The 576,716-nt window shown below is 43.2% G+C and overlaps 3 protein-coding genes and 1 non-coding gene across 6 annotated transcripts; 2 read left to right on the top strand and 2 right to left on the bottom strand.

Annotated features, from left to right (window-relative positions):
* Positions 1 to 99,843: 99,843 nt before the first annotated feature.
* Positions 99,844 to 517,922, top strand: BACH2 (BTB domain and CNC homolog 2). 3 transcript variants are annotated; one of them, XM_055136848.1, is made up of 7 exons: positions 99,845 to 99,907; positions 191,516 to 191,626; positions 330,812 to 330,959; positions 416,598 to 416,852; positions 485,183 to 486,820; positions 504,122 to 504,328; positions 511,539 to 517,922. In XM_055136848.1, the coding sequence occupies exons 4-7, from the start codon at positions 416,610 to 416,612 to the stop codon at positions 512,034 to 512,036; spliced, it is 2,586 nt and encodes an 861-aa protein (XP_054992823.1). In that variant the 5' UTR covers positions 99,845 to 99,907; positions 191,516 to 191,626; positions 330,812 to 330,959; positions 416,598 to 416,609; the 3' UTR covers positions 512,037 to 517,922. The 3 variants fall into 3 exon arrangements, with proteins under 3 accessions (XP_054992822.1, XP_054992823.1, XP_054992824.1); XM_055136849.1 differs by having other exon boundaries at positions 99,858 to 99,907; positions 191,521 to 191,626; XM_055136847.1 differs by lacking the exon at positions 330,812 to 330,959 and having other exon boundaries at positions 99,844 to 99,907.
* Positions 517,923 to 526,161: 8,239 nt separating this feature from the next.
* GJA10 (gap junction protein alpha 10) lies at positions 526,162 to 535,259 on the bottom strand. Its single transcript, XM_004605748.2, has 2 exons — positions 533,823 to 535,259; positions 526,162 to 527,057 (listed from the first exon to the last, which is right to left on the bottom strand). Exons 1-2 carry the CDS (start codon positions 535,257 to 535,259, stop codon positions 527,019 to 527,021), a joined length of 1,476 nt encoding a protein of 491 aa, XP_004605805.2. The 3' UTR covers positions 526,162 to 527,018.
* A 5,925-nt stretch (positions 535,260 to 541,184) lies between these two features.
* CASP8AP2 (caspase 8 associated protein 2) lies at positions 541,185 to 574,016 on the bottom strand. Its single transcript, XM_004605668.2, has 10 exons — positions 573,953 to 574,016; positions 567,532 to 567,614; positions 565,169 to 565,237; positions 562,502 to 562,602; positions 559,744 to 559,818; positions 557,811 to 557,926; positions 551,344 to 553,532; positions 545,990 to 549,107; positions 544,577 to 544,676; positions 541,185 to 543,791 (listed from the first exon to the last, which is right to left on the bottom strand). Exons 2-10 carry the CDS (start codon positions 567,584 to 567,586, stop codon positions 543,735 to 543,737), a joined length of 5,880 nt encoding a protein of 1,959 aa, XP_004605725.2. The 5' UTR covers positions 567,587 to 567,614; positions 573,953 to 574,016; the 3' UTR covers positions 541,185 to 543,734.
* Positions 561,666 to 561,770, top strand: LOC129404577 (U6 spliceosomal RNA). The gene has a single exon (XR_008629969.1). It is a non-coding gene; the product is annotated as a U6 spliceosomal RNA (small nuclear RNA).
* Positions 574,017 to 576,716: the final 2,700 nt, after the last annotated feature.

The following is a 576,716-nucleotide window of genomic DNA, read 5'->3' as shown; positions in this document are numbered from 1 at the left end:
ATCGAATATGCCACAGGGAGCTTGCCAGGCTCTGCCTTGTGTGCAGGATACTCTCGGTAGCCTGCCGGGATCTCCGAGAGAGACGAAGGAATTGAACCCGGCTCAGCCACATGCAAGGCAAACGCCCTTCGCACTGTGATATCACTCCAACCACCCTTCCCTCCCCAGGCAAAAACCAAAAATGCAGCTTTCGCATCTGGTAATTGGTACCTGTCTGCCTTTTCTCCCCCCTTCTCTCCTCTCCTCTCCTTTCTCTTTCTTTCACTGGGGGAGGCTGCACCAGCCGGTAAGGCCAGACCGAGCTCTTCCTGCTGCCCAGCACCGTGTTTTCTAGCTGCACTACACAGGGCTGCAGACCAGCATGAAGCCTCTCCCAGCCCTGCTCCCCGTCCTCTCCCTGTGGGTGCTCAGGGCACCATGTGGCTCTCCCAGTCTCCCTCCCTTCTCACATTACTCCAGGTTATCCTTCTTGCTTGTCCCTTTCCATTTTGAATCCCCAGATCTCTCAACCCCCACAAAATCCAATCCCCCATGGACTTATTTACCTGGCATCCCACTTGTAACTATTCTCTAGTGCACTGCAGGCTTGGGAGCCAAGGCCTAGAGATTTTGTATACTAATTAGTTATAGCTTGTCAAATATTAACCCCTTCATAAAGACAGAGGGGGAAAAAAAACCTATCTCCTGTATTTTTTTAACCCAAGTAAAAATCTAAGTTGAAAATGGATATTTGCCATCACTGTAATAATTAGCAATGCACCAGGGAGAAACGAAATGACCGTGTCCTGACCTTTCTTAGTATCCAGCCAAACAGCACCATGTCATTGGGATGCAGGTGCCTGCTCTGTGGAGGTGATCCTCATAGAGAGCTTGACACCCCTCATCTATCACCCTGCCCTCTATGCATCTACGGGGCTTTGAATAATCAGATTTGGGGGGCTGGATATGTTCTTGATGTCCAAGTTCATTTCACAACACATTGGTTAAAATGGATTTTTAATATGTCTTCCAGGTGAACGTCAGTGAGCAAGCCTGAGGGGCTAATGAAGGTGGCTCGATAGACAGTTCTGTGTTCCCCTGGGGAGCATTTCCACTCCAACCTGACAAACACGCGTTTTCAGCCAAACCCACCTTGAGTTAGAGCTGTCAATCACCCCCAGCCCAGCAGTGGTTTTATAAAATGAACAAAGAGTAATTGCAGAAAGAACCCCAGGAATTTTCATATGTAATCTTACCCTAGGACTTGAACCTGGCTCCTACTTCAACTGTTTCCTACACACCTTATATGTGGCTAATACAATAGAACTTAACTGCTTGAAGGGAGAGAAGGAAGCAGGGGGTGGAGGTTGAAAAGGGGAAGTTCAAACTAGCACAGTCCAGATCTTGAAGATTATCATAAATCCTTTAGCACAGTTAAAACAATTAGATCACTTGATTGACCTTAATGTCCCAAATCCCATAAATTAGCCTGGTGGGTGCGTCCTACTGTTAAGCAATGCACTATATTGTTCCAACACCAACATTTGGCTAAAGGAGAATACCAATTTTAATTTTAGCTCTAACAAATTACACCTATTTCAGTCCTGTGACAACCTCAACGAAGAATATGCAGCAATGTTGTTTTTTTTGTCACCAGCATTTATTTTTTAATTACTTTTGCTTTTGGTATATCTTGAATAAAAAAAATTAAACTATTCTGTTTCAAATCTTGTTTTCTTCCCCCAAATTTGGAAGTGAATATTTTCAAATGGTAAGTCTCATTCAAAATAGTGGTTTTTTTCCAAACACCATCTTTTACAAGTTGCGAATACTAATACTTGTAAGATGCAAATATTCACACAGCATGAAGTACCAAGCTATCTACCACCATAACATTAAAACAAATAGAACATATGTTCCCTGATTCTTTATTATTCTCCTGAATGATAATACCAAATAGACACACACATATATCAATCACTGAACCCATAAAATGAAAAAGATGTATGTCAAGCTCTTCATTCTCACCTACATTATAAGAGAAATAGGTGAGACAAAGACAAAGACAAATTTCATATATATATATATATGTAGTGTTTTTTTCTCAAACACCATCTTTTATAGCAATACACACACACACACACACACACACAAAGAAAAAACAGGGTGGGGTAAGGGAAGAGGGCAAAGAGAGAGAACAAAGAATGCCAAAAGTCAGCCATAAGGTGACCAAAGGATTGGCGCTGACATAGCCACAAGTCAGTGAGAACGGAGCTCCCCAGATGGGCAGGGAGAGGTAGCAATGGCTCACATAAGAAGAGGGCAAGGCAAAAGGAGAGAGAAGGAAAGTATCTGCCATAGAGGCAGGCAGGAGAGTAGGGGATGAGGGGTGATGGGAGGGAACCTGGGGACACTGGTGCTGGGTGTTGCAATATTGTATAACTGAAATCCATTCATGAACAGCTTTGTGAAAAACAAACAAACAAATAAATAAATATTTAAAAGAAGGGGGCAAGATGAATGACAAAAATCAGCTGTAAATGTGACCTACTAGTGCCAGTCACCCAAATGTGTTTTTATCTTCACAACAACATCTTCATCATAACAACTTTATGCGGTTCACATCATTTTCAAAGGAGGAAAATGAAGAGATCGGGAAGTCAAGGGACTTGTGCAACCAGTCTACAGTGGTCAGGATTCCAATCCACCAGAACAGTTCCAGGAATGCAGCCACTGAGCAGCACTCTGGTCTTCACCACCAGCCACGTAATACTGCATCAGACCAGCCACCAAGAAACTGACTTCATTCTAAAGACACCACTCAGCCTTTGGATCAGTTTCTACATCCCAGACACAATACATTGCCTCTCCAGTGGTACCAACATTTTAACTTCTTGAGAGTAGATTGTACCTGTCTGTTTATTTAATCAATTGATTCTTTTGTTTTGAGCTAAAATTAGAGCAATACATAGCTAGGAGCATGGATCCTGGAAAATAACATTTTTTTATGAAAAATAACAGATGATGGTGACATTATGCTGCTAATGTCTTTCATTAGCAACTATTAGACCCAGAAACTATTATAAGAGTACCCAAAGGGTGCTAGGGTCATTTTAGCTTTTCCTAAGATGTTTACTTTGTTTCCAGTCAATTCTATACTCTGTCACTAGTGCCCACATCTGAAGATTCTTTCCACTGTGTATTTATGTTTAGTGAGTTTTTTGCAACCCTAACTTTCACACAAAAGTATTTAGAACAATCTTGTCTTTCCTGGTAAGCAGAAAAAAAGTAATGGCATAATTGCCTTGTTGGGACTGAAGGAGAACCCCTAATCTTTTTATCTCTGCTATATTGAGAGACATGCCAGAAGAATACTGACAGCTATAGTGGCTGGATTCACAGGATGGTTTGTTCTAGGGTTTCCAAAATCCACAGGACTGGGCTGGGATGTGATGGCCAGTGTTGTTGGCTATAGGAACTGAATTTATTAGTTCATTCAAAGTTAATTAAGGTGAGGGCAAATGATTTACACTAGCTACTCACATAAGAGTTTGATCTAAAAGCCAAAGTGAAAACTGATTTCTTTTCCATGAATGAATTTTCTTTTCTCTGACTCTACTATTTATTATCTCTAAACAATGTTTCTCCAGAGTGTTGAAACAGATTTGTTTTTTTCTGGATTTTAAGAAGACCCTTGACTATTTTCACCACACCACCACTTCAGACAGTGGACAAAACAATAAATTATTAATCTACATTAGTTTCATTTTCATGTTCATTTTTATGTTATCTCCTTCATTTACTCATCTGAAATGGACTGGCTCTTTCTTGGGTCAACTACAACTCACCTCTTGATAACAACAGAGTTCCTTAGTTGATAGTCTTGCTTATTACCTGGTAGGTAAAAATTTAATTATATGGTGCAGTATTTAGGTTAAACAGAATCAAAATGCTTAGTTCTTCTGTCCTCACTAATAGCAACTTTTGTTGACATTTGTTGAGTTTCTGCTATTACCCAGACTCTGTTATAAGCATTTTTCAAGTATTATTAACTCATTCAATACTCACAATTAACCTGAGACAGATTCCATTATCATGCACTTTCCACAGATGAAGAAACTGACCAAAAATATAACTTCTCAGAATCAAAGAGTAAGTGGCAAAGCTAAGATACAAAGGCAATTGAATGCCAACACTCCTAATCACACACTAAATAACCCTGTTTGTTTCTTTGATACTTTGGTGCTGTGACTATTAAAAATAAGTTTAAAAAAAGGGCAGCAGCTGTTTTTCTCCCTTGCACTAACAGTAACTGTTCTTCACATTTTTTGCATTTTATCCATGCAAAACAAAACTATACTTCTATATTTGTGATTAAAGTCCAGAAAATACGTACCTATTCTTTAGCGCAATCAAAACTTTGAGGTTTAGCTGAAGCTGGAAAATGCTTAAACCCAAGGACGTTCAGGATCTAAAGAACTTTTCCTGTGCTAGCAGACCTAAGGATACCTATAGGATTACTCCGTTCTACATGTTCCTTGTTTTTTTCTTATAGATCATTCCTCTCTACCTCCAGTTTCTGGGGTCACCAGCTGGGTACAGCAACATCTGGATGAAGAACATGAAACATGCTGACTATAAGCAGATGCAGCAACTAGATGAGACATAAATGAGAAATGTAAGGCAGCTGCAGTTATTGTCCACTTCTGCCTGGAAATCTTGGGAAGTTCTGTTTTCTCTCTTCGAATAGGACATCCACGGTATTGGACTCTGCCTACCCTTGGGGAGAGATTTTGAGCAAAAGAGGCAATGTTTAGGGGAGCACTTGCCCTCTTTCTAAGGTAGAATCCAAATACAAAGCTATTGCAATTTTTTTTTGCAGCTGGATACCTGCATGATGCTCTCTTTTGCAGGGAGGGGGGAATGAGGGAGGAAGGTGCTTATTCTATTTTATTTCATTTTAATAGAAATGACAGTGGTTTACGACCATATCTAAGTTTCAAGTGTAAAACATTGTGATTAACATCTATATTGAGATATTGTATTTACCAAAAGTCTAGTTGCCATTTAGCACTGTAAAATTAATGCCTATTATACTTGCCATCATCCATTCCCTTGGTTTTTGATAAGCATCAGTTTTTTGTTGATGTTTTGGGGCCATACCCAAGGGTAACTCCCTTGCTCAACCCCTAGCTTTGTGCTCACAAATGATTCCTAGTGGAGCTTGGGGGACCATATGGGATGCTGGGGATTGAATCCAATTCAGCTGCATATGCAAGGCAAGTGTCCTTCCCTGCCCGCTATACTATCTATATGATCTCTCTAGCCCCTCACAGACTCTTTTTCTTTTTTTTTTCTTTTTGGGTCACACCCGGCACAGGGGTTACTCCTGGCTCTTCACTCAGGAATTACCCCTGGTGGTGCTCAGGGGACCATATGGGATGCTGGGAATTGAACCCGGGTCAGCCGCCTGCAAGGCAAACGCCCTACCCGCTGTGCTATTGCTCCAGCCCCACACACAGACTCTTTTTAAGTTAGTTTCTTTTGACTTATTTGGAGCAGCATATAGATTTGGAATGCTGCCCTGTTGCAGTCTTTTAAAGAAAGACATAAGAAATTATTAGCCTGAATTAGTGATAGTGGAAAGAACTTTGGGGTGAAGTCACACTGATTGGGTTTGAGTCCTGAATTCAGGTCATACCATCAGAGTTGGGTGGAACTGAGAAAGTACTTTGTCCTCTCTGGAACTTAGTTGCTTTCTCTGTAAAATAGGGGCTACATTTTGAAATCACAGGTATGAGGAAGGGCATGAGTATCAAAGGCAGGTCCTGGCTGCAGAAACCTAATGCCCAGTCTCCCTTTCCTTGATTTGCAGTTGGAGGAGACCCAAAAGTATTGTCTGGCCCATCACTTTCATTTTACAGGTCAGAAAACGGAAGCCTGGAGAGATGGATGACTGCTCCAGGCTTTATCCCTTGGTTCCCGTCTTCACACCCTCTCTACTTTCCCAGTTTTTCAAAACTTCTTACATAGGGTGCAGGTTGCCTCTGTGGATACAAGCAACTCTTTATTCTTCATCTCAAAGAACAAGGATAAGCAGGCACCACTTTAAGACACGGTTAGTTTGTAACCTCAGTTGTCTTTTCTGTACAAAGGAGAAATGTCTGTTCAGCCAGAGTTGAAAGAAATAAATTCCACTATGGAAACAGTACATGCCCAGGGTGCCCCGCCCCCATCCCCACTGAGCATATAGACTCCCTAGGAACAAAACAACAGGTGCTTTAAATAGATTATAAATTGTGTTTGTAGCAGGCCCATGCAAAAGTCATTTCCAAGCCAACAGGAAGGCCATTTGTTATTATCATTTAACGTTTATTAAATAAAGAGTGTGGCAGAGCAGGCTCATAATCCGAGCCCTCATTGGCTGTCTGTGTAAGCTCTGCAGAACTCTGCAATTTCTTCCTCTTCCTTACAAAGATGCTTATTGAGCTGCAAGAGGTAAGTAAACACCAAGAAAGATCTGAAGAGGAAGCCTGTTGAATGGTTCAAGGCTCTCCCTGCTAGAAAGGATCTGATATCTGACCCCAAACATTCCAGCCAAAGGAATTAAGTCCTCAAATTTTCACACTACTTGTGTAGGCAGAGATATGGGGAAATAACCACAGGGTGGGGGGGAGGGGGGTTGAAATCAAAATAAAACAAAAACAAAAATACCATAACTGCTCAGGATCCTGTTAAAAATGCAACTTCTAATTTAATTGTCTGGGAATGGTAGCAAAGATTTTGCTTTTGAACACACTCCCAGGTGAAGCGGTTTGAGGCCACACTTGGAGAAACATCTCCTTCCTACTGGCACCTACCCCAAGCCACTGGATGTACCACAAAGCCTTCTGGGTCGCTGGCTACAGATAAACCAAAAAACATGTCCATAAAAGTTGAACCTCTATGTAGAAGTAACAAGGACCATCCTTAGCACTGAAGAGAAATCCCAAATCCTAATTAATGTTAAGGAATTTGCAACTTAATGTATCACATTTTCCAAGGATAGGTCTTTGAAGCTGGAGGGGAAGGAGGATCTTTCTGAACACAATATCACTCTAATAACTTCATTTAGGGCCTGAGGGCAAGTTTGATGTAAGACCTGGGGTGCAAGGGGGGAGGGGGGTGTCTGAGTTCTTTCAAGGGTCCACTAATCTTTATATACATCCTTTGAATTTTCTACCTGAAATAGCCAAAAACAAGCATATGTGTGCTGTTTTATAGACATATTAGCTTCTTACAAAGTACATAATATTAATTACAATAAGATTGATGTCACTGTATTTTTTTTGGTCAAGCAAAATAGTTTTACTAAATGGCATTTCAAAAAATATATGGGGAGAAATGCTCCCATGATATACTGTGAAAAAAATTTTTTTCTTCTACCCCAATACTTTGTTTAAACTAAATCCCTAAATAAATGTACATTTATTGAGGGAGAGGTGAGTTGGTATGTGTATCTCTGGGGGTCTGATAACTGGAAAATTCTATTTTTAGTTAGTTTTCATAGGAAAAATATAAAATTAACTGCATGATTCATTATTTTTGACCTCAACTTATTTCTTATTAAAGTCATCTTTAATCTGTACCCAGAAGATCTTCTAATTCAGTTTTTCTACATGGAAAATTCTGGTGTAAGAAAATTGCATGACAACTGGTTTGTCACCTAAGACCACAAAAATTCTAATGCCCTTAGGACGATCTTCACAGTGAAAGCAAATGTAATATTAAGTCCACAAATAAAATGATATGCAGACACTTTAATTATTATACATTACTGAATAAGCATGGACTTAATATATTTTGATAGTGAACAAATTTATTTCTTTTCTCACCAAATATATGTTACACATTAAATTTAAGACTTTTCCTAATTAAAAAAATAACTTTAGTTTTTCAATGACAGATAATAACATTTTCGAACTGGGGCTGTGGCTCAAGTGGCAGAGCACACGTCTTGCATGTATGAAGCCCACACTACAAAAGTTTGCCCCCGACAACAATGAGGGAAAATAAAATTAAGTTATGTTGAACTCAAAGGAATCTTTGGAGATTTTTCAATGCAACTGTTTTATATATATAGCAATGCACAAAGATCTGTACAGTTTTTTTTTCCTAATCAGCTTTATTGAGGAGCAATTTAAAGTGTGCAGCTTGATGAGTTTTGATAAGCATGATTGTTACTACAGCCAAGATACAGAACATGTCTATCATTCCCAAAAGTTGTCTCATTTGTTTTCATGGTTAAGCCCAATCCACTTCCAAAACCACTTCTTTATGAATCTGCTCTATGTCACAATGGTTTTGCTTTTTCTAGATTTTCATATGAATGAAATCGCATAGTATGGAAACTTTTTTGTTTTGTGTTTTTGTCCAACTTCTTGCAATAGCTTTTTTCCCCCTGAGATCCATCCATCCATGTTATTAAGCTTGCCCTTTTGAGTGGGTAATCATCCACAAATTGGATATATCACAATTAGTTTTCTACGTAGCAGCTGATAGACATTTGCTTTCAGCTAGTTTGTCGTCAACCAAACTTCTATGAACTCTCACGTGCAGTTCTTTGTGTTGCGTGTAGCTTTCATTTCTTATAGGTAAATACCTAGGAATAGGATTGGTGAGTCATATAGTAAGTACATATTTAACTTCATAAGAATTACCAAGCAGTTTTTTCCAAATTGTCTGATTCATTTCGTATTTCCACCCACCGCTAAACTTTTCACCATCAGTTGGTATTATCTGTTGTTTTCATTTTTATCATTCTAATGTGGGTGATAGTATCTCATTATTTTATTTTTTAATTGAATCACCCTGAGATACAGTTACAAGACTGTTTATGATTGGGTTTTAGTCATACGATGTTCCTACATCCATCCCTTCATCACTGTATACTTTCTATCCCAAATATTCCCAGTTTCCCTCCTTCTATCCCCACCTTCTAAACCTGCCTCTATGACAGGCACTTTTCTTCTTTCTCTCTCTCACTCTCTCTCTTTCTTTTTGGGCATTATGATTAGTAATACAGGTACTGAAAGGTTATCTTGCTTGTTCCTTTACCTACTTTTAGCATGTAGTTCTTATCCAGAGTGGTCATTTTCAACAATATCTTATTGTTTAAATTTACATTAATTTACATTTTTCTACTGTCTGATACTTTGAGTACTTTTTTAAAGTTTGTTGTTTATTTACATATTTGCATATCTTTTTTCATTCAAGTTGTTTACAATTAATTTTGAGTAAAGGTGGCCCAGCTTGAAAGATTGGTGAACTAAGAAAAGCATAAATCAGCTCCCACATTTACACAAATATCCTTAAGGAAGAAATAAGGGGTTTTATTTAACAGAATTAGGGGAAAGGTAAATGTAAACTCCACCTTTTTAAATATTTTATATTCTATATAGAAATATTTTTTAGCATTACAGGATAATTTTCTAAGGAGAAAGGAAAATTCAGTGCTAAATTCGGTGAGGGGAAAAAACCATCTCAGAATGTTAATCCATAATAAAAATAAAGTAACTTTGGATTGTGCTTTTGATATAAAGTGAATATAAAGGGGCTGGAGCTATAGTACAATGGGTAGGGTGTTTGCCTTGCACACACCAACTTTGGTTCGATCCCCAGCATCCCATATAGTTCCCCAATTACCGCCAGGAGTAATTCCTGAGTGCAAAGTAACCCCTGTGCATCACCAGGTATGACCCCAAAAGCAAAAAATTTAAAAGAATTTTAAAAATTAAAAAATAAAGTGAATATAGAATGATGGTTTAGAAGGTTAGCCAAAAGTCAGACAGTCTGGATTCAAATCCTGGCTCTGCAATATTGCTGTAGACTGGGGAGCCAGGGTAATAGCTTTCTGATCTTAGTATCTTCATGTACAAATTAAATTAATAATAGCTACCACAAGCATAACAAATATAAAGTGTTTTAGAGTGTGTCTTATGTAGAAAATGCTCAATAAATATTAGCCACTGTTGTTACATGAACATTATAGAATGAGATTTAAAAAGATCTAAAAACTCCCCTAAGCTAGAAAAAATAGTGATGCAATTTACTCTGCATATTAACTTTTCACAAATTTGACACACACCACTGATTAGAACAAGTTCCACCTTCCACCTAAAAGTTCATTTGTTGGGAGAAGTTGGGCCACACCCAGCAGTGCTTAGGACTTACTCCTGGTTCCTGACTCTTCTCAAGGATCTCTCTTATAAGGCTCTCGGGAAAATATGTGGTACCAGGAATTTGAGCTAGTATAGGCCACATGCAAGGCAAATGCCTTAATGCCTGTACTCTCTCTATTACTCCGGAGAGCACATTTAACAAGGATTTGTTTTTAGAAAAATCATCCCATCCCAAGCTAAGGGATGTACAACAGTAATACGCAATTCACCTACTTTCTAAAAGGAAACCCCCAAATTCCTAACTCTTAGTAAGGAACAGGGGTATGATTTCCTATAAACAAACCCAACATGTGATCCTCATCAACCTAAATAGTTGGCCATTGGCTCTGAAGGTGTTTCTTTGAAAGTTTTTCCAGATATGAGCCCGCTCATTGCTAGATGACACTTCTAACCTGTGGCTATATTAAGGGAAAATTAATTTTTAAATCATGATTTTAAAGGGCACTAATTATTCAATGATGTGTTTAAATTACGATTTTACTCATCATTTCAGTCTCTACCTATTTGTGAAAAAAAAATATAGCATACTCTCCTTTGGTTAGTTAGTCATTAAATCAACTGAAAATGTTTGGTGCGGAACCTTGTAATCACCAGAAGTGCTCTCAAGTGCTGGGACTTGAGATGGGAACTTCCATACCAGAACACACATACAAATTTTCTCAACCTTGGCCATGAAAAGGGTTTTCATTCCTATTGTGTTTGATGATACTCGCTCACACTAAGATCATAAAAATATTTGCATATCACATGCAGAATATTTGTGCAGTCCAGAAGTCATTGAAAAATCCTCCAAACCCAGAAGAAACTGTCCCGTTAACTCAAACACGGAAATGTCCATGCCCTTGACCATCCTCCTTCTGATTCTATCAAGATCCTACCGCAGCTAGTCTCCCACAGCAGCTTTCCATGTGGATGTAGCATGGAGAGCAAGTTTCTGCTCGCCCAGTGAAGATGTGCCAAGTTTTGAACTTGCCTCCTCTGCACAGCAGCAATGGAACTATTTTTCCCTAGAGACCTCAGATGCACCTGTAGAGGCATGAGTCCATTCTGAACCCCTAAGAGCAATGATGACGTGTGGAATGAGGTTTCCACTCACTCTTCTACTACTACTCTGCAATAGTAGAAAACCAGTAACTAACCGTGGCAAGGAAGTGAATCAGCCATGGATTACTCTTAAGCTGCAAAACCCAACTGGTGGTTCCCCTTTTTAGTAAATTCTAAAATTCTGGAGTCATTTGAGTCCAAAGGGGAAACTTGTGAGAATGGGGGGGCGGGCAGCAGGTTGGGGGGAGCAGTGAGAAAATAGAAGCAACAAAAATATTCCTTCAGTATTCTCACTGCTCATTAGACTAGCACGGAGCCAGTACTTGTATGACCTGAATAACTGATACTTTTTATAAGTAACCGAAGAGCTATAAAAAGCTTAACATTTAAGAAAACAACAAACAGCTGTGCGAATGAGCAAGAAGCAATCTAACGAGAGAGCCTGTCTGGGTGGTAGGAGGTCACACTGCATCATGAGGAAGTACTAAAACATCACCAGCACTTGCTACATCTGTGTGTCTTCCTTACTGGTCATACTGTTCTGCTTTTTTCCCCTACCTCAACCTCATAACGTACCAAGAGAAGAACAAGTGCATAACACCAGAATGCTTTGTAATAGTTCCTCAAAACAGAATTTTCTCCTATGCATCTAATAAAGTAGTAGGTCGTAATACAGACAAGGCGTTTCCAGTCAATAGGGTAAATAGACATCCTTTGCATTTAGGCTGAGCTTCAGTGCTCTGAGACCCCTGGGCTTAGTTCACGTGCACCTTGAGGTGCCACGCAACTGTCCTTTTCATTAACTGAAAATGCCATCTGCAGGGAACCACAAAAGGCAGCAACAACCCTCCTTTCTTCCACGGGTAAATATCCAAAAACAAAACAAGGACAAAATTCCGAGTCAGGAGGCAGTATGGTAAAGTGATTCACTGTATGGATTTGTGACTTTGAAGTCCTACTCCAACTCTAATTCCTGTGACCTTGAGCAAGTTGATCTGTCTCTCTATCCTTAGTTTCCTTAATAGTAAATAGTCAAAGGAAATTCCCTTTCTGTGGCTTTTACTGGAGCCTCAGGTGGGCTTGTTGAACAATGACATAAGATATTTTAAAGAGTGCAATTGGCCAATCATCATGGATTCTCAATCTTTAGGTAATGTTTCTTAATGACACACAGTAAATGTTTGGAGGACAAAAAAAGAAAGTGAATAAGACAGTAGACCTAGATCCAAACTTACCCATATATATTAAATACATGTGAGCTAAAAGATTTGTTATTAACAAAATTTTACTTCCAATTGTGACTTTAATATGTTTAATAAAATGGAGTGGGACCATGTTGCAGCATGATATAGCCAATATTCTTCAAGCCCACAGCTAATATGATGTACATTTGTGAAAAACTGAGAGGTTTTCCTCTAAGATTAGGGAAAAGAAAGATTTTTTACTTGTACCACATCAATTTAACTTAGTTGTAGAGGCCTTAGTGAAATTAGGCAACAACAAGAAATAAATGCAATCAAGATGGGTAAAAAAGTGAAACTATCATTATTTGCAAGTAATAGAAATATAGCAAGTAATAGAAAACATAGAAATATAGAAATATATAGAAATATAGCAAGTAATAGAAATATTGCAAGTAATATAGAAAACCCAAAGACACCATTAAAAAGTCAATTAGAAACAAAAAATGAGTACAGTAAAATCTATTGTATTCTGACATGCAATGACTGAGAAGGAAAAGAAAGTAAACAATTGCATTTATAGTTAAATAAGAAATCAAATACCTAGGAATAAATTTAACAAAGAGGTGAAGATCCATATGATGAAAACTACAAAGTTAAGTTAAAAGATACAGCACCGGGGCAGAGAGATAGATATAGGAAGGAAAGCTTTTGCCTTGCATGCAGCCAGATTAGTTTGAATTCTTAGCAGTACATACAGTCTACTGACCACTGCCAGGGGTCACTCATGAGTACAGAGCCAGGAATAGCCTCTGAAAATCTCCAGGTGTGGCATAAACACCTCCCACTAAATGAACTATTTTTTAAAACATAGAGAACATGAGGCTGAAGCGATAGCACAATGGGTAGGGCGTTTGCCTTGCAAGTGGCTGACCCAGGTTCAGTTCCTAGCATCCCATATGGTCCCCTGAGCACCATGAGAGGTAATTCCTGAGTGCAGAGCCAGGAGTGGCCCCTGTGCATCTCCGGGTGTGACCCCAACAACAACAACAACAAAACATAGAGAACAAAAAAGATTAAATATTTTAAAGATAGCTGGAGTGATAGCACAGTGGTAGGGCGTTCGCCTTTCACGCAGCTGACCCGTGTTCGATCCCTCCACCCCTCTCGGAGAGCCCAGCAAGCTACTGAGAGTACGGAGCCCACACAGCGGAGCCTGGCAAGCTACCCGTGCGTATTGGATATGCCAAAAACAGTAACAATAAGTCTCTCAATGATTACTGGTTACTGGTGCCCACTCGAACAAAGCGATGAGCAACGGGATGACAGTGACAGTGACAGTGAAAAAGATATTGAAAAATAAGGAGATGGAAAGATAATCTATATTCATGGATGAGGAGAGTCAATAGAGTCAAAATGAGCAGTTTACCAAGACAATATAAAGGTATGATACAACCCTACTGAAATTCTAAAAAACTTTTTCTCACTACACCAGGGATTGAATCTAGGACTTCACACATGCAAAATAGGTGCTCTATTACAAAGGTATATCCCTGGATATATATACTTATATATTTTGGGGCACACTCTGTGGCACTCAAGGGCTACTCCCAGTTCTCCTGGGTACTGGGGGTTACTTCAGGCAGTGCTCAATAGACCATGGGTGCTGGCACTTTAATTCACAAGTTCCTGCAGACAAAGGATATGTTTCAGTTCATCTAACTATCTCCTTCACACTCTAATGATAATTTTTATGAAAGTAAAACAAAATAATTCAATAATTATTTTAGATTTTTCTTGCCATTTACAGAAAAATGAAATAAAGCATGGGCAATGCATCCCATGATATCAGCACTCTCAACATCTTTAAGAACTTGACCCCAATGGCAAAGGAAATAAGAACAAAAGTAATTGGCACTACATAGAATTAAAATACTGCACAGTGAAACAAAATATAAGCAGAAAAAAATCTACTAAATGGAAATGATATTTTCAAACCATGTATCTGGAAAAGTGTTAATATCAAGATATATGGAGGACTCATGCAACTCAACATAGAGAATAGCCTAATTTAAAACTGGAAAGAACATCTAAATAAACACCATTTCATACACAGATGGTCAATAGGCACATAAAGTGTTCATCATCACTTATTATTGGGAAAGTGTAAATCAAAACCACACTGAGATATCATCTTATATCCATAGTGATGGCTTACATCAACAAGTATTATGACATGTGTTTGTGAGGGTGGAGAGAAATAAGAACCCTCACACACTGGTGGAAATGTACATTGGTTTGGCCACTATGGAAAAAAGTATGAAACAAATCTTCCCGCCCTACCTCTCACCAGCTGCTGTAACAAGAAAAAGCTCCCCAGGTCATTGTCTCTTCAGAGTACAGATTACATCCTTCTAGTGGAATCTTCAGAGAAGCTGAATGTATTAGCAAGTGCTTACATCTTTCCTTTTCCTCTTATTTAACATGAATTCTAGAATCACCAGTCCACTGTTACAGCCATCCTACCACCTGCTAGACTTGATCACCATTGCAGGGTCTCTTGGAATCCTGAACTAAGTTATCTGGAAGGTTGCCACAACAGATGTTTAGCCATCACCTTTCAAATATGGTGCCTAGGGCAGGACTTTCACATGAGTAAAATACTGGTGGTCATGTGGGATATTAAAAACCTTTAAAAGTGTCCATTACAAAATACTTTACATTTTGGCTTCGTCCTTAAACTCTAAACAAATGTTGTCTGCATTTATATTTTGTTATTGTTGTGAGGGACACACCTGGTGGTGCTTGGGGACCACCAGGCTACCCCAGGTGGTGTTTGGGGTTTATGTGGTATCAGAGATCAGATAGGACTCAGGGCTTTAAACATGCAAAACATGTGTCTGCTTCTTAAGCATATCTCCAGTCCATGTGTCTTTTATCTATTAGCAATGGTTAAAATATAATTAAAGGTTGCATCTAAAGAAAAAAATGACAAATTCATTTTGAAGAGTATGAAATGTTAGACGGTTCTTTAGAAATTTTTTCACCTGCCTCTTTTCTGCCCAAGGCTATATAGTTCCACTGTAGCATCCCATTCTGTGAAGAGTCTGCAGAATGAGATCTGTGTAAGCCAAAGGCCTTCTCTCAGGTGAATTGTGCCAGATTTTCCCCAAATAAGCAAATTCTTTATCATTCACTTAAAGATGCTCATTCAGATGAGGCTTCATTTTAAAAGTTTGTATGCAGAGAATTGGACATTTCCAACCTGAGTGGATTCCATATGTTCCATCTCTAACCACTATATCTCCTTTCCAGAATTTTACTCAGCCCCAAAGCCATGTCACATTGGAGGGCAAAGAAAGGTCTAGAAAGTAGGAATGAAACTACTTTTATTTTGTGGAAAGAAGGATTGGGGCCTCACACCTGGCTTTGCTCAAGATTTGCTCCTGACTCTGTGCTCAGGGATCACTCCTGGCAATGCTCAAGGGAATATATGTAGTGCCAGGGATGGAACTTGGGTCTGTCACCTTGTCTTATCTGCTGGACTATCTCAGGCACTAAAGGTTTTCTCTTAAACCCAAATTTCAATAGTTCACTTGAGCACAGGGCACGAATGAATGGAATTGGAGAACCCATTTCTAAGTAGTGAGACCTTCTCTAAGAATGCCCTCCCAGATGAAAGAACTTACTATTTTTTAATAGTAGGTTCACCACTAATCCCAAGAGCAACTTTGCTGTTCTTTCCTTAAATAGCATTGCTAGCTCTCCCTTCCCTCACCCCACCAGAATATCAGTGCTGAAGTCCTGTCCACTGCAGGACTTTGTCTTTAATAACAAGACGTTCTCCTCCTTCAGCTGGTATTTTTATGAATTCTTCCCCCAGGATATGCCTGTTAAGAAAGGACCAATTTTTAAATAGTCTCCCTTTTTTCAACAGTCTTCGCTGATCAGAAAGGGGATCTGGTTCATTCCATGATTAATGTTTTGGAAGGGCAAATAGATGACAGGCACAAGGGGAAAGCATTTCCACAAACATATCTTTGGGCTGGAACTTGTCCCATTGCAAAGCTCTCCTGCCAGATTCCATTAGGAAATTGCAAGCAGACATATATCCAAGTGTGCCTCTCACTCCTACTCTTAGTTATATAGACATCACATGGCAGGGAGGGAAAAGACAGACTCGTGCATGGCGGAGCACACCCTTGCACAGCAGACGTGTAAGCAAATGCAAATACTGAACATGATCGTTCGTGCATATGTGCATATGAATATATATCATGTTATTACTGCTCTGCAATGAGATTCCAAGCCTCTACCAGAGAGGGGAGGGAAAAGTCATCATCAATACAGCTGTACTTCAGAATGTCAACTGAAGGAAGACAGTGATAAGAGAGGCAGACTATCCCTAGGAACACAAAACCAAGAGCCAGGATCACCAAAGGATTGAGTAGGGGCTGGACCAAATTCCAATCCTAAACACACCACAAATTATGCTAACATCTCCCCAGGATGGCTCCATGTTTGAGTCACACATTCTATTCTTTTAATACAGACATCAGGCCTGCCTGGGGAACAATTGAAGAATAAAAACCCAAATGAGAAATAAATTCAGGAAGGACTGCTCTCCCATTCAAATGCATTCAACATTCCTGAGAAATCCTCCAGCTCCTTTCAAATAAGCCAATATTATTATTCCACTTTGCCATCCAGGTCCCTAATGAAGGGCAAAGCGAATGCACAGAGAGGCAAAGAGAAAAGTGGATGAAAATGTCAGTGGACAGGTAGGCAGCCTGCATGCAGCATGGCAGAGCCCTCCGAGCAGGAATCGGGAAAGAAAACAAACCAAAAAGCACTATTTTTCAGAAATTACTCTTTAAGATTTCCCCCCCATATCCTTCCAGAAACACTTAGCTCTTGTCTTTTTGTAGACAGAGACATAGACTTAATCATAAGCATATTGTATGAAAGAAAAATGTATAGACCTTCTAGACCCCAAAATCTATAGCAATGGTTCCAATTTTCATCACCAGAAATAACTAGAGGAAATGAGAAGCAGGTGTGGGAAGGCTTCCCTGAGTGATGCCAGGGCTTCGTTTTAATTCACTTGTGTATGGCCTGCCGCTGCCTCCTGGCCTTACTGCTCACACACCCAGAGTTCAGGCTATTAAAACCAGCCAAGTACACTCAAATTAATCTCTCTTAGACCCTCAATCTGACAACATTTGCCAAAAGAATACTTCACCAACTTTTGGCAGAAGCAACTCTAAACCTCTGCTCTAGGAAATATTGTTTCTTCTCAGATAGCATCAATATTGGAGGCATACACTCAGGAATCTCGGTATTAATCAAAGAAAACTGCTCATTCAACAAAAATGAAACTATTTTTGGCGGGTATAGAAATCTAAAATAAGTACCATATTTCTTCTACGGTAAACTAATGCTTAATGGTGTGAGGAGTGTTGTGGAGATTGCCACTAGGATGTGTTCAAATACTAAAACTATCAGATAAAGTCCTTGGTTGAGGAGAAAAGGAAGTGGGAGAGAGGTATAAGGAATTTTTTTTCCTTATAAGTTACCCGCATTTGCTTTTCAATGTCCTTTAGTCAGCCCTTTGAATTCTTTGAAAATTTAGAATTACCCACGAATTTTAAAAGATGTTATCAGCATCTGCTCTGACTACATCTACACAGACTATAGTCCACAGAGGAAAATTAACAAACAGCTAATTCATGGGACAGGATTCTATTTGAAAGGCCCGTTGTAGGATAGTTCTTCCTTAGTTTATCATCCCGCTCTGGGACTCTCCTAGATGGTGGTTCCAGTAGAGAAAGGAGGGACAGGAAGTGGCCTCAGCTCCATTTCTCCTATTTCTGACATGTCTGGGTTGTTGACCTTTGACCCTTGACTCTAGAGAGTCTAGTCACCTTTGACAAGTAACTAGACTCTCTAGAGCTTAATTTTCTTATCTGTAAAATGAAGAGCTGAACAAGATTATTTCCAAGGTCACTTTCTGCTATAAAATTTTATGGTCTTAAGTCTCTAGCCCTTTTAGAAAAAAAAGGCCTAGCTGGCTGTGCTTATATGAACTGGCATTTCTCAGTGCTATAATAAGTAAATTATGTGCTAGGGATTGACTGCTTCAGGACGGAAGAAAAGGGCTCAGAAAGGGGTGTTGGATTCAGCTCTGCCTCCAATACCAAAGAGCGATAGCATGGCGAGTTGGGCATTTACCTTGCACGAGGCCGACCCCAGTTCGATTCCTCCATCCCTCTCAGAGAGCTCAGCAAGCTACTGAGAGTATCCTGCCCGCACAGCAGAGCCTGGCAAGCTGCCCGTAGCATATTTGATATGCTAGAAACAGTAACAACAAGTCTCACAATGGAGATGTTACTGGTGCCCACTTGAGCAAATCGATGACAGCTGGACGACAGTGCTACAGTACAGTGCTATAATAAGTGAAAAGTACATTTTTATATGCATATGCAAATTATAATTTATTGACAAAGATTCATCAAGTTTGTGAAAGTGAGAAATTCTTGTTTAGGACATTAGAGTTTGAGAGGTTAGGTATTTATTTCTATGTATCTATTTTGCAATAATGTTAATGTTTATACCTATGGTGTATAAGTCACTCATTTCCAGTATTACCAACGTGCAAAATCTACCTATCACTGTCCTCTGTTCCATCCAGTCTTCCTCACAAGTGACAAATGATTATAATAGACAGATAGTATGAGGGTAGCCATGATCCTAATGAATGGATTTTCTCATTACTCACTGCCATGTGAGGAAACATGAAATACCAGCAGTATTCAATTATGGTAGACAATTTGAATCCAGGTCTCAGAAAAGTTCCCAAGAAGAATGGTCAGAGTTTCAAGTTTTGTACTTGAATCCACCTCCCTGGTGATTTTACCCTCTGGATGTCGTGAGAATGCCACTGTCCTTACCAAGCCTCTCATTCAACTAGGAGACAGGCTGTAACTTTACCTAAGGATGTGCAGATCTCACAGATAGATATAAATGACTCTATTAATGGAGTACGAATTTAATTGTTCGGTTAGGTACTTTCAAGGCCACTATGCTCTTCTTTCAGTCTCAAGGACCAATATGTTCTTTTATTCTCAGACTTTGGAAGTTTAACACCTCTCTAGTACTTAGAACTCATCCCAAATTACTTATATTTGGGAGCATAGGGTTCAATTAATCTTTTCTTTGACAAGTATCCCTTGTATTGAGAGAGAGAGAAGCAAAGGCCGGGCCATGACAGGCTCATAAAAAACAAACAAACAAACAAACAAAAAAAACAGAAGAAAGTAGGCCTAGGTTTTGGTTTTAGAATTCCTGGAATTGAGTGCAGATTCCTGGAACTGAGCACAAAAACCTAAAATTGAGTCATGATTTGCCCGAAGTGAGATAGTCATGTTGGGGTCAGGTAAGGGTTACCATCAGTTGCAGGTAAAGAAGCCCCCTATGTAAGCCTTATGCAATTTTTATGCAAGCTTTATGTAACTTCAACCTATAACAAATCAGCTAAGTACAAGTAGAGAAAAGCCCCTCAGACTACCACCTAAAGGGTGGTTCTGGGGAAAGTCCCTGTTACATAACGCTATGCTATAAAAGCCCCTCACTTTTGAGACTCAGGGCCACTTGTTCCAAAAAGGCTACTGCTGTGTCAGTCTGCCAGACAACGGCCCTAGCTCGAGCTAGACAATCAAGACCTTGTGTTCATTGCCTCACAACCTGTCTTTTTTTTTTAAATTTTTTTATTGAATCACCAAGTGGAGGGTTACATAGTTCTCAGGATTATGTCAGTTATACAATACTCAAACACCCTTCCCTTCACCAGTGCCCATCTTCCATCACCAACCCCCCCAGTATATCTGCCGCCCCCTCCCACCTCCCCGGTCCCCACCCTTGTACATGATAAGTTTCACTTCGTTTACGCTTTATCTCGATTACACTCCATGTTTCAACACACAACTCACTACCGTTGCTGGGGTTTCCCCCCCAAAAGAAAAAGACAGTCCTATTGCCAAAGAAGCATTTGATAGTTCTCCATTGCTAAGAATACAGAGAAATTAAGTCCCGCTGTTTGTTACATAACTTTTCTTTTTCCCCCTTGCCCCGAGCCACCGAGTTCACGCCTGTTTAGTAATCGCCACGCTGTCTGACAAAGGGAAAAGAAACCGAAGAGGATGGTTATTTCCCGTCATCAGCCGGCGTGGGGCTCTGGCTTAGTTGATAGTCTAGTAGAGTGTCTGCAAGCAGTTTCTGGAACCAAAGGTCTTGCGCTGGTATCGGCTCCGGCTCGAGATTCCACCAGCGTCCCGCTGTTCCATGTACATAATTTTTCCCCTTATATCCCATTCCCATGCCACCAGGTCTGTTTGCTTAATGGACATCACACTATGTTTGACACAACGCCGCGTTTCTTCCCGAGACAGAAGGATATTTCTTCTCAGCCAGCGTGGGGATATAGCTTAGTTCAGTCTAGAGAGTTGGCTACCACTTTGATTGCCTTCAATATTTCAGCAAAAGACTTACTATTCTTGTTAGGATCTCCCACAAAAGTCCGACCCATTAAGAAGGAACCATTACATATTGCTGATACTAAGATGACATTAGGTCGCGTGGCCGCTGCCTCGGCCACGCGGTTTTGGGTTTCTGTATAAAGTCCAGGGAAAGTACAACCAGAAATAACATCACTATAAACTTTTACCCTTTTATGGTGCTCATAAGATGGAGAAATCTAGAGAGAGGTTCGGCGTCTCCATTTTGCACTCAGAAAGCCGTGGACCCTGCGCTGTGCTCGGGAGGAAGGGATTGAGAGAGAGGTTAAAAGAATTGGGGAATTCCCGGTTTCCACTCTCGCAGCCCGCCGTGGGGTCTCCGATCCCGTGCCGGAATTAGTTCAGTGGGCTGCTTGGAGTCCAAGGGCGCGCTTTTGGGTTCTTCCATCCTGCTCGATCCACAGCACGGCCCAAAGGCTCACAACCTGTCTTATGTGACTCCTTCGGTGGGACTTCAGCCTGGTTTAACACTACGTGACCCAAATATCCCTCTCACCCTTGATTGCTTATTTTCACCCCAGTTGACACAACAGAATTCTCCGGTTTGAGCACAGCGAAGGACTAACATAAATATGTAGACTATACTGACAGGAGACTGAAGCGATAGCATAGCAGTTAGGGTGTTTGCCTTGCATGTAGCTGACCCAGGTTCAATTCTTCCATTCCTCTCAGAGAGCCTGGCAAGCTACAGAGAGTATCCCGCCCCCATGGCAGAGCCTGGCAAGCTAACCATGGCATATTCGATATGCCAAAAGCAGTAACAAGTCTCACAATGGAGATGTTACTGGTGCCCACTCGATCAAATCGATGAGCAGGACCACAGTGCTACAGTGCTATACTAACAGGGATGTGGGTACACATACACATGTTCACACTAACTTATGCTGTCCTTACAATGATAGTTGTAAAAATAAGTTATTAAAGCTTCTTTAATGATCTCAAAAGCTAAGTTCTGGGTACTAAATTTGCCTCCTATTGTGATAATTCTATTAAATTAAAATGTAATGTTTCATAATATTGTTTGGAAAGAGTTGAATAGTGTTTGCATTCATAACTGCAAATGTATACATGCTGTATTATACCCAAATTAAGAAAAAAGATTTTGTTTATAGAATCTCTCTTATTTTAGTTATTCCTTATAAGTGTGAAATCTATTCAAACTCTTTGAAAACTCTAAACTTAATAAAGAAACTGACAATGAAATGAAATGAAAACAAATCCATTACTTTTGAAATAAATTATCTCTGGTTCATATATAGGCATCTGGTATGGGTTGAATTTTCTCTCCACAAAATTTGCACATTGAAGTCCTGACCCTTGTTTTTCAGAATATGGCCTTCTTTGGAGATAGGATCATTACAGAGGAAATGGCAGAGATGAGGTCATACCGGAGCAGGGCAGACACCTCATGCAGTTTGACTGGTATCCTTATAAACAGTGAAAATTTGGAGACAGATCTCCACACAGAGAGATCACCACATGAAGATGAAGGCAGATATCCAAGTGATGTTTCTGCCACTCAATGAATCCCTCAGATTGCCAGGAAGTCCTCCAAAGAGAGAGAGGAACAGACCAGATTCTTCCTTCCATTCCTAAGAAAGAACCAAGCGTGCTCACACTTTGATCTTGGACTTTCGTCCTACAAGACCATGAGAAAATAAATGGCTATTTAAGTCACTCCATTTATTGTATTTGATAAAACAGCCCTAGGAGATGAAACCAGTAACCAAATTTAGAAATACTCTGCCCTAGGTTTTCCTTTATGTTATCAAGACCAAAATGCCTCTAACCATTTGCATAAGTTTGATTTGCTCATCCCACAAACCACACACACACACACACACACACACACACACACACACACACACACACTCCATTACGAGACCACGCCCAAGCATAGAGGTAAGTGTCTGGGCTCAGTCCCATTGAGAGCAGTAGTTGGAAATGCCCCAGAGTCCAAGCTGTAACAGTAGACGTCAATGAGGATGGTGTTTTCTTACTCTCAGGCTTGAATCAGTGAAAGATGAAGAAAAAAGGCACACTTGCGTATTCACTGGTTTAGGCCCAGTCATGATTCCTTTAAAGACGCTGCCAATAGATTTTAGTCATTCTCTGGCAAAGGTTTTTCTTCAACCGCAAACACTACATAGTTGCTGAATGAGTCACCACCTTGAGTAATCTAATTCCTTGACCAGTACATGCCTGCTGCTTCGAGCACACAGAATCTTTCCCCGTGTATTATGCTCGGCTGCATTCTCCTGGCGCTTCTTTCATACTTTCTGAACGGTAGGGTTCAGGTTCACTGTGAATTCTTAGAGAGGACAAATCTTGCTTACTCAGCTGCTTGTGAACAGACCGGCCCTGGAGAACAAAGATGCTCAGTTCTATTAAGGTTTCTCGTACCTTGAGTGAAGCTGGATGTGGCATTATTGTTGTAAAACGAAACAAAAGGCAGTAAATGTGGACCCCTCAGAAATTATTTTTCCAAGCTGGAACCTTTTGCTGGAGATGCCAGGAGAAAAACAAAAGTAAAGAAAGAAAATGATATAGCCGAAAGGCAGGCATTGTCACAAAGCCCATTCTCAGTGACAGGCACCAAGAGACCAAGGCTCATCACCAGACCTTTTGAATGTCTCCAGGAAGAATAGAATAAAATAACTCTCCACCATACACTTATTTCTATCAATTAAGATTAAAGCAAATAAACATCTAGACTTATATATGCATGCTTTTAAAGTATGACTTAAAGATATTTTCTCAATCCATGTATTATAACCACAAGAATTTTTTGTTCTTCAACCGGGATCTAATTTTTTCTTTGAGACTGCTGAATTGGAACAACTCTCATTCTTCTGCTTTCCATCACTTACCCTAATTTTTATTCTTCTGTGAGTGGATACTAACACTATGGAAGAAGAAATGAATATTTTGGAAGTTCTTTAAATTTATTCCAATTTTCTTGCTCTATTGCCTAAGACATGGGGGGAGGAAGACACAACTGAAATTTTTGCCCTAAAATTTCAGGGCAAGCTCAAGATTAGATTCTTAGGGTGAGGTAGGGGTTGTTACTGGGGAGGCACACCTGATGGTAATCCAAGCTTGCTTCGAGATCTGAGATAAGAGATCACTCCTGGCAGTGCTCAGGGATCATCTGTGGTGCCTGGGATTGAACCTGGATTGGCCATATACAAGTCCAGGTCTTAACTCTTGTAATGTCTCTTTCATCCAAGAGTAGTTATTTTTCAGTATTATTTGTAACTGACATTTGTACAGCAGCACCCTAAGGCTCACAAAACACCATTAACCCACCAACAACCAGAGAACCAGACATGTGACAATGAAGGATACTGCAGCCCTGAAGTTAGAGGGAAAGTAGGGGAGAAGGATTCTTGGCTCAGGGTTCCTTCTTCTCAATCCTGCTAGAGTAACTTTCCCTGGACAGGAGGCTCTGCCATCTGCCACAGAGAATGCTCGAGTTAACGTACCATCAAAATGAGTCACAAAACTTTTTTGAGTTTCTGTTGTCTCATCTGCAAAATAAAGACAATGCTTACAGAGTGAGGTGAGAATGAAATGAATGCTAATGGAAAAAGTCAATAAACCATAAACTGTTAAACAGGTTTTTCAAATCTCTTCTTCTGAGGCTATATGACCAAGTAAATAGACATTTATTTGCTTTTGGACTTTGGCAAGTATAAGTTTAAGCCTCCCAAGCAGTGCTCAGGGGCCTGGAGATACACTCCCAGGGTGTTCAGGATGATGAAGGGGTTCACTCAGATGTTCAGGGAACAAACATGTGGGGCCAGGGATAGAACCTGAATCTCCCAGAGGCAAGTATACACCTTAATCCTTGTACTGTCTCTCCAAACCAAAGCTTAATATTGTTTATGGCTCACCTTACTTACCAATAAAATGAAAATACCACTAGAACCTTTCTCATAAAAATATTGTTGAAAGGTAGAGGCAATTACCCATGCCAAGCATTTAGCGCTGGTCAGTGCACAAACAGAACAAGCCCTCAACAGTATGGACTAGCATTGGTTAAACCATTCATGTTGGATCCCAGCCCTTTAACAACATGAATGTAAGCTGATGAACAAATGCCAGAGCTTATCTATTATAACCCTATCTGTCAGGCTCTTTTCTCCATTAGTAGTCTCAACTGCATATACTCAAAGGCATTTCAGAAAGACATTATACTTTCTTTTGCAAAATTAACATACCCAGTTCTTGACAAACATTAGGCCCTTGCACACAAGTCCCTCTCCTTTGATTTCTGCTGTTCCAAATGCAGGGTTTGGCTGAAGAATAGTTACACTCATTCAGGTGTGTGATAATATCCAGGAAATGAAACTGACCTGTTCCATACCTCTATGTTTCTCATCAGTGCTACTTCAAAAGATCCTTGGCAATTATGGAACCTTGTCTTATAAACATACACAATGCAAAATCTTTTTATGTATTAATGAGAAAGAGTCAACTCCAGTTGTCAGTTTAAAAAAAATGTAAAAATCAAGCAAAATGTCTGACAAATAATTGGCACCTAAGACAAGTTGGGTTTAAAGGGAAATGAAATAAGGTGTCTTCCAGGTTGGATTACTGTCTGATCACAGCCTTTGAAGAGTGTTTTAATAGGAAAAAAAGGATAAACACCCTCACAAACTAATCTTACAATCTCATCAGTCTCTGGTTTGAATGGTACCTCTTAATCAGGTAACTACATTTTTCTGTAGCTTAGATCATCTGAATATATGTGTTTATATATTTATTTACATGTATTAATTCCTTTATGTATTGCCTGAGGGTTATATAAATTATACATATCAACACTCACATGAATGGAAACTGTTTACCTGTTTCTAGGTATGATTGTGACATCTGAGTCAATTTCCCAGACTAGCTCTCAGGGAATATGAAAACCCTGAGCTATCTCTGTGGTTTTTAGCAAGGAGAAAAACTTAAATTTGGGAAGTTAGATACAGATGGCGGCATCCTAAAATGTTGGCATTGTTTTGTTCCTTAACATTTCAGAAGTAAATTTGTTAATCATTCTCAAACATTTTATTTTTTTCTTCTAAATTTTTCCCTCTGGAAGTTCTTTACAGAATCTGTGATTTAGATCTTGTATTTTTTTTTCTACCATGTCTGCTTTGTTATTTCAGAACTTAAAAGTCAGAGTCAAATTCATGTTACTTGCCATTATGTGGGAACTTCATCCAAGGAATATGTATTAAGTGCTTTTTGCCTAAAAGACATTGCGTAGGGTACCATCGTGGTTGATACTGTGAATTCCCATTCATCTGCAAATAAAACTGAGAGCCAACTTTACGCTGAGCACTAAAGATGTGAATGTGAATGAAACTTAGCTCTTGTGTTCCAAGTTAGAGCTAAGCCAATGATATAGGCGTACAAATAGGTAACTTGACTCAAGGTAAAAAGTGCAAAACAATCAGACCTATGTGATTTCCCCCTAGCTTCTCCCTTCAGATTGAATGTGGGGACCTCTGTGTTGACCATGGCCAAGCAGGAAAAGCAACCACAGGTATTCTAGTGCCAGGTCAACTTCACCAGAGTAGACAGTTTTCCCAGCAATGGAAAGAAACATGACTCAGGAGCTTCATACCTTTATTTTGTTTTCTTTCTCATAACCAATTTTTTCCCTATAAACTCTTGGGTTGGGGGGGTAGCCTTTCACTGGGACTTATATCTCTTCATTTGATTCTCAGACTTAATTTTTTATCCACCCTCCCTCGATCGTTGTCTATTGATGACATTTGCTTCTTCTTTCACTGTCCCAATGGTAAATCTCTTACCATGGTTGGCTCTCCCTCAAATGATGCTTTGTAAATGGCTAACTGCCTGGAATACATGAAAGTATTTATTTTCTAATGTGGGTTACTCTGCTATATAACGAAATATCTTTAGATCTCACCTCACACTATTATATTCACATTTTGTAGTTTAAATTGAAAACAAAATGTACACCTAAAAGTATATATCCCTTTAAGATGTTGAAAAATAAAGTTTCCTTATAGTAAACTACCAAAAGCCTTTATCTTCCATACTCATGAATCTGGCCCAAGTAAAATTGTAAGAAAAGGAAATTATGTCATTGTGAGAACTTTCTCCCTGTTTCAGGATATTTACATTTCTGAAGAACTCAAGAAGTAAGAGAACTAAGAGATGAGCTAAGCCAAGGGTGTGTGTTACTTTTGTGGCACCCCCTTCCCTCCCCCACCCCACCACTCTCCCAAGCTGCGGCTTTGGGTGTTTTGTCTTTAACTGGCTGAGACAAGAATGCTATTGTTGTTGCTTTCGCCACAGTTCTGGGAATGAAGAATAGCTATGTTCTTTATTTCTCCATCCCAGTATAATCCCTTTATTCAAGGCCTACATTTCAGAAAGTCTCAATTTGAAATGTGGGTCTTGGAAAAACCCGCCTAGTAATCAGGAAGAAACTCTAGTGCATAGGAAATTGAGCCATGCACCCAGCTGTGTCACTGTGGGGGTGCTCTGACCCACGGTTTGATACTAGTTAGGAGGTCATGCCATTGTCTGAGGTAGTGGGAATTGGTATAGACCGAAAACTTGATTGACAATTGACCTGACTGACCCAGCTACGTCATGGCCCAGTTATCTTATCTGTCCCTCCGTTTCCTCCCTATGAAATGGGGGAAATTATTGGACCTATCTTCATAGTGGTTAAGAGAGTACTTATCAAGTTCCTAGAGCGGCACTGGAAGTACCATATGAATGTTATTTATGATGATTCTCAAAACTCCAGTAGAAATCCATTTCATTGAGATGGACTTCTTTATCTGGACACAAACCATGAAACACTGTTGTTCCATATACTTAAATCTCAAGTCACATCGCCGCAGATCCTGAAGACAGGTTTTTGAAAACTAGGATTCCTGGTTATACTCTACCCACCAAACAAAGCAGAGGTAACCAACACAGCTTATAAGATAACACAGAGCCATTTCGAGACAGAAAAGGAATTCACACAACAGGAATAACGTTGTGGCACCCCTTTATGCACACATGCCTTTAGATCTTGGTATCTGTGTGTTTCAAAATGGCCCCATTGAGATGGAAAGACTTTATCCTCAGATTCCTGGGTTCAGAGAAACCCACAGTTCACGGAGCAGTTTGCTCAACTCTAATTAGGAATCTGATTGCTGGTTGGCCTTGCACAAAGGACTTTTAATTAGGGCTGAGAACGCTTAGAAAAATCCACTTGGCAAGTAGACTCCCTCCCTCTATCTCTTTTTTAACATCTTGCCAAGATCATAAGGAAAGGGAGAGCTTAATTACAGTTGGTGTATATATCTTTAAGAAAAAAAATACATTAAGTGCTTTAAAATAGGCTCTCTTGGCTCTGTGATCACAAGGATTTTACTCACTTCTTATCCCTGATTGGTCTCATTCTCAGTTACAGATGAATCAGACACATTTTGAGCAGCTTTAAGATTTGCTTTTCATCCAAAGCCAAGTAGGCAAATGGCAGTGAATTCACAAGCTTTTCCAAATGATCTCATAGGTTCCTCTGGCTCCACTATGGAGGCCGTTTGTGCTCAGTGATGCTGTTATCTCAAACACCCCAGTCTGCTTGTGTCCAAAGAGGCTGCAGTGTGGGCCAAGCAAGGCACTTCGCTTTCTAGAAGGCAACTTGGAGCCCCTTAAAAGGTTCAATTTCTACCATGGGTGGAAGAGAGAGAGGAAAATGGGCCCTCAAAAGACCTTGAGCCTGAGAAAGGGGCTTGCGGGGAGGAAGAGATAGAGAAGGAACCTTGGAGATGGAAAATCCTCCTCCATCCAGCCTCCTGCAAACCTCCTAAGAGCACCAACTCTCACTCACCCCCTCTGTGGAGCCACCTTCTCATTAAGTGTCCCAGTCTGAAAGCTGGTGACCCACGCTCCCTTTCTGTCCCTTTGAACCTGGCCCACTAAAGAGTCAGTGGCTTTTTAATTATTTATAAGAAATATCTGATATGACATGGAGCAGCTGAACCTGGAGTAATCTATGCTCAGGGTGATTCGGTGGAACTCAAAAATCAGTCCCTCTGACACCCAGGATTTTCTGCCTGAAGTTTGCTCTCTAGCCCTCCTTTTGTCTCTGCCTTTTTTTTCCAAGTCTTTGTGCCTCCGTGCTAAGGATCTCTTTCATCTAATTCTCGGGAACCTGCAACTCTGCTCCTGAATCACATTTCTCCACTTACTATTTATGTTTGATGCAAAAATAAGACACCGGGTAGCAGCAGAAAATGCTGTCACTTGTGTCTGCAAGGGATACGTCGATCATTCTTGAGCCCTATCCAGCTCTTTCACACTTTTTAAACATGACGCTTCTGTGCAGATTCTTGAGTTTGGATCTAGGGGGATTATCTTAAAATTCAGACACCCCCCAGCACCCCCCCTCTCTCTTTCACTGTGGTGGGTCATGGACCATTGGGATTTCAAAGTCTTTTGCCTTTTGACATAGATAACTGGGTGGTGGGAGTGGGCAGGGGGATGGTAGCTGCTTTGAATTTGTTGCTTCCACCTGGGAAAATAGACTGACCACCTGAATGTTTTCTGCTGCAAATGTCTTGCTAAGGGCTCTCTGATTCTGTAGTAGCAACCACAACAAATACATATGATGGTTTTATGGTGATACATCATTGAATGAAAACTCCCTTCATATCAAAGAAAACATTGGAGGGAGAGCAGCTGTCTAATGCAAGCCAGGTGAATGGCCCAGACATTCGGCTGATTTATCACACCATATGCGTGCCTCTCTTTACATTGCTTTCACCCTATCTTAGGACAGCTCAGACATCTATTTATCACCGTTAGGTTCTTTGTGCTATTAAAAATAATCAGGTTTATGTGTTACCTTCTTCCCAACTGCCAGGAACACTCTCCAGAACTCAGCATTAGCTCTTCTGATGAGCCAGGGAGGGAAATATCATTATCCTTGTTTTACAGATGGAAAAATCTAAAGCGCAGGAAGACTGTTTTGCCTAAGGTGAAAGTGTTGTTTTAATCCTAGACTTTTATTTTTATCTCTTCAAATTTCTTCCTGAGGGTGGTAATGAGCTCGGGGGATTCATCAGGACTAAACCTTGTCTGAAGACTTGTTTATAAAATTATTTCAATAAAATCTGCAATCAGATTGGCTGGGGTGGGTCTTCAAACCAAGCAGCTTCCCTAATGAGCACGCTCATCCGGGCGGCAAAATCTCGTTACCAGCCGCCTTCTCCCACACTTTGTCAAGGCGGGTGGTGGAGGCTGGTGGAAGTTTATTAGTAATAAAGACCAAAGCCTTAGAAGCGTTTATACTAGAATCTGGATTCTTTTTCATTTGTTTAATTATTTTAAAAAGTTAGGTTGGAAAAGGTCTGTGGAGTGGCTAATAATGTGACTTCAGAGAAGAAAGCTTGGCACATACCACTCATTAGCTGTCGGCTGCTTCCCCCTGGACCCCTCTCAGCTACTTGCTGTCTCCTCCAACCCTTCTTTGTGGTTACACACTCTTTCCCCGCTTTGATTCCTAGCTGCATCCCCACCTTAACTAGTGCACTCAAGTTACCTGTACAAAAGACCAGAATTTCAAAGTGGAAAGGATTCCAGGTACAAGAGAGAGCTCAACACAGTGCCCACATATTTCATATGTAGAAGGTTTTGGCTTGATCTCCTGCATTGCATTGTTCCGTGTGCACCCTGGGAAACAGAGTCTGGAGTGCCACCCTTGAGTGCCACCAAATGTGTCCCTTCCACACACATTAAAAAAAATAAGTGAAAAGAAATGCAGAAGGAAAACTTCCTTGTGTCACTGCCCTGTACTTCTAGACACTTATGAACCTGGGGGCACCGTGCATGGCTCACAGTTTGCGGAATTTGTCTTTCACACAGCAATGCTTTGGAGCATAGGTCCTTGAATGATAATAGCAAGACAGCATCACTGAGATGAGGGCAGACTTTGAACTACTACGGGGCTGGGTTGTCGAAGGTTCTGCCATTCAAATGTAGGGACATACTTGTCCTAAACACATTCACTGTAACCTGAAATAACCCTCAAACAGACACACACATTGGCTCAGTTCTCTAAGTGCCATTGAAAAGGAAAGAAGACCCAGAATGGGATTGGGTGTATTACGAATGATGGAACTGCCTTGTCCGGTGGGAGCAGCTAATAAGGAGTGTTTTAGATTTACTACTTCTGTTTGAGAGCTGCATTTGGTGAAAATGGAGGAAGATAGAGTTCATTTTCATTCCTCTCTCTTATTAGCACTTACAGTTCTTCAGTACATTTGTTTTATATGTTCATCTTTGGGGCCATACCCGACAGTGTTCAGGGTTTACTCCTGGCTCTGCACTCAGCAGGGATCACTTCTGGCAGGGCTCAGGAAACCGTTAGTGTTCCAGGGATCAAATGCGAGTGGCCACTTGCAAAGCCAGAATCCTGCACACTATACTATCTCTCCAGTTCCCCAAAAATATTATTTTTAGCAAGTTCAATTTTATTGTATACTGTAATATGTGTCTATCTTTCTATTTAAGTTGTTATCATCAAGAATACCATAATGCGCAACCCTTTACAGCAATCTTTGCCAAGATCTTTATTTTTGTAGGGATAAATTCTTCAAGTGGAATTTATGAATAAAAGTCCATTAACATTCTGAAAATTCTTAGTATCTGTTTATAATTTGTTATACAAAACATTGTACCCATTTATAGTCGACTTAAGATATATGGATGGTGGTACCCTTCACATTGAGTCTTTGCCCCGCCAATTTTGGGGTGAAATATTACCAGCTGACATGTTTTTATCTGTTAATGGCATTTTATTAAAATTAATTTGTTTTGATAACACTATTTAAACATTTTTATTGAGGTATAACTTACATACCATAAAATCTCGAGATCAGTGTACAACTCGAAAGTTTTTAATAGACTTATAGGATATCTGACTATCCCCATTTGGGAGGGAGCGGTTGTGCCACACCTGGAGGCACTCAGGAGCTACTCCAGGTCCATGCAGATGGTCCAGCTGTTCAGGGTCCAGCCAGTCAGGACTCCTGCATGTGAGAAACACACTCCAGCACTTTGAGCTGTCACCCCAGCCCACAACCACCATTTTAAAACAACTTTAAGGCATCTCATTTTTAAAAATCCCCATCGCACTAAAATGCTCCCTCAAGTCCATTTGTATTCACTTCCTACTCTCACCCTTACCCCCAGGCAACTATGATGTGTTTTTTTCTATGAATTTCTATTACTATGAATTTCTCTTTTCTGGAAATTTTACAGAAATAAAATTACATGTAGAATTCATTGCTGATTTTTTTTTCCATTTTGCGTAGTGTTTCCTTCTAGATTTATCCAGGTTTTAGCATGCTGTACCAGCATATTTTGAACTCATTTTTTATTTAAGATTTTATTAATTTTTATTGATTAGTTCTTTAGTGTAGATGTATCACATTCAACAATTGATGGACATTTGGACAGTTTCCAGTTTAGGGCTATTAAGAATAATACTAGTATGAGCACTAGCATTCAAGTCTTTGTGTGGACGTATGTTTTCATTTCTCTTGGTAGTTTCTAGGATGGGAGTTGCTGAGTTCTCCAGTTTTTTAAGTGCCTATTAACTAGTGAATAGGTAAACAAAATTTAGTAGGATTTAAACTTAACTTATTCTTCTAAGTGTTTTATGGAATATAAAAATCATGTACTTTTAGAAATTGTAAGTTAATTCCTTGGAAAGTCATTTGAACCTAAAGATTTTTGATGACTTGGTCAAATTTTTATCTACATTATCGATCTTTTCACATATATAAAACTTATATAGACAATTTTAGTGATTTTTCCCAGGAAAAGCACCATAATTTCATCAATATTTTTAATTGCATTAACAAAGAATATATTATTTTTATATAAGTTCCTGTAACATATTCATACCACTTTTCTCACTCCTTACATTGTTGTTTGTATCTAATCCTTTCTTGTATTCAAGTAGTGGAAAATATTTCCATTCCATAAAAAGCATTCTATTCCATTCCATAAATTTTTTTTAAAACACTCAGTCTATCAATCTTACTCATTTTTCTAATTCATGTAGTGCTCTATTTATCTTTGTGTGGGAGTGTTGGGTCATACCTGGGGGTGCTCTGGAGCTACTGCTAGATTGGTGCTGAGTTCCTGATGGAACATGGGGACATGCAGTGTCCAGGTTTAGACTCAGGCATCTGCATGCAAAGCATGTGCTCAACCCTTTGGGCAATCTCCCTGTCCCTATATTTATCTTTCTTAGCTAATTCTATTTGTTTGAATTTGCTTTGTTTTGTTCAGTTCTATTCCCATTTTTTCAGCCATCTGCTTGATATATTTATTTTTATTATTTCTGGTTTAATAATGAGAATATTTGAAGTAGTAAGCATACCTGCTTTCTATAGCTCTACCCAATTCTGTGAATGTTTATGTGTATAATAATCTGATTATTTATTATTTTGTAAAAAACTAAAAAATAACGGATTTGATCTTATTTTTATGCAATAATGATAAAGAACTTTTAATTAAGTAGTTGAGAATTTAGATTGGGTGGGGGGATGCTCCCAAGCAATACTCAAGGGCCAGGGACACTCCCTGTGATGTTCAACCAACCAGAGCAGTAGTTCTGGGCTAGGTCCAGAGGATGTGTTGCGGTTCTGGCCCTGTGTTGCCAGGGGCTTCCAGAGCTGGACCCTAGGTGGTCAGTAGACAACATGGTGCCAGGGCTCAAACCTGGTAACCCTGTACTCACTCCCTAACCCAAGAATTTAGATTATTTTAATTTTCCCTTTAAACTTTGGGATTTTTCTTTTTTTTTTTTTAGCTTTGTTGCCTTTTGGACATGAGTTTTCTTTGTGACCTTATCTACCTTATATACGAATTGCTTTGCTTATGTTTTCATAAAGTACTTCCAAGAAAGTTTATATTTAGTCATTAGGGAGCAAATTTCAAGATTTTTCCATACATAAACTTTTGCTACATGTTTAATTTATATTCAGTAACCCAGTAGAGTGCATTTCTGTCTTATAAGTATGAACAGACATAGATGAAGGAAGATGATCCGCTTAGTTCAACACAGATTTTCAGAGCATTTTTTCTTTTTCTTTTTTTCACATGAGATTAGTGAATTAACTAGTCGTCTGGTTTTAGCCTTGCAGAGCTCAGATATTCTTAACACTTCCATTTCTCGACTTTTTAGTTAGTTTTTTTGACCGACCTGGGTTCAATTCCTCTGTCCCTCTTGGAGAGCCCGGCAAGCTACCGAGAGTATCCTGCCCTCACAGCAGAGCCTGGCAAGCTACCTGGCATATTTGATATGCCAAAAACAGTAACAAGTCTCACAGTGGAGACGTTACTGCTGCCCACTTAAGCAAATCAATGAACAACGGGAGGACAGTGCTAAATAAACTTTAATAATTACAATATTGCAAATGTTATTGCCTCCCCACACACACACACTTATTGTTAAAACCTGGAGTTTAGGTTTCCTAATAACTCTTTCTGTCAGTTTCTGATTTTTGAATTTTGGCAGTTTTTGTTACTCACATTTGATGCTCTACTTTTTTCACATGACTTTTACCACTAAGAATATCTTCATTCTACATGCTTCTCTTGTCAATGTGAAATATCAAAAAGTAGTTCCTTTATTGCTCTATGATGGAATATCGAGTTTGCTTTATAAAGAATTCATCTTTGTCTAAGTATTATTCCCATTCATCTATTCCTTTATTTGCACTTGTCAAATTGACATTTGGCTACATTTTATTCTTTTAATTACTTAGAAATAGTTCTCATATATATTAATTTTTTTCCTGATTTCTACGTGAACTCATGTTTATAGCAGAAATTTTGGCAAATGAGGCAAAGAGATATTACAGTGGATAAGGTACTTGCCTTGCATGTAGCTGACCTAGAGTTGATCCCTGGTTCTTTATTTGGTCCCCTGAGCCCCTGTCAGAAAGTGATCCCTAAGCACAGAGTCGGGAGTAAGCCATGGAAAAAGTCACTTATGACCTCACTCCAAACAAAGGGAAATAAAACAAGAAAGAAGAAACAGGAAGAAAGGAAGGGAAAGAGAGAGGGAGAAAGAGAAGAAGAGAGAGAAGGAGGGAGGGAGGGAGGGAGGGAGGGAGGGAGGGAGGGAGGGAGGGAGGGAGGGAGGGAGGGAGGGAGGGAGGGAGGGAGGGAGGGAGAGATGGCGAGAAATAAATACTGGCAACTATAGAAAAGCATACTCACTTTTCTTTTTTTCCTTTACTCTACTCACTTTTCTCTTTTTCCTTTCTCTTCTTTTTAACTTTTTCTGTTTAACTCTTTTTTTTAACTTGGGTATGTTCCCCCCAAAATGTCAGAAGTGGCTACACAGGTCCTGCAGGTCACAGGCCAATGGACCCGGAGATGGAATCATCTCACAGTCCAGAGCATGCAGTGGCAGAACTATCCAGAAACCAGCCTTCTCGGTTTCTTGAAATTTGAAAACAAAAAATCGCATTCCAATCTTGTCTACTGTGGGAGCAAAGAAATAAAGCAATTAGATTGCCTGGATTAAAAACAAGAATGACGTGGCGTCTGCTGTAGTCAAGAGAAAGAGAAAGACCAGGCTGCTCCCTGGTTTCAAGAGTTCAGAGAAGGTGATTCAGAGGCTGCCACTGAGCAGTGAAGCCTTGGTCTCCACACAGGTCACGTGTGTGGGCGTGTGGGTGCTATTGAGTGTGCTCAGTTGCTACTGTGTATAAGTTATGGGGGAGTTATGTGTGCTTGTGTGTAGTATTATCTTGCCTGTATGTCATTTGTGTGTGTGTTGTGTGTGCCTGTTGTTAGAAGTGTGTGTTGCTCTACACAAACTAACGGTTTGGGTCTTTGTGTACGATAGTGGACTATGTGGTTATATGTCTGGGTTTGTGTGGTTTGTGTGTGCTGCTGCTGCTGGTCGTGTTGGTGTTGGCAGAGATATATGTGAGTGTTTATAAGGGAGCCAGCCAATGGGGCAGCAGAGAGGGTTGGCAGCAGCCTGGAGACCCCATTGAGAGTCAGCAGATACTTAGCACAGCTGAGGTCATTTCTTCTGAAAGTCCAGGAAATTTTGCATCTAGAAGCTGCCTGAAGTCTTGCTCTGACTGAAAAGTAGGCTCAGAGCTTAAGCAAAACTATGAGATATGAGAATAGGCTCTCCAAGAAAAGGCTAAAGGGATTGAGCCCTTTAGTAGACAGGGGGAAGAATAGGTTAATAGAGTTCTTAAATATTATCATCAAATTCATGAGCATTTTCTTCAAGCCAGCGTTCCACTTGTTTTTCTGACCTGGGGATCAAGCTTAGGACCCTGAAAGGTAATGCAAGCATTCTTCCACTGAGCTACATTTCTAGCCCTAGTGCCTTGCCTTCGTTCTTTAACAGATAGAAGGGATAAAATACAATCCACTTAACACAATAAGAAAATCATGAGGTTTCTTAACCCTCAGATTTATGCCATGTGAAATAATCTTCAGGGAAAGATTATGGAATTTTCATCCCCAGGGTCATAGAAGAAGGATAAGAACCAACCCCTCAATCAGAGAGCAGGGGGCAGGGGTGAAGAGATATATATTGGTTAAGGTGCTTGCCTTACATACAGCTGATCCTGGATCAATACCTGGCATTATATATTGTCCCCTGTGCCCTGTCAGGAGTGAGTCCTGATCACAGAGACAGGAGTAAGTCCTGATTACCACCAGCTTTGTCCCCCAAAGCCAAAACAATACAAGAACACCAAAAACGCAGGGGCCAAGAACTACTGGAAATGATACAGGATCAGACAGACTTGGCCTGGATTTATAACTCTGCACCACCTCTGACAGATCATTTAAGATCTTGGTCTGTTTTCAGCTGTAAACTGTAACTGTATCACAGGTTCTTCTTGGAATAAATTAAATTATGATATCTAAATCTCCTACCTAATCCAGTTATAAAGTATAAAGGTGCTCTACTAAAGTTAGCTCCCTACCCTTTTCAACTGTCATTTGATGAACAGTAGTTCAACTTGAATGTTCTTTGACTAAAAAGAATGCTAATTCAATTCCATTCACTAAAGATGTATTGGGCACCTAGTCCAATGCAGGGCGCTAGGTGCATCTTTGGTGTTCACTCCACTTTTGGATGTCTCCAGCTTTTGTGAGTGTGTGTCTGTCCTGCCTTCCTGCCCTCCCAGTGGGTGTGGTTTGGCTCATATCTACTGGTTTACACATGGCCCAAAAATTACCCCTCCAAGCAAGCATCCAAGTGCTTTGTAAAGGATTATTTCAGTAATGGGAGCATGACCTTGTCAGAACTGGAAAAACTCAAGGAGGTTTGCCTAAATTTGTTGATGATCAGTTGAATCATGGAAGCTCCACAAGAGCCTATAAATTAAAATATAAAAATGAGGACAATGTGGCATTTATGAATACTGAGAAGCCATCTCAATTCTTTGACTTTTTAATTATGTGACCCATTAAATCCCAATTTCTGTTTAGCCAGTTGAGTTTTATGTGGTCAAGAGTTAAAACTGATAGAGTCCTGGAGAGATAATGCAGTGGGGAAACTTGCCTGTCATGAACCCGTGTTGCAAGGGACTAGCCCGGATTCTATCGGATTCGATTCCTACCACCATATGGTCCCCCAACCATGCCTCTAAGTCCTGAGCATAACTAGGTGTAGGCCCAAAACAAAACAAAAGAGTTCAAACTGATGCAGGCAGAACAGCACAAAAATTAACTAAGACTAAAATGTTTACACATTAGTAATACAATATTTCTATAAGTAAAATTCATATAGGGTTAAATTACATATACTATTTATCTAACCTTACTACATGGTGCTAGACCTTAAGATAGGTGCTCGACTCTTTACACATGTTGCTTTACTTAATTCCCTCAGCAGCTAATTTTAATAAAAATAGTAACATTTGACTTGACATGCAATAGATGGGTAGAAATTAGGTGTGAGAGGAGGGTAAAGAAGATAAGAAAGAGAGAAACAAAAAGACGAGGAAGATGCAGACACAATTCAAGAAATAGGGTCTGTTTGCTAAGAGTCCTGGAGGACATGAAGGACGGATAACAATGGGGTGTAAAAAACTAATCCAGGGGCGACCGGGGGAAGAGCCCCAGCGGTTCTCCCAGTCAGTCGCCCCCTGGGTTCGAGGGTCGGTCCCGGGCCACTCGCCCAGCTGGAGCAGTCCGGGCCATGGGGCAGATGGAGAAGGAAAACAAGGGCCAAGTTGATTGATTGATCAGTTGTCGTTTATTCCATTCTCTCCTGTCTCTCTCCGCTTCTCTCCCGGCTCTGGATCTCTCTGGATCTCTCCCCCCAACCCACTCTTACAGCTTAGTTAAATCCCCCCAGCATGAGGGGGTTGGGGCTTAAACATAGGTGTGGTCACAATCAACAGGGTTGGAGTTCTTTCCCTCAGGGGATGCTGCTTCTAAGACAGGGCAGAGTCCCATGAGTGTGTTTCTCCTCTCCTCATCTAGCAAACATATAAGCATTCATAATATTAATCATTTTATATGGACACAATAAGAAATGCATTAAGCTTATAGAATTGCTCTCCTGGGGCCATCTCGATCTCAGAATACAGTGCTCAGGCCAGATTAGTCTTTCCTATCCCTAGCAGGGTCCTAGTCTCGTCATTGCTTTTGGATCATGACAGCACTTGTCCATGATCAAGATCTTAACTTATAGTTAAGAATTAGGCACTTTGGCCAGGCCCATCTCAATGCCAGGGTGGCACATAACTCACCGCTTGCCCTCGGTCTGTCCCGTCCCTCGTCGGGACCCTGCTTTTGGGGTTCTAGGAACTCAACTGAGGCTTAAGTGTAGAAAGCAGATGCCCAGGAATGAATTATATTCAAAGCCAATTAAATCCCAAGTTACAAAAGCATAATATTGTCTTCTTGTGTCTATACAAAAAGGACATTGCTTTAAAGTAAACTATTCAAAAGACACAAGGAGAGGAGAAAGGCAATATTAACTTACAATATAAGTTCAGTGTCCTAGAAAAGATCTGACCTTACAAATTAACGGTGTCAGATTAGGGGGGAAAGCTGATTAACTATTTTGGGGAAGAGAGCATAGAGAAGTGGTTACAAATAGACAAAGGAATGGGAGTGACTCAGGATCACCTTGATGGGTGTGACCGGGATTTTATCCCTAAGCTCCTAATGGCAAGAGGGGAAGGACACAGCAATATCATCCTACAGTGGGGAGTATGAATAGAGAAAGAGACTGGACCAAACTCACTGGGATTTTGAAATACCAAGGCAAGAATTTTATAATGTGAGTCAGTAGGGCCACATCAGCTGTGCAGGGTGTGTACATGTGGGAAGGAGGAGCACACAGTGGCATGGATGAAACTCAGGACTTTGCACATGGTAAGCATATGTTCTATTGCTTAAGCTGTCTTTTCAGCCCCTACTCATCAGGATTATGAAGCAAAGCAGTAAGAGACTCAAAGCTTATCCTCAGGCCAGAATAATAGTAGGGCACTTGCCTTGCACACTGCTGACCCAGGTTTGATCACTGGTACCCCATATGCTCCCCAAAACATAGCCAGGAATGATCCTTGAGTGCAGAGCTTGGAGTAAGCCCTGAGAACTGCTAGGTACAATCCCCAAACAAACAAAAACTAACAAAAATTTTCTCTCATAGAGCTTAGGTTTGGGAAATATATAAAAAAATATCCGCACAGTGCAGTAGAATGGAGATCCTTTCCAAGGAGAGCACTGAAGAGGGGAAAATAAAAAATATACAGGTGTTCAAGACTTTTGCTCATGGAGTAAGGGATGTGGTTCAGGTGGTAGAGCATCTGCCTTCCATGTGGGAGCCACTGGGTCCAATCCCTGGCCCCTAGAGAATTGCCAAGTATGAACCTGATAGCCCTGAGCAACAGCAGTAGTGGTCTCCACAATAATAAATAGTAATCAACTAATGTTTCCCTTTCCCTAATCTTTATAGAGAATGCCTCTTTCTTTTGGGTCAACAGCCAACTGCTCTCAGTTGTGTGGAGTTAATGCATCTAGGTAACAGGAAAACATGGTGAAAATAAAATCTGAGAGGGTAAGTTGGGTCTGTAGAAACAATGCCCAGTGCCAGATAAATAGACGAAATCTCATGCTTTGCTGCAACTTAGATGAAACTGGAGGGCCTCATGTGTTAAACAAAATAAGCCAGAGGGAGAAACTAATCCCAGATGATCTCATTCATCTGTGGTAGACAGAGGAACAAAACAAGGCAGGAGACATTATCAAACCCTTGGCTTTGGACAGCCTAACTAAGGTTACCAAGCAATGGAAGGGTGGGGAGAGGGGGTGAGAGGAGGAGGAGAAAGAGAGGGACTAGAAGTGACACAAGGACAGAACAGGAGGGTCTTAGGCATTTCAATGGTGGTGAAGGAGCAGTAATTGTGTACATCAAAAGCATAAACATCAATATTTTTGTAACCATACTACTTAAACTGTATCACTGTATCACTGTCATTCATTGCTCATCGATTTGCTTGAGTGGGCACCATTATGAGACTTGTTGTTGCTGTTTTTGGTGTATTGAATACTCCATGGGTAGATTCCCAGGCTCTGCCGTGCGGACAAGAAACTCTTGGTAGCTTGCCAGGCTCTCCAAGGGGGACAGAGGAATTGAACCCAGGTCGGCAAAAGAAAAGAAGGGTTTCGTGAGTGTTTTTCAACCTCTGGTTCACAGACTAGTGCTGGTACAAGGGTGTGAAAAGATTTACTTAATGGACAAAGAAAAGACAAATTCTGAGGGCAAGTGAGATAGTTCATAGGGCAAGTTGTATGCCATGCATACGCTAGGCTCTGAGTTCAAACCCAGCACTACATGCCTATCCCAGCAGCATAGACCCTGAGAACCACCAGGCCTGTCCCTAAGCTTCTGAGTACTTCCAAGAAGCTCCAAGTAGTCACCAGCCCCCTTGGACTCAAATAGTTCCACATTACCAGGGAAAAGTACTGCACCCTCCAGCCAACATCGCCAGCACAGCATTGGTAGGAGCAGTACCCAAGACTCCTAAACACTGTCCGGGATATACTCTTACCCCTAAAAGAAGCCTGTGAGTTAGAGTTTGGAGCGCTGGAATTTGAAGATAAAAAATGGAGTGCTTAGAGCAGATGTCATGTATATGAAGGAAATTGGGAGTCAGAAGGAGATTGTGGCAATCTGTGTTCTCTTGAGTCGAGAAGCTAAGACCTGAGCACAGTTTCTGATTTCCTTTCACTTCCAGATTGCATATGCTCTGATGCATTGTCATTAGGTAAAGAGTTGGTTTTGATGTTTATGCAACAGCATGACTGGGTGATGGAGAGAGGGGAGGAGGGGTTGTGGAGAAGAGAAGTATTTTGTGTTCATGGGTTGGTCTGATGGGAGAGTGGGGTGTTGGGAGCTATTCTTTGTTGAGAGAAGATGCCAAAATAGAAGAGTGAGAATAGGAAGGGCGGGATTGTTCAGACATTATGATGGGTTCCCCAAAACAGTTAAAGAACTGCCTAGGCTCAAGTAATTTCACTTCTAAGTAGGTAGGGATCTCAAAGAGTTGAAAGCAGGAACTGAAACATATACTTGAATGCTAGATTTCAGAGTAACAATATTTCCTAAAGGTAAAAAAAAATAATGGAACCCACTCAAATGCCTATCAATGGATAAAAGGATAAATAAAATGTGCTATCTTATTTATTGATCTATTGTTAAACAGCTTTAACAAGGAGTAAAATTCTGATCTGTGCCACAATGTGGATGAGACTTGTAAGAATTATACTAAGTGAATTAAATCAGGCACAAAATATAAATAGTTTATAAGTCCACTAATCCCTAATAGAAGCAATTCACAGAGACAGAAATAAGAGACATTCCTAGGGCCTGCCTGAGGAAGGGGTGATAGTCTAACAAATACAGAGTTTTTATGTAAGTTGGTAAAAAAAAAGATGTGAAGTTAGATGGGGATGATGGCTATATATTGTGAATATGCTTAACAACACTAAATTGTACACTTAAAAAGTTAAAAAATGGGGACCAGAGTAATATGCAACAAGTAGGGTGACTGCTTTGCATGTGTCTGACCTGGGTTTGAACACAGACACCTCTGTGTAGTACTCCAAGCCCTTCCAGGAGTGATTCCTGAGCTCAGAGCCAGGAGTAAGTCCTGAACCGTGCCAGGTAAGACCCCAAACTAATCAACCAAACAACAACAACAACAACAAAAACCTGCTAAAATGGGAAATTGCCACAAGTTTTGGAGTCACACAGTGATATTGGATTGCTGATGCTAGATGAGGTAAGGAGATTTCCCATGAGACTCTATCTATAGTGACAGAGTCTCTATCGAAAGTCTGAGCTAGTGAAAAGGTCTAAGAGCATCAATCGATTACCACGAGGCAGAAATGCTTGGACCAAACTAAAGCATGAGGGTGTGAATTTTCTCACTGTGAAGATGTGGTAACTTTGAGCCAGACAACCGGAATTTGTGATAATTAACTGGGGGGAATAAAAGCAGTGGAGGAGCCAGATAGTTACGATTTCATCATATGAGCTACCGTAGTTTTAACAAGCCAGTATGTCTTGGAGCTGGAGGGGTAGTACAGCAGGTATGATACTTACATGTGGTTGACCTGGATTCTATCCATGGCACCCCAGACAGTTCCCTGAGCACCATTACGAGGGACCCCTGAGCACCACTGAGTACAGCCCAATCTCCCCTTCCTCCCAGCCCCCACTCCCAACCAAAAAGAGCCAATATTTCTTTCTTAATATTATCAAACTTGATCTTTTTCCATTCTTTCCATAAATAGAACTCATTAACCACTGTCTTTAGAGAATTGTCGGCCTTCGTGGGTAATCCTCAGCCATATGGAAAGCAGCGTGTGGTCATGACCAAGGTGAAATGAGTCTGCTTCTTGAAATGGAAAGAAACATTCCATGATCTCATCTTGACCAAGAATGTTACTGACTCCAACTCTAAGATCCAGAGAGAAACATTTTTTTCTTTTTAGCGTGCAATGTTTTTTTTATTGCACACCTACCTGCTTTGACAAAATGACAAACTCCCAGGTAGTCTATGTAAAAAACATTTTACAATCTTTTTTTAGGATTTATTAAGCTTTTTATGATTTAATAACTAATAACCTGATATCACAGTATTTTTTCTCAATTTATCTTATCTTTACACTAAATTTAAAACCCAAGCACATAACTGAGTCACTGTCACTGTCACTGTCATCCCATTGTTCATTGACTTGCTCGAGCAGGCACCAGTAACATCTCCATTGTGAGACTTGTTACTGTTTTTGGTATATTGAATACTCCACAGGTAGCTTGCCAGGCCCTGTCCTGCGGGCGGGGATACTCTCGGTAGCTTGCCAAGGTCTCCAAGAAGGAGGGAGGAATCGAACCCAGGTTGGTGGTGTGCAAGGCAAATGCCCTACTCGCTGTGCTATCACTCCAGTCCATAATTGAGTAAATACTTGAATTTATAGTGGATTAAAAATGGCTTGTAGCTCCTCTCCATAAATCTTCAGCTACAGATCAGATGTGCTTTTACTTTCGAGAAGCCATTTGGTATCTCTTCACCATGAATGAAGAGGAAGCAGGTAACCTAGTTCTCCTCCTATTCTTGCAGTGGAGCAGAACAGAGTCTAGAAACTGGGAAAGGAGGAAGGTCTATTTTGATTATGAGAACAATGTCTTACACTGGGCTGGGTCAGTGCTGAAAACAGGATGGTTAGTGAGAAGCTCTGAGCATCTTGCCAAGGGAGAAACCCAGAGATAAGAGAGGATAGGGGTGTTTGGAACTGAAATGAGGGGTGAGGTTTACTAAATACCATCTTTGTCCTTTTTAGCCAGTGGAATATAACACATTCCTTTGCCCATATAACCCATTATAGTTTGAAGTAGACCAATCTGACATCTGGATAAGGGGAATAATTCCTCTTCAAAGCATCCATTTGTATCCACTGATCAACAAAAATGCTTGAAAAATACTCATGGCAAAAATTCTTGACCCATATCCATATAAGGTATACACAGAGGCAATCATTTCGTGCATTGAGTGCATCCTACCAGGTCAGACATTGTGCAAACTCTTGCTGACAGCTCTATGAAGACAAAAGCCCCACCATGTAAGAGCTTACCACCTTAGCTGAGGAAATGGCAGTAAATAGAATAATTAAAAAGATAATTATTAGGATGACCACAGTGAAAGAGGAAGAATTAGGGAATCAATAGAAATTGCACAAGACTCCCGCAGATAAGAATGGCCTTAGAAGAGCTTAATTTGAATTTAATATCAAGGATGAGAAAGACCCAACCAATCTCCTCTTGACAGGGAAGAATCACAGAGGAATTCAAGTACAAAGGTTTTAGTTGCCATGTTCAAAGTAGAGAAGGGGATACTGATGTAACCAAAAGTAGTGACTGTCACGTAAGCTTGATTTGCAGAGCAGATTGATAAAAGCTAGATTTTACAGGGCTTATAGATCTTGAAAAGATGATCAGACATTTCTGCAGAGCTTTATAAATAAAAATAACATAATTTTACTTACATCAGGCAATTGGAGGCAAAAGTGGAAGTAGGTGAGTGTTAGTGTTAATCAGATAAGTAATAATGGAAGCTTGCTGAAGGCAGCACGATTCTCCAGGTAGGGGCCTGGAAGCAACAGAAGTGATACCACCTGGCTGTTTCATATAAACGGGCATTTTCAGGCCCACAAAATCAAAAACGTTGGAACTGAGACCAACGTTCATGTCAATATATACATGAACTCTTTTAGCTAATTCAAATGCACACTGAAGTTTGAGAGCCTCTAGATTAAGAGTGTGGAAAGAGAGCAGGTGTTGTGAACCAAATGTTTCTGTCCCTCCAACATTTATATGTGAAGTCATAATTCCCAGTATGATTATAGCTGGAAAGGGCTCTAAAGATGTTAAAGTTGAGTGAGATCATAAGACTGGGGTCTTGATCTAATAGGATTAGTGTCATTATAAGTGATATCACTCTTATCCTTATGCCTCTTTTCCTCTCCCCATCCTCTCCTCTTTTCTCCCCTTTCCTTCTCTCCATCCCCTCTCTTCTTCTTGCCTCTCTTCTCCTCCCCTCTATTCCTCTCCTTTCCCCTCCCCACTCATCCCCTCTACCTCTCCATGTATGCAACAAAGAAGTTAACCTGTGAACACATATTGAAAGGAAGACTCCTACTATCCAAAAACAAAGAGTACTCAGAATGAGACTATCTTGATCTTGGAATTCCCAGCCCTTAAAACTGTTAGCAATTTATTTCTGTAGTTAAAGCTACTAAATCAGTGGTATTTTGTTGTGGCAGATGAGCAGACTAATGGTTTCCTTTGAAGCAAAAGAAAGAAGTGAATTACAGTGAAAATACATCTTGAAGGAAGAACTTGATGATAATTATGTATTGGATATAAATATAAATAAAAATATTGAATAATGTATTAAATATAAAAGAGTGAGCTCAGAGGATCACCATCAAAGCCATAGCCCTGGAATCCTACTTAATCAGCCACAAGAGGAAGGGGATAATTCAGAGTAATGCTGTGTGTGTGTGTATGCCCTTATCTTGGGAATCCGGAAAACATGAGAAAAAGGTTTGACAGAAATTTGCATTTACTGGGGACATAGGTGGTGGGAAATATACACTGGTAAAGGATTGGGTGCTGGAACACTGTGTAACTGAAACCCAATGAACAAATTTGTAACTATGTGTCTCACAGTAATTCAATTAAAAAGAAAAACATAATTGCTAAGCTATATAAATACAAGTACATATAAAGTATACATAATCGGATTTCATTTGTTTAAATATCAATATATCACAGATATATAGTTTTATTGATTACTCTTTAGTAGAAAAAATCTATAAACAACATTATAAGTTAATGTATTGAAGAGCAAGTTTTACTTCTTTTATCTATTTCTTCAAATATTTCCATTTTCTAAATATGTACCTAACTTTCACTGTATCACTGTATCACTGTCATCCCTTTGCTCATCGATTTGCTCGAGCAGGCACCAGTAACATCTCCATTGTGAGACTTGTTGTTAAGTTAACTTTAGGAAATAATATATTTTATATGATATGATATTTTGTGATCATATACATAATTTTATGGCAACAAGGATATATAAATAAAGATATGGATTCTTTGATTTGCTTGTTCACTTTTGCTTTCTGTCTTTAATAAACATGTTTTATATATGTTAAAAAAAAAGAAATTTGCTTTGACTGTCCAGTAAATGAATCCCTCCCTAAATTGGGGCAATACTGTAAATGTGGGTCCTAGTGGGAGGTGCAATCCTATGTCCCTTGATAAAAGTTAAAGAGTGACTGATTTTCTTCATATGACTCATTACAGCCCAGGACTTGGGAAAAAGACTTAGCTGGAGACATCAGATGCCCTCCAGGGACTTGGCTCTGGAAGGAATTTCTTCATGGCTGTAGCCATGGAGTCAAGGGTTCACTGGGAAGGATGGTGAGATTCTTGTGGCAGCATCCCAATCCATGACATGATCTTGACTGAATTATTTTTCCAGCTGTTTTTCCCACCCTTTCCATCCATTTATGAGCTACAAGATATGCCCCCAATAAATTCATTTTCTACTTAACGAGAGCTTTCAGCCAAACTCCATGACAACTGAGAGAGGACCTCTATAAAGACTGAACTGTCTCTGTGTGTATGGAAGATCAGAGCTTCTAATACCCAATGAATAATAATTTATATTCACAGGTTACAAAAGCCACATATTTGTTTGTAGCTAATGAAACAACATCTTCAGTCAGTTGTTTCCCTGAACTTGTATCTCTTCATGTAAGTGCACAAAGCAGATAGTGAAACTTAAAAATTAGAAACACTATGTTATTTCTAATCTAGTTGACTCTATCTCCTCACCTGCTAGCCTACCACCCCATCTTACTGAAGACACTGCTAGCCTTTGGTATCTCTCACTGCAGAAGGGATAATCTAGAGCACTGTGTTGACTGTGGCTTGTTCAAGCATCATTAAACAAGCTTCAGAAGAAAACCCAAACTATTTTAGTTTGATACTCGTTTCCATTACTCAATTTTGTTTTGCGTATTTTTCTTAACTTGTTTTCATACTTTCCAACACACATCTTATGCAGAAAATAGTTTGGCTTCATTGCTGTGCCGAGGGCACAATATTATGCATTCCCACTCTCCCTCTTCTACCCCAATCTAGAATGGCTCTCTTTTCCCCTTTCTCTCCAAATCCTTCCCATTCCTCATGACTCACTTTCTTTCTCAGCTCTCTTGAGAAATCTTCCTTGAACTTCACCCACAATGATCTCTCCCTTCTCGAAATCTTCAGAACCTTTGGTGTCTGTGCCAGTCATCTGATGCGCATGAGATACTGCCTAGTATGACTCTTTTCCTTTGCTTGGGGCTATGCCATATTGCATAAAAACAGATTATAAGACCATTTAGAGCAAATTCCACACTGTATATCATGATTCACTGTCATGATAACCTGGCCTCCTGTTTATCCTAGACTAGACCATGGAGGATGATGCAGAAAATGATGGAAAAAGAGAAAAGCAAGACTCAAGTCAACAGGTCTTATTGTCTGCTCCTTCCACACTCATTTCTAGAGAATTTATTTTTTATCTCTCTAACCCACATGACTCATCTCCAACCCAAAGCAGTTCTTCCATTATGGGAAAACACATCCTAATAAACCCTCCCATATAAGCATTTGCTTTAAGAGACTTGAAGACTAGAGCCTGGGGATCCTGATGAAGAGTTAGACAAGCCTGTGTTGGATTGGAGCAAGCAACATGGGTAGGCATGGGAAGCTGGTTTTTCAGGAAGGACAATGGAAGAATTTTACAGACAGAATCATGCAGCTCCTAAAAATGGGAAGAGTAGCACTGTTCCTGGTAAGTTTCTGGTTCACAGCTTCAGTCTTCCATGAAGCAGAGTGTGGTTGTATTTCCTGTCCATAAAGTTCCCCTTAACTTCTCAGTAAATTGGAGATAGCTTGAGTGGCTTTCAGGCTATGTGCCTTCTAAGGAGCCTTGACTAGCAATGAGATAGTAGAGGCTGATAATAAACCTCACCCTCCATTCTTTATACTCCTCCCAGGCAGGGCTCCTACAGGGTCCTGTCTCTTCTCTTCTAGTGCTGTCACAGCAAAGCGTGACTACTGAAATTCCTAGCCTGGGAAACCAAGAATCAATTGCTCAAAGGCTGTCAAAAAGTGACATTCAAGTTTGAGTGACAATGATGTCTTTGGTCCTGTCCCTATCCACTTTCCTATTTTTAGTTCTGCTCCTGCTCTCTGCAATTACAATGCTTAGTGCTTAAGCAGTTGCCAGGAGTTATTTAACAGGTGCCTCACCGTTCTTTGAAGATGATGCTTTGATCCTGAGCTCCCATCCTTCTCCTGTGACAGGGGCTTCAGAATGTGCCTTTTCACAAAATGCCAAGTGTCTCCTAGTGTTTCCTTTTAATGATGGGCTTGAGAGCATGGATTAATCATAAAAATTGGAGATCATCAGAAATATTTTCCCCAAAGTCCCCATGTCTTCAGCAAGGTACTCGCCATCTATAAAATGGGGCTAATGTAGCCAAGCTCTCTAAAGGATGCTGAAAAATAAAGGTGTGATGGATGGTACTTTGCCAATAAATTACAAATAAAATCACTAGTTTTATTGCCAATACCAATTTATTCTTAGATACATTATTTAAAATATACAAATGTCACATACAAAAAACAGAGCTATGAAAGGATGCTGGAAGCATCATTCTTATAAATTGGTGACTAATTATCTGGTGGGTGTGTCACAGTGGCAATTCAGGCATGCTACAAACTTCTTCAATAGCTGAAAATTTTAACACTAGAAAAAAATTTTAACATTATTAATTAGGAATAAAGTAAGGCTGGGAAAATTGGAGAGAAAAGGGATTAAAGTTATGGTAAGCTTTCAAAATGTCATTCAACCAAAGGTGTTTATAAAAGTTCACACAACTCTTGCTCCAAAGATCTTCACCCTTCAACATTCAGAACATATTGCCAGGAGTTATAGATCAGATACCCCAGAAACAGACTGGGGGATCAGGAAGTTTACCAGGGACAAGAGACTTTTAGGAGCCACAGCTGTGGGAGAAAGAAAGATGCCAGATAGGGCAGGAGGAAAAGGTGAGATCCATTTGCTTGAAACAAAATCTCAACTGATCCCCTCATGACACTCAGACTGGGATGGCATTGTAGAGTGTCCCAAAAAATTCCACAATGCAGGGGTTCATCATATTTTTTCCCTGTCTGGCATGGGGTTCAGACTATGCTCCACAAAATGTAAAAATGTGCCTTCACTTGAACACAATTTCTGGGGGCCATTACTCTGCTCCAAATGGTCCCCCCTCACTCCTCACAGCTAGAGAAATGAGCACCTCAGAAGGGAGTGGTGGCTGGGAGGATCCAGGCTCAGTGCAGCACCCACTCACCTGATCAGACGTGGCATTGCGAAGTTTCATATGCCAATGAAATCAGAGACAAAAAGCACAGCGAGGATCAGGTGCTCTTTCAGTAGCCCCACTGTTTCTATGGCGACTTGAGGTGCAGGGACATAACCCAAGCTATTGGGTATCAGGCTTTCAGGAGAATCTGTAGCTGAACTGGAAAAGTTCCAGTTTCCATTGACACCAACCCCCCAAGTCCAGCAGCATGTTTGGCCCTGGCTCTTCAATCCATGGGCTTGCGTCCTTTGTCACAGTTATTTCTTTCCAAGAGTGTGATCTTGGCCCTAGCCCAATAGAAAAGATTATTTTTGTTTTTCAAGCCTGCCATCTCCTTTAGCACATACACTTGAGAGTTGACAGTATTATTTTTAAAAAGCCTATAGATTTTGGACTGAAATGAAAAGGTATTATCAGAAATAACTTAGAAATTAAAAGATAAAAAAATCTTACATTTATAATAAAATAAATACTTGTATTCCCCCTCACCACACACACTAAATGATAGGAAGTGTTAAAACTTATGTAACTAGAACTTTGTAAATTTAAATCCTTCCAGGTTTTTATAAAACTTTGAAAAATCTTTATTTACCATAAAAGATAGGATTTGCAAAAACTTAATGTTTTTCAAAATTGCACTTTTTGGTGTAAGTTCTAAGGGAGAGTATTCTCTCTCTCCTAATGAAATTTTAAAATCGCAGCTTTAACAATTTCTATCTCTTCTTGCTAATTACCTTAGTTCAGAAATTTATTAGTTCAAAAAGATACACTAACTTCTTAGTTAATTCAAAGATGCTATTCTGTAATTTTAGTTTGCCTAGGAAACACAGTGTGTCCAGGTTATCATCTCCAGGGAGGATCACCATTTAAGCTTTCCCTGGATGTTCAATTCTTTGTTCATTTGCTAGGATTTTTATCTTCAATCTGGAAAAAAAATGTACATTTTTCTACATTACTGGTTGATAGATTACAAGCAACCATTGTTCCTTTCTCTTTTCAATGTTCATCAGAGTTTTTATTAAATAATATTTACAGGTCCTTTGTGTGTCCCAATTCTTTCCAAAATATCACCATTAAATGTCTCTTAAGTGATAGACAAATTGCCATTTATTTTATTCCTGGGTATGAAACCAGTCCCGATTTGCATTGTTTGGTTTGGATAGACTCTCTCCAGTGCATGAGGCGATCTAATTACTGACTACTAATATGAATTCTTGAATTAGATCGCCTACTTCAAATACCACCTTTCCAACTTTAGCTCTGGAAAAATCTCTATAAGTTAGCTTACCCATTTAAAAAAAGGGAAATAACTACTCACAGAGTTCCTATTGGAGTTAAATCAGTTATAGCCTAACATAGCACTGTAGCACTGTTGTCCCATTGTTCATCGATTTGCTCGAGTGGGCACCAGTAACGTCTCCACTGTGAGACTTGTTACTATCTTTGGCATACCCAATACGACATGAGTAGCTTGCCAGGCTTTGCCGTGTGGGCAGAATATTCTTGGTAGCTTGCCGGGCTCTCTGAGAGGGACGGAGGAATCGAACCCGGGTCGGCCTCATGCAAGGCAAACGCCCTACGCGCTGTGCTCCAGTCCATGACTGCCTAACATACAAGTAAGAAATAAGTATAATAGTATGCTACAATAGTATACTACTATTGCTATACCATTTTTATAAAACAACAAATAATTAATTTTTCCCACTGTGGAGCTAAACTATGACATTTCTTTTTCTTTTTTTCTTTTTTTTTTCTTTTTGGGTCATACCTGGTGAATGCACAGGGGATATTCCTGGCTCTGCACTCAGGAATTACCCCTGGCGGTGCTCAGGGGACCATATGGGATGCTGGGAATCGAACCCAGGTCGGCTGTGTGCAAGGCAAACGCCCTACCCACTGTGCTATCACTCCAGCCCCAACTATGGCATTTCTTTATTATTATTATTATTATTATTATTATTATTATTATTATTATTACTGAGTCACCATGAGGGTACAGTAACAGATTTACACATTTTCATACTTGTGTTTCCCTCATACAATGTTCAAGCACCCCTTCCTCTACCAGTGTCCATGCTCCACCACCAGTGAACCCAGTATCCCTCCCACCTCCCAATCCCATCCCCCCTCCCCCCGCCCCCCCTGCCTCTGTGGCAGGGCATTCCCTTTTGGTCTCTCTTTCTCTCCTTTGGGTACTGTGGTCCGCAATAGGGGTATTGAGTGGCCATCGTGTTCAATCTATAGTCTACTTTCAGCACGCATCTCCCCTCCTGAGCAGGTCCTCCAACCAGAAATTACTTTATGTTTTCTTATCTATCTGAACTGCCTTTTCCCCCAGCATGTGAGGCCAGCTTCCAAGCCACGGAGCCAACCTCCTGGTACTTATTCCTACTATTCTTAGGTGTTCTTAACAACACAAAACTCGCTGTACCTTCATCATTCTCTTCTATTGTAAATGAGACCATGTTCCAAATTGCCCCACGATGTATCCTTGGGACCAAAGTGATAGTACAGCTGGTAGGGTGTTTGCCTTGCCTGCAGCAGACCCAGGTTCGAATCCCACCATCCCATATGGTCCTCTGAGCACTTCCAGGAATAATTTTTGAGTGAAGAGCCAGGAGTGACTCCTGAGCATCACTGGGTATGACCCACAAAAAGAAGGAAAACAAGATGCACCAGCCTGATTATTTCCAAGCTAATTAAGATATCTACTCACTTTCTCTGTGAAGATCTGAATGCCCTCTCTGAGCAAGGCAGTGTGCTGTGACCTGTGCTCCAAATCTGATGAACAAATATCTACAAATGATTTCTGCCTCAGGTCACCATTTTGCCTTGAGAGCCATAAAAACTAGTTCCCTTCCTGGAGGGAACTAATGTAGACTGTCCAGCACTTTTCTTGTATAATATTTTCTCTCACAAGTTCATTCATAATAAATACCCTTGACATGAAGTTTCATTTTATGTAATGATCAAAAAAGATTCATATTGCATATTAAAGACCAAAGATTTGAGACAAAGGATACAGCAGATGCAGTGTTATTTGTCAAAAAAAATCACTGCAATATCTCTACCAATACCTACTTCTTGGAAGTGCTTTATCAGTATGCCACTTTCTAAGTATCTGCATTTTCAAAGCATCCCTTTCCTGTCATCCTATGTATAACATAATTTGCTTCACAAAATTATTTGTTAATTTGGATGCCTCACTGGAGTCAATAGTGGTTTTTTTTTGTTTATCAGTAAGTCAAAGATATTAATTGAATGCTAATTATGTGAAAAACATCATACTATCAATGGCATTTATTGAGAAATCAGTAAATCATATATGCTAATTACATGTTTATTGTGTAATCAACATAATACTATTCGAAACATGGGAAATAAAATATATCTCCAGAATGGTATTAACCAATTTTTAAAAAATATTTTAATTAATCCAAATGCTAGTATATCATTTTGGAATATATCTGGAAAAGTTTTAGGGACGTTAATTTTTAAACCTGAAATGGTATAAACTTAAACTGATGACAGTAGTGAGGAAAATTCAAGTATCCAACAAGGAGCAGAGGAAAGAATGAGAAAAATCTGTGCAGAGAAATTTCCTGTGCTATCACCACACACACACACACACACACACACACACACACACACATACACACAAACACAAACACCACTTTACACACTTGTTTTTTTTCTAAAGTTTAAATTTGTACGAGGTCAATGTAAAAGCAGCCAGTACTTGATCCATGTTTGTGCTGTGTTCGCCGCACAGAAGAACTGCTGATTCTAAGGTCCCACAGGAAGATGACCATTCTTTGTTTTTCTTTGGGGGCCACACCCAATGGTGGTCTGCGCTTACTCCTGGCTCTGAACGCAGGGATCATTCCTGGTTTAGGGGATCATTATAGTGCCAAAGATCTAATGTGGGTTGGCCTGTGCAAGACAAGCACCCTACCTACTATACTATCACTCCAGCCAGAGGATAATCTTTATAATTTCCCAAGAATTACTGAAACTGGACAAGAGGGAACCCCATGAAACCTCTCACCCATCACAGCCAATTCAGGCTCCAGAAGTCAACCACCATGGGCACTGAGTTATAAGTGGTAATTCACAAAACTGCTTCAGCTCGGGGTATATTTCCTAAGCCAACACAGAAAGTATCTCAGGGCTACCCAATATAGAAATTGAACTCTGAATAGCTCCTGTTGGAGTATTAACACTACTCTGTTGTGGCCTCAGTATTGGAAAGAATATAGAGACTAGAGTATCTATGTTAGAAGACTCCAGTGAGAAAATTCAGAGCCAGGGCATCTTGCTCTAGTGCCTGCTATTTGCAAGCAACGAGCAAATACTCTCTCAAAATGACCAGGCAGGTAGGGGGAGGAATGCAAGAAGATAATGCTAAATCTCCACATAAACTGGCAGACAAACCTGAGACACAAACAGCTGTGGGTACATCAAAAACTTGGACAGGACCAAAAAGGCATTCAGCAATTCTTATGTGAGGAAAGAGTGTGGCCTGAGACATCATAATCCACAGGTTTTGGCCACAGAGATAGTACGGTGGGATTATCTTGCTTTCTGCACAGCCAACCTGGGTTTGATCCCCAGCATCATGTATAGTCTCTGGGGCCCCGCCAAAAGTAGCCTCTGAGCACAGATTCAGGAGTAAACCCCAAGAGCCACCAGGTATGCCCCCATCCCGACCAAGTCCATAAAACTATACAATCTTAAAACAATACAAGTTCAAGTTTTCTCAACAAATTCTTCATTCATAAAATTCACAGGTCCAAAACGCTGTTTTAAGGTACCTAGGGTTATAGATGTAGCTCAGTGATAGGGCATTTGCTTTGTGTGTATGAGACCCTGGAACTGATTTTTAGGACCTCCAAAACATAAAACAAAGGTAAGGTATCATCATCCAAACACACCTGGACCCAGTGACCACTGCCTTTAGAGTTAAACTTCCAGAGCCTAAAACCAAACAAACAAAACAGGTATCTCTCCACTGCGTCTGTCCTGTCAGAAGAAAATGGTCAGTCAGTGTTTGGGTTATCACACAGCCCTGGGGCACATACCTGGATGTGACTCACATTCATTTGTCCAGTTGGTCTGGGCAGCCTTGCAGGACACTCTGTGCACCTGAACCTTCTCTAATGCTGTGCCCCAATCTCTCTGTCATGGGAAGGAGAAATTCACTCAATTGGATCTTCCCCAACTTTTCTATATTTTTTTCTATATTTAGTTCTATCTCCTTCCTTCCTTCCTTCCTTCCTTCCTTCCTTCCTTCCTTCCTTCCTTCCTTCCTTCCTTCCTTCCTTCCTTCCTTCCTTCTTTCCTTCCTTCCTTCCTTCCTTCCTTGCTTTCTTCCTTCCTCCCTCCTTCCCTTCCTTCCTTCTTTCCTTCACTCCTCCCTCCCTTCCTTTTATATTCACATTATAAACTCATGTATAGTGCTCACTAAAGATAAGCACTGCTCAAAACACAGTCCCTTTTCTTTTCCTTTCTTTTTTGGGCCACACCTGGTGATGCTCAGGAGTTACTCCTGGCTCTGCACTCAGTAACTACTCCTGGCAAAGCTCAAGGGACCCTACGGGATGTCAGGAATCAAACCCAGGCTCGCCACATGTAAGGCAAACACCCTACCCAGTGTACTCTCCACTCCCCTCAAAACACTTCTAATAAACCAAATTGCGAAGTTTCTGCCCAGCCTGCCCTCACAACACACGTACATATATGCACACATCACATATACTTTATGAACTCACATTACATACACTTTTATGTACACATGTCACGTATATACATGTGTGTATATATACATGCATATATACATGTATATACACAGACCTCATATACTTAAATCATGCACTGTGTCCTCCCTGATGTGGGTCTATCTCTTGTCCCTGACTTTCACAGCCTTCTGTCTTATTCCTTTCTTCGTGTGTTTGTATCATCACAAACTGGATCACTGGCTCCGATGTGACCAGCACTCTGGGCTGCCTCTTGTCTACATGCTATGACCCGGGTTCCTTGCAGCAGACTGCTGAAGAGGTTGCTACCTGCTGAAGTTGTTTCTTTTTAGGACTGTACCTTTCCAGATTCCTGAAGATAAAATTACTCGCTCCCTTTTCTTCTTTTCCAGGGGCATCTGTCACTTCTGCTGTAGGTCCTCCATTTTCCATCCCCCACCTTCTGGTATCCCCAGAGGTGCTGCATCACTTCTCTGTCAGGTGCCAGGACCCTGTGGACAAGGTCGAGGGACATAGCCATTTTCCCCCATGCTCAGGTCTGGGTCCACACACTCAGCCCTATGGCTACAACAAGACTCTCTTTATCAAGTGCTTAGTGCAGTGCTCTGGGCTGCACTTAATTAAAGCCTGACACATCAGACACATTTTCCCTGGGACATCAGAGGATCCAAATATTCCCTGCAACAAAGGGGCACATTGTGAGGGAATTCACCTTTAAAAGAACACTCTCGTCATCAGATCCTCTGAGCCTAGCAGGCAGGGAAAAGGCACCACAGATGCACAGATGCAGGTACATGCATAGGACCGGGCATGCAACGCCGGGGGCAAAGCCACCAGGTTCTTTACCAGGGCAATGTCTCTGCTGCACAAACAGAAGGGCAAGATCCCAAATGGAATAACCAAGTTAGGGAGATACTAAGTGGATTAAAGACTCACAAACCAGCAGGAGCAAAAGCCCCCTAGATTCTGAGCTCAATAGCAAGTGTTTATTCAAAAACACTAATTAGCAGGCAAAATGTAGGTTCTTAGAACAGAGCTTTTAAGGAAGTGAAGATGGACGAAAGGGTTTGGGGGCGGGCGGGGAGGGGGGGGGAGGCTAAGTGAGACAATTTCCCTAGTGAGAATGATGAGAGACTTGCTTGCTCAAGGGCAAATTTTATGGAAAATCATGATCAGGTGCTAACAGAGGGAGAAACCTTTCCAAAGAGTTAATGGAGCAGTTAGAGAAATTCAGGTTCCGTAAATCATGAGGACTGGGAGTATCGATCTGAACATTCTGGTAGATGAAAATATGGAGCTGAGCTGCTGACCAAACTATATAATAGAACAGCTCTCCAGAAGTGGCTGGGAGGTTAGTTGCTGAGTTGATGCTGGAGACTTGCCCACTGACTTCTCCCTCCCAAGTTGGTTCTCTTAAGAAATTCTTCTCTGTCTGGAGCTTGGTATACTTGTCTAACAGCTGTATCTCTTCCCTCTATGATGAGACCCCAAACAGTAATACCCTCCGTGTAGTCCCACCCCACAGCATAATACTCATCTGATCTCTAGTGAAGTATTTCAAGTCTTCTCAGCAAATTTCTACTTGGGTGCTTTATTATTAAAGCTAATTCTACACATATCATATCTGATGTATTCACCATCATAAACAATAAGAAAACAAAACAGCAAGTGGACACACCACAGAACGATCCCAACTGGGCTCCCTGTCCACCAGCTTTGAAAACACGAAATCATATGCCTATGATTCTTCTTCCTTCTTAGCTCTTCTACCCTATTTGTCACTGGTACTAGCATTTATAACCTTGCCCGGCCATACTGCTACCTTGCCGATTACATTTCCTTATCGTGAGAATAAGGGATTGGTGTGAGGCTGGACAAGGTTATCTGTGTGTTAAACATTCAGAATGAACCTTGGAACAGGGGCCATCATTGGGGAAAGAGAGAGGCATGCCAGATGGTACTTAAGGTAGCAGGTGGTACCTGGGATTGAACCTAGAGCGCTCACACACACAGAGCTTTAACTCCAATACTTTGAGCCATGACCCTGGTGTCATGAGTCACTATTTTTACCAGCACTCACCTTACATTAAAATATTTCTTAACATTTTGACTTCTTTTCTCTACAATTTTCAACAGGATCACTTTGGAACCTTTATCACCTCAGAACTATTTCAGAATTTCAAACCTCTAGCGGTAGGAATCTCCTAAGAGGAATGAGGACCTGGGAGCTTTTAAAAAGACAGACCCCATCCACCCCCCACCCACCCAAATACAGCTCACAGAGTCACTAAATATACACATTGTACAGTTATGCCTAGAAATGGTATTAACCCATCCCCCCAGTTTCTCTATATATTTTTGTGTCAGATTAAGTTTAGAAGCCCCTGTCAAGACAATACTGTTGAATACACTCATTTTGGAGATACAGATACTGAGAGATCCTCTAGTAACGAGGTAGGAGGTGTCAGAGCCAGTGAAAACTCTGATGTCGTGATTCTCAGCCTAGAGTACACTGGCTCTATTTACTACACTGCCTCCTCTTCCGCCTTCTTAACGCTTTAGCATGCTCTCATTTCTAACATTCTGTTCTAAAAGACCTTATTGTGGTGCCTAAAAGCAGGAATATTCCTGGGTAGTATGAGGCTTCAGCAAATATATTTTGAGGAGCCTTACTTATATAAACAACTTTCTTCTTCTTTTTCTCTTCTTTTCTTGCAAAATGGGCCCATATTAACAATAATGATTTGCTGGTGAAAATTTAGCTTCACGGGTATTCATGTACTGCCCATTGTGAAAATCCTTATCTTATTTCATCCCTTGTGAACCAAAGATGCTCCCAAATCATCATGTTGAGCGGGCACCAGTAATATCTCCATTGTGAGACTTGTTACTGTTTTTGGCATATCAAATACGCCACAGGTAGTTTGTCAGGCTCTGCCGTGGGAAAATCATCATGTCAAGACTGTTTTATGGGTTTAAAGTCATGACCTAAAATGACTTACTGGTCAGTGTCTGTGAAAATGTCTGCTGACCAAGCTGATGTGTGAACTAGCCTCTGCCTTGTTGCTAGGATGATCCCTAGGTATGAGTGCTAGAGCTTATCTATAGAGCCAGTCAACCTTGCATGCTTAGTAGAGAGTAGGAACGTATCCTGAAGGAGAGGATGGGGACATGACATGGAGATCCCACCAAGATAACATGACAAGCTATTCTTCTTTCAAGAAAGCCTTTCAATCATGGGGATCATGGAGGAATGAGGACTTGAGGGTAGTTAAGAGCAAAACTGTCACATGTAGAGAGAAGACAGAGAAGGAAAGACATTGAGGGGGCAGGGGAGAAGAAAATGGGAAGTCATAGGTGAACAGGCATCGAGTCTTCAATTATACTGGTGATATAGGTGGATTATATACCATATGTCCAAAACACAGACTCAACAAAGCTGAAAATATGAGATCTAAGCTGCAACCATTGAAACTTGCCTGTCAAGGTGACAAGTGGAAGATGGGACAGAGTGTTGTGGTGGAGGAAATATGGGAACACTGGTGGAGAGAAGTTGACACTGGCGGTGGGACTGGTGTTGACATCTTATACCACTAAAACTCAACTATCGATAACTTTGTAAATCACAGTTCTTTAATTAAATTTAAAAATGTACTTAAAAAAAGAGAAAAACTGTCTTATCAGCCTGTTATTAGAGTGGGATACTACGAAAAGTCCTGCAAAAATCGATTTTCATAGCTTTACAAAGACACCTGGCTAATAGCCTTATGTGTTAAGTAGCTAGGAGCTTGGTTGCATTAAAAATTAATAGGAAATTATATGAATAATAAATACATGGGGGTATGCAATATGACCATGCATTTTGCCTATGCATAATGTCCAGGTTAGACAATGCATCCCTAAAATGGTATGAGCTATGCCACCTTATGCTCCTTTTATTGGTGTCCTGAGGAGAACAGGAACAAAGGAGAACATAAATCTGGTTGAAGGACTCTCAGCAACACATCACGTGTAGAAAGCCATGTCTTTAGAACTCCAGCCCACCCTTCTTCCTCAGAGATTGGTCACAGGGTCCTGACTCCCTGAGCCTAACTCAAAGATAACGCAAATACTCCGAACCCACCAGTCTCTTAGGAAGCTAGTGAAGCGACCATACTGGAGGTTGGCCACATTGGAGCCATGTGGCTGTGGGCTGTGGGCTACAGGCGAGGGTGTGGTTGCAGGCATTGCATTGCTCTGGGTTGGCTCCTAGTCAAGTAGGGGAGGAACCGAAGGTAAGACACAGTCTACCAAACCCCCACCTCCCACGTGCCCCTATACTTTCAACACCTGCTTTGGGACTTTCAAAGAAAAATATTATTGTCTTCATTTCTCTACAGTCTCTCAAAGAGTTGGTTTTCAAAGCTTTGGTAGTTTCCCATATTTCCTTTACTGCCTGACAGTATCCAGTTACGGTACTTGTGTATGCATGTGGCCTGCGCTCACGCGCTCTCTCACTCTCTCTCTCACTCTCTCTCTCCCTCTCTCTCTCTCTCTCTCTCTCTTTCTTTCTCTCTGTCTCTGTCTCACTCATTCACACACACACACACACACACACACACACATGATGCTGTGCATTTCCACTTGCAGAGTTTTGTTTACTATGTTAGCTTGACAAAATACAGGGTATTTCTGGGCAAATTCAAGATGGGCAGAGTCTGGTGACATAGGTGATGCAAACATCACAAAGTCTTCCTTCCAGTACCGCTCCTTTGAGGCAGTACTATTCGCTCCCCCTCCCCCCACCCCCAACGGAATTTCACGGTAATGCAAACTACTGAAAAATCAAGTCTTCCCAAGAAGAGCTAGCTCAGGACTGATTGTTCTCTGCCGTGTAGATATGTGTGGCTTGACCCTGTTTCTGAGTGTGTGTGAGACAGGCTGTGTGCTGGGGGAAAGGATGTTGCCATCAGCTTATCATCAGACTCTGCTTTGAAAGCTGATCCCAAGGGGTAAAGAAAGATATGGATCTAATTTGATGAGACATTAAAATTTTCTGACCTGTCTTATCTAACATAATTCTGGGGCTAGTTTTTCATTATAACGATCTGGGGCAATAACTTTATTTAGGGCCTGCCTCTCCCCTCCTACCTCCTCACCCCCCCCCCCACTCTCTGGATTTCTAGTGGAAACTCAAAAGACACTGATTTACAAACAGAGGTTTCTTATGTGCTATTTTTAGAACAATGCTGTACCAGATTTATAAGGGGGTTGGGGGGAGAAACTACAGTCACTTTTGAGCAAAGTAGCATTTCACTGCATAATAATGAAGTACTAATTGCTCTTTGTCATCACTTTTTATGCAAATTGCCCTGGAGCATTTGCCCAATATGCATTTTACATTTTAACAAAGAAAGTGGAATCTTGACAAACAAGAATCGTATACCCAAGCAAAAATAAAAATATCAGCTATAAAATAAAACTGCTTAAGGTGCATTCTCTAAGGATATAAATTTTTCTATTATATCATTCCCATTATTAGATCTATTTGACCAATAAGATTCCTTTAAATCTAAAATAATGGCTTATGTTTCAGGCAAAAATATAAGTTTGTGTGCAAAACCTGCATATTTTACTTATCCTGCAATTTATAAAAGAAGTTTGATGTGAAGATTAGGTCCCCAAAAGAATTTCATAGACCAGGTCAAACTGTAGATTGTCAAAGGAATCAAATTGTGTCAAAGTATTTATCACAGGCACAATCTCACTATTTTAGAGGTTTCAGTTATTCTAATAGATTTTCATTTTCATAGAGATTGTCACCAACATTATCAAAAAGGAAACATGATTTCCATATCATAAATAGATACAGAGTTTGAAACACACCCCAAGGACATCTACATTCAAATTCTGGTCTTGAGACCATTACTGGTCACTATCATACTCACATCAGGAAATAGAAAAAGAGAAGGAAACAAGATTTATAAGTTTTCTGGGACCTTCAGCTAAATCTAAAATTCAAACGTGGCCTTCCAGATCATTATGGAGATATATTTGTGAATGTAAGAGAATAGGATATATTTTATTTAACAGTCTGTTGACTTGATCTATACCATTTTAAATATTTAAACATATGGTATGTGGGCTTCCATTTGTACTCTTGCCCCAGACCTCACAAATGTTGGGACAAGTCTACTACTTAGCTCCAATTCAAGACTTTCAATCAAATCTGTACAGTCTCATTCTAAAAATGGAATGCAATTGGTTCTAAAGGCAGCTGACATGGAAGGCAATCACCTACTTTGTTAGGACATCCATCCTTTGCAAAAAGATCAATATAGTGTGTGCAGGTGCTATTTATAAAATCGTTGTGGATTTCTTCCCAAATGCACAGAAATGAACTGTTTCCTTATTAAATGATAACTAGAGAATGTTATTTCCAAAGCAGAATAATTCCCAGAATATTGATCCTTATACTCTCGAGCCTGCTTATTTCTTATTTTTATTTTTGGACCTCACCTGGCAGTGCTCAGGGCTTACTCCTGGGTTTGTGCTCAGGAGTCACTCCTGGTGAGCTCAGGAAACCACACGAGGTGCCAGGAATTGAACTCGAGTCTGGCACATTCATGACAAACACCTGACCCTCTGTACTCTCCCTCTGATCCATCAAGCCAGGTTATTTTTTAACCTTGAAATCATTTACAGTCCTAAAGTAATTAGTCTGCTTCTTGGTTCCTTCCACAGAACTGAATCCGTAAGGTGGGTCTGGATACTCCCTTTCATTAGCGCCCAGTCCCAGTCCCCGAGAGCTTATTGCCAAAGGTCATTGAATGAGTCAGGAGACAAGCAGAGTGCAGAATCCTCACAGTCTCAGATTCCCTCCATTAGACAACCTGATTATGAGATGAAATACTGGTAAACATGAGCTTCTGTACCCAGGAAATGCACTGTGAAGGGCATAATGAATTACTTATGCTGTGTAGCATATGTATAAATCATATTAAAGCATGCTGAATAGTACATTATCATGCTTCTATTTTGCATTACAAAAGTAACTAATGTAAGCTGCAAAGTGTACTTTTAATCCATTATTCATTTCTAAAAGTAGTCCGACCACTATTCAAGTACCATAAAAGGCTACCAATGTAAGCAAACCTGCTTTTCAATTTATGAAGATGAAACAGCAAGATTTTTAAATCAATTTTAAATTAGTGGGGTTGTATTTATCCAAATTTATATTCAAGCCTTGCACTCCAGCTTCAGATAGAAGAATTGTGACAAACCATAACTTTTCCCCAGAGTTCATATTTCTTGTCTAGAATGAAAAACTATATATCCAGGGAATCCTTTCTATAGCTGTTTATTAAATCTAGAATAAATATAATCACTTTAATTTTATTTAATTAAATTTGGTGGGTGCTCCTAAGGGGCCAACAGTCCCACTAGTAATTTTTGGTCAATCACTTGGGGGTTTAATGCAAGGATCTGAGCACGCAATGCTGCTCAAATATAATTACTCTCATTGTACATGATTCTCTGATATTGTTTTTATTTTACCACTTTTTGAGGTGTGTGTGTGGGTGTGGGGGGAGCAGAGTTTGTCTGGCAATCATACCCAGCAGTGCTCAGATTCAATTCCTGTCTTGGGTTCGCTCCCAGCAGTGCTCAGAAAACCGTGTGATGACAAGGAATGAACTCAAGCCTCTTGCATGCAAAGCTTGAGCTCAGCCTGTTGATCTATCTCTGAGGTCTTTACCTTGCCTTTAGTGTTTACACTGAGTCCGTTTTCTTTCTCATTTAAGTTCATCTATGCACATGTTGGCTTCTCATGAAGGCTACCTGAAATAGTTAGTGCCTCTTCCAGTGCACAAGCAAGAGCTGCGTATGTTTATCAACCCAAAGCAGCCCACTAACAAGAAGCCCTTTGCAGACTTTTCTTCTCAGGATCCAAAACTCAGAAGTTGCAAAAGAAGAAACTGATGCAGAAAGCAGCATAGATGCAAAATACAAATGATAAACTAACAAAACATTTGCAAACAAAATCACAAAGGGTAAAGCGCTTTCATGAGTCTTCAAAATTGAGACAAATTCAACTACCTCATCAAACAGGGGGAAAAAAGACAGGAACAGAAAATTTAGAGAAAATACAGCTGGTCCCTAAGCATACAAAGATGTGCCTCCTTGCTCTAATAAAGAATGATTCTGAAGGAAGCTATGTGACAACAGCATTTTAAACAGAAAAAAGGACCTAAAGTTTGCTAATAGCATTGTTCATAAAGCTGGAGAATATGATGGTGTGTTGCTGGTGGGACTGCAAAGCGATCTCATAGAGGGCACCGTGGCATTCCCTATCACATGACTGACTTGTTATCCCAATCCTAGGAAGTCATCTTGCAGCTAGATTTACCGACTTATTTGTGAAATATTATACACACACATCATATCACACATATGTACAAGCGTATATGATTATTTTTGCAGCACTATTTATAATCAAAAAATTTGGAAATAACCCAAGTGTATATTCACAGGTGTGACTGTTAGTTTTATGTGTCCAGTTGGCCGGGCTTCAGAGTTCTCAGGTATTTGACTAATCATCGTTCTGGGTATTCCTGTGAGAGCATCTAGGGTAAGTTAGCATTTAAATCACTAGGCCAAGCAAAGCAGACTGCCCTCCCTACTGTGTGCCTCAGACAATCAGCTGAAGGCCTGAATAAAAACAAAGAGACTGTCTGTCCCTGTCCTTCTTCATCCTGCATTAGCCCACTAAGAAAGGATCCACTTTGTCCTGCCTAGAAGCAGAATTCTATGCTTTTTCTGGATCTCCTTCCATGCAGTCACTCAGCTCACTTCAGGATTTGTCAGTCACCGGAATTGCAGGAGCTAATTCTTTATCCAATTAAGTTTGTTTCTCTGGAGAACACAGACTAATACAATATCAAATAGTCTAAATAAACTATCATAGGACTAGAGCAATAGGACAGCAGGTAGGGCGTTTGTCTTGCATGCGGCTGACCCTAGGTTCAATTCCTCCATCCCTCTTGGAGAGCCAGGCAAGCTACCAAGAGTATCCTGCCCATACGGCAGAGCCTGGAAAGCTACCCGTGGTGTATTCGATATGCCCAAAACAGTAACAACAAGTCTCACAATGGAGACGTTACTGGTGCCCACTCAAGCAAATCAATGAACAACAAGATGCCAGTGCTAACAGTGCAGTGCTAAACTATCATAAGTGTATAGTAAGAATAATACTCTGCTAAATGATTTCTAGAACTTAAAAATGAATATCAATATTCACTTTGTAAGCTCTCAATAACAAGATACAGTGTATGCTTATCTTTCCATAAAATGGAATGGAGATAAAGATATACATATATAATTTTTATGTTTGCATTTATAAATCATTGAACAGAGGCCAGAGAGATAGTACAGAAGGAGGGACACATACTTCACATAAAGCTGACCACAGGTTGAATCCCCAGTATAACCCAGAGTCCCCTGACCACTGCCAGAGGTCATTCCTGAGCACAGATCCAGGAACAGCCCCTAAGCAATAGCCCTGAACCACCAAAAATAAATAAATACAAACATTCATTGAGCAGGCCAGGGAGCTGGGTCAAGTGATAGAGCATATGCCTCTGTGGGCAAGGCTCTGAGTGTGATTCCCTGTTCTGCACTGTCCCTCACTGGAGCAAGGTGAACAGTGACAACCCTGATGATGCTTAAGCATCGCCTGGTCAGACACTGGGAATAGCCCTGAGGGTTCCTGAGAAACTAGCTGATGCAGAGCCAAGATGCACAGGGAGTGACTCCAGCCCTCCTTCACACAGACATACACCTAACACTGCCAGATATGGCTCAATTTAACACACACACACCACCACCACCACCACCACCAAATGCTGACAAAACAAAGGGATTAAATAAAATTATCCTATGGAAAACAAAGTAATCTAGGACAAGTATTTGCTAATGAACTTTTCCCTTTTCGTTTTCAAGCCATAAGAATATAGTTTTCATCCAAAAGAAAACAAATTTAAACTGTGAAATTTAATTTAATTGTTCTTTGTCATCTCAACCTAATTTGTTTAGTCTATGGATCATGCCTATGTGATAGTCTCTTATTCGGTTATTGGTTTCTTTGTTTTCTCCTCTTTGTAACAGAGGTCCAAAAATTATAGCCTATGGAGAAAATTCAATGGAACTTTTATTTTGTAAATAAAATTTTATTGGTATATGTAGCACTGTCTGTAGCACTGTCATCCCATTGTTCATTGATTTGCTCCAGTGGGCACCAGTAATGTTTCTATTGTGAGACTTGTTGTTACTGCTTTTGGCATATCGAATTTGCCACAGGTAGCTTGCCAGGTTCTACCATGCGGGCAGGATACTCTCAATAGCTTGCCAGGCTCTCCAAGAGGGATGGAGGAATCGAACCTGGGTCGAACCAAGGCAAATGCCCTACTCGCTGTGCTATCACTCCATTCCTATATTGGTACATAGTCAGATATATATACATATTAGTTCGGTGGTGCTCAGGGATGACTCATGGCTCTACACTCAGGAATTACTCCTAGTGGTGCTCTGCAGATTGAACCCAAGTTGGCAGCATGCAAGGCTAGTGCCGTTATCCATTGTACCATCTCTCTAGTTCTTAAATATTTCAAGACTACTCATGTACTACAGTGGCAATGTTGAACAGTTGTGACTGAGACAGTATCCCCAAAATATTTACTATTTGGAGGCTGGTACTACCAGAATGATAATGCAGTGGGTAGAGAGCTTACCTTGCAAACAACTAACCCAAGTTTGATCCTGGCACCACATATGGTCCCCCAGCACTGCCAGGAGTGGTTTCTGAGTACAGAGCCAGGAATAAATAAGCCCTGAGGACCACCATGTGTGCCCCCCCCAAATAAAACAGAACAAAAAAATTTATCACCTGGCCCATCTCAGAAAGAGTCAGTTGATCCATGTTCTAGAACATGAATTCATTCCTATAGAAAGAGAAAGCCAAAAGGTCCACTTAGTCTCCACTGAATTCCGCCCTGCCTGCAGCAGTATCAAGCACCTTGTTAGTGTTTATCAGTGCAGCCCAGCTGGGTGTCCACGGAAACACATCTGAGATGGACGTTCGAGCAGGACCTTACTTAGTGGCCGTCCTGGGCTCACATGAGGAAGGAAGGGAAAGGGCCAGGGAGGGCAAAGGGGGAAGTCACACTGTTAGCCTGACCGACCAAGGGAGACCCCACCTTACCTGGTGAGGGGTCCTGGAGCTGGCACAGTCCTTCCGAGTTGTTCAGATGGACTTAGGAAGGCTTAGGAAGCTCGCCTTTATGACCCCTGCCTTGAGATTGAAGCCACCCGGAAAGGAGAGGTAGCATAAGGGAAGTTGTTTTCTTCAGCCAACTACACCCCTACAGTGCTGCCTCCAAGTGAGGATGATCAACAAGCCTCGCTCCCCAAATCTGGGAGTGACACATCTGTCAGTACTGGAGGTGGGGATGTAAGGAGGACCGCAATGGGTGTAAGGCAGCACCCATGACAAGCTACAACGGGATAAGTGAATGACCGCCTGAGTCTGGGCACCTGAGCCACTTCTTTTGGAAGTATCTGTCAGTTGATTAAGTCTTTCTCTGAACCCTACAGTATGTGTCTTATAGTTTGTGCCCCCTCAGAAGTAGACTCGGAGACAATGATTGGCCTTCATGTAGTGTTTTGAGATGCAGAGAAGCCCAGGAAAGGAAAGGGGAAGTCAGCAGAGAGAGAGAACAGAAGGGAATGCCCTGCCACAGTGGCAGGGTGGGGTGGGGGGGAGATGGGATTGGGGAGGGTGGGAGGGACGCCGGGTTTACGGGTGGTGGAGAATGGGCACTGGTGAAGGGATGGGTTCCCGAACTTAGTATGAGGGAAGTATAAGCACAAAAGTGTATAAATCTGTAACTGTACCCTCACGGTGATTCTCTAATTAAAAATAAATAAATTATAAAAAAAAAAAAGCCAGGGAAGAGAGAGAATCAATCCAATCCCTGGAGCATCAAGGAGAGCAGGCCAAGGGGGCTGAAGGAGGAAAGTTCATCCAGGAACTACCTGAAGCTGCAATTCCCCATGTAAGTCATCATTCCATCCGAGTCTGATCCCTGAGCACAATTAACTGGGATATCTTATTTGTTCCAAATTATCATTTTTAACTTATAGTTAAGAATGGGGGGGGGCTGGCGTGATAGCACAGTGGGTAGGGTGTTCGCCTTCATGCGGCCTACCTGGGTTTGATTCCCAGCATCCCATAGAGTCCCCTGAGCACCGCCAGGAGTAATTCCTAAGTGCAAAGCCAGGAGTAATCCTTGTGCATCACAGGGTATGACCCAAAAAAGGAAAAAAAAAATGAATAGGAACTGTAGGAACTTTTCCAGGCTGGGAAAGTTATGCTGGACTTTAAATGCTACACAGAGTAGCTTGGTATAAAAATCCCTTTAAAAAAATCACTATAAAAAAATCACTATAAAAATTCCTTTGTTCCCTTCTCAAAATGCGAGCCTAACCTGCAGCTTAGATTTATTTATCAAATAGGTCTGATCGCAGGTTTCTTTTCCTAACTGTGTCTCTGAACGAGGAGAGCAGAGCAGCAGTTGGTTTCATTTCCCCTAGTCCTCTCTCACACGTATGATGCATTAACCACCGACACAAAGGAAGCTGAAAGAGAAATGAAAGAGTTACCTAGAACATGCTCTCCTATTCTGGGGCTTGCAAACACATGACCAGACTTTTCAATCAGAGGAAAATCATTTTCATGTTTTCCCAGGAATGCTGAAATACTTCCCATGTCGCAAGGCAGAGCCTCACAAGCTAAACCTGTGGCGTATTCAATATGCCAAAAACAGTAACAACAAGTCTCACAATGCAGACATTACTGGTGCCCGCTCGAGCAAATCAGTGAACAACGGGATGACAGTGCCACAGTGCTGCAGTCACACTTGAGTTACTGTCCTTTGCATCTCAAGTCTTACAGCTCTCATTTTAGAAGGTAAGTTCCGATGGGATGGAAGTATCAGTTTCTCCTAGAAACCACTACAAGCTTTATAATATTGATTAGTAGTTGCAACACAGAACTATTTTCACAGAGTCTATGATTACTGTAAAACCAAACTTACCTTGTCATCTAAGTAAAAATAGTATTTTAAGCAAGACACATAACTACCTATAGACTGCAAGACACACAACTACCTATAGACTACAAGACACACAAGTACATATAGACTGCAATAAATTGTGTTAAGTATGTCTCCTCTCAGAGACCCCGGCAAGCTATCGAGAGTATCAAGCCCGCACAGCAGAGCCTAGCAAGCTACTTGCGCATATTGGATATGCCAAAAAACGGTAACAAAAAACAGTAACCGGGGGCCGGAGCGATAGCACAGCGGGTAGGGCATTTGCCTTGCATGCGGCCGACCCGGGTTCAATCCCCGGCATCCCATATGGTCCCCCAAGCACTGCCAGGAGTAATTCCTGAGTGCAAAGCCAGGAGTAACCCCTGAGCGTCACTGGATGTGACCCAAAAAGCAAAAAGCAAAAAAAAAACAGTAACAACAGTAACAAAATACAGTCTCAATGAGAGACTGTATTCTTACTGGTGCCCGCTGGAACAAATCAACAAGCAACGGAATGACAGTGACAGTGATGTTCCAAAAATATTTTAGGCAAGATAAACAACTACATATAAATTACAATGAGTTGTGATAAGTATGTGTGAAAGAAAATGTATGAAAATTAAAAGGCTAAAATAAATTGAAATTTTCTTTCTTTGTGTCCATATTTTCTAAGTGTTATTTTGTGCACAAAGTAAGTATAGTGCAAAAATAAGTCTAAACACAATGTATTGGATTTTAAATTCCAGATGGATGTAGACAGATAACATTAGCTCTAAATTAGGTTCCAGAACCTTCTCTTTCAGTCTTTATGACAAAATTGCTGAATGGGAAGCAGGGGGCGTTGAATCTCAGTCACCTAGTCACTGATCTGCAGGCTCTCCCTGTGAAAAGTGATGTATAAATTTCTTTTGAACTTCAAAACTCAATTGTTCTATAATTTTATTTTTCCTATAATGATATCATATAGGAGGTTAGTCCAATATTTGAACTTGCAAAATTTGGAGAAGACGAAAATCACAAGAGGAATACAAATGATCAAGGGTTAGAAAGGATGCTGTACAAAGAGCATCTCCTGTGCACTGATGGGAATGTCAGTTCATGTTTCTATCATGGAAAATAGTATGGAGGTTCCTTAAAATATTATAAAGAAGGACCGAGAGATAGTACAGTGGGTAAGCTGCAAGAAGTTGACCTGGGTTTGATCCCTGACCCCCCTATGGTCCACTGAGATCCACCAGGATTGATCCCTGAACACAGAGTTAAGAGTAATCTTTAAGCACCACCAGATGTGGGCCCAAAACAAACTAAAAGTTTTTATAAAAATAACTACCATGGGATTTCAGCATTGGGAATATCTATTCAAAGAAAACAAAATCACTATCTCAGTCATATCCACACTTTCATATTCTTTACAGCACAATTTACAAGAGCAAAGGCATAAAAACAATCTGTGTCCATCAATAGATAGGTGGATAAAGAAAATATGTATACACACACACATATATATATACAGATATACACAATAATCTATTTTTCAGTCATTATTTTAAAAAGGAAGAAACTGCCATTGTGACAACATGGACATAACTTATAGACGTGAAACATCATAAAACAGACAAAGAAAGACAAATTTGATATGATCTCACTATGTAGAATCCGAAAGAATTAAACTGACAGAAACAGAAAACAGGTTGCTAGTTGCCAGCTGGGAAAGGTGAACAATGGGGCAGAGTAATATAAATGGGGCAAAGTTATCAAATGGTACAAATTTTCAGTTACTAGATTTAATGGGGATGTAATATACAGCATTGTAACTATAATTAATAAGATTATATGCATATTTGAAAATTTCCAAGAGGATAGATACTGAAAGTTCTGATCACAAAACCAGAGATAGTACGGGGGTTCAGGGACTTGTCTTGCTTGCAGCCAGCCCCACTTGAATCCCCATCACCACATATGGTACCGTAAGGTCCTCCATGATTGATCCCTGAGCACAGATCCAGGAGCCTTGAGCACTGCCAGTTGTGGCTCCAAAACAAACATTAAAAGTTCTCATCACAAGTTAAAGAATGTGAGGTGATGGGTGTTGATTAAACTTTCATAACCATATATCATTATAAAGATAGGTCAAACAGTCATACTGTATTCCTTAAAACAGTGCTTCTCAAAGTGGGTGATGCCGGCCACACGGGATGGTCTACCGTAACAAGACAGAGATAGTGTAGCCTCCAGTACAATCAGGAGGCAGGCACACTTCCAAGGTGCCAAGGGGTGCTGACTGCCTTTTTCCTGAAAAGGGATCAATAGACAAATAAGCTTGGGGACCTCTGCCTTAAACTAATTCAATACTATACATCAATACTTCAATAAAACTGGAGATACTGAATTAAACAAATAAAAATTTATATTTGAAAAAGAAAAATCATATGGTAATGTTTTAAAAAGTTCCCTATCCAAAATAAAATGTAATAAAATATATTTTTCACTTTTATTTTATTTTTATAAAGTTGTTTACAATAATTTATTGCATTCAATATTCCAACACCAATCCCACCACCATAACACCTTCCCACCACCATTATTTCGAGTTTTACCACCACAACCCAAGCTGCCCTCAAAGCAGGTCCTAAATAGTTTATTTTGTATGGCTTTGTGTGAATAGTGCATTAAAAATGATCCAAAAAAATTTCAGGAAAATGTGTAAAGATTATTGCTTCTCATCTAGAGTCATTAAGCCCTTGTATAAGAGATTACTTACACAATAGCACAGCATGTAAGGCATTTGCCTTGCATGTGGCCGACCCGGGTTCGATTCCCAGCATCCCATATGGTCCCTTGAGCACTGCCAGGAGTAATTCCTGAGTCCATGAGTGCATGAGCCAGGAGTAACCCCTGTGCATCACTGAGTGTGACACAAAAAGCAAAAAAAAAGGAAAAAAAAGAGATTAATTACATGTTGTTACATGTTGCTTTGTGTGCTAATAGTTATTTCTTTTTTTTTATTGAGATCAGTTCCCTTCTACCTTAACCCCATCAAATGTGGTATGCTACTCTTGGTACATCAATGGAATAGAGTATGAAATCTTGCATGGCTGCAAATGCGGCTACGTGCTACAGGGATTCTAAACTTTTAAATAGGGTGATACAACTGAAGATGATTTTGGGATCTAGAAGGATCTCTGCAGCTTGTTGCTCTCTTCCGAGATTTATTTGTGAGTCTCTGGACCTTGATCATTAATGAGTTTATATGGCGCTGGATATAGTTTGTGGGTGTAGCCTCCAGATTCCTGGAAAGACTGGGAAATAAAGGGAGGTCACTTATTCCCAACTTTGAGAAAGCCTGGAGATTTCAGTCACAAAAGCCGCATAAATAGCACTGTAGCACTATCGTCCCATTGTTCATCGATTTGCTCAAGCGGGCACTAGTAACATTTCCATTATGAGACTTGTTGCTACTGTTTTTGGCATATCGAATACGCCACAGGTAGCTTGCCAGGCTCTGTCATGCAGGCAGGATACTCTTGGTAGCTTGCCAGGCTCTCCAAGAGGGATGGAGAAATAGAACCCGGGTCTGCCATGTGCAAGGCAAAACACCCTACCCACTGTGCTATCGCTGCCATATAAATAAAATAAAATAAAACAATGAATTTTTCAGCAGATTTATTTTCAGGAGTGAGGAGGGGCTTGTCCCAAGTCTTTGGAGATTGGCCGTGAGTATGGCAGTGATTTGGTTCTGGAGGTTTTCAGCTGCAGGGGCTGTATTGGGGCTGATGCTGAATTTACCTGCCTCCCTCCGGGTATCCCAGCCAGAATTGAAAACTTAGTTATGTAAATAAGAATGGACAGGATACCATATTGTATTAAATGATTTGAATTTCTTTATTTACATAGGTTAAAATCAAATAGCAATCAATCATCACAAATTAACTGATATTAATTTATTTTCTGATCATTCCATTTGTCATCTCTTTAAGTTTTGTTGGAGCAAGTAACATGCCTGCCCAGGGGACAGGTTGGGCAACATTGGTGGAGGGAAGGTTACATTGGTGTTGGACCATTGTATGTCCGAAACAACTCTATTATGTATAAATCATTGTGTCTTCATAAAAATAGATATATAATTTTTTAAAAACACAGTTGCCTAGGCTACAGATTCACAGATTCTCTCTCTGAAGGTTAAATTGCACCCTACTGTTTCCACCAGGGCTTCCAAGACTCTACATCTGGGAGCTACTGGGATGGACATAATCTCTGTACACATCTCAATGACTTAAAAAATGCATGATAGAGACCAACTGGCCCAGGGCAATGAATCTTCCTTGAAACCATCTAACCCAAAGTGGTACAATTAGAACTTGGAGCTAGTTTTCTATCTAGAACATGGAACTCAAATCCATCCATTTACCCAAACACCTTGATCTATTAGTCTTCTAGGTCAGTTCCAGTAGTATGTTTGCGCTTCCTGAAGTGTCACTGCACCACCTGTAGCAGCCTATGGGACTCACCACTGAGACAGGACTAGACTCCCCCTTTGTTTGGGCGTGGGGGGTGGCGACCTTAAAATAGACTCTAGACAAATATAAAGAAGTCTGTGTCTTATGTTTAATACTCCAGCTTCAGGAGATGATGACAAATCAGAACACGTAACCGGCAGTCTTTTACTAGGAACTTTCTTCTCCCATGAATCTAAAGTAGGAGGCCCTGATGAGCAAAAGGGAAAATTTCTCCTAGAGAGAAATTACTTGTTGAAGATAAGCATGTTTTTAACGTTCAGGGATTACTCCTAGCTCTGTGCTCAGGGATCATTCCTGGATGAAACCAAGGTCAACTGCATGCAAAGCAAATACCACACACACTTTGCTTGGTCCCATGACATTTTTCTTAGTTAAAAAAAATTACCAGAACTGCATTAGATATACATTCATCACGATCAAGATCATGAAATCCCGTTGATCATTGAGTGGCTCGAGTGGTCGCAGTAACCTCTACATTCGTCCTATCCCTGAGATCTTAGAAGCCTCTCTGTCCTCGGCCATCCCAACAATGCTACATTGGAGGCTCCTTCAGTATCAGGAGAATGAGATTCAGCTGGTTACTGGCTTTGGCATATAGATACACCATGGGAAGCTTGCGAGGCTGTCCCATGTGGGCAGGAAGCTCTCAGTAGCTTACGAGTTTCTCCAAGAGGGAGAAATAGGTTATAAGATATCTTCTGTGAGCTTGCTTTTAAGTCTCTGGATGTTGGCCACTGATGGGATTACACACACCTGGGTTCCTCTGCCAGTACCTACATGCGTGAGGCCTGTCCGAACGTGTGGAGAGGGGCCTTGAGCATGGCTGTGGCTAGGTTCCAGTGGTCTTTGGCCACCGGGAGCTCTGATTAGGGCAGGGAGGGAAGCTGGAACCCATCCCCTCTGAGGAGCCCCGGGGAAGACAGCCAGGCATGTGGGCAAGAGACTCTCCTTTTCTCTTTTTCCGGTTCATGAGCATGATACGTTCATAAATATATAAATATTCATAAATCCAACATGCCTGCAGATATTCATGGATTTACTCTGTTGTATCCTTTGGACAGGCATGTTTGAAATCAATAAGGGAGAGAGAAAAAAGACGCTATTTCTGTTGAGTTCAAATGAGACCACAGGAAATCAGAAGTCCTAATTTGTGATAATGTCTAAACAAGTATCAACAAAATGTATGGTCATCAAATGTGGCATTTTTTGGAAGAGTCAAATATTAGGACTGACCATTTTTATCAGTCTCACTTTCTTATTTTTTTAAAAAAAGACTAGTAAATAAAAATGCGTATTTGTGTCATGAAGATTAAAAACAACAGCAATGACATCTCTCTTGCCTCAAGACTGGAAGTCCATTTCCAAGAGGACTTGTGTGAAATCATAAAAAAAAGGATATGAATATTGGACCAGTCGCTTTCCAATAGTATGATGCATATTCATTTCGAGCCCTGGTTCCTTCTTCTCTAAAAGAGAAAATAAAGCCTACTTTGTGTGGTTGTTAAGCAAATAATATGTATGAAGTACTGGCCCAATGTCTACCTGAAATAACAGTAATTATTACTGTTCCAGCCCCCAGATGTGACTATTTTGATTTTTTAAAAGCCATTTAGAACAATTTAAATTGGTTAAAAGAAAAATTGAATGTTTTGGTCAAAAAACCTTTTTATTTTTTCCATGGTAGCACTCAAACATTTCCAGAACTAACATATGATTTCTATATGCACAAAGAATATGATTTGTTCTTTTACCTTTCGGTTCTTGAGAATGCTATGGAACTTGTAGACTTCTAAAGCAGTACTAACTGCTGGTGCTTAAGATCTTAGCAGTTAATATAAACCCCGGATTTACATGGCCCTCAATTTCCTTTACAACAGTTGTCTGAGTAGGATTTATCACCCTTGTCCTGGTGCACTCAGGAGGATATACAAGGTGAAAAGAACAATCTAGCTGGTGAGAATGTCTTAATGTGAAAACATTTTTGAGCAAGCACTAACTTTAATTTTCCCAACCAAATCAAAATATGATGAGGTTGTGTTTAGACAGCGCTTGATTCCAAAATGTAATTTATGTATACTGACCTAAAGGCCTAAAGGTTTGGTTCTCCCCCACACCCCTGCCTCCAAAATTACACCTTTGGTAATCATACACTGTTTGGCAATCATTAGATAAGCCTATTTTCTTAAAAAAAAACTGTGCAAATATAAGCAGAAATCTATGATCTTCAAACTGTTTTAGTATCATGAAATCCACAAATGCAAGGAGAATGTAGAGGTTGAGTGACTTTCTCCTTCCTTTGCCCTGCTACTGAGATAGTTAAGACTTAGTGAACTGGAACAAAATTGACAAGGGGCAAGCATGCCATTTCAAGACTCCCAGATTAAATTGAAGTCTTGTTTTTAATTTCATTTCCTTTTTTATTTAAAAAAAGAAACTTGTTATTCATGTTTTAAAATTGGGTGAAAATGTAAGTTAACTGCCCCGGGGCTGCCTCTCTGCCTGGTTGCTCACTGGATAAAACACAAATGTGTCATTAAAAATAACCTTATGACCACAGAGGCAAAGACAACAAAAATAAACAAAAAGGACTACATTAAATTAAAAAGCTTCTTCACAGCAAAAGAAACTCAAAGTATAATAAAAGGGCACTTTACTGAATGGAAGAAAATATTTGTACAGAATATATCAGATAAAGGACTGTTATGCAAGCACTCATAAAACTCAACAACAACAAAATCCAGTGTTTCTATCCAAAAGTGGGGCAAGGAAATGAATAGACACTTTCCCAAAGAAGGCATGAAGATGGGCAATAGATATATAAAAAAGTTTTCATTGTCTTTTGTAATTAAGGAAAAGCAAATGAAAATAAGATTAAAATATCGTCTCATGCCAATGAGAATGGCGCATATTAAAGTCTGGAAACGGGGCTAGGGAGATAGCATAGAGATAGCATAGTGGGTGGGGCTCTTGCTTTGCATGCGGCTGACCCACGTTCAATCTGTGGCATCACATAAGATCTCTGAGTTCTTCCAAAAGTGATCCCTGAGATCTACTGGGTATCATCCAGTTACAGAAATCATCTCCCCTTTCCCTTGAAAAAAAGTCTGGAAACAGACTATATTGGTGAGTTTGTAGTGAGATATGAACCTTCATCCAATGTTGGTAGGAATGTCTTCTGGTTCAACCTCTATGGAAAGCAATATGGAGACCTCTCAAAATAATAAAATAAAAAAGAACTTCCATAGATACCACTTTTGGGCATCTATCCCCAAAATACTAAAACATTAATTCAAAAGGATATTGCACAACTATGTTCACTGAAACACTTAGTACAACAGCCAAGACATGGAAACAAACCAAATGCCAAACTGCAAATGAATAGATCAAGAGATTATGGTAGATATACACAATGGAATATTATACAACTCAAGAAAGAACAAAATCATGCAACTTGCTCCGACTAGATGGAATTAGAGAATAACTTGTTAAATCCAGTCAGAAGTGAAGAGATATATACAGAATGATCTCTCTCATATGTTGGACTTAAAGATACACAGAGAGGTGGCAACAAAGGACCAAAGACAACACAATGAGAGAATTGATCCACAAAGCAACTCTGTGATGTCTGTGTGTGTGTGTGTTTGTAAGGGAGGAGTTTGGGGATCCTTGGGAGAAGGAAGTGGGTATACTGATGTTAAGTGTGTTGGTACAATTATGTACTTGGATTATGTACACAGAGAACCATCATTAACAGCATTGTTCATTACAGAACCTTATAAAATTTTAAGTTAAAAAATAAAAATTAAAATAAAAATGAAGGCAGCTTCAACACCACTAGGGCTGCTTAGTAATGAAATCATGGATATTTACCAAGCTTCTATCCAATACTATACCAAAGTCCCCAAGAATTTTTTTAATTTAGTCACCATGAATTACAAAGTTATTCACAATTGGGTTTCAAGCATACAATGCTCCAAAATTATTCCAACACACTTCCCTTCACCAATACCCCCCATTTGCCTTCCACCCACTAGTTTGCCTCAATAAAAGGAGATTATTTTTATAACTCATGGCACTGTGGTTTATGGTACTGTTACTGATAGAGTTTCCTGTATTACGCTTAACTACCTTCTACCTCCTGGTTGAATAGTTCCCTCCAACATAGTTATAGCTCTTCCCTGCCCATATTGTTTTCTAGAAAGGCTTGACCAACAGTGAATGAGAGTGCACTTTTCTACTGCATCCACACCAATACTGGCTGTTCCTACTCTTTTTGATGTATGCAAGTGTCTGTGATGTGAAGTGATACCTTGTTATTGTTTTGATTTGCATTTCCTTGATAATTAGTGATACAGAGAATTTTTTCATAATGTTTTTTGGTTATTTGTCTTCTTTGATGAAGTTTCTATTCATCTCTTCTTCCCATATTTTTATTATTCTGTCAGTGCTTTGTATATCTTGGATATTAACCCTTAATTAGATAAGTGATAGGTAAATAATTTCTTCTTGTCTATGGGGTGTCTTTGCATTTTGGTTACCCCTTCCATCGAGGTGGAGTAGAGAAGCTTCTTAATTTAATGTAGTTCCATTTGTTTATCTTTGTTTCTGTTTCCTTGGCTAATGGCATTGAACTCCTTAAAGATGTCTTTAGCTTCAATGTCGTGAGGAGTTCTGCCTATATTTTTCTCAATGTAACTCATGGATTCTGGTCTGATGTTGAAGTCTTTTTTTTTCTTTTTGGGTCACACCCAGCGATGCTCAGGGGTCACTCCTGGCTCTGCACTCAGGAATTACCCCTGGCCATGCTCAGGGGACCATATGGGATGCTGGGAATCGAACCCGGGTCTGCCACATGCAAGGCAAATGCCCTACCTGCTGTGCTATCACTCCAGCCCTGGAGTTGAAGTCATTAATCCATTTTGATTTGATTTTTGTGCATGATGTTAAAAAGGAATCTGGCTTCATTTTTGGCTTGTGTCAACCAGTTTTCCCAACACCATTTGTTGAAGAGGCTTTCCTTGTTCCACCTAATAATTTTTGCTTTCTTACAAAAGAGTAGCTGTCCATGTACCTGAGGATTTGTCTCTGGACTTTCAATTCTATTACATTGATCTGAGAGTCTTTTCTCACTCCACTACCATTAGTTTTATATTTAAGTCTACTGCAGGAATCAAAAATGGCAGAAATTTAGTCTATATTTTAAAAGGAAATTCATGGGCCAATGCAACTAGTCTTTGCTAGAGCAGATTCAACATGAACAGGTCTCTGTTGAGTAACCTTGACTGAGTCCTTGTCATTCTCTCCATGCTTTTGTAACTCAACTTCACCATTTCTAATCCAGGAATAATGTTCACATGCTTTTATTCTGCAATCAAGAGACCCTGTGTGTGAACTGAACAGTGGAAAATTAAATGAAAATTTTATTATACTAGAAAATAATCAATATTTTAGTAAGCTTTAAGATTTTTGAAGATTGTCTTTGTGTCAAGTAAATAATTCCTTTATATTTTATTTTTTACTGAGTAGTATGCCTTTTGCTCCAGTCCATATGTGCTATGCTCCAGTCCATAGCACAGCAGGTGGGGTGTTTGCGTTGCACGCGACCTACTCGGGTTCAATTCCTCCATCCCTATCTGAGAACCCGGCAAGCTACCAAGAGTATTCCGCCCACTCAGCAGAACCTGGCAAGTTCACCTGTGGCATATCCATGGCCAAAAACAATAACAACAAGTCTCACTATGGAGACATTACTGGTGCCCGCTCGAGCAAATCGATGAACAATGGGACGACAGTGTTACAGTGCTACATTACGCCTTTTGAAGTGAGTACTAATAATTATAAATTATATAATTATTTAGTATTATACCTTTTGAGGCATTTTTTTAAAGGAAAGTCTAGTGATTTCTATAGGTATTATGTCATGGGTCAGGCCCGTGATTCTCATCCCCTGACCTCTAGGATGAGATGTTTAGGAGTTTAGGAGGTCTCTAAACTCTGACTTGTTTCCTGATGCCTCCTTGCTGCCTATCTGGGGGAGAAACGTAAGATGGCTCTGAGATATGTGCTATTGCTAGATAACTCCTGAAGTAATTTTTTTTTCTTTTTGGGTCACATCTGGCAATGCACAGGGGTTACTCCTGGCTCTGCACTCAGGAATTACTCCTGGTGGTGCTCGGGGGACCATATGGGATGCTGGGAATCGAACCCAATTCAGCCTAGTGCAAGGCAAATGCCCTACCCGCTGTGCTATTGCTCCAGCCCCTCCTGAAGTAATCTTTAAAAAAGTCTGCAAACCATAATGCTCAAAATGAGAGAGAGAAAGGAGAAAGAGAGAAAAAGAGAGAGAGGTATCTGCCACAGAGAGAGGCTGGGGTAGGAGGGAGGTGGCAGGCGGGAGGGGATCTGGGGACATCGGTGCTGGGAAATTACACTGGTGGAGGGATGGGTGTTGGAACAGTGTATGACTGAAACCCAATCATGAGCAGCTTTGTGATGCTCTCTCTCATAGTGATTTAATTAAAAAAATTAAATTGGCTTTTAAAAAATTAAAAATAAAAGAGATTTTATATTCTTGGGGGAGGGAATTGAGAGAAATAAAGGAGAGATGGGAAGCAATAAGGAATTCACAGTGAATGAAGGAATGTAGAGCAGACTTGGTGGAGAATTTAACATTTTAGAAATGAGAACAATGAGATTCAGAGGTGGTGGAGGAAGGGAAAAACAATATAATGATGGAGAGAGGCAAGGGTTGACTTAGAAACTATGATAAAATGCTTAAATTTTATTCTGACCTTCCTAAAAAGCCATTAAGGGTGTGTGAGAAGAGAGGGGTGACAGGATGCAATTAACATTGGGAGAAACCATTATTACTGCCTTTCAAGTAGGGATGCAGGGAAATGGCTGAGAAGCCAAGTCCTTGCAGGAGTCCAGGTGGGAGACACGAGGTGGAGAAAGTGCAAATGGACAGAAGTGGGGAAATTTCAAACCAAATTTGAAGATGGAATTAATTGCTAGATGCAACTGATGATACAGGAGAGGGGATGGGGAGGGAGAAGTCAAAGATGATGCCCAGGTTTCAGGAGTGAGGAACTGAGTGCCTTTTGCAGACTCTGTTTCGCTGGTCCCTTGGCTCTCATCTCATTTTCCCTAGCATTTCAGTCATAACTGTATTGATATTCTCTTTCCCCACTGATTGCCTCGCTCTTGAATTTCAGATCCAGGCTTCCGGCTCCCTGCTGTGTATACAATGCAAATCTTCTTCCTCTGCTTTCTTTAATCCAAAACTTGATAATTTAGGTTGTTTTTTGAATGTGATTTCCTAATGTCAAATCAGTTTCCAAGAAGTGAAAGACGTTGCCTTCAAAACAGCTCTTAATTTCTTCCCTGTCTCTTTCCACTTCTCCCAGCCTGCTCCTCCACCTTCTCACCTAGACTGCGGTTAGTCTCCTACCTTATTTCCTTACCAGCTGCTTGGCTGTCTCAGTCCATCCTGAACAGGGCTTCCAGACTGATCACCAACAGCGAAACAGGAAGGAAGGAAGGAAGGAAGGAAGGAAGGAAGGAAGGAAGGAAGGAAGGAAGGAAGGAAGGAAGGAAGGAAGGAAGGAAGGAAGGAAGGAAGGAAGGAAGGAAGGAAGGAAGGAAGGGAGGGAGGGAGGGAGGGAGGGAGGGAGGGAGGAGGGAGGGAGGGAGGGAGGGAGGGAGGGAGGGAGGGAAGAAGGGAGAGAGAAAAAAGAGAGAGAAAGAAAGAGAGAAAGAAAGAGAAAGAGAAAGAAAGAGAAAGAGAGAAAGAAAGAAAACTCCAGCGTTTACTTCTTGAAGTTGTTACAGGCAGACTCCTGTATCTGACCTTCAAGATCATTGGTTCACAGAAACACCAGCACCGAAGGACTGACTGCAGAGGGAGTGTAGCATTGTGAACTTTGGGAAAGAGCAGGAAGGGATGGACGTTTGGACTGAAGTGAGCAGATCGGATGGGAAGCTGTGTCTGGATGATCCGTATACATTATGAGCTGCTCCTTATCAGGAGTTGGGCAAAGATTTAGTTCATGAGATCATTTTATCTCTTGAGAAGTGTCTCAGGGAAGCTCGAGTGAACTTTGGCTGGTTTACTCTGTTCGGCAATGTTCTTCCTTTCAAGTGGGAAAGGTAGGTGAAAGAGAAAAACCCAGATTTTAAAAAATGGTTTTTATCTTCCATTCCTCAGTAGTCGGTCTCTGTGATGGAGCTTTATATATTCGTGATCAAAAGTAGAATTGTGTCATACACAGTGAGTTAATAAAGTCATGATTTTTGATAAATTAAGTTGAAGCAATTTTTAATGTTCAATTTACTGCGGGGGGGGGGGGCGCAAAAAATGTCCGCACTTTCCTCTCTGTGTAAGTATAGGTTGTCTTGAGATCAACGTTGACTCTTTAAGGCACAACAGTCACTGCTTCTGGAATACTTAGTGTGACCTAGTCACCTAGTGACATTAAGGCACATCCAAAAAGGTTTACTTTTCTCCGTGGAAGTCATTTGAGCTGTGATAGGCTACAACTGAGTAATTTCAGATAAGCAATTAGTACTTATCAAATCATGGCATGCTATTCAAGCTTTTATACTGTAAGTAGAGATTTAGCAGGGGTTACCCATTAGAAAGCATCTGTGAAAAACTTCTATTATTATGGAAGCAGTCAACAATATCAAATAGAGGCAATTCAACCATTTAAATAAATATGTTTTTAATCATAAAATGTCACTGTTCTAAGGACCTGTTTTTCCCATTAACGTGTTAGAGATAATGTTAATGAGATTTTGTAAGTGTTTAAGAGCAATTGAAGTCTTATTATGAAAGGCAGCATAAAAGGACATAGCAGTATTATTCCAAATCTGTGAATCATTATTTATCTGTGTGATATCTGATGGCACCTCAAAATATATGCAAATCATCTAAGCAACAAAAACATACTCTTAAATGACAATACTCTATTACTTTTCATACACTGAGAAGGAATAAAAACAGGGCTAGACATTTGAAGACTATGTCATCTTATACATGTTTGGCCACCCCAATCTTTTTTAAGGGTATTGTTAGCCTGTAAGTTTTCCAGTCTTTGGCTTTGAATCTGTGTTTACCCCCAAAGTTCAGATGCATCTCATATAACACACAGCTCTTTTTTTTCTTTTTGGGTCACACCTGGCAATGCACAGGAGTTACCCCTGGCTCATGCACTCAGAGTTACTCCTGGCAAGCGAGCAACTCCTGGTTTGGGGGACCATAATGGGATGCTGGGAATTGAACCCAGGTTGGCCGTGTGCAAGGCAATCGTCCAGCCCCACAGCTCATCTTTGAAGCATAAATGTGTTTGAAATATTTATCACTACATTTCCTCACCATCAGAGCCTCGGAAGATAGGGTGCTCCCTATGCATAGATTGCTGATCCACAGGCTGTTGACCATGATTTGTCCAAATCCTCGTGGTAACAGCTAATTTACCAGTGGCTATCTGACCATCAATCCGTGCTAAAAGGTCAGCTGCACCCATCCCAACTCTTCTCTCATCAATTTGTTTTTTTTTTTTTTTTTTTTTTTGCTTTTTGGGTCACACCCGGCAATGCTCAGGGCTGACTCCTGGCTCTGCACTCAGGAATCACTCCTGGTGGTGCTCGGGAGACCATATGGGGTGCTGGGATTCGAACCCGGGTTGGCCGCGTGCAAGGCAAACGCCCTACCCGCTGTACTATCGCTCCAGCCCCTTCTCTCATAAATTTGAACTAAGAAAGATCCAGTGAATTAGAAACTAGGTGACAAAGATAAGGAGAGAGGGGGGGAGAGGGAGAGAGAGAGGGAGGGAGGAAGAGAGTAAATGAAGAAGAGTCAGAATCTCTAAAAACGGCAACACTTATTCCTTGAGTTACTGGGAAGAAGAAATGACTGGCATAGTTCATTGTCAAGGCTGGACTTCACTCTGAGACTCACACAGGTTTATGTGAGAAATAAAGGGTCCCAGAGATCTTCTTCCCCAGTTTCTTTTTCCCAGAATATTCCCCAGTTTTCCTGGAGTAGCACATGCTCAAGAATCCCCTACTTTCCAAGAAAGGAGAGTAAGAGGCAATGTAGGCTAGATGGTAGAGAGCAATCTATATGGAAAAGACCCCATAAGAATCAATAAGTTGTGGGGTTGGAGTGATAGCACAGCGAATAGGGCGTTTGCCTGGCACGCAGCCAACCCGGGTTCGATTCCCAGCATCCCATTTGGTCCCCTGAGCACTGCCAGGTGTGATTCCTTAGTGCAGAGCCAGGAGTGACCTCTTTGCATTGCAGGGTGTGACCTACAAAAACAAAACAAAACAAAATAAGAATCAATAGGGTGTTCTGGAAGAAGTCATAATTAATGGCTTGGGTATTGGGATAAATGAGTCGCTTGCACTATAGTCTGAGGTGCTATCTGAAAGTAACAGGCTCTCCTTTTTATAACTCCCTTTCCTACTCCTCTCATTTTTCGCCACATGCTTCATTCCCAGGGTGTATGTCATATTACTGCTTTACTAAAGTAATCACAGATCCTAAGATTGCTGAGAGAGAGAGAGAAAGAGAGAGAGAGTATATACAAGTGGATAAGCAGGAATAGCAGGAATCCTGAGCTGTATCTGAGAGCAGGGATGGTGTCAGCCCCACTGTGACGCCATGTCACATGAAGACAGAAAGAAAGAGAAGCAAAGAAGTTAAAGCAGACCAACAGACCAGGTGGCAACCATGTGGTCAGTGTTTCATGGGGATAACAGAAGAAGTTGGGGAGTTGAGTCCCTCCACCAAGAACAAGACTCTCACCTTGCACCTCCTCACCTTAGTGCTACCCATCCGCAATACATATCTAGTCCCTATTTCGCACTCTCGGGCAAGTATAAAGTACACTCTAACTTAGGGGGCAGGGGAGTGAGACACCACATCAAATAGCCCATTGGGTCTATAAAACAATCTTTGACATTTTATCAGCCAAAAACGGATGAGTTTCCATTTTCCTTGTTGGGGGATTTCCTAGTTTCCCACAGCCACCAGGACTCTCTGGCAAGCCCACACCTATACAGACAGATGCAGCCTTTGCTGGCTGGGCAGAATTGCAGATTGGTGAAGAGAAGTAGTCTTGGAGTTGAAGCGTTGTGAGTTTGATGCTTGATGGGGCATATCTTGAGGAAAGCATTCCAGCCTTCTGGGCCAATTTCTCCATTTCAGGATGGTTGTGAAGCAGGATCCTACCCTCTTAAATTACTGAGAAGTGAAAGTCTCCCATATGGTCCTATGTGTGGTACTTCTAGCACTAAAACTATGAATGTCCCTAGCAAAAAGGGACAAATTAGTGACTGGGGATAAAATATGATTCTTTAGATAAAGTACGCGTGCACACACACATACACACACAAATAAACAAACACACAAATCGGTGAGCACTCAACATATGCTCACCTTATGTTAAGTGAACGTACAGCAAAGGTCATTATTGCCAGGATTTTCATATATAGGTCCAGCTCTAGGATCCAGGGCTTTCCAATCATCAAGATCCCTTCTCTATCTCCAAGGCTCTGGAACATCGGGAATGGGACAGAGGTGAGCATGGTTTTCTGTTGCTGACAACAATGTTTATGAGCAGGAGCGTGGGAGCCAGGCTCAGGCTCTCTTCAGGCCTGAAATAGTAGCACAGATCCCTCCCCTTATTCCCTAATGCCCTCCCCATTCTGGTCTGGGTATATCCACCTGAACCCCATTGGTTGGTCTACAGTAGAGACCCATAAACCAAATTTGATCTACTGAGTGAAAACTTTTTTTGGGGGGGTCACATTTGGCGATGCACAGGGGTTACTCCTGGCTCATGCACTCAGAAATTACTCCTGGCTGTGCTCAGGGGACCATATGGGATGCTGAGAATCGAACCCAGGTCGGCTGTGTGCAAGGCAAATGCCCTACCCACTGTGCTATCGCTCCAGCCCCATGAATGAAAACTTTTGAAGTTGACATTTCCTTCAGGACACCCTGAGTTCTAACTGAAGACAATAAACAAAATAGGCCCATCCCACACTCTCAGATCTGTTCCCTGTGACGTTCCATTTCTTGCAAACTCTTCTTCTCTGAGGGGTTTGTGAGTTTTGTAATGTTGAGTACAGGAAAAAGGCAGAAGCACTTGATACAGGACTTGAGTATGAACAGTCTCTATGTGATCAAAGCAGCTTTTTTATTTCTTATTTATTGCTTTTGGAGCCACACCCTGTGATGGTAAGATTCACTCCTGGTAGTGCTCAGGGAACTAACTGTATGAGGTGCGTGGGATGGAACTGGTGTCTGACTAGTGCAAAGCAAGCACCTCAACCCTGTGCTATCCCTCCAGGCCCCAGATTTTTATCTCTTTTAACCCTAGGATCCCACATTTACAAAGTTGAGGAAATAATTGCTAGGATTTACTAAGAATTTGCAATGTGCTGTGAAACATCTATCCAATATCTTAATTAACCCTCAGGACAATCTAAAGAGCATGCATTTTAGGAATCCCTTATTATGAAAATCCAGGGCATGGAGACATGAATGAATTTTTCCAAGGACACACAACTTACAAATGGCAGAACCATACTCGAACTTGAAGAGACTAGCTTTAGAACTCAAACTTCCAATATTGTGTATTCTGATCTATGCCCACATCACTGGATTGTTGTGAAAAATCAGGTAACTGTGCAAAGACACATAGCACATAGTGTGTAAATAAATAATAGGTGTAATTTTATTTACTTCTCTATTTATTTTTTAGGTTTTGGGACCATATTCAGTTATACTCAGGGATCACTTTTGGCAGGATTATAGAGCTATCTGTGATTCCAGGGGTTGAACCAGGGCCAGCTTTATGTAAGGCAAGCATCTTCACCCCCTATGCTATCTCTCCAGTCTAAGGCAATATTTTCTTAAAGGGTGGAGGACTGAAAAGATAGGATAAATGATTCAACATAAGCATCCTCTTCACTCATGTTTAAGAGTCAACAGGAGTCTATCACGCCAGACCAATATTATTAGAGTACTTAACAAGTCTTTATTGAGCATATACTTGGTGACTAGTGCTAAACAAAGAACTTGGAGATCTCTGAGCAAAACACTATGCTTTTTTTCTAACCCCCCTGAGCCTTACAACCCAGAGAAAGAGAACCCACCCAAAGAGAACAAATGCTTCCCCTCAAAAATAAAGAGAAACAAATAAAGTATCAAACTTTTTGAGAAAACAATTCCATTTACAATAACATCAAAAGAAAAAAATAATAGGTCTAGGTAGGTAGTCCCGGGGTCGGGTCAGATGTTTTGTGTGATCTGGGATCCATGTTTGGACCCTGGCACCACCTCACCTCATCCTCATAGCATCATACTGGAAAGCTTATCTGAGATTCAATGGGAGTGGCTTAGGTCCCCATGAACACCACTTGGGAGTATCCCACAAAAGAGAATAAAGTATTTAGGAATAGGGGTCAAGGAGGTGGTTTGAGGTGGTTTGCTTTATCCATATAAAGCACATGCTTTGTATGAATAGACTAGGTGATAGCCCCAGCAGTACAAACAAACTTAGGAATCAACTTAACAAAAAGGCAAAGATTTGTACATTTTAAAAATGGCAAAAACAGTGGCTAGAGAGACAGTAGGGGGTTACTCTATTTGCCTTGCATCCTTGCACTTGCCTTGCACCTCACTGGCCTCAGTTCAAATCCTTGGCATCATGGATTGAAGGACTTAACATTAAGATGTCAATACTATGCAAAGGAACTTTAAAAATGTAATGCAATTTATGTAAATATGCTAGTTATGTGGCCCGCAGAAATAAAAGATTTCATCCTGGAATTCACATGGAGTTTAACTTTAAAAAAAGAAAGAAAGAAAAATCAATCTTATTTGAAAAGAACAAAGTTAGAGATCTCACATTTTCTGATTTTAAAACTTTATCATAAACCTACTGTTATAGAAACAGTTTCTACTGTCATATAAAGATTCATATAAAATAACGAAGTAAAGTAGATTTTCCAGAAATGAGCCCTTGTGTGTATGGTCAAATGCTTTTAGGAGAGAGTACCAAGACCGTTCTATGAGGGAAAGAACAGTCTTTTTAGCATGCAGTACTGGGAAAACTGAATAGCCACAGCTTGTGCAAAATACTGAAGTTGAATCATTACCTTGCATATTACACAGAAATGAATTTAAAAATTGATTAAGATATACACAAAGAGATAAAATGATAAGACTCATAAAATAAAGCAAAGGGGGGAGGGTCTATGGCACTAGTTTTGGTAATAATTTCTTGGATAAGGCACCAGACACGTATGCAATAAAATTAAAATAGGTAAATCAGACTAAATGTTTGTGGATCAAAGGATACATTTAAGAGAGTGACCAAATAACCTACATAACTAGAGAAAATGTTTGCAAATCATGCCTGCTGAAAACATGTCCAGAATATATAGAGAACTTCTATATAGACACCAACAAAAATTCCAAAAATTTAGAAAGGCAAAACACTTGAAAAAGAGAAGCAAATGGCCACAAGCATAGGGAGAAAAGGTTCAACCTCACTAATCATTAGGGAAATGCAAATCAAAACCACAATGAGATATCACCTCATACTCATTAAGATGACTACTATCAAAAACCAAAAATAACAAGAGTCAGCAAGGATGTGGAAAAACTGGAATCTAGAGTCCTCAATTTAATAGAGACAGCCAGAAAGTGATCTGAGAGAGGGAGGAAGGGAGTTGTCCTTTTTAACAGGTATTGAGTTTCCATGTTGCAAGATGAAAGTGAACTTTCATCTTAGAGACTGTGAGTATACTTAACACTCCTAAAACAGTCACCTAAAAACATTTTATGTTGTGCATTTTATCACAATTAAACAAGAAGTGTAAAAAGGCAGAGGGGAACAGAATTGTATAAATGAATGCAGCAAATGATTTAGATCGAGGATACATATAAAGGAACTTTGAGCTAAACAGTGGTGAGGGAACATCTCTTTCTGAGAGAAGGATGAGTAGGGGGCTTCCGGGGAAGAAAAAGGGGACAGGGAATGATATATGCAAAGTCTTTGGGAGATGACGGATCTTCCTTCATTTACTTCATATGTTTTGTTCAGATCAACTAAGCACAAATGTTTGTTTTCACCTGGTTCTTTCCAATTCTTCCTTGTTGTTGTTATTTGTTTTCAGGCCACATCTGGCTGTTTTCAGGGCTACTGGCTCTGGGCTCAGGGATCACTTCTGGAGATGCTTGAGAGATCATATGGGGTTCTGGGAATCTAACCAGGGATGCATATATACAAAGCAATTGCCTTAACCCCTAAACTATCTCTTCAACCCTTCTGACATTTTTGAAAACATAAATATTGCACAAATTTTAAATGATTAGCTCAATAAAACTGGACTTGGGTAGCAGTAAAAGGGTGTGTATCAACATGCTTTCATTTACCCTTTCCTTCCCTGGCCCCTGCAGGCACTACTGGGGTTAGTGTCTAAGGAGATGTGAGCAGGGAACTGGTGTAGATTGAAAATGACTAAAGGAATTAAACAGCTAGATGTAATCTGTGTAACCAATGTTCCTGAATCAGATCTTCAAAACAGAAAGAGCTATTATTGGCGCAGACCATTTGAATAGGGTCTCTGGGTTAGATGGTAGTGTTAACACAATACAAAATTCCTGATTTGTTGTTGTACTGAGGATAGTATCTTTGTCTTTTGAAAACATGCTTGTTGCATTAAGTGTTTGCATTTAGGCATTATATAGACAAATTTCAAATACTCTGAGAATAATGACAATGTATGCATATAGATATTAAACATGTCTACTATATATGTGTGTAGATGTAGACACACAAAGACAAACCTACTCTATGTTAAAATATAAAAAATTAACAATAGTTATATAAGAATAAAGATAAAAGTAATATGAAAGTTTTGTTTTATTTTTACGACTCTTTCAAAAGGTTGAAATTATTTCAAAATTTTATTTTTCAAAGATGTCTCATTGAACTTAATCCACAGGGGAGGCAGAGGGTAATAGTAGGATCAGAAATAGAGAGGGACTTTTTATCAATCACTGAATTGGGAAAAGAGAAACTTAAGAAGAAAGAGTTTTCTGTCTTCATTTAACTCTCTCCTGAATAAAGTAAGGTATGCTGCCAATAAATACATATGGTTCTAATAAAATAACAAATAAGCATTCTGATTCAGCATCTGCTTTGGTTAGATTGAATGGGTCACCAGATCTGGGAATACAGGTCCCTTCTCTGAATCATGGTCCTGCTCCAATCATGAGACACATAATAGACCAACCCAACTTCCTCACAACAGCCCTTTCCAGATTCATAAAATTGAGGTTGGACCAACAGGATCTCAGCTGCAGTGACAACAGACCTGGGCGAAGCTGTAAATCCAGAGGCAGCTAAAGTGAAACTGGAACAAACACAATGTGTTGCCATATTTCCTCCATCGGCAACATCACCAAAGGCCCAGATCAAGTCTGGGCATGAGTGCTGCGTTTCCACACACACCTACCACCTGAAACACTGGGAGTGAGCTGCTTGGTGTGTGGTGCTGTGGGAGATGTCTGGTGGCAGCATCTTGGGAAATGGAGACTTAGATAAGGGCAAACGCTTGGCGTGCAGACAGTTGGTCCCCACACGTGGGGATGGGCCAGCTGTGCTGACCAACACAGAGCTGTTACCGGTGTTCAGCTTCGATGCCCTTGTGTAATTATATCACAAACAGGTTTTATTTTAATAAACTGAATGTCCTGTCTCAGAAATTCTTTGCTAAGTTGCTATACTTATCTAAGTAAGTAAGGGCTAGTGAATTCGACTGTCAAAAATAATCAAACACACATTGGGTTAAGGGAAATGACTCCATTTTAGCAACATTTTTATTAGAATAAAATCAAGGATTTCTTTTATAGCCATTTGAAACTTGTCAGATTACTTCTATCTACACCCTAATTGTTTTCAAGTTTCTTTTAAATTTTTTTATTTTATAAGGTGGCTCACAATATTTGATTACATTTAATATTCAAACATCAAACCCACCTTCCCACCATTACACCTTCCCACCGCCAAATTTGGGATGTTTCATCCCAGGCCCCAATCTCTGTCCCAAGGCACAACTGAAATAATATATTTTGTATATTCTCAAGTTTTGTATATTTTCATGTTTTCAAGTTTCATAAGCAAAGTTGCAATGAGAAGCGAAGAGAGTCAGATTTTGTTCAAAAATATCAGAAATGTACTATGCACATAATATATTACTTACCTTTTTATTTGTTTTATAAAAATATAGATATCCTATCATGCTCTTAGAGGAGAGAGAAAAATTTAAGGAAGGCAATATAATATATTAATGTAATTAATAAAACATCAATAATACTATCACTATTAGCATATTTTGCTTACTGACATCTCACTGTTTTCCAGTTGAAATGCAGCAATCCAGCTCTCAAACCCTAGAGATTAGCTTTAATCTCAAGTCACAATTCAAAGCTTCCAAATCTTTTCTTTGATTTTCCTGTAGTTGTCAGTTTTCAAGTTCTATTTTTCAGAGAAGATATCTGGCTGATCCTCTGCTGCCCCCAAATTCTATTTAAAGCTCATGACTGGGGGCTGAAGCAATAGCACAGTCGGTAGAGCGTTTGCCTTGCACACGGCCGACCAGGGTTCGATTCCCAGCATCCCATATGGTCCCCTGAGCCTGCCAGGAGTAACTCCTGAGTGCAAAACCAGGAGGCAACCCCTGTGCATGGCCGGGTGTGACCCAAAAAGCAAAGAAAAAAAAAAAGCTCATGACTAACACACAAATGTTGGCTTTTCTCCTGTCCACCTCTAACTTGAGTCTTTACCTGGAGTCCTCAATTCTCACCTTGTTTCCACTGATCTTTCCAACTTTGCTATCTCCTTCCTATTCCTTCACTCTCTACTCTCTTTCCCCAAGGCCTTTCTTCTATTCATTCTCTTCCACTCCCCTCTCCTCTGTAGTGGGTCTAGACCTTCCTGGATGTTTCCCCAGACCTTTCCCTGCCATGGAGTGCTATGCCCAGGCTCCTCACTGGAAAGCTGTCTTGCTTTCTTTCCTTGACCTTCCAGTCTTTGGGATCTCCTTCCTTCCTGATTGTTCCCTCTCCACCTTCTTCACGAACTCCTCGTCACTTGCCCACATCGATCTCAAGCATCTATGCCTCAGCATTCCAGTGCTGGCACCACTTCCTCTTAATTTCATTCCTTCCCAGTCTCATTTCTCTTGATTGCTGCCTCCCAGCATTGTTTTCTCCCTTGAGTTGCTTTTCTATCTTCCTCACTTCTCACAGGCAACTGCTCCCCAAATATGGACAATCCCCCAATCCACCTTTTCCCTCTCAGTTCCCAGACCACACTCTGCCATGGTTTAGGCACCCAACATCTAGTTCATGGATTTCTGCTGGTGTCTCTAGCTCTCTGGCCTTTCAGAAAGCTGGAGACACCAACAAAAAAATGCTGTTCATTCCAAACACAAAACAATGGCAATTCTTTGCCTCGTTGATGACTGGAAATTAGCGTGGAGAAGCAGGCTTACCAGTGTCTCTGGAGAACACTGAAGATAAACAAGAAACATGGACCTTTCCTGTAGTGTATTAATTAAATTAATTAATTTATCGGCTTTTTGCATCACACCTGGCATTGTTCAGGGGTTACTCCTGGCTCTGCATTCAGGAATTACTCCTGGTGGTGCTCCAGAGAATATATGGGATGCTGGAGATGGAACCTGGGTCAGCCAAGTGAAAGACTCTTGTAACTGACTCACTGTACTATCACTCTGCCCCCAGTGTATTAATTTCATAAAAATTTTCTCAAGTTGGGAGAATTTTTAGTACTGATAGTCACACATTGTCTCTAAATTTTTTAGTCAAGGTGATCTGAATATACGTAGAGGACAAACTGAAATTCAGTTGAATTTTTAACGAGTAACTGGAAACTTCATTTCATGCTTATCAAGTCCATTTGGGTCTATGTTTGAGGATCCCCAGATGATTACCACTCTAGGTTCAGCGCCATGAGAAGCAACCCTGTGAAAAGGTCCAAGGGACATTCAACCCTACAGATTAAATGAAATCTTCATACTTCTGGTTCCCAATTTCTGCTACTTTTGGTTCTATGCTGCCAGTTTCATACACTAAAATCAGGTGTTAGTTCTAACCATCTGCAATGTCTGTGCATTCATGGTTACATCTTTGATGACATTTCCTCTTCCTTTAGAATCTGTGCTCACCTCCATCAGAAAGCCAGCTCTCTAGGCTGATGAGTTGCCAAATGCCCTTTGTCCATCTACTTGGATACGTGGCCCCGGTATGTTGTGATGACTTGTTTAGCTACCCATCTTCTCACAAGGCTATAGTAGAGAGCCTCAGTCTTACGCACCGCTGTATCATCAGAGGCTAGAAGAGGGGTTTGCACCTAATCAATGTGTGTTTGAGGCATGTCTGAATGAATAGAGACAGGAAGCAGGTTGCTTCCTAAGAGCTATAAGGTCTTGGCTCATGAAGGAGGAAATGAAGGGAAAACCTATGGGCTGCCCAGTGAACAGTGCTGCTTGCTAGGCTGACTCAGCCATCTCCATCTCCACACCACTGTTCGCCTTCTTAACCACATCACATCTCACTCTTTCCTAACACCCCAACACTTCCGTGTTTTGCACAGAGCAAAGGCTAGCCCTCTGGGGATCCTTTTGTATTGAAAGTCCTTCCCCTTCCTTCCACGTTGTGAAAATCCTTCCACATTGAACCAATCCTTCCTAGACTTGATACTCCACTCGAATGCTGCCGCCTTCTCAGTGAAATCTTCTTTAGCTGTTTCAGCCCTCATAAAGTTTTTTTTCCCTCTTAACACCTACAACACTTAAGTTCTTATTAGAATTTAATTACACACATCTTGAATTTTATAACTTTTATTGGCTTTCTTTATTACAGAAGTAATACATTTATATTAGAAAAAGATTTAAACCAGTTAAGCCCAAGGAAAAACACTCATAATGTCATCATCTTAAGAGAACTACTTTTAACACTATGTATATATTCACCCAGACTTTTTCTATAAACATTTAGGCAATTTTTCCACAAATGGGATCATACTATTTTGTAAATTATGTTAAATGTATTAATAAAATATTAACAAGCCCGTATAATTACTTATTCATCATAATTTTGATTAATTTTGAAGAATCTAATTTTTATATATGAACCACTTTTTATATAATCAGTTCTCTACTGTATCAGTGTATTTAGAGTTTTCCTTTTCTTTTGCTATTATTTAAAAAGTCTGTATATCCTTAATTTTTCCATAAATTCTATCAAATAAAATTACTACAGTTTTAAATATTAAGTATGCTTCACATGAATACATATACGCATATTTTCAATATTAAAGAGATTTAGCATTATTTTCTTAAATAATAAAACAAATAAAATTCATTACATTTTTCTTTTTTTCTTTTTCTTTTTTCTTCTCTTTTATTAATTTTATTAATGAATCACCGTGAGGTACAGTTACCAACTTATGAACTTTCATGTTTGCATTTGGTTTACAACCCTCCACCAGTGCCCATTCTCCCCCACCAATGTTTCCAGTATCCCTTCCACCACCCCCACCCCAACCCCCACCACCCTGACCTGCCTCTGCGGCAGGGCATTCATTACATTTTTCAATTGCTTCATTTCTATTAGTTTTAACTATCCACCTAGATTTTTTTCTATTGATTGAAAACAAGATTCAATATTTTCTCATTTTTCACCTCATTAGTACAATAGACATTTGATTTTACATGTTCAAGAAGTAGTTTCACTTTATCTCATTTCACTTTAAATCTTAGATCACAGTGGCACAAATTCTTTATTGTAGAACCAGGTTTTGGACTACGTTTACATCACCCTGTAGATAGTGATGTAAACATTTTTCCTCTTAAAGACTATTTCCAAAGGCCTTCTTAGAAACTGGAGTGATCTGTGAGGGAGTTAAAGACAGGACAAATAAGAAAGTCTTCTTAGTCTTTGGAATAAAAATAGACTTTCAGGGGTGTTAGCCTTGAACTCAGCCGACCCAGGTTCAATTCCCAGCACCGCACCACCAGGAGTAATTTCTGAGTGCAGAGCCAGGAATAACCACTGTGCATTGCCGGGTGTGACCCAAAAAGAAAAAAAAATAGACTTTCAGTCAAATGTAAGAAGAGCCAGAAGTAAAATTATTGCATGATTCTAATAACTCTGGCAAATGACAATGCTCTCCAGCTTAGACAGACCGTGATTTTTCTCCCAACTGTGTGTGAGATCTTGGATCACAAGAAAACGCTCTTCTTGTTGGGGGCAGTTTCATAAGGACCAGCAGTGACCCTCAGATTAACTCCCGTGACCCATTGGTCCTCCACCATCCCTCTTCCAGCTCCAGCTGATTAGCCTCCTGTGTAAGCCACTGAGTCAGGCAAATTACCCACCACCAGCAGGGCCATGTCTCCGCCTTCTCTCAGAGCCCCTCTGCAGCAGCCTGCCTGTCTGGTGCTGGGAGTAAACAAATCTTTCAAAGGAAGCTCCCTCTCACGTGAACTTACTGCTGATATTACCTCTTCTCTTGTTATGGTTTCTTCTCTTGGCAGATTATTTCCCGCCAGCTCTAATTTGGCCCCTCTACTTATTTCCCCATTTTGTCTTTCACAGCAAACTCCTCTAAGTACGGCTCTATGGCTTTGCTCTACTTCCTCTTCTCCCTCCCTCAAATCCCCTCCAGCCTCTCTCTCCAGCTCTGTCTCTTTTTCTTTCTCTCTCTTACATACACAGACACACACAGACACAGACACATAGACACAGACACAGAGACACAGACACACACACACAGACACACACACACACACACACACACACACACACATTACCCTCCAGGTGACCAAATAAAAGTCACGTGTATTTCCTTCTTATTTGACAGAGTATCTCCCTACATCTCAGAACAGTCTTTCCATTTCCAGGATTTGATATTCCCTTCCCCCTTCTCTGTCACCAGGCTGTCATTTCTCCGTCATGTTAGCCAGAGTGTCTTCATTTTCTTCCTCTTACTAAGAGCTGAAGGATTCCAGCTCTCAATGCTCAGGCTCTTCTCTTTTCTTCCCTCACTCCTCCATCCATGCTGATGCACAAGTCTTCTCTGATCCATACCACTCTCCTAAACCCTAGGGTCCACTGCCCTCTGAATCTATTTGCCTACTTAATTTTTCCATTCAGACATCTAATAGGTTCCTGCAATTTTCTTTATCCAAAGCCGAACACCCCATCTTCCTTATACCACAGTTGTTTCTTCCCACAGAATCTTCTCCACTAATCAGCTGTTTAGGTTGAAATGTAGAATTTCTTTTGATTCTTTTTTTCTCCAACATCTCTGCACTGAATGATCAGGTCCTGCCTGGTTCACTTTGACTGCAACTTCCACGGCTATGTTTGCAACTGGAATCCAACTCACTGTCTCTTCTCTTGGTATCTCTCAGAAGTCTTCTCTCTGGTGTCTTGTTCCAGTCTTGTTCTCTTCCACACAATGATCTCTTAGGAGTTGAAGTCAGGTCATATCCCATCTTGGCAGAAACCCAATAAATCCCTTCCTTTTAACACTAAGCCACACCAGCTGGTTATCCTTCTGGCATCATCTCTTGCCACCCTGCTCCCTTCTCTTCTGCATCAGTCACGGAGGGCTCTTTGCTAACCCTAGAGCACATGAGTCCAATCTATCCCCAAGGGCCTTTGCAGAGGCTTTTTCTTCTTCAGATCTGAAGAGATTTTCTCTAAGAGGGCTGTAACACATCCCCCACCTGACTCCATTCTACCCCAACTCAAGTTTAAACAATCTGTGCATCAGGAAATGCTTCTGGGACCCTAGCACCCCCAAAAGAGCCCCACTCTGTTACTTCTAATTACCTCAACTGCTTTCTTAGCTTTTATATCATTTTTCACCCCTGTATTTTATAGCATTTGGTCATTCTGGGCTCAGTATCTGTCTCCCTTCTGCAAACTTATCTCATCACTAAGAAAGAGAATTCCACAAGAGTACATGGTTTAGTGGCAGTTCAACAACTGAACAAGTCCCTACTCAGAACAACTCCAATTTCATTGGTCCTCTCAGGTGTCATTTGCGTGGTATTGAGCTAAAATTTTATGGGTTACGTCTATCTCAAAACATCTGGTTTTGAAATAATAAGTCATAGTCATAATTCTGAGGAATTTGGATCAACAAAGAGAAGAGCTCAGTTTTTTTTTTCTTTTTGATTTTTGGATCACACCGGGTGATGCTCAGATCTTACTCCTGATTCTGTGCTCAGAGTCACTCCTGGCAGGGCTTAGGGGAACATATTTGGTGCTGGAATTTGAACCAGGGTTGGTTGCATGCAAGATAAGCACCTTAACCCCTGTACCATCTCCCTGGACTCCCCAAACTCACTTCCTTCTTAACAGAATGTACTTCAGCATGGATTTCTCCTGGCGTTTGCATTCTCTCTACCTGTGTGTTATTAAAGGTAACCACACTCCATTTCTAAGAAATGCCTAAGAAATTCATTTATCTTTTCAATATCACCAGATTCTGTATTATACAAGTTATACAAGCAGCTGGGGAGCAGAGCAAGATCACGGAGGACACGAGAACCTCCTCTTTCTTCTGTCTTCCTTTGCACACCTTATTGCTTTTTTGATATTGACAATTTTTCCTTTATTTTCTTAAATCAAGAGGCTTAGTAAAGTTGACCAGTTTCAATGCTGTGCTGCCAACTTATTGTCCCCGGAAGCTATATCCTGGATAGAAATGTATCTGATGAGGAATATATTTGATGAAGCCCATGTTCTGTATCAGTGAACACAGGTAATTATGTAGGGGGAAAAGATCAGGAAGGATGGAATGAGGAAATAGAAAATAGAAGGAGTTTCAATGACTTCCTCTACAGACAAAGATAACAAAGCCCAAAATAAATGGGATTACAACAACAACAAAAAGATGGGATGTTGCAAGCATGGGACAGAAACAGACCTCTACTTAATTTGTTACTGTGAATATAGAAAGGGAAAGACCTGTAACTAGTTTCACACTGAAGTGAATATGAAAAGTGGCTGAAATGCCCAGAACAGCACACACCCCGGGGGACAATCAATAAACAGTCAACCTGTCAGTATTCAGGCATCACAGCCAAACCTCAGTAGTCCGTATTTTGTACACCAGAAAGTTCTATAGGCTTTAATTCAAACAACCGACTCAGAGCTATTGAAAATGAAACAAATATTTCCCTACTGGTCCCCTGGGCTCCAAATTTGTCTTATTCATTGCTCTAGGGACACATTTTTGTAATGTTAGACATGACCCAAGAGGTCAAGTAGGTCTATCTCCTCCTCGAATGACTACCTAATCTGACTTATCACTGTGGCACTAGTTCATCTCTAATTGCTGGTTCCCCCCCCCCCCCTAATCAAGAATATCAAAACTAAAGATATTCTCCCAGAAGTCTTGGATGAGTGGACTAATGGAAATGATCTGATTGTCCCAGCTGTCTCCACCTGTGACAAGAAGCCAGGTGGCTGCAATCAGCAGGCAGCAGCAGTAGCAGCCCTTGGCCACTTCACCCCTCCACACTCACTGGAGTGCACCTCTCCACTGCCCCTCCAGCCAGTGGCCACCGTTTGCCTGAAAAGGAAGAATTCACAAGACCCCCGAAAGGATCTTTTCTCCAGCCTGGCTTTAGTGAGAAAAACTACTGGCATTATTTAAGAAACAAAGTGTTGGGGGGGGCGGGCGTTGGAGAGATAATTCAGTGGGCAAAGTGTTTGCCTTATATGTGGCCAATCCAGTGTGATCCCCATTATCACATAAGGTCTTCCAGCACTGCCCCAGAGCAGTAAGCCTCAGCACAGCCAGTCACACACCATATATACATATATATGCATATATATTGCTTTCATTTCATATATTATGAGATGAAAGCAAATTAAGTCATCGTCATTAATGTATGTATGAGAACATGGTGGAATGCAGGAACATCAGTACTAAGAAATGGACCCAGCAAGATCATGGGTCAGTAAATCTGTCGTCCTAGGGGAGGGACAGGATCCTGGAAGCAAGGCATTAAAGTCAGAGGAAGCACCAGACCCAAAGCCGAAGAGCAGTGAGAGACATCTCATCTGAAGGCAGGGAAGGCAGAAAGAACCCGCATGGTTCTGCACCTCCTGCAAAGGGGCTGTGCAGTGCTGTTGGGAAAAGTGCTGGGTTCCCTCGGGTTTCCTGGCCAGCGCCCGGACACTCTAAAGGAGGCCTGTGGACACTCTGTCCTCCGATGAAGGTGCTTCAGAGCAAGCACCTGGGCTGATATCACAAGATTCAACGGGCAACGCTTCACTGCTTTCTCAGCATATGCCAGGGTCCATTTTACTGGGAGGGAGATTTATGGTCCTTCTCTCAGCGGAGCGAGCCAAAGTTTTATAATATTCATTAAAAGTCAGCACCGCATGCAGTCATGTGCAATACTGCCTGTACACCAGCGGCCGTATTAGAGGTGTTCAGGGAAACGCGGCAGAACATCCAGGCCGAGGCCGAGGTCAGCTGCGGGCACTGGGGCTGCTGCTCTGATGGCAATCTTTCCGTCCATCTCGGTCCTAATGACTTTCTTTACAGCACCAGCAAGATTTCTCGCGGCCCTTAGCGCTCAGCTGTATCTCTCTGGCAGCCCTCAGGGCGGGAAGCTAAGAGCTAGCAGGAGGTTTGACCGAAACCCGGGAGGGGGCTGGCTTGGCCACCACGCTTCGCAAAAGCGCTGGTCCCTTCTGGGTTTCTGGCACGAAGGCCACGGCCCTCCAAAACACCAAAAACGCCCCAAAGGAGTCAAACGTCTAAAGCGCTCTGGGCGCGGGAGTCCCTCTTTTTCCTCGCCTACTCCGACCGGGTTCAGCTCTTTTGAGGGGTGGGGGAGAGGGTGGCGTCGAGCATCATTTTCTCCCCTCCCGAGAAACGTTAGACCGCCAGGGATCCCGGCTTTTCGACGTTCTGGGCTTTGCTGCCCGGGTGCAGGACCCCCGGCGCACGTGCCACACCACCAGCGCTCCACGCTCCCCGCCGTCCCCAGCTCGTCCCTTGTCTTCCAGGGCCTCTTGCAAAGTGCTCCTGCGAGGCCGGACGCAGGGATCGGCAAGACCGAGAAAGACAGAGGGGGTGGGAGGTGGCGTGGCTGCGGTGGCGGTGGCGGTGGTCTGAGGGGCGAGGGGGTGGGGGTGCTGCGCGGGCCGCGCGGCGCACAAAGCGGGGCCGAGAGCTGCAGCGGCGGCGGCGAGAGGCGCGCCCCCTCCCGCGAGCCGGCGGAGCGCGCGCGCCCGCCCCCGCCGCAGCCCCCGGAGCGCCATTCGCGGAGCGCCTTACGCTAGTCGCCGGGCGTACGGCGCCCCAGCGGCCGGGGAGGTGCGCTGCCCGGCTCCCGTAAAGTTATTGTGAATGGGGAGCGGGTGACGTCAGCGCCGAATGTCAACAATGTAGCGATTGAGAGTGTGGGCGTTCCGGGGAGAGCGCGAGCCGCGCGGCGCGGAGCAAACAGCAGCGCCGAGCCGCCGCCGCCGCCGCCGCCACCGTGCACGCCCCGGGCTGCGGTCGCCGCCGCCGCGCGAACGCGAGCGCCCGCCGCCACCGCCGCCGCCGCCCGCGCCACCCCGCCCGGGCTCCCGCCGCGCTCGCGCCGGCCTCCCCGCGACCCCTCCCCTCCCCCCCTTCGCCAGCGCACTCTGGGGGGGGCTGCGATCGAGCTGCCATGTGATGTGCGTCCTCTCCGCGAGCTTTCGGTGACCCCCGAACCGCCCACCGCGCCGGCTGCCGGGAGGGGGGCTGCGGGCTGGGGAGACGCGGGCAAGAGGAGGAGGAGGAGGAGGAGGAGGAGGAGGAGGAAAAAAAAGGACGCAAAGTTCCCGGGCGAGGTGAGTCCCGGGGCCCCAGCGGGTGAACGGGCGGGGTAGGCGGGTGCAAGTTTGCTTGGGGGGGGTAGGGGAGGTGGGGTGCGTGTGGGGGGCGCACGGGGCCGTGGAGGGGGCGTCCGCGCGGCGCGAGCCGGGGAGGCGTGGGGCAGCGGCGCGGAGAGGGCGCGTCGGCCGCCTGGCCGCCAGGTCCGCTTCGGTGGCATTTTCTAGGAACGGGAAGGGGGTGGGAGGCGAGCGCGGCGGCGACTGTGCGCTCTCGCGCCGGGCTGTTTACGGCGGGCGAGGCGGCATTGTATCGCGCTCGCGTCGACGCGTGTTTTGGAACAGCAGGGGGAGGAGGAGCAGAGGGTAATAAGTCAGGCGTGGGGAGGGCGGGCTGGAAGGAGGCGCGCGGCAGCGCCGGCCCGGAGCAGCAGCTGTCAGATCCACGGCCCGGCGCCCCGAACCCGCGGGGCAGCTCGCGATCCCCCGCCCGGCCGCCTCCTGCCGGCCCCGCCGCGCGACGCCCGGTGGAGGAGACGCGCGGCTCGGCGAGGACCGCGGCCGGCCCGCGGCGGCACTCAGCTGTCAGATGCCGCCCGGGTGGCCCGGACCTCGCGCGCCTAGCGGGGCATCCATCAGAGCTCAAGTTGGGGGTCCCGGGGAAAGCGGCGGGCTGGAGCCGCCGGCGGCGCATGCTAGGTGGAAGGAAGCCCTTGTGCACCCGAGGATCGGGTTGTTGGAATTGGGTCCCTGGGAGCTCAGACCCAGGGACTGATGATGTCTCTTGAGAGTGGAAAGCTTGCCTTCTCTTCCCCTTCCCTTGTGTCCCTAGGAGCCAGCGAGAAATCAGAGCGCAACAAACACACACACACACACACACACACACACACACACACACACACACACACACACACACGGACGCACACACCTCTTACATTCTAAAACGCCTAGGAGAGAAAATGATGCAGGAGACTCCTGTCCACCTCGCAGTGCCCGGGTGTCCCCTCCTCTCCCAGCAGCCCGGGTCGGGGGTATATGCTGGAGCGCGGGCAGGCGGCGAGCAGCGCTCCTGGACTACCCCAGCTGCCCGCGAGAGGGGACTCGAGCGAGCGTCTCGGCCACCTCTCTCCGGCCGAGGATTAGCCAGCGGGACACCCAGGGTGCGTGCGCGACAGAGGCAGCGCAACCCTGGTTTGCGCTGGTCATGGGCGCGCGCTCTGGGTATCGCCTGTGCCCGGTGGCCGCGTGGGCGAGTTTTGACAACTTAAGGGGAAGTTCGCGGGCCTCAACTGCCGACCCGACGGTTTTTTTCTTTCTTGGGGGGGTGGCGGCTGGAGGGGGGAGCGGGTCTTGGCGCTGCGGAAGGCGCGGTTCATCCGACCCCGGGTGCGTGCGGTCGCCGCAGTCCCCGGGAAACCAGAGGATCGCGGGCGCCCCCAGCAAGCCACAGCCTCAGACGCGGCTTTCCTGGGTTTCCACCTTCGCCAGGCTCGTGCTGCTGTGCTCGCTCTGCGTCAATTGCATCTGTTGAGTGTGTTTAACTAAAAAGGGTAATTACTTTAGATAAAAATCCTTTCCTGCCTAGTGGGAACCTTGGCGGAGATGATGCCTAATGAGATATTTTGCTTTTGTCGGTTTAGAGTAAAATGAGAGATGTGAACTCTGATAACGGTTTTCTCAGATCATTAAAATGTAACCTGTAGGAAAGACATGTGGAGTCGCGAAGGTTCTAGCTGACACGACACCAGCCGAGCGTGGAAACTGCCACCCCTTGGGTGGAGAGGACGATTTTCAGGGAGGCAGTGGAGACAACCTGCTGAAAACGGGACATTGCCCCACCCCCAGACTCTCAGCTGCAGAGTAAATGGCATTAAAAAAAATAATCATTCGTGCAGGTAATACTAAATGAGTCGAAATGACATCTTGCTAGAATTAGTCTTGCCTCTGTAAGAGAGATTGGTAAATTACAGTGTTGCATTCAGACTGTTCCAGTGAAAGGTCTGTCAGCGTTTCCATTATGAATTCAGCTTTTCAGGAGTTTATAATATCACCACAAAACTTTAAGTGGCTGAAGTGTTTTTCCCTTCTAGTGTACTGTTTATTAAAAAGAAAATAATCCCGCATAGATTGCCCTCTTCCATACTGTTTGCTGAAACTTGAATCGCATTTGAACTAGGAGCCCCAGAAGTACCATAGGCATCAGTGACAAAATATTTTATTGTTGTTGTCCTCCTATGAGCTTCCTTTATTTGTGTAGATGAATGATTTTCATTTTGGAGTTGGAATGTGACAAGTTTGCCCATTGCAATCAGCGGGGCTTTGAGTTAAGTCTTTTGAGTATCTGTCCATTCTGCAGGTGGATGGAAATGTCGATTTCATGTCATGAATGCCAAGATTATATAGAAAAACAGCCACCTCTGATATGTGTGTTTGAACTCATAGCTGTTTTAACAACACCCTTCCCTGTTTGTTAGCTACCCCCCCCCCACACTCTCTTTATGTTGCATATGAGGATCTGCCTTATAGAAGAAAGATGAGGCAGAAAAGGAGGGGATTAAGCACCCCCCCATTCACTTTCCATATTATAGTGCATGGGAGGAAGCATTTTTTCTCTCCGTCTTGAGTTATGCCTTTACTCTGTCCTCAGGCTAGTAGTTGCTCCCCTCTTTGGCTGCTGTGCGAGAGGGGCTTAATTATTTGCAAACTGCCTTGAAATCCCTGGATGAAAGGCACTGAATAAGTGCAAAGTATTGTTATTCAGATATGGAACTTAATGATCCATTACAGTTCATCAGGAAAATGCACTTTGCAGTGATGGTGGGAAATGTTTCCACCTGATCGAGGGTAATAATAACTGCTTAAAAGTGGGTTCAGATTACAGATGAGACAATTAACTGGAGCCATGTGCTCTTCAATTTGTTGCAATTCATTTTGTGATCAAAGTGAGTTGAAGAGAGCCAGATGGTTAGGTTCATGTTCAGAGCTCTCCTAGGCCAGCCCTTTGCGTCTGGGCCCACTGTCTGCGCAGCCCAGGGTGATGGGACTGGACTCATTAGTGCTTCTGAGCTGTTCCTTAGAATTTGTGATCAAGCTCCTCTGATGCCAACAAAGGGGCTTAGGCCAGTCTGTATTGTGGGGGAACAGTTTAATTTGACTTGGATTAACTTGAGCTTTGAGTCTCTGGTGTGGCTCCAACCTTAACAAGGAGAGATGGCTTGTCCCTGTGCTGCTGCATTCTGCCCCACCCCCCACCTCAGATTTCAGGGGCGACGACGATGGTACTTGTCTTAGGGATGCTGGCTGGATGCTGAGGGAATGATCATGTTAGGTTTATAAATAACCCTCCTGTGTGGCCAGAGGGTTGAGAGCAGGACCAGCTTCTTGGCCTGTGCCCTGGGCAGGAAAAGAGGGCGCCTCTCCAGAGGAGCGTGCGCTGCCCAGATGCGGTCACTCCCCTGTCCCTGCCGCTGTCTTCTTGAAATCCTTCCTCATTCTTGAACCCCAAGCATGTGTCTTTCTTTCCTCTCTGGTCTCGGCGAGGAGGGCATCGTGTGGCATGGCAGGGGACCCCTGCTCCATCTGTCGTCCTTGTTTTCCCCCCAGTTCCCAGGCAGGAATGGGTGGAAATATTGACTTCGTGTTGCCAGATGACTGGAAGCTGAATATAGGGATTTGGGTGAGGAGTTCTCTCATTTTTTAATTCTAGCTTTAAAAAAAATAAATAAGTAAGGTCTGGGGAGATAGTTCAGTGGGCTGGAATACGTGCTTTGTGTGAAGTGGCTCCTGGTTGGATCCCCTTTGCGTCACCTGGTGTGGCCTGAAAACAGAAAAAAAAAACTCCTTTTAATTGTTGGATGAGAACCTGTGTCAGAGCTATAACTGACCTGCTGCTTGGCTACGTACTAAAAGTTTCATGCTTAATTTTCTCTATGTGGCTATTTTCTAAATGGCCCGGCATATCGGATGTGACTTGTGAGTCTCTGCCAAACGGATGAGTAATTTTGCTATTGGGAAAATGGAAAGATGCAAGAAAAAAAAAAAGAAACAAAAACCCAGTCAGATCAGGACCACGGCCCACCCAGGGATTGATAGTGTTCTTTTTAGCAGAGATTACAGCGTGAAAGACCAAATCGTTACAACTATGGGCGCTGTGTGAATCCATGGCTTCTTAGCCATCCACCCTCTTTTATTGTTACTGATGCGATGCGGTAACTTGACTGTTGAATGCCCTGGGACCTCTGTGAGAATTTAACCCTTGAGAACACACACTGAAAGAGTAGCTGATAGGCTAGATACCTGCTGTGTGCTCAACACAACAGTGCTCCCTGTGGTACCTGGACACGTCTCATTAACTTCTCAGAGACTTCCTTTAAAGAAGGGGAAGATTAGTCTGAGTGTTGGGGGAAAATCCCAAATAATAATGGTGGGACTGGTGTTGAAATATTGAATGTAATCAAAGTAGAGAGAGAATAATGTGGAAATCATCTGCCACACAGGTGGGAGGAGGGTGTGGGTTGGGGGGGGGTTACTGGGGTTTTTGGTGGTGGAAAATGTGCACTGGTGAAGTGACGGGTGTTTCATCATTGTATGACCAAGACAAACCCGAAAGCTTTGTAACTGTTCTCACGATGGTTCAATAAATAAATTTATTAAAAAAAAAGGGGGGGGGGAGTTCATTTTATGTTAGAAAGGATTGCATCTGAACGCAGTGAGAATGCATTTTCTTGACTGTCTGAAGAGTTTTCTCCCTGAACTTGTACTCTAGCCTTTGGTCCTTTATGGGTGTGTGTTAAGGACCACAGTAAACCGAGAACCGGGTCTTTACCCTCCCATACCAGAGCGGAGAATACTAGATGTACTCCACTGGCATCTCTCAGTGGAGAACAGCGAGCTCTCCATCCAGTCCCTTCCTGTCTGGATGTTGAAGAAGTTTTGCTTACTTATGATTCTGTCAGAGGGATGGGCAGTTCAGAAGTCAGGACTGTTTGATAAAAAATAAAAAGACTTTCCTTTGAGAATGGCAAATAAGCTTGTGGCAAAGTTGAGTCATGTTAGGAAAAGTAGTATGAAGGCCTTGGGAACATCAGAGTGGAGGTGGGGGTTGGGGGGCGAATTGCCCCTCCCCCCAGCAAAGACATTGTATGACCCAGTTCTGGGCCAAAATTGAATTTTTGGTAGATATTTCAAAATTGTTCAAGTTTAAGCTGAAACCTGCTGTGAACCAAACATTTTCTCAATTTGCAAAGGTTACCCAGAATATTTCTCTCTCTCTCTCTCTCTCTCTCTCTCTCTCTCTCTCTCTCTTTCTCTCTCTCTCTCTCTCTCTCGGTCTGGACTAACACCTTATAGAAAAGTGGCTGCTTCTCTGTGAATTCAAGGTCTTCCTGTCTCTCCCCCTCCCCCCCTTTTTGTCAATTTCAAGCGTTGGTCTAGCTAAAACTGAAACCTAATCTTACCATGCTGGATGCATCCTCAGAATCACCACATCCTTTTCAAGGACCATTTCTTTTCTAAAGAAAAGGAAATTGAACTATGGAAATTGAACCTTGTCCCCCTGATGGCACTGCTTCAAGAATCAGGCAGGAATTTTAGCCTTTGTTTTTTCTTGAGTTCTATTTTCCAAAACAATAAATCTCCTGATCTGAAGGCATTTCACGTATTCATTCATTCTAGACACTGGAATTACAGCCAAAATACCTCTCAGTCACTCTTGCTCCAGCACATCCCCCTGGTTAACTTCTCTTTGGTTTTTAGCCTGATCATCAATTGTCCTTTCCTTCTGAGACATGTTCTTGGACACCCTCACCTTTCCCTGTCTCTCTTGAAGGCCATGGGATCTAATGCTGATGCCCCCAAATGCTGGTGGCCAGCTGCTACCTCCCCCATCCTTACATCAGCGTTCATCTTCTTCCCTAATCATCGAGGCCTTCCTGTCCAGTTCTTCCACAGCTGTCATTATTATTTTTAGGTGCCCCTGGTATGTGCATGCACCCCAGATTAATTTCTTAAGAAGCTTTTTGAGGTTCGAAACTCCAAGCCCCCAAAGTTTTCGGGGATTGCCGCCTTCCTTTCCCTTTCCCCAGCTCTTGCTGCAGATGCTTTTGGAATTTTCAACGAAGTGTTTGGGAATCTGGTTTTTTGGACTTTTTTTCAGAGAAGCCTTTCGACTTTCCTCCCATCGTCATGTTACTATCAGTTCCATGGAATTCTTAGACTTTTCACTCTGGAGGTCAGGGTTGGGAGAGCCAGCAAAGTATTCTTCTCCGAGCAGGGCAGCAGAGTCCAGTTGCTTGACCAATTGCCTTAGTTTCCCAGGAACCTCAGGTTGTGGGCATTTTTTTACTTCTCTTCTCCTATGCTGTAAAGCCTCCTGGATGCCACAGAATGTCCAGGCATCCAGAAGGGCCCTTCCCAACAGCAGAGGCTGCCTTCGTTCAGTGACTGAATGTGTGTTAAGTGTCTCTTCTGTGGCAGGCATGGACTAGAGATGAATTCCCGTGCTAGGGAGCAAACCAGTCCTAGTCCCTGCCCTCAGGAAACATGCTGTCTCTAGGAGGGATGATGTTAACCAGACACAACCCCACTGCGCCTTGTAAAGGAAGGGTGTTCTGTGTACCAATGAATGCTTGGACACATTTGACAGGCCACCTTGCACGGTGAGCCATTGTGGAATGAGCAGCCATCAATGCTATCAAAAACCAGAGGTTGGCTTTCACCTCCTCATCTCATAATCCTATTAATTCTCTATTATCTTTGGCCCTTTGGATTATTGCATAAGCCATGACTAACCTCCTCCCCCCCTCCCCGGGGGCCATTTTGGCAAATAATGGTTCCTTTCTACAGAGTCCAGGATTGACTTATTTACCTCTGTCTTGTGAATCTGATCTAGCTAGCTAGCTAGTCCGTCAATTGGCAAGAAGTCTGTTCATTTCTATACTGTGAGGAAAATGCAAGGTAGCATTCTTCTTTAAATCTGTCATTTTGAAATGGGCCATTTTGACAATGTTTGAGTGATTGATTAGAAGCTGTGCAGACTACATTGGCTGCTACATGTGGGACCTCGGTCAGGCTCTTTAGTGAAAATATGACTCTAGCTTCCATCTGAAGCCTCCAAAGACCCCAGGCCAGGAGAGTCTCCAGTCTTTGCATACCAAGAACGATTCTCTAGACCACTCCGTTTAAGAATGCTGATACTGAGTATCTGAAGAACTGGCCTTTGCTGTTTGCTAGAATGCCTCTATTTTTCCTTTTTTCTCTGGTGACAACTTCCATGGTGTTGGAAGTTTCCTGTGTGTGTTATTCGTCTGAACTCATTTAGTCCTCCTGACAACCCAGAGCTAGGTGTGATCGTTATAAGCCGAGGCACAGATGTCACGCGGTTAATGAGCGAGTGTAGAGCTGGGATTGAGAGCTGAGTGTCTGACCCTGGAGCGTGTTCTCTTAACCACCTTGCTGCTTTGCCTCCCCTGCCGCCTTCCGTTTCTTCATTTGAGGCTGGAACACTCTCAGGCAGTTCTTGAAAGTGGAAATATTGGCCAGCCTGGTCTGAAGTATTTGATATTTTGTTGTCGTTTCTCTGAAAGATAAAATTGAAAAACAATTTCTCGGTGAACCCAAGTGAATATATCTCCTGTCTTTCACATGACTCACTTTCCAATTACATTCCTCAGGTCTAAGTGACTGTTGAGGGACCAGTGAGTGAGACTGACGACATATAAAGAGAAAAAAAAGAACCAGGGATGGTGAATCACAGGGCTCTGCCCACTGTGGCCTGCAGCCTGGATCTACTTTAGCCTTCTGCAAAGCATTTGTTTTCAGCTTTTTTTTTTTCTGGGAAAAGAGGGGAAGGTAGACAAAGACTAAAGAAACAGTTTCTATAATTGGTCAGTTATACTGGTGAGGAGGAGAAGGGATCCCGCCAGAACTCCTAATTAGAAATATTCGCTAGTAGTAACAGATAAAAGCTGGTAACCTTTGCTCTCCTTCTAGTCAATTTCAGGAAGAGATTATCTTGCCAGATTAGCATGTTGCAACTCTGAACTAGAAATTTGAATGGTTTTAAAGAACCCGGCCAGGCCTTTGGTTTGGCAGTGACCCATCACCTCTGGCTTGCGGGGTCACTGTTGAGAATGCTGACTCAGCTCTGCCCGGCTGGACACCCGCATTGTCTTTTTCAGTCAAGAGGCTTTATTCTTGCGAGCGGCTGAAACATGAAGCATACATTTGAAGCTCAAGTTTGGGAACGATCAAGTGTGTGAATGTATTGTGCTTGCTTTTCACTGTTTAGTTCAAATTTTAGAGGTGGCTAAATGGGAAAATGCTTAGTGTGTTACTGGGGCAGGGTTAAGCGATTTAAAAAATCAAGCAGATGAGTGCATAAAGATTTCTGTGCAAACAATGATGAGTTTAAATTAAAGCTGCTGATCTAGTGTGAGAATTACTTGCATTGATTTGTAGAATAGCTATATGAGTTCAAGATCCCATATTATGCAAATGAATGAGCCTTAAAAAATCAAAACTGTGGGGAAAAAAAGTATGGACTGAATTGTAAAAGATACTATTATCCATCCAGTGAAAGGAAAATGTAGATATCCTTTGTGTTATTCCTTATTTTTTGTAAATCTCTTGGGGCGGATGAGTGTGTGGGTTGATATCCTGGCCACAGTTGTAAAGAAATCTTGCTCAGTTGGTTCTCATCTCTTTCAGTGACTTCTGCCTGGGTTTATTTCTTTACTTCTGTGTTTTGCCACTCCTGTGTTTTAACTAGTCCCTTCCTTCCCTTTCAAAGCCAGTCTCAGGAAAGGATTTCATGAACACATTTTTGCTAGGGCATAAATAATTGAGTGTATGTAGTGTAGTGCTCCTTTCTGAGGCATCAGCACACTCATAGGAAAGCAAGCTGAAGAATTCAAATCCTCAAGGTTGACTTTGTAGTCTTCCACACCTGTTATATTAATGAGGGGGGGTGTACATTTCTTAGTGAAAAGAGGACGGTTTATAAAGCCAGCTTGGGACAGAGAATGTAGACACGCACAGATTGGGGGTACGAACCACTGTCACACTACACATGTAAAGAGCAGATGATTTTGAATGTTACACTGCATTTGCCAGTGAACACCGCCTTCCTCTTGCCAGACACTGGATCAGAACATACAAACCTGTGTAGCAAGATGTCTGTTATTTGACATTTAAACAGAACTTCAGCGAAAAGCTACTTGGTTTATAATTAGGAATTTTTGTTAGCATCAGTGAACCCAAAATACTCTTATTATCCTTAAACAAGGAAGTGTAAAAGGGGGTGGGGGGAACGGGCAGTAGATCTCACTCTTTATCTTGCCACCCCCCTCAGGTTTTTTTTTATAACGATGGGATTGATACATTTCTTTTCATAATTGATATGCCCCATTCTGTTAGCATACTGCTGATATTTGGACTATTGGAAGAGCCTTGTTGGTTCCTGAAAGGGTGCTTCATTTAGGGAGAGGTCTTGTCTGCTCCGTGCCCAAATGGTATAAACAGTCCATGCTACCCCCTCCTTCATTTTGTCTCCCAGCAACCATGCTATGTTGGGTTGATGGCGCCACCTAGTGTTAGTCTCTGGAACTGTTTTACTGGTGTCTTCAACTGATCTTTGCTGTAGAGGGCTGACGCGGGTTAAGAGTTCTTCCTGCTTCTGAGCCCTGTCCTGAGAGTGGGCAACCTTTTTCGAATTCCCATTTTCCCTCCATGCTCATAGTTGATTATGCCTCTGTGCCTTCTTTTCTCCCAGACTCCATCACCTTCCCATCCTCTCTCCTTAGAAACGCCTCCAGTTGTCCCTTATCCTGTTTTCTTTTTCTTTTTTTTTTTTCTCCTCTCTTCCAATTTTAGGTTAATCTAGGATGGGGTGGGGGGGGCTTTTTAAAAAAAGCGGCATTCACAGCTGGTAAAGACGAAGATTTTCAAATGATCCACTATGCCGAAGTAAGAGATTGTCATGCATTGTCTAGCGAAATTAATTGCTTAAACCATATTAAAGAACTAGAGTGAAACTGAAGACTAAATTCAGAAGTCTCCTTTAGAAGACTGTCCCCTCATCTTCTGCTAATTAGATGTTTCCTCAAACACAGTCGATCAAAAGCGTTTTTATGGTTTCAGAACTACTGTTAACAATATTTCCTTTTTTTAAAAAAAATCTGTGAATATGATCTCTCACTCATTTTTGGAATTTGAAACACTTTTTATGGAATATCCTGGAATGCCATGTGGCATATCGGTAGGTAGGGGAAAGTGTCTCTGAAGTTCTAGGAAGCCAGTCTTCCTCCTGATTTGGGTCTTGTATGAACAAGACAGGTCCAAAAGACACAAGGGCAAAACTTGGAATGTGATCACCCACATTAGCAGGATCTGAAGTAGTGTGCACCCTTTAAGTCTTCTCCATGTTCTATACATTTTTTTTTATTTCCACTATGTTAAGACATCTTGATATTGTGGGTTTCAAAGTTAAGTCCCCTCTGAAAAACAGGAACTGTGCTTGCCAGTTGCCAGTTCTTGTGGTCGATATGGCAACTATTTTGATTTTTCAGACGGGAGGAAAAGCAGTTAAATCCCGTTAAAACAAAAACCAGTTAAATACACCGGCTCATGAGATTTGAATGCAGCTGTGCCACAGATCCCAGCTCTGAGGGCGAGTCGTTTGTTTGTGACCACTAGGAGTTACTAAATAGTTGTCACGACTATTTGAATAGTGGCGTAGACGATATTTTTGGTTTGTGAGAGGTGGGAGCCGCTGGAGCGGGGTGGTGCCTGTTGGCGGCTTTGCTTGTACCTTGTTTGTGTTTTGCTGGGTAGGTGTGTGCACCTTATGCATGCAAGAGTAATTTAGCGTGTCAGCAGTTCCCTTGCAGGAGTGCCTGCTGACTCATGCAGCTGTTGCGGCTCTCAGCTGGCCGCACTGTGACCTGCCCACGGTGCCCGCATCGCCGCCCTCGGAGAGCACTGGGGGCCACTTAGCAGCCGGGCAGCTATTTTCAGACCTGTGGCCACTGCTCAGCTGGGGCTCCCATCTCCTGCTCACAGTCAAACATTGCCTCCTGCTTGCAGGGTAGAAGAGAGCTGACTGTCCTTACGTCCTTACAACTGAGGCACCACGCGAGAATGGGAGCATTCCTGAGTGTCCCTCAAGAAAAGATTTCTGCTTTAGGGGCTGGTGAGATAGCACAGTGGGTAGGGTGTTTGCCTGGCATGCAGCGGACTCAGGTTCGATTCCCCGCATCCCATATGGTCCCTTAAGCACCTCCAGGAGTAATTCCTAAGGAGTAACCCCCGTGCATTTGGGTGTAATGCAAAAAGGAAAAAAAAAAAAGATTTCTGCTTAATTTAAGTTTTCCAGGACTAATAAAGGGGATGATAAAAGGGAAGGGGAATTTGCTCTTCTTTGTTCCTTAGCACCTCAAGGAATACTCAGGAATCTTTTTATCTTGGGCTTTTCTGGGTGTCACCCCACCCCGCCGGGTGCTCTTGGGAACACAGTGCTGAGATCTCAGGATGGAGTTTTGGTGTGGCTCAAGTCCTTCAGTAATGACAGCTTTATATCTCCACTGCATATTATTAAGTTTTTGAGTTTTTGATTTTTATTTTTTTAAGAATAAAACCTTGACTGGGGTCATTTTTTAAATGGCATGTGTTTTCAGAGATGGTTTCACTATATGTTTTGCGGAGTTCAGTTCTGCTTCTTTTTAACGGAAAGTGTGAAATGTTACTTTTTTTTTCTTTGAGGTTTCTAAATAAACTTCCTTTGGTGGGTACAATTGATCCAATCATCCTAAACTATCTTGGGAAGGGTGATTCACGTGAGATCTGCTGGGGGAAAGGAAGCCTTTGCCAGCCTGTGCGGTGTGCCTGGCTTTTTTTTTTCTAGACTTCATAAGCATCTGAAGCAGCTTTGACCAGTAATAAAGAAAAATGCCAAGCCACAGTGACTGTGTATCATGATGTTGATGGAAGTTCTTGGTTTCCGCCGATACAAATGACTCATCAGTATCAATAGAATTGTGACTTCTAATAATAACACACTGCAAGACCTTCAAAACATGTGGTTGGAGCGGTAGCTGCTAGTGAAAGGTTGGAAAATATTAGTTTGAGCTTTTTGCGCTCTCTCTCCTCTCTCTCTCTCTCTCCCCCCTCCTCTCTCCCTCCTCTCTCCTGTTCTCTTGATTTCACCCAAACCTAAATTTGTTTTATGTAGGTGAGCTAATCGCACATGTTGTTTGTTTTCTCATCTTATTGTTTTTAGTTTCATTCTGACCAAGTCACCCAATGCAGATCATTTCATCGCTGCGAAATCTGTGCAGTAAGCATCTCCTGCGTTTTGAGGGAAATGTGGCTGAAAAGCAAATCCTCGCCGAACAGAGAAAGGGAAAATAAATAAACAAACAGGCAGCTCTGTGAACGGGCTGCCCGCCTCCCACACAGCGCTGACTGGAGCGCCGGGCATACTGCTGACTAGCCCTCTTGCCATGTGAGTCATTTTCACAGGATTCCAAGAGGAACGGCCACAGAAAAGAGTCAGGGGAGCCAGTGGAGAGGCGACACAGTTATCACAGGAAGAAGGGGGTTCCCAGTGCATGGTGGAGGCGTTCGTGGGGTCGAGATGCGTGAAGCAATCTTGCAGCCTGTTTGCTGTTGCCCGGGAGAGCCGTCTGGGGTCTTTGTGTGTAGTTTGGGTTTGCTCTTCTGGCCGTGTGGCCAGCAGGGAGATCAGTCTCACCTCTGTATCCTGCTGTAGTAAAAGGCAGCGCATTTTCTAGAACGGACAGTCAGTTTATTACGTTACTGTCAGTTTTTTTTTTTTTTGAAATGATTCATCCTTCTACCTGCTTCTTGCTGCTCATTTTCCAGTTCTTAGGGCCCGAGTGAGGAGGGCCTCGCGCTTGTCTTGGTTCCTGAGCTCTGATCTGGGAAACACAACCGTGATGTGAGCAGTTCTGACTTTCATTAGCTGAAAAATCTTGCTTCCTTCACAGCTGGTTTTAAATAATTTCTTTGGACCACTTCCTTTTTTTTTTTTGTTTTCAGTATTGGGATTCTTAATTTCCATCTCTCTCTCTCTCTCTCTCTCTCTCTCTCTCTCTCTCTCTCTCTCTCTCTCTCCCTCTACCCCTCCCCCCCTCTCTCACCATTCTATCTCTCCTGCGGTATCACTCCTTTTATCCTGTGTCTTGCCAGCCAGCAGAACTTTTCCCTCTGGCCCTCCTTTTCTTCGCTCTCTTTGCGTTTCTTTCTCTGTGAAACGTCTCCTCCTCTCATTTGCTCTGTGAGAGTCTGTTCCCTCCTGCCTGTGTATCTCACCTTTCTCACACTTTCAGCAGGCCCGCGCACACGCAAACACAGGCACATGGGTGTGCTGCACACACTGCCCCTCCCCCGCACCCTCCCCCCTCTGTGAAGCACAGTGGCCCTTCCTGAGCCTGGACTCCTGCCCCCTCAGTGGCCTAGAGTGCTCCTGTTGCCCTCCTTGCCTGTAGGTGGCAGGGGATGAGAAAAGGAGCTGGAATGGCAAGCTGGGTGGCACCCCTGGAAAGAAGCTGGATTCAGGGGCAGCCGTGGAAACAGGGCAGGCCTTCTGTAGTCAGGCAGGGGAGAGACGGCTGGCCCAGAGAAATCACTGAAAGAAGACACGGCGGGTGCCAGGGCTGTGCCCTCTCGGAGCTGAGCTGGAGAATCCCGCTGGGGTCTGAAATGTGTGTGTCTAGGGATGCAGTGGCAGAGGGGAGTTTTGAAGAGCCAGATTGGGGCAGGAGGGTAGAACCCCAGAAGTGGAAGAAGATGAGGATCTTGATGTTGCATCATGACTGCTGACAGGCCATGGGCACTGTGCCGTGAGTAACCTTTCCCAGGGACCCCACTGCATACTAGAACTGCCAGGCCCCAGTTGCCTCAGTGCTCAGGTCTGTCCTCTCTTTCCTCCTTGTTTCTTTTTGTTTTTTGCTTTTTTGGAGGGTCACACCTGGCAATGCACAGGAGTTGCTCCTGGCTCTGCACTCCTGGTGGTGCTCAGGGGGCCACATGGGATGCGCTCCTGGTTTCTTATCACACCCTCACATCTGATTCTGTTGCTTCCTTGTTCATTATCTGGTTCCTCACTGGGATATACATTTTTTAAGGGTTATCTGATCAGTCAGCTACCTTTGATTGCGTGATATTCTCAGTGATGGAAGAACGTCTGGCCCACAGCAGCTGCTCAGTAAATAGTATTTGTTGAATGAATGACTGAATGGGGACTCATTCCTGCACTCAAAAGCACCCGTGGCTTTTTGCAGCCCAGAGAAGAAGTCTAAACTCTTCAGCAGATCATTCGGAACTCCTCTAAGTCTGCTCCCACCCTAGCTTTCTTGTTTGTTTTGGGGTCACACCCAGTGGTGCTTGGGGGCCTTATGGGGGCCCATATAGGGGATTGAAGGTGCAGCTCCCAGCATACAAAGCATGTGCTTGAGCCCTGTGAGCTAGCTGCCTTGTTCCCTCCACCCGACTCTTTCAAGTACTTAATTTCCATCTCTGCTTTTTATGTGTTGGAATTCAGTTAAATGTCCCTTGAGAGAGTTATGCTTTTAAATTTTGTATACTTTTATAATAGGTGAGTTAGATATGTTAACTTGATTTTAAAAAGTTTATCTTGAAATTGGGCTGGAGCGATAGCACAGCGGGTAGGGCATTTGCCTTGCACGCGGCTGACCTGGGTTTCATTTCTCAGCCCCTCTCGGAGAGCCCAGCAAGCTACTGAGAGTATCCCACCCGCATGGCAGAGCCTGGCAAGCTACCCGTGGCATATTTGATATGCCAAAAAACTGTAACAACAAGTCTCACAATGGAGACGATACTGGTACCCGCTCGAGCAAATCGATGACCAATGGGATGACAGTGATACAGTGATCTTGAAATTACTTCTTGGACTTGCTCAGGTGTAGAGGAATTAGTTAGACACTGCAGAAAGTGTTTGGTGTAGTTTGGTATTATAAATAAGACCCCGTATCCGTAGGGAAGTTGTTTGGTATTGGAGATGTCTGTGTGGAAACATGAAAAATCTTGAAGTATGGTGCTTGACAGTATATAGTTAAGGACTGGGCTGGATAGTGGAGGTAAACAATCATAGATGGCAAAGATAGGAGGACTGTGAGCTTTGAAAGGATGAGTTGGTCTGAGATATCTGCCAGTTAATGTGGGATTTGCTGAAGTGGTCTTTAATTCACGAGTTTCTCTCCTTCATGATTTTATAGATGTCAGGTTCATTGGCTTTATTGTTCCATGTCAGTCATTGTCAGGATACAGCCCATTTCTTTTTAAAAAAAATTTTATTAGTGAATCACAGTTACAAACTTATGAACTTTTGTGTTTGCATTTTACTCATACAGTGATCGTTTACTCATCCCTCCACCAGTGCCCATTCACCTCCACCAATGATCCCAGTATCCCTCTCACCACTTCATCCCCCACTACCCCACCCTGCCTCTGTGGCAGGGCACTCCCCTTTGTTTTCTCTCCTTTTGGGTGGTGTAGTTTGCAATAGAGGTATTGAGTGGCCATCATGTTCGGTCTGTAGTCTACTTTCAGCTCATGTCTTCCAACCCAAATGGGTCCTCCTGACATCCTCTAATTGGTGTTCCCTTCTCTATCTGAGCTGCTTTTTGCCTAGCATGTGAGGCCAGTTTCTAAGCTGTGGGGCAGACCTCCTAATCCTTATCTCTACAACTCTTGAGTGTTAGTCTCCCACTATGTTATTTTATATTCCACAGATGAGTGCAGTCTTTCTATGTCTGTCCCTCTCTTTCTGACTCATTTCACTTTATATGATATTTTCCATGTAGATCCACATATATACAAATTTCATGACTTCATCTTTTGTAACAGTTGCATAGTATTCCATTGTGTAGATGTATCAAAGTTTCTTTAACCAGTCATCTGTTTTTGGGCACTCTGTTTTTTTCCAGATTTTGGCTATTGTAAACAGTGCTGCAATGAACATAGAAATGCAGATTTCATTTCTACTATACCTTTTTGCCTCTCCAGGATATATTCCCAGGAATGGTATTTCTGGGTCAAATGGGAGCTCAATTTCTAATTTTTTGAGAATCATCCATATTGTTTTCCAGAAGGGTATAGCCCATTTCTTGACCATTCCAAATTAGAGCCTCTTAAGCTACAATGAATGGGTAGATGTGAAGGATTCTAGTGCAGATTCATCAAATTGTAATTCCTGCTGTTGTACTTTGGCAAAACACAGTTGTGCTTAGGGTCTACTCCTGGTTACTCTGTGTTCTGGGATAACTCCTGGCGGGGCTTAGTGGGTCATAAGGGGTGCTGCGACTCAAATTCAGGTCAGCTACATGCAACGAAAGCTCTTAACCACTGTTAAATCTCTCCAGCCTAGCCCATTGAATTCTTAATAATAATACAGAAAGTTTAAATGAAATAAGAGCTTCAGTTTTGATTTTTAGAAAGTGACTAAACTTCTGTTCACTAAAAAATCAAGAGTCAGAAAACAAGTCCAAAGTAGTTAATAGGTGTGGCATATATATAAGACTGGCCCAGAATATGTACTGAACACTTGTGAACCAGTGAGGAAAAAAAGCCAGACATCCCAGTAGAAAAATGATGCTGGATATTCATAGATTTAAGCCTTTAACCAAAGGGATTCAAATGGCTAATTTAACAATTAACTACATGTAAATTAAAATCATTGTAACTTGTCATGTACACACTCTGGATTAGCATAAAATTTAAAATATGATAATATCAAGATTATGCTTTTTATCATTTATATAGCATGGTAAAATCTGGCAGTATTGTGTGTGTGGGCATGGATGTCATTCATTAAAAAAAGTTCTTTCATTGAATCATAGTGATATACAAAGTTACAAAATTGTTCATGATTGGGTTTCAGTCATAATTTTTGGACACCCATTCCTTCACCAGTATACATTTCCCACCACCACCGTTCCCCATTTCCCTTCTGCCCCAATCCCTGCCTGCCTCTATGGCAGGTACTCAGGTACTTTTCTTCTCTCTCTCTCTCTCTCTCTCTCTCTCTCTCTCTCTCTCTCTCTCTCTCTCCTCCACCTCCCCTTTGGTGTTTATGGTTTGCAGTACAGATAATGAAAAATTATCAGGTATAAGGAATGTCATTCTAGTAGCTAATAGAAGTACAGCTTCATTTATATTGGGAAGCTGTTTGTTATTACCTAAACTTAATCTACTAATAATTATAACTCAGAAGGCTTACTCGGGCACATAGCCAGAAAAATCCTTTACCTGGGTGCTTTCAGAAACATGGACTAAAAGCTCAAAGAAGCATTTTTCCAGAAGAGAAAAAACTGAAAACAACCTAAATATCTACCAGAATTGAATCAGCACATTTTTCTGCATTTATAGACTGGGATACAACTTGAACATGAAAAATGAACTAATAATACCACACGGGAGGACGGGTGAAGAGAAAACACTGCTGGGTGGTTAAGAACAAGGTTTCTACCTGGATTCTAAGTTCTGCCCCCTGTTGTATAACCACGGCCAAGTTTCTTAACCTCAGTGTTATCTTGGGTTCTTTGTTTCTACAGTGGGGAAAATAATAGTGTCTTTCTGGTAGGCTTATTAGACTGAGCTAATAATTGTGATATACTCAAGAAAATGACAGGCATTTAGTATGTCCTATGTAAATATGTTTAACGAATGAATAAATATGGATGAATTAGGGGGAGAGGCTCCCTAGTGGTGCTCAGGGATCACCAGAGACACACCTGGCATTGCTGGCGGTGCATGCAATTTTCCAGTCCCCGATACAGATGAATCTTAATATAATGCGTGAAAGAATCAAGGCACATGTGAATATGTACTATATGATTCTATTTATGTGAAGCCCAAAGGATTGCAAAATTAAATATATTGCTTAGAGACACATATGTAGATGGCAAATCTAAAAAATTAAGGACACGATTGCCATAAGGAAATCAGTATAGAGGCTGGGGAGACAGCCCAAAGGACGGGAGCAGATGCTTTATCTGCAAGAACTCCTGGTTCGATCCCTGGCACCCTCTGAGCATCTCTGGGAGTGACCCCTGACTATCACACGTAGAGGAGCCCATAAGCAAGCTTGAATGTGGAAAAAAATAAAGATGAGGAAATCAGTGAGGTGAGGGGGATAGGATGAGGAGGGAGAGTGCTGGAGTCTTCCTAGTGCCAAGAACTCTCATTCTCAGCCTGGATGGTGGCTCCCAATTAATTACGAGATTACTTAGGAAAAGGCATATGTGGTATACTAGATTATTCAATTTGTAAGAATTTTTTTTGAGTTATTCTCTGAAATATCTCTGATGTGATCTATTGTGTTCAAATGACTCCAGCGAAGGCTAAGCCCAAAGCAGCATGATGACATTTAACAGAAGTGTTAAATCCCTGCCTTGGGATTGCAGATGTTCTGGTACGGAATACACATTGCGTGGAGCCCGTCTCTTCACAGGACTGTGTGTTTTATGTGCAAGGGGGTCCTCTGTCCCTCACAGAAAACCAGCGTCTCTCTCTCCTGGGCCCCCAGAGAGCTCCGTCCTGGCCAGTGGAGCAATGCAGCAGCTCACCCCATTGTCCCCACACCACCCAGTCCTCCAGTACCCAAAGCACTTCATTCCTGGGGACAGACTTTCAGAGAAAGATGTTGTCTCTAAGGGTGTTTGCTCTGGATTTGGGATGTCGAGGGATGTTGAGGAACCTGGAAACAGATCAGTTGTAAGAGTAGCCCAGGAAGAGTATCATGCTAAGTGAAATGAGTCAGAAAGAGAGGGACAGACATAGAAGGACTGCACTCATTTGTGGAGTATAAAATAACGTCACAGGAGGCTGACACCCAAGGACAGTAGATACAAGGGCCAGGGGATTGCCCCATGGCTGGAAGCCTGCTTCATGAGTGGAGGGGAGAAGGCAGATGGAATAGAGAAAGGATCACTAAGAAAATGATGGCTGGAGGAATCAGTCCAGAAGGGAGATGCGTGCCGAAAGTAGATAATGGACCAAACATGATGACCTCTCAGTGTCTGTGTTGCAAGCCATAATGCCCAAAAGTAGAGAGAGAGAGTATGGGTAATATTGTCTGCCATGGAGGCAGGGGGGAGGGTGGGAAATGGGGGGTATACTGGGGTATCGGTGGTGGGGAATGTGCACTGGTGGAGGGATGGGTGTTTGATCAGTGTGAGAATGTAACCCAAACATGAAAGCTTGTAACTATCTCACGGTGATTCAATAAAATTTTTTAAAAAATTAAAAAGAAAAGAAAAAGAAAAAGAGTAGCCCAGGAACCTAGAAAAAAGGAATTAGGAGGGAAAGTACCTTTTATAAGTGAAGGAAGTCATCATTCCCAGCAGCTCTCCAAGTCATGCCCCGCTGTTTTGCTGGGGGAGGCAGGTTTCAGCTCCTGACTGCTGGAGACCCCCAGGGAGACTCTGGGACTTGACTCAGCCCCCGGTGCCTTCCACTCTGTCCCTGAAAACAAGTGCAGGGTTCCGATTCCATGACCAGCATTTAACCTCATTTCCTCACCATGCCGGCTATCAAACCTGGGTCAGCCACGTGCAAGGCAAGTGTGTTCCTCCTTGTACCTTTGCTCCGGTCCCTAAAGAAATTCTGATGTGGATTGTAATCAGGCATAAAACATTTCCACTGTATGGCAAAATGAGTAGAGGAAACATTCCATGGACATAAAAGATGTCCTTTAAAGCCATGTAGACTTGAGTTGTTTCTTCTACTTCTGCATTCTTTTGATACATGGGGGACAAAGAAATTACTTCATCACGGGTGGCTTGAATAAAATTTAACATCTAGATGAAATAGTATGTGATGAATGACCTTGCAGCATGGTAAAGTGCTATCTTAATGACCTTTGTGCATTGTTATGTTTCAATTTGGGGTTAGACAGGCTTTCTCCTTTTTTTGTAGGACAGACCTTTAAAAAAAAGGACCGACATTCAACTTTAGTAGATGTTGGTTTCTTTTTCAGTGCTGATTTCTTTCAAACCCTAAATGATGGTGAGCAAGTGTGCTCACACTTCATCGTCTTGTAGAACACCATGAGGTGGAAGACTGGTTTCTTCTACCAGGGCACTCGTTGCTTGATTCATTGATCCATTCCCCATGAATGAACACCGAGTGTCCCCTCTTTGCAAAGCTCTAGTGACTCTGGGAAGAACATAACATGAGAAGGACAGCTCCGGCAGTACACATTTGTTACCATCTATAAAATTATTCCAAACAGCTATGTCACTCGGTGAGAAAGTGCCAGCAGAGAACGTGCCTGGTACATGCAGGGTCTTGAGCTGGATCCTGGTGCTCTGTGGCCCGCAGTGCCACCAGCTGTGGCCATCGAGTGCAGCAGAGCTGACCTAAGCGGACAGCGTCCAATCCTGCTGCCATGGGCTAAGGATCTGTGCGGTCGTCTGCTTCCAGCACTGCTGGATGTGACCCCTGTGGAATTTTTAAGTAAATAATACTCATGGGCACATATAAAAGCTTTTCGTTTATTAGGTCACTATTTTATATATTGAATAGCCATTGATATTGAATAGTTATTGACCCATAAAATTGATGTTGAACTTCATAGGTATTAACAACACAGTTGCTTGCAGGGTGTCCTTCATAATTTGGGGGATAGGGACCTCGCCCAGCAGTGCACAGGGCTTATATCTCTGCTGTCAGGGATCACTACTGGTAGGGGCTGGGGGTCCTTACGTGGTGCTGGGGATCAAACCTGGGTTGGCTGTGTCCAAAGCCAGCACTCTACCCACTGGACTATCTCTCCAGCTCTTATTCCTTCCATTTTTAAGAGTAATATTTAGGAAGATTACCATGTATCCCCAATAGAGTTAACTTGATCTTTTTTTTTCCAGAAGATTTTTAGATTCTTGCATGTTCTAAACTAGATTCTAGCCTGTGCTGTTCTGTATGTTTGCAGAACTAGGTACAGGTGACTACTGGATCAGGGAAATGTGACTGATCAAAACTGAGGTAATCTGTGAGTGAAAATGTATACCAGATTTTAAAGATGTCTGTAAACAGTAAAATATTTCTTAAATTATTTAAATACTATGTGTTAAAATGCTAATATTTTGCAGATGCAAGGTTAAGTGGAAATATTTTATCTGTCTCTTTTCACCTGTGAAATTGATTTGACTGAAAAATTAAAAATTCTGTACATACTGTATTTCTATATGAAAGTACTGATCTAGACTTTATAAAGTAGATTGAGAACTCTCAGAGAAAGAAGATCGGAGTGGAGCAGAATCTGAGAGAGATAATGGCATCAGCAGAGTTGACTTACCCAGAGAAGAAATCCTAATCTCCATCTCTGCCCTACTTTCCAAGAGGCCTGCCTTCATAATCCCCCACAAAAGTAATGGTAGAGCAAGCATTTACTTAATAGCTACAATATACAGAGCATCGAGGGAAATTAAAATAAATATCACTAAATAAATATCACTAAAGCCCTTGCCTTTAGGGAAAATATATAACCTATAGGGGAGCAAGATATGAGCCTGTGACTGGTTAGATCAGGGTGAGAGAAATAGCTGTTCAGTGCTCTGAGACTTATTTGGCCTTCCGCCCTTCCTTCCATGGTGGTGGGGGGACACAATGTCCCCTAGAATTGTACCTTAAGAAAATACCCTCAATGTCACCTTGAGGCTGCTTCTACCCCTCTGGATGGTTTCAGGGCACCACCTCCAGCCCCCTTCTGGGAAACACAGCCTGACCTGAGAACTGTCACAAGCCAATAGCAGAAAGAAAGGCCACCAAGCCTTGGAGGTGTGTCCACAAGAGTGACTAGGACACTGAGAAGTAGCTAATATTTTGGGGACAGGAGGGAAAGGGATCAGGAGATAGGAAGGAGGTGTGTGTGGGGGGCCTGGGTGGGAAGGGTCATGAAGTAGTGGGAAAGTGCAAGACAGCTGGACTGTCAGCGAGAAGCACCAAGTCGGGAGGTTTGAGAAGAAATTTGCCAAATCGGGGAAACTGTCATACTACTAACATTTATATTTTATATTGTATCCAGCCATGCAGTTTTCTTCGATAAGTCACAAAACTATAATAAACGGTTTTGGACAACAGTGACGATCATGCGCATACTATTATTTATTTCTTTACTAATAATGTGTTTATTGTGTTGTGTTGTTTGGTCCTTGCCTATTGTTCCTTTTGATCGGTATGGAAACTGGAGAAGCAGAGATGGATCTAATTCATGGTAAAAGCTTGAATTAAAAAAAATAATTGTTTGGTGGAGGGATGCCTTTCCAAGTGGAGGCTCAGGGGTCCAGGACTACTCCATCAACTCTCAGCTAACCGGGTCGAACCTGACATGCGGTGTAAAGGCTGGGTGGATTCGGTGCTGATGATCTGGTTCATGTGGGCAGTGCTCAGGCGGCCTCCAGGGTTGCACCCAGAGATATTTGGGAGCTAGGTGGTGCTGGGGATGGAACTCGGGTCAGCCACATTCAAGGCTCATGCCTTAACCCCTGTACTATCTCTTCAGCCTCAGAATCCGGCTCTTTATCTCCTTTGGAGTGTGTTGAGTACTCATAGTTTCACACCTGTAAAACGGTTTCTTGAGATAGCTAATTTTGCCTTATTTAGCTTTTAAATTCAGTTGCATTATACATTCAGGAAAGCACACATATCACATACGTTCATCACACTGATGAATTTTCCCAAAGTGAACTTTGATATAACCAGCTCCCTGATTAAGGCACAGAACTTGACGACCCCAGAAATCTCTCCTACCCCCTTATAATTATTGCCGTACCTCTTGGACTTTTAAATTGGTGTAACATGTTGGTGCAGTATAACATTCTAACGTATGAACACACTGCTATTTCTCCCTTTGTTATTTTTAGTATTTATCCATTGCAGATAATACTGCTACCAAATATTCCAGAACCTACGTTTGGGTGGACACACTTAACACATTTCTGTTGAACATAATTGTAGGAATAGAATTAGAAAAGAAGCTTAATAAATGGTCTTGCAGGTGGTGCTGAAATTTGACTTTGTGATATTCTTTTGAAGATGTGAAACCTTCAGACTTCTAATATCTCAATTACTGTGTCAAAATATGTAATAAAGTAGCCATTAAAGAAGGATATTGATAGAGGAATTTCATTGCCTTGACATACATACCTTTGGAAGAAAGAATGAAGAGAAAATGCTAACCTCTCTTGGCTAGATGGAGTTTGTAGGGTTCTGATATTTACTGAATGTTGAATTTGTACCTCTCAGTTTTCTCTTAGGTTATACTTTTTTTACCTTCATGAAAAGTTTAGATAGATGTCGGGGGGAGTGGAGTGGAGCGATTCTACAGTGGGTAGGGCACTTGCCTTGCACGCAGCCAACGTGGGTTGTTCAATACCCAGCATCCCATATCGTTCCTTGAGCACTGTCAGGAGTAATTCCTTAGTGCAGAACCAGAAAAAAATCCCCGAGCATTAGCCGGTGTGCTTCCTCCTAGCCCCCACCCCTCTAACCCCCCTAATATCAGGTGAAGTAGCAGAAAACAAAGATGAGATTGATACTAAGATGGCCATTATATCAGGGTACAATAAGTCATGAGGAACTGGACAGTGTATTTACTGGCAGTGAACAAACGGAGATGGGAGCTTGAGTGGTAAGAAATTCTGTCCCAGCATCTACAGAGAAGGTTACAGTGCAGGTCGGAGAGGTGATGCAACGCCTGTGTGTGCGAGACCCTGAATTCCATCCTGAGCCCCCAACGCCCAGCACCGCTGGCCGAGCACCTGTCAGGCCCCACCCCTAGGGGGAGCACTTGAGGGCGTGTCCCCTCAAAGAACATTCTTTCCTCCATCCTTCCCTCTTTTGTTTGGGTTAGCTGCCAGAAATCAAATTTGTGTTCTTACGAAGAATGTAGTTGCAGATTCCCTCCCATCTTTTACCACAGCTAAAAACGAAGTGAAGGCAGACGGTGAAGGGAGGCATCCTCCCGTAAGGAAATGCCACTCAGGAGCTGCCACCACCCAGCACTGCCGCGCGGCTACCTTTGAGGCTCATAAACAGTAATGATGACCACATTTAAAGATGTGGCTTCTCTATTTAGATTTACAAGAGTTGAGGCACTGAGGCTGATGTTGCAGAAGAGAAGAATCGTCCCCTCCACCCCCCACTCTCTGACTCAGGATGGCTCTAGGCAAGTTCTATGGGACGCTCAAACCCTCGGATAAAGACTGGTAGCATTTTTCCTCCCTCAGTGGACAAAGAACATTGTGGCTATTATTAGTGGCAAATTAGACTTATGTATGGTAAAATGGAAGACACAGTTAATTTAGGAAATAGCACTTGTTGACCAACACTTGAACATGTGTATTGCGTGCCTTGATGGGCATCCTTGCATTGGCCCCAGATCCCTCTTTTGTGAGACCAGTGACGTGTGATTCCTCCACCCTCCAAGTACTGGCTTTGTTTTGGATTACAGGTATATCCTTAAACATTACAGTTTTCTTTGTTTTCTGTTATGGCTTCCTTAGATGGTGGGCCAGTTTGAGCCCATTTAAAAAAAAATCCCATTTTTCACACTAAATATGAAGTGAGTATTGGGGAAGGCTCAGGTTATTTTCAAAGTCATAGTTGAAGAGCAGGTGTGTTCGCCCATGATTTACAGCGCAGGTGCCTTTTTAACTCACTTGCTTAAAATGGCGATTCAAAATGATTCAAGTGGAACAAAGCAGAGTTTAAAAGACGGCTTGTAAACAGTTGTCTTTCTTCCTGCCTGCGTCTTCTTTACACTTGACTTCATCTGAGTTCTTAAAGCACGTGGCCCCTCCAAGAACATTGCTTCAGATGGGATTCTCGTGCTTCCCTCTGGGTTAGAGTTGGGGCATTAATTCTTTTTTCTCTGTCCAGCCTGATTCTAAGGCCAGGAACAGTGCTCTCTGCTTTGGCATCGTAGTGACCAATTTTCTTCTGACATTAAACACTGGGGAAAGGGGTGAGCTACAAACACCCCCCACCAAGGGATCCCCAGTTGGCACCTTGCTTTGGGCAGAGACCTTTGACATGCCCCAGATGGTGTGACGAGTACGCAGGTTTGTGGTCATTAATCAGAGTTGTGTGGTTGTGAGGTGCATTCCAGAGACCTACTGCTTTTCCAAGTGGAGCCCCTGAGCTCCAGGCCTTGGTGACAGTGTAAACCACACGGGTTACTCTTCACATGCCGAAGATCCCCCCCATTTTCACATCAGTGTTCCTGATAGGATTCCTTCTGTACGTTGGCTGACTGCGTGTTGTGTACTTCGTGGCTGCCAAGCTGCAGCTGGAAAGTGTGTGGGGTTCGTCTGCTTCCCCTGAGGCTGCTACAGGTGGTCAGGTGGGGGCGGCTGGGATGAAGGTACAGCACCCACTTCCGTCAGCCCCTCCTCAGTGCTGTAACCCACTGCCTGAACCCGAGTCACACTGGAGCCCGATTCGCTCCTTGGTACTTCATCGTTCACTGCTTCTGATTTGCCTGTTGAAGGTTTATGACTAAGGTTGTGGTTAAAAATTCCCTTTTTAGGCATGAAAAAAAAATTTCAAATTAGTGCGACAGTCTCTTTGTTTTTTTTCCTCTCTCTCTCTCTCTCTCTCTCTCTCTCTCTCTTTCTTTTTTGGCTGTGGACTTTCTAGATTTTGTAAGGGAAAAAGGGCATCCTTGAAAAAATGAAAAGACTGGATGGATAATATATTCCTTCATTAGCGTGAAAATTAAGTTCGTTTGTTGTTGGCAGATTGAGTGTGTTCTCGGGCCATATCTGACAGAAGTGTTGCCATTTGGAGCAGACAGAAAAGCCCACTTGGAAAAGCCCACTGTCTTGTCATCTCTAGACTGGGTTTGGGGGGCAGGGCGGTTCAGACCCTTTATCCCAGCATCCTGCTGTCTTGGGAATTCAGAGAAATGTGAGTTTTCTAGTCGAATGGACTGAACCAGCATTCCTGATGAAGTGATATGAACTTCGCCTGCTCTTACTCAGTCTTTGAGGGAATGTTTTAAATGAAATAACAATATACCCTTCACCATGAGGTTTGGGACTTGAAGTACTTAGGAGAACCCAGAGTAAAGCACTGGGCCGCTGGTCCCAATACTTGTGCTCTCTTTAGTCTGTAGGCAACCTCCCGTATTTTGCAGTTTTTTTTTTGTTTTCTCTTTTCTATGTGTGTGTGTGTGTGTGTGTGTGTGTGTGTGTGTGTGTGTGTCTGTGTGTCTGTGTGTCTGTGTGTCTGTGTATCTGTGTGTGTTGGGGGGTGGCACACCCGGTCAGGCTCAGATCTTAGTCCTGGCTCTGCACTCAGGGATCACTCCTGGAGCTTCTCGGTGAACCCCATGTGGTGCCCAGGATGGAACGAGGGTATCTATACCCCGCACTTGGTAATTTAATGAATAACTTGATGGAAGAATATTCTGCAAGTTGGAAGGCAGGGTCAGTGAGGTGCAGCTGGAGTGATCAGAGAAGACCTGCTGGCCGAGAGGGAATCAGACCTCAGCTCTGGCTGTGGGGGGAGTTTGTATTGAGCAATGATTTTCTCAATTCCCTTCCTACCTTGCTTCCTTCTGTCCTACTGGTTGCCCCTCTAGTCCATGGCAAGCTCCCCCCAGTTACACAATATTCACCTCTGACTCCTCCAGGATGTCAATTTACAGGGGGAGGGAAGCTGGCTCCCAGTTGAGAATCTTGGATGTGAGGAAACACTGGCATAGCTAGGTGGAAAGCGGTTCTTACGCACTACAAGCTGAGTGAAAGGACAGGGTTCAGAACAGACACTCTGGGGAAACCAATGTCGCTGCAAGCCATCCAGGTCTAACTCAGCATGTGTCCACCAGGCATGTGTCCTCCAGGGTCTCAAAGGCTTTTGACTCTTTTTCTTCACAGCCACCCTCAGGAAGCACTAGGGATGGCTGCGAGGGATGAAGGGACTGAGGGTCACAGCTATCAAGTGGCTCAAAGCCAGGCCATAGGGCTCCAGAACTTGAGCCCAGGGCAGCTCTGCTTTCCTTGCCTCTCAGTATGAGGAGAGGCTGGTGGCCTTATGGATGGTGATGAAGGTTCTTGGCTTGAGCAGGATGATGCTGGAAAGAACAGAGTAGCCGGGGCTGGGACTGGGGGTCGCCAAGTTGGCCTGTGTGGTGAGAGGAAACGTTAGGACAGAAGAAGAAAGTAGTTGCTGTGTACGGAAGAGGGTGTAGGTGGGGCCTGTGAGTAGCAGGACACAGGGTTTTCAAGCTTTAAAGAACCAGCAGGCCTTGCATGATCAGAATTAAAGACTAAGAGGAATCTGAATTTAGAGCCCGGGTGGCTGGGAGGTGGCGACTGAGAAAATTAATGAGATCCAGAGAGAAGCCACTAGCCCAAGGGCAAGAAATAAGGGCTTTGGGGTGAGTTAAGTATCCAATAGATGTGCCACATGCATGAAAAATGTTCAGTGGAGCGTTGGAAGTCGGGGAGAGGAGTCAAGAGAGAATAAAGGGTGATCTGGGATGATTTGCCAACACAGAGACAGTGCCCTAGAATAGATGGTGATGACGATGGTGCAGTCAGTCCGGGGAGATGAAGAAGAGAGGAGGGGCGAAGGGAGGGGGGCATGGTGGGAGAGAGAGGAAGGAAGAAAGAGGCAAAAAACTAAGACTATGAAAATACTCTTGATCAAGAAGCAGAGGAAGGAAAAAGCCTTGAAGAAAATGGGATAACCAGCTCCCCAGGGTAGAGAGAATGAAAAGCTACTGAGTGATGCAGAGGGAGAAGGCCACAGAGTGATACTGAGGGGAGCGAGAGTGCGAGAAGGGGGCATCGATTTGATGTATTCAAACCCTGCACGGCACGTATGATGTTAAAGTCCAGCTGGACTAGGAATGTTGGTGTTTCCAGCTTCTTCCTGTGGCACCTTCTCCAAGTACTGATACCCAGTGCTCTAGCCACCTGTCTGTGGTCTTCTCTGCTTTTCCCCCTGTGTTCGCTCACGTCGCTCCCAGCTGCTGACTGGGGGTGTCTAGTTCACCACCACCTATTCAAGAAAGACATCTTTGAGGGCTAGCCTGCTGGAGCAGGGGGTCCTTGAAGCTGCCCAGGTGAGGCAGAAGGGAACCCACTTGAAACCCAGCCAGATGTAGATGCTCACCCACAGCCCCCAGGGCCTCTTCCTAAGCCTTGTGTGAATATGCTGATTGTTGTCAGAGCTTGGCCACACACAAGCTCCTTTTTGTCTTATGACTCCTCGGTAGAGTAAAGTACAGCTGTTAGGAAAATAACCTGATTTTTTTTTTTTAGCCCTCAGAAATCATCAGAATTCCAAAATACATCCCAGATCTTCCAATGCCTGCTTTTACCCTTTGGTGAGATTTCCTTATTTCCAGGATTTCATTCTTTCAGCACCACAGCTGTGAATTGTAAAGCATTTCATCCACCACAGTAGCACTCACAGTTATTTTTACATTTTAGCTGCCAGATTTGGAAATGTACCTCGCTTTAGCTTTGGATTTTAAATTTTAGGGAAAAGAGAAGAAATTTGCATTTGCAAATCTTTTATTTCATTATTATTATCATTATTGTTATTATTATTATTTTAATGTTAGCTCTTGGCTAGAATCCTATTTAGTTCTTTATTCTGCCAGAAACCAGCCAGCTTTTCTTTTTAACTGTGATTTGGTGCATCTTGATTTTAGAAAAGGTATCTACATCTAGAAAACTTAGAAAATTTACAAGAATGAGGGACTGCTCTCTCTCTCTCTTTCTCTCTCGCTTGCTCTTTTTTCTCACTTTCTCTCTCTCGCTCTCTCTCGCTCTCTCTCTCTCTCTCTCACACACACACACACACACTCACACTCTTGCTCTCTCGCTTGCTGTCCATGCTCTCGCTTGCTCTTGCTTGCTTTCCATGCCCGTAGCAAGCATACAGTACCGGTAACTGAAACTAAAATAGTCAGCTCAGGAAAGTCAGACCCCAGCTCCCACCCACCAGTTCCCCTGCTCTCTTTCTTATTGCCTCTCCTGTCATCTTTAGCATCTTGACTCAGAAGGATGAGGGGAGGAAAATGAAAGTCAAGTTAGCTTCGTTTCTTATCTACAGTTTAGGCAAAAGTTCAAGTATTTTTGGTTGAACTCATAGTAGTTGTTTTTCTGGAGTTGCCTGAGGTTTCATTTTTTCCTTCATTTATCTTACATTTCATTTATAAATATGCTCTAGAGTTTTTCGAGAGATCTACTCCTTTACGTAAAGTGGTTAGAGTGTTTTGATTGTCAGAAGTTTTCTTTTTAGCTATCAGGCAACAGTTTTATAGGCATTTGCTATATTAACATAGTACACTACATCTAAAACATTTAATATTTCGCTATTTGAATACCTAAAAAATATCATTTTCTTTTTTATTATTTACTACTGTATGACTTTTATGCCAGACCCAATCATGCTTGGGGTCTAATCCTGGCTCATACCTGGTGGTTCGTGGGGTGCTGGGGTTGGAACCTGGGTTCAGCAAGCCAAGCATGCACCCCAACCTGTGGAGCTCACCCTGGCCCAAAGTTCCTAAGTAAATTATAATTTTTATTATTATGAACCATTGATTCACATTGCTTGAAATTGTGTTTTCTGGCATGAAGTACCAGTTTTGACTTTTAGTTTATAATCTGTCATGGACTGGTTATAAATATAATCAAAATGAGTCATTTAAAAAATGAAACTTCAAAGATATAAAATATAGGCCTTATGAAAACATTTGAAAATTAATGCATACAATGCTCAAAGAACTTACACTGACAATTTACTACCAAAGTCTCTAAGCATCTGTTTCCATCTTCTGTGGTGGAACATGCTGGTCTCTTGCCCCTCACGGGCATGCTGTGCGGGTAGAGGCAGAACAGTTTAGGAGGCGGAATCTCTGCTAAATCTAGGAACACCTCAAGGGAAGGAAAACCTGCATATATGACATTCGTTTTTCTAGTGTGTGTATATCACAACAAAAGTCAGGTGCAGAAAAATAGACTCTTTGTTTTGTTTTGGGGCCACCGCTGACAGTGCTTAGGGCTTACTTCTTGCTTTGTACTTGGGGATTATTCCTGGAGCAGGTCGGAGGACCAGATGGGGAGCTGGGAATCAAACCGGGTTGCTACCTGCAAGGCAAGTGCCTTACCTTATGTACTATCTCTCCTGCCCCATATTTATACATTTAAAATTTTTTTAAAAAAATCACAGTTACAGTGTTTCAGACAATATAAAGATGAAACAAAAGGGACTAGAGGGATAGCACAGTGGGTAGGGCATTTGCCTTGCACACGGCCAACCCTGGTTTGATCCCTGGCATCCTGTGTGGTCCCGAGCACTGCCAGGAGTAATTCCTGAGTGCAGAGCCAGGAGTAACGCCTGAGAATCGCTGGGTATGACCCAAAAAATTAAAAAATATAAGATGAAATAGAAAAAGTTGTTCTTCCACTTTCTGAATTATTTTCTTCATATATAATACCTATGTGAACGTATCTCAATGTATCTATTTTTCTCCTATGAAAATGTAATCTACACCTTAGCTTTTCCTTAATATTTTACATTTCCTCAACAGATGTAAATCTAATGCTTCTTGTGGTTTCAGTTGAACCATAGTTTATTTTTCCTTAGTGGCTGGGCATTCGGTGTTCATTCTAGAAAGCATTCTAGATGTTCATTGTTCCTAACAATGTCATCGACCTTCTCATAAGTCATATTCAGGGGATATTTTGGCTTATGTTTCAGAAGACTGTAAAAAAGTGAAGATTGTAATAAAAGCTCATGAAGTTTTTTGATTCCTAGTGCATATAGAAGTTTGTTTATTCTACAGTGTAGTCTCAAGTGTGTAATAGCATTATACCTAAAAAAACAATCAATTTACCCACTTTTATTTAAAAATACATTGTTTCTAAAAAATAAAAAGTGAGCATATCCTGTTGGGAAAATGACTTGGGTAGATGTGCTCAATGCAGGGTTGACTCAACCTTTCCAGTGGTAGAAAGCTCTGCAATGCACTGTCGTCTGTTGTCCGTCGATTTGCTCAAGCGGGCACCAATATGGTCTCCAGTGTGAGACTTGTTGTTACTGTTTTTGGCATATCAAATACACCACGGGTAGCTTGTCACAGGAGGTAGAAATGCAGGATGCCAAGGTTTATCTGAACATATAGCCCAATTTGTCTACTTAGATACTTGCAGGATGTATTCCTAAAAGTTGCGTTGAAGATACTGCCAGATGATAATTAAGGAAAAGCTGGTAATGCAGTATCCCACCAGTAAAATTTGAAGGACCTGGTTGCTTAACTGATACTGTGTATTAGGGATTAAAAAAAGGGGGGAGTTTTCTCTCTAATGTATGAAAAGTGACTCTTGTTGTATTTAAAGTTTCCTGAGTTATACAGTTATTCCTTTGTTACTTTGAGGGTCTCTTGGATCTTTCTCTTTAATTCTGAGCAAACAAACACCATCCATTTTCATTTTATGAGGTCTTTTAAATACTGCTTTCACTGTGTGTTGTGCTCAGTGATGGCTTGGTGTTTATTTTAGTGGGATTGCGGAGATAGGGAAGATAACAAAGATATACAGTGTTGAGTTTTGTTTTGTTTGAGATGGCTCAGTTCTCGTTTTCTTTCTCTAACTTTTTTTTCCCCTTCAAGATCAGCTTACAGGAAATCCGTCTATTTGCGTGTAATGTAAAAAGGGCTCAGGGTGGGGCATCGTCATGGCCTGCCATGCTGTTCATTGTTATTCAAGAAGTGCATGTTCCCCCATGTGCTTTTCCTCTATTGAAGTAAAATCACATAACTAAAATTTACCCTCTTAAAGTTGGCAGCTTAGTGTGCAGCCATCACTTCTATCTGCTTCCAAAAATTTCCATCACCCAAAGGACACCCTATACCCATTAAGCTGTCACCCACCTCACTTGCCTTATTCCTCATCCCCCTGGAAACCATTAATCTGCTTTCTACTTTTATGGATTTACCTTTTCCAGATATTTCATATCAGAATCCTCTGCTTTTTGTGCCTGGATTTCTTTCATTTGCCCTAATGGTTTCTGCTGTTCCTCCACTTTGTAACATGTATCAGTCCTTCATATGACTGGATAATATTCCACTTATACCACAAATATACCACAATTTGTTTATCCATTCATCTGTTGATAAGACACTTGGGTATTTCCACTTTTGGCTATGTGAATACTCACACATGTAAATGTAGACCCCAGATTAGTCATAAGGAGGGAGATATGAGGGACAAGAAAGAAAGCCGCGGAGAAGGACCTTCCAGAGAGAGACTTCTAGAACTCTCCTCTCTCAGTGATTGGTTATTTGTAGAGTGTTTAGAAGGCTGAGTCAGTCTTGGGGTTAGACTGGGGATTTGTGTTCATTTGACATTAAGATCTGGTTACAGCTGGACCACGATATCTCCAGTTCACAGCTTCTGGATTTTTTTTTTTAAAGTTGACTTCCCACCCCTATGGTATAGTTGCTAGTTTTTCCTCTTAAGGTACCAGTTTCTCTAAACTTCATGGACTAGTGTCTGGGAGTCTTGATCCACAAGGATCCCTCCCTTCCCATCTAGGGTAGTCACCTCTACCTCCAGTATCTGACTTGGAGCTTATGGAATATAGTGAACCAGAGGCAGGAATTTTGCCCATGTTGAGCTCAGTAAGTATGTTTAGTTCCCAATTTGAAATCTTGATGGAGTTATGTACCTTCCTGTTTCCTCCTCTGTGACATGGGTTTAAGTCATGGATAAAGTGGAAGAGAGGTAAAGTGGATAATAAAGAGTCCCATGATACTAGTATCACATGGTAGCTTCTTTGTCCTCTCCTGGCCAATGACTTTAACAATGTTGCAATCAAAGTAAAAATGAGGACATTTTACTTTGCACATTACGGCTTCTAGCACCATTTTGCTACATAAACACTCAGTAGAGATAGATAGGAGTATGCCTTATCTTGTAGTTAGTCTTTCTCATTGGGAAAACACCAACTCTTTGATTATAAGTTGTATAAACTACTTTAGGTGGTAAAGATTTTATCTGGGAATATGGAGTTGTTCTAAAGCCTTGTTATTACCCATAGACACACCAAGCTAATTAAGACTGTGGTCATGCTCAGCGTTGACTGTGGCTGGGATATTAATGTGTGTCTTAAGAATTTAGCATTATATTAGCACAGATATACTTGTTGAAAAGTCACAGTTATACCAGATTCTTACATCTGAAAGGAAATGCTATGTCTGCCATTAAAAAGTTATCTCTTGGGGCTTGGAGCAATAGCACAGCGGGTAGGGCGTTTGCCTTGCATGCAGCCGACCCCGGTTTGATTCCCAGCATCCCATATGGTCCCCTGAGCACCACCAGGAGTAATTCCTGATTGCAGAGCCAGGAGTAACCCATGTGCATCGCCGGGTGTGACCCAAAAATGCCCCCCCAAAAAAGTCATCTCTTCTTTGGAAGCTGACCCCAAATTTCTGTTTGGCCTCTGAAAACTACTCTTCCAGACTCTGAGGAGTGCTGCTTTGATACAATTGTCCTGTTTTCTGGCATTAGGAAGTGATTTTGGGAAAAAATCAAAACAGGGGAGGAGAAAAACTGTCCTTTGCCATCCCACCTCACACCTGTGTACCGAGTGAGTTCCTTGAGAGACACCTTGGCATGCGTGACAGGAGGAAATGGTTAGCATTCTCTCTTGAGTGCTGCTGTAAGTGATGGAGAGAGCTCACGTTTTGTCAGGAATGAGCCACACTTTAGAAATATTTTGTTTTTTTTTCTGTGTCTGAAATTTGGAGGGCGGTGATTTGGAGTCACATCTGGAAGTGCTCAGGGGTTGCTCCCAGTAGGGTGCTTTGGAGGTGCTCCCCAATGCCAGTGGTACTCAGGATGAAATTCTGGTCTCCAGCATGAAAAGCACATGCAGGAAACCCACCCGCCATCTCTCTAGCCTCTGACCAGATATATACTATCTAGGGCTGGAGTGATAGCACAGTGGTAGGGCGTTTGCTTTTCATGCGGCTGACCCGTGTTCAAATCCTTCACCCATCTCAGAGAGCCTGGCAAGCTACCGAGAGTATTGTGCCCGAAAGGCAGAGCCTGGCAAGCTACCCATGGAGTATTGGATATGCCAAAAACAGTTAACAAATAAGTCTCACAGTGAGAGATGTTACTGGTGCCCGCTCGAACAAATCGACGAGCAACGGGATGGCAATGCAGTGCAGCGCAATAATAGCAAGTCATTTTCATGCTATACCCTGCACATGATTCTTGAGGGGGGGGCAGATTTGAACTCAGGTGAAATTTTGAACATATTTAAAATATTTCAGTGAAGAGTGGAATATCTTTAACAGGTTTGTAATGTAGTTGTTTGGTATGTTCATTTCATGAGTGGTCTTTAAATGTGCCTAAAATCTTCAGGGACCTCCCAGACATTTCCCAGGGACCACTGATGAGATGACTTTTGAACCAGAATCTCACTGGTAGGTAGAGATCTGAGAGCCCGAGTGGCCAACTTTCTAGAATCTTCTGGAGAGACCTCCTGGATTTGATTGTGTTAATCATGCTTTTCTCCTTTCATGCAGACCCAAATCACAGCTCCTTCCAGGAAGTGCAAAATGCATGACGGTTATGTCTAGAGAAGACAGTCAAATGTCCGTTATTGCGCTTGACATTTCTTTAGCACAAAGTCACCCACATTTCAGATTTTTGATGGTCAAGAAATACCTCTACAGTTTGAAATGCTGGTACTTATAAAGTAAAATACTTATTTGGAAAATCTTATCAAGAATTCAAATGTGGTAGGAAGGTGAAAGGATAATAATATAAACACTTCCTACCCTAAGTTTACACTCACCAGTTATTAACATTTGTTATTATTGATCTCTATGCATAGTTTTGTGTGTGAGTGTTGGGGAAAGGCTCTCATTTTTTTTAAAAGAACCATTTGAAACTGAGTTGCAAATCTCATGACAATCCCTCAGTGTTTTAGTATTATCTCTGAAGAATAAGAACATTTTTCCTTTATACCCATAGTACTGCTCACTATAAGTAACTCTTGATAACTTTCTGCAGACGACAATGAATAAGAAGGACAGATTTGATAACAGTGAGCAAGGAGGACAGATGAAACAGCTGAGGTTAGATCTGAAAGTTATAAGAAGAAAAAATTTAGTGAATAGAAATTTAATTTCTACTTAGAATTTTCTGTTAAGAATTATATCTATTGGAGGGATGGGTGTTCGAGCATTATGTAACTGAGACTTAATCCTGAAAGCTTTGTAACTTTCAACATGGTGATTCAATAAGAAAAAAAAAGAAATATATCTATTAGGAATAACACTTGGTTCATCAGTTGGAAGTTTTATAAGTATATATGAAATGTAGATATAATAATGAAACTTCAACTGATGCAGTTTTTCCCAAGTACTTTTTTAGTTCAAGGAGCTTTTCTTGATGCTCCAGAACATTTACTATTGTGGTCAGGATTATAGACTTTTCAGCCTATAAATGCATTTTGAAATATCAACTGAGAGCCCACATCTACGTAAATTTATGGTTATGAACATATTTTCAAGGAAATTTGCTGGTACCATTGCATTAGAGCATGGAACCCTTCATTATTATGGTCAGCATGTTTATTAGTGAAGATACCATTAAAGTAAACATGGAAGTCCCTTCCTGACATTTTAGAGTAGAAGCTGATATGTTAGCCCACTATTTTCAGAAATAATTGAACTGATAAAATGTTAAGCTTGATGCCATCACAGATTTTTTTTGGTAGATTTAGACCTCAGTCAGCACCAGGAAAAGTGCGAGTAAGCTCATGAAGTTGAGTAGCAGGAACTAAGTCAAGCTGATGGTATATGTAAGCATCACTGATTTGTGTACTTTAAGCAAAGATATGTGTGTTCTTGATACCGTCAACCCATAGAGCATTAAGTAAATTAAAAACTTTCTTTGGACTGCTTCCTGAAAACGTCTATCTTCAGCAGGATTTTATATTTTAGGAGACCTATGTTTGGGGATTTAATTTTTCAAATTATATATATATATATTAAAGTTATTCACTAAGCTTTGGGGTGGGAACCCTGTTAAGCTGTCACTCTAAATCAGCACATCATGCATCATCATGTCAGGCATGGGGAAAAGTGTGTTCCCTTTAGCCGTGTATGTCACAACGATGTTTGACCCATGGTTTTTCATGAAGAGGTTCCTTTTTAGTAAACACTTGTGTTAACCCAGAGCATCAGATGTGATAACTGGCCTTCCGCTGATCAAGACCGGAGGGAACGGAGGGAACCATTTCCCAGAGATCTGGAAACTGTGTATTTTATCTTTCATTTCCTTTTTCTTTTTTACTTTTTTAGTATTCAGTGGCCATGGAGATTTCTAATTTTAAATTCCTATTTACATATCAAATTTACAAGCTATGACTTTTGGAATAATTTTTGTACCACACTCTGTAAGCAGATTACAACAGCATTTAATGTAAAATGCATGTGTCGTTTCTTGTGTATCCAAGCCATGCTTTTCCATTGCCTGGCTTAACTGTCCTGTTTCCAATTTGGGTTAAGAAAGTTCTGTGTGAAATGTGAACTCTAGTTTATACAATTGCTAAGAATGAATTCACGTCCCTGGAGATAATAGCCCTTGAGCTATCTTTGTGGCAGTCGTCTGTAGAGTATTCGAATCTTTTTCCTCTAATGCTAGATGCTCACTTTTCACATGTCAATTGAAGATGACACTACTTAAACCTGGCCACCAGTGCATTGTTGATTGGCATCATAATGTTTTTTTTTTTTTTGGCCACTCTTTGGGAATTTTGTTTCTAAGAGGCAAATCAGACGGGGCCAGGCTGAAGATGAAAAGTGGATTATGTCCATCATGAGTTCTTTCAGTCATTCGCCTTCTCTAAAGGGCCTAGTATGTGCTGGTACCATTCAGAAAGAGATGAGATAGAATTGCTGCCTCAGGAGGTTCTGTGAGTGGGTGCTCACTGCAGGAGCCACTTCGGTAACCTGGAGGTGGGATGGGGAAGGAGTGCTCCACAGAAAGCTGAGTCTCTGGATATGGCGCTGAACCGGTGAATCCCACACTGAACACTGAGAGAATGTGTAGGGGGTGGGATGGGTAGTACGGGAGGTGAGGCACTCGTCTCACCTGAGACTATAGCAACTAGACCCCTGGTTTGAATCCCTGGCTCTACATCTAGTCGACCCTGAGATCCACCAGAGATCATGCTTGAGCCCAGGGCCAGGAACAGCTCCCCAGAGCACTGCTTGGTATGACCCAAAACCAAAAGAACAAAACTTTAAAGAAGAGGGTGTGCTGGGTTCTCCCAGTAGAACAAGGGTTGTGGAAGCTGTATTCAAGGTGAAAAGCAGTGTCAGAAGCCATAGAAATACCTTATGTAGGTTTCAGATCGTTCTCAGGAATGTGGACAGACAAATGGAGGAGAGTCAGACTAAAACACAGATGGGAGCCTGGTTCAGGAGGTGAATGCGAAAGAGGTTGGTCTTTCTCTCATCAAAATTCCTATCAGAAATAACGCCTGGAATTTGTTTGTTTGTTTGCAGCAACATCTGGGAGTGCCTGGGGCTTACTCTGTATTCTTTGCTCAGGGTCCACTCCTGGCCATGCTGGGGACCATAGGTGATGCCGGGCATTGAACAAGAGTCAATTGTATGCAAATGCCCTACCCATTGGACTCTCTTTTGGGACGTGACCTACACAATTTTAATGAATAAGAGTCAAAGTCAAATTGGTGCTTTAGAAACACTGTGTTCTAGTTTTGTCATCTGACCAGTAAAGGGACATGGGGTTCACAGTCAGTGTTCCACAGCAGTGCATGAGAAAAGTGGTGAGCAGTGTGACACAAGCAGGAGTAGAGCATGGAGATGAGGGTGCTGAGGGACAGTTGAGAAGTAGAATCTGGAGAATGTGGTGGCTGATTGGACCTAGGTTGTAGTAAGAGAATGGAAGCAATGAAAAACAACTCCCAGGTTTTCTTTGTGGATGGCTGAGTGAGTGGCATTGTCAGTATCTGGGCTCTCAGTTAAGTTGTGGGACTGGAAGTGTGGCAGAAGTGGGGAATGTCTGGTAAGTATGAATGAGAGACCAAGAGAAGTGCTAGGATGTGGATATTTTAAGAGGAGATAATAAAAAGAAACCATACATGGAATGATCTGGGGGCATATGGGAGAAAAACTTAAGAGTTGTATTGCTTGGGACCTAAAGCAGGAGTTTGCAGAGGAAGGAATGGTCAAGCATGGTAAGAACTTGAGGGAAATCAATGCAAAATGCGTGCAAAAAATGTGCTCCTGCCTTAAACCTTAAAACGCAGTGGGCAGAGGGGCTGTGCATTTGCCTTGCATGCAGCCAACCCAGGTTTGATTCCCAGCATCCCGTATGGTTCCCCAAGTGCAGAACTAGGAGTGACTACTGTGCATCGCCGGCTGTGACCCAAAAAGAAGAAAAAAACTCAGTGGGCAGAGTTTAAAGTTGAAGGCTGTTCTTTAAAAGCCAAAGCCTGATGTATTGGAGGGAGGTCCTGTAGGATAGAACATTGTAACTTCTCTGGTCTTGAGAGCATCCCCTTATTAATACAATCAAGAAGTGGCTTGGCAGCCCAGTCCCACAGCCTGCATTAGCCAGCAGGTCTCATAGAATGATCACACTCATCTATGGGGTATAAAAAAAATAGTATAAAAGACTAATACCCAAGAACAGTAGAAACAAGGGCCAGAGAACTGATCCAAGGTGGGAAGCTTGCCACAATTGGGGGTGGGGGTGGGGAAATGGGGAGGGCAGTTCAGTTAGAGAAGGGACTACTGTGACAATAATGGTTGGAAATCATCACTCTGGACAAGAACTTAGTGCTGAAAGTAGGTAAAGAGATAGACATGATAATCTTTCAGTACCTGCATTGCAAACTGTAATGCCCAAAAAGAAGTGGGGGGAAAAGAGAGAGAGAGAGAGAGAGAGAGAGAGAGAGAGATGCCTGCCATAGAGGCAGGATGGGAGGAGTAGGTGGAAGAAGGGAAACTGGGGGTATTGGTGTTGGGAAATGAACACTGGTAAAAGGATGGGTGTTGGAAGATTATATGACTGAAAGCTAATCTTCAACAACTTTTAACTGTGTATCTCATGGTGATTCAAGAAAAAAAAAATCATGATCAGTAGGTCTCCAGCACCCCATGTCAGACTTTTTAGGACACTGCATTGAACACCAGTGAACTTGACCCTTCCTTGCCCCACTGGGTCCATTTTTCCCAGTGCAAACTTTCATCGAATTTCTGGCAACCGTGGCACCGCTTTTGGAAGACATTCTTATATGTCTCCTGGATCTTTAACTCAATCCTTGATGAAAATGAGTCGAAGGTAGCTCTCTTAATAGGGTGAGTGCCAGTTACTTTTGCTGTAGAATCTCATTATTGATCATCAATGAGTGAGGAGGTGGAATGAGAAAGCTGTGCTTCTGATCATTCTGAATTTTATTTTTAAGAAAGGTTATTTTTTTTAAAAATGAAGTGAGTAGGAAATTGAGCTTGTTTTACCATTTTCTTATGTGGAATACCTTAAAGAGGCCTAAAAATTATCAAAGGAAACAAAATAGTTTTCACTAGAGTTTGGTTGCAGTGTCTCTTCTAGGGCCCACCCCTGGGAGATAGTTTCCAGGTGGGTGAGCATGAATCGTGGTTGGTCCGGGTACTATCCCAGTTCCCTCCGGTGCCCTGGATGAGTGGATAGCATCCCAGTTCATGTTTCCACTATTATTCACCTTGAAACTTCCTTAACTCTTTCTAAGGCATAGCATGTTTTAATGGTCTCTGTGTGGTGTGGGTCAGGGACCTCACCTTCCCAGGAATTTTGGTTATTGCAGGTGATGTTCTAAAGTTCTCATCATGTTGTACTAAAGGGAAATCTGCTGTCACCATATTGCTTTAATCTTTGTATTATGGCATAAGGATACTTGGGTACTCTCAAAGCCACCTTGCATTATTTGGATTGCAGGGGGGAAGGCAGGTTTGGGTCACACTTGGCTTTGCCCAGGGTTCATGTTTGGCTCTGTACTCAGGGGTTATTCCTGTTGGTGCTTGGGGAAACAGGTATGGTGCCAGGGTTAAAACTGGGTTGACCTCATGCATGGTAAGTACCTTAACATCTGCACTATCTTTCTGGTCTGCATTATTGGAATATTAAAACAGTGTGACATATATGTATATTCAGACTGGCTACTTCGGTTTTGTTAGAACAAACTAATGTGCAAAACATAGCTCAAAGTTTGATGTGAATAAGCACAGAGTATTTGAACATAATTGATTTTCAATGATTTCCCTTTTTATCTCCTTCCTCCTTTCAACCATCTTTCTAATCTTCAGAAATCTATGGATTATATTTTTCTAAACTTTGGGAAAATAATTGTAAAGAGTTTTTCCCCCTTAACATTGTGTTCCCCCGTTGCCTTCCTGACCGAGGCTAGATTTATACCAGATGTTCTCATATCACCCTCCTGTAAATTGTAGGACAGAATTAACTTTCTACTAAAATCCTGACAATCATTTCACAGACTTCTGTTTGGGGATGTTTTTCTCACATGCATTGTGCTGTGGGGAAAGTTGCATCTTCATTAGCTACTCATGACTTGGTCCAGGTGTTAACTTCTAAGTTAGGAGAGGGGGTATGCTAGCACAGAGTGCCCTGGTGATGCAGTGGGTCTTTAAGGGAGAAAAATTCTGAAACTGAAAGGGTTTTCTTTTTTTATATGACTAGCAAAGTAGTGTTGATTAAGACGTGTCAAGCAGGTGCTGGCTGTGTGTTAAACTTTTTAATAGTTTTCAGAGTAGTGAAGGGCTATTTTTAAATGTTTCTGTATTATTCTCAGCCATGGCTGCTGGATGAAAAGTACAAAGGGCTAAAAATATTTACAGTTTCAGTAATGTCTGTTTTTAAAGAAACCATCCTGTGTGACTTTTTTTCCATTTGTAGGAAAAGAATATTATGGTTTGGAGAGAAGTGGTTGAAAACAGTTTGTTCAGTGCTTAGATTTTTTAGAAGGAAAAAAAACTTCAAAAGAACAGTAAGTTGGGTTACACATCTTTAAGGCTTTAAAAAAAATAAAGAAAATGGAGGTGATTCAATTATTTTCACTGTTATTGTACTGTTGTTACTATATTCATTTTTGTTAACTATTGTTCCAATTTGGAAATAGGATTTCTTTTCAAAACCTTTTGTATGGAATAAGAGAAAAGGGATGGTATCACGTTGCTTGTTCTTACTGTTTGAGCTCCATTTCTTGCGATTGTAATTTTGAGCAACTTGCTTAGCTGCTCTGTGTCTCAGTTTACCCATTTGTCAAGATGACAACAGTGTTTACAAACCTTTTAAAATTGTTGCCAGGACGAAATGCTTACTCTGCTCAGAGTAGAACCTAGTACGTGGTAAGCACTCCATAAATTTGGCTGTTTATTAATTTTTTTTTTACTTTCTAAGCATTTCAGTTTTTTAATCATATATTCCTTCGTCCCTCTTGGAGAGCCCGGCAAGCTACTGAGAATATCCTGCCCGCACGGCAGAGCCTGGCAAGCTACCCGTGACATATTTGATACGCCAAAAAACAGTAACAAGTCTCACAATGGAGACGTTACTGGTGCCTGCTCGAGCAAATGTAGAACAACAGGATGACAGTGAAGTGCTACACTGCAGTAAAAAAACACATACTATAAAATTGATGCTCCTGATTATTTATAAATATGCAGTTCAGTGGGTGTCAAATACTATTGTTAGGTAGCATCTCTAGAACACTTGCAAACCCAAATGTTATTTTTTGAAAGATTATTTTCTTTCACAGTGATTTCCATAGTTCTGTGGGCAAAATGCAGCTCTGTTGAGGTTAGGAGTTTATGATTGTTCTCTGCTCAGAGTGCCAGGAGCAGTGCCTGGCTTTTATCTAGGGCTGCAATCAAAATATGTTGAATGAATGTCTGTCAAGGTTCATTTGACGTATAGAGGCTTCTTTTTATTTTTTATTTTGTGAGCAGTAAAATAGTTTTTAGTGCTGTTTTAAATATATGTGGAAAACTGACTCATGAGATGAGTGTTTTTTAAAACAGTTTCTAGTTTTTAATGATACAGGAATTCTGATTTGGGTATGCAAGCTATTTCCTTAAACTGGAGTTGCATACTTAGTATAACCATGGAGAAAGGAAGGAGGACATATCAAATGTTTGTCTAACATTTCGATAGGATTCACTCAAAGTCAAGCCTTTTTTCTTTCTTTCAGTTCTGGCCAGCAGACCCACTTTTTCCTTAGGCACGTGTGAATCATCTTGTTCTGAGTGGAACACTGCCTTTCCACTGGGGCATGCATCACCTTTTTGTTATGTCCTTCAAAAGAATGTCAGCTGAACATGGTTTGGAAATGGCCCAACCTCTGTGGGTGGGGGAGAAAGAAAGCATGAACATGTCTCTCACTTAAAAACTACCAGCTATGGACTTACGCTTCCTTTGAACTAGTATCTCACTAACTTTGTCTGTTTCTTTGCTCACTTATTTCCACTCTGGAGAAGACTGTGTTCTCTGTTTAAATAAACACATTTCTTCCTCTCTCTCCCTTCATTCTAAGTAGGTTTCAATAAAAACTATCTTGAATTATCAAAAACAAACAAAGAAAAAACCCTACTAGCTATGAAATAAGTGTTAAGTCTCAGTCTGTACAGTGTTCATTTAAGTCCCGCCTTCTGTTGTGGGGAAGTGTACAATTTTGATAACGTGTGTTTGCTTCTGGGCTGGAGCGAAAGCACAATGGGTAGGGCATTCCCTTGCACGGGGCCGACCCGGGTTTAATTCTTCCGTCTCTCTAGGCGAACCGGCAAGCTACCGAGAGTATCTCGCCTGCACGGCAGAACCTGGCAAGCTACCTGTGGCGTATTTGATATGCCAAAAACAGGAACCACAAGTCTCACAATGGAGACGTTACTGGTACCCGCTCGAGCAAATCGATGAGCAACCAGATAACAGTGACAGTGACAGTGTTTGCTTCTGGATATGACACTTAGCATTACTTGTTTCCCTCTCAACTGACTCATATTTGTCTTGAACTGTATTAAAATGTTGCAGTTAACATTGTATTTGGTGTTCAAGCACTGGTGTTGGCAGGAGGTTCACCATGTGAATAAGGCTGAGGTTCACTACCTTCTCCCAGGGAGAAAAGATCCTGTGCTGCTGTGGATGCACAGTCCTTCCAGGGAGAAGGATAACAGGAAGCCGAGTTGCTGTCCAGATGTCGATTGAGTCTTATCCTGACACAGCGCCAGACTGTCCCCAAGAGCGAGACTTCATCTCCCCTTCCAGCTACTGTTTGGCAGCCACAGGCGCTCTCCCACAACACAGACAAGCTCCCATTTTCCCAAGGTGGCACCTTGAGTCATTTCCAGTTCGATTCTGACCTGACTTCTGAAAAGTGATAAAGGAAAGTGATCTAACCCAGTCACTCTTTCCCATGTCACCAGTCCCCATCCTGCCGCTGAATCAGAGGCTGTGAACGTTCTGAAAGATCTCAGTTGTTGCCTCAGTTTGATACGATTTCTCCATTTGCATTTTCTGAAGGCTGGAAGGTAGAAAAATCCTCCCAGTGTTGTTTTTTTGTTTTGTTCCCCCCCCCCAAACCCCTCAGTGCTTACTCTTGACTCTGTGCTTAGGGATCCATATTGGGGTGCCTGGAATCAAACTGCTTGGCCATTCCAAGAATAGTGCTTTTTTTTTTTTTTTTTGCTTTTTGGGTCACACCTGGCGATGCACAGGGGTTACTCCTGGCTCTGCACTCAGGAGTTACTCCTGGCTGTGCTCAGGGGACCATATGGTATGCTGGGAATCAAACTCAGGTCGGCCGTGTGCAAGGCAAATGCACTACCCGCTGTGCTATTGCTTTAGCCCAAGACTAGTGCTTTTACCTGCTGTACCATCTCCCCTGCCCCCAACTCTCTTTTCAAGTGGAATAGGAAGCAAAAGCAAGGTATAGCCATGGGATTACCCTGAAAGACAGGAAGGCAGTGAAGCAGCCAGCAGCACCTCATCCCAGTGGCCCACCCTGGCTTCCACTGAACTCAGTATCCGGCATGCCCTCCTGGTCCTGCCAGGCACTTCAGACTCATAGACCCCCATTCCCTCCATTGACCTTACTCCACTCCCCTCGCAGGCCAGACTCTTGCTTCAGGTCGCTCCTTGAACATCAAGTGCCCTGACTTTTCATGCTCAGACTCTTGCCCATCCCTCAGTCCCACCTTACTAATCATTTGCTCCGAGCTGTCTTCTGGGATCCCCATCCTGAATGAGTTCCCCTATGCCCGACTCCCTGACTTCTTCAGGCTTCCCCTTCTCCTTGCCTTTCTAAGCCCCTACTGGAATTTTAATTGCCTCTCTACCTATGGCGGTGTTTATTTAAAGTTTGTTTTCTCACATCTGCCTATGAGCCTCCTTGGGGATCATGTTGCTTCCATGCTCTCTAGTATCTGTTTCGCCCTCTTTGAAGTGGATGGGTTCATGATGGTGATGGGGGTGGGAAGGGAGAAATCTCGGAAGGAGAAAGATGGTAGGAGGTATGCTGCAGAAGGAAGAAAAACTTTTAAGCTCAGAGAATATATTTGGGCTTAAGTAATGCATTAAGAATATTAATAAATGTCCTTAATACATCTATCCTGGCCGAAATACTGTGCGTGCCTTAGGCACGGTGGCAGTTTTCTCCCCAACGAAGAACCAAAGTCATTTCAGACTTTTCTCCTGTGCTCCTGTATCCTTCTCATTGTACAATATGCAATTTCAACTTCATACATTTATTCATAGTCCGTGTGTGTGTGTGTGTGTGTGTGTGTGTGTGTGTGTGTTGGGGAGGGGAGGGATGGTTCAGGGTCTCCCAAGCAGTATTCAGTAGATTCTGGGCCACTTCTCTTGGTACCAGTGTTGGGTACCCCAGATTCATTTTAGTGTTCTGCATGCTGGACATGCAATCCAGCCCTTTGCTCTCTGTTATGGTCTCCTAGTTATGGTCTTTTGTCTTTCTTGGTCATAAAAGTGAAATTTTGAACCATTTGTAAATAGGGACCACTCCTGGTGGTTCTGGGGTATGGTAGGAATTGGGGAGGGGGGACATGAGAGCATTTCAGTACTGGGGCCCAGGGTCTTACAGATGGTAGGCATATGCTTTACCATTTGAGCAATCTCCCCAGTCCTGGTATGAAAACATTTTTATAGTACTCTGGCACTTGAAGCCCCCTTTACATCTGTAGATACTGAAACCTTGGGGCTTAACAGGCATCCTGAATAATAGATATGTCTTTTATGAGTTTTTAAAGGAAACTTCCATTGAACTTTAATGTTGGGTTTCTTTTGAACGCTTCTTCATATTGTAACTAACGGTCGCAGTGTAAAGTCTCACTTTCATCATCAAATACTACTTCACTGTTACACTGATGTTTGTGAAGAAGTTCCTGACTTTATGGAGTATCTTCGATCCCAAAAGTGTTTTGTGAAATGTTATTTTATAATTCAGATTGTCCTATAATATACTTGACCCAATTTGTTATAAAATCATCCTTAAATCATCTAGTTCATCTTTTAAACCCCAGATTTAGTAAGTAAGAATATTTTCTGGAATTGGGCTAACTCTACAAACAGTAAACAAAGAAAAGTACTTTTTCCCACAATTTTCTAAGAGAATGAGTTCATTAGTTTTAGGTGAATGGTATGTAGGTGACACAGAACACTTCCCTGGGATTTTATCAGAGAGAGGTGGAGAGGCACAGAGAATTGGACCCCAACCTAACTGATGCTTTCTTCTTTTTATGGAAAGGTTTGGAAACCTGTCTTCAAGAGTTCTAAGCAAGCTAAAAGAATCAACCTGAGGTTTCTAGATTGATTGGAGAAAATTGATTTCAGTGGATGACAGTAATAATGAAAGTGGAAAATTATATTTAAGTAGATGCTTTCTATAACTTTTAGAAATCAATCATTTCCGTTTTAGAGACTACATTTATAATTGGCAGTAGCTGGGGGTGAGAGAGCTCATACAGAGGTTAAGACACTTGCTTTGCTTGTAGCTGACCCGGGCTTGGTTCTTCACACCACATTATGTGATCCCTCAAGCACTGCCAGGGATCACTAAAGAACAGCGCCAGGCAAAGCCTCTGAGCACTGCGGGGTGTACCTGCACACCAAATCAATCCGTTAAATCCATTTTAAAAGTAAAGCTTACATTGTGCATCATCTATTCTTTATCCCAGGGCCTATGCATATAAAACATGCTCTCTTACAACTGAGTGATATCCCCAGTCTCAAATGATTTCTTTTTAAATGTCATATGGCTGAATTTTATTTATTATGCTTCAGCTCAATTAACTTAATCAATAACATTTTACTGCATTTAAGGAAGATGACTTAAAGAGAGGTCAGGAAGGGGTGTTTTAGAGTACATCTGTTCATGAGCAAACAAAAGGAAACACAACTATATATAAATGCTGAGAAAAAAATTGCCTTTTGGAAATCAGTCCTTAATTTTGCTAAATACATAGACTTCAGAGCTGCGCCAGACTTTTAAGGATCATTAGTAAGAGAATCTAACAGTTACTTTGTAATACTAGGGTAGGTATAGAAATAAAACAATGTGAAAAATATAATAACTAGACTATGTCTCCAATGAAAAGACAATGTTTTCTTCTGTTAGTAAGTCAAAACATTTACTGTCTAAAACTGATCTTCATGTACAGATATGTTTTCAAGGCTATACAAGTCAGGTTATTTACCTAATGTCAAAGTTGTGAATCTGATTTTTTTCAGTTAGATTGTCACATAAGTTTGGTCATCCTCAGAGAGGCCTATCTCCACCATTTGTATAGATTACAGATAATGTACTAAGGAGTGTTAGTCAAAATGTGTAGCTACCATAAATGTATTTTGTTAGATTTCCAGTAGTACAAAAGATAGATTGGTATAATTACTTTAGAAGACAATCTGACAGTTTCTTACAAAAGTTAGCCTATACTTAACCATACAGTTCTACTCAATCACTCAGCCCTTTTGAGTTATTGAGTAGAAAATTTATGTCCACAGTAACCTAAACATAAATGTACTCATAAAAAGTGTCTTTCAGGAGACAGAGAGATAGTAATAGGGCAAGGGCACTTGCCTTGCAAGTACTCAACACAGGTTTGATCCCCAGCACCACTTGTGGTTCACTGATCTATGCCAGGAGTGAACCTTGAGAATAGCCAGTGTGACCCAAACACACACACACATACACACATGTGTGCATATGCATGCACAGACACTTTTCCAGTAGTTGATGAACTGATACATCCATCCAGTGGAGTATTCTTAAGCACTAAAGAGAAATGAGCCATCAAGACATGGAGACAATTTAGGTGCATCTTGATCAGTGAAAGAAGCCCGTCTGAAAAGATGTTGTTCTATGCGGCTCGACTGCAGAAAATAAGACAGCAGAGATAATCAAAAGATCAATGACTACCAGAGGCTCGGGGTGGAGAAGAGGCAGGATGAACAGTGAAGCCCAGTGGGCAGTTGCTATATGCTCTAGGATGTTGTAACTGTCAGAGATGGTGTGTGGGATATAATACACAAAAGGTAGACTCACAAGTCAACTGAGAATTTTAATAACAAAGTATCTGTGTTGACTCATTCATTGTGAAGAATGTATCATACTGAAATAGGAGGTTAGATATAGGAGAAACTGGGAGGGCAGCCTTTCTGTATAGTTTTACTAAAAGACTCTAAAGAAGTGGGGAGGTCTAGTAATGGAAACCTCTTAAAGGAAAAAACTCAAAGAACAGGGTGTGTATAGTCGGTGACAACAGAATAATGTTGACATACAAACCTGGGTTTAATTTAACTTAAAATTGATCCTCATGTACAGAAGGCTAAGTATATTTATTTTTAAAAATAATTCTAGGGCTAGGACATGGCTCTGAAGCTCAGGTTTTGCATGCAGATCCCAGTTACAGTCCTGGAACCTTAGGGATCTCACCTCCAACCCCAGTACCATGGGGAGTGGCTCCTAGTCCTATCAAGTCCTTGACTTGATAGTCAAGGACTATCAAGTGTGCCCCCCCCACCAAAAATTTTCAGTGTAGGAGGAGGTACATAGTTCCAACTGATACTGTTCAAGAGACAACCCTTTATATGAGTTCCATTTATACATGTGAACAACTCTTAATTTCTGGTCTCCTAGAGAATAGTGATAGAGCTCAAATGTACAACCCTTTCCACGTTGGTTACTACTAAAAACTTGGCTTAATCGGCTTGCTGGGCAGAGTCAACCTAATGTATGTGGTTAGAGAGTTTATTCATCCAGTCCGCAAAGGAGGCCATCTACATGCTGAAGACCAAGAGTTGATTTTGTCTAGATCCTAGTTTGAAAAGCCAATTTGCTTTCTCATTTTGTACTGCATACTTAAGATTTTTGAGCTATATTTCATCATACCAAATGTGTCATTCTTGTAAAGTCTTGTTTTAATGGGGATAAGAAACAACATTGTGTTTTTCCCCTTAATGTCAGAGTATTGCTGGGACTGGGGTGTGATTCATGGTGGAACACATGCATCACATGTGAGGCCCTTGATTCAATCCCATGCAGCTCCCCAACATTTGTTGTTGTTGTTGTTGTTGTTGTTAAGTGAACAGCAATAGAGATTAAAAATCCCCACTCATATATCAACTTAGTCCAAAGCAAAATATTTTCAAAGTGTTTGAAATATTCATTGTCCTAAAACTTGTTTAAAATTCTGTTTACATTAAAACTGTTGAATACAGTTCTGTTAGCTCCTTGAACCAGTAAACTTTCTTCATGGATGTTAAAATTTCCTCAAAACCTACTTTGTATATATTATGGGTTAAAATAAAACTTTCAAATGTATTATCATGCCTCAAATTTCAATATTTTATAAAAATGATTTTGTTGAAAAATAATACATTTTACTTAAATTCTTGAATTAAAACTTTCACTTAATATGTAACTAATGCAGTTAATATTTTTTTAAGGTTAGGATTTACTTATGGTCTATAAGATTGATTTTTATGTCTCTATTTTACTTGGCAACTCTGGACTGGTAGTGATTTGCTCTGCATTAATGCTTTTGTTTTTCTAATTGTCCCAGCAGTTGGCTAATTTAAACTTTTTTAAATCGTGTGTGGTGATTTAAAAAAAAATTTATGTGGTGATTTATGTGATGATTAAAAAAATTTTTAAATAGTCTCGCCATTTAGGACATATATAATATTACATAATATATAATTTATATATATTATATATGTAGAATATAAAAATAACTATGACGTCGATCCCATCAGCTGAAACTATAATCTCTTGTTGTATAAAGATAGAGTCTATCTCTTATCCTCTAGGAAAGACCTATAGCGTAGTCATAAGTAGACATCTAATTGCCAGAGATGCTTGAAACACATGCATCCATCCATATGTAGTTTTAGAAGCCAAAAAGAGAGCAGTAGTGCCTTAAAGAATGATGTGTCCCTTTAATATTTTTGTGGGACCTAGCTGTAATACTAGAGCCAGCACCTGGTTCAGGTTTACCCATGACATTTTCAGTTGATCTTTCGCTTGTTTTCTTTTCTCGTTGACCTTCAAACAGAAAGTTCACAGCCTCTTCTCAGCTGTTAATGTGATTTACTTGTGTCTGGAAGTCAGGGTTGCTGCCCAATTCATTGTGTCAAGGGGATTGAGGTTCTTGGTGTGAGGCCAGGACGTTCCCTGCTCATAGGAAACTAAGTCCACCAATTCTGGTTTCAGAGATTCCTCTGTGTGTGGCTTATGAATAGCTTAGCAGTCTAGTCAGGCCACTGTAAGGCGGTTTCTGGCACCCACCATCCCCAGCCACTAGATAGACATACAGTTATATTGATTGTAATCCAATGATCATTAGAGCACCAAGCAGCAAATGACCCAGTAGCTCTCAGTCACAGAATTTAGTACAGCAATTTACCAGCTGTTTTCTTATGCTTTAAGAATACTGTTTGAGTTAAGGATTGTTTCACTTGGCGTTTCTAGCTTCGTGTTACAATGCATAGTTTTCTTACATTTTGAAATAGGAAGGTCAGTGTGTTGTTTTGGGTGCTAAGGCTCATAACAAATGTTATTAATATAAATGGAAAGAAAACATAATGAGCTTCATGTAGGGCAGTATTATAACTCAGCTCCTGAAGGAAACATTTCATCATTTCTTACCTTGTGAGAAAGAGACATCTATCTTCTCATAGAAAAAATGAGTTGTGTTAATTTAATTAAAAGCAGCTTACCGGCATTGTTGGCTAGTTGCCCTGAAAAACATTTGCACCAAGAGTTTAGTACTCTGTTTTGTCCTTTTTGGTTGAGGGGCCACACCCAGTTGTTTGGGGCCACGGCCAGAAGCTTTTGGGTCACCATTAAGTGCCAGGGATTGAATCTGGACCTCCTGCATGCAAAGCCCATTGAGCTATTTCTCTGTTCCCAGCTCCAATGTTTTAAAAATTCTCATGGGAAAGAAGAGATCTAGTTTTCTGTTTTACACTTACCCCAAGTGGAGATAGTCTGGCCAACTTGCTTTAGCAATTCAATAAAAACATTGCTATTTTAAAAATAAAATAAAAGTCATCCTGAGCCTCTGTTAAAGAAGATCAAGTTGATTTCCTTAGATTCCTGTCTTTATGCTTACTAGCTTTACTTTAGTTTCTTCTTAGTATGAAACAGTGGGGAGTCAGAATTTTTTTTTAAATCAGTATGTTAAGAATGATGTTTTCCAGGCCAGGAGGATGACTCAGAAAACTGGAGCAAAGGCTTTGCATACAGGAGCGCCAGGTTTCGTTCCCAGTACCACATAGTCCCCAGAACACCGTCACACATGACACACAGAAAAACAAAGAAAAAAATGAAAAAAAAATACTTTCTCTATAAATATTAGCAACCTATAAACAGAACTAATTTAAATAGTAGAAAAACATGTAATTTGAAGTGGACAACCAGTGGTTATGCTGTTATATGGAAATGCAAATACTCTATTTTATCAAAAGGCACAGCTCCAAAATGAAACTCACCCGCTTGTTTCTGTGATAACCACAATTGAAATGTGTCTAGTCAGTGTGTGTTTTCCCATAACTTTTCTCCGAGAGTTTTAGGGAGTTCATTAGATTTGCTTGTCTAACTTAGATAATGAGAAAGATCATGCAATTTTTTCCCCAAATGGAACATGAGACTATTCTAAAATTTCCTTAATTCATATAGGATGTGACTTACTGAATACGCATGATATACTTGGCTAAAGGACAAGTCCATTGTTTTATAAATTTAGTATATAAAACTAATAATAGAACTGATTTCTGATTTAAAAAAAAACCTTGTTTCTTTTTTATGTCAGTGTCTTAATTTATATTTAATAAAAAGATGTTCTGACTGTTTCCATATGCACACAACTAGCTCATCTATAAATCCTAGAATTTCACCATACAATAATCCAGTATGCATTTGTCACATCTGAAAGTACAGTATTCACTGAAAGGGAATTATTAATCGGGGCATCATCTAGGATATCACATTACTGTAATCAGACTGCCGACTTTGAAGACCTTAAAGGTTGTTTTGAATTTTTATTTGGACTGTGGGAGATTTAATACATACTGATTTTTAGAATAAATAGTGTCCTTTTAAAATTACAGTCTATTTGGTTGTCTCTAGAAGATACTCCATAATACGTTAGGATCAGTTTTCTCCTTTGCCCCTCTCAAAGTCTTTGTGATTCTCTATCTGTGAGTCACTACTTGAGTCCCTGCCTGAGCAGAGTTCTGACTGGGATGGGGTTGAATTACTCCTTGTTGTGGCCCTGTATCCTTAGGAAATCCAAAGTTTGTAGGTATTAAATATAATGGAAGTCACGACTCATTTTATTTAGAGATCTTCGTATTTCCCAGCAGGTTCATTCAGAAAAGTGGGCTACAGTATAAGCAGTATCCCATTACATTTGTATTTAAGAAAAACTGTTGGTTTAGTCCCCACTTCTCTCAGGGACTGTTATGTCACAAAACAGATGTGGTCAGTTATTCTTCGTGCAAGGTAAAGTATTTTCTCTTTCAGAGTGTTAACATTTTGGCAGTTACTGAGTTCTTTATAAGGAATGTACTAAACTGGTAGAGTGGAAATAAAGCTATACTGGACAAACGTGGGTGGGGGTGCATTTCATTTAACCAAGGATGACAAAGAAGGCGAAATGTCTCAGAACCTGGTAAGCATTATTAATCATCAGGACCTTTTTATTGTGTGTGTGTGGGGCAGTGTTTGGGCTACACCTAGTGGTGCTTAGTTCAGCACTTACTCCTGGTCTGTGCTCAAGGATCATTTCTGACAGTGCTCAGGGACCATATGGGATACTGAGGATGGCTGCCTGCAAGGCAAGTGCCCTACTATTGCTCTGGGCCCTCCTCATAATGTATTTTGCTTATTAAAGAAGACTGAATATCTAACTTAAGGGCACTTTCTTTGTATTTGCAGTTTTTCTTAGGTTACTAGAAGAAGGGCATTGACACTCCTGGGTCATTGGAGAATAGTTTTGCCCAGTTTAGTATGTGCGAGGCATACCTAACCTTCAGTGTAACCTGGAGTTGATTCCTTCAAGAAGTAGGTAAACAGGGAAAGGTCTACTGTTTTTTCCAGTAAGGATAACTTCATAGAATTCAAGTACTCCCATATTCCAGAATCTCCGGTCTTGTTTTTTTTTTTTTTATTTTTTGCACTTATCTTTGTTCCCCTGTATCCTAGTTTTACCATTTCTTTCCAAGCAGAAGAAGGAACCTCTTGACTAGCTTCTTTGTTTCTGCATGTCACCCCTTCTTCCATCATCTGTATTGCCTACTAAAATGACCTTTCTAAAGGCAAGACATTGCTTAAAATCTTTCAAAGACTTCTCTCCCTAAGCAGAACACATTCCTTTGCAAGGCACCTAGTATTTCAGAGTCTCTCTCTGGGACCTACTTATTTTGCCCCCTCCCCATCCTTTCTCCTCTCTCCTGGTTCTCCAGACCTTTGCTTTTCTCTGTGCTTTGTGTGGAATGCAGACATTCCTTCTGGTTCCCACCTTGAGTTCCCTTTGTATCATAGGTATATCTTCACACTAGCACATTGTTTTCTTATGGCCGTTTGACATATCTTCATCTCTAGACTCTAAGCATCTTGCAGACTGTTTCATGCTTGTGTTTGTTTATCCAACACTTCTTTCTGCAGTTGCAACATAGTTGGCACTCAAGGAAAGTTTATAATATCATCAATTAATGATTATATTGCACAGAAAACATAAGCAAAAGAGAGACTGAATTTAATCAGCATGTAGAGTAGATTCATGTTGCAATTAATATGAATTTCAATGAGAGCAAGCCAGGCTGGTTGTTCAGGGTGGTCCTCATTAGGATATAGCCTTGGAGAAGATAGCCCGTGGGATCAAAATCAGTTTAACTCTAGAAAGATGTGACTTAATCATAATAGTCTTATAATTAAATTTAGGATGGATTAATTCGCATACAAGGAATATGCTGTTACGTTCATCGACAGTGAGAAAGAGACATCATATTAGCCCAAATATGATGGGTCATTTGATCAGGTCATATTCTCTTGGTCTACTCAGGAGGCCTCATCCTCCTGTTAAATTCTAATATGATTAATAGGATTTTTAAGTGATTGTCCTTAAGGGTTTTTTTTCAGTAAGCCAGATTACCTGAAAGAACGATTCTTTCCTTTTTCTTTTTTTTGGTTTTTGTGCCACACCCCGCAATGTTCAAGAGTTACTCCTGTCCCTGCACTTAGGAATTATGGAGGACCAGGTGGAATGCCAGGGATTGAACTCAAATGATTCTTTTCTGAAAGGTAGTTCTCTCTAGATGAGTGACTTTCACACCATCTTTAAGAGAATCAGATTTGTTCTAACTTTATAATAATAATACTGAGCATCTCTTGAATGTTTTACTGCATGTCAGATACGGTTCAGAATGCTTTTGCTCCATCTACGGAGTATTCACAATCCTATGATGTATTGTCTCGGCTCCGTTTCTACAGACCAGATGATGAAGCGCAAAGATGTAAAGTGATTTGTCTAGCGATAACTTGCTAAGGGAGCTGGGATCAGAACCCATGCAGTTAGTTAACCTCTTGTATTTATGCTGACCTACTGTTTTGGAAACACACACAGTATTTCTTACGTTAGCTTTATAATAATTCATTTGATTCTCATAGAAAGTCTTGTAAATAAGGTCTATTAGGCCTTGATGCTTTGAATTGCAGGAAACAAACCAATTTTCAAAAGGCTTAAAAAGACTTAGCTGTGTCCTGAGGCAGAGCAGTCTCTGGGATGTATGACCGGCCAGGGCTTGGTGCCCCAGTTGGTGTGAAGGAGAAACTCGTCATCGAGGAAAGGAAGCCAGTGTTGGGCAACAGAAATCAAGTACAGTGGCAGAAGTTTAGAGGTTACAAAACTTGAACACGCTCGCTCAGCTCGTGAATGGCAGAGGTGGAAATCAGAATGAGATGCCTGCCTCCTGAGCCTTTCCCTGTGCACTGACCGATAGGAACCCAATGCTTCCTGTCCATCTTCCTTCTGCCTCTTCTTTCACAGTTTATCCCATAACTGAACAAGATAGCTTTGGCTTTGCTTCATTTTGCTTCTTCTGCAGTCAGCTATCCTGAACCTGGATTTGACTTTCTTTAACAAGAGCTGCAGTGTGTGTTAATAAGGCCACATCCAAATGTGAGTCATCAGTGGTACATACCAGCATCAGCGTGTTAATCCTGAACTATCTTTTGCATAGTTATGTATAAACAAGTTTATCTAATAATTTTACTACTTCAGACTGGAGCAATAACACAGCGGATAGGGCACTTGCCTTGCATGCGGCCAACCTGGATTAGATTCCTCCGTCCCTCTCAGAGAGCCCGGTAAGCTACTGAGAGTATCCCATCCGCAGGGCAGAGCCTGGCAAGCTACCTGTGGCATATTCAATATGCCAAAAACAGTAACCACATGTCTCACAATGGAGATGTTACTGGTGCCCGCTCGAGCAAATCAGTGAACAATGGGAAGACAGTGCTACAGAGCAGTACTACTTTCCACTTCAGAGGGTGAGCTGTTTCTGGCCAGACCCCACCTTCTAGAGAAATCTTTACGTAAGACACGTGACCAGACCAGAGCTTTTTCAGGCTAAAGTTTATGCAAAACACCAACCTTTATGGAAAATTTGATTCTTGCTCACTTGGGTCTCTGTTCATGGAAATGCTCAAGTTAAGCACATGCACACAGACATGGAAGGTTGTCTTGCTTCTTTCCGGCACCGTGTCACCCTGTTGTATAGGTTCTTCATAGGAGGAATACTCTTTGGAAGATGACTTCTACTTTGTTGGCCTGAAGCTGTTTATGAGGAAATGACACATTTTTTTTAAAATGCACCACCAGTGACTGCAGCTCTGGGCCTTGATGTGTTTTCACATGTGTTCATCTCTACATCAGAAATAGAGGAAGCCGCAGGAAATTGCTGCCTGTATTTCCAGGAAATGTAACTACCTCATCGGCTCCCCAAGCACAGAAGACCCTGATGTGGGCATTGGCATTTCTGATGAGGGTGGTGATAAGGAGACAGAAAGTATTTTCATCCCTCTGAAACTGTAAATGCTGTGTGAGAGGCAAGGTACAGTTGCAGAGCTATTTATGCTGAAGGTATAGGGGTCTGCCTTTCCACTTCGGTGAGATTGCCCCGTCTGGCCAGCAGAACTATGGATAGCGTTCACTGGTCACCAGAAATAAAATGATGCAGAGAAATTCAGTTTCTCATTAGACTGTTGATGGGCTCAGGGGGTATAAAGACCACAAAGTTACACTGACTGTCAGCCCTCCTTTAAAGAATTACGATGATAGTAATAGCAGTTTGTATTTATTGAGTGTTGACTGGGACATGTCAGAGATACTGCTTAAGACCCTCACCTCTGTGATTTAACTTAGCCCCCACATAAAAGAGAATCATTTAGAAGTGCTATAGGCAATGGAGAGAATTTTCAGTGGAAGTCTGTGAGATTCAAAAGGCCTGATATCTTGTCCAGTTAAGGATATAAAGTCAAACTCAGAACTATGTCACAATCCAAGCCAGCACTATCAGTAATAGTTTGGTGCATTTTCTTAGGACTGGAGCTAGACTAGCAACTTTCGTGCCAAGACAGATGGAAACAGACAAGATCCAAGAAGTCTGAAGACTTGTATCCTGGAAGGCATTTGTGTAGATACTCTCATGTGAAAGAAAGTTTTGAGTGGCAGTGTAGTGATGACAGTACAACGGGATTTATGCATCTTTTATTGCTCACCAACATCTTGAGAGTCAGCCCTCAGATACGGTTCTTCTCACCTCACCTTGGTCCAACTTCCTATCACAGCTTTTTCTCCTCTGTTATAGGTTATAAACTCAGATTGTGCTAAAAGCAGATTATGAGAAAATCAATGTTGTTTTCAGCTCCTCCATGAACTGAAACAAATTTTCATTTAGGTGTGAAATCTCTCATCTCACGGATCAAAGAGATGCTCTCGGAGAGAAGCATCCATAAATATTTGAGACTTAATGAAGACTACCTTTTTAGTAATATGCCCTCAGTGTTGCAAGAGAATGTCATTTTTATTCCAAAGATACATCCATTAAAAGCTGATAACACAAGAAAGGGCAGTGAGGCAAGAAACTATGAAAAACCCTCAAGCTGCCCATTTATGGATTTGGTAGAAATAAACCATAAACATGTTTTGGAACTTTCTGGCAGCTCGTATGAAGATGAAAAGAGAAATAGAGATTGATTTTCAGAACCCTCAAGAAGAAAAATTTTCCTAAAACTTGAGCAAAAAAAAAATTGTAGCTCTACACATGTTGGTTAGTGTTGAGATATAGCCCTTGTATATATCTCTCTATGTTCCATTTCCTTTTAGGATTAGAAGCCGCCACATGTCGGGATTTATCACGTTTACCATTGAGCTGAAATATTTCAGGACTGATCATCTGGCTTGTGTATTATCCATGTCTTCATTTTCCTTTCCTTTCTGGGTCTGTTGTTCATCTCCTGACATTCCTTTTCTCATTAACATTTCTGCTAAATGATAAGCAGAGAAAATAAAAATAAACACACAACTCTAGCAACCAGTTTCACTATTTACAAAGGTGATTTTAATGTTTTCTTAGCATTAAAATTTCAAGAGAAGGCTCTGGTTCTGAAATGATCTTCCAACTGTCTTAGAGTGTAGCCTGTCCCTGTGTGTGTGAGGTGAGCCCCGCTGGACCCCAGGTGAAAGTGGGCAGGGAAGGTATTGCCTCAAAGCTTGGGTTGGCCTTAATCTACCCGAGAAAAACATCACTGCTGGGGAGTTGACGTGGAGTATGAAAAGAGTAGAAACTTCACTTTGTTTGCTAGGGCTGTCAGAACGAACTCCCATAGTCTGGGTGGATTAAATGCCACATTTATTTCCTTGTAGTCTAGAGGCTGGAAGTCGAAGATGCTGGTGTGAGCAGAGTGGTTTGGGGAGGACCCTCTCAGCTTGTAGAAGACTGGCAAAGGTCCTACCTCAATACCAGTCATATTCTAAGGTGAGGACACAATTCAGTTCATAATAAAACTGCTGAATAAAAAAAAATTGTAATTTACCTGGATTTCAATATTTCAACAATACTGATATCTCCCATTTACATGGGATTAAAAGTTCTTCAAAGCAAGGATATATATATATGTGTGTATATATATATATCACTGTCCTCCCATTGTCCACCGATTTGCTCGAGTGGGCACCAGTAACGTCTCCATTGTGAGACTTGTTGTTACTGTTTTTGGCATATCGAATACACCACGGGGAGCTTGCCAGGCTCTGCCGTGTGGGCTAGATACTCTCAGTAACTTGCCGGGCTCTCCTAGAGGGGCAGAGGAATTGAACCCAGGTTGGCCAAGTGCAAGGCAAACACCCTACCTCTGTGATACCACATATCTATATACACACACACACACACGTATATATATATATATATATATATATATATGTATATGTATATATATACCAGCTCTGCTAAGCAGCCTCATATTGTGTACTTGTGCCCTTGGAAAGGCTTGAATTGTGTGTGTGTGTGTGTGTGTGTGTGTGTGTGTGTGTTTGGATCAAATATACTGTGTCTATTGAAAGTTTAAAGATAAATGCATTTCCTCTTGTTCAAAAAATAATGCCTAGCTTTCACTAGAGTTCTTTTCATCTCCAAGGCTCTCTTAAATATTGACTAATTAAGTAAAAATGGAGGAAGTCTGACTAAATAGCTCCTTTGAGGACCAGCCCATTGGAGTTAGAATATACAAAGATTTGCTGTATCTTTGAAAACAGAATAACTAGAAATCTTTCACTCTGGGCTTTAATAGCAACTGACATCTCTTACTGTGTTTGGCAGCTGACATATTAAATTGCATTTTAGTTGTTTGTTTTACATAAAATGGTAGGCTATGAGTAGACTAAAAATAAGAATTTAGATCCCTGGGACATGGGATAGCTAACATCTCAGGGTTACCATGGCAACTCATCAGGATGTTGCTTTGTAATCTTTTGGATTAGGTTCTAGCCTAGAGTTACTGGATTGGAGTTGGAGGGAGGGTTGGTAATAGCACTTGAATATTGAACCTTCGCTAAAAGGGATTTGAATTTGCAGTTTGGCATGTTGCATAGGTCAAGTAGAAATGACTTTGAGGGGATATTTAAATTCTGCAGAACCTAGACAAGGTCACATTTGTCAGTGAGAATATTCATATGGAGTGGTGTGAGACTCAGCAGCTGAAAGACAGGATTTCCTGTCCTTGGCCAGTGGATAAAAAATATGCAAGTATGTATCCCTTAATATGTATAGCCCTGGATAGTCTATGTAGGTGAAATTTTGAGAAATTAAGCCCTTTTTATGTCCTGTGCTACAAAATTGGAATCGAACATCCCATAGAAAATAATTTGGCTGCAAATCAAACCACAGCTGCTTTCTAGAATTCTGTATCCTCCATCTCAGCCGGAAATGGCTTGCAGGGTGTGGAATTCAGACCAGGGGAGGGAATTGGGCAGAGTGAGGAAGGAAGCAGTTAGAAAACAGGGCACTGCATTCCTCACCCCTCCTGTTGGTCTTGGCCACAAGTACCACACCACCTGTATACTAAGATTCTCTCCCATGGGGTGACCAAAGACATAAGCTGGGAACTAGAGAGCTCTGTGCTAGTCTGGTTCCAGCGTTGCCACTGAAAATGTGATCTTGGAGAAAATGCTTTTGAACTCTGGCTGGGTTCCTCCTAGGAAGTGAGGGGGTGAGTTTCCTCTGGCTGTCAAGTTCTGCTATTCATCATTGTATGAGACAGGACTGGTTCTGCACACTTCTCTTAATTGCCATAAAGCCCACATTTCCATCCCTGCTTGGTACCAGAACTACCCCTCCATGCTTAGTAGGGCCTCTTAATAATCAATAAAGGCAAAGCCATTCATTCCCATCCCTTAACTTTTAAGTTTGTAATGGCGGCTTTCTGAAGCCAAGACTCTGTGGAATGAGGAGAGAGTGCCGTCTCAGACAGAAGCAGTTTTAGTGAGTTCATTATTGCTATCAGCAACATCAACTTAGCTGACACTTAATGAACAGTTTAATATGGATACAGTCAGTGCTTGGTACTTTTTAATAATTTTTATCATTGTTATTTTGGTTTGGGGTTACAGCTGGCAGTGTTCAGAGCTTACTCCGGGCTCTGCTTTAGGGATCACTCATGGAAGGGCTTGGAGAACTCTCTGGGATGCTGGGGATCAAACCTAGATCAGACCCCTGCAAGACAAACACGCTTCCCATTGTGCTATCACTACGGCCCAGTGTTGAGTACTTTATATCTGTAATGTATTGTTTATAACAAGTAAATGCATGCATATGCTTGTATGGGATATGTGTGTGTGTGTGTGTAATCGAGCATTTGCTGTGTACTAGGTTTACTGCCGAGTCCTCACAATAATCTAGTGAGCTAGATAGATTTTTGGTTAAATCTCACCAAAAAAGGTAATATTGTATATTGCTTTGTTTTCACAAATAAGGAAACTGAGCAATAACTAGTAATCGGTGAGAAAGGGATTTGAACCAAAGTGGTAATGACTATGGAATGTGCTTTCTACTGCTAGTTGCCATACTAATAAGGCCTAGCAGTCACTTGGAAAGCTTATAAAATATGGACCTTCCTCAATTTCTCGGGTGGGGGGGGTTAACATCCTGATAATCGCTCAGCTAAGTTGAAAATACCAGCTGTGCCCATCTCCCTGTGCTTCCGGTAGCCTGGCAGTCATGCCCAGGCACTGCCTCTGGCACTATATAAACTCATTAACGACGATGATCCAGACTCACAAATAAATCTCTTGAAAGAGAGCAACACAGAATGATATGACATGGAGATACCTCCGGATCCCAAAGTCACCCTCCTCCAGTTAAAAAAAATTAAATTAACCTCAGCTGTATAGCAGTATTTAAAAATTCAGAATTCCTGGACATCTCATAGTCTACACTACTGATGTGCCAAGAGTAGCACACCATATTTGATAGGGTTTAAAGTAGAAGGCAACACATCTCAGGAGGGGGGTGGAAATGTGTGTGTGTGTGTGTGTGTGTGTGTGTGTGTGTGTGTGTAAGCACACAAGACTTAACTTTGAACAATGTAAAAGTTCACAAAATAAATAAGTGACAAACTTATTTATTTTGACAAACACTCCTGCCATGTGTGTTTGATGGCCATGACCTGCTTCTCCACCCGGGCCTGCAGCCCCTGCCAACAGACACATGAAGGAGGGACAGGGCCACCAGGCTGGTTGGTGATCAGTTGCCGTTTATTCCACTCTCCCAACACCATGCGCCTGTCCCAGTCTCACGCTGCCCTTCATTCCTTTCTCCTCCTGTCCCCCATGCTAGTCTCTCCCTGCTCAGTCTCACAGCCTTTGTCTAACACCCAACCTCCAAGCAGGTCAGATAGCACAATCAGCATATGTAAAGCACTTCCCTTCCTTCCAAGAAAGCTCTTCTAAGACAAAGATCCCCAACTAGGAGATCCACTCAAGAACCTTATTTCTCCTAGGGTGCTCTTCTTCTTTCCTTAATCCAACAACCATTTAAACATTCATCTTAATTGTGAGCTGAAAGTAGACTATAAACCGAACATGATGGCCACTCAGTACCTATGTTGCAAACCACAACACCCAAAAGGAGAGAGAGAGCAAAAGGGAATGTCCTGCCACAGAGCCGGGGTGGGGGTGGTGGGAGGTATACTGGGATCATTGGTGGTGGAGAATGGGCACTGGTGAGGGATGGGTACTCCATCATTGTATGACGGAAACGTAAGCATGAATCCGGGTCAGCCATGTGCAAGGCAAATGCCCTACCCGCTGGGCTATTGCTGCAGCCCAATTGTGAACAACTTTATAAAAATAAAATAAAATGTAAACATTTGTGCCGGATCAAACATCATAGCTTAGCCTAGTGTGCTTTAGACATGCTCGGATCACTTACAGTCACCTACATGTTGGGCACGGTCATCTAACACAAAGCCTTTGCTGAGTGTCTCATGTAATTTATCAAAGACTATGCTGGAAGTGAAAAGAAGAATGTTCTTATTCAATCCCCCAAATATTTCTTTAATTTGAACATGCTTTTGCACCATCACAAAGTGAAAAAAAAAAATCCTGTCTGTTAGACTTAAAAGTCAGCCAAACAGATCCTGTGTACAGATCCGGGGCCGAGATTAAACTGGTCAGAATCTCTAGACTGTGCCTGCATATGCTAGTAGAATAAGCGCTCATGGCTTGGAACTTCTGCTTAAGAAGAAGCACCGGGATGCTGCGGTTGGGGAGTCGCCTGGAGCCCCACAGCCAGCAGATAAGCATCCAGGATGCTTACTCTGTATGGTTTCATTTAGTTTTGCAAAGTGACAGAGATTGAACCTAGGGCCTCATTTACGCCAGGCAAGTGTTCTATAGCACTGAGCTGTATCCTAGGCTGGGCTGAGTACCATAGTGGCACTGTGGGTGACATTCCAATTGCTTATTATTGTTATCAAGGCTGGTACTTACCGTTATACCTAGTTTCCTTTTGTAGCCTACATTCCAAAGTTGTAAGTTTATCTAGAGTCTTAAACGTTTTGTCACAAACCAGGCTTGCTCTTCAAGCCCATGTTCTTTTTTGAACATGATTGTCACTTGCTTATCTCTGTTTCTTTGCTTGCCTCTTTCCACTCTGGAGAAACCTGTGTTCTCTCTTGAACACACCCTTCTCCCTTTCTTTCCCCTCACATCTTTTTAAATAAGTTTTTTTTTTTTTGGAATTAATGAATCACCGTGAGGTAGTTACAAACTTACAAACTTTCGTGTTTGTATTTCAGTCATACAATGATCATTTACCCATCCCTCTACCAGTGCCCATTCTCCTCCACCAATGTTCCCAGTATCCCTCGAACCGCCCCCACCCCACCCCCCACCACCCTACCCGCTTCTGCTGCAGGGCATTCTCTTTTGTTCTCTCTCCTTTTGGTTGTTGTGGTTTGCAATAGAGGCATTGAGTGGCCATCATGTGCGGTCTATAGTCTACATTCGGCACACATCTTTCAACCAGAATGGGTCCTCCCAACATCCTCTACTTGATGTTCCCTTCTCTATCTCAGTTGCCTTTTCCCCCCAGCATGTGAGTCCGGTTTCCAAGCCATGGAGCAGACCTCCTGCTTCTTATCTCTACTACTCTTGGGTGTTAGTCTCTCCCTTTGTTACTTTACATTCCACAGATGAGTGTGATCTTTCTTTATCTGTCCCTCTCTTTCTGACTCATTTCACTTAACATCTTTCTAAATAAGTTTTAATTAAAAACTACCTCATTTCACCAAAACAAAACTAAATAAAAACTTTGTAACAGACCACATTATGATGATAAGACAAGAGAGATCTCTTATTCTACCGAAGTATTGATTTCTTTCCTACAAGTGTCTGAGTTAAATTGATTTTATTCTTTCCTCAGTGAGCATAATCTGCTGCCAGTAGCTTCTGAAACAGTAGTGCCCAAATCTTGAGGCTCTTTGGAATCACCAAGAAGTTTTTAAGAACTGTGCTCCCCTGTTCCCCTACTCTAGGTGGTCTAGTTTTATTGTATGGAAAGTGCCCTGGGCAATGGGAATTTTAAAAGCTGTGCAGGTAATTCTGATGTACAGCAGGGTTTTAGTCAGTTGTGTTTAAGAATTTGTTGTGCAAGTTCATGGGTGTGTTGACTGTGGAATCAGATCAGTGGGCTGCGTTCAGTTTTCACCTTCTGATAGTGTGTCCTCTCTTGAATTTTAGCTGGCACGACTAATTTGCATTTAATTTACTCAGTTCGCTACCTGACTTGGAATCGACCTTGCTGACAAATGACAGTTTCTCCCAAAGCTTGTTCTTATGCTTCTTTGACTCTTATTTCCTGGTGACATGTCTGTAGGGTGTCTTCATGAAGTTCTTTCACCCTCGTGAAACTCTGTAATTTTCCCTGCATTCTGTTTCTGTTCAGATTGTTTTACGATTTAAACACCTTAAAATTCACATTGCCGCTTTTAAAATTTCAAGAGCAACACCTGCATAATGCTTTATAATAAGAAACATATTTCTTTTCCTAAAATGGCTGGCCATCAGTTTCACAGTTTGAAGACAGTGATTACATAGCTACAGTGCTTAGCAGTTGAAAAAGCCTCACAGATAACAATATGGTAGCAAGTGAACATCACATAGGAAAAATGGACTCAAAGCTCATCTTCAGAGAATTTAGAAAAATCAGATTATTGTATCTTAAAAATATAGTTGAAATACAAAAACATACTAAAGGGGAAGGATAAATTTATTCACATGTTTGCAATAAAAAATGCAATAAAAATTAAAAGTTTGCAGGGTAACAATTTAGAACTTACTTTGCATTAGTTATGAGGTCTTAAACTTAAATATGTGGGGGTGCAGCATTATATTGGTTTACGAGAGTGCAGATACAGTGTCTTCAGAGTACGTTGCTACCACACCATACCCACAAACAAACTGTGAATATATTCCTGTACCCTCCATTTCACCCTTTCAGCAACTGCCTCTCTTTCTTGGTCACCTCATTTCTCTGGTCAGAATCTGGTCATTGTCCTTCCCATGCTTTGCTTTGTTTAGTGCCATATAAGTAAAATCATCTTTGTCCTTCTGACTTATTTTGCTTAGCACTAACTTCAGTGGTTTAATCCAGGGTAATAAAGGCGATGATTTCACTTTTTTCCTTACAGCTAAGTATTCCATTGTGCATATATACCACATATCCCTTATCTACCCATCTGTCCCTGGGCATTTTTCAGATATTGACTATTATAAATATCAGTGCACTGAACATAGGTGGACATATGTCTTTTCAAGTTAGTATTTTTGTGTTCTTTAGGTAGATACCTAAGAGTGGAATTGCTGGATCCTATGGTAGTTCTGTTATGAATATCTTGAGAAATCTAAAAAATTTATAAGGCTGTGGGTGGGGGGGGCATGGTGTTACTTGGCAGGTGATTTGCAAGTGGAACATTGCTAGCGAAAGCTGGGATATAGAGCAAGGAAGGTCACAGGCCACCTGGCTAGGCTGGTGGGGAGCACATCAACTGCTCCAGGGAATGGGAAGGAAAAGTTGCTGGGGTGGAGCTGGGTGTTGCTGGAGATGTAATAGCAAGAATGCCTTGGGAGAGCAGGGTCTGTTACTTTTGGCTGTTGAAGTCCAGTTGGTCTGTCACTGTGTTGATAGACTATGGATCACTGAACAAGGCTGCAAGTGGGCGCAGGTTGCTATGCTTTTTCAGGAGGGTCAAGCTTTTGAAAGGAACTCTTCTTTCAGGTTCAAAATTTCTCATTTTCATGTCTTGTCTACTTCTTGCTGCCTTAATCTTCCATGGAAGAAAAGAGGGTTAGGCGATATTCCTCCTTTTGAAAGGGAAGGGGCTGAGTCTGCGGGGGGGGGGGGGGGGAGGGGGGAGTGGGGAGGGGGGGAGGGGGCTGTCACGGTTGTTTCTCTTTGTTCAGGAATTAGAACTTGTGAGCAAGCAGCTCCACCCCTCATTTCGTGAGTTGTTTTCCTCCGATATTTCCTAATTTTTCCCATGACGTTCCAAGCCTGTTTCTTCACAAGATTGTAAGCCTGAAAGACCCCATTGTTTCACAGGAGTGTGAGCCAGTGCACATTTGCTGATCTGGCTGGCTGGGGTCTGCGTGTGGGTGGGACGGGGCTGGGGAAGACAGCTGACTGGGAACGGTGTGGAACATATTCCTGCGAGCACTCGACACTTCCGTTTATACAGAGTTTATAGAGGATTTTTTTTTAATTCAAGAAGATGCTGTATACTTTAAGACTACTTCCCACCAACTGCACACAGCTCTCGTAGACAGAAACAGGATTGTTTCAGGAGGCTAAGAGAAGTTCCTCAAGGGCAGATCAAAAGGATGAATGTCTATTGCAAGCTTCATTTCATCTTCCAATAAATACAAACTTTTGTGCTGGTCACACACACACACACACACACACACACACACACTGCTTGGTGCCCCGCCCACCATTCCCATGCATGCCTGGAGCAGCCCCACGTAGCCTGCCTGGTGGTGTAAATAGTAATTATAGGAGGAGAGAAAATGCACTATTGGTGAAACCCCAGTTAAAAGTTACATTGATTGTGTTCCCCTCTCTACCTGGGATGACTTTCCCCCAGCGTGTGAGGCCAGCTTCCAAGCTATGGAGCCAACCTCCTGGTATTATATACTACTCTTCTTGGGTATTAGTCTCCTACTCTGTTATTTTATATTCCACAGATCAGTGCAATCTTTCTATGTCTGTCCATCCTGCGCAGGAAGGGAAATGCGTGCTGAAAGTAGACTAGAGACTGAACAGGATGACCACTCAATACCCCTATTGCAAACCACAACACCCAAAAGGAAAGACAGATATCAAATTAGAATGCACCGCCAGAGAGGCGGGCTGGGTTGGGGGGGATGGGATTAGGGGGGTGGGAGGGATACTGGGTTCATTGGTGGTGTAGAATGGACACTGGTGGAGGGATGGGCTCTCAAACATTGCATGAGGGAAAAACAAGCATGTGTGAATCTGTAACTGTACCCTCACTGTGACTCACTAATTAAAAAATAAATTTCAATAAAAATATCTAATTCATATAAAAACAGTTACATTGATTGTGAACAAAGGAATTTGGGATTAAGTGCTAATAAAGTTTAAAAAAGTGAATTTATATGGTGTCCTTATGGTATTGGGTTCTATAGATCCCAATATCGATTTCTGAAAGAGCAGAAACATGCTCAGTCAGATTTGCCACATTATCCACTACTTTTTAATAAAATGATGCTTATGGGAGGAGCAAGGGGTGCTGAAAAGTGGTAAATTGATATGCATGAAGTGCTGTCAGTAACAGTTCTGTAAACTATGGTTTAAAAACTTTCAAAAAATAAGCATCTCTCACAGAGGCAGACTCGAGTATGACTTTCGTGGAGGAAGTAGATACTGGTGAAGGGATTGGTGTTCAAACATTGTAAACCTGAAACCTAGTCATGAAAATCTTTGTAATTTTATGGTGACTAAGTAAAACACTTTTAAATTTATGTTTATTAGAACACCATAACTTACAAAGTTATTCATCATACAGTTGTTCAAGAATACAGTGGCCCAACACCAATCCCACCATCAGTGTCACCTTCTCTCAACCAGTGTCCCCAGTTTCCTAACCTCTTGTCAGGCACATAACAAATTTATTTCATATTGATTGCTCCAAGAAAACTCAAAGGAATGATAAATGAAATTATCTGAAAATAAAATTTGTGATTATTGATTGCTTTATGATTTTAATTTATATAAATAAATGAAAAATATAGTTATATGCCTACTCTTCTTTACATAGATAACTTTTCAACTCGTATCTAAAATATGGAGCATTAACTTTTATTTTGTACTTGGGTCTCATGGTAATGTTTCTGTTTTCCCTGTCATTAGTAAAACTATTATTTCTTTGCTAATATTTAAATGAAAAATGTAAAATATACAAGTGTAAAATTTACTAATCTGTCACTGTCACTGTCATCCTGTTGCTCATCGATTTGGTCAAGCAGGCACCAGTAACATCTCCATTGTGAGACTTGTTGTTACTGTTTTTGGCATATTGAATATGTGAATATGGCACAGGTAGCTTGCCAGGCTATAGTGAAGAGAATTGAGAAAATTTGAAGGGGAAGATCTGAACAGGCCTATAAAAGTACAAAGCGTTTTACTATTGAGAATACTGATAAGACATAGAACATTTGATATACATGAGGCATTAATTCATTATTGAAAATATAGAAAATTCCTTTAGTAAAGGGCAGCCATCAGCACCATTAGTGAGAGTCATAATTAATGCCATGGGTTGAGATGTTAAAGAAGCTCTTTTTAATGCTTCTTGTAAAACTGGTTTCAAAGCTGTGAATTCCCTGAACTGTTGCTTCTTCCTAATACTTTGTATTGTTTATTCAAATCTGAATGATAATCTAGCTCAATTGAGTATTATTGGTGGTCATTTTCTTGAGGTTTTTTTTACTATATCCCTCCATTTCCTTTTGGCTCAAAAGGAATAAATAAATAAATAAATAAATTTATCAAATTTATCAAATGATAAATATCAAATTTATCATTTGATAAATCTTTTGTGAATATTATGGGCTTTCCTTTCTATGTCAGTTGCTTTTTTGATCTTGCTGCTTTCAATATTCTGTCTCTTTTCTTGTGAATTTTTTATTTTGAGTACTGTGTGTCTTAGAGTTTTCCTAGTTGGGTCTTTTTTCCCCTGAGACAGTTTGGGCATCTTGGATCTTGGCTCCTGTAGTTCTCAAGTCTAGGAAATTGCTCTCTGTGATTTCTTTAAATATTGTTTCTTAATCAAATTTGAATATGTATTACTAAAATCCAATCAGGAACAGCTTTGTAAAGGTCTGTCTCATAATGATTCGATAAAAACGTTGAAAAAAATTTGACTCCCTATTCCTCAGGGACTTCAGTTATCCTTATATTGTTCCTCTTGAGTTTATCCCATAGCTCTCCTGTATGCTGTTCATTTCTTTTCAGATTGTTTTCCACCTTCTGTTGTTTATTTTAGTGGTTTCCTCCATCTCATCTTGGAGTTCCTTGATATTTTGCTCAGCTGCTGTTAATATGCTGTTCAGAGCTTCTGCTTAGTTTTTGGTATCATCACCATACTCTTCATTACTGCTTGTAGCTCACTCATTTCAGAACTTATTCTTTCATCTGCACTGAGAGCTTTGCCTATTGTTTCTTCGCTCTCATTTTACACATCCTCACAATGGCGTCACTAAAGTCACCAAGAGTTTACTGAGCTGATTTAAATGGCGCCATCTGAGCCCTCTGCGTTCCTGTTTTCATTCATTGTGCTGGGTGGGCTTCTGTCTTCCTTACCAGGTTTGCCGTGTTCCTACTGTGCTGTTAGTAGTGTGCAAGTGTGCAATTTGGAGGAGCTTCAGGAGCTTGTGGATCTGGGCCCTTTGCTATGGTGTAGTTTGGGTCTGGAGTATCCCCCCACCAGACGCAGCAGGAAAGAAGGAGAATTCCACCCGCCCTGTTCTGAAACAGTCCCAGAGCTTTCAGTGGGGCAGTCAGTCTACCTGGAATGGGTGGTGTGCAGAGTTCAGGAGCTTGTAGAGTGGGCCCCTTGTTATGGCAGAGTTCTGCTGTGGAGGTTGCTTGACCTAGCTAGCAGGGTTGCCCATTATTTTTTAAATGTTCTCCATGGTAGCACTGATAGTGGAGCCTAACTCTGACATGGCGGCTATCTTTCTCTTTAAAACAAACAAACAAACAAACAAACAAACAAAACCCCCCTATTTTAGTTACCTTGGTTTACAATACTGTTAAAGGTAGCGGTTTGATGCATAACACAACCCCTCACGGCACTCTCCCCAGAGTGTTCCACCATGCACCAAGGACCATCCCCCATCCTAATCCTCCCATCCCTCACCGTGATGGACCAGTTATCAGTTTCTGTTGCCGTTGAGCACTGGCTATTCCCCTATTGTGTATCTTTATATTGCATGGATGTGAGGAATTTTCAGAGTCTGTCCCTCTCCCGACTGAATTCATTCAGCCTGGTACTCTCCACACCCGTCCAGGTTGCAGCAATTTGCACGATTTCATCTTTTCTAACAGCTATCTCTTCATGAGTCCCTGTTCCCTGAGTCATGTTGGCAGCTTGACATTCATTGTGATGGGCCAGAGAGACAGTGCAGGAGGTGAGGCATTTGCATTATGGCTGCTTTAGCCAACCGTGGTTAGAGTCCCCAGAGTCACATGCACTCCCCAGAGCACCACTGGAGTTTATTGCTGAGCATCACTGGATGGACCCCTTATAGAAATTCACCAGGTGACTAGGGCAAGGGTTGGGGAGTGGGAGTGTGTATGTGCAGCATTAGTACTGTGGAAATTGCCAGCACCACAAACCAGAGCTCCATCATCCAAGTCCGCCTCCCGGCACTGCCCACCTTCCTACGCTGAGTACAAGCCACCTTCTTCATTGTGCTGATTCTTCCCACACCACACAGCAACCAACATCAGCGTTTATTTTTTAGTTACTGTGATGAGCCTCTTGAAGCAGTGTTTCTCAACTTCTTCCAGACCTTGAGCCCTCTTCTTAGCTAATTTTCTGTATCCAACTTTTCCTACTGGTTGACCCCTCTAGTCTCATGCTGTGGGCTGCCATTTATGTGATTTTCACCTGTGACCCCTTGGGGTATCCTGGGGGCAAGGATCACTACCAGGCCTTTACTCTAGTGGTGCTCACAGACCTATGAGTGCAGTAGCAGAATCACCTGGAGGGCTTATTAGCATGTGGTTGGACCCTACACCAGCATTTCCAAGCCAGTGACCTGTCTCTGGGATGGCCTAGAATTCCAGTGGGATTCTCCCTCACCTCCAGATTTTGCTCTGCTTCCACCTTCTCCCCGACCTTGACCATCTTATTAAAGTCTGAGCTCTCCTTCTCTATTGCATCCCACTTCCTTTGACCTTAGACATTTATTTTTCCTCGTTGTACTGATTATTTTATAATAATAGTCAGTTCCTTGTGTTGATGGCCTGTTGTCTTCTGCCAAATTGTAAGTACCACGGAGGTAGTGGGTTTTCTCCATTTATGAATCTCAAGTCTAGTGCTGCCCCAGAAGGTGCTGTGTGAATATTATGTTGTTGAGTGAATTAGTGAAAAGCATTGAGCTATAAATGTTGGATGTCACATTTAGGTCCTGGTCTCTTTGATGCACTGGAGAATCATAAAAACGCTTTCTACAGTTTTGATTCTCAGCTTCATTGCTTTTGGATGTTGAGGGATGGTATCTGCCTTGGCACAAAGTTCAGTAGTGATACGATGATGCTGAGCTAGCAGGTATGCTGAATTTCTGCTCTTAGATAGCATTTGAACCTCAAAGTCAGTGGTCTTCAAACTGTTCTGCAGAAGATGCTTGGAGAGACTTTAGATATTCTGAAAATACTTATTTTGTGTTTCATTTTTAATATGTCTTAAGCCATTTTCATAACCATAATAAAACACTTGCAGACTTAACATGAATGCATACCAACATTACCTTGGAAGTTCTGATGCATTGAATTGGACTGTTAAGTTAGCCTTGAATTTTTCCCACTATGTGTGTGTATGTGTGTGTGTGTATAATATAGGTAATCTTCTTAAGGACTGAACGATAGCACAGCATGTAGGGCGTTTGCCTTGCGTGCAGCTGACAGGATTCAATTCCTCCGTCCCTCTTGAAGAGCCCAGCAAGCTACCGAGAGTATCCCTCCCGCATGGCAGAGCCTGCCAAACTACCCATGGCGTATTCGATATGCCAAAAACAGTAACAAGTCTCACAGTGGAGACGTTACTGCTGCCCGCTTGAGCAAATCGGTGAATAATGGGACGACAGTACTACAGACATTGCACCAGCTGCAGCTGCAGTGGGAAGTAAGTTTGAACTAAACAGTACAAAAAAGGTGCAATAAGTAACTTTTTACACTAGGCATACATTTTAGCATTAAAAAACAAATTTGAGGGTCTAAGAGATAGTGCACATTTCTTACATGTGGCTGACCTGGGTTTAATCATTGGCCACCCCATCTGGTCCCCCAGGCTGACCAAGAGTGATCCCTGAGTACAGAGTCAGGAGTAAAGAAGTCCTAAGCATCATTGGGTTTGACCCAAAACCAATAATAATCACGTGTATCACTTGTCATCCCGTTGCTCATCAATTTGCTCGAGCGGGTGCCAGTAATATCTCCATTCATCCCTGTCCCATGCTAGTGTAGACCAATGGCATCTGCTCGCTCCTGGAACACGAAGATTTCATGATTCCTTCTCCAGTTTCCTTCATGTACCATCATCTAAACATTTTTCTATATCTGTCTTTGACTCTGACTGTTCTGTTCTATTGCCAGCCCAGCCCAGGCCCCCTGCCCTGGTTCTGAGCCTTAGAGTTGTCTTCATTCCTTGTCTGGGTGATGGAAGCAGCCTCGAATGCCTGTCTCCCAGATCCAGCCTCATCTCTGTCATTACGTATTGTTGCAGTGGTTGTCACCTTGTAAAACAAATTCTAGGGACCAAAGAGCTAATACAAGGTATAGCCGGTGGTTATGGCCCTGGTGCAGTCCCAGGCACTTCTGGGATGACTCAGGGAATGCCTGGCACCACAGGGCTGAGCAGCAGGGGTACATTGCACTTCTCAGTGTACCCCTGGCCTGATTGGTCAGAATTGTTCAAGATCTCTCCACCACCCAAAACGTTCTGGCCAGTCCTTGGTCCCATACTGTCTGCAGAACATGGTAGCCATGATCTGAAGGTGGCTATTGAGTTTTTAAAATCTGACCTAAAAGTAACATTCTGAACAATAAAAAAAAAGTAATGTGGAGTTCATGTTCATGGCCAAGTCAATCAGCTTAATCAATGGCTGAATAAATGGCATTACCCCTACATTATAAAAATAAATAAATAAACAAATAAAATATGGTCTATTCATAGAGGTGGGCAGGGTGGGGGGGACGGAAACTGGGGACATTGGCAGTGGGAAGTGTACATTGTGTACCTCACTGTGATCCAATTTAAAATTAAAAAGTGAAAGAGGGGCTGGAGCAGTAGCACAGTGGGTAGGGTGTTTGCCTTGCACGCGGCCAACCCAGCATCGCATCTGGTCCCCTGAGCACTGCCAAGGGTAATTCCTGAGTGCAAAGCCAGGAGTAGCCCCTGTGCATCGCCAGGTGTGACCCCAAAAAATTTTTTTAAAAATTAAAAAATGAAAGAATGAATATAAAATGTGACCAGTTCAGTTTGGTGTGTATTGTAGGTAGAAAGCCCAGGTTTTATTTTTTTCAGTATCATTGTGATTCTGTTCACTTTTTAAAAAAATGTTCATTGCTTTAGGGATATCTGTTTATTTTTTGTAATATTTTACTATTTTTGATTGAGGCACTGGATTTATAATACTGTTAATATATTTTTGATGCATGCATACATCTCTCCAGTACCACCCTTTCACCTGAGAGCCCACCACCCTACTCCAGTGTCCCAAGGGCCCCTCCCTTGAAAGCTCAATCCCTATTTTAAAGGCTTGATATGAAAAAAAGTGAAATCTCAATTATTTGAAAATATAATGAAATTTCAATTATTGAAAAAATCTCAATGAAAATTTTATACTAATTCCATGTTGAAATATTTTAGGTATATAATATTAAAAATAAATGTCTTCTTTTCTTTTCCTTTTTTTAAAGTTACATGTGTGATTCACCTTATAATTCTGTTGTTCCACGCTTCGAATAATGGCATTTCAAGTTACTTATGACCTTTTCTTGGCTACCCTTCCAGCCTTCTGACATCCAAATCCTTCGTGCTTGCCTCAGAATCCTTCATAATTCCCCAAACTCAAGTGGACTTATACACAGATACTTGTATGCACTCTTTGTTCCTCCCTTGTAAAATATCCCTCCCTTTCTCTATTTGATATCACACTTTCAGAATATGAGTTTATCATTTCACGGGAATTAAGCTTCGCGCTACCTCCTTCAGCAGAGTTCGCCATTCCTGTGGGCAGCCGTGGGACGGAGCTTCTCGTCCTGGTCCACTGTGAGGTGGATTCTCATGAGAGGCTTCGCAGGAGTAAAGGCTGCACCTTATCTCATTGATCACCAGTGAGGGCAGTACCTGGTGTGGGGGAGACAATTTATCAACATCAATTAAGTTAGTTGATGTCTGGATTCATTCCTTGGCGCTGTGTGCACCTCAATTGTAATGTGCATCCAGCATGAAACACTGACCGTGAAGGAGTGTGATGCTGAGGCGGATATTCTTGGACGCTCAGCCATAACCCCAATATCAGATTTCTGTGTCTAAGAAGATGCCTTTTATATCTTTCTGGTTGACATGCGATGACTTAAAAATAAAAACCCGACTTCCAAATTAGTGAAATCCTTGGTGAGAGTATACAGAGTATATGACAATGGGAATGCCTGTGTTTGCAGTCATGCCTACAGAGATTTCGTCTGTGGTTTTGTTGATGAAAGATTCTATTTCTAAACAAGTGTGAAAGCCACTGTTCAAATCCTAAACTTCGTTTCCATTTTGATTCCAAAGGTTCCATTTAGGTTTTGACGAGGCAGTTTCTAGTATCATGTGATTGCACAATGAGCAAGAAGTATTGAGCCCTCTGGCCCCGTGGGAGTGTGGGAAACTTTCAAAGCCACGGGTGCAGGGGCTGAGTGATAGCACAGCAGGTAGAGCACTTGTGTTGCACACACCTGACCCAGGTTCCATCCTTGGCATCCCGTACAGCAGCACCAAGAGCCTCCTCAGGAGTAATTCCTGAACATAGAGCCAGGAGTAAGCTCTGAGCACTGCTGGCTATGACCCCAAAACAAACCAAACAAACAAACAGAACATAGACACCCAGACCACTCTCGAGGTCCTTGTAAAATTGGGCTGGAGTAAGGCAGGGGGAGTTTCTGGTACTTAGCCTCTGGTATTTCTGAAAAGCACAAATACCTTCTAATAAATTGACTCTGCTGTACTTAAAGAGCCAGATGGTTTACTATGAAAAAGGTAAACTTTTGAATTGATCCTTTTTCTTTGCCTGAATGGTATTGTGAGTGAAGTTAATATGATGATAAATCTTGTGAGTTTGAGACCAAAAATAGCATCAAGTGAACCTATGCCCATGGCCACTTTGCTAAAGTTTTTCTGAAATTTTTAGACCTTTTTTTCCCGTTATTTTCCTTTTTTTTTTTTGCTTTTTAGGTCACACCCGGCGATGCACAGGGGTTACTCCTGGCTCTGCACCCAGGAATTACTCCTGGTGGTGCTCAGGGGACCATATGGGATGCTAGGAATCGAACCCGGGTTGGCTGCATGCAAGACAAATGGGCTGTACTGTCGCTCCAGCCACATCCCGTCATTTTCTAAAAGTTACATGCTGCTGAATTTTAATGTCCACTATTAGAAAGTGGACAGAAGTTCCATTTCAGATCATGCAAAGCAGGATTGACAGAGGCAGAGGGTGAAGGGGTTTGCACAGGTAGTGACCTCCCTGGCACCCTCATTAGGCTGAATCAACAGCTCTCCCCTGTCAGAGCCTTCCCAGCATTGCCTTGCTGATAAAATCTGACATTTGCTTAATTGCTTTTTAATGATACTCTTCCTTTTGTTCTTGCTATGTGAGAAACTATTTTTTTAATTTATGGGAAAAAATTAACTTTAGTTTCCTTATTCCTTAGTAAAACAGGTGATAGGACACACTGTATTTTTGCTGGGATGAGGATTTTGAGGGGGAGAGTGCGGCAGGAGTGGGATGATCCGTTTGTCAAATGCTTCTTAATTTCTAGAAAGTTATAAAGCATCTGAAAACGCTGAAAAAAAAAAAGTTGGGAGAAATGCTTTGAAAAAATAAGAGAATCCCGTGACTTCGGATAGTATGTTCTCTGACCATGTTGACTGTGAAGCACAGAACTAAATCAGCCTAAGTTGGGCCAACGATTGAGTTGTTGAAAATTGATGACCCCAGTGCACTTCTTCCCAAGTAGCATCATCACTTTCAGCTTGAGGGCTTTAAGGGGAAAAAAGAAAGAGAGAGAGAAACATGCTCACTTGGAACTGACTCCTTCAGGGCAGAGAAAGTAAGGGAATACTTTCTTTCCCTGGATTGTTTGTATGTCATCTCTGTGAGACTGATGTCATGCTGATTGAATGCAGAGGCAAGCTCAGGGGGCGTGGTTGTGTGTGTGTGTGTGTGTGTGTGTGTGTGTGTGTGTGTCCAAGCCCCACTTTGGGAGTATAAAGTGAGTGTGACGGGCAGCCGCAGCAACCCTGGATCTGTCAAGAATGTACCTATTTTTAACATCCTGGATCAAATGTCAGCACTCACTAGGAGATGAGAAAAGGGTAGAGATGGCAGTGTCCCGATTCCGCGAATGGCAAATGGCCCTCTGGTGTGTTTACGATCCAGCTGTGTGCATTCTGAATGGCTGCGCCCTTGCCATGCCAGGTAAAGTTTTCTTTGCATGTGATGAATGGCAGCGGATTCTTTGGCAGAGGGGAAGCCAGAGGATCTGGGGGGAGGAAAGGGAAGAGTGGAAAAAAGAGAGAAAAAGAAACACAGCCGTCCAGAGGGAGGTCGTCTGAGCTTTGCAGTTGCTTGTATGGATAGAAACCAGATGGTAAGCTGGAACACCCGCTTGGCTATCTGAGGAGCCAAACATATGGTTAATGGTCGGGAGAAATAGCTTTCAGAGCCAGGCTTTGCTGACTGCTTCATATTACAGATTGTTACAGTGTGTCATTACATTGCCAGCCTAAGTGCTTAATACCCACTGCGGGCGCTGGGCATACACTTACAAGAAGGACTTTTAGCTCTTTGCTGGCTCCAGTGCAGAGATGACATCATAGGACGCTTAAAATGTCTGGTGTTGTGAGGTAGGGAGAAAGATAATTTTGTAGTGGAAACAACATTTCCCCCCAACCACTTTTTTTTTTTCCTAACAAGTCAAGCCTCCTCTCTACTAAAACTTACTGTTTTTCTGAGAATCTTTTTATGAGAGTTTTCGGTCTGTCTCTCTGTCTGTGCTTCTGTCTTCTCTCTTCACACACACACACACACACACACACACACACACACACACACACACACACACACACACACACACACACACTTCTAAAGCACAGATCTAAATCCCAGGCCAGGGTCCTCTGCCCCAGTGGACCTGACAGGCCCCCCTCCCCCCAAGCCCCCTTTCACCTGGTCGCCACATCCCTGCACTCCCAGGGCCCGCATTTGAAGTTTCTGTTTGAGGAGCTTTGGGCAACAGCAGGCCTATGTTATCTAAGGAACTGCTGAGCCCATTCATCTGCTTTTCACGGCCCGCTTCCTTTTATTTTTAGCCAAATCCGTCAGGCCTGACAGGCGGGTAATTCCAGCCAGAGAAAGGGCAGAGCTCCAGGTCCTTTCCACAAAGCAATTCTTCTCCTCCCTCCTGGGAGGGCTCCAGACTTGGCCTGCTTCAGGCAGATGGATTTGTTGAGTCATGTGAGATCATTTACACAAAAACACAGTGAGGCAGTGGAAATTAAAGAGAGAGTGAGGGGGGGGGGAGAGAGAGAGAGAGAGAGAGAGAGAGAGAGAGAGAGGGAGGGAGGGAGGGAGAGAGAGAGAGAGAGGAGGGTGGGGGACGAGGAAGGAGGAGGAGAAGCTGGGAGAGTGTGTGCTGCCTGGATGCGGGGAACACAGGAATTTTGCAGCCAGGCAGCTAGACTGAGGAATGCCTTAGATTCATTTGTGTATAAGGTAATGTCTAGTTTACCCAGCGGGGTGGAGGCAGGCTGGAGGGGCGCCTCCTCTATTGAAAAGAGGAAGGGGGTGTGCTGGCAGGACTTAAAAAAAATATATTTAAAGTGACACCCACCAAACAAAGACCACACTGTTGACAGCATTAGGTTCCAGTAGCAGTAAACTACCAACAGGATGGTGGCTAGAAAATGAGTTTGCTCTGTGATGTAATACAAGTTTGCTTTGTCTGGACTCCAGCATGACCGAGGCAGCAGGAGAGGGAGGAAAATTGGAACAGGACGCCCCAGTTAATGGTTTCCAGAGATGATTTCGCAGGAGTTGAGTGGAGGGGGGAAAGTGGGATATTGTGCAGAATGACTTTGAGGTGGACCGTAATTGTGGTGAGTAAAATAAAGTCATTTACGGCTTCCTTGCCCAAGCGGAATTGAGCAGCGCTTTTGAAATGCCAAGAAAGGTATTACTTTTCCCTACTACAGTGTACATTTTCCTTTAGATTCTGGGACATTCTAGAAAGCCCAACTCTTACATCATGGCAATCAGGATTAACATGCAGGCAGGCAGTTTTATTTACTATTTATGTCACAAGCCTTAAAAATAGTCCGTTAAGGGCCAGGGATCTGACCTAGTGGTAGAGCACTTATCTTGCATGTGTGATGCCCTGGGTTTGATCCCCGACAGCACACACACACACACACACACACACACACACACACACACACACACACACTCCAATATAAAATTGCTTTCTCTTCATTCATAACATATTTTTCTTCTTGCTTCAGAAACTGCAGTAGCTGAACTTGGATAGGGATTTTAGTTTTGTTGGAATAAGAGTTCATGAGAAGATAATGACTAGGTTATTCAAATATACATTCCTACACCAAATGTAACAAAGGTTGTGTAGTGGAAAGGAAGGGGCTTTTGAAATAGGTAAATAGATAAGGAGAAAAAATTAGAAATTTGAAACATACACACTGATTGTTTTCATATGGTACATTTCTGCCATTCTCCATTTATTTAGAGCCCTACTAAGCAGCCTTTTTAAAAATTTTAAAAGCCATCCTAGAATGTAGGTCAGCATCACCATGGTACTTGGTACTGTTGATGTTTTCAAAGTTTAAATATTTTTGTCATTTTGTTTCCAGATCCAGATATACGAGGGTTACACGTACTGTTTAGTAACGCTGGTACTTTCCTCATCACTTCTGTCAGTGGTCACCAGCGTGAGAGTAGGGGCTCAGATCTTGCCTTTCCTGGATTGTACCCAGCACTCACAGGAAAACTGATACCAGAGACCATGCCAGCCCCAACGCAACTGCCAGGAATGTACTCTGCAGAGTTAAAAGGCGGTTTTCATTTATTTCACTAGAGAACTGGAAACTTTTTGTACTTAATTGGCTGGGTATATATTATGACATGATAGCAACATGACCCGCAAGGAGAGCTCTAATTGTTTCAAAACTCTGCACATCCTGTAGTTTCCTCCACATCAGGGATTCTCAATCTAGGCCTTGATGGCGTTTTTTTGAATGACTATTTTATCATGGGTGCCTGGAACTTCCCTCTTCTTGGTAGAATATTCAGCAGCGTCCCTGACTTATTCCCAGGAGAGCTCAGTAGCTTCTTCCCCCTGGTTTAACAGTCAGAAATCAAACTTTTCCCACATCTACATGTCCATACACTGCAGAATAGTGTTTCTCTCTCTCTCTCTCTCTCTCTCTCTCTCTCTCTCTCTCTCTCTCTCTCTCTCTTGCTGTGTGTGTGTGTGTGTGTGTGTGTATTTTAGGGGTTTGAAGTCACCCTAGCCTGGAACCACTTTACTACATCATCATTTTGCTTTGGAAGTGTCTTATCTTCGTCGTGAGCTGAGATGCAGTTAAAAAGATGACAGTGTTCTCCCTCTTGCCGGTTTTCCTAGAAGTGGTAGCCCCCCCTCCTCGCTCTCCCCCCACAGTGAAGGTTTCTAAGCTCATGCTGAGGGCATTGTAGGAGACCATATTCCCTGAGTTTGCTTTCCCAGACATCCTCTCTCTTGGAATTTGGCTTCAGCAGGTGCTCCCCCACCCACCCCCTTCCTTCAAGGTTGCATTGTCAGGACTTTCCCAGAGCTGGCCCAGAGGAAGCAGCGCAGTGTGGAGCTTGGCGATGTTGACAGAAGAAGAAGAGAAGGCACTTTTCTCAGGCAGCAGAGCCGAGGGCCTAGGCCACACGTTTCTGGCGCTCTCCAGGTTCATGGCCTTCCTTCGCAGCCCTGGCGTAGAGGGGTGGTAACAACAGCTCCATTTGGGGAGCACAGAAGGCATGCTCCCGGTCCTGGTGACTGTGGTCTCCGAAGCTGGAACTCTTGTTAGACAGGAATGTGGAGCTCTCCACAGGCTAAGGCAGGCATAAATTTCCTGTTGGTTTTTGTGTGGACTAGTGTTGACTGCTGTAATGAGATCAGAGGATACCCCAGGGATGAGGCCTCCGGGTCGCGGCTGGAGCTGGGTTCTGTGGCTGAGCTCTGGGCTACCGCTGTAGAACACGGCGACTCCCCCTGTAGAACACGGCGACTCCCCCAACCACAGGGTGAGGTGGGAGGCGACGGTGCCCCTGTTTCCTTTCTTGCCAGCTCGGCCTCTCTGAGGCTACCAAGTGTCAGCCTGCAGCCCTCGTCTCTTACTCACTTGGAAGTTCCCACCAGGCTGGCCCAGGACAGGCACCTCTGTGTGCTCCAGCCAGCAGGCTGCCCGGGGAGGGGCTGCGTCCGTGGGGGACAGCCTGACAGTCTGTGCGGCTGGTGCTGGCTGAGGGCAGGCCCTGGTGCTTCAGTCACACCACCACGTGTTTTCTCGCCTGACAGGGGATGAGACACGACAAGGTAGCAAGTGCTTCCGGGAAACCTATTTCTGGGTCCAGCCTGTGTTAGAACTAACTGGTCATGTTGGGGACTCGATGCAGCAGAAATGAGTTTAGGGTGTCTCAGGCAGGGTACTCCCAGCGACATCGTATCCTGAGCTGAAGCCATCTGGCCTGCTTATGTCCCCTTAGTCCCACTCACCCACCCCCAGTATCCCTGGTGTTGGGTGAAATAGAAAATAGTATGTACAGAGTGAGCTTAAAAGCAGGAAGGGGAAATTTTCAGTTGCTAGAATTGACTCAGGAGTGACTCAGACCTGGCCAGAGCCTCAGGGTCCTAGGGACTGTGATGGTCATACTCACGTGGGAATGGTTTGCAAAAGAGGGAGCAAAGAACACCCCCCACCCCCCTAGACCGGTCTGCCAGTGTGCTTGTTTGGGGTATGGGGCTGCAAAATGGAAATCCCAAGTCATCTTGTTTAAATAGCCGTGGGGCTCATAATGACATGGCCTTTCACGGTGTGAAAACTCTGATGTAGAAGTTAAACTTGTCCCAGAGCGTCGAAAGCCCTGAGACCCCAGGAGAGACCAGCTTTGGGTCCAGTTTAACGCCTCAAGTTTAACGCCTCAGATGCGGCAGACCCACAAGAAGAAGCAAGAGGCCAGAGAGAGAGCTCAGTGGACTGAGCACAGGCTTTGCGTGCGGGAGGCCTGGGCTTGGTCCCCAGTACTTCATGTTCCTTTGAACACTGCTGAGAGCAACCCCCAAACACAGAGCTTAAGTAGCTCCTGAGCATCACCAGCTATAGTCCCAACCACCCCTGGCCCCCCAAAGTAAAAATCATCATCATCATCATCATCATCATCATCATCATCATCATCATCATCATCATCATCATCATCCCGTTAATCGTCGAATTTCTCAAGTGGTCTCAGTAACGTCTCCATTCGTCCTAGCCCTGAGATTTTAGAAGCCTCTATTTACTCATCCTTCCCAATGGTGCCGCATTGGAGGCTCTTTCAGGGTCAGGGAAATGAGACCCAGATTGTTACTGGTTTTGGCATATTAATACACCATGGGGAGTTTGTGAGGCTCTCCCATGTGGGCAGGAAACTCCTGGTAGTTTGCCAGGTTCTCCCGGAGAGAAAAGTAGGCTATAAGATGTCTCGTGGCCGCTTCCAGGAGCTTGCTTTTAAGTCTCAGGATGCTCTCCATGGATGGGAGTACACAGCGCTGGGGGCAGTCCCTGGGTGTGACCGCCTAGCTACTGGAAAATGGGAAATCTGGGCAAAGGAGGCCCAGTCCCGATCCTAGCAGGCTTGGAGGTCTCAGCCCCGGGTCCCACACACTTGGGTTCCTCTGCTGGTACCTTCATGCGTGGCTCGTCCAAACATGACTGTGGCTTGGCTCCGGAGGTCCACGGTCCATCTGTTCTTGAGTGTGGCTGTGGCTAGGCTCCGGAGGTCTTCTGCCACCGGGAGCTCTGTTTGGGGCAGGGAGGGAAGCTGGAGCCCATCCCCTCTGAGGGGCCCCGGGGAAGACAGCCAGGTGCGTGGGCAAGAGACTCTCTAATAAAAAAAAAAGACTCTCTAGTAAAAATAATAACAAGAAAAGGAAGAATACATTGAGGAGATGGTGGGACAGAAAATACAGACTCAGAGTGTTAGGAAAGCAGAGATTGAACCATGAATTCCGGAGATGGTGTTGACTGGGATTAAGGATCAGACCGAGTGTGCAGAAAGAAGGTAATGGACCAAACATGATGACCACTCAGTGTCTGTGTTGCAAGCCATAATGCCCAAAGTTAGAGAGAGTATGTGGAATGTTGTCTGCCATGGAGGCAGAGGGAGGGTGGGAAAGGTGGGGGTATACCCAGGATATTGGTGGTGGGGAATGTGCACTGGTGGAGGGATGGGTGTTTGATCATTGTGTGATTGTAACCCAGATATGAAAGCTTGTAACTATCTCACAGTGATTCAATACAATTAAAAAAAAAAAAAGATCATACTGAGCTTCAGGAATAATGCATTGTGCCTACTGCAACTTACTGTACAGCTGCATTTCAATTGTGAGCATTAACCCCTCAGAAGACAACCCCCCAAAACCAAAAAACAGGTGATAGTCTGTCTCTTCTTAATCATTGTCCTCATAGTATTCTGAAGAATATTTAAATTCTTGTACACTGGTAAGGGGATGGGTGTTGGAATATTTTATGACTGAAACCCAGTCATGAAAAACTTTGTAATTGTGTATCTCACAGTGATTCAGTTAAAAAAAATATTTACATTAATTGGAGAGACTGCTGTTCCTTTTGAGCATCATTAAAAAGATTCCTTCCTAGTGATTTCCCTGGTCATTCCTTCATCTTCACAGGGTCATTCCGAAGTCACACACTAACTAGGCTTTCTTTCTGGTTTAGTTATTTTATCTCCTGACCAAATCATGTGAAATGTATTTGCCTAGATTCTTGGTCAAAGCTGCTTAGGTAGAAAGAGACAACAACGGTCTGAAGGTCTGTAGGACTATTGCAGCATAAAATCAAAGTAAACTTGGTAAGTCAGGGATGGCTAGTAAACATTTATCCTAGATGAATGCAACTCAGCTTTCTCAATCCTAGTTGGACAACTGCGCTGGGGATTACCTAGCACTCTGGACGGCCACCAGGTCCACTCATGCTATGACATGCTCTGTTGGCAAACATGAGCTATGGAGACTAAAATTAAAGCATGATTCTTGGAAGTATTAATAGACTGGTGACATCTATGTGTAATTTTCCCCCCCAAGGCACGTGAAGAGTACCCAAATAGTATACTCTGCTGACCTAAGATACTTTTCAAAGGAAAACTGAGATAGATTTTAATTATCATTTGAACTTGTTGTTATTATTGGGGGTAGGTAGCATGCCCAGACGTGTCAAGAACTGCTCCAAACCCCACTTTTGGAGGTCACTTTCTGCGGTGCTCAGGGACCCACATGGTGAAGGAATCTGGAGTGCCCTCATACAAAGTAAACAAAGCATGTGCTCCAATCTATTGAACTCTTAATCTCAACATAGTCTGACCAATTGAGCGGTCGAAGATATTGATGTGAAAGAACAGGATAGAGTGGGAGCAATTGGTATCAGATTTAAGGGGAAACTCTTCCTTCACGTTTGTCTTAGTTCCGGCTGCTATGGGAGAAGGTCATAGTTTGGGAAGCTGAAACAACAGTTTATGTTTCACTGTTTTAGGAAACCTGTGATCGTGGCACTGATCTGGTTCTTCAGAAGGGCGCCTGTGAGAGCTGCCTTCCTGCTTTCCTCTCCGGTGTCCACACGGGGAGGCCATGACTGTGGTGCACACACTCCAGTATCACTTCTTACAATGGCACTAATCCCACGGTGAGGGACCCGCCCTTGGGACCTCACCCAAGTGTAGTTTCCTCCCAGTACGAGCACAACTGGACTGGAGCCATAGCACAGCGAGTAGGGCATTTGCCTTGCATGCGGCTGACCTGGGTTCGATTCCTCCATCCCTCTTGGAGAGCCTGGCAAGCTACTGAAAGTATCCTGCCTGCACAACAGAGCCTGGCAAGCTACCCGTGGTGTATTCAATATGCCAAAAACAGGAACAACAAGTCTCACAATGGAGACGTTACTGGTGCCCACTCGAGCAAATCGATGAACAATGGGATGACAGTGCTGCAGTGCCACAGTGCTACCAGCCCAACTGGGAGTTAGAGACGTGCTTTGTTAGGGCGGGGGGGGGGCAGGGGAGTAGATGTTCTCAGACATTCAGTTCTTGATATTATCATTACATTTTGTCTTTTCAGTGTCTGCTGAGTGTAAAGCAGTGGGGTCGAGGCAGGCTCTCGGGTGTGAAATTCATGAACTGTTTCCTAGAAACAGTGATAGTCCAGGAACGTGGCTGAGAGGTGGGTGCCTGCCTGCAGTGGCAAGCAGACGTGCTGGTGAAGGAGCACAGTGAAAGGGCAAGGAACTCATCTTTTTTAAACACAGGAGGACAGGTACTGTCTTCTTCTTAGGCCATTTACTATGCAAAACCATCTTAGGAGATACTGAAGCCCCCAATTTTATAGGTAAAGGAATAGAGACTCAGAGAAGGTTAGGAACATGCCATCATGCCAAGAAGGAGAGTTGTAATCCGATAGACTAAATTGGCTCTGGAACCGACTTTTCTCCTCCTTCCCTGGTTTACTAAGCTCAGCAAACCCCAGAGGGACTCAGAGACAGGTTGGGAATCTCCAGCTTTGGAGATTTAAAAGAACAAAGGAAAAAATCCCCTCAGTTGACATGAAGGGGCACAGTAGACATACAGACTCATCCAGCAAATCTGACCTCCATGAAGCTTCCAAAGAATGATCCTGATTGCCAACCTTGAAAACAAAACAAAACGAGGTTTTATTTAATCTCCTCACTTGCTGACTCTTGAATACTAGAAGTTCTGAGAGCATATCTTTGTCTTGCCTTCCTGGAGATGCGAAGTTGAGTGCCACTTTTGGCAGTGCATTGTGATGACGTCTAGTGCTCAGGGGACCAGAGCATCAGGGATCCAACCCAAGACCCCAGCATCTCATTTCATTGTTTCTTCTTATAATTTAGAACACTGTGAACGGTACATTTTCATGCATGTAACAGTCTAGCACCACACTCTTCACCAACTTGTCTACTTCCCTCCAACATTGTCCTATTCTATTCCCCACCATGGTAAGATTTTTTCCACTGAAGACCAATTGTCAGTTTGTTGCCTTTGGCATTTATTTCCTTATTATGAGTCTTTATATCCTCCATATGTAGAAGATCCTTCTGTTCCTCTCCTTCTGACTCACTTCACTCAGCTTGTCCATTCACACCGCAGGAAGCTTCATGATATTTGTCTTATCTTACGACCATTATATATATATATAAATTCATATATATATATATGTTCCATATCCTTGATGCCTTTATCCAGTCATCTGTTCTTGGGTACTTGCATTGTCTCCATATTTTGTTGTGATTAGGGCTACAATCATCTCTTTATTTCTTAACTCCAGTAAGCATATGAATTGGCATCCCCTAATTTAGTCACCTAGGCAAGAGAAGTAAGCTAGACAGTGCTTTCGTCCTAAATCACTGAGATTAAACCTTTAAACATGTTTTTGAGAGTGATAGCCTGAATCTTAAAATTTAGAAACCCTGTCTTACAATTTGACCAGGCACAGGAAACCCCTGGCACATGTATCAGGGTCACCATCTGACCACAAGAACCCCTTTACCACTTGGCACTCTTGGCTCCTTCCTGAGCACTGTGCATGCACCTCTTGCTCTCACAGCGATCTTTCCGTGTTACCGGTAGTTTGTCTGCTTTCTTTTTCTTTTTTAAAAAATTTCATTGCATCACCGTGAGATAGCTACAAGCTTTCATGTTTGGGTTACAATCACACAATGATCAAACACCCATCCCTCCACCAGTGCACATTTCCCACCACCAATATCCCTGGTATACCCCCACCTTTCCCACCCTCCCACCCTGCCTCCATGGCAGATAATATTCCCCATACTCTCTTTCTACTTTTGGGCATTATAGCTTGCAACACAGACACTGAGAGGTCATCATGTTTGATCCGTTATCTATTTTCGGCACACATCTCCCATTCCGACTGATTCTTCCAGCCATCATGTGATACTTAGTGATCCCTTCTCTATTCCATCTGCCTTCTCCCCTCCGCTCATGAAGCAGGCTTCCAGCTATGGGGCAATCCTCCTGGCCCTTGTATCTACTGTCCTTGGGTGTCAGCCTCATGTGATGTTATTATATACTCCACAAATGAGTTTGTCTCCTTTCTAGTGGATAATCTTCTCATTTCCCCTTCCTTATCCCAGTTTTCTGTTGCGCCAACCATACCCAGATGCTAGATAACATTTCAGAATAGTGGTTCCCAGTAGTGATTGCCTTTTTTTTTTTTTAGAGGGGACGGGGAAGCCTTGTGATGGTATCCTGGAGGCAAATGCTCTCATTCTTCTCTCTTGGACTGACTGTTTTCCTTGGCATGCCCAAGAGAGCAGGAAAGAGTGCCTAATGTCATCTAGGTTCTTGATGCAGAAGCAGTTGACTGTGGTGGGTTGGCTGCCCAAACACGGGGGTCCTGAAGAACTGCAGCCACATGGCTACTGTCATTTTGAGGGTGGCAGACAACTCGAAGGATTCCCCAAAGCCAACTCTGCCCTGGTCCCTGTGTCTCATCTTCAAGAAGATAGGAAGGAACTGGCAACTTGGTAGGGTGTGTGCATTTGGCAGGAGGCGGGGGTCTTTCTATTTGTTGCTGTGCCCTTGGGTACCATCTTTCTAGCACCAGCCCCAGTTGTGGACTGTCTTTACTAGCATGGTCTGAATTTATCTATTCTTGCACAAGAATTCCACCTGAAGGTCGTCAGAGTTCAATTTTAGAAGCGTGTGAAATGCTCTAACCCAGAAAAAAATGGGCGGGATATTTCTTTCATTTGTTCACCTGGTTTCTCAGGCTGTTAGCTCTTGGGTTGAAAACATTTTTTTTTCCAATCTCGTCATCTTCCCTTCTTTCCTTCCTTTCATTTTTTTTCTGTTCATCCCTTTTTCTTATTTCACTCATTCCTTCACCCATGTGCTCTTGGGCTCTCTGCTCCAGCTCTCTGAGACTTTTGGACTCAGAGGCATTTCGTAGACGTGCCCAAGGTATAAGATATCTAAGATCCAGAAAATTCTTGAACACCAAAAGAGGTACCTGCTGACTCCTGTTGGCCTCTCTGCTGTAGCAGTGCTTGAGCTGAGCCCTGCCAACTCTGAGTTATATTTCAGGAAGCATCTAGAGTGACCCACTTGTAAGGCACTGGGAGAATGGAGTGCGCCGAAAAGCCCAACTCATCAAATTCCATTCTGTATTGGCAATAAGTATTAGTTGCATCTCCAAGGACCAAGAACAAGCACACTTATAAACCACTAGTCCTTTCATGCATTTAAGCTTCTCATTAGAGTAAGGAGAATAAATTCAAATTGGCCTATACCTCTATTCCCACGTTAAAGTGATCCAGGTGAAATGAACTCTTCTCTGGGGTGGGTGGAGGCTGATAGTAAATAGATAGTGGTCAAACAGGTAGGCCGGGTCTTAACAACACTCCAACTCCCATTTGCTGTCACCTGGGCCACGAGAGTGTCAGATCCTGGAGGAGCCCGAGAACGTCACTGTCTCAAGAAGCTGGATCTCTCTGTCCCTTTCGCAGTGAGGATCTGGCTGGTGAGCCGCCTTGGGTCACATCACTGAGCCTCTCCCTAGGTGTCTGTCTTCACACCTACACATTCTTTTTTCTCCTTCTATGGCATTTTCACCTTTTCTTTTCATTCATGTTTCTTCTATGTATACGTACCTCCTTTCCACCTTCCCGCATACCTGCCTGAAAATCTGAATTGCGATTCACTTAACCCTTTAGGTCCCTCAAATAGACCCCACAGGCTTGGTTACTCATTGAACAGATAGTTTTAGGGTCCACTGAGGGAGAGTCAGTAGCTGGTTTATGAGATTGACTTTTTCAAGACACCTATGGAAGGGATCTGTATTTTGGGGTTAGATCAACTTCTTGAACAATGAAAACGAACTGTTAGAGAATAAAAAAGGAACCTTCCTAACTTGAGCTACAGTATCTTTTCTGCTTTTTTATTTAGGATGCAGTCTCTCTTTAAAACAAAACAAATCAAAACAAAACTGGATTTCTCTGAGCTTCTTGATACACCATTGCTACAAAATACCCAGATTCCTTCACTTTGAAAGGAGATTGAAGTACTTGATAAAACAAGGCCAGTCTTTTGGTATTATCCAAAGCGAACTGACCCAGTTTCTGAAACAGTTATCTGTCGGCCAAGGGGTTCACTGTTAATGGTGTGGTGGTGGAGGGGGCATTCTAGAAGGTGCAATGGAGAGGAAGATAGAGAGATGGTGGGGGGACTTTAATGTTTTCTATTTGTAGTTTTGTACAGATTTTAATTCTGTAGGATCTTAAAAGGAAGTGACTTCTAGTCCAGGGCCTACCACCTGTTATAGCGTGGCTAAGAATAATTCTTTTTCTCTCTGCATCTGCTTTTCTAATTTGGAAAACAACCACTTAGATGATTGATTTTCTTACTAAATGAGAGTGTTAATATGAAAGTGCCTGGTACCGTTCTGAGCACTGTACAGCCATATGATAGTCTCAATCGTATTTTACAAAAGATTTAAAATACTCAACGTTCAAAGATTTTTCTTTCATTAAAAAAACGTTAAGGGTAATTTGCAGTGATAAAAGGGCTATGTCATCTTTGGCTCTGTGAGAACAAAGGAAAAAATCATAATATTAAGAACCTTCTATGTGATTATATTTATTTCCCATGAGGAGTTTTTAGTCTGATTTTCTTGTAGATGAAGATGTCATGAAAATATGTGGGAACAGGGGCACAGAGCCCAGATTAAGTTGTTGCAAACTGTACCCCAAAGTTCTAGGAGAATGGGGGCTGTGCTCTGATTGGAGCTGGGTGGAGTTCCTCGGGGAAATTGTGTTCATGGATCCTTGTCTGTTTGTTATTATCTTCCGTGGCCACCTTTCCTGTGTTGATACCAGTGTGTACATTTGAATGGAATAGTGACTTTAAGTGTCTCTGCAAGACATCTGAGCAAGCTTCTCAGTAAAGTGCTTGATCCTAGTTTTTTTAGTAGTGAGAGTTCAAAAGGACACAACATCTATAGAGTTCTCCTTTAGACCTCAGAAAGTCACAAGCTTCTCCCTCTGCAAAGTTAAGAAGTAAAAGTTATACACAACATTTTTGGGAGGTCACTTTAAGTTTGATTATAATTAGATACTCAAACGCTCTCAACTTTGAAGCGATGATTACCCAGACATCATGTACGCATGGGAATGTTTGGATGTATTTAGGCTGCAGAATTGGAATTCTAGGGTCTCTTTATGATGTACATCATTGTTAAAATATGTTATTGCTATGACTGAATGTGGTGTTTTCTTTGGAATCTATGTCTCAAATAGCCGGGGAGTGATCTGTAATTTCCTCTCCCTATCTTCTGACTTGTAAAAGGAATTTAATATTATTCTCACAGAATAGCAATGTGTAAGGAGGAGTTTATCTTTTATAAAGCATAAGTTTCTAAATTATTTTCATCACTAAGATGTTAGTAAGGGGACTGTGCAGCCCCCAGCTCCCCTGTAGCCTCAAGCCTGCAGTCGTACCATGGCCTCATGTCATTCTCAGTAGTCAGATCCTAAGACCCAAAGGTGGTATGGCAGTCAGTGAGGTTAGTACTTTCTCTTGTTTTCCCTTTTTCCTGTTGAACATTTTTATAATGTTCCTATATTGTAGTTTTAAAATAATACATTTAGAGTAATAATAATGCATTTAATAATAATACAATTCAACACTATCTCCAATTCTAGTCATTTCAAAAAGTTCAGATGTATATATTCTTCTTTGATACTGTGGCACTATAGCACTGTCTTCCTGTTGTTCATCGATTTGCTCGAGTGGGCACCAGTAACATCTCCATTGTGAGACTTGTTACTGTTTTTTGGCATAATGAATACACCACGGGTAGCTTGCCAGGCTCTGCTGTGCAGGCGGGATACTTTCAGTAGCTTGCCAGGCTCTCTGAGAGGGACGGAGAAATTGAACCAGGGTTGGCTGCGTGCAAGGCAAACACCCTGCCCGCTGTGCTGTTGTTCCAGCCCTCCCTTGATACTACCTGAAAATTTAGATAAGGTGATTTTAAGGAATCTGACAATGATTTTTCCCCTTTTCCAATTCATCTACAAACACCTTTTAAAAAGGAAAAGTTATCTGTCCCTCTTCTTCTGACTTATTTCACTCAGCATTATAGTCTGAGTGTAAGACTCAGACTATAATTTCATCCATTTGTAAGCAAATTTCATGACTTCAATTTTCCTAAGAGCTGTGTATTATTCCATTGTGAAGAATGACTGCACTCATTTGTGGTATATAAAAAAAATAATAGGAGTCTGATGTCCAAGACCAGGAAAACCAGGGGCCAGGAGGACTGGTCAGTGGTTGGAAGCTTGTCACAAGTTTGTGGGTGGCGAAGGGCAGTTTGAATAGAGAAGGAACCAGTACGACAGTAATAGTTAGACGTGATCACTCTGGACAAGAACTGTGTGCTGAAAATAGGTAAAGGAACAAACAGGATTGCCTCTAAGTGTCTGTATTGCAAAGCATCATATGGACAGGGAGAGGGAGGGATGAGGAAGGGAGAGAAAAAGAGGGAGGGAAGGAGGGAGCGAAGGAAGAAGGAAGGGAGGAAAAGGGCCTGGCATAGAGGAAGGCAGAAAGTGGAGGAAGGCAGGAGGGAAACCAGGGACATTGGTGGTGGGAGTTGTACACTGGTGAGGAGGGGCTGTTGAAACATTATATACGACTGAAAGGAAATCATGAGCAACTTTGTAACTGTGTGTCTCACTGTGATTCAATTTTTTAAAAATATAAAAATAAAAGGAAAAGCTGGGGCCAGAGTGATAGTACAGCCGGACAATGGGTAGGGTGTCTGCCTTGTGTGCTGCTGACCCAGCATTCCATATATCTCACATAGTCCCCTGATCCAGCCAGGAATGATCCCCGAACACAGACGTAAGAGTAAGCTGGACCACTTCCAGGTGTGATCCCTAAAACAAAACAAACAAAAAATAGAAAAAGCTTCAAGTTTAGTTGAGTGGTTGAAGATATTTTCTATTTTTCTTAATATTTGACAAAGTTCTACAATGGTATGGTAACTATTTTACTTTAAACTATAGTTCAAGCAAATTTTACACATTACTAAGTAACCAGTAGTATGGATCACTGTCACTGCCACTGTCATCCCATTGTTCATTGATTTTCTCAAGCGGGCACCAGTAACGTCTCCGTTGTGAGACTTGTTACTGTTTTTGGCATATCAAATACGCCACAGGGAGCTTGCCAGGCTCTGCCGTGTGGGCGGGATACTCTCGGTAGCTTGCCAGGCTCTTCAAGAGGGGCAGAGGAATCGAACCCGGATCAGCAGCGTGCAAGGCAAATGCCCTATCCGCTGTGCTATCACTCCAGCTGCCAAATTATGAATGCATATTCCATTAGAGGTGGAGCTAAATCATCTGGTACATATGGCCTGTGGAATGCTACTCTCTGAATTCTCTGTCGTATAATGCCTGGTTACAGTACTCTGCCGGGTTCTCATTCTCAAGCTATGGCCATGCCATACTTAGGCCAGGAGACCCCTGACTGTTTCTTTATTCCTTAGACATCAGGGCTAGGCTTTGAGGTCTGTCATGTAGTAGGTCCTACTCTCAAGCTAGACCTGTTCCCTTCCTAAAGAGACCAAAAAGTCTGAACTCGTAACTCTTAAGTAACTGACCTCTCTGGTTTATTTATCACTATGTTCTCAGGACCCAGCACCTCATAGGTGTTCAGAAAGAGTTTATGATTGAATGAGTTTTCTTATCCCTGTGAATATCCAGCTTTCCTTTGACCACTGGCATGCCCAGTTTCTAGGACCTCAAGACTCCTATTTTGACTGTGCTGTCCAGAAGGGTAGCCATTAACCATATGTGGCTACTTACATGTAAGTTTAATTAGGTAATAAAGTTTTATTAGGCCCATAAAACTAAAAATCCAGCCATCAGTTGCACTAGCCATATTTCAGATACCCAGTAGACACCTCTGGCTAGTGGTTACCATATTGGATGTCATAAACATGCAGCTTTGCCATCCTAGTAGAAAGTCACATTGGGCATAGGACTGTTCTGTGCCTTCCAGCTGATGAGTTTTCTCTTTATTTGTGTCCTCAGTGCAGCTGTCTGCTTCTGGAAGTGACATCAACGGGAACGAGGAGACTCTTCGAGCTGCATTGCATTGTGACATGTCTGATCCCTTGCTCCACTCCTCGCAGCATGAACAAAGTAAGAAATACTTTAAGTCGGCCCTGGTAGTACTTGGGTGGTACCATGGTTCTTCTCGGGTATATAATGTTTTTTGCAAGGTGTGAGGAGGTTGCTTCTCCTTCTGGAAGCTGAAGAGTTTTGTGAACCCAACAAGCAATGTTTACAGGCCCAGTTGCTGATGACCTCTGGATGTTTGTATAGTCTAGTCCTGTGAGGTATTTCTTGTGTTTTCCAGATCTTTGAACATTTGGAACATTGGTTGTTTCACATCAGTACAGCTGCCCTGGGCCTAGGTTTTAGAAGGTTGAGACTTTGGAATCAATAACCAGCTTGATCTAAATATCAACCCTTCCATATGCTAACTTTGATGACCTTAGACAAGTGATTTCACTTCTCTGTACCTCAGTTTTTTCGTATATAAAATTCTGATAATAATGGTACCCACCTCATGAGTTGTTGTAAGGAACAATGAGCTAATATGTGCACTGATGCTTAATGTTATGCCTGTCCATGTTGGGAGCATTTCATGAATATTTATTACTGTGGTTGGGGACACTTTTGTCACTTTGACATTGCTGTAAGAGTCCTAGATACACCCACAGCATGTCCCTTTATTCCCTGGTTGGTTTAGGGAGTGTGGGTTGAATCATTGGGCGCTCTCAGAATAAACAAAGATAGAGGTTTAGGGTCTGGCCTTTAGTAGGTGACATAATTTGGAGACAGCGTGACTGGTGTTTTAATGTGGTATGTATCAGAAACTCCAGCAGCATCAAACAAGGAGTGGCAAGCTTGGGGGAATCAGCAGAAGACAGGACAGAGTAGGTGGCAGTATGAGTTGTATCTTGGATGACAAATAATTTCTTGGACCTGGAAGTTGGGCATGGCATTCCAGGTCACAGAAGACAGCCTCTGCATAGGCACAGAAGCATGTGAGAAAGCTGGACATATTTCAGGAACAGCAAAGAATTTTATAGAGGTGGAGCAGAATTTCCCACTTCTGAGCGAGTGAGAGCAGGTCATTCTTTGTAGTGAGAGGCTGGAGGATGTTTAATAGTGTTCCCTCTTTCAACCAAAAATGTCTCTACACATCGTCCCACTTCCCCACTGGTGGGGTGGTGGGGAGAAATAACAAAACACCCCTGGTTGAGAACTAATACAGTACCGGGAAATGTCAGATAGGAACTCGGGGAGGAGCAGAGGGAGAAGCTGATTCTGAGAACCACTGAAGGATTTTGTACTTTTCTGGGAGAAAGGTAACTTACTACTCTGCAGGTTTGAAGGTGTTAAACAGTAATTTGGGATGGATTAGTAGTAAGGCCATTATCTTTAAAAGCATTCTGGAATCCCTGGGTTTTAGAAAGCCCATTTGACTTGTCGAAATTCTTTTGCTAAGAATCCCTTTATAGAGGTTATTTTTGTCCTAGCCATTCATTAGTATTTTCCTAAGAGTCTTAGGTACCGTCTCATGGGGAGGTTGCTTTTCCCTTTCCAGAGAGAGCGAGAAAAAGGAAACACCGATTTTAGTGAGGTTTCCAGTCAGTCAGCTGAGGCAAGTAGAGAAGAAGGAAGCTTTGGTCTGGACCCTTGCACCCCAACCTTTACTTGAATTTGTGAGATGTAAGCTTTGGCAGTACTGGAAGTTGGACAGGTTTTTTGACTCAAGGTTATGATTAACGTGGGGGGAAGGGCGGAGCTTCGTCATTGGAGCCACAGCAAACCTTGGTTTCCATTATTTGGAGTTTGGTGATGTTCTGAAAAGCTGAGACTGTTCTTGAGAAATCTGTTTGGCAAGCGCAGTTTGTCATGATAACCCTACCCTAAGTTTCTCCAGAAGCAACTCAAGGCCTGATGTCATGAGTTGGCTCTTAACACACAGCTGGTAACTAGACTCCTTCAGAATTCAAGTGTCTCAGTAGGTGTGTCTGTTGCTTGAGAAGTTAGTTTTGGCCTTCGAGGCCCAGTGGATGCTGTATGTTGCATTAAAGCAGCGATGAAGCATGATGTGTGATCATTATCAGTCAGCATTTTTCTAGGGTTTTATTGGCATAGAACAAAATATAGTCCACCCTTTGGGGGGGGGGAATCGATCTCAGCATAAATGAAACTGAAGAGAATTTACTTACCAGTTATACTGTGTAGCTTACAATGTTGAGGGTATCCTTGTAGGTGCAATTGATATTTTGAAGTCAATTTGTTCGTAGAAAGTTGAAGATACTTGAATTGTGCCCTTTTCTCTTCCTTGAATAGACACTGTCATATTTTCCTGTCTTCCCTCTCCCCAGCCAGCTGATGGGACACTTTAATTAGGGTGGTGTCAGGATGGTGGGAGTCGCCCCAGCAACTTCAGAGCCCGCTGTTCTTACCATGAAGAGCCAGGTCAGTTTGGGTTATAGACAGACATTGACACCTCTCTTTAGGATCAATCAAAGGATTCCTCTAGAAATGACAAGAATCTCCCCATGGCAGAAGAGATTGGCAATTTTTCTCACACAACAGGGCTAACCTGCTAATCAGCGAACTGCTGTCTGCCAAGTAGGGCATTTATTCCTCATTCTCTGAATGATTTTTCTCTCTCAAGATCTGAAGGCACACCAGGAAAGGGGTGCAGATCTGGCCTTCCGCCTGCTAGGACACTGGTATATTAATTGCTGGCAAAAAAGAGAAACAAAGGATCTTCCAGGCCACATTGCTATGAGTGAACCTAGTGCCATTCCATGAAGCTAGTGTCTGTGCCAGTCTGATACCCAGTGGGTAAGATTGGGCCAGAGAGATAGTGCAATGGGTAAGGCAGCATGCAGCAGACTCATGTATGACCCCTGGCAGCACATGCGCCACCAGGAGTGCTACTTGAGCACAGACCGAGGAGTAACCCCTGAGCACTGCTTGGTGTGTCCCTTTTCCCCCTGCTCCCCCACCCCAAATACAGAAGAAACAAATGACCAATCTAATAAAATAGGCAGAGCAGGGTGATCGGACAGAGGAAGAGAAAAACTAAAGTGACCTAAGGACATTGGTAGAGGGTCTTGTGCAACTTGGTGAGTTACAATATGAAAACCATAAAGGTAGCTTTTTTATAACCATGTTGCCTAACCTATAATATTTTTAAAATATAAATATTAACAATATTGTGGCGTGTTACCTAAAAATGGTAATAAGATATACTTTGGAATGTATATAATTTTATAGACAAATATTACTTCAATTTAAAAAACCGTCTGAAAACTTGAATAGGTATTTACATTAAAGTGTTTCTCACAGACACATGACAGAAACCTTAACAACTCATTAGAGAAACATATATCAAAACTTTGGTGAGGGGCCAGAGAGATAGCTCAGCACACTGGAGCATTGCACACAGAGGCCCAGGTTCAAGACCTGGCACTGAAATCATTCCCTGAGCTCTTCCAGGATTCACCCCTGAGAACCTAGCTGGGAGGAACTTCTAAGCACTGTTGATATGTCCTTAAGAGCAAAAGGATGTTAGTCTCCTACTCTGTTACTTTATATTCCACAGATGAGTGCGATCTTTCTATGTCTGTGTCTCTCTTTCTGACTCATTTCACTTAACATGATACTTTCCATGTTGATCCACTTATATGCAAATTTCATGACTTCATCATTTCTAACAGCTGCATAGTATTCCATTGTGTAGATGTACCAAAGTTTCTTTAACCAGTCATCTGTGTTTGGGCACTCAGCTTTTTTCCAGATTTTGGCTATTGTAAACACTGCTGCAGTGAACATACAAATGCAGATGTCATTTCTACTATACCTTTTTGCTTCTCCAGGATATATTCCCAGGAGTGGTATTGCTGGGTCAAATGGGAACTCAATTTTTGATTTTTAGATATAGAAAGATCGCACTCATCTGTGGAATATAAAGTAACAGAGTGGGAGACTAACACCCAAGAGTAGTAGAGATAAGGACCGGGAGGTCTACCCCACAGCTTGGAAACTGGCCTCACATGCTGGGGGGAAAGGCAGCTTAGATAGAGAAGGGAACACTAAGTAGAGGATGTTGGGAGGACTCATTTGGGTTGAAAGATACGTGCCGAAGGTAGATCATAGACCAAACATGAAGGCCACTCAGTACCTCTATTGCAAACCATAACACCCAAAAGGAGGGAGAACAAAAGGGAATGCCCTGCCACAGAGGCAGGGTGGGGTGATGGGGGATGGGATGGGTATGGTGGGAGGGATACTGGGAACATTGGTGGAGGATAATGGGCACTGGTGGAGGGATGGGTAAACGATCACTGTATGACTGAAATGCAAACACAAAAGTTCGTAAGTTTGTAACTGTACCTCACGGTGATTCACTAATAAAATTTTTTTTAAAAAAAAGTAAAAAAAACTAATAAAATTTTTTTTAAAAAGTAAAAAAAAAAAAGAATCAAAAGGAAAAAATCAGAGAAACAAAAACATAGAAATCACCTCACATCGGTGAGAATGACGTATGCCAAAATGATTGGAAACACAAATTTTGGTGAAGATGTGGAGAAAAACAAAGTCTACGCATCTTCTACTGGTCTACTGCTGGTAGGAATGTAAATTTGTATAGTATCTATAGAAAAATGCTTGTAGATTGCCTAAAAACATAAAAATGGGGCTGGAGAGATAGTACAAATGTTAAGGTGCCTGCCTTATACGCAGCCAATTTTGTCTTATACATAGAACTACATATGGTCTTCTGAGCACAGAGCCAGCAAAATACAAAGTACATCCAGGTATGGTGTAGTAATAAGTACAATAATATGTGTTTTAGTAGTTGTAGTAGTAGTAGAAAAATGAGGACTCGATATTATTCAGTTATACCACTCCTAGGCATTTATCCAAAGGGCACAAAAACCCTGATTGGAGAAGATATTTGCACCTTTATGTTCATACAGTTATTCACTGTAGTTAAAACACTGATTTGTCATGAATGGACATTGATTCTTGAAGAGATAGAAGTGCTATGGTATATGTTCTCAATGGAAAACCACTTTGTCATTAAAAAAGATAAAATTGTGCTCTTTGACATAAAATGGAGGAACCTCGAAGTGATTATGTTGAATGAAATAAGAAAGTGAGAAACAGTTACCAGATGGTTTCACTCATATGTGGAATATGAATACAACTAGCACACTACCAAGAACAGTGAAAATAACTCCTAGATTTGGTGGAAACTATCATGGTGACTGAAAGAAAGAGGAAGAAGGTAGAGGAATGGATAAAAGGTATTTTAGTAGTGGAGTTCAATATGCCAAAAACAGTAACAATAAGTCTCTCAATGAGAGACATTACTGCTGCCCGCTCAAACAAATCGATGAGCAGCGGGATGACAGTGACAGTGACAGTAGTGGAGTGCTGGTAGATGCGGTAAGTAATAGTACTTCGGTGGTGGATCTGGTGAGTTTTATATAGAGGTGAAACTAAAACCCCGAATTCCATAATATTGTACATATATAATATTTTATGATTAATAAAAGTATTAATAAATAAGTTAAAATTTAAATATATTTTCCTGGCAGTAATCTTGAAATTTAAAAAAATTCCTTCCCTCATGATCACTGTTTTCATAGGAGCATATCAGGAGTATATCATGCAGTTCTCTCCTTGATTTTTGAGGACATTCCATCTGATTGAAAAGTAATTGATTTTTCTCTTATAATACAAAGTATTCTCCTTTCTCCAACAGTGGAAAGGAATCTCTATTAGAACTGTTTCTTTGTTGTTATGTTCAAATAAGACCAGATACAGTTGTTATTGCTTTGGATAATTTTCATAGCATCAAATGAAGTAGTGTATTTTGTCTCTGCTAGTGGATAGAGATGCCACTGTTTTACTTAATGTCTGCCAACAGAGTTTCTTCTGACTACTTTCCTATTCAACACCATATCCTACTGTACCGGATTTAAGGCAGTTTCCCCTTTATACTCAGATTAACATTCCTCTGTCAACATAAAACTGAAAATTACCTTCTTCCTTCATTTCAAAGTTTCCCTACTTGGAAACACCTCAAAATGAGGCGATGACGTTTACAGGTCTTTATACCAGACTTCCCACCCAACACAAGCATATGGATAACTCCACTCAATTATACATCAGTTTCTCTTACTCTCGTTTATCCAGTGCATGCTCTACCATGTACTGTGCTGAGTTACATGATGAACATAGAACCAAGAACTATGCCAGAATGAAGTCCTTGCTTGATCTCAAGTAGACTGCCCAGGTTTTCAAGAGTGCCAGGAGATGCAATGACATAATTCCTGCGGTGGTTGTTGAGTTCTGTGTTTTGAGTTCAGTTTCCATTTGTAAATGATAGAAGGAAACAATAGCAGAATGAGCAGGAGTCCTTTGGGGGTCTGTATGTAAGTGGTATGTAAGCATGTGAGATGAGAGCCTGATTGCCACTCCGCTGAGCTGTGTCTTGGGCCAGTTGTTGATGGCTTCTCTCTCAGAGGACACTGGGCTCTGAGCAGTATGCACTGCTTTCCACTTCCTACATTTTTAAGGAAAAATTGCCTTTAGTCCTTATTTCAAAAACCTTGTTTTTATAGCCTTAGTGAGGTTATAAATGGACCATTGTTGGCATAAGGCCAGCGTAGCACCTGTGTCCCAGGACAGTTAAAATCTACAGAACACGGAGTGTATGGAAATGGTGAAGTTAGACCTTCAGTCTTTTCCAGATCCCTCACACTAGGAAGGCAATGAGTTTTTAGAAAGAAAGCAAGAACCTAATTCCCTTCTAAGAAGTGCGGAGTGCAGACTTAAAATAAAACTAGGATGGACTACTCAGTGTAAAGTTCAAAGAGCTAAATTTACAAAAAGGACAAGTTTATGTTCCTTTGTCTTCCTGTAAATACACATAAAACATTACCTGCTATTTGAGAATTTCTTCCCGGATTTTGTAGAATTATTATTTTCAGTAGTAGAGAGTACATTTTTTTCTTTTCTGGCTTTTTAAGCTTTGTTTAAACATCATGATTTACAAAGTTGCTCATAATACAGTTGTTTCAGGCATTTGATATTCCAGTACCAATCCCATTACCAGTGTGACCTTCCCTCCACCAGTGTCCCATTTCCCACCTCCCCAAGCCTTTCCTCGTAGCATACACAAAATTATATGTGACATTTTTCATGACAAAAATTGCCAGTAATTAAAACCTAGGTCAGTAAAAGAAAATTAGTGTAAATTGTTGTATCTCACAATTAGTGTAATTTGTCATTGTCTGAGGATTTACCGAGCTGGTTGGTGCTGGTTGGTTGGTGCTGGTTGAGCTTTCTGTGTTACTGTTTTCACTCATGGAGCTTAGTGAGCTTCTCTGCAACTTCCCTCATCAAATTCACTGTGCCTGAACTAGGCTGTCAGTACTGTGACATTTGGAGGTGTCACATGGCCACATGTGCTGTATGCGCTCCTGGATGTGTGGAGCTTGGCATCTCTTTAGATCATTTTTTGTGGCACTGTGGAGCTGGGCTGTTTACATGCCAGAAATGGAGGTGGGTGGGCGCCTCTGGGCCTTTCAGCATGGCAGGGAATCAGCTGCCCCCAATCGAAAAAGGCCCCAGAGTTTTCAGCCTGGAGACTAGTCTACTTACCGGGGGCGATTCGGCAGTTGGGTGTCTCTTAGAGATTAGTTCTGTAGGATTATTTATTAATATAGTCTCTTCTGCAACAGAATCAGCACCAGTGCTTGTATTCAGTCCCAAGACTTCTCCTTCTTTCCCTTGACCGGGTCAGTTGTTTGCCCATCATATGGTTCTCCCTGGCTCAGAGCACGACCTGCGGAGCAGAGATGACACTTGCCTGCCTTTTAGTCTCCATGAAGAAGTCCCGCACTTTCAAAAGTGGAGTGAACTTATTGGTACTGAGAATCTGGGTCTCAGATGCATAACAACTCCGAAGGATCTGGACCAATGCTAGGAGCACCCCCAGAGGGTTTGTGTGGCCAGGACCATGCCTTGGCCAGAGGGTGAAGGTGGCATGACCCACTGAAACATGTCCCAGTTCTGTTCAGGAAGATGGAGAATCCCGGCTGGACGTGGGGTCTATGATCAGAATGGCACCAGGAAAGGAGAGGGATTTTGTTTTGATATGGCTCTTAGATAATTTCTGATCTGAAAGGACTCATCAGTCGTGTTGAGCGCCTTGAAATGCAGTTACATACTGACCTCAGAGCAGGTTTCCCGTGGGAGGGGAGCAGACACCCTACTCTGACACTTTTCACACATTGTGATAGTAAATTTTGGAATGTTAACTCCTGGTCCTGTGGGGTTGGGTCACACCTTGTTCATGTTCAGAGGCTGTTTGACTCTATGTGGTGCCTGGGGATTTGAACCAGGTTGTGACCGTCACAGCCACATGCAAGGCAAATGTCTTTCCACCTCTCCTGTCTCTCTGGTCCGCCTTCATATTTTCCTTTTCTCTTTTGGTTTGGGCTCAGGACTTCCTTTTGACTCTGTATTTGGGGATCATTCCTGACAGTGCAGAGGGACCTGTGGAGAACCAGGCATCAAGACCCCATTGGCTGTGTGGAAAGCACACTCTTTACCCTTGTACTCTCTCTCTATGTTTCTAAAGAATTTACAGAAGAGTTCCTGGGATTTTCTTGGTTCAAACAATATTTGGCTTTTTTAATGTGTGGTGCTTTTAATTGAATGTGGACTTAATGCTGGTGGATTCTCATTCTGCATCACCACTTGAACCAAGCCTGCAGCATATTTGACAGGTTCTTTGAATGTGAGATGTGAGCTCTGACCTTTCTGTGTGTGTATGCTGGTGGCAGCCAGGTCCTTGTAACAAAGGGGCCAGCACACTCTGTTCTTTGTGAACCGAATAGAGGAATGCTTCTGTTCTTCCTTCTCAGGCCTCAGTTCTGCCCTTTTCCTCTCAATTAGTAGGTCTTAATGGGTACAATTAAGTTACATCCTATTTAGTTAATTGTTGATTGGAAACATGACTATTTAGTTGCTTAGTTAATCTGTGGCGTGTCCATGTTTAGAATGTTAGCAATCAACTTGATTTGCCTAATTTTGTGGGCCTCTCATTTCAAATAGTGGGATCGCTCTGCATGAGAGGAAGTAGATAGCTGACAGATTGCTTCTAATCCAGCTTATTCATTTGAGGATCTGATACTTTGAATTTCATTTGTTCCTCCCTTTTTGTGACATAGAGGTCTTATAACACATAGCTGCCTGCTAATGCTTGGCCCAGCTTCCATCATCTTTTGTCTCCATAAAATATGCCTCACAGATGTGTTTTGGACTTTCGAGTATAGGTCTCTCTTTAGTTTTGTTTTTTAAAAGCCTCTTTGTGATAAAAATGAATAAAAGTGGTAAGTAGGGGAGAAATGTCTATTAGACTACATGAAAACTACAGAATCTGCATAAATTCCTCAGTTTGTTTAGAAGACATATTTATAGTCCCTCATAAATGATGATGTTCAGGTTTTAGTATGAACATTAGATTGGATTAATCAGTATGTTTGTTTTTCTGATTTATTTATTCACTTTTCTTTTTTCTTTTCTCCGACTAGTATTATATCTTTTTTACTTAACCTCCAGACTTTAATAAAATGGCATTTTCTTGAAAGGGTTGGTCTGAACCAGGTAAAAATATAAGCAGTTAATTACGTGATCACAGAGCACCTGTTAGCTAGAATAGTAGGAAAACTGCATCCACTTATGTGGGGGGAGGGGGGGAACTTGTGGGTGAAATTAGCAATATCTGCATCTCTTGTTAGTTCTTAAATCCAGCCCATAAACAATTTGTTGTGACAGCTCTAGGCTGGGATTATGGCATTTTGGATGAGGTCTGGTTATGCTAAAAATAGGCACATGTATTGAAGATCAGAAGAGGAATATTAAACAATTGAAATTTTGTGAAAGACTGGTGCTGTTTCATTGTAATAATTTCCCCAAAGGCACATTAGTAATGCTGCTAAATACAGACTTTAATAGACTTTAATAATGTGTACTTTAGAGGCCTGATACACAAAGGAATAATGTATAAAACATTCATTATGGAAAATTGCTACCTTTTTTATTTAATAAGAAATTTGTTGAAACAAAACCATCGCACAGCCTATGGCATTATGTTCCTGGGTGCTAGCAGGCTGGAGAATAATTGCCACCTTCTTTTACATCTTTTCACCTATTCTAATCAAGTTGCAATCATACTTATTTGTTCCACGAATAAAAATGGAAATTAAAAAAAATGTATTTGCATAGGATGGACCCTTGTGCAATTTGGAGCGTGCTGTCTCATTCTCTATGTCATCTTGGGCAAGTGCCTTAACTGCCCAGATCTCAGATTCTAGTTTCTTCCTCTGCAGTGGTTGTACATACCTGAGCAAGTTGCGGTAGGAGTGAGTTAAATGTGGAGAGGGTTTAGGGTCCCAGTCAATGCTTGCTATTATGATTTCTTTCCACATCTGTTCCTTCAGACTGCTCGTTTCTATGGATGGTTGTTGGGGGGAAGGGCGGAGGAGGGAGGCGTGGAGAAGAAGGAAAAAAGCAATTAGAAAGAAGCCTTGGTAAGCAGCTCGGTCGCCAAGTCTTGCATTGGATTTCAATTTGATTTTAATGCGCTGCTGCTGAGAGCCGTGCTGTTGAAAAAGAGAGAAGAGGAAGAAGCAGATGCTCCTGGAAGAACAGCGGGACATTTATCTCTTTTAATGAGATAACATCATTAGAGTGACAAAGTGCAGCGAATCGATACTCGAAATGAACTGGTGCTCTCATCCCAAAGTGCTCCAATTGTTACACTTTACAGCCCGCCCGCCCGCCCGAGAATCTGCTGAATCACCAGTTTCTTCGCTGTCATTAGAGCCACTGACTTTGATCCCAGACACTAGATCTGCACCTTAGGGATCTGCCCGGGAGCAGAAGAATGGACTAATTGGATAAATGTGAGAAATCCAGGGTGACTTAGAAGCCGCCCTGTGATCAGGGAACCTCGGGGCCGGGCTGCTTTCTCCTTTGCCTCCTTTCAATGGCTGCCCATCCTCCTTCCCTCCCCCTGCTCCCTGGCTCTGTCTGCTTCTTGGTGTAATGTCAGAAACACTAATCATGTCAGACTGTGACACTGACAGCCCTGACATTCACAACAAAGAGACAAGAAGGAGAGAGGGTAAGAGAGACCTTGGAGGAGGAGGGAAGGTGAGAAGCAGTGGAGACACTTCTCTCTCTCTCTTTATTTTTTTCCTCCTGGCCCATAAAAAAACCTCTCGCTTCAGAATCACCAGTGTTTGGCTCTATCACGTGCAAGGAAAATTAAGCAGGAGCAAGGTGAATGCTGCTGGAGATTCGCCTCAGCCCAGGAAGATTTCACGCTCCTGGTTTCCTCTCTCTGAAGACTTCGTGATGGAGCCTCTATTAAAATGATTGTGACGATGATTTCTTCTCCCGGAGAAAAAAAGAAAAGGATTTACTTTCCCCCCTTCCCTTGCCCCAGTTTCCTTATTTGAAACAAAGCAAAGTGAGGCACAGATCTCAACAGGGAATGTGTGCTCCTTTGACTCATAAAGGCTTTCTGTTTTACTATTTTTGTTTTGTTTGGGGGCCACACCCGGCAGTGCCCAGAGCTTACTCCTGGCTCTGTGCTCAGGGGTCACACTTGGCGGGACTTGGCCGGGGGGGGGGGGGGGTGGGAGGGGCGGCAGCGTGTGTGTGTGTGGTGCTGGGTTCAGCTGAGTTCAAGGCAAGCAGCACTTCACTTGCTATGCTCTCTCTCTAGCCCTCACCAAGGCTGTTCGTTTATTACCAGAGTCCCAGTGTCTACTCTGAATAATAGCTGCTCCAGGAATGTAATCATTGACAGCCAGTGGTGTCTGGCGGTGACAGAGCTGGGGAAGGGACTGTGAGTGTCATTCTCAGGTTGCCTTTCCCTTCTGAGCCTCCCTAGCATGTGGCAGCCACCGGTTACCAACACTCTGGAACGGGGTGATGGTGGTCAGGTCTTCCCAGGCCCTTGGGGGATGCTTCCCTTCCCCTCCCCCCTGAAGTGGCTGGCTTCCTTAGGAAAAACACTGGTGAGTGGCCTCAGTCTGGGATCAGTCAGGACCTGGAGTCTTGCTGCCACTTCGCACATGTTTTGAATCCAGATGCTGTGACCTAAATTGAGCTCTGAGCTCAGGCTGAATTATCCTCACTTTTCTACAAACACAGGACTCCAGCTGCCAGCTCAGCTTTTGAGGTATTTTGCATCAACATCTGTCCCTTTCCTTCGAGCAAGAAAAAAAAAGGAAAGGTGTTGTATTGATTGCACATCAGTTCCTCCGTCATAAAGGAAGAATGCTTTTTTGCTTTGCTTCTGAGACCAGGTGGCTTTTCTTGAGATTGGATTAAGAAATATGATCAGTGGTGAACTTTGGGGAAAGCTGAGATCCCATTTTACTGTATTCCCATCATTAGTACCCACATAAAGTTTTCACACTTGGGAGAAATGCTTCTCTGAATTTGCAAAAGAAAATTTCAAGTGAAGTACAGCACAATTTAAACCAGGGATCCTTAAATTTGTTCTACTGTGACAAATCATAGAGAGCAGAAAGATAGCACAGGGGTTATAGTGCTCACCTTGCACACTGCCAACCCTATTTCAATCCCTGGTACCACATACAGTTCCCCCAAACTGTCTGAGCACAGAGCCAGGGGTAAGCCCTTAGCACAGCCAGGTGTGACTCAACCCTCACTTCCCAATGCAGAAAAAAAATTCTTTTTTTTTAAGAAATGCAATATGGGTGAACACTGGCAGAAGCACCTCAGATTTATTGTGCACTCAACTTTTAATTAATTTGGTCATTGTGTGTCCAGAAAACTTTGACTGTGGCCAAATTTTTCATGAAGCCCCCACCAATGACATTCAGTTACCTAACCCTTTATGGAATTGCAACCCGTAGTTTAAAAAACTAGGATGTAAACTATGTGCAGCAACCTTGACATTGCGAGTTATTTAAGATTCTTTTGGAAATTCTATTTCTATTGGCAGAGGAGAGTAAATTTATTGTCTGTGAGGGACTTGGGGGAATCACCCCAAAATATCTTTATGTAAACTCGGTTTTCCCTTGATTTTTCTTTTTGTGTAATTTTCTGTAAAATAACTTTAAAAAATATTTGACAGTTAAATTACTTAATGATATCTTCTGTTGGGTATTTTCACTGCTTTAATGAATAAAGCATCAGTGTTCTAGGTTATGACCCACTAAATGTCTCCTTCCTCACCATGCTATTGATCCAGTGTGTGTCTTTCTGGTTGGTGAACTGTTTTTATTCAGCAGTTGTTCAGAAGTCCTCAATTTGCCCCTTTTTCATCTTCTAGCCTTAGCATTAGGTTTCTAGCCTGCCGAGAGAAAGGATCATGCACTGGGTTCCTTAAGGAACAGACATTTCTTGTTTCATGGTTGGGGAAGCTCGAAGTCCAAGATCAAAGTGTTGGCAGGCTCGGTTCCTTCCCATGCAATGAGGGGAAGGATCCATCCCAGACCCCTCTGCCTGTCTTACAGAGGCCTGTTTCCTCGTGTCTGTCATTTTCCTCGATTTTTGTCTCTGTCCAGATGGTTTTTCTTGTAATGACACCAGTCATACTGACTCGGGGCCCGTCTACTCTGACATGAATGCTTTTTAATGAATTTTATCTGTAAGGCTGAAACGGTTTCCATTGCTTCCTGACTATGAGTGTTCGACTTCAGCGTATGAATAGAAGGGGGCACTATTCAACCCGTAATGCCATCCTTTGAGAGTTAGGATTATATCCAGATGATGAAAAAGAACAGGACAAAGAAACCTTCCCTTCTTAATCACCATAGCCCTGCAGTAACTCAACATGTCTTTTTCACATACTTCGGAGACATCACATGGCTTCATGTGAATGTACCCACATATTTCCAGCACAACTGTTTATTTATTTATTTATTTATTTTTGTGGTGTTCACACCCAGCTGTACTCAGGACTTACTCCTGGCTCTGTGCTCTCTACTGGCAGGTTTCAGGGGACCCTGTGGGGTGCTAGGGATTGGACCCAGGTCAGACACTCACAAGGCAAGCACCCTACCCACTGTATTCTCTCTCTAGTCTCCTGTTCCAGCCCTCCTGAGAAGTATTCATCATAGAGCACTGAGCAAGGTTTTCAGACACCCGAGTTTGAGAATCCCACCTTATTATGGCTCCAGGGATACTTTTTCATCAACACGTGTCTGTACGTGCAAATAAATTGCCCTAAACTAATTGTCTTATTTTTAAAAATAATATATTCTCAAGGGAATTTTATTTATAATATAAATATGCACCATTTCTCTTTAAGAAACCATGACATACAAAGTAGTGGGGATTTACTCATAGCCAAAATACTGAGCTTGTGGTTAATATGATTTCCTATAGTACAGTAACTTATTTTGGCTACATGTTCTATTATAGAAAAATGATATGCATGCAAGAGAGGGGAAGGGATATTGAGAGTGAAGAGGACAATTATGTAACCTGCTGTGCTTATCTCAAATGGCTAGACTTGAGTATTTAATTATAAAAAGTCTTCTCTCCTATCAGGTTAGTCATTGCTTCAAAAGTAGAACGTGGGCTTTTATAAGTGACTAAGTAATTGCTTTGTATGTTCCTTTTCAATTACAGTAAGAAGTCATAAATTCTCTACATTTAGAACTGCTGAAAATTATTTAGAGTTGCCAGTTACTGAATAGGTTTATTCTAAAAAAAGGGACTCAAGAAAAAAATTCCAATGAATTTTTGGCTCCTGAAAGTGAATTACAAGAAGTTTCTCATGAAAAAGATAGTTACAGCAATTTGAACAGGGTAAGTAGGTGCAGTCTGAAAACTTGGTAGGTAGTATAAAAACACTTTACTACTGAACCATAATATTTAAGATCTTAGTCTAAACTTGGTGTTAAGAACCTGCTGTTTTATATTACTCACTTGTGGTTTTAGATAGTTTCTATGAAACAATCATGTTATCTAATGACTTAAAACTCATCGATGGTATTATAGATTTTTTTTTGGTCACAAATTTTTCTGATAGTGGTACTTTTGTAAAGATACAATGCTCTTATTTTTTAGTGGTCATAGAGTTTAACTTAATATTTCAAAATAAAATGATATCATCTCTTTAAAAATTATATGTAAGAGAAGGACAGACATAGAGGGACTGCACTCATTTGTGGAGTGTAGGGTAGCATCACATGAGGCTGACACCCAAGGACAGTAGATACAAGGGCCAGGGGGATTGCCCCATAGCTGGAAGCCTGCTTCATGAGCAGAGGGGAGAAGTCAGATGGAATAGAGGAAGGATCACTAAGAAAATGATGGCTGGAGAAACCAGTGGGAATGGGAGATGAATGCCGAAAATAGATAATGGACCAAACGTGATGACCTCTCAGTGTCTGTGTTGCAAGCCATAATGCCCAAAAGTAGAGAGAGTATGGGGAATATTGTCTGTCATGGAGGCGGGGGAGGGTGGGAAAGGGGGGGTATACCCGAGATATTGGTGGTGGGGAATGTGCACTGGTGGAGGGATGGGTGTTTGCTCATTGTGAGATTGTAACCCAAACATGAAAGCTTGTAACTATCTCACGGTGATTCAATAAATTTTTTAAAAATTTTAAAAAATTAATTATATGTTCATTTATTTATATCAGTGTTTCTTAACTTTTTTCTTGCCTTGGACCCCTGTTCTTCTACTGGGCCTTTTGCTCTAATGCTGTGGCCCCTACTTAAATGATTTTCACCTGTGTCGTCTTGGGATATCCTGGGGATCCACAGACCTTGTATCCCCAGTTGAGAAATGCTGATTTAGATCAGAGGTTTCCAAATTACTGGAAAAAAAAAACCCAAACACCCAGTGCCTCCCTAGAAATCTTCCTTTAACAAACAGGGAGCACAACCCCTAGTGCACCCAAGGTTGCTACCGCACCCCCGCCAAGATGTTCAGTATTCCCAGTATTGCTCACTTGACACTGATTGACACTGATTTAGATGTTACAAATACATATTGTAGAGAAAAACCTAGGATGAAGTTTATCCTTTGTAGATGTTTTATCATCAATATTTTAACTGTTACTCTTTTACTGAAATGTCTGATGTTTGCCAGATATTGACTAGGTCCTCTTACAGTAGATTGTTATTGCTAATTTTTACAGACAACTTGCAAAGTAAAAGTGGTGTTATTCCAGGTGGTATTATTTATAGATGGGGGGGAGTCAAAGATGCTAAACACTAAGCCCAGTATCACATATTTATTTAATTTGGTGGTGGGAGGGGGCCATGGCTTTCTTAGGGGACCATGTGGTGCCAGAGATTAAACCTGGGTCTGGCATATGCAGAGAATCACCCCAACCTTTTGAACTCTCTCCTCAACCCCAAGATCCAGTATTGAATTTGGGCCTTAATGACTCTAAAATTCTTACTCGTTTTTATTCCGTCACATTGCTTCACAGGCAGAGTATTTGTTAAATTTTTTTTTGTTTTTTTGGGTCACACCTGGCGATGCACAGGGGTTACTCCTGGCTCTGCACTCAGGAATTACTCCTTGCGGTGCTCAGGGGACCATATGGGATGCTGGGATTTGAACCCGGGTCGGCCGTGTGCAAGGCAAACGCCCTACCCGCTATGCTATCACTCCAGCCCCAGTATTTGTTAAATTTAAATATGTTACAGGAATTTGCTGAACTGAAAGCAAATGCAATGTGAATATTTTCATTATTGAAAGAACAGGCCATTTGAAAATAAACAATATAATGTAGTTGTAAACTAGTTCTGATTTTTGAAGCTGGTCTCTGGAAATTTTGTTTCTTATTTATTTTTAATTTAGACACAGTGGTTTACAAAGTTGTTCATAATAGAATTGTTTCAAGCATACAATGTTGCAACACCAACCCCATCTCCAGGGGTTCCTGCTACCCCCAGCCTTCACCCTTGGCAGGCAAATAACAAATATATTTCATATAGCTTGGTCCAGCAAAGCTTAAAAGAATGGCAAATAGAACTCCTAGAAAATAAATCATTAAAAGTCAATTTGTGATGATTACTTGCTATACATTTTTAGCATTACTTAATCTAGTAAAGGACAACTATATGTACTGTTAGTGAGTGCCATATTTAATACCCCCTGATGGGAAGTTTTTCCTACCCTTTAAAGGAGCCCTTTTAACGCTTTTTGCAAAATTGGCTTCAAATCTATGAGTTTCCTGATCTGTCACTTATCTGTGAATCTCTGTATAGTTTTCTATATCTATTTAACACTGGTTAAAGAAATCATAGATAAGAAGGGTCAAGAGTTGAGGATTACAGGTACCAAGATCCAAGAGGCCCAAAGGGTCTCAGTGAAAATATACCAAATTACATCTACACAATGGAATACTATGCAGCTGTCAGGAGAGATGAAGTCATGAAATTTGCTTATAAATGGAAAGACATGGAGAGTATCATGCTAAGTGAAATGAGTCAGAAAGAGAGGGACAGACATAGAAGGACTGCACTTATTTGTGGAGCATAGATAGTGTCACATGAGGCTGACACCCAAGGACAGTACATACAAGGACCAGGAGTATTGCCCCATAGCTGGAAGACTGCTTCATGAGCAGAAGGGAGAAGGTAGATGGAATAGAGAAGGGATTACTAAGAAAATGATGGCTGAAGGAATCAGTTGGGATGGGAGATGTGTGCCAAAAGTAGACAATGGACCAAACATGATGACCTCTCAGTGTCTGTGTTGTAAGTCATAATGCTCAAAAGTAGAGAGAGAGTATGGGGAATATTGTCTGCCATAGAGGCAGGGGAGGGTGGGAAAGGGGGGGTATACCAGGGATATTGGTGGTGGGGAATGTGCACTGGTGAGGGATGGGTGTTTGATCATTGTGTGATTGTAACCCAAACATGAAAGCTTGTAACTATCTCACGGTGATTCAATAAAATAAAAATGAATAATAAAAATTTTTAAAAAGAAAGTAAACCCAATTTGGAAAACTCCAAGACACATTATACTCAACATGACAAAAATCTAAAGATAGAGACAAAATATTGAAAATAGCAAGATTTAAAAAAGGAATTTACATATAAAGGAAAGCCCACCAGGTGGGCAGATCTATCAAATGAGAGTCTATGCCAGAAGAATATGGAAAGACAGCACAAAAGCTCAAGGAACTGGACTCCCCACCAAGAGTACTCTCTCCACCTAGATTTTCATTCAGATTTGGAGTTTTTACTTCTAAACTTTTAGTTGACTGCTCGTGTTCTAAATAAACGAGCAGTCTATGATTCAAAACTATTTTTAAATGTCTCTTTATGAGGCCACCATAGAGTTCTTTAGAACTCAGGTGAGAGTTTTTTCGTTTTGTTTTTTGTTTGGGGGCCGCACCCTGAGGGGTGCTCAGAGCTTACTCCTGGCTCGGTGCTGAGAGATCACTCTTGGCAGAGCTTGCAGGACTGTATGGGATGGAGGGAATGGAACCCAGGGGGCCACATGAAAGGCAAGTGCCCTACCCACTGTACAATCACTCAGGGTAGGTAGGGTTCTTAAAACTGTTTCTAACATGTACTCATGGCTTGTCTCCCTGGTTAAACAGGTTTTATTTATTTACTGAAGCAAACACAAAAAAGACTCATGGTTAAACTCATGATTGTGTTGAATCATGAGTGGACTTCACCTGAGAAGTGAAGGCCTACTTTCTAGTAAGAAACTCACCTAAAATTCTGGGGTGAAAGAAAAGTATAATGCTCCAAAACATTTCTCCTTTGCCTTCCTTCCCTAGTCCTACAATAAGCCTGACTTCAGAAGGAAAGAATGAGTTTGAGTTTTCAGGGATATATATCTACTTTATTTTCTGTTTCAGCCCATTGACACTTTTCATGGTTTCTTCTGTGGAATTCTGACCAAGCACATCACCTGCTTGAAACTTGGTGCATATGTACAGTGAAGAGATGGGAGTAAATTGAGGACTTCTTACCTTGGTCGCATAGCCTGAATCAGCCCTGGGGAAGCGGTGTCTGAATCATGCTTGGAATTGAGTCTAATATCAAATATACATAATGTACATTTTTTTTTGCATTTTGGGTTACACCCAGCGATGCTCAGGGCTTATTCCTACCTCTGCACTCAGGAATTACACCTGGCGATGCTCGGGGGACCATACGGGACACTGAAGATTGAAACTCAGGTCGGCCGAGTGCAAAGCAAATGCCCTACCTGCTGTGCTATTGCTCCGGCCCCCATAAAATATACAATTTTATGGTTCATACCTGTTACACTGGATTCTCTGGGGGTTCAGCGCACAAAGAAATCAGTGAACAAATGGGCCAAAGTGATGGTACAGCAGGTAAGGCGCTTGCTTTGCATGTGGCTAACCCAAGCTTGATCCCTGGCACTCCATATGTTCCCCCAAGCATGCTGGGAATGGTCCCTGAGTACAGAGCCGGGAGTTAGCCCTGAGTTCTGCTTGGTGTGGCCTAAAAAAAGAAGAAGAAGAAAAAAGAAATCAGTAAACCAGATTATCTCTAAAACCTATAGTGGCACTCTAGTGTTACATAGACTTTGCTATACACAGTCTGTCACGGGGAAAGTAGTTGAGAAAAATGAGCACATTTTATCTCCATTCTTCAGTCTGACATGCAACAGGAACTTAGAATGTTTTGTTGTAGACAGTGCATCTCTGTGGTCGACAATGAGTGTTCTGTGCATAGTAAATGTTCAATAAATGTTTGTATTTGATGACAAAATCCTCTTATTAGCAGAAGAGCAGAAATAGGAGTGAGTCATGCTTTAGTGATGAATGAGCATTTGTTCAAGGCCTGAAAATGTCTTGTAGCTATATGCAGTGGCAATGTAAAGCATTAGAAACAGCGCTGCCTTATTTGGGATCTCCACTGCTTGATATCTTCGTGCTTAAAGGGTGTTCTGAGTTCATCGACAGATCTTGCATTGAGGAAAAGGAGGGCCAGACCTGAGCACACACATAGAATTTCTTCTACCTCACTCTTGTATCTTCATTGTGCAAGAACGTTGTCCTGCCTGAGCTACTTCTCATATGGTTTAGTGCATTAACCAGCTTGAAGCAAGCGCCTTATTGCTCAGCAAATAGAGGAGAGATTAGCAAAGCACTTCAGTACTTCCCTGCTTTGGGCAGGAAGGTAAAGAATTAAGTCACCTAAAAAAAAAAAAGAGAGAGAGGGAAAAAATAAGAATTAAGTCACCAGCCCACCCATCCAGTTTAAAATGAATGGATGGAAACAAAAAAATTAAGAAATGAATGGATGTTTGCTCTTCCTGTGACTCAGTCATTTCCTTTATTGAAACATTTTACTACCCTTCATTAAAAAAATCCTCAGCTAAATTGAAGCAAACAAAAAAATATTACATCATCAATTTTGGGATGCCTTGGATATGCCTTTCAGGAGATCCATTATTTTTCCCAAATTGGACTTTTGTTGATGGGTTTAAAATTTTTATTTTTGACTCTTTAATATAAATGTCTACATGTGCATTTTACAACCATTTACCCTCAATTTCTGTTTTAAATACATTATTTAAAGACATTGTAAAAAAAAGTTCTCTTCATAGTCCAAAATAATATTTATACTCAAAATTGCTATGAATTGTCCACTACTAATAATTTATTCACAATGCCAAGTTCTCAATTCAAAGTCAAAAGCAGGTAAAATGCTCAAAACTAGCCTTTGGGAATTGGTTTTGTTTTAATTACTTTGTTTTATTCTTTTGTTAGTCAACACCTGTTTTGTAGCATTACAGTCTTAGTATTTGCCAGTCCTAATTATAGTTTTCTTACCATAAAACTAGTTCAGAGTTGTTTGAACTAGATTAGTAGCGCAAGGTAAGTATATTAAAATTTTCATTAGTAACAGAAAAGTATAGTACAAAATTTCATTAATTGTATCCTACTTAGCTTACTGAGGCAGATTTACAAGTTATCATGTTTCTAGTCATGAATGAGTTTGCAGCATGGCACATAGTTTGTGTCAGACATATGTATTTTTAATAGACAAACATGAATTAGTGCTCTGGAACCAATAAAAAATAGCCTCAGAATTTGAATTTCAAAGAACAGTGGTAGAAAATACCCTTGAAACTGAAACTCTAAGGCATGAACATAAAAATAACTGAAATTAGCTACATGTAAAATTTCCAAGAGATAATTCAAACAAATTCAGGCAAATCCGTGGTTTGTCTGTCATTTTTTTGTATCCCATTAAAAAAGTAATAATAGGCTTAGAAAACAATGTTTTTAGGCGACATAGATAGTACAGAGGATGGGGCCTTTGCCTTGCATGTGGTCAATCTGGCTTTGATCCCTGGTACCCCACATTGTCGCCTGGGCCTGCAAGAGTGATTCCTGAGCACAGAGCCAAGAGTAATCCCTGAGCACTGACAGATGTGGCCCAAAAACTGAAAAGAGAAGAGAAGAGAAAGAAAACTTAAGATTCAGGGAATTATAACATGTTAATATCAGATGCACACAGCTGGCTACTGGTTTGTGTGGCAGCCACCAAGAGGAATTAGGCGTCATCCTACATTGTCAGAGATGCCCTGGATTATCACAACCACTTGACAGCTAGAAGAAGCCAATGGCCAGCATTCGGTCACTGGGCTTCCTTGTCAGTCTCTTCTGAGCCTTTCAATCAAAGTATACATTATGGACCCTCTGAACTTTTCCCCAACCATGAGTTAGATTCCTGCCTATATTTAGCTTGGGGGAGCCTGGGCTCCCTGGAAACTACTATTCATCTGATTGACAATCTTCCTAGATTTTAGGCTCCTTAGCTTGAACATGTGCACACAAGAAACTTCCAAGTGCTGGTTGTGTGAGTTAAAACCACTAAGGTTAGGGGCAAGAGCTCAAAGGGCTGGAGCCTCATGCTTTGCCTTGGGTTTGATCCCCAGCATCACTGCATGGTCCTTTTAGCACACCACTGGGTGTGCGCTCCCCACCAAAGGAGGAAGTGCGGGAGGGAGGGAGGGAGGGAGGGAGGGAAGGTACATAGGATAGATCCTGACCAATAAATAGTAATTTAATAAGTGTTTAGTGTTTGTTTGTTTTTTTTAAGTCACAGTCTGGTGCTAGTATTACACTTCCCTGGGTAATTATATTTCTCAGTGTAAACTGATTAGTATCAGTCTGGCTTCTGAAACTTTGGGTGGGATGAGCCTTTGCTGTGTGAGCAAGTAGGCTAGACTTCTTTTTTATGCCAAGTTGTGTCCTCAGAGAACCTGTCTTCCTAGGGCCTCATGAGTTGGCCGAAGTAGAACTCCTAGAAGCAACTCCCTAAGCACTTTGGGGGCACCCCACACTCTTTAGTTTTGGTTTGGGGGCCATACCCAGCAGTGCTTCACTCCTTATTCTTACTCCTGGCTCTGCACTGAAGGATTCCTCTTGGCAGGGCTCTTGGAACCATACAGGGTGCCGAGATAGAACTCGGGTTAGGCATATGCAAGGCAAGTCCCTTATCTGCTGTACTCTCTCCCCAGCCTCAACAGCCTGCTCTTTATTACTGCAGAATGGATGTTAGTTCCTGTCAGGGCTTTGTAGAAGAGGCCCAAAAGTCAAGAGCCTTGTTTCTTTTCCTTTGGCATAGAACAAAAAAGAAAACCAGAATGCATGCATGTACCATAGCAAATGAAATAAATATGCGTCCTACTCCCAGTATATTTTTCAGATGCTGTTCTTAACTGAGTTTATTTTTACTTTGACAGATACTTCCGTTTAGGGGGTGCTTTCCACAGGCAGATTCTGTTGTGCAATAGAAAATTCGGTACATGTTGCCTCTAGGTTTCCTCCAGATCTCTCAGGTGACCACACCCAAGCCTCGGTATTGCGATGTTCTCAGCAAGAGACTTGAATTACTGCTTTAGTAAATGATTCTGGCTTCCCTGCAGAGGGTTTTGTTGCAGAAAACAAAAATCTTTTCTTAAAAAAAAAAATCATAGTGCTGAGTATAGGGGAAGACCAATTATGATGTGCCTCAGACTCAGGCTTGATTATGTTTATCTATGGCTTTTATCAAAGGTGATGGTCTACTGCCCTGTTTTAGGAGGGTGGGTTCACACCTCTTCAACTGTGCTCCGTGATACCACGTGCACTACCAAAGTAAATAGCTCTCCACCAACATTCACCGGAATCCCTCTCTTTCCCTCCCCACCGCTCCCTCAACCTCAGTTCTACAGTCAGAATCCAAATATTTGTTTTGGTTTGTTGTTAGTCTGTTCTCTTGCGTAGTTTCTTTATGTCCCACATAGGAGTGAAATTATCCAGTCTTTGTTTTTTCCTTGATTGACTGAATTTGCTTAGTTGGGCCTCCTCCAGTTATATTTGTGTTACTAAAGATGGCAAGGTTTTATTCTTGATTAGAGCTTAATAGTATTTCATTACACAACTATAGCCCATCCATCATTGGATACAGAGTTGTTTCTGTATCTGAGCTATTTCATCATCATCGTCATCATCATCCCACTGATCGTTGATTTTCTTGAGTGGTCTCAGTAATGTCTCCATTCGTCCTAGCCCTGAGATTTTAGAAGCCTCTCTTTACTCATCTTTCCCAACGGTGCCACATGGAGGCTCTTTTAGGGTCAGGGAATGAGACCCAGCTTGTTACTGGTTTTGGCATATGAATATGAACCCGGGAGCTTGCCAGGCTCTCCATGTGGGCAGGAAATTCTTGGTAGCTTGCCAGGTTCTCCAAAAGGGAAAATTAGGCTATAAGATGTTGCGTGGCCACGTTGTGGCAGTGCACTTCCGGGAGCTTGATCTTACAGTCTCTGGATGTTGGCCATTGGTGGATTACACGGCGCCAGGGGACAGTTTCTAGGTGTGACCGACTAGCTACTGGAAAATGGGTGATCTGGGTGGAAGAGACCCAGTCCTGATCCAAGTAGGCTTGAAGATCTCGGTCCTGGGTCCCACACACCTGGGTTCCTCTGCCAGTTCCTTCATGCGTGAGGCTCATCCAAATGTGTGGAGAGGGGCCTTGAGCATGGCTGTGGCTGGGTTCCGAAGGTCCTTGGCCTCGGGGGCTCTGCTTGGGGCGGGATATCTATAATGGATAAAACAGCAATGAAAATAGACGGGGGAAGCATGTATTTTTTTTCAAAGTTTTGTTTTTATATTCTTTTGGATAGGCACCTAGGAGTGAAATAGCTGGATCCTATGGAAATAGGTTTCTGTTGTTTTGAGAAAGCTTCCCATTAACTGTTCCTACCACAGTGTCTGAGTCATCCTTTTCGCCATCCCCTCTCTGGTGTTTTGCTATAGTTCTCACCCATGGGAGGGGATGCCTGATTGTAGTTTGGATTTGCATTTACCTGGAAGTAAGTGACAGTGTGTACTTGCTCCATGTGCCTGTTGGCCATCTGTCTGTCATCTGTCTTTGGCGTAGTGGCTATTCACTCTTGAGCCTGTATTTTTTATAAGTAGGGTTATTTGTTGTTGAGTTTTCTGAGTTTTTATCTATCTGGTTATTAACCCCTTCTTTCTGTTCTATCTTGCACTTCATTAGTTACCTGCTTGATCCTATCCTTAAGAGTCCACACCCATCCTGGGGTTGGAATGATGGTACAGTGGTTGGGGCACTTGCCTTGTAAGCAGCCAACCCAGGTTCAGTCTTTGGCACCACATAAGGTTCCCTGAGCACCACAAGTGTGTGTGTGTGTGTGTGTGTGTGTGTGTGCGCGCGCGCGCGCGGGTGGGCGGGGGTGGGGGGCGTGGGGGTGGCAGAGGGTAAGTAAGATAGGTAAGAGGCCAGTATGACAATATTAGCTGGTAATGATCATGCTGGATGAGATCTGAGTGTTAAAAGTAGGTACAGGGACATTCTTGTTAACCTTTCAGTGTCAATATTGCAAACCCAAGTACCCTAAAGGAAAGAGACAGAGAGACAGAGAGAGACAGAGACAGAGAGAGGAGAAAAGACCCTGCCATAGAGGCAGCCTATGGGGTTAGTGGGGTTAGGGGGGTTTATGGAAGGGAACCTGGGGACACTAGTGCTGCAAAATGTACACTGGTGAAGGGAAGGGTGTTGGAATACTCTGTGACTGAAATCTAATCATGAACAGCTTTTCTATCTCACAGTGATTCAGTTAAAAAATATTTTTTTAAAAGAGTGATCCCTGGGGCTGGAGCAATAGCACACAGGTAGGGCCTTTGCCTTGCATGCAGCCGACCCGGGTTCAATTCCCAGCATCCCATATGGTTCACCAAGCACCACCAGGAGTAATTCCTGAGTGCAGAGCCAGGAGTAACCCCTGAACAACGCCGGGTGTGACCCAAAAGGCGGGGGGGGGGGGGGGAAGGAGTGATTCCTGAGCACTGTTGGGTGTGGCCCAAACCAACTAACAAACAACAAACAAACAGAAAGGAGTTCACACCTGGGTTTTATCAGACTTGGACTTAAACCCCTATTGTAGAGGAGATGTGAGACCTTGAGCAAACTCTTAACCTTTTCCTACACTGAACTCTAAACATGGCACAAGTGCCTTCCTCCAAGGGCTTCTTTGAGGAGATTTTACCTCTTGTCCACAGCTCACTTACCTCTCAGCATCTGAGGAGCACTGGATAAGGTGTGCCCACTGTGATGGGGCAGGACTGGGGGAGGGGAGCCAAGGAGGGTTCCCAAATGTGCTTATTCTGTTTCAGTTTATGAAGCACCTGGAAGATTACATTTGCCTACCTATTTCATGGTAACCTTGGACAGATCTGTCTCATTTGGCCAAATTTATATGTTGCTTTTTAAATTTCTAGTTAAGAGCATCAGCTTGAAACACTGTCATTGTGTTCTTGCATCTACTATATTTAAAAAAAAACGCTATTTATAGATACAAGGTACATCTTGAGAATGACTTTGAGAGTTGCATTTTGAGAGAAACATTGGTAAGTGGCATTCTGGGGTCGCCCACTATTTCAATGGTTTGATTCTGGACTATGAATTTAAAAAACCCTGTGTCCCTATTTTATGTTAACTTCAGGGTAAGTCTAGTAATTGAATTAATATGGAAATCACATGCTCAGCTAAATCTTTAGGAATGCTGTGATAATAAAATGGCCCATAACAGGAAAAATTCCAATCCTTCAAATATGAAAGGGGCTCTTCCCCATGGATTTATATGCTTCAGAGAAAGCATCCTATTGATGCATTGTGGTTTGAGAAGGGGAGAAAAGATTTCTGTTCTCATTCTCTATGTTCCTGTGCCAGCACCAGTAATACTATGGAATTTTTCAAACTGGCTACCAGAGTGAACGGAACCAGTTGTATTTGCATAATCATAAAAATTCCATCCTATCTTCATTTTCAGTTGAGCCACACATTGCATAGAATTAGATATGGCGTTCATTCTCTTTGACTTTAAATGCTAGAAGATACTATTATGTGTGAACTTGGTGTTAAATGCACATGAACATTTTATGAGCATTATGGATGGTTCTATTTTATGCCTTTCCGGCCTTCCTCAACCCAGGTAATCCATCCCTAGATTATTCATGGGATATTTCTTAATTAAATCACTTATCTTCTTCTTGGCTACAAAACCAAGCAAATTCATTTTCAGACACATTGTAAAGTGTAAAGGGTGGGGTGGACTGAGGGAGGAGGCAATCACATATAATTCCACCACCTAGAGACAAAACATCCACTGTTATATTTTAATGGTACTTTATATATTTTTTAAAATGCATTTATATGCTTTATAGTTGAGCTTTACGTACTTATAGCTGACCTTTTTATTATATTCACTTAATATACCTTTGCATATTTTCACATTGAATATTCGTAAAACAATTTTAGTAGTGCTATTAGGATAAATTTAAAAGTGGAGAGTCTAGCCACAGAGGCAAAGGGAGATGGGGAGGGGGTGGTAGGAAGGATACTGGGAACATTGATGATGGAGAATGGGCACTGGTGGAGGGATGGGTACCCGATCATTGTATGACTGAAACATAAGCACAAAAGTTTGTGAGTCTGTAACTGTACCTCAGGGTGATTCATTAAATAAATTAAATTAAATTAAATAATTAAAATATCAGGCTGGAGCAATAACACAGCAGTGGGGCATTTGCCTTGCATGCAGCCGACCCAGGTTCGATTCCTCCTCCCCTCTCGGAGAGCCCAGCAAGCTACGGAGAATATCTCGTCCGCACAGTAGAGCCTGACAAGCTACCCATGGCATATTCGATATGCCAAAAACAGTAACAACGAGTCTCACAATGGAGATATTACTGGTGCCTGCTCGAGCAAATCGATGAGCAACGGGCTGACAGTGATACAGAATTAAAATACTGATATTAAAAAAAAAAACAACAACAAAGTGGAGAGGCTAGGGACTGGGGGATAGTACAGCAGGTAAAGCTTTGCCTTGCATGTGGCCAACCTGAGTTTGATCCCCAGCATCCCAATATTACATAGTCCCCCAAGTCCCACCAGAAGTGATCCCTGAGCACTGCCTGGTGTGACTGCAAAACAGAGAAACTGGAGTCTAGTTTCTGATCCCCTGAAACAGGCATCAAGCATGTCAGAAGCCAAAGAATCAGCAGAACTGCTCACGAGCCCATCCAGACATTTTCTGCCACAGCCGTCACTCAGTGTAGTGGGAACCCACCCCGCTCTGCATGTTTCCTCAGGCTGGGCGGCTGCTACATGTCTCTCCCTTCCCTCCCGGGCTTATCGGGCCCCGTGCACACATGCCCGCTTGTTTACAGCACTCTTCCTGATAGGCCGCCGTGGCGTGGGGTTTGGAAAACTGCCCAGATACATACCATTCATACCAGTTGACATTCAGCTTCTGGTTGCTAATTGGGCCCTCTTCACTCCTGTGATCTCTGAAAAGTTTACCCTCTAGTGCCACAAATCACAAAGCGAACCCACTCCCTGACTCTCCGCACACAAATGCCTACAGGCTTTGATTTATCCACAGGTGAAGAGAGGCACGTGGGGCATATGGCCCCAACGTTGTGAAAGGGTTGGCATCCCTCGTAAATACCACCAGCTGTTTCCTGCTCCCTTACCCATACCCTGAACAACTGTCAGAGTTCCAGCGCCTGCAAGTCTGAGCTGATGTTTCTTGAAGTACCTCGGAACAGGTGGAGTTTGTAAGGGTTTCCTAAGGAGTGTCAGAAGACAGATGTGCCCCCTGGGGATTCACGTTGTGTCAGGAAGCCTTGTCTCACCTTCCCTGAAGCCATCCCTTTCTAAAAACTTCATGTGGTCCTCCCACTTTCCACCAGGAATCCGCTCTTTTACTACTACTTGCATTTCTTGTGGAGAGTGAGCCAGCACTCGAAAGCCCGGTCTGACTGAGTGAGACAGGGAATGCAAAGGGGCAGAGGCAGGGACGTTATGCGAAGGAGTGAGATTGCACCCAAATATTGGATGAGATTCAGAAGCTCCCCTGTATCTCTGTGAACACATCTTTTCTTACCCCCCTCAGAAAATTACTTTTACTCCCATACCTCAAACAGCCTTCCTTATGTGCAACTATCTAAAGAGGAAATATTCATAATAATAGCATACCAGGAAGGGGGAACCTAGATAAAAAAGGAGATATTAAAATGACATTCGTTCTATTTACGAATAGCTCCACTGAGCATGCTTCAGTGGTTAATCAGAGCTTTCTTGCCTGGCACTTTCTAAAATGACATCATTATCTCGCTTGCTATTTCAGCAGTTCCCGGAATACCTTGCCTGTGGGTCAGGGTGCTTGATTTCATATAAACAACTCTTGAGAGCCCTTTATAATTTCAGAAAGACAGGCAAAAAGGGAAGAAATAGCAGTACACGTGATGCGGGCCAAAATAAATTGCAGTCTTCTCACAGACACGGAGAGAAGACATCCTCTGCCACCTCTCACAGTTAAATGTTGTTTGTTTCCCCTGAGACCACATGGAATTTAGACTCTTGGAAACTTCTGTGAGAGACTATGAGGTATATACATGCTTAATTGCTTAATTGATGATGTGAATTGATGGGATGAAATCTAGCCACCACTCATTAAGTGCTCTGTCAGATATTGTCAGTGAAGAGAAGTCAATCAAACATCCTTGATTAAAGACAATTCAAGAGGACTGGAAAGATGGTACAGTGGATAAGGCAGTTAGTTGCCTTGTGCACAGTCAGGCTGGGTGCAGTCTTCAGCAACCCATTTGGTCCCCCAAACCCTACCAGGAGTGAGTCCTGAACACAGAGCCAGGAGTAACCCTGAATACTCACAGGCGTGGCCAAAAAATAAAAAATATAAAAATAATAAAAGACAGTTCAAGAACCTTTGGATTTGGTGGATATGAATTGTTGAGAGGAACAAGTCTCTGTAGTAACATCACTTTAAAATTGTAAATTTAGGATTATAGAAAATGGGTTTCCCAAATGCTTTGTCTGCTTTCACCGAAGGCAGGAGCAGCAAATTAAAAAAATGACCTTTTCTTAAAAAAAAAAATGTGTTTTGAACTTGAAATAGCGGGACGCTTGGGCAGTCTGGGGCCGGGGCCGATACCGGCTTGCGCTCCGCCAAGATTCGACCCGGGTGGCCAGGGTTTTGCACGGCCGCTTTGCTGCTGAACGACCAAGATCCAGAGCCAGCTACATTACTTCTGGTCCCAGCAAGTGCTCACAGCCATGTCTCCAGACTGTGAACTAAGCTTTTGCTCCATGCTGCCCCAGGAAGTGAAATGATGCAATTTCCAACTTAAATCTCCCTGGTCTTAATTACTAAAATACAGAAATCCTAAACCGAGCGGCCGCTACTGTGGCCGCACAACTTTATATCTCTTCATTCTCATCAGTGGAAAACTAATTATCAAATGTTTCCTTGTCAATAGGGCCATATTTTGGGGGGACAAACTCCAACAAGAAGAGTGAATTCTTTGTTAAAACTTCAACAACAATAGTGAGTTTTGTTTTGAAATATGGAATGTAATCAAGGTAAAGAGAAAATGAAGTGAAATTTATCAGTTATGCAGGTGGGGGTGGGGGGTGGGAGGTATACTGGTTTGTTTTTTTTTTTGGTGGTGGTGGAATATGGGCACTGGTGAAAGGACGGGTGTTTGAGCATTGTATAACTGAGACATAAGCCTGAGAACTTTGTAACTTTCCACATGGTGATTCAATAAAATAAATTTTTTTAAAAAATTATCTTAATTGGGATACTGTTCACTTGGATTGACAAGAATTGTCATCAGTTTTATTCAAACCTTGAGCATGCTTAAATCTATGTATGCTAAATAATAATCTTTTTCTTTTTTTTTAAATTTTCTTATTTTTTGCTTTATTTTGGGTCATACCCGGCGATGATCAGGGATTTTTCCTGGCTTTGTACTCAGTAAGTACTTCTGTCAGTGCTTAGGGGGCCATATGGAATGCTGGGAATCGAACTCGAGTCAGCCGTGTGCAAGGCAAACGCCCTACCTGCTATGCTATCGCTCCAGCCCATTCTTAGTATTTTTAATATCCATTATTAGTAAATCGTTTGACTAAGTCATTAGTGACTTTGCCAGAGAATTACATTTGGTTAAGCAGTAAACATTTTAAATATTATTAAATACTAAAGTCACAGTACATATAATTTTTCTTTCCTTGCTAGGTAACACCTACTCAGCCTTCAAGATTCAACTTTAGTCTGCTATACTCCTGTTGGAGCCATAGCACAGCGGGTAGGGCATTTGCCTTGCATGAGGCCGACCCAGGTTTGATTCCTCGGCCCCTCTCGGAGAGCCCAGCAAGCTACCGAGAGTATCTCGCTCGCACCGCACGGTAGAGCCTGACAAACTACCCATGGCATATTCAATATGCTAAAAACAGTAACAAGTCTCACAATGGAGACGTTACTGATGCCCGCTTGAGCAAATCGATGAGCAACGGGACAACGGTGCTGCAGTGCTACATCCTAAATAATAAGCAGCATGCATGTTATTAAATACATTAGAATTTTATGGATCTTCTTTCATCAGCAAGCTAGTCAACATTTTCAGAGTATGGTGTAAACTGAAACATAGTTAAGGTGTAAATTCAACAAATGGTGACCTACTTTGAAATCAGCATAAGCGAATATTACGTCAATTGATTTGCTGGCTGTCTATACCAAGAAAAGTCCCCCCACTTATTTGACTTACAGCCCCCTTTTTCACACACCACCCCCTGAAATCCAATTCCTTTAAGCATATAGAAAAGTGCAATCCCCATTTGCACGGAAACTTCCACATCCCTTCCTCATTTGAAGCACCTTGTAAAGGATCAGTATTATCAGCTTTGGAAAGACTGCTTGACACCATGATCATAAAATATTTCAGAAAGAAAGACCATTCCAAGTGTCATACAAACATCGACCCTAATTATTTCTATATCTCACTTCTAGGAGGTGAAAGTTAGTCTGAATCTGTAATGAGAATCGTGAAATGTGTGTGTGTGTGTGTGTGTATGCAAGGCACCAGTGCACCTTACATTTAGGTGTGATTTTATCTTTACAGCCAACATTTGAACGGGTTTTCAGAACTTTAGATTTCTTTCCCTGCTATTGCTTAATTAGGCAAAGCAAGAATAAAGACACGCCCATATGATTCGTAACATCTTTCCTAATAGAGATTTAGTTACACCCTATTTAAGGCAGGAGATTCTTGGCCCTGTGTGTGGAAGATTGCATGTTGATATGCTTGCCTGGTGGACTTATTACTTAGTCACCTTGGGAGTTAATTAAACTCTCAGTCTCACAGTGCCATCATAGAACTCTTTATCGAAGGCCTGTGGTGTGCCAAGTAGCACACTAGCCACTGGGGCCAGGTGAGGGTGAGAAATGGAGTAGAGATAAGGAAGACGCCACACTCTTGGGAATCCAGTGGGAAGCCCAGCAACTAAACCCGTAATCAAAGTCGGGCAGAAAACTGCTAGGAGATGCCTATCCTCACCTGCGTGGGTGTGCCGAGGGTGAAACAGTTCTGCCTGGGAGCAGGAGGGAAGACCTTGATAGATAAGGTGACATTTGAGCTGCCACTTGAAGAGTGCAGAGGAGTTTCCCAGGCAGAGGAAAAGAAGAACGTTCCAGCTAGAGGGAGTCATTGTATGGCAGGCCTGCAGGAAGGAAGCGCCTTGCTTATTTAGAGATTGTCAGGACATTTCCATTTTTAATTTATTTGAGGCGGGGGAAAGGATATCTTTGAATCTCAGATTATCAGGTCAATAAGAATTTCATAGCAGAGATGACTAAAGTTATCTGTGGAACTGAAGAATGCTATCGGTAGTAACTGACGTGCTCAGGATTCGGCTCCGTCTGCAGCATCCACCAGGCTATAGCGCTGGGCCCTGGAAATGATAGACTTGAAAGACAGTCACTGGTTATAAAAGGGACTCCAGAAGCTGAAGTGATAGTTCACGAGGTAGAAGGTTTATAGTCCACCTCACTTTGATCCCTGGCACTGAAAACGTTCCCTGAGTTCCGTCAGGGGTCACTCTTCAGCACAGAGCCAGGAACAGCATTGAGAGCTTCCGGCAACTGGCCCCCCAAAGCCAGAAATAAAATTGGGGCTGGAGAGAGAGTACAGCAGGTAGGGCATTGCTATGCATGTGGCCAGCCTGGGTTAGATCCCCAGCACCCCATGGGGTCCCCAAGCCGCTCCAGAAGTGATTCCTGAGCACATAGTCAAGAGTAACCCCTGAGTACTGCTGGGTGTAGCTCCTCCCTTTAAAAAAGAACCAAAAATAAATTAATAAAAAGAGCTTCTAAATTCCACTAGGGAAGGCCTGGAACCTGCTTTGAAGGTCCCAGCCACCAGGCCAGTGAATAGCCTGATGCGATCTACAGGTGCCTTAGCTCAGAGCGTGATGGTTCTTCCAGCTGCCACAAAACAGAGGGTTCAACAGACTTGGGAGGAAGTTTGACTCTTACATGGATACTCAGCACAGGCCTTCTTTTAAGAAACAAAAAGAGATGTAATTTTATATGTCTATGTAATACAAATGATTTTCTATAAACATGCAAGTGTGACACAATAACGTACACATTCCATTAGTTCCCTTCTTTGTTTTTAACTTTATCTTCTTTGCCTGGATCACTCTCCCTTTTCCTGCACTCTCTGCACCCCTTAACTGTCCATATTTCCCTCTCATTTGTACAGTTGTTTAAGTGTATATTCAGTCACACATGCACATATACAGGCGGAGTGCTGGGAGGGTCGCAGTTTGTTTTACATAAATGAAACAAGTTCTGTCAGATATTCCTAAACATAGGGCAGCTAAGTTACTGACCCCAAAGTATAATTATTCTACATTTAGAAAAGAAACATTAGAACATCGGATTTAAAAATATATATTTTATATTGAATTTTAAAACATTTTATTAATAATTTTACTCCTAACTTTTTTTCTTAATTTTTCAGCAAGAATTTCTGTTTGGCTGAGTTTCAGTAATAAGCATCAGTATTTTAAAATGTAAGCTACAATTTTAAATTGTTCTTTGTAAGCATGTAGCGTTTAATCTTAAATAACTAAGATTGAAAGTGCACTGAGACTTTTGGACTCCATATTACATTTTTAATATCATGCTTATCTCAGACAATCATACTGAAATCTCTTCATTCAGTGCTCATTGATAAGATCTAACAGATTCTTTTTACAGGCTGCATAATATGATTTATTAAAATTATTCTATTACTCTATTGATGTATATTATACCCAGGTTCCATTTTTTTGCCATTATTATATTGTAGTTATAAACTTATATCCTTGAAGACAGGTATGGTTCTTTCTGCGGCATTGGTTACTTTTTCTGTAACTGGTTTTTCCATTTTAGTGACATTGGTTACTTTTTCTGTAACTGGTCTTTCCATTTTAGTTTAGGTGACATGGTTATGATAATAACGTTAATGTTTATGGTATTGTTGTACAAAGTCACTGCATCCCACCACCACAGTGCCCCAAACTCTCCACCACTATCTCTGTTCACCTCCGGGTAACTTCTTCATTTGCTTCCCGCTCCCCCCACTGTTGAGTAACCTAAGAATTTTTTTGTAATCCGAAAATCTAAGAGTATGACATTGTTGTTCTCTTGTTGCTCTGTATTCCATAGATGAGTGAGGTCATCTGGTATTTTTTTCTTCTCTCTCTGGCTTATTTCACTTAACATGATACTCTCTAGTTCTTTTCAAGTAGCAGCAAATGGCCAGATTATAGTTGCATAGTATTCTATTGTGTATTTATACACTAGCATCTTTCATCTGCCATTGGACATTTGGACTGTCTCTATATTCCGACGGTTGTCCTAAGCACTGCAGTGAATATAGCTGTGCATATATCTTTTTTTTGAATTACTGTTTTTGTGTTTGGGGAATAGAAGCTGAGAAGTAGACTTTCTGGGTCATATGGAAATTCCAGTCTAGCTTTTTTTAGGAATCTCAAGACTGTTTTCCATAAAGGCCAAACCAGATTACATTCCTTTTCAGCACATCTCCACCAACAGTGATTATTTCCAGTCTTTGGATATATGTGTGGTATTGGTTCTTAGGAATAGTGGTCAGGATCAAAGTGTTGATGTAATCATCATCATCATCCCGTTGATTGTCAAATTTTTCGAGCAGTCTCAGTAACATCTCCATTCGTCCTAGCCCTGAGATTTTAGAAGCCTCTCTCTACTCCATGTATTATTATCTCTTTAGTTGCTCAGAATGGCCTTTGAGTTTAACTGAGTAGATTTTCCCACTTCATAGGTGAGAAAATGGATTCTTTCTTTACTTTCATTTTTGGTTTTGATGAGTTAGATGAAAATCTTCTAATGTATTGGATTTATAAAAAAGGCACTTTTCTTTGGGTATACTACCACAAGAATGCAGTAGATGGACTATATTTGTTGTCCTCAATGTTCACACTTGGAGCACTTTATTATTTTAGCATTTGTAATGCCAAAAGTTTTGGATTATCCATCTTATATCAAGATGTTTATTAGGATGTGATGGTTACACTTCCTCCATGATCATTTTCCTCTAATACAAAAATATACCTAGATTCATAATAGATCCCAAGCATTTATAAAAGAATGACCATTGTATTCTGAGGCTGACTGATTTAAAATTCCTGGTTTGGAAACGGACCAAAATTTGACTTGGGGAAGCTTGTGTAAGCTTTCCATTTCCTTACCTATAGAATGTGGAAAATGTGACTAGCTCTAAGGGCTGCATTTTAGGGAGTTGGAGGTGTTACAGCATAAGGTTCACAGCAGAGGTTCAGTTCAGCAGGTGCCTTGTGTGCTCCCAAGGAGCCAGGTGGACCCAAAGGTCAGAAGTAGCAGCGTCTTCCAGGAACACGAGGTGGGGGGGTGGACATGGGCTTTGTTTAATAGTTTTCATCCATACTGTTGTCAGGGTGCCATTCAGTCGCTTTGCCTATTGTGCCCAGTGCCATTATTAATACAGTGCCGCTCCTTAAATAGAAGTGAAATTATAGGAAGGCGCGTGCATTTCTAGGTACTATTTTCTGAGTGACAAGTGTATAAACCACAGTGAATACTTCTGTTCCTGCAGGGGTTTGATTGAGAGGAACAGCCAAAAGAATTTCAGTTTCTCTTCCTCCCAGTGAACATTGTTTTCTTTGCTGTCTTTTTTGGGAGATGGGAAGGAATGGTTGCTTAACACCACGAGTGTGTGTGAATGGGAGCGACAAGTATAGTTAAGCGTTGACTCACGAGAGCTAATAGACAAGCTCCGTAAACGTGGCTCCGGAGACATCTGTGAATAAACAGACTTTCCCCCCTTTAAAAAAAAAAATGTTAAGGCTCCTTTTTTGTTACTAACAGGAACAGCTGTAGAATTCAGCTGTTTGTTTGTAGCATGATGTCTGAGTGAGGCATGGTGTTTAGATGAAATATATTAATATCCAAAATGTCTTCTTAGATAATAGTAAAGAGGCGAGGTAAGTGGAATGAAGCCAGGAAATTCAGTTACAGCTGACATTTTATCCTCTCCGAGGTTTGCAACAAGGCCACAGCTAACTTTGCATTTCCCCAGGAAGGAGGGTGGTGGCTCGATCGGTAACACACCCTGAACATTATTTAAACACAAGCCTGTTCATTTTCTCTGCTGTGGAAACCAGGTTATCAGTCGTGTCTGTGGCCAGCTTTGTGTTGGGGGCGCTGCTCTTCTCTGCGGTGCTTTGGGAAGGGGGTGTCCAGGTCCCTGCTCTGTGCAAAGAACCAAGGTGAATTTTTTTTTTCCTGACTCAAAAATGGCTTCTGGCATCTTTTCTTCAGACAGCGTTTCGGTAAAGGAAGTGGTGTTTCAAGGCCAGTGACTAGAATGAGAACCTAGATTTATGCTCCACAGACTTTCTTCTTGGCTTTAGAGGCCCGGCAGGGTGAGAAAGTAATGTGGAATCTGTGAAGTTCAGGAACCTTCCCCAGCATGGGAAGGGTGGGGGGGGGGGGTCTAGAGAAAGCCTGAGACAGCTCCGGATTGACGTGAATCATTGCAGAACTAGAGGGAGCAGTCTCCCTCCTGATGCCTCTTCCATCACACTACGTCAACGTCACAGCCTTCAACATGGGGGTGAAGGTTGGGTGAGAGTTCATACAACCTATTTTGCATTTTGTAGCGCATTTCACCAGAGGTGCCAGATGCTAACACAAATACTGGAATCCTAGAGTTCTTGGGGGGGGGGGGGGACCAGTGGGGAGGGGAGTGAGGATTTAAGGCCATATCCCCTGCGCACTGTTCAAGGACTTTGTGCTCAGGAGATCATAATGTGGTGCTGAGGGATTTGAGTGAGGGTCACAGCTGCCACAGCCCATGCGAGATAAGTGTCTCTGTACTACCTCTCCTGCCCAAGACACTTGCTCTCATGAAAACTCCACCACTGAGGACGTGGAGGAGCCTGGAATGTTAGCCTCTCTCTTTGTCTCCATCTTTGTGAAAGCAGTGTATACAAGCGCAGGGTGGGGAGGGGGGCAGAGGATGGGTAAGCATGAGCTGATAGGGGCATTGGGTCGGGTTTGGGTTGATATCTTCTAGAAACCAAAGGGGGAATGATATGTATGATTGAAAATTTACTCGTGTATGCTCTTAAGTGCAACATCACAGGACCCCCTGGTTTCAGGGAAATAACCGTGCCCAAATTACCCTGATGTAACCATGATTGTGATTCCTTATCTTATGATATCCTTGTTGTACTGTAGCCCCAACGTCATTGCTCTACTTGATGCTCTGATATCAGTTACACTCCCACATTGCCAATGCATAATCCTGAGCATAAATCAGTAGGATGAGTTTTCAGAAGTAGCCTTAAAAATGGGCTGTGAGGGGCTGGAGTGATAGCACAGCGGGTAGGGCGTTTGCCTTGCACGCGGCCAACCCGGGTTCGAATCCCAGCATCCCATATGGTCCCCTGAGCAAAAATGGGCTGTGAGATGACTGCTGGTGTTCTCAGCTCCCCCTTGCTCTCTGGACTCAGCCCACTTGTGAAGAAAGCCTCCTTGTTTTCCCGCCATAAACTTTGTCTTGGTGTGCTTGATTAAGTAAACTTTCAGTATAACAAAATGGGTGGTGAGGAATAATCATAGAGAATTCATTGCCTTATGGGAACTCATGGTGGTGACATGTGAAAATCTGGATGCTGGCCTAATAAACAGTGGGTGCTTAATCAAACAGCAGCTTTCTAGGGACCAGGTGCTATGCTACAGACTGGAGACACAAAGGTACAAGTGGTTGTAATACAGACTGAGAGCACAAAGTTACAGTGGTCCTGAGACAGACAGACAGATAAGAAAAGCAGCATGTGTCGTCAAACAAGAAACAAGGTTCCAGGAGGGGTACAGATAAGATTGGTTTAGGAAACCTCAGAACAGAGGTGTTTTGTAGATGACTGAAGATGAGTCATACCTTTAAAGCAGGCAGGAGTGCATCTAAGGAGAAAAGATTGCATGCACTATGCTAATTGTATGGGTCCTTGGAATTGTGTTTTAATATTAAATCACCATGTTAATATTAACAGCTGTAGTTGGTTTACAGTGGTTCTGTCTGAAGTCTGCACACATAAACGAGAAAGGATGGGTAGAGGATGGGTGTGTGCTAAGTGACTTGCAGGCTGTTCTGGGTGGGTGTGGGTCAGGACAGAAAGTGTTTCAATCTTCGGAGTAACTCTGTAGTGTTTGTCTTTGCATAGGTGGTAGGTGGGATGGGGAGGCATGAGGGCTGATAGGAGATGGTAGGAGCATTGGGTTGGGGTTGGGTTGCTGGGCTCCACGACTGCTTTGGAAGACAGGTAATGCTGTTTTGTGTTGGTATCCAGTGGCTGGGTCATGAATACTGTTCTAATTATATTGGAGATTTTTAAAACATTTTCTGAAAAGGAAAGTTTTTTTCTTTATGCTCTTTATTTCTCTTTCAAAAAATTGTCCTGTATTACAAAAACAGATTAGGTCTTTTCCACTGGAAAGTTGTCTGTTCCTTTTGTTACCCCCCCCCCCCCGCCGCCATCCCCACCCCTCGGTTCTCCTTCTGGCTCTGGGACTTGAGCCCAGGGCCTTATACATGGAGGGAAAATGTCCTAACACTGAACCACTGTCCCAGTCACTGAAAAGGTGTTTTTAATTTAGAGAATTCAAGCTTTTTGCAGCATGTTAGTGAATGTCCTTCCACAGTATTTAGTCCATTCATTTGGTTTTTTGGTGTTTTTTTGTTTTTTTTTTTTTGTCTTACATAGGCAGTTTTTGAAAATACTGGTTTGGGGCCAGAGAGATAGTAGAGTGGGTAGGGCACTTGCCTTGTAGGTGGCTGACCTGGGTTTGATTTCTGGCATTATATGTGCTCCCCTACACCTAGGTATGATCCCTGAGCATGAAACCTGGATTAATACCCAAGCACCACTGAGTGTGACCCAAAAAAACCCCCAAAAATTGGTTTTTCTATGTACTTTTCTTTTCTTTTTTTTTTTTTTTGCTTTTTGGGTCACAGCGATGCACAGGGGTTACTCCTGGCTCTGCACTCAGGAATTACTCCTGGCATTGCTCAGGGGACCATATGGGATGCTGGGAATCGAGCTTGGTCAACCGCATACAAGGAAAACACCCTACCCACTGTGCTATTGCTTCAGCGCCCCCACCCTTATGTACTTTTAAAACTTGTCAAACCAGTTGTTTCATTTCATTGTATTTGGAAAATCATTGTGTTTAGGGCTCTCAACTTTGTTATATTAAGGAAAATAAGGATTAAATTTGAAATGTAGATATAAGTGGTGAAGGAATCTTGATATGCCGGAAGAGATTGATGTAATAACTTCACAGCTGTAAAACAACAATATCTAGAGGATTATAAACTCAGTAAAAAATTAATTTAAATTATTTATTAATAATAAATAATTTAAATATTTTTAAATTTAAAAAAATTTAAATATTTTTAAATTTAAAAAAATTATTAATAATTTTATTTAATTTGTTTAATAATAATTTAAATTAATTTTTAAAATAATTTAAAAATTCAAATAAAAATAAGTAAATAAAATCGTGCATGTCTCCTCCAAAAATTCAAATAAAATTTAGACAAAGAAAATTCACTTCCTGACTGCCTATGTTTTCCAACTTAAAATAACATCACAGTAGCTAAAAGTGCACATCAGAGTTCTCACCAGTTAATTTACTTCTTTACTTCTTTAAAGCCCTCTCAAAGAGCCCGACAAGCTACTGAGAGTATCGTGCCCGCATGGCAGAGCCTGGCAAGCTACCCGTGCGTATTAGATATGCCAAAAACAGTAACAATAAGTCTCTCAATGAGAGACGTTACTGGTGCCCACTCGAACAAATCGATGAGCAACGGGATGACAGTGACAATAACAGTGACTTCTTTAAAGCAGAACTTCTTCCATACACAGAAGGAATGTATGCAGATATGATGCATCTTATTGTTGATTTTATTGAATTAACTAGTCTCTGGTGCTGAATAGAAGTGGTGCCTATAGATGCCATCTTTTCAGTGACTTCACAAACACTGCAAATTTCCCCTCAAAAAATTTATTTTATTAGAGCATCATGAACTACAAAGTTATTTATTGTTGGGTTTTTGACATACAATGTTCCAGCACCAATCCCACTACCAATGTCAACTTCCCTCCACCATTGTTCCAGATTCCCTCTCCTACCAATTCCACCTCAAACCCGTTCTGTTGTCTTGACAGGCATCTTTGAAATTTGGTTATTAAAGTTGGGGTGTCATATATTCAGTGTTATTGAGTCTGTGGTTTGAATATTTAGGTCTATCATTCCTTAACACCACTAGTGTACCTGGGTCCCCATGACCTCTACCCCTGTCATTTGTTGTCTGTCTCTTCTCTCCTTTCTCTTTACTCTTTTTCTTTCCTTCTCCTTCCTAAATTCTGGGGCCAAGGATGATCTAGGCTTCCCCCTCCCCCACCTTAAGCCATTTCATTTCTTCATCCAATTACTTTAAATACCATATATAAGTGCTATTTTCTGGTGTTTGTCCTTCTTCTTTTGGCTTACACCATTTAGCATATCTTCCAGTTCCTTCCATGTTGCAGCAAATTGTATTATTTCATCATTTGTTATAGCTGTATAGTATTCCATTGTGTGTATAAACCATATTTTCATGATCTACTGATCTATTGTTGGACATCTAGATTGATTCCAAATCTTAGCCATTGTACTGAGTGCTGCAGTGAATAGTGTTGTGAATATGTCCTTTTGAATGAATGTTTTTCTGTCCTGAGGGTAGATACTGAAGAGAAACACTGCAAATTTGATGAATATATTATTTGATTGTTTTGTGACACCCTTTACTCAGTTGAGGAAATTTGTTTCCTGTCACTCAAAGTTTGGATCAAAATTAATTTATAGAATACTTTTCCTGTGTCCTTTCATATGGTTGTATATATTATTCTTTAATCTGTTATAATGTGATAGATAACAGTGATATTGAAACTTGTTATATGGCAATAACCCAAACTTTGATGTGCTATTTTTCTTTGTAAACCGTTGGATTTTGATTCCATGGTTTTTGCATTTATGTTCACACATAAGACTGTCCAAGGTCAGTTTCTCCTTGAGGTTCTGTGAAGTCTGGTTTTATAAGTTTTCAAGTTGTTAAGTGTATAATATTTTTATATTTCCAGTGAATTTAATATTTGTTTTACTATACCATGACCCTTTTAACCTAATTGCTGAAAATAATTTTGCTAAGCTGAATTTCTAGGTTAATATTTGCCTGCATATATAATTATTCTCTAATGATCCTTCTTTCAAGGACACAAAAGGCTTTAAATATGTCTTCTATAAATTGAATAACAGAATCATGTCTTTCTCAATGGTTTTAATCTTTTTTCCCTAATATATGGTTTGACTGAATTTCTTTTTTGAAAGACAGAGTTTGTAATTTTTTTAAAAGTTATTATAGAGTAGGTAACCTGGTTACAATGGCGTTATTAAGGTTTACGGTTTTAATGTACAAAGTTCAGTGGTTTTTTAAATATACAATTTACATACAGTAATATTCACACATTTTAAGTGCTGTACTGTGACACATTTTGACAAGTGTACAGAGTCATGAAACCACCACCACAATAAAGATAGAGATCATTTCTATCACACCAGAAAGTTCCCCATGCCCTTTGCAGTCAATTTCCTTCCCTCATCTCAGCCCCAGAAAACCACTCATCTGCTTTTTATCACTGTAATCTTGTCTTCCCTCGTATAGTCATTTAAATGGGACCATGTAACATATGGTCCGGTTGAAGAATTTCTGTTTCTTGTTACTAATAATTCTGATTAGAAATATTTTCTTGAGGGGGCTGGAGTGATAGCACAGCAGGTAGGGCGTTTGCCTTGCATGTGGCAGACCCGAGTTTGATTCCCAGTATCCCATGTGGTCCCCCGAGCACCACCAGGGAGATTCCTAAGTACAGAGTCAGAAGTAACCCCTGTAATCGCCGGGTGTGACCCAAAATGCAAAAAAAAAAAAAGAAATATTTCTTGAATACTTTTTCCTCCATTCTTTCATATGATTGTATATTATATTAATGTTATATATAAAACATTAGTATTGAATCTAACTTGTGGGCAAAACAGTATGGTCTTTGGTGATAAATTCTTTCATTTAGCATAGTGCTTTTTATATTAAGCATATTATAACATGAATCATTATCTTATAACTTTTTATCCCTCAGTATCACTTAATTGTATGCGTATACCACAATTTATTTCATCATTGGCCCATTTGTAGATATTTTAGTTGTTTCCAGTTTGGGACAATTATGAATAAAACTACTGTGAACATTTACATAGAAGTTTTTGTGTGGGTGTGTTTTCTATTTTTTAATTCAATAAAAACTTTGTCTTTAACCAGGACAGTATAGTCCGTGTATTTTGTTTCATAGTAGGTCATATTGATTACATTTGCATTTTTAGTCAAGCCAAAAATAATACTGCATTTGTATTGATAGTCTTTCCCCATCCTTTCTATTTGTTCTACTTTTCCTGTGATTAATTTTTTTCTTTATTGCCACCATTTGGGTAAATGAGTTTGACATTGGATTTTTTAAAGATTATTATTTATTTTTTAATTGAGTCACAATAAATTGAGATACTGTTACAAAGCTTTAATGATTGGGTTTCAGTCATACAGTGTTCTAACACCCATCTCTCTACCAGTGTACATTTCCTAACACCAATATCCCCAGTATCCCTTCTGCCATCCACTCACCCCAGCCTCTCTATGGCAGGCACTTTTCTCTCTCTCTCTCTCTCTCTCTCTCTCTCTCTCTCTCTCTCTCTCCCCACCCCCCACTTTTTGACATTATGGTTTGCAATATAGACACTGAGAGGCCATCATATTTGATCCTGCTGGGAATCGAACCCACGTTGGCCGCGTGCAAGGCAAATGCCCTACCCACTGTGCTATCACTCCAGCCCCAGCCCTTACCCACTTTCAGCACCCATCTCCCATCCAGAGCAATTCCTTCCAACCACCAGTGTCATAATGGTCCCTTCTCTATCCCAGCTGTCCTCTCCCCCAACCCTTGAGGCAAGCTTCCAACCGTGAACCAATTCTCCTGCCTAGCTGCTTTCTCCTCCAGATCTTTGTTGATATGGTGTTATGTAATATTACCAGGCTTTATCTGGGTGAGGATTTCTTCCTATTCAGCATTCTTGGGATTCATTTTGCTTTCTGAATTTTGAAGATTGATAGCTCTGAAACTTAGCAAGTGTAATCATTTATAATGCTATCTTTTCCTCATTATCTATATGTTCCTTTATATTCCACCCTTTCAGAACTCACAGTCTTTTATATTTTCATCTTTTTTGCATCTCTGTACAACATTAAGTATAATTTATTCATATCTTCCTGCCAAATTACCAATTCTCTTTTCAGCTGTATCTAATTTGGTATTATACTCACTATTGAATCTCTAATTAAAACTATTATATTTTCATTTCTAGAAGTTATTTTGGATTCTTTGTCAGACCTATCTAGTCACTTTGATCTCTTTATTCTTTGTTATATTTTGAGTCTGTTTTCTCTCTTTAAATACTTTTAAATGTTTTCTATTCTATAGCTGATAATACAGTGTCTGCCGCTTTTGAGGGTTGGAATCTGCAATTTGTTTTTCTCTTTTATTCATTGAAGCTTGTTTCCTTGTGTGTTTTGTGATTTTTTTCAGTCATAAACCCAGAACTCTTGTGTTTGAATATCCTTTGAAACTTGGATTTAAAATTCATTACCCTAAGGAAGCTTCGCAGTTGCTTCTGTTATGTGTTTGGGGGCTGTGCCACGCTAGGCCTTTTTGTTTTTTTACCATAAATGTTTGTGTTTGGAAGAGGGCACATGGATAAGTAATTTCTCATCCCAAACAGTGAAGAGTGGGCTGAGTATTTTCTGAGAAACTATTCCTTTCTGCCTTGTTGTCCATTCAAAGGCTCCCCCTTTGTTCTGTTCTGGAGACATTTTCTTTTTAATTTTCCCACTGAGAATTTCACCTCTTGGGAGTATTAGCTTCATCCCGCTGCAGTCACACCCTTTGTGGTCTCCTGGCCTTCCCTGGACACAGAGATTCTTTGTCTCTTCAAGCTCTCACCAGGGATTGGCTTTGTCTCCAGTACACATGCCAACTTCAGAAAGTCCTTTACTTCACGATTTCTCCTTGTCTTGTCACTTCTGACCTTTTACAGTTATTGTTGCTTTCTTGCCATTTAGCCATGCATTTTAAAAGATGTTTTAAACAATCACCCCAGCATTTCCAGGTGTTCTAACAAGAATCTGCCATATTCCTCATAATCATAATTCCTTCTTGACAGTTGAAATGTCTCCCCGAAGAAAAGCAATCATAAGTTAGTTAGATCCCTGTCATTTGTGGATTTTACCACAAAGGTTAACTTTAGTGTTCACTGAACAAAAGTAGTAGTTGTTTGTATAAACATGATTGTTCACTCTCAAAACCTTTTTTGCCTTCTCTGTGGAAAAGCACATGCTTCCCTCTACCCTGGATTTGATCCCTGACACGCCCAAAATAAGATAATAATCTTTCTTCTTTTCTTTAGCCCTCTAAAGTGAATTATTTTAAGTCTTGAGAACAGTTCACTCATCGTTTTAATTTTCAACAATTACTTGTTAATTCCCTGTATTCTGCCAAGCTCTCTAGGTGTTGAGGATGTTATCGGTGATTAAAACAGACAAGAGTCCTCCCTCTGTTAAACTTAGGTTCTACCTGGAATATATAGACAAATAACAAGATGCATAGATAAAATATATAGCATTTTGAAAAGTGCTAGATACTGTAGGCAACAATGAGGCAGGTAAAGAGTACTGAGAAATCTTAGTTTTCATTTTTAAAGAAATATATTTAAAACTGTTAGGGAGCAATTCTAAATAAAGTTCACGCCCAAAGTTACTTTTTGATTTCCTACTATAGCAGCATTGATAATTCTGCTTTTATTTTTTTTAAATTTTGTTGAATCACAGTGAGAGAACACAGTTACAATGTTATTCATGATTTGGTTTCATTTGTATAATATTCCAACACCCATCTCTTTACCACTTTACCAGTGTACATTTCCCACCACCAATGTCCCCTATTACCTCACCCCACTCCTGCCTCTGTAGCGGGCACTTCTCTCTCTCTCTTCTCTCTCTCTGTCTCTCTGTCTCTCTTTCTCTCTCTCTGTCTCTCTGTCTCTATTTGTCTCCCCCCTTTTGGGCATTATGATTTACAGTACAGATACTGAAAGGTTATTATGTATATCCCTTTACCTACTTTTAACATTCAGTTCTTGTCCAGAGTGATCATTTCTAACTGATAATTCTACTTTCATGTGTAAGGGCTAGGTTAAAATTGATGTATACATTTCCCATATTGGAAAAAATTGTGTTTTTCTTAAAAGATGATTCTCTTGGTACCTCCCTAATAAGAAGCTAAATATTTAGAAAGCACTAATCATGATAAAGTTTCAACACCAACAGTTAAAAATCATCAGGTTTAAAACCTATCATTGGAGCTGAGGCAATAGTACAGCCGTATGCTTGCCTTGCATGTGGCCCAGATTTGATCCCTGGTACCACATATGGTCCCTTAAGTCCCCCCAGGAGTGATCCTGGAGCACAGAGTCAGGAGTAAGCCCTGAGAACCATCAGGGGCACCCCTCCCCCCAAAAAAAGCTAGAACTAAAACTGGAAAATGTTCCTATCTATTCAACCCTCCCCCCAATAAAACAGAATATTCCCAACTAAAGACTGAAAGGGGATATATTTCTGCTATGCTTATTATGATAGGTCAGCTTTGAAAGTTGCAAATGGTAAGGTATAAAAGACCATGCATTACTTTGGTGCAGCCAAGGCAGAAGTTACCAAAAGGGAACAAAGAGAGTTAGTGGAAACCTTGAAAGACAGTGGCAGTGGACAGCAGGGTGAAAACCAGCGATCATTGTTTTAAAAGAAGCACCGTTAATCCAGACCGAAGTTCTGCAGACCAAGAGCAAAAGACCATTTGCAGTGCAGTTCCCACGGGGCATGACCATGCTCTATCACAGCACATCAACTGAGGGACAGAGAGTCTATTGTTAGACGGTGACCATGGCTGCCCCAGGAAGGAGGGTGAATGTCTGGGTTCATGTCCTGACACCAGTGCCTTCATTGATCCTATCTGTGCAAGTAGCAGGGAAGGGTTCAGAGAGCATGAATTATTGCAGAAGGTTTTTCAGGAGGAGATTTTTTTTTTAAATCACGAGACATCTCTAAGGTCTTTAGTTTTTAAATTCTGTATGCTTCAACTTGCCTAAGAGTGAAAAACCAACAAGAGAAGAATAGCCACTGTCTTTAAAAAGGGGGGGGGGCAATAAAGAAACTTTTCACAGCCAGACAACAGCCATCTATATATTTGAACCAAGAAAGAATCAGATGTGAAACTGGTCAGAACTTTGATCTTAGACCTCCCAGTTTCCAGAGCAGTTAAGGAAGTAATTTTTGGGGTGGGGGTAATCTTTTAAAATATTTAAATCAGTTTAATGGTTTTCCTTGTTATAAAAAGCAGCATGTTATTGGGGAAAGGTTTAAAAACTTTCTTTTCATCACCCATAACCTGAGAGAAAGCAGCTGTTAATATTATATATCGGCAGTTCCCGAGCTGTGCACGGAGATGTACTGGGGAACCACAGTAAATTCACGAGGTTGCTAGGGGACTTTTTCCATCATCAAGGCAAACACATCTGCCCAGCAGCACGTTGGAGGTAGGTCGAAGTTTGGGTTTTAGATTAAACTCAGTTCCTTTTGATGACATTACATCAAAAGTGTTTTCTCAGTGATCTGAGCTCTCTTAAAAAAAAATGAGTACCATGTAAAAGCTAATGTGAAACAGGAAATGAGTGTAATGGGATCCAGTTTGACAGTAAAATATGAAATTATGCGTGGCCCAACAGGTGTACACATTGCATTAGGTATCAGTAGGTTATATAAGAAGGAAAAACTGTAATTTACATTTATGTGTATGTTTATTTTTCAGGAGCTACTAGGTGATTAGGACATACACCTCATTAACTTCCTTGGATTTAGTTGCTTAACAAACAGCCCTGGTAGATATTTGTCTTGGCCTAGGGCTACTACCAAAAGGGACTGAGATTCTAAATGTTCCCACGAGCATTTGGGAACTTCTAATACATGTCCTTCCTGTGTTCACCCAAACATATTTTTTGAAACCTGTAATTTTTTTTACTTAATATATCATGGAAATCTGTTTCAGTAAGTGTTGATTTGCATTATTATTTTAAAATCTTAATAGCAAAATAATTTTTTATTGCTTGACTTTCTAATATTTCTAATATTTGCACCTTCTCTGCTTCGGGACCACACATGGTGGTGCTCAGGGATTGTTTGTGGGGATCCAACTCAGGAGCTCAGTTGTATGAGACTTACTACACTACTTTTCACAATGATGTTGAACCAATTCCATATTGTGAAGAAATTTAACAAAACTCTCCTTTTTTAATCAATGGTAGGGTCTGCCTCTGCTCTTTCTTACTTAAAGGTCTAGCAAGTTCTTTGAACTAGAACCCCTGCTAAAAAGTGACTGGCTAAGCCAATAGGTACTTTCTCATGTTTTTACATCTGTCTATCCATCGGTCTCTCCCATCCATCCTTCTTTCCAAACTGGTCTTTCAAAATCTACCAGTCTCTCTGTGGTTTATAAAAATACTTGAGCAAAAGGAAGTAAAAGCATTGTACTCCCAACCACTGGGATTCAGACTTTGATGAATTGATCAAGGGTATTCCTCTTTGCAAACTCCTGAATACATGTGGTGTCACATAGAAAAGTGGGTAAGTGCAGAGTGTAGAAACTCTTGAAGTTTTGACAGCCTGAAGATTAGAGGTAGCTGACAGCAAAATCCAAGCAGCTAAGTGGGCTTAGCTTATAGAAAAACCGTTTTCCAGAAAGCTTCTTTCACCTTTGGTTCATTAACTTGTTTTTCAAAACAACATTCTGTTTACTAGAAAGTCAGACAACATTGCATAGCTTTTTTACCTTGGTGGGGCTGGAGGGAGATGGGTTGAGTCACAGCCAGTGGTGCTCAGGGCTAGCTCCTGGCTTGGAGGGTGCTGCTCCCAGAGGCACTGGGAAGACCACGTGGTGCTGGGATAGCACCCAGGCATCCTGCATCAAGTGTGTGCCCAGCCCTTTGAGGCTCTTTCTACGTTGCCTTGCTTTCACCCTGCCTTCACGAGGAAGAAGCAAATGACACAAATACAAGTTGATGTTAGGATTTTTTTTTCCTCACTAAAGGACAAATACCAGAGTACTGTGAGTGTCAAATGGAATCTTTCCTGTCCAGGTCTACCTCACATGTCTTTCTGTCTGTGATCATAGGTATATCACATTTCTACAATATTCAGTTTGTAGTGTGAGCTGGTATTTTTTAATACCAGCTGGAAAAAGCAGATTAGGCATTTAAGCTCTAATCATGGATGCATGAAAATAAGGATACTTTGGTATAATTTTAGAAGTATTTCTAATAGAAGAAAACTGTGCAGCCCTTACTCTCTGGAAAACTAAACCTAAGCTGTATTTATATGTACTGTGCATACATGTGCAAAGCAAGTGCCTTACCTGCTGTACTATCATTCTGGCTCTACTAAGAGGTATTGAAGGACTCATGCCAATTTTATGATTGTTTGGGGCAGGGAGGCATACTTGGCTGTGCCTGGGGCTTACTTCTGGCTCTACACTCAGGGATCACTCCTGGTAACGCCTCGGGAGAACATATGGGGTGTTGGGAATCAAAAAAAATGTTGACCATGCGCTATGCAAGTGTCAACCTCTGTGCTATTTCTCAGGCCCTCAAGTGTAATTTTTAATCTACTATTACAAATACTTTATTTTATTATTTTTTAAGTTTTTACTTATTTTTTAATTAAATCACAGTGAGATACATAGTTACAAAGTTGTTTGTGATTTGGTTTCAGTTATATAATGTTCCAACACCCATCCCTTCACCCACTAAGGTGCATTTCCCACAGCTGTCCCCCAGTTTCCCTCCCGCACCACTCTGCCTCTGTGGCAGGCACATTCCTTCCCTCCCTCCCTCCCTCCCTCCCTCCCTCCCCTCCCTACTCCCTCCCTCTCTCACTCTTTCTCTTCCTCCCTCCCCCCTCCCACCCTCCATCCCTGTCTCTTCCTCCATTCCTCCCTCCTTCTCTCTCTCTCTCTTTTTCTTTCTTTATTTCTTTCTTTCTTTCTTTCTTTCTTTCTTTCTTTCTTTCTTTCTTTCTTTCTTTCTTTCTTTCTTTCTTTCCTTTTGGGTTTATGGTTTGCAATTCATCAAGTGTATTTTTGAAGGTTATTTCTCTACCTTTGATTTTGATTTAAACAATCAAAAATTATTTTAAAATATTTTAAATTATTTTAAAATAATCCAATGACCTGAGAACATTAATATGTTTATTTAATCATTTTGAGATACAGTTACAAACTTTCATGATTAAGTTTCAGTCAGTAATCGAGCAGCCATCCCTCCAACCAGTGCACATTTTCCACCATCAATGTTCCCAGTATCCTTCCCGCTAACCCCACCCCATTACACCCCGCTAACCCCACCCCATTGCACCTGCCTTCTTACTCTCTCTCTACTTTGGAGTATTATGGTTTGCAATACAGATACTATTCTCTGTTGTCCTTGGGTGTTAATCTCATAATATGATATTTTATATTCTACAAATAAATGCAGTCATTCTATGTCTGTCCCTCTCTTTCTGACTCATTTCACTTAGCATGATACTCTCCATGTCCATCCACTTATATGCAAATTTGATTACTTCATCCTTCCTAATTATTGCATAGTATTCCATTGTGCAGATGTACCATAGTTTCATTAACCAGTCATCTGTTCTGGGGTACTCAGGTTGTTTCCAGATTCAGAACATTAAATTGAAACAATCTTTCAAAATAACATTTAGGGCCAGAGATCCCTGAAGGGGACAGGCAGAACATATTCCTTACTTCCATGAGAGTTTTGATTGGATCTCGGCACTGCTGGCCATGTCATCACTGTGGGGTGTTGCTCTGCAGACACCCCCCCTCCCTCCGCACCACTGAACCTGCATAACATTGCATGCCTGCTCCAGGCACAGCACTGTCACCACACTGCTGGGCCCAGTATCACTGGGAGTGGCACCTGAGCCCCACGCACAATACTTTTTCCTACCCCCAAATAACATTTAGAGGAGCTGGAGTGACAGTACAGCGAGTAAAGCACTTGTCTTGCACGCGGCTGACCTGGGTTTGATCCCTGACACCCCAAAAGGTCCAGGAGTATAGCACTCTGAGGGTGTGGCTCAGAAACTAAATAAAATGAGAAAGATTCCTGAATATGAATTTACATGCTTCTGACCAATTAACACTTAGAGACCCGATTCTGGGAAAATGAATGAATTCTTTAGGGCATTCACACTTGATGCTTTTTACATTGAACTTGCAGTCAGTACAGTCAAAGTTGTGCTTCTGCTTGAAGAAGAGTGTCCCCTTGGAAATTTTGGTATGCAAAAGCTCACTGTGTATTGTAAGTGCAGAAATGATAAACGCTCCTCGCAGCCTTGCCTTCCATGCATAGTATCGAGAAGCTATTTTGAGTTCTCTCAGGGGAGAAGTGGGAAAGACCGTTGTGCATTTGTCAGATGATGGCTGCATGGGCGATCCCTGCCTCTAGTGCAAAAGGATCATTTCTGAGCTACTGTTAGTCTCCATGAGACTCTCCATTGCCATTGATGTTTCCATTTAGAACCCCACTATAAACAGTTCTAGAATTCTAGCAGCAGCTGTTGTGTGCATGTGTGTGTGTGTGTGTGTGTGTGTGTGTGAGCGTGCATGCGCCCACATACAGGTGTGTTGGAGAGAGGTTGATTGTATTAAGAAAGAGCTTAACAATATAAAGTAAATTTGTTATGTGCCTAAGGGGGTCGATTGGGGATGGGAGGAAAACTTGGGGACATTGGTGAAGGAAAGGTCACACACAATGATGATGTTGGAACACCAAATGCCTGAAGCAGCTGGATTATGAACAATTTTGTAAATCACAACGTTTCAGTAAAAATTAACTTTTAAAAAGGGGGAAAGAGCTTGAGTCTTTATCTTGATTTGTACAGAAAAGTCTTATCGTGCTTGGCTTCATTCTTTGTATTTAAAAAATATGATGCCACACCTAGTAGTGTTCGGGGATCACTCCTGGTGGTGCTCAAAGGACTTGGTTGCTGAAGCTAGAACCCAGTTGTCTGTATACAAGGCAGGCACCTTAATTGTTAGTAAGTCTCCTTAACTATCTCTCAAGCCCCTGATGTCATTCTTAAGGAATGAAAGTTCCTGTTAATGGGCAAATCTCTAGTCTCTAAAAATTTTTTAGCAACCAGGTACATTGTTTTTCTCTTCTTTTAAATTGAAACATTGTTCAGACAAAAAAAATAGATTTTAGATCTCCATCATTGTAAATCACCCTGTGTCTCCTTTCTCCTGATTCATGCTTCTGCCCTGTCCATTTTGATAATGCTAATTGGTCTTATAATCCTGAGTTTACTGTTGTCTTATTTAGCTCATGTGTTTGTTTTCATCACCTAGGAGTGAAATGATACAGTGTTTGTCTCTCTGCATCTGGCTTATTTCACTTCACAAAATGCCCTCCAAGTCCATCTAGGTTGTCACAAATGGCCAAGTATTGTCTTTTCAGAGATCCAAATAATAGTCCTTTGTTATCTATAAACTTCTTTATCCTTTCATCAATTAATGGACATTTATACTGCTTCAAGTGCTTGTTTATTGTAAATAATACTTCAATAAATACAAGCATGCATACCTATCTCTTTAGTGTTTCTCTTTAGAGGATAAGTACATGGAATTAAGAACTGGATCACATGGAATTTCTCCTTTGAATTTTCTGCACTCAGGAATCATTCCTGGCAGGCTTGGGGGACCATATAGGATACCAAGAATCGAACCCCAGGTAGTGCAAGGCAAGTGCCCTACCCGCTGTAATATCTTTCCAACTCTCTTTGACTTTTTTGAGGAGTCTTTAAATTGCTTTCCAGAATGACTGCACCAGTCTACATTTACACCAGTCTCTTGGCTGCAGCACCCGCAGTATACAAGAATCCACACATTCTCTGTCCTCTGCAACTCTTGTTGGTCCTTGTCTTTTGGTGAATCACCATTCTCACAGGTGTGATGTGTTACGGTCTTCTTGTTTTGATTTCTACTTAAAGAGTTGGCGAGCATCCTTGCTTATGCCTGTTCACCATCTGCGTGTCTTCTTTGGAGAAGTGTATGTTCAGATCTTCTGCCCATTTCTTAATTCGTGGTTTGGAGTTTGGGTATGTTTTTGGTGAGCTTTGTGAGTTCTTTGTATAGCTTGTATAATAATCCCTGTTTTCCAGAGGATGTGCAAGGATCTTCTCCCAGTTGGTAGAATGTTTTTATGAAGTTTCCCTTACTGGGCAGAAGCTTGGCCCTGAGATCGTCATCGTCCCTCTGGTTTATTCTTGCTTTTGTGTCTCCTGCCAGTGGAATTAGGAACTGAGACTGTAAACACACCTCTTAAGATTGATGTCAAGAAAAAGAATCACCTGTGCTTTCTTGCATATATATAACTGTCTCAGGTATTAGGCTGAGTCTTTAATCTGTTTTCATTCATTTTCCCCATGCTCCCCATCTATTCCATCTTGAATTAATTTTTATGTGTGGTTTGCATGTAGCTATGTCTATTTTTCCCAGCACCACTTTTTTCCCTTTTTTATTTTAATAAAGTTTCTCATGATTTATTACATTCAATATTCCAACACCAATCCCACCCCCATTGCACCTTCCCACAACGATTATTTCCAGTTTTCCCAACCATCCCTCAAGCCTGCCCTAACAGTGCCACTTATTGAAGATTCTTTTCTTCCTCCATTTTACACACTTATCTCAAGTTAGTTTTCCATATAATATGTGGCTTTATTTCTAGATTCTTAATTCTGTTGCTTTTATCCGGACCTTATTTATTTTATTTTTTGAGGTAATGTTTGTTTGCAAGGATGTAACTATTTATTTTGCAGGAATTTATAACTTACTTTGCCCATACAAAAGTATCAGTATATCCCTTCCACGGTTTTTTCCCTCCCACCTGTCACACCCAGCACAGCTACACTGTGGTAATCTCAGATCTGGAATCAGAGTCTAAAACTGTGTCTTCTGTTCCCTTACATTCTTCTCTATAGCCTTCTCTATAGCCTTCTCTATAACCTTTTGATAAAGGTTATATTGAATGCATATAATGTTTTGAGTATAGTCCACATATGAATGAAATCATCCAGTATTTATCTTTCCCTGATTTCTCTTATTATGACACACGCACCCAGTTCCATCCAGGATATTACAAATAACATTTATATTTTCTGGTAGCTAGGTAATATTATATTTTATACAGACATACATACACACACATACCACCACCACCACCACCACCACCACTACCACCACCACTGTACCGCACCATACCATCTCTTCTTCATTCATCTATAATTGGGCCATGAGGTTGTATCCAAATTTTTGTTGTATAAATAGTACTATAATCAACATGAGTGTGTGTATAGGTCTTTTAAGATTATTTTTTAGGGTTCCTTGGATACCTAGAAATAGTATGGCTTGACCATATGGAAGATCTATTATTTTCAGTTTTTGGAAAAATCTCCATACTGTTTTCCATGGAGACTGGACCAGTTTATAATCCTACAAGCCATGTATGAGAGTTTCTTTTTCTTTTTCTTCACACTGTTGGCAGCACTTGTTATTTCTGGAATTTTTTTATATAGGCCATTATCACAGGAACAAGGTGATACCTTATTGTCATTTTGATTTGCATTTTCTTGATAATAAGTGATAATGAGCATTTTTTCATGTGCCCGTTGGCCATTTGTCTGTCTTCTTTGGTAAAGTGTTCAGCTTTCCTCCTTATTTTAGGATAGTGTTGGTTCTGTTGTTGTTGAGTGCTTTTTGATTTATTACTGCTTTCCCAGTGGTATGGTATGCAGACAATTTCTCCCCTTCAGTGGGATGTAATTTGTTTTAAAGAGTCACTCTTTTTATGCATAAGTTTTTAATTTTTATATAATGCTATTATTTATTTTTTTATTTTGTTCTTCTCACTGATGAAGTTGAATCCTTGAAGTCATGCCTAAAGCCAACCTTACGTAGTGTGCTTTTCATTGTATTCTGGCTTCAGGAATGCATTGTTTTTATCCATTTTGTTAAGTTTCTATCCATTTTGAAGCTAACTGTGTATCTTTGTGAAATAGTGGTGAAGTTTTATTCTGGCATGTTGACTATCCAGTTTTCTCAGTACTGTTTGTTAAAGAGACTTATTTAGCCTCCATTTTGTCATGAGTTCATTGTTCTTATATAGGAGGATTTATTTCTGGGGAGGTTCAATGCTATTTTATTGGTTTGTTTGTCTTTTTATTTCAACAGCATATAGCTTTGGTACCAGTAGCTTTGTAGTATAATCTCAAGTCGAAAATATGGTCCCTTTTTTCTCAGGATTGATTTGGCGACTTGAAATCTTTGATGGTTTCCTGCAAATTTTTATTATTATTTTCTATTTCCTTGGATAGTGCTGTTATAAGTTTGATAAAGATTATATTGAATGCATATAATGTTTTGAGTATTATAGACTTTCTTGGGGAAAATGTTAATTCCTCCAGTCCATGAGCACAGTTCCATGCATGGATTTCATTGCTGTTGCTGGGACCACAGCTGGTCGTGCTCTGGAAGACACATGGTACTAAACTGAACCCGGAACCTTACATATGTAAGACATGTGTGACACCCCCTGGAGCCACATCCCCAGACCACCATGTTATTTTCAGTGTGTCATTTTGTGTCAGGGAACAGTGTGCCTCTAATTTTTCCCATAGTAGTAATTTTTGCTGTAAAAGTCCTCTTTATTAAAAGCTGGTATTTGTGTGTGTGAGAGAGAGAGAGAGAAATAGAGAGAGAGAAAGAATAGAGAAAGAGGCAGAGTGTGTGTGTGTGTGTGTATGTGTGTGTGTGTGTGTGTGTGTGTATTGGTATTCAAGCCAGCACCTCATATATGTGAAACATACCCTACCATTGAATCACTTCTCTGGAACCTAGAACATTATTTTAATTCACACCACTTTTATCAAGTAACAGATTGTCTGAACAATAAGAACATTAACACTAGAAATAAATCTAGTCCTTACATTCATTTATTTGTTCATCAAACTTTGAGTTCCATTCTAGAGTTGTGCTTAGATGTGGCTGCTGCTGTTAAGAATTTTGTGATTTAATCAGGAAGCTTTTGAGAAAACCAGTATCTGAAAGTCAAAGAAGAAGGGTTGATGAAGGAGGGGCTTTGAAACATTGAATGACTGATACCTAATCATTCACAACCTTATAACTGTGTATCTCATGGTGGTTCAATAAAAATATTTTTTAAATCCCAGTGCCTCAATAAAAATGGTAAAGAAATAAAATTTTAAATATTCTTCTCCCCACCCCCTGAAAAAAAAATAAGCACAGAAATGTTCCATGGGGCTTTGAGGAAGTCTGTTGGTTTAAGCCTAGCCAAGGGCCCGGAGAATCTCCCATCAGAAACTCCAGATTGGTCTAAATCATTAAGGGCGAGTGGAAGTCAGAATACTCCTACCCATAGATTTCAGAGTACATTCATCTGGCCAAACCTTCATTTTTTGTACATATTTCAGATCTCTAACTGCCACCCAGATGGAGCCCTGTACCCTTTTTCATTGCACTTCCAACCTCGGAGTGCTGCACTGTGTATGTAATTGATACTGTGATCCATTCACCACTGTTGGATTTTCATCTGTTATATGTAGCAATGGAAAAGTGACACGTTAAAGCATTTGGTTAATCCCCCTTCCCCCGGAATAATGCCCTTGTCACTTAGATTTAACTTGATTGGGTTAAAGTCGGCCCTCCTTCACCCCTCTGCCTTTTTCCTTCCATCCTTCCTTCTTGTTGTTATTGTCATGACAGGGTCACATACATGCCTGACTGGTGCTGGCACATTTCCAGGAAAGGTGCTCACTGGGGGTTGCATATCAGGTTCCAGAGCTTGCACACCTGACTCTGGTGGTCCCCAAGGATTGCACTCCTATGGTTGCAGTGTACTGGCTAGAGGTTTCTATGGTACTCACACAGGTACTTGCCAGAAGTCACGCTTCCTAACTGTGGCACCCACATTTTTTAAAATTAAGGTGCCCACTCTATGTTGGGCTACTCTTTGTAGTGTTCTCACATGCACAATACATGCTGTGGTATTGCTAGAAATCATCTGGTGTTCTCAGACAGCTGAGCTCCCAGGCTTGTGCTGGGATAACAGGCATGTGTGGGATTGAGGGGATTTGAACTCATGACCATGTGTATGCAAGGAAGCCACTGAAACCCCTGTATTGTCCCTTTTGGCCACCCGAAGGATGTTTTTATCAGCTGCAATAAGTTAATAGTGCTGTTCGAACAGGGATTAAATTTCTGATATTTATGAAAAGATGCTGTTTTATTAGAAAGTATTGTTATATTCATTAATGTGATTTTCAAATTATTAGTGCTAATCACAGCAACTGCAGAAAGATCACATTTTCATCCAACAATGGCTTAAATTAGTTTACATTTTCTAAGTCTTTAGTTCATTGTGGTTTGGGACGAGGCGAGAGGGCGGGAGGGGGCATTGCATTTCTCCAGTTATTTGTTTTGTGGCCTTGCAGTTAGAACCATCCTAGTTTCAGAGGGTTGTGTGGTAATTTGGTGACTAATCAATTTCTGGATGCCCAAGAGCAGAAATTATTCCCTAAGGATAAGGAAGTGTCTGAGTCAAGACTCCAAAGTAGATGCTCTCCAGGGGGTTCTTTTGTCTTCAGGGAAACTCTGTCTGAAGAACTGTGGTCTGGCTGAAAAATCTGGTAGCCTGTTTGGAACACACTGCACAGAAGTTTCTAATAAAGAGGTGTTATCTGTCTTAGGTATCCTAACACTATGTTTTTGAAAGTCTGCAGTACAAAATTTCCATTTAGTTTATTTTTAGCTTGAGTCTACTCTGCTAGTAAAAATAAAGCTATTTTTGTAAGTACTGCTTCAAGAAACTTGCATCCACATTTTGAAAGAATTCACAGAAAACAGTCCATAGTGATAACTGGGTGCAGAGCCCAGATTACTGCAAAATTGTTTTTGTTTTGTTTTGTGGTTTTAGTGGTTGTTTGGGGGCCAGGCCCTGTGGTGCTTAGAGGATCAGTATTCAGAGGAGTCTCCCAGGGGTGCTAGGGGACCATGTGGTGCCAGGGATCAAACCCTGTATTCCTGCATACAAAACTTGTGCTCCAGCTCTTTGAACCATCTCCCTGGCCCTGTGTTTTAAATATTTTTATAATGACTGCATTTAAGCCGAACAGCAGGGTTCAAGTCACATGATCCACCCCCCAGCACACACACACACACACACACACACACACACACACACACACACACACACACACACACACACAAAGGGGATCATCCCTTCAAGTACTTGACTCATTTATGTGTCTGTGCTGCATTGTCCAAAGCCTCCTTGCTCCCTCGCAGGCACTGAATACATATCTATGATGCAAGGTCCCCTTAAGAGATACAGATTGCTCTTTTGGGGAGTTGCACGTTTCTATGGCAACTCCCTTTCTAAAACTTTGAATTTTATCCACATATATTTTGCAGATCCTGAAAACAAGCTTATGTTTAATTTAGGGAAGCTTTGAGTTTTGAAGAAGAGGAAACTAGCTCATCAGCAGATGTCAGGAGCAGGCACACACTTTGTCTGAAAGTGCCTGGGGGGGGGCGGGGGGAATGAGTCTTTCCGTGTTTGAGACGTAACCAAAGGCCACCATTTAATTTGTATAATGTTTTAGTGTGAATTTTTCATCCTTATTAGGTCAAAAGTCACAAGCATATACACAATTTGATAAAAACTGAAAGGGAACAAAGTTGTGCGTGTGTGTGTGCGTGTGCATGTGAAAGCGCGCACTCTGCTGCTTTCCCTCCCCTATTTTGTACCGAGTAATGTTGCTAGTTTATTCAATTAAGTTTGCTTCATCATTCATTTTCATCCTCCATATTACTACAAAATCAAGGAGCTCCCAGTTACCAATAACGTTTGATTTAGAGAAAATAGGCTGTGTCCCTCTTTTATTTTTTTTTTAATATATAATAAGAAAAGTTTATTTGAAGTAGGAATGTCGGAAACAAAATTCAAAATATGTATACTTAAATGCAGAATATCACAGCCAAAATTAATAGCATTGCACTGGCCATAAAATGTTCCCCAAAATCACAAATAATTAAAAAATGCAATGTTACAGAAACATGGGTGTTCACATTTACATTCTAGATAATTATTCATTGAGCAATGTGTCCATTAAATTTTTTTAAATTTTATTTTATTGAGTCACCATGACAAAAGTTACAAAGCTTTCAGGTTTAAGTCTCAGTCATATAATGATCAAACCCCATACCTTCACCAGTGCACCTATTCCCCCACCAAGAACCCCAGTATACCCACCTCCCACCAGCCCCCCGCAACTGAGTGACCAATGATCTTCACTTTATTCTCTCTATACTTTGGATACATTCAATATTTCAACAGAGAACTGATTATTATTACTTGGAATTTTCCCCCAACAATGAAACCTGCTGAAAAGGCATCATTTGAAAGTTTGTTTTCCATTGCTGAGAATGAAGATTATAGGAGCCCGCGTGGTTTTGGATTTCTGTTGTTTTAGCTCAGTTTACAGTCTAGATGCATTTCTATAAGTCTCTGGGTGCCAAAATGGGTTAGTAGACCTCCCAGATCATAGTCTTTAAGGAGCAGAGGGGCCGTGTGGTTCGCGGCTGCTCTGGATCTCATCTGGGCTGAGGGCGTGCCGGTAACACCCCCATCCCATGATCTGTTGCGCGCCCCGTCATGACAAGCAAGTACCTCTGGGTTGTGAGTCCTAGAAAATGGCGCACGCCACGTAGGCGCTAATGCTCCTGTAGAAAGAAAGCATTGGGAGAAAATAATCTTTCCCCCTCCCCCGGCGGCATGTGGTCGTAGCTCAGCTCACAGTCTAGATGCATTTCTATAAGTCTCTGGGTGCCAAAATGGGTTAGTAGACCTCCTGGATCATAGTCTTTAAGGAGCAGAGGGGCCAGCCGTGTTGTGCACAGCTGCTCAGGATCTCATCTCGTGTCCCTCTTTTAAAGGACTGTCTCCGCATGGCTCAGTGCTTTGTGTCAACAGGATGCTAGAAGAGACATGGGCTGTGTTCTTGAGTGTTACAGTCCATGGATAAGAACCACGACCTGATTTTCTGTAGGATAATCCAAAGTAATATGTGTAGCCCATGACGTGTCCCCCCACCACACACACACACGAGTTCTACTTTGCTTTATATAAGGCTGTTTTGTTTCTTCATTAAAAAAAAATACTGCTATATGTAGTTTTACTCCTTTCCCTTTCCTTCAAAAAGAGATTAGTTTTCTTAAAATCAGATCAGCTGTGTGTCTGGTGTTGTTTTGCTTTTTCCACATGTGCTAATTGTTCTGTGGCTTGTTTGTTTACTGTTTCTGCAGACCTGATTTGCCATGGCCCATGCTTTTCCTTCTACTAGACCACGTAGTTGATTTCCCAGTGGAGAAGAGACTGCCTTTTCACCGGGTAATTAGTTGTCTCATTTCAAAAGGACCAAGTTTTCTCTGAGATGATTTTGTCACACTTTAAATGTCTGTTTTGGAGAATGAGACTTCATTAAGTGACATGCGTATCCCCGTGGTGGAAGACATGCATAGCTCATCACTATGGAAATTCTTAAGTACTTGAAAGGCAGAGCGTGATTAATCTGGCCATTTTTACTCAGCTATGGAGAAACTATGATTTAGTTTATGGTGATGGGAAACCAGTGTAAGAGATAATATTTTTTGACCCCTACAAAGATGTGATCGTGCTTTTTATTCTAAGAGCATGTGCTCACGCTGATAGAGGCCCTTGGCATTGTATCTGGAAGAGTCTTTATTTTGTTTTGTTTAAGGGTCACATATAGTGGTGCTCAGAGGTTACTCCTAGAGCTACTCAAGGGACCATATGTGGGTCCAGGGATCAAACTGGGGTCAGCAGTGTGCAAGACATGTGCCTTAACCTCTGTACTGTATCTCTAGAGGCCCTACTTTCAATAATTTTCATGTGCTCTTTTGCTGCGTATCAAGCACATCCATGTTCACAGAGGTAGACTGAGTTCTGGGGTTTTACTGTTATTACCTTCCCAGAATACAGGATAATAGTAAACGCACAGTTCTAATCCAACCCGGGATTCATGCATGCAAAGCATGTGCTTGACCACTGATATGCATCCTGAAACAGCCTTGAATCTGAAGGCTATTTATCACTATTGTCCTGGGCCTCACATCTGCAAGGCAAGAGCTTTATTACTGAGCTTTCTCCTGGCCTAACTACTCAAATTTGGGGTGAGGGGACAGGGAGTTGGTCCACATCCCGCCGTACTTAAGAGCTTACTCAGACTCTAGTCTCAGAGATAATTCCTGACAGTGCTTAGGGGACATATGAGATGCTGCGGATCAAGTAGGATCAACAGCGTGGCCTTACTCCCCTTCCCTCCAACCCTAACTGCTTGATTTTTCCCATGCGTGTGCAGCAGAATTTAGGTTGCCTTCAGTAAGCCTTCCCAGTCGCTGTGCCCCTAGGTCTCCCCACATCCCCCTGCTCAATCACCCATGTCTTGTTGCTCCACGCCACAAACCTCACAACCAGACCTTTGATCCCATACCACCCAGTTGCAAAGTCACAATCTTCCCCTCCATCCTTTTCCTTATCTTGGTCTCTATTTCCTTTATTTGGTAAATCAATTCTAACTCCATGGCTTCATCATCACCCCAAATTCTTCATCCCAAGCCTTCCCAAGCCTTACATCTTAGCCCCAACACTTACCCATCTCTCTGGGGAATTCCCGGAGAGAATGACTGAGGTGTTCAGTGTGCAGAGACAGGAAATAGTCTTCTAAACTCGCAGAGTTTTTGTGGACGAAGACATTTTAGAGGGGCCCCCTCCTCCCTTTGTAGAAAGCTTGATACGAGTTAAACAAAGGTTTTATGTTTCTAAAATACATTCTTGCTAGTATTTTCTTCCATCGTTTACAGACAGCTCCCTTCGGGCCTGGCTGCCTTTGACCTTTCCAGCTGGCTGCTACTCCAGGCTCGAAGGCTGCTGTCTGCTCCCCATCTGGGGACAGTCTGAGTGTGTCATAGTCCAGCCTTCCACTTAGTCACTTCAGAAGCTGCCTCTGTCTGCCATATTTCTCGTCTCACATCCCAGAGGTACCAGTGCCCTTCCCCAGGCAGGTCTCCCCACCCTCTTATCCAGCCCGGTCTCTTTTTACCCTCTCATGTCATCACTTGCCTTCCCAACATCGCACCTAGTGGAGTTGACATTTATTTTCATTGTTATTTTATTGATTTCTGCCTCCCCCATCAATCCCTAAGGTTTCCTGAGAAGGCAGTTTCCTTGTGTCCCTCTTTGCAGTGACCAGCACATGTTTAATGAATGTTATTGAGAGGACGGAACAGCTATCTTGGTGACCCTCCTACCCACCCCACCCCTCCGCCCCCGAACACACACACACCCCTGCGGCCATTAGTCTCTGGCTAGCACAGCTCTGATTTGATTAAAATATTGACTCTCCCCAGCCACTTTATGACAACTGACCCCAGCCAGGTCCTTCAGCCGGGGTGGGGGTGGGGGGTGGGGGAGAGAGTGGGCAATTTTCCATTAGACTAAGAATCTGAAATAGAAAACTGGAAAGAGCCTGGGTTCTTTTTTTTTGGGGGGGGGGTGCGGGGTCACACCTGGCAATGCACAGGGGTTACTCCTGGCTCATGCACTTAGGAATTATTCCCGGCGGTGCTTGGGGGGAGACCATACGGGACACTGGTAATCGAAACTGGGTCTGCCGCGTACAAGCAAATGCCCTACCCACTGTGCTATCACTCCAGGCCCAAGAGCCTGGGTTCTTGATGATACGACAGAGCTGCTAAATAAACCAGTCCTGGGACAACCCTCCCTCTAGACAACTCACTTGTGTGAGATACTAAATCTTTGTGTTTGAGTCCATTGAAAATTCTCTGTTTTTAAAATATCCTAACTCAGAAGGTCCTGTGTAAGCGAACACGTGAATACACTCATCTTTGTGAGTCTCCTTGGAACCCAGGTTTGTCTCTGCATTCCTGTAAGGGCGGGGGGAGACTTTGAAGGCGAAGAGCAGTCACAAGACCCGGGCTCAAATCCCCAATACCTGCTGCGCATTTCCAAAAAAAAAAAAAAAAAAAAGTGTTTCCTTCTACTCCAGGTGCCATACTGTGAACTTGAACTAATCTTCTTCACCTCTCACCCTTTGGCTCCGCATTTTGTTCATAACTTTTGGAGGCAAGTTCTTCACTGAGGAGGTTGAGTCAGGTTAAGTCAGACCCAGCAGCTTCCTGTTTGTGAACCTCGAAGCTCTTGAAGAGCACAGGCAGGTCTGACAGAAGCTGTAGGTGTTTGCAGACGCGGAGCTGATTCATAGCCTTTGGTTATTAATTCCCCCTGGCTGCCATGCCCTGCCTTTCTCTCTGGATACTACACGGTTCCTCTTCGTGGGAGAGTCACATCCCTAGACCCTACCCTTCCTGTGCTTTGCATGTCTGTCCTGGGCTTTGGTGACAGGCGTTTGAGGCTCCTCCTCCTCCTCCTCCATGGATCTGGAACAGTTTCCGCCCTGGGGAGAGGACTTCTGTACCTGAGCAGGCTTGAAGACAAAGCCCTCAGCCCTGGCCGCGTGTCTGGCTGCCTCTCTCCTAGCAGCTCCCATCTCAGCCCCGCGCAGCACTGTGAGGCCTTGAGAAAATCATACTTGGAATCCCTGTTCAGTATTGTAGACTTTGTTTTCTGTGTTTCACAATCGGATCAACATTATTATTTGGTACTTGCAGGGGCTGGCACAGCAGGCTCACCTCTGGAGTGCCAAAATCCATCCACCATTATCCCAAGGTCTATTACTCCTCCCGCTGAGCATCCTGAAGTCACGGTTCTGTTGATGGTCTCTCAGGGGGTGTTTCCATTGTCAGGGTCTAATCCCTCACTTTGTTTCTTTATGCTGGCAAATGAGCAAGATTATCTTGCCTTTGGCTTATTCCAGTAGCTAGAAGCTGAAAACATCCCAAGCGTTCAACACCAGACAAGTGGCTAATGACATTGTGGTATATATATATATATATATATATATATATATATATATATACACAATGGAATACCATTCAGCTAGGAGAAAAGGGGACATCGTGCAGCTTGCTGCAACCCAGGTGGAATTGGAGAGTGTTGTGCTAAGTGAAGTGAGTCCGAAAAAAACAAAGAACGGAGATGTTTGAGTTCTCACAATTGCTTGAACTCTCAGCACTTGGGCAGATGAGGACTATTCAGTAACTCACGTTAGCAAAATTGCCCCCTTGACACTAAGCCACTGGCATTGGAGAGTATCACTTTGTATGACGTAAAAAAAAAAAAAAGACTGAATTTCTAAACCTAAACACTTGTATTTTAAAACCACAATAAAAACAAATGATTTACTGTGGCCCATGGTCCTAGGCAAGTAACATGCTTCCAACTTCACAAAATAAACCTGTTCCAAAGGGTCAGCATGGAAATGACACCATAGTGGGTAACTTTTCAAATTGCTTTCTTCCCCTCCGCTCGCTTTGTGGTTGCTGCTGCTTGTGCAGTGACTGGGACACACACACACACACACACACACACACAGAGTTGGTTGTGGTGATTGCCAGGGGCTGTATATATCGGTTGTGGGACCCCAGAGATCGCTCAGTTCATTATCAGGCCCGCATGCCTGAAGGCAGTGGTGCAAGGATCAAGCTCTGCCTGTGCAGGGCTTGAACCCAGAGCCTGGTGCTTGCAGGGCAGGCGATTTGTCACGGAGTCACTGAGCTACATCCCTGCCCCAATGTCCTCCTGTCCCCCCTCACCCCCCAACACAAACACAAGATTTCTTTGGCCCTGAAAGCACTGTGCAGAAATATTATGAGGATAGGCTATGAAAACAAACCCTTATGAAAGCGTTCTTTTGCAGTACGCAGTACCTCCCCTGTTCCCTCCTTCCCCCGCAGAGATGTGCAGACACAGCCATTAGTTCAGCCCTGTGTGCTCTGGACTCATCTTCCTGAGAAGCTTCCAAATGAGTTGTCTCTGCTTCTGTGAGCAAAACTCCCCCACTGACCCCTGAATCCCAAATCCCTTTTTTTTTAAAATGAAAAGAATAAAACCTTGGCAATCTCCATCAAAAGGATATATTCCTTATACTTAGCTATGAGGCAGTCTCATTGTCACTCGCAAAACGGACTTTCTTATACAACCTTGAAAGCTCTTGACCATCAGCTAGCATTTCCGCATACTTTCTTTGATGTTGACTTTATTCTGGAAACGCGGGCTCTGTCTGAACAAAAACAGAGAAAAATGCCTTCCCTCTTGGGACTTCTGCTGAGGAGAAACAAAGTGAGCCATAAACAAGTACATTCTAGTATGTCAGAACACCATTCCTGTAAAAAAGAAAAGGAAAAGGAAAAGTGCAGGGTAAGAGAGGAATGTCCATTTGTGGATGATGGATGGTTGCAGTTTTAAATTAGGCCAAAGTCGGGCTCCTGTTTTTCTCATCATTTGTTGTTGTTGTTGTTGTTGTTGTTGTTGGAGAATGTTGTGATGATTTAATACTGCAAATGAATCATCTGCATAAATTAAGTTTTGCTGGAATGAAAGTAGTTCAGCTGAAGGCTAAATCTGACTGCTGCAAAGTGCCGAGGAAGCCTGGGAGAGGTGGCAAGGTGACAAGCCCTTGGCTGAGACTCTCAGGTTACCTATTCTTAGCTAAGTTTCTTTTCCAAAAATAGTGGTTTTCATGTAAGTTTTGAGTGGCGCCGATCTCTGACACCTCCTGCCATGTGTGTCTAGTTACACATAACTCTCCGTCTAGCTTACAAGACGCAGCTTCATCCGAAATGTTTCTTTTCAGAAGGTCTCTTAAGTCTCTCCCCGGTTGGGTTTCTGGCCCCTGACTGTGATGGATTGTGCAGCCTTCCAGGTCAGCCCACGGCCAGGTAGCAAACTGTGTTGTGTTGAGTCTCCCCCCCGGGAAGGGGTGCTTGGTTTTGGGGTGGGGATTTGGGACTGTTGTGTCTGAGGCAGCGAGCTTATTCTATTGAAATGAATGACCTGGCTTGGCAGGGGAGGTGTCCGGCCACTTGCTACCTCTGGACAAGGACAACCTTGCCCCTCCCCCTGGCTGCCATGTCTGTGATGCACCCTCCTCCAGCTTCTAGAGTTTTGTGGATAGGTCTCTCCCTCGCCCTGCCTGGATTGACTGAGTACTCCCCGCAAAACACCCCCACTCTCACCCCCAGCCCCACTATGAATTCCCTCTAAATAGCAGAGCAGGTTGTGGGATCCTTCTGCCTTCCCTGCCCCATTACCTGAACTCACAAATCAGAGGCTCAGCAGCTGCTTTTTCTTCATGAATGGGACCATGTCAGGGTAACACTTGATTTTCCTCTTGTCCAGACTGACTAGTTCAGGGCTATTTGGAGAGTAAGTGGGGCAGGTTCTGACTGCAGAACTGTAGTCATCAGAGGGCAAGGGGGCTGGAGTGGGCGTGAAGCATAGACGGCATCTATGATGGTAGACGTTGGGTGGGTTCCTGGGGTTAACAGATGTAAAATTCTAAGACTGAATACCTAAAACCTTTATTATTGCTCTAAAACAGCATTATTGGGGCTGGAGCGATAGCACAGCTGGTAGGGCATTTGCCTTGCACGTGGCTGACCCAGGTTCGAATCCCAGCATCCCATATGGTCCCCCCGAGCACCACCAGGAGTAATTCCTGAGTGCATGAGCCAGGAGTGACCCCTGTGCATCACCGGGTGTAACCCAAAAAAAGCAAAAATAAATAAATAAATAAATAAATAAATAAAGCAGCATTATTTTGATAAAATTCAAATTGAAAAGAGGTAGCTTAGAAGTCAGGCTCTCAGAAGAAGAACACAGTGGGCGTTGGCACAGAGGGGTAGGCACCCGGAGAGCAAGTCCTCCAGAGGGGCGGAGGGGGAGGTGCCTGGTCACTGCGATGTTCCCCACTCTGAAACTTCCACTCAGTGGAGCCATTGCATTGGGGTCACTTCCTAGATGGACAAGAGACCTTGAGAAAGTAGCACATTCTTTATTGGACCCGTTTCTTCATTTGTGAAGGGAGATGGATCTCCAAAGGACCTTGAAAATGACTTCCACTTCTGAATAGTATCAAACCATGACAAGACCTGGGTCATGGATCACAGAATTAATCCCCAAGCCATGGAAGGAGGGGGTGAATGAAGACAGGACCAGAGATGACATACACACAGTGGGAGAGGGCCATGATCACTTTGGTGGTGGTGAGATGCAGTTGCTTTTCGCACCAATACCATAACCTTTAACGGTATTGTACCCATAGGATCTACACTCTAATTTACAAAGGTTTTTTGTTTTTTTGCGACCTTTCCTTGAAAAAGAAGAAAGGCTAATTTCCACTTCTAATGTTCTTGACACACCACTCTGTACAGCTGACTTTTCTGACGTGGTTCTGACTCTTACACCACTTCAACCTTTGTCCTGATCTAATTTTCCCATGGATTCACTTGATTCATTTCACCATTGCTTGTTTGATATCTGCCTTGTCGCCCACATTCTTTGGTTGCCTTGCACGTGTTCTGCTCCTGGAACTGCTCCTTACTCTCTGCAAATGCTCTTCTCACTGCTTGTCCCACGCCCACCCAAAACATTCTATTGGTATCTCTGAGTAGGGAGTGGGGCACTTAGGTAAAACAGACTTGTAACCCAAGCTCTCCATTTTATTTATTTTGGGATTTGGGGGTCACACCTGGCAGTGCTCAGAACTTACTCCTGGTTCGGTGCTCAGGGGTAATTTCTGGCAGTGCTCAAAAGACCATATTGAGTGTTGGGAATCAAACCCAGGTCAGTTGCGTGCAAGGCAAGCCCCTTAGCCACTGTCCTATCTTTCCGACTCCTAAAATCTCCATTTTAAAGTAGCAGAGTGTAATTTTATGTTCTTTTTTAGATTGTGCAGGCTATGATGACCATAATCAAATCAGATCTATACCTGGGATAGTTTTTTTTTAAAAAAAGAATATATGTGAAAGATATGTGAATTCTCTTATGGTTTATATCCTTAACACAAAAACAAAGGCAGGTGAAATACTTTCAGTGTTTTGTATAATCATCACCATGATTTTTTTGCAATGGTTACATAAGCATTCATTTCTCTAAATTCCAGAGCAAGTGGTAGTGGTGATGGTCGGGTGTATATCTCATTTTCTCAGTGCTCTGTACCTGGAAATTTTAAAATGATAGATTCATCTGTGGTATAGCAATAACGTTGCATAGTAAAAATGTCAGTGTGGTGCAAGATTGGCTAAAAATACATTAAAGCACCTGGGCTTTAAGAATAAAGCCTCTGTCAGATGACTACTTAATTGCCACCCTAAAATGTTTTGTGTATTTATTTCTTCATGTTACCAGTATGATAAGCATTCTCCCTTAAGTTTATATTATAGGGTTTAATAAATATATTTATTATTTACCTCAGGACAATAAATGAGGGTCACGATCACGGTCACGAAATCCCTTTAATCACTGATTTCTCGGGCGGGTTCAGTAACATCTCATTTCGTCCTTTCCCTGAGATCTTAGAAGTCCATCTCGACTCGGCCCTCCTAACAATGTTGCACTGGGGGCTCTTCAGGGTCAGGGGAATGAGATCCAGCTTGTTACTGGATTTTTCATATGAATATGGAATATGGACAGCTTGCAAGGCTGTCCCAGGTGGAGGGGAAACTCTCAGAAGATTGCCAGTTTCTCCCAGAGAGAGAAGTAGGCTAAGGATATCTTCTGGGAGCTTGCTTATAAGTCTCTGGATGTTGGCCATTGATGGGATTACACACACCTGGGTTCCTCTGCTGGTACCTTCATGCGTGAGGCCTGTCCAACGTTTGGAGAGGGGCCTCCAGCATGGCTGTAGCTGGGTTCCGGTGGTCTTCAGCCGCCAGGAGCTCTGCTTGGGGTGGGGAGGGAAGCTGGAGCCCATCCCCTCCGAGGGGTCCCGGGGAAGACAGCCAGGCATGTGGGCAAGAGACTCTTTTGAGGGTAGAGTATCAAAATAACCTTAAACTCTAGCATGCAGATATTTCTACTGTTTACTTATTTAGGATATAACTGAACCAACAGGGTCTTACATAATTTATTGGGGGAAGTAGATATTGAGGATTATTGCCATTGACTTGGAAAAGAACCTTCATGTTAGAAGTAAAATGGGTTGGCTACTGTGCTGAAAGTAGACTAGAGACTGAACAGGATGGCCACTCAATATCCCTATTGCAAACCACAACACCCAAAAGGAGAGAGAGATATCAAAGTGGAATGCCCCGCCACAGAGGCGGGGTGGGGTGGGGGGAATAGGATTGGGGGGGTGGGAGGGATACTGGGTTCATTTGGTGGAGAATGGACACTGGTGGAGGGATGAGCTCTCAAACATTGCATTAGGGAAAAACGAGCACGAAAATGTGTGAATCTGTAGCTGTACCCTCACTGTGACTCATTAATTAAAAAATAAATAAATTTAAATTTTAAAAAAATGGCTTGGCTACTGGCATATAATAAATGAGAAGGAAGAAATAGAAGTTAGTTTTTTGTAGTATGATTCCTATCCTTGGGTATGAATTGGTACAAATATTTTATGTGATGTCTCTGATGAATATCTGTCTCTGAGAGACTGTTGGAACCAGGTGCAGGAAGATAGATCAGAGGGTGTGTAGTTGCATTCAGGAGTCCAGGTTTGATCACCAGCATTACGTGGTCTAAGTACCACACCAAGACTTGGCCTAGACACCATCAAGGTGTGACCGAGGAAGAAAACAAAACAAAAATCAGCCAAAGAATACTGAAACAAAATTTTCATCTTTCAGTGGGAATACCCTTAATAATGTAAGTATTAATGAAAGTCTATCTTATTAAAAAAAATTAGAAGAAAGGAAATTTCAGTTTTCTCCATTAAGCCACTCTAGTGTTTAATTAGATTTGATGTCAGAACAACCTCTTATCTAACTTCAATCTCTCATGCTGTAGTGAAGTCTGTTTTCTCTAATTCTTCATAGGATATTAAAAGCAACTAATCAGCATTATCCATGAAAATACTCGTAAAATCCTCCATAGATTTGAAATGTTAGCACTATAATTGACACTAAGCATTACTCCCAAATATCAGTAAATTTTAAAAGAGAAGAGGGACCAGCAGCTAATAAATGTAGATGACTTGGTAGTATTTAATTTTGATGAATGAGTAATGCAGATGAAATGAAAAGCATTCATCTATTAACTCATTCACTTAAATATTTATTAGGTACCTACTTTGTGATACGGGGCTGTGTTCATAAGCACAAAACTGGATAAATGGTAGAGTGGAAATGATTTCGGTGCAACTATTTGAAAAGCAGAACTTATTATCAGCTCTGCTTCTCAGAAACAAGGGGATGGGACCGCCTAATTGTCGGAGGAGAGCTCTTTCAAATGGCCCTTTGATACAGATGACCATATCTGAAGGTGGGGCTGAAAAGGATCATCTAATTCTTAGGACATTTCTATTTTATTTTTCCAGCTACCTTATTACTGAAATCTGCAAAACAGGCATCAAAATTCCATTGTACATGGTCCCCACACACTTCACCTGGTAGCCCTTCATTGCTGTGTGAATGTTGAACAGCGACCTGTGTCTCCTTGTGTATTTGAACATGTGTGCACATCCATCAGATAAAACTCCAAGAGGTTTATTACTGGAAATAAATTGCAGAGTCGTGCAGCATGAAAATGATATGCCCGGGGAATGCAGAGCACAGGAATACCTTCTGCTCCCTTTCTTTATCACAGACAGCAGAGGCAGAAAGGAGAAAGAGATTTATTCTGAAACCATTTGAAGCTGACCAAGCAATTTATAATAGATGAAATGCTGATTTATTGCTGTGGAGAAAATAATGGGTGTTCTTGCTAAAATGCCATTAATAGCTTTATTGTTCAAAGTGCAAATTATATTCAGCAATTTGTTAGTCCCCTTTTGAGATGGAGTTGAAGTAATTCAGTGTAGGCTTTCTGCAGAAAAAGGAACAAAGTAATTAGCAACATCATAAAGGATTTCATTCACCAAGGTTGGCTGATATTTGAATTCTCTATCTGAACTATAAAGACATACCCCAAAAATTGCACTAAGAACTACAAGATGACACAAGTTTTTTTTTGTTTAAAGTGGAAAAAAAAAAACCCTGAGAAAGTTGATATTGGGGCTGTCTGTTGAGGTGGGATCTGCCTGTCTGTGCCAGTTTCCACAAGGGAGAACAGAACGGAACAAAGCCTCATCCCTGCCCTTTGGAATTTTTCTGTCCCGTGACAAGAGTGTAGTAATTCAAAATTAATTAACATCTATAGCAGGATAGGATTTGAATTTCAAGAGAGCACGACTACACGACATGTCCCAGGAAGGAAAGGATGGCTTCCGAAGGTGACCTGTGAGGTCAGTTTCCCCTCTACCCTGCACTGCTGCAGCCCCGTAGCAGTTGGAGGCTGGTTTGAGCCTGGGCCCCGTCCAGAGAGGAGTGGTGCCCTCCACATGCCCATCCATTGAGTGGACACTTAACTGCATAGCCTGTGGTAGGGTGAGCATAGTTTGCCTAGCACAGCTCTTGTGCCACCTCATGTCCCAGGACAATTATTCTTAGCTCCTCTTCCTTTTATTTTTTTTTAATTTTGGTTTTTGATCACCCCAAGCAGTACTCAGGGCTTCCTCCTTCTGCTGTGCTCAAGGGTCACTCTTGGCGGGGCTCAGGGGACCACATGAGGTGCCAAGGATCCCAACCTGTTTGGCCATGTGCCAGGTGAACACCCTGCAGGTTGCAGCTCTCCAGCCTCCTCTGCCATTCTTTGAAGTGCCTCAGTTATAAATGGTAAATGATCCTGTAACTCTGGTGGCCAGAAAAATTAACCACTCAGCTTCCATGTTGAAGGGAGCACACAGATGTCCTGGTTATTAGTCCCTCGAAAACCCCCAGGCTTTTGCAACCACATGCCACACTTCTTATGGGCTACTCCCAGCCGGTAGCTGCAAGGCGGGATGTGTTAGAGCATGCCCATTCTGCAGAGCATGGTGGGGGTCCAAGTCTTTCCTCCAGTGTCCTCACCCGCAGGCATCTCCATGCACAGGATTCAGCCTTTCCTCTTTCCTCGAACTGCATTGCACTCTGAGACACGCCCACCCTCTTCTGCCTTCCTCTTCTACTGCACGGGGCCAGACCCACACCTCTCCTTCAGAGTTGCCCTGTCTGCTCCTGCTCTCTTCCCCAAACCATCTCTTGTGTAGCTTATCTCACCCTGCCTGCTTTCCAGCAGACCTGAGCGAACACAATGGCCCTCATTCTTAGGAAGTGTTCCGTGGTTAGCTGAAGATCAGACCAGGAAGAAATGGGACCTGCGGTAACAACTTTTTTTAAAAGATTTAGAAAAATTAGATTTATTTTCAGTAGACTTTGAGGCTCCTTTGAGGGTTTATCAGCTCCAAAATAATTATTAATTATTTGGTCCTGGTGATGCTGGTGAAATATCACTGAAACAAGGAAACAGATTAGAAGACTTGGGAAGTTGCCCATTAAGAGGCTAAATGAGACAAATCAGTTTCATTTGGGGTGCCCCAGAGGTGGGAGGGTGAAACTCCTCCCATCCCCAAAGAACCCAGCCCCGGCAGCCGAAAACTTCCAGAATCCTACCGCCGCCCTGCTCATGGCCGATCTCCACATGCTCCGGCCAAGCCTCACCCACGAGTGAACCTTTCCCTGGACCATGCTGCCAGAGGCACACCCTACCCATAGCCCAAGGGTACCTGGGGCAGGGATTGGGGTTTGTGATGGAAACACCCAAAATATGGTGGTGGGGAGGTGTAATGGTGGTGGGATTGGTGTTTGAATATTAAATGTAATCAAATATTGTGAACTACTTTATAAAAATTTTTAAATATAAACAAATAAGTAAACAGAGACAAGTATATGTGATAACATACCAGTGTGGATATGAGACATGGGCAGGAGAGATGCCACAAAGTCACATGTGGATTTGGATGTAGTGGGAGAGAAGGGAGTCAATTTATGTGATCAAGCTGTGCCTCAGTTTCCTCATCTGTGGTATCAGAAGCATAACAAGAGTCACCGAATTCAGTGAGATACTACAGTTTTTAAAAAATCGAGAGTGGAATAGCCCCACAGCCTCGGTTTCCAGCACTGAGTGGCCCCCAATCTGTGGGAATGACCCCTGAATACCATGTGGTAGCCCACCGCTCCTCCCACCCCCAAGAAAACACTTAGAACAGTGTCTAGCACCTTAGCATTCATTAAAATGTGTCTGAATTCGAGTGCTCATTGCTCAGTGGGAGCCCTGTCCAGTGGACCTTGCTGCAGTTGAGGAGATGTGTTCTGTCCACGCTGTCCACATATGGCTGGGCTGCCGAGTTCCAGAAACATGACGACTAAAATTACAAAGAGGGTTTTTAACTTCATTCCACTGAAGTTTGAATAGTCACAGAAGGGCTTGTGGCTACCATTTAAAAGTATCACATGAATCTGAAAGTACTAAGTAACATGAAAGGGTTGGCAAAGAGTCTATCCTTTTATTCTTAAAAGTCAGTGGTGCTGGGGCTGGAGTGATAGTACAGCGGGTAGGGAGTTTGCCTTGCACGCAGCCGACCCGGGTTTGATCCCCAGCATCCCATATGGTTCCCGGAGCACCGCCAGGAGTAATTCCTGAGTGCAAAGCCAGAAGTAACCCCTGTGCATCACCTGGTGTGACCCAAAAAGAAAAAAAAGTCAGTGGTGCTAATGTGATCCCTTGTAAGCGCCCCCATAGGCTTGTCTGCCAATTGCTCTGGTCGGGGATAGCTACAAAGAAGGCTGTGGTCCTGATCACGGCTCCTCTGAGCTGATGGTCAGAGCTGCAACCAAGAGCAAGAGGAGACAGCGTTTTCCCTGACACGGCTGTGAGAAAAATGCTTGAAGGTTTGAAGGAGATTGTGTCTTGGTTTCTACACGGAATTAATAGGTGCTAGAGACCTCTCTTTAATGAGATCTGGACTATCTGCTGTCCATTCCCAGACCAAAAGAAAGAGAAGAGATACGGCAATGCCCTCGATTATGTCCCCCCTTCAAATCCTAGCCAGTACAGCACTGTGATTATATAAGGTCACCGCTAATGGTGCAGCTGAGGGCTCCTGGCAGTTCAAGGACAGCACTAATTGAAACTCTGAGGGATGTATGAACGGGAAGGAGCACTAGCTCCTTGACATCTGTAAGAGAGGATACAAAGGCATTTCTGTGCCTGTACACTGCAACTAGGATTTTTTTTAAATGCTGTTTCCTCCCCACTCCCTTCTCCCCCTGGCCCTGCTCAGGGGGGCCTGGCCGTTCCATTTTCAGGAATGCATCACATTCAAAGGTTGGTTTGTGTCTGGTTTCACTTTGGTCATCCCCCACATTATTGACTCACCAGTTGTGATTTTTGATGCAATTTAAACTCCAGAAGCCTCCGTTGATAAGTAACCTTCATAAGTATGAACTGAGATCTGTCTCTTGGGAGATACAACAAAGGAGGCAATATGTAACACAGCACAAAGAGGAAGGGCTTTGGAGTTCATCCTGAGAGCAATTTATAGTTGGTACCTCCTGTGTCTTCAACCCATGCTGGTTCTCTTATTTTTAAAAATTTTTTATTACAGTTTAAGTGAAAGAGTTACAATGATGTTCAAGTTTCTGGTTTTGATGTACAAAGATACACCATGACTGAAGTGTCCTTGACAGTCCCCCTTCTCTGTGTCTACTCCGATCCAAATTACCTTCCCTTCTACCCCTGGCCCCAGTATTTGTTGATCAACAGTTAAGGTTTTTATGCAGGCTGTTACCTCCCTTAGCACCACCCATGTACTCCAGACCCTCCCTTATGTTCCCAGGAAGCTGTTCATCCCCTGCCTTCAACTTGTCATTCTCAGACCTGTATCTGAGATTTATTATTGATTGATATTGTCTATGCCCTTGATTGATTTCTCTCTATAGACAGATGAGTGAGAACATCCTGTATCTGTCCTTCTGCCTCCGGCTTATTTCTCTCAGCCTGATAAATCTCTGATTCCATCCAAGTAGCACCGTAGCACTGTCGCACTGTCATCCCATTGTTCATCGATTTGCTCGAGCGGGCACCAGTAATGTCTCCATTGTAAGACTTGTTGTTACTGTTTTTGACATATCTGATACACCACAGGTAGCTTGCCAGGCTCTGCCATGTGGGCGGGATACTCTCAGTAGCTTGCTGAGCTCTCTGAGAGGGACGGAGAAATCAAACCAGGGTTAGCCATGTGCAAGGCAGATGCCCTACCCACTGTGCTCTCGTCCCAGTCCTTCCATCCAAGTAGTCATAAAATTCATGACTTTTTTTTCTTATTTCTGCATAATATTCCATTGTGTATAAAACCTACAACTTCTCTAATGATTTATGTGGTGTTGGATCTTTGAGTTGTTTCCATATCCTGGCTATTGTACTAAGAGTTGCAATGAACATAGGTGTGCACATATCTATTCTAATTAATAGTTTTGTGTGTAGGGAGTAGATAGTTGTGGAATAGTTGGGTCAAATGGAAGCTCCATAGTTTTCACCATGCCTAGGAGTTAGTTTTGTTGGGTCCTTTTTTTGCCATTTGTTTGGTTTCATGTTCATCTTCCTCATCCACAGTGAAACCATGCAGTCTTTAAGTCTTTGTCTATCACTTCTTTATTTCAGTGAGCATAATCACCTGAAGGTCCATCTTTTTTGTCCCAAAGGCAGTATTCCATTATCTTTAATTACAGAATCATACTCCTTTGGTTCTACAAACCAGAGCTTCTTCCATCATATGTTGCTGAACATTTACATTGATTCCATATTTCAGCTACTGTGAAAAATGCTACATGAACATAAAGATGCAAATATCTTTTCAAATTAGTGTTTTTGTGCCCTTCAGCTAGATACCTTAGCACGCTATTGCTGAATACTATGAATTTCTGTTGTACTAAAGGAATCTCCAGGTCCAGAGTAGCCACTGCACTGCATCATATGACACTCCTGCCGCGAGGGTACCAGAGTTCTTTGCTTTCCACCTTCTCGTCAACAACTGCTTTCCACCTTTTTGGTACAGACCATTCTCACCTCTGTGTTCACACATGATTGTAATAGAATGACCAGGCCAGAGCAGACACGTTTTTAAGTGTGGGTTCCATCCACTCCCGTCTGAGAGGATGGTCCTCTGTCTCTCTTCCCCTGTGGGCTGTTGGAATTGAGATCAATGGTTCTCAGTTGGACCCGTATTCCTACTTGGAAAAAAAAATGAAAGTAGGGTGGGGCGGGGGGAATAGCACTTTCCTTACTCCTGTAGGGATGCCATTCCAAGTCTGATGTTTTTCAGCCTTCCCTGGAAAGGATTTCTTCTTGTCTCATGTGGAATACTTATTTACCTGCCACTGGCTAGCTGCACCTCCTCTAAATTGCAACCTTGAAGTTAGTGTGCTGTTCCTAGGCAGATTCACACCCAGAAGTAGCTTCTCTACTTCGTTCCATCAACCTGAGGAATCTCTTTGTGAACCTTTTTTTGACTCTTAGCTCACTTTATGGTATTTTCCTCCTTATTGATCTTCTGATTTAATGCTTTAATTTAGCATGTAGGTTCTTTGTGTTACTGTTTTGGATTATTCATGCCATGCTAGATTGAATACTCCATAAAATTTTTTTTGAAGTAATATTTTGTGAAAGATGTTTCACAGACTCAAAAAGGCTCATAAAGACCCTTATATTTATTTTGCAGAAAGAAAAAAGATAAAAAGCTGAGCTCTTAGGGTAACTACCCAACTCAGTCCCTCCCAGCTTAATCCCCAGTTTTTCAGGAGAAAATGGCCTGTTCTTTAATACAAGAGGAGGAAGACAAGCATAATTTTTTTTCCTAGGTGATTGTCTGGACCATTGATGGTACAGTTTAGGAGGTTGATAGTATTCCATGTCATCACTTTTTAAGGATGTGAATTTATGTGCTCTTGGAAGAATGGCCTTTGGGTTGGCCTTGCACAAACTCAATGCTGCCCTGGGACTATGAATATGCATTTAGAGAGTGCACCCTCGGTTTGTACCCTGGATTCCAACACCCCTGAGCAGAGGAAGGGAGAGAGGTGATGGGTTCTCCTCGTGTCCTGTTTCAGCAGCCTGTGGGAAGGCTTCTGGTATAGTCTCTGACAAGCTGTGAACAGCAGAGCAGAGAAAATGTGAGATAATTTAATTGAGGATCTTGGTGAGAGTACAGCTGAAGATCAGGGAGCAGGAACATGGCAGGAAAAAAAGGGGCATCAGAGGAAGGGATAAATTGTGGAATGACATTCTGAGGACAGTGTGAAAGGTGCTTCCTCATTTCTCTGACAGTTTGGGTCAATGTCCTGCCCTCACATGCTTTGCAAAAAGAGAAATAATTTATTTTTATTACTGCCCCATTCTTGTTATGGCAATCTTTAATATCACATATAGTAAGCCACCCATTTTTCTGTAAGAGGCTAACTTTTTCCTTTCTCTGGGCTTGGTATTCACAATTTCTGCTCTCTCTACCCCCTTTTGGAGAAGAAATCATTTTCTTTCTTTTTTTTAAGGTAGCAGTAGAAATATAAAACTGTGAACAAAGTGTAGTTGTTTTAGTTGGCACACTCTTTGGAGACTATTGCAGGCCTTTTTTTATCTTTATTCCCAAACATTTTTAATTTCATTTTATGCATCATTCCTTATTGTTTACTGTCAGACAGTCTGAATAAAAATTAAGTGATATATTACCATAATCCAGTATTTTAGTTACTAGCAATCCCAGGCACTAAAAAGTTTCAAAATAAGACTTACTGGAATATTATGGCATTTGATTGTTCAAACTGAAGTAATGCCTCCACTTATTTTTCAATTTTCCATTTCTTTCCATGTTGAAATCAGTTGTTGATTAAGTATGTGTGCTCACACAGCTTAGAGTAAGGTCCTAGAAGAGGTGGATTTCAGCTTTAGATCAAGTTGGAGTAAAGGTAATTTTAGACACTCTATCTTTGTATATTCCATTCTAGAACACCTTCATCCCCAATGAGAGAATTGGTGCCTGAGCACAAATCATCATCTTTAGTCCTTGAGGACAGATTCTAAGGGTGCTCAAACACACACACACACACACACACACACACACACACACACATACACACACGCACTGGAATAACTATAACTATAACACAGTGTTGGAACATCACTTCTGTGTGTCTCTGGGTCTCTGAACCAGCATTGTGATGTAAAATTCTACCCCAAATTCACTACCCTTAAATTTAATCATTTAAAAAGTCCCATATCTTTAAATTCTGAATTCTTCTTCAATGTGTATATCTTACGTAGAAATTAATGCATGAAATTTAGGACCAAAGAGATAATACAGCTGGTAGGAGATTTGTCTTGTGCGAGGCCAACCCTTGTTTGATCTTGGGCATCTCATATGGTCCCCCGAGCACTGCCAGGAATAATCCCTGGGTACAGAGCTAGAAGTAACCCCAGAAAATTTCCAGGTATGACCCAAAAATTTTTAAGAATTAAAATTAAAAGTTTATTTTCATTTTAAAGCAAAAATTGTAACTTCCAACTCCTATTCAAGTTTCCTGTGTTCCCAGTCCCACCACAAAAATACCACACTTGAAATTCTGTTGGAAGTCACAGAGGAAAGGTCACAAAACAACTCAAGGACATTGTCATTTTTCCCACCAGTCTCTCCCTCACTGCTTTCCACACCCATTTGCCCCCTTCTTGCTTGAAACTAGATGTTTCCCCTCTCTGTAGATCCATTCATGTCCTTTAGGAGGACAGCATCCTTTTCTCTTGATGTCAGCCTCCCTTGCGGCTAAGTAAGCCAAGTTAGCAAGAGAAAGGCTTCATGATAAAACTCATATACTTATGTTTAGATGGTTTAAGGACCCTGTGTGTGTATCATTCTCACTTAGGAAAACGTTACTGCCTTCAGATTTTAAAAGATTAACTGGCAGAAAGAGATCCTCTGGGACCTTCAGAGAACCTTGTCACCCATTTCCCTGCATTCTGAAGGAACTCTGATGATGCTTTAAGTGTTTTGCACTCTAAAAGTTTTTTTTGTGAGAACTAGTTTATTAAAAAGCCAACAGCATGCTAGTTTTGTAAACACCTTTTCTACCCACTCCTCACCCCCACATCCTCCCAAGTTTATCTCCAAATGCTTTATATCATCCTAGCACTTAAACAAGATTGCAGACATTTTCCTCTAAGCTAGTAGCAGTTAATTACCTATCTTTGTCTGTGTTTCAGCACTTAATACTATTTTGACAGGGGTTGCATACTCTCTGTCTTTCTGGAATTTTTTAAGTGCTCTTATGAGTAATTTGAGAAATTCCAAGGATAGATTAGATGAACTGTTCTTTCCTTTGTTGACTTTTTATTTTATTTTAAAAACATCTAAAGAGGACCCACTATGTGTCAGACAGCAAACTTTCATCACTCCCACACACATAGTCTCATCTCTTCTCCCAAATCTATACCTCGCATCTCCTCAGCCGGCTCAGTGTGTGTGTGTGTGTGTGTGTGTGTGTGTGTGTGTGCGTGCGTGCGTGCGTGAGCGCGCACGTGCTGGGTTGGAGGGCGCTTGTGGGGAGGGAGTCAGGAGGTTAAGAGAGTGAAGCAGAGAGGTTCTGATTTCAGAGGGTTGCATTCATTTTTGTAATGAGCAAATCTGAAAGTGTTTTGCTGCTTCCCTCTTTCTTTGGTCCATGAAAGTCCTAGTTGGTTGGACTGGCAGCAGTGCTGCCAGTCGAGGGTGATAACTGCTTGGGAAATTTCAACATAAGTCTGTTCCTATTTCTCTTTTTAAAAACAAAACAAAAATCTGTGTTTGTTCACCTGCGTTGTAGGTGAATGGGAGACTCAACTCACCCAGTGGAGTATGTCAAGAAGGATTACGGTTTTATTTATGTTGCTTCTAGAGTGTGTGTGTAAGAAATCAGTTTTATTACTCTCTTCAATGGGGCTTACTCAGCCGGTCAGCGTTGCGGCGTCTCAGCCTGTCATTCAGAACAATGGTGTTTCTGGAAATGCTTTCCCTGCCAGAGGAGTGGAACCTGCTACCAGTTGCTGCAGGCCCAACCAGGATTTCCTTTTCCTGCCCCTACACTGCTTTGCTCCTCCCACCGCCCCGAGTTTATCAAGAATATCTGCCAGTGCCTCATTCAACCTCAGGATAAACATCTTTCATTCCCCGCTCTTCTCTGTGGTGCCAAGACTTTCATTTTTTCACTTCTCTTCTTCCATTTTCCTTTCTTCCCTTATAGGGTGGGCTAGAGCAATAGCACAGCAGGTAGGGCATTTGCCTTGCACACAGTCGACCTGGGTTCAATTCCTCTGCCCCTCTCGGGGAGCCTGGCAAGCTACCGAGAGTATCTCGCCCGCAAAGCAAAGCCTGGCAAGCTACCCATGGCATATTGGATATGCCAAAAAACAGAAACAACAAGTCTCGAAATGGAGACATTTCTGGTGCCCACTCGAGCAAATTGATGGACAACGGGATGACAGTGCTACAGTGCTACCCATGCTCCTCCATCCCACGTTTCCACTCCTTTAGCAAACATTCATTGCATACCTTCTGAAGGTCTCGCACTGTACAAAGTCCCAGGGATCCTAAGTTACAACTTTTCTTTGTGTTGTACACAAGTGACAAATTGGACGTTTCCAAGAGACCAGCCATAAGTATCATTTTAATATCTTCAGACGAATCATCTCCAGCTCTCTAGATTGGGTTGCTCACAAAATATAGATATGTGATACATATAGATATAATCACATCTAATACGATGATAGATATGTATTTTCCAGCAAGAAGATTTTTCAGGACATTCATCTAATCAAATATGTAAGTCCTCAGTAAGCCAAGATATAAGAAGTGCATAACTAGATAAGACACGGTCCTTTTCTCCGTAGAAGCACATCGTCACAAAGAAAAGAGTTCTCTCCTGAGTGTTAAGCTGCAGCAGATCACAGGGATATGCTGAGGAGCAGAGCTGATGACTGAGCTGGATGGAGACAGGGTTTTAGTCTGAGACAGTGTCTGACAGTAGGCTTTTGGACCAGCCAGTGGCACTAGCCCACAGTCAGGGCCTATTACAGGGAATGACATTTAAGCTGTTCTTTATAGGAGGAGGCAATCATTGTCTAGAAGGAAAAGCACATTCTAGCCAGTGTTTCCAAATGTGGGGAAATTTAATGCCTATGGAATGCTGGAACAGTGCTGGGGCAGTCTGGAGCCTTGGGTGCAATTGGGGGTCACCTTCTGTGTTTTCATTTAAAGAATCCCCCTTAGATTTCCAATGGGGGGGACTTCATTTTTTTCCTCCTGTAAAGGGGGCAGTAGGGCCAGAGAGATGGACAGGTCAGGCTGCTCTCTTCCTCACAGCCTACTGAAGTTCTATCCCCAGCACTACATCTGGTCCCTTTAGCCTGCCAGGAGCGATCTGTGAGCACAGAGCGAGGGGTAAGCTCTGAACACCACCAGGTGTAACCTGTACCGCCCCCCGCCCAAAAAATATGAAGTGGAGGGAGGCATCAGTAGGCCAAATAAGTTTGGGAACTTTCACTGTATCACTGTCATCCCGTTGTTCATCGATTTACTCGAGCGGGCACCAGTAACGTCTCTACTCCTCCCAGCCCTGAGATTTTAGCAGCCTCTCCTTACTCATCTTTCCCAAGGATTGGAGGCTCTTTCAGGGTCAGGGGAATGAGACCTATCGTTACTGTTTTTGGCATATCAAATACGCCATGGGTAGCTTGCCAGGCTCTGCCCATGTAGGTGGGATACTCTCGGTAGCTTGCTGGGCTCTCCGAGAGGTGTATGTGTGTGTGTGTGTGTATATATATATATATATATATATATATATATATATATATATATATATGATTTGTTGCCTACTGTCTGAACTCCATCAAATATGGTGTGGTAATTATGGAAAATGGGTAGGAAGTGTCTTATAATGTGTCACAAGGCTGCGGTCTGGAAAGCAGCCTGGAGCGTGGCGGCTCTAGTTTGGGAACCTCTGTTCTAAAGAGTGTGAGCAAAGCTGGGGTCTGTGGAGGTGCCTGCAAGTCTCACAAGACAGAGTCAAGGTACCTGAAAGGGAGGAGTGGAAGAGATGGGTTCCTCCCCCCTTTGCCCCCCTCAAAAAAGAGAATAGTTTGGACTGGGGAGATGGAGCTCTGTGTAGGGCCCAGGCCTTGTAGGAATGAGGCCCTGGGTTCAGTGTCTCTCCCTGCAAATTGAAAAGGTGAGGAGTGGGCTTTACAGGGTGGGGAAACTTTGCATGATTTTGGACAGTTAAGTTAAGATCCTGGCTTTGAAAGGGCCTCTACCACCAGCCATGGGTGGGATGTTCACTCACAGAGGGAGAAACTGGGGAAGGAAAAGAGGGGGAAGGGCTGTGTGCGGGTGCCTGAACACAGCAGGCAGCGTGGAAAGGAGGAAAGAAGCTGAAAGCACTAGATGAAGGGGAACCACAGACACGTTCCTTGTCAAGGTGAGGCCACCAAGAGGCAGCTGTCAGTGATTCTTGAAGGACTCTCGTGTCTCCATTTGTCAGCCATGCAGATTTCAGCAAGTTATTCCACCCTCCACAGACCCCAGATTTCAGCAAGTTATTCCACCCCCAGACCCCCAGTTTCTGCATCTGAGAAACAGGCACATTTATACTTAACTGGTGAGGCTGCTGTGAGGAATGACAGAGGTGATGGTGCCTCAGTGTGGATAGGTGTGGAGCCCCGTGTGAAGTACGAGAATCAACAGCCAGTGATGATGGAACTTGTTCGGTGAACAGGTACTTTACTTAGCATTACTGTAGCACTGTAGCACTGTCGTCCCGTTGTCCATCGATTTGCTCGAGAAGGCACCAGTAACGTCTCCATTGTGAGACTTGTTTTTACTGTTTTTGGCATATCGAATACGCCACAGGTAGCTTGCCAGGCTCTGCTGTGCGGGCAGGGTACTCTCGGTAGTTTGTTGGGCTCTCCGAGAGGGACGGAGGAATCAAACCCGGACGGCCCACCCAAGGACGGTAGATACAAGGGCCAGGGGGATTGCCCCATAGCTGGAAGACTGATTCATGAGTGGAGGGGAGAAGGCAGATGGAATAGAGAGGGGATCACTAAGAAAATGATGGCTGGAGGAAGCAGTTGGGATGGGAGATGCATGCCGAAAGTAGATAATGGACCAAACATGATGACTTCTCAGTGTCTGTGTTGCAAGTCATAATGCCCAAAAGTAGAGAGAGAGTATGGGGAATATTGTCTGCCATGGAGGCAGGGGGAGGGTGGGAAAGGGGGGGTATACCGGGGATATTGGTAGTGGGGAATGTGCACTGGTGGAGGGATGGGTGTTTGATCATTGTGAGATTGCAACCCAAACATGAAAGCTTGTAACTATCTCACGCTGATTCAATAAAAATTTTAAAATTAAAAAAAAAAAATTGGCTGCGTGCAAGGCAAACGCCCTTCCCGCTGTACTATCGCACTGAGCTGTAGCTTATAATATTCTTCCAGAATAGAAACAGCTATCATCCTGCATCCTCCAGATGAAGAACTGAGGCAGAGAGAAAGTTGCCGTGGTAAATGGGTAAAGGAGGGCTAGGAAGCAGGGAGGCAACTTAACTACAGCAACCTGCCTCAGGGCTGTCTCCGTTCTTGTTTCCCTTCATTGTAGCATTTCCTTCCCACTCCCCAGCCCCCAGCTGCCAGAACTTTGTGGAGAGCTAAAAGAATAGGGGTATCTGGTGCCTGATCTTTCTGGACATCTCTTGTCAGAGGACCTGGACCTGTCCCTGTCATTGACTCATTTCTTCAGGTCTCAACTCCAGGCACAAAACTGAATGTGCCCAGTGAATCAATAGTGAATAGTAGATGAGTGAGTTATCTTTCCAGAAAACACATCCACGTTTTACCTAGCAGATAGCTGTCAACCAAGAAAGCAGTAACTTTCAGGCCAGTGGGGAGTTTTTGGTTTTTGGGGGGGTTTTTTTGGTTTTTTTTAGCACAGTTGTCCCTTTGTTCATCGATTTGCTCGTACGGGCACCAGTAACATCTCACAACTTTGTTGAGACTTCTTGTCACTGTTTTTGGCATATATGCCACAGGTAGCTTGCCAGGCTCTGGCATAGCGGGTGAGATACTCTCTGTAGCTTGCCGGGCTCTCCAAGAGGGGCGGAGGAATCGAACCCGGGTCAGCCGCGTGCAAGGCAAACACCCTACCTGCTGTGCCATCACTTGTTCCAGCCATGCCCTGGAACAAGTTTAACTGTCTCTGCTCATGCCCTGTCGGTTTTTTTATTCAGTCTCTCTTCCTTTTTATTCTTAATCCTATTTTTCTAACAATGATGATCATGATGGGCTGGAGAGATAGCACAGCGGGTAGGGCGTTTGCCTTGCAGGTGGCTGACCCGGGTTTGATTTCTCCATCCCTCTTAGAGAGCCCGGCAAGCTACAGAGAGTATCTCACCTGCTATGCCAGAGCCTGGCAAGCTACCCGTGGCATATTCGATATGCCAAAAACAGGAACGACAAGTCTCACAATGGAGACGTTACTGATGCCCACTCGAGCATATCGATGAGCAAAGGGATGACAGTGATGATGATCATGATTGTTCACTGGAGAAACTTGAGAAAGTCAAGAGAAATGTTCAGAAAGAAGATGGAACCTCTCAGGACACTCTCCCTTCACAGCAGTAACCACTGCAGACTTAGACGATCTATCTGGTCTTTTCTTCCTACATACACATAAAATATGTTTGGATACAGGGCAGGAATGGTAATGTGTTTGGCGAGACATTATCCATAGAAATGGATACCCTCTAATGATCATGCCCGTATAAATTCTCTCAAATGATTGTCGTTCTGCCTCCTTTTCATTTTAAATAGAGAACTATTTGGGTAAAGGCTCGTTATCCTGAAACTCTTTCAGTCGGTGTAAATTTTAAGTTCTTGTAGAGGTCACCTGATAAAACTGATTGAAATTAGGTTGATGAAATTCCACAGAAGTTTAGCTACTCTGAAAGTCTTTTTGAGAAACACGTCAGGCTATCTCTTAATATGATTCACATGGGCTTTCTCGTTCGGGATCATATTCCCAGAGTCAGCATCCTAGGTACTGAGTCAAATAGCCTGAGATTCTATCTCTGCCAGGAGGTGTTAGGTGACTGGAAAAGAGGGTCTAACAACGGTGAAGAAATTGAAGATGCAGATGAGATATTCAGAAGTAATGTGCTCGTAAAATAAGATTCCCCCAAAGTTACACGCTAATCTATTATTTTGTAAAAATAGAATTAGAAAGATAGATGCCTAACTAAATTAATTCAGAATCATGAAAAGATAAGTGATCACTTTCATCACTTTTCTAAAAGTTTGTAAATTCAAATTGACACATGTTCTTTTCTGTATTCTCATTGGAAAATGGGAATTTCTTTTTTCAATAGGGACTCCCTGGCGGTGCTCAGAGTTCCCAAGGCCACTTTCAGCAGATATAGGTCGGCCAGCTCAGGTCCAGCAGTGCTGGGGGTCAGTGCACCAGGGTAGAACATATGCCCTTGTACGTGCAGGGCATGGAGATAACCTTGCATTTTGTACTTTAGTTTTTTTCAAAAAAGAACAAGACTACATTCTGTGTTCAGTTTTAGAGTCTATTTTTATGTTTTCTATATTATTATTACTTTCCACGACTTAATTGGCTTTTTTATTTTTGGTTTGGGGGCCACACCTGTCAGTTGTCAGGGATTTGTATGGGCTGCCAGCAGTTGAACCTCAGTCTGCTGCATACCAGGCCAGTGTCCTAGTCACTGGACAATCACTCTAGCTCTCTAGCCCCAGTGGCTTAAAGTTTCTTAGCCATATCCTTATGATGGTTACATTGGAATGGATGGACTGACATCTTTTATTGTTATGGGGTAGGTGCTCTGCAGCAGTGCTCAGGAGAGGTCCAAGGGCGCCCCAACCCCCAGCAGTCATTGCAAGTTCAGTGTGAGGAGCTTAGGACACAGTGAGGTCACACCCAGCAATGTGAGAGCCTTTAAGGCTGTACCCAGCAATTCTCAGAAGACCATGTGGTGCGGGGGATCAAGCCAGGATTTTCACATCCAGAAAAGAGCCCTAACCCTTATGCTATCCCTCCGGTGCCAAACATTTTTTAATCTCTCTAGCCCTCACTCATCCTCTCTAATAGGGTTTTTCCCCTGCCTGCTAGATGCCACATATAACCTTGATGAGTGTCTCCATAGTTCAGTCTCTAAGTATATACTTCGTTATTTTTCTTCATTTTAATTCTAGAAATAGAGATTCTGGGTCAGAACCTTGAACAATGTTTAGGTACAGGGGGTGGGAGATAGTGCAGAGGCTAAGGTGCAGGCCTAGCATGTGTTCTGACCCAGATTCGATCCCCAGTACCGCATGGCCCTCAAGCAGCACCAGCTGCAGCCCCACAGAGCCCTGAGTACCACTGGGGTGACCCAGGTCATCTCTGACACTGGAAGGCCTGAGCAGCACCACATCCTCAGGGCCGTACATAGAATTGGCAGTCCCATTGGCTGAGACTTGGGCCCCTGAACCTCTGAGCATCACCTGAGAGCACCCCTTTCCACAAAAAGAATTTCAAGATACAAATCACCAGGTTGTGCCAACCAGTAAGTCTTCCATTATAACTTAGGAAATTATTCAGTGACTCTCCCCTTATGTCAGTATATCAATTAATTCTGAGTAATTCTTCAGCAAATTTATTTCATTGCTGTCTAAAGTGTTTGTTCTTGGGGCTGGAGTGATAGTACAGTGGGTAGGGCTTTTGCCTTTCATACGGCCGGCCTGGGTTCAATCCCCGGCATCCCATATGGTCTCCAGAGAACTGCCAGGAGTAATTCCTGAGTGCAGAGCCAACAGTAACCCCTGGACATCACTAGGTGTGACCCACAGAGCCAAAAAAAAAATTCAAACATTTTCTAAAAAAGTGTTCTTTCTCTCTCTCCTTCCTCTCACTTCTTGCTAATGGATTAGTGTTAGATGAGGATTCGAGTATTTCTTGTCTGTTTCATTGTCCAAACCTATGTTGGCGCTGGAGCGAATAGTACAGTGGGTAAGGCCTTGCACACGGCCAACCCGGGTTCGATTCCTCCATTCCTCTCGGAGAGCCCAGCAAGCTACCGAGAGTTTCTCACCCACACAGCAGAGCCTGGCAAGCTACCCGTGGTGTATTCGATATGCCAAAAACAGAAACAAGTCTCACAATGGAGATGTTACTGGTGCCTGCTAGAGCAAATCTATGAACAATGGGACGACAGAGCTACATGTTGATCTAAATGTTTCTATACTGGGCTCAGTAAGGTATCTCTGCAGTATCTTGTGTTGTATCACCTTTACTGTGACTGATATTAAGTTGTTATACATCAAATTATGAATGGAGAATCCATGTCTCAAAGTCAGAATGCTACTCTGCTGCACTCGTCAAATAATGCTCTTCTTGTCTCGATTATCTTCTATTACACATCGAGCCCCTGCCCCCCCCCCAAAAAAAAGGGAAGCTTCCAAAACCTCTGTTATCTCAGAGACTGCTTTTTTTTTATTAGTTTATTTTTAATTAGAGAGTCATCGTGAGGGTACAGTTACAGATCCATACATCTTTATGCTAATGCTTCCCCCATACAAAGTTCAATAACCCATCCCTTCACCAGTGCCCATTCTCCACCACCCGTAAACCCAACTTCCCTCCCCCCTCCCCAGACCCGTCTCCCCCCACCCCACCCCACCCTGCCACTATGGCAGGGAATTCCCTTTTGTTCTCTCTCTCTGATTAGGTGTTGTGGTTTGCAATAGAGGTGTTGAGTGGCCATTATGTTCAGTCTCTAGTCTGTATTCCACCCGCATCACCCTTCCCCCACATGACCTCCAACCACATTTTACTTGGTGGTCCCTTCCCTGAGTTACCCAGAATGAGAGACCAGCCTCCAAGCCATGGAAACAATCTCCTGGTACTTATTTCTACTATTCTTGGGTGTTAGTCTTATAGTCTATTATTCTATATTCCACAGATGAGTGCAATCTTTCTATGTCTGTCTCAGAGACTGCTTTTGGGTCACCATTTTCTTCTCTTTGATCACCAACTAGAAGAATTGCACTGTCTTTATCTTCTCTCCCTCTCCCTCTCCCTCGCCTCTCCCCACCTCTCTCTCTTTCTGTCTCTGTCCCCCTCTCCCTTTCCTCCTTCCCTCCCTTGTTCTCTCCTTTCTTTTTGGCTAAATTAGTTTGCAGTACAAGTACTGAAGAGTTATCACGTTTCTCCCTTTACCTACTTTCAGGACTCAGTTCTTGTCCAGAGTGATCATTTCCAACTCTCTTTATCATAGTGGTCTCATCTCTATCCTAGAGGTCCTTCCGCCACAACCACTTGTGGCAAGCTTCCACAACTATGAACCATTTCCCCTGGCTCTTGTTTCTACTGTCCATGGGTATTAGTCTCATACTATGTTTTTTTACATCCCACAAATGGCTCCTGTCATTTTCTGTCTATCTCCCTCTGGCTTATTTCACTCAGCATGATGCTCTCTATGTCCATTCTTTTTTTTTTTTTTTTTTTTGCTTTTTGGGTCACACCCAGCGATGCTCAGGGGTTACTCCTGGCTCTGCACTCAGGAATTACTCCTGGAGGTGTTTGGGGGACCATATGGGATGCCTAGGATCGAACCCGGGTGGGCTGCATGCAAGGCAAACGCCCTCCCCGCTGTGCTATCTCTCCGGCCCCTCTCTATGTCCATTCTTTTATGCATAAATTTCATGACTTCATTTTTCCTGGTGGCTGTGTAGTATTCCATAGCATAGATGTACCAGTTTCTTTATTCATTCCTCTGTTCTTGGGCACTCAGGTTGTTTCCAGATTCTGGCTATTCATAATAGTGCTGCAATGAACATACAAGTGCAGATGGCATTTCTGCCGGTATATTCCCAGGAGTGGTATTGCCGAGTTGTATAGAAGCTCAATTTCTAGCTCTGTGAGCAATTCCCATATTGTTTTCCAAAAAGGCTGGACCAGTCGGCATTCCTCCAACAATGAAAGAGAACCCTTTCTCCCCATATTAGCAACAGCACTGGTTGCTCTTGTTCATTTAGATGTGTGTCAGTCCCTTATGGTGTGAAATGATAACTAATTTTTTAAAATTTATATCTCCCTAATGATTAGTGATGTAGAGCATTTTTTATATGTCTTTTGGCCATTTGTGTTATCTGAGGAAGTTTTTGTTCATTTCTTCTCCCCATTTTTTGATGGGGTTGGATTTTTTTAGTATCTCATTATTTGCATTTAGAAAGTCATGGACTTTTGGGTATTGATTTTATGACCTGCCACTTTACTATACAAATTTATTGTTTCTTGGAGCTTTTTTGTAGAGTCTTTAGGATTTTCTAAGTACATTATCATGTTATCTGCAAATAGTGAAAGCTTAACTTCTTCCTTTCCTATCTGGATGCCCTTGATAATCTTTTTCTTTCCTAACTGCTATGGCAAGTACTTCTAATACTATAGTGACTAAGAGTGGTAAGAATGGCTAAGTACCATTTGAGCTTGGAAGAAGAAGACATTGGGTTTGTGGAAAGGAAAGCTACAAAGTGTTTTGGTTCTGTTGAATCTGGTTTCACCAGTCTCCTGGCCTGCTTGCCCCTGATTTCTATGGAAGCACCAGTCTAAGACTGTAACACTGACACTCTTATCTAAGGGTCACAGTGAAGGGTGATGTCTGTGTTACCTGGACTTTGAGTACCCATGATCAAAACAGTGACCTAGCCAGGTATGGGCCTCCGGTCCTTCTGTTCTTTCTTACATACATTTTCACTTTCCTGTATCACTAAAGAAAGATTCCTGACAGATTCTGAGGGCCCCCAGTCGAGGCCCCGGTATGCAGCATTCATACAGAAGAGAAAAACATTCCAGAACACGGTGTCACAGGATTCCATCCCCCACTTTCACTTATAAATATGATTTGAGACCTATTTCTTGGCCTTCCCCACCCAGCTCTCTTCTTTTCCCAAGAAAAGAAAGGAGGGACGTTCCTGTGCGGAGCTGACAGAGGAGCTGGACTCTGTCAGGAAGTAGGTGGGGCAGTGGCCTCTGGAGCTGACAGCAGCTGCCTGCTGTTGAGTCTGTGCGAAGTCAGCCTGTCTCTCCTCAAGGGCTGTCGCAGAGCGAGAGCGGGCTGCAGGCTACATTTCTCTCTTCTCCCTCACTTTCCCTGCTAATGTTATCTGCTTTATTAAATTCGTCCAGTTCTTTCACCACATTGCTCGAGGCACACAGCGCTTGGCATGGAGCATTACTGGACAAGTGAATCATGAGACACATGGGAGAAATGAGGACCAGGAGAAGGGAGAGGAAGTGCGAAGAAAGGAAGATTAGCCAGTTCCAGATTCAGCATGGGCATAGAGAGTTGCTGTAAACAAACTAAAAAAAAAAAATCTAGTGACGTTGCAATAAAGTCCTTTCATGCTCTTTCTCAGTGATGTCACCTTGAGAGCAAACAAGGAAGTGGAGTGGGCATATCCTGTTTATTCATCTCATTAAAGTGTGTGCGGTGGGGGGAAGCTGATGAAGCGGAAAGGGGATTCCTTCAAAAATGCAGACCAGGCTCCTGTTCTGGTACATTCTTCTCGAGGTCAGCAGGATTCACTCTGCTGCCCCCCTCACCCGCACCCCACACCACACCTCCCCCCACCCGGTTCTTCCCACCCTTGCATTTTTATGACTAAACGTGTGTCTGTGAATTAATGCAGGCGCTGAAGTGGGTTACTAGTATTGTGCTTACTGTGTCCTACTTCAGTGCGTGCGTTTCATTTCCTGATAGAGCTGTCGAGGGTTATTATTTAGTGCAAGGGGTGGTCAGGCTGGAGGGGGTGAACCTAGAAAATGCTTTCTCCATTTATTATGTTCTAGCTCCTAGGAAGTGTACTCTGGTGTGTATTTAATGAATTCTTTTCAATTATTCATATCGGCATGTAGTCTCTCAGCTAGAATAGTGATTTTTTTTTCAAGGATTTCTGAAGGGGATGGCTTAGGTAGATTCTTGGCCTGCCCATTCTTATAGTTGTGCATCTCTGGTGATTTAAAAAAGACTCTTGCTGTCCAGTTCTATTTCTCCCACTTGTCTCTTTGACTAAAATTCCTGAATGGGCCTTTAATTTGCAAACGCCTGTCCTGGGCCTCTCTGCATAAGTGCCTGTGAAGAATAGCCGGCCCAGCATCGTGGAGGGTTGGGGGGTGGGAATCTGAGGAGGCATCACCACACTTTATATTTTACAGTCACCTCCCAGCATCATTATCCTCCACAGACTGAGGACGTTAAAGTCTGGCCCCGCTTCTCATGCCCCCATCTCCCACACTGTAGGACAGCAGCTGACACTTGCACCAGAAATTCGGGTACCCCAAGTCCCTGCTGGCTTAAGATTGTCTTGGAATAAATCATCCTGATTGGGAAGAGCAACCAGAGAATTATAGAATCCCACAGGCTTCTCAAGATAATTCACTTTAAACTGTTCTCAGTAAAAGCCACATAAAAATGTCTAACAAATCATAGAAAAATGAGCTCACAGAGTAGTGTTCAGCCACAAACTTGAATACAAATCTGTTTGTCCAGAGGTAAGGCGACACAGCAGATATTTTCAAAAGTGTGGTAGGTCATCCAGAAGGGGAGAAGAAAGAGACCCACGCCCGGTTTGGTTGCCATTGTTTTTCTGGGAAGGAACAGAGAAATGGTTTAGATCCAGTTCTCCTCGAGCGTCCCGCCCTAATTTTCAATTTTCTCAGAATTTGTTTCTTTGAAGTTCAAGCTCATAAATCTGTGGCATCTTTAAACAGTTGAAAACCATCACCCTTCACTCACACACACATGCTTCCCCTCGCTCCAGCGGAGACATCTGACCCTTCTTTCTGCCTGGAGAGTGACTCAGAGACCTGGTCTCCCTCCCAGAGCCTGCCCAACTCAGCAGAGCTGCCCTGGGGAAACTGACTCCGTTTGCCCTGTAGCAGGAGGAAGGTGGGGTGCACTTTGGTGTGAGTCTTCCAAAAGTGACGCCGCCACGGCCCAGACCATCTCTCCCAGACTCATCTTTCTCTCTGGGCCCCTTCATACCCCTCCCTCGCTGCTGCTCCACACACCGTGTTTGTTTCCTGTGTGTGCCAGAGGGACGCGGCGTGACTCGGCAGACAGGCACGGCCTTACTCTTCAAATGGAACCACAGACTTTACCAGTTCCTTTTTCAAATGGGAATTTGGTCTAGGATTTTTGAATATTCATCAGCTGCACACACAAGGCAAGACTTTTTCACAAGCCACTTCCCTTATTTCCTGCGTCTCTATAGGACAATGTAAAAATAGTAATTCGGCTTAGTGCTCCTTTCTTTGTATGGCTTAGGTGTTAGGTTCACTTTGGGCGACCTCTTCAGCTTTTTATTGTTCCTGTTGAACTAATAGGTGACCTTTTTGCCGGGGGGGGGGGGGGGCGGTGAAGGAGGGGTACATCTTGATTTCTGCATATTCATTGCAGGCCAGCCCTCTTGATATTAACCATTATTTGTATTTACTCTTTTATTTATTTATTTTTTCGCTTTTTGGGTCACAGGGGTTACTCCTGGCTCTGAACTCAGGAATTATTCCTGTCAGTACTCAGGGGACCATATGGGATGCTGGGAATCGAACCAGGGTCAACCTGCATACTAGGTCAACACCCTTCCTACTTGTACTATCACTTTAGCCCCTATTTGTATTTACTCTTAATTATCTTCGGCTTTGTTCAGTTTTTCTGGATGTCCCTTTGCTGCTTATTTACCTTAGTCATCTTCTGTAGCACCTGAGGACATTAAAGTCTGGCCCCCCTTCTCATGCCCCCATATCCCACACTGTAGGACAACAGCTGACACTTTCTTTTTTTATTTTATTGAATCACGGTGAGATAGTTACAAGCTTTCACGTTTGGGTTACAATCTCACAATGATCAAACACCCATCCCTCCACCAGTGCACATTCCCCACCACCAATATCCCAGGTATAACCCCCTTTCCCACCCTCCCCCTGCCTCCATGGCAGACAATATTCCCCATACTCTCTACTTTTGAGCATTATAGCTTGCAACACAGACACTGAAAGGTCATCATGTTTGGTCCATTATCTACTTTTGGCATGCATCTCCCATCCCAACTGCTTCCTCCAGTCATCATTTTCTTAGTTATCCCTTCTCTATTCCATCTGCCTTCTCCCCTCTGCTCATGAAGCAGGCTTCCAGCTATAGGGCAACCCCCCTGGTCCTTGTATCTACTATCCTTGGTGTCAGCCTCATGTGATGTTATTCTATACTGTACAAATGAGTGCAGTTCTTCTCTGTCCCTCTCTTTCTGACTCATTTCACTTAGCATGATACTCTCTATGTCTATCCTCTTATAAGAAAATTTCATGACTTCATCTCTCCTAACAGCTACATAGTATTCCATTGTGTAGATGTACCAAAGTTTCTTTAACCAGTCCTCTGTTCTAGGGCACTTGGGTTGTTTCCAGATTTTGGCTACTACAGCAGCTGACACTTAAACTAGTAATTCGGGTACCAAGTCCTTGCTGGTTTAGAATTGTCTTGTAATTCTAAATCAAGATAAATAAATCATCCTGATTGGGAAGATTGTTTATTTACCTTAGTCATCTTCTGTATAACCTGTCAAGGTGATGGGGGTGAGCCAGGCAAAGGACTTGTGAAATGCCACCTATGCATATGGCAGCTTATATACTGGATCCTTCTTAAAAAAACAAATCCCATATGAGGTAAGGATTGTTATCATTACTGCTTTGTAGACATGGCAGCCAAGGCTGGGATGAGTTAACTGACTTGTCAAAGGTGCCCTATTACTGCAATGAACCAGGACCTGAAATCATATCTCTCTGACTTCAAAGCCTGCCTCTTTCTACCTTCTCACAGCAGTTGCTACCAATACTGTTCTGTTCATCTGTAAGAGACCTGACCTTGCATATTTAGGGAAAAAAACACACCGAGAAAATGAAGAAGTCAGGCCAGTTCCTCTGGAGGGGAAGAAACACAACCTTAGCAGCAAAATGCAATGCAGAGTTTCAGCCCACAATTCTGATGGCAGGGTTGACTGGTAGCAAGGAAGCGAGGGCCAGTGTTGCTAGATGATGTCTGTAGAAGGGGAACTCTGGAGAAATCAGTAAGTTGGGTGATGTGTGGGAGAGCAAAGAAAAGGGGCAGTGCCAGGGAAGCCTGAGCAGCCATGCTGAGTGGTCTGTGTGCTCTATTGGCTGTAACAAATACAGGAAGCATCGGAGGAGGGCCCAGAGACAGAGGAGTGGTAGAAGCCTATCACTGGCCGACTGTTCTTCCTCCGTGCTCCATGACTACAAGACCAGAGCAGGCACATAAGTGCTTAGTGAGCAGAGAGAATAAATAAATGGCAGCTACGATTCTTGGCCCTTGAAGTTAACCCTCTAATTTAAAGGTTATGACCTGAATTCTAACCAACATCAACTATCCCATCAACCTTGGGAATTCTCAGGGTGTGAGAGAGAGGGATGGGAGGGGAGAGAAGGAGGGGAGGGACCAAAACTTCACCGTGTTTATAGGGAGACCGGAGATACTGTATTTGTTGGATGTATTGGGTTTGGAGGACAGTGACAACAGCAGGAGGGGTAAAAGGAAAAGTCAGACTTCAGGGTGAGTGGAAAGGAGACCAGGCTGCTCTGGTAACCTTCCTTCCGTAATTCCATTCTCTTGCTTGCAAAAGGCAGCCTAGCATGCTGCCCAGGAGATGGTGGTGTTGCAAGGGAATGCCTCCGTTAAGGGAGAGGGAGAAAGAAATCAAGAGTTAGATGCTGTTGTGCCAGGGACATATCTTAAATGATAGCAGACATGACTTTTGTGGATAAGGCCAACACATGTGAGCAATGATAAGTATGTTGCCAACACCCTGAGCAGTGATAAGTATGTTGCCCTCTATGCCACTGACAATTAAAAAAAAAAAAAGCAAAGTCCCTAAAACTCAGAGCCAATGCTAAGTTGTGATCAATTTATTTCACATTTGATACCATCTGCTCAGTGACTGCTACCTCCCAAATTTCCCAGTAACTAAAGGTCACGAATCCAGTACCTTAGAGCACCAGATGACTCTCCACATACACACACACCCACTTCCAGCTGAATTGATGGGAAGGAATGGGCCCAGCCCTTTGAGCATCTTCTCTCAGAATGTCATTACCAGAACATGACCAATGCTTTGCACGAGTTTTTTTTTTAATATTTTATTAGTGAATCACCATCAGGTACAGTTATAGACTTAAAAATTTTCGTGCTGTGTTTCAGTTATACAATGATTGAGTACCTATCCCTCCACCAGTGCCAATTCTCCACCACCAATGATCCCAGTATCCTTCCCACCACTCCCACCCTGTTCCCCCACCCAACCCCACCCCGCCTCTGTGGCAGGGCATTCCCTTTTGTTCTCTCTACTTTTGGGTGTTGTGGTTTGCAGTAGAGGTATTGAGTGGCCATTGTGTTCGGTCTATAGTCTACTTTCAGCCCGCATCTCCCTTCCCGAGCAGGTCCTCCAAACTCCCTCTCCTTGGTGTTCCCTTCTCTGTCTGAGCTGCCTTTTCCCCCAGAGTGTTTGCACAAGGGTTTAATTCAACCAGAGCACACAGTTCCCAGGTCACACGTAGGTGTCTGAGCTGGGAACTTTCTCCCTTCTCAGCCCAGAAGATCCAGGTGGTGAGGACTTTGTAAAAGCCTTATTTGGGATGCTGCCCTTCTGCAGGTGTACCCTGCTTCTCTTGCTGTGTAGTGCTTGTCACCCCAGAGCCACCTACACTCCTACACCACCCACCCTGTGATCCCAGCTCTGCCTGGTCGCTCCGGGTTCTTCCTGCCTCCTCTTCTGAAAACAGTGCTCATCTTACTATCTCACTTCATGCCCAGACTGGTCCAGGACAGGGTAAAGTGCATTTTCGGGTGGGGGGGTGGTGAATTAAATTCATTACAATATGAAGTACTCCTAAATAAAAACTGGCTTAAAAGTGAAGACATGTATGGGAAATGTTTAGGGAGGAAAGCGTTTCTTAGAGGAATTACTACATTACTTCCTCACCCTCCCTACCACACTGAATTGCCTTTGAGTTATTATGATGAAACTTACTGGAGGGGAGGACCTTTTGCAGTGTTGCAGATCCAGTGAAGGAAGATGCCTCTAACTCTGTAGTGTCTTTCACCCAGAGGGGGCCTAGTTGCAGCCTCTCTGAGTTTATTCGTGCATGTCATTTAGATTCCCATCTTAATTTCCCTTAGGACATGAATAAAAAGAAGGCCTTTAGTTTTTGTAGTGGGTAGGTGGCTGTGAAGGAGGAAAAGAAGGATAAAAGATGCAGTTGACAAGGTAAAGAGAAAATGAATTGAAATTTATCAGTTACGCAGGCGGGGGTGGGGGAGCTGGGTGGTTGGAGGTATACTGGGGTTTTTGGTGGTGGAATATGGGCACTGGTGAAGGGATGGTTATTTGAGCATTGTATAACTGAGACATAAGCCTGAGAACTTTGTAACTTTCCACATGGTGATTCAATAAAATAAAATAAAATAAAATAAAAAAGATGAGGTTGATAGAGACAATACCAAAACTTAGAGAATATAGTCTTTTGGGAGACAGAAAAAGTCTAGTTGCAGAGACACAAACACTGCTGCTTTGCATTTGACTAGCAACAAAAGCAATACATGGCACAGGAAGGTAGACTGCATAGGAGCAAGTAAGTGATCTCGGCAGGGGTGTGTATTCTCCTGGACCAGCCACAGGTCAGTCTCTGTGGAGGACATGTGTTCTACCTTGTCCTGGGCATACAGCCAGACGGAAGGAAGAAAGGGACACTTTGGTGGGAAAGGTTGTGTCAGAGACATGGGGGAAGGGCGGGGGAGTAAAGTTAATGCAGGGCTTGAGAAATGGTTTGTGTCAGGCAAAAGTGAAAAATAGGATTGCAGAGGTAAGTTGATGCCAAATTGTTGACGTCAGGCCATGAGACAGGCTGAGTTTTAAGTTGCTACTTTTAAGGCTTGAAAATCGTTACTTTAATTTGGTGGTGGTGCCCTCTTCCCTGACAGATTGATGGGGGCTGAAACAAGGGGCCCCAAGCCCAGTTAGGAAGTCAATGATTATGTAGCCACTGGAGTAAAAGAAAAAGAGCTGGGGAGGGGGGACAGGAAGGAGGGGTAAAGGCAATGTGGGCGTGGGGCTGCAGGACTAATCAGTGTGGAAATGGTGACAAGAAAAGAGATGGAGGTAAAGTTCAGGCACATAGAACCAGATACATGGGACTTTGGTGAATGTCATCTATGAACATGGATGGAATTAGGACAGAGCTGGAGAAATCAAAAGAAAAGAAGACTCGGGACTGAATAGCTGAATGACTAGCAGCAGGTTAAGTCTACAACCGGTGCTTGTTCTAATGATTATAGTAGATTTGTTTAAAGACTGGCGGGTAGGGGGAGGGGGAGCGGAACTCTGATCAGCTCTGTTGCTTGCTAGAAGAATCATATGCTCCTTGGACTGGAGAGAGAATATGGTGGGGAAGGCATATCTTGCCTTGCACGCAGCCAACCCTAGTTCAACCCCCGGCATCCTGTATGGTTCTCCCCAGGCACCACCAGGAATAATTCCTGAGTGCAGAGTCAGGAGTGACTCTTGAACATCACCAGATGTGCCTCCCCCCAGTCAGGGAGCACATCAAAATGCTCCCCCATCAAAATAATTATGTTCTCCTCAGGTAAAAAAAAAAATAGACAAGTCTGGTTAACCTGTACTGTATTATACATGAGCTGCATAACATTATGCACACCTGTCCACCATTGCGTATAACTAGTGGGCAGAAGGTGTGAATGGCCCTATTTGACTGCTGAGGTGCCCTAGGAACTAGACAACATCCTCTCTTATGATTGACATGCGACTGCTCTCGTTCTTCCTGTGAAGTCACAGTAGCTGCTGTTCTCGTGGAACAAGCCATCAGGGTGCCGAGATGCCATTCAAATGAAACAAGCCTGGATATAGTCATTTCCATGCAAGGGCAAACAACTCTTCTACCCTCCTGGCATAGATGTGTCATGCCAGGAAGAAGTGGTCTCTGGAGCCATTTCCCTTACTGGGGGATGACCATCACTTTTGTCCGCTTGCCTAGCAGGCATAAGCATGATTTTTCAGAAGCAAGGGAGCACAGCTTGCTCTGTCTGCGTGGACCCAGCGCTCTCTTTTGGTGTGGCAGCTGGCCCACTGACCTCATCGCTTGGGTTCCCTTTTCTTAGAGTGGAACAAACACCACAAAAGTGAAATGCTGTATTTTCCACAGAGTCACGCTATTTGTGATTGTTTACAGTGACATAATGCTTTAAACTCTAGTTCAACCCTCCCGAAAGTGGCCAACAAATGTGGCAGTTTGAAGGGTGAGCTCATGTGTAGAAAAAGAATGGAGGCCTACCGTAATAATAGCTTGAATTTAGTACCACAGACTATCCTTCTGCAACCTTCGTATCCACATGTTTTCACTGAGATCCCAATCACCCAGAGAAGAAACCCAAGGTCCTTTGTGGCTGCTTCTGGATCTCAGCAGGTTGGGGGTATGTGTGTGTGGGGGGGGGGGGGAGGGGGATGTCTTTGAATTGCATTGGGAGAAGCTGTTGTGCTTTGGAATTGTTTAAAAATGAGGGGTTAGGGGCTGGAGCGATAGCATAGTGGGTGGGCATTTGCCTTGCACGTGACCAACCCGGGTTCGATTCCCAGCATCTCATATGGTCCCCTGAGCACAGCCAGGAGTAATTCCTGAGTGCAGAGCCAGGAGTAACCCCTGTGCATTGTGCGTCGCCGGCTGTGACCCAAAAAGAAAAAAATGAGGGGTTGACCACACAAAGGTGACCCCACCACTTGATCTCCAGAGGTCCAAGTGACAAGAAAATGGCATGTCCAACTTTTAGTTCATCAACTGCCACAGGTCTCCAGCAGGCTATGAGCATGGAACTGTTCATCTGCTCCGAGCTCAGGACAGGTACCGTCTGTAGTTTACCTATCACAGAGTCCATCCTCATGAATTCTTTTTTTTTTTTTTTTTGCTTTTTGGGTCACACCCAGCAATGCACAGGGGTCACTCCTGGCTCATGCACTCAGGAATCACCCCTGGCAGTGCTCAGGGGACCATATGGGATGCTGGGATTTGAACCTGGGTCGGCCGCGTGCAAGGCAAACGCCCTACCCGCTGTGCTATCACTCCAGCCCCATCCTTATGAATTCTTTAGGACTGATGAATGCCTCTGATAAACCTTTCACTTCATGGCTTTGTCTGGTTGGGCTAGTTAATCCCTACCAGAAAGCCCGTCTTTGGCCCTTAGGAACTGCCTTTCCCATTAAAAGACCGTTATTAACAGCAATAATGTCATCGCTCACCTTAAGCTTCTGAGTACATTTTTCATGGGCATCATTTTATTCAGTATTCACAGACAATGTTGGGAGCCAGCAGTACCCGGTGAATTTCATAGTTGAGAAACAAGAGGTGAATTTGGGGATTTATCCCACATTATACAGAGAATGAGAGGCAGGCCAATGTTCTCACCAGCTCTGTCAGGACTGGAATCCCATGCTTTTCCCACTGGGCCGTGGACATGTGAGGAAATGTTGGCCCCTGTAGGATGTAAAAACCCAGTGCTAACCCTGTACTTGGGGCTACCCCCCAGTCTCTTGTGTGCTTGACCAATGAGCCACACACATCCCAGGCCCAGAGAAGAGTTTCTTAATCCTAGAATTAATGTGCATCCCATTGACCTCCCCCCCAATGATCTCTTTCATCCCTGCTATTTTAGTACTTCTCACTGCACCTCACAATTCTACTATCTCAGTCCATTGTGATACCACCCCACTCCCCACCTCCTCTTCCTTTCTCCCCCACCCCAGAAGCCTATGGCAGTGAAATCCTTAATCAACCAGTCATTCTTCCCTTGGTATGAATTCTTTTCTCTGCTTTGCCCCTAACACTAAAGGTTAGGGGAATTTTGTGAAGCAAAAGGAGGAGAGGGAGAATGAGCAGAAGAAAGAGCAGAAGATAAAGGCTGAATGTGCACCGGCATGATTTTAAACGGGAACTTAAATGTAGCCTTAGCTGGATCACGGCCCAGTTCTGCCAGGAACAACGGCAGCCTCTGCTCACAGAAGCCCGATGACCGCGTGAAAGAGTAGCATCAGTTCCTGAGGCCCGTGGCTTCTCACTCCAGAGGAAGCCTTCAAACCCCACACCTTGGCTCTGCAGCGCAAAGCCGAGCCAGAGTCTGTACAACAGCCTCGAGAGAAGGCCAAATATTTGCTATCCCACCTGGCTGCTTTTTTCAGTCTAATTATCTCAAGCAACTTGAGATAATTAAATAACACTGAATTCTTTCTGATTTTTTTTTTCATGTAAACCATCTCTGAGCTAGCTTCTGCGCTTCCCCGGAGCCCGCCCTAGTGTATGCTGGAAGGTGGTTTTTCCATGAGTGAAGGAGGCGACTTCCTCGAGCCACTGGCTGCTCTGGCGTGGCATGAGGCATGTAAACTGCCATCCGCCGCTTCCTGCCCTGATCTCGGAGGCTGAGGCTTGCCGTCTTGGGGGAAGTACTCTAGGAGGAAAACAAACATCCCACCGTGACCACTTGTCACTGAGCCTGGCGTGAGGCTCCCCCCTTCAAAACCCAGGTCTTCGTTCTCCCCCCCACACACACACGGAGCCATCCGTCCCAGCGCTGGAAATCCTCACCTGCATGCTGGCGTTCACAGTCTCAGACACGTTTCTCTTCAGAGCAAATTTGGTGTGTATGGGCTGGAAAAGAGGGAAAGTGTGTTGCTTTTTTTATCCAACAACTTCTAACTGTGTCAACACATAAGACAGTCTGTCAAAGCTTTCTGCTGGTGTTGCTGCTGTGAATTAATTTTGAGCATCACTTGTGAGCAGTAAACACTTTTGCAGTGTGAACAACTCTTTGTACAGTAGGAGTTGTCAACAGCTTGCCGGCCCCCCTGACAGGGGGGCGCCAAACAGAAGATGCCTCTTCCCTGACAAGTCAACTTGGCTGGGGCGTGAGGCGCTGGAATCCGCCACCACACCCATTTCCTGACTTTTCTTCTCTTGACCACTCGCCCGCTAGACTTTCGGTCAGACTAGAGGGATGGGCTGAGTGTGTTGCATTGAGAATCTACTAGAACCACCAGACATTTGGCCGCTTTTTCCTATCACATAACCACTTCTAGAAACTTTCGGTCCACATCAGTTTTGTACTGATTGTCAGAGAAAACGTCACCATTCGAAGCATGACCCAAAGACTTGCCCTGTGCACAATGCTGATGTGACAGGCAGCCTGCTTGGCTGCTGCTTCTACCTTCTATGACTGCGATGCGGAATATTCCTTTGAACTTGACTCACATAATTAAAACAGTTGCTTCCCTCAGGTTGGATGGAGATGCACTTTTATGCAGGTTTCTTTTTATGCCACAGTCTCTATTCTTTCTCCTTGCCCCATCTCTGCTCTCCGAACAGAAATCTCGACAGCTCTCTGTTACAGAGCCAGGCTTCTCTCCAAAGGCTGCACTGATGACCCTCTTACAACACGGTAATGACAGCCTCCCTGACTCCACCCACTTCTCCAGAGATATATGAGGGTTTCCTGAGCCTCGTAAGTTCTGTTGGTACCAGGTGTACAGAACACACCCGCTCCTGCAGCCTCCAAAATCTCTGTCAGGTGTCACTGTTCTTAAAGTTGTGTGCTTCAGGTGTGCGTAGGGCCTGTGGTGTAAAGTCATGCTTGTATTTTTATTTAAGTCTTGCCATGAGAGGCCCGCTTGCTCTACTGTCCTGAAAGGTGTGCAGTAAGACTGTTCAGACTGTTGATAATCCTGCAGGTTGTGAAGCGGGGTCTGGCATCCTCCCCCCCCCCACACACACACACCTCTCTCCTCCATTCTCTCGGAACTCTCCCTCCTTGGCGTCTACTCTTACCAAGAGAATGCTTGGCCCGTAAAGGGGAAGGAGTCGTCTTGAGACAGAATTGATGCAGTGAAAGGCGGATGATGGTGTAGCTGGGTGAGGTGAGACTTTGCCCGTTCGGCCTCATCTCCAAGGTGGAAGAGCTTTGCAGGGACCTGTGCAAAGACCAGTGCCAGTGAGGCTAGTCCACTTGCAGGAGTTGGGGCAGTGGAGGGTGGCCCCATGTCTCAGCAGCCCTAAGGTCTTGAGGGGTTAAGGGATGCCCAGGTCCTGCAGAATGAGGCACTTGCTGCTCGTGCTACTCATGGCCAGCTTACACACATCAGACCCCTGTTTTTTTCAGTTGATTCTGAGCACAGAGCTAGTTTTTTCACTAAGTTAAATGAAGCCAGCTGTTCTCTTTTTTCCTCAATAAAGCAAACCTTTGGAGGGGGGACAGGGAGATAGTAGAGTCCATGCCTGCCATATGTAAGGCCCTGAGTTTGACCCTTCAAACCGCATGTCCCTGGCGGTCACTGAGCACCACCACAAGGGACCTCTATAAAAAAGTGAACGTTTGGACAGAGTTGGGTTTTGTGGGACTATTTTTTTTCTCTAAAGCAAAAGAACTGTCTCTCCTGTCTCCTCCAGAGGAAGGTAGGCACCCTCATTCCTAACTGCAAAAGAGACAAGGAAGAAAAAAAAAATCCACATTCTGTCAGTCGTCAAAGAGTTAACTAATGATTTTTTTTTTTAATGGGAATCATCGGGAAATGTATGTAACATAAAAGGCAAATGAAAAATACTTAACTGACAGGTGGCATCATTTGAAAAGGATGTGGGGGCTGATCCCAGAGCCGTGATCATACACAGCTGCATTAATTTGCCTAATCACTGGATTGCTCTAACCAGTGTCTATAAATAAACACACAAACTAATCTTTTGATTATCCTTTTTTTTTGTGGCACATTTTCTTCTGCCTTTTTTTTTCTTCGCTGTTTCCTTTCATTGTGATTAAGCCATATTTCTAAACTCTGTAACACTCCAGAATTTTCAATATAACAGTTAAACAACCAGAATTATTCTGGACAGTTCACTAAGGGAGAAATAGAGATAGCCAATAAAAAGATATTCGGGTTTTTTAAATCAGTTATAGAGAAAATTAAGGACAAGCATGACAACTTGTTTTTTCCCTTTATTTTTTCAGATAGACAACGGGTAAAGTTACTGGGAAAACCCAAGTGTTAGGAGGTAAAGGGATATACATGGTAACCTTCCAGTACCTGTATTGCAAACCATAATGCCCAAAAGAAATTAGAGAGAGAAGAAAAGTGTCTGCCATAGAGAAGGGAGGGTGGGGGAGAGTGGCAGGAGAGAAACTGGGGACATTGGTGGTGGGAAATGTACACTGGTGAAGGGACAGGTGTCGGAACATTGCATGATTAACCCAATCATGAACAACTTTGTAACTGTATCCCATAGTGTCACTGTCATTGTCACGTCATCCCGTTGCTCATCAATTTGCTTGAGCAGGCACCAGTAACGTCTCTATCGTGAAACTTGTTACTGTTTTTGGCATATTGAATGGGGATTCAGTAAAAAATTTTTAAAAGACCCAAGTGTTTATGGGGCATGAGAAAGCATGTGTTAGTTTACAAAGTCAAGTGGGCATGCATGATGGTACAATATTTTTAGAAAAAATCCTGGCATGATGTTTCAGAATGATGAATGGGCATATTATTAGGCTTACCAAACACATTTCAAGGGATTTACCCTACCTATCTATCTGTCTATCTTAAGACAAAGAAGACAAATCAGAAAAAATTGTATTCTCAAGGGTGACAATTTGTAATGGGCCAGGGTGGGAAGTGAAATAGAAATAATCCTCAAGATGGGACTGATTACGTTCTGTTACATAAAGGAAACTGTATCTATGAATACAAATCATGTAAGTCTGTACCTGTTGTCTAAAACATATTTACAATGTCTTGCTATGGTTAAAGCAAGTTATAGCACCAGGGATATAGAATGTTTTCCATTCATTTAATGCAATGGTTTATAAATTCAGACTCCTACTCAGAAGGACCAAGTAGGGTCTGAGATTCTAAATTCTGACAATTTTCCTGGTGTTGCCAGTATTTCTGGTCCATGGACTTACACTCGAATTTGCAAGTTTAAACAATATACCTGTGTCTATGACAAATAAGTCCTTAGGAATATCTATACAATTTACCCCAAGCGGGTGAATCTGGGTTATTTGAACTTTCATCTTTGTGCTTTTACTGTATTGTTAATACTTTATCATCCATCTGTGTTGTCTTTGCAGAGAAAGCACAACTGGTTTTTAAATGATTAAATCTTTTTAAAGAAAAAAAAATTTTGCTTTGGGTACCACACCCAAGTGGTGCTTGGAAACTACTTCCAGGCAGTGTGGGGGGAGGGGGAGATCGCAGTGGCAAGGATCAAGTACTCAGGGATCCAGCATGCCCAGCATAGACTCAGCCTGTTGAGCTATCTTCCCAGTCCTAAAACCATCTCTTTTGGCAGAAATTTGCCTCTCCTTTTGGAGAGAGAAACTTTCTGGATCAGATAATTTTAAGAAGAGTAGATCATCAGAATAGCCTGGGAAACTTGGAAAATGCAAACTCTCAAACCTGCCTCCAAAAATTCCAACTGAACCATCATAAGTGGAAAGACCAGGATTTTTTAATTTTTTTTTTTTAGTTCTCAAGATTACTCAAACTAGTTACAGTCTGTTCGTCTTTTCAGATTCTCTTGCTTCAAAATATGGGCACATGTATTGTTGAAAGGCAGTTTGTTCTCACTGTTCTGCTCCCTGGTTCCTTCAGATTTATGGTTTGGAGAGGAAGACTGGTATCTACACAGAGGACTTGGTTTCCAACTGATGTTTCTTTTCTTCATTATTTTTTTACTTTTATAAAGTTGTTCACAATAATTCATTGCGTTTAATTTTCAACCATCAATTCCACCATCATTGCTCCTTCCCACCACCATGTTTCAAATCCACTCCCCTCCTGATCGACTGTTCCAGCCCTAGGGCTGATGTACAACTTGGTGTCTTAAAGTGACAGACACTTACTCTTTCATAATTTGGGTGGCCAGAAGTCTCAAGTCAGCATGTCCCACCTTCCAGCTCCATTCCCAGTTTCTATCTCTTTGTGGCCTCTCCTCTGTCTGTGCCTTCTTGCTCTTATCAGACCCCTTTCATCGGACAGGGGGACCTCCAGTGCACTGGTGTGAGACCCTCTCAAGATCCTCAGCGGACGATACCCAAAGAGGTTCATAGTCACAGATTCCAGGAGTTAGGATGTAGACCTGTTTTCTTGGGTCCAGATACCCTGAAGGAGGGCAGGGGTGCCAGATTTTCTAAGTAGTTGAATAGTAGTTTAGACGTTAAGCCAAAACAGTCTATATTTCTTATTTTCTTTTGTTTTGAGGTTAAATCTTTGGTATTACTTCCCTCTTTTAGGAATAGCTCTATAGGAAGTTCTCTGAAGGGGTGGGCAGAAGCATGGTTAACTTAGTCCGTGACTGTCCTAGCATTGAAACTCGGGATTTTGTCCTGGTGGGTGCCCTCTCAATCGGTCTCCTTATCAAGTTTCCTTATCCTTATCAGTTAGTCTCCTTAACCGTCCCAGGGTCATGGATTAACATGCCCCATACCCATTCTCTGACCACATCTCTACTTCTTGTCCAAGAGATTTGATCCCACATTTATGCTTTTAAGTGGAGGTGCCTCTGATTTTTATTTTAGATTTTAGTTTTCTATATTTTATTTTATTAAAGCACCATGATTTACGAAGTTATTCAGAGTTGGGTTTTTGACCATCAGTGGTCCAGCACTGATCCTGCCACCAGTGTTCCCAGGTCCCCTTTCCTCCCCACACCCCCACCTCCAGTCCCAGCCTGCCATCTTGACAGGCACCTTTATAAGTTTGACTATTAATGTTTGGGTCTCATGATTTCAGTGTCGTTGACTCTATGGCTTGAATATTTGGCTCTATCATTCATTAACACAACAGGGTACCTTGACTCTTGCCCCCTGTCACTTTTTATATGTCTCTCCCCCCACCACTCATTGTCTTTCCACTTTTTCCTTTTATCAGACTCTCCTGACAGAGGGAAATTGTTCATGAGAACACGTAGAAATGTATCAATGGGAAACAGACTTGATGTCTTGATAGAAATCTTGGAGAAATAGATTGCCCTAAGTTTGCTGACTGTGATTAAGTGGAATCAGGTTCAGATCCAGTTCCCATCTGGAGAGAGAAATATCAAAATAAAGAATTCAGTGCATTTAGCCTTGTGTTCCATCTTGTTGCCTTTGTGTAATTCATTCCTTTAAACTTATTTTTTTGGGGGGCTGGGGGTGGCGGGGGGAGGGTGGTTGGTCTGGTGAAGGAGGACACAGCTGTCTTGGACACTGACACCAACCTATCTTTGGGGGCATTTTGCTGATTTCACTTTGGTTCTGTGCTGGGTACAGGTTTCTCCCAGAGGCTATTAACAGATGAGAAGGAGGTTTCTCAAAAACACTTTGTCACTGTCTGTTCATGCACAACCTCTGGGCATCCCCAGGGAAGTTCTCTTGAGTCACAATTCTTTTAAGACTCATGTGAGTTTGGCTCTTGCTATGCACTGCTTGGACTCCTGTCATTTCCCTAATATACAGAAGAAGAGACAGATTACTAAAAGGAAACCTACTTTACACATGGTAAGATTCTACTGTTCCAAAATCAACTTTTAATTCAAGTGCAAATGCAAGCTTGCATTGAATAGGTCCAGCTTTGGTTACTTGGGAGGTTTATGTTCACTGGGACCCACTTAAAACCTAGGTTGCAAGTGAGTAGGTGTTGTTGCATCAGAAACAGGGAGGCAGAGGACAGATTTGCACTATAAGCAACACATGGGCAGAAAGTTGGACTTTGTTTTGTTTCCTTAAATATGCAAAAGCTGTTTGTTCTGGGACATTTAAAATTGATAGTAAATATTTTAATAAAAAAAAAACTTGAAGTCATCTGTAACCACTGGTGAAAATTATACAATTAAAAATGATGGGGCTGGAGGGATAGCACAGCGGGTAGGGTATTTGCCTTGCACGTGGCCAACCCAGGTTCTGTTCCCAGCATCCCATATGGTCCCCTGAGCACCGCCAGGAGTAATTCCTGAGTGCAGAACCAGGAGTGACCCCTGTGTATTGCCAGGTGTGACCCAAAAAGCAAAAAAAAAAATAAAATAAAATAAAAATGAGGAAGGGCCAAAAAGAAGAAATTCCAGGTACTGGGGAGTCCTGGAGTCTGTGACTGCTCCCTCTGCCCCCCATGGCCCCTTCAACTAGTCTGTTGAGAATGTCTGTTTTCTGTTTAGTTGAAAAATTAGTAATAGGATGAATCATTTTAGAAAAATTTACTCTGAAGCCTAAATAATTTAAAATATTTAACTTCAACAACAAATGAACAGTTACTTGCCAGTCTTGATGAGAGCCTTTTCTTGGAATTTGTGTCTGATGACTGGAATTCTGTCATCGTTCATGCACATTATCGCATGATTCCATTTGCAGTCGCTTTAAAGTAGAATTGTTTTAACACAACATGAATGTCAAATCATTTTAAATTTTTTATGATTTTGCCATTCTTTCAGTTATCTTATTAATACCTATCTCACTCTCTGATTTCCTTCAGCAACTTGCTTCTTTTATGTCATTTATTTTGCTTGAGTTTTTTAAAGTTAATTTTCTTTGTATGGCATAGGCTAGCATAATAATTATTTACAGTAACAAGAACAACTAGCATTAGCAGTGGCAAGTAAGCAAGCTGACAAGTTCCATAAAGCCAGAGAGAACCTCCCAACATTCTTTTGACTAGTGTGATCAGTACATTTAATACAGGAGCTGGACATGCGGATTCATCCATTCAGGTAGCTCAACTCCATTAATTAAGAAACTTTCCACCATGTATATTCTGAACCCATCTAAGAAACACATGGGTAAAATGAATTTTGAAAAATAAGTAGCGTGGAGTATGTAAATTGGGTTAAAGGTCAAATGTGTTGGAAGGACACTAGAATTCTGACAGTGAGCAGACAGTAGTATATACACATGATGATTTCTAAGTCTCTCTACATTGAAACCCTAATAATGCTTTATGCCAAGAATACTAATTTGGTTTTTCTTTTAAAAAGGAAAGTCATCTTATAGCGTTTTGAGAGGCCAGAGAGATGGTATAGCAAAAGGGTGTTTGCCTTGCATGATACCGACCCTGAGTGGATCCCTGACATCCTATATGGTTCCCCGAGCATTGCCAACAGAGATTCCTGAGTGCAGAGCCAAGAGTAAGCCCTGATCACCAACAGGTGTGGCCTCAATACAAAAACAATGGCCAAAAAAATCATTTTGAAGGGTTCTTCCCAACCCAGGGATCATCTAGAGATAATAATATTATGATCACTCGGACTAAAAATATTTGAAAGGGACTTAAAGGGTAAAAATATTTATCTCTAAACATGTACACACATTTATATATTTATCCTTTTATGTGGGACTGACAACTACAAACTTAATGAAATAGGCTTTGCTCTGAAAACCTTTAACTTATCAGAATTGATTTTTCTGATTGTTTATTTTGATATGTATAAATATTTTTCTCTAATTTCAAATTTATGCAACATAAAAGTGTGCACAAAATTTGATCCTTATGGAAATATGGTGCTTCTATTCTTTTCCCTAAAGAAGTAGATCCAAATCATCATGAATTTTCCACTAGGATGTTTGGTGTAGATTTGCCATTGTTGTATTCCCTACTCATTTTTGGGGTGCTCTCAGGGCCAGTTTGAATAAGCACTGTGAGGTACATATTTCTCTTATTCACTAATATCCTCAATACTTTCAGTGAATGAATAAATGGATGATTGAATGAGAGACAGGTCACACAACTAGCAAAAGGAAATTAAAGCCTGCCTTCATCCTGTTTTCTTCTGTTTCACTAGAAGCTTCCGTGCTTTGCTGCCTTTCTGTGTTCTCCCCAGGCCTTAACAGAACCCCTTTATCTGATTACAGACAAAATATGACAAATAATTTAAGACAAAGTGAGTAGACCCCATTTGTGACAGGCTTTGTGTTTCAATGATAGCAAATCAAATTTATGTTTTTATACATATGGGAATTCTTTTCACTTGGGTTTCGAATTTATCTGCAAATATATGAGGTAGTAGTTTTCTTCTCTAGGTGAGTGAATATCTTAAGAGATTAATTAGGGCAATAACTGAAAACAGCTAATTAGTTTTAAAAATTTTTGCCTACTTAGAATCTTTAGGAAATGTTAATTATATCTCTGGCAAATTTTGCAATATTGGATAATGCAAAATTCTGAATTCTGAATAATTTCAGTAAATAATTTCTTTTTCAACTGCTGGATTTGTAGTCTTATACTGCTGTAATATTTAGAATATTAAGGTAGCTTTAGAAGGTTGTTTCTGCAGCTACTCATCTGTTTTGTGTGTTCAAATTTCAGACTTTTTAAGTTGATGACTTGGTAAACATTAATCACCAAGCAAGTGGTTGGTTGGGTTGCAGTAAATCATTTCTCTATAATGTGTATCATATTTTGAATAATGTGTCATGGAAATTATATTCATTGTGGACATTATGTTCATAATGTATCGTGCCCATATCATGAACATTATATTCATTTGTTGTTTCTTAGTATATGTTGTTTCTTAGTATGGCATATGTCATTCTTATTTATCACTATGTCTTAAAAGTTCAGTTGTTGTACCAGGAGGTTGACTCCATGGCTAGGAGGCTGGCCTCACATTCTGGGGAAAGGGCAACTCAGAGAAGGGATCACCAACTATAATGTAGTCGAAGGCCATGTGGGGGAAGGGAGTTGCGGGCTGAATGAGGGCTAGAGACTGAGCACAGTGGCCACTCAACACCTTTATTGCAAACCACAATAGCTAATTAGAGGGAGAGAACAGAAGGGAATGCCCTGCCACAGTGACAGGGTGGGGTGGGGGGAGATGGGATTGGGGAGGATGGGAGGGATGCTGGGTTTACTGGTGGTGGAGTATGGGCACTGGTGAAGGGATGGGTTCCCGAACTTTGTATGGGGGAAGCATAAGCACAGATGTGTATAAATCCGTAACTGTACCCTCATGGTGATTCATTAATTAAAAATAAATAAATTTATTAAAAAAAAAAAGTTCAGTTGTTGATTGAAATTCATGTAAGTTAAGACATTGAGGATTGGGCCCACCAGGACTCTTGAAAGATTAAGACTTAATTATTATCACTAGATGTAGCTGCATGTGCAGAACAAATAATCACAGTTCTTACTGCATATGGGTAGAACTTTCCAACTAACATATGCACATGGGTGCTTGTCAATGTCATGTAAAACCTTACATATAACTGAGGTTGTATGTTTTATGTACCATCAGATCACATTTTTTACAAAGGAGAAAAGAAAGGAAATTCAATTAAGGTAAAATGTTTTCAGCATTTGCTGTGTACCTAGAATTGAGCTCAAATTTTACTTTCTATATATTTCCTCCTTTAATCCTCATAAAATATCTGATAAGTAGTGTTATCTTCCTCTTATGGAACTGGAAATAGAGACACGAATTCACTTTTTCTAGATACCTTAGAGGCAGAAAAGGGCCGAGTTTAAAATCAAACCCAGGTCTGGTTAGACTAAACGGCCACAGTCTTGGAGCAAGGAAACCTCTTCAACAAGTGGTTCTGAGAAAACTGGGCAGCTACATGTCACTGTCACTGTCACTGTCATCTCGTTGTTTGTCAATTTACTCAAGCGGGCACCAGTAACGTCTCTATTACACTCAGCCCTGAGATTTTAGCAGTCTCTCCTTACTCATCTTTCCCAACAATTGGAGGCTCTTTCAGAGTCAGAGGAATGAGACCTATCATTACTGTTTTTGGCATATTGAATACGCTATAGGTATCTTGCCAAGCTCTGCAGGGCGGGCCAGATACTCTCGGTAGCTTGCTGGTCTCTCCAAGAGGTATGTATATATCTTTTACTGTATTTGGGATATGAATATGCCATGGGGATCTTGCAAGGCTCTCCCGTGCGGGCAGTAGACTCTTGGTAGCTTGTCAGGTTCTCCAAGAGGGAGAACAAGGCTTCTGGAAGCTTGGTCTTATAGTTTCTGGATGTTGGCCATGGGTGGGATTACACGGCCCTGGGGGCAGTTTGTGGGTGTGGCTGCCAAGCTACTAGAAATGGGGGATCTGGGTGGAGAAGGCCCAGTCCCAATCCGAGCATGCTTGGAGATCTCAGCCCCGGGTCTCGCACACCTGGGTTCCTCTGCAGGTACCTTCATGCGTGAGACTCATCTGAACATGTGGAGAGTGGACTTGAGCATGGCTGTGTCTAGGTTCTGGAGGTCTTCAACTGTCAGGGCTCTTTAACTGTCAAGGCTCTTGCAGCTACATGTAAATAAGACCTTTTTTAAATTTAAAATTTTTTTAAATTTTAAAAAAACCCTCAGACCTTTTTCTAACACCATGCATGAAAGTCAGATCAAAATGGATTAAAGACCTCAATATCAGCCCTGAATCCATAAGGCAGACCCCTCCATGACATTGATGCTCAAGGAATCTTCAAAAATTAAAAACCACAGACCAAGCAAGTGGAAGCAAACATAAACAAATGGGACTGATTAAATGCAGAAACTGCTGCACCTCAAAAGAAATGGTGTCTACGATACAGAGACAACCCACGTTATAAGAAAAATCATTTACCCAATACCCATCAGATAGGACTGGAGCAATAGCTCAGTGGGTAGGGTGTTTGCCTTGCACGCAGCCAACCCAGGTTCGATTTCTCTGCCCCTCTTGGAGAGCCCGGCAAGCTACCGAAAGTATCCCGCTCACATAGCAGAGCCTGGCAAGGTACCTATGGGGTATTTTATATGCCCAAAACTGTAACAACAAGTCTCACAATGGAGACGTTACTGATGCCCGCTCAAGCAAATTGATGAGCAACAGGAACAACAATGCTACAGTGAAGTGCTACCCATCAGATAAAGGGTTAATATCAAAATTATATAGGACACTGGTAGAACTTTACAAGAAAAAAAATTCAACCCCATCAAAAAATGTGGAGAGGAATTGAAAAGAAACTTCCTCAAAGAAGCAATTTGAATGGCCAAAAGGCACATGAAAAAATTCACTACATCACTAATTATCAGGTGCTGCAATACAAAGCAACAATGAGATATCATCTCACACAGAGAGACGGGCACACATCCAAAAGATCTAGAGTAATGTGGTGCTGGCGCAGGTGTGGGGAGAAAGGGACTCTTCTTCATTGTTGGTGGGACTGCCGACTTGTCCAGCCTTTTTGGAAAACAATATGGACATTCCTCAAAAAACTAGAAATTGAGCTCCCAGTTGACCCAGCAGTACTGCTTCTGGGAATATACCGTGGGAGCCCCAAAATGCAGCAGAAATGTCATATGCACTTCAATGTTCGTTGCAGCACTATTCACAACAGCCAGAATCTGGAAACAACTCTAGTGCCCAAGAACAGATGAGTGGATAAAGAAACTATGGTACATCTACACAATGGAATAGTATGCAGCTCTTAGGAAAGATGAAGTAATTAAATTTGCTTATAGTTGGATGATCGTGGGGAGTATCATGCTAAGTGAAATGAATCAGAAGCAGAGGACAGTTATAGAATGACTGCATTCATTTGTTGGATAAAATATATTTGGGATTGATATCCAAGGTGAAGGGGCCAGGAGCAAAGGTAAGTGGTTGAAAGCTTGCCACAAGAGTATGTCGGGGGTGAAGGGCACAGGTAAAGGGATATACCTGATAACCTTTCATTATCTGTATTGCAAACCATAAGGCCTAAAAGGAGACAGAGAGACAGAAAGAGAGAGAGAGAGACAGAGAGAGAGACTGAGAGAGAAGAGAAGAGAAGTGTTTGCCATATGCTTTAGTGTCAGGAGGTGGGATGGTGTTGGGGGTGGGAGGGAAACTGAGACCATTGGTGGTGGGAACAGTACACTGGTGAAGGAACAGGTCTTGGGACATTATAAGACTAAAATCCAATCATGAACAACTTTGTAAATGTGTATATCACTGATTCAGTTTTTAAAAATTAATGGAAAAAATAATAAATGCCCACAGTCTTAATAACTAGCTCTGCTATTGCTTGTTTGGATTTCTGCAATGAATCGCAAATCAGCTTTTGTTTGGTTCCGTTTCACTTTAGATACTTACAGTAACTGGATTAAGTTGATATCAGCTTTTTTGGGGGAGTGTATATTGCACTTTGCATAACTAATCTACATTATTTCTTGAATTAAGGAGAAGATATGACCATTACTAGGTTTAATATAGTTCATCTGTGCTGATCACGGATGTGCCTGTATCAGTGTAGGTAAATACAGATGCAGTGAAATTATTTTATCAATACTCTTGTGAGCTTTGGGGGCTAGGATTTGTTCAAGGCATAAACTCCTTTAGTGGTCCCAGTGTTAGAGTTGAATACAATAAATTGGACTTTTCCAAAGATATTTTAATCTCTAGAGAAAAATTTATCAAAACTTGCAATTTAGTTACTTAAAAGCAATTATTAAGTTATGGAATGTCGTGGTGTTTTAGCTTGTCTATATTGCCCACAGAGCTAATGAGTAGCAAAGACAAGTTAGCTGTGTGAAGCCACAGATCCTATTCCTGTTCCCTTGGTTTAAATAATAAATGCTTCTCCTTCAGGCTTCTTGGTTAGCATTACAGTCCCGGGAAATATCCACAGGAGATAACTTTTCTTTAAAATCATTAGCTTGAATACTAATTGCCATCAGGAACTTTTACATGTCTATTAGGCTTAATAATTCTTATACATAGTCATATAATAAATGAAGCCATAGATAATCATAAAGTAAACTTATTAGAGTCAATAATAAGCACATAAAATATTTTTGTATTGACTTTAATTGCTTATAAAAATGAAGAAAATGAAGGCTAAAATGAAGAGAAATTATCTTAAGATAAAGAACAGTTGTTTATTTTTCATGGGAAAAATTATTAAATAAAGGAGATATGTGTTGATCAAATTTACAAATAAAGACTTGAAAGCCAAAACAGTGTTAAAGAATGCCCTGCCACAGAGGCGGGGTGGGGAGGGGGAGAGGGTGGGGTGGTGGGAGGGATACTGGGATCATTGGTAGTGGAGAATGAGCATTGGTGGAGGGATGGGTAACCAATCATTGTATGACTAAAACACAAACACGAATGTTTGTAAGTATGTAACAGTACCTCATGGTGATTCACTAATAAAAAAATTAAACAAAAAAAACAGTGTTAAAAATAAATTTCAAGGTTAGAAAAAAATTTTAACATTTGAAAAGAAAAACATAAAAGCTAATTTTTAATCGTATATATAATTTTCCTTTTTTCTCTGGAATCCCATGTTAGTTCAGTTGTTTATTAATTTCATAATATTTTTGAATCACTAATGACATGCTAGCTCCTTGGACACAGTGCTGGACAGAAGAGTTTATAGGCACTGTCTTCAAGAAGCTTGTGAACGAGTAGAGAAGCCATAGTAAATGAATAACCATCATAGAAACAGCAAAGGCTGAGATTTTAGAGGTGGAAGTGGTGGAAGCGAGTCAGATGTGTTCCCAGAGCAAGTGCTCCCTAATCTTACACCTGAAAAATAAAAGGTGAAGAGCAGAGAAGAAAAAGAAAATGACTAACTATTGAGGTGGAAATGTCTGGTGCTTTCAAAGAGCTAAAGTCATATGAGACATAGCGAACAAGGTAGGTGGGTTAGGGCCAAGATCTTGATCATGAGCCACATAGGAAGCTACATTTGAGCTTTATCCTAATATCATTGGATATCCAGGATGGAATTGAATCAGGTTTCCATGGTGACAGATTACAAACAAAGTGGAAGATGACTTGGAAAAGAAAACAGCTTGGTGGCAAGAAAACCAATTTAAAGAAAGAGATTTGGACTCTTGCTTCATTTATGGAAATAGAGTCAAGATTGCAAGCATCCATAGGGTAATAATGTCAGTAGTGATCTTTAGGAGAAGTCAGAGTATCTACTGTTTGTAACATACAATCTCTCTCTCTCGCTCTCTCTCTATATATATATTTGTGTGTATATATATATAGATACATATATATAATATCACACACAAATACAAATATGCTTTTTGGTAGTACATAGAGGACTTTCCTACTTAATATCACACTAACCACTGCCACGCATGCGTGTATGTTTCCAGTCAGCAACTACTAATCATCACCTACTATATAGTCCAAATACTGTCCTAGGTGGTCAGAATATGGTGAAACATAAGAAATAAGATCCCTGCTCTTGGGGCTGGAGTGATAGCACAGCGGGTAGGGCATTTGCCTTGCATGCAGCCGACCCGGGTTCAAATCCCAGCATCCCATATGGTCCCCTGAGCACCGCCAGGGGTAATTCCTGAGTGCATGAGCCAGGAATGACCCCTGTGCATCGCCAGGTGTGACCCAAAAAGAAAAAAAAAAAGATCCCTGCTCTTGTGGAAATTTACATTGTTTTAGGAGTGCATGGTATAAAGCTATAGACCTAGTTTTAGAGAATGTGAAATTTAGTGATGAATGCTCTAAAGGTGTTAAAGTGAAGCAGTGTAATCAAGAAGATAGTGATGTACAGGGATGTATAATGAGGTCAGGTAATGAATAACGCAAGAGGTGAGATCTGGATGAAGAGAAGGACCTCAACATGCTAAGACCTGGGGAAGAGCCTTCCGGGATGAGGCAAAAGGAAAACGGCAAAAGTACTGAAGAATAGAAAAAGTGAAATGAAGAATGGCCTGTGCCTAAAACAGTTGTACTGTTTTCCCTGCCCCTGCTTTGGAAGCAGGGAATTAAAATGGGGAGATAGCCAACAAGCATCTATGTGGATGGAAATGGTCCAGGAGAAAGGAATATCACAAAGAGCACTATAGCACTGTTGCACTGTCGTCCCGTTGTTCATAGATTTTGCTTGAGTGGGCACCAGTAACATTTCCATTGTGAAACTTGTTGTTACTATTTATGGCATATCAAATATGCCACAGGTAGCTTGCCAGGCTTTGCCATGCAGGCGGGATACTCTCGGTAGTTTGCTGGGCTCTCTGAGAGGGATGGAGGAATCGAACCCGGGTCGGCCGCGTGCAAGGCAGACACCCTACCCATTGTGCTATCATCCTCACAGAGAGAGTGAGGATAAATGGAGGAAGTGATTTCTCAAGAGAGGATGGGAAGGCTGATTCAGAGCCCAAGACTAGTAGTTACTGAAAGGAGTGGGGGCCAGTCAGGAAAGTCCAAGAAAGAGGTCGCTATTTAAAGAGGTTGACCTAGGAACTGTATGTCCTCAATAAAGAGGTTATCAGTAGAAAACTTCTGAAACAAAAGAAAAAAAATTTTACGTTATTTAAACACGATGGTTTACAGAGTTGTTCATAATACAGTTGTTATAGGCACTCTGTGTACCAACATCAATCCCACCACCACTGTGACCAGGTTCCCTCCACCTTTCTCCTTATTTCCCCACCCACTCCCCAAGTCTGCCCCTTTAGCAAGCACAAAGTAATTTGTTTTATGTTGCTAGTTACAATTAAATGGATATTGGACTTACAAAAGAAAACAGTAAAAAAAAAGTGAAAATTTTTATACTTTATCATGGGGTCAGTAAGTTTTTGAGAGTTTACAAAGCTATTTATTGCTAGTTGAGCCTTCTGTATTTTTTTTATTTACTGAGCTTAGTTGGCTTCTATGTTACTTTCCCATCTAATCTGGTGTGATCCTGCTGGCATGCCATTACTGTGGAATTTGGAGGTGTCATACAGCTAAGTACACAACTGCCTACTCTAGGAACTCAAGGATCTATAGAACTGGGAAAATAGATAAATTTACCCTGGTGGCAGTTGTGGAATGTGGGTGTGCCTGTGAGGGCTTCCAGAAGTACAGGAGGTGAGGGCTAGGCAGCCCACCCTTTCTCTAGGAAGACACAGATGTTTTCTGCCTGAAAACCAAAATACCTGGTTTTCATCAGTTTGGTGCCTCAGCAGAAGTTAATTGTGAAGCACTAGAACTGGGTCCTTGGCATGGCGGCAACTGTGAGGTTGGGTCTTCAGCAGGGTGAGGTCTTTATCTGTCCCCCTCCAAGGGCACCCCAGAGTTTTCAGCCTAGTGACTATTGAAACCATAAATTTTGTTTGTTTTTTTTCCTTTCTTTTTGGGTCACAGCCAGCGATGCACAGGGGTTACTTCTGGCTCTGCACTCAGGAATTACTCCTGGCAGTGCTCAGGGGACCATATGGGATGCTGGGAATTGAACTTGGGTCAGCCGCATGCAAGGCAAATGCCCTACCCGCTGTGCTATTGCTCCTACCCCTGAAACCACAAATTTTGGCAGCTTTGACTACAGAGAGAAGAGTTTACATGGTGGCAGCCATGGGATGTGAGTGTGGCTGCCTTGGCTTCCAGAAGTACAAGGTATAGTAGGGAACAGAAGAAATTTGCTTATTTTCTTTCTTTTTCTTTTCTTTTTTTTTCCTTTTCTTTAGGGCCATGCCTGGTGATGCTCAGGGGCTATTCTCAGCTCAAGGGACTATGTGGTGCTGGGAATTGAACATGAACTACACACATACAAAGCATACACTCAGCCTGTGGGGGCCATCTCTCTGCCCTGGAAGAAATTTCAGGGACTGTGAGACAAACAGGGTGTCTACACTGCATATTGTTTCGGGTTGGTTGGTTGGCTGAAAATACCTTTTTTACCTCGTATAAAGATGTGGTAGAGACTATCCACAGATTAGCCCTCAGTTCTTTCTCTATAGTGCAGGTCGGAGAACGCTCATAACCAGTTGGCATATTTGTTATACTGGCCTCTTTTTTTCCTCTTATTTTCAGAGTCTGACCATCCAGAGTGGGGCTTTGGGATTTCGTGGCAGTTCCTTAGTCATTAGCCTTGGGGACAGAGCCCAGGTCTTCTCCGTCACTGTGTGCTCCCTGACCTCTCCTTGCTCTGTGGTCCAGGAGAGGAAACAGCCGAGCAGATGCACTGCCGCCTCTCTCCAGGTGACGCTGGAGAAAATCAATGCAACCAAGACCATCCCATCCTAGTCAAATGTGGCCTGTCTTCCCAGGAAGCTATTTTAAATATTATTGTTAATGACCATGAGTACCGATCGTTCCCTCTGGTATCACAGGTTAGTGATACATGACTGTGTGTCATCTTAAGACACCCCCCCCCACCCCAGGTGAGGGGGTGGTTTCAGAGAAAAAAAAAAAGGGAAGTGAACTGTGTCTGGTTTCATTATGAGCCTGGGACCCAGATCATCCTTGTCCCGCATGGGCAGGCCACTGGCCGAGCGGAATCCTGAAATCTGTTTCATCATTAAACATCCTCTTGTCTTAGATAGTTCTCAGACAGAGAAATAAATAGATATGGTAAATATTTATTCCAAGTTTCCTCTTGGAATTGAGCAAGCGGGGCTCAACACACATGGGCTCAGTGTGTCGCGGGTGCTGGTTACCACTGGCTTTTCACCCTGACTGCCCACTGCAAGGGAAGCCTGGGCTCGGGCGTGGTTCGCTTTCATGGGTGCCTTTTCCACTACGTGGAGGAGCAGCAGAAAGAAGGAAGAGATGAGAAAACTTCATCTAAGAGCATTGCCATTTAACAGCCTAAATAGTCAGCCACAGGGTTGTGTCCCAAAAATCTCCAGCTTCACAAATAGGAACTGTGAGGATTCAGAGGGACTAAGAAGAGAATATGGGAAATAGATTCCTTTAACTCCATCCTGGGCACTGTAGTGAGGGGGCAGGCCGAACCTGGATCAAATTGCGATCAGACATTGATGATTGGAAATGTTCACTGGTGAAGGGATGGTGTTGAAACATGGTATAACCAAAACCTAATCTTGATCAACTTTGTAACTGTGTATGTGTATCTCATGGTGAGTCTATTAAAAGGGGGGGGAAGGATCAATTAATAATTAAAAAAAGACAACGGGAAAAAGCAAAAAGGAAATTGCTATCAGCATGGTAGGACCAAGAGGTGTTCATGGTTCGATCCTGCTCCTCCCTGTCCAAACTATGCCTTACTCAAGGGTGTATTTGATGGCTAGCTTGGTAAAGTCTGGTTGCCTGCTGTGTTGTGTCCTGATCGTTATTTTTAAATTTAGAGTTTAATTTGGTTTCCGAGAACAATGGCCCACAGCTGTGATCCCAAGAGAACTTTTAATCATGTCCCAAGTGACATTTGAAGAAACTGGAAGCCTAGAGGCAAGACGGGTGATGAAAGGAGATGGAGCCAGATAATCCTTTTTCTGCTGCCCTGAAGGGCAGACCAATGTTTGGGGGTGCTGCAGAAGGTAGATTAGCCTCAGGGAGAACCTTCTAATAACAGACATGATGGTATAGTGCATCTAGTTTTCTATAATATATACAGTTTCATATGTCCTCTATCATAATCCTATAAGTGGTAAGATTATCTAAAACATTCCCTACAATCCCTATCTCCCTATCATTCTCCCACTCGGACTTGATTCCTTACGAGAGAGAACTATCCTCAGCTGAGGTGTTTAATCAGAATCATCACTAAAATGGCGCATTCCACTAACCTGAAGATGTCTCTCATGCTTCTGTGATGTTTACTGGTTTTTATTTCATGGAAAATATTATATTCCATTCATCATCTACTTGATTAAAATTGAAAGCTATTATGATTAAATAAGAAGAGGTGGTCGCTTTTCCACAGCCATTAGTACCTGTAATTTGTGAAGTAAATGTATTTGGCATATTATTGCTATTCTTCAAAATATTAAGAAGTCTTTTTTCTGGGCAATCCTCATCTCAGAAGTAAAAAGGGGCATGTTTTGAATACAGACCCAAATCAGTGAATCCCTGTCCTCTGTTTTCTTCTGAAGATGCAAAATGGGAAAATAAGGCCCTTTTAAAGATGATGTCAACTCCCCCCCAAAAAAATAGAGGGAAAAAAAGAAAAAAATTACGAGGTGAAATAAATAAAGACATCAGTGACTGAGCCCAGAGAATGCCCAATCCTTCACTTTTCTCCCTGTTCACTTGGTAACAGTAGACTTACCACCCCCATCCACAGAAACAGGCTGAAAAACAGGAAACAACATCAAATAGTTTCAGATGACTTTGGGAAACTCCTGCCGGTGGGTGTATAGCCTGTGTGGGCCTTTAAAAATGAATCATACCACGCATTTGATGTATAGCTACTTAATTTTCTGTTAGTTCAACCTCACATTCATTCAGAAATCCCAAGCACTGGTATATTTTTTTTCCCAGCCCTGTTTTTGTTCTTCCTTAACATGTCCAACTGCTGCTGGTTTGGTTCCCACAGGTACCATCCTGGTGCCTGACCAGCTAAAGATGAAAGCATTACAGAGTATATTTGGGGAAAAGAAACTGCTCAGATGAAGGTAGTAGGTGACTGTTGCACATTCAGATTCACTTGGGTCATAGTAGTACCCTGTTATGTTTGGCAGACAGAGCTGCTAGTTGGGGAAGGACTTGATTTACCTCTTTCAACATTGTCTCCCCAGAACACTACTGTTGTGTGAGGCCCGGAGATGTTGAGAGCACCTTGCAACTGCTTCCACTTGCTCACCCAGAGGACCAGTGTCTGTTTACACTGGGGTGCCTCACCCAGTGTCCAGTCCAGTCTCTAGCTCCTACAAGGCCTCCCCCTGACATTTACACATTTTGAGGCAGCGGCCCGGTTGAAGCTTATGGGGCCATCTGTCTAAGTCTCCTAATGTTCTAAATCAAGCTCACCAATTAGTCACAGAAAATACTCCGTCCTTCTCATTTGCCTCTCATCTAAACTGATGAGTTTGGAATTTGCAGTATCCTCTTAATACTGAGCTGGAAGGCAGTGCGGAGAGTGCTGGCCTTTTTTCATCCCTGTCACTACCCCTCCTGCCCACCCCCCCCCACACACACATACACTCCCCCCAGTTTCTTGCTCACAGATGCTTCAGCGCACATATAGGTACACTCCTGTAGACACTAAGAGTCAGTGTGAGCAGAGAGCATCATGTTTTAGTCAGTGCAGTGCCAGAATGATGTTTCAGAAGCGCTTTCTCCCAGATTCTGCCTGGTTTCATCTCTTCAACCTTCTCCTTCAAGCCCTGCTGCCATTCCTTTCTGCAGACCCCCACTTCTCCCTGTCTTAACTGAGACCTGAATTTCAAACCACTCCTTTGAAATTAGGGAGTTAGCTCAGCAGCCCCCAAGTTTGAACCCACCAAGGCAACTCTGATGTCCCCCAGCATTCAGGGACAGAACAGCACCACATCCTCGGGTCCTGGTGTTGAACTGCCAACTGGGTTGGCAGAGAAACACTGGGAACATCCCCAGACCCCCGAGCGCTGATTGGCAGTCCCACTTACCCCCACTCTAAATCTGTGCTTTTTTCAGAGCCTGTGACTCAACCCTTCCTTTAGCTCTCTCCAGACTAAGTGATCGTAATAAATTTATAGGGGATTATAACTATTTTTTTGAATAATGTCGCTGGACCCCTGATAGCTTAAGGTCCTAGGATAGGTGTGTGTGGCCCCCCTTTACCACTTTCTTCTTGTTGTTGCTGTTGTTGTTGTTTGGGGGCCATACCCAGCAGTGCTCAGGGCTTACTTAACCTAGCTCTGAGCTCAGGGATCACTCCTGGAGGGTTCAGGGAACCATATGGGATGCCAGGCATCAAATCCAGGTTGATCCCTAGAAGGTCAACATCCTATCCTCTATACTACCACTAGCCCCCACCCTTTGCCATTTTCTCCAACTTGGCCAGGCCACTTGACCTCTGTTAGATATTTGTGTGTGTGTCTCTCTCTACAGAAATGGAAAATAATGGTTTCTAATGACTTCAAGCAGATGTTTTGGGAACCAATTTCAGAGTAGATAAATGAAGAGTTATCATGGCATTGCATCCAGCCCCCTTCCAGTAGAGCTACACGTAACTCTCCAAGAGATTTTTTTTAAATATATTACCAAAAAAAATGTGATTCAGATTTCCCAAGTTGACAGAAAAGCGTGAAATCTGTTTCTAGCAGATGTTCCCCATGATCCCCCAAATGTAAACATGTTTGCAAGAGGCTCGTGAGACAACCTGTTTACACAAGGAAGTACTTAAAAAAGCAAACAAAGAAGCATCACCCAGAGCAGTCATTGTGATCAAAGTACCGTCAATTATTAGGGTGTAAAGGGAATGATGACTCAACCTAGCACCACTGCGCGGTCTCCAGATTTCAGTTTCGTAACAGAGTTTCTTTTCAGGAATATTTTTCATTTACACACACAAATCCGATTTTCTTTCTAAAATGTTTTTTCGATTTTTGTCAAACCGAGACACCAGGATCTCTTCAAAAGATGACTCTGATACCCAGCTTCAGTTCAGTTCAGTGTCCTACATGCAGACACGCATTGCCACAAGCCGGGGCTCCTGCTCCCCGGGATCTTGGAACCTGACGGGTGGCATGGGTCCGTCCCCAGCACAGTCCTGGCTCTCTGCTCCTGCACCTCCTCAGTTAGTCAGACGCAATGCAGAAACTCTCAGGATGCGTGGTGGTAGGAAATGACTTTCTGAATCAAAGTGTGATATTTTGACCCTTTCTCAGGCCTGGGTATTCTGGGCAAGTGCCTGCTCAAATCAGTGACTCATGGATCAAGATGCAAAGCAGGTCTCTGAATGGTAGCTGGCTGGAAATCCATTTTTAAACCTTAAAGTACAGTGAAAAAAAAAAAAGCAACTTTGTGTTTTTTTGGTAAGAATAGCCACTACTATCCAGGAAAGGAATGTCCATTGGGACTCTGTCCCATGTTAGTAAAGAATAGGGGGGAAGGCATCACCTGAAAACATGCAGAAGGTCACTTCATAATGATTTTGTAGAGAATTCCTTGAAGGGGTAATTTCTCACTGAAATAAGCTTCAAAGTCTATTTCTTTGGGGATGGTGAGGCTGGCCCTTGTGGCATCCTGAGCCAACGATGCCCATGTACATAGACCTAAGGGTATGAACTCACAGCCCCACCTGTCTGACCTTAAAGTGGCACATCCAACTTCCAGGGAAAGTTGGTTCAGGGTAACCTAGAGTTCCAGGAACTTACCTCATGCTGTGTGAGAATGCCACCAAAATAGTGTTGTCCCAGAAACAGGAGCCTTGCCCAGTGACGGGAGAAGGGAGGAGAAATATGGACTACTGTTATTTGCACGGAAGTTCCAATTTAGTTGCAAGCATTTCTCTGTGCTTTAAAAAAAAAAAAAAACTTCAAAATGCCTCTGGACTCGAATTCACCCCAAAAGGCAATATAAACATTATTATATCTAATCAATAAACACAATCAGGTTGCAGGATAAATGGTCATTATCCAGAAACCAGTTTGATTTCCTTCCACTAGGGAAATAAATTAGGAGTGAATTATGGGTATACTCAATTATGAGTGAAACTGTCTGAAAATTAAATGAAGACAATAGTTCCATTTGCCTCAGCATCACAAAAAAGAAAGAAAGGAATCATCAGGAATGAGCTTAACTGGAAGAAATAAAAGATTTGCATCATAAAAGCTACAGAACATCATGAGAGAGAATAAGAAGAACTAAGAGGGAAGACATGGAAGTCAAAGACTTAATAGTGTCAAGATGGCAGCGGCACCCAAACATACACATTAAGCAGAATCCTCTCAGATTCCACACTTGCTTTATTGTGGCCATTGACAGGCTCATTTTTAAAATCCATATGGAATTGCAAGAGACCCAGAATAACCAAAACTTTTTTTGAAAATTAAAATGATCACAATCTTTAACAAAAGTAATTAAAAAATAATTTCAAACAATGTTTTAACACCAAAAATCTGAAACAATATCAATTTTTTTCCCACGTCCCTCGGCTATTGTCTCTAGGTCCCCTGCCAAGTAACCAAAACTTTTGGTTTTTGTTTTGTTTTGTTTTTTGCTTTTTTGGGTCACACCCGGTGATGCACAGGGGTTACTCCTGGCTCTGCACTCAGGAATTACTCCTGGCGGTGCTCAGGGGACCATATGGGATGCTGGGATTTGAACCCAGGTCGGCTGCGTGCAAGGCAAACACCCTACCCGCTGTGCTATCACTCCAGCCCCAACCAAAACTTTTGAAGAGTGATTTTGGACAAAAAAAAAGAATTAAATACAAAATGGAGATTGTTGCTTTTATGGTTAAAAAACAAAAAGACGTTTCATCTTTTTAAATTATGAGTACAACAGAGGGACAGCCAGGAAACTGTTGGCATGATGGGGGAGGAGGTTGGAAAGAGCAGATCCCTGACAGCAAGGTGAGGAACAGACCCCAACGGGGCAGGCTAGAGCAAGCCCACCAGGGACCTGTGAGAATGGAGCAGCCCGGAGCAGCCCTGACTTGGTGAGAAGCGCTGTCGTGTTGACAGCAATTTTAACCTGAAGCCAAGGCGGGGATGTCCTGAAGCCAAACCCAGAAGTCATCTCTCATCTAGAGACAAAAGGGGCACCCAAGGAATTCACTTTGGGAGCTTCCAGGACCAGGGTCCACAACAGGGACTCGTGGACAAAGAGAACCCTTGTTGGAACAGGACATTGTAACCGGTGGTCTGTGTATTCTCAGGGGACCCCTGTGGAAGCGTCAGAGAGTCCTTGAACCCCTCTCTCTCTCTGCAAGTGGGTTTGTACATCTGTACCTTCTCTGGTCATCCAGTTGTGAAAGAAACTAGGAGAAGAAAGTGATTTTTTTTCTTTTGGAGATGTTGCTCTTCAACTGCCAGGCTCGTTTGCTGGCGTTGTGGTGGGTCGTGTGAAATGGTCTGGCACTCCCAATTTTTAGAATAAAAAATGAATTCTTCGCGAATGATCTCACTGCCTGCAGTGCTGTCTGATTCTGTCCTGGCATCTGATAGAACTTGTTAAGGGATTAGGTAAGACAGGATGTTGGTACATTTGAGGTCATTAAACCAAGAAGTGGGGGGAAGAAATCATGCTAAATATATTGTGCAGTTCAGCTAACTGCTGAATAGCTGAGAGACTCCCTTTGTGCTCTGTGCCAGCACATTTAAGCCAGCTTGGAAACCTCGAGGAGCACAGCGGCGACAGCTCCATCTAGATGCAGCGCGTTGGTAAACGTCTGTCTTTCCAAGAAAGCGTGTTTCATCTGTCCTTTTATGGAGGAGGTGTGGAAGGCTGTGCTGACCTAGGTTGCATAACATCTCTGTAAGCAGATACAGCTAACGCAGAAGCTAGAGAAACAACAGGAGCTACCTTTTCACCTGCGAACCAGCAGTTTCTCACTATTCTGGTTTGAAGGCTACGTAAATATCGAAGAAGAAGTCACAGAGAACCTAGTGTGGATGACAGGCTCTGTTAGCTGAAATGTAATCCCAGGCATTTGTTTCCTATTTTCTTTTCCTTTACATTTTTTACTCTGGAGGACTGGAAAAATAGTACACGGGTAGGGCCCTTGCCTTGAAGATGGCTGACCCAGGTTTGATCCCTAGGACCACATCCTAGGGATCACATCTGTTCCCCCAAGCCCACCAGAGTGATTCCTGAGCATAGAGTCATGAATATGCCCTGAGCATCTCCAGGTGTGGCACAAAAAAAAAAAAATCTAACTCTGGTATCATTTGATCTTGTTTTGAATTTACTGTTCAGAAAATAGTTAAAATGGAGTGGGTGGGTCATCATGGAGATGGTTACACAACAAGTGATTGTACTTAATTCCACTGAACCGTGTATTCACTTAAAGATTGTTAGTGGGTAAGTTCTATCCTTTACATATATATACACACATACACATATTCCTACAATAAGAAGAATGCATTGGATAATAAAAAGGAAAATCTATTTGTCCTCTGAGATGGGATTTCCAAGGTTCTCTATATATTATGCCAAGTGTTTTCCTATATGTGGTATGCGGTGATAAGGAATAGGTAAGAGCTGGCTGTGCAGAATGGAGATGCTCATTTTTAAAAATCTTTTTACTGAGACACCATAATTTACAAAGTCATTCAAAATTGAGTTTCAGGCATACAATGTTCCAGCACCAATCCAGCCTCCAGCATCAACTTCCCTCCCACTCCCACCCTCTCCCTGTGCCCCCCCCCACCCCGTCCCACCGCAGCCTGCCTCATTGACAGGCACATTTTTAGGTTTGGTTATTGTAGTTTGGATCTCATACTTGCAGGGCTGTTTGCTCTGTCATTTGCATATATAGGGGTACCACCCCTCTGTATTATCAGTGTACCCAAGGCCCCTGCCTCCTGCCCCTCTTCCTTCCATCTCTTCTAACTATCCTTAGATTTTTTTCCCCTTCTCTTTTCTTCTCACTATACTCTGGCTAAGGATAAGCTTGGAATTCCCTCTTTACTACCTTCATTTCCTTGTCCTGTTATTCTGGATACCACAGATTAGTGAGGTCATCTGGTATTTGCTGTTCTCCTGATTTACTATTTCACTTAACATGACTTCCTCCAGTTCCGTCCAAATTGCAGCGAAGTCGCATGATGAACCGGGGGCAGCTTTGCCTCTCGCTGGCAGTGGGGCCTGTATGTGTCTGTGAAGCAGATGATAAGCTCTCACCGAATGGGCGCTTCTCTTCCTCCTTCTTTCCATCCATTCCCTGACCTCACACCTCTTGTTCTTCGCAAATAAAATGAAAAGGTTGAATTCTGTGATCACCAAGATCCCTTTCAGCTTTGCTAATCCGTGAATAATGAAAACTGTGAAAAGGACTGCAGGACCATGTAAAAATCTATTTGGACGAGACAAAGAATGGGATTAGGCAGTCCCTAAAGGAAACCAATCCTGGGACAGGCTCAGTAGAACTGAGAACTGAGTTGGGACATGGGGGAAGGAGGAATCACTCTATCACTGTCACTGTCATCCCGTTGATCATCTGTTTGCTGGAGCAGGTGCCAGTAACGTCTCCATTCATCCTAGCCCTGAGATTTTAGCAGCATCTCTTTACTCATTCTTCCCAGTGGTGCCACATCAGAGGCTCTTTTAGGGTCAGGGAAATGAGACCCATCATTGTTACTGTATTTGGCATATCGAATAGTGTAGTGCTCTGCAACTATAAAGTAATGGCTTTGCTCCTTTGGTAAACTCGGATACTCAGTTCCAAAGATTCAAATTTACATTTTAAAAAATCCATATGGACAAGCACAGGCCCACGTGTGAGCACACAGCAACTGTTGCTGCTTCTGACCTTCGCTTCCCTCTGCCCCCTACTTTTTCTCGGCTGCCATCCAGCACCTGGAGGATGGGGGAAGGAGGATGGAAATGGCCTGAGTTGGAGTGCTGGGAGCCGAGTGATGTCAGGTGACAGTAGGGACGACAGCAAGTGGACTGAGAATGCCACGTGGGTGGATGGGGACAGCAGGACTCAGGGCCACATACCCATATCTTCAAAGGCTTTGTGACCACAGCAAGATTCAGTGCATTTGATTTTTACACCAGGCAGATGGTGACTGAAATGTGGAGACTGCAAATCCAGACAGAGAAACGGAGTGTGTCATTAGTGGAAGGAACGGCTGTCAGCAGTGTCTCTGTGGGCAAAGAAGAGGATTGTGGGGACGTGAGTGCTGGAAATGGGTTGAGGATGGTGTCGGCAAAGGCCTACAATTGGCATTCACGCTGAGAGTAGAAGGTATGCAGCTGTAATGAACCATGCGTGCTATGAGCTGAGTGATAGGCTGGTTCCTATGCATTCCTCCCAGCAAATCGCCCAGCTGAGCCAACTGAGGCCATCCAGTAGCCCTCTATGCCAGGAGGGAATTAAAAAGAGAAGCCAGTTACCTTGGCATTAGCACCAAGCCATATGAATTATAATGGAGGTGGCAGGATCTATATAGAGGACCAGACAGGTTTGCAATATAAGTAGGAGGTAGAACCAGCAGTACTTGCTGATAGATTGGATGCTACATGTGTAGGGTTGAGAAGAAATCAAAGATAAGGGTCTGAGAGAGAGCATAGAGGTTAAAGTTCTCACCTGGCATGCAGCTGGCTCCAGTTGGATTCCCTTGCACCGCATATGGTCCCCCACGCACCACTCAGAGTAATCCCGGAGCACAGAGCCAGGAGTAAGCCCTGGGCACTGCCAAGTGTGACCCAAAAGCCAGAAAAAGAAGAAAATCAAGAAAATCAAAGATAAGGCTTAGTATGAGCTGTGGCACCACAATCAGTGGTAACGCGTTGGCCTAGAAAGGCATCTCACATCCCTCTGTACCACGTCATCTCTGTTCTCGGTCCTTGGCTGGACGTGTCACCCTCGCTGTTGCTGCAACCATCAGCTCTGTGTAAACCCCATTAACCTCCTTAGGGACAGTGCAGAGGCACCTTGCCTTGTGTGGGACCAACTCTTGTGCAGTCTGGAGAGAAAGGTCACCTGCCCGAACAGATGAGGGTGCCGGCCTGAGCAGCTCCCCAGAAATGGGTAGAAAGAACTTGGCTGGTTTATCTGCTTAGAGGCAAAGCACAGATCCAGTGCTCTCACATATGGGAAGAAATCAAAGCATGCTCAAGAGCCTGGCCCAGGTTTTAAAGGTGGAAGGAGTCAAGGCGCACTTCAGATGCCCTCGACAGCTGCCCTTCACCAGGTGGACAGGCAGCCCCATGTGCCCTGCTGTCCTGTATCTGGTCACTACAGTATTTCCTGTATGGTGTTGAGTAGAAGGATGGGAAGTGAGATGCTTGAATCTTATATGCCATATCAGAAATTGCTTTGGGTTGTCTTCTGATCTGATATTGGGATGGTGTCATATCTCTGGTGAGAGATTGAGCCCAGGGTGAAATACCTGATGCAGTGTTTTCACCCCATGTGGACAGGAATCCTATGCTTATAATTTGCCTTCAGAGGATAATTTGGGTTGTGTTTTAGAGAATAACCTGGATCACTTTTTATCTGATGCCTTACGGTGCCTTAAAAAAAATGTAACTTTAAAGTATGTTGTATTCTAATATAGTTCATGTCAAATGCTGTTGACAGGTGAATAGTGCAAGGATTTAAGGGTTCTGCCCCATTCCCCCAATAATAAAAAACTCATATATAATTCTGACTCCCCCAAAACCTAACTGGTTTTCTTAACTCGTGTTAATCTTATGTTTAGGATATTGCAAAAACATTGAATTAACACATTTTTTCTCTTCTGTGTATTATTTCAATAAACTAAGCTTGCAAACAAAATCCTGAGGAAGATAAAATTTACTTACAGCTCTGTACTGTGTATTAGTAGTATACATTTATGCCATCTGTTCACAAGAAAATCCACATACGTGGATCAACATACATGTTTTAACATGTATTGTTCTGGAAAATACTATATTCTGATTTTAGAATAAGCTAACTGACCCATTTTTTTCTCAAATAATCAGGGCAGAAGAGGTGGTATTGGTGGGCAAGGTGCTTGCCTTGCACATTCTTGACCCATAGCACTGTGTAGCAATTTCTGATATTGCATAAAAGGTTCAGGCATTTCACTTCCCATCCTTCTACTTAGCACGATGTAGGAATGGTCCCCAGAGTCCCACCAGAAGTGATCTCTGAGCACCAAAAGAAAAAACAATTAAATAATAAATTTCTGTAAGATCTTCAACTTTGTCATTTTGTTGAGACATCCTGCCAATAACATATGGAAAAGGGGTCCGGGGAGATGTGTGTGGTTTCTTGAAATTGTAACGGGTGGCAGTGTTGCCTAGGAAAGGAGGAGGCCTTGAGGGCCATATGGCCATGGACTCAGATGGCAGGGCATCCTCTGATGGGCAGTGGAGTGGCAGGCAGTCTCTACAGCCGCCTCTGCCATGACTTTATTGTACAGCAGTTAGACTGGGTGCTTGTAAAGTTTCTAGCACATAGAACTTTCAAGCAGATGGAAATTATTTCAAGATGATGGGAATTATTATTACCACTCTGCGGAAATATAGGCTAGGGTTCCATTTGTATAAAAAGTCTACAGAAACCTCCAGATTATTTCAGGTTATATGTTTTCAACTATTGTTTCTTTTTACATTTGTCTTTGATATTAAAAAAAAGATTTGTCTTTGATAAAGTTGTTCATGGCAAGTAGTTCTGATTGTACCATCATTCTGATTGAGGTGAAAATCTGAATTAAGTTCTCCACTGTATTTTTGGAAACTTAAGCACTTTGAATATCGAAATGATGCATTTTCTAGCTGTGGTTCTCCAGCTACCAGCTAGAGCAACTTGATCCCGACACCTGAAACGCATTAAGTAGAAACTTTTAGTGACATTTCATCTTATTTCATCTTAATTCTTTTCTCCATCCTGTCTGAAAATGGCTGCACCTCCTTCCTCCTCCTTTGTCTTTGTAATAAAAAAAGCACATTTCCTTGCATCACCTTCCCATGTCAGAACAAAACACAAAAGCCACAAGAACTATGATTCAAAGGTCTTCTGCATATACAAGGGACTTTAAATTATGTTTGCAATGTAGATTTTAAAAAATTTTGTCTCTGTAGTTTCCCAAAAATTAACACCAATTTACTCCTTTCTTTTTTAAGCCTATTTGCGCACATATTGGTGTATGACTACTCCATTTAGTGTTTCTGAAAATGAATAAGGACTCTAGAACACTCACAGTTAGCATGTTTATTACTAAAATTGTCACTTTTTCAGTAATTTTTTATGCAGCATGAAACCAGCAGAACTTTTGATATTTGTCCATTTCTGGAAGATGGTCTCTGAGTACAGTTTGTATTTAGGGAACTGAGTTATGAACTCTGACTCTTGTATTCTACATCCTCCCTACAGTTTATCTCTCCACTCTATCCAAGGGGGAAAATTCATGGCAAGAGAGGAGAGGAAAAGGGAAGGGAGAGAGAGAGAGAGAGAGAGAAAGAATAGGAAAACGAATATGAGTGTATGGTGATGAGTCCCTTATTTCTAAGAAGTTAGATGAGTCTGATGTTGTCCATTGGGATGCTGACAAAATCAGATAGGTTTGCTTGATGAATCATTTCGCATACATCGATAACATAATGGAGAGAACTGAATTTAAAACACCTCATCCCAGGGTCTAGAAATGTAGTTCAAAGGTTAAGGCACTAGCCTAACATGTGGCTGTGGTGCCCACAACCCTGGTTCGAATACTGACACTCCATGTGTTCCCTGAGCACTGTCCAGAGTGATCTCTGAGCATAGACACAGCTGGGTGTGTCTAACCACCACCACAACCACCCTGCAAAAAAAAAATTAAAAAAATAAAATAAAATAAACTCTCAAAACTTTTCTTAAAGGCAGACAAGGTGGGGGGGGGGAGATGATTCCAGAGCATGATGATGTCTCTGTTCTTTAAATTTAGGTAAGCCAGGGTTCAAATTCAAACAAAATCATGAACCAGCCTATTTTTTTCGTTTTCTTTGCATCATTTTGGATCTCAATAAAATAGGGATAAGTGAGTAATCTAGGAGAAAACTGGCAACTGAAGAACATCAGAGGCAATATTGGAAATTGGAAAAACATTAAATCAAACTACTTTTCTGTTTCTTAGAAATTACATTGTTGGCATTAGATTTGTGACATGGATAAAAATACCTATACCTACAGTTTACTGAGAAAAAGCGATCTGTGTTTGTTCATCAAATCCCATTAAGTCAGGAGGACAATCTTAGCTAAGAGCTAAGTTATAGGGACAAAGAATGCAATCATCCTTACTTATATAAGAAATACCTTCTAGAAAACCTGATCATTTCACAGCTAATTGGTATAAACGTTTCCTAGCCCACTGCTGGCAGCTGGAGACCCACTTGTACTTTTCATGACCATTACTGTAATTAAATACCATTTACTTTTCCCTAGCTTAAGAATTCAAGTCCCACTGATTTTCTCTTTAAAGTCAATCTGAGTGTGTGCAAGAGAGAATTACTTACAGATAATTTCTCATATCTGGGGTATGTGAATTGTGTCATGAGCAGTAACCATCCAGAGAGCTTTTTTAAACTTTCCCCCAGCTTCTCTAACAGTAAATATGAAGAAATGAAAAAGCAGCGCTTTCACGCTTAGTGGAGCATCACCATATCTTCTCACCCACCTCTTCCTAAGAGCAGTCTGGTGAGCCACTTCAAGGTTGCGTGAGGTCTTTAGAACTTGATTGCGCTAAGAGAAGCTAGGAGGGGAGGAAGAGTTTCTGACTCTCAGACCCACATTGTTTTCAGACCTCAAGGTTGTTCCAGCACTCAGGAGGACACTGGTAAATCCTCGTTGAATGGAATGTGTTGGGTTTTATCCTTGGGCTTGGTCATCAGAACCACATCCAAGAAAAGTAGAGCTTATGGACAACGGTGGAGGGATTTGGCAATTCGATGGAGGTCTGGTAACATTATACCTGGAAAATGTCAAGACATTTATGCACTTGTAAACCAGTGTCAAGTAAGTTTTCAAACAAGTAAACGAAAACCTAATATATGAGGCAGTCTGGAGCTACACCGTCCATTAAGGTAAACCCTCCCCACAGGTGGTTGTTCAATTTCATTTAAGCTGCTACAAATGAAAAATTCCTCAAGGCACATACTAGGTACTCATGAGCCATATGTGACTGGGGGCAACCATATGAGAAGTGCAGATGTTGAACATTTTCGTCACTTTAGATGGAAAATATCATTAATAGAGGCCTAAGTTGGGGTCACCGTCTTGTTCTGTTGTTGTTCATTTTTGAGCCACATCCAACTGTGGCTCTGCACTCAGGGATCAGTCCTGACTTTCTCAGAGGACCTTTTGGCATGCTGGGAATTGAACCTAAGTCTGCTTCATGTAGGACAAGTCCCCTACCAGTTATACTATCTCTCTGGCCCCAGATTGATTCCATCTTTTTAAAATGAAACTCTGATGTGACCAATACAAAGTCGTCCTTTCAATAGCTCGCTCTCTCAGACTACAGGAACCCCATCAAGAAAGGCAGATGAGAAGCTGAGGTGACAATGCATAGGACTGGAGTGTAGCCTCTGTCTGACATGTACAAGAACCCAAGTTTGATCCTGACATCCTGTGTCTTCCCACCCCAGCACCACTGGTATATCCTTGGAGGCGTCTCTGGCACCCCAGAGTATACTAGTGGTCACCAGCACTGCATGTCGCATGCAGCATTGCATCAGAGTCTGATTATTGAACCATATGAACCAGTTATCTTAGCACCCCCAGAGTGACCCCAGAACCCCCTGAACATTTCTCAGGAGCCACGCAGCCCCCTAAATGAAAGGTGGCATATGGTATCAATCATGTGGCATATGGAGAACTCAGCATTCAAATGAACTAAATAAAAACAAAAGTGAACTTTATAATACCAATTAGTGGTGGCCAGCAAGAAGAAGGCATCAGGGTGGATAGATCACAGAAAAGGGATCCATTGTGTGGTGAAGAGCAAAGTTGGACTTCTGGTGATGAACCGAATGTTGCTTTATAACGATGTATCTTGCTGCTTCTATAACATTAGAATGCAATGTTATTTCAGTCAAATAAAATTAAAGAAAGGAAGTCAGGTGGCCCACAAAGGAGGCTGCCTGTTTGTAAGTGACAGGCAGACTATTGTGGGGCTGCTAGCAAGACAGGCATTCTGGTGGTGCACACGTACTTAGTTATACCAGTTTAAAGAGAGGTAAAATATTTGTGCCACTCTATGTAGAGAGCCTCTGTTTCAAGCTCCTCCTGAACAAACTTCCTGTGTCTTGGAGTTGCTGGCCAGTTATATAGGATTCCACCAACCTACCCTGTATCCAGGAAATGAGTTGACTGGTGGACCCATCCCCTGAGAGTACTGTAGACAACCCCAGCACTCTCCTGGTTCATGGTGGTGTGACTCCCAGGCAGGACTCTGCCTCCTCCAAGTCTTTTCTTTGGCTACCTCTTCACTGCCATGGCCAAGTCCAGATCATCGAGCCATTGGCTTTAAGAAGACCTAAAAATGATCTCATTCCACCTCTTCCCTTGGCTGAAGAAAACAAGTCACAGAGAGTCACTCTGCTGAGTTTGTGGCCAACTGGGAGACAAAGCTTAAATATCCAAGAACTGCTTGGGCTATAAAAGATGCAAGTTTCTGCTCCATGGATGGAACTGGAGGGTATGGTGCTGATTGAAATCAGTCACAAGGAAAGTGACAGATACAGAAGATCTCTCATATGCGGGATATGAAGAAACACATTAAAGGCACAACAAATGGCTAAAGGCAACGGAGCCTGAGAATTGATCTACAGAACTGAGTTTGGGAGGTGAGGTGGGATCAGGAGGTTCACTCTGGTGGAGGGTTTGATGTTGGAACATTGTATGTGTGAAACCCTACTGGTAACAGTATTGTAAATCCGGTGCCTAAAATAGAATTATAAAAAGCAAAACTCAAATTTCCTAGTGTGGCACTTTTGCAGGGATCTATCTTTCCATGTTCAGTTGTCTTAACTGTGAAATGGGGAATGATTTCTTGGTGTCTCACAAAGACATTAGACTAGAATGGTGACACACAATATTTAACTGTATGCTTTACAGTTTGTAAGAGTTCTCATATACATTCTCATTGAATTTTCACAGGAACCTATTTCTCTCTCAAAAATGGCAAAGAATATGCTCAAGGTAACAAAGCTGCTAGGAGTGGCAAAAGCCTACGTCTCTTAGGACTTGAGAAACTATGAACTCTTTTGTAAATGCAAGCTAACATAACCACATGGTATTACTCGTTTTTAACTTGTGGTATTTTGCAGTAGAAGATTTAGTGACATTGAAAGTGGGTAACTTTGTTCAAGCGATGTTGTGTTGGTTTTTCATTCCACTTTGATAATGTGCCAATTGCACAGACTTTGGTTCAGCATTAAAACAGAAGTCGGCTGCTTCGAAGTATATTTTTAAAATGAGAGAATCCAAATTTGTAATTAGCTTTAGAAATGCTAGTTGTGCAGTTTGAGTATCTAAGGAACTTCTGGTAATCATTTCTGCTATTAGTGCTGTTTTTTTTCTAACATCCTTAAGCATTTAGGTCCTTTTTAAAAAAAAAAAAAGTATTTTTTTGAGCGTTACCACTTTATTTTTCACACCAGTATAGTTCTAGTATACATACAAAATTAACCATATATCATCATGAGAAATAAAAAATCAGAACTGTTCTCTCCAGTTGACACATCCGGGACTGCTATTTATATATTTAAATTTAAATAACATTGATTTCCAAGACTATTTATGTTTTAGGGTTACAATTACACCTGTTCAAAGTATGTCATCATGCCACACCTACCCGTATGTCATCATGCCACACCTACCCGTATGTCATCATACCACACCTACCTGAGAAGTGCCACCGTGTCCCCATCAGTCTTGATCCCTCCCCACTGTTGTCCTGTTTTCCGGCCTCCCCATCTGGTAACCTCAGTTGTAGGGTCATGACCAAAGATTTGTGTTTGTTTGGCTTTGTCTCTTCCATTGCTTTGCTTCTCTGTATCCCTCACATGAATGCGATTAGCATCTTTACCTTTCTTTTTTCAACTTATTTTGCTTAGCACGACCCGGCTCCCATTTTGTCTATAGTGTTGTAAAAGATAAGTTCCCAACTTTTCTTATAGTTGAATAGTTTTCTGTTATGGATATACTCTACATCTTCTTTATACTCATGCATGTTGAACTGCGTGTTGTAAATAGTGCTGCAAAGAATATAGGTATGCATATAGCTTTTCAGAATAGTATTTTTGTGTTCTGTGGGTAGATAGGAGTAGAATTGCTATGTCACACATAGATCTTTTATTTATTTTTTTATTTAGAAATCCCTGTATTGTTTTTCCATAAGGGCTAGACCATTTTGCAGTATCACTAATTGTAAACCAAGATTCTTTTTATACATACAGACACATGCTACAACTCCTTTTTCTGATATTTTTTTCATATATACCAGAGATTCCTTACTGGGCCTTCTTCCACTTTTCAAAAAAACCAAATCTTCCAGAGCCCTGCACCCCTGGAAATCTGATTTTTTAAGCAAATAAACAGAAAGTATCCCCCAGCTGCACCTAAACCTACTTCTGCTCCCCTGAATTTTCCATTCTCACAGGTTTAGGTGATATGTCATTTTCATTTTGATTTGCATTTTCCTGTCAATAAGTGATAATGAGCATTTTTTTCTCATGCCTATTGTGCGTCTTTCTGTGTTCTTAGAAGTGTCAGATCGGCTTTTCTCCCCATTTTTGATGGGACTGTCATCTTGTTGAGTTTTGTGGTTCCTTTATCTCCTATAGATGCATGGGGTACAAATATTTTCTCCCATGCAGTGGGATATTTTGTTTTCATGATAATTTCCTTCTTCATGCAAGTGCTTTTTAGCGTGATGTAATCTCATTTATTTATTTTCTTTTTTACCCCCTTGCTATTGGAGAGACTGCTACTTTAATAATCAAGAGAAAAAACCACATTGAAGGAAATGGCCCATTTCTTGATGAGTCTTTTGTCTTAGAGCAGTTTTTATAAAGCCATTTCTTAATTTTAGTTAAGATTGTGAGAAAGATCAATTTCACTCGCTCCAAAAATAAAATTAAAATTTCTCTTTTCTGCCTCACTATCTTGAACATCAGTTATTTGATCATACATGCTGCACTGCACTGTACAGAAATTGAGTTGGTAAGGGAAAGAATGATACTGTTTCATACCATGTAACAAAGAAATATCTCTTCAGTTTTTTTCCATTAATATGTGAATCATGGCATCTACTACTCCAGTTATCCTGTAAAGCTCAACACCTCTAAAGAGAAAGAAAATATTATATATTTTTATTTATATTTATATATAATATATGTTATATATTATATGTTTTATTATATATAATATTTTCTTTCTCTTTAGAGGTGTTTAGCCTTACACACACATACACACATGTATATATATATATATATATATGTGTGTGTATATATATATATATGAGAAAGGGGGAAAAGGATACAAATGGAATGGACTTGGAATTGTGGGTCTTGACTTTGTGGGTTCTGATACAGCATTGTTAATTTGTAGTCTTGTTGGGAAGAATACATATTTTTTAAGTATATACTATGTATGAGTCTTCCTACCATCTCTGTATATACCCTGTGTTTTGTGTTAAATAACAGACTCAGCTCTCTGTCAAATTCTAAGAGATGTAGCCTCCCTCCTGTCAATGTAAAATCTTCAAAGTGTTTACTGTTATCTAGAATCTTGAGTTTTCTTTATGCTGTTTTCCCCGCTTCATGTACATACTATAGATGGCACTGACAGGAAAAAGAAAAGTAAAAATGTTTAACATAAAAAGCTGGAGTTGGAGTTAAGATGAGAAGAAGACATCAGACTTGATCTTTGAGTCTTTGACAGTCTAAACTTCTACTTCCTCCAGGCTTCTTGAGGGTGATGGGGTTGATAGGCAAACACAGTCACTGGTGTTTATGCCCGCATGTCAGCATTAAATGAGATATGGCGTGGTGGGCACCAGAGGATGGGCCCATTTTCATAGCCCATCAGATTCACTCTTATCTTCCCATCTTTTTCTGATGCCATGCTGAGAAGCAGCAAATCTCCCAGGAAAGAGAACTGCAGGGGCCGAGGCGATGCACAGGGTGCTTGCTTTGCTTGCAGCTGGACTGGATTCAATCCCCAGCATCCCAGATGGTCTCCTGAGCCCCACCAGGACTGATCCCTGAGCACAGAGCCACAAAAACAGAGAGAGAGAGAGAGAGAGACTTAAAGACCAGAACTTGATCCCCAGTACTACACGAGCTCCTGAACACTGCCAGGTATAGCCCTGGTAGCAGGGGGTTGGAGCAGCACTGTGTGGCCAAACCCGAACATTGAACCATCCAAACGGGCTGGCCAAGGTTTGCTGGGAGCATCCCAGGAATCCCCTGAGTACTTGAACACTGCTTAGAGCACTCCCCCAACCACCCCCCCAAAAAAATGGAAAAAGGAGAAATAGAGAAGACTGAAAGAAAACTGCCTCCACCCCTGCCCCCCACACACACACACCTTGATGGTACAGAAACAAAATTTATTGGTCCACCAAGAATCAGTAGCTGATTGCTTTTCTTCTCATGGTGAGGTAAATCATCCCCATGCCCCTGCCCATCCATTTCCTGCTCCAGGTGAAGGCTCCACAGGCAGAGGGTGATGTCACCCAGCCCAGATCCCACTCAGGTGACAGAAACTGGAGTAGTAAACTTCTTGGGACAGAGGGTGACATCACCCAGCCCAGATCCCACTCAGATGACAACCAACCGGGTAGTAGACTTTCGGGGGCCTCTTTTAGTGAAAAACAATGAGCTGTCTTATTTTATTTGTATTTTCAGTTATGTTTTTCCCTTCCCTTTCCATTGCTAGTTGTTATTTTGATGATTGGACATCACACACTTGATTGGCTTCGGAGCTTGCCAGGGGTCACGGCGGCATGGTGATGTTTGGGCAGCCTTACCTTGTCGCACTCCCCAGGGCTGGCTCCTCTGGCCTTGGTGCTCACACCTCTCAGTTGTGCTTCTCATGTGTACTTCATGCCGTGCGCTGGAGATCCACACATTTTGTGGTGGTACTGGGGATTCCACACAGCAGTGTAGCCAAATGGTACCCACCACATGGCTCCAAGGCATCAAACTCTCAGCTTCAAGCTTGCGTGGCAGGTGACTGCTACAGTGCTATCTTCAGAGCCCTCTGTTTGCTGCTTGCTATGCAAGAAAAGCAAAAATTCTTCTAAGTAGAACAGTTGTCACTGATGACGATTTTGTTTAGATGTGTAAAGTGCAAGTGTTTTGCTTTGCACCTCTGGTAAAGTGGACAGTTAAACAGAAGAACCAAACCCTCAGGCTGTTGTGGGTTGCCCATTAGTAGGGCCACACTGGAAAGCCAATACCCTCCAGCGCCACGCTGTTAGACCTGATCATTCTTTCTCTAAGAACATTTCTAGGATTCTGTTTTCTAAGAAATACTCAGAAATTCAGAAATCTGATATTTCGATATGCTCCCCAAAGTGTTTTTGCAACAACATGAAATCGCTAATTCAAAAAATAAAACATCAAAGAAATAACTGAGAAATGTACATTGAATGAAAGAAGCAGAAAAAAATAAACATTTGGAGGCATACTTTTTTAGAGAATTTTTAGTAGCTTGAAGAATACATCCGTATATCACTGAACAAAAAAAAATTAAACAAAATGTTACTTTTTGTTTTGTTTTGTTTTGGGGCCACATTCAGCGATGCTCAGAGCTCACTCCTGGCTCTGGGCTTAGAAATTACGCCTGGTGGGCATCAGGGGACCCTATCTGGTGCCCCAGATTGTGAACCCAGGTTGGTTACATGCAAGGCAAGCATCTTCCCTGTTGTACTATCTTTCTAGCCCTTCCACGTGTCTTTTAAACGGTGCCTTCTGATTAAGGAGAACCAGGGGTCAGAGAGATAGTGTAAGGGGTTGGAAGGATGCTTTGCCTGCAACTAACCCAGAAGTGCATGGTCTGAACAACTCTGGAACCACAGGTATCACCAGTGGTGACTCCTGCAACCCCTAAGAACAACTTGGGAACCCCCTAACCCCTACTCCTCAAAAAATAAAGCATTGCTGAAATAATGGAGAAGCTGAGAGGATGCGGGCCTCTCTCTGAGCTCCAGGAGAGCTCCCAGGAGTGTGCTCAGGAAAGGGGACACCGACCAGGACAGGGCATCTTCCTGGGCTGAGTGCACGGCCACTGATACCACACACTGTTCTGTTTCCGTTGTGCTCTGCTGATATGCCAGTCACCAGGCACATGGCAGAGGCACAGGAGGTCAGCAGGGTTATAAACGCGGCAGCAAGCACAGTCCAAGGAAAAGGGTGGAGGAAACAATCATCTGCAAGCTTTGCTCAACTAATGGACAACTCTTCCTCCTCCATCAGGTGGCCGCCGCTGACCTGCCGTGAGGTTGCCCCACAGTGCTTTGGGGTCCATGTCTGAATGGATTGCTGTGGCCTTCTCAGCTCTCCCTTCGCCCAGTGCCCTGCATCCTAAGACTCGAAGCCAGAACGGGACCTGGAAAAATTACATGTGAGTTTCTTTCTCAAACCTTACCATGCTAAGAGTTTTCTTAGGCAATGACTAGTAGGCTAAATGCACATGGATTGCTTTGTTTGTCCTTGTTTTTGTCTTGTGGCCAGACCTGATGGTGCCCAAGGTATGCTTCTGGTTCAGAGCTTAGGAATCATTCCTGGTGGTGCCAGGGATCAAACTGGAGTCGGGTATATGTAAAAAGCAAGTGCCTTAACCCCTGGACTGTCTCTCTGGCCCCTGCTTCTCTTTCAACAAATTTGTTCAAGATTTATAACTGAGGAAGGGAGCCCAGGGTTAGACTCTGCTTATTGAAGATTCCTTAATTCATTGGTCCTTCACATGAGCTTGTGTCAGAGTCACCAGCACAGCTTATTATATTACAGCTTACAGAGTTTCTGATTCAGTACATCTGGGCAAGGCTTGGAATGTGCTTCTCAAACAGGTTTCCAGGCATTACCAATTCAGGGACCCTATGTTGAGACTCACTGCTTTAACTTGAACATATCTGAAAGGATAAAGGTGGGAAAATGTATTAACATCTGGTATTCAGTAGCACTAAATTAAGATAACTAGTGCTTTACTTACTACCTTAAAATCATCTTAGAAATAAGGATTTGAAGGTGCTGTCAGCACAGTCACATTTGCAAGTTCAGCCAAGTAGAGAAAAAAAAGATGTGTTATTCCTGCCAGCTTTACTCCTGAATACCGGTCATTCTTCACCCTTGCTGTTCAGCAAGGTGACTAATAGTGTCATACTCCGGCCAAAGTGACGGCTATAGCGCTTCAGGGGTGCTCCTCCTCAGCCTTTGGATACACTCAAAAGGGAACGTCTTTGTTCCCCCTGGCCTGGGAAATACATAGTTCCCTTTCAGAGTGAATCACCCTCTATTATCCCTCCCTTCTTACTCTTAAATGAGACTTGATTGGCAAAACCCCTGTGAGGAGGTGTTCTTCTGAGAAAGAATCCAAGTCAGCAGGTCCAGGTTTATGTAGAGTTTGGCATTTCAGGACTGACAGAATGGTGAGGATTAGCATGGTACCATGTTACCTTTGGAAAGGGCCAGCCTCCTCTCTGGGGAGTGATGTTTTCCTTTTCAGTAGAAAATGTATAGTTTACTCAACAAATGCTCTCTGGAAGACCTGTGACTGTCCAAGGAAATATACACATGCATGAGAATATATGTGCATTTTTACACATTTCTGAGCTTTCACTGTCAAAATTTAGAAGCTTTTATTTTTCTTGTGTTTTATCTGTGTGTGTGTGTGTGTGTGTGTGTGTAACAGTAGTATGAGTGTTCCAGGAAATGTTTGAGAAATTTCTGGGCATTTTAAATTTGTGTGTAAATACTCTGATCTACAGCATTTCATTTGGGTATGTAAGTGTTATCACTCAAAGAACCAATAGGACCAGAGTTTTTTTTTTTAACTTTTTTATTGAATCACTGTGAGATAGACCCTAGACCCTTACAAAGCTGTTCTTTATTGGGTTTCAGTCATACAGTATTCCAATACCCATCCTTCCACCAGTGTACATTTCCCAGCACCAGTGTCCCCAGGTTCCCTCCCATCACCCCCCCACCTCCAAAGAGTTATTTTATTATAGCTCACAGAAGCTAAGAATCATCACAGTTAATAAAGCAGTTTCCTAACAAGTATATATTGAAGGAACATATCTACTGTCTAAACATTAACAGAGTCAAAAATCCTGGAGATAGTTTTAAGTACACTTGCTTCCAAGAAAAGAGGTCACAAAATCAGAAAAAACAACTGATAGGTGACAGGTGATATTCAAATTTTCCCTTAAATTTTCTTAATTCTCCTTACTCTTAGCAAATTTTGTATTTGTAGGATTTATCTATTTTGTGTTCATTTTAAAATCTATTTGCAGAGAATTATTTGCACTATTTCTTTTAATTTATATACCGACAAGAAGAAAAAGATACAGTTCTTGAAAAATGTTTTTTCATCTTATCATTGATTTCAATATTATAGGCTTTCAGGAGTTCAGTTTTAATTATCTATATGTGTGTCTGTGTTATTACCTCCACAATGAAAAAAAATTTAAAGACCTCTCATGGGTGGGCTATAAATAAATACAACAAGGGAACAACAAATGGCCAAAGTTGTTGATACTGGAGGTTTTGCCTATATAACTGAACTCCTATGGGGGAAGAGCAGTGCCCAGGAGGGACCTTCGGGACGCTGTGGGAGGGAGGCAGGCTCTCTGTCATGGGGTGGGATTGGAATGATGCATGCTTGAAAAGTAGCATTATCAGTATTGTAATCCTGGTACTTCAGTTAAAATGGCTTTTTTAAAAATGTATTTGATTTTTACTGAATAACTGTGAGATACTGTTATAAAGTTGTTCATGATTAGATTTCAGTCATACTATGTTCTAACACTCTTCCCTTCACCACTGTACATTTCCCACCACCAGTGTCCCCAGATTTCCTCCTTCTCCTCTCACTTCATCCTGCCTCTATTGCAGGCACTTGCCATCTCTCTGTCTGTCTGTCTTTCTGTCTGTCTCTCTCTATCTCTCTGTCTGTCTCTCTGTCTTTCTGTCTCTGTGTCTGTCTGTCTGTCTGTCTGTCTGTCTGTCTGTCTCTCTCTCTCTCTCTCTCACTCCCCCCTTTACAATACAGGTACTGAAAAGTTTTTCATGTTTGTCCCTTTACCTACTTTCAGCACTCGGTTCTCATCCAGAGTGATCATTTCCAACTATTATTGTCATAGTGGTCAGTGGTCCCTTCTCTATCCTAACTGCCAGAGAGATAGTTACTCATGGCCTCATGACATTCTTAGGTTTTCCATTTGTGAGGCATCATTAGCAGGAGTAAAAGAAGTGTGTAGGATTGAAAGTGCCTTCATCTGTCTTCTGCATGTGTGAATGTTCATAGTCACACATCAGATCTTTGTTTAGTTGGCGATACTCAGTTTCATCATTTTACAGTGATAGCCAGCAGCAGGGGTGGGGGTAGAGGAAGGGGTGCCGGGCAGACTGCTGGGACACGAATCCAGGCACCCAGCTCCAGGGGGACCTGGCAGACCGGCCCAGATCGTTCCCTGCTGCCTCTGGGAAAGCAGTCCAGTCACAAGTGCCTTGAGCATCTCTCTAAAAGCCCTCTGTATGTATTTGGGAGTGGGGGAGGAGAGGTGAATAAGAGACAGAAGGGAACCTCTGTGCACTCCCCTCAATTTTGCTTGTGAAACTAAAACTAAAGCTAAAAGTGTACTGAAAAATAAAGTTGATTTTTAATGCATATCAAATAATATAACAATTCCTTTTTTAATTAAGCATAGAACTACCTTATGATTCAACAATTTCACTTATGGGTACATACCTAGAAGTATGAGCTGGGACTGAAACAGAATCTGCACACCTGGGTTCAATATGAACACCTGGGTTTATATTGATCACTATATCCAGAAGGTAAAAGTAACCATATATATGCCCAACAGTGAGCAATGGATAAAGAAGATACAGTAGAGACAGACAACTGAAGTCTCTTCAGCCTTAAAAGGATGAAATTTTGACTCAGTACAATAGATGAACCTTATGTGGTTCATCCATGCCAAGAAGAATAAGCCAGACAGAAAAGGACAAGTATTACATGATCTCACTTGAAGAAGGTACTTTCAGCAGTCAGATTCTTCATGTAAAAGTCGAGCAGTGGTTATCAAGGGACTAGACGTGGAACATGAATGTTTAATGGGTCCTGAGCTTCTCTTTGGGACAATGCAACATTCTAGAGATAGATGATAGTGGTGGTTGTACAAAAATGTGCGTGATGTCACTGAACTGTACTTTTTGTAGTGGCAAAAAGGTCGGTGATATTCTCAGGCATATTTTTACGCACTTGAAAAAGAATACCAGAGCTCACTTTCCTATCACGAAAGGTGAGCCTGGTGAGCTGTATCTGACGGGAGGTTACAGTGTATGAGGGGAAGGACAGGTGGTCGCACACATCCCTCTGCCCTGAGCCCCTGGGGAACACTGTAAAGATCAGTTCTATTGCAATCACAGGACAAGGATACTCTTATCAGACCACCAGGGGATTTCCCTCTAAACATTGCTGCCAATGTGCCAGTCACAGGGATAGGAATGTGCTTCTGTGTGAGGATGGGGCAGCAAGGTGCCAGCCATGCATGTGGGTCGGTGGGGCTGGCCCCGGTCCTCTGAGGAGTTTGTTCATAAATGGTTTCATGAATGATGTCCCTGAACATGGGATTATGGAGCTTCCTGTATGACCCCTAGTAAGGTCCTGGTTCGTGGATTATTAGTGGAACAGGGACTTACCACAGGCTGAAACCTAGTGGGAAATAAAAATTATAAGGAAAATGAATAGTGAATAGTTTTCCTACAACAGAACCTCTAATTATGATGACAACTTCTTTTTCCTAATGAAGTATAATTTATCCCCCATCACTAATATTGCACATTACCTATACAACACAGAACAGTTTGGGTCTAGAGAGATTATACCATGGGTCAGGCTCTTGCTTTGCATGCTGCCAACTGGGTCCCAGCCCCAGCCTTATATATGGTCCCTTGAGCACTGCTGGATGTGATCAGACACCTTTCCCCTTCCCAAAAAAAAGTACAATTTAGGGGCTGGAGCAATAGCACAGCAGGTAAGGCGTTTGCCTTGCACGCGGCCGACCCGGGTTCGATTCCCAGCATCCCATAGGGTCCCCTGAGCACCGCCAGGAGTAATTCCTGAGTGCATGAGCCAGGAGTAACCCCTGTGCATCGCCGGGTGTGAACCAAAAAGCAAAAAAAAAAAAAAAAAAGTACAATTTAGTGAGTGACAGGCAGTCAGGTGATTAATAGACAGAATTAAAACCACTGAAGAAGCTTGGTGGGGCACAGCCAGCTATGCTCAGGGCTCACTCCTGGCTCTTTGTTCAGGCATCACTCCTGGAAACATGTGTGGTGCCAGGATTGAACCAGAGTCAGGCCCTACTTCTCTGACACTCAGGGTACTATCTGTCTGGCACTCAAGCTGTACCTTTTAATTTGCTTTGGGGATTTTATTGTATGTTTCTAGAAAGTTGGCTTTGGTGAACTTACCCCAGAGCATTTCCATGGGGCCTCATAGCCATGCTTTGTTTTGTTTATTTTTTTCCTGTTCTTTTAGTCCTGACCAAGGCTTTTTTTTAAAATGAATCACCACGAGATACAGTTACAGACTTAACAAACTTTCATGATTACCTTTCGGTCATACAATGATCCAGTACCCATCCCTCCACCAGTGCCCATTTTCTGCCACCAATATTCCCATTATCCCTCCTGCCACTCCCACCCCTTCTCACCCCCTGCCTCTGTGGCAGGCACATACCCTGTTACTCTCTTTCTCCTTTTGAGTATTATGGTTTGCAATACAAGTACTAAGCAGCCATCAAGTTTGGGCCATAGTCTACTTTCAGCACACATCTCCCATTCTGAGTGAGCTCTCCAACCATCATTTACTTGGTGGTCCCTTCTCTATCCCAGCTGCATTTTCCCCCAGTACATGAGATTGGCTTCCAAGCCGTGGACTGATCCTCCTGGTCCTTATCTCTACTATTCTTATGTGTTAGTCTCCTATTATGTTACTTTATATTCCACAAATGAGTGCAGTCATTCTATGTCTGTCCTTCTCTTTCTGACTCATTTCACTTAGCATGATACTCTCCATGTCCATCCACTTACATGCAAATTTTGTGATTTCATGTTTTCTAACAGCTGCGTAGTATTCCATTGTGTAGATATACCAAAGTTTCTTTAACCAGTCATCTGTTCTCATGTACTTGGATTGTTTCCAGATCCTGGCTATTGAAAATAGTGATGCAATAAATATACAAGTGCATATGTCATTTCTATTGTCCTTTTTTGCATCTTTGGGATATAGTCCCAGAAGTGGTATTGCTGGGTCAAATGGGAGCTCAATTTCTAGTTTTTTGAGAAATGTCCACATTGTTTTCCCAAAAGGCCAGACAAGTCGGCATTACCACCAGCAGTGAAGGAGAGTCCCTTTCTCCTCACATCCACTCCAACACAGTTGCTTTTGTTCTTTTGGATGTGTGTCAGTCTCTGTGGTGTGAGATGATATCTCATTGTTGTTTTGATCTGCATCTCCCTGATTATTAGTGATGAAGAGCATTTTTTCATGTGCCTTTTGGCCATTCAGATTTCTTCTTTGAGAAAGTTTCTATTCATTTATTGTCCCATTTCCTGATGGGGTTGGATGTTTTCTTCTTGTAGAGTTCAAGTGCTTTGATATTAACCCCTTATCAGAATATTAGGTGAATATCCTTTCCCATTCTGTAAACTGTCTTTGTATTCTAGTCACTGTTTCTTTTGAGATACAGAAACTTCTTAGCTTAAGATAGTCCTGTTTGTTTATCTCTGTTTCCACTTGCTGGCTCAGTGGTGTTTCATCTTTGAAGATACCTTTAGCTTCAGTGTCATGGAGGATTTTGCCAACCTTTTCTTCAGTGTTCCTTATGGATTCTGGTCTGATGTTGAGGTCTTTAATCCATTTTGATCTGACTTTTGTGCATAGTATTAGATAGAGGTCTGAGCTCATTTGTTTTCATGCAGCTGTCCAATTTTGCCAGCACCATTTGTTAAAGAGGCTTTCCTTGCTCCACTTCACATTTCTTGCTCCCTTATCAAAGATTAGATGATTATATATTTGAGGGTGTATGTAAAGATATTCAACCGTATTCCGTTGGTCTGCAGTTCTGTCTTTGTTCCAGTACCATGATGTTTTAATTATTACTGTTTTGTAGTACAGTTTGAGATTGGGGAAGGTGATGCCTCCCATCCTTTTCCCCCCAAGAATTGCTTTAGCTATTAGTGGGAGCTTGTTGTTCTATATGAATTTCAGGAGTGTTTGATCAATTTCTTTTAAGAATATCATGGGTATCCTTATAGTGATCGCATTGAATCTGTATAATGCTTTGAAGAGTACTGCCATTCTGACAATGTTAATTCTCTCAGTCCATGAGCAGGGGATGTGTTTCCATTTACTTGTGTCCTCTTTTATTTCTTGAAGTAGCATTTTATAGTTTTCTTTGTACAGGTCCTTTACCTCCTTAGGTAAGCTTATTCCAAGGTACTTGATTTTCTGAGACATGATTATGAATGAGATTTTTTTCATATCACTTTCTTTTCTCACATTATTTGCATGTAGGAAAGCCTTGGACTTTTGGGTATTGACTTTATAACCTGTGACTTTACTATACAAGTCTATTATTTCTAGGAGCTTCTTGATAGAGGCTTTAGGGTTCTCTATAGTGTCATGTCATTGCAAATAGTGAGAGCTTGATTTCCTCCTTTCCTATCTGGATGCCCTTAGTATCTTTTTTCTTGCTTAACTGCTATGGCAAGAATTTCCAGTACTATATTGAATAGAAGTGGCGAGAGTGGGAATCCTTGTCTTGTCCCTGATCTTAGAGGAAAGGCTTGTAGTTTTTTCCCATTGAGGAAAAAGCTTGCCATGGACTTGTGGTAGATATTTTTGACTATCTTGAGGAAAGTTCCTTCAATTTCCATTTTGCTAAGCATTTTCATCATAAACGGGTGCTGAATCTTGTCATATTCTTTCTCTGTGTCTATTGATATGATCAGATGGTTTTTTATCATTTCTTTCATTGATGTGACAAATTATGTTGATTGACTTGCAAATGTTAAACCATCCTTGCATCCCCAGGATGAATCCCACTTGGTCATGGTGTATGATATTTTTGATGAGTCGTTAGATTCTATTTGCTAATATTTTGTTGAAGATCTTTGTATCCATAGCCATCAGTGATATTGGCCTGTAATTTTCTTTGTATGTGTGTGTGTGTGTGTGTGTGTGTGAGGTGTCTTTGTCTGCTTTTGGTATTAGGGTTATATATGCCTCATAGAAACTGTTGGAGGTGTTTCTGTTTCTTCAATTTCATGGAAAAGCTTGAAAAGGACTGGCAATAGGTCCTCTTTAAATGTTTGGAAAAATTCGCTAGTGAATCCATCTGGACCTGGACTTTTGTTTTTGGGAAGAATTTTGGTTACTGTTTCAATTTCCTTGATAGTGATAGGTCCATTCAGGTATTCCAAATCTTCTTGGTTCAGCCTTAGGTGGTTATAGGAATCCAGGAATTTATCCATTTCTTCTAGGTTCTCTTGTTTCGTGGCACACAAGCTTTCAAAATAATTCTTTGATGATCTTTTGAATTTCTATGGTTTCTGTGGTATCCCCCTTTTCATTTCTGATTCAGTTTATTAGGGTTAGTTCTCTCGCTTTTTTTGAGTCTTGCTAGTGGTTTATCAATCTTGTTTATTTTCTCAAAGAACCAGATCTTGGTTTCATTGATCTTTTGGATTGTTTTTTGGGTTTCCATGTTGTTAATGTCTCTCCAAGTTTTATTATTTCTTTCCTCCTGCCTGGTTTGGGCTCCTTTTGTTGATCATTTTCTAAGATCTTAAGCTTTGATGTCATGTTATTATGTAGGCTCTTTCTTCATTCCTGAGAAATGCTTGCAGAGCTATAAATTTTCCCCTTAACACGGCTTTAGCTATGTCCCACAAATTCTGTAGCTTGTGTTTTCATTCTTATTTGTTTCCAGGAATCTTTTGATTTCTTTCTTGATTTCCTCTCTGACCCACTCATTGTTCAACATTGAGTTGTTTAATCTCCAGGTGTTTGACTTGATTCTCCATTTCTGTGTGTGATTAACTTCTATCTTCAGTGCATTGTGGTCTGAAAAGATAGTTGATACAATTTCTATCTTCCTGATTCTATTGAGGTATGTTTTATGGCCCAGCATGTGATCTATCTTAAAAAATGTTCCATGTGCATTAGAAAAGAATGTGTATTCGGTTTTGGGGGGATGAAAATCCTTGTGTACATCTATTAGCCCTCTCTTTTCCACTTTTTCCTTCAAAGCCATTAGTCCCTTGGCGAGTTTTAGTCTTGTTGATGTATCAAGAGGTGATAGGGCAGTGTTGAAGTCTCTCACTACTATTGTGTTGCTATCAATGTCCTCCTTTAAGTCTATTAGCAGTTTTAAGTATTTTGCTGGCCCCCTCATTGGGTGTGTATGTTTAGGAGTGTGATTTCTTCTTCATGTACATATCCCTTAATTATTAAAAAATGTCCTTTGCTGTCCCTTCTAATATTTTTCAGCCTATGTTGTTGGATACTATGATGACAATGCCAGCTCTTTTGAGGGAGTTGTTTGTTTGAAGAATTGTTTTCCATCCTTTGACTTTGAGTCTGTGTTTGCTCTGACTCTTCAAATGTTTCTTGTAGGCAACAGAATGTTGGGTTCTGTTTTTTAATCCATTTTGCCACTCTGTGTTTCTTTATTGGTGCATTTAGACCATTGACATTGAGAGAGATTATTATCATGGGGTTTTGGGCCATCTTTCTCTAGAGGTTTGTTATGCTTGTAGGGGTTTGTCTCCTCTTAGGACAGCAGCTCCTTTAGTCCTTTTTTAAGGTTAGTTTTGAGTACATGAAGTTCCTGAGCTGTTGTTTATCCATGAAACAATGTATCATTCCTTCTATCGACCAGGATTTATAATCCCTGAAAAACTGCACCTAAGGAACCTTAGTTGTAAATAGCTCAGAAGCCTCTATCCTAAATTATATCTCTCCCTCTATAAAATGACGGAAGCCATATACACAAATCTCTATGTATGAGTTTGTCTTAAGCAAAACTGAAAAAACAAGTAGCCCCAAAAATAGGTTAAAATGGAGGCACGCAAGTTTAAAATGCTAGTCAGGGGGCTGGAGAGATAGCACAGCGGGTAGGGCGTTTGCCTTGCACGCGGCCGACCCGGGTTCAAATCCCAGCATCCCATATGGTCCCCTGAGCACGGCCAGGGGTGATTCCTGAGTGCATAGCCAGGAGTAACCCCTGTGCATCGCCAGGTGTGACCCAAAAAGCAAAAAATAAATAAATAAATAAAAATAAAATAAAATAAAATAAAATGCTAGTCAGTCCCGTGTTCCTATTCCAAGTTTTCCAAGCCTGCTTAGAAATAAGCTCTCTGTCTTTTCACTGAAGTTGGAGAACAGGACAAAGCGACAGAGTTCAGAATCATGTGCCACACGGAGCTGCATAGATATCAAAATTTTTTAAATTGAAAAATAAATCTGAAGGGTTTTGTAGGAAAGAAAATCCAGGTCAGCAAATCTGGGAGTGAGAAAAGTTGAGTGGTTATTTGTCCTTGAACTGAACTTGGACTGAAATAACATGGATACAGATTCTGACCAAACTCAGTTCAGCCCATGATTTCACAGGCCAGCGTGTTGAGTGAGCATGTTAAAAAGGGTTCACTAAACCCCAGAGAAGCCCAGCCATCACCAGATGGTACACAAGAGAACACCAGTGAAGCAGACGCCTGGGAGCTCTCTTCTCCGGCCTTCCTGTCTCCTCGGAATCACAGGTTGATTCCAGATATCAAATTGCTGGTTAGTGACAGCCGAGCTACCTGGAACCCACAAGCCAGAACCCAAACTAACCTTCCTCCTTCCCCAGTCCTCACTTAGCCTCTTCCCACACACCCCACCCACCCACCCACATTCCACTTCCCCTTTTCGGAGATAAAGCTTCAGAAAACACGATAGCTTTGGTTTAGTGAAGGTGGTGAACATCCCCTGAAGACTGGCTGTAACTGAGACCACCAAGCTGCTGAATCATTGAGAATAGATCAGTGTTTTATCATTAGGAAAAGAAACTTCCGTGGAAAGATTTTCACCAACAAGAGCAAAAAACACTTTTTTACCTGTCCATTAACTAGTGCGTGGAAACAAACAAAAAATGTATTTGACTTGTGTCACATAGTCTGGTTAACTGAGCTTTTGTTGTTCCTATTTACATACCTGAGTAGTCAATGAATGTCAACTTACTATGGCAAGAAAAAAAAATACTATCCATTCTTAGTCTGTTTGAGAAACTGCAAGTTTTGACTCTTAAACATTTTTCCATTCATTGCCAGAGTTTAAATTTTAGATAGTGGGGCTGGAGTGATAGCACTGCGGGTAGGGCATTTGCCTTGCACGCGGCCGACCCAGGTTCAAATCCCAGCATCCCATATGGTCCCCTGAGCACCACCAGGAGTAATTCCTGAGTGCAGAGCCAGGAGTAACCCCTGTGCATCGCCAGGTGTGACCCAAAAACCAAAAAAAAAAAAAGTAAATTTTAGATAGTATGTTTATGTTTTTTCTGTTTGAAAAGCATGATAAAAATTTACTATTAATGATATTATGGATGCTATACTAAATAATTCATCAGCAATCTTTACTCTGTTGTAGCCACTGGCTTTAGCATAGTTTTCAAGTCAATTCTTTTTTTTTTAATTTTTTTATTTTTATTTTTTTTAATTTATTTATTTTTAATTAGTGAATCACCGTGAGGGCACATTTACAGATTTATACACTTTTGTGCTTATGCTTCCCTCATACAAAGTTCGGGAACCCATCCCTTCACCAGTGCCCATTCTCCACCACCAGTAAACCCAGCATCCCTCCCACCCTCCCCAATCCCATCTCCCCCCACCCCACCCTGCCACTGTGGCAGGGCATTCCCTTCTGTTCTCTCTCTCTAATTAGCTGTTGTGGTTTGCAATAAAGGTGTTGAGTGACCACTGTGCTCAGTCTCTAGCCCTCATTCAGCCCGCAACTCCCTTCCCCCAAATGGCCTTTGACTACATTATAGTTGGTGATCCCTTCTCTGAGTTGCCCTTTCCCCAGAATGTGAGGCCAGCCTTCAAGCCATTCTTTTTGAAAATAATGTATGACATGATTATTTGGAATACTCAGTTTCACACTTAACATTCTACTGAAGGCATCACCAAAATTCATTTTAGTTCTTTGCATATACACTAATTGTACAGATAGGAATGATCTGTCCAGCATGGTCATGTACATTAATATTTTTTTAATTTCAAGTAAAACTCCAAGTACATTTAGCCATGGATAATGATAAAGTTCCTTGCCAAGTGGTACCAGTTATATGTTGTATTGTCACATATAGTTTCATGTACTTAATATACTAGTTTAGTAATTTCCACCTGTTGCTGTTTTAAAATTATGTGTTGGCAGTGCCCAGAAGGAGAGAGAGAGAGAAGAAAAGTGCTCATCACAGAGGCAGGCAGGGGGTAGAGTGTGGCAGGTGATGGGAAGGAACCTGGGGACAGCGGTGCTGGGAAATGTACACTGGTGGAGGGATGGGTGTTGGAATACTGTGTGACTGAAATCCAAACATGAACAGCTTTGTAAGGATATATCTCACAGTGATTCAATTTAAAAGTTTTAAAAAAATAAATAAAACTATGTGTTGGAGCACAGCTGGCACTAGCAAAATAACTTTCTCTGAACCTTGATTTAACCCAGAGTTTAACCTAGGGAATGGCAACACATTTTTCCAAGGATTCCCTCCATTAAATTAATCATATGAGGACCTTGTTGCAGCCTGGGGATGCCCAGGCAGCGGAGACCATGGGAAAGAACAGCACCTGTGGTGTAGCAGGCATTTGAGATTCTCTAGAATCCATTATCCATTGTTGCTAGCAAACTTTTCAAGTATTTTATGTCTGGTTTATTCCTGGGCCAGATTATTAAACTGAATTCCGTGTATTAAGTGCTATTAAGGACTCAAAAGGGAAGCATCAGATTTGTTTCCTTTTACCAAAACAAAGGTAGTCTTACTTTCCTGATTGTAAACATAATACACATTATTTTACATAATTTGCAAAATAACAGACTAGAAGGAAATCAGTTACCTATCATCTGGCTATCAAATACAACTTAACTTTTGACTCACACTTATGTACCTTTTTTCAGACTTTTTTCAAATAATCAGCTAATTCCAAATCTGCCAGTAGTACTCTGTTTTGATGGCATCCCATAAGTTGGTGTAACTTAAATGTTATTTCACAAAACAGTGATCTCCTAGTTGCTTCGCTTTTCTTCTTCTAAATTACAGTAATCAACACTTTCAAAGACATTTACCTCAGTTGACTCTCCATTATTTTATCAAGTAAAAATAACTATAAACCGTTGTGGTTTTTAAAATATGTTTTCTCCTAACAAAAATTATGATTGGATGGCCCTGTAAGATCTTGGTGAATCTGTGTATCATGAAAGAAAGATGAAATCAGATACAAGATGATTTCATTGTTAGGTCAACTGCTGTGTGCTCTAGATAATTAAAAATTCATGATCAATAGGCTGAAAGCTGGTTTGGCAAAAGTGGCAAAGTTTAATCAGCTGGATCCCTCCCAGAGTTTCATCCTAATGCAAACAGTGGAGGCTAGTAGAATTGTTTATATCTGATAGCAACAAATGATTCACATGGATCCCTTCCTGTCTTGAACCAGAATTTCTCTTTCTTTTCACATTCTCTGTGCTTTTTAGAGCAGCTTCTCTTCAGATTCATCTGGTTTGGTGGTACAGTACCTGCGGGGAGCAGGGGTATGGCTCTGCTTCTCTTTAGACAACCCTAGGATTTTTAGACAAGGATCAAATACTTTCTAACATCCAAGGTTAGGAAGATCACACTCTCAAAGAAAACTTGGCTAAAAACTAAGGGTATTGCTAATGGACTCCTCCATGAAATGTTGTGGGACATCTCCCACAAATCTCATGGCAGTAGAACGAGAAATGTCTAGTAAATGGCTGTTAGAAGAGATTGCTTTTTTTTCTTTTCAAAAATGAGCTCTAGGGACTGGAGTGATAGTTACAGGGGTTAAAGCTCTTGCCTTGCAGCAGTGCCTTGGGTTAGATCCACAGCCCCCAGAAGACCCCTGAGCCATTCTAGGAGTGATCCCTGAGCACAGACAGAGGAGTAAGCCCTGTAGTGTACCCCTCAAACAAAAAAAAATTTTTTTTTAATTTAATGAACTGTATTTGGCACAGGAAGTGACTGCTCTTCTCTGAGCCAGATACAGACCCTTCCAAGACAGGGTGTCTGGAAGCAGGTTTGTCTGCGCTTGTCTTCCCGCTTCCTTTCACCTCTGTGCTCGGTATGCGGCAGACTTTAGATGTGAACTAATATTCCTGTGATTTGACTAACAGATGAATGACTGGGCTCTTCCCATGACAGTCCAGGGTGCAATGACCAATATCCATAATCGTGTTGAGCAACTGGAGTGGGTACAGGCAGGGGGGTATTTTGTCCAATGCTTCAGTACCTCCTTGGAGACAGGTGCAGTTGGTGGATCATGAGAATTTGGGTTTTTGTCTTCAGTTTTGATTTGACAGCTAGCCTCACTGAGTCACAGCCCTGGCTCTTAGGTGACAGACATGGCACATAAGCCTGAGACAATCCCTCGGACTGCTTAGGACATTGCAGCTGACTTCCCCCTTACGTTAATAGCCAGCGTTTTATCATAAAATTACAAGAATGTGCCCAAAAGTGGGTTTGTCGTTGACAATGAGATTAACTTTCTCTAACCTAAAGCCAGTGAAAACTAAAATGCTCCTCACCACATGAAAGTTTTGCTTTCGCTGTGCCCAGACCCCTCCCACCCTGTCATCACACAGTCATTTGGAGTCTAGTTTGGGGACGGTGTGGTTGTACCTCGGTGGTGTATGACCCACTTTTTCATAACAATTAACCGTGTCTTTACGAGTCAGAAGTTCTGACAGTCGAGGATGATCACCCCATAAAGACTCGCTGGCACGTTTCATCGGTGCCGTCCTTGTACCGTGCGTGATGGGAGAAAGCTGTTAGCACTGTAAGGCGTATTCCCAGCAGAAGATCACCGGACATTTCCTCAAGTTTCTGGATAATGAGCAAGCACGCAGGTAAAGATGCCTTTCTTGGCATTCATTCCTTCTGTGTCTGCATCATTTTCTGAACTGATTTTTAAAAATCAGTGACTCCCTGCTTGTTTACTGTGGTTGTCTGTGCAGGGCTTTAGAAAGGGGGGGGGAGCTTTTTTTCTCTCTCTTTTTAATTGCTATCATGGGATCCCAAGGACTTAACTGTTTGTTAAAGGTCTGAAGAGAGAGGGATCCCAACGTCAGCTGATCTCTCTCACCTCTCTCTGCCCCTAGAAAACATCCTCTTCAGCGCTTTCTCTTTTTTTCTTCCTCACTCTGCAAGGTGTTTGCCTCTGAGTGTCAGTGCCCTCTGTGGTGGGAGTTAGAGCTTAGTGAGCTGCAGGTGGTGACTGTGGACAGGACCGAGATAATGCACACCAGTGGAGGGAGATTGCCAGAGCATTCCTGGAGAACATCGTTCCACAGCAAACTCAAAGCAGATTTCTACCAGGTCGATTTAGCTGGGGCAAAATCATACCTAAGAGTCTACTCTGTTGCAGAAATGTTGCAGGTATTACCTTGGATCATTGGAAAAACTTTAGACACAGTCGTTCTTTCAGAACTTGTAGGTATCCTCTTCCTGAACATACAGCAGTGTTTGTGGGTGTAGGTGTTTGTGGGCGGCCGGCCGGCATGTGGCAGTTGGTGGGGTGGCACACATGCCTCTTGGATCCTGCTTACCTGTACGCTGACTGGCGTGCCTCAGTCAGCTCTCTGAAAATGCCCGTTGGTAAGTCAGTGCTATTTGCCCTGAAAGTCCTGATAGAGAAAAAGAATGAAAGTACAGACACTGACTGGAAAAACTGTCACACACTTGAGCCACTTTGCATCCCTTGTTAGGACAAACCTGGGTTGGGTTTTTTTACATTTGTGAAGTTGTGCAGTAGGTGGAGCAGTGTGGGTGGCCCAGAAAAAAAAAAAGTAGCGGTTAGAATAAGATTTTCCATTTATTGCCCTTTTGTGCATGGCTAAAAATAAGAGTCATACAAATCAGAATATGTAGTGCAAGCACAATCGCTCTGTTAATTCTGATGACTGGTTTGCCCACATCTTTGCATCTGTCTGGTAAGCAGCGCATTGGGAAATAAATGTGTCTCTGTTTAAGTAGGAAAAGGCAGCCGGGATTTTGCACTGTTTGTCTACATGTGATAGTTTGTCAGCATTTTCCCCTTCTGAAAGAAGAAAGACACAACTCATACATAAACAAAGTGTGTCTATGGAAGGTCGAAAGGAGTTGTAGAATCCTTGAATCTTTTTTTTTTTTAAGTAACTGCCTGGTTTGAAATGTACTCTTACAATTTCCATCTTCTTGGTGAATTGTTCGAAAGTTGTTTCTTGTAAGTCAGAGCAGTGAGGGAGGACACATTTTTGAATGGTGGTGCCTGAGAGATTGGGGTGTTCTTTCAGCATGTAGAGGGGCCAGGGGGAGATAGGGGTGAGTACCCTCCATGGACACAGATGTCGAAGGGACAGTTACCCAAGTGAAAACTCCCCTTCATCTGGCCAAGTGTACCGCGACCACAGTCGATGATACCATGTCCGTATGTGGCTAGAAGAAACACCAAGAGCAGTGGTGTCAGCTTTGCAGGGAGATTTGTGCCTCGCCAGGCCCTCTTCGCTGTGCTGGGGGGGTGATGGCATTTCCAAAGAATGAGAATGTCTAAAGCCTTGGGAGCCTTTCAGTGTCAGGTGCTCTGTGAAAGATGCTCTGTCAAGGCTGCAAATCCTATTCCTCTCTGACATCTCCAGCTGTGGCTAGCAGTGAGACACGATGGGCAAAGTGAGACAAGAGTTTTGGGAGACAGAGGACTTTGGGATCAAATTTTAGCTGCCTGTTGACCTTGTTTTCTTTATTTTACTTCTCCTGGACTTGGAGCTATTTCATTGAAAATGGGAATGAGGATAGTACCTAGTAGTACCTACCTCATGGGGTGAGTAGGAGTGGGAGCATATATATATTATACATGCATAAATGTAGCAATAGCTATATAAAATATGTGCAGTATTGGATACTGTATATACATCTATAAACACAAAGCCAGTGCTCAATAAATGACATTATTCTTATTTGTTCTGTTGTATCCTAATGTTATAAATTGAATAGGAGAGCTACAGATTACTTAGTTCTTCATAGGTGAGTGGTGCTGTGGTGGGTCTCTTTTCTTGGCATCAAATAAGTACAATGTAAGCCTCTTTTTACCGTTGTAAGGTGTTCATTCTGTCGAACATGTTTAGTTATTTTTGCCTCCTTGTTATTTTTTTTATTTAAACATGGATATTTCAGTTCTAACATCTGTGCATGTTAATTGTAGTACCTGCTGATGCACATTATGAGAGAATGCTAATGTTATAATAAAGTAAAGTTTTAAATATTCTAGGTGGGAACAAGTGAGACTCAGAAGCAGTTAGCTTTCATGTGATAGAATTCCTCATAGAAACCCCTTCTACTCTGATAATTCTGGTTACTTTTGATCAACCCTATTGATGACTAGAGGCCAAAAGCAGAAAACAATTGCTGGTGTTGTTTTTATTTTTATTATGTTTTTATTTTCTGTTTACTATAATATCTTCCTGCCATTATAAGAATTCTTTCAACCCATTTAAAAATATGTGTTTTATAATATACATATTTTAATATACATAGGGCTGTAACTTTAGGTATTATTTAGCATTGTAATTAATCTTTGGACATAGATACCAAAAGTTTAGATCAGAGCCTTTTTTTTACCTCCTCCATGACCTTTCTGGAATACATTTGCTCCATTTATTGTATAAAGAGAAATTATGGCTGCCCATTGAAGTTGCTCACCTGGGACCTGATAAGATGTGATAAATGAGACCAGTAAGCTAAGGAATTAAAACATGATCCAGAGAGAAAATGGGGATGGATTGGTTTTATCAAGCTTATATATTTTTGCTAGTTTTGTGTGTGTGTGTGTGTGTGCATTTTCTTTTCATGGTCTGTTGAACCATCTGAGTCATAGGCATAATCTCTGAGTTATAATTTTTATGTTAACAGCGTCCTTGGGTTCCCTGGGTTTTTCATGGTAAGACCCAGCAGCTTGGAATGTAGCTACTTCTTGAACTGGCTACATTGGTGGGATCTGTTGTTCTATCTTCAAATAGAATCAAGGTTCTTTCATTGTATCCAAACAGTGCAGCTTTGATCAGTTCATTTTTTTTTCACTATTGAGCGAAATGGAAGAACGTTTTCAGGCAGAATAAACTACTCAGGGAAACTGACTAACAAAGTTCCTGGCCTTGCAGTCCCCTTGTAGGGAGACATGCACGCCACGTGCCATCGTCAACCTCGCTTGTTGCACTTCACCACAGACTGAAATTCTTGTTGAAATAATAATTGGATGAAGGTGATAAATTAGACACTGGTTGGGATTCCTTCCCACACCTTCAGAAGGAATGACAGATTCTGAAATGTTTCCTGTTGGTATACTGTGCGCTCCTTCCTGCATAAAAGCGAGTTTTAACCTCATCTTTCATGTGCAATTTGCGGGTACTGGCTGGGCCAGGCTCATTATGCCTTGGGTTGAATAATGTAAAGCATTTGCAATGGAGATTTTCTCTAATGATGTATTTTAAGTGCAGGTCCACATTGCTGGTTTAATGCGCTCAGTCATGGAATGCTTTAGAGTTTATTGCTAATGGATGAATCCTTGGGAAAATCAGAATTTTCAATAAGATTGACATTTGGAGTGAGAAATACAAATCTAATGAGAGCATTTCAACCAAGGTTTGTAATTAGGGCTGCAGGGAGGGAATTCATCCACACACAGCACAGCACAGAAGGGCAGGGTGGAAGGTGAAGTCACACACTTTGCTCTGAATGAGGAATGAAGGCCAGTGTGTCGATGCTGGACCACCACACTGTGGCATATAAATGATACCGCCACCAAGTGCTGCACAGGAGACTGAGGGAATTCCACTCCAGTAAATTACATTACTTAGACAGACCTGAAGGCATTATGTGGGGATGAGAGGAGGAAGGCGGCTGTCAGCACCAAGCTGAAGCTATTACAGTTCAGATGGCTGCAGGCATGCAAGTCAGTGGTTGCCATTATACCTGGACACTCCATATTCTCTCTCCTTTATTAATTAGTTTGCAGAAGTTACAGGTGTATACAGGTGGGAGCACAGCATGTCTGCTTAGGGCACAGGTTACAATGGGCCATGAGGGAGTACATGTAAGTTGATTTACATAAACAGGTAAATGTTGGGACCCTGTTATACTACTCATGGCTGGATGACACTAAATGTACAACAAAAACTTGCCCTGATTTTCTTTTTGTGGATCTCCTCCAACATGTATTATTTGGATGTAATCTTTATTTTCTCTGTAGCACTATTTCTTTTCAAACCTTCACTTAATAAGAACATATGTTTCTTTCTTTAATTCTCTCCTAACACTTGTTTCCTCTCATCACCTTCTATCCCTAAGGGAAACAAATTGTAGTGGTGCATAGCATTTCATTTTGTGGAGAAACTCAGGAGCAGTTGATTCCTGAAGGGTAGCTTATGCAGAATAACTTCTTTTACTTCTATTTTCTTTTCTCCTCCTCCAGGAAAGGAGGAAGAGAACGTCTTTTTGTCAATCTTTAATAGCCTCTTTGATAAAGAATTAAGAGAAAATAAAAGCATCAGTGAAACTAGTTTCTAGGTCATCAGAGATATTGGTAGTCAGCTTTGGTCCCTTTTATTTCCAAGCTAGTTGTTGAAAAAGCTAATAGTACAAGCAAGCTAGAACTAGCTATGTCACTTCTTAGCTAGCTGACAGGAAATGCCCTACTGTGTGTGAATGGATTTAGACTTGAAACAGTCACCATTATGACCTTCTTAAATATGTTACACTTTGTCCTAAGTGACAAAAACATGAGAAGCATCATTCATAATCTGTCAACAAAAAGAATCAGGTACTCTGCAAACTCTCTGTATAAGGCTTCCCAGTGTCAGGTTTTAAGCAGCCTTTCTGCAACTGAATGCAAAAAGAAAGATAATAATATCATGGACTTGACTTCCATTGTTTCCAAAATAACATTCCATTTGGCATTCATATAGCATAGTTTAGTCTTTACTTTGAAGCTCTGGCTACAGCCTTATTCATCCAGGCAGAAAACTCAGGATACTTGGAAGACCAGTTTTGAGGGTAGATGGGAGCAAGATCAACAACATAAGATAGATTTACATAAAGTACTCTCCTCCCCTCAAAAATGTTGTTGGTTGATGATCCTAAAATTATGACTACCTATGAAAGGCATCATGTGAAATGTCTTAGTGCCTTGTGCTAGCCATCCTCAGCATCCACAGTGCTTACTGAGTTGGCATCAGTAAAGCTTTACAAACAGTCAGGAACACTTAGCTGTTGTGGGGGATGAGGCTATCTCCCTAAATAAACTCACTACAGTTTTTCCCTTTTTAATACGTTCAGTTTGATGGTGATATGTGCCTTATGTTTGCTTCAATCCATGACACCGATGAAGAAATGACATGTTTTGTTGATCACCACAGCAGTGCCTAAGTGACACATTTCTTCATCCTGACCCAGGGAGCACCATGCTCTCAGACTACATCCTTGAATCTTTCTAAATTGAATCCTCATGGTCAGAATCTAACAGCGTTTAAAATAGAACTGGTGTCGCTTCTTCCCTCTCCAATCTGTAGCGATTCCTTTGTTCTTGCCTACCTATCCATGACTATATTCCCTTCTTTTTCTTACATTAAAATTGGAAAGGGAGAGAGGGAAAGCTCCTTTGGAGAAATAGGTCTTTAGAGAATTGTGAGTACTCATTCAGAAGCTATTCTTAGTTCTGAGAAATATAATGAACTTGAGCTTTGAGTCCCGCTGAATCTCCCATTAATGATCCCACCATCACCAGCTCACCACCTGATTTTGTTTCCCCAAAGACTACTGGTATTTTTTCCCCTAATATTCTGAATGGAGTCTCTTCCAGGTAAAACACAAGTTGGAAAGAATTGAATCCTGTTGCCCAGCAGGCCTCCTCTTTAATCGCATACTGGAAGATTCTTAATTGTTCTATTAAGTGCTTCTCTTTTGCATTACCTTAAAGTCTGCTGTGTAGAAGAAACTTTTCTATAGACCTTGATTTACTTGTCAGAAGTCAACCCATTAACAGCAGCACTTCACTTACATGATCATTATGGCGTTTCCAGCTGACATCTGCTGCCACACACTGCCGTGTTCCTTGCGCTCCGAGTGCTGCTGAAAAAAGGAGACTTTTGTTCTGACTTGATGAGGGAAAAAAATGCAAACAACAACACCAGCTCTACCCCCAGAGATTTGATAAAGACATGTTCAAGTGAACAATAAGGTCGTTTGTTCACGTATGACATAAGGATATAAGAATTTAAACAATAAGACCTCTTGTGAAATGTGGCAAAATATGCACCACAAACGTTGTGATGTTCTCTGTCTCGCGAAGGCAGTTTTTGCATGGGCTTCAAAAAATTCATTAATGTAGAAACCATCCTTTAAAAAAAAGAAAGAAAGAAAATCACTTGTCTTGCTATAACATTAAAGCAATTTCTGTTCTCAGGAAAGCTAAAATGCATTCATGTATATAAAGTACAAGCACTATAATTTATCTTTTTAAAGTGTGTACTCTGTTAGGAAATGCCTCTTCCCTTTTCACCTGAAATGGGAAAGCCATTCAGTAGGTCAAGAACAAACTCCCTTTCAGTAACATTTATGTCTTTAAAGTGAAAAAAAAAAAAGAAAGAAATCCTTTGAATCACTGAAAGATGAAGTTTTGAGGCATGATTATAATTCTCTAAATCCTGACATTGATTGGAACATGGGAAAGGAATAATCCTTCTTTGAAGGGGACATTTTAATTGAGAGTTTACTTTGATTTTTTTCCCCTATCCTTTTTGGCTTTGAGCCTTTAAGGAAGGCTTGACATATTTGCAAACCTTAGCAGGCCTATGCCAGGAAAATGCAGAAATTTTCTGGTCAACTTGGATCAGAATCTCTGCTGATGCCCTGCAAATGGTCCCAGGTTTTGATGATTCTGATGTTGAAAGAGTGATCCTCTAGAAAAGTAAGTGCGGGGAGGGTGGAGGGACTTGGTCAAACCTTGGGAGGGGTGAAGAGACATGATTTTAACTCCGAGGCTTTTAGCCACCACTGAATAGACCGTTACCAGTCCACAGGTGTGAAATGGCTGAAAGTTACTGATTTAAGTGACCAGAGGTGTTCCATGTAGCTTCGTATTAAACTCGTAAGAGATTCAAGTAGGGCTGGAGCAGTAGCACAGCAGGTAGGGCTCTTGCCTTGCACGCAGCCGACCTGGGTTTGATTCCTAGCATCCCATATGATCCCCCGAGCACCGCCAGGAGTAATTCCTGAGTGCATGAGCCAGGAATAACCCCTGTGCAAAGCCGGGTGTGACCCAAAAAGAGAAAAAAAAAGAGTTTCAAGTATTTGCAGATGGATATGAATATATGGCCTCCTTGCAGAATCCTCCTAATTGAAGAAATGTTTCATCTCTAACTGTTGACAGAAAAGATTGCCTACTGATAATTGCTTTGCTTAAGTGTCTGATAATATGCCAGGAATGAGAGCATTCTGTGTTAGGTCATCTTTAATTATGCATGCACCACCTGTCAGCTCTAAATCACTACCGGATTAGATCCTCATGGAGTCCATGTGGGAAGGTTGGGGGGACGCTAAGGTGATCTCTTTTAGAAACAACAAAAATAGATAATAGTAAACAGGACTTTCAACCTGCAGCTTTTTTTTAAGGAAGAGTGTCTTCATTGTTCTTGAGCAGAAATAAGCTACTGGTATACATCTGAAAAATGTTTGAAACCCTGCCCAAGCTACCTCAAGTAAAGATAAATTACTGCGAGAGAGTCTGGTAGTTCCATCTGTTGCATTTCCTTTTTGCTCCTTCTCATCGTTGTAAATGAGCCAGGGAAACGCTCAGAAGCATTTTTTTATAAGCTATGTGAGGACAGGAAGTATGTTAACTATGTTAGATTTTATATATTTCAGGGATTTTTTTTTCGGTAGTTGCTTGTCTTTTTTTAGAAGGACAAATGTGGGTTGATAATAATGTGCTCCCCTCTGTCAGCTTTTGGTAGTTTTACTCTCAGTTTTCAGGGTTGTTTGGGACTTTCTGGTGGGATGTTTAGGTTCTTTTCTGAGGGTTCTGGTCCCTCATCCATCCTTCGATACCAAGGCTTGTGAAAGGTGTTTCTCTTGATTTCACTTGGCTGGGCTTAAAGGGAAGCCTGGACCCATTCCTGTGCACTTTGCATCGAGGGGTGGAGTGTGAATGACAGGCAGCCCAGCACAGGGAAGGGACAAGAGGAAGGAACAGACAAGCACCTCTTAGATTTCCCCTGCAAAGGTGAGTCTCCAGGGCCTGTCTGCTCTCCAGCTGGACTGGTCAGTGGAGGAAGGGAGAAACCCCTGGCCCTGGGCTCACCCACCCACCAAGCCAGCGCTCAGCTCCCTAAGCCCTGTGCTTCTCTCCCCTCCCGTCTTCCATAAAAACAGCCGGCTCCTTCCCATTCACAGGTACTGTGCTTGCGCTCTCTATACTCCGTTCGCCCTTACTTGGGGAGAATTGTTTTCTTCCCAGAAGTGATTTTGGCTATTTTTTTTAGGCTAAAATAACTGCCCCTCCTCTATGATCCCACAGCACTTATGCTGAACAGCTCGAGCTTGTTTCTTCCTCTTTCTTCCCACCAGAAACTGCTTGCTGAAAGGTCACATTATCCCAATCATGGACACAGACATCTCATGCCCAGTGAGAGCACAAGATTCCACTGGACGCGCTGTAGGACTCAGAGCACATTAAGAGTAGTCAGTTTTCTGGTTGAAGAAACTTTGGTACATCTACACAGTGGAATACTATGCAGCTGTTAGGAGAGATGAAGTCATGAAATTTGCTTATAGATGGATAGACATGGAGAGTATCATGCTAAATGAAATGAGTCAGAAAGAGAGGGACAGATATAGAAGGACTGCACTCATTTGTGGAGTATAGAATAACATCACATGAGGCTGACACCCAAGGACAGTAAATATGAGGGCCAGGAGGATGGCCCCATAGCCGGAAGCCTGCTTCATGAGCGGAGGGGGAAAGGCAGATGAAATAGAGAAGGGATCACTAAGAAAATGATGGCTGGAGGAATCAGTCGGGATGGGAGATGTGTGCCAAAAGTAGTTAATGAACCAAAAATGATGACCTCTCTGTGTCTGTGTTGCAAGCCATAATGCCCAAAAGTAGAGATAAAGTATGGGGAATATTGTCTGCTATGGAGGCAGGGGGAGGGTGGAAAAGGGGGGGTATACCAGGGATATTGGTGGTGGGGAATGTGCACTGGTGGAGGGATGGGTGTTTGATCATTGTGAGATTGTAACCCAAACATGAAAGCTTGTAACTATCTCACGATGATTCAATAAAATTTAAAAAAAAAAGAGTAGTCAGTTATGACAGGGAATTTGACAGGTGAATAAACTTGAGGACTTTGTGATCAGAAGAAATCAAGAATGGGGACACCATCACAGAGGTGTCTTAAAAATCATGGATTGAAGGACTTCAGGCAGGTTAATCTGGATCAGAGAAAAAGACACTGTAGCTGTATTGAGATATTTGAAAGACTTCTCTATGTTGAAGAAAGGCAGACAGAAGGATGGAGAAGTTGGTAGAGGAGCAGCACTGGTTTTAAAACAACAATTTTCTTGAAAGAGAACACTAACACGCTATTGAATCCGTTGGTGTCATTTGGTAACAGTGAACCCCCGTTACTAGAATGAGAATCATTATCTTTTATGGCCACTTAATGGGACTGTTAGAAATAAGAGTACTGCATTGTGTGGAAGCATAAACCAGACAGCATCAGTATTATTTTTTTGTCTTGGTTGGTTGGTTTGGGTCACACCCAGCAGTGTTCAGGGACTACTCCTGGCTCTGTGCTTAAAAAAAAATTTAGTAAGACATAATGATGCATTTAATAAATTTGCGTGGACTATATCTTTTTCTTCCTGTATCCCAGTATTTACAGCCTACCATGGGCCAAATTCCCAGTACTTGATAAATGACACAAAGGTAGCTGAGACCAGCAAGTTTTTTTCTGGTTGGGCTTAACAGAATTCCTGTACTGGCTGGGGTCACCATGAAATCCATGGTCTTGAACTTCGCATTTTCAGCAATGTAGCTTTACCAACTTATCCTCAGGTGAGTAGTGAGATTCTTGGGAGTTGATTCATGGTAGGGTAGCTTTGTAATGTCACCTTGACTTGATTGTATTGGGATACAGGGATAATTCATAATTCCTCACTCTTTGTTCAGGAGGAATATAATGCTGGGAATCGAACCAGAGTTTACTCTGTGCAAGGCAAGTGCCTGACCCCTGTATTATGTCTCTCCAGGCCTACCCAGTGCTATTTTTAAAGCTCAAAGTCCTTATTCAGTGCAGGGTCAAGATAACCATCGAGCCAACCTCCATGTGGCACCTGGTGTGGAATGCCACTCACTCAACCCTCATCTGCCCACAAGATACAGGCTGACATTGGAGTCAGATGGGGGAAGGGTGCATGTGACATCCTCCTGGAGGCTAGACCCTCACTCAAGAGGAACCTTAGAACACATCCCAGTTCACCAGTGCCCTGTACTCTTGTTAGCTGTGCCTGTAAGCATCACCCCCAAAGCCTCCAAGTCCCTATTTCTTTCTAGGAAAAGTAGAAATACCCTCATCCTCTTTATAGAGTTGCCTTGAGACCATTGTGGATCATGATGTGCTCTTCCTCCCTCCCTCCCTCCCTCCCTCCCTCCCTCCCTCCCTCCCTCCCTCCCTCCCTCCCTCCCTCCCTCCCTCCTTCTCTCCCTCCCTCCCTTTCTCTCTCTCTCCCTCTCTCTTTCCCTCCCTCCCTCCCTCTCTCTCTCTCTCATATGTCATCATCCACTTCCTCCCAACCACCTCTGCTGGCCAGATCCTCATGCTTACCCCTGAGACCTGACTCTATAATCACACCCTGTTCCTCTCGTCCTGCGTTCCCACCTGGAGCTGCCATCTTGACTTCTTCATTCTCCTTTTTTCCTTCTTCCTGTGCTTCCACCTATCCCCAATTCTTGCTCCTTTTTTTCTAGCCCTCCAGTTTTTACTCTTGACACCTTCTTTTCTACATTCCAGGTCGGATTGCTCTGAGGAGCACAAAATTTTTAAATTCCCTTTCCCAAGAATTTTTTTGTTCAAAACAGGAGCTTTTATATTGCTTTATAGGGGAGAAGGAGAGATGATGGCTTTTTTCATTATCCAGTGAATTTGATTAAGGTTCTTTTTTCTAATGTTAACATTTCCCCATTCTCCCATCCCTTGGGCTCGTAGTCATTAAGTTGCCAGACACACAGCAGCTGAGTGTCTTTATGACATTCCTGGAGCTAGGAGGGTGTCGTTCACAGGGAACCTAACCCATATATTAACTCAGACAGTGCAAATTGCTAAATAAAGAGCTCCAGAATGCCAATTTGATCCTGTTGTTCACATCCTCTCCCATTGAAAGGAAGCTGCTGAAACAGAAAAAGCCATGGGCAGGGAGGGGAAGTTTCAGCCATTTTCCTGAGTCAGAAATTGGAAAGCTGCCATCCAGATTCAGCCATCTCCACCCATTCGTCCGTCTATTCCCTCTAGCTAGTCACTGAGGAAATAGGTCCTTATCTGAGGCCTGAGCAATTCTTGGTAAGTGAAAGAGTCCCTGCCCTCATTCTTTCTTCTCACCAACTCTGTTCTTTGTGTCGCTGGCTCGATTTCATGTGTGTTTCTGGATCCTCAGCAGTTAGTTCTCCCCAGGTTCAACAAGAGTGCCAGTGAAAATGGGCAACACCAGGAGGAACCGCATGAAGGAGATAATGCAGTTAAACCAGAGAGATAATGCATAAACCAGGAGATAATACAGATAAACCAGAGAGATAAATGCAGGTCTTTGGTTTCATGCTTTACATGCACTCAACCCCAGTTCAATCTCTGGTGCTGCATACCCACACCCAGAACTACCAGATGTGGTCCTGGGAGCCCCCAAGCACCCCCAAGGTGGTCCTGGTGGTCTCTGGCCTACAGGGCAGAGTAGCTTCCTATCTTCAGTGCCTTGCATTGAACCACCAGTGCAGTCAACCATATATATCGCCGGGAGTGGCCTCTGGGACCCCCTGTGCACAACTTGAGAGGCTTCCCCCTCAAAAAATAAAATAAAATATTTACCTGGCAGGTGAGGCACCATGATCGTAACGGGGGTTTTTCCAGGGCAAGGCATATCCATTGCACTCTGTATGGGCTGACCCCGGCGATTTGCCCAAATGTGGGAAACTTTTTCTTTATTTGGGGAGTAGAGGACACAGCTGGCAGTACTCAGGACTTTATCCTGACTCTGGGCTCAGAGATCACACTGTCAGTGCTCAGGAAACTATATGTAGCACGAGGGATCAAACCTGGGTGGCCGCACACAGGGCAAGTACATTACCCTTGGTACCTTTAAACTTTTAACTGGAAAAAGAAAAACAGCAATGTATCTTCAGGAAGCATTCTAGATCGAAGAGTAAGAGAAATGATTTTTCTATTATTTTACTGAAACACTGTGAGATAGTTACAAGCTTTCATTTTTTTTTAAAAAAAGTGACTTTATGTTTCAAGTGCAAACTGAATGTAAAGATATTTCCAGTTTCCTTGCAACTGAAAAAGTAGGTGATAGAGTACCTATTTCCATGAGTACTTGGGTCTCCATTTTGTTGGGTTTAGTTAGGTCAGAGCTCCTTTTACCCAGCCACCAATACAATTCTGATTTAGATATTAAGTTTATACTTGCCATTAGATTTGCTATGATACTTGTTCTTCACTAGGATTTGTAAGCTCTCATTCACTGCATCACTGTCATCCCGTTGCTCATTGATTTGCTCAAGTGGGCACCAGTAACGTCTCCATTGTGAGACTCGTTGTTACTGTTTTTGGCATATCGAATATGCCACGGGTAGATTGCCAGACTTTGCTGTGCAGGCGATATATTCTTGGTAGCTTGCCGAGCTCTTGCCCACTCTTGCCGAGTGGGGCGGAGTAATCGAACCCGGGTCAGCCACATGCAAGGCAAACGCCCTACCCACTGTGCTATCGCTCAAGCCCAAACTCTCATTATGCGAAAATATTTTTTAAACTTTCTAGGTATCACCAGGGCCTGGAACTATGCTTGGTATGTCATCACGTTTAAAAAATACTTGTTGGGTGAACGAATGTGTCAAACCCACTGGTGGGATCTGAAGGCTAAAGTGTGGGGGACAGTATAGTCTTTCCTCCTGCATTACAGGAGCCCCATCATCTAATGGTGAAGACAACTAATAATTACTGACAACACCAATTGTGGGACAGCAGTGATAGAGATAGACAAAAAGTTTATTGCCTATTTATTTATTTTTATTGTTGCCCCGTTCAAAAAGAAAGTATCCAAAAAATAAGCTCTTATTAATTATCCCACCCTTTAGTTTTTTTTTCTTTTTGGGTCACACCTGGCGATGCACAGGGGCTACTCCTGGCTTTGCACTCAGGAATTACTCCTGGAGGTGCTCAGGGGACCATATGGGATGCTGGGAATCGAACCTAGGTTGGCCGTGTGCAAGGCAAACGCCCTACCCATTGTGCTATTGCTCCAGCCCCCCTTTAGTTTTCTGACCTCTTAAAGTACATGTCAGGGGTCAAATAGATCGTACAGAAGGTAGGGCACTTGCCTTGCACGCTGCTGACCCAGTTTCTATCATCCACATCCTGTATAGTCCCCCAAGTACTACCAGTAATGGTTGCAGAGTGCAGACCCAAGACCTGAGAATCACTGAGTGTGGCCCAAACCCCCCCCAAAAAAATTTAATAAAGTAAAAAAATAAGTGAAAGTGCATGTCAGACTTTTAGGTCCAAGACATTTGCTATGTAAAGACAGACAGTCATTTATTTAAAATTGTCCTTCACAGTATCCTTCCTAGTCCAATTGCCTTTGCAATTATTCTTTGTCTCTCTCCCACCTTACAAGATTGGTGTTGAGATATAGTATGGGAGGTAAGGCACTTGCATGGGTCTTGATCCCAGTTCAATCCCCAGCATGGCATTTAGACCCTGAGCACCGCCAGGGGTCACTGGTGAGCATGGAACAGGGATTAGCTCCTGATCACCCAGAGTGTGACTCGACCCCCACTCTCTCAAAAAAAAAAAAAAAATTGTATTGATAGCCACTGGTAGTTTCTGCTCCCTCCTCAGTCAAGGACTAGACTAGATCATCTTAGCTCCATGCCCAACTTTGCTCCGATACCTTATACCAGACTGTCTCTTGGACATTCCTCAAAGATTTTCTGTTCTCTCTAGGCTCAAGCTCTCTTATCTCTCCCATTCCCTCTCTCAGGCTCGGAGTCCACCTGTCCAGTGAGCCAGAGGCTGTCCTTTCTCTTCATGCTCTCTATCTCAGTGGTCTCCAGGCCCATGACTGCAACCCTCTCTGACCCATGCCCCCTCTGCCACCCAGGGCCTGAGAACTCAGCTGCAGCCTGTTCTTCCTCCTTGGTCTGTTGTCCACAAAGAAACCAGTGATCTGTCTACTCCCCAAACAGGAGCCAGGACATTCTCAACTCCTTAACACAGCTAGAAACCTAGAACTCCCAGCAGGTCTGGCCACTCTGATTTCTCCAGTTTCATCCCCTGCCACCGTGACTTCATGTTTGTGTTCCCAGTGTCTGAGTCAACATCTTGTCAACTGAATGAACCAGTAATGCCCAAGCTAGGATGAGGGGCACATACAATAAAGACACTTGGAGAAGGCACAGGCACCCATGTTCAGGACGGGACACTCACACACCTTACACACACTGTCACACACAGTTTACACCCAGTTACACACATGCACACACACAACTTACACAGTTTTCACACTTTTACACTCCCCCACATTAACACAGCTTATACAATAACACACAGCTTACACACAGTTATACACGTGCATGTTCACGCAACTTATACACAGTTTGTACACTTGTACACTCCCCCATACTCATACAGCTAACACAGTCACACACAGCTTACACAAGTTACACACATGCATGTTCACACAACTTACACAGTTTGCACACTTGTATACTCTCCCACACTCACACGGCTTACACACACAGTCACACAGCTTAAACAAATGCACACACAACTTGCACACACGTGTACATGTGCTCACCCATACTCCCACACAGTTAATACTTGTGCATGCACTTATGTACGGGCACATTTCCATTCAGGCACTCACACACAACTTACACAGCACAGGCACACACAAGCACACACACACATTGCCCTGTGATTACGCAAAACTCTTTAAGATTTTTCTCATGCCCTTTGGTGTCATAGCTCCAGTCTTGCATAGCCTCTACCTCACCCACCAAACGCATCTGTCTGGCACAGCCTTAGCTCAGGCTGGCTCTTTCCCAAGCTTCCACTCAAGTCATTTTGTTTGTTTTCCGTTTGGGGGACCACACCTCGTAATGTTCGGGACTTACTCCTGGCTCTACTCTCAGGGATCACCCCTGGCGGGCCTTGGGGGACCGTATGGCATTCAGGGGGTCAAACCTGGGTTGGCCGCCTGCAGAGCAAGTGCCCTCCTCCCCTCTGTACAGCTGCTCTGGCCCCTCCCCTCCAGTTCTTCAAGCCTGCAAGTGCCACCATGTCGCCACTCACCTTACACTCTGGTGGCAGCAGCGCGTAGACTGTGAGGACTCCGTTAATGCCAAGTCTGTTACCTCCTGGTGCACCCCAGGCCCTCACTTCCCACCCCGTCTGTCTTCACTGCCCTCGGGAGTGACCGGAATGTGTCTGTTGCCATCCTCCCCGGGGTGCAGAGTAGGGCCTCTCGGGCCCTTGTGTGTCCCCCACCATTTGTGCCTGGACCTGACACAGACCTCAAAGCCCAGAGGAGGTTTGGCTGAGCGAAGGAGTGAATCGCCCCTGGGGCCACATACTCCTTCTCAGCACTCTCAGCTCGCCCTTCTCCCGCCTGGCAAAGCTGCCGGCTGGCCGTGCCTGGGCTTCCTCTGCAGCCTCTCACACACAGTCCCCCCTCCTCACTGCCCTTGCCCCCGCCCCCCAGAAGGGACAGGCGGTTCTTCACACGTGACCTTGCGTCTGTCTCTCCCACTTCCACATCCCTCAGCAGGCCTCCCCGGGTTTAGCTGGTCCTGAGCTTCGCTTTGATCACATCCTTTGCCCACTCAGGATCCTTCAGCAGCACCTCATTAGGGGGGCGCGGTGCCCAGACTCCCTCCCCGGGGCACTCATTGGCGCCCCTCCACCGATGGCCTCACTCTCACCTCCCCACAGCCAAGTGCAGCTCCTCGCCGGCATCGCCCGTTCATCTCTTTTTCCTTCCACCCGCTGCGTCTTTTCTGGACGGACTTCCCTGCTCCCATTTGGCAAAGTCATGCTCGGTTTTTGTTGGTTTTGTTCTGCCTTGTTTTTACTACTAGACAGGATGCCCCTCTCGCTCTCCAGCCCAGAGAGGCTCTCTCGGCCCAAGGTAATGCTCCTCGCTCCACACGAGCCCCGCGCTCCAGTTGTCCCATCCACACGCTCCTTGCTCCCCTCGTCTTTCCCTGTCCTGGTGGAGGCGCCGCCTGTGCTGTGCAGGCCATAGTGCTGTGTGTCCTTCCCGCCCAGGCCTGCCAAGGGCAGTGCGTTATATCAGCCTCGACGCTGCTGGCTGGTGCAGCCAGACGTGAGCCTGTGTCCCTGCAGAGTCTGGCCCTAAGCCTCTAATGAGGGAGCCTCACGCCTAATTCCGCTCTCTCTCATTCTCTCTCTCCCTCTCTCTCTCCCTCTCTCCCTCCCTCTCTTTCTCCCTCTATCCCTCTCTCTCTCTTGTTCACTCTCTCTCCCCTCTTTCTCATTCTCTCCCTGTCCCTCTTTTTCCCTCTCTCTCTCCCTCTCTCCCTCCCTCTCTTCCTCCATTCCCCCCTCTCTTATTCTCTCTCCTTCTCCTTCTCCCTCTCTCTCCCTCTCTCTCTACCTCCCTCCCTCTCTTTCTCCCTCCATCTCTCTCCTCTCTCTCTTTTTTCCCTCTTTCTCCCTCTCTCGCTCCCTCTCTTCCTCCATCCCCCTCTCTCTCATTCTCTCTTCCTTCTCTCTATCCCTCTCTCTCTCCTTCCCTCCCTCTCCCCCCTCTCTCCCTCCATGACCAGGGAGCATCTGGACCTCACCCAACTTTACTACAAAGCAATACCCATTCTTTTCGGAGCACATGAATTTATGTTGTAACAGTGTGCCACAAAATGGACAGTAGAACTTTGTGAGGGAGAGGGGCAGAGGGGAACAGTAGAGCGCTCAGGTGCAATGTGGGGACACTTTCTGTTTGTCGGCATCAGAAGGAAGGTAAATTTCCATGGGAACGCAGAATGATGTTGCTTTGTGTGTGTGTGTGTGTGTCTGAAAAGGAAGCAGTAGACAAAATAAGTTTGGGAGCGTCTACTCTAGAACTTACTATGGGGCTGGAGTGATAGTACAGTGGGTAGGGCTTTTGCCTTGCATGCAGCCAACCTGGGTTCGATTCCCAGTATCCCATTTGGTCCCCTGAGCACTGCCCAGGAGGAATTCCTGAATTCCTGAGTGCAGAGCCAGGAGTAACCTCTGTGCATCAGCAGGTGTAACCCCCCCCCCCCCCCGCCAATAAAGAACTTACTATGTTGTCCACGGTCCATGTGATACAGCACGATGCTTTGGAAGTCTCCTTGTTCTTTATTCCCTGGGCTGAAGTGCACGTTCCACCTGAGGTCACATGCACATGCAGTTTGGGGTCACATTGCCAACTCCACTGACTCATGATTAGTTGTTTTCTCACTCCCAGATTACTGAATTGCCGTAACTGGTCTCTGTGCCTGGAAGCCGCCCTCCACACTGCCCCCAAAGCTGCCTTCCTAAGTATCCACCCCACTAATTGGCGATTTGCATCTCTCTCACCTGGCTTGAGGTTCTTCCTGCCTCTCACAACTCCCAAGTCTCACACCGCTCACTCTCTTGCACGTCCCCCTGCAATGGAGGCCCTGTCTAAGCCTCTCAGCCCCCACACAGACGCCTGCTCTCCTGGAGCTGCTGTTCCCACCTGAACTGCTTCCTGCTCTCTGGCTCTGAGCTCCCGTGTGTGTGTGTTAGTAAATTGAGCCTGACGGTGGACCGGCCATGCACTGGGCTCTGGGGGCACAGAGAGCCGTCCCCAGAGGCACCCCTTGAGCTAAGAGCTCCCCTGGCCGGGTGATTGAACAGAGACCAGAGCAGACATGGGCTTTAAAGATACCCAAAGGAAGAGAATCTGAATTGTTTGGGTATCTGTCACAGTCTGTGCAGCCAACAAAATTTTCTCAAGTCAAATTTTTTTGTCTAAGTTCATTTTTCTCATTATTTTCCTCACAAATGCTGATTATCTCACACTATATATTTGATCTCTAACCACATCTTCCATATATCATCATTTGAAAATATTCTGTACTAGTTTCTTACTTCTATGCATAGATTTTAGGTGTCTAGGCCTCACAGATTTTTTGTTGTTGTTGTTGAACCACCATGAGATACAGTTGCAAAGCTTTCATGTTTGAGTTTCAGTCATACAATGATCACCCATCCCTCAACCAGTGTACATTTTCCACCACCAATATCCCCAAGTTTCCTGACCACATCCCACCTCCCCCTGCCTCTATGGCAGACAATTTCCCTCTTTCTCTCCCTTTTGGGGCATTATGGTTTGCAATACAGATATTGAAGAGCCATCATGTTTGGTCCTTTATCTACTTTCAGCACACATCTCTAATCTTGAGCGATCCCTCCAACCATCATTGACTTAGTGATCCCTTTTCTAAGGGATCACTGCCTTCTCGCCCAGCTCATGAAGCAGACTTCCATGGAGCAATCTTCCTGGCCCTTGTCTCTACTGTCCTTGGGTGTTAGTCTCATATTATGTTATTTTACATTCCATAAATGAGTGTATTCATTCTATGTCTGTTCCCCTCTTTCTGATTCATTTCACTTAGCATGATACTCTCCAAGTCCATCCACTTATATGCAAATTTCATGACTTCATCTTCCCTAACAGCTGCATAGTATTCCATTGTATGTAAATGTACCAAAGTTTCTTTAACCAGCCATCTGTTCTCGGACACTCGGACTGTTTCCAGATTCTGGCTACTATGAACAGTGCTGCAGTGGACATACAGGTGCAGATGTTATTTCTATTGTGCTTTTTTCACCCCCGGGAAATATTTCCAGAAGTGATATTGCTGAATCATATGGAAGCTCAATTTCTAGATTTTTGAGGAATGCCCATATTGTTTTCCAGAAAGGCTGAACCAGTCGCCATTCCCACCTACAATGGAAGAGTCCCTTTCTTCCCACATCCGTGCCAGCACTGGTTGTTCTTGTTCTTTTTGATGTGTGTCGCACCTCACAGATTTTTATACCAGTTTTGTCAGTTGATATACTTTTCTGTTGCAAAAGATCCTCCCTCCCAAAACCCCCATCTCTCACCACTATGAATATGGACTGGACAGTTCCTTGGACACCAGCTTAGTTGTGGCTGAATGGTCTAGGGTAGTGGAAGGCTAGATGTGGCTCACAGGTCAGCCACCTGTTTTTGAAAGTGTCCGTGGACAGTTGGATCACAGCCACAGGCAATGTAACATGTTTAGCTCTTCTGTAGCAACAGAAGAGTCGAGCAACTGCAGCAGAATCATGGGACCCTCATACTAAAACTCACTTTGTCACCTACAATTACCTCACCCCTAAGTCTGGCGGACTGGTCTGGGCAGCGTCACCTGGGATTCTTTATTTTGGCACTGAATGGTCTTCATTCTCTAGGAGGCTGTCCCACAAGTGCATTCCTGATGGTTTCAGGATTCTGAAAGGAATCAAGGAAAGGGAAAACCCCAGCATGCATGCCTTGTTCACATTCCTACTCTAGCCATACGTTCTGTTGTCCCCTTCCGTAGAAGTTGGTCCTGTGGGAGCTGAAGTGATAGTACAGCGGATAAGGCACCTGCCTTGTATGCGACACACCTGGGTTTGGTTCCCCAGCATTCCATATAGTCCCCTGAGCACTGACAGACATGATTCCTGAGTGCAGAACCAGGAGTAACCCCTGAGTATCATCAGGTGTGGCCCAAAATAACGAGAACAACAACAACAACAAAACCCTGTGGTGAAGTCCAAAGTCTGTGTCAGGGGCACTGAACCCAGAAAGTGAATTAAAGGAGTTAGTGAGCCAGAGAGTTACACAGCTTAAGGCACTGGTTTTGCATGCAGTTAACACAGTATGATCCCTGGCATCCCATATGGTCCCTTAGCTTCGCCAAGAGTGATCCTTGAGCTCAGAGACAAAAATAATCCCTGAGTACTGCCAGGTGTGGCCCCAAAACAAAGACCCAAAAGAGAGTTCCGTAGGACTGCAGCCCATTATGGCAGCTGTTCCTCTCCCCTCCCCTCTGTCGCACTGAGTATGTGTCGCATGTGCCATGTCTTGAAGACCTGAATTAGAAGCATGAATAAAATCTTCGCTGGAAGTCAGGCGCCTCGCATGTCGAAGTACAGTGTGTTGTGTGTGGCGGTAGATGCCGGGGTTGGGCCATAGCCAGACTTGCAGATCATACCTTGGGAGAGTGTAGTCAGACGCCATGCTGTGTTCTTCCTGTCCAGCCCCGCGAGGACTCCGCTGCCAAATGCATTCACTGTGGTTCTCCTTCCTTTGCAGTCTCCTCCTCCCAGCCCCCTCGCACTCACCTTCTTCGGTGGACTCTGAAGCCTGCACGTGGCCGACTCTCTGGTCCCCAGCTTCCTCCACTGCCTGAGAGTCGCCAGCAAACCCTCGAGTACCCCGCTTTCCATAGGCTGCTCCTGCTTAATACCGTCTCCCATCTTATCAAACAGAGCCCTGATACTAATTCCCTCAGCGAGCCCCAAGACTCAGTCATTATTCCCCACCTACGGAGACTCCTTAACTTACTCTGATTATATACCAGCTTTCTTGTGTTAGCTCCTTACGAGGTCCAGTAAGGCCTGAGTCCCAGCAGCTTGCGTCCCACGTCCCCTTGTGCCCGGTGCAACATGCAGCATCACATCCTGATAAATATTTGAGTTCTCTGCCCCATCCACCTTATGCAGTGCATCCTCCTTACATTGGGAACTAGCTTTCATTCACAGTCATGTCCTTGTGAAAGCCTTACACAGGGGGCGTGAACCAGTGAATAATGGTATGTGCATAGCGCTTTGGCTTTGGCTTTTTCTGTCTCTTTTGCCCGCCATATTTCCAAGAAGCTATTAATAGAAATATATTTGAGTCAGAATACTAAATCATTTTCTGATACATGCAAAAAATACTAGATACGTGTAGAGAAACTCAGAGCATAAAAGGAAAAAAACCTCAACTGTGCCAGGCATTGAATTCATGGTGGCCATTTAAAGAGCAGTGAGGTGAATTGTATAGTCCCATTTTACAGAGGAAGAATAGTATGGTTGAACGAGACAGTAGTGTGAAACTAACACAATTGAGGAAGCCTTCTCAGTCGAGCTGCTCCAGTGTATGGTTTACAGTCAGCAATGTTCTTAAAATCACCTGTGGATATCAAAAGTCAACCATCGGTCTCAGTATCTCCTTACCTTTTTTTTCCCCCTCTTAAAATTATATGCACATCAGTAGCCTTTGAGCTTGTTTTTCCCAGTTGTATTGTTTTGTCTTGTTACTCCAGGAACATCCTATTACTTGACATAACATGATATAATATGACGTGGTATTTCACGCTGCATAGCAAAAATGAGAATGATGATTGGATGCTTAGATGTTCTTGGGAAATAATTAGCAGGCAGACTCTCTTGTACATACCCATAGGAACTACTTAAACATCCATTAACTTGAAAATAGTAGACGGCTCTTCCAAACCCAGTGCTTCCCTTAATTGATCACTTCATCTGGGTTCTTTCTTTGAGATTTAAGAAGCACTCTATGGAACAAAGACAAATCTTTTTTTTTTGTTTTTGTCAGTAAGCTTGGATTTTTTTTATCCTTTAGAAGGAATTGGTATATTCAGAGTTTGACTTAAGAAGTTATCAGACTGATTTTGAAGGACAAGTATACCAAAAATTCCCTCCCATATATGCCTGGTTTTATTTTTTTATTTTCATTTTAATTTAAATTAAAGAAAAATGCCTAGGGAAACGCCTTTCCAAATCAGCGGGAACTGGACTGTGTTCAAGTCTTGGCAGACTTGGTTCAGGCTTGCATCCATCTGAGGGAGATGTGTTGAAATCTCCCCACTGTTCTCAAGATTATTCTGCTTTTATCTGAGTAACTTGTCAATGTGTGGTCACTGAACTCAAAAAAAAAAAATCTCTCAGAGAGTGAGGATCAGTCAGGAAGACTAGCCAAGTGGTACAAAACAAATCTGTATAGGAAAATTTAAAAAAAAAAAAGCTTGGCGAAGTGAAGTTAATTTATGTATTCAGATACATAAATTTTGGAGGTTAAAAAATAGTTAAGGAGCTGAAGAGATAATACAGCAGTTAGGGCACCTGTCTTGTATAGGACCTACCTGAGTCCAACTCCAGCATCCCGTTTGGCTCCCCAAGCATCACCAGAAGCGGTGACTGAGCGCAGAACCAGGAGTTACCCCTGAGCACTGCTGGCTGTGGCTAAAAAACAGTTTAGCCATATTCTGTGATCACAAGGTACTAAACTGAAGGAAAACTACTTCTGTTTGTGTTGGGCACATCACAAGGTGGCAGAATTCCCAAAGAGCTGCTCTAGCTATACCACAGAAAGGTATCTTCCGGATTCCCCTACCAAAGTGTGGTGGGTAACCCCAACCCTGACTAACCTGCTTTATAGCCATCTAAATGATTGTGCATTCTATAGCAACCTGTATTATAAAGACCAGCCTAATTAGATTCTCTCCTAAGACTCTTCAGCACTTCAGATTTGAGTTAAATCTACCTTCAGGAGCTGAAGCGATAGCATAGCAGGTAGCACGTTTGCCTTGCACGCGACCAACCCGGGTTCGATTTCCAGCATCCCATATGGTTCCCCGAGCACCGCCAGGAGTAATTCCTGAGTGCAGAGCCAGAAGTAGCCCCTGTGCATCGCTGGGTGTGACCCAAAAAGCAAAAAACAAACAAACAAAAAAAACTCCTACCTTCATAACTTCCCCCAAACTGCATGGGGTCTTGATTACCCATGATGCCCCCCTATAGCTTCTACCACTGGCTGCTGAATTGTGGGTAAATGTAGAAGCCAGGATATAGCACCCCTCATGAAAACTTGACCATAATTATATTTTTTTTTTGCTTTTTGGGTCACACCTGGCAATGCACAGGGGTTACTCTCCTGGCAGTGCTCAGGGGACCATATGGGATGCTGGGGATTGAACCCGGGTCGGCCGCGTGCAAGGCAAACACCCTACCCACTCTGCTATCGCTCCAGCCCCCAACCATAATTATATTGACATGGGTTCGAAGACCTTTCTCGTCCTGTATAGTATCCTGATATTTTTGTCCTGTATGTTGAGTGTATGTCTCTTGCTTCACATGGATTCAGACATATCTTAAAACACTTTTGGACTCTTAACCTTTTCAAGAATATAGCTCCATGCCAAAGATGAGGCTTACCTGTTAGGACACATGGTTCACATGTGTGAGAGCCTAAGTTTGAGCGCTGGCCACATCATTTCCCCACCCCATCACCACCAGTGAATCACCCCATAGACTGAAACAACAAAAAATAATGTTACTCTTGAAAATATCCACTTTTTCTCCTGTGTGATGAGTTTCTTTCTCTGTACCTAATAGTTCCCATTACTAATCATAATCTTTTGTATCACCTAATGGTAAAATCATAATCTTTAGTATTACCTCATGCCACACCCTCCTCTAGTTTCTATCCTCTTTATTATTTCCCTTCACTCAAAATGACTTAAACTTCTAGTTTATAGGCATAGTCTGTCACCTCCTCCCTCACACCCTACCAATCTAGCCATATTCCTCCTCCAAACTTACTTATGTCAAAATCAACAATGACCTTCCCATACCTCATCTTTCTCAACAGTATTCAACATAGTCATCCACTCCCTTATTTGCCCAAATGTCCCAGGTCCCCTGGCACTGCTGCAGAAACTCCTTATTAAACAAAGCAGGATATAGTCCCTTTCACAGCAGTAGGCTATAGACCACTGATGGTAGAATCCTCTACAAAGAAACATTCAGGAAAATAGACATGCCCACTGAGGAACAATAGCTTAGAGTGGCAGCATACTTTGCAACAGAAATAGTTGAAGTCAAGAAACAGTGAGAATGTCATTTTCAAAATTCTGAGAGACAATAATTTCCAACCAAAAACTATGTGATCTGCAAGACTAACTCTCAGCAATGAGAGAACACAATGAAAAGACTCTTTTCATAGAAGGACAACTTTGAGTTTACCACCAGAAAAACAACACTGAAGGAACTTCAGAAACTTAACTTTTCTGAGGGAACTTTCAGAGAAGACAAAGAGAAGACAAACCTGAGATACAGGACACAATGATAATCAAAGGAATTAGGTAAACACGTAGTTCATACAGATAGGGGTGAGGGTATAGTAAAGGCGCCTTGGATGCTCCTGATCCCAACTCACTCCCTAGCACCACCATCCTCAGCATCACTGGGTGTGGCCCTGGAAGTCCCTGGGTACTGCTGCCATGGGCTCTGGTGATCTCTAGCACCACAGAACCAAATATAGTACCACATCTCTAGACCCTAGCACTGAACTACTGGCCCTTTGTCTGAGTGTTCACACTCTGAGCACTGCTTGAAAGACTCCCATTAAAAGAAAAAAGAGAAGAAGAGGGAAAAAATGTAAGCAAATAGTCTGCTACTGGGAGGGGCCACACTCAATGATGTTTGGGGACTGCTCCTGGTTTGGTGCTCAAAGATCATTCCTAGCAGTCCTGATATACTTGGGATCACACAGCATGCTCTCCAGCTCATCAAATTCTCTCTCCAGTCCATAAACAAATATTCTTGTTTTACTTTAATAAGTACAAAAAAAGCAGGATTAATGGAAGGCATTGTATTGTACAGAGTCAAATATCGCTGTATTATATACAGTATATTTACTTTTTAAATAATCCAAACTTGCTAATACAGTAAGTTGATTTTTTAAAGCAATAAAAATATAGCTATTTCGTGTTTGAAAAGGCAACTTGCATGAAAGAACAAGAAAAGTCTAGAATAAAACAATGGGAAGATGTTTCATATTTTATTTTGTAGCAAAATACTAATAAAATGGAAACTTGAAGAGCTTGGAATATAGCTCAGGAATGGAGTACACACCACACATGTAGTGGATTTCTGGGTTTAAAACCTGCTGAATAATGAGTGAATGAATGCATGATGGAAGCTACAGTAATCTCATGGATATCAGCCAAGTAGACTAGATGACAAAAAAAAATTGTAAAAGAAAAAGCAGCTTCATATTGATAAAAATTTTAATTCATTCAAAAGGTATAATGTTTCATTTAAAATAACCTTGGAATAGAAAAGCAAGTATTTTAATCAAATGTAAGGAAAATTCACATTCTTCCAGACTGTTGTTTGGTCAAGCAGAAAACAAATAATTCATTAAGATATATAAAGTCTTGGCAGCATAATTAAACAAGTTGACTCATAGACTTAAGGAACCTAACACCTAACAATTAGGATACAGTATTCTTTACAGTGAAGTTACAAAAATTGACCTCACTGTAAGCCACAAACAAGTCTCACTAGGTTTCCAAGAAACACTAAAATAATGACCATATTCTCTGATCAGAATAAAATTAAATTAGAAATCAGTAGCTAAAAGATAAACCCCCTCAAAATTCCCCTTATTTTTGGAAATTTAAAAACATTTCTTAATAACTCATGAAAGATATCATTATGGAAAAATGTTCATACTTAGAATTGATATATTACATGTCAAAGCTTGTGGGATGCAATGAAAGTTATACTTACACAGAAATGTATAGCTCAAGTGCTTTTACCAGAAAAGAAAAAAAATTGAACATTAATAAGCTAACTAAGAAGGTAGAAAAAAGAGAAAATAAGGAGAAAGGGAAAGAAGATGCACAAAGATAGGAACAAAAAGTAATTAAAAACAAAACACTTGCCATAGGAAGGATCAGCAAAGCTGATGGAAATAAAAATACAAAATTTCATTTAAAGACAGGCATATAGGAAATTTTTAACTCCATTGGTAAGAAATAAACTTGTCATTGAGCTGTATCTTTGTGGTATATAACCATCACATGCTCCCATTGTAGCAGTAAACAATGAATGGATGTGACTCTTTCAGTAAAATCTTATTTACAAAGAAAAGGGGCAGGCAAGCCAGTTTGGCCTGTAGCACTGTAGCACTGTCGCACTATGGTCCCATTGTTCATCAATTTGCTCGAGCGGGCACCAGTAACACCTTTATTTTGAGACTTGTTACTGTTTTTGGCATATTGAATATGCCATGGATAGCTTGCCAGGCTCTTCTGTGAGGGTGGGATACTCTTGATAGCTTGCTGGCCTCTCCGAAAGGGATGGAGGAATCGAACCCAGGTCAGCCGCGTGCAAAGCAAATGCCCTACCCACTGTGCTATACTTCCCAGTTTGGCCTATGAATCACAATTTGTCAACCACGGGGCTAATTCTTATGAATGATACATAAAAAAAATTGAGACAGTTTAGCAAAGTGACTAGATAAAGGTTTAATATTTAAAAAACTAGATGCCTTCTTATTAACAAAAGGAAAAGAATAACACTTTAACAGTTATCACTTACAATAAGAAAATGTAAGTACATAAGAATAAATTTAAGCAAAATTGAGACCTAAAAAAACCCTAAAACTTACTATTATTATTTATTTTTATATTTTGGTTTTGCTTTTTGAGGTGCCCCTAGCCATTCTCAAGGCTTACTCCGGGCTCTGTGCTCAAAGATCACACTTGGTGGTGCTCAGGATGATGGGGTCAAACCAGGTCAGTCTCAAGCAAGGCAAACTATCTGTCCAGTCCTTTAGTTATAAGTCTCGTTCTCAGATTAATGTTTTACAGGTTTTATCTCAGGACCTTTTAACTTCTTCTAAAAAGTACAAAGAGCCTCAAAGTGGGTTTTGTTTATTAGAGTTTTATCAATCAATATTAATTAATATCCATTAATTTAATTAGTATGATATTAGTTACTTGCCATATTGATTAAAACTGAACATTAAAATATTTATTCATTTTTAAATAACAATAATAAGCCTACTGTAACAATAATAAGCCTGCTATATTGTAGCATATCTATGGGAAACTTAAATCTTTACAAACACCAGTGAGAATAAGTGGCATTGTTTTATATTTTTCCAAGTATCTTTAATGTTAGCAAAATAGGACACTGAGGCTCCAACCTTTGTTTTACCATTTAATCTGTTGTGATATTTTGGTTAAATTTGATGAATAAAATACAGCATCACCATATTTGTATTTGGAAAAGGAAGGAACATTTTAACAACCTTTTCAAGTAATTGTAATAACCCAATAATTAAAATAACTTTTATAATTCTTAGGTACTTCATCAAAATTTGACATACAGCTACTTCCTAAAGGTTACTTCCAACACAAATTCTAAAGCCCTATCAATGAACTTTTCATATTCTATTACATCTAAATTCATGGGCTTGCCTTAAATGCTGATTTGTTACCAAAATTAATATTTTTAAAACATGATTAATTATTTGAAAAACTAGGTTTACTGACTTAGGCAGATCTTCCAAGCATTTTATTTTATAATATTCCAAAATATCACATGTTTACATTATCACTAATGTCAGCAAAGTTTTTAACTTTTGTGAAGTTATCAAGCTCATATTAGCAGATAAACACTTTGCAAAATTCTTAATTTTTAGAACCCTGAATTCTATTATTGGAACAAATACTGTTTTTTTTAAAGTGACAGTAACTCACCTTTTTTGTTTCAAAGTATATATTTGCCAGACATCAAATCTGAAAAATCATAGTTTTTCAGTATTTCTTTTGAGAGTAAAATAGTGTTATGTGAATCCATCTTGTTCAGCTTGAAAATCAGACAATCCCACAACATTTTTTTTTCTCAAAATACAGTACCTCAGTAGTCAACATATTTGTGATATGGTATGAATTACGGTAGTCTGTACTAGATATTGAGATTTAATATGCATTTCACTCAAATAATTTTTTGTCTTTAAGTATATTCTTAACTGAAACTAGTATTTTATTTTATAGTATGTAATAGTTCAGATGGTGCCACTGCCTTGCTTTCTGTTAAGGTACCAGCAGTTGTACCCACCATTACATTTACACCATGACACACATGTCAACCTGTGCAAAAGACAAATAGCACCTTAGTAGTATTATGAAAATACTACTGACTACACTAACTTTCTGGAAGCATCTTGGAATCTGCTTGGATTCTTGAGATGGGTTGTCATAGACTTTCATGTGGCTTTATCTCCCTCAAGTCATTCAGATCTTAGCTGAGTGTCGTGACCTCAGAGAGAACTAGCCTAAGTAACTTTTGGTGACTTCCTGTCATGCCACTCAATTTTTGCTATTATTCAAGCACATACTGATATCCTTGATAGTTTATTGGAGTTTTTCTTGTTTGTCTGTTTGTTCTTACGGTTTCCCCCAACTTATACCATATAAGACTCAAGAATGAAGGACCCTGTCTGTGGTGTTGAATAAAATAAGTTTCTCCAAAGCCTAAAATAAGACTTGTCACTTAAGGATTCAGCAGATGTTTGAGAAGTAATTGCTTGGACTGAGATAATGCCTCGTGGCCTGGGATGCTCACCTTTTCTCACCCTGATGGTCTTAGAGCTGAAACTAGGTGTTTTGTGCTCACTCTAGATTCTGTGGATAATATCAGAAGGAACTTTTCAGTTCTGCATTTTATTTGCATTAACTCAGTCTTCACAAGAACCACCAAAGCTAGGTACAGTTTGGCTCCGTTTTACAGAAAAAGCATCTGAAAATCCAAAAAAAAAAAAAAACTATTACAAATCTAAAAATATGAGAAGAATTCAAGCCAAAAACTGAATTCATCTCCTCCCACTTCCTCCCAGGTAACATAGTAATTCTTTGGATACCCATTAAGACATACTCATAATTATTGATCTGAGTGCCAAGGTTTCAAGAATTAGCTGCCAAATGATGAGGCGGTAGTCATTCAGAAAGTGTGTTTGTTCGAGGGAATTTTTTTAATAATTAAAATTGAAACTCTGAAATTATAACAAATGAGCAGCCGATTTTCAAAATTAACTCCTTTGCACATTTAAGAAATGTTTACTTCACTCTTCAGTTCCCAAGAAACCAGTATACTTCTTCAATTTTTGCCCAGTTCTTAGGATTGTTCATAGGACCCCAGCAATGGCAAAGGAACTTAAAGTCTCATGTGGCCTTCACAGAAAAGGTCTGTCTCCTTTTCCCTGGTTCCCAGCTGCACCAGGGAAACAGTAAGACAGGATAACAAGGTGTCAGCGTGTAGACGCAGGACTGAGCCTCATCTCAGATAATAGAGATTTACTTAGCCATAATCTATAATTGAATTCCTGGGCATCATTCAGGAGTCATCAGTAGAACATGGGGTATGAGTCTGGCTGCTTCTCCTTAGATAAGTGCCCTATCTCTCTAATCTATTTTAATACACAAAAGTAGTTTCCAAGGAACTTCCAAGGGAGCTCCAGAACTAACTCAATAGGCACCAGATGATAGAGGACTTTGGTAATCAGTTTCCTATGATTGTGTTCCTAGATTAAAAGCTAGATCTCTTACGTTTTTCTGAAGGAAAGTACATATTCTGGTATTCTCTCTGAGATCTCTTTTTAAGTCAGACAAGGGAGAACTCAGAGTCAGCTTACCTACAGAAGTTAATTGTGTGACTCTCCAGTAGCTACTGACAGGGTCTTGCTTTTTTTTTAACCCATCTAAAAGTCCACAATTATCTACTAACTTAATTTTCACCCTCAATTAAAATATAAGTACTCCGAGGAACAGCAGGAGCGATTATATGTCAGTTACTAGGTTCTGAAAGCTAATTTAAGCTCTGCACACAGGAAGGTGTTCTGCTGTACTGAAGTGCCTGTGGAGAGAGGACTAGACAGCAGGAGAAGAGATTTGGGGAAATGGGGTGTAGAGTAGGCGTGGAGGACACACACAGAGAAAGGAAGAGCGTGCCTGCCTGTCTCCATCTTCCTAGAACAGAACTCGGATAAGCCAGTGCCTCCATTGGAGTCTCACCTGCAATGAGAAAGAAGTTGTCTGAAGAACAAAAAAAAAAAAGAACATGCACCCTGTGACCTACTCACTCCTAAGCCCACTGTCTTCCTCAGGGCACCAGGATATAAAGGTTTCTTTATGGCACAGGCTGGGGGTGGGCCACACCCAGAGGTGCTCAGGGACTATTCCTGGCTCTGTGCTCAGGAGTGATCCCTGGCAGTGGTTTGGGGACCATATGTGGTGCTGGGGATCAAACCAGGTCCACAGTTTGCAAAGCACTAAAGCCTTCCCTCCTGTACTGTAGCTCCAGGCCCACCATGTGATAGTTTCTAGAAGCCACATGGCCTGCAGTAATGACTTACAGGGTCTTGAAGACATGCTTTAGCTTTTCCATTCCTTCCATGCTCTGAATTGTGGTACAGACACCGTCACCTTCCCAGTCCTTAAGTACCGAAGGTGAGAAGCGTACAGAGCGGCTTGTGTCTTGTATGTTGTGCACTTCAGGTTTTAAACCATATTCCCTTAGATGGCTGTCTTGCTCTGCCAGTGCACATCCCCACAAACAAGACAGTTTGGGGGGGGTGGGGCTGGAGTGATAGCACAATGGGTAGGGCGTTTGCTTTGCACGCGGCCGACCCGGGTTCAAATCCCAGCATCCCATGTGGTCCCCTGAGCACCGCCAGGGGTGATTCCTGAGTGCATGAGCCAGGAGTGACCCCTGTGCATTGCTGGGTGTGACCCAAAAAGCAAAACAAAAAAGACAGTCTCTGGGGTGGTGTTGGGAAGGTCAAGGGTATGTCAAGGGAAGGCCTTCCTCACACTCCCCATGTCTCCCTCTCCCTGCAGGTACCTACCAGACACTCACTCTTGGAGTCTAGCTGCTTAGGCTGGGGTGCTAGGAGGGGCTCATAGCCCCACATGCGGTCACAGAACATTTTGAGATTTTGCTTTCCAATCAATTTCCTTATGATTCATTATCAATAAATATTTGATCACTACCTATTTTATATACCTATAAGCCTAGGACAATGGAAAATTTTCTCAGGCCAAAGTAGGGGTCACTAGCAGAAAAAGCTCAATACATTTTTACATCAGCAGCATTTCCCAGCCAGAGGCCGTAGGCGCCCTCCTCCCTGCAGGTTCCAGGGTAATCCAGGGAGGCCACAGATGAAAATCAGTTTTGTGAGGGGCTGGAGTGATAGTAAAGTGGTTAAGGGACTTGCCTTGCACACAGGCATCACAAGTTCAATCTCTGGCATTCCGTATGGTTCCCTAAGCCTGCCAGGAGTGATTCTTGAGCACAGAACCCTGAGTATCTCTGGGTGTGGCCCAAAACCAAAAAAAAAATAGTTTAATTTGAAAAAAAATCACATAAATGGGGGCCCATGGTACAATACTAGAGGGCCCACCAACAGAAGGGGCCACAGGAAGGAGGTCAGAAGAGGATCACAGATGGAGAAAGGTTGAGAGCACTAGTCTAGAGCACATGGAAAGTTTCTTATCACCACAATATCAACTTTTCTTACGTATATGAGTCTTTGTAAACTTCTTGTTATTTTTTTAAATTGAGATCTTTGAGATTATTGCCAGAATCTCAGAATTCTCAGACTTCTTAAGAGGAAGCATTCACATACATTTATTTCAGATATATATGAAAGTTCACATCACTCAACCTTTAACAACATGTTTATGATATCCTAACGAAGGTCTTAATGGCCCCTGCCAAAATAGAACAATCTTCACACTATTTCCTCTATGGGTAATTTTTGTAGCATTTTCAGCGGTTTTTCAAAACGAACAATGCAAAATATATTATTTCAGGGGCTGGAGCTATAGCAATCGGGTAGGGCATTTGCCTTGCACACGGCCAACCCGGGTTCGATTCTCAGCATCCCATCACCATGGGTGATTCCTGAGTGCAGAGCCAGGAGTAACCCCTGTGCATCGCCAGGTGTGACCCAAAAAGAAATATATATATATATATATATATATATATATATATATAATTTCAGTTGTGCTTTGGGACAGAGATTAGGGCTTGGTATGGAAATATCCCAAATATAGTGGTGGGAAGGTGTAATGGTGGTGGGATTGGTGTTTGAATATTAACCGTAATCAAATATTGTGAACTATCTTATAAAATAAAATTTTAAAATAAAGTAAAAAGAGGAAGCATCCAGCCACTGAAATCTAGGGCTAACCCAGGCTGGTAGAGCACAGATAATGACATGCACTACCTGCAGCCTCCAGCACCTGCTATTATCACTCATGGGGCCAACCAGGAAAGAATGATGCTTCTTTCTACATAAGTTCTTGGGGAAAAGTGCTTTGGTTTTTGTTTTTGTTTTTTTTTTTTTTTTTTTTGCGACATCCAGCAGTGCTCAGAGATTACTCCTGGCTCTGAATTCATGCATTCCTCCTGTCAGTGCTCTGGAGACCATCTGGGTTGCCAGAGATCAAATCTGGGGTGGCTTCATGCAAGGTGAGTGTCTAACTCACTGTACAATCTCTCTGGCCCCCTTCTTAGAAAAGAAATTAATAGCTGTTATCTTCTTGTCGAGAGGAGATGTATCATGTTAATCTTCGTACACCTATTACCAAGCATAAGAGGAAAAGCAATTAAGAATACATATATATTAGTTCAGTTTATTAGCCTCTCCCCTTTCTCTTAGGTAACTCCTATTTTGGTATTTAGAATTCAGCTAAGGGGCCAGGGATGTGGTTCAATGGTAGGTGCATGCTTTGCATGTAGAAAACCTGGATTTGATCCCCAGAACCACAGAAGAAAAAAAAAAAGAGTTAGAGAATTCAGCTGAGGCATTGCTGCTGGGCCTCCTCTATGCTTTATAGCATGCTGAAACACCACTGCAGCAGTGCTGTTTGCCCTGGGGAAACTCTATGTATGTTCTCAATCCGTGATTTTCTACCTTTCAACACCGCACGCCAATGAAAATAGAGGAACAAGTTCACAAACCACTAAGGCAGAAATAAAAAGGATTATTTCTAATAGTATATTGCGTTTGTTTTTAAATCCCACTCCACTACCTGACTGCGGTGTACCCTGTGTTAAGTGGCCATCACTTTTTCACACACAGCAAGAAATTACCGGCCATTGATAGCCATTTGCTCTAGAAGCTTCTCTGTGTTTCTGACCCAGCACCTTGCAATGCAACTGGTATGTGGTAGATTTTCTCAACATTTCCTGGATCCATATGAGATAAGATCATTCCCTGTTTCCTAAGTTCCACACAACTGTCCTCTTCTTGAATTTTTTCATTTGTCTTCTTTTATGCAGCTTGAGGAGCCGAGAGGGAACAGACTGGCTCTCATCAGCAGGTGTCAGTCATTTCAGAATCAGCCTTTGCCGCGTTAAGACATGCATAGAACATGTGAGACAGCTTCACTGGCTTTTCTAGTTTTGGTTTTGGGGAGTTTCTCTCAGTGAGGTGTCTGTGATCACTCACGGTGCTCCAGAGACTGTGCAGTGACACCCAAAGCATGCAGTGTCAGCCATTGAGCAGGCTCCTTGGTCTCAGAGTCTTTTGGTGGCAGTTGTTCTGTTTTTGTTTTGGGGGTCTCACCCTTGGTTTTGTGCTTAGGAGTTGCTCTTGGCAGTGCTCAGTCTGTGCTGCCAGAAATCAGACCTAAAGCTCCTGCATGCAATGCATGCGCTCAGCTCTCTGACCTGTCTCTCTCCAGTCCTGGTGTCTTTATTACTTATTTAGAAGATGGCACAGTTAGGAAAACTATCACAGTGGAACAGGGGAGCAGATAAGAACAAGAACTGGTGATTCTTTTAACTGAGAGAAACCTGGAACTCTGTGAATGAGGGAACATCAGAAAAAGTCACAAGAGGTTAGAGTGTTTATGTGCCACGTTTTAATGCCCTGTAATTAGAAATAAAATAAAAAAAAAAACACAACTCTGTGTACTTACAAAGAAGTACATATCTTTGTATGCAAATGCAGTTTTTCTTGGTGGCTACCTCATATCCCCATCCTTTGTCATGTTTCATAATAGGATTCTATGAAACAAGCCTGAGAAGCTATTGGTATTAGGTAACAGGATATTTGAAGTAGCCAAAAAAAAAAAATGTTGGTGGACCGACTGACTCGCTTTTTTGACTTCTGAGAAATACAGATTCACTATCTCAAACTCTACTTGCTTTGGGCGTCGAGTGAAGATTCTTTTATCTGAGTTGTAGGAGGTTTGCTTGCCTTGTTTCTTCAGTTAAGACGACAGAAATGGTACATACAGATGTTGAGTTTATCATCTTCTCTCCCCTTTCTAATTTGAAACGCATCTGTGCATCTGTTCATCTCTCGTCTTTCCAAAAGCGCTCGCTCACTCGCGGACTGTGCCGCACGTGCTGTGTGTCAGTTTGTTCACCCGGGCTAGGAGAGAGGCTCCCCCGCAGCCTAGAGAGGCTGGCGAGTTTGTCCACAAGCTGAGATAGATGCTTGCTCATGAGAGGCCTGTGGTCCGTGACAGGCTCTTTTGAGAGTCCAAAGGAAAATTCAGAACTGGCCGCGCAACGAAATTCATTCTCTGCACTCTCCTCTGTATATATGATTTCTTTGTCCAGGCTCTCTAGCGTCAGACTGTGTGAACCTGTTCCCTTCTTCGCTGCACAGAAACTTGCTTATTCATTCATTCAGCCCCTGTGAGCTGACTCCTGGGTGATCTCATCTGGTCCTGTGGCTTTTAAATATCACTCACTCCACGCAGTCAGTGGCTGCCAAATTCCTATTTCCAGCATTAACCCTGCCCTGAAGCTCCAGCTCTGTGTTCGGCTTTTTGTGTGCTGGCTCCAGCTGGCCGAGGGGATCTTCAAACTCATCCAGTGCCAGCCCTTCACCTCCCTTTGTATACCTGATCTCCCCAAGGGTCTCCCATTCAGGTCAGGGTCTACCCCAATACCTGCTTCCCCACCCCCTGTAATTCCTCTGTCCCTTCAGTTGAAATCCTTGGAGCAGTCGTCTCCCTCCCACGTGCAATCCATTACCAGATTCCATTAGCTCTGCCTTCTGAGTATGTGCGAGAACCCAGCCCCACCTCTAGTCGAGCAGCTTCATCGCTTCCCTGGCGCCTGCTCCAAGGGCCTCCTGAGGTGTCCAGTCTCATTGCCACAGAGAAGCTGAAGTAAACTTAAAAATATATACCTAAATCAGAGCCTTCCCTTTCTGCCACGGCTTCCAATTGGAAATTACATTCTAAGCAAGCGTCCTCAGATTGCTTCCGCTTCTTCTGTCCACTCCTTACCACCACTACCCCCCGCCCCCCCCCCCCCCCGCCTTGAGGCCCTCCTGGCTTTCTGGCTCTACTCTGACGGGCGGGTTCTTCTCCAGATCCATGTCTCGTTCATTCTTTACTTTCTAACACGATTAATGAACTTTCCAAGGCCATGTTGTCACCCCGACAGGCCTTGCTCTTCTGGCCCGGCCATACTGTATTTTCTTCGCAGCACAACGTATTATACATCTGCTTGTGCATGTGAGCTCCGGGCTGGCACCCTTTTCTGTGCTCTTTGCTGTCCCGCAGGCACTTAGGACCGTGCATGATGCAACCACCAACTAGACGTGGGAGACACAGTGTTGATGGAATGAGAGGAAACATTTCCTGAGTGGCCGTGTTTGTCTCGGGCATTGTGCTGCAGGAAAAGCTGCCCCCTGGTTTCTGCCCGTGGGGAGCTTGCCTTGGTGGCAGAGACAGTACATTGCAAGTCAGAGTCACTGATTATTGTCACCCTTTATGTCTTTTTAAGTAATACCAGCACAGCTTTTTTTTAAGCTGCCCATAATGATTCTGGAGCCATAGCACAGCCAGTAGGGCGTTTGCCTTGCACGCGGCCGACCCGGGTTCGATTCCTCCATCCCTCTTAAAGAGCCCGGCAAGCTGCCGAGAGTATCCCTCCCGCACGGCAGAGCCTGGCAAGCTACCCATGGCGTATTCCATATGCCAAAAACAGTAACAAGATCTCACAGTGGAGACGTTACTGGTGCCCGCTTGAGCAATTCGATGAATTACGGGATGACAGTGCTACAGTGCTATAGTGCCCATAATGGCCAAACCTACTTTTTTTTTAACTCTCTCCCTCCCTCCCTCTCCCTTTCACTATCCCTCTCTCTCTCCCTCTCACTATCCCTCTTTCTCCCTCCCTCCCTCTCTCTCTCTTTCTATCACATACATACACACACACACACACACACACACACACACACACATCAAAAATCCATGTCAATTATGCCTTGAGATGCAGTAAGCAATTGTGTGTGTGTTAGTGACCAAGCTGAAGTGCTGGAAAGCATGAGCAAGAGTCTCCCAACTGTGCCTGCAGGAGTCAGGAAGGTAACCAGGGGAACTGACATTTGCGATTATTCTTGAAGGATGGATAAGTGGGTACTTGGCAGACAGAGGAGGGTGGGAAGGGCACTTCAGGGGTGCAAACAGCACTTAGAGCAGCTTGAGCTGTGATAACAACCAAACCTCAACTATGGCCAACCTAAAGGAAAGGTGTATGAGTAAATTCGAATATCTGAGAAGCCAGCAGGTAATATTTTATTTCAACCCAAATGTTATCGTCCACTAGAATTTTCCCCTTTTGTAAATGACAGCCCTAGTTCATGCTACTGCTCATGATAAAATGTCCAAAGCCACCCTCAAGCCCCTCAAGCCAATGTCTCACAGTCCACGCCCCGTCCATTAGCAGATCCATCAGCTCTGCCTTTGGAACAAAGGCCAAATCCAGCCACTTGTCACCACCTCAGCTGCTCCCTCCTAAGTCTAGCCCATTGTTGTTGCTCCCTTACACTACTGAGCAGCCTCTCCATCAAATCCCACGCTCAGCAAAAACTCCAAGTGCCATGGACTGGCTTTTAAGTTAAAATGAAGAAAAGCTTCTGGCCAATAGCAAATGGATGCCTCTTTTTTTTTAGGTATTAGCATATTTTTTTATTGAATCACCGTGAGATACAGTTACAAAGCTTTCATGATTGAGTTTCAGTCATACAATGATTGAACACCCATCCCTCCACCAGTGCGCATTTTCCACCACCCATGTCCCCAGTGTCCATCCCGCCACCCCCACCCCACCCCCGGGCTTTTTGGCAGGCACTTTAATGGATGCCTCTTAAAAATGATTAATTTGGAGGCTGGAGCCAGAGAGTGAGCTCAGTGGACTATGCTCATGATTCATGTGCAGGACCCAGTTCAGTCCCACCTCCACCCCAGGACCGCAGGGTCCCCTTAGTATGACCGAAGGTGACCCCTAAGCATAGAGCCAGGAGTAGTCCCCAAGCACCACCAGATGTGTCTCAGTAAAACAAAAAAATATTAATAATGAGGGAACCAGAGTGATAACACAGCAGGTAAGGTGTTTACTTTGCATACAGCTGTTCTGTGTTCGATCCCCAGCACCCCATATGGTTCCCTGAGCCCTGCAAGAAGCAATTCTTAAGTATATAGCCAGGAGTAAACACTGAGCATCACCGGGTATAAAATACATTATTAAAAATAATAATATACTAATAATGAAATTTTTAATAAAAAATTGTTTAGGGGACTGGGAAGATGATAGGATCCAAGGATCCATACTGAAATCCTGACACCTCATGGCCCCAGGAAACCCCAGGTGTAGCGCCTCTGGTTCCCAGCACTACAGGCCCGGGTAGCTCTGCACCTCAGCCCCCAACAGTGCTCTCCTTTAGAGGAATATCCCTAGGCGTGGCCCAAACTACCTTAAGCCTCACTGGGGAGGCCCTCCCCCAAAAAACAGATTATTCATGTATGTATTTCGAGTAAAAGGAAGGAAATTATTTTCACGTTACAGTTCGTTTCTTCCTGATTGTTTGTTCTCCTTATCCTGTAATTCTGTGGTATTACAGTATGGGACTGTGTGTTCACTGTGAGGCTTTTTCCCCACACAGCAGAAAGACAGAGACCCATCTGATCATTTTTGTTCTTTCAGTGTCCAACACTGGCCATGGATGAGGCCAAGACACTGGAAATGTCTGCAAAAGACACTCACGTGTTGCAGTTGCCTCACTGTTGGGTTTCTTGAGTGATCTTCCCTACCACCTTTTAAAACGTTCAGTTTCCTTGAGCTCGAATCATACACAGTGGTTCGGTAAACATCAGTTACCTCCAACCAAAAGACCTGTTCGAGTACCTGTCTTTGTAGCCAAGAGATTAAATCGGAGATCACAAGAAAAGTCACAGACTGAAATCCTTATTCTAATAAGTAAGAAAAATGGAAATAAATGAAGTAAGCATTTAACTTTTCTTTAAAAAAAAAATGCCGCTTGGGGGCTGGAGCGACAGCACAGCAGGTTGGGTGTTTGCCTTACACGTAGCCAACCCGAGTTCGATTCCCAGCATCCCATATGGTCCCCTGAGCACCGCCAGGAGTAATTCCTGAGTGCAGAGCCAGGAGTTTCCCCTATGCATTGCCGAGTATGACCCAAAAAGCAAAAAAAAAAAAAAAAAATGCCGCTTGGTTCTGTTCCCTGATTGTGCTCGGTGCCAGGATTGACCCCTGCCAGTGCTCCTGGAGCATGAAGTGATGCTACAAATTCAGGCCTGTCAGCCTTGTGCAAGGCAAGCAGCTTTCTCCCTGCCCTACCTGGCCGGCCTGAGAGTGCCATTCCTAGAACATTTCCTTAACAGTGTTCTGAATGCATTTACGAGTGCAGGACAAAAGAAAGAGCACAAGAAGTTCAGAGGAGGACGGGAAAGCTAGCACAGCAGGTAGTGTGCTTGCCTTGCATGCAGCTGACTCAGATTCAGTTCCCAGCACTACGCATGTTCCCCTGAGCCCCACCAGGAGTGATTCCTGACTACAGAGCCAAGAGTAAGCCCTACCACTGAATTTCAAAGGAAAGGTTGAACTGATGTCTCTACCTTAGAGATGATACATTCTTATGTGAACTAAGAAGAAAATACATTACAAACAATAGCAGAGCTAAGTAGTATGACTGATTACCATGACAAAACTTTATCTTTAGGAGCCAGAGAGCTAGTACAGGGGTACAAAGCTCTTGCTTTGGTTCAATCCTCAGCACCCTATATAGTCCTCCATACCTACCGGGAGTGATTCGTGACACAGAGCCAGGAGTAAGCCTTGAACACTGCCAGTTGTGACCCAAAAACAAACAAATTCAAAAATTTAGATAATAAACTACTTTAAAATGAATATTCATTTAAATTACAGGATTGATATGTCAGTAGCACAGTACAGAGTCCAGGAGTAATCTCAAATACATTTGAAAATTTATTTTCTATTAAAAAAGTATCTCAGATCAGTGTGATAAAACAATTGTTACATACTGTGGTAAAATGCTTAAATACCTGATGGTAAAATTTAAGTTTATTGATAGACCATCTTTTTTATACCAAGATTGTTTCATTTTTTATTATTAATTTTTTGCGGGGGTGGGGAGGGTGGTCACACTGACCAGTACTCAGGGGTTACTCCTTACTCTGCATTCAGGGTTACTCCTAGCAGATTTCAAGGGACCATAAAGAGTGCTAGGGATCGAATCCAGGTTGGCTACACACAACACAAGATTGCAAACTGTACTATCGCTCTAGCTCCAACACCAAGGTAATTTCTTTTTTTTTCTTTTTTTTGGTTTTTTTTTTATTAGTTTATTTTTAATTAGAGAGTCAACGTGAGGGTACAGTTACAGATTTATACATTTTTGTGCTCATGTTTCCCCCATACAAAGTTCGATAACCCATCCCTTCACCAGTGCCCATTCTCCACCACCAGTAAACTCAACATCCCTCCCACCCTCCCCAGTCCCGTCTCCCCCCACCCCACACTGCCACTATGGCAGGGTATTCCCTTTTGTTCTCTCTCTCTGATTAGGTGTTGTGGTTTGCAATAAAGGTGTTGAGTGGCCATTGTGTTCAGTCTCTAGTCTATATTCGGCCCGCATCACCCTTCCCCCACATGACCTCTGACCACATTTTACTTGGTGGTCCGTTCCCTGAGTTACCCAGAATGAGAGACCAGCCTCCAAGCCATGGAGACAACTTCCTGGTACTTATTTCTACTATTCTTGGGCGTTAGTCTTATAGTCTATTATTCTATATTCCACAGATGAGTGCAATCTTTCTATGTCTGTCTGTCTCTTTCTGACTCATTTCACTTAGCATGATACTTTCCATGCTGATCCACTTATATGCAAACGTCATGACCTCATTTTTTCTAACAGCTGCATAGTATTCCATTGTATAGATGTACCAGAGTTTCTTCAACCAGTCATCTGTTCTAGGGCACTCGGGTTTTTTCCAGATTCTGGCTATTGTAAACAGTAATGACCTTAAGAATCATAAATAATCTGAAGGAAAGTTGCTTATATCTATAACTGGGATGATATTAAAAAGTCAGACACCACAAAAGAAGTCATAGAACATGTTCCATTACATAAAAGTTCAAAATTTCTATGGGTAAACTCTACTACAAACAAAGGCAAAGTTTCAAGTGCAGAGGAAAAATAAATTGCATCCCATATAAGAAGAATGGATGATTTCCATAATGTATTAAGAACTGATATAAAGCACTTATTAAGAGAAATAACCAACCATGCAGCGGAGAATAAAAGGAGTTTATTAACTAGCAACTTTCAGAAGTGAATATATATATATGTGTGTGTATTTATAACTGGAAACATATGTAAGCATAAAATGTATCCAGCTTTATGTATAAAAATAGATACAATGAGATGCTACTGTTACCTGCAAAACAGGCAGATCGGTACAGTCTTATTGGAGATTAGCATATGGCACCCACCACCAAAGCAGCAATAACCTTCCACCAGAGCCCACAGCCCAAAGGGTCCTTATCTTCTGCTCCTCCCTTCCTTTTATGTGTCCTTAATTCTGTTGCGAGAGCCTATAGCTTAATTTCATAGGACATTGAAATCCTCCATAGCATGTTTCTCCCTCTGACTTATTTTGTTGTGTATGATTCCCTCCAATTCCATCCATGTTGTAGCACAAGGGACTGGAGTGATAGCACAGCGGGTAGGGGATTTGCCTTGCATGCGGCCGACTCAGGTTCAATACCTCTGTCCCTCTCAGTGAGCTTGGCAAACTACCGAGAGTATCCCGCCCGCACAGCAGAGCCTGGCAAGCTCCCTGTGGCGTATTCAATATGCCAGAAATAGTAACAACAAGTCTCACAATGGAGACATTACTGGTGCCCGCTTGAGCAAATCGGTGAACAACAGGATGACAGTGCTACAGTACTACAGTTGTAGCATTGGCAAGATTTCATCTTATAGCTGAGCAGCATTCCATTATGTGTATACGCCATCTCTTTATCCACCTATCCGTGTCAGGTATTTGGGTTGTTTCTAGACCACGGCTGTTATAAAAACCGCTGCAGTGAGTGCAGTGTGCATGTATCTTAATTAGACTTAATGGTGCTCCTGGTTTCAGTACCTAGGAGTGGAATTACTAGATTGTAAAGTATTTCTATTTTTTTAAGAAACTTTTTGGAGAAGCTGGAGGGATAGCACAGCGGATAGGGCGTTTGCTTGCACACAGTCGACCCAGGTTCGATTTCATGCATCCCATATGATCCCCTGAGCACCGCCAGGAGTAATTCCTGAGTGCAGTGAGCCAGGAGTAACCCCTGTGCATCGCCTGGGATGACCCAAAAAAAAAAAAAAAGGAAAATTTTTTTAGAGTCCTGAGGTTGTTATGGAAGAAGGTTTTTATCTTGTTTTTCTTGACTGACTTTTGAAGTTGTCTCTTTGTTTAGCTCTTGCAGAGAAAAGTCATCCAGTGTTGTGCCTGCCAAAGGTGTTATCTCCTTGGCAACTGTTCAGGTGCTGGAAAATAAGGAACAAATCCACTTATTCACCATAGTTATGTTAGGTGAAAATAGACGAGCTGTTTTGGCTCTTTCATAATTGAGTAGTTCAGTAAAGCTGGGGGATGTATCTCTTTAAGTGATGGGTCTGCACACTATGTCCATTCGTCTTCATCACAGAGCAATAATGTTGTCTGAAGGTCAGTTTTTTTAGCTGTCATCTCCTTTTTCAGATTGACTCCAAAAACCCAACAGAGCCCTCGGTTTTCACTGGGCATAGATATGGGTTTTTATTTTTCGATCGAAGAGTCAGCAAGTTTTCCAAATGAGTAACAGACATGGGGTGTGGTGTGTTGCTTGCCTTTTAATTGTACATCCAAATCGCCCTTGAGGTATAATTAATCCCACAGTTCTCACCACTATTGAAGTCATTTTCCTAATTTAATGAGATAATGATTTTGTTTTCACTGGCTTCCATTGTGCGTGGTTCATTGTAGGTGCACACGACATGTTTGTTGACTGAAGGAAGAAAAACAGTCCTAGTGCAGGATGAGGTCTGTAACAGGTTCAGAATTCTACCATTCTGGGACAGAACTCAGCTTCTTAGTTTATGTTTAAAACATATACATATATATACATTTATATATTCGATATGCAAAAAAAACAGTAACAACAAGTCTCACAATGGAGAAGTTACTGGCGCCTGCTTGAGCAAATCGATGAACAACGGGATGACAGTGCAGTGACAGTGCTCTATATGTATATATATATATATGTATTTGTATGCATATATATATATATGGACTGGAGCGATAGCACAATGGGTAAGGTGTTTTTGCCTTGCATGTGGGCGACCCAGGTTTGATTCCTCAATCCCTCTAGGAGAGCCCAGCAAGTGGCGTATTCAATATGCCAAAATCAGTAACAATAAGTCTCACAATAGAGATGTTACTGGTGCCCACACCAGCAAATCAATGAACTGACGGCAGTGCTACACTGCTAGTGTGTGTGTGTGTGTGTATATATATATATATATATATATATGTATGTATATATACATTAGAGCAGTGATTCAGTGATTTCATGAGGCAGGACTTGCTGGGATGGAGAATCTTTTTGGCTTAAGTTTACATGGGTAAATATGTTTAGCAGAACTCAGTGAATGTGCATGTATGACTTGTACATTTCACCACATGCAAATATTTTACTGAGAAGGAAAACCTTGAATTCTAGAAAATACTATTTGTTAATGTTTACAGGGAAAATGTGCTGATGACTGCAATTTATTCTGATAAGCATTGAAAAAAAGTGCATTGATGAGATGATACAGGAATAACTTCGGTATATGTGATGTATCATGAAAAATGCATAATAACATATAAATTGTTGAATCTAGATGTGAATATGTAGGTTACACTATAAATTCTTCAAATATTTTAATTTCAAATTCTTTGTAATAAGATGTTAGAAAAATCCAAATACAGTCTCTGAGAGATAATATAGCCTGCCTTGCATGCAGACTACCAAGATTCAATCCTCTTGTACCACATTTGGTCCCCTAAGCACCACCAGGGGTCATTCTTGAGCACAGAGCCAGGAATAGCCAGTAAGCACTTCTGTGTGTGGCCCAAATCCTCTCCCTCTTAAAAAATTCAGAGTACAAAGGCCATATAGGACCTTGAAAACATGGGGCTAGCATCCATATGCCACTTTCATTGCCCGTCACAAGCTTGAATATCCTCTATTTAGTACAGGCAACAACATCATCCACTTGGAGTCTCCTGGTGAGTCCCACAACAGATTTACAGAATATCCTGGGAGCCTGTTTTATTTTCCAACTGGGACTAAGACTTTGAAACAAAAGGAAGCAATTGAAGAAGGATGGACGATAATTCTATTTCAAAGTGTCACTCTCCTGTCTGGATTTGTACCAGTCACCTACATATGGTCCAAGAAGAAAGCACTAGTCCAGGAAAAACAATACAGTATTTCATAATTGGTGCTAGGTGACACAGAGGAAAACGATTTTAGTTTTACTTGGAAAAGTGGCACAAATAATTACAATTCTATTAGAGCTACTCTTGTTCTCTTAGAACAAGAGTAAGAACAATTAGGTGTTCTCTTAGAGCTACTCGTTACCTCCTTTATGTCCCTAGTCATATATTTACTGCCTAATGGAAATTAAGTGTAAAGAGATTTAATTTTTGAACCAAAACTGTCTCCAGGTTCTGAGCAGGCCTGTCTTCCTTCTGTATTTTCTTTAATACAACATAGTACAATGCAGAGTCTTAAACATCTGGGTTCCCCTGTTTCTGCTGCTGAATGGTTTTGGAATTGTGAGTAAACCATTTCATTCCTTTACACCTACATTTGCATAGTTGAAGATAATCAGATTCAAACATATGTGTACAAGTCCCTCTGAATGCTAAAATGAACCATTGCTCTTTTAAAAAATTGTCTTACAGTGTCATCTTTGCAGGGGTAGGGAGGGGTGGATATATAATGCAATCTTGAATCCAGATTCTGTCTTTGCCTTTATAGCATTGGTGTTATACCACCAGTCCATTGACCAGTGCTGATGTGAAGGTATAGAAAGGTTGGGACCCAGTGCTCCTACTGCCCTCGTTCTAACTGCAGGTCTGTGGGTTGGTGTGCAAGACATGGATCGGTCTGCAAGTGTGAAAAGGTTGGAGAAGGCTGCTCTGTAATGAGGGAGCCCCCGTTCTATCAAGGACACCCAAAATCCTGCTAAGACTTATTTAAATGAGGCTGAAGATGTTACTGCCAGAGAGTTTTGGTCATATGTTTCTCCGTGCGAGTGGACATGAGTTTAGTCCAATACATTTTAGAGAAGGATGCCAGTGTTCATCTTCCAAATATACCAATAGGAGCAGACAAGAGATTTTTCTGTAGGCAGAACTCTATGTCTTATTTCCTTGGGCTTTTCTTCCAGATGGATTTTTGTTTAAATACTGGTTATGGGAAGAGGCCATAAGTTGCTAGCCATTTTTTCCTAAGTAATGAAAGCAGAGCAGACTAAATCATCCTAGCATGATGCGCCTGTTTCCATTCTCAGAGGGTAATCTAATTCAAAGGCAGGAGTAGTTTGGTGTTTCACAATGTATAAAAGACCCAGAGAGGGTAATTGGATAAACTTTGTGTCTCCTCATGTGCGACATGTACCGGATTACCAGAGATAGTGACTCCACTCCTGTTATGTGGGTCACTTGGCAGATCTAATCATGTAAGGGATTATTATGCACATGGCCACGTATTATATTCATAGCTGTGCCCCCAAAAAATGCATACCAAGTATAATTATATCCTTGTTGTATTTTTTGTAGAAGATGTTTCTTTGTTTGCATAGTGTCCCTGTATACCTCACATATTTCCTCCCCTCTATTAACTATAAACAAAATGTGAGTGGTGGGTCTGCTTAAATAATCAAAGAGAACTAATTATCAAGGGCTTGACTTTACTAATATACTCAGGTTGGAGATGTTTTAGGTGAGGAGAACATGGGCAAGCCATCTGATTTGGTCCATTATTATATTTTCAATTATCTTTGGTGCTCAAAGAGAGACATTAATATAGCTGAGGGTGACATAGCAAATTACCACAGCTCTCTAACCTTTTAAATTGCTAACACTGTTGTAATCTGTAATTATGGAAATCAGTGTGAGAATTGTGGCACTGCATAATTATCTTTCCTGATACTTTATTGCTGAATGAATTATTAATCAGAATCAGTCTTGTATAGTATTTGCAGCAACTCAGAAGAATAATGTATAATTAAATTTCATTATTCCTATTTTTGTGCTAATGTTTTATGATGTTGTAATTGATAATTAATTGGCCAAAAACTCACACAATACTTGGGTGTTTCAGGTGGCTGGGAAATATTCAGTGTGCTGAGTTCATTAACTAAATAATGATCATTCTATAAAGACCATGGAGTCTAGTCCAATCTGTAGGATAAAGCTTTTGAAATTGGCATATTAATCATTAAACCTTTCATGCTTCATTTTGAAAAAAGCAATAACTGTGAACACATACAAATAATTAAGAGATCTTAATAGATTTCAAATCTGGTCAATTTTAAGTAATCAGACGTTGGATATGAATATCAGGCTAATATGCTAGCTTCAGTTAAATATGCTTTCCTGGTGCTCAAAGAGATACACCAGAAAAGTGTGTGTCCCCTTCCATTCTAATTAAACAGCCAGCCGTATTCATATGGTCACATTTTCACAAAGAATAACAGAGCTGCAGCCAGAACAAAACCTCTTCCCTCTGCCTTTGATGAGTGCAAAGCTAGAGTGTAGCACCTCTGCACTCAAAGTCTGGCCTGGTCTTCTTTTCCAATTGTCCAAAATACTAAATGGTTTTCCTCCTCACAGACACACAAAATTCAAAATCTGAAAGGATTATGAACTTTTTCTTGACTGGCATTCTCACTAAGAATTCCTGGTGTGAGCTTCTTTTGGTATCCTTTGCAACCTAGGTAACCAGCGCAAGCTCAGAAGCCAAGAATGTCTTTCACTCTGCCTGAATTCTATTGAAAAGAAATATAGCTGGCATTTTGTGTGCGTGAACTTCTGCTGGCCACTCTGTTTGATATGTTTTAAAGAAGGTGTTGCTTCCCCGCCCCCTTCTAGTTTCAAGGGATCCTTTTTAAAACAAAACCAAAAAAAAAGTTTTAAAAGAAATATTTTAATGGGTGAATATCTTATTTCTTCTCAAACAGTTGTGGAGCCGTGGCCGTAGGGAACGTTATCACGCATGTGCTATTCTTTAATTAATATTTTTCTAAGCTGACCAGAAAACCATCATAAGGGCCTGTTCCTGAACATGGCTGTGCGCACACACCTCCACTTTCCCAGGATGTTGTTCAGTGATTAGTTTGTTTTTTACATTTGGTCACAGTGACTCTAATGTCTTACAATTCCAAATTATACATTATTAAAGGAGAGTTTGTTATCTGACCACTTTGCATAAAATTAAAGCATGTTCTTTTCGCATCTGAGGGTGGGTTCCAGCCTGCCGATCCCTCTTACCAACTCATTCCCAGGCCCTCCAGAGTCAGGTGTGGCCCCCAAAGCAGCATAGCCCCAGGTCACAATGGTCTTGCCAAGCTCAGTCACATTCTGAAAACATCCTGAGGAATTAACTCCAGATGGAAAGGGCTCCTGTGTTCATCAGTTCCTAAAGACCTGGAGCCCGAGGTGCCACAGAAAGGGAATGACATGATTGATCCTTTGGGAGGGAAGTTTGAGATGGTAAAGGGAAATCAGTGGAAATTCTGCTTAGTGGAGAGGGAATCAGAATCATCTCTTATAAGCAAAAGCAAGAAACGTTTTTTCAGGGTAGAGCAACTCACAAGATCCACATGGTGAGGAACCAACAGAGAAAATGTGTCACTGTTCATGAATAATCAAGGCCCCAAATTTTGGACCTGGAGAACACATAGGAGCCTGACACATGTCTGCTTTTCCTTCACTGGAAGCTTTTCTTAACCTCTTTGGAGTTTCCCATCCTTTTGGACGCTTGTCTTGAAAGTCTGATTGTCTGCTGCTTTCACGTTTGCGTTTTTCAGAGTGGACTGTGTTATCTAAGATGAATGAATAGACAAGGCAGGCATGCAGGTGGCCCAGGACACAGAGGCAGCTCCGAAGAGCTTAGGCTGATGTTTGCAGGAGGTTTGGAGGGGATTTCAGTGATACAAGGGTAACAAAAGGTGGGGAAGGAAAACAGAGAGTGCAGGCAGAAGCCTGGGGTTGAGCCTTAACTAGAGAATCACTTGGGCCTTCCTGGGGTTTCTAGAACATAATACAGTGGCTTAAAGTGTCTGCCAGGTAACTGTGAGGTTCCTGCTTGCCCAGAGAAAATACTGACAGCCTGCTGTGACCCTGGGGAGCAGAGGGGGGTGGGGGAGCGCGGGATGAGAGGAAGACCTAAAGGTGGTCAGGTGTGAATGATCGTATTTAAACCTCAGAACAGTATCTAGGATGCAGGTCTTCTCTTCCTTTCCCATATGAGAAAACTCAGAAGACTACATTAGCTGCCCATGTCATCAAAAAAAAATTTTTTTAATGGGGGAGGGAAGTGGTAAATGGGGTAGAGCTCCCAGTTTATAGAACTGTCTTAGATCACTTGCCATCGGGTGTTGAAATGCAGATTTCCAGTTACCCTAAATGTTGGGGTCTCAGCAGCCAGCCTGAGGCCCTGGCCAAAACCCCTGCCCCTAGAAACAGGAGCAGGCTCTATTCACAGGGGCCCAGAGCCCTGTGCCAGCACTCTACCCAGAAAGGCACTCTGGTTGAGGAGATAACGGGATGAGAGATGGTCACTACGTGTCTGAGCTAACACACCCAGCCTTGAGAGCAGGAAATATAAATCATTAGCTAACATCTGTCCTGAGCTCGACGAGTTGTATGTGACTGAACGTGATAACCAGGTGTGTACGATATGTAGGCTGCCCTGAAGTTCATGTACAAATACCCTGTGTGAGAGCTAATAAAATGAGAGATGCTTGACCTCCAGCTTTCCCCGCTCTGCGTGGTTCTTTCTCGGTGGTGGCAGGGAGTCCGTGGTGTGCAGAGGGCCAGGGAAGAGGCTTCTCCCTCTCCCACTCCCTTTTCTATAGGGAGTAAGTCCGGAGGCTTGGGGGATCATACTCCAGTTTGCTGGAGTCGACTGGCCAGGACCCTGACATCTGGCACCCGAACAGGGACAACGTGGACATGGACAGCACAGATGTCATTGGAGCAAAGGGTGACCCCCTGACTGCCCCAAATCCATGCAGTAAAATAGGCGACTGCATTGGAGATACCAGGCTGGTAAATTCAGGAAGGGGGAATGAACTGGAGCTCAAGCTCTGCCCCCTGATAGTAAGGCAGACTATCAGAAAAGTCCTCCTTGGGACAGGACTGTTTCGGTCAAGGTCAATTCTCACTTTGTTCTCGCTTCTTTCCCCCCTACCCCCGCCCCCGCCTGTAGGGTTTCTAGCATCAGTTTCGTATATCTGTGTTTCGCTGCAGGACTCTGGCATCTTTATCATCTTTCTTTTGGTGTCTTGTCTCATTCTTACTGTGTGTATTTTTGAACATTGCTTCCTTTAGGCCAGCAGCAACCGCCTTTCTCCCTGAGGGCACAGGTCGGGCACTTAAATGCTCTTAGGGCGCCTGCTGCTTGAAGACTCCCGTGACAGGATAAGGGGGGGTCACAGCCGCAAGTCCCAGATAAACTTGCATTCCCCACAGAAGAAAAAGTGCAACTGGCAGGAACTCGTTAACAAGCATTGCACCCATCACCATTTATTGCGGGCTCTTCTGAGCCTCTCTGTATTCTTTCCTTTGCCTCGGTGGTCTCCTAGTGGGACCATCATCTATCCTGACCTTTTTGACCCTACAAGATTCCCCAATATCATAGGCAACTCCATTCAGAAGGTGCATCACCTGGCTCTGAAAGCTTTACACTATCTACTAAAGAGCTGGGGTCTAGAATTCTCCGAGGATAGAGCATCTAAGATTTGGGGCACTATCCTCAAAGTGGCTCCGGGGGTTCCCACTGGGGACCTCTTCTTGTGGGACACCTGGGATCAGGTAGAAAAGCTTGTTATAGGATAGACCAAAAAGACAGGCTAAACCCAACCCCACCCCCGCCAGATATACATGCAACAATAGCAGCCCTAAAAGCATGCTTCCAGGAGGAAAGACAGTGTGTCTCTCCTAATACTAAGCAAGCAGCCGTTTCAGGCTACCCTTTACCAATCAGAGTATAGAAGATGAAATAGCCAAAGAGATTTTTTCGGGAGACAGACCTAAACCTGTTTGCCCCATTGCCACTCCAGGAGGAGCCTCTGCTCTTTTTCTTTGAGCGCTTGTGTCAAGCACTCAAAGATGGGGTGCTTTCTTTAAGGAAGAATGCCACGCGCAGGCAGACTATAATGCTGCTGCCCAACCCCCCATCCCCATAACATACAGGGACAGCAGATCAGTGGAGCACAGGCCCCCAGCAGGCTGCCATCCCCGACCCTTAGACCCTTATCGAGATCAGGTTCACACCTTGGCATTATCAGCCTTGAGGCCGCTTGACGAAGGCCCCTCTGAGACCCCTCCGGGTGGAATGCAACAAAAGGTAGGGGAAAACCTTCTGACCTTTGTTGATAGGGTCCAAAAAAAAGCATCGAGCACAAGTTTCCCTCCTTGCAGCTGAGAGATCAGTTTATCAAACTATTGGTATGGGACAGCATGACTACGGAGCATAGGACCGCTTGTGCGGGTAAGAAAAACGGCCCCATAGATATTTGGATATGTGCTACCCAAGATCTAGGATCCCCTACACAGCAGACCCAGGTGCTAGCCACAGCCTTGCAGGGTCAGAATGAGGGCCTTGCGGAAACTCTGGAAGGCACGCTGCAAGCTCAAACAGAGTTTGTGACACAGGCACTCTCCCAGGCCTTTATGTCACTAACACCTACCCAGAGATTCCCCTCTCTGCATGGTTCTTTCTCGGTGGCGTCAGGGAGCGCAAAGGGCCAGAGCAGAGGCTTCTCCCTCTCCCATTCCCTTTCCTATAGGGAGTATGTCTGGCGGCTTAGGGGATCATACTCCAGTTTGCCAGGGTCGACTGGCCAGAGCCCTGACACTAAATTCTTAAATCCATGAAGTTAGAGAACTCTTGTAATTCCAAAAGGTAGGAAGGTGACTGGGAAGAGTTAAGCAGATTAAGCAGAACTAGATGCAGGAGGTGCATCTAGTTCAGATGTGAACCGGGGACAAACTGAGCTCAATTTGGAATGAAAGGAAATGCCAAAAGTTGGTACAGTTGAAGAAAACCCAGTATCTCCAGGCACTTTCTGGTGAATAAATGAATAAGAAGAGGGCATTTCATCCCTCACAGCCCTTTGGAAAGGTGAGCTTCATCATACCCTCTATATACAAGTGAGGAAACCAGAGCACAGAAAAGATAAGTTGTCTTACCAAAGAGATTTTGTAGCTAGTGACCAGTGGTCAAGATTCAGAGATGGACAAGCTGACTTGTGAGTCTGGATTCTCAGCTGGGACGCCACTCTCTAGACAGCACATGAACCATCTCTAATGTATGTTTGCTGCACTCCAGGAGTTGCTCCAAGAGCTTTCCCTCTTTGTGCTTTAAATCGCTCACTGTTCACGACAGCTGCCTTACAGATGAGGAATCCTGACACTGTTTCGTCGGGTTTGTCCTGGGGACCAGAGCAGTCAGCATCAAGTACTGGCAGGTTGGCCCCAGAGCTTTGATTCTGATTTGTATGAGCAGCAGAGAAGGAAGACAGGGAAGCCTATAGGAGGAGGATGGACTATTCAGAGCACGTACTTTGAGCAAATATAAGGGGATAGAATCTTTTAAGAAATGTCATTAGATGAGAATCAATACAAGTCTCCATCTGCCAGACGCCTTTTCTTGGCATGAAAGAGAAATATATCAGGGTTAAGTGCCCATAGAGCAGACATTCTTGATATGTGTAGAATTAGTCAAGTGGCGGTGAGGATAATTCCCCATGCAAGCAGATTCTTTGGCACTTCTCAGAGGACTGTTTGGGACATTGCTGGATTTGACCTTCATGCTCTTCGTGGGATGTTGCAGAGAGAAAGCACTAGTGGATCTACGGTCAGAGTTCAGGAAATACCAGAACATACACTGTGTCCCATTTTTTGCCCCAGCACTCTCCTAAATCTAGAGACAGGGGAACCAAGCAATAGACTTTTCCTCAAGTGTAAGCAAGAGAAATCATTCCTCATACAAGTCCAGGCATGGCCTATAGGGGGAAAAAAACTCTCAGTCTATCCAGAATCTCTCATTTATCTTTTGCACAAAAAAAAAATTATTTTCTTGGAGTGGAACAATAGCATAGCAGGTAGGGCGTTTGCCTTGCACATGGCCAACCCAGGTTCGATTTTCTGTCCCTCTGGGAGAGCCTGGCAAGCTACCGAGAGTTTTCTGCCCGCATGGCAGAACCTGGCAAGCTACACATGGAGTATTCGATATGCCAAAAACAATAACAATGGAGACGTTACTGGTGCCCGTTCAAGCAAATCAATGAACAATGGGACAACAGTGCTACAGTGCTAATAATAGATCTTATTTGTGGAACATTTGCTGTAAAAAAAAAATCTTCTTTATGTACCTTACTGCTTTGGCCCATTTCATCTTTGCATAGCCATTTTGCAGATGAAAAGATCAAGGATTAGTGAGTCTAATCAAGGTATCCAGAGCTGTCCAACTTGGAAATGGAAGAGCAGAGGCTAAGTAGAAGCCCCTCTGTGAAGTGATGGGTGGAAAAGTGGAAGCATGTACAAGAGCACAGCCATGGAAGTGGTGAGAACTGAGAAATATTTCCTGATTATCATTGCTGGTGCCTCTGTGCTTCCCCAGTTCCACCTGCCAAAGTTAGAGCATCTAGAAAGAGGAATTTCTCCCCCAGGACCATTTTGGCTTATTACAATGAGTGTGTTAGAAAAACATCTCTTTTTTCTATCATCCTCCTTCTCTGAAGCGTACACTATGCATCTGACATGGGTACAGGCGGGTTGTGTGAGTGGTAATGATGGCAGCATGAAACAGACTCTGTCTTTTAAGATGTCCACCCAGCGTCCTGGAGTACTTGTGTCCCCACTGTCCAGTCAGCCTCACTCTGGGATGCTGCTAAGTACAGGGCAGGACTCAGAGGGCTCTGAACATTCTTTCGCCTTCTGTCCCTCTCCACTGACATGCCTTTCCTGTTCTCTCCAGGGAGCTATTCACCTCCTCGGTAAAACTCCAGCTCCATCAGCTCTATTTGATCTCTTTTATGGTCACAGATGGTCCAAGCACTTTTATTACCTGCTGTGGGATTTGAGGAACTGCTGGCCAATGTGTTTGCCCATGGTTTCCATCATGTGTCAATGGAAAAATCAGAGGGAGGGTGTCTGGGCTCTAGCGCAGAATCACAGACCTTTCCCAGAGCACTTCCAGAATGACCCCAAGAGCCCAAGGACTTCTCTGCCCCTGTTCAATGCTACCCACCTTGGCAGCAGAGTTGGTCCATTCATTTGTTTGCTTTTGGTTTGGGAGACACACCCAGAAGTGCTGAGAGAACCAGACGGACCTGGGGATTGAAACCACGCTCTCAGCATGCTGAGTTTTGATTGTTTTAGTTACCAAGTGATCAGTAAACTGACGCAATGTCATCTATCCCCAGACACAACCCAGCAGAGAAATCTCAGGACAGAATCATGTGGTCCTAGAAGCCTGGTTATGTGCAAGAAACGAGTTTCCTTTCATCAGGAACCTTTTGGTGAAAGATATCTTTCTACCAAGTCACAGAAACTAGCTTCTGTCCTCTTCCCTGCCCCTTGGCAGAAGCCTTCTCTCTCAGGGAGCAGGACCAGCTCTGATTGACACGGTGCCAGCACATGGGTGAATCCCTCCACATCTTGAGATACTCTCTGTGTACGCTCAGATTCTTGTCTCAGAAGTATGTCTGAAGGTGCCATCTCCCTCCCTCCCCAACCTCACTCTGGTTAGGTTTGGTGATCCAGCCTCTAGGGCCATAATCCTGCTCTGGGTGAATTGACCTTTGGTAAATTAGCACCTACGGGCCACTCACTAGCCCAGAAGATATGCTTGTTGCAATGGCATTGCGAATATTGTTTCTTGCTTTCACATGGACACACAAAACAGTGTTATTAGAGGCCTGCTGGGTAAGCTGATTGCACAGCGAAGTCCCCTGGCTTTGATCTTTGGACTGGAGACTAAATTAAAAAGAAAATATTTTTCATTGTAACACTCAAAAATTTTTTTTGCAGTGTTAGGGATTAAACCCAGGGCCTTATCCATGCAAGGTCTAAGCCACATCCCCAATCCCCAAAAGTTATATATTTTATGGGGGCTGTTTGTCTGGTGGGGTAAGGAACTATGCTTGCCTTTGCTCAGGACTTACTCTTGGCTCTCTCTATGCTCAGGCATCACTCCTGCTAGGGCTCAGGGGACCATATGCTGTGCTGGAGATTGAACCCAGGTCAGCTGTGTGCAAGGCAAATGCCCTACCTGTGTACTCTCTCCAACCCCAACACCTAGATATTTTCTTTTCACTCTTCTCTTCCTCTTTCTTTCCCCCTTCCCTCTCTCTCCCTTTCTCAGAACCCACCTCTTGTCCCCCAACACCCACAGACTTGATGCCCACTAAGTACTGTGTGCAGTCTCTTTCGCTGTGATTCCTGTTTGACAGAAATGCGTCGGGATGAGGCAGACTGGCAATCTCCCCTTTCTTCTGCCTTTGACTCTGTTGTCTTTTCTTCGTCTGTGATTCTCCGTTGTGAGTTTTGACTCGGTTCTCTTCAAAGACAGAATAATCTCTGTCAGGTTCTGGGAACTCCCCTCCCACCCAGCGGAGAAGATTTGGGGAGGGGGGTGTGCACTCGGTGCTAAGCTGCAGCGCCTTCTATTAAAATGTAAAATGATCCGTTGAGTCATCCTCCTCCCTCTGGTTTGACTCAGAGGCTGCATGGCACACTTTGCATGTCATTTCTCTGTAATGATTTCCCCATGGAGCAGGGTGTCTGATAGAATCCAGGCAGACTGAAGATTGCTCTGAGTCAAATGGATCTTTTCTTCTTTTCATTTTTAACCCTTCTCCTCCCCTCTCCCTCCCTGACATTTTCCCTCACCGAAGCTGGATGAAGTCAGTAGGTTCCACGCACTCATGGAGCCCCCTAATCATTCTTCCACATTTCTTCTCACGTTAGCAGCTTGAAGCTTTCGGCTCATATTTGTCTGGCTTGGGAAAGGAGAGAGGGGGACACTGAGAGAGGAATTCACACAGATTCCCCCAGAAAGACAAGAACTGACTCTCTCTGTCCTCCCTTTCCTAATAGGCAAGAAGCAAATGCTAATGGGAGCCAGTGATGTGTGAGATATGAATGTAAATGGGGAACATAAATACAGAAAAGTAGTGCCAGGGACAAACGGGAAGTGACAGGATAGAAAAGAAAACTTGCCCCCGGGTAAAAATGGATCTTCTCCAAAAGAACAAACGGTGATTTTTCACTGCATCCTTGACCAGGGGTGAGGGGGTGTGATTGACCACAAAAGAACAAAAGCAAGCATCAAAACATAGAAAGTGGGGAGCCAGGTAGATGATCACAAAGCTGCACGTGTAAGACTGTGAATCCCTAGTTGCACGCTTTCCTTTTTCTCTTCACCTCTTCCCTAGTGTACCCCTCATGCTCCCACTATCACCCAACCTCCACTAACAGTAATTGTATATCTTGAATGGCCTAGTGTGGAGTACCTTTTACCAAATGATTCCAAAGCATGCAGTCCTGCCTACTTCTTGAGTCAACAATCTATGCACTGGGTCATTATTAAACCCAAGTCATCACTATCCTCCAACCTACCTAGTGATCTAATCTCAAGAGTGAGGACTTAAGAGGAAAGGAGGGATGGACAGCCCCTTGATTCTATAGCCACATACCCAAAACAGCTTCTGAGATCTTGCTCGTTCAGGCCCAGTGGACACAAGCTTCCATTGTTAGGAAACTCATCCAAGACTTACCCTTTCTTTTGGTTACCTATGTAGGAGGGGAATTTTCAAACTCATTGGAAAATTCTTCCTCTCATCTTCATCTCTCCCAAAACTTAGGTGATGACATTTTTTTCTTTGAATGTTTCTAACCTTATATTTTTAAATTAAGTCATCTTTTCATTCATTTTAGAGAACTCATGAATTCATGTCTCAGTTTTTTTCTGACATTTCTTTATTGTTATCGACCAATAGAAATTAGAATTTGAAATACCTTGCAGGTTGCCCAGTTCATTTCTTTCTTATTCAGTTAAGGAAGTAGAAGTGTGTTGATCTGATTTGGTATTTTTATAAGAGAGAAAATAAATTTGACATTATAGTTTGCACTATAGTACTGAAAGGTTATCATGTTTGTCTCTTTACACTATTTTCAGCACTCAGCTCTTGTCCAGAGTGATCATTTCCAGCTATCCTTGTTGTATGTAGTGGTCCCTTCTCTATCCTAACTGCCCTCCACCCCTACCATTTGTGGCAGATTTCCATAACAGTCCTCGTCCTTCTTTCTACTGACCTTGGATATTAGTCTTAATATTCTTTTTTTTTAATATCCCACAGATGAGAGCATTCATTCTGTGTCTGTTAAGGACCCTTCTTAACCTTAAATTGTAGTTTAGTGAAAGGAGAAAATGCCTACCATAGAAGCATGCTGGGAAGCAGGAGGAAAACTGGGGACATTGGTGGAAGGACACTGGTAAAAGGATGGGTGCTAGAATATAGTACACCTGAAACTCAATCATGAATAATTTTGGGACCTTGCAATTTATGATGATTCATTAAATAATTTTTTTGGCTTTTTGGGTCACACCCGGTGATGCACAAGGGTTACTCCTGGCTCTGCACTCAGGAATTACTCCTGGTGGTAATTCCTCGGGAGACCATATGGGATGCTGGGAATCGAACCTAGGTCAGTCACATGCAAGGCAAACATCTTGCCGCTGTGCTATTGCTCCAGCCCCTCACTAAATAATTTTTAAATGGTAGGCTAAGAAGGTATTTTCATTTGGAACCCCGAGTCCACTCTAGGACCTTGATAGTTTGGATTATATTATTTTTATTAGTATTACATATGTGTTATTATTATGAATAAGTGTTTCAGGCAGGTAACTTGAGTTCCTAACCCTTTCCTACAGCCATTAATTTGAGGGGATCTGTAGGGTTTTCTTATTAAATACAATGTAGGTATAGAAAAGTACTTAAGACAAATGTATAATTTAGCACAAAGTGAATGTGTCTCGGCCTATCACCAGTGTCAAGCAATAGTCACGACGACACCCCTGAGACCCCGCAGTCTTCAGTGACAGTCCTCACCTCATAAAAGGAGCCTCTATTCTCAGGCTTTACTTTAAGTTTTTTTTTCGCCTATGCATATGCCTCTCAGGTACTTAATCTTTGCACGTTTTGGGATTTGAAATAAATGGATTTGATTGTATGTTACTCTTTTGGCTTTGCTCTCCTAGTCCAGTATTTGCTATTAAGTTTGCAGTATTCATCTGTGTGGTTCTGGTGGCTCTGATTAGCTTTGTATTCTTCCATTATTTGAATATGTGGACATTCCGCAGTTTATTCATTCTACTGCTGGCAGACCCTGTGTTGTTTTCCATGAGGAGTTATTCTAATCCATGCTGCAGTGAACACTAGACCAGGATTCCTGTTTCAAAGGTGCAGGAGTGTCCCTAGGTTATAGCCTCATGTACTTGATCATAAGCAATGTATTATATCCTTAATTTGACTAAGCAATGCCAGACTGTTTTCCAGAGATGGAACTTGCCATCGTTGTATGAGCCCCGTTGCTGTCCATCTTCACACTGATGTATTGTCGAACTTTCTGACGCTCTCTAGTTTGTCAGATGTATCCTATGTCTTTGATCATTATCTGTAGGCTAATACATATGGTCGGCCACTAGCAGATGCTTCTTCTCTTTCCATCTCGTCCATCTCCCCCTGTCTCTCTGCAGTTTGAATTTAAATACAGAAGCATTAGTAGTTGTCACTACTTTATTACCAGCAATTGGGGAGGGAGATTTAATTTTTATTTTGGCCCATTTGCTTTTGTTTTATTTTTGATCTTTTCAAAAGAATAAATGAAACAGCAATTAAGGCTATTATTATTTTTCTTAATTTGAGGATATAGTGTATGTTTGGAGCCATATCCTGTGGGGTTCAGGGCTTATTTTTCAACACTGTACCCAGAGATTACTCCTGGCAGTGCTTGGGGGTACCACCATATGCAGTGACAGGGATTGAATCAGTCAACCACATGCAAGGCAAGCGCCTTAACTGTCCATCTTCTTCCCTAATTTTTAAAAATATTTTTGAAGTGTGCCGTGAAAACCATTGTTGAAAACCATGTCAGTAACTTGAACTTCCTCCTGAAAGGTCAAGGGAAATGGAAGTTTTTATTGAAGTCTAAAAACCATTCAGAGCTATTATGGATTTGATGATACAATTGCAAGTGCTTCCTCCTAACGACAACCTTAAATTTCAGTTCCCTTGGCACTAAGTAGTACACACGCAGATGGAGTGTTTGAGTAAATAAGGAACACGAAACATTTTAGCTGTTCTGTGTCAGGGCCTTCCTTTAGCTATCTAAGGCATTAGAGACATTAAGTGACAGGCCCTTAGAAAATACTGAAATTGGATTGCTTTCGATTTAAGTAAGAAGTTTGAGCCTCTGTGAGGTTGAAAAGTGTTTCCAATCCAGAAGTAATAAGTTAGTGATTTTACTGGCCCTATGCACTCTAAAATTTCACTTATGGAAACTAACCCTTAAGATTTCATAGTAAATAACTTTTCTTAAAGCATGCTTGATAAGAGCAGAAATTTACTCAACAATTACTAAATAATTTAGTGTTTGATTCGAAGAAGTATTTATTTAATGCACTGTTTCTAAGGGAAATGTGGTTGGAATTTCAAGTGAAATGGCTTATAATTTGGTCTTTTTTCATTACCTGTGAAGCATATTCATTTCTCTTCATCTGAAACACTTTAGGTGTGACAGGTTGTCTGAAAAACTTAACATCCTTCTTTTTTGTGAATTGCAGCTTTTCGTATTTCCCACTATGGGTCTTTTTCCTTTTTTAGTTTATTTCTTTTTTTTTTCTTAGTTTTTTGAATTTCTACTTTTACTTTCAAAAGTATTAGACTTTTTTTCACTATGACCGAATAATGAGCAGTGAATGGATGAGTTATTAAGTGATTTTGCATTCATTAATACCTTATCTTTTGAGTGATAAGAGTTGTAGTCTTGGGAGTTTTTTAAGGGGATGTGCATACTATGATAAAATAATAGTAATTAACTTTCACTGCTGAACCATATGATAAGATGATTGCGGTATATATGTTTGTACATGTGCAGCTGGGGTTTTTGGCCTACAAAAAAGAAGAAAGAGATCCAGCCAAAACCTAAATCTGAACCTTTGGAAAGCTTCCTTACACTCTCATTTCAGCTAATGTCTACACACTTTAACACATTGTCTAATGCTTAGTGTGAAGACTGGCTGTCAGCCTCCTCCTGCATGCTATTCTGGGTTTGGTAACTCACTACAAAGTGTTTCATTCTTAGATCTCATGGGTTCTGCTAGAGATTTCAGGATCTGTTGCATTGAGAGAGTGTTTTTGGATGAATATTAGTTAAGCAAATTTTTCAAAGAAAAATTAATGGATCATAAAGCATGGTTGGAAACACGGGATTTGTATTGGGTTTTGTCAGTCAAAAACAAGCTCACCAGAAGGAGATCCAAGAAGAGCATTTGCAATAACTTGAAGTAGTACCTGAGGAAAGGACTGATTTCGAAAAGAAGAAACGTTATGTTCCACTAAGCTTGAAGAGACTTTGACAGAGAAGAACATGGTAAGATACAATAGAAATGCAAAGATCAAGAGGACAGTTGGTACTGATATGTCATGAAGAAAAAGTATTTGGGAACAATGTAATAAAATCAAGAATATCTTCTTTCAGGTTACTGTTTAACAACAGAGAATTTGATAGATCTATGACACATTGAATCATTTTCAGAATTCTCTGGATGGTTCAGTTAAAAAAGGAAAAATGCAGAGGGGCTGGAATGATAGCACAGCGGGTAGGGTATTTGCCTTGCACTAGGCCGACCCGGATTCAATCCCCAGCATCCCATATGGTCCCCTGAGCACCTCCAGGAGTAATTCCTGAATGCAAAGCCAGGAGTAACCCCTATGCATCGCCAGGTGTGACCCAAAAGGAAAAAAAAATGCAGACTCCAGGTTTAATCAGTTCACTCTTAAAACCTGCATCATTGATTCAAGGTGATTGTTGTGCCTCCTCCCCACCCAACATGCTCTATTAGAGGATATGGAATTTTTTTCTTGGTTTTGACTTGGTTCTTGGGCCACACCCAACTGTGCTGAGGGATTACTTCTGGCTCTGTGCTCAGAAATAATTTCTGACAGTGCTTACGGACCATTACTGGTGTCGGGGATAGAACCTAGATCAGCCTCGTGGAAGGAAAAGCCCCTACCCGCCATCCCATCTCTCCTGGAGTCTTTTCTTAAACTTCACCTCCAAATACCCTTGATCCAAAAAGGGACCATCTTGACTTTGAGCTAGGAGCTCATACCCTCTCCACGGCCCTGGCTTGACCACTGTTGGTGGCTGCTCCTGCCTAGTGGGTCTGATACCTTTTCCGTGCTGGCTTTGTACCCACTTGGGTCCATGGGCTCCCACTCGGCCTCTCTGGAGCTTCACATGGTGGCACATTAGTTCATACTCCCGTGCTCAGCCATGGTTCTGAGAACAGATATCTGGATGAAGACATCCAAGACTAAAGATGCTGACAGCATCAGTTCCACATAATTTTGCCTCAGTGCCCACCTAGGTTTGGTTTCCCACTTTCTAAATGTAATTTCACTTCAAGGGACTTTTCCCCCAATATTTACTGAAAGACACAATATAAATTATCCAGACAGACAAATCTTAACTTGAACACTCTGGGAGTGAGGGCTCAGGTTCTAGTTCCTACTCACACAGATTCTTATGTTTGTTGTTAGAGTCATTCCTGTACAGGGGTAGTTTTGCTAAGCAGAGCAACATCAGCAATAACAAAGAGTACATAAAAAGGTGTTTTCTAGTGGCAAGGAAAGTGGTGTCTCTCAATTAAAGTGACAGTATCCTAGTAGAAGACATATGCATGGCCAGGGAAAACAGGGGTTAGGAGGACTGGTCAGTGGTTGGAACTAACCACAAGTATGTGTAGGGCTGAGGGTAGGTAAGATAGAGAAGAGACCACTATGACAATAATAGCTGAAAATGATCATGCTGGAGAAGATCTGAAGGTTAAAAGTATGTAAAGGGATATTCTTCTTGATAACCTTTAGGTATCAATATTGCAAACCACAATGCCCCCCCAAAAAAATTAGAGAGAAGAAAAGAGCCTTGCCATAGAGGCAGGCAGGGAGTGGGGGTAACAGGAGGGAACCTGGAGACACTGGTGCTGGGAAATGTACACTGGTGGAGGGATGGGTGTTGGAATACTGTATGACTGAAATCCAGTCATGTACAGCTTTGTAAGAGTCTGTCTCACAGTGATTGATAAAAAAAGTTTTGTTTTGGTTTGGTTTGGTTTTGGGTCACACCCGGCAATGCACAGGGGTTACTCCTGGCTCATGCACTCAGGTATTACTCCTGGCAGTGCTGGGGGAACCATATGGGATGCAAGGAATCGAACCCAGGTCGGCCGCGTGCAAGGCAAACGCCCTACCTGCTGTGCTATCGCTCCAGCCCCCCAAAAGTTTTTTAAACAATAAAAATTAAATGACAGTGTCCATCTTCTGATCAGTGAGGTATATTTCTTTTCGAGACTATAAGCCTCAGGAAATTGCAGAATTTTAAGAAATGTGATGAGTTTTTGGTCCAGGCTTTTCATTTTGCAAACATGAAATCAGGTCCAGAAGAAGTTCGGTGATTTAAACCCCTACCAGTGGCAAAGAGCAAAGCAGACAGTCCTTTGTTCATCCTATCTTGATGCCTGGGTTAGTGTCTAGAGCTGTTTCATGCGTGGGGCATATTAAAAAAAAGAAAAGAAAACTCAATGCCAGAGGTAAACTAGAAGTCCTGGGTTACTGGTCTATTCCATTTTCCATTGACCTTATTTTAACTTCTCTTTTGATTTTGTTTCACATGTTCCTGTAAAATCTGTGACTCTGAATTCTCCATGCAAGACTCTCGATTCTTGGTAGAAGTCCATTAACACACTTTACTCACAAATGGATTTTAAAACTGAGGTGTCTCATAAATCTCCTGCTTCTTAAAATTAAGTGCACTGTCTACATCTAAAACAGTAATTATTTCACCCAGTTTTGAGTGCTGCCTGCTACATAGGGTGCTGTTGTGGCTTTAAAAGAAAAAAAAAGAACTCAGTCTCAACAGGCTAATGGAGAAAACAATGTAATAGGAACAATATATAATTTTAGAACTAAAATTGGAGAAAATACATCAAACTTTGAACACTGTCTGGGAGATGAGGAAACCCTAAGAACGTTTCAAGGAAAAAAAGCTAGCATAGAAAATATTTGTCTTTTTACTAGGTAATAATTTAATAGCAATTAACTAGTCACAGACAGTTCAGTCTTATCCCATGACTTATGTTCATTATAGCTGAATTGTGTCATTTAGAATGCTTTTTTTTTGTTCTATGAAAAATGATTCTAGACAATAAAACTCACAATACGTAATCTTTTATTGTACTACCAAAGAACCAAAAATTCCTTGTAGGAACGTTTTTTTCTTAATTAGGTATCATAGCCTACCATTGTAGTACAGAAAATGTTTTGCAATATGATTAGTTACTATTTGTATAGTATTAGGATTAACTATAATAGAAATAATAAATCCAGGACCTTGCATGCAGACTATGTGGAACAACAGGTACAAGATTTGTCCTCCCACCAAAAACAACTATAAAAATGTCCCGGGTTCAATCCCTGGCAATTCTTAGTTCTCTGAGCACCACCAATAATGATCCCTGAGCTTTGTACTAGGAATAATCTCTGAGCACCAGGAGTGGCTCTCAAAAATAAATAAATGAAGTACTGGCTGTCAAGATATCAAATGTCAAGCAACAAAGGACACTGATCTCCAAGAAAAAGGAAAATAAGTAAGCCCAGTTTGATATTTTGAGTTTTAAGTCAGTGGCACAGAACCAGAGAGCCTGACTAACTCCTCAGTTGAAGAGATGACTTAATAGTCTAGAGATACTGGGAACTAGTTTCATAATGCAAGTAGCTGAGTTGCATTGTTGTGAACTCCTCTGATCTGCAGAAGCACAGTGAATATTCTGCACCATATTCACTAACATCCATGTATAAGGAAACAGTGGGGGGTATTGAGTAAAGAAAGGGTCAAGGGTGAATGATATTCAGAAGAGTCTTGATTGAGTAGTGGAGAATAACAAGCCCTAGACTAAATTCCACTGTTCCCTCCCAACAACTATAAAAAAAAAACTGAGAAGCAGCCTTTTCTATATCTCAACTATGTCTTAGAATAAAGCTTAAGAATATTCACAGGAATACAGAAATATCAGATGTTCAACAAGATAAAGATAAAATTCACAGTGTCTAATATCCAATGAAAAATTTCCAGACATGCACAAAAACAGAAAAATGACTCATAGTGAATATGAATACAAATCAATTGAAACAGAACTGAAACAGGTATTCGAATTAACAGGCAAGATCTTGAAAATTAAATTATTACTGTAGTCTAAATGTGCATGAAGTCAGAGGGATCATTTACTATCATCAATAGAGATATGGAAGATTAAAAAAGACTCAAATTGAACTTTCAGAGTTAAGCATTGCATATCTGAGATGAATATTACACTAGTGGAAAATTATGACAGATTAGATATTGCAGAAGAAAAGATTAGTGAATTTGAAATCCTACCAATGAAAACTACAAAATGAAATGCAGAGTGAAATAAAGACTACACATACAAAAATGAGCAGAGCATTTGTGAGTTGTGGGATAATTCATTTCAGGTTGTCTAGACCCCAACCCCACCCCCAGCCCCCAAAGAGGAGAAGAGATAAAATGTTTGACAAGAATAAGAAATAGTGGTAGAAATATTTCCAAATTTTATGAAACTATAAATTGACCCATCCAAGAAGGTCAAGAGCCACAGCCAAGAATATAAATACATCAGGGCACAATATAATCAAATTGCTCAAAGGAAGCGTCAAAGAGAACATCTTAAAGGCCAGAGCAATAATAGGAGCACGTCACTTGCCTTGTATGCGACTGACCGGGTTCTATCCCCAGCATCCCCTATAGTCTCCCAAGCTCACGAAGTTGAAAGCTTACTCCCCAATGTGATGGTCTTTGAAGCTATTTAGATTTAGCAGGGCACTTAGATTTAGTTTAGATTTAGTGAGGGTCATCAGGATGAAGACCCTGTATTGGGATTAGTGTTGTAGATGAGGAGAAAGAGAGAACAGGACATGGTAAGAAGTGACTGTTTGCATGTCATCAAGAAAACTCTCACCAAAAATATGCAGATCAGTTGACACCTTGATGTTGGACTTCTCCAGCCTCCAGAACTGTGAGAAACAGATTTCTAGTTCTCGAGTCTCTCATTCTGAGTATTTTGGAAGCTCACCACACTCCAGCGTAACCTCACTGAAAGTGATATTAAAGAAGTTCTTTGGGGGGAAGGGGGGAGATATATTATGATTCTTGGTGGTGGAATATGTGCACTGGTGAAGGGACGGGTGTTTGAGCATTGTATAACTGAGACTTAAACCTGAAAGCTTTGTAACTTTCCACATGGTGAATTAATAAAAGAAATTTAAAAATTAAATAAATAAATAATAAATAAATAAAAATAAAAAAGAAGTTCTTTGGATAGAAGGAAATTGTGCGTATATTAATTTTGGTCTTACTATTTAAAATATTCAAAAGATTATTGATTAAACAAAAATGATCATGGAATGTGTTGTAGCATCTATAGAAGTAGAATACATGACAATAGCACAAGACCAGAAAGGAAGAAAAGAGAACATATGTTGTAAGCCCGGCATGAATTGGTACATTATCACTTGAGAGTAAGTTGTGATAACTTAAAGAAGAATATTATGAATCCTAAGACAACTAATAAAATAACATCAATAAAGGAGAGAGGATTAAGCTCTAAATAACAGATAAGGCAAAGGGAGTCAAAAGGCAAACAAAGAACAGAAATTTAAAATGAACCAAATAGAAATCCAGTCACAGAATGGCAGAATAACAACAATGTACATGAATCGCACATACAAAATAAAACTATACTTAGTAAAAGACACTACACATAAAAGATGCAAGGTGTATGACTCCATTATGCAAGGATAAAAATGCAACTAATTTTCAACTTCTTATGATTTCAGGAGCTGAGGCACAGAGGCTCAAGGAGCATAGGGTCCTTGTGGTGGTGATGGGTGGTCACTGATTTCCATATCATTGCATACTACGAAGTTTATTGAATATAAACTTTTTGAAAGAATAATGCTAAAAAGAAAATAAGATTCACTATTAGAATTCATATTACTAGTAAACATTACTGTATTTAAACTATGATACTGGGTTTTTTGTGGATTTTGTTTGGGGACTACACTTGGCTGTGCTTGGGGCTTACTCCTGGAAGTGTTCATGGATCACTCCTGGTGATGCTCAGGGTACCATATTCAGTGCCAGTATTAAACCAGGGTCAATTTTGTGCAAGGCAATTGCCTTAAATCCCTGTACTAAATCTCTGACCACACTGGGTGTTTTTAAATGTCAGTATAGGGGCAAGAAATGTAGCTCAGTTGTACAGCATAGACTTCTTATGTATGCATCTCAGGATTTAATCCCTGGCATCAAAAGTCTGTTTTAAAAAAGGAAAGAACCCTTTTGTTAAAGAAATGTACACTGGGGAATCCATCTTTTCTGTGACTTCTAATGTGACATACTGTATTTCCTTAAAGAGAAAATACATTAGTTCTACTGAGACAATGACAACAAAATGTACTTCAAGAGTTTCATTAGTAATAATAGCATTATGTTGGTTTTGCTTTGTCTTAAAGTGGCAGAGAGCAATTGCAGTATCTACTCTTTAGTTTGCATGTTGTTTAGCTCAGTTGTTATTTATTATAATTAGATACTTTCTCTTCTTGGTCAAATTTCTGTCTAGGACCTTACATGTATTTCATCAAGAGAGCATTGCAAATACTACAGCATAATTTATTTTCTCTTAACCCAAATCTCAGTTAATACATGAATTGGGACCATAAATACATGCAAGTTTCTTTTCGGTCAGCTAACAAAATCAAACTATCACGTTTTGAAGTGTATATGCGTATATATTAATAGTTAATACTAAAACTGTTGGGCCAGAAAGATAATACAGATAAGACGCTTGCTTTCCACAAGACTAATCCAGGTTTAATCTCCAGCACCCCAAGTGCTCCCCTGACCCTGCTGGGAGTGATCCTTGAGCACCAAACTAGGAATAAGCCCTAAATATCTTCAGGTATAGACCCCCCAAAAAAATTCATAAATTTTTGGAGTATCAGGAATTACAGTCAGGGCCTCATATATACAAGACAAGTGCCCTGATGCCAAGCCATTCTACCACTGAGCTCTCTTACTGAAGAATCAAGCTGTAGTACTTTTTAAGAGCCTAAGGGTTTTTTTTCTCTCTCATATTCCCTAGCAATAGTCTGTAACCACTGAATTCCCACACTTGTGTGTAAACTCCATGATAGTAGAAGTTCCTACTGTTTAGCCTAATGCTTGCTGTAGAGAAATTGAGCAGTAAATATTTGCCAAGTGAACGAATAAAAAAAAAATATTTGTGGGGCCTTGTCAATGTTGTCAATGACGGATCTTCCCATATTACTGCAATGGTGCCAAAGAGCTCCCAGTTGGTGGCTGTTCTGGGAGTTCTCTTCTTAAACTTTGCAGCCCTTTCTCCCCACTCCATGAAGTAGAATTTCACACGAAGGAGACGGTGGTCTGACCCCATTTGGAATTTTGGGACAACAGCGACATCATTCAGGCAAAACTGTTATTGAATATGATGTGGTCAGTTTTGTTGTGGAACTGTCCACCAGGAGACTCCAATACGATCAACTGGTTCAGCACCTCCATATCATGCGAGAAATGCAGAGAGAGGGAAAGCCACAAAAAGTCGCCTGTCTTCAGAAACTCTCGAGCTCATTCACGAACATGGTCTGGCGTGAGCCTGAGGCAATCACAAGCTAAAGTCCAAGCTCACAAAGCTGTGCAGAAAATCGATAAAGGAAGACCTCAAAGAGAGAAGAACAGCAGTGTTGGCCAATGCGGGAAAAGCCGGGAAAAGTATTTGCAACACCCTCCTGTCCTCCGCCAACTATAAGACCAAGATGACTGCCCTTCGACGTCCTGATGGATCTATCACATCTTCCGGAAGGACAATGGAAAAGGTTATCCACGACTTCTACTCAGACCTCTTTGATAGCCACGTCCACCTTCCCACATACAAAATTCCACAAGATGGATATATCGTTCCCAGCATTCTCCCTTCCAAAATCTGACACACCATTTCATCGGTAAAGAAGCGTACAGCACCCGGTCCAGACAAGGTCAGACCCGAACACCTGAAGAATCTGCTGCTAATACTCGTCAGTACAATGGCTCGGCTCTTCACACGCTACCTGTCTTAATGCAAGGTTCTGTCCCAATGGAAAACCAGCAGGACCATCCTGTTGTACAAGAAAAGAGACACCCATGACATCGTCAACCATTGCCTGATCTGCCTGTTGTCTGTTGTCTACAAGTTATTCACTCGAGTCATCCTGAATAGGATTGGCAGAACTCTAGATGAAGGACAGCCGTGCGAGAAGTCAGGTTCCGAAAAGGATTCAGCACGATCGACCATATCCATACGGTGACCAAGCTCATTGAGGTTTCACAAGAGTTCAAAATGCCGCTCTGTCTAATGTTCATTGATTTAAAGAAGGCCTTTGATTCTGTTGAGACTGAAGCGGTCATCAAAGCCCTAGCCAAACAAGGCGTTCAAACTCAGTACATCAGGATCCTCCATGAGCTGTATTACAGATTCACCGCCAGGATCTCACCATTCTACAGATCGACATAAAGAGAGGGCTTTGGCAGGGGGACACCATTTCACCAAAACTCTTCAGTACCACCCTCAAGAACATGCGACGACTGGAATGGGAGTGAAGATAGATGGTCGGCAAGTACACCACCTCCACTTTGCTGATGACATCATTCTAATAACACCAAATATCAGCTAAGCAGCACAAATGCTGACTGACTTCAACCGTTGAGTGTGGAAAGGTCGGTCTGCAGCTGAATCTCACAAGACAATGTTCATGAGAAACGGACTATTTCCTGGTGTTCCATTTGCCCTCAACAGAACAAACATCTCTGAATGCAGCAGTTATGTGTACCTAGGTCAAGAACTCAACATGACAATCGACCTGGCACCTGAACTGCACAGGAGGAAGAGAGCAACGTGAACGCCTCCAAGAGCGTCGAAGAAGTGGCTAAGAGGACAAAAAAACTCTAGCTCCAGGCACATCTTTTCAACTCCACTGTTCTTCCTGCACTAACATACACCTCAGAGACCTTCGCCCTATGGAAACAGGATGAGAACGCTATTCAGGTATCCCAAAGAGGAATTGAAAGAGCTATGCTTAGAGTATCACATTTCACTTAAGTGACAAGAATCAGGGACGCTGTCTTGTTTGCCAAGGCATTGAAAATCAGATGGGCTTGACACATAATTCGATTTAGAGACAACCACTGGACTAGAGCTGTTACTGACTGGATTCCACAGGACATCAAAAGACCGCATGGCCTCCCACCTATGAGATGGTCAGACTTCATCAAGACCCTGAATGAACAGTTTAAGGCTCTTCATGTTCCTGGAGCGAGCAGACGCCACTGGGCGACACTAGCAGAAGACAGGCTCGAATGGAGACATTACTAGTGCCCACTCAAACAAATCAATGATCAACGGGATGACAAGTGATACAAGTGATTTGTGGGGCCAGAGCAATACTACAGAGTGTAAGGCACTTGCCTTGCACACAGATGACCCAGGTTTGATCTCCTGCATCCCATATGGTCCCCCGAGTACCATCAGGAATGGTTTGTGAGTTCAGAGACAGGAGTACCCCCTGAGCATTGCTCAGTGTGACTCAAAAACAGAAAAAAAATAGAAAAATAAGAATACTTGTGGTTGGCGGCTGGAGAAATAGTCCAGGGGGGTAGGTACTGGCCTTGCACATTGCCAGTCTCAGTTGTATCCCCATCACCACATATACTATAGATGTGTCCAATGACAGGGGTGCCCACCCGGGAAAAAAAAAGCATGTAAATGTTTTAAATGTTCTATTAAAAGACTGGCTTTTACTAAGTCAATGATGGTTGGAGGGATCGCTCAGGAGGGAACGGTGTGCTGAAGGTAGTTAAACGACCAAATATGATGGCTTCTCAGTATCTGTATTGCAAACCATGATGCCCAAAAGTAGAGCTGGGGGTGGTGGTAGGGATGCTGGGTTTATTTGTGGTGGAGAATGGGCACTAGTGAAGGAATGGGCTCTCGAACTTTGTATGAGGGAAACATGAGCACAAAAATGTATAAATCTGTAACTGTACCCTCACGGTGATTCGCTAATTAAAAAATAAATTAATTTTTTAAAAAAGTAGAGAGAGTAAGAAGGAAATGGTCTGCCATAGAGGCAGTGGGTGGGGTGTGGTGGGGATAGTGGGAGGGATACTGGGGACATTGGTGGTGGGAAATATACACTGGTCGAGGGATGGGTGTTCAGTCATTGTATGGCTGAAACTCAATCATGAAAGCTTTGTAACTATATCTCATGGTGATTCAATTAAATAAAGAAAAAGAAAACAAGTAACTGGAATAGGAGAGACAGTTTTCCTCTGGGAATTTGAACTAGACTGTTAAGTTCTTTCAGTTCTTACCAAATAATATATTATGCCCTGAAGTTTACCCAAATATACTTTACTTGCATTGAGAAATATTTATATTTCCATAATACAATGGAATATTGTATTGTCACTAGGATATCATTAATAAAATTGTTAACAAAATTCTCTCATGCCAAAAAACTTTAAAATAAAATAAGTAAAATTTGAAAAATAAAAATAAATTTTTTTAAATGACCTGGCTCTGTAACTGGGGTTACTGTAAAAGGACACAATAAGGGTAAGTCAATGGATATGACTTTCCAGGCACATGTTCTGGGAGCTGGCGACATAGATCAAGGGCTGGAGCACATGCTCACAACCTGAATGTCAATCTCTGACACAGTGTGGCCTCCTGAGCCCTGCTAGGTGTAGCTCCACTGAGGGGCCCCTCCAAAAAAGAAGAAAAACCAACAAGAACTCAAATGAACATGTATTCTGTTAGGAGAGATGAAGTCATGAAACTTGCTTATAAGTGGATGGATATGGAGAGTGAAATACTAAATGAAATGAGTCAGAAAGAGAGGGACAGACATAGAAGGACTGCACTCATTTGTGGAGTATAGAATAACATAATGTGAGACAGACACCCAAGGTCAGTAGACACAAGGGCCAGGAATATTGCTCCATAGTTGGAAGCCTGCCTCATAAACTGGGGGAGAAGACAGCTGGGATAGAGAAGGAATGATGGTTGGAGGAATCATTCGGGATAGGAGATGTGTGCTGAAAGTAGATAAAGGACCAAACATGATAACCTCTCAATATCTGTAATGCAGACCATAATGCCCAAAAGTAGAGAAAGAGTGTGGGGGAAATTGTCTGCCACAGAGGCAGGGGGAGGGGTGAGGTTGGAGGGGGTGGTATACGGGAGCGATTGGTGGTGGAGAATGTGCACTGGTGGAGGGATGGGAGTCTGATCATTGTATGATTGAAACTCAAACATGAAAGCTTGTAACTGTATCGCATGGTGATTCAATAATAATTTTTTTTAAATATAAGTGTGTATTTTGAAGGAGCATGCACGTGCTGCTGAGCAGCTCATGGCGGGAGCTGCAGGAGGCGGGCACGTTCTCTCCCATCTTCTCTCTGACCCGGCCTGTCTCTCTTGCAGGGTGTCAACGGCATGTCTGTGGATGAGAAGCCTGACTCCCCCATGTATGTGTATGAGTCCACAGTTCACTGTACCAACATCCTCCTGGGCCTCAATGACCAGCGGAAAAAGGATATTCTCTGTGACGTGACTCTCATTGTGGAGAGGAAGGAGTTCCGGGCCCACCGGGCTGTGCTGGCCGCATGCAGTGAATATTTCTGGCAGGCGCTCGTCGGACAGACGAAAAATGACTTGGTGGTCAGCTTGCCTGAGGAGGTACGGTCGTCGGGTCTGTTTATGTGGTTGTTGCTTGGGGCTTATTGACTTGGGCATAATGGGCTGAGTCAGAGCTGGAAGGTAGACCCTGTGCCACATCCCCATTCGGGGGCTGAAGTCCATGTCACCCACACATGAGGTCTGCGGCAGAGCCAGTTTCGATTTGAGGCACTTCGAGTCTCCGAGGCATGACTCTGAAGCATGACGTCTGTCTTTCGGGGAAACAAACCTCACCTGTGGCTCTCGGGCACTCGAAGTTTCTCGTCCACCTGCCTCGCAGGCTCCAAGTGATTCACACGGAGTTGGGTGGCGGTGGTGGTGTCCTCGAAGTGGGATCTGAATCACTCAGGGCAGGTGGCTACTCTTTTTTCCCCTTCCAGGTGAAGAATCACTCGAGTTCCCCCTGAGAGAAGCAGCATGAAAGTCCTCACAGCAGCTTCATCACTGGGGGGGCCGGGAGGACTGTTAAAATCAGTGATTTCCAGAGTTCACATAGCAAGATTCTATGAAGCATGAACTTGCTTTTCTCACCATTGCTGAAATACCCTACTCAAGGTTTCTCGATGACTCTAGGGAGTCCAGTCATTCGAGTACTGCGAGGACATGAGGAGCTGGACCTGTTCTGTCCAGAAATGACACCCACGTGGAAGGTTTGAGCTGCAGGAGCTCAAAAGGAAGGGGTTGGCGGCAGCAGGCCCTTCTGCTGGTCCTCCCTTATGCTCTGCGACTCCTCATCTCTCCTCCTGACTTCCCTCATTTTCTAGGGGCTAAAGGTAACACTGGATAGCTTTGATGCTGGATAGCTTTAGTGAAGTAGGGAGGAGAGAGGCAGTAGCCTCAAGAGGGCCATCTGCCTTCTCTCTTTCCACGTCTGCCACCCTGGCAATGTCTGGGGAATCCTATACCGATAGGAGTCTGCTGTAAGCCTTGCTTTTTGCAGGAAAGTCAAGTCAATCCTAGACCTTACCCAGCACTTCTGGGTCCTTGCCTGTCCCACACAGAAAAGAATTTCAGGAAATTAACAGTGAAGTAAAAAACCAGTTTTATTTGCACGTTCTGAGGAAAGGAAGAGAGGGGAAAGAAAAAGAAAGAGGAATGTTCTCAAGAGCACATACATAACACAAAAGTACATACCTCAGGAGGGGAGATGCAAGTGACGTGTGCCCTGGTACCATGTACCCAGGCCACACCTGTGTGTGCTTCTTTGTTCTAAATTGGCTTGTGTAGGGGTTTCTCCCAAGCTGCCCCTATGGGGCTTTCTACCTGGGTAAGAGTTCATTGCTAGGGTGGTTGCGAAAGGGAAAAATTTGGAGCCTTTAATGGTCTTCTTTGACATTCCTGCCCTGGTCTTTGTTCCTTCCATAGCATTTCTCAGACTGGAAGCCAGCCTGGTCTGGGTCTGTTCTGGGCCAGGTAAAGGTTTAGCCAGGCCTTAGTGTCTGTGTCCTCAAGGTGACCCTGGTAGCCTTAGGACTCATTGGTTTTATTACTTCCCAAAAAGTCATTGCCATGGGGATGGGGAGGGGGGTCCCCTTTTGCTGTTTGCCAGATGCCTGCTTCAGCTTTGACTTGTATTCAAGGCTCAGATCATTCCTTAGGCAGCAGCAGAGTGCAGCTCTGGGAGTCCCACCAACAGCTGTGCGGGGATACAGGGAACAAGTCACAACCATCGTGCATGAGGCTGGCAATTGAGTTGTACAGTGAAGGGCTGCTCAGAGCAACCCTGACAGACACCTGTGGCCCTGTTCCCCTGCTCTCAGGTGCTAATGGTTTCAAGTATCATTCAGCACTGGGTCACAAACCCAAAGGCGGCGGGGGGCGGGGGGGGGGGGGGGGAGGGAGGACGGGGAGCCTGACAAGAACAGAAATGATCAATGTCAGGATAGCAAGGGATGGGGGTGGGGGGACCTGTTCACCCGCTTCACAGGAAGGCATCCAGAGGCAACAGGAAAACAATGAACAGGTAAACTAGACAGAAGGGACGGAGCCTGAGGGTCCCCAGCCGCCCCCCTCCCTTCTTACCTGTAGGAAGACTGAAAATTCACAGGCTGAAGACATAGAACAGTGAATATGATGCTTGTCTTGCACAAGGCCAACCTGGGCTCAATCCCTGATACCCCTGTCACCCCTGAGCCCCACATGGAGTGATGCCTGAGTGTACAGGCAAGAGTAATCCCTGAGAACTGCCAGGTGTGACCCAAGAAATAATTTTTTTAAGTGCTGAAATCCCCAAGTCCTTGAATTATATACCAGAGCAGTAAGTTAAAGGAAACTCAGATATATAGATATATATAATAAATATATAAACTCAAAGATAGATATATATGTGTGTATATGCATACATGTAAACATATATGTACATGTATGCATATATGTGTTTGTGTGTGTATCTGACTTATCCCAAAAGTTGCATTTTAAATCAAATCCCTTAATATCACTTCCTTGGCCCCAGGCGATTTCTCACTTTTTCTGTGTGGAGGTTATTTAGGCCACACGTGATATGGTTGTGCTCAAGGCACCACCTACTTCGAAGGCTTCGCAGTGGTTATGCTCCAGCCATCAGAGCTTCCCCCCCCCCACTTACACTGTATCTTTAAATGAAGAGACACGCTCTCCGGACATCACACAGCCATTTATTTGACCTGTGTCATTGTTTGTACTCTCTTACAGTGAGATTGTGCTGTGAGAATCTGATTTTCATATAACCCTAAAAAATGATTATTGAACCTCTGTCATCAGCATTCCCAACCCCTTGAAACACTGGGAACCAGTTCCTCCTGGTGGAACCACTGGATTTTTTTCCCTCTGTGCACTAGGAAGCCATTTGCCAGTCACCTCGATCTCCATTTCTTGCCAGTGGCACTTTTGAGGTGGTCTCAGTGCCCTTCCCCTTTGTATTCGGAGGCACCGGCTGGGTTTGTCATTGTTTCTGAGCCCCCCTCTCTCAGCTCTGCGCTGAGCCGCCTGCAGCCCTGGGTGCCAGCCATTGTCTTCTCGCAGGGCTGTGGGCACACTGAAACTTCCTTGCTGGCTCTTCGGTCATTGTCCCCTGAGCTTGGTGAATTACTTCATAGAATGTGAATTAAGTGGCAAATGAACAAACAGCCCAACCATTGCCATGGAAAAGAAGCTGTCTGGAACTAATTGGTGTTTAGTTCAGATGATGTGAAGGGGGGAGGGGGGAAGGCACTTGATTCCTTCCTTGGAAATCTTTAATCTTCATTATAATCCTACCACCAAATTCAGATCAACTTCTGGCCCTTCTTAGCCTTGCTCCTGCTTGACCACCTCCACACTCCCTTGCCAGCCACCAGCCAGCTGCTGGACATGTCAGGAAGGGAACTTGGTTGAGTCTCAAAGCTCCTCCTTCCAGCTGCAAGCCACTGTCCTCTGCACTTCCCTAGTTGATCCTTTTAGCCAGACTCAGCTGTGCCCTCCAGCTTGTATCCAGTAGTTGGGCAATTCTACCCAAAATCCTGGGTCCTGGTGCTCAAGGAGCAAATCAGAGCTTCATGCAGTACCCAGTGTAGCCTCTGGTCTGAAAGAGCTGAAAGAGAGAACCGAAGCCACCTTCTTTCTAGATTCTTCTTCTTCCTTCTTCCTTCACCTTCTTCTTCCCAAGCAGTTACTAAATTATCTTGCTTGATTTTTTTCCCCTCCCACCGAAAATGGACTAGCCATCCCTAGGATTTATATTGGGCTGGAGTGATAGCACAGCAGTAGGGCATTTGCCTTGCACACAGCCGACCCAGGTTCGATTCCTCCACTCCTCTCGGAGAGCCCGGCAAGCTACCAAGAGTATCCCACCCACACGGCAGAGCCTTGCAAGCGACCTGTGGCGTATCAGATATGCCAAACACAGTAACAGCAAATCTCACAATGGAGACATTCCTGGTGCCTGCTCAAACAATTTGATGAGCAACGCGATGACAGTGACAGGATTTATATTGGCTCCCCCATTGAAAAGCACCCAGTACATGTGTGTTCGTAAATAGTAGAAAATAAAGCAGTGGATCTTAGGACTTCTGTTAAATAATGACAGCCTTTTTAATTTATAATCACTAAGTGTCCTTTTGTACTAAGAGATGGGCAATGACACAGTACTTCAAGGACATTCTCTAACTACTTGCTAGGATTCACGCTGTCTCAACAGACACCCCCTGAAATATGGCCTTGGAGACTGTTTGAGAACATACCATGGCAGAAATGGTACCACAGTCAGGAAATGCAGTCTTCACAGCAGGTAGGGTAGGGGTACAGAAGGTAAACAGGGTGTGCTTTTTCCCAAGAGATTCGAAGCCAAGTGGGCTTGCCCATCAACCTCAATTTTTTTTTAAATTGAATCACCGTGAGGTACAGTTATAAAGCTGTTCATGATTGGGTTTCAGTCATACAATGATCCAACACCCATCCCTCCACCAGTGCACATTTTCCACCACCAATGTCCCCAGCTTTCCTCCCACCATCCACCCCCGGCCCCAGCCTGCCTCTGTGGCAAACAGTGTTTTTCTTTTTTCCTCTCCTTTCGGGCATTATGGTTTGCAATATAGATACCAAAAGGTTATCTATCATGTTTGTTCCTTTACCTACTTTCAGCACGCAGTTCTTATCCAGAGTGATCATTTCCAACTATCATTGTCATAGTGGTTCCTTCTCTATCCCAACTGTCTTCTTGGGGAACAACTTAGCGCTCTCTCAGAATGCTAGAAGACCAGCTGAAGAGAAGTTATGGCCAATGTCTGTTACTCAAAAACCCAAAGATAACAAGAGTTTGGGGCAGGAGCGATAGCACAGCAGGTAGGGCGTTTGCCTTGCACATGGCCGACCCAGGTTCGATCCCTGGCATCCCATATGGTCCCCCAAGCACCACCAGGAGTAATTCCTGAGTGCAAATCCAGGAGAGTAACCCCTGAGCATCGCTGGGTGTGACCCAAAAAGCAAAAAAAAAAAAAAGATAACAAGAGTTAGTGAGGATGTTGGGGAACAGAGCCCTAGTATGCTGGGAATGGAAATTGGTGGGACTAGAAATCGTGCAGATGTTGTGGAAAACAATGTGGAGACTGCTCAAAAGATTAAAACTATAACTGTCATCTATAATTGGAAGTTCAACGATTCCACTTTCAGGAAATAAAATCACTGTCTGGAGGAAATAACTGCATTTCTCTGTTTACTGTTGCATTATTCACAGAACCCAAATCATGGAAATAACTGAAGCATCTAGTGGCAGATGTCTGCACAGAGAAAATGTGGAATATATACACTAGGATATATGTATGTAATATATACTGTGAAATATTTATTGTCTTAAGAAGAAAATTCTGCTATTTGTAGCACCGTGGATAAACCTGGGGAACATTGTTCAAAATAAAATAAGCCAGAAGCCCCCCACCCCAGGTTTCACCAGAAAGGACCCCTGAGCACAGAATGAGCAATAAACCCTGAGCACTGCCAGATGTGGCCCCAAAACCATAAAAAATTAATTGGTAGTGATAAATGAGACAGACATATATTGCATGATACCACTTAAAAGTGGCATCTGAAAAATGTCAGACTCATAGTAATAGCAAACAGAAGAGTAATACCAGAGACTGAGGGGTAAGAAAGCAAAGGAGATACTGATCAAAGGGCACAAACTTTCAGTTGTAAAATGAACACATTCTGGAAACCTCAGTACAGCATGATTGACATGGTTGTTAATAATAATGTTATCTGTTTTAGTTTTGGGGCTCCACCCGGAAGCGGTGCTCAGGGCTTACTCCTGTCTCTTCACTCAGGGATCACTCCTGGCAGGCCTGGAGTAACATATGGGATGCCAATATTTCAAACCCAAGTTGGCCGTGTGCCAGGCAGGCACCTACTCGCTATACTATTGCTGTGCCCCCAATAATGTTATCTTTTTAATCTGTTACATTTCTGAAATATTCAGAAAGCATAGGTCTCAGATGTTCCCACCTCATAACAAAATGCTAAGGAGGATAGATAAGTGATATATTCATTTGTTTGGTGGTGGTAACCATTGTGATAGATAATGCATCAAAACAGCACAGCTATTAAGTAGGTGAGGTTTTATTTGTGGGAATAAATCAACCAGTAATAAAAATCAGGGGGATAGAAGCCATTACCAAGACTGCTGTTTTTCCTTGGGGTTTTCCTGCATCTTTTCACCCTCCGTAGAAGGGGAGGGGTTCATGCAGGAAAGCTTTAGGGTCAGGGCCAGCAGTGTCCCTTCAGGTGGATCTTCCTAGCTATAAATATGCTTCAGACTTCTATTCACTGGTCTCTGTCACTACCCTTTGCTTTTTCTTTTCTTTATCTCAGCATTTTAGAGCAGATCTTATTTTTTTCAGCCTAAATAAATAGAAAAATGCACCCAGAAGGCTTCTGGATAAAACACTCTCTCTCTCTCTCTCTCTCTCTCTCTCTCTCTCTCTCTCTCTCTCTCTCTCTCTCTCTCTCTAACACACACACACACACACACACACACACACTCGCTCTTGCTCTCTCACTCTTTCTCTGTCTCTCTTGCTGTCTCTCTCTCTGTGTTTTTATTTATTTGACTTTTTTTTAGTTGGGGGCACACCTGGGGAGTTCAGGCCTTACTCTTATCTCAGCACTCTGGAATCTCTCCCGGTGGGGCTCAGGGAACTGTATGGGATACTGGGGTACAGTACAGTCAGCTATAGGTGAGGTTCAGCCCCCTAAGTCTCTTTTTTTGTAGGAGAGAGAATAAGAACCTCCCCAGCAGTGCTTGAAATTTCCAGAGGCCTTCAGTATAAGCCTACATTTAGACACTCAAGCCTAGTAGCTCAGTCCTGCTCAGACCCAGTGCTCAGGGAGCATGTGATGCTGGGGACTGAACTTAGGGCATTGCACATGCAGTCTCCAACCTTTTGGATTATCTCTCTGGTCTATGCTATTAGGTCTTAACCACAGGGTGAAAGAAGGCATCGGTACTGCCCAGCATGGAAGCCCACAAGGAAATTATGAAATTGTCTTGTCTGAAAGCTTTTGGAGACTATAAATTTCTGTTCATGTCTCTGGGATGGTTTAGGTTCAATCTGTTATAGAAGCAGTAAGACAGGCATGATGCTCCTTGGGTAGGCCTCTCAGTGCACAAAACTATACAACATACTTAATATTATAGCACAGGATGTTAACAGCATTGTAACCCCAAGAATAAAGTAGGGGGAAGAGAGGTATGAAGAGGAGCTGGATGAGGCTTTTTTGGAAATACTTATTTTTGTTTGCTTTGGGAACACCAAGCTGTGCTTAGAGGTTCCTCCTGACTCTGTTCTCAGGGATTACTCCCGGCAGTGCTCAGGGGACCATATGAGATGCCAGGGATCGAACCTGGGTTTACCATGTGCAAGACAAGGGCTTTACCTGCTGTACTATCACTCTGGTCCCAGCTCTTTATCCTTATCACCAAGATATATATAAAAAAAATATATATATAGCAAAGCACTCACCCTCCCCAGGGCACAGAGCCAGCCCTTTGGCCTCCTCCACAAAACTCTGAAAAAGAATCCTAAGCAAATTTTAAGCACCATGAAGCACCAGCCATGAGGGACTGGGGGAACTACAGTCCATGCCTTGTCACTAACTGCTTGTGAGGTCTTGAGCAAGCCAGTCAGCATCTTCGGGCAAGTTTCCTCACTTGTTTATTCAACGGATTCATTCACCAACACATTTATCCAACAGCTATCTATCAGAAGTCTGTTCTAGGTGCTGAGTGAACCTCGAGAACAAAACAGAGCTTATATTCCAGTGAGCGAGGTGGGGAGACAGAAACTAAAGAAGTATGATATGTTCCTGTTAGACTGGTTATCTTCCACTGAGGAAAATAACCAGAGGAGAATTAAGGAATGTCACAGTACAGATACAAGCAGTGTGGCCAAAAAAGACATGCTTGAGGGAATAACTTTTGTGGGACAGTGGGGGGCCCCAGTGGTACTCAAGGGACTTAGGGGCCACTCCTGATGATAATTGGCCAGATGGGCTAGCTGTTCAGTGCTAGCTCACAAGAATGAGTAGCTGTTCAGGCCCTGTGATGCTGGGCACTTCCCATGGCCACCCAACAGTGGTCAGGGGCTTCCAAGGCCACACCAAGTGACACTCAAGAGATCACATGTACCAGATATTGAACCTGGGCCTTGTATGTGTCCTGACCCTTGTACTATCTTCCTAGGAATAACCCTTTTTAATATATAAACATATATAGAGAGAGAGGCAAAATTGTTTTCTAGGTGTAAATATTTATGTTTTAGGAATCCAGTATTCTCGAACAATACTGACCACCAAAGTGTCAGTAACTCTCCACCACATACTGTAGGACCCTTTCATGACTCTCCCTCTCCTTTAGGTGACCTCAGGTCTGCTCAGGTTCTACAAGTTAGTTTTCATTGGACATTATTACCTAGCTTTTGTTTCTTTACGTACTGACTCTGAGTATGAGCTGGTATCTGCCTTTCTTCTGATTAATTTCACTCAGCATGACATACTCCCCAGTTCCATCTGTGTTCTTGGAAAAGGCAAGATTTCATCTCCTCTTATAGCCAAGAAATACTCCATGGTGTACATATACCACATCTTCAGCCACTCGTCAGTTGTTGAGCCTTTGGGTTGTTTCCAGGTCTTAGCTATTGTGAATAGCACTGCAGTGAATCTAGATAGAGATGTTTGAATTACTGTTTTTGTGTTCATGGAATAGATACCTAAGAATGAAATTGCTGGCTCATATGATCGTTTTCTTTTTTTTTCTTTTTTCTTTTTTTTTTTTTTTTTTTGCTTTTTGGGTCACACCCGGCGATGCTCAGGGGTTACTCCTGGCTCTGCACTCAGGAATCATCCCTGGCGGTGCTCGGGGGACCATATGGGATGCTGGGAATCGAACCCGGGTCGGCCGCGTGCAAGGCAAACACCCTACCCGCTGTGCTATCGCTCCAGCCCCATATGATCGTTTTCTTGTTTGTTTGTTCTAAAAATCTCCATAATGTTTCTCAGAAAGGCTAAGTTAATTTATATTTTCACCAACAGTGAATAAGGGTTCCTTTTCCTCCATATCTTGAAGGGATGACCTTTGAGTAGGGTGTTTGTTAGTAGGCCACACTTGGCAATACTTTCAGCTACTCCCAACTCATTGCTTAGGGTTGCTCCTGTGGTGTTCAGGGACTATGTGATACAGGGATTGAATCCAGGCCTTGTGCATGCAAGGCACATGCTTTAGCCCATGAGCTCTCTCTCCAGATAGAAGTAGAGACTTAAATGAGGAAAGGGAGCTGGTCATGCTGGCATTTGGGGAAGAGAAATCTAGATAATAGGAGTAACACTTGTTTTAACTATAGTGATATTTTAACATGTGTGAACTCTGAGGTGACTATCTGTATTTTCCCATATTCTGATTTTTCATTCTTTCCTGGACACATGGTAAAACCCAGCTTATAGTTAGTTGTACTTTGTGACTGAGTCTTGTCAATGAAAGTAGAAGTACCAATGAGAAGAAATAATGTGTCACTTCTGGTCTGAGGTAGTTAAAATTCAGTTGAGTTTTTCATGCTCTTCTTGCTCTTTCCTGACTTGGGTCACGGTATCACATTTCACAATGGTGGAACTACAACCCATATCACTAAATCACTATTGAGTCGTCTGACTCAAATCAGACACTGACATAAATGAGAGATAGTTTTGCGTTAAGCTATTATGATTTGGTATTTATTCGTTACCACAGCAAAACCTAGATCATGCTGACTAATATTTAACCTGATGGGAGGAACATTTCAAAAGAGTTGGGAAAGTGATGTTATAGGCAACAGAAGACCAGTTGCCAACGGAGAGCCCTTGAGTATTAAAGAGAAGATGGGATCTGCTGGCTAAATAGGCAGACTCAAGGTAGCATGGTAGTTCCTTACCTGAAAATAAGATGATCTCTGAAATCCTATTCTGTGTTAGAGGTTCCTGGTCTATGAAAGTTTCTATGTTTCTGCAAGAGGGAGAGAAGAAATCCTTGGATTGAGATATAGGGAAAGGCCATGAAAATGGGAGGCAGATTAGTTCAGACTGAGAGCCAGCAGGTTTCAAAAGAGAAGTGAGTTCACTCCTCATCTACATGTTTGTGAACCCTCCCATTTCACATTTCAGAAATGTTTTGGGAGAAGCTGAAGCGATAGTCTAGCGGGTAGAATTGAATGTGGCTGACCCAGATTCAATTCCCGGTATCGCATATGTCCCCGAGCACTGCCAGGAGTAATTCCTGAGTGCAGAGACAGGAGTGACCGCTGAGTACTGCCGGGTGTGGCCCAGGAGCAAAACAAAACAAAACAAAAATGTTCTGGGAGGTTGGCAGAGGTAGTCAGTGGTATAGTGCAGGCCTCAAATTCTGAGACCCTGAGTTCAATCACCAGTACTCCCTTCAAAAAAAAAAAATTCATGACAAGCTGTGTGTTTTAAAGAGCTTTAAAACTGTGGTCTACTTGATAGCTTAAAGAAGCTTGGCAAATTTTAGAAGATGTAGATCATTGCTTTGTAATCATTTCACAAGGGTTTAGGAGTTTTAAAAATATACGTTTTTATTGTTAATGACCTCAATTTCAGTGTGACTCTGCAGCGAGTAACAATACTGATTATCACTTGACTTTCGGGACCTCTGTTTTGAAGAATAAAATGAGATATGTTAAACTTCTTGGAAGGATGGTGCTATATAAACAGAAGGTGTTATTATTCCCATAAAAGGAAAGTACAGTCTCTCTGATGAAATGGCTTTTACCTCAGAATCCTCATTAAAAACTATGGTGCAATTTTCCAAGTTACATTAGTGAGACTTGGCAGCAGATGAAAAAAAAAATAGCAAATAAATAATAAGTCAAAATATTCCAGGCAACTACTTGCTAACAAGAAGTTTTCGAGTCTTAGAATTGTGCTGATAATTTTGAAGCGCCTAAAGGCAGAATTTATTTATAGTAACACAGAGGTGCCTTCCAGCCTGAAATCTGGGCTTCAGTATCAAATGAGGGGGCCATAAGACAAAGCCACGAGCAGGAGTTAATACTATTGTGATTCCATCTCCGAAGGCAGCTCAACGGTGCTGATACAGAGGAAGGGAAATGTGGTGTGAAAATAGCCACAGTGATAGCTAATTTTAAAACTGAGATGCATAAGCTGCTTCCAAACCTCTTACAGTTTTTAAATCCTGAGGCCAGTAAATCTATTTAAGGAAACTCATGCAGAAATGTGTTCCTCTTTTGGCAACGTAGAAGAACTTGAGTAGACAAAAACTCAGACATATTTAAAAATTAGGAGTGATCTGATTTCTAACCAGCTTTAAGAATTTCTTTCCCTGTACCTACCTAGCTATCCCCTCTGTAATATTAGATTGTCACAACAGTCAACATTTTAAATGGCTTAAATGCTGTAAAATGAGTTATCAGTGCATCTTTTCATTTTAACATTCATTTCTGTGTATGAATTAAATGCCCCCTACATTTCCTTTCCCTAGCACAGAGTTCCTTAGCTATTTCGGTTAAAATTAATAATGGCTTTAACGACAAAGTTCAGAGCTATAAAGTTTCTCATATGATCAGTAATCATAACTATTATTGTGTCATATTTAATCATAGAACCAGATCCTTTAACGGGGTCCTTAATTAAACTTTTAATTCATGATAAGAAGTTAAATAGCACTTGGGAGGGAATTTTAAACGATTTTAACTTCCCATCCAGATTACCCTCCCCCAGAAAAAAAAATAGGTGTGATAGAAAGACGTGATGGCTGTCAGCCAAGCTCACTGTAGGTCATGCCAACATGGGCTGGCACCCGGCCACTGTCCAATTAGCCTGGCTTCATCATTGCCGAGTAATCACTCTTGACTAGGTGGTTGACTCACTCATGATGTAGTGGGTACTCCACTTGAGCCAGTACTTCTTAGAATAGGTCGCTTGTTCTCTGTTATTACCTGCCCTACTTTGCCAATAAAAGCGCAGGACCATTTAGGCTGAAAGCCGAAGAAACGGAAGAGAAACATTGATTATGTATCTCATTTCTCTTTGCTTCCTGAAAACTGAGATTGCAATTAAATGGTGAAAGCACTGGTGTGTGTTTTAAATGAGCTACAAGAAAATACTGTTTCCACACCAAAATACTCTTGAGTTGGAATCCAAGAGTGGGTCTTTATTGTGTCTTTTCTTTGGCAGCTTCAACACTTGGCAAACCATTGAGGATATCAGTAAAGTTACCTAATAATCTTAATGGATTTGCATTCCATTCAAAAACTTGGAATGTCACCAAACTGCTTCGGGTTTCAGCTCTATTGTTGGAGCATCCCTGACTTTTCGGGTGGGTGTGCAGTTACGCAAGCAGCTTTTGAAAGAGACCCTTCTTCTGGGGAGAACACCTGGTTGGACAAGCGGTCAGCTAGGAAACTGATTCCGGGATTTCTTCATAAAATGGATCAGAGCCAGACGTTGGAAAGGTGCATGGTTGTCGGGAGAAAGGGCTGTTTCTTAGAAGAACAAAGAAAGTCGAATTGCTGTCCCCCCTGTGTTAACGCCTTCATGTTTATATTGTTGTTTGTTTTGGTGCTGAACCAAATGACAGGCTAGAGAAAGGGTTGGGTTGTTTCTGCTTTCAGAAATAGGGCGATTATATCTTACCACTTTGGGTTCCCCCAATAGCTCAGAAATGTCCTTTCCCCCCCCACCACCAGTTTGCTTGGTGGCTAGAGTAAAAATCGTCACTCTGCTGTAGATGCCGCAAATATGTTGACTGTGGCTCTGATGACTGGCATCGCCTCCAAGCTAGCAGCCGATGCCCTGAGCTTTCTTGACTGAAATGGACTCTGTGCACAGCCTGGCAAAGGCAACGTGTGAAAAAGTTAATGCATTCAAGCACCCTGGGTGGGACGGAGCCAGGCCTCCAGCATGAACACAGGTTTTGACTGACTGGCAGCAAAGAGAAATACTGGCAGCTGTTCCAAGCGAGCCAAAAAGTTGGCCCAGGGGGCGGGGGAGGGGGGGAGGGGGGGCAGGGGATGGAGTGTGGTGAATGCTGGAATTTTGCCAACAAACGATTCCTGAATCTAGAAAAAAAAGTAAAGGAAGGACACAGGAGGTCACAATTTCAGGTCTCCTGTCTATTGAAGTAACTTGGTTTCTCTTCTGCTGTTTCTTGCCCCTGATTCTTTAGTTGCAAGTTTTCACTTTCCTTCTGTGGATTTGTTGGGCGGGGTCTCCCCCTCTTTCTATGCAAAACCAATGCTGGATGATTCTTCCTGAAAGCAGCAGATTGAGGATGTCGTTTCTGGAAGTGGCTTCAGCCACCAGAACTTGGAGCCCGGGACTTGGAGAACTAGGTTCTCGGGGGCCCTGGCCACACATGCTGGCTGAGCTGTGCTGAGTGACGCCGCTTGGATAGAATGATGCGGGGAGGTCAGTCACTTCAGAACTCAGTCCAGAAAGGCTTTCTGACACCTCACAACTTAGCTCTGACTCGCATTTCATTAATTCCGATGTACAAGAGCAGGAAAGTTAGGAAAATACAGAAAAATGTTGACCAAAGACAGGATCTCAACCTCACCACATGAAGGTAAGCTGTCTGTGACATTTTCATCCGTGTCCTTCTCTCCCAGTGGACACCTCAGCCTGTGTCAAAGTGCTCAAGAGGAGCTACAGTAGCTTGGGAACTGTGTGGTGTCCCCCCCAAATAGGAAGGCTGAGGAAATTTTTTAAATGTGAGACACCACACTCAGGCTCTGAATTTTATCATTTGGGGAAATCAGCAGGTTACCAAGCGGAGCTGTTTGAATCATATTTTTTGCCACTCTGGAGACTTTAGGGATGACTTTAATCTGTCAGAAATCCTTCAGGCTTACAAGAAATTCATGTTGAGGAATGCAGTGACCTTTTTTAAGTTCATTTGCACAGTGTCACCATACCTCCTTTTTGGTTCTTAAAATCAATGTTTACCAGATGTTTCCAGCTAGTACCCGATATATATATATATATATGTATATATATATATTTGTACTGCAGCCTGATATGCGACCCTCCCCCCCCAAAAAATGAGGGAGCTCCTCAGCGAGGTGTATGTGAAGCTTCCGTCAGCATACACCACCACCAACAACAACAATGACAAAGGGAATTCTTCAGAAAATTAAATGTAGAATCATGGGAGGATCCAGCAATTCCGCACCTAGGGTGTGTGTGTGTGTCTGTGTGTGTGTGTGTGTGTGTGTGTGTTATATTTGCCTTGCATGTGCCCAACCTGGGTCCAGTCCTATCACCTAAATTGTCTCCTGAGCACTATCAGGAGTAATCTTAAATGCAGAGTAAGCCTGAGCACCAGGGGTTTTGGTCCCTAAGTCAAGGAGTAAGCCCTAAGCACTGCTGGGTGTGGCCCTAAATCAAGAAGAAAAATATTTCTTAAAAAGTGAGCAATCGAAGCACCCATGATGCCATGTTGGGTTAGCCTCTGTGTGTGCTGCAAAGGTTGAGACAAGGAAGAAGACCGGATATTTTTTTGTTTCTTCCCCTCGGTGTTTAGACCATCCAAACTGACACCAGCATAGCTGATTGGGACTTTCCTGACAAACAATTGTGCTGGAATAAACAGAGACTGACAAAAGCCTGGAAATATGTGTTCTCAGGGAAGTGGGAAGCCAGCAGAGCAGCACAAGTCAGAGACTTAGGGATAGTGCTCGGAATATGGTCAGGTAGGGCCAGAGAGATAGACAGAGATCAGAGATTAAGACACTTGCCTTGCACACGGCCAACACCATGTGGCACCTGGTACCTCATGTTACCGTGATAACTTGAGCACCACCAGGAGTGACTACTTGAGCACTTCTGGGTGTGGTCCCCTGAAAAGAAAACATATGGCCAGATTATGTGGGGCCTTTCTGTGAACAAATAAGCAATAGGAATTTCAGGAAATATAGACCAGAAGTAGCAAGGCAGCACAAAGGGGGGGGGGCCGGCGGTGTCGGGGAGGATGTGGTTGAAAGTGTATCTTTTTAGCAGTAGGATGCTTAACATCTGGAACAACAGAATACTCCAGCCTGACGGCTTAGCCAACATTCAGCCAGACCCTGGCAGGAGCTAAGAAAGGCCGGTGCGTGGGGGGGCAGACCAGGAGAATGCTGGTGCCTGGTGCTTTTCAAAGATCCCAGGAATCTGGGTGTGGGGCCCAGATGCTCTGAACTTGTCTGCAGCATCTTTTGTTGACTCGAGGTGCTGAGCTTGCAGAGGTAGAGATACGGACATGAGGAACTCCAGCACAGAGGCAGCAGCTGGAAACTGCCCCCCTGGAAACTGCTGCTCCCTCGAAACAAAAGGAAAGGCAGCCAGCCCCCAGCTGAGCCTGAGCCCCATGCTTACACCCCCGCTGAGTCCTCTGCTGAGGACGAGACTGACTGTCGATGACCAGGTTTAAGTTTTTCATGACGCATGTGCAAGAGAGACAGCACACGTGTGTGCATGTGTCTGTGTGGCTGTGTTCTTCTATTAACAGTAGTGACCCGTGAATGGCAGCAGTGTGATGAATTTTGTTGTGCTTGTCTGCATCTTCCAGTTTCCTGCAGCGTACATTATTACCTTTCGGTGCGACTAATAAAAAGGTTATTTGAGCAATTCAGTGGATAGACAGGCAGGAAGACCTGGGGAAGTATGGAACAGAATATCAGAAAAAAAAGAACTCTCTCCAGCATGGCTTTATGTGTGGTTTCAAAGGTTGTGATTTCTGTGGCCTCATCTGTTTCTTCCTGAATTCACCAAGCTGGCCACCTCCCTCACCCCTACCCTGTACTGCTCCTTGGCCCCCTCCATCTGACTTAAGTACACGATCAGAATCTTAAATCCTTAACTTGGGCAGGTTCACTTGAACTCAAAGTCCCATTGGTTAAATGAGAATTCAGCTTAATCCAGAGGATCGTGTGCTGCCAGTGATTGAGCCCAGGCCTCCTACAAGAAAAGCATATGCTCCGCCTATTGAGCCATCTCGTTGGCCTTGTACTGAAGTTGTTTTTTTGATTTTTTATTTATTTGTTATTGAATCATCGTGAGATATATTACAAAGCTTTCATGATTGAGCTTCAGTCATCCAATGATCGAACACCCATCCCTCCACCAGTGTACATTTTCCACCAATGTCCCCAGTATCCTTCCTGCCTCCCCCACCCCACCCCACCCCCTGCCTCTATGGAAGACAGTTTCCTTCTTACTCTCTCTCTACTTTGGGTTATTGTGGTTTGCAATACAAATAATAAGAGACCATCATGTTTGGTCCTTTATCTGCTTTCAGCACACATCTCCCATGCCAAGCAATCCCTCCAACCATTACTGATTTAGTGATCCCTTCTCTATTCCAGTTGCCTTCTCCCCCAGCTCATGAGGCAGGCTTCCAACTGTAGAACAATCTTCCTGGCCCTTGTCTCTACTGTCCTTGGGTGTTAGTCTCACATTATGTTATTTTATATTCCACAGGTGAGTGGAGTCATCCTATGTCTATCCCTCTCTTTCTGACTCATTTCTCTTAGCATGATGCTCTCCATGTCCATTCACTAATAAGCAAATTTCATGACTTCATCTTTCTTAACAGCTGCATAGTATTCCATTGTGTGGATTGTACTCAAGTTTGTTTGTTTTTATTTTTAATTTTATCTTTGAATCACACCCAGTGATGCACAGGGTTTACTCCTGGCTCATGTACTCAGGAATTACTCCTGGTGGTGCTCAGGGTCTATCAGGGGACCATATGGGATTCTGGGAATCGAACCCGGGTCGGCCGCATGGAAGGCAAACACCCTATCCACTGTGCTATCACTCCAGCCCCTGTACTCAAGTTTTAAAGATAAAATATTAGGCCAGAACTGGTGAAGGGATGGGTGTTTGAGCATTGTATAACTGAGACTTTAACCTGAACGCTTTGTAACTTTCCACATGGTGACTTAATAAAAGAATTTAATAAATAAATAAATAAATAAATAAATAAATAAATGAAATGTTAAAAAATATATATATATTAGGCCAGAGAGATTGTACAGGGATTGATGCTTGCCTTGCACACAGCTGACTCCAAATCAACCCCAGGCACTACCAGGAGCCAAGAGTAAGTCCTGAGTATCATTCAGTGTGGCCCCCCCTTCAAAAAAAATGGAACTGTTGTGAAAAAAAATAATGAATTTGGGTTGATTTTTGTTATGAAGATACTCCATTCATTCGAGAAGTGATTACTAAGCAATATGCTGTATGCCAAGCCCTGTTCTGTGTGCTGGGGTATAACAATAGAAAAGAAATTTTTAGCTGGTATTTTCATGGGCCTGCACATTTTAGTGCCAATGATGAGAAAACAGACAAGTTTTGATTATTATAAATGCTAGAAGCTAAATAAAGCTGGAAGATGTGGTAATCAGACCTTGAGTGATAGTAAGAAATCTTTGATCTGAGACCTCAGTGACCAGAGAGAGTCTTGTGTTCATCCAGCAGATTTGGAGCATTGAGCATGTAGACATCTGAGCTGATCTAGAGGATGAGGTGGGGGGAGGGGACTGAGGAAGGTAGGAGAGAGCTCGGGGGGCTGGAGCACACACCTTGCATATGAGAGCCTGAGTATGAGCTTTAGAAACCCCTGAGCAGGAGTAACCCTTGAACATCACCAGATGTGGCTTCAAAACAAAACAAACCATCTGCTTCACAGAGCTCGTGTTCTTACTAGGCTTGACAGACAGAAAACCGGGGTAAGTAAATTGGTGATAAGCCAACAGCTAAGTGAGGGCAGAGTTGAAATTTTTCAAGAAAATAGCTTTAAAAAGGGCTCTCCGAGCAGAAGCCAGGGCTGGGGCCAGGGCGTTGGGAGAGGACAAATCACGGAGTGCCTGCTGGATCTTTTTCAGGGCTTGGACTGTTGCACAGTGAAATGAGAATATTTTGAAAGGGTTCTGTAGAAAACTAAGGCATAACCCCAATTTACCTTCCTTAGTGAGTGACTGGGTTGATGCTAGACAAGATGCTGGGTTGAGAACAGGCCATGGAGGGGCAGCACAGAAGCTGGAACAGCCAATACACAGCTGCTGCCATAATCCAAGGAAGACGAGGGTGCAAACAGGGACAGTGTGGTTTTGACTCTGTTTCGAAGGCAAAGCTGCCAAAATTTGGTTGGTTGGATGTGGAGCGTGAGAGCAGGGAGAGGACAAAAACCAATGTGATGGACATGCAGGGGGAAAGGCAGCTCAGATAGAGAAGGGACCACCAAGTATGGGGTGCTTGGAGGGCCCGCTCGGGATGGGAGATGTGTGCTGAAATTAGACTACAGACTGAATGATGGCAATTCAGTACTTCTATTGCAAACCACAACACCCATAAGGAAAGACAGACAGCAAAAGGGAATGCCCTGCCACAGAGGCGGGATGGGTTGGGGTGAAAGGGGTGGGAGTGGTGGGAAGGATACTTGGATCAGTGGTGGTGGAGAATGGAAACTGGTGAAGGGATGGGTACTCGATCATTGTATGACTGAAACGTAAGCACGGAAGTTGTAAGTCGGTAACTATACCCCCACAGTGATTCATTTTAAAAACTTAAAAAAAAAACAAACCAATGTGATGGAGGCTTCTGGCCTCAAGCACTAGAGGAGGGTAGTTACCACCGAGGGGCATCACAAAGAGAGCCCAGGAGCAGGTCTGACAGGAGAAGCCAGGGATTGGGGGTAAGTGGAGGGTGCTGTGCCCAGGAGTCTGGCAGTCGTTAGTGGGAGGCAAAAGGCAAGAGCTTCAGGTTTGGAGAATCACTGCAGGCTTGTGCCAGGATCCTTTCGAACTGCCGTGTTGAAACCTTCACATTTGTTCTGTTCGCAAATGAACCAGCACTCGAATTGCTCTCTGATGAAAAGACTAACTCCCAGTTTCCGCTGACTTCTGCTTCAAAGTCTAGCCTCTAGCCGGAGGCCTCCCTTGTTCTAGGTGCTGGAAGTTAAATTTGGGTGGGAAAGGGGGAGTTTGCTGAAGAGCCAGCCCCGCCCACAGTGGCCTGCAAGGTTCAGCCCTTATGTCATCCCGGTTCCCAGACATTTTTTGCCAGCGACCCTTTGACATGGGACTGCCTTTCACAGACTGCCTTTCAGTGTTGAACCCAGACCTCCCTCTCTTTCTCGTGCTCCACGCCTGTCTCCATGAGGGACACACATTCTAAGCATATTTCGTTCCTCAAGAGCAGGCTCTGGCAGCTCTGAGACTATTCATTCACATTCCGCTGCCTCTTCTGCTCTCCCTCCAAGACTCCTACCGAGGCTGCTCTTAAAATAATGAGCCTTCTTTATTCGGAGGCTTCCTCCCCCAGGAATATGCCGGGAGCATTTCATGAGAATTCTTGAAGAATTGCTGAGGTTCTGGGAACTTCAGAAAGTGTGCTTGAAGTCGTGAGCCAGCAGCGAGGGCCCTTGGTAGACGAATAATGATGGAGAAAATGGGCCTGGAGCCCGCACTCTCAGGAGCTTCTTTCTGCAGCTGGAGAGCATCCTGCCAGCTGAGGACCAGCCCCAGAGAGCACAGCGGGAAACATTCCTGCCTGGCCAACATCAGAAAGAGAAGAAGACATAGATTTTTTTTTCCCTCATCCTCATGCTTTCTCTTCTTGTCCTTCTGGGTTTATTTTTTGAACTCTATTAGATAGGGCCAGAGAGGGGTTCAGCACTCGAATTGCTCTCTGATGAAAGGCCAGAAGCTGTGCTTTGCATGCGTGTAACCCTTGCCACCACATAGTTCCCCGAACACAGAACTGGGAATAATCCCTGAGCAAAGATAAATTTTCACTCCCACTCAGCAGCAGAGCTTTCTTTCAGTCTTTGCCCTAGCCCCTTAAAGTCCCTCCATTCCCACAGTGCTCTCGCTCTCACTCTCGCTCTCTCTCTTTCTCTCTCTCTCTCCCTCTCTCTCCCTCTCTCTCATTTTTCAAGTCATGAAAAACTTAAGATTACCCACAGTGTTCTTTGCCCTCATCTCATTCATTTCATTACTTGGTCCTCCAATTTCTTCCACATGTAGTCACATCTTCTGCTTTCTGTTCCGCTCATTAGCAGAGATTTCAAGTTTACCTAAAACCTGTCCAAGAGATTATATGGAGGAAAAGCTGTGGACTCTTTTCTTTTGACAGTTGAGTGTGTATAGAAGGGCGGCGTGTGTGGAACCTTTGTGATATTTTGTAATATGTGTTACTAAGCCAAGCCCAGGAATATACAAGACGGGGCCTGCTGCCCTCCATTCAGACAAAACCCTGGGTCATGTGACTCACTACACTTGCTCCCTGGCAGGTTTTGCGAGATAGAGGTTTCTTGTTCAGTGAGAGAGAGACGTGCCAGGAAATAATGCCTGTGTGAATGTATTGAAACTCCGACTGCTAAGTGTGTCTTTGTTTAATTTTAGGGTTCTTCGATGTACAGTTGAATCTTTGTTGAATAGGTAGGATGACTTTTGAAAACTTGCATAGTTAGGAAATCACCGGGTACTTTAATTTTCTCAATGCTACTGGCCATTACATACTATCAAGGCTCCCGGTGTTTTTCAGAAATCCCTTGGGATCTCAGCAGACTGGTTGGACTACGCCAGCATGCCAAACTCAAGGATCTTATTAATAGACTTGGGGAAGATTTGGGGTTGTTTAAGAAAGCTCTGTTGAGTTTTGCTAACTCACAAGCCCATCTATTTTGCCAACGGTCTCTAGAATCAATGTTAATACTACCAACGCTGCTTTCTTGTCAATTTTTTAAAGTGTTGAAGGACTGTGAAGAATTATAACTCCCCTAGATGATTGTGGTGGAAAATGAAGAGCATCAGGGATTGGAGGTTAAAAAAATAAGGCATGTTAGAAGTCATCTGGTCCAATTCCCATCCAGTTCCAAATCCTTTTAGGATAATGACTCCTGTAGCTCTGCAGCCGCTAATGGAACACTTCCAGCCACCCCCATGGCTTCGCTTCACCATCATCCAAGAACCCCTTCTGCTTTGCACAAAGATTGCTGGAAAATTCTTCAGTTTTGGCAGGAAACTACTGCTCTTTATTTATGATCCTGTTTATACCCTGTAGAGTGGAAGAGAACAAATCTCATCTCATTTTTCCTTTTTTTCTTTTTTTGGCCGTGTTTTCTTTGAGGTTAGGGGCTGCTCCCAAATCATGCTCAGGAGACTCTGACCAGCCAGGCCAGGGATTCGATGCAGTATCCAAGTATAGATACTTCTTAGACCCTGTGGTCCTGGGGATACCAGGGTCATCCCAGCAGTGCTCAAGTGCTTCTTGGACCCTAGCAGATGTGACTTGGGTGACCATGTGAGGCTGGAGACTTATCAGGTGTAACAGGGATCAGCTGCATGGAAGACACGTGCCTAACTCGGATGCTGCCTCTTCAGCCCCACAGCTTGTCTTTCCATGAGAACCTGATTATTCTCTGAAGACAGCTGTTAGTGACTGCCCTCCCTCCCTATTCCTCTGGGTTTCACATGACTGGTTTTACATGCCACTGGGACATGGTCTCAGTGATCAGGATGGCCTTATGGGTCAGGCCTGCTACTAGTGTGCAGCACCAGGACCCACAGCAAGAGTCCTCATGGGATTTGCAACAGGAGGGCGGAGAGGAGAAACTGTAAGCCTATCAGTGCTTCGTGCATTTCTTCCCATGTTCCTAGTTTGCATTGTTTCCTGATTACTGTGTCACTGGGTGACCCACAGCATGAAGCTGGCACATTCCCATCTCATTCTTATCCAGTTGACATTTTCATCCCAGAATAAGACTGGACGTCTGTCTTTACTCCGTTGCATCTTTGTACATTTGGCCCTATCACATCAGCTTGTTGTCATCATTGAGATTCGGTTTCTGTCTCACCTTTGTTTTCACTGTTTTGGGCTTTGGGGTTTGGTTTGGTTTGGTTTGGTTTGGTTTGGTTTGGTTTGGTTTGGTTTGGTTTGGTTTGGTTTGGGGGCCACCCCTGGCTGTACTCAGGGCTTATTCCTGCTCTGTGCTAAGAGATCATTCCTGACAGAGCTCAGGGGAACATATGAGTACCAGAGATCAGACTGGAGTTGACTGTGTGTAGCACAGACGCCTTATTGACTGTACTGTCTCCATGGCCCTCATGAAGCATCTCACCAGTTTGCCACCCATGTCTTCTCCATGTCAGAGACAGTGGTTAGTCATGGCAGGACTAACAACAGAAGGCATTGACACTTTTTCTCAGATTCTAACAGACCCTGATCCATCACCCAGTACCCTTACCTTTACTTTCCATATTCCTTTCTTTTATTCCCTCATTCATAAAGTGACCTCAGAGATGTCAGCTGCCTTTCTGAAATCTTGGTATGCTATTTCGGCTGCCTCCTCTAAACAGTAATCCTATCAAAACCAGAAATGAAGTTATTTTGGCGTGACTTGTTCCTAATGAAGCTTGAATCATCTGCCACTTTCCTGTCTAGGTTCTGAGTGGGTTTGTTTGCCAAGCCCAGAAAAATCAAGTGTACAATTCAGATGGAAATATTGTTCAATGGCTTAGTTTTATTCACTAAGCCCATCAAAACTTTTAGAGAGTGGATAGGAAGGTTTTAAAGTGCCACGTACACTTGATTGAGTGACAAGGAAAATACAAGGGAAAAGAATCCTGCTTTGTAGGTTTGCATTACAAAACTGAGAAGAAATCCTGTTCAGAATAACAATTCACTACAGTTCTTGGAGAAATGGCTAAGATTAGGTTAGGATTTTAAAACATGGCTGCTGAGTGGGTCATAAAGGGAAAATAAGGGGCTGGAGTGATAGCACAGTGGGTAGGGCATTTGCCTTACATGCGGCCGACCCAGGTTTGATTCCCAGAATCCCATATGGTGCCCTGAGCACTGCCAGGTGTAATTCCTGAGTGCATGAGCCAGGAGTAACCCCTATGCATCACTAGGTGTGACCCAAAAAGCAAAAATAAATAAATAAATGGAAAATAAGATTTTTGTTTGTTTCTGGTTTTGTTTTGGAGTACACAGTGCTACAGATCACTTCCAGGGAGAAAGAAAATTTAGCAGAAATACAGAAGGAAGCATCTTCATCCAGGCAAGGAATCGAGGGTGGAGAGGCATTAGATAAAACATGGTCGAATAATTTTGACCATAGAATGGGCTTGTAGATTTCATAGGAAGAAAGACAGATTAAAGGACTGGAGAGGTAGTGCAGGGGTTACTGCACTTGTCTTGTGTGTAGCCAACCCCAGAACCCCATATGGTCCCTTGAGCCCTGCCCGGAGTGATCCTTGAGCACAGAGCTAGGAATAAGCCCTGAGCATCTCAGGGTGTGCCCTAAACGTCTTTCCCCATCCTCATAAAAGCCGCAGCCCAAGTGCTAACATGCTGGAAGAGAGCTGGACTGTTCTTTGCCCTTCCATCCCTGTATCCTCACCTGTGGGACACCACATTTTGGGAAGGTGCTGATGGTACTGCTCTTGCAGGCACTAGGGCACAGCATGTGGCCCTCTGCCCTCCTGCCTCGGCATTGTTTTCATGGAAGGGCACTTCAGTTCCTCAGGCGCCTTCTCTCCAGCCTCAGAAATGATGGAATCCTGTAATCCTCAAAGTGCTGCTGTGGAGTTATTTTTGGCTCCTGTCCCTCCATTCTGGGTGTCTGCCTGCCCATTGACAGCCACTAACAGCTGTTAGGAGGGGCTTCCAGTCGCCTGGCCACTTGCTGAAGTGCTTTAGCCCTCGTGTTCTGAGAGCTCAGCCTCGCCATGGAGGTGAGAGGAAATGACAGGAAGGAGTCCATGAGACCCCCTTTCTTCGGGGGGAGCCTGATTTCCCTTCCCTTTCTTGCAAAAATAAATGAACCTCTGTCTAAAGCTGGAAGCCTTTAGCCGAATCCCTGCAGAGGAGAATTAATTCAGATGATCTGTGTCAGTCCCTGAGTCCTTGAGGCTGACCCTGCATCAGCCTCAAGGACATGATCAAGGGGTTCCTGCAATTATATCCTTGCAGGGAGAATTTTCCTATCCCACCTTCGCTGTTCCCTCATTGCAGCTGCAGGGAGAGAAGCAGGTCTGTCACCGCAGAGACCCCCGGGACCTTCCCTGATCCCCACTCCAAGGAGCCAGTTGCTGTCAGTGGGCTCAGAGGGTCACTGACTCCATTATTTTCATCCCCTACAAAGGATGGGGCATGCCAGGAGCTCCTGGAACGTTTGCTCCTCATCTCCTCCTTAGCTCTTATTGACCCCTAAAGGACAATGAGATGGTTTTGCAGGGATCCTCCACTCTTCACATCGATACCCATATGCCCCAGCGACTCCTTTAGTCTCAAGAGACTCCACCTCCCGGCCTGGGCCACTGCAGTGGAGTGAGCTGCAGTTCTGCATGCTGTTTGGCACTGCAGAAATGGGAGACACCACCTCTGCATTGTCCCCGTGCCCAGCACAGCGCCACAATTGGCGTTCGGGTATCTGATCCCGTTCTTGCTGCAGAGTAGGGATCTGTGTCACCCAGCTTGAAAGGGACGGGATTTCCACCAGTGTCTGTAGAGCCATGTCTGAAGTCAAAGTGTTTGTTTTCTCTGAATATTGGGGGAAAATAGAACTGACAGGTTCTACACACTTCAGGCAAGATTCTTTGAAGTAGGCCAGAGCGATAGCACAGTGGGTAGGGCGTTTACCTTAAATGCAGCCGGCCCGGGTTCAATCCCCAGCATCCCATATGCTCCCCTGAGCACAGCCAGGAGTAACTCCTGAGTATAGAGGTAGGAGGGAACCCCCCCACATTCACCGAGCATCTCTGGGTGTGACCCACTCTCACTATCACTGTCATCCCATTGCTCATCGATTTGCTCGAGCGGGCACCAGTAACGTTTCCATTGTGAGACTTGTTGCTGTTTCTGGCATATACACTGTGGGTAGCTTGCCAGGCTCTGCCATGTGGGCGGGATACTCTCGGTAGCTTGCAGGCTCTCCGAGAGGGGCGGAGGAATCGAACCCGGGTCAGCCATGTGCAAGGCAAATGCCCTACCCACTGTGCTATCATTCCAGCCCGGGTGTGACCCAAAAATTTTTTTTAAAAAAAAGATTCTTTATAGTTAAACTTGTTGAAGGAGGAAAATTGGAGTTAGGAGAGATGGTATAGCTGGTGAGGTACTTGCCTTACCACTGACCCTGGTTCAGTCCCTGGCACCACATGTGGTGCCCTGAGCACCACCAAGAATGATCCAAGAGCACTGCCAGGAGTAAGACCTGCGCATCCCTGTGGTGGCAAACAAAAAACACAGAAACGAGAATAAAGTGAATGTCATTAGAGAAAACATTAGTGACCGTGGATCCTAAGTGTCTGCTTTAAGTCCGCTAGTCCTGCTGGTATGATCTCTTCCCCAAAAATGCCCCAGGAGCTATCTTTTTTGTTTGTTTGGTTGGGGACCACACTTGACTTACTGGGGGGGGGGGGTCACTCCTGGAGGGACTGTGGGGACCACATGTGATACTGGGCAATGAACTGGAATAGCTGCAGGCAAGGCAAGCATCCTACCCCCTTTACTAGCTCTCCACCCCAATCTCAGTCTTTTGTTTGTTTTGGAAGGGGGAGCTCACCTCACAACCTTACACTGCTCATGGGCTGCTCTAGGCCTTGTGCTCAGGCGTCACTCCTGGTCATCCTGGGGCATACCATTGTGTGGCAGGGATTGAAACCAGAGCTCCCTCGTGATAAGTGCGTGCTCAGCCTACTGAGCATCTCTCTGGCCCACCTGACCTCTTTTCATTAGCTCTAAGTAAAACAGAGGAACAAGCTTTCCTAATTAAGTTCAGTTACATGAAAACACTCCTTGATTGTGTTTCTTTCATTCAGTCTTTCTTGCTTTTCTGATTTGATTTGTCTTCCAAAATATCCTAGCTTTCCGGATTGGGTCCCTAGTTATTCATTCCACCTCTTCTATTTCTGTAGCCCTTGTTCCACCAAAGCCAGAGAAGAATGCACTTTCTTACTGATGCTTTGGGATGGGGCATGTCTACAGGGTCACTTAGATGGCTGATATTGAAACCACATCCTGACCTCCCTCTCTTTTCCTCCTGTCTCAACTCATAGATGTACCAGAACAGGCTGATATGCTTGGCTATGATATGGACTTAATTTAGATATCTTTCTGTAGGATCAGGACTAGAGCAATAGCAGTGGGTAGGGCATTTGCCTTACACGCTGCCAACCCGGGTTCAATTCCTCCAGCCCTGTCGAAGATCCCGGCAAGCTACTGAGAGTATCCCACCTGCACGGCAGAGCCTGGCAAGTTACCCCTGGCATATTTGATATGCCAAAAACAGTTAACAACAAGTCTCACAATGGAGGCGTTACTGGTGCCTGCTTGAGCAAATCGATGAACAACAGGATGACAGTGCTACAGTGCTTCTGTAGGATCAGTATGGAAGGCAGTGGTTCTGCTCTTAATAACCCCATTTTTTGTATTGCTAAAATGTAGGGTAAGGCATGGCAGAAGACAAGACACAGGAGCCCAGTTATAAAGAAACTCATTCTTTGAGGGTTCTGTATGCAAGACGCATAGAGATGACACAATTGTCATTGCAAAGAGTAACCAGGCAGCAATACAGAGGAAAAATTCAGGGAGAAAGAGACAGTTGTCTGCTTGTGCAATGGTGAAGTAATAAGGCCATGAAAGAAGTCATGTTTGCTGGGAACAACTCATAGATGTACCAGAACAGGCTGATATGCTTGGCTATGATATCATATATAGGTGACTTTTTAAAAACTGAAGTAGATGGATTTATTTTTTCAAGCAGACAGACCTAAAGTTGTATCATCACTTTCTAAGCATACATTCGTTGACTTGTGTATTATCTATTTCTTCCTGTCGACTAGTTCTATCCAGTAACATTTTCTGTGAAATCTCCTTTGAGGGCTGTCCAGTCCGGCAACCACTAGCCACAGGTAGTTACCAAGCATCTGGAATCTGGCTACTGTTACTAAGGAATTGAATTTTTGAGTTCAATTAATTTTCATGTAAATAGTCACACATGGCTAGTGACGGCTCTGTTATATAGTGCAGGATGAGAGTACATGTCCTGTACCCAATGGCATAGGCTCAGCGATGAGAAAAGATGAAATCTTGCCTTTTACGACAGCACAGATAGAACTGGGGGCGGGAAGTCGTGCTAAGTGAAATGTCAGGAGGAGAAAGACAAATACCAGATATCTAACTCATACATGGAAAATAAAGAAAGGCATGACCAGGGAGATAGCTCCGAGAGCAGGACTGCATACTTGGCATGCAGGAGACACAGGATCAATTTCTGATCTCCAGAGCACTGCCAGGAACAATACCCAATCACTAAGCAGGAGTATTCCCTGAGTATTACTGACTGTGACCCCAAAAGGAAGGGAAAAAAGAAAGGAAGGACAAAATTAGCGGTTCCTGGGTCTTGGGCCTAGGTGTGATGACATACATTTTTGAAGAGATACGAAATTGTACTCCCGAAACAAGCTTGTAATTCAGAGTCAGCTTATAAGCCAGTCTTGCCTCAATACAAGTAGGTCCCAGGCTTTATTCCTGCCCTCCTTGGCATTCTGTCGCTAGATCCTTGCAGTGTTTGGCACATAGTAGGATCTCAATAAATAATTATGAATAAAGGAGGATAAACAAATCCTAACAAAGAGGCAAGGAGAGTATTTTGTGCTACTCCAGTTTCTTCGTAGTGGACAGTTTCTGTCGCCACTGAAATACGATGGAGATTGCCTATGTACTTTTAGGCCATCCCCCAGATGTTGACTTCGAAGACTTAGCACACACAGGTGGAGTGAGGCAAGCCCAAGGGGAGAGGCGAAGGCTGGGCTGTGAGGAACATCGAGAGCACACACAGCTCTGCTTAATGTTCTGTTTTCTCAGCCTTCCTTTCTGGTTCTGACAGTGCACACCGCCCACACTTTTCCCTGAAAACATGGAAGGGCTTAAGAGTTATGCAGGGGGCGTGGGGGCAGTGTGTTGGAAATGCTTTGCTCTAGGACCAAGGCAGTAATCCAGTGGGTAGGGCATTTGCCTTGCCCACGGCCAACCTGTGTGGATCCCCAGCATCCCAGATGGTCCCCGAGCCCACTAGGAATGAATCCTGAGTGCAAAGCTAGGAGTAAACCCTGAGCTCTGCCATGTGTGTCCTCCGCCGCCCCTCCCACAAAACAGAAAGAGAAAAACAAATGCCTTGTTGTTCTGGCTATAGAGAGATGGGGGTGATCCCTCGTGGCCTGGAGTGAAGGGTTTAAAGCCCCAGACTTTGGATCTGTTGGGTGGAGCTCTGCAAACAGAGCCTCCGAGGCATTAAAAATGGGGTAAGGAGGAAGGAATGATGGATTCATTCGGAAATGTGTGTTTTCTAATCCATAAAGTGCCATGCAGAGGATGATTTTATTTCGCACACATAGGTGTTACCGCTCAGCCTACACTGCTAGGGGCTTTCTGGAAAAAGAATAATGAGCCACCAAGTTCTGGCCAGTGACGTCCAAAATGTCTAGAATCTTAAGGGCTAAAGAGATAATATAGTAAGTAGGTGTTTGCCTTGGATGCAGTCGACCTGGTTTCAATCCCTGAGCCCCACCAAAACTGATCCCTGAGGGCAAATGCCACAAGTAAACCCTGAGCACCACAATGTGTAGCCCCCAAATCAATCAATAAATAAAAATCAAACAGAATTGTAACCGTGCAGAGAAGAAAATTTCCTTGGTGGTGCTGCAAACAAATCAAGGGTCTCACACATACCACATGCCTGCACACACACACACACACACACACACACACACACACACACACAATTAGAAGGAGGGAGTGGGTAGAGAGATAGTACAGTGGCTAAAGTGCTTTCTTTGCCTGGCATCTCATATGGTCCTCCAAGCACTGCCAAGAGGGATTTCTGTCCAGGAGTAACCCCTGCGCACAACCAGATGGGGCCCAAAAACAAACAACAAAAGAAATTGTCTCTTAATATGAAGAAAAAGAAAAACCTGGAAAGCTGATTGCATACCTTTTCCTAGTGGTTTGTTACAACTCAGGGGTGCTTATTGCCAAGAAGTCCTGTACATCTTTCCAGCCTCCCTCTGCTCCTATTTGTTCTGTAACTTCCTTCCCCTTCCCATTGGTCCAAGACCAGAAGAGTCTCTAGAATCAAAAGTGAAAGTAGATTTTACTGAAAAATGAGGAAGACTTTTCTGGCAATCCCAGCTGTGGAAACTGGAAGGGGCTGTGTGGTGGTGGGGAAGCCCAGCCTTCATCGTCTTACCTCCAGCAGGCGAGGGCGAGGGGGCTCAGCGCTGGCCTGGCGGCCTCCCTTCTCCTCCTTTCTTGCTCTGTGAACGCCCCCGAGCCCACCTTATCAGCAATAGCTTTAGACTATTTTTCCCTCATGAACTGACTTCCTCAAACACACAACTTCTGCAGCACCTCTGACCTACGAAGGAGAAGCCCCAGATCCTGGGAGCTGTGTCAGTAGTAGCACTCCTGCCTGCCACGCATGAGGCTCAGCGTTCACTCTCCAGCACCACCTGCCTGCCTGCACCGAGTGTTGTGCTCATCCCCGCGGCGCTGCTGTGTGCTCTCCGGCACCCACAGCCTAGGGCGCAAATGGCTCGTCCTCACAAAATAGCGAAGGGAAGGGGAATTTTGGTGCCCACTCAAGCAAATCGATGAACAATGGGAGGACAGTGCTACAGTGCTATTATTATTATTGTTGTTGTTATTGTTATTATTATTATTATTATTATTATTGAATCCCCACGAGAGAGCATTAGAAAATTATTCATGGTTGCCTTTCAGCCATACGATGTTCCAACACCCATCCCTCCACCAGAGTAATTTCCCAGCACCAGTGTTCCCAGTTTCCCTCCCACCCCTTCAAGCCACCCCATCCCCCACCAGCCTTCCTCTATGGCAGGAACCTCTCTTTTCTCTCTCTTTCTCTTTCTCTCATTTTAAGCATTATAGTTTGTGGTACAGATGCTGAAAGGTTACCATCTATACCCCATTCCCAGCTTTCAACACTCAGTTCTTGTTCAGAGTGATCATTTCCGACTAGTATTGTCGTAATGGACTCTCCTCTACCTTAACTACCCTCTATCTCCTACATCATTGGAATTTTTTAAAAAATTAAATGTTCTTGGACTGGAGCTATAGCACAGCAGATAGGGCGTTTGCCTTGCATGCGCCCTATCATCCTCTGGGTTCGATTCCCAGCATCCCATATGGTCCCCCGAGCACCACCAGGAGTAATTCCTGAGTGCATGAGCCAGAAGTAACCCCTGTGCATCACTGGGTGTGACCCAAAAAGCAAAAAAAAAAAAAATTAAATGTTCTTACAAAAACTAAGTTAAACCTAAAAAAGGAAAGACGGGTGCAGGAGAGTCATCTCCATGGAATCTTGAGCCACATCACCAGGAATGTGACTCAAGAATATTGCACCAGCCTTGTACCAGGCCACTGAGTTTGTTCCCCAGCACAGCCCTCCTTCCCCAAGCACAGTCCCCAGCACTATACCAATGTGAGCACCACAGGGTGACTTCGGATGCTCCAAAACTAAGTGTGTGACCCCAAGGGCACAAGCCCTGGTGAGCACCATGTTTAAATGTGCACCCTCCAGTCATATCCAGGTGTTGAGCCTCAGACATAACAATAAGCAACAATAACAGAAGAATGGGAAGGGGGAAAAAATGGCTCCAGCACTAACGTCCTGCAGACCCACTCCTCTCCTGCCTCCCTTCCCCACTCTCCACTCCCCGTGAATATAGTCACGCTTGTTCCATTCCACACATCAACATCCACAGACACAATGCTTCATGTTACAATGTCAGACAATAGCACTCTGGCCTTAGAAATACAGCCACTTCCAAGAAAGACTCCAAACTTGGCCTGTGTGTCAAGTTCTCTTGCTGTGACCTAAATCCAGGAGCTATTAAGGGATTCCTATAGAGACAAGTTTAGTTGATGTTAGCATTATTTTCTCATGGTGTGTAATTTCTTTTTTTCAAGACTTAAGTAAGACTGTTTTTCTGATTTTTTGTCATCAGATCTCTAAGAATTTAATATACACATTAAATAAGGGGCCATAAACAGTTAAAATAAATGCTCATTAGATCAGGTAATCTGAGCATCACATTTCATAATTCACCTCTTATTCCCAAGTATATCCACCACACTGAGAACTTGTTATATTTGAAGACACTATAAATTCTGTTTTAGATTTAAGCTTAAACTATTATTTTCTATCTTGCATTTAGGTTACATATCTCTTTATTTCCCAAAATACCAATGTATAAATTAGCCTAATTAGGATTTATACCATTTATTATCTTCAAATTTTAATCCACAGTCAGACATCTTCATATGGCGAGTGCATAAATCCATTCTGGGGCCAGAGAGCTAGTATAATAGGTAAGGCATTTGCCTTGCACACTTGCCAGTTCTGTTCCTGGCACCATATCTGATCCCCTAAAACTTCACCAGGAGTGGTCCCTGATCACAGAGCAAGGAGTAAACCCTGCCAGGTATGGCCCCAAAGTAACAACAACAAAATACTGACTCTTCCTTAGTTTACAGCCAGTCAGAACTCAGATGCCTGGAGGGCTGGGATGTGGCTCAATGGTGGCGCATGAGCTTCTCATGTACAGGGTCCTAGGTTCAATCCCAAAAACCAAAAAGCAAATGACAGTGAGTCTGACACTTGACTCCATTGCTAATAAACTGATATTACGGATATGCTAATATTATACAAAACTAAACAAGCATTATAGACTTTGGAATATCATAATTTTAAGAAATAAGTTCTATGGACTTAACACAAAAGGAATAAAGCACCCCAATTCCTTATAGCCACCGCTATGTAAACTCACCCCCTGGCTCAATCTCCAAGGAGATGCAAGCTCAGCAGCTAAAAATTCATAGAAATACCAGTCCCTGTGGCTGAAAAGTCTGGGGCACCCTCGGGAGATAGGGAGGCTGAGTACCCACCTGCCAAAGCCCCAGTAGCTACACCCAGACTCCATCACTTCAGCCAAGCCAAGGGTTCAACTCCACTGCTTCACTAGTGGCCCAGAGCATAGATACTGAAGTCTCTGAACCATGTGGCCATGTATGCAGCCATGCATAGGAATACCTCCTATTCCTCAATTCTGTTATTCCAGTAGGAGCACACCAAATTAGATGGGAAAGTAACATAGAAGCCGACCAAACTCAGCAAACAAAAGCAATAACACAGAGAGCTCAACTAGCCACAAACAGCTTAGTAAATTCTTAGACAACGATTAACAGCCCTATAATGAGATCTAACAATTTTCACATTAAAAAATGAGTCTTCTATACATAGTAGTTTTAATAGTGGAGCTTTGGTATCTAATCAGTTTCAACTATAGAATTGTGTCAATATTGGGGACTTTTGTCTGCATTAAAATAAATAAACAAAATGTAAAGATAAATAAACGAAAGGGAATAAAGCAGCAGTGCAAGTCAAGTCCAGGACTCAGCACCTTCCAGTCACCACTGGGGTTCTTCATACACCCAGTCTGGTTTTTCCAGTCGGTGTAATTGGGGCTGGAAGTCAGTGAAGAAAGAGCCACCCTCTGCTCCCTCTTAAGGTCGCCACACAGGTTTAGTACTTGGTAGGAAGGCTTAGGCCCAGTGGCCTAACAATAGTCCTGGACCTCCCACTATGATCAGTGTCACCTGGTGATTCAAATCATACAATGGTTGGTCAGCCTAGGGCCTTGGAAAGCATCTTTCTGGGCAGTATTGCACATGGCAAAGTGTAGACCCCTGCAGGTGTGATTTTCCACTTTTGATTTTACTAAAGCTGATATGGGGTGTGAATCCTTCCTTAAAATAGACTACTGTTGTGCAAGTGACATGATATAAGAAAAATCTTCACATAAGCACTTCACATATATGCACTAACTTGAAATGTTTTAATTGGCATGTGGCAGCATTTCTCAACCAGAGGTCACAGGGCCCCTGTGGATTGCCAGGATGTTCCAAGGGTGAAAAATCATGCAGGTGGGGATGGGGACACAGAATGAAACTGGGGGGAGAGGAGGATGGAGGTTAGGACAGAATGCTCATAGAAATGAAATAAGGATAGAAGGAGGCCACAGGGAGGTAGCGAGATAGTGCAGTGGGTAAGGTCTTTGCCTTGAATGAGGCTGACCCAAGTTCAATCCCCAGCATCCCATATGGTCCCCCAAGCACTGCCAGGAGTAGTTCCTAAGTGAAAAGCCAGGTGTAACCCCTGACCATCGGATGTAGCCCCTCCAAAAATAAAAAAGAATTGTGCCACAGTTGGAAAAAAGGTTGAGAGACCTTTTTTACTGGTCTAGGTAAATGCCGGTTACATTTGTGATGGTCTGATATCTATGGAATAAAAGCTGGAGGCGATTTGGATAAATGGATTCCAAATATTTGTGAGGAAATGAGCTGTTTGAACCTTGAGTGTATATTTTGCATGGGAAGAGGTTTTGAATAACAGTAAGTAAATCAGTTCCCAAATCTCATATCTGAATCCTCATTCATTATTTTAATTTATGCACTGAATAGAGCAGAGAATTAACTCTGTAGTCTAGGAATAAGAGAATGGCTATGAAAGTACAGAGGAAGATTAGGTCATTCTAATCAGAGGAGACCTCATAGAGAAGAGGGGCTAGGAGAGGATTCACTGGTGGCAAAGGATCATCTTACATTTGGTTTCCCTTCACTCTGTACCTATAGCATCTTTCTCTCTGGTTCTGTCATAGCAGCTAGTGCACTGTACTTTAAGTGAATTATTTCTATCTCATTTGAACAGTAAAATCCTCATGCAAGATTTATGTGGTGGTGGTGGTGGTGGTGGTGGTGGTGGTGATACTGTTTACTTTTTTGTGTTTGGGCCTATACCTGTCGATGCTCAGGGCTTACTCCTCACTCTGCACTCAGAATAATTTCCAAGCAGTGCTCAGGGGACCATATACAATGCTGGGGATCAAAACCAGATTGACTGAGGGGGCAAGGCAAGCCTCCTTCCACTGTACTGTCTCTTCAGCTTTCAGTGATAAAGTTTAAATCAGCAAACCTACCACCTAGCACAGTACCAACATGGTACCCACTAGGATAACATTTGTCAAGTAAATGAAAAGCATTATTTGGGAGGAAGGTCAATGATGGGAACTCCCAGGCAGGGAGGTCCAGGAGCCCCACTGCTGAGTCTCAGCAAACCAGACCAGATGGTCAATTCATCCTCAGCAAGGATCTGAGGATGCGATGCTTCTATGCCTTCCACTAGCAGGGATACCCAGACCATTGTAGCTGTGTTGGGGACCTCCAGGGCCATAGTTGGCAGTGCTCAGGGACCATTGAGTACCAGGCATTGGACTTCTGGCCCGGAAAAATTTCAGTGATAAAGTTCTATAGGCAGGAAAATGTATTGTGTGTATTAGATGAGAATGAGAGGAGAGATTAGATGCTGACCATAAGGGCCAGAGCTGGGAATAAATCCTGAGCACAGCCGGGTGTGGCCCAAACACTGAAAAAAAGGGAAGGGAAAAAAGATATTAAATTATTGGTTTCTGGTTTTCTGGGGCTGGAGCGATAGCACAGCAGGTAGGGCATTTGCCTTGTATGCGGCTGACCTAGGTTTGATCCCCAGAATCCCAAAAAGAAAAAAAAAATTACTGGTTTCCGGTTCTGATGCTCTTTTTCCTGCCACATCTAACTTCTATTCACATTGTTTTGTTTTGCTTTGTCTGCAGTTCTAGAGAGAGATCCCAGGGCCTCATAGAGGCAAGGCATGTGCTCTGCCCCTGAGCCACATCCCAGCTCCCATAGTGTTTTGGAGGTTATTTGTTTGTTCTTGGAGCACACCTGGCAATACTCAGAGGTTACTCTTAACTCTGCACTCAGGGATCACTCCTAGTGGGCTCAGGGGATCATATGGGTTGCCAGGGATCAAACCTGGGTCAACCACATGCAAGGCAAGCACTTTACCCACTATACTATCTCTGGTCCCACATAGTGTATTTTTTTTAATGTTTGAATTGGATATCCGTGAGATAGACCATTACAAAGCTGTTCATAATTGGGTTCCAGTCATACAATGATCCACCATCCATCCCTCCATCACCAATGTCCCCCCTTTCCCCACCACCATCCCCCAACCCCCCATGCCCCCACCCCAACCTCCCTCTGATGGGAAGCACTTTCCTTCTTGCTCTCTCTATCCTTTTCCTTTTATGCATTATGGTTTGCAATATACAATACAGGTACTAAGAGGTATTTGGTATTTTTATCGGGACGGTTAGGCTGCAGTAGCTTTTCAGTTGGGTGGAAGCTTTTTGAGGTGTGGATGTGACCGCCTAGGCTTCCGAAGTCCAGCGAGGTGGGGGGAGGTAGCCCATCCTGACCCCGAGAAAGCCTGGATATTTCAGTCACAAAACCCACATACCAAAATTTTCAGTAGATTATATCTTGGTGAAGTCCATCCTGAGATGGTTGAGTCAGGCCTGGGGTATGGTGGAGATTTTGGATTGTGGAAGCAAGTGGCTGTCAGGGGCTCTGCTTGGGCAGGCACAGGCCAGCTCATCCCCCTCTGATTTACCCTGGTCTGTTCAGCCATGCATGGGTCTGAGATTAACTGTGGCTTTTGGTCTATTTCAAGATTTATTTATGGATCTCTGAGGCAAGGCCAGTAGCAGAGCTTACATGGTGGCACTGGAGATGATTCATGAGGGTGACTGCCAGTGCTTCCATGAGTATTGGGAAGTCGGGGAAGGTAACCCATCCCAACTCTAAGAAAGTCTGTCTTCAGTGATAAAACCTGCATACCAGAATTTTCAACAGATTATATCTTGGTGAGGTTCGTCCTGAGATGGTTGTCAGGCCCCAGGGGTATGGCAGCAATTTTGGATTGTGGAAGCAAGTGGCTGCCAGGAACTCTGCTTGGGCAGGCCACCAAGCCAACCTGCCCCCCTTCAACTTACCACAGTCTGTTCAGCCATGCAAAGGTTCGAGATTAACTGTGACTTTTGATCTCTTTCGAGAATTATCAATGGGGTGAGGTCTCTGAAATAAGGCCAATATATGAGCTTTTATAGCTGAGCCAGAGGTGATTTGTGGGTGTGGCTCTCACATACCTAACTTTTGACCATTTCATTTCTTCATAAACTTGGTCCCAAGTTGCTGGGATCCAGCCAAAGGCACAGCAGTAATTTGGGGGTATCAGGAAGCCTGAAGACACCATCAGGCTGCTGATGCACTCACCCTACAGATACAGATTGACCTGTTGGCGGCACCATACCCCCCAACATAGTGTATTTTTTATAGGAAAATACCTTTTGAAACACCTATGGAGCCCATCGTCTCTGAGTATCAGGGATGTACACCTTCTCCAGGGAGAAATAGAGAGCTTAGGTCAGCATTCATTCGCCTCTGTAGATTGGTATAAATGAGCCAGTGAAACTCTCTCCACCAACCATCCTAGGAATTTGCAATCGGAGTTCAGAGGGCAGTTACTCCCTGGAGCCCTCATGAGGACTTGCCTGCCATTCACTTTTAAGTGCTTATTCCCAAAGTGAAGGCTCTTTGTAAGTCTGGCTCCGTATGTGTTTTAGAAAAGTGCTTTTAGAATCAGATTCTCTTTATTGCCACCATTTGCAGAGCCTACATGGAAATTTCTGCTCATCATTTTGCATTATCAATCAGTGTATGTCCTGCCTCCCCGTTAAAGGCTTCAGTTAATGTGTTCGTGTTTATTTTGTATTTCTTAGAGCTAACACAACCCAGCCTGTAAATTTAGGTCGGAGTGACACTGGCCCAGCTCCGAGAGCAAACTGCCTTGAATCAGGCGGAGCTGCGTTCTCTGGCGAGCGGCAGAGTCTGCTCTCTAGGCTTCAGTTTCACCACTATAATTATGAGTGAGCAGCCTATGCTTAATTACGATGCATGAATGGGAGATATTCCTGGACTTATTTGCATTCATTACTTGCTGGTAGTTTCTCTGCTGAGGTCTCCATCCTTGTTTTTACAGAGCTTTTGGCAGTGTTTCTGCAGTTGGTGTGTGAATTTTTATGATCTGTTGCATGTTATTCCTACAATTTCCTGCCCTGTAATGGTATCGGCTTCCCAGACACAGAGGAATACAGACTAAAACCCAGGAGCCTGCATTAGCATAAAATGTCCCAGTTCTGTCAGTTTGATTAATTTGTCTCTTTGTCTCCACTCTATATGATAAGTGCTATTAATGGTTGCAACACTTCATATGTCAAAGTCTTTCTTCCTAATGACTTGAAAATGTGGTTTATTTCCCCCCTTTTTGTATTATTTTTCTCATTTAGCATTCTACTCAAGTATAGATTTATGCCATGCTCTTTCATTATCTTACTGGTTGCAGCACTGGAGTGATTACATATGGTGTAGAGTACGCGTAAAGATGTGATCCCAGGGGCAGCAGCTGCTGATGCAAGCTGAAAATAGATCCAGCGTATGCTCAGCACTTTTCCCAGAGGCCTTTTATTTATTAGTAACAGTCTTGGTTCAGGACAGCTTGGATCCTCATTTAGTAAGATGACTTCTTGCCTTTCCGAACACTGCAGTGACTTTGCTCTATTTACTGACATTGCTGTGTAATTTTTTTTTAAACCGCCTTGTGTCTCAGCAATGACTTAACCCAACATAAATTGTAATATAATCTCGATATATAATGAACTCAAGAAGCGACAGGCTCCATTTGAAGTAATGGAGCTTGACAGATCTAAGGTTTAAATTAAATAATCCTATTTGTAAGACAGCATTTGTACATGGTACACTGCTTTAAAATGAATTTCCATTCTTCTCTAGTGCTGCTTACACCATTTTTAGTGTTTTCTCTTTCAAAAGACTTTTTTCCAGAAAGAAATGCATTGCAATGCCAATAGCTCTATCATAAAGGAAGAATAAAATGAGTAATGTTTTAACCCATTTCAGTCACCAAACTGGAACCAGCATCATTAATGATTCGAGATGGGTAGTTATTAATCTAAGCCGGCAAATCCAAAGAGCCTGGGCTTACTATCGGTGCAAAACATCTGTGATAAATAAATAAATAAATAAATAAATAAATAAATAAATAAATAAATAAATAAATAGGGGCTGGAGTGATAGCACAGTGGGTAGGGCATTTGCCTTGCACAAGACCGACCCGGGTTCGATTCCCAGCATCCCATATGGTCCCCTGAGCACTGCCAGGAGTAATTCCTGAGTGCAGAGCTAGGAGTAACCCCTGTGCATTGTCGGGTGTGACCCAAAAAGCAAAAAGCAAAAACAGACAAATAAATAAATAAATAAATAAATAACAACAGTGGGGTTTAAGATTAAGATAATTACTCACCTTCTGTACATGTTTTGGGTTCAAATGGGTTTTTTTTAATAAATTTGAGGAGTCAGAGCTATAACACAGCGGGTAAGGCATTTGCCTTGCACTCAGCCAACCAAAGTTTGATCCCCAGCATCCCATATGGTCCCTCGAGTACCGCCAGGAGTAATTTCGGAGTGCAGAGCCAGGAGTAACCTCTGAGCATCACTATGTGTGAGCCAAAAAGAAAAAATAATTTTAATAAAATAAATTTTTGAAGTACCTAATAATGAATATATTACTTTCTGATAAATCCAAGGGCTCTTACTTAATAGTGATATTCGAAACCGTGTACTTTAGGAAGAATGAGGAAGAATTACATGGTGCAGTGACAAAGGACATCCAGATAGTAATTCCTCGGTACATGATAAAATTTTCTAAATTGCAAAGGTGAAAAATCCTTAACACCAAGTGTTTGCAGTATCGTTACAAGTGACAATTAGAGAGTGCTGCTTATGGTCAGGACCTCAGCATATGATGGGTAAGCCTTGAAGAAAATGAATTTATAGACCACAGACACCTTTCTAGGGAAATGGCAAACAAAAGGAGGAGAGAAGTCTGCTTTTTCTTTGCTTTTCTGTTGATTATACCTACATCAGAGCCACGCAGATGTGAGGGAGGGGTGGCTTTGATCCTTAAATTTATAATTGAGGTCAGAGGGATGGATATTAGAGGGTCTAACACACATGACTTGTATGAGCCCAACCCCAATTTAATCCCCAGTACCACATGGGTCCCTTCCCACCAACATCAGTGGGCGTAGCCCTGGGGTGAGGGCCTCGAGCACTGCACAGTGTATAGCCCTGGAAGCTGTGGTCCCTGGCAGTGCAGGGCCTGAGCAGGGCTGCATCCGTGGGTCCTGGCACTGAACTGAAGCCGGGTTGGCCCCTGAGTTACCCAGAGTGACTCCAAGTCCCCTGAGCACAGCTTGAGAGACCCATGCAAAAACAGCAGCGCTTTGTCATGGCCCTGAGGTGATTCCATGAGCTCTGTTCGATTAATTCCGTTATCAAATGAAATCTCTATGGAGTCAAAACGCCTGATCTCCTATGGAATAAGGTTAGATGCTTGAAGCAGTGATGCATGGTAAAGAAATACCAAGGGATCACCTCATTTTCATGGGTAGATGGCCCATTGTGTTGTTGGAAGAATGGAATCCAAAATGCTCCACAGAAAGCGAGCCAAGGACTCTTCACTCAAGCAGAAGTCTCCCTTTTCCTGTCCTCAGGCAGGTTTGCATGAGAAGGTGTATGCCATTTTACTGACTCCGAACACAGTTTCTTTCAAGTTAGCCTGGCAGTGTAGACTGCTAATAGCCTGGGCAGCCATAAGAGGGCCACGGTCAGCATCCTGCCTCCAGATGCCCTCAGTAGGAACAATATAGAAAGAGCTTGCCTGCCGCTGATGTGCCCACCTTCTTATCTTCCATTTCTGTCTTCCTTCCCTTCCCTCCTGCCCCACTTCCTGCTCTCACAAAGAGCACGCGGGCTCATTCTCCAGTTCATCGCTGATTCCCTCCATGGGACACAGTCGGGTTATCACCAATTTCATTCTCTGCCTAGTGGTCTCTGAACAGTGGGTGATCATAGTTGCTAGAGGAAAAGTGATGCTCAGGCATGACAGGATGAATTAAGGATGGGGTTTAAGTATTAACTCTAAATTTCCTGGCTCTTGTCATCCTAAATTACATTCTGCATTTGTTAGAGCTGGGAGAGTGTGCATGTTTACACGTGCATGTGTCTGTAGCAGAAGCGGTGTTTGATCCATTGCACCGACTTTGTTTTCCTTTTGAAACACTTTGTATTAGGAAACAAGCAGCCCAAATGAAGAAAATTATTCCACGTATCTTGTCAAATGTTTGTTGGGACCCCTGAAAGCCGCTGTTTCCCTTCTGCCACCACATCTGAAATGAGAACAAAAGCACTTAGTTTTTGATGAGTGGGATACTCTGGTTTTCTCTGAAACCTTTTCATTTCCAAGATGTCTTATGAGTGTTTTGTCAGTTTGGGCTCAGCTTCCCAATAAATGAGGTAGGCTCTGAAGGATGCTCCCAGAGCCAATTATTTAGCGAACAGCTTGTAAACTAAAGTCTAAAGGAAGAAACATATTACCATAGAGAGATCAAGCAGAGAAAGAAAAAAAGCTACCTTTATTGAGCACCTGTTATGGCTATGAAAATAATTTGATCAAAATAACATATTATTATCAAAGGAACAAAAGAAAAATCAATAGACTTACAGAATTGGGTTTTTTTTAATAATATGAGTTGCAAGGGAAGAAGGAAAATGATGAAGTGGTAAGTCTAGCTGAAGAATTTATGGTAAGGTAGAAGAGTGTTCAGCATCAGGACAAGCTAAATTAGACAAAGTTTATACCAAGATCACCCCTAGAAAGTAGAAATGTACTCTTCTTGGGGCTGGAGCAACAGTACAGCGGTTAGGGCGTTTGCCTTGCACCCGGGTTCGATTCCCAGCATCCCATATGGTCCTCTGAGCACCACCAGGGATGATTCCTGAGTGCAGAGCCAGGAGTAACCCCTGTGCATTGCCAGGTGTGACCCATAAAGCAAAAAAAAAAAAAGTAAAAGAAAAAAATGTACTCTTCTTTTAGTGTATTCCAGTTTTCTGTTAGCAGTTTCTAATTCTTTTGAAAATAGAGACGAGGTCTAAATCTTTAAACTATTCTTAGCTCTCATTCTAGGATCTGCCTTATCCAGAAAATGCCATCAGAAAGTCCAAAATCTTTGTATGGCAGGGTCGGGAGGGAGGGGGAACAAAGGGCGCACACCTGTTGGTGCTCAGGGTCTAGTCCCAACACACTCAATGTCCTCCTTTTGGTACTCAAACAACTGTGCAGTGCCAGGAATCAAACCTGGACCTCCCGCACGCATGCTTGGGAACCAGGAGTAACCCTCTGAACTGAGTTCCTGACCCAGAATCAGTGAAATTGTTTTCAATGGATAACAAGCCAATTTTTTTATGGAGGAGGAGGCCACATTCAGTGGTACTGAGGGGTGCAGGGCCAGGTATTAAGAAGACACCACAGTGTTCCGGGGGTCCAGGTTCATATTTGGTGCCGGTGACCAGCCCAGGGCTCTGCACACACGAGGCATCTGTTCTACCTCTTGAGCCATATTCCTGAGCCCCCAAGAAGGCAATTTTGAGTCTTGATTTCAAATCTCCTGTGTAAAGGCCTCCCAGCTTGCTCCAGCTGTGAGTGTACTCCATTTTCCTGTTGCTGACTTTGAGTAAAACACACATCCACTCCACTCGCTACTCTTCAGATTTCAAGTGGAAGAGAGCTACTCTCAAAACTGACTTGTTGGACCTTGTAGACTGGCTTTAAAAGCTACCACCAATATAGATGTGTGTGTCTACTTTTTGAAAATGATCTTTGATCCAAGAAAATTACAGCGTTTGTATTTATGGGCGTGCAATTATGCACTGGGCTTTCTTAAAGTGCTGTTGTAAACAAGCTGGCGCCCGTGGACCTCTAGTTTGGGTAATACTCTGTTCTACTAAAAAGATGCGTATGCTTCATTAAGCTCAGATTTATTAGCGAGCCTAGCAGGTAATGATGGGACAGTAATTTTTAACATATCAACTCAGACTTGTGCCTTTAATTGGCAGCAAGGAGAAATAGTAAAAAACCTTGCTAATTTAGCAGCATGATACATAAGGAATGAGAACATCAGGAAGCTGTTTGTTTTTCTCTAATATACTGGGAATCATAAAAGCCTTACCCAGAACTAAGGGAAAGGCTTTATATTTTATATACCTCTCGTGTCTAATACAGTAATGATTATGAATTTTTAAAAATAACTTTCAATGGGACCAGGGATATAGTTCACAGGTAGAACGTGTTCCTTACAAATGTGAAACCCTAGTTTTAATTCCTAGCACCACAAAAAAAAAGTTAGCACTTGCGCACGTGCACACACACGCACACACACACACACACACACACACACACACACACTTGACACTTGACACTTGATTTCTGTTCTTCCCTCTTCCTAGCCCCTGGCAACCCAGTAAATAAATACAAATACGATTTATTGGACGCGCACTGCCTCGTGTACTATATATGTTTAACTCGTTGATTCAGTTGGATTGCTGAAGTTATTATTTAAAATTTTGAAGTCCGCATACCAAATAAGGCGAAAGAATCTTATAACTTGCCCCTAAGGACAAGAGGCCCCCGCCCGGGTAGCCTTCCCTCCAGAGCTCCTGTTCTTATGCCCTCGGTGACAACCCTACTCTCATTCATGAGAGGTGCCCAGCTCTGTCTTCAGCAGCTGCCAACGTGAGTCGCAGAGTCGGTCCTCTGTAGATTTGGCAACAGTATCTCCCACCCAGAAGTCGCCATGAACCCAGAGCTGGAAATTGTGAGCAAGATGTTGAAAAAGCTGGACATGATAGCAAATAGAAAATACTTCTCTCATTATTCCCTTACCCACTGTAAGTGACTCCACAGGTCACTGCACTCCATCACATCCAGTCCCTCTATGTAGGTCACCTTGACTTGCTGAGGATCTGCCTTTGTCTCAGGCCTCAGTGCTAACGTGCTGAAGGTGTAAGATGTGTTGAAAAAATTGCTGCATTTATTTTATAAGAGCCCAGTGTGAGAGGCAGAAAAACCGCTCCCCTTAAGATATCCATGTCCTGATCCCCCAGACCTGTGGTAGTGTTGTTGCCTTACATGGCAGAAGGAACTTTGCAGGTGAGATTATCCTGGCTTAGCCAGCTGCCTCCACTGGAATCACAACAGTTCTTATCCCAGAGAGGTAGGCAGCTCAGCCTGGGAAAGGCAGGCCACTTGGAAATTTGAAGTTCCCTCAAGTGAGGCTAGATGCTTCCGGGGGCCCAAGGATGGTTCCTTGCCCACAGGTCCCACCCAACTCACAGGACGGAGCCTGAGAAGAAGGGTGCTTCTCCCCAGCCTCTTCCCTGTCAATGACCATGACTCTCTTCACTAAGTTCTTCTGTAATACCAGCCCATCTAGCTCCGGTTCATCTCTAGTCAGAATAAATTATTTTAAGAAAGGGGCTGAAGCAATAGCACAGCAGGTAGGGCATTTGCCTTGCATACGGCCGACCCGGGTTCGATTCCCAGCATCCCATATGGTCCCCTGAGCACCGCCAGGGGTAATTCCTCAGTGCAGAGCCAGGAGTAACCCCTGTGCATCACCAGGTATGACCCAAAAAGCAAAAAAAAAAAAAAAGGAAGAACGAAAAGACTCCTCAAATTCAGTGAGAGGATTTGCCAGTTCAGAATGATTCCTTGAGCCAGTTCTCTCCGAAAATTCCTCCTCAGGCAGTTCCCAGGAAACAGCTGACTGACATCAGGATTGCCTTGAACACTGCTGGTTGCAGAATCCTCCACATCCTCCTTAGTGTCTCCGCCTCTGACTCCCCATTCCCTCAGCTCCTGGGAATTTTTTCCTCCTTCCTTTTTAACACATGCTAGCGTCCCACAGGGCTTCCAGCTGGACCCTTCCTTTCCAAGTGTGTCATCCATGTCCTGACTTTATTTATCAGTCCACAGCAAGGTGACGCTTTGGCAGTCCTCCAGCGTCTCCCCGTAGCCTGTCTTCCCACCCATCACCAACTCCTGTCCGTAATCTGCTATCTGCTACATCCTCCGGTTGACACGGTAACACATTCCAGTGACACGTGGCACATGCCTGGATCTCTGAGGCCAGTGTGCCCCCTGCCCAAATGCCACCAACTCCCTGTCTCTCCTGACACACCTTGTGCCCACCCCCTTGTAGCCTCCTGACAGAGAACAGCCTTCCTGGCCCACCCACTGCTCACTTCTTCAGCCTAACCTGTGTGTACACCCTGCACCATGCTTCTCACACATGCCTTTCCTTCCTGCCTCATGCCTGACGGAGCCTTGACCAGCCTGCAGTGTGTGTGTCCCTTGCTCCTGTTAAAATTGCAGGTGATGGGGATCCGGGTTGTGTGCCCAGTGGGAAGCACATACCTTTTCCACTGCTTCCCTGCTCTTTGCCCCACCATGGCCCGGGCTCTGCAGTGAGTGAGTGAGCTGGCCAGTATGCATTTGCCAAAGCTCGCACCTGTCACAGGGGAAGTACTTCCCAGCAAGCACCTGCGGAGATGAAGCCTCTCGGTGAATCATACCTAAGTCATGGCAGGCCACCCGACTTCCCAAGAGCCATGGGACTGCTCTGGGCCCAGATCAGGGTGCAGCAGACGTGATCGCAAATGGCCCGGGCACAGCAGCTAGGCATGATGTGTTCTCATCAGTGACAGATTCAGCAGTTCACAGAGCAGTGGTTATCTTCCGGGACCAACTAGTCGCAAATAAAATGCCCTTTTAAGTAGAACCCGCTCAGCATTTATTCTACCCAATGACAAGCAACAAGCTCCACTTACTCCCTCTGCTTCCCCTGCCCACCCCCGACCCCCACCCCCAGCTCCACGTGCGGTTTTCAAGGTCTGTGCTTCTCACAGCGCCTTTCCTGCTACTCCCTGCTGCCCAGATACAGCGCTATCTTGTGTTCTTGTGCTCCCTCTCCTGGCCTTCCCTGCCTCTCAGCACGGCCATCTTCCTCCATCTGTGCACACCCCCCCCCCACACACACACACACCCCAAAGAGGGGGCCGACTCAGGAACAAAGAAGCCAGCCAGCACCGCGGGTCCCGTCTTGGGGGGGACCGGAAGTGGATTTGCTCCTTGCCTTGCGCGCTGTCCAGCTTGGCCAAGTGAAAAGGGGCAGCGCTGGTACTGGGGGAGAACAACGTGCCTGGCATCCTTCTCTGAGAAATGAACGGTTCTCCCGAATGAAAAAAATATATATATTATAATACAGTGCATCTTTTCAGTCTGCCTCCCTGGAGATCTCGCAGTGCATCTAAGAAGTGCCCTATCGCTTAGCGGAGCTAATTATCTAATTATCCGCTCAGGTGTCGTGAAAGCCCTCTGGCATTTCTTCCCTACGCCACGCGAGGAGCCCTGCTGACTGCCCTGGAACCGGGACTCAGGCTCAGTCTATCCTCTCCCACCCTGAGTAACATGGAAAAATGGTCTTCACAACTGTGGGGCCAGTGGTGTGCCCCCCACACACACATACACACCCCAAACTGGGCTGGAAAAGGATCTAGGCAGAGATCAAATTGCTGAGCTGTGAGCTGGCTGGATGGCGCCCCCTAGGGGTGGGGAGCGGGAGCTTCCGGTGTCCTCCCCATGGTCCTCAGCATCCCTGGGAGCAGGAGCGACCTTTGAACCTTAACCCTACCCAAATACTTTCTCTTACTATAGTTGCTTCGTGACCGGTTCATCATTTTCTCACCTGTTTACTTTTCTTTTTTCCCCACTCTTCCATCTGACTTTCTGAAATACCTTCCCCGCTAAGTATATTGCTTTTCCTGTGTTCCTGTAAAGAAGGGTTTTGACTTAGTGTTTTCTCACAGTTCTCTAGAACTGAATCTCCCATTCCCCAAATATAAATGTTTGTTACTTTTGGAGACCCGAGAGTTAATACAGGGACTTGTCTCGCATGCCGCCAACTCTGATTCAAGTCCTTGGCACCACATAGGGTCCCCCGAGCACAGCCAGAGGTCACTCTTTGCCCAGAGCCAGGAACAGCCCCTGAATGTGGCTGAGAGTGACCCAAATAAACCCTCACCCCACCCAAAAATAATAATTAAAGTGCTATTTTCGCATCGAACCGCAAGGAGTCTGACTCACCACTGCTCTCCCCCAGCCTGCATTGCCCTGGTCTTCTTCCCTGGGTCCTGTTCTCTGCACGTGGCTCCGGGTGCCCTCCAGAAGCCTCGTTGGCTTTGCTCTGTGACCCCAGCCACTGGCAGCCTCTTCCAAGGGACCCTTGCTTTCCTTTACTGTACCCTCACCTTTTAAGGAGTTCCGTTTCTTCTAGATGGGATGGTGGGCACTGGTTTCTCTCAGGGGAGAGAAGGGTGTTAAATTCCAGGTGTTCGTGGAGGATGCTTTCCTAGGAAGTTGTGAGGCTGCTTGGACATTCACTCAGGTCAGGCTAAAAGTCCCTGGAGGGCTGGGTTGGCTTGCAGGGGGCTTGTGTCCCCTCTCACTCTCATTCATGCTCAGTGCCCTGAGTCCAAGCTATTCCTCCTGCCTCCCGTTCACATACACCAGCAATCTGTACATTGTAGAACGAGCACTTGTAGAACAATCATTTTCAATGGCTAGGTTCATCATGGTTAAGTTGGGAGACCCTCCAAACACAGCTGTCTTGATTTCCCTTTTTTTTTATAGGAAGACATTCTGTTTATTTTTTAATTTTATTTAATTTTATTTTTTGCTTTTTGGATCACACCCAACAATGCTCAGGGGTTACTCCTGGCTCTGCAGTCAGGAATTACTCCTGGCAGTGCTGGGGAATCATATGGGATGCCGGGGATTGAACCTGGGTCGGTCGCATGCAAGGCAAACGCCCTACCCGCTGTACTATCATTCCGGCCCCTGATTGCCCTTTTTCAAGTTCACTTCAGCACCCTGCATAGCAAATGCTCAAGTAAATGGTTTTCTTTTTAAATTTTATTTAGCACCGTCTTCTCTGTTGGTCTGATGATTTCCTCATGTTTTCCAATCACGTTCTTGAATGCTGTCAGTGGAAAAATGAATAATACGAAAATATGAGCTTTGTTAATTCTTTTATTATATGTAGAACATGTAATGTTAGGGGCTGAAGAAGTAGTCCAGGGGGTTAAGGCAATTTGTCTTGCATACCCTGGATCGATACCCAGAACCACATAAGGTATCCCAGACACCACCAGAAGTAACTCCTGAACACAGAGCGAGAACCACTGCCAAATGTGGCCAATTCCCCAACACACACACACACACACACACACACACACACACACATTGTTTACTGCCTTCAAAACAATACTTGTTTGCAATGAAGATATTTATCTAACTTGAATTGAGTTACACATGGCAGACTCATGAAAATTGTCATATATGGGGCTGAAGCGATAGCACAGCGGGTAGGGCATTTGCGTTGCATGCAGCCAACTCCGGTTCAATTCCCAGCATCCAATATGGTCCCCTGAGCATTGCCAGGAGTAATTTCTGAGTGCAGATCCAGGAGTAATCCCTGTGTATTGCCAGGTGTGACCCAAAAAGCAAAAGAAAAAAATTGTTATATATGTCCTGACTTTCAGGAATTTGGGTTTTTGTTTTTATTTTTTATTTTAAGGCCAGAGGTATTCAGGGACCACATTTGGCCATGAATCTCAGTAAGGGGTACAGGGGATGCAGGGAAGGCAAGTACCTAAACCCCTGTACTATCTCTCCAGCACCAATTATTTCTAATCAAGGTAGCAAAGTGGAAGATTTAGATAGCAATGCAAAATAGCACTCCAGGGATTAAATGCCAAGTCCAGCATTTGTTAGCAGATTTGGGGGCGAGGATGCAGTTTAATTCTCTCTTCTTTCTAAGGGATTTTCTTGACCCTTAAACTCCATATTGATGGACCTGTCCTCCAAAGCCATCCCAGGTACAGGAGAAATTGGTGAAGCAAAGCAAAGAATGCATCCAGGCAATGAGCACAGCTTGAGCAAATGCTCGAAGGCAAAAGGGCTGGCTGGCTGGCTCAAGAAGATAACTGAGATGAGACTGGAGGGGGTGGGGGGGCAGATGTTAGTCAATTGGGGGAAAATCTGGAAGGTCAGATAGAAAGGAATTAAGTTTGCTCTCTCAGACAGCTTGGAGCATTGTCCGTGTCAGAAACCTTCCCCTAAAACGCACCCGCCTTCTATGCTTGAAAATTCAGAGCTCATCAGGGCTACAGGAGAGAGAAGAGAAGGTATCCACAGAGACTTGGGGTCAGGAGCAGAGAAGTGGGGTGTAAAAGCAGTCTTCATTTCTCTCTTTCACTTTGAGTCTCGGTATTTTCACCGCAACGGTAGCTTTATCTAGAGATCCTTCAGCCCTGGCCTCGACACTTGTTAAAGAGAAATGGCAAAGCTGTGCAGACACCAGGTAGCTTCGTTGGGGCTTTCAAAGCAGAGCTGTGCAAGTAAGCTGCTGGCACTGGGCAGTGCCTCAGCGCTGCTAGCCCGCCCTCTCTGCAGCCAGAGTAACGGCTAGGAACGTGCAGACAACCTAGAAGGCTTGTTTTCTGTTGCGATTTGTTAGGTTTCGGATTTCCCCTTCTGCGATGAAAATCCCATCGAAATCTTGGAATTCCCCCCAACACACTCGCGAACACACACACACACACACACACACACACACACACACACACCCATGCACACGCACACACACACACAGAGACAGAGAGAGAGAGACCAGGCATCACTTTCACTCATGTCTCTTTTTTTATTAAAGAACTGTGGTTTACAAAGTTATTTATACTTGAGTTTTAGGCATATGATATTTCAACACCAATGCCACCACCAGCGTCAACTTCCCCACACCAGTGTTCCTATATTCCCTCCCTAGCCCCCAACCCTCCCCCATCCCCGCCTGTCAACTTGACAGGCGCATTACAAAGTTCCAGTGGTTGCAGTGTAGGTCTCATGCTTTCAGTGTTGTTGAGTCTGTGTTTGGGGTACACAGCTATACCCTTCACTCATGTCTCCAGCATAACCGAAGCCCCGATGCCTGTTCACCCCATCACTCCCATCCTCTTCCTGTCCCCTTGAGTTCTTTTCTTCTTTGTCCTTCGTTCTCAACACTGGGGTCAAGGGTGATGGAGGTATCTCCCTTTTATTACTCATCTCTTTTTAGGTACACACAGAAAGGGCTTGATTCTCCCCAAACAAAAACACCTGGGGAGCTTGAAATTTTACCTCCGTCAAAACCAGAAGTTGGTTTTCAGTCGGTTTGGATATCTTGATTTCTCACAGAAAGGTGTTTTCCTAGTTAGGAACTAGAATGAGTTAGCCCCTGTTTAGGGCTCCCGCCCTTTCCAAGCCACATTCAAACTAGTTGATCCAAACAGCCTCAAAGGTGCTTGTGGATGCACCTGTGTCTTAGTTCCTTTTCTCACACACTCCAGGGTCCCTTGAAAAGTGTGTCTCAGCCCCCACAGAAACCAGAGAGAACCAAAAGCCTTTGTTGGAAATGCCAGCTTTGCCTACTTCCTCCGTCACCGTTCAGAAGAATGCAGGTCATACTGATAGATGGAGTCAGCTCCCCTTTTATTCCCCATCCCCTTGATGACAGGAATCACACAGAAAAGAATAAATGCTTTTACCTGCCACTGGGGGGGCGAGGGGTGGGGGGCTCGGGAGGGATACTGGGAACATTGGTGGATTGGCAATGGATAAAGGGCAGTGGTGGAGGGATGGGTGCTCGATCACTATAACTGAAACATAATCACGAAAGTTTGTAAATCTGTAACTGTATCATATGGTGATTTATTAAAAAATATTTTAGAAAAAAGAAAAAGAAAGAAAAGAAGAAATGCAGGTAGACAGAAGGGAGAGATGGGGAAGGGAGAGCCTGAGAGAATCCACCCAAACCCCCTCAGAGCTGTGCCCCCTCAGCCAGGCCTGGAGCTCTAGGGCAGCCCGTCCACACTTGAGGGTTGTGTGATGGCCGATGTTTAGATCTCACAGAGCACAGGCAGGCAGTGCCCGTGTGGAGACAGGAGGAGGGAGGAGAAACAGAAAAGTTTAGTCCCTTTCGCAAAACGTCTGGTTTTCATACAAACTGTGAGGTTTGTGCAGACAAAATGGCAACCGGGACCAAATGGCGACTGGCTGATGAGACAGCAACATTCCTGGAATCAAGGAGTCCCCGTCCCCAGACAGGACTTAAAGCCCACCTGGGCAGGAAGCCACCAAGCCACTTTCCACACATCACATCCATCCCCTACAGATAACAGGCCAGACAAGCACACCGGTTCCACGGGTCTTTGTTCCCTTCTCCCCTTTTCCCACCCAAGACAGCGTAAAACCCCCTTTAGTCCCAGGGCAGGGCTCTACCCCAGCCTCACCCGAAGTTCCTTTGAGTGTGGGAGCGCACCCCAATAAACTGTTTCCTTCACTTTATTCGTCTCTGTCCCTCTGTCTGTGTTTCTGTCCTCTGGAGGTTGGTAAAGGACTTGCAAAAAGGAAATGAGACTGTTATTCCTGGTGAATAACAGCCCTACCCGTAAGACAAACTCTACATATTTTTATTTTAGTGTAAGCCCCAGTGACATCCACTTCCACTACAATGGAAGAGGCTCTGCTTGAAAAGATTACACAGCCTTGCGGATTAGCATTTCCGTCTCACACCTTTCAAGTGTTTTAGCTACATTCCTTTAGCATATCCTGGTTTCTTCCTCTTCTGCAAATAAAAGAGTGGCAATAGCAGAAAAAGTGCTTCTCTGTTCGGCAGTGTCCAGTTACCGTCCTCACAGAAGTCCTCCCTGCTGGCCCTGGATCCTCATGACCATTGGACTACCAGGGAGTGTAAATCCTCTTGCTTCTAGAGGAAGAAGAAAATGATATTTTCCATAAGAAATATTTTTTTTCAGTTTTGATTTTTAAACAATAGAAACTATGACCAGTTCTTGGGGGAAAAAAAACTCCTGAGCAGGTATGACAGATGCCTTTAAAATACATGGGGGCCCGGGGACTGGAGGGATAGCACAGCAGGTAGGGCGTTTGCCTTGCACGCGGCTGACCTGGGTTCGAATCCCAGCATCCCATATGGTCCCCTGAGCACCTCCAGGAGTAATTTCTGAGTGTAGAACCAGGAGTAACCCCTGTGCATCCCCGGGTGCGACCCAAAAAGCAAAAAAATAAAAAATAAATTAAAAAAATAAAATACATGGGGGCCAGAGTGATCATACAGTGGGTAAGGCGTTTGCCTCGTACATTGTCAAATTGTGTTGGATCCCCTGCACCCCAGATGGTCCCCCAAGCCTTCCAGTAGTGATCCCTGAGCACAGAGCCAGGAGTAAACCTGAGCTCTGGGTATGGCAAAAATATATAATTTTTAAATATATAAACCTGCTGGGTATGGCAAAAATATATAATTTTTATCAAATTTATGATGGATTGTCATATGAAAAAGAGATTCAAGCTGCTGTCTGCCCTGATGAGCCGTGCTAGGGGCTACCTCCAGTTCAACTATTACTTATTGGAAACCTACAGTGCACGAGACCCGAGCTTAAGACTGAAAGTGATGGGCCATGAGGGAGATAAATATCCTGCTAAGCCCCTGGCATCAATTATTGCGGAAGCAAGCAGGTTTGACATTGATGTGGGAGTGTGAATGGCTTGGTGAATCATAGGATAAAAAGAAAAGGAGAAGACAGAAACTGTACTTATGATCTTCGTTGATTCTGTCAGTGGGGGAAACAGAATGAAGTGCATATTATTTCAGGGTGATAAAACTAGGTAGCCCAGGTAACCAAATGAGTAAAAAGACATCCTAGTAAAATGTGTCTCTGTGAAGGCATCCTATGGCCAAATGAGCGATGAAATGACTGGGAAGAAGAGCTGGACAGAACCTTATATCCAGAAACTCCAGAAACAGTCACGCAGATGCAGAAGCAAGAGTGCAGGGCACCTTAGAAGAATAAGAGAAGGAGATTAGAGTAGAGAGAGAAACAAAATTGAGACAATTGTAGGAGCTCATTGTGGGTTATATAGTTGGAGGCAGTTAACAGGCTTCAAGTTGCTTTCCTCGTTTACAAAATTAGAACAAAGGAGATGCATGATGAAGAACTTCTAGTACCAGAATTCTTTTCAGCTGATAGAATACCTGGTTATGGATCTATTTGCCTTCTTGACAATTTCTTCTTCAAAAGAATGTAAAATGCTATTTTGCTCCGAATAGTGGCCAACTAAGGGGAACTGATGAAAGTATAGTTGAGGTACTGGAGAGGAGCTCCACCCAGGCCACAGGTGAGGCATGTGGATGGCCCAGGTTCACTCCCCTGCACTGCCTTGGTCCCTGGAACACCATCAAGAGCAGTCTGCCGCCCAAGCTCTAAGCCAGAAGTAACGCCTCAGCACCCCTGGGTGTGCTCTGCTCTCCTTGCCCCCAAAAAAGATGCAAATGAGGGCCGGAGCAATAGCACAGCAGGTAGTGCATTTGCCTTGCACGCAGCCAACCTGGGTTCCATCCCCAGCATCTCATATGGTCTCCCCAGTACCACCAGAGTAATTCCTGAGTTCTGTGCAGAGCCAGGAGTAACCCTTGTGCATCGCTGGGTGTGACCCAAGAAGAAAAAATTGAAATTCTGAAAGATAACCCTTTTGAGAATTGATAGAGTGCAGAGTGCCTTGACCATTTTAATCATAATTAAAAACATAATATAAAATGTACCATCTCAGCAGATAGTGTGCCTGCCTTTCACACAGCTGACCATGATTCAAGTCCCAGGATCCCTTGTGGTCCATTGAGCATGCCAGGAGTCATCCCTGAGCATCACCAGCAATGGCCCAAAAACAAAAAAAATAAAATTACCATCAGCCACTTTAAGTGTACTGTATTCATTTCCAGGCTGGAGCCATAGCACAGCGGGTAGGGCATTTGCCTTGACCTGGGTTCGATTCCTTCGTCCCTCTTGCAGAGCCCGGCAAGCTAACGAGAGTATCTTGCCCACGAGGCAGAGTCTGGCAAGCTACCCATGGCATATTCGATATGCCAAAAACAGTAACAACAAGTCTCACAATGGAGACGTTACTGGTGCCCACTCGAGCAAATCGTTGAACAATGGGATGACAGTGATACAGTGATATTCATTTCCATCAAACTCTGCCTTAACTGGGGAAAAAGACACATTGTAAAGAAATGGATCTTCAGAACCATTGTCATTTTGCAAAACTGAAACTCTATACCATGACACACCTGACTACCTCTCCCTGTTACCTCACCCCTGGTGACAATGCTCTTTGACCATGAATCTGACTACTTCAGTACCTCATTTAAATGGACCTATGAAGAATTCTGTTTGTGACTGGCTTGTGTTGTTTTGTTTAAGGGCTTCACGATGTAGTCCTTACAGTACCATGGGCCAGGATTTCCTTGTTAGAGTAGCACACAATCGAGTTGTCAGCCTAGACCACATTTGTCCACTCATCCATTGAGGGCCATGTGGCTTGCTTGCTTCCACTTCTTTTAGGCTATTGTGAATAAAGCTGTTATGAACACAGGTTTGCAAATCTCTTTCCCAGGCCCTGCTTTTATATCTTTTGCATATATACTCAGAAGAGGGATTTCTGGATCATGTGGTAATCCTATTTTTAATTTCTTGAGGAATGTTCTTCCATACTGTTCTTCCATAATAGTTATACCAACAGACCACAGGTTTTCCATTTCTCCACATTCTGCCCAACCAACACTTGTTATTTTCTGAGTTTTTAAAATATATATGTAAAGCAGCCCTCTTGCACATGTGGTGATAGCTCATTGTGGTTTTGATTTGCATTTCTCAGGTGCTTCGTGGTGTTGAGCATCTTTTCAGATGCGTTGACTATTGAATATCTCTCTGAAGGGTATCTTTTCACATCTGCCAGGAGCCAGAGCACTAGAACAGGAAAATAATTGAGGCCCTTGCCTTGCATGCTACTGACCTTGGTTCAATTCCATTGTCATTTATAGTCCTCTGAGTATCATCAGGAGTGATCCCTAAGCAAAGAGCCAGAAGTAACCTCAGGGCACCACTGGATGTGGCCCCCAGACTCAAAAAAAAAAAATTAGCCAACTTTTTAATCAAGGTATTTGATTTTGTTGTCATTGTTGAGTCACTGTCACTGACATCCCATTGCTCATTGATTTGCTGGAGCAGGCACCAGTAACATCTCCACTGTGAGACTTGTTACTGTTTTTGGCATATTGAATACAGTTGCTGAGTCATTCTTTGTATATTCTAAAATTAACCCCACACCCATTGTATGATTCGATGGTAAATGGTTTCTCCCATTCTGTAAGTCACCTCTTCCCTCAGATAGGTGGGGTATACTGGGGAGATTGGTGGTGGGGAATGTGCACTGGTGGAGGGATGGGTGTTTGAACATTGTATGATTGTAACTAAAGCCTGTAACTGTATCTCACACTGATTCGATAAAATAGAATATAATTAATTAATTAATTAATTATGCATGTTCAGGGACAAAAGTTTCAGAAGTGCTAGGAAAACAAAGCAGGGTGCAGAGAAGAGCCTCTTCGTGCTCTTCTCTCTGTATCTCTTTGTGGGAAAACTCTGGCCATTTTTGCCTATGAAAGCTTTGTGGTCTTCTGAACCCAGATGACAGGTTTTAGGAGAATAATGGGAATGGGGAGCAAGGTCTGATTAATACTTTAAAAGTATACTTTATCTGGGGCAGGAGTGATAGCACAGCAGGTAGGGTGTTTGCCTTGCATGCGGCTGACCCGGGTTCAATCCCCAGCATCCCATATGGTCCCCAAAGCACTGCCAGGGGTAATTCCTGAGTGCAGATCTAGGAGTAACCTCTGAGCATTGCTGGGTGTGACCCAAAAAGCAAAAAAAAAAAAAAAGTATATTTTTTCTTCTCTGTCTCTGTAGTTAATGTAAAAAAATACTAGGTTTGGAAAATGGTTAGGAAACTATTTTAACTCTTTTCAAGTCTTGGCACTACTCTGGTGGAAATGACTCCCTTTGAAACCATGTTGATGTTGTTTTGGTGTCCAGGAATTTAACATTTATGCACTGGTTTCAAGTAATTTTAAAATATTCCCTCCTCCCCTTTTTAAGTGTCTGCAAAAACAAGTTACTAGTGTGAGAATAATTGGAGATGAAATCAATCTAGAGAAATAGACCCCTGCCAGAGCAATTGAAGAAGGGAGTGGTCTAGGAGGAAGAGCCAGATTGATAATGTCACAGATTTCACTGTCTTCTTTTTCTCTCATGTCTGAATTTCATTTTCCCAGCGGCATAAGCATTGCAGAATTTGATAGATCCGTAACAAGAAGACTGTTTTGGCTGCTGTTTAAAAAAAAAAAGCATTTGGGGTTACTGGTTTAAAAAAACGAGGACTTGGGGGCTGGGGGCGGTAGAACACATGCCTGACATGTGAAAGACTTCAAGTTTTCATTCCTCACAGTCCCCTGAGCATTGCTAGGTATGTCTCCAAAGGTTCCAAAGCACCTTTAACCCACGCCAGACTGAGCTCTGCGGAGAGAGGCCTGGAGCCATAAGCTCTGCCAAAGGCAGCCACTTGAAGAAGAAGAGAAGAAAAGAAAGCCCATTCTTCAGCAAAAGGAGGGTAATTAGTTCTCTGGCTCAGGTTGTTTTAATGGTATAAAAACATAACAATGAAAAGGTATGTGTAACTGCCAGCAGGGCCCAGAAAACCCAGCACTAAATGAATGGAGATCTTTCAAAGAGGGCTGCAGACAAGGAAAACAAACTCAAGATTTCACTGGCACAAGAAGAGGAGGAAGCCACCGCTGCACATTGAAGCTCATTCAGTAAAGAGGATGGCAGAGAACGCAGAGTGACCTCTGCTTGGTGCCCCAAGGACAATGTGCTTTAGACAGGGAAGTGAAAACACTTGGAGGAGGGAAAACCACTTGTCCATCAACTCTAAGAAAACACCTGTGCTGCCTTCCTGAAGTCAAGTCTCCACACTACAAGGAAAAAAGTCAGGCTTAATTATAGCGCCACTTGTTATAATCAATTATAGGAATAGTGGAATGCAGGAAAGCGTCAGTTACACAGAGATCAGAAAATGGCATCATGATTTTCCAAAAAGGAAGAATGTGAATGTGAGCCTTAGAATGAAATTTGACTGAAAAGGACCAGGGATGTGACTCAGTGGAAGAGTTTATGCCTTGTATGTGTGAGACCTTGGATTGGATACCTGGTGTCAAAAAAAGGGGGGGGGGTGACTGGAGTGATAGCACAGCGGGTAGGGCCTTTGCCTTGCATGCAGCTGATCCAGGTTCGATTCCCAGAATCCCATATGGTCCCCCAAGCACCGCCAGGAGGAATTTCTGAGAGCAGAGCCAAGAGGAATCCCTGTGCATCCTGGGGTGTGACCCAAAAAGGGGGGAAAAAAGGAGGAGGGTGAAGACTGAAGAACTATTTGTAGAATGGGTTTCGTTTCCAAATATGTCGATAAATATATAATATATATATATATATATATATATATGACTGGAACGATAGCACAGCAGGTAGAGTGTTTGCCTTGCACGTGGCCAACCCAGGTTTTATTTTTCTGTCCCTCTCAGAGAGTCGGCAAGCTAACGAGAGTATCTCACCCACATGGCAGAGCCTGGCAGGCTACCCATGGCGTATTCGTTATGCCAAAAACAGTAACAACAAGTCTCACTATAGAGACATTACTAGTACCCACTCGAGCCAAATTGATGAACAATGGGATGACAGTGCTACAGTGCAGTGCATATATATATATATGTATATATATATATATATATTGCATATGAGTGTGTATATATATACATGAGTGTATATATATACACTCATGAGATTAAGATGGATGTGTAGCTTATCAGTAATATATGGTAATAATAATTGGAAGTTTTTTGTTTTGTTGGTTTCTGGGCCACACCCAGCAATGCTCAGGGCTTACTCCTAGCTCTGCACTTAGGAATTACTCCTGGCAGTGCTTGGGGAACCATAAGCAATGCCAGAATCAAACGAGTTCTGCCATGTGCAAGGCAGGCCCCCTACCCACTGTCCTATCAGTTCAAGCTTGGAAGTCATTATTAACCCTTGAAGTATTACATGCAGGACATAAATCTTAGCATTCCTAAAAACTAGGTTGCTGATGGAGTTTATGATAGTGATGTCATCTATACCAGTGACTAGAACATTCCTTCTTTGGGCTCTGTGCTGGTATTATGGTAAAAATTAGGATGGCTCCAAGGAAGGCATGAAGATAATGGAGACTCCTAACTGGGTAGATTTCAAGTATGGAACCTTTGATTTCATACAGAAAACAAGACAGACGGTGGGACTGGAGCAATAGTGCAATAGGTTAGGCACTTGTCTTGCATGTGGCCAAGCCAGGTTTGATTCCTCACATTCCATATGGTCCCCTGTGCCCACCAGGAATGATTCCTGAGTGCAGAGCCAGGATTCCAGAGTATCGGTGGTTGTATCCCCCACCCCCACCCCCCAAAAAAAGACTTAAGGATAACTGAATTTCTCATCTCTGGAAGATGTTTTGTGTTTTCTAGTCGAAGATCAAGTGGTGGATCGTAGCTTTGAAATTACTGAAAGAATTAAGATGGTAAAACCAAACCTTGTGGGGAGAGGGGTGGCACAGAGAGATAATACAGCAGGCAGAGCTCTTGCCGTGCACACAGCCTACTTGGGTTCAATTTCTGACATCCCAGATGGTTTCCTGAGCCCACCAGGAGTGATTTCTGAGTGCAGAGTCAGGAGCACCATTGCCCCTCTCCCAAAAACCATCATCAATCTTGGTCCACAGAGCTAACTAGTGGGTGAGCACATACTTTTTGTGTGGAAGGCCCAGGTTCTGTCTCTTTTACCCTGTCATATACTGGGCACCACTAGGGCCAACCCTCAAGCCCAGAACCAGAAGTAGCTCTGAAATCACAGTTGTGCCCCCCAAAACACACACACATACACAGACTCAAGAAAATTCTTGTCACCATGCAGAAGATCTATGGAATCACTGCATAGATCACTAAGATAACATCAGGAGATCAGAGATGGGTTCATGGTAGCACATGGAACTCACATGTGTGAGGCCTTTGACCCCAGCACCGAAAACAAAACAAAAGAAAATTGGGTAATTTTTCTTAATCTTTTAAAAAAAAAATTTTCTATTGGAGACAGATTTCAGAGAAAACTATAATCTAGATGCAGGTTTTACTACTTTATTACCAGTGAGTGGGATGCTTCTCACTTTCATTTTACACTGTAAAATGCTGGAAGTTACTACTACTACGTACCTATTTTAAGATCTACTCTTACACTGGAATTGGAATTTTTAATTATCCCATGAACTTCATTATATAATCTTTCAGAAGGAAGGTTTTCTGTTTTCAGCTTGTGCTTTCAGACTCAGAAGCACAAGTATATCTGATGTCGTATCATGTGTAACTTTTTTGCCTATCATGTACTTGGAAAATATCATCATCTCAATCTGGTAGAATTAGGGTCTCAGATCAAGCAGGCAAGAGGAGGAGCCCATTGCACAGCTAAAGTGAAGGTGCCACAAGGCCTGAGTTGTAACCAGTTTCCTGCAAGGACAAGAGTGAAGTTCAGTCTCCTTCTCTGTTCTCTTCAACCCTGACACTACCAAAGAAATGCCTAAAGGACACTCTCCTCTGCCATGGCTCCATGATTATTCTGAGCCAACTACCACAAGGGGCCATGCCTGATCTCTGTGATCTTCTTACCAGGCTGCCTTCCTCCTCTGTTTGCTTATTATTCTTTGAGGGCCACACTAGGCAATGCTCAGGATATTACTCCTGGCTTTGTGCTCGGGGCTTAGTCCTGGCAGGGCTCAGGGGCCCATGGGATGCCAGGCCATAGAGATAGAGTTGCTATAGAGCTACCATAGAGATAGAGTTGACTGTGTACAAGGCAGGCACCCTACCCACTGTGCTGTCTCTCCCACCCTGCCTTCCTCATTTGAAACAGCTTTGGTGCCACCCAGCCCCCTATTAAAAAAGGCATTTCTCCTTGCTGTCTTTAAGATTCTAAGGACTGTTAATTTAGCCAATCCCTAGGTGATAAAAAGGGGTTTCTAGTATGTAAAGGTTTACCCAATCTCACTGGGCAATAGAAGGACTGAATTTTTTCCTTCACTCTTTTTTTGGGGGGGTGGGAGGAGTGTGAGGGATTCCCGAGCAGTTTTCAGGCAACTAGGGACCACATCAGGTTAGTTCAATGCTTGAGCCATTGGGATGGTGGATCCCTTAGCTGCTGGGGACCACCATGTACATCCTAGTAGTACTTGGGGGTCTCCAGAGCTATGCCCAGTCTTGCTGGGGGGGTCAGGGGGAGCTTGTGGTTCTAGGGATGGGCGAGAGGGGCAGAATTGAGCACACCGAGGCTAGCTGCCTAATCCAATTCAAACCCGGGTTTCTTCGTTCTTTAAAGAAGTCAGGCTCAGAATCTGACTGATATAAAACATCGCAGAAGCAAAGACATGCATAGTTCACCCTTTTGATGCATTTTTTTAATTCCCTCCAACTTCCCATCCCTGTCTGCTTTGTTTGTTTGTTTTGTTCTTTGGTTTTTTGGGGTCACACCCGGCATTGCAGAGGGGTTACTCCTGGCTTTGCACTCAGGAATTACTCCTAGTGGTGCTCAGGGGATCATACAAGATCCTGGGACTCGAACCCAGGTTGGCCGTGTGCAAGGCAAACGCCCTACTTGGTCTACTATTACTCCAGCCCCCTGTCTGTTGTTGAGAAGGGAATTGCACACTTTGGCCATGGTACGCCGCCCCTACTGCATGCTCGGTTGTGGTGCTCACCTGAACCAGCACTCAGGCTTGAAGCACAAGTAATGGCTGTAGTGACCACCAGAGCCAATGCCATGCTCACACGTGTGCTTGTCAGAGGTACCCTGATACTCTCACATCTTTGTTTTTTAGCGCACCAGAGGGCTGCATCCTTACATGTTGCTATAACACACCTGGCAGAAATCACTTGAGCCAGGGGGCAAGTGATAGTGCAGGAGGTAAAACGCTTGCCTTGAACACAGCTTACCCAGCCCCCACATAGGGTCCCCTGAACCCCACCAAGAGCAATCCCTGAGTACAGAGCAAGGAGTGAGACTGAGCACTGCCAGATGTGACCCAAAAAACAAAAAAGAAAAGAAATCACTTGTGCCCAGCTAGGATCACAACAGGCACATGTGGAGCAGCAGAGACTTAAAACCACGGCCCTAGATAGTACAGTAGGTAGGTCTCTTGCCTTGCATGCAGCCAACCTGGGATCAATCTCTGGCATCCCATATGGTCCCCCATGTTTTTCCAGGAGTGATTCCTGAATGCAGAGCCAAGAGTAATTCCTGAGCATCATTGTGTGTGTCCCGAAAGTCAAAATATGTTTTAGAAGCAACAAGGCAGATACTCTGGCAAGGCAGATACTCGAAGTCCAAACTTCTTAAACTGTGAACCGAAATCCACAGTTTATGTGTGGCTCACAGAACTGAATGTGGGAATCATGAAAACTTTGGAAACAATAAACAGTTTCTGAACATGCAGTGATGAGACATAAGTTCAGAATCAGCCGCGGAATGAAGGTGAGGTGTCTCTGGCCATGTACACTCCTATTGCATTTCTCAGAGGAAAAGGCATTTCGAGTGGAAAAGTTTGAGAAGTGTGGGTCTAAGTCACTGCTCTCTGCCCTTTCCACTCAAGCCAAGGAAATAACCACATTCCATTGACCAGGCTCCTTTGCATAAAGTGGTACAAAACTAAATACCTTGAAGAATTTGGGGTCTGGAGAAGTAGGGTTAGAGTTTACGAGGCCGCCAATTCGGATTCAAATCCCAGACATAACATACAGTGCCCTGAGTACCACCAAGAGTGATTGTGAAGCACAGAGCAAGGAATCGCTCCAGAGCATCACTGGATGTGGACCCCCCCCCCCAAAAAAAAGCTTAAATTATAATTATTATACTGTGCTTATTCACTTCAGAAAAGGTATCATCATCATCATCATCATCATCATCCCATTGATCGTCGAATTTCTCAAGTGGTCTCAGTAACGTCTCCATTTGTCCTAGCCCTGAGATTTTAGAACCTCTCTTTACTTGTCCTTCCCAATGGTGCCGCATTAGAGGCTCTTTCAGGATCAGGGGAATGAGACCCAGCATTGCTACTGGTTTTGATATATGAATACACCATGAGGAGTTTGCAAGGCCCTCCCATGTGGGCAGAAAACTCTCAGTAGCTTGCCAGGTTTTCCCAGAGGGAGAACTAGGCTATAAGATGTTGTGCAGCCATTTCTGGGAGCTTGGTTTTAAGTCTCTGGATGTTGGCCGTTGGTGGGATTACATGGTGCCAGGGGCAGTCCCTGGGTGTGACCACCGAGCTACTGGAAGAGGCCCAGTCCCGATCTGAGCAGGTTTGTAGGTCTCAGCCCCGGGCCTCACACACCTGGGTTCCTCTGCCGGTTCCTTCATGCGTGAGGCTTGTCCAAACGTGTGGAGAGGGGCCTTGAGCATGAAAGACAAGGCATAGATGGAAGAAAAGGAGCAGGAGCGTTGAACTCCGTTGTCCAAACACTTTAAGTTGAGCCTCACTGAGCAGCTGTTCGATAATGGGAAAGTCCCTTCTCTCTGGGCTTCACCATAATTTGGCTTCTGGGTTTGTAAAGTAGATGAGGATTGAGTCGGGGAAACAGAAACTGTGGCAGGTGTTTCATTCACACTGAGAGGATACAAATCAGGGAATTGATTGAGCAGGTGTTGGGAGAACCGAAAGAGGAAGGAGAATTAGCCTGGTGGGTTACTTGTGTCTGCAGAAAGCCACGACCTCTTCCCTCTGCTCACAGTGGAGGGATCATGCCTCAGTGACTGCCCCAGTAAAGGACACCGACCGCCCCTGCAGGTACTTCACCAGAAAGTCAGGGCACAGCCACTGCCAGAAGACAAAAGGATGTTATCACAAAGATGAAGAAACAGGGGCCAGAGAGATAGTACAGAAGGTAGGGCATGTGGTCAACCTGGGTTCAATCCCCAGCACCACAAAGGGTCCCCCAAGCCCACCAGGAGTTATCCCTGAGCCCAGGCTAGGAGTAAGACCTGAGCACTGCCAGGGGTAACCCGAAACCAAAAACTAAATAAAAGGATCCAGGGGCTGGAGCAATAGCACAGCGGGTAGGGCGTTTGCCTTGCACGCGGCCGACCCGGGTTCGATTCCCAGCATCCCACATGGTCCCCTGAGCACCGCCAGGGGTAATTCCTGAGTGCAGAGCCAGGAGCAACCCCTGTGCATCGCCGGGTGTGACCCAAAAAGAAAAAATAAATAAATAAATAAATAAATAAATAAATAAATAAATAAATAAAAGGATCCATTGAAGACATTTCCCTCAAAATGCAAGACTGTTATCCCAAGTGTCCCTAATATTGTATTTTTCATTTGTTTATCATACCATTAGCTATTTCTAACCAAATATATCTGCTTCAAGCATTGAACATAGCTCCGTTGACATCAGTGAAATGGAACAAGTTTGCTACTTTATTTCACCTTAACTTCATGGTTTTATACCTTTTTAACCTTTTTAAATCATAATTTTTCATTTGGGGAGCTCACCTGGCTGTGCTCAGGACTTATTCCTGGCTCTGTGCTCAGGGATCATTTCTGGCAGTACTCTGGGGACCATAAGAGGTGCCAGGGATAAAACTTGTGTTGATCTCGTGTAATGCAAGCATCTTACCTGCTGTACTATCTCTCTGGTGCTTAACATTTTTATAGCTCATTTACTTTGTGTGTGATTCTGCACTTCCCACCTTCTCTTATTTCCTCTTATTGTCAGATCCTATCTTTGGTGCCAGGCTATTTGCTTTCTAAGTTCAATTAGTAAGTTTAAGTGGTTTGAGTGGAAAGATGGTACCCGTTCCTGGAGATAGGGTCTAAACCTACAGTGAGAAAGCCTCCAGTCATTTCAACACTGGTCAGCAAGTGTGATGGCATTTGCTTTCCATGTTGAGTACTTGGAGCCGCTGGTCAAGTGCCCCAAGATGTGGCACTTCAGAAACTGCTTATTGTAGCAATGCAGCCCTTGATCAAGAGCTTCTCTCCCTTGGTTGCCGCTTGCAGTGTTCACATGGTTCCCACAGACCTCAGGCAGTTCCTCTCCAGAACTGGTATTTCCCAGTTGACAATTGTCTGATCCAGTGTGGCTCTTCCACAGTTGATTTACGTTGTTGCTTAATAATAAACTTTTCATCATGTATACCACTTCTTCAAAGCCAGAGTTTAAGTTTCTTGAGCATAGGGGCTGAGGCTCACACTCAAGCGTTCTTGCCCATAACTTGGATTAGAATCCCAGCGTGCCCCTTCCTAGCTTTCTGACCTGGAACAAACTCCTTCCGCTCCCTGTTACCTAGCTTCCTCTATCTACATAACAGAAGTGATGGTGCTTGCCTCCAAGGGCAGACCAAGAGCCAGCTGTCTCAGTCCTGGGGGCTGGGGACTGCTGGGTGAATGATCATTCCAGCTCCTTAGACTAAGCCTTAGCACAGCAGTTGGGCGTTCACCTTTCACGCGGCCGACCCGAGTTTGATTCCTCTGCCCCTCTCGGAGAGCCCGGCAAGCTACCGAGAGTATCGAGCCCGTGTGGCAGAGCCTGGCAAGCTACCCGTGCATATTGGATATGCCAAAAACAGTAACAATAAGTCTCTCAATGAGAGATGTTACTGGTGCCCGCTCGAACAAATCGATGAGCAACGGGATGACAGTGATGGTGACAGACTAAGCCTTGCATGCAAAAGCTGAGCAAATACAGCAGAGTTGAATGATGACAAGGTAGGATTTAAACTTGGGTAAGAGACTTGATCTTCCTTGAATGTGTTGCTTATTTGCTTGTCCCTATGTTTCTTTGCTTGCTTATTTCCTCTCTGGAGAAGGTTGCATTCTCTCTTAAATACAGACTTCTCTCCTCTCCCCTCACATCTTTCTAAATAAGTTCTTTGTTTCAGTTAGATCATCTTGACTTACAGAGTCGCAAAGTTATTCACTATTAAGTTTCAGGCACACAATATTCCAACACCAGTCCCTTCACCAGTGTCCACTTCCCTTTCACCGTGTCCCCCATTTCCTTTCCCTACGCCAGCCTGCCTCTCCAGCAGGCACTTTCCCCTCCACCATTGTCCTAGTGTTCCCTTCCCTAACTTGTCCCGCGGGCCCTCTAAATAAGTTTCCATTAAAACCTATCTAGCTTCACCTCAATAAATAAACTGAGGTAAAAGATAATTTTGAACTCTGCTAATCTTATGGTGATATTTCCTCTGTTCTTGGACTCAAATAACAGTTTACAGCCTTTTTGCTTGTGCCTGTATTGTGACCAAGTGACAGTCCTTTCAAGATCATTGTGTCTCCTACTCCCAAAAGCAGGGAACTCTGCTTTGGAATGTGGGCCCCGCCGGCTGGCTTTCTTGGCCAGTTCACTCACTAACTGCATGCAGCTCGTCCCCAAGTGATGCTGGCTCCAGTTCCTCACAGTCAAGGGACAGATGGTGGCACGGAGGACTGATTTAACCATCCCCTCTGTCTTTCTGTGGCTCCTTTAGAACTTTTCTTTAGAAACAGCCGCTGGGGAGGACAGTGGTCGGCAGATGAGACCAACAGTCTCGAAATGAAAAACCAGTGTTGATGAGAATGAGAGGGTGAAGAGACCTCATAAAAACATCTGTACAGGGGCTGGAGCGATAGCACAGCGGGTAGGGTGTTTGCCTTGCACGCGGCCGACCCGGGTTCGATTCCCAGCATGCCATATGGCCCCTTGAGCAGCGCCAGGGGTAATTCCTGAGTGCAGAGCCAGGAGTAACCCTGTGCATGTAGGGTGTTTGCCTTGCACGTGACTGACCTGGATTCAGTCCCTGGCAATGCATATGGTCCCCCAAGCAACTCCAGGAGTAATTTCTGAGTGCAAAGTCAGGAGTAATCCCTGTGCATCGCTGGGTGTGACCAAAAAGCAGAAGAAAAAAGCATCTGTACGTTGAGCTGCATCTCCCCCGTGTGCTAGATGATGAGCACCTCTGCCAGCACCCCAGAGGTGTATGATGTGCTCCGAGCTGGCCAATTGTCATCTTACCAAGGGACCGGCTCTACATGAACCCTGCCATTTCTCGTGAAGGCCAATCCATGTCACAATGAAGAAATAGGTTTGTGACATGCTTGCTATTTCTTCTAACTATTCATAAGTACACCGTGGTTTGGAGTCCCCTCCCTGGAACCCAGGGAGAAAAGAACATAAAGCAGAGAATAGGTATATCACATTTGCTGAATTCATTACCATGTTAGCTGAGTAGGACACAGAAGGGTAGGTCAGACCATCCCTTCCTATGACGATTCCTAGACGACAGGGCCAGTAAGGACTCCTGTCTGCCTTGCACTAGTTGATTGGTTTGCTCTGTGCACACTATTCCTTCTCCAGAAAACGAGGCACAGCCCTCACCAGGCAGACGGCGTGGCTCCCTTCCATCCCTGGGGTCTGGGCCAGGGGCACAGTGAGACTTACAGTGCTTACTGCAGGCTTCCGTCGGGTGCTCACCAGGTGAGAGACCCCAGTTAGCTGTAGAGTGACGGAGGAGCACGAGACACCTCGGTTCTGAAGGCGTGTGCTGTCTCAAAGTTAAGTGCAATAGAGGGGAGTTGAGTGAGTTTGCCCTCACAGACCTCTGAGAGGAGTCTGTCAGCCATGGCTGTGTGTGTGTACGAGAGAGAAGGAGGGAGGGAGGGAGAAAGTGAGTGTATTTAACAAATATCTCTGGGATTTGTTATCTGATAGCATTTTTTTACTATAAAATGAGATATAGGGGCTGGAGTGATAGCACAGCGGGTGGGCGTTTGCCTTGCACACGGCCAACCCAGGTTCTATTCCCAGCATCCCATATGGTCCCCTGAGCACCGCCAGGGGTAACTCCTGAGTGCAGAGCCAGGAGTAACCCCTGTGCATTACTGGGCGTGACCCAAAAAGGAAAAAAAAGGAGATTTAAAGCATTTCCCAAAATGTGAATAATTAGATAGCCCTTCTGGTTAGATCACTAAGAAATTACCCTTCTTAAACTGATAATGGGTCTGAAGTAAGAAACTTACCTTAGCACAGGGGGCCAGGAGGATGAAGGAAGGGGGGCAGGGAGAGGTGTAGAATATGGAAGGGGAGGGGCTATCCCACTGAATGGGACAGTGCTGGGGAAGACATGGTGCAGGAATGTGTTATGCAGGAAACCTTATCATTAAGTCTTAGAAACCACAGTGCCTAAAATAAATTTTTTTAATTTACGAGAAAAAACTGAGGCCAGAGAGATAGTACAGTGGGTAGGGCACTTGCCTTGCATACAGCTGACCTGGGTTTGATCCCTGGCACCTAATATGGTCTCCCAAGTACTGTCAGGAGTAATTCCTGAGCACAGAGCCAGGAGTAACTCCTGAGCATTGCCAGGTGTGGCCCAAAAACGAAACAAGAAAAGTCAAGAAAAATGACCCTTCCTGGAAAGAATGCAGCAGTGTCAACTGGGCGCTGTGCTGGAGATCACAGGCCACCTCCTCGCTTGGGCTCCCGGGCTGGGCAGGGGTGTCATTCTTTCTAAGAGGTTTGGAGAGGGTTCCCAGAGGAGTCGGTGCCACACTGAAACTTGAACAGCGAATGTCAGTCCTCACAACCATCTCAGCTCTGCATGCTGCCATGAATTTAATATGTGTGGAAGCCCTCTCCAACGCTTGCCAGTTCATCTGGCGGTGCTCTTATTCCCCAACAGATATTTTTAAATCACTGCTACTGTACAGACTGAAGAGATCGCACAGCGGGTGGGGCATTTGCCTTGCACGCAGCCGACCTGGGTTTGATTCCTCCATCCCTCTCGGAGAGCCCGACAAGCTACCAAGAGTATCCCGCCCACACAGCAAAGCTACCCGTGGCGTATTCCATATGCCAAAAACAGTAACAACAAGTCTCACAATGGAGATGTTACTGGTGCTCGCTCGAACAAATTGATGAACAACCGGAGGACAGTGCTACAGTGCTACTGTAACTTTTATCAAGAACTCTGTGATTGCTGCTTTTGTTGATTTGCACACATCATTGCTTGACCTTCTCCCTTTCTTGGGGAGGCGGGGGCATGGATAGGGGGGTGGTGTGTGTCAGTGGGGAGGGGAGGAGGCAACGTTTGAAAAAGAGTTAGAAAACATCTGGCCATGCCCATAAGGAATAAGAGCTTGTCCTGAGCACCAGCAAGTTCGGTGGTTTCCCTCTGAAAAAGTACAAGTGTCCTCAGCGGCATCTCTCTGGTTGCCTTAAGTCACTGTGCAGGCACAGGCTGTGCCTAAAGAGCATATTTCAGCCTGTGTAGCATGTAAAGGATGAGCTGCCCATGGCGGTAGACTGAGCCCTTGAAGATTTACCAGGGAAGTAGACAGCTGCCTGGCGAAGCTGCTGCTATTAATTAGGGAAAGAATAGCCCCTGTCCTGTGCAGCCTCAACTACATTTAAGTGGCAGCCAATTTGTTTAGCTTTGTAACCCCATTCTTTATAGACCAGGACTTAATTTCTTGTTGAGAACATTGCTTTTGATTGCCATCATTGTAAAATCAGGTATGACAAGCTGAGTGAAGAAGTCCCAACTCAAATCATAAGGAATAAGCAAGACGAGGAGTTGTTTTTAATGGCTCTCTTAGCCTTGCAGGTGGGGAAGGCAAAAAGAAAAATCAGTTTGAAACCCTGCAGAGCGCTGGTGTTTCACTGAACCTGACTGCCAGAATCATGGTCGACCAGAAGACTAGAGTACTTTCTCTGACTGTGGTAGGCTGCAAGAGGTGTCTGTAGAGGGGCTGAAGTGATAGCACAGTGGGTAGGGCGTTTGTCTTGCACGCGGCCGACCCGGGTTCAATTCCCAGCATCCTATGTGGTCCCCTGAGCATGGCCAGGGGTAATTCCTGAGTGCAGAGCCAGGAGTGACACTGGGTGTGACCCAAAGAGAAAAAAAAAAAAAACGAGGTGTCCACAGAATGCCTCTCAACAGAACTGATTGGAAGGGAAGTTCATAGGCTTCCCATTGGTAGCATGCATTTTTGCTCGGCTTTTTCATTAGTGTAAACACCGAACCTGTTGTCATATTGTTTAGCCACTTGGCCCCAGCGATTTCCAATTCAGTGTGCGTTGACAAAGTACAGGCAGAGGCGGTATGCAGGAAACAGGCACTAATTATTGAGAACGCTTGACCCGGCACAAGATGAACTGCCCCTTTGCAGTCTGCCTCCGGGGACATTGGCCCCATCTGGTTATCTCTCCTCTACCGCCGAGCGCTTCTGGGCTGAGCCGCACATCCATGGTAACACGGGCGATCTCTCTGTCTCGTTGCAGGTCACAGCCAGGGGCTTTGGGCCGCTGTTGCAGTTTGCCTACACCGCCAAGCTGTTACTCAGCAGAGAGAACATCCGGGAGGTCATCCGCTGTGCCGAGTTCCTGCGCATGCACAACCTGGAGGACTCCTGCTTCAGCTTCCTGCAGACCCAGCTGCTGAACAGCGAGGATGGCCTGTTCGTCTGCCGCAAGGATGCCGCGTGCCAGCGCCCGCACGAGGACCATGAGAACTCGGCCGGAGAGGAGGAGGACGAGGAGGAGGAGACGATGGAGTCGGAAGCCGCCAAGATGACTTGCTCCGGGGACCAGATGCTTCCAGACCCCATCCGCTTTGAGGCCACCACCCTCCCAGCGGCCGAGAAGGAGGAAGCTTTGCTGCCCGAGGCCGACGTGCCCGCCGATGCCAAGGAGAGCTCTGAGAAGGACGCCTTGACCCAGTACCCCCGATACAAGAAATACCAGCTTGCATGTACCAAGAATGTCTACAATGCTTCATCACACAGTACCTCAGGCTTTGCAAGCACATTCAGTGAAGAGAACTCTAGCAGCGGTGGGGGCAGCGGCGGTGGCGGTGGCGGTGGTGGTGGCGTCAAGTCCAGGCTCGCTGTGGGGCAGATTAAAAGCGAGCCGCCCAGCGAAGAGAACGAAGAGGAGAGCATCACGCTCTGCCTGTCGGGAGACGAGCCGGACGTCAAGGACCGGGCGGGGGACGTGGACATGGACCAGAAACAGCCCAGCCCCGCACCCGTCGCGGTGCCCCCAGCTGGGCCCGGTGGCCTGGAGAGAGCCCGGAGCGAGTCCTCCTCGTCCTCCTGTCTGAGGTCTTTGTTCAGCATCGCAAAAGGCGTGGAGTTGCCGGGGCTGCCCAGCACCAACACGCCCCCGCAGCACTTTGCCAGGAGCTCAGCGTGCCCTTTCGACAAGGGGATCTCTCAGGGTGACCTTAAAACTGACTACGCCCCTTTCCCGGGGACTTACGGGCAGCCCCACCTGGGCCAGAAGGACTTGTCCAACTTCTCCCTGGGGTCGCCCCTCAAGGGGCCGGGCTTGGAGGCGCTCTGTAAGCAGGAAGGAGAGCTGGACCGGCGGAGCGTCATCTTCTCCTCCAGCACGTGCGACCAAGTGAGCACCGCCATCCACTCCTACCCCGGGGTGGGCAGCTTGGACAAAGAGCTCTCCGAGCCGGTGCCAAAGGGCCTATGGGTGGGGGCTGGCCAGTCCCTCCCCAGCTCCCAGGCCTATTCCCACGGTGGGCTCATGGCCGACCACTTGCCAGGGAGAATGCGCCCCAACACGAGCTGCCCGGTGCCCATCAAAGTCTGCCCGCGCTCACCCCCGCTGGAGACCCGGACCCGGACTTCCAGCTCCTGCTCCTCCTACTCCTACGCGGAGGACGGCAGCGGGGGCTCCCCCTGCAGCCTGCCCCTCTGTGAGTTCTCCTCCTCGCCCTGTTCCCAGGGAGCCCGATTCCTTGCCACGGAACACCCGGAGCCAGGCCTGATGGCAGATGGAATGTACAACCAAGTGCGACCCCAGATCAAATGTGAGCAATCCTATGGAACCAACTCCAGCGACGAATCCGGATCGTTCTCGGAAGCAGACAGTGAGTCGTGTCCTGTGCAGGACAGGGGCCAGGAGGTAGGGAACCCACATCGATTCAAGCCGTGTGACCCACCCACTCAGTCCTCTGTCTGGACTGTTCCCACCCCTCCCACCCCCACACCTTCTAGATTGTTCTCATATGCCAAGACTTAGGGTGACCACGAAGGAGCTGTTTTCCCAGCCGTATGGGGATCAGGGGAGCGGGGGTCAGGGTTCTCTGGTGGCTGGAGAGCTAGTACAGCGCTTGCTTTGCATACAACCAACGTGTGTTCAATCCCCAGCACCCCAAATGGTCCTCTGGGATCACCTCCAGGTGTGATCCCTGAGTGCAGAGCCTAGAGTGTGCCCTGAGCACAGCCTGGTATGGCACAAACACTCCCCCCAATAAAATATTTAAAATAAAATAAAAGTAACCACTTTTGTGCAATTGCTGATCTAGCAAGCACTGCCTCATGGGCAGAGGCGGTAAGTCCAGCCTATGGCAGATTCCTACCAGGACTTTAAACCCACCCCCGCCACTTCCTCCCATACTTGTCCATCTGCTTTGAAAAAGTGCCACCCCGTCACCCTCATCCCTGCTTCTCACCCTGTCAAGGTAAAGAAAAGTACCGAGGGCTAGAGCAATAGCACAGTGGGTAGGACATTTGCCTTGCATGCAGCCGACCTGGGTTCGATTCCCAGCATCCCATATAGTCCCTCGAGCACTGCCGGGAGTAATTCCTGAGTGCATAAGCCAGAGTAGCCCCTGTGCATCTCCGGGTGTGACCCAAAAAGAGAAAAAGAAAAATACTGATTCACTTGCAAAAGTGATTGAAATCAGAGAGATCCACACCAAAAAAATTTTAAAAAGGTACTTTCCCAGCACCCTGACATTCCACTCGTCAAGGAAAGGCCCAGAGGGCCATCCCATGTCCATCCCCATGCTGGTGACAGACAGCTTAACCGTGCTGGTCACAGGGTCTGTGCAGAAGCACCAGCACCAGGCACCTGTCACTGTGTGGTGTCTCTCTCCAGGATGGCAAGAAGGTACTTTGAAGCAGAGTGGGTTTGAGTAACGGTCTCTGTTCACCCCAAAAGCAAAGAGCTTCGTAGATAAATATTCCCTCCAAGACAGCCCTGTCTGGTGTGTAAAGGCTGCCTCAAGAGCCGGGGGTAGGTTTGGAGCCATAGCACTGCGGGTAGGGCGTTTGCCTTGCACGAGGCTGACCCGGTTACGATTCGCAGCATCCCATATGATCCCTTGAGCCCTGCCAGGGGTAATTCCTGAGTGCAGAGCCAGGAGTGACCCTTGTGCATCGCCGGGTGTGACCCAAAAGGGAAAAAAAAAAAAAAACAGGAGGATGTGGGCCGGGAGTTGAGTGGCTCCTCAGAGCTGCTGCTAAGGAAAAAGTGCAGGCAAAAATGAGGCCTGGAGCCTCCTTAGGCCTTCCTGCACCTCACCATGCCTGGGCATTAACCTCAGGCTAAGCAGCAGTGTGCTCTGGCCCAACCAGATGGCAGAAGTGGCACTCGGTGACTTTTCACAGGGCCACATGTGGCTTAGTCGGCCTCTGTGAAATTGGCAAGAAGCACATGAGGTCCTTGTCCTGGCATGTTCCAGCCATGGCTTCCAAAGCTCCCTGCCCCATGACAGCCGCAGAAATGCCCGAGGGTTAGGCTTTGCTCGCAAACCTGATTCCTGCGTCTCTGCTGCTGCCTGGCACAGTGCAGGAAGGACAGGAAGACACCTGGAAGCATTTCCTTTAGCTGCAGGAAATGGTTAAGGACGTGGGGACCATTTCCAGCAGATGTACCGTAACACCTCAGATCGGAGGGGAGGGCTGCTAGGCTCCCAGCCTATAGTTACATCTGCGTTTCAGACACGAGAGGATTTATGTTTATGCCAACGGCCTGGTCTGTTTGGGGTTTGGTTTTTTTCTTGGTTTGGTTTGGGGGGGCCACACTTGGTTGTGCTCTGTGCCGCTTACTCTGGGCTCTGTGCTCAGGGTCACTCCTGGCAGATCTGGGGGACCATATGTGGTGATGGGAGTGACCCCCAGTCAACTTCGTGCAAGACAAACATTCTCTCCCCTGTCCTGCCACTCCAGTGCACAGCAGTGGCAGTCTGTGCCCTCTCTTTTTTTTTAATTTATTCTTTTATTGAATCACTATGTGGAAAGAAAGTTACAAAGCTTTCAGATTTAAGTCTCAGTTATACAATGCTCGAACACCCATCCCTTCACCAGTGCACATATTCCACCACCAAGAATCACAGTATACCTCCCTCCTCCCCCCCACCTCCCCAGCCCCCACTCCGCATGTGTAACTGGTAAATTTCACTTTACTCTCACTTTACTTTGGTTACATTCAATATTTCAACAAAAAACTCACTATTATTGATTTGGAGTTTCTCCCCCCTAAAGTCAACCTGCTGAAAAGAAAGCATTTGATAATTTGTTTTCCATTGCTGAGAATGAAGAGATATGAGGTTGAGAGGCCACACTAGCAGCCACACGGGTTTGGATTTCTGTATTTTAGTACTTTAGTAACTAAGTCCAGAGAAATATCTGCCAGAAATTGCATCATTGTAAGCTTGTACCTCTCAGCTACTTTATATTCCACATATGAGTACAATCTTTCTATGTCTGTCTCTTTCTTTCTGACTCATTTCACTCAGCATGATACTTTCCATGTTGATCCACTTATATGCAAATTTCATGACTTCATGTTTTCTGACAGCTAAGTAGTATTCCATTGTGTAGATATACCAGAGTTTCTTTAACCAGTCATCTGTTTTTGGCTGTGCCCTCTCTTGCCTCACTGCTGTCTGTCCCACTCATCAGAGCTTGTGTGGGTTTTTCTCCCATGGAGTTTCACGCAGCGGCACCGGTGCAAAAGCCAAAGCCCCTGTCAGTATAACACATGTGGAGACTCTTGCCAAGGGTTTGTGCGGCTGGAGGAGGAGGAACGAGACTGAGTTTGTTTTTCTCTCCATCTTAGGAGAAAATGCGGTGCTGCACCTTTAAGCTCGTGGGGTGCTGTTTCCACAGCAGTTTCAGAGAAGTATCCTTTGGTCCTGAGTGCCACAAGAATGCTTAGGGTCACTTTTCAGAACAGAGTCTCATCAGTAACATCCCATGTGTCACCTCTATCCAGGTGAAATCACGTAAATGCCTAAGAATGTCTTAGTTCTAAATGAGCTGCTTAAAAGGAACAGTTTTTTCGACCTCTAAAATTGTCATTAGTAGGGCTCGTGGCAGGCTCAGGGAACCATATAGGATGCCAGGGATTGAATCGGGTCAGACTTGTGCAAGGCCAGAGCTTTATCTGCTATACTGTGTCTCCAGCCCCATCCCTATTTCTACTTTGTAAAGAAATAAATAAATAACTGGGTTGGAAAGATAGAATGGTATTTAAAGCACAGGCACTGGACTAGAGCAATAGCACATTGGGTAGGGCATTTGCCTTGCACGCAGCCGACCCAGGTTCGATTCCTCCATCCCTCTCAGAAAGCCCAGCAAGCTACCAAGAGCCTCTCACCCACAAGGCAGAGCCTGGCAAGCTACCTGTGGCGTAGTCAATATGCCAAAAACAGTAACAACAAGTCTCACAATGGAGATGTTACTGATGCTCGCTCGAGCAAATTGATGAACAACAGGACAACAGTGCTACAGTGCAGACTGTGCGTTGGACTCAGCCAACCCCTGTTCGATCCACCATCTGGTTCCCCAAGCACCACCCAGGGTGAATTCTGAGTGCAAAGCCAGGAGTGAACCCTGAGCACCATCAGTGTGGCCCCAAAAAACAACCCCAAAAAATTATGTTTGCATTTGTAAATAATGAAAAACGAGGACACTGAATAAAGTTCCACAGTGCCAGTGTTCCTCAAAGTGGGCAGGAGCACCCCCTGGAGGGCTCTGGTGCAATAGTAATTTCTGGGACACTTTCTCTTTGTCTGCCTATAGAAGGTAGACTTCCAGGGAACTGTGTGACTTTTCTTTTTTCTGAGTAAGGGGACAGTAGAGAGCAGATAAGCTTAGTAACGTCTGCACTGCACCTGTGTAGTTTCAGGGAGACTCTTAGTCCCTTTCGGTGGTGCAGTGGGGACAGGATTGTGAAAGTCAAACCTAGGTTTTTCCCAGTTTGACAGTTCCATTTTCCCAGAGTAGAGGAGACTCGGTTTTCCGAGAACACTGTCAGGAGTCAGCATCTCGGTCTCTCTGTGAGTCAATAGGTTGATTTCAGAAGTTCCTTTGACTGTGGTGGAAGTATATTGGCCCCCATGATAATGCGGAGAGAAATTCTTCACAGTGAGCATCATAACTTGCTGATCCAGAAAAAAAAAAATCTCTTGGGCTGCTTTTGCCCTGATGTATCCCTGCATAAGGTCTTGGCAGTTTCTCGTCCAAATGGATCCCAAGGAGACGTTCGAGTCAGAAACCCAAGAGACAGTTCCCAATTCCCAGCCAGCCACCAGCCAGTGTCTTCAGAGTGACAGTCGCGATTTCCTTTCTCTCTCCTCTGCACGGAGCCAGACTGTTCCACCCAAAGACAGTGTGGTAGCATAATTGTCTTCTGTGAGATGATCTAGTTATACCCTGTTATCTCTTGCGTGTGATCAGCACTGATTTCACCCTCCCCTTTAGCTATTGCCTGGCTTTGAAGAAAGCTTAAATTAGCACACTATTGCCCTTTACCAACAATCCACTTTTTAAAATCAACTCTCTTTAAAAAAAAATTATCCAATCTCTATTTCCACAACACTCCACAAACATCTCTTCACATCTGTGGGTGGTTGGGTTGTATTTTCATAGCATTTACCATATAATTACTCAGCAACTTGCTTTTTTCTGTGCAGCGCTTCAGGCGTGCCCCTGTCTCTGGGTTGGTCACATTGGACTAACACAAGCTTCTTTAATATCCACAGCTCCCAGAATGCACAGTGCACTCAGCTATCACCTACCAACTGGCTTTCCAGTTGTTCCCACTTTTTCCCCACCTTATAGACGTTTCAACAATAAACATTTTTGTGAACACATGTAGAGCCCAAGTTTTTATTTGAGATGACCTGTTTATGGGTTAGAGGTTCTGAAAGGCTGTATCCACTTACCTCTCCTTCTGAAGTTTATAAATGTCTGTTTCCTTCTATTCTTTCCAGAACAACTTGGCTTTGTTTTTTTAAGAGGTCACACCCGGCAGTGCTCAAGGCTGACTCCTAACTGTGTATTAAGGGATCTCTCCTGGTGGTCTCACTCCTGGGGACTCATATGGTATGCCAGGGACCAAACCCAGTTCAACTGCATATTTGGCAAGCACCCTCCTGGCTGGACTATTCTCTGACCCCTGTTCTTTTCAGTGCAACTTGTTACCATTCCCTGTGTCTCTGTCAGTCTGATGAGTAGATGAGTGTTAATAATATTCACATAATTTCTTGTGTCTTTTCACCATTTATATTTCCTTTCCTTTGAAATACCATGTTATATCTTTGCCTGTTTTTCTTTTTATCTATGGTATCTATAGTAGCCTTAGCTTCTTTTTTAATGGAAGGATCCTACCCATGGGTGCTGCTCAGAGCTTACTCCTGACTCTGTGTTCAGGGATCACACCTGGTGGGGGATGGGGCACCATTGTAGTGCCAGGGATTGAACCCAGGATAGCTGCATGCCAGGGAAGAGCCCTACACACTGTATTATCTCTCTGGCTCCATCTAGCCTCCTCTTACCAATGGAGTCTTACACTCTGCAGACCTGCATGCCTAGCTTCTCTAACTTGGTATATTGTGTTCCTAAGATTTCTGTTTTCCGCTAAGGTACCTGACAGGTACATCACTATGTGAGTGTGCTTCACTATTGTTAGTGCTAAAGAATGTGGAACATTCCCCTTTGGAGTTATCATCATTAGTGACTCTCTAAGCATTTTTTATGCATGTGCTTTCATAGACCATGTTTTAAGTGATCTTCATTATTTACCTAGAAGTCGAATTCCTGGATTATGTGTCAGCTCTGTGTTTAACCTTTCAAGAAACTACCGGAGGGTTTTCCAAGGTAACCGCCCTACTTTCCACTCCCAGCAGCCTCCAGCCCCTGCCAACACCTTACTGTGCCTCTCTTTTAATTAAAGCCATGCCAGGGAGTAGGAAGCAATTGTTGTTTCATTGTGGTTTGTAGGGTAATTTTATAAATTTTCCAAAGAGTAAGCTTCTTAGTGAACTTTTTGTAGCACGGCATTTCAAATTGATTTTGAGTTTTAAGTTTTAATACTAGGAAGACAGTATTTGGACAGTCAGAATTATTGCTTAGCTTACTTGCATCGTTGGTGTGTTTCATGGTAAGAGGAATGAAAGTATGTGAGAGTGTGTAGGTACATGGGAGTTTGTAGACAGCAGCTTCTTTCATCATGGGTCCATGGACCAGTGCCATCTTGAGGTGTAGAAAGGTTGATTCTAATTGCCAGTCCCTGAACCAGAGTGCAGGACAGGTGCTGCTTACAGGTATACAAAGGTTGGAGAACTCTGGTATGGAGGAAAGAATGGAAGTGCAATGGCTGGCTCTAATTCTTCCACCCAGACATATGTTGTGTGTAAAAATTTTACTTTCATTTTTGTGGTCTATTGAAACAGACACCTTTTTTTTTTAACTCTTTGGGTCACACCCGGCGATGCACAGGTGTTACTCCTAGCTCATGCACTCAGGAATTACTCCTGGCGGTGCTCAGGGGGCCATATGGGATGCTGGGAATCGAACCCGGGTCAGCCACGTGCAAGGCAAACGCCCTACCTGCTGTGCTATTGTTCCAGCGCCCTTTTTTATACGTGTCTAATGTCTGTAAGGAAAAGAAATACTCAGGGGCTGGAGCAATAGCACAGCAGGTAGGATGCTTGCCTTACACAGGGCCAACCCAGATTTGATCTCTGGCACCACATGTGGTCGCTCAAGCCCGCCAGGAGTGATCCCTGAGCTCAGTGCCAGGAGTAAGTCCTGAGTCCAGAGTCAGGAGTAACCCTGGGCTCAGAACCATGCTTAAGTCCTGAGCTTAGAGCTGGGAGTAAGCCCTCAGCACCACCAGGTATGGCACACATGTAAAACAGAGGGAGAGAAAGAGGGAGGGAGGGGGGGAGGGAGGGAGAAAAAAGTGCTCAGTAGGCCATATAAAAGTTAGCCACATTTTTACCATTTTAATTAAAAGGATGGTCTTGTATTGTCTAGAAAGACATACTTACTGTCTTCAGCTAAAAGCATACTGTCTGTCTGGCAGAGGAAACCATGGGACAAAGAGAGCTGATAAACAGAAGTAATAATACTTCGTCTCTAGAAGCGGTTCAAACTTTCAAAGCCCTGTCTCCATTTATTATCTGATATTATCTTTCACCACAGTCTTATAAGCAAAGTAGAGCAGGTATGTTCTCCCTCTGCCTCTCAGCTCCTCAAAGAACAGAGAAAGAAAGACTTTGCTTGAGACCACAACTCATTAATTACGAGGATCACGACACCCTGCATGTGTTTCAGAAACTGCGACAGGAGAACAGGGTTGGGGTAAGCCAGTTTGAGTAGGAAAGTTTGGAGTCTGGGAGAGAAAATTCTGTCTCGGGCATGTGCCTGGCACTTGAGCTGGCCTTCCCCATCCCTGCAGCACTGGGGTCACCAGCTGCCCCCAGGTAGAGGTGGTCACTGCCATGAGCCTGGGGAATCCTGCAAGCTCGAGAGATGCCACCTCACCTGCAGGACGCGGGTGCAGTGAGTCAGATGTGTCTGCTGTGGCTTTGCCTCAGCATCTGCTCATGAAACCAGGGAAGGAGATGGGAGAGGAATCACGAGCCAGCTGCCTCAGGGCTTTCTAGAGGAAAGCAATGCTTGGTTTTTCACTTCCCTACATCTGTCTTCCCATCCTGCTCCTCTCCTAGCTTCCATCAGGCAAGTCGGAGCCACCAGGCAACTTTCTAATTACAGCCCTCTGAGAGAGAGTGCAGAAAAAGCAGGGATCATTGGGAAATCTCTCAAGGCGGCGTTTATTGTTTGAGGGAGGGGGGAGGGATAAGAATTTCCCTCTCACTAGCACACATCCAAAAGAACAAAAGCAACCGCTGTTGGAGAGGTTGTGGGGAGAAAGGGACCCTTCTACACTGCTGGTGGGAATGCCGGCTAGTTCAGCCCTTATGGAAAACAGTATGGACGATTCTCAAAAAACTAGAGGTTGAGCTCCCATTTGACCCAGCAATACCACTGCTGGGAATATATCCCAGAAAATCCAAAAAGTATAGTCGAAGTGACATATGCACTTATATGTTCACCGCAGCACTGTTTACAATAGCCACTGGAAAAAACCCGAGTGCCCTAGAACAGATGACTGGTTGAAGAAACTTTGGTACATCTATACAATGGAATACTATGCAGCTGTTAGAAAAAAGGAGGTCATGACGTTTGCATATAAGTGGATCAACATGGAAAGTATCATGCTAAGTGAAATGAGTCAGAAAGAGAGAGACAGACATAGAAAGATTGCACTCATCTGTGGAATATAGAATAACAGACTATAAGACTAACGCACAAGAATAGTAGAAATAAGTACCAGGAGATTGTTTCCATGGCTTGGAGGCTGGTCTCTCATTCTGGATAACTCAGGGAAGGGACCACCAAGTAAAATGTGGTTGGAGGTCATGTGGGGGAAGGGTGAGGCGGGCGGAATACAGATTAGAGACTGAACACAATGGCCACTCAACACCTCTATTGCAAACCACAACACCTAATCAGAGAGAGAGAACAAAAGGGAATTCCCTGCCATAGTGGCAGGGTGGGGTGGGGGGAGATGGGCCTGGGGAGGGGGGAGGGATGTTGGGTTTACGGGTGGTGGAGAATGGGCACTGGTGAAGGGATGGGTTATTGAACTTTGTATGGGGGAAGCATGAGCATAAAGATGTATGGATCTGTAACTGTACCCTCACGATGACTCTCTAATTAAAAATAAACTAATTAAAAAAAAAAAAAGAATTTCCCTCTCCCCTGCCCCCCCACCCCCACTCACTTTGCACTTCTATTTGAATTTTTTTTTTCAAATTTGAATTTGAAATCAAGTTACATTCCTTATATACATTTTCAGTGACTTTAATTTGTTTGGATTTGATTTGAGGCCACATCCCGCAGTGCTCAGGATTTACTCCTGGCTCTGTGTTCAGGGATCACTCTTGGATTGGGGGGGGGGAGGAGTGGACCTCCTCTCCTCCTCTATGATGCCAAAGATTGAACCCAGGCCGACTGCATGCAAGGAAAGCGCTCTACCCACTGAACTATCTCTCCGGCCCATCGATGATGCTTTTTTTTTTTTTGCTTTGATTTTTTGGGTCACACCCGGTGATGCATAGGGGTCACTCCTGGCTCTGCACTCAGGAATCACTCCTGGCGGTGCTCGGGGGACCGTATGGGATGCTGGGAATCGAACCTGGGTCGGCCGCATGCAAGGCAAATGCCCTACCCCCTGTGCTATCGCTCCAGCCCCCTCGATGATGCTATTTAAATAGAGAAGAAAGGGACAGGGATTTTGGCTACAGAACCAGGGTAGTGGTTGTCCGGGTTGATGGTTATCCGGGGAGAGGAATGAAGAGCATATTTCTGTGGACCAAGAAGGAGGCTGTGCACCCACCCCGCTTTCCTGGCCAGGCTGTCAGGAGGAGCAGCACTGTAGCCCCGTCGTCCGTTGTTCATCAATTTGCTCGAGCAGGCACCAGTAACATCTCCATTGTGAGACTTGTTACTGTTTTTTGGCATATCGAATACGCCACAAGTAGCTTGCCAGGCTCTGCCACACGGACAGGATACTCTCGGTAGCTTGCCGGATCTCCGAGAGGGATGGAGGAATTGAACCCCAGTTGGCCACATGCAAGGCAAACGCCCTACGCACTGTGCTATCGCTCCGGTCGTCAGGAGGAGTAAGTTAGGTTTTGTTCTCTCTCCAGACATTCTGGTTCCCTCCCCGCTTTGCCTGCCTGGGCCCAGAGGTCGCTGAACCATCACAGGGTTCATGGATCTCCATGAGTACCACTGTTCAGAGTTGTGCGGGCGGCACAGGAGACTGTGCTTCCCTCCTGCAGTGCTCTGGAGGGAGAAGGTGAGGCTGGGGAGAAACAGCAGCAGCGGCTTGAGCAGGCCGGGGGGTCCACAGCCTCTGCTGCTCTGCTTGGGCCTCGCGTGCTGACTCCGTGGCTGACCCTGGCCGTGTAGTAGTAATGCTCTGTGCCAGCCCTGCACCCAAAAGAAAGCGACACCCGAGTCCAAGGGCACTTCCCATTCCATGCCCCAGCCGTGCCTCCCCTGGCATGGACAGGCGTGTGGGCCCGGGGCACGGCAGCAGGCCAAACCGTTCGCCAGCAGCAGACGGAACTCTTCCTCCTGGGGGCCTTGCGCTTCTTTCGGAGGAGGATGCAGGGGATGGAAGCCAGCTGCCTGCTGAGAAGCAAACTCCTGGAAGATGAGGCATGGAGGGCGATAAAGAAGAGCGTGAGCCCTGTCAGGCTGCTGAGGGTTGGGAGGATTCTCGGGAAGGAGGGGGACACGCATTCTGGATGTATTTCAGCTTTCCAAGGCCAAGTGACTTGGAAACTGACTGACTCGGGGGAAGTGTGTGGGTGCCCCGGGGTCTGTGAGTGCCCATGAGCACTGTGACTGCTTTGCACCTCCAGGGCAGGTACCCGTCGGCTCCGAACTTGCTGCTTTGAGAAAAAAAAAAAGTCTTGGGGCTAGAGCCATAGCACATGGATAGGGCGTTTGCCTTGCACGAGGCTGACCTGGGTTCAATTTCCAACATCCCATATGGTCCCCTGAGCACTGCCAGGAGTGGTTCCTGAATACAGAGCTAGGAGTAACCCCTGTGCATTGCTGGGTGTGACCACCCCCCCCCCCCAAAAAAAAAGCCAGCAGATTCAGGCATTGCTTCTGTGCTTTTTCAAGAGCACCTAGGGCCTTCCCCCTTGTCGCCCACTTACCTGGGGGTGGCAGCCTTTCACAAAGCAACAGACTGGTTCGACTTTTTTTTTTTCCTGTATGGAAGAGAGTCTGTGACTATTTTCTTTTCCTTTGACCTCTTTTAAAAATGCTTGAATTGCAACAGCTCTGCTGAAATTGTGTATGGCCTTCGCTTCAAGGACTTTGAAACTAGTCTTGTTGATTTTTTTTTTTCTCTCACTGGCCTGTCAACCTTCTGTCCTATTTCCATCATGTGTTATATTCGCTGTCGGGATGATTTTAAATGCAGTCGCTCTTGGTGTAGAGGACCTTTGGACTCTCCCCGTGGCCCGAGCTAGAGTTCTATTTTCTTTCTGAAAACCAGCAAGCCCAGTTTTGAGCAGAAGCAGAATTGCTTTGTTGTCAGCGGAGGCGAGGTGGGGGGTAGCGGGGAGCTGAGGAACTCCACAAGGCCCCCAGAGTTGCCTCAACCTCTGCTGTGCAAACAAGGCTTCTGCTGGGTATGGAAACATCCGTGTCCCCAACAGACAGGCCTCTGTGTGATTTAGGCCGCGTCCAGCATCTGAGAGTCTGTTATCCAAAGGGCATAAAGGGGAAATCAAACATTCTTTCATATCATTATAAGCCCTGTGCAAACACGCCTCGTGGACAAAGCCCTTTCCTGGGCCCAGAACAAGGAGCTGTTTGTCCTGGCCGCCAGCCTGGAGCAGACGGGGGCCCACAGTGGCCTCCTGTGTGCCCCAGCAGTTTTTCTCTGGGGGCAGAGTTTTACAGGTGTTTGGGGACAAGTTTGCCTTGTGAGGTTGACCAGGCACACCCATGGGGAGTTTTCAGCAACTACCCCGGCGCACAGCCTCGGAATTCTGCAGCCCTCTAGACAGGCAAATGATCGCTCAGAGTGTTTGCCTTTATGAGTGAGGGGTCTTCCTGGGCACCAGTATCAGGACTCAATCTCAGGTCAGCCTGCATCAGATGTAGCCCAAGAAAAAGCCTGAAGTCTGAGGCTGGAGTGATAGCACAGTGGGGAGGGCGTTTGTCTTGCACACAGCCAACCTGGGTTTGATTCTCAGCATCCTATATAGCTCCCCAAGCACTGTCAGGAGCAATTCCTGAGTGCATGAGCTAGGAGTAGCCCCTGAGCATCGCCAGGAGTGACAAAAAAGAGAAAAAGCCTGAAGTCTCCATCAGGCTCCCCTGGGCCACGCAGAGAGAGCATGGAAAGAGCCTCAGTCTCTTTCCTCCCAAATATTTTGATCCACTAAAACCAGACCCACCTGTTTTTCCAGTTCCCGAGTTCTCTGTAGTCCAAGTGTTCCCAGGCTGGCCAGTGTGGTAGCCACAGAGCACATGTGAGTCTTGCACCCAGGGAATGTGGTATGTGTGTGTGGCTTGTGATGTGCTGTAAGCTGTAAAATACGCTTCAGGTTGGGGCATTTCGTTACCATCTTCCCAGAAAAATGCACAGTATCTCATTAATAATTTGTTATATTCGTGTTTTTAAAATAAATAAATAAAACAACTTTCAGACCTGCTGGGTTAAATACATTATATAAAGCAGTTCCACTTGTTGTGGTTTCCCCACACTTCTTTTCATGTGGCCTCCAGAACACATTCAAATCATAGATATAAGGCAGTATTTGCACCAGGCGAGGGGGGCGGGGGTGCGGCTGGGAGGAAGTGTGGGTTTATTGTGCCATCTGCTGGTCAACCTGCCGCAGACACATGTCCACATGTCACAAGGCGTGGAGTCTGGCGTCCTCTGAGATGGGGCGTTCTCTCTGGGCGAGCAGCCTGCCCGTGCCCTTTCCCTGGCGTTTCTGAGACCAGACTGAACCCAGAAGCTCCCGCCTCATCAGCAGACTTCTTGGAAAAGTGTTTTAAGACACCTCCAAGGGACAGACAGCTGGGAGGCGCAAGCCTGTGCCCTCTGTGGAAGCAGAGAAGGCCCCCCACCCCGAGCTGTTTCATGTGTGTCGGGGTGGGGTGTACCCCACTCCCAACCAGGCAGACAGTTCTCGGGCCTGACCCTGTGCAGCTACTCGGTCCTGGTGATTTGGGGACCACAAGACAGTGCAGGGTGGAGCAGGAGGGGCACTTCAGGGTGGCCCCCTGCCCCCTACTGTGCTCTGGGAACCGCACAGGATCACACTGGGGGCCTGAGTGTGCAAGACATGTGCTCATCCTGACCTATCGGTGCTCTTCCCCTGTTCCCCAAAGTAACTTCTTTTCTTAAGAAATCTTCGTTCTGGGTGAAGGGCAGTTAGGATAGAGAAGGAACCGGTATGACAGATAATAATAGATGGAAATCATCGTTTTGGACAGGAACTGACTGTTGAAAGTAGATAGAGGAGGACTGGAGTGATAGCACAGCGAGTAGGGTGTTTGCCTTGCATGCGGCAGACACGGGTTCAATTCCCAGTATCCCATATGGTTCCCTGAGCACTGCCAGAAGTAATTCCTGAGTGCAGAGCCAGGAGTAACCCCTGTGCATCGCTGGATGTGACCCAAAAAGCAGGGGGGAAAAAAAGTAGATAAAGGGATATACCTGATAAACTTTCAGTATCCATATTGCAAGCCATAAGGCCCAAAAGGAGAGAGAGAGAGAGAGAGAGAGAGAGAGAGAGAGAGAGAGAGAGAGAGAGAGAGAGAGAGAGATGCCTGCCATAAAGGAAGGTGGGGATGGAAGGGTGGGGCAAGAGGGAAACTGCAGACTTGGTGGTGGGAAACGTGCACTGGTGAAGACACGCATTGGAACATTATTTGACTGAAACCCAATCATGAACAGCTTTGTAACTGTGTATCTTACTGTGATTCAATTAAAAAATAATAATGGGGGCTGGAGCGATAGCACAGCAGACAGGATGTTTGCCTTGCACGCGGCCGACCCAGGTTCGATTCCTAGCATCCCATATGGTCCCCCGAGCACCTCCAGGAATAAGTCCTGAGTGCAGAGCCAGGAGTAACCCCTGAGCATCACCAGGTGTGACCTAAAAAGCAAAATAATAATAATAATAATAATTTTATTTTTTTAAAAAAAAAGGAGCTGGAGCAATAGCAGGTAGGGCATTTGTCTTGCACACAGCAGACCTGGGTTTGATCCCTGGCATCCCATATGGCCCCCAAGCACTGCCAGGAATAATTTCTGAGTGCAGAGCCATGAGTTACCCCTGAGCATCACTGGGTGTGGTGACCCAAAAGTCCAAAATTAATTAATTAATTAAAATTTAAAAAGAAAGAAATCTTTGTTCTGGGGCTAGAGATATAGTCCAGCGGACAGGGCATTGCTGCACTGCTGCTGTGCACACAGCTGGCCTAGGCTCGACCCTCAACACTGCACATGGTCCCCCAAGCCTGCCAGAAGTGACTGCACATAGAGCCATGAGTAAGCCCTGAGCACAGCCAGGTGTGACCCAAACACAAAGGGGGGAAAAATGTTTATCTTAAGTAGTCTTGGGCTGGACAGAGAGAGCAGCGGGCTGAATGCATGCTTGGCTTGCAGGGGGCTCAGGCTGGATCCCGACCACCACACGGGCCCCCGCGCACTGCCAGGAGTGATCCGCAAGCACTGCTGGGTGTCACCAAGACTGGAACAAAAATAAAAACCAAACACGGCTATATATACTGTACATAATACTATAATACCACTACACACACGAGACTATATATATATGTGTGTGTATATATATATATGTGTGTATATATATATATATATATATATATATATATAGTTGTGTTTTTTTCTGTTTTGATACACACCCAGTGTTTCACAAAGGTTACTCCTGGCTCATGCATTCAGGAATTACTCCTGGAAGTGGTAATTCCAGGGGACCATATGGAATGCTGGGAATCGAACCCAGGTCGGCAGCATGCAAGGCAAATGCCCTTCCCGCTGTGCTATTGCTCCAGCCCCAATATATATGTAGTTTTTGGTCAACTGGTAGAGCACATACCTAGCATGCACAATACCCTGAATTCAATCCCTGTCCCTAGCACCACATGCTAGAGAACTAAGCATTATGACTGTGCAGACACAGGAGTGACCCTATTTGAAAAAAAAAAAAAAGACAAAAGGAAGTGTAGTCATCTCTTAATATCAGTGAGGCATTGGTTCTACCAGGCATTACCACTGAAGATGCAAAAATCTGCAGTTACTCAGGCCCCTAAAAATGGCAATGTTTTTGTATCTAACCTACACGCACACCATACACTTTTTTTTTTTGCTTTTTGAGTCACACCCGGCAATGCACAAGGGTTACTCCTGGCTCATGCACTCAGGAATTACCCCTGGTGGTGCTCAGGGGACCATATGGGATGCTGGGAATCGAACCCAGGTCGGCCACGTGCAAGGCAAACACCCTACCCTCTGTGCTATTGCTCCAGCCCCACCATACACTTTTTAAATCATTACTATATCTAGTATGATGTAAGTGCAGTCTATAGAGCTGTCATGTTGTTTCAGAAATAATTACAAGGTAAAAGTCTGCAAGTTTAGTGTTGGCACAGTCACAAGAGGCCTAACTATACAAAACAGGTGTTTGCAATAAGCAGTGAGTCAAATCCAACCCACAGACACAGAGCCAGGTGTCACACTGCACTGGGCTGGAAGCTCGAACTTCCCAGATGAGGACATATCTCCATTCCTCGAGGGACTAGTGTCCTCTCTCTGAATAATGCAATTTGCCTGGATTTGTCAAGTGCTTGAAAGTAGGAATCATGTCCGTAGCCTTTAAAATAAATTAGACACTCTCTGGTGTATAACATTTCACCGGAAAGTTAGTGGCTTAAAGTGATGGAATCATTTACCACCTTCTCTCTCACGATTTCTGGATTATTATTTTTGTTTCATGCTGTTTGCAGGGGAGGAAGGAATTTTATTTGATTTTTATCCCTTTTTCCCCCCACTTATTATTATTTTTTTGAGGGGGGATGGCATTCCCAGTAGTGCTCTGGGGCTATTCCAGGCTCTATGCTCAGGGTTACTCCTGGCAACGCTAAGGGGACCATGAGGTCCCAGGCTTCCACATGCAAAGCCTGTGCTCTTCCTTTGAGCTATCTTTCCAACCCCCTCTCCATGATCCTGTGGGTCAGGGGAGGCCTAGCTGAACACTTGGCGTTCAGGGTGTCTTCGCTGAGGTGGTCAGAGGTTGACTGGAATTTCAGTTACTGGAAAGTTTGCTGGGCCTGGAGAATCCACGTCCAGGGCGGCTCATTTGCACAACTAGCAAGATGGGGGCAGCCAGGGGCTCCATTCTCCTCTACAGGGGCCTGCGAGGTGTCTGAGAGGCATGGTCACTCTTGCCCTCCAAAACAGTCTGTCTCTGGCCTGAGAGATAGTACAGCAGAGAAGGTGCCTTGCATGCAGCCCACCCAGATTTGATCCCCAGCATCCCCTCTGGTTCCCCAAGCCTGCCAGGAGTAATTCCTGAGCACAGCATCACAAAGAAAGAAATGACCCGCTAGTGGTGCCTTTGTGTTGGGTGGGAAGCAGTGCACCCCACCTCTTGGAAAAGGAAAGTCAGCCTCACGCCATGAGAGATGATAGGAGCTAGGATGGCCATCTCTGAAAGATAAAACCTGACAACGGAAAAGACTCTTGCTAGCACGGTACAGCCAAAAGCCAGGATCCATTTTGCAGATGAGTAACTCACAAAAGTCAAGCTATACCACCCTAAGGTCTCGGGTCAAGAGCCAAAAATGCCTAGTTCTTCTAGGTTCTCCTGGTGGAACCAGTTATGTTTTTGTTGCTTATATCCAGTGCTGTTGCTTATATCCAAGGATTATGCTAGTGGCTTTGTCTGCCAGTTTGTGCGTGGTGTCTGGGTACCCCCTTCATCCATGCATTTCCCATGGCATTCCTCTGAGGGCCTGAGCTATATGTGATATTTCCTTGGGGCTCATTGGAAGTAGGTCTCACTAACTATAGTCAGACCCCCTTCTTAAAAAGGTGCTAAAGCATAAAAAAATAACTGCTCACTTTCTAGTATTTCCCACACTTCTGCTTTCAAAAATCTCAGGAGTGGACTGGAGAGATACTACAACAGGCAAGGTGCTTGCCTTGCACACAACCGACCCAAGTTTGACCCTGGTACCCTATATGGTCCCCAAATCCCCACCAGGAGCAGTCTCTGACCACTGTGGGGGGTGTAGCCCCCAAATAAAACACACCCTCAGGAGTGATGACCATGTTATAATTTGTGTGTTCATGTTCTGTTCTATTGTCCACATATTACATCTTCTTTGCAGTTGAAACAGAAAAGAAATAACCTGCTTTCAGTTGCTTCTATATTCCTTGGCCTTTCTCAGAAAGGTTTTTAACTGTTTCTTTTATGTTCTACCTGCCAAAATTAAAAATAAAATCCAGTTGCCTTAACCCTTTTGTTCTTCTTCTTCTTCTTCTTGGTTTCAGGTCAAACTTCCCTTTCCTGTTGATCAAATCACAGACCTTCCAAGGAACGATTTCCAGATGATGATTAAGATGCACAAGCTAACCTCAGAACAGTTAGAGTTCATTCACGACGTCCGCCGGCGCAGCAAGAACCGCATCGCGGCCCAGCGCTGCCGCAAGAGGAAACTGGACTGTATTCAGAATTTAGAATGTGAAATCCGCAAATTGGTGAGTCCACCCTTTCGGCAACCCCCATGACTGATACAAAGAGCAGAGACTGGAGAAGTAGGAAGAAGAGTCTCCATTCAGGGAAAATTGGATTAATTTGTGGGGGTTTTTTCCTCTCAACAGTTTTGTTGCTTTTATTTTTTGAGCCATATGCAGTGGTGCTCAGGGCTTGCTCCTGCCTCTGTATTTAGGAATCACTCATGGCAGTGCTAGGGAACTTTTTTTTTTTCTTGAATCTCCTTGAGATACAGTTACAAAACTTTCATGCTTGAGTTTCAGTCATACAATGATCGAACACCCATCCCTCCACCAGTGCACATTTTCTACCACCAATGTCCCCAGTATCCTCACACACACATACATCCCAACCCTTCCCCTGCATCTGGCAGATAATTCCCCCCTTACTTTCTCTCTCTCTCCTTTTGGGCATTATGGTTTGCAATATAGATACTGAGAGGCTATCACATTTGGTCCTTTATCTATTTTCAGCACACATCTCCCATCCCAGACAATCCTTTCAAGCTTTATTGACTTAGTGATCCCTTCTCTATTCCACCTGCCTTCTCCCCCAGCTCATGAGACAAGCTCCCAACTATGGGGCAATATTCCTGGCCCTTTTCTCTACTGTCCTTGGGTGTCAATCTCACATTATTTTATATTCCACAAGTGATTGAAGTCATTCTATGTATGTCCCTCTCATTCTGAATAATTTCACTTAGCATAATACTCTCCATCACCATCCACTTCTAAGCAAATTTCATGGCTTCATTTTTTCTAACAGCTGCATGGTATTCCATTGTGTAGATGTACCAAAGTTTCTTTTTTGTTTTGTTTTGTTTTTGCTTTTGGGGTCACACCCAGCGATGCTCAGGGGTTACTCCTGGTTCATGCACTCAGGAATTACTCCTGGCGGTGCTCAGGGGATCATATGAGATGCTGGGAATCGAACCCGGGTCAGCCACGTACAAGGCAAATGCCCTACCCGCCAATGTTTCTTTAACCAGTCGTCTGTTCTCAGACATCAGGGTGTTTCCAGATTCTGGCTATTGTGAACAGTGCTGCAATGAACATACAGGTGCATATGTCATTTCGGCTGTGATTTTTTTGCACCCTGAGGATTTATTCACTGGGGGACCTTATATGGTGCCAGGGATCTAACCAGGGTTGGCAACATGCAATGCAAGCGCCTTTCCTGCTGCACTTCTTCTCCATCCTGAGAGCTCCATTTCCCCCTCCCCTCTATTGTTGGGGTTGCTGTTGTCGAGTCTAAAGTCTGCGTACTTGTTTGTGTGGGGGGGACGGTCCACAGTGGCAGTACCAGGATCCAACGCAAAACCTCACTCAATCCCGCACTCAACTGTCAGCTTATATCGAGAACCCTAAACAGATCTCTCCTTGGAAATAATAGCTCTACTTCTGCAGTGCGCGTGTGTGCCGTTGTGTCAGTGTGTGTCAGTATTTATGTCCTTTAGCCATGCCTGTCATTGTTTTAAATCTCTCATTTGACAGAACATTGATTACAGGCATTTATGGAAGAGGCATTACTCTAAACTCTTTGGGGGAGCTCCCAAACAGTACTCAGGAGGTCCCAGGCACCTTTCCTGGTGATACTCAGCCAGCAGGGCTGGGCAGGCAATTCAGTACCAGGGCCCAGCCATGTGCTACTGTGGGTTTCCTGAGCACCATGCCACAGTTTTAGGAGGCAAGTGGGAAATGTATGCAGGGATCAAACGTGGGATCTTGTGCATGCAAAGTATGCACCCCCGAGGCCTGAACTATCTCCCCAGCCCTCTAAGCCGTTTTTGTAACCGGTCACGTTTAGCCCTTTTGGCTACCCTGGAACGTGTGCATTGTTTGTCCCAGCCAGGGGAGAAGCGAATATGGAGAGACGGAGGTGGCTCCCAGCGCATGGTGGTGCTTATGTGCAAATCCAGTTGTCTGATTACAAATGTGTTCGGAGTGTTTTTAGTTACATTAGTTTGTTTTATTCGGGGGCCACCCGTGGTGTTGCTGAGGAACTGTTCCTGGCTGTGTGCTCATTAATGAGCTCTGGGGTCTGTATGCGGGACAGAGATTCAAACCCGGCTCACTGGGATGCAAGGAAAGTGCCTTCCCTGCTGTTCGTTGCACTGTTGCTGCTCCTTGGCAGACTCCCTTTACTGCAGGAAGCAGCCCAGGCACCTCTGACCCCATGGCAGCCTTAGAGTGACCGTCCTTAGGCCCAGAGCCAAAACTCACCTGGGGGTTCAGCTCATAGTGACCATAAGGCCAACCCATATCCAGCCCCTAGACAAATCTCTCCTCGGAAGTAATAGCTCTATACTTCTGCAGTGCGTGTTTGTGCTGTTGTGTAATTGTGTGTTGGTGTTTATGTCCTTTAGCCATCCCTGGTCAATATTTTTAATCTCTCAATTGACAGGACGTTGATTGCAGGAACATTGGTTACATTTGGGTTCCCACAGACTCAAGAGCTAGTCCAGTGGGGAAGTACTTGCTTTGGACATACCCGACCCAAGCTCCATCCCCGGCATCCCATATGGTGCCTTGAGCCCCTCAGGAGTGACCCCTGAACTGAAAGCCAGGAGTCAGCCCTGAATACCTTAAGGTATGGGCCAAAAAAAACTAAAGCAAGAAAATAATAAATTTGAGTCTACAAACTAATCGTGGCTGTTCTTTGGCTCATGGAAGCTGTCAGCGTAGTGAGAACCTAAAAACCTAAAGATAAAGCAAGGGGTGGTGGATATAACCTGTCAGCAAGAGACTGAGGCTCCCTGTCTTCCTTTTTCTGCTTGTTTGTAGTGCCAGCAAGCAAATCTGTATGATTATGTGTAAGGACCTTGTGTGTAAGAGGCCTTAGTTCTGCCATGAGCCACTTCCTCAGACCCCATTAGGAGTCTTTAAAAAGAAAAAATCATATACAGGAACCAGAAAAAAGTCTTCCCCTGACATCCACCATGTACTAAGTCAAGGTACCTAGTACTCAGGGCTGACTCCTGACTCGGTGCTCAGGGATCACTCCTGAAGAGGCTCAGGGAACCCTGTGGGATGCCAGGAATGGACCCAGGGTTGGCCGCGTGCAAGGCAAGTGCCTTCTCCCTGTACATCCCCACACCCACCCGCACACAGTTTCTTCTTCAACTACGTCTTTGTTCTTGCAGGTCACTACCTCATCTCACCACCTCCTGAGTCCTCAGTGAGCTGGGGGCCTGCCCTGCCCTGCCCTTTGGTTCCATGCTGCTCCCCTTGGCTTGCATTAGCCAGGTGCAGATTGAACACACACACACACACACACACACACACACACACACACACACACACACACATCCTGTCCAATTTATTTGCTTCCTCACCATAGCAACAGCAGCTCCATCATTCTCCAAGGCAGTGCCTTGAAAGCACTCAGAAAAAAATTTGTTGACCTGAAATGTCCTGTAGATGATGACTCTTCAGCTTGTCGCAAGATAAACTTTTCCCAGGCTTTTCTTGAATGTCTTTTTTAGTTTTGGGTCACACCCAGCAATTTACAGGGGTTACTCCTGGCTCTGCACAGAGGAATTACCCCTGGCGGTGCTCAGGGGACCATATGGGATACTGGGAATTGAACCCGGGTCAGCCGCGTGCAAGACGAACGCCCTACCCACTGTGCTATTGCTCCAGCCCCTCTTGAGTGTCTTACCGTCAACCAAGTTTTAATTCAAGCCAGCTAAAACGAGGCCGAAGCAGCTAAAACGAGGCCGAAGCAACAGTACAGCAGATAGGGCATGTGCTTGCACTTGTCTAACCCAGGTTCAGTCTGCAGCACCCCCAAGCACTACCAGGAGTGATTCCTGAGCACAGAGCCAGGAGTAATCCCTAAACGTTACCAGGTATGACCCAAATACCCAACCCCACCCAAAAAAAATTTTTAAAAAGCTACCTAAGCAAGAAGGTATTGTCACTGTAGGTCCACATAGGCGGACTTTTGGGGGCCCTTTCTCCCCTCGGCCAGTGCTGGGTCTCCGGCTCCCTCCCTGGCCTTCCCTGGCATTGCCCTTCCACACGCACTTCACCTCCACTCACTTTTCGTGCTCAGATTGGAGAAGCATCTGCTCTGTGTCAATGGCACCATTTGTCCTGTCACAGTCCTGAACGAACGAAGGCCTGAGTCAGCCCAGGCTGACACCGTGCTAATTTCCCATTTCAGCTTGACTTGAGGTGGAGCATACAGAGAGATGGCTCCGTGAGCTGGCGTGCAGGTTTGCAGTGCACGAGCCTCAGTTGGATCCTCGGCACCACCTCGGCCCCCAGGCACCTCCAGTCCCCAAATACAGAGCTAGGAGTGGCCGTTGAGCTCTGCTGGGTATGGCCCACAAACAAATGAAAAGAAGCAACCAAATATTCGAGTGCATCTCCTAGTTCTCCATTTTTTTTTTTTGGAGAGGAACCCTAAGAAATAAGCGGCCTTTCATTGTCAAATGAGAGGTTCAGGTGCTCACATGTGACCTTGAGTGACCTTGTGCTTCCTGCTCCAGGTGGCCCTGATCTGAACTGAGCTTCCTGCAGAGAAGCTGTCCCCTGGCCCCCATCCCCGGGCCTGGGGTTTTTCACAAAGAAATTGGTGAGGAGACAGAGGCTTGGCTGGAGTAAGCAGGATTCTCTGTCTGGGGTGGAGAGAAAGTTATAGTTCTCAGGGTGGAGGGCAAAGAGGTAGTACAAAGGATAAGGCCAACCTGAGTTCCATCCCCAGCACCCTAGGGACCCCCAGAGCGATCCCTGAGCACAGCCAGGTATGGTCCAGCTAAAAAAAAAAAAAAAAAGTGGGCTTTAAATAATGTTCTAAATAATGGTCTAGTTTGTAGGGCTGTCACAAGCCGGATTCCCGCTTCCCCAGGAGACCCGCAGATACCTTCCGCTTCCCGAGTGCCGCCTCCTGGGGGCGCTGTGCCCTCTGGGCTGCAGGGACGGGCACGTGCACCCTCTCCCCGCTCCCACACTGTCTCCACATGACTCTCGGCTTTTGCAAACTCACATAATGTATTTCTCTCGAGTCGCACTCGTACATCTGTTTATTTTTCATTTTTAAAGCCTGTTTTCCTGATAAATTTATAAATATTTTAGCAGGTGCCCTTTCCCCGTGTAAATCTCTGTCTCCAACACACATGCCCACGCTGCCTGCCAAATTGCTGCCGTGTTCCCACGCGTGTTCTCGACTCCCACACAGGGGACCGGGTCAGGCTCACTTCTTCCCTCCCCCTCCCCCTCTTCTGCCCACCTTCCTCCCCCTTCTGTGTTTCCCCCTTTCCTGCCCCTCCTCCCTTCCCTCCTCCTCCTCCCCTCCTCTTCCTTACTCTCCCTTCCCCCAACCACTACCTTTCCTCTTCTTCCTTCCCCATCCTTTCTCCCTCCTCCCTTTTCCCTCCCCCCCCCACCATCTCCTCCCTGTGTCCCACCCTGGAAGGGCTGCTAAGGACTCTACCAGCTGCTGTCCCATGTCCAGTGTCACCCACTGCAGTGTATGTCCCACAGAACCTGTCTTCTCTGCTCCCACATCCTTAGGAGAAGGCCTCTGGGCCCCAGGGCTGAGCACCCCACAGTGTGCAGGAAGACACCCCGGGCCCGCCATGAAGTCACCCTATTCTGCCAGGCAGGCCCCAGTGCTCACTGATGGGGAAAATGAAATCACAAGCGGGCAGTGTGTGTGTGTGTGTGTGTGTGTGTGTGTGTGTGTGTTTCCATAGATGTTACAACAGTTTTAGGTGCATAGCAAATTTAGATGAAAATGACTAAGCTACTCTTTGTCCCTTGCACCCCCGAGACACACAGATGACAGGGACCTGTGACTCCCCATTATAACAGGCATGGAGCCTTTCCACCCTGGAACCCACTTCTTATTATCTTCATAGTTTTGCAGTTTTCTAGAATGTTACAGAGTTGGGTCTGGTCAGTTATTTCTGGCTTCCAAAAACAGTACAGCAGGTAGAGCGCTTGCCTTGCTCATGGCTGACCCAGGTTCAATCCCCAGAATCGCATGTAGTGCCCCATTCACAGCCAGGAGTAATTTCTGATTGCAGAGCCAGGAATAACCCCTGAGCATCACTAGGTGTGACCCAAAAATAAAAACCAAGGCCAAAAAAAAAAAAAAGAGTAAGGATTATATCCTTGGTTTTCACAAAGCCTGGGAGGCAGAGAGATAGTATAGAGGTTTAGGCACTTGCCTTATATGGGTTCAATCCCCAACACCACCTAAGGCCTCCTGTGCCTCACCAGGAGTGATCCATAAGCACAGAGCCAGGCATGAGCCCTGAGCACTGCTGGATGTCGGGGGGGAAGGGAGAAAGAAAGAAAAAAACACAGCAACCTAAAGCATTGGAAGAGACTTTTTCAACTATCAGATTGGAAATAAGTAGTTTTTCATCTGAAAAACTCTTAAATCCCAGAAGCTCTAAATCCCAGAAAAATGTGTCTTTGCCTCCCTGGGTTTTGGGGGCTGGGAAGGTTGTTTTGTTTTTTTTTTTAACTAGCCAAGTAGGGCTGGAGCGATAGCACAGCGGTTGGGCGTTCACCTTTCACTCGGCCAACCCGTGTTAGATTCCTCCACCCCTCTCGGAGAGCCCGGCAAGCTACCGAGAGCCCGCATGGCAGAGCCTGGCAAGCTACCCGTGTGTTTTGGATATGCCAAAAATAGTAACAATAAGTCTCTCAATGAAAGACATTACTGGTGCCCGCTCGAACAAATCGATGAGCAACGGGATAACAGTGACAGTGAACTAGCAGGGCTGCAGAGGATGAAGAGACACAAGGGATTAAGGGTCAGGTCAGCAGCCTGCCTGGATCAAGTGCCAGACGGGAGACTTGGCCCAAGTATGTATGCAGGCTCCCTGATAACAGGCTTCAGATCCCCACCCAGACACTGAGGAGGAACCCCGTAGTGTAGAACACAGACACGAGCAGGGAGGGCTTTGAGATGCTACAGCGGGTAAGGTCCTTGGCTTGCATGCGCCTGACCTGAGTTCAATCCCCAGCACCCAGTAGGGTTCCTCCAACCCCACCAGGAGTGATCCTCGAGGCCAGAGCCAGGAGTAAGCTCTGAGATCCGATGGATGCATCCTCAAAAATCAAACCACCCAAATAGAGGTGGGACCCTCCCCACCCCCACCCCCACAAACGAGGTTCTCTGGCCTCTGCCTGGCTGGGGCTTGACCAAGCTTCCTTTTTTTCCTCTCCCTTGCAGGTATGTGAGAAAGAGAAACTGTTGTCGGAGAGGAACCAGCTGAAAGCGTGCATGGGGGAGCTGCTCGACAACTTCTCTTGCCTTTCCCAGGAAGTGTGCCGGGACATCCAGAGCCCCGAGCAGATCCAGGCGCTGCATCGGTACTGCCCCGTCCTCCGGCCCGTGGGTCTCCCCACAGCCTCCAGTATTAACCCCGCGCCCTTGGGCCTCAACCAGAACCTTGCCCCCTCCCAGTGTGCCACGGGGGAGAGCGGGCCCTGCTGCCCAGAGCAGGGTGCCGCCGCTGCTGCCGCCGCCCCCCCAGGCTCCCCCTGGGGCCCCAGCAGCACCTCGGAGAATTGTACTTCCGCCAGGAGGCTGGAAGGCCCTGGCACAGGCCCCTTCCCAGAGAGAGGCCCTCCTCTGGAACCCCGGGGCCAGACGGTGACGGTGGACTTCTGCCAGGAAATGACTGACAAGTGTACGACCGACGAGCAGCCACGGAAGGAGTACACCTAGCGTCCGCCCCGCCAGGGGCTCCGGGCCAGCCTGCGGCCTGCTCACCTGTTGTCTGAAGAACTCGAAGGAATTTGGTGCACACTACAAGCCGTCTTCGCAGCAATACTGTTCCTCAGTATTTCCTCCTCTTTCGAGCAGGAGTGGTGGAGAGTTACCTTCACTATGGTGCTACCCTGGCTCACGCGGGGAAAGAACACAGTGACGACGACGACTCTGTCTGTGGGTCACTCTCAGTCTTCACAGGGATAGACTCTGTCACCTCCGGGACCCCACCACGGATTTTTTTTTTCTCTCAGTGGCCCATGTCACAAACCCGATCTCAGGAATTTCTTCTGAATGTTCAATTTTTTTCATTGAAGACAGCTTCTATACACATCAAAGTTTTATAGCTAGACTGTACATACTATATATAATATATATGAAATATATATATCTCCATATGCAAAAGTCCTGCATGCCTCAATTTTCTCATTCTAAAACTGGAAACTTCATTTCTCATTTATAAACAGGTTCCAACATTCCTCTTCCTTTGGTCTCTGATACTAGAGCTAGTTTGATCATTGTTAATATGGTTTGCTGTTTGTTTTCGATTTTTTTTTCCTTGCTTCATGGTTCAGCTTTCAATGTGTACTTATTTATGGACGGAATTCAGTGTTGGAATTTTTTTTTTGAGGTTTTTGTTTAAGACCCTTTCTTTTTTTTTTTAGTTTGACTTGGTTTGGGCACTGTCAGATGGTGCCATTTGAGTGCTGTGGGTCTGTTTGCCTTTTTTTGTTTGTTTCTTTTTTTCCTTTTTTGCCCTGCAGATACTGTATAGTCATGGTCAGCTTTGCCACTTGCACTGAGTTTTGGGTTAAACCTATTTTCTTAAATGAAGTGGTCACTTCAGTATCACTCAAGTATACTGTATATTCTTTGCTTTTAGTTTAAAAAAAAAAGTAAAACATTTTAGCTAATGAAAAGCACTCAGGTGATAATGATGTAGGAAAAAAAAAAACAATCTTGCCAAATAATGACTTCATCCTAGGATGTGTAGACAATAATCTGCTTGAATATTTTTCTATGTCACCTCCTCCTCACCCTTCCCTACGCAAAGTGGAAATGCAGATAGAGTCCAGAGCCGATGCAGGGTGTCCAAATTCCAAAGTGGGGAAGAGAGTTTGGACATCTCGCTCAAAAGTGCATCAAAACAGCAGGAATTCGTGACTTCCTACCAGAACTCAGTAGGCACTGGCTCCTAGAAATCAAGTTAGGACAATGGAATCGCACAGGGAATCGTTCCATTCATTTCAGCACTTCCCCCAGCCTCGGCCGGCTCCAAGGAAGTGTCAGACCTTCTCCTACGAAGGACATGGTGGACCCGGCACCTTTGCCTGCACCCAGGACCCGCCTCCCAAGATGTAGCCTCCACAGTGCAGGCTTGTGTGGAAAGCCTTGGGCAGGGCTTGAGGGAGTAGAGGGGGGTCCTGCCCTCCGTGGAGCCTTCCAGGGAAGGGCAGCTGGTCCAGAGAAGAGAGAGCAGGACAGGAGGGGAGCCTGAGTCTGTCCCCGATGCGGGCAAAAGCATTTCTTTCTCCAGTCTTTCTCCTAAAGCTTTGAGTTAAGGCGGAGGCCTGCCCACTGGTTGCTGGTCCAAAGGCAGGTTTCATTCTGAGACTTTGGACAGGGTATGGCCAGGGGCCCAAGTTGACCCCTCCTACCTTCCCAACACAACACAGGCAGCGCACGCGCGCACATACACGCACACACACACACATACACACACATATATTTAAGAGCAGCTTCCCTTGGCTTGAAGGCGTGTTGGCCTGGCCACGTTTACAGGAAGGTGTGCCCGTGATCTGCACCCAGAGGAGTGGGACTCTGCTTCCTGCCTCCTGCCGTAGGGCCTGGCTACAGGAGAAAGTCCCTGAGGGTTTGATGTGGGGTGGGGTGGTGGGCCGGGGGGACTAGACAGTTGACTTCGTTTCTTTATTTGTGCCATTGTTTGGACAATATTAAAGCTGCATGTGAAAGGGGAAATTAGTATATGACGTAGGGAAAAAGTGAACTCATAGTAACATGTTTTAGTATTATTAACTTTTTTCTGTACAAATATTAATGCTCAATGTTTAACTATGTATGAATGCCAGAAACTTGTCTGTTCATTCAGTAGGATTTTGGGTTTTGTTGGTTTTTTTGTTTTGTTTTGTTTTGTTTTGTTTTTAAGACTTTTCAAACGGTTCCACTTTTAAAACCTGCCTCTGGGTTTCTGTTCATGCTCCCCTGTGTGTGTCTGTGGGTGCTTGTCTGAAAGCTTTTGAGAGGGCTCTGGGCTGGATCTGCCATTTGTTATTCCAGTGGTTGGGATTTCTTGGCCTGGTAAAATAGTTCCATGCTTCACTGTGAGATTCGCTTCTGTGGGGAAAGTGGTGGGCTTGAAGCTCCTTGCAAAGTCCGTGGAACATCCAAATTAGCTATGGGATCAGCCTGCTATATTTGGTTTTTCAACTCTCGTTGTCTTTTTCAAGTGACCTCCTCTTTCAAAAAAGGAATGTTTTCTGCTCCTGTCACAGCCACATCCAAACCAGCTCGCTGCTGTTATTTATTCTGCCCACAACTCATGTGTAACTAGTGGCCTGGACCACATTCCATCCGTTTCCCAGTTTCTGTTGTTCAGTGGACTCTGAGCTGTGTGGCGGCCACTTCTGGGAGGGACAGGTTCTACTGCCTGTCTACACCTTAGTTCAGCCCACATCCTCCACCCAACACACACACACACACACACACACACACACACACACACACACACACACACACACATGCCCCACTTCTCTTCCTCCTCCCCAGCCCAATCCTGTCCTGGGAACTGGTCACACATACTGCTCAGAAAAACTTTTTTCTTGGAGACTTGAAACAAGCTGTCCTTCTGCTCATTGTCCAGCATGAACAGCCACACAAGGCTTTGTGTATGTGACATGTCTGTGTTTCCTGCAAATCTGAATCATGTGTTTGTTGAGAGTCTTTTGAGCTTGATTCAGAGGGAGGAGTGCAGGAGCCCAGACTTCCAATTCACTTCAGTGGCATTGAAACACCAGCCCATCTCCTTTCTATGGGATCTCTTAGTCTATCCCAGATCTTCCCTTAAAAAGCAAAAGTATGGATGTGTTGTCACCACAGGGTGCCATTTAGTTTGGGTTTTAAGGAAAAAAGCAGAGCGCTGGAAGAACAGAGGTGTTTCCAAAAACAGGCTGTAGGAAGATCCCTGCATCCCATCTCCTTGAATGTGTCCTCAAAGGGTGTGAGGATGCGGGGACAGGGGCAGGGGGTGTGTGTTGGAATCTGGGTTGTTGAGTGAAGACCACTAAGGAGGTCACTGGCCTCATTAGCATGGCCTGAGTCTCGTCCTCCCTTGCATCTGCTTGTGTCCATATGTCCGCCTCCCTTCATTCAGGCTGGTCAGGGTTTTGGCAAGCGAGTGCTTTGCTGTCTGTTGTTTGTTTCTCTGCATTCTCGAGGGGGGTGCCTTGAATAAAAGCAAACTTCTTTCCTCTACTGATTCCGGAACAAAACAGTTATTAAAAATAAATAAATAAAAAGCCCTAAAGGAGCAAATCCGCGGTTGAACAAGCTGACCAAGTTAGCCAACCTTACTCCTGCTCTTACCAGTTTCCTAGCAATGACTCAGGCGTCGGAGGTGATGCTGCAGTAGAAAACTTATTTTGTATATTATACAAGTAATTTATTAACTTTCTTTCTAAAGGTATGCTGCTTTTACAATGCACTATTAATTTTGGATTTAATCCTTGTGTCGCTTTCCCAAGGAAGTTTCAAACAAACAAGCAAACAGAAAGGCTCGCGATGAGTATGCTGACCGCCCTGCTCCTTCTGAAGGAGGGCAGGGGCCAGTACCGGGCCGGGCCTGAGAGGCTGACTCCGAGACTCTCAGACTGCAGTGTGGACTTGAGTGCGATTGTTACACGAGAGCAAGGTCTACATGTCCAATACTTTTTTGATTGCCATTAAAGAAACTAAAAGGTGTGAAAATATAAGCCTTTTAAGAATCCACAAAGTCCGGCCACCAGGAGCAGCCCCGCATCCCAGGAATTAACATGACCCTCTCCCAATGAGGACAAGTCAGCCACCCTCTTCTGTGTCCCAGATTGCCTAGGTCTAGACAGGATGCCCCCTAGGAAACCAATTGCTGCTTCATACAGGACTTCAAAATCGTTCCTCTGTTGCTTTCGGTTTAGGAGTCAAGGGTCAAGAAGGGAGCAGGAATCGAGTTTTGTCCTCAAATCACTGTAAATAGACGAAGGAACATTTTTTTTTTCATGAGGAAACTAAACTGTTTGCTGTACCAGGAGTCTGTGTTTCTTCTCCCCACTGAGGATTCTGTTGTCGGTTCCGTGACTGGGAGGCGGTTCGCGGCACAGGGGTGTGGGGCCAGGAAGCTCGTGAGTGCGGAGGCTTTCTTGGTTCGAGCTGTGTATTGATACTGCCCGAGCTTTCTCATGACCCAGGCATCGAAGACGGATGCTGTAGACTAGGACCTATTTGTGCACAAATAGTGTACACAGATAGTAACTGTACATAGAAAAGACCCATTGTGGCAGATTGAGGATAAATTATTCAACTGACGGTGCAAAAACATTTCTTGCAAAGCAAAGTAAGTGTATAGTATTTTCCTACACTCCACCCTGGGAGATAATATTTATATCAAATGAATATCAGTGCATTTTAAATTGTAATATGAAAATGATGCTGCCATTTTGTGACGAATACCCACATGGGTGCAGAGGCCCATCTTTGTAGCTTTGATTTACCCGTGGTGACATGGTGTCTGCGTTTCTCTGCGAGCTGTGGATAAACTCTTTCATTTTCATTCCACTTTATTGACCTCAGATCAAACAGTGGCCCTCCTTAGACGCAGAAGTGCACCAAGACCTCTGATTTCAGGTACCCTCACACTCCGTGCCAAATGCTCCCAAGAGGGTGATCGGACACATATTGCAAGAGAAAGTGAAGGAACTGGGTCAAAGGGTTGTTGTTGTTGTTGTTGTTTTAACCTACCAATTGATGCTAAATCTACCAAAACATGTCTGGAGGCACAGAGGTGCCCTCCACTTGAGTCCTGACCGTGCCCGTGGCACGTGTGAGTGCTGAGATGCCCTTCATGCTCTGACTCAAAAGACCCGCCACTTCTAGCGAGTGATCAGGATGATTCCAGATGAATTCGGGAGCTTCGGGTGCTGGTTAGACCCAGTGAGCCGTTCAAGGCAAGCACCGCCTTTGTGTGTGAGGCCAGAAGGGACTGTGACATTTGTTCCGGAACAGTCTGATGCAAGTGCACCTCTTATCTATGCCTTACAAATCCAGAGGCCATATTCAAAACAGGGTCTTCTCAGCGTATGCAACTGTAGCCTCTTCCTCCTCTTCCTCCCCAGGCCGAACAATATGGACAGTTTTCACACATATCTACCTGTATAACCCTCTGTACCTCTCACAACTGGTCAACGACTGTAACAGGTTACATCAGGTGTTTTTCTACATACTTTTTACACAGATTCTATGCGATTAATGTAACTTGATCCAATGCATCATTTTATTGTACTAGTTCTTAGGCCTGTCTTTTTTTTTTCTCCTAAGTGATTGTGGTTTTTCTTGTGGTTTTTATTGTAAAAAAAGTTTTAAAAAAAATGAAATGGCTGTTGTTGCTTACTCTCTGTAACTAAGAATTTTTACCTTTTTGGGAAAAGAAGCATTGCTATGAACTAATGAATTGAAATGTCATTTACTCATTGTAAATACACTATTGTGCAAAAAAAAAAATTCACTCAGTTGAATTGCTAGTGTTAACTGCATTTTGTCTGGACACCATTTCTGTTGATGAAATAAAGACATATCATTATGCATTGCAAAGTGCTGCTTTCTCAGTCCCTGGCCCCATGTTGTAGGCGAGAGCTGGAAGGCCATTCTCCTAGGAGACCAGCGCTCTCTGCCTCTCCTTTGGACCTTTACCTGCTACCTGATTCATCTCATTAGAAACCTAAAAACTCTCAGTAATGCTTAATGGGATTCCTCGGAATTAAAATCCTTAGTGCCTCTGAGAGTAGATAAAAGACATTAAACCCAATTTCCCAGTTTGGGTATTTTGTTCTATAGCTAGGCAAAAATGTCACCACAGGGAGAAACTTAAGTGAAAGGTATTGTTCCCTCCAAATGGAGGTAAATCTCCAATTATCTCAAAATAGAAAGTTTGACTTAAAACAAAATGCCAGAATACAATGGATGGTGGGGAATTGCAGGAGCTCGGTGAGGGAGTAAATATGTTAGAACCACAAAGGCTCATTAAATTATTGACATTTGGGTTTGTTTTTTTTTTTTGGCTTGGGGCGGGAAAGGGGTGTTGAAAGGTGGCCAGGCTGGCCAGGCAACCCTGTGCAACCCTGTGCAGGAGGGTGTACTGAGCCCTGAGCAAGGCCGTGCATGGTAATGGACGTGCCTGAGGTGGACAGCTCCATTCTGTGGACAAGTGGGGGAGGGAGGGGCGTGAGAGGGGGGCTTTCACCCCATGCCCAAAGTGAAAATTAAGCTGTCTTCTTCCTCAGTGACCTCCAAGGCACTCTGCTAACTGAGGAGGGATTCAAAGGAGCAAAGGAGAGGAATCGCCAAAACATCATGGTGATTGTTTGAAAACAGGATCATTGAAAACAGGATGGTGGTCCCGGGCAGGGAGGTGGAGCACAGGCCTTGGCTGCGCAGGGGAAGATCATGTTGAAAAAAAGCAAGATGAGGGGCTGGAGCGATAGCATAGTGGGTAGGGCGTTTGCCTTGCACAAGGCCGACCTAGGTTGATTCCCAGCATCCCTTATGGTCCCCTGAGCACCACCAGGAGTAAGTCCTGAGTGCAGAGCCAGGAGTAACCCCTGAGCATCGCCAGGTATGACCCCCCTCAAAGTAAATAAATAAAAATGAGGGCCAAGGCAGGGTAAAGAGAACAGAAAGGGATGGGGGAACAAGGGTGGAAGGAGAATATTATATGGCTATAGAACAGTATAGCCATATATCCAAAACAGACTCACCAACACCGAAAACATAAGATCTAAGTTGCAACCACTAGATCTGTTGACGGCAGGGGGTGTGGGGGGTTGGATGGGGGGAGGGAATATGGGACCACTAGTGGAGGGATTGGTATTGAAATACTGTACACCTAAAAATTCAACTATCAGTAATTTTGTGAATCACAGTTCTTTAAGTTTAAAAAAAAATTTTTTTTAAATAAGGGCTGCCTGGAGGAAGAATTCAAGCCAGAGAGTTGTGATTAGCCCCTTCCCCACCGCCACACACACACACACACACCCGGGGGGCCGCACCCCCCTCCCCTCCCTGCCAGGGTGGGTTTTAACTTCTTTGCAGTTGGAACAGGTGGGACCTGTTTTCACTAAAGGAATAAATGGTCGTTAGGGGCCAGAGCAGATAGGATGCTTGCCTTGCACGCAGGACTCCACCAATCTAGAGTGTCGAGCCAGGAGTAAGCCCTGAGCACAGCCCGGTGTGCCCAAAAACAAAGGGAGAAAATGGCCATTAACCATAGAAAGCAAGAGATCCCCAAATGTGTTTGAACTGCCCCCTTTTCAGAAAAATAAAATTGCTCAGTGCCCCCATAGAAATCTTCCTTCTTCAGGCAAACAAACAAAGCCTCTCCCACCCAGCACCGCTGCTGCCATTACATCCTAGGGTGACTACCACCCCTCCCCCAGCCCCATCATCCCAGCGTCCCCAGGGGAGGGGCTGAATCACAACTGATTAAAAGTCAAAACAAACACTTGGCTTGATGGGTCTGTGACAACATCCTGACTGAACAAGGCCGCCTGGAACTCAGGAGATCTCCAACTGTTCTAGGTGCCAGGAAAGGCATACTGAGATGGAAAAAGTCTTCAGTTGACGGGGTGGAGGGATGCTCCCAGGCAGTGTTCAGGGTCCAGAGGCCACTCTGGTTTGGGTGGGGAGGACCATATGACCATATGTGGTGCTGAGGATCAAACTGGAGTTGGTTGCATGCAAGGCATTGTGCTTTAGTCACTCTACTGGTGGCTGTCTGACCAACTTATTTCACTGCAAATCAAGCCCTTCTCATATGAAGTGGGGAGCCACATCCTACAGTGCTCAGGGGCTATACCTGGCTCTGTGCTCAGGAGTGACCTCTGGATGTGCTCAGGGGGGTGTGCAGTGCACGTGCTGGCCGCGGCCACATGCAAGGCAAGTGCCTTATCTCCTCGACTATGTCCCTGCACCCCACCCACACCCATCTCACCACTACCTCCTACAATTTGGTGGGGTTCCAGTCTTTCTAGCTGCTGAGGTTGGCAGCAGAGGTTAGAAATGTCACTGGTGGAGAAGCACATTTGGCACCTCGCAGCCAAATGGGGAAAGAAGGGGGGGGGGGTTCTTTCCCTCCTCTTTGGTGAACTCAAAACCTCTGTAACTTCCACGCTCAATTTTGTAAATTTTATTCCACAATATCTATTTCTAGGGCACATTAAGGATTCTCAGACTGGGGCTGGAGTGATAGCACAGCGGGTAGGGCGTTTGCCTTGCATGCGGCCAACCCGGGTTCGAATCCCAGCATCCCATGTGGTCCCCTGAGCACCGCCAGGGTGATTCCTGAGTGCAGAGCCAGGAGTAACCCCTGTGCATCGCCGGGTGTGGCCCAAAAAGCAAAAAATAAATAAATAAAATAAGGATTCTCAGACTGGCTACTCCTGCATCCCTGCCAACAGCTTTGTTCTATGGATTCCAAAGGGACTAAGCTGCCTTTCAAAATGGTTCAAGAACTTTTCATTCTTCTCCAGCCCATCCATCACCCTCTCTGATCACTTGCATTTACACTTAGCAAGATGGCATCGATGTCTAAGACCAGCTGGTGGTGGTGCACAGAGTCAACTGGGTTTCCAGTTCTTCCCCCAACACCATCTCCCAGCACCTTAGCCTTCCTGGTGTAAAGGAGCATGATGCTTCCTGGTTTGAAAAAAAAAATTAAAGCTCAGGGACATAGAATAGTAAGTAGGGGGGCTGGAGCGATAGCACAGCGGGTAGGGCATTTGCCTTGCACGTGGCCGACCTGGGTTTGATTCCCAGCATCCCATATGGTCCCCTGAGCACTGCCAGGAATAATTCCTGAGTGCATGCGCCAGGAGTAACCCCTGTGCAACACCGGGTGTGACCCAAAAAAGAAAAAAAAAAGAACAGTGAGTATGGCACTTGCATAGCAGACCCCAATTTGATCCCCAGCACCACATATGGTCTCCCTAGCTTGCCAGGAGTGATTCCTTAGCACAGAGTCAGGAGTAGCCCCTGAGCCCAGCAAACACAAAACAAAAACAAACAAACAAAAAGAAAAGAATCAGAAAAATGGGAAAAGCCTGAATTGCTCTCCCCAGAGCCCATGCTGTAAGTGCCTTTCACTAGACCTGGTACATGATACCTTCCAACCCCACCTCCTCGGGCTGCAGCCTGTACTGGCTGTGCTGGCCTGCTCCATCACCCGAGTCCAGGCTGGCTACCCCCCACACTAGCTTTTCCTCTTTGCCCTTGAAGACAAGTACAATCCTAAAGTTAAAATGGCTTCAGCTGGGAGTTCGAGAGATCATACAGAGGTTAAAGCACTCGCCTTGCACACAGTTGACTGTGATTGGTTCCGCTAGTACAGTGCTAGGAGTAGCCCCAGAGCATAGATCGAAGATAAACCTCTGATCACCGTTGAGGGGAGCCCAGATTCTGCATCCCCACCTCCCCAAATTGCATCATCCTAAATCAGTGGTTGAAAACCTTCAAAAACCAGTGTAACTAGAAGCATTTCATTTTATACTGGGTTCCATTCACTTCTTGAAAACTTTGACTTGTGCTAAACAATTAGCAATAAGGTAAAGGCTTTTGAATGTGAAAACATTGAAATAAGAAAAAAGAAAAGGAAAGGAAAACAGGGACCAGAGAGAGTATAATGAGGAAGGAGAGAAGGAAGGAAGGAAGGAAGGAAGGAAGGAAGGAAGGAAGGAAGGAAGGAAGGAAGGAAGGAAGGAAGGAAGGAAGGAAGGAAGGAAGTAGGAAGGAAGGAAGGAAGGAAGGAAGGAAGGAAGGAAGGAAGGAAGGAAGGAAGGAAGGGAGGGAGGGAGGAGGGAGGGAAGGAGAGAGGAGGGAGGGAGAGAAAGAGAAAGAAAGAAAGAAAGAAAGAAAGAAAGAAAGAAAGAAAGAAAGAAAGAAAGAAAGAAAGAAAGAAAGAAAGAAAGAAAGAAAGAAAGAAAGAAAGAAAGAAAGAGAGAGAGAAAGAGAGAGAGAGGGAGGGAGGGAGGGAGGGAGGGAGGGAGGGAGGGAGGAAGGAAGGAAGGAAGGAAGGAAGGAAGGAAGGAAGGAAGGAAGGAAGGAAGGAAGGAAGGAAGGAAGGAAGGAAGGAAGGAAGGAAGGAAGGAAGGAAGGAAGGAAGGAAGGAAGGAAGAGAGAGAAAGAGAGGGGGTGAGTAGATAGTACAGCAGGTAAGACTTTTGCTTTACATGCAGCAGACCTAGTCCTGGGTTCAATCCCCAGCATCCTACATGGTCCCTTGAGCTTCACTAGGAGTAATTCCTGAGTGCAGAGCCAGGAGTAACTAACCCCCGAGCATCACCAGTGTGGCAGAAGAAGAAGAAAGGAAGGAAGGGGTGGTATACAGACTTTGGGAAAGTCTCATAATAAACAATTTACAAGACATGCTGACAGTAGTAAACAAGGACTAAAACCTGGAAAACTGGAAGCGATGGGAATGCATTATCTTTGGCTTCTGTAAGTAAATATATACTCACTCAACAACACTGCATTGCATGCTGGGTTGTAAGATTGCACACACACTGGCCTGATTCTTAGAGCTTTCCAAAACTAGTTGGACCGATACATGTACAAGTAAGTCATTGCCCAGGGCTGCTGGTTTTTAATGAGCAAGAACAGGGCTTCCTCGAAGGAGAGTGAGTCTTTGAGCAGCTACAGTGGGTTTGAATTCCAGGGGCACAGCAACCACTTACACTCCAAAGCAAGTTACTTAATCTCATCTATTAAATGAGGATGAGCAATGAGAAGCTGACACAGCTGTGTGCTATGTTACCTAACGTGTTTTAGCATCTGGACTAGTTTGCCACTTCAGCTTGCACCTGTTTGGCCTTAGCTCCAGACTCCTTCTCACCCACCATATTTTCACAAGCTCTTGTACAAATCACTGTGGAGAGAGTCCTCATGTGGTCACTCTACTTCCCCTCACAAACTGGGAGGACAAAGAAAACACAGGAACCACTTGGCTTAAAAGCATGGACCAGTCCAGGGCCAGGGATATGGCACAGCAGCTAGGGTGCTTACCTGGCACACATCTGACCCAGGTTTAATCTCTGGTGTCCATATGGTCCCTGGAGTCTACCAGCAGTGATTCCTTAGTGCAAATACAGGAGTAACCCCTGAGTATAGCCGGGTGTGGCCCCCAAAACTACAAAGGCACAGACCAAACCTGGCCAATGTGGGATTTTCTTCTACACTGTCCCGGGTATATTAGTGAAAGTTCTTCAGAGAGACAGAACCGTGGGAGATAAGAGAGGACAAATAGATGCCATCACTAAAAAGAGATTGATTACAAGTAAGAAAGCTGTACCTTTTGCAAGCTCGGGTGGGGGGGAGGGGCAAGACAGCTGGTAGCATTGTGGTGTGGTTCTTAGAACCATAGAGTCACTGATATCACTTCTCAAGTTGAGGGCAGGAGAAGATCCATGTCCTCGCTCAAGCAGGAAGAGAGCAAATTCTCCCTTCCTATATCACTCTATCTCAAACCCACAACAGAGTCGATGATGCCCACCCACAATGGGTGATCTGTTCTGCTTTGGGTTTTGAGTTGGGGGTTTGGGACCACACCTAGCAGTGCTCGGACTTACTCCTGGTTCTGTGCTCAGGAATCACTCCTGGCAGGGCTCAGGAGATCCTATGTGGTGCCGGGGATCAAACCAGAGTTGATCACAGATAAGATAAGCACACTACCTGCTATAGCCTCCCTTCTCTCCTGCCCTGAGTAACGAGGTTACTGATTCTATGCTAATCTCACAGTGATGCTAATCTCAGACACACTGAGAAAAACTAGTCAAAGATCTGGAATCTCATTGACATAGAAACTTAAGGTCACAGCAAGCCTGTCCCAACACCTTCTGTAATGAGGCACTCCCCTTCGACAGAAGGTGCTTTCTAGAAATAAGAAATACCAATGGAGGGGGCGGGGGACAAAGTGATAGTACATAGGGTAAGGTGTCTTGCACGAAGTCAGCCTGGATTTGACCTGGGTTCAATCCTCACACCACATAGGGTCCCCTGAACCCTGCCTGGAGTGATCCCTGAGTGCAGAGCCAGGAGTAAGTCCTAAGCACTGCTGGGAGTAACCCAAAACAACAATGACTGGAAAAATAAAACAACAACAGATATAATACAGTGAATAAGACCCTTGCCTCACATGCCGGCTGCCCCAGGTTCAATGTTAGACACCACACAGGGTTCCCTGAGCACCAGCCTCAATAACCCCTGAGCTGAGCCAAGAGGAAGCCCTGTGCCCTCCACCTCCGCCAAAAAAAAAAAAAAAGAAAATATCACATTAGAAGAGGGGTAATTGTACAGTGGTAGGATGTTTGCCTTGCTGATTACTGACCTGGGTTCGATCCCCAACATCCTGAACACATCAGGAATGATCCCCTGAGCACAGAGCCAGGAGTAAACCCTAAGCACCACTGACTTTGCCCAAACACACACACACACACACACACACACACACACACACACACACACACTCACAAAGTAAAAGAAACATCGATTATGATCCTCTTTTGCAAACAAAACTATCATTGACCCCCAGAATGGTGTCCAAAATCTCCATAATAGAGTTGGGCGGAGGCCTGGTGAGTGCAGGGTGGCTGGGGGGAAGTGCTGAGACCGCCTCCCATGCCCTGGGTCCCCAGCGGGCGGCGGCATGTTGTGGTGTGCGGGAGTCCTAGAAGAAAGAAGCACAGGAACAGTGAAGATGAGGGAGGCTTTACCGGCAGTTAGACAAGTTGGGAAGGGGCTGGAACGATAGCATAGCCGGTAGGGCGTTTGCCTTGCATGCAGCTGACCTGGGTTCAATCCCCAGCATCCCGTATGGTTCCCCGAGCACCGCCAGGAGTAATTCCTGAGTGCAGAGCCAGGAGTAACCCCTGAGCAAACAAGTTGGGAAGAATGGCCCCCAGCACGGGCTGATGATGATGAAGATGAGCTTCGGTGGTTCTGCTTGATGTCTGGGCGGGGGCAGGGGGGTGGGGTGAGGAGCAACAGAACTGCTCATCCCCATGCTAGTCCTTTCCCAGGTTCATCATACCTCATCAGGGAGAACAGCCAGCACACGCCACAGAGGGGCACATGAAGAACATGGAGAAAGACAGCGGGAAACGTCTTTGGGTGTGTTTTATAAGGTGGTGAGGAGCAAAGGCCAGAGCTCTACCACACACTCTCCGAGAGCTGGTGCTGTCTGGCAGGGGACTAGGGGGGCTTCTCAATGCTGGTGTTTTTGGGTTTTTTAAATTTTTTACTTTTTATTGAATTGCTGTGAGATGGATTCTTACAAAGCAGTTCATGATTAGGTTACAGTCATAGTGTTTCAACACCCATCCCTCCACCAGTGTATATTTCCCAGCACCAGTGTTCCCCAATTTCCCTCCCATCACCCCCTACTCCCTGCCTGCCTCTATGGTAGGTATTTCTCTCCCTCTCCCTCCCTCCCTCTCTCTCTCTGCCTGCCTGCCTGCCTGCCTGTCTGTCTGTCTGTCTCTCTCTCTCTCTCTCTCTCTCTCTCTCTCTCTCTCTCTCTCTCTCTCTCTCTCTCTCTCTCTCTCTCTCTCTCTCTGTCTCCCCTTCCCCCCCCACCTCCTTTCTGGGCTCAATGTCAGTGTTCTAAGGGCTCCTGCATTGGACCAATCAGAGTCAGTAGAAAGCAACCAGGAAGAGGTTGTCTCATCCTCCAAACAATAAGGCTCAACCTAATATGTTTAGCTTTTCCTAACAATAGAGAGTCCTACTAAATTTGCAGGGGGGCGGGGGTTGTATTAAAGAGAAAGGGCAAAGTTGCACAAAGCTTTGACAGCAAGCAGCAGCTGAGTTAGGAAGCACAAGAAGAGAAGAAGGCAGGTAGGGGTCAGCACAGGAAAGCTTTGTGCTCCAAGCTGAGGAGTTTAAATTTTATCTCACAGGACACAGATGATTCCCAGCCGTGAAACTTGGCACCAAAGGTCAATAGCCAGGGCTGGGGGTCAGTCTGCCTGTGGAATGAGGAGCTAAGTGGCTCTTGCCTTGGGAATGCGGCACATCTCTAGAGTTCTCAGAACTTGGCCAGTAACAACCAGCTTAACATGGGCTAATGAGAGCTTATGCCTTCTGGGTGATGAGGCACCCAGAGGTGCCTCAGGGAAGGCAGGGGTGTGTGGAAGAGGTGCTGGCTTCAGTCTCCCCCCTACTCCCGACTCCCACTGCAAGAGGCCTGTGGGCCCATAGTCCCAGCATGATCCTAGCAGAATGAAGGCTGGTGCTGCAGGCAGTGCCCTAAGCCATATTTTGATGCCTGGCATCTAGGAGCCAAAGCCCAGCTGGTTCACCCCAGGAAATGATCGAGAGACAAGAAGAGAATGAGTGGTCTCATGACACAGGAAGCCTGTTGGAGCCCAGGCTGAGAGTCTCAGGGCAATCCCGAGCCCTTGCTCAGGATCCAAACACAGTCTCCAGCCCTGGGGTTTTCACTGGAGCAACAGTGTGGGCAGGGGACACAGAAAGAGGCAGAGTAGCCCCCGGGAAGGGGCTCCCCGTGCACAGCCCAGAGCGTTTCTGAGGATAGAAGTGTCCGCATCTTCATTGCTGGAGCTGACAACTGCTTCTCCCAGGGATGCCGCCTATTCCTGGTTCTGTTTTCCTCCTCCGAGAACTGTGTTATTTTTTCATAATAGATGAAAGTTCTAGAAGCATGTTCTGGAAGAGATAGAAAGCAAAGGCAATAGATGGTAAAGACATGCAAAAGTCATTCCTGTCCACCCTCTGGAACTCTATGTCTGAATACAGGAATCCAGACCAAAAAACAGCTGCAGGGCAGGGAGATACCTACCTGAGAGGGCTAAGCTCAAGTTTTGTATGCAGGAGGTCTGGGTTCGAGCCCCAGCACCCCCAGGAGTACCCCAAAGTACATTCAAGATAGCCCATGAACAATACCGGTGTGACTCAAACACAAAGCAAAAAAATAAAAATAAAAACACCCGAGTACTGCAGAGTGTGGCCCCAAAAACCAACCAAACAAAGGAAAGTCAATAATCAACTTACTTTTTTTTGCTTTTTGGGTCACAGCCAGCATTGTTCAGGGGTTACTCCTGGCTCTGCACTCAGAAATTACTCCTGGCAGTGCTCAGGGGACTATATGGGATTATGGAGATTGACTTGAGTCGGCCACATGAAGACAAACACCGTACTATCTCCCTGGGTCCTGACTTACCCTTAAAACAGGAATAATTACAATTACAGGCAGGAACCTCTGGCACTGTCTAGATCAGCTGGGTCCTCAATAAAGTGGGTATCTTTCCTCAAAGGATGGGACAGGGTCAGAGGCCAGGGTCAGAGGCCAGGCTACCCCCAGTGGTACTAAGCGGGCCATGCAGCCCCTGGCCCAGAACTTAGGGCCTTGTCTGCAAGGCTTGTGTTTTATTCCTTGAGCCACATCCCTCTCCCTCCTCCTTAGACTACCTTTGGGAATTATTATATGACTTCTCTGTCAAAGGTTCAATAACTGATAGCAATCCACTTTACAAATACCCTCCAAATCCTTGTTATTAATACTGAGTTTAAGACCCTCCCACATGAGGGGCTAGTGTGATAGGGCAGGTTCCATCCCCAGCACCACATATGGTTCCCCTGAGTCCCATCAGGAGTGATCCCTGAGCACTAACAGTTTCAGCCCCAAAACAAATGAACAGTAGAAAGGGGGGGCCAGAGAGATAGTACAGGCTTAAGGCACTTGCCTTGCATGTGGTTAACCCAGGTTTGCTCTCCAGCACCACATATGGCCCCTGAGCACTTCAAGAGACATCCCTGACTGCCAAACTAAGAATAAGCCCTGAATATATCCAGGTGTGCCCCCAAATAATCAGAATTAAAAATAAAAGGAAGGGTGTAGTTGAGAGATAGGTCAATGAGGGCTGGAGCTCATGCTTTGCATGCAGAAGGCCTGGATTCAATCCCCAACAGAGTCTGGTCACCAAAGTACCATCAAGAATCAACTGTGAGGGGCTGGAGCAATAGCACAGCAGGTAGGGCATTTGCCTTGCACACAGTCAACCCGGGTTTGATTCCCAGCATCCCATGTGGTCCCCTGAGCACCACCAGGAGTTATTCTTGAGTGCAGAGCCAGGAGTCAGTCCTGAGCATCGCCAGGTATGACCCAAAAACCAAAAAAATAAAATAATCAACTGTGAGCTACAAATAGTTCCTGAGCACCATGAGGGGCAGCCAAAGTCCTCCTCCATCAAAAGAGGAGGGGAACGTTTTTTGTTTTAGGTTTTCAGGCCACATTCAGCGATGCTTAGGGCTTACTCCTGGCTCTGCACTCAGGAATTATTCCTGGCATTGTTCGGGGGACCATATGGAGTGCCAGGGATGGAACCCCGGTTGGCTATGTGCAAGACAAATGCCTACCTGCTGTAGTATCACTTCAGTACCAAGGAGGAGAACTTGAAACAAAAGTTTAGTGGCTTAGAAAGCCCAAGTTAAACCTCTGGTACCCCAAATCCAATCTTGGCAGGGCTGCCTGAGACCCCTGATACCGCAAGTGACTTCCAGCCACTCCACAAACAAGTGTGTGCAAATCACAAGTGTGCAACCCTCAGTGAGCACCACTACTAAAGATATGTTACAGCCAAGAGGCGCGGTCCCTGAGGAGCAGACGTGTGGGCACCAAATCAGAATATGTGTAATAATAATAAGTGTAGGGCTGGGCCGGAGTGATAGTACAGCAGGTGGAGCATTTCCCTGGCATGCAGCCAACTGGGTTCGATCCCCGGCATCCCATGTGGCCCAGTGAGCACTGTTAGGATTAATTCCTAGTGCAGAGCCAGGAGTAATCCCTGAACATTACCAGGTGTGACCCAAAAAAGCAAAAGTAGATAGATAAATAAATAAATAAATAATAAAGAGTGTAGGGCCAGAAAGATACTACAGCAAGTGTTTGCCTTGCCTAAGGCTGACCTGGGTTTGATTCCGGGCACCCCACGGGGTCCCCTAAGCCTGCTAGGAGTGATTCCTGAGTGCAGAGCCAGGAGTAAGTCCTGAGACACTGGATGTGAACCCAAAACAAACAAACAAACAAAAATCAAAAAAAGAGTATAACCCCAGGGGCTGGAGTGATAGCACAGCAGGTGGGGCATTTGCCTTGCATGAAGCCGACCTGGGTTTGAATCTCAGGATCCCATATGTTCCCCTGAGCACCGCCAGGGGTAATTCCTGAGTGCATGAGCCAGGAGAGTCCCCTGTACATCGCCGGGTGTAACCCAAAAAGAGAAAAAGAAAAGAGAGAGTATAACCCCAGTAAGCACACGTGCAAGTACCACCACATCGGCCAGGACCAAGTATGTGCAAACACCACACCCTAACATGCACTTCCTGGCAGAAACCACAGCTGAATGTGTGAGCACCAACGCCCAGAAAGTCTTCCAGCCTGAGGACCACACAGCAGCAGCAGCTACAACACAGGGGCCCTGGAGCAGTAATGCTGCGGAGGTTCCCAGTCCAGCCTAACAGATGCACGGTCATGACTCCACATCCTGAGTATCCACATGTCTCATGGTGAGCTGGCTGCTCTGCTGGCTGTGATCCCCAGCATCGCAAGCACAAACAAGGTGCAGCCCCTGTGAGCACAACTCAAAGGCTGTACTAGCATCCCAGCCAGGAAGGGCAGGGCTGGCCCATGCTGGGTGAGCTCCATGCCTCTGCTGGCCAGCACCACCGCTATAATTTGCACACCTCAGGTAACAAGCCCAGCGCCAGTGCACACAGGTGTGATCTCCGCAATGAAAGAACTGCGCGAACCCTGGTGAGCTTCTCAGCCAGGGCCAAGCACGTCAACCTGCTGTGTGGCGGCTGCAGGGCACAGGAGACGTGGAGCCCCACAGCTAGGCGCGGTGTGATGCCCATCATCACAGCCAAGAGAAGGTAGAGGAGGGGCTGGAGCGATAGCACAGTGGGTAGAGCATTTGCCTTGCACAGGGCCGACCCGGGTTCGATTCCAGCATCCCATATGGTCCCCTGAGCACTGCCAGGAATAATTCCTGAGGGCAGAGCCAGAAGTAACCCCTGTGCATTGCCAGGTGTGACCCAAAAAGCAAAAAGAAAAAAAAAAGAGAAGGTGAGGGAGAAAGTCAAAGGGAAAGAAGATAGGAGGAGGGGATAAAATGAGTTATTTTTTAAACTTAATTTTTTTTAACTTTTTTGGGTCACACCCAGTGATGCTCAGGGGTTATTCCTGGCTCTGTGCTCAGGAATTACTCCTGGTGGTACTTGGGGGACCATATGGGATGCCAAGTCAGCCTGGTCAGCCGTGTGAAAGGCAAATGCCCTACCCACTGTACTATTGCTCCAGCCCCCTAAACTTAACTTTAAGGAGCTGTAGAAATAGTAAAGCAGGGAAAACACTTACTTGCCTGTACACAGTCAACCTGGTTCTATCCCTGGCCCCCTTTAGGGTCCCCTGCCAGGAGTGATTCCCTGAGCTCAGAGCCAGGAGTAAGCTCTGAGCACTTTGGGGTGTGGTCTCAAACAAAAACAAAAACCAGAACCAAGTATGTGGTTTACACTTGTTCTCAGAGCTGATTGTTTGTTTGGTTTTGGTTCACGCCCAGAGGTGCTCAGGGCTTACTCCTGGCTCGGTGCTTAGGGATCACTCCTGGAGGAGTTTAGGGACTATATAGAGTACCAAGGATCTAACTCAGGTTGGCTGCGTGCAAGGCAAGCACTCTACATGTGTACTATCATTTTGGGCTCCCAGAGACAGATTCTAAATACACTGGGAACAGGGGTTTGGTTCAACGTGAGTTTGATCTCTCAGCATGCCATGTGGTCCCTTGAACACTCAGGAGTGATCTCTGAGTGCAGAGCCAGGGGTAAGGCTGGAACACCACTAGGTGTGGCCCCCCCAAAAAATTCCCACACACATTCATGCTGTTCACAATAGTTGGTCTCTCCTGAAGGATGATCTAAAGGATCAAGAACATCAACCTTAACTAAACACTGCTCTCTCCCCCTCAGTTCTCTCGATTCAAAGGCTCCTCTCACAGGGAAGGCAGTAACAGGAAAGGGAAATGAAAACGATTGTCCTAGTTCTTTCACAAATGCAGAGAACAAGGATAGAGAGATGGTACAACTGGAGGTTCGATTCCTAGCACTCCATTACTGTCCCCTGACCCTCACCAGGAATGATCCCTAAGCACAGAGCCAGGAGTATGCCCTAAACACAGCACGACCAGATGTAGCTCCCCCAAAATCAGAAACAGAGAAAGAAATGAGTATCAGTTTGACACTCAGTAGGAAATAAGCCACATAGGCTGATTCCTTGGCAAGATCGACTTTAATGCATAGAGCAATGTCTCTAAGCCTTCAGTAGCAAGATAAAACTGGGGTAGAGGAACTCATTCTTTATCAACACCATGAATGAAAAGCACCATCAGGAGCACTGGGTAAAGCAGGTATCATTTTCTCTTTCCCAACTGAGAAGCATTATAGTCAACATTCATTGTATCTTACAATGGCCAGGAAGACTTTCTTTTTCCCATGTGGCTTTTCAGAGAACAGAATTAAAATCAATACCATATTGATTATAGTCCTTGTGAAATATATCACCAAATATTTATATAGGACTTTTAAAACAATGATGCTCACCCTCATTCCTGAGGAAGACAAGGGCAGTTCAAAGGTGCCAAAGAGGTTGGAGAGATAGTACAGCGGGGAGGGCACTTGCCTCATACATAGGCAACCCAGGTTTCATGCCTGCTATCCTACATGATTCCCCAAGCACCGCCAGGAGTAATTCCTGAGTGCAGAGCCAGGAATAAATAGTCCCTGAGTACTGCCAAGTGTGGCCGAAAATATATTTGTGACCAAATGTATTCCTCTCCCTCTCTTTCAAACACACATAGGCACCAGAAAGAAGAAAAGGAAAGCTAATATATATAATATGTGATTTATTTATATTTACTAATATAAATAAAATTTATTTATCTTAATTTTATATACATATAATTTAAAAAACAAAATTGCCAAGCACTCCTCCCATTCACTCTCCAGAGCATGACAGGAAGAGCTTTGAAGGGCGTACGTAGATCTCACCCTCTGCTCTCACCCCCTCACTGTCTGTCATTCTACAGCATCCTTCTGGCCTCGGCTGCAGACACTCAGGGCTTCGCAGAGCTGCTGTGTGCTGCCCTCTGCTGGGTGATTCCCTCTAACACTTGACTTCTTCCTTCTGTGGAACCCAGTTCTCCCAAGTCTAGAGAAACTCACTTCTTGCAAAATTCAATTCAAAAGCAACTTCAGGGGCTGGAGGGATAGCACAGCAGGTAGGGTGTTTTCCTTGCACACGGCCAACCCGGATTCGATTCCCAGCATCCCATATGGTCCCCTGAGTACCACCAGGAGTGATTCCTGAGTGCAAAGCCAGGAGGAACCCCTGTACATCTGAGCATTGTCAGGTGTGACACAAAAAGCAAACACACACACACACACAAAAAAAAAAAAAAAAACTTCAACTACAAAGCTCTTCCTGACCCACCCCATGTCCACACTCCCACCAACAAGTGTCCATACCCAACATTCACTACCATATGTATGTTTATTCTCTTAACTTCCCTGTTGAGATGCTGAACCCCTTGATGACAGACCCTTTCAGGGGCTGAAGTGAAGACTTACAAATAATGCTCAGAAGGCCCAAGGCCACTGGCTGCATGGGCCTGAAGCTTCAATGCTCATGGTGGTGCTGGAGGCCCACCCAGGGCCACATGTGGTACCAGGGAGCAGACCTGTGGGTTCTGTATGCAAGGCATGAGTTCCAGTTCTTTCAACTCTATCCCCTGCCCCAGAAACTTATTTGATTTACTTATATACCCAGAAGTTATGACTGATAGATATAAAAGTTTATTACACTTATTTTATAAGTGGAATTTTGTGGGATTTTGAAGGGGGGGGACACATCTAGCTGTGTTTGGGGTTTACTCCTGGTTTTGTGGACAGGGACAAGAGAACCATGTGAAGTGTCAGGGATCAAACTCTGTTTGACAGCATGTAAGATACGCACCATGAAAGATAAGATGCTATTGTATCTCTCTAGCCTAACTTCCCCTCCCCTTTTCTTTCCCCTTGTTGCTTTTTTGTTATTGTTTGTTTGGGGACACATCCAGTGATGCTCAGGGCTTATTCCTAGCTCTGCTCTCAGTAATCACTACTGGTGGGCTCAGAGGACCATACGGGGTGCTGGGAGTTGAACTCAAATCCGCCTCATGTAAAATAAGCACCTTACCCACTGTACTATCTCTCTGGCCCTGCATTTCATCAATGAATTAAATCTCCCCAAATTAACCTCCCTCCCTTCTTATCCCTCTCTTTCAACACACAAATAGGTACCAGAAAGAAGAAAAGGAAAGTTAATAAGTGAACAGATCATAGAAACTATGACCAATCAGGCTGATTAAGTCTACCTTTACTTACCATTGATCTCCGGCGTCCAGTAGCTGAAGGCAGAAGCGAGGGACTGTTGTCTAGGTATGGCGAGTCTACGCAAGAGTTCTTCTGAGAACCAGAGCTTCCTGAGTCACTGTGCAGCTGTCCCTTTTCGGACATTACTCTGGAAAGAAAGCTGGCCTTGCGACTGGCAGGGCACGATCGATCCATCCAGACTCCACTCTCCCTCACGCTGCCCTCACTATCTCTGCAGAGACTTTGCGCATCTGTGAGAGACTCTCCTGCAAGGTGCCGGACCTGGGCTTGCTCCCAGGGTCCTGGTGCATATGATGCCCCCTGTCTGGGAGGGGCGGCAGTAAGCAACCAGGAATGGCACTTTGCATTCTGTGGCCCAAAGGGCTTGCCTGAGTGCTGTCCTGGGTGCTGAAGGGTGGCACTGTGGGTCCACAGACCTGGCTCATGGACATGGAGCTGTCCACCGTGCTGATCCTTCTCAGCACTGTCTTCTTGACTGCAGCAAGCGTCCACCTCGAGTTGCCTGGGTTGTGGGATTTGCCGCATTGTGTTAAGCTTTGGTGCACTGGCTTGGAGGGGGTGCTGTTGATTGTTGGCTTGAAGCAGGGAGCTTCTCTCATGCAATGAAGAGCAAATCATACACGGCTGGACCACCGAGTACTTTTCCAAAACAAGCTGAGGCCCCTTTTCAGACTCAGTGCCGTCACCACCGGGTTTTTCATGAACTGCTCTTATAATTTTCCTGATTCCCAGATGAAATATTTCCAGTCCATTGAGAAACAAAGAGACGGCCGCGATACTTTGCATAAAGAGCATGAAAATGGTCTTCTCTGTGGGCCTGGATACAAAGCAGTCCACTGCGTTGGGACAAGGAGGTTGAGTGCATTTGTAAAGGGGGTTCATTTGAAATCCGTAAAGAATATACTGGCCTGTCATGAAGCCTACTTCCAGTACAGATCTGGTCAAAACATGTAGAACGTAAGTTCTCAGCAGACATCCTCGCAGAGGGACTTTCTGGACCCGCCTGTGCTCCTCTAGCCGCCTCAGCTCTCTCTCAATTCTCTGCTGCTCCTCCCACTCCAGCTCGGGATCCTCCAGGTGGGCTCTCAGGTGGGCCTTTCTCTTCTGTCTCTCCTTTTCAAAGGTCCTGAGTCTGTAAAGGGCATGGCCCATATACACCAGAGAAGGGGAAGACACGAAGATAATTTGCAAAACCCAGAACCTGATCAGAGAGATGGGGAAAGCATCATCGTAACAGACATTACTGCAACCTGGCTGCTGGGTATTGCAAACAAAAGCTGACTGTTCGTCATCCCAGACATCTTCGGCAGCCACACCAAGGACCAGCATTCGGAAAATGAAGAGAATGGTCAGCCAGATTTTCCCCACTATAGTTGAATGGGAATGAACCTCCTCTAGGATGCCACCCAGTAAGTTCCAGTCCCCCATGGCAAGAGACTAGTGTCTGAAATATAGGAAACACAGATTAATAGCACCCATCAGTGGGACAAATGAGGACAAAAGCTCATAAGTACTGCAGGTACTTTTTTAAGTCACACCAAAAAAAATCTATAAAGGATTTTCCAGCTCTGATATCCTTGACCCAGGTATAATGTAATAGGATGTTTCCAAAGAGTATCGGTTTTATCGTTATTTTTATTTTATTTTTGTTCATTGAAGGGGTTCCCAAGTGGTCTGAGGCCTCCTAGCAATTTTCAGTCAGCCAGACTGGCAGCTCAGTGTCAGGGTCCAGCATGTGATACTACTTGAACCCTGTGTTGTTGGGTTACTTTGACGGTGCCTGGAAACCTCTAGAGCCACACCTGTCAGTGCTTGGGACCTCTAGACTGCTTTTGGTGGTGCTCAGGGGACCATGTGGTGCTGGGGATCAAATGGAGGTCAACTGGGTGTCAGGATTGCTGAATGGTCTAAGGCACTCAAATGGAGGTCAGTCACATGCAAGTCAAGTGCCCTCCACCCGGTACTATCTGTCCAGACCCTCCAGGATATAGTTGTTAAAAAAAAACAATAAGGACCCCCCTGACACAATCTGACACAATCTCTTTCTATTCTCGTCTCTCTGTCACAAAGTTGTCCTCATCCTAATATATATGTTGTCCTCATACCTGCCCGGTGCATTTCATTCCACACTGTTGTTCAGTTTGCCTACCCATTTGAGATTCCCATTTACCATATATCCTATGAAATAAGATAAAGTCTTATTTATAAAATAAACATAAAATAATCATCCTATGAAATAAGTCTCAGAATTATCTGTCGAAATTGATTCATAGATAAAATGCAAAATTATAAAGCATGAATGAAAGAAAATCTTACAATGTGTACAAGCATACATGGATGTGTGGATATGTGATTATTAGGACTATGTGGAAAAACACATATCAGAGGGGCTGGAGTGATAGCATAGTGGGTAGGGCGTTTGCCTTGCACGAGGCTGACCCGGGTTCAAATCCCGGCATCCCATATGGTCCCCTGAGCACTGCCAGGAGTGATTCCTGAGTGCAGAGCCAGGAGTAACCCCTGTGCATCGCCAGGTGTGACCCAAAAACCAAAAAAAAAAACACATATCAGAAAGTTGATATGGGTTATAAGACGTCTGTGGGTAGGTTATCAGGATGAAGAAGAGTTATAAGGGAAAAGGAGAGGCAAAATATCTAAGAAAGGGAAGGAGGAGAAAGAAAGGGGATGGAGAGAAGGGAAGAAAGGGGATGAAGAAGAGAGAAGAAAAAAAGGAGAAGAGGAAGAGGAGAAAAGGGAGAAGACTTTCTTGTTAGAAAGTATGACTGTATTTTACCCAATGTATTATTTATATAAATGTATGGCACTACAAGCCTGAACAATAGTATAGCAGATAGGGCCCTTGCTGATCTGGGATCAATTTTCTGTACCCCATATGGTCTCTTGAGCCCAATCAGGAGTAGATCCCTGAGCACAGACCCAGGAGTAAGCCCCAGGCATGACCAAGTGTGCCCCTTCCAAAAAATTATAAATAAATTTATGCCAGTATATGCATACATTTGACTAAGCAAACCTGTGTGTATACATATTAATAAACATTGCATTGCAACCACGTGTGAACATATCTATATTTACATATAAATTTAAAAGCATTTTTTAGAACAAAATTTTAAAGTAGTTGCCAGGAATGATTCCTGCGCACAAAGCCAGGAGTAAGCCCTGAACACCTCTATTTGTGGCTAAAAGTAAGCAAAACAAAACAAAAATAAAAATAAACCCTGAGGTCAGAAAAACTAATCAATTTCACTAGCTTATTATCAATTTGGCTATCTTAAATTACATAGTGCTTCTTTTAGACACTGCTTGCACGCTGCTGACCTTGCACACTGCTGACCGGGGTTCAATCCTCAGCATACCATATGATCCCTTGAGCCCCATCAGAAGTGATCCTGAGTGCAAAGCCAGGAGTAAGACCTGAGCACTGCTGGGTGTGACCCAAAGATAAACAAACCAAAAGCAGAAATATAACTTGCATATTGGCTTGCAAGAGCGAGATCCTTAGACCAGTGTTCTTCACCCTTTCTACACCTGCGGCTGGCATCTGCCCACAGATCAGTCCATGGCCTGGCAGTTCAAACCAAGACCAATAATTTTTATTTATTTATTTTTTTTTTTTTTTGCTTTTTGGGTCACACCCGGCGATGCACAGGAGTTACTCCTGGCTTTGCACTCAGAAATTACTCCTGGCGGGGCTCGGGGGACCATATGGGATGCTGGGAATTGAACCCGGGTCAGCCGCATGCAAGGCAAATGCCCTACCCGCTGTGCTATTGCTCCAGCCTCAAGACCAATGATTTTCAACCTTCTACCCCTGCAAACCAGCTCTATTCTGCCTTAGACAATTACTCCTGGGTTTCCAATAAGCAACTACTTTCGACCTTAAATCACTACAGATCTTAGAAATATTCTAGAATTTACCATCAAATAGCAAATAGCAATTAAAGGAAAAAAACCTACATTCAAAACAGAAACACAATAAGGTCTAGTAACCTGCAAGAACATCCCTTAGACAATTATCTCTACATTTCCTTAAAAACAATTACTTTTTACCTTAAATGACTATAGGTCTTAGAAATATTGTTTTGGGGCCACACCTGGTGGTGCTCAGGACTTACTTCTGGCACTGTGCTCTGAGAGCTCACTTCTGGCGGGGCTCGGAGGACCATATGGAGTGTAGAAGATCTAAGTTGGGTCTGTCAAGTGCAGGGCAAGCACCCTATCCATAGTACTATCACTCTGGACCTGAGAAATATTCTTGTTGAGCTGGAGTGATAGTATAGCAGATAGGGCTCTTGACCTATCTGGGTTTAATCCCCAGCATCCCAAATAGTCCCCTGAGCACTGCCAGGAGTTGATTCCTGAGCACAGAGCCAGGAGTAACTCATAAGCATCACCAAGTGTGGCCTCCCAAAAAATATTCTTGAATTTTATCAAATTTAATTTCACATTTACAATGTGAAAAGCTGGTGTGCCTTTCCTTAATGTTATTCCAAATATTACTTTTCTATCCCCACAAGAATTTTCTATATATGTCTCTTAAACAAGAGTCCACATATTTATCACTTACCTTATTGATGAGCAACAACAAAATCCCAATTGGACTTTAAAAAAAAAAAACCGTTGCACCTTGTGTAGCTAATTAGTGGAACAATTGCTGCTGGTTACAGATATAAAGGTTCTGATCAGCTGGCCATGGGGCCCAATCCAAAACAAGCACAATAATTTTGATCAATCAAGTCTAACCCAGCTCTCTCCTAGGATTCTAAATGCCCTTTGGTGCTTTGCAATTATTTTCTAGTTTTTTTCCCCTAAAACAGCTAGTTAGTTAGGGCCCTTCACGTATTCGTATTTAGAAATAAAAAGTGGGAAACTTGTGAGAATTTCCCTTTTTTGAAGATTACAACAGTGCATGTTTGGGTGGATTTCTTTGTCACTCGACTGCTTGAAAATCTGTGCTCACAAATCAATGGGTCATGTCCAAGTTCACCAACAGCTGCCTGGGGTGAGTCCAGGCTCATCAACTGTGAACAAATAAAAGTGGAGTGACAGTCAAACCCACAGCGTTCTTGCAAATCAAGCCATGTTGAAAGGACAAACATATCAAAAAGAAAGTAAGCTCTTTTTCTCCTAATTTTTGGGACACACTGACAGTGCTCAGAGGATAGATAATGCAGTGCCCGAGATGGAACTGGGGTCCCCCCTCATACAAAGCACATGCTCCAGTCTTTTAAACGACCTCTAGACCTAGAATGAAGCATTTTGGGAGGGGGAGGGGTTGGGGCCACACCTAGCAGTGCTCAGGGGCTACTACTCTGAATCATTACCCAGAGTTGATCCCTGGTAGTGCTCAGAGAACCCTATGTAGTATAGGGGATTCGAACCTGAGTTGCAGCTGCTTTGGCTGCATACAAACAAAGCAAGTGCTTCACTCCCTCTGGCCTTAAGAGTAAACATTTCAAAGTCACTGAGTACAAATTAATTATCAGAATTCATAGGGGGTGAAAACACATGATGTCAGAGCCTAAGGGTAGCCCATGGGTATAGCACTTGCTGTGTAGTTTGATCCCCAGCACGGCCCTGAAAGCTTAGTGTGGTTCCCATGGCATTGCTGTTTGGGATCCCCAGAAGGGGTGTGGTCTCTGGTACACCATGGCACATAAAGAATATTCCATTTGGAACTTCAAAAAAAGGTCAAATGAACCTATGGTAATTTGCCAGCAATTGTTTATTGCTAGGGTGAAGAATTCTAACTAGAAGCAGAGTATGTGGAAGCTTTCTGAGAGGATACAAAGGTCTTGTTCTTGCCCTGGGTGGTGTTACATGAGAGCACTTTGTGAAAGCTTACTGTTTTTGGTAGTGTCAAGGATTGAACCCAGAACCTTACAGAGAAGCACACTGTCTTCCACTGTAACACATCCCTGGCCCATAAACAGGAGAGCGCAAACACAGAGCCCCCACTCCGTAAATTATAAAGTCTCTCACATTTGGGGATATTGCAGAGGTCAGCACATATAGAACTCAGTGGCTAGACCTGGCCCTGGAAAGACCACTTTCCTGACCGGGCTCTGGAGAACAACTAAGTGTTGCATTCTGTTGTTTCTTGGCTAACCAGGCTAATGGACTGGAGTAATAGCACAGTGGGTAGGGCATTTGCCTTGCATGAGGCCGACTCGGGTTCATTCCTCTGTCCCTCTCAGAGAGCCCAGCAAGAGCCACACAGCAGAGCCTGGCAAGCTACCCATGGCGTACTCAATATGCCAAAGAGTAACAACCCTCACAATGGAGATGTTACTGGTACCCGCTCAAGCAAATCGATAAACAACGAGATGACAGTGCTACAGTGCAACCAGGCTAATGGTTCAGGGCAAGGGCTCCGAGGATGTGGTGCTGCTCAGGCCCTGCCCACATCAATGATGATGGGCAGACCATGCGGTGTTGGCAATAGGAGTCAGCCACATCTCTCTGGCCTTGAACTTCTTTCCAACACTTCTGAAAACTAGGAAATGGCTGAGGACAGTCCTCTATGTTCTGTTGGGAGTTCAAAGAGAGAAGTCTATAGTGCACAATCCCAGCACTATAAAATCAGTTAATTACTTCAGTGTCACCTACCAAGCAATTCTTCAGATTAGGGAATGTCCGAAAGCACTTGCTGGAGTCCAGGGATTAGATAACTCACTAGTCCTGAGTCTGGAGGAAAAAGTGAATAAATACACAAGCCTGTCAAATTATTCTGTTTCCTCCAAATCTTCACCCTAACGGACTTTGTGGTAGTACCATTTTTCCATGACACCGGTCACAGAGATGGGGTTCACCGTATTAGCACCAGGTGTGAGAAAGCAGTAAAAAGCAACTTTTCCCATACTAACTCTACTTATAGGTCCCACCCCCTCAAGAAACAACTCTGTTAAATAGTCTCCCATGTTCCCCTTGCCTTTTTACTCTTGTAATTATCTAAACACACTAAAAGAAATATTCCATATATTTTGTTTTCTGGGGATAGGGAGTGGGGCACACTTGGCTGTGCTCAGGGCTTACTCCTGGCTCTGTGCTCAGAAACCACTTCTAACGATGCTCAAGGGATCATGTGGGGTTGGGGGATCAGACCCGGGTCGGTTGTGTACGAGGCAAGTGCCCACTCGCTATAATCACTCTGGCCGCACTGAAAGAAATATCCTAATCAAAATATAACAATTGAGACAAGGAGACGGCTCAAAGGACTGGGCATGTTCCATGTTGGAACCCCAGGTTCTAACCCCAGCATCCAGCAAGCTCTACATGGCCCCACACCTAATACCATTTCTGGGAGTGGCCTAAAAATACAAACAAAATAAAACAGAACTTTACATGGTTTTATTTACACATTACTGGCAATGACAGCAAACTTTATACAAAACGTTTTATATAGATTAAAAAAAAGCCTTGGCTAAGCAAAGCCATTTATCCATGTGTATAAACAAAGCACAAGTACACACACACACAAAGTATTTTACAACATAATTATACATATTTACATACTATGTTACAATTTATCAAAATGAAAGGGAATTAGAAAAGCAAATAAAAATAAACAAAAATGAACTAAATAAACATTAAGCTTAAAACACTGCAAAACTATTTTTGAAAATCTAGAAAAGGAAGTCATTTCTTTCAAATATCAAAACTAAGGTTTCAACACTAGACTAGTGTTGCTTTCATCTTAGTAACAAATTCTAAACTGTTTAAAAATAAATATCTTGGATAATAGCAGCTATGCAAATCTAAATGATTTGCTGAACATGCTGATTTCAGATTAAAGAGGAATCAAGTACAAATGTAGGTTATTAACTGGTAACCACATAAGTCATATAACTGCTCCCCACTTCCCCATTTAAAACATGAGGAAGTCCAAGCTTCTGTGCAGTAATTCACTATAAATCAAGACTCCTAGGTATTCAGAAACTTATTTGTAATGTAAGAAAACACTTCAGTAATGATTATTATCTTTTGTTCAGAAAGTGTTGCTCTTTTAAATGAGTTCTAATTTGATAGCACTGGAGTCAAAGAACTAAATTTTCGATAAATCATCTTGGTAACTATCTTGTCAATACAGCTGACAAAATTTAGCGTTTTCTGTTTGTTTTTGGACCACACGCAGCAGTGCTCAGAGCTTACTTCTGGCTCTGCCTCAGGAATCACTCCTGAAGGAGTTGGAAGGACCATAAATTAAAGCCAGGACAGCTGCAAGGCAAGCACCTATGCTATCTTTCTGGCCCCATGACAAAAATTTAATTGTGTACACAATACTCAGAGAATCAAAATCAAGGAGACAATTAGAAATGAAGTTACTATTTGGGCATCATGTAAGCAAATAAAATCTCCAATTAAATTCACTGAAAGATTTAAAGGTTTTTGTTTTTAAAGATTTAAATTTCATTCAAGTTGTAATGGAATTTGAAAACACTAATAAGCATACTTGCAGATCCAAGTTAATTCTTTCATAAATATACATTATTTTTGCAAGAGAAAGGAAGTCACATTTTAAGATAACTTTCAGATCAAACAAAAAAATACCTTTAACTGAGTTTAATTTCTTAAAGGCAGTGGAAAATTTAAAGCACCGTAAATCTGAAAAATAATCAGGTCATTTTTGCTTTAAACATTTATGAATGTTCTTTTAGAATAAGTTTTTCCTTTAAATGCCCATTATTGAAGCTTACATTTATATGCAGAGAATTTAAATGTTATGGTATAGGTATTAATTGTCCTTTGAAGATCTCATTAGGAAATTAGTTACTCCTAAATTCTGAAACTAACAATATCTAAATACAGTCATTTACAGGGAATGCAGAAACTAATTTATAACTCAAAAATATCAGAATCTTTCATCACTCTGAGATCAACCTGATCTTGCTTCTATTCAAATTTTACTTAACTCAAACCATCTAATTTAAATTGACTGTTGTGTTGGGGCCAGAAAGATAATACTGGAAGGAGGGTGCTTGCAGTGCATGTGGGGGACCAAGGTTTGCTCATTAAAAAGATTACATTATGAAGATAGCCTTGTAAGTTTCCTCATTGGAAAAGCTCAAATTTTTTTTGGGGGGGGAGGGTAGGGAGGCCACACACAGCAGTGCTCACAGCTGACTCCTGGCCCTGCACTCAGGGATCAATCCTGGTGGACTCAGGGGACCATCCGGGATGCCAGGGATCGAACCCAGTAGGCCATGTGCAAGGCAAATGCCCTACTCACTGTACTATCACTCTGGCTCCAACCTGATGTTAAATATTAATCTGCCTTAAACAACCTATGCAATGGTGGTCTGAGAAAACATTCTGTGAGCATTAATTCTAAAGGTAAATGATGCCATCTACTTAGATGACAACTGATTTGGGGTTTAAGAGTGTACATTTTGTATTTTGAGAGGCTGGGACAGCGCTCAATTGCAAAAGTATATTATGCAAAAAGTATTATATATTATGCTGGGTTCATCCCCCAGCACCTCATGGCTCCCTCAAACAATGCCATCATTCCCCAAAATAACTGGGGAAAAAGATGTTTTGTATTTTAAAGTATTTGCACAACTAAATAAAAATGTGGAAAATTACAATGAAGCCAGACACAATGAGTATAAAGCATCAAATTGAGCATGTTTTTTCTTGATCAAAACAAATGTATTATTAACCTTTAAATGGCCTGCCCCTCATTCTGGGGAATCAGAAGGTTGAAGAGAGCTATCACGCTGATCGGAATCGCAGTAGGTGACACTCTGGACATATCCCGTGGATAACTGAAGAAGGACTCAACTGGGCGTTCCTCACTGAACACTCATATCTCCAATGACATAAGGGTCCTTAACTGCACAGATGCAGTGCCAAACATTTTGTAGATTTCACCATGGCCATTAGCTACCTGCATTTTGACTTTTCGAAGAGCTTCTTTAACTGTTGGAATCTTTCTGAAACCTGAAAAATTCAGAATTAAGTGTTAAATATAAATAACTCAATAATATTCTATTATCTTTGATGTTTTCACAAAGCATCTAAAGACACATAAAATCACTCTCAATAAAGAGATAAAACGGCATTTTAAAAGATAAAAAATGTTCGGCGCTGGAGCAATAGCATAGTGGGTAGGGTGTTTGCCTTGCACGTGGCTGATCCGGGTTCGATTCCCAGCATCCCGTATGGTCCCCTGAGCACCGCCAGGGGTGATTCTTGAGTGCATGAGCCAGGAGTAACCCCTGTGCATCGCCGGGTGTGACCCAAAAACAAAACAAAACAAAAAAAGTTTCCACTAAAGGCAATTTACTAGTTTAACTTTTCAATTTCAAGTTTTCCTAAACAAGTAAATACCGCAATAGAAAACTGACACCAAATAGGCACAGATGTTCAATTAATTTGACTTTGCACTCAATGGCCTTATTCAAGAAAGAACCTGCTTACTTCATGTTTTATTTTGCCTAAAATTGTTTTTAAGTACCTACCAAAATCTACGTTATGAACTCACCATAGATGTCAAAAAAGAAAAAAAAGTGAGCATTATTCTATTATCTTTGACTATCACCAAGTTTTAACTTGGTCCCTACATGAAGAAATGTACCTTTAAAGAAGCTGGTCAATAAATACCTGCATATCTTAAGCATATTAAAAATTAAATCTATTTAAAACAGTAACATACTAGAAAGGCAAAAATAAAATTAGGCAATAACATCTATCAAACAACAGAGGTATTAAAATTCAGTAGTTACCTGACAGGAATTTTTATTCAACTTGGCAGCTAAATAATAAAATGTTTTTGGTGATGGTCCTTTTTTCTGACATTCCAATAAAATTTCCCGGTCATCATTTCTGAAGGGAGAAATATCATTAGGTAGATTAGACTAGAAAGGAAAAGGATTCAAAAAAAAAAAAAAAAAACAATGTCTTGATTTCCACCAAGAGGAAGTGGCATGGTTTTGAATTTTGAAACATTTCTTTTTTCCCAAAGTTTTTTAGTTCATACCCTGTGGTTCTCTGGGGGCTACGCTAAGCAGTGTTCAACAGAAAGTGGCAAATCCTGGCCTCCCACATGCAAAACTTATTCAGTCCTCTAGCCCTGAATCCACTGCCTCCAGAACATCCCAACTGGTCAATATTTAAAACGAACATCTATGTGTTCTCCCAAATTCACAGGGGCAGTACTGGAGTACAATTACTCCTGGCAGTACCCAGTCCCAAACGGCAGAGCCTGGCAAGCTCCCCATGGCATATTCGATATGCCAAAAACAGTAACAACAAATCTCACAATGGAGACGTTACTGGTACTCACTCAAGCAAATTAACAAACAACGGGACACAGTGCTACAGACAGTATCCATGGGACCATATGGGATGCCAGGGATCAAAGCCGTGGCCACATGCAAGATAAATACCGTACCTGATATACTATCACTCTGGTTCCCAGGAAGGTTTGTTTTTAATGGAAAAAGTGAAGTTGAAAATACTTGAAGAGTTCTGTGCATGGTACTAAAGCACATCCCTAACCAAAAAAGCCACTACTCTAGACACTGGCTTCCTAAAGTGTGGGCTGTGACAGTGACTACAACTGGATGCAAAGATTGTGAAAAACATAGCAACAGTTTTATAAAATTCAGTAAAAAAAAAAATAGGTCGGTAAAATCTGAACACAGAAGGTCCGAATATTATTGTGTAATGCACCCAGGGTGTTTCTGACATCACTCATCTGAGTTTGAGTCATGCTCCAGGTATTGTTCTCCACTAACCTAACTTCTACCTGAGAGGACCTATTTTTGAAGTAAATCATCACTTTCTGTATTTTAGGATTGGATAAAACAATACAGAAGGCCAGAGAGATAGTACAGGATATGTGAGAAACTTGTCTCGCATGAGACTGGGGTGGCCAAAACCCTGGCATGAATCCCTGGCACCATTTATGATTCCTGGATTGCTGCCAAGGATCACTTCTGAGCAGAGCCAGAAAAAGCCCAAATACCACACAGAAAAAAAAAAAAGTTTTAAGTATATCTGCACTGCTAATTAAAAAAAAAAAAGTGGAAAACACTGAATTATATTAACACTAGGATATAATCCCCAAATCATGACATCACAGAATAAGTTCCTAGACTCTCAAAAATCTCCTGGTGAAATCACAAGATTCTTACCTTGTCCACGAAACTATAATTTCTCCCTTCTTTTTGACGACATTCTTTGCAGAAAGGCTTGGAAAAGTGGTAGATGCTTCTGATGGAACTGTAGCCCCTGAATTTGCCTTGAAAGACGAGGGATCTTTGATTACTGGAGTAGTCTTTTTCTTACTGGCTTTTCTTTGCTGTACTTCACCATTCTCAAGAGACTCTTTTGCCACTTTCTCAGTCTTTAAGTCTATTTCCATTCTCTGTTTTTTCTGAGCATGATTTAAATTTGAAAGTTTTTTTCTCTTTTTGTGGGCATTATTATTCAAAACACCAGGCAACTGTGAAGTCTCCAAACTTGAAAATGGCTCTGATGTTAAAACACTCTTTTTAACTTCACATGCGCTGGGAGCTTCTGAAGTCAAATCAATATAGGCTTCCTCAGCAATGCATTTTTCAAAAGGCCCATTTGCTACCTGCACCTTTTCTTTGCTGTTATCTTCATCCACACATATCACTGGACAATCCAAGTCTGGGGCAGTTGATGGAGGATGGTTACCTTCATTTTTACTCTCACTTGAAACATCTTCTGTTAAATCAATAAAAGCACCAACAGTATCTGACTGCCCATTTTCTAATATTTGAGCATTCTGATCCAAATTTCCTCCAGAACATCCCAACTGGTCAATATTTAAAACGGCTACATCTATGAGTTCTCCCAAATTTTGAGGTTCTGTGGTGGGATCTTTTGTTAGGTCTATGTATGCCTTTGAAAGATGATCCTCTACAGAAGGAATTTCCGCTGAAGGCAATTCTTCAATGTTTTCAGGCACTTTGGGCTCCCAAACTTGACGCAACTTGAAACATTCATCAGCCACTTCATTATGGTCCACTTTACCTGAAGCATCTTTAAGAAATTCATATATATCAGGAACTGGGGTTTGTACTATGCAGTCCTGTTCTTCATCAGCTAATGTACTGTTGTCAGCACCATTGATGGAATTTTTCAGTTTCTCCACAGATTGAAAAGTTGTGGTCTGACATGAATTAGATTTTTTTTCTGCTGTTCCATCAGCCTCTTTTTCCATGTTGGGCAAAGAGGTCAACTGATCAGCTGACTGATCAGCTATCACATTCTGTTTAAGATTAGTAGAGGTAGATGGTGCTGCACGGCGTATTTTCACAACAAAATGATCATTAGACTTTTCCATTATAACAGCATGCATGGGTAGATTCGGGTGGTACTGAAAGCCTGCGGTCACAGATCTGCTTGTCCAGGATGAAGAACAACTTGATTTACTACTTGAATTATCAGACTCCAGAGCTAAATGAATGTCTTGTTCAGAAGCATCCTCCTCTTCAAGTAAGGCATCTTCACTAAAATGGGCACTAATAACTTCTTCGGGGGTTGCACTAGATAAAACTTCTGGCTTTAAAAAACTGAGATGACCATCTGACTTAAGAGGGGAGGGCACTGTCAAAGAGACTGCTAAGTCTTCAAGAAGTATGGAAGAAATGCTGGGCTTGCTCTTTTCTGAACTACACACATTATCTTTGCCTAAAGCTATACTAGTGGACACTTCAAACATACAGCTCTCATCTAATACATCAGGATGAACTGGCAACGAAAGCCCTGTAGTCAGAGAGGGACCTTTTTCAGAAGATAATAATGACCAGTTATCATCCCCAATCATTTTAGGACATGGAGAAACCACTCCTGAAACGAGCTCTTCTGCTGTACAAGCTGGTATAGACTCACACTTAAGACTCTCTAGCAGTTGTTTCTCTGGAGTCTTTAATTCCCAGTCATTTTTTTCATTACAGTTAACACTATTGTCCAAAAGATCAGAACCTTGCAACAAACTTTTAAATATTTCACCCATCTGAGCATCACTCACTAAATTAAAAGTCAGACTAGATGTTTGCTGTTCTGTGAGAATTTCAAAACCGCGCTCCGGCTTCAAAGCTGCAAGCTGGGACATCTGTGCATCCTCTGAGGTGGTACCTTCAGCTCTCCCTGGTTTGGCTGTGCTTGAACAGTTCAGTTCCAACACATGCTCTTCATAGTGAGAGTTCCTCATATTATTAAAATAAGTAGGAGAACTTTTCTTAATGTCATCCTTTCCTGTGTTAATATTCGAGGTATTTTTTTCTTGATGCTTTTCCTCAGATTTTTTGCACCCCAATGAAGACTTACAATAAACAGAATCTTCTGACATGGGGTATTTCTCCTTCAGCATCTCTTTGCTGGAGTTGTCAACATTTCCCTTTTGACATTTTGAATACTGTGCTTTCTTTTTACTAATCTTTTCAAGTTTTCCTTCATCACTATCACTGCCAAAGTTTATGAAATCACAAAACTTTAGTAAGGTTTTCTTAAGCTTTGCAAATAAATAGTCAAGTTGTTCATCTACAAATTTCCATAACTTTTTTTTCATATCTGGTAGCTGTTGTTCAAACAAACGATCCACTATACCATTTTTTTTGACTTGCTTAAGCTTGGACACTATAACATCACAGAGATTCTTCTGTAAAGTCGTCACTGACTTAGAGATCTTAGAAAAGTCAAGTTGCTTAATTAGTGACGTGAAACTCAAACTTGCTGACTCAATAATTCTATCAAACTGCATTAATGAAAACTTTACCTTGAATTTCATATAGTTTTTCCTTACATGTTTTCTTATCATTCGCAACATATGCATCACCTCACGGACAGAAGAGGGTACAGCAATAATTGAAACTATTTTCTCTAGGCTAGAGGTATTTGTTGTCTTGTCTTTCTTCTCTGTTTTTGAAGATCTACTAGCCTCACTTTGTCTTTTATTCCACTTACTTTTGGTCTGATGAATTTTTATAGATGTTTTTCTGTCTTTATTCAAATGCACAGTGCTTTTCCTACTTTCTGAGTGAGTTTTTGTGTTCTGAAATTCTGTAGATACTTTAGGCTTGGGATTCTTTTCAAAATTTTGTGAGTTAGATTTTTCACTGTCACTTACAATTTCTCCTTCTTCTAACTCATCCGAAGGCAAATTTTTATGGGAATCTGATTCTGTGCATGTTCCAGATTTAACAACTGGCTTCTGATTTTCTTTATTGAGATCAGAATGGCTCTTAGAGGTAGAATGAGCTGGATTTGGCGGAAACACATCTGTGAAGGTAAAAGGTATAGCATCTTAAGACTACAAAGTCTTACTTGAATTTTTATATTAATATAACAACAAAAATACTAAAAAAAAATTTTAATAGCTTTTTAAAGCATAATGTTAATGCTTAATATGGATTCATGCCTTTTGTCTAAACTAATTTTTAATTGTGCTCAGGGGTCAGAACAATAGTACAGTGGGTAGGGTGCCTCCCATATGGCCCCCTGAGCTTGTCAGGAGTGATCCCTGAGTGCAGAGCCAGGAGTAAGCCCAAAGCACTGCTGAGTGCGGTCCAAAAAACAATCAATAAATAGAATATACTCAAAAAATAAGGCTATTTGAATAACCATCTACTGTCCCAGCATCCTTATTTCATATAAGCAGCATCACATAATCACATACCCCATGCTATTTGACAGTCTATGAAGGCCAAAAATAAATCTGAAAACAAAGCACTGGAAGCAATCTATTCTACCTATCCCTTTTTTGGTATAAATAAGAATTACCTAAGGGATATGGTGCCACCAGCAGATCAACCTGTACCTGTGGGAAGAGTGCATCAGCTGCCTAATGCTGCCTTCAGGCTTCCTGATACCCCAAAATTGCCACTGTGCCTTTGGCCAGACCCCAACAACTTGGCCTTATCTCAGAGATCCATAAATAAACCTTGAAAGAGAATTTTCAAAAAATTAAAAGCCGCAGTTAATCTTGGCCCTACACATGACTTAACAGACTGGGGTAAATCGAGGAGGGGGGCAGGCTAGCCTGGTGCCTGCCCAAGCAGATCCCGTGGCAGCCACTTCCACAAAACAAAATTGCCACCATGCCCCCAGACTCCACCATGTCAGGATGGACCTCACTGAGATAAAATCTGCTGAAAATTCTCATATACAGGTTTTGTGACTGAACTCTCAAGGCTTTCTCAGGGTTGGGATAAGCTATCTCCCCACCACTACCCTGTACTCCTGGAAGCCTCAGCAGTCACATACACACCCCAAAGCTGCCACCCAACTAAAAAGCTACTCCAGCCTTACTGTCCCAATAAAAATACTGAATGCACTGAACAAGCATGATGACCTCTTAGTACCTGTATTGCATACCATAATATACAAAAGAAAAAGGAGAAAGAAAAAGAAGGAAAGTGGGTTCTATAGAGGAAGGCTGGGGGTGAGGTGTGGGGTGTTGGGGGATGGTAGGAGGAAAATGGGACATTGGTGGTGGGAAATGTACGCTGGTGGAGGGCTGGATGCTGGATCACTGTGTGACTGAAATCCAATTATGAACAGCTTTATAATGGTCTATCTCACAAATACTCAATTTAAAAAAAGGTTAAAATTTTTTAAAATTATCTAAATTTAAACTAGAAGCTAACTGCACACTGTTAGTCATGCTATCAAAAAAGAAAAAGCAGAGGGGCTGGAGTGATAGCACAGCGGGTAGGACGTTTGCCCTGCACGCGGCCGATCCGGGTTCAATTCCCAGCATCCCATATGGTCCCCTGAGCACCGCCAGGGGTAATTCCTGAGTGCAGAGCCAGGAGTGACCCCTATGCATCAACAGGTATGACCCAAAAAGAAAAGAAAAAAAAAAGAAAAAGCAGAGTCATAGTATAGGAGCTAAGGCACTTGCTTTGCAGGCAGCCAACCCTGGTTTACTCTCAGCACAATATGGTCCCCAGAGCACCACCAGAAGCAACCCTGAACTATGCACCAGGAGTAACTCCTGAGCACCTCCAAGTATTGCCCCCAAACTACCACCCCTGGGGAGAGAACCAGGAAGAGATAGAGGAGGGAGTATGAGCAGGAGGGGGAGAAGGAGGAGAGGAGGAGGAGGAGGAATGAAGCAGCCAGGGATATAGCTCAGCTTTATAGCACATGATTTGTATGTATGAGGTCTTGGGAAGAAAGGAGAGAAGAAAAAAAGAGGTCACAGTAACAGATCAAGGGGCAGGAGCAGATGTCATTGATATGTAAAGAACCAAGCTCAATCCCAAGAACCAAAAGCCAGCTCCCTGTAACCCTACAACACTGCCATGTGTGTGGCCCTGTGGCCTCCAAGCACACTCAAGTGGAACCTAACACTGAACCTAGTATTGAACTGTCAGCCCAGCTGGCACAGTACCAGCAAGGAGTGGTCCCCTGAACACTGATAAGGGAAAAGGAAGATGAAAAGTACCAAGTCATCTTGTGTATCCATTTTACATTCTCACACAAAGATAAGTTATAGAATATAAACTATTACCTTTATGACTGTTATTATATGAAGTAACTCGAGATGGACTTTCCAATCTAAGAACTTTGGCTACTGGTCTAACTGGACTATTCAGAGGACTGATGACTTCTGGAATAGGTCTCAGGTTATTAAAGTCGATACTCAGAACTGAGTTCTCATCATCCTGATACACAGAGTTTGTTCCAGCAACTTCCATTCTATGATCCAGTAACTGAGTCTGCTGAAGTGAAGACTCATGAATCTCTTTAGGTAAACACAGTTCCACATGACAAGACTTGTTCTCAACCAGTGGTGCATCCTTAAGAGAAGACTCAAATTTTGGCCCATCTTCTGAAAGGACAGTTGGCAAGATGCCAGCCTCATCAACTGATGGCTGCAAAACACTTTCATTGGTTTTGTCCACTTTTGTTGAGGTCTCTGTAATTTCCATACCTTCAGAAGCACAAGAATTTAAACCATTATTTATTTTGGTCTCCAATCCCAAGTCAAAGTTTTGAGAAACATTTGATTGTAATATGTCCACTGCCGCAGGAACTGCTGCTTTTGTACCATTAATGGCTTGTTCTACTTTTGCTGATGATGGAAACAAGGATTCTCCTTGTTCCATTTCTACAGGTGCTGAGGAGGAAGTCTCTGAACCACAAGAGGTCATGTCACAATGCACAGTGTTCTCAACAGATTTGGCCAACAAAACATTTTCTTCTTCAATTTTCCTTTCTGGAATACTGCTTCCGGGTTCAGATGCTGCTTCAAGAATGTCCTTGGATTGTTGTAACTTTGTTCTGTTTTTCTCTGTGACAGGTTCACTGACAGAAGGAATACAAGCTGCTGTTTCAGTCTGCACCGAGGGCTCCAAATCACATAGGCCACTAGATTTGGGAGAACTGACTATTTTATGTTGACTGTCCTGAGAAACAGGTTGCTTTTTAGCAGGAGAAAGAGTTAGGTTCAATTTTTCCATAAAACTCAACTTTAAGTCCTTGTTTTTTGTTTCATTTGGGCCACTCTCAGCTTTAGTTGCAAGTTCTGCTCTTTCGGTAACATTATTTGCAACCTCTCCTTTATCACTTTTCATCTCAGATCTATTTACATCAACTGGGGATTTCTTGGTTTCTCTGCTGGTCTTCTGAAAATGCTCTGTAGATGTCTTTTTTTCATTTCTCATATGCCTATTTTCTTCTTTGCCTTCTCTTTCTTTTTTCCTCTTCTCTTCTGTTCTATGCCTTTCTGCTTTTAAGAGCGTATTTTCCCGTTGGTGTGAAACATCACTCTCCTTAGAGTCAATGTGTTTGTGAATTCTATTGGCTGAAAGAGAGGCTGGGCATCTTCCATCTTGAACATTATGGTTATTTGTACCCCTGTCTCTTTTACAATCGTCCCTTTCTCGCCTCTCTTCTAAGTGATATTTATTGGAATTAAGAGAAAGTTTCATTTCATTCTTGGAATGAGGAAGTAAAGCTCGTTCAGATACTCTCAAGTGATCCTGGTCTTTTACCACAGACTTAGATTTTTGGTCAACTTTCCGTTCTTCTCTATCTTGTGACTTAAGTTCTCTCCTATTCATACTTTGTGTCCTTTCACTTTGTCTTTCTGATCTTTTGTTGTTTTGAGATTCCGCTCGAGCATGCAATTTTTCTTGAGTGGTCTCTTTCTCCCAAAAAGAGCTAATGCGTTCATCTTTATAATCCAACTCTGCATTGCTCTTAAACTTGGAATTTTTGCTTTCAGTCTTAAGTTCACCCTTACCATATTTCTCAGAACGCCCTTGTAGCCTTTGACCAGCTTCTGTGTTCCTTGGTTCATCATCAGAAAAGCTAGTGTTATCTTTTCGTATTCTGTCAGTTCCTCGATTATACTGATTGTGTCTAACATCTTTTCTTCCTCTTCTATAATCAGATGAGCTACCCTCACCAATCTGATGATGAGAACGTGACCAAATGCCATTGGTACAGTGTTTTTCAGTAGATGCAGATAAATGCAAAGTGCTCCTTTTTTCAGACTGTGATTTTCCTTCCTTTTCGAGGTTTGGCAGTGAAGTGCTATGACGTACATCTTTAGAAGCATCACTTTTCATTCTCAGATCAGTCTTTGAACAATCATCCAAATGGGAAGGTCTGGATTTAAGATCTTTTGGTTTAGCTGTATCCGATGCCCTTGCAGTTTTCTGATTATTTCGAAAATGTGGAAACTCGGACAATCTATTAAGAAACAGAAATTAACAACAAAAAAAATCAAAGTTAATTGCTTTTTAATTTAGTTTTATTTTTGGTTTCTAGGCCACACTCAGTTGTGCTCAGGATTTAGTCCTGGCTCAGGAATCATTCCTGGCAAGGCTCACAGGACCATATGCAGTTTTCCATGCGCAAGACAAATACCTAAACCTCTGCAATATCTCTCAAGTTCCAAAGTTAACTGATTTTTAAATTCTTAAATTTTATTTAATAAACTTTATTGTTTAATTTTTATTAATATTTTTATTTAATAAATTTTATTTAAATAAACTTTAAAATTAGAGAACCTAATATGGAAAAATTAATTTTATTTTGAATAAAGGCATGAATGACAGTATTTCCAGCTTCCTCAATAAGGAATTCTACATTTGTTTTGCTCAAATGAAGTCTGAAGCATCTGAGTTCTAACACAATTCGACAACCTTTCTCTAATTTTCTTCACCACAAGTTCACAGTTCCATAACAACAGACTAATTTCTCTAAGAAAAATGACATATCTTCTTGTCCTCACTCATCGTAGCCCTACTGAAACAGAAGGAAAATTAAAATCTGGAAGAGCCAAAGACACCATCAAAACAGAATTCCATATAACTACTTGTCCTAGTTTTCTTTTTCACATACAAGCCCACAATAACCACAGTATCAAGACATCTTCAAACAACACTTAAGAGGACAAATAAAAAGAGACTATACTTTCTATTAAATAAAAAGTTTTAGGAAATTATTAAAACATTTATCACTAGAATACAAGTATAAATACAAGAGATTAATATATTTATATAATTTTGAGCTCACAATGATTAAGAGCAAAGTAGGAGTCCCAGGATGACTCAGTGACAAAAGGCATCTGACTTGCACTTGTCTCTACATGGCTATTCCTAGTACTACTTACGGAAGTGCTGTTTAGGAACCAAGGCACCTCAACAGAAAGTGGGATCTCCGGCACACTGCAGCCAGGTGGTTATGAGTACAACAACCCAAGTGTGTGATCTCCAGAAAGCATCCACCAAAAAGGTCTCTGAGTATCACAGACCAAGGGTACAACCCTCAGTGAGCACTAAGGCAGAAAAGTGTGTGAGCACCACTGCTAAATGACTGATTTCTACAAATATGTGTGCAAGTACCAAAACAGTGTGTGAAGAGTTAAGTGTGCATCCTCTGTAAGCAGGAAGTTCAAGTTAGATTCCTGACACTGCATGATTGCCCCCAAGTACGTAGTCAGGAATAATCTCTGAAGACCATCTGGTATGGGCAAAAACAAATAAAAGAATCATCCAGGGGCCAGAGTGATACTACCTTGGATAAGCCTCTGGCCTTGCTTGTAGTCAACCCTAGCATGATCCCTAGAACTGCATATTGTCCCAGAAACACCTAAGCCTAGAATAGCTCCTGAGCTCTGATGGGTAGGATCGAAAATCAAAAAAGAAAAACACAAAACACTGAGAACACTTAGCTACTTCAGAGCCATACATGTTCTTATTCACCATACATCAACTGGTGCAAAGTTCTTCTAGTAAAGAACTCTTTGTAGGGGCTATAGAGATAGTACAGCAGGTAGAGAACGTGCCTTGTAAACCGCTGACTCAGGTTTAATCCCCAGCATGCCATGTGGTTTCCCAGGCACCATCAGGAGTAATTCCTGAGTAGAGAGCCAAGAGTAATTCCTGAGCATCACCAGGTGTGACCCAAAAACAAAACAAAACAAAACAAGAATTCTTTATAAGGGCTAGAATGATAGTACAGAGGTAGGGTGCTTGCCTTGCATATGGCTAATTCAGGTTCAATCCCCAGCACCCCATATGGTACCCAGAGCCCTGCCACAAGTGATATATGAGCACAGAGTCAAGAGTAAGCCGTGAGCACCACCAGGTGTGGTCTCAAAAAACAAACAAAAAAACACCAAAATAAAACAAAAAAGAACTGAATTCTATAAAAATTTAAGAAATACAAGTGCTGGAAGAGAAGGAGTTGGGATAGAGAAGGAACAACTATGACAATGAAACTTGGAAAGGATCACTCTGGATAAAAGGATCACTAGGTAAAGGAAGAAATATGATAACCTCCCAGTATCTGTTTTGCTAACCATAATGCCCAAAGGGGGAGGATGGAGGGAAGAAAGAGAGGGGGAGGAAGAGGGTGGGGAGAGAGAGAGAGCACTGGGGACATTGGTGGTAGAAAATGTACACTGGTGGAGGGATGGGTGTCAGAACATTGTGTGACTGAAACTTAATCATGAATAGCTTTTTAACTGTATATCTCATGATGATTTAATTAAAAATAAAAAAAATCTGAGAAAGATTCAACTGCAATATTCTTGGTTCTCTCAAGCCCATGTTCACCCTTAAATGCATATCTTTGCTTGCTTTATTTTTTCCACTCTAGAGAAGCTGTAGCCCGTGTTGTTTCTTTCCTCTCATATTCTTCCAAATAAATTTTGTTCAATAAAAACTACTTTGTGAGGCCGGAGCGAATAGTACAGCGGGTTTGCCTTGCACGCGGCCAACCTGGGTTTGATCCCTAGCACCCCATATGGTCCCCCAAGCACCGCCAAGAGTAATTCCTGAGTGCAGAGCCAGGAGTAACCTCTGAGCATCGCTGGGTATGAACCAAAAAGCAAAAAAGCCCCAAAACAAGAACAAAAAACTACTTTGCTTCACTAAAAGAAAAAAGAAAAAAAATCCCTTCCTTTGTCAGGATCATGACAATGGGATTATTCTTTTATTGAGACAGAGCAAGAGCACAGCTTGATGAGTGTATGAAACTAGGTCTGATCCTCAGAAGTGCACAATACCCCAGCACCACCAGGAGTGGCCCCACAAAAAACATGCACAACCCCAATGAGTACCACAGTCAAGTGTGCAAATGCCGTAAGCTCTCATCAACAAAACAAAGGGAGGGGGAAGGGAAAAAACAGTGGAAATGTTTGACAGTATTTCTAAATAACATTAAACCATACCAAACAATCTAATTATAGAACTTTCATCATTTAATCACCCAACTTCTCTTTCCACTTCATTTAAACATACCTTTCCCCTGATGGTGTGCAGGGGAACATACATAGTGCCCTGGATCAAACCGAGATTGGTCAAATGCAAGGTCCAACCACTGTACTATTCTTCAGGTCCAGTTATTAATGCATTTTTTTAAAAAAGGAATGAATGGTTCTATGACAGTGAGATGCCAGACTTTGCTTTATGAAGTTTTCTGTGGTTCTAATACTGAAAATGTAAGTTGAAAAAACACAAGATGGAGGTACCAGTATAAAGAACATTACCAGTTGAGATGAAAAAGGACAAGGAACAATGGAAAAACTGGAGAATGAATTCAGACTACAAAGACAAAAAGTAACAGGGCCCAGAGAGACAGTACACAGGTAAGGAACTTGCCTTGCACAAAGTCAACCCGGTTCAATCCTTGGCACCCCAAATGGTCCTCCAAGCAGTACCAGGAGTGACCCCTGAGCACAGACCCAGGAGTAAACCATGAGCACCAATGGGTGTGGTCAAAAGAGAACAAACAAACAAAAGTCAGAGTATAGTGATGAACTAAATCTGAAGGGTGATCAAGAGCAAGTGTCAAGATGATCTAGGCAAAGTAACAATGGGTCCCAGTTTTAAAGTAACTAAATGCAAGTTATTAATAGTTCCCTTTTATACCCTCAAATGTACAATGATTTTGGCAATAAATTAAATGGCAATCCTATTTCAAGTTAAATAACTTATATCAACTAAATAACAAAGAATCCACTGACCTGGAAATAAAAATGGTTTGATCATAAATTTAGTTTTGGATGTGGTACTGTTTGATTTTGGGCCACATCCGGTGCTGCTCAGGGCTTACTCCTGGCTCTGCACTCAGGAATTACTCCTTGCCATGACCAAGGGACCATATGAGATGGGGGAGAGAACTCAGGCCAGCCGCATGCTAGACCAGTGACCTACTGACTATACTGTCTTTCTGATCTCACTGAAGACGGGATTTTTGAAAATTTTGCATTAGGTCCTTAGTACCATAGAGAGAAAAAAAAAGCGAAGAGTGCCAAAGCTAAGTTCAATATTATTAGAAAAGTGAATACTGTGGCACTACTTTGTCAATAATCATACATATATGATACTAGTTTATCAATCAAAATAAAAACAGAAATTTAAATTAAATGATTTTATTATCTTCCTGCTCAAAGTTAAAAATATCCTACATGACAAGAACTACAATATTTATAAAGAGATCCATATCTCTCAATTATACCTTTGGTGAAGATGATTTATTTCTTCATCCTTGCGGTTTATTTCCACTCTTGCAGTTTTGATAAGTGCTGAAATATTCTTCTTAAGAGACTGGTTTTCATTTTTTAAACTGAAATTCTAAACATCACAAAATATAAATACATTAAATGAAATATATATCTACAAGACTATTAAACTAGCTAATATAGCTAACTACTACTACTGAATGCTAACTATAAGTCAGGCACAAATTATATCTTATTTTCCAGTAAGTCCTATTGGAAGTACCATTATACTCATCAGATGGGGAAGTTCGGATTCAGAGAAGAGCCGGTATGAGAGGAAGATTAACTAAAATGAAACTACTATACAAATAGGGATCAAAAAAATTTGAAAACATAGCTGGAGCGATAGCACAGCGGGTAAGGTGTTTGCCTTGCACGAGGCCGACCCGGGTTCGAGTCCCAGCATCCCAGCATCCCATATGATCCCCTGAGCACTGCCAGGGGTAATTCCTGAGTGCATGAGCCAGGAGTAACCCCTGTGCATCGGCGAGTGTGACCCAAAAAGCAAAAAAAAAAAAAAAAATTGGAAAGCAATAAAAATTTGCATGTTATCTTACAAGTTAAAATAATGATTCAGAACAAGACATTGCAGCTGTCAATGTTCCCTGAGGACTCTCCAGATTCTCACCCATTCAGTGGAAGTTTACAAAGACAGCTCTAAAAACACCAATCCTTCTTTAACAGAGCACTTCTTGCTTTGTCTATTATATATTTTAGAACTTAAAATTTATATAATTTATATTTTGGGCTGAAGCAATACAACAGCGGGTAGGGCGTTTGCCTTGCACGTGGCTGACCCAGGTTCGATTCCTCCGCCCCTCTCGGAGAGCCTGGCAAGCTATCAAGAGTATCCCGTCCACACAGCAGAGCCTGGCAAGTGACCCGTGGCATATTCAATATGCCAAAAACAGTAACTAGTCTCACAATGGAGACGTTATTGGTGCCCACTTGAACAAATCGATGAACAACGGGATGACAGTGCTACAGTGCTACAACATGATCACAAAAAATACCATCGTTTTTGGGGGCTGGAGTGATAGCACAGCAGGTAGGGTGTTCACCTTGCACACGGCCGACCCAGGTTCGATTCCCAGCATCCCATAGGGTCCCCTGAGCACTGCCAGGAGAAATTCCTAAGTGCACAGCCAGCAGTAACCCCTGTGCAATGCTGGTGTGACCCAAAAAAGGGAAAAAAAAATACCACCGTTTTTAGGGGCTGGAGCAATAATAGCACAGTGGGTAGGGCGTTTGCCTTGCACGCGGCTGACCCGGGTTGATTCCCAGCATCCCATATGGTCCCCCGAGTACCGCCAAGAGTAATTCCTGAGATGCAGAGCCAGGAGTAACCCCTGAGCATCACCGGGTGTGACCCAAAAAGCAAAAAAAAAAAAAAAAAAAAAAAAACACAAACACCGTTTTCTCAAAAAAATATCACTTTAAATCTTTGCTCCTCATATCAGTAAGTCACCCAATAATTTTATTTCAATTAAATAGTTCCAACAGATCCTTTTGTCATCATTTAACAAATTAAGCCGTTTTCCTACATCAATTTCATTAATATAGGAAATTAATTTGTTGTGCTAGATTTGTTATTTCATAGAATGTTTTTTCAAAAGTTCCAGGGGCTAGATAATACAAGGAGTAAGACACCTGCATACAAGCCACTCCTCTAGATTTAATCCCCAGCAAAGCATATGATCTCCCAAGCCTTACCAGAAGTATCCCTGAGCACAAAGCCAGGAGTAAGCCCTGTAAACTACCAGGTATAGCCCAAATTAACAAACACGGCTTCTTAAACTGCCAATACTTTGGCATGTCAATCTTACAAAAACCTTGTTAAATTGTTATTTTAAGTTAAGGCAAAAAGTATAATATTCATCATATTCCTACCTGTGTCTGTATTTCCTTAAATTTTTTCATCAATTCTTTCATTTGCAGCTGACATTTCCCATATTCTACCTGTAACTATAAAATATACAAAGATTAATTAAGCATCATTGTAAATTATTTTTTTCACTTAAAAGACTACCTTGGAACTGGAGCAATAGCACAGCTGGTAGGGCATTTGCCTTGCACGTGGTCAACCTGGGTTCAATTCCTCTGTCCCTCTCAGAGAGCCCGGCAAGCTACCGAGATTATCCCACCCACATGGCAGAGCGTGGCAAGCTCCTCGTGACATATTCGATAGTCCAAAAACAGTAACAAGTCTAACAATGGAGACATTACTGGTGCCCGCTCAAGCAAATCAATGAATAAGGGGACGACAGTGCTACAGTGCCATAAAAGATTATCTTAAAATAATGTGTGTGTGTGTAGGGGAAGGGTGTAGAGCAATAGTACAGCAGGTAGGATGGACCTGGGTTCCATTCACAGCATCCCATATGGTCCCCCGAGCACCACCAGGAGTAATTCATGAGTGCAGCCAGGAGTAACCCCTGAGCATCAACGGGTGTGACCCAAAAAGCAAATAAATAAATAAATTTCATTAAGACTATGATTTACAGGGGCTGGAGTGATAGCACAGTGGGTAGGGCATTTGCCTTGCACGCGGCCAACCGGGGTTCAATTCCCAGCATCCCATATGGTCCCCTGAGCGCCACCAGGGGTAATTCCTGAGTGCAGAGCCAGGAGTGACCCCTGTGCATTGCCAGGTGTGACCCAAAAAAGCAAAAAAAAAAAAAAAAAGACTGATTTACAAAGTTGTTCATAATAAATTGCTTCGGGCATACAATGTTCCAACACCAATCCATCACCAGTTTCTCCTTCCCTCTACCAGTGTCCCCAGATTCTCTCCCACCTCCCAGCCTCCCTCCTTGGCAGGCATATAACAAGTTTATTTCACATTAATTGCTCTAACAATACATAAAAGAATGACAAATATCAAATCACTAAAAGTCAATTTGTAATGATTACAAGTGATTTTAACCAATGTATGTAAGACATTAATTCATTATTGGAAATATATAAAATCCCTTAACATGCTAGGAGTAAACATACCTATCTAGTAGAGGACAACCATACGCACTTTCAGTGACAAACTCAATGCCACACATTGGGAAGTTTGTTCTAATTTTTAAACTTTGGTTACCAAACCAGTAATATATTTTGTTTAGTTTCTCATTTGATTTCCAAATCTTGTAATTTACAAATAAAGTCCAAAGAACATAACCAATTTAATTCTTGGAACATTTCACAGTAGACAGCATAAAAACACAAAGCACTATATATTAAATTGATTGCCTAATGAAGTTTTATATATTTAGTTTATATATATAGACACTTAAACTTTAATCAGAGAGATAATTAGGAGAAAAAATGTAATCTAAAAAAATTCTAACTAAATTTAGACAAATATTCAGAAAACATTGTTTTAAAAGCAAATCTGGGACAGAGAGCTCAATGGGCTGAGGACAAGCTTTGTATGCAGGAGGCCCGAGTTCAATCCCCTGCACCACATGGGTCCCAGGGCAGCACTGAAGTGGGCCCCAATCACCAAGTTAGAGCAGCCACTAACTAAAAATAAAAAATAAAAAGCAGACCAGAAGGCAAAAATCTGAGGGCGAAAGACATCGTAAGGTGGACAGAGCGCTTGCCTTGCAAGGGGCCAACCCAGGTTCAATCCCTGGCATCCATATGGTTCCCTGAAAACTGTCAGGAATAAATCCTGAGTGCAGAGCCAGGAGTAACCCCTGAGCATCGCCAGGTGTGGCTCAAAAATACAAAAACAATAGGTTTAGAAACTAACTTAAATATTCTTTTTTTCTAAGAGTTCTGTCATAAACATATAACATTCAATAATAAGGTGATGCTTAGTGCTTGCCTCGGCAGCACATATACTAAAATTGGAAAGATACAGAGATGATTAGCATATCCCCTGATCAAGTGCTCCATTTTTTGAGGATATAAAATAATATATAGTATCCAAGACCAGGTAAAACAGGGGCCAGGAAGACTGGTCAATGGTAGAAAGCTTGCCACAAGTGTGTGGAGGGCAAAGGGCAGTTAGGATAGAGAAGGGACCAGTATGACAAAAATAGAAATGATCACTCTGGACAAGAACCGAGTGTTGAAAGTAGGTAAAGGGATATACATGACAACCTTTCAGCATCTGTATTGCAAACCATAATGTGTGTGGGGGGGGGGCATGAAGGGAGGAGAAAGGAGAGGAGAGACTGCCAGGAGCGGAGGGGAGGTGAGGGGAGGGACAGACTGCCAGCGGCAGGCCTGTTGGGGGAGGGAAACTGGGAACATTAGTGGTAGGAAATGTACACTGGTGAAGGGATGGATGTTGGAACATTAAATAACTGATACCCAATCATAAAAAATCTTGCAATTGTGTATCTCACTGTGATTCAATAAAAAAAAAAAAATTTCTAAATAATGTGATACCTGTACTCCAAAAGCTACAGAAGAGTACAAAACAACTTTCTATAATAATTCTATTAATAGGGCTGGAGTGATAGCACAGTGGGTAGGGTGCTTGCCCTGCACACGGCCAAGTCGGGTTTGATTCCTAGCATCCCAGATGGTCCCCTGAGTATCGCCAGGAGTAATTCCTGAGTGCATGAGCCAGGAGTTACCCCTGTGCATCGCCAGGTATGACCCAAAAAGCAAAAAAAAAAAAAAAAAAAATTTTATTAACTCATACATCATTGTATGTTGCCTCCTTCGCAGTTCCTTCTTCAGTAAGAATTTCTTCATATAAATCCAAACAATTCCTGGATGGCACACAGGGTTTGGAGGTGCTGTCTAAAACAAACAAAAAATCCTTAGGTTAAAATAGGTATTTCCATAGAGAGTAAAGTGAAATTTATCCGTTACAAGGGGGGGGGGGTGTGGGATGGGAGGTGTATTGTGTTTTGTTTTTTTTTTGGTGTTGGGATAAGGGCACTGGTGAAGGGATGGTTGTTTCAGCATTGTATAACTGAGACTTAAGCCTGAAAACATTGTAATTTTCCACATGGTGATTCAATAAAATAAAATTCTTAAAAATTAAAAAAAAAGAAAAAACTAATAAGAAAAAAAAAATAGGTATTTCCAGGGTTCATGCTCAGCTCAGAGGCTGAGACGCCAGCCTTGCAATCATCAGGTTCCAAGTTCAATCCCCAGTGCTGCTACATACACTGAACACTTCTGTGATCACACACATTACAGCTTCTGGCCACACTACAGCTGGATGTATATGAGTATCCACAAAAGGATATTCATATGGGTGAGCATGGCAGCAACCCTGTTGAGCAGTCAGAATACATGGCACAACTCAAGAGTAAAGTTCCTGGCTAGTAGGTGTGCAAGCACAACCAAAGAAATGTTCACTGCTCCTCTACAAGCACCATGTGAGAGTCCATGCGAGCATCACAACTAAAAATGTACAAATATGACATCTGGTATATGTGTGACCCCCCCTTTCCCCCATCACCACAACATCAGTAACAAGGAAGAGAAGGGGTAAATGTTTTCACTTAAGAAAAATATAGATGGGGTCAGGATCATAATAATCCTTGCATGTGGCCAACTTAGGCTCAATCCCTAGCACCCCACACGGTCCCCTGTGCCTACCAGGTTGGGCCAAAAAAGTATGTATATACACATATGGGCTGGAGCAAAAGTAGTGGTATGGAGTTTGCCTTAAACATGGTTGACCTAGGTTCAATCTCTAACATAATGGGGCTAAAGTGATAGCACAGCGGGTAGAGCGTCTGCCTTGCAAGCGGCCGACCCGGGTTTGATTCCCAGCCACCCATATAGTTCCCTGAGCACTGCCAGGAGTAATTCCTGAGCGAAAAGCCAGGAGTAACCCCTGTGCATCGCCAGGTGTGACCCCCCAAAAAAAAACTCTAACATCATATATGGCCCCCGAACCCTGCCAGGAGTGTCATCTGAGTGCAAAGGTAGTAATAAGCCCTAAGCTCTGCTGGGTGTGGCCCAAACCTCCAACTCCACCACCCCTCCCCAAAAAAAAGAATGCTAATTATACAATGACAAGAGTCAGGTATTAGCTAAAACTATAGTTGTAACATATTTTGTAATAGGCATGTTTGTGTATCATATCAACATTGTACACCTTAAACTTACATAACATTATATATATTTTAATAAAGGTGAAAAAAGTGGAAAAAAAATACATTGAAATTTAAAAATATTTTTGCTACCTCAACTCAAAGGACCGAACAGTTCTCCTCTTACGTTTCACCAAAATCTATACTTATTTCAGAGATGAGAGTTGAAAACCAATTTACCTAAAACACTTGTGTCAACAAATGAGGTATGAAGACATATGTCCGAAGTGGGCCAGGGACATAGCTCTGTGGTACAGCACTCTTTTTTTTTTTTTTGGTTTTTGGGTCACACCCGGCGATGCACAGGGGTTACTCCTGGCTCTTCACTCAGGAATTACCTCTGGCGGTGCTCAGGGGGCCATATGGGATGCTAGGATTAGAACCCGGGTCGGCCGTGTGCAAGGCAAACGCCCTACCCGCTGTGCTATTGCTCCAGCCCCTGTGGTACAGCACTATTATTTGTGTGAGGTACTGAGTTCGATCTTCCATACAACAACAAAAAAAAGTTTAGGAGCCAGAGCAATTGTACAGTAGGAAGAGTGTTTGACTTGCATACGGCCACCCCAAGTTTGATCCTCAATACCCTACATGGTCCCTGTGCCTTGTCAGGAGTGATCCCTGAGAGCAAAGCCAGGAGTAAGCCCTGAGTACCACCAGGTTTGGCCAAATATGGGAAAAATAAAAGGAAAAGAAAAGAGTTCTGGGTTAAAACAATAGAAGTTAAGGTAATTGATCTGCATGTGCCTGACCCCAGTTCAAATCCCTTGTACCATATATGGTCCCCAATCACCACGAGGAGTGATCTCTGAACAGCGAGTAAGCAGTAAGCTCTAGGCACCACCACGGTGTAGAAAAATAGAAAACAAAAACAAAACCACCACCACCCCCCGAAAAAAAGATCTAATACCACTTAACTGAAATTACAGTGTGAATAGTTACATATGTACAAATAGCACCAGTATTTTAATGATGCAAAATGTTTAGTATTACAAAATATTTTTTGCATACGGTCAATTAAATCTGAGTCCTAAATGAAAAACAAACCTGAGTGCTATTTGCTTTTACTTACCAAGTTTTAGGCAGGTAAATAATTACCTGCATGTAATCATTTTAAAGAATGGCAAACTACTCTGAAACAGTAAGCTATTCCTGGAATCTGACAACAAAATAAAGATTTCCAAAAGGCTGATCAAACAAAAGCAGGTTATGTTTTGGTTGGGGGAAGGGCAGCTATTTTTACAACAGAATTTACATACCAGAAACAGCACTGTCCAACCCAGCATAGATATCCAATGAACCTTCATCATTATTTTTAAGAGGAGAAGCTGCAAGGAAATCAAAGAGCAGTCAAAACTAATTTTATGTCCTTAGTAAAGATGTTCCATTTCTGGGATCAGAGCTATAGTACAGAGGGTAAGTAAGGTGTGTGCCTTGCATGCAGCCAACTGAAGTTTGATCCCTGGCATCCCATATGTTCCCCCGAACATCACCAAGAGCAAATCCTGAGTGCAGATCCAGGAGTAAGCCATGAGCATCGCTGGCTGTGGCCCAAAAACAAAACAAAATAAAAAGATTTTCCATTCCTACTCATAAGGGCCAGACGAAAAATGAAACTCAAAGAATTGATCAGAAATATTTATAAAGCCTTGTAAAAAGGAGGATCTTAAGGGGGCCACTTGCCTTGCACACAACCAACCCAGGTTCAATCCCCCAGAACCCACTATAATCCCTGAGTCCCGCCAGGAGTGATCCTTGAGTGTATAGGCAGGACCAAGCCCTGAACACTTCCAGGTGTGGCTCCCGAACAAAAACAAAAAAAGATCTTAGCAGAGATTTATGACTTAAGTTTAGAATTATAAACTAAATTTCAGGGTAAGGGAGATAGCTCCAAGACTATAGGTTTGATCCCCAGCACTGCAAGGTCCTCAGGGTACAAACTGGAGTGGTCTCCAAGCACCGTAATTGGAACAAGACCCAGGTATTTCCATGTATGGTCTCCTTCCAACCCCCCAAAACACAAACCCGGTTAGGAAAAAGAAAAACAAAACACCTTGTTTTCAGAGCCTGGGACCTTTGGGCCTGAGCAGCAGCACTAGGCCACCATCACAGGCTCAAGAATCGAATTACCCATACTGTATCAGTGAAATAGGTTTTTTTTTATATGGGGGCCACACCTAACAGTGCTCAGGGCTTAATCCTGGCAGTGCAGGAGATCAAATACAGGTAGGCAGCATACAAGGCAAGTGCTCAACCCGCTGTAGTACCTCTTGGGCCCCAGGTGAAAAAGACCCTTAAAAATCAAAGACAATCACACAGAAGAGCAACAGTCAGAAAAGAGCTATTCCCTCCTGCCAGAGAAGTACCTCACAAAACAAAGAAATGGAAGGGACAAGTCAAAAAGTATCGTCCTGGTGATGGTGGTATATTAGGGATAAAATACTAGCTGTGCAGAATGTTTAAAATGAACAAACTTCTGGGTTGAAGCAATAATACAGCGGGTAGGTCATTTGCCTTGCACGTGGCTGACCCAGGTTCGACTCCCAGCATCCCACAGGGTTCGACTCCCAGCATCCCACATGGTCCCCCGAGCATCACCAGGAGTAATTCCTGAGTGCAGAACCAGGAGTAACCCCTGAGCATCAACGGGTGTGACCCCCCCAAAAAAAGAGCAAAAAAAACAACAAACTTCAAAGGATCAAAGTGATGACAACCAACTCAAGTCCAAAAATACTTAAAGAAAAAAAAAAAAATCAGAGACTGATATAATAGTACAATGGATCAAGCACTTGCCTTGAATGCAGCCACAGTGGTTTTATTCCCAAAACAGCTCTGTAGTCCCCTGAGCCCTGCCTATAGTGACCCCTAAGTGTAGAACCAGGACTATGTCCCAAGCACTATCAGGTGTGGCCCCCAAAACAAATAATAATAACTCTTCAGGGGAATAGAGCAGAATCCACTGTCTGTGGCATATCATTTACAACATCAGTATGCAACTCAATACTACTGTAGTAAATCTTTGCAGAAGACTAGAGGTTTTAAACCAAATTAAAAACTGTAAAACTTGAAAATTGTACCTATGTTTAAAAACTTTTAACTGGGACTAGAAACAGCTCAATGTTTTAAACTTTTAACTGGGAACAGAAATAGCTCAATCGTGAACAGACTTCACGATTTCTAGGCAGGAAGCCTGGGATCAATCTCCAGTACCACACGGTCCCCTGAACACTACTGGAGAGTGATCCCCAGGCAAGGAACTCTAGGGAGTAACTTCTGAGAGGCCCTAAAGTGTGGCCTAAAATAACTAGAAGTTTAAAGCCTACACACTGTTAAAATTACTATTTTGGAAGCTGGAATGATAGCACAGCAGGTAGGACATTTGCCTTGCACGCGGCCGACCCGGGTTCAAATCCCAGCATCCCATATGGTCCCCTGAGCACTGCCAGGAGTAATTCCTGAGTGCAGAGCCAGGAGTAACCCCTGTGCATCGCTGGGTGTTACTCCTGGCAAAATAAATAAATAAATAAATAAAATTACTATTTTGATAATTAAAATACATATTAAAATTATTTTAATAAGTAAATGATTAAATAATTTAGAGACAATTAAAATTAGTTCTTACCAGAAAAGACATCAAATAAACTTGGTCCATCACCATTATCATCATCTGCTGCCATGATCCTATATTCTTTTAATAGTTGCCATCTAAAGTATTAAATATAAAAATTTTACACTTTTAAAATCCAGAGATTAAACTTAGCTCTAAGTTAAAAGCAATTTCCTGAGAATCTTTACTCTTATTGTGATCTTAAAAATGTCCAGGGAGGGGGGGTGGGAGTGAAAAAAAAATGTCTAGGGAACTGGAGAGATAGTATGGTAAGGCACTTGCCCTGCATGCAGACAACCTGCGTTCAATCTCTGGCATCCCATACGGTCCACTGAGCACCACCAGAAGTAATTCCTGAGTGCAGAGGCAGGAGTAATCTCTGAGAAACTCCAGGTGTGGTCCAAAAACAAAACAAAAAAGTCTAGAGTCCAAGCAAAAGTACAACACTTGCCTTGCATGCTGCCAAACCACATTTGATCCCTGGCCTACCGTATGGACCCTGAGCACCACCAGGAGTGATCCCTGAGTGCAGAGCCATTAAATGAATAAAGCCCTGAGCATTAATGAGTATAACCCCCCCCAAAAAAAATTCTAACATTTTGTCAACAGTTACAACATGACACAAAGTAATAATGATAATTTTATCAAACAATCCAATTTAAAACTCAACTTTTATACAAAAATAATCATATGGCACCAGAGTGATAGTATAGTAGGTAGGGTGCTTACAAGGTACATGGTACCCAGAGCCTGTCAGGAGTGATCCCTAGGCACAGAACTAGGAGTAAGCCCTGAGCACCACTGAGTATGGACCAAAACTGCAAACTAAATAAAAATTAAACCATACACTAAATAACAAAACTATATCGTAAGTTCTCTAAACTTCCATTTGACCCAGCAATTCCACTTCTTGGAATATACCACAAGGGTCCCAAAATACAATGAGATAAAAACAACTGCATCCCTATGTTTCTTGCAGCACTATCCACAGTAACCAAAATCTGGAAACAATCCAAGTTCCAAGAACAGATGGCTGGATAAAGAAACCATGATACAGATACGCAATGGAATATTACTCAGCTATAAATAAGATAAAATCATGCAATTTGCTGTGCTGTGTATGACTCTGAAAAGTATCACGCTGAGCGAAGTTAAAGAGGAACTGACAAAGAATGATGTCTCCTATTCATATAGGGAAACATAGGGGAATAGCAAATGCCCAAAGGCAATATGAACACAGCACGAGAACTGCTCTTCAGTAGGAATGTAGTTCAGGCAACAGTGCTTGAGGATCAAATCTGGGACTCTAGCATCAGAGTATATGCTCCAGTCCATTAGCAATCTCCCCAATCCTTCCTGTTTCTTCTACTAAGAACCCACATGTAATGCTAGGCCATCTAAATTATACAAAATATTTTGTCCATTTCAAAATTCTCAGCTTTGGGGCTGGAGCAATAGCACAGCAAATAGGGCATTTGCCTTGCCTATGGGCGACCCAGGTTCGATTCCCAGCATCCCATATGGTCCCCTGAGCACTGCCAGGAGTAATTCCTGAGTGCATGAGCCAGGAATAACCCCTGTGCAATGCCAGGTGTGACCCAAAAAGCAAAATTCTCAGCATTTTTGGAGGGAAGTATCGGGGATTCAACACAAGGCCCTATACATGGGAAGCATGTATTCTACCACTGAGCCAGAAAGCCTTTCAGAAATTACACCTGCAAAACTTCTTTTGCCATGTCAACATATTCACAGGTTTCATACATTAGAAGTCATATCATGGTGAAGCGAGGGGAACATATGACATTATTTTGGCCTAGCACACTCCAAAACTGCTTTTTCATTTTAAAGTCAAATAGCCATTTGTGGGGAGAGGTTACCTGCCATATTGGAGAGCTATTAGACCATTAGCAATCTGAAGACAGATATTGAATTTGCTAACTCTCCACATTAAGAAAACCCAGCGATCAGAGCAATACTACAGCAAATGGGTCACTTGCCTTGTACGTAGCCTACCCTGGTATAATCCTGGGCACCTCATATGGTCCTGCCCTCCCCCATGCCTGAGTTCTGCCAGGAGTCATACCTGAGCACGGAGCCAGGTGTGAGCCTTGAGCACCACCAGGTGTGGCGAAAAAAAAAGTAAATGTATAGAGGGTGCTAAGGAGATAGATGAAGTGGTAAATATGGCCAAAGAACTACTGTATTGAGGTCAGGTTCAAGCCTCAGCTTCACAGCACCCTGAAAACACCGTTGAGTGGCTTCCATAAACACAGAGACATAAACAGGCTAGGGCTGTGGTCAGTAGTAGAGAAAATCAGAACATGCCTTGCATGTATAGTACTAGTTTCTGTACCTGGTATCCCAAGTCTTCTGCTTACTGTTATTCTATAGATAATATTTTTGGAAGTGGCACCATGACAGTAGTAGAAAATAATAATGCATGATGAATAAACAAGAAAATCACATAAAGGAGACTTAAATAGCCAGAATACACATCTATGTCCATGATTTAAACCACATACATTTACTAAGAGAATGCAATGAGCCTTTACTCAAAGCCTATTCTCAGCATGAACAGCTCACAGGGAGGGTTTCACAGTGTCATGGTTACAATTTCAATTTCTCAGAACAAGCTATAATGCTACCTTATGAGAAATATATTTGAGGACCCAAGAGATAACTCACTGGCGTGAGTACATGCTCAGCACACCATGAGCTAAGTTTGACCCCAGTGGTACCGCCATATGGCAGCCAGGGTGCCAGTGTGTGATCTCCAGCAGACCCCAACCAAGAGTGAAGCTGATCACATTCTCACCTCTGCTATAAACCCCTGGTGATTCCAATTTATCGTAGGTCAAACACAGATTGTGTCCAACTCCACTTACAAAACTGAAGTGACCTGAACTTTGCCAACCCTTGCAGTTATCAGTCTACAATATTCGTCCCCATAACACATCAGTCTTTAGTCTATTATATGGGCCTTCTTTCAGCTCGCTGAGTATACCGTTTGTTCTCCTCCAACACAGGCTCTGTGCAGGATGAATCTCTTCTCAATGCTCTACTTACCCTTATCTTATATAGGCCACATATCGGCAGTTGTGTGGGGAGGGGCACTACCAGAGGTTAGGGGTAGGGCATCTGAGAGCTCAGGGGCCCATAGGGAGACAAACAACGCTAAGGACTGAACTAAGGCCTCGCCCATGCTAGGCCCTCGATGTACCACTTAAGCGCTCTTCCCAACTCAATAATTTCTCTTTGCCAGTTTGACTTAAACCCTCTCTCCATTTGTACTACTATATCCTTCCTCTCCATGGCTTCTTTTCAGTTGAGGATGATATTTTGTATGATTCCTAGAGAAGTGTCTATCTCACTCACTGACTGCAAGCTCCATGAAGACCAGGTCTGGCTCTGCTGTTACCAATGTATTGCCAGATCTCAGCACAGGGTCCAACAGGTCAATAGGTAATAATGAAAAAATCTGCTGCTATTTATCAATTTGTTAAAAACCCTAACATTCCTAGCTTTGGTAATATAGTCCTGCTTTTAACTAAAATAGATAACCAAAAGAGGACATGTCAAATCATCATCAGGACATCCAGATTCAGATGTCTAACAGACTGAAGTATATAATAAAGAAGATGGGGCAAGACTGACACAGATTGAGATGGCCTCTCTTAGAATAATAAAGATCAGTGAGGAGCTGGAGTGATAGCACAGCGGATAGGGCGTTTGCCTTACGAATGTGGCCGACCTGGGTTCGATTCCCAGCATCCCATATGGTCCCCTGAGCACTGCAAGGAGTAATTCCTGAGTGCAAAGCCAGGAGGAACCCCTGTGCATCGCCAGGTGTGACCCAAAAGGAAAAAAAAAAGACTAGTGATTCTTCTGGAAAGGAAGAGGGAGATTAAAAAGTATTATCAAAAAGTATTATCTATCATAATATTATGCAAAGGGCTTACTCTATGTTTCCACTTTCCCACAAGAGAGGATCTCAATATGAGAGCTGCCACTACAGTAGAGTTTTCATATGAAAAGGACAGAAGCAGGGGCTGGAGAGATGCTACAGAGGTCAAGACAACACAACAGGCCCACAGACTATTGGAAAAATGCTCAACTTTACTTTGTTATCAGGGAAATGTAAATCAAAACCACAATAAAATATCACCAATATAACCAGTGAGGATTGGGGCTGGAGTGATAAAAAGCGGGTAGGGCATTTGCCTTGCACGCAGAGGACCAAGGTTCGATTCCCAGCATCCCCTATGGTTCCCCGAGCACCCCCAGGAGTAATTCCTGAGTGCAAAGCCAGGAGTAACCCCTGAGCATCGCCGAGTGTGACCCAAAAGGCAAAAAAAAAAAAAGACAGTGAGGATAAACCGAAATAAGTATCAGTGAGAAATAAGAAAGTATGGAGAATGGAGAAAAAGTAACTGATATGCCACTGGTGGGAATGTAAATTGGAGTGGCTTCTATAGAAAACAGTATGAAGATTTCTAAGACATAAATGGAGAAACCATGAGCCAGCAAAATCACTTTTAGGTATGTATTCCAAGGACATAAAAACATTATTTCAAAGAGATATTTGTATCCTTATTACTCATAGCCACACTGTATTCTTAATAGTTCAAAGATGAGCATTATAAATGCTCATCGATAACGAACTCAATGAAATACTACTTATCTCCTGAAAAAAAATGAAATTGTACCTTTTGGAACAAGATTGGCGCTGGTACTGAGTGAAATAAGTTAGGAAGTAAAACACAATTACAAAATAGTTTCACTAGAATGTGAAACATAAATAACCAAAGCAAATGAACTGGCAAACCCCTCCCCTCCTTAAAAAAAAAAATCCTTAAGAGTTAAAACTTGGTTCTAATACTAGAGAGGAAGGAGACATGTGAAATGGGTAGAGGAAGACGTATTTTGGTAGTGAGGTGGCACTAAAAACTTGGTGGAAGGGGATGAAGCGATAGTATAGTGGGTAGGGCTTTTGCCTTGCATACAGCCATCCCCGAACTCAATCTTCAGCATCCCACATGGTCCCCCAAGCACCTCCAGGAGTAATTTCTGAGTGTACAGCCAGGAGTAACCCCTGAGCATAGTGACCCAAAAAAAAAGAAAGAAAAAAAAAACCACTTGGTGGGAGATGCAATGAGGTTTGTAAATACAGAAGGTCTGAGGCTGTACTGGTATTTCACAGAACTGCAAAGCAGTGGTGAATCAACGTTTGACTTTTCAAAAAAGACAGGTTAAAGGAAGTTTTTTGTAGAAAACTGAAGGAACAAAACAAGCATCTGGAGAGAAAGAAGAAGAAAAAGTGTTTTTAGGCCCAAGGAAAAGGCCTTAATGTGATCCAGTAAAATCTACGAACCAAAAAAAAAAAAAAAACAAACCTATGGGGAAATGAACAGAAAACTTCTCTCTCGTCTCTCTACCTAAGTGCTCTGAGAGCATCAATTTCACACCAAATCTCCACAGAAAACCTCTCTTCTCTCACCTCTCTCCTGTTCTCTCTCTCTCTCTCAACCTAAATGCTCTGAGAATATCAATCTTACACCGAATCCTCTCCAGAGTCCTGTGAGACACATACTTTCCCCTCTTTTCCACAGGACAGAAAAACTTGCCTCAAAAGCCACCCGGTCTCAGCGCAGTCTCTAAAGCCCGAGGACAGACCTGAGATGAAGGAGAAGAGAGCACGCATTCCTCTTTGAGGAAAAAAACCAACAACAAGCCTGTGTTTCTTCCCCATCACTTATTTCTCTCGCAATGAAATGGGAAGAAGCTCTGGGACCGCCCTCGCACCCCTCCAAAATCAGAGGCGCCCAAAGGAAATCGGGTGGGGTGGGGTGGGGGCTGCCGAGGCACGGCGAGAGAGGGCTGAGGGGAGCAGCCCACGCCGAGCCGCTCTTTCCGCAGGGCCAGTTCCCTGAGAATCTCCCCGGCGCAGCTCCGAGCCTCGGACCTGTCAGGGAGGCGCTGTGGAAGCGACACCCTGACAACTCCCGGGACGCCAGAGCCTTGGGGAACCCAAAGCACCAAAGATCACCTGACTCTGGGCCACCAACTTCCCAGGCGTCCCTAGCCCCGGGCTCTTCTGAGCCCGTCTCCCAAGGAGACGGCTTTGGAGGTGAGGAGAGGGGGACAATTCCTACGTCTCCGCGCGTCCGCTCCGAGGAGCCGCAGCGACCACCCCCTCCCGACCCCCCCGGAGCGGACTCAGAAGCAGGAGCCGACGGGCGGCGGCGGGAACGCGGCTAAGACCAGGGCCCGGAGGCCAGACGCGACCCCCTCAGCCCCCGACGTCTCCGCTTCCTTCCACTCTCTGCCTCCCCGCAGCGTCACCAACCTCCCCGCTTCGGGGGGGTGAGGGGGGAGCACGGCAGCTCGACCCCATAATGTTATTCCCCTCACAGACACGACCCCCGAGGCAACTTACGCGCCCTGCCCCGGCCCCGAGAGAGAGCCCGGGATCCTTTCTGGACGCTGAAACCTTTCTGGGACTCTCGGCCAATACCAGAGCGCCGTCGGGGACGCGGGGGCGGAACTGAGCCCCCGGGGCCAATCAGAGGAGACGCAAAGCACGTTCCGGCGCAGACAACTCTAGTTCCCGCCTTTAGGAGACAGAGGGGGAAAAAAAAACCCACGGTTGGCGCCAAACTCCTGTAGTCTTCCGAAAGGCTACGGAAGGGGGCGGGACCGGAGGGGTGGGAACAGGCGCAGAGCGGAACTTCCCTCCGGAAGGGGCGGGGTTCCAGGCGGAAGTCGGGGCGGGGCCCGCTAGAACCTAGTGAAAGGAAAAGTGAGCGCTGCCCTGGGCCTGGCGCTTATTCAGTTAGGGGAATTCTTGTGAATGTGATTGAGTGTCAACTGCAGCCTAGATCCCGGGCTTCAGACATTTTCTTGCATGAGAGACAAGCAACTTATCCCAGGGTGTTGGAAGTGGTTTTTGTTTTTGTTTTTGTTTTTTTTCTTTTTGGGTCACACCCAGCAATGCTCAGGGGTTACTCCTGGCTTTGCACTCAGGAATTACTCCTGGCGATGCTTGGGGGACCATATGGGATGCCGGGGATTGAACCCGGGTCGGCCGCGTGCAAGGCAAACGCCCTACCCTCTGTGCTATCGCTCCGGCCCCGGAAGTGGTTTTTGTTTTATTTTGATTTTGGAGGAACACCCAGCCACGTCTAGGGTGTCTTTATTTTTTTATTTTTTTGCTTTTTGGGTCACTCAGCGATGCTCAGGGGTTACTGCTAACTGCACTCAGGAATCACTCCTGGCGGTGCTGGGGGGACGATATGGGATGCTGGGGATCGAACCCGGTTGGCCACGTGCAAGGCAAATGCCCTCCCCTCTGTACTATCGCTCCAGCCCCCAGCCATGCTTAGGGTTTATTCCTGCTTTTGCACTCACGAATTACTCCTGGTGATGCTGGAGGGTGGGGGGCACATATGGGATATAGGGGATCAAACCCAGGTCAGCAAGGCAAACACCCTCTCTATTGTACTATCACTCCCGGTACAGATCACTGTCACTATCAACCTGTTGCTCATCGATTTGCTCGAGCAGGCACCAGGAACGTCTTCATTGTGAGACTTGTTACTGTTTTTGTCATATCAAATACGCGAGTAGGTTGCCAGGCTCTGCTGGGCCAGTGAGATACTCTGGGTAGCTTGCCGGGCTTTCCCAGAGGGGTGGAGAAATCGAGCCCCTGTCGGCAGCATGCAAGACCAACGCTCTACCCGCTGTACTGTTGCTCCAGCCCCCGGTGCCAGATATTGGGTATTTTAGGAGCAGATGCCAGTCAATGGACTGGAAAGGTGAGCTTTCTAGAGTAGTTGGATTGATAAAACAGCAACTCAAGGCACCTGCCGGGTATAACTCTAGTGATGCAGCTGATGAGCCCTGCATCTTTGATTAGTAAGCAAATAGACCCACTTTCTCAGCTATGACATTAGAGATTTTTCCCTTTTTTGTTGTTGTTGTTGTTTTTTTTGGAGAAGGGATGGAATTTGTGTTGCTGCGGTTCAAACCCAGACATCAAGGAATTTTGATCCCGTCAAGTAGCTTACTACAGATTTTCAAAATTTTGTAAAAGGAGCCAGGAAGCTAGTACAGTAGATAAGTCATTTGCCTTGCACCCAGCCGACCCCTTTACATTCTGGGCATTGGATTTGGTCCCCCAAACTCTGCCAGGAGTAAGTCCTGAGAATTATCTGATATGACAAGAAAAAAAAAAAAACTATCATCTAGGGGGCAACGAGATAGTACAGGGGTTAGCTTGCATTGCTACCTACTCAAATTCAATCCCTGCACCACTTATTCACCCAGATACCACCAGGGGACACTCCTGAGCCCAGCCAGGAATAGTACCAGTTTGGCTGCTGGGTGTGGCACTCAAATGAAGCAACAAAAATTATCTTCCAGAAAAGGAAGACCTTATTATTGCAGTCTTTCTCTTATTATATCACTTAAATTTTTTGTGTTGAATTAATCGGGGTGGGGGAGCACACTCTGCAATGCTCAGTGGTTACTCCTGGCTCTGTGCTCAGGAGACACTGCATGGCTGGAGAGATAGTACAGCGGGTAAGAAGCTTGCCTTCATGCCCAGTCTGATTCATGGTATTCCATATGATCATCTGCACACCGCCAGGACTAAGCCCTGAGTACAGCCAGAGTTGACTGTGGCCCTCATAAAATCTAAGGTGCTGGGGACTGTGTGGTGTAAGGATTTTGAACCAGAGTATGCTGCAAGCAAGGCAAGCAAGTGACCCACTGTATTCTCCCTCCGACCTCCAAAGTGAAAAGAAAGAAAGAAAGAGAAAAAGAGAGAGAGAAAGAAAGAAAGAGGGGCTGGAGCGATAGCACAGAGGGTAGGGCCTTTGCCTTGCACGCGTCCAACCCAGGTTCGAGTCCCAGCATCCCATATGGTCCCCTGAGCACCGCTAGGGGTGATTCCTGAGTGCAGAGCCAGGAGTAACCCCTGTGCATCGCTGGGTGTGACCCAAAAAGCAAAAAAAAAAAAAAAAAAAAAGGAAAAGAAAGAAAGAAGAAAGAAAGAAAGAAAGAAAGAAAGAAAGAAAGAAAGAAAGAAAGAAAGAAAGAAAGAAAGAAAGAAGAGAAAACTGCTGGAGAGAGATAGTACAAAAGGCCCTTGCTCTGCAACTTGAACCTGGATTCCATCCCAGGCACCACGTATGGTCCCT

The sequence above is a fragment of the Sorex araneus genome, chromosome 4 (assembly GCF_027595985.1).
Source record: "Sorex araneus isolate mSorAra2 chromosome 4, mSorAra2.pri, whole genome shotgun sequence".
Lineage (NCBI taxonomy): Eukaryota > Metazoa > Chordata > Mammalia > Eulipotyphla > Soricidae > Sorex > Sorex araneus.
The sequence above is the reverse complement of the archived record's forward strand: the minus strand, read 5'-3'. Positions and strand labels throughout refer to the sequence as shown.

Excerpts from the sequence above, each read along its gene's own strand:
- BACH2 (XM_055136847.1), top strand. Across the intron at positions 416,853-485,182 it reads TGGTCAGCTTGCCTGAGGAG|GTCACAGCCAGGGGCTTTGG; the intron begins GTACGGTCGTCG and ends GTCTCGTTGCAG. Across the intron at positions 486,821-504,121 it reads TGCAGGACAGGGGCCAGGAG|GTCAAACTTCCCTTTCCTGT; the intron begins GTAGGGAACCCA and ends TCTTGGTTTCAG.
- CASP8AP2 (XM_004605668.2), bottom strand. The coding sequence starts at position 567,586 with ATGGCAGCAGATGATGATAATGGTGATGGACCAAGTTTATTTGATGTC. Across the intron at positions 559,819-562,501 it reads AGGAGGCAACATACAATGAT|TTACAGGTAGAATATGGGAA; the intron begins GTATGAGTTAAT and ends TATATTTTATAG. Across the intron at positions 544,677-545,989 it reads ATTATAGTTTCGTGGACAAG|AAATGATGACCGGGAAATTT; the intron begins GTAAGAATCTTG and ends TTCTCCCTTCAG.
- GJA10 (XM_004605748.2), bottom strand. The coding sequence starts at position 535,259 with ATGGGGGACTGGAACTTACTGGGTGGCATCCTAGAGGAGGTTCATTCC. Across the intron at positions 527,058-533,822 it reads CTGGACGCCGGAGATCAATG|AACATGCTTCTAGAACTTTC; the intron begins GTAAGTAAAGGT and ends TATCTCTTCCAG.